This window comes from Rana temporaria, chromosome 1 (assembly GCF_905171775.1).
Source record: "Rana temporaria chromosome 1, aRanTem1.1, whole genome shotgun sequence".
NCBI classification, from domain to species: domain Eukaryota; kingdom Metazoa; phylum Chordata; class Amphibia; order Anura; family Ranidae; genus Rana; species Rana temporaria.
Window position 1 is genome coordinate 402,737,656 of NC_053489.1, and position 557,259 is coordinate 403,294,914.

The following is a 557,259-nucleotide window of genomic DNA, read 5'->3' on the forward strand; positions in this document are numbered from 1 at the left end:
AGCCATGTTCTGTCCTATGAACAGGTGTTTGGATACAGAAGGATTAAAGCCAAATTCCAAGAAAATGGTGGGGGGGATTAAACCCTTGCAGGCACTTTACCTTCCAATATGAAATAAAATCCTTTATTCCAGAATAAACGGCAAGTACAATGAAGATGGAACACCAGAAAAAGGCTTGGTTAAAAAGTGAAACCCCAGTACCTGTAACACAAAAGTATTTTCTAACCGCTTGCCGGCCACCCTATAGCACATTTACTGTTACAGAGTTACAATTTTTTTGCAAATAAATATCTGAAGTGTGGCGTACATTTGTAGTCAGCCCCCTGAGATAATACTTTGTAGAATCACCGTTTGCTGCAATTACAGCTGCACGTCTTTTTGGGGATGTCTTTATACCAGCTTTGCACATCTAGAGTGATATTTTTACCCATTCTTCTTTTCAAAATAGCTCAAGCTGTCAGATTGGATGGAGAACATCTGTGAACAGCAATTTTCAAGTCTTGCCACAGATTCTTAATTGGATTTATGTCTGGACTTTGAGCCACTCTAACACATGAATATGCTTTGATCTTTTGTAGCTCTGGCTGTATGTTTAGGGTCGTTGTCCTGCTGGAAGGTGAACCTCTGCCCCAGTCTCAAGGTTTTCTTCTAAGATTGCCCTGTATTTGGCTCCATCCATCTTCCCATCAAATCTGACCAGCTTCCCTGTCCTTGCTGAAGAAAAGCATCCCCACAACATGATGCTGCCACCACCAGGTTTCATGGTGGGGGTAGTTCAAAAATGATGTGCAGTGTTTTTTTTTTTTTTTTTGCCACACATAGGGGGTTATTTACAAAAGGCAAATCCACTTTGCTTTAAAAGTGCACTTGAAATTGCACTGAAAGTGCATTGGCTGTAGATCCGAGGGGGACATGCAAGGAAAATAAACAGCATTTCTCTTATCGTCCATGGACGGACACAGCTCCTTAAATCTTGACAAGTGGGTTATGTTCCCTGTTTACAGGAGAGGACTAGGCAGAAACATGTTGGATAATTAAATACATGTTACATTAACAGAGTTGAACAGCCCCAGGGGGCGGTCCCTTCAGACATAACCCTCCTCCCTGCAGTATGCAGCCTCAGTTTTGTTCTGCCTACCAAGGAGAAGGATGTATGGCTCCCTTTGGGCCCAGCGCCCTGAGGAGAAATTTTATTTTATTTTACTTTTTCTTGAAGAATCTTCTTTCAACTGTCAGCTGAGAGACAGGCTGGATAATATAGATCCTTGTAGTCTACTCGGTCCGACCAGCGAGCGTGGGCACACCTTTGCAAAGAGGCTGGGTCTGCCACACCATACCCCATGACTCCTGGGGTGGCCGGTGAGCTTTGCTCCGAGGTCCACATATGACTGGGCTGTGGTGTTGTCTCACTCACAGTGGACAGGGCCGACAGCTACTTCCATTGCGGTTGTAGTCCTGTCAGGAATGCGTCAGCGGGTCCTCGCTCGGACGTGTAAGTACAGTCCCTCCTGCTTTGGTGGGTTGGTACGGCTAAACATTTTGGGGGTCCTCTTCTCTTTCTGGGGTCCTCTTCTCTCTTCCCTTTGCTGCATTGCTAACATTGCTACTGTCGGGGGGGGGGGGGGGGCTTTCTTGAGGGGACTGTTATTTGGCATGTGTTTTTTCTTTTTTGTATGGGGCTTTCCTGTGAGTGTTTTTTTTTTTCACTGTTAAAAAGCCCTAGGAGGCCTTTCCTGTTTAAACGCAGCATTTTGCTGGCGCCAGTTACCTCGCGGTTCTTTTCCTCTCACACGCCGTGTGCTGAGAGCAGACGGCAGCGCTGGGCAGTCTCCCCCTGAGGTGAGTCCCCTGGGTACCCCTGGTCAGCGCAGCAAGTGGGTGAGATGCCCTAAATAGGGCTCTAGGAGCTTCTGTTTATTTGTAAGGACAGGTGTGCATACACCTACATATTATACATACACACTATGTAAATATTATTATTTGGAGTCAGTATCTGGGTCCTTCCCCAACATGCTGGTGGTGGCACCTGGGATTCCCACAGAGGTTTTATTGTAGTCCTGGACACGTTTGTGCCAGGGTGGGGGTGGACTGCGAACAGGCGGTAAGAGTGCCCCCTTCCCCCGTTATCCCCTGGGGCATGCTCTGTAATGGAGCCATGGACCAGGTACCTTGGTAGTAAAAAAAAAAAGGCATTTATGGGTGCGCTTCTCACTTCTGCAAGGGACTCTCTTAAGCTGGATAGTGCAGCTGGGTTTCCGCCGAGGGCTTGGTCTTATTTGGATCACACAAATCAGACCGCTCTGTGTAGGTTTTTTCCTTCTGTGCCCTTCTTTGATAATTTCTAAGATGCGGAATGAGAAAAGCCGCTGAGGGCTTTTGTAGTCCCTCACCGTGGGTCTGTTCAGTGCCCCTTTTGAGGAGAGCCTTTTCAAAAGGTGGGCTTCTTCTCTGGTGGTGGACCCTCCGGGTGTCATGTATAGGTGACCACTCTCCCTATTGCGGGAACCCCCGCTTGTATGGATCTGACTGATAGAAGATCCGAAGTACTGACCCGTTCCATGTTTACCATGCTGGGGTCTGACTTTCGGTCTATTGTGAGCATTTTGCACCAGACAGTGGAGGAGCACCGACTCTCTCCCGAAGTTATTAGGCTAGCAGACCAGCTGGTCCAGGGCCTTGTATAGGTCTGTGATGTTTCATTGAATGCTGCGCCCTTGTTATCCAGGGCTTCTGTTTCAGAGATGGTTTGATGCACACAGTGGTGTAGTGGTAACTCCATTACTTGGCAGCAAGAGAGTCATTGGTTTGAATCCGGACACTGACACCAATCTGCCTGGAGCTTGCATTGTCACTCCCTGTGTCTACGTGGGTTTCCTCCGGGTATTCTGGTTTCCTCCCACCCTCCAAAGACATGTGTGCATACACCTACATATAATACATACACATTATGGGGCTGATTTACTAAAAACAATGCGCTGCGCCGGTTCATGGCATAATTGGCACGCCGGATAAATCCTTAATTGAGCGCATGAACCGGCGCAGCAGAGGGCGCAATGCAATTAATATGTAAAGCCGCCGAACTCCCTTTAGAAGTCTATGGGAGAAATCAAGTGTTAATTTTAAAGGTTAATATGCTAGTTTTTGTCCTAAAAAGTGTTTGGGGACCCGAGTCCTGCCCCAGGGGACATGTATCAATGCATTTATTTATTTTTAAAACTGAAGTTTTTTTCGGGAGCCGTGAATATAATAATGCTTAAAGTGCAACAATTAAAGTGAAATATTCCTTTTAATTTCGTACCTAGGGGGGTGTATAATATACCTGTGAATGAGCGCGTGTTTCCCGTTTTTAGAACTGTCTCTGCACAAAATGACATTCTGACAGAAAAAAAGTTAATTTAACCACTTAAGACCCGGACCTTTATGCAGGTAAAGGACCTGGCCAGTTTTTGCGATTCGGCACTGCGTCGCTTTAACTGACAATTGCGCAGTCATGCGACGTGGCCCCCAAAGAAAATTGGAGTCCTTTTTTTCCCCACAAATAGAGCTTTCTTTTGGTGGTATTTGATCACCTCTGCGGTTTTTATTTTTTGCGCTATAAACAAAAATAGAGCGACAATTTTGAAAAAAATGCAATATTTTTTACCTTTTTGCTATAATAAATATCCCCCAAAAATATATAAACTTTTTTTTTTTTCCCTCAGTTTAGGCAGATACCGATTGGTTTGCACAAAATGTATAGCGTTTACAAAATAGGGGATAGTTTTATTGCATTTTTATAATTTTTTTTTACTACTAATGGCGATGAGCGTTTTTTTTTTTTTTTTTCGTGACTGCAACATTATGGCGGACACATCGGACAATTTTGACACATTTTTGGGACCATTGTCATTTTCACAGCAAAAAATGCATTGTTTACTGTGAAAATGACAATTGCAGTTTGGGAGTTGACCACTAGGGGCGATGAAGGGGTTAAGTGTGACCTCATATGTGTTTCTAACTGTAGGGGGCGGGGCTGGACGTGTGACGTCATTGATCGCCTTTCCCTATATCGGGGAACAAACGATCAATGAAAGCGCCACAGTGAAGAACGGGGGAAGCTGTGTTTACACACAGCTCTCACCGTTCTTGAGCTCTGGGGGACCGATCGCGGGACTCCAGCGGCGATCGGGTCCCGTGGCCGCGGAGCATCGAACTGGGTCGCGGGTGCGTGCCCACGACCCACGGCTGGGCACTTAAAGAGGACGTACAGGTACGTGCTTGTGCCATTCTGTCAATGTATATGTGCAGGAGGCGGTCCTTAAGTGGTTAAAACTGACTCGCGGCTATAATGAATTGTCGGCTCCCAGCAATTCAGAGCAAATTCATTCATTAAAAAAAAGCGTGGGGGTTCCCCCCAAATTCAATTACCAGGCCCTTCAGGTCTGGTATGGATAGTAAGGGGAACCCCGCCGTCAAATAAAAATAAAAAAAATTACGTGGGGTTCCCCCCAAATATCCATACCAGGCCCTTCAGGTCTGGTATGGATTTTAAGGGGAACTCCACCCCAAATAAAAAAAAAATGGCATGGAGTTCCCCCAAAAATCTATACCAGACCCCTTGTCCGAGCACGCAACCTGGCTGGCCGCAGGAAAAGGGGGGACAAGAGAGCGCCCCCCCCCTCCTGAACCGTACCAGGCCACATGCCCTCAACATGGGGAGGATGCTTTGGGGTCCCCCCCAAAGCACCTTGTCCCCATGTTGATGGGGACAAGGGCCTCATCCCTGGCCTGTGGTTGTGGGGGTTTGCAGGGGGCTTATCGGAATCTGGAAGACCCCTTCAACAAAGGGGACCCCCAGATCCCGGCCCCCCCGTGTGAAATTGTAATGGGGTACATTGTACCTCTACCATTTCACCAAAAAAAAGTGACAAAAATTTAAAAAAAGACAATAGCCGGTTTTTGACAATTCCTTTTATTAATGTCTTCTTTCCGCGCTTCTTATCTGCATTGATCCGGGTTTCTTCCTCCATCTTCTTCCTCTGCTTCTTTCTTGGGTCTTCTCGTCTGCATCTTGCACCGGCTTCTTCCTCCATCTTCTTCCTCTGTTCCTTCTTTCGGTCTTCTCGTCCGCATCTTGCACCGGCTTCTTCCCCGAACGACCCGCTTGCAATTGATGTTCTCACCGTGTGACGCTCCCGTTCTTCTGACAGTTCTTTTATTATTGAGGACGTAGCGTCATCCGGTGACCCTGCCCCCCTCTGACGCCACGGGGAAAGCCATAAGAAAGTCCCCGTGTGGTACATGTGCATCAGAGGGGGGCGGGGTCACCGGATGACGCCGCGTCCTCAGTTATATATTTTCCACGGGCAAGCCTCCGTCAGAATTCCGACCGTATGTACACGCATTAGGAGCAAAATCGCTCCTCTGCCCCCAATGCCCCCATGCTTCGGCATATATGCTCTTTTTTTTAACTGTGGTGGTGAAATCGCCTACAGCGTTAGAGTCGCGGCTTTATGTATCGTGGGAGCAAACTCTGTTGCTGTCAAGCTCAATAAATCCGCACTGCAACTGAATGACGTACCTGCTAAGCAAATGATGGTTAACATTAAAACAAAGTAACATTACAGTAAGATCATACCATACCTGCAAAGCAAATACCAAAAAAAACATATTAAAAAATAAAACATTTTTTTAACGCAACCTGTGCCAAATAAATATATATATATATATATATATATATATATATATATATATATATATATATATATATATATATATAAGCATGGGGGCATCCTCCCGCAAAAAAGTTAAGCCGCGTACACACGGTTGGACTTCTCCACGGGCAAGCCTCCGTCAGAATGTCGACCGTATGTACGCGACATTAGGAACAAAATTGCTCCTCTGCTCCTAATGCCCCCATGCTTCAGCATATATGCTCTTTTTTTTTTTTTTTTTTTTTTACTGTGGTGAAATCACCTCCTACAGCACTGGAGTCACGGCTTTATGTATCGTGGGAGCAAACGCTGTTGCTGTCAAGATAAATAAATCCGTGCAACAGCTAAATGGCGTACCTGAATACAGTAAAGTAAATTGCATACCTGAAAAGCAAGCATGATAAAACATAATAACAATAAAACATTGCAGAATAGAATACAGTAAAAAAGAGCAGAACAATAGAGAGGGAGAAAACAATAAAACGACAACTATTTTTGTTTTTTTTATTTTATATTTTTTTTTGTGTTTTCATTTTTTACTTTTTTTTTTCTAACACTTTTTTTTTTGTAACTGTAACTGTTCAACTTTTCGGTTCCAGGTTTGGGTCTCTCAAAATGTGATGGCATCTTGGGAGACCCTGTGTAAGTGTGTCCTAGCCTGTGAAATGCTTTACCCTACGCTAAAACTTCACTCGTGTGTGGAAGCGTAAAAAACATATGCCAATGCAAAGACCAGGATTGTCAGGACAGGAGGGACAATAACGGGTGTCACGCCTATATCCCTGCTTGCTACAGACACAACATCTTTTTTTGGGGTGCTCGTTGGGTAGGGGTACTCTCGAGGACAAAAGGAAAATGCCTCTCATGCAGTCGGCTTACTGCATTTGGTTGGGAATGGTGAGGTGTAGAACCGCCTGGATACAGGAGTTCTATGATGATCTCATCCTGGAATTTAAGGAAGGATCCAGTCCGTCCTGAAGCTCTGTATATCACATGAGCATTCAGTAAAGCCAATTGAAATAAGTACAGAGACACTTTTTTGTACCAGCGTCTCGCCTTATGGGCAATTTGATACAGTGCCAACAACTGGTCGTTGAGGTCCACCCCTCCCATTTTTTTGTTATATTGGTGGACACAGAGTGGTTTCTCCACAACACCAGCCACCGTACGAATTTGGACTGTCGTGTCTGCGTGAAGGATGGTAAGAACGAAAACATTCTTATTGTCCCGCCACTTAGCAGCGAGCAAATTATTACACCTTGAGCAGGCTCTCTCCCCCAGCCTAAGACGGCAATCTACAAGCCTCTGGGGAAAGCCCAGAGGTGGCATGGTACTACATGCACCAATCTGATGATCAAACAAGTGACACGCTTGTGAAATAATTGTCCACATAAGTGGTACCCCTTTCCGTATAAGGGTGACACCAAGTCCCACACAATCTTGCCAGCGCTCCCCATGTAATCTGGGCAGTCCTCCGGCTCTACCTGACGATCTTTTCCCTCATAAACCTCCATGTATAGCCTGTTGCCCCGTCACAGAGCTTATAGAGCTTGACCTGTATCTGGCACGCTTGCTGGGAAGGTACTGCTTGAAAGACAAGCGGCCAGAAAATTTAATTAGGGACTCATCAACGCAGACAACTTGATGGGGAGTACACAAGGCTGCAAAATGTTCGTTGAAGTGGTTTATGAGGGGCCTAATTTTGTAGAGCCGTTCGTATTCAGGGTCTCCATGTGGACGACAAAGTTCATTGTCATTGAAATGCAAGAACCGCAAGATCGCCTTGTATCGTTTCCTGGCCATGGTAGCAGAGAACACGGGCATATGGTCTTGTGGACCAATAAGTCTGCAACTTAGGAAATTGATGCATGCCCATGTTGAGGCAAAGGCCCAGAAAGGTTTTAAATTCAGAAACCGTAAGTGGTTTCCATTCTCTGTCAAGGAGGGACTGGGGATTAGCGGTGATGAAATTACCAGCATATACGGTACATTACTCTGGTCCACACTAGATCTATAGAGATCTTCTGTGAAAAACAGCGAATAAAAATCAAGTGACGTAAAATCACTTGAATACCGGGTTGGTCAGTGAGTGGGGGAAGTTCGGGTTCTGCAGAAGTAGTGGGGACCCAATCAGGATAGACAAATTCTGCAGGAAGGGCACGACGGGCCTGCCTTTGTCGTCTTCTTGGTGGCAGCGGGACACTACTTGTGCTTGCCACCTCGCCAGCTTGAACTGCACTTATGGGACTCGCCACGTCACCACGTGATACTGCAGTGTTGAATGAAAGACCAGGGTGTACTAGGCCGCTGGTGCTTGCCAGTTCACCAGAAGGAATAGCGGTGCTAGTACTGGCTCTCTGCTCCATACGAGGGTCCTGCGGTTCTTGCGCCTCAACAACATCAGAATGGCAGGAACAAAAATAGTTTCTGGACAGCCGCACTCTGAACAAGTTGTAGCCTTTATTAAAAAAAAAGGACAGCACTACAAGTCACAGCAACATAAAATAAAACCCGACTGCTGACGCGTTTCGCACTGAAACTAGTGCTTAGTCATGGCCTTATTTTTTAATAAAGGCTACAACTTGTTCAGAGTGAGGCTGTCCAGAAACAATTTTTGTTCCAGCTTTGCTAAGTGCATTGCCTGCACCTGAGTTGTATGCAATGGAGGATATTCATCTGGGTTCCCACCTGGAGCGGCTACTCCCTTTTCCCTTAACATCAGAATGGGGTTGGGTACGCCTGCCCTTAGCAGGGACCACAACTTCGTCGACAGAGCTATCTGACATGGAGCCGCTGTCTTCTACAGGGATGTATTCTGAGTCAGAATATGACCGATGCGTGACCTCCTCTTCACTATCTGTCATGCTCAGAAACTTGTAGGCCTCTTTACTAGTGTACATTCGCTTTGCCATTTTGGGCTCTAAATTTAGTGGTACACTAGTAAGGATTCACAGGTAAAAAAGCACCTGATCTGTCAGCAAATGTAGAAAACGCTTAAAAAAAAAAAAACTGTTAGCGATCAGGCCTGTCTCTGCGATCGCTGCAATTATGTGTGTTGTGTTTTGTAAGTGACAGTGATCGATCGATACTGCACTTGGGTGGGCTGGGCGGAGGGGCAAAACGCAGGTGCTAGTGGGTATCTGGGCTGATCCTGCTAACAATGCATTTTTGGGAACCCTGAACTTCTGGGTACGCTAGTATAGATCTGATCAGATCAGATATTGATCTGTTCAGATACTATACCACTAAGGGGGGTGTATGCTTTGCGCGTAGGTGTAAGCGTTACTGGCACTAACCTAACGCTGCCTGGGGCGACGCAGACCCTGACTGACGCTAAAATGTAATTGATATCACCCGCCGGGCGATCAGGGGGTTAAACGTTTATTGGGTTATATACGGCGTGTACCGTGATGCTATAAACAGAAAACTAACTAACCAGCGTCACCTGTAACACTTATACAGTGATCACTGGTGAAAGGGTTAACTAGGGGGCAATCAGGGGGTTAAAACCTTTATTGGGTAATATATGGGGGTACCTGACGCTATGTAAAAACCTGGCGGCGAACCTAAATAAACTGGCTAACCAGCGTCACCAGTGACACTTATTCGGTGATGACTGGTGAAAGGGTTAACTCTAGGGGCAATCAGGGGGTTAAAACCTTTATTAGTAAATATATAGGGGTAAGCTTTCAGATACATTGCATAAGGCAGTATGGGGCAGATTCACAGTGCAAGTACGCCGGCGTATCTACTGATACGCCGGTGTACTTTCAAATTTCCCGCGTCGTATCTTTAGTTTGAATTCTCAAACCAATATACGACAGCATTTGGGTAAGATCCGACAGGCGTACAGCTTCGTACGCCTTCGGATCTTAGATGCAATACTTCGGCGCCCGCTGGGTGGAGTTTGCGTCGTTTTCAGCGTTGGGTATGCAAATTAGCTTTTTACGTCGATCCACGAACGTACGCGCGGCCGACGCATTCTCTTATATCGTCTCTAGTTGGCTTTTTCCGGCGTAAAGTTAAAGCTGCTATTTTGCGGCGTATAGATAGACTTGCCATGTTAAAGTATGGCCGTCGTTCCCGAGTCGAAATTTGAATATTTTTTTTTTTTGCGTAAGTCACGTCGAAATTCTAAAAATTACGTCGTTGCAACGTCATTTCGCGCAAAGCACGCCGGGAAATTTCAATACGGAGCATGCGCAGTTCAATCGGTGCGGGGACGCGCTTCATTTAAATGAATCACGCCCCCTACCCGCCCAATTTGAAATACGCGCCGAGAGATACACTATGCCGCCGTAACTTACGGCGCGAAATCTTCCTGAATTCGACTTAGAGCCAGGTAAGATACGGCGGCGTAGCGTATCTCTGATACGCTGCTCCTGGGCAATTCTATGTGAATCTGCCCCCATATCCTTAGGGGGCCGCTGGGCTCTTTCCACTATGCACATACAACACTTAAAACATAAGTAGAGTATTAGTGCAAAGATTAAGATCATTATAATGGTAAGCACGATATCCTTAAGCCACGAGAAACATGCCACCAAATCCAAACCCTCCCGCTCCAAAGGAGCCCCATGTTTTGGCAATATTGCTGGCCTCCTGTTGTAGCTTGTCTACCTCCTTTCTATGTTGGGTAATAATGTCATAATAATCAGGGACCTCAATGGATGTATTATGAACCCAAGTGCAACACTCATAGTCCTCAGTGACTTCACATAGGCCTTTGAGTGCAGCACTCATGCTTTCAATGGCCAGGGCATGGAGTTCTAATTGTTTCCTGATTGCTCTAGTTTCTATATTTAATTTGTAAATATCATCAGAATTCTTTTCCAGTACATCATCAATCCTCTTCTTTAAATCTATTCCCCAGCCTGTACTAGAAGGGAACCAGGCCCAGGCCATATCCCTTTTGAGGAATAACACACTGTTTTGTTACGGTATTTAAGGGGATACCTAGGGTGTGGGCTAGCTTCCAGAACATGCCCAGTCCACCTCCCAGTACTCCCATTACAGGAACTAGGGCCGCTAAATAACACAATCCCTGGGATTCTAAATAACATCCTTGCAACAGATGTATGTATAATCAAGGGCTAAAGGCAACCTTTGGAAAATTCTCCTTAGCTCGTAAGAGAGACCGGAGAATGCTATAATACTGTAGAGGTGGGTTGGCGCTTAGGAATTCTAGCAACGTAGAATTAAATAAAGGGTCTGAGGCAGGGCCGTCTTAATAGCATCATGGGCCCCTGGGCAAAGTAATGCACTGGGGCCCCTGCCAGCCTGCCCCAAATTTACACACCTACTCAAGAATTAAAGTATAAATAGTTGATAGAATTAAACATATATATATATATATATACACTAGGGGTGTTGAATTTAATCGTTGCATCGATGCATCGAGATTAGATGGGCCACGATGCTGCATCGATGCTGTCACTTTAAGTAATCGATTATGGAGGATGACGTCATCCTCGCGCCGTGCAGCCGCACCATGCCCTGCGGAGCCGAAGGTTACATGCCGTTTTTTCCCGCCTCCCGATGACGTTATCCCCCTGTGCTGCGAGGAGAGGAGGCCTTCTATCAATCCCCTTCCCTCTCCTCTCATCAGCCAATAGCAAGTGATTCCAGGCAGCGTAATGCGGAAGTGAGGAGCCCACGCGGTGTGCAGGTTGGCTGGAACATGGAGTGCTGTGGCTGGAGCTGTCCCTGCTGCTGACAAGAGTGCCGGCGGCCAGCTTATGGAGCACGGAGCTCCGAGGAGGAGAGTGGAGCCGAGCCGAGCCATCAGTGCTTTTGGTCCCGGTCGCGGCGTATCCAGCCGGAGGTGTGATGGAGGAGGATGAAGCGGAGCTGCAGGAGAGCCAGAACAGTGGTAGAGCCAGAACAGCAGTAGAGCCAGGTGAGGGGGCCGTGAGGAGGACACTGAAAGGACTGACATGGTAAGAGGGGAGGCAGACTGCATCCATAATGTAGATAGGGCAATACAAACAAAAAGTGAGCAGTGCTTTGCGGTGATAAATGTACAAAAGAGTCTTATTAAGTAGTGAACAAATATAGTCCTGAAATATATTTATATATAAATCTGATCTGATTGAAAGAAATCTTCTGTGTATTCAAAGTAAATCCAGTGCTGAGTGTGCTCTGCTGTGTTTAAATCATTCACCAGAAATCAGGAATGATTTAAACACAGCAGAGCACACTCAGCACTGGAATTACTTTGAATACACAGAAGATTTCTTTCAATCAGATCAGATTTATATATAAATATATTTCAGGATTATATTTGTTCACTACTTAATAAGACTCTTTTGTACATTTATCACCGCAAAGCACTGCACACTTTTTTTGTTTTATGGTCTATTTAAAGTTGTATATTCACTACCTTGTGCTAGCTGCCAACTAATCATACAGCGGCAACTTTATTTTGTCTTTAATGCAGATATGACAGCATGTTCCCTAGCTGGCTGCCAAACTGCCTTATGTCCTTCACAGCCCCTTCCTCCCCCCGCAGGTCCCACTATCTTTCACCCAACTTCCCCCCCCCCCACCTTTTATATATGTCACAAACTACTCCTGATCACTCAAACTACACATCAGACGGATATGGCTCCCAGCCCATTCCTCCTCCACCTCCCTATTCAAACCAATGGCCACCGCATAGCCCTCACCCAACTCACCTCCATTCACAGGCTCCAACCCACACCCTAAACCCTAAACAATAATTCTATAATAACAAAATGATCTCTGGACCTACCCCTCCATCCTTCAGTTCCTATCACCCCCCCCCCCCCCAGACTCTTTCATCTAATAATATTCTTGGACTCTTCCAGCCTTCCATTCCTATCCTCTGATTCTTCCATCCTTTTTTCCTTATTCATGGATTCCTATTTCCCTATCACCGGATTCTTCCATTCTATCTCCATGGATTTCACCATCTTTCAGTTCTTATCCCTTGACCCCTCAATCCTTCAGTTCTATCCCTGGACTCTTCCATCCTTTAGTTCCCAACTCCGGACTACTCCATCCTTCTTTTCCTATTCTTGAATTCATTCTTCCCTATCTCCAGACTCCTCCATCTTTCTAATCGTGATGCATCGTGATGCATCGCGGAATCGAATCGAATCGAATCGCTGACATGATAATCGTAATCGAATCGAATCGTGAGGCCACTGAAGATGCGCACCCCTAATATACACACAGTGCCTTGCGAAAGTATTCGGCCCCCTTGAACTTTGCGGCCTTTTGCCACATTTCAGGCTTCAAACATAAAGATATAGAACCGTAATTTTTTTGGAAGAATCAACAAGTGGGACACAATCATGAAGTGGAACGAAATTTATTGGATATTACAAACTTTTTTAACAAATAAAATACTGAAAAATTGGGCGTGCAAAATTATTCAGCCCCTTTACTTTCAGTGCAGCAAACTCTCTCCAGAAGTTCAGTGAGGATCTCTGAATGATCCAATGTTGACCTAAATGACTAATGATGATAAATATAATCCACCTGTGTGTAATCAAGTCTCCGTATAAATGCACCTGCACTGTGATAGTCTCAGAGTTCCTTTTTAAAGCGCAGAGAGCATCATGAAGAACAAGGAACACACCAGGCAGGTCCGAGATACTGTTGTGGAGAAGTTTAAAGCTGGATTTGGATACAACAAGATTTCCCAAGCTTTAAACATCCCAAGGAGCACTGTGCAAGTGATAATATTGAAATGGAAGGAATGTCAGACCACTGCAAATCTACGAAGACCTGGCCGTCCCTTTAAACTTTCAGCTCATACAAGGAGAAGACTGATCAGAGATGCAGCCAAGAGGCCCGTGATCACTCTGGATGAACTGCAGAGATCTACAGCTGAGGTGGGAGACTCTGTCCATAGGACAACAATCAGTCGTATACTGCACAAATCTGGCCTTTATGGAAGAGTGGCAAGAAGAAAGCCATTTCTTAAAAATATCCATAAAAAGTGTTGTTTAAAGTTTGCCACAAGCCACCTGGGAGACACACCAAACATGTGGAAGAAGGTGCTCTGGTCAGATGAAACCAAAATCGAACTTTATGGCAACAATACAAAACGTTATGTTTGGCGTAAAAGCAACACAGCTCATTACCCTGAACACACCATCCCCACTGTCAAACATGGTGGTGGCAGCATCATGGTTTGGGCCTGCTTTTCTTCAGCAGGGACAGGGAAGATGGTTAAAATTGATGGGAAGATGGATGGAGCCAAATACAGGACCATTCTGGAAGAAAACCTGATGGAGTCTGCAAAACACTTGAGACTGGGACTGAGATTTGTCTTCCAACAAGACAATGATCCAAAACATAAAGCAAAATCTCCAATGGAATGGTTCACAAATAAACATATCTAGGTGTTAGGATGGCCAAGTCAAAGTCCAGACCTGAATCCAATCGAGAATCTGTGGAAAGAACTGAAAACTGCTGTTCACAAACTCTCTCCATCCAACCTCACTGAGCTTAAGCTGTTTTGCAAGGAGGAATGGGCAAAAATTTCAGTCTCTCGATGTGCAAAACTGATAGAGACATACCCCAAGCGACTTACAGCTGTAATCGCAGCAAAAGGTGGCGTTACAAAGTATTAACTTAACCACTTAAGCCCCGGACCAATATGCAGCTTAATGCCCAGAGGTGTTTTTACAATTTGACACTGCGCTGCTTTAACTGGTAATTGCGCGGTCATGCAATGTTGTACCGAAACAAAACTTGCGTCCTTTTCTTCCCACAAATAGAGCTTTCTTTTGATGGTATTTGATTGCCTCTGCGATTTTTATTTTTTGCCATATAAACGGAAAAAGACCGTCAATTTTGAAAAAAATTGATTTTTCTTAAAACAAAAAGTAAAAAATATCGAATAAACTAAATTTTAGTCAAACATTTAGGCCAAAATGTATTCAGCCACATGTCTTTAGTAAAAAAAATCGCAATAAGCATATATTTATTGGTTTTCGCAAAAGTTATAGCGTCTACAAACTAGGGTACATTTTCTGGAATTTACACAGCTTTTATTTTATGACTGCCTATCTCATTTCTTGAGGTGCTAAAATGGCAGGGCAGTACAAACCCCCCCCCCCCCCAAATGACCCCATTTTGGAAAGTAGACACCCCAAGGAAACTGCTGAGAGGCATGTTGAGTCCATTGAATTTTTTTTTTTTGTCCCAAGTGATTGAATAATGACAAAAAAATAAAAATAACTAAATGATATATTGCTCACACATGGCATGGTTATATGTGGAATTGCACCCCAAAATACATTCTGCTGCTTCTCCTGAGTACGGGGATACCACATGTTTGGGACTTTTTGGGAGCCTAGCCGCGTACGGGGCCCCAAAAACCAAGCACCGCCTTCAGCATTTCTAAGGGCACAAATTTTTGATTTCACTCCTCACTACCTATCAAGGTTTCGAAGGCCATAAAATGCCAAAATAGCACAAAACCCCCCAAATGACCCCATTTTGGAAAGTAGACACCCCAAGCTATTTGCTGAGAGGCATGTCGAGTCCATGGAATATTTAATATTTTGACACAAGTTGCGGGAATATGACAAACTGATTTTTTTTGCACAAAGTTGTCACTAAATGATATATTGCTCACACATGCCATGGTTATATGTGGAATTGCACCCCAAAATACATTCTGCTGCTTCTCCTGAGTACGGGGATACCACATGTGTGGGACTTTTTGGGAGCCGCGTACGGGACCCCGAAAACCAAGCACCACCTTCAGGATTTCTAAGGGCATACATTTTTGGTTTCACTCCTCACTACCTATCACAGTTTGGAAGGCCATAAAATGCCAAGATGGCACACAACCCCCCCAAATGACCCCATTTTGGAAAGAAGACACCCCAAGCTATTTGATGAGAGGCATGTTAAGTCCATGGAATATTTTTTTTTTTTTTGCCCCAAGTGATTGAATAATGACCAAAAAAAAACTATTTACAAAACTTTGTCACTAAATGATAAATTGCTCAAACATGCCATGGGCATATGTGGAATTACACCCCAAAATACATTCTGCTGCTTCTCCTGAGTACGGGGATACCACATGTGTGGGACTTTTTGGGAGCCTAGCCGCGTACGGGGCCCCAAAATCCAAGCACCGCCTTCAAGATTTCTAAGGGCATACACATTTTTTATTTCACTACTCACTACCTATCAGTTTTGAAGGCCATAAAATGCCAAGATGGCACACAACCCCCCCAAATGACCCCATTTTGGAAAGAAGACACCCCAAGCTATTTGCTGAGAGGCATGTTGAGTCCATGGAATATTTAATTTTTTGGCCCCAAGTGATTGAATAATGACCAAAAAAAAACAATTTACAAAACGTTGTCACTAAATGATAAATTGCTCAAACATGCCATTGGCATATGTGGAATTACACCCCAAAATACATTCTGCTGCTTCTCCTGAGTACGGGGATACCACATGTGTGGGACTTTTTGGGAGCCTAGCAGGGTACGGGACCCCGAAATCCAATCACCGCCTTCAAGATTTGTGTGAGTGAAATCAAAGATTTATGTCCTTAGAAATCTTGAAGGTGGTGATTGGTTTTCGGGGTCCCGTACACGGCTAGGCTCCAAAAAAGTCCCACACATGTGGTATCCCCGTACTCAGGAGAAGCAGCGGAATGTATTTTTGGGTGTAATTCCACATATGCCCATGGCATGTGTGAGAAATATATCATTTAGTGACAACGTTTTGTAAAAAAATTTTTTTTTTGGTCATTATTCAATCACTTGGGGCCAAAAAATTAAATATTCCATGGACTCAACATGCCTCTCAGCAAATAGCTTGGGGTGTCTTCATTCCAAAATGGGGTCATTTGGGGGGGTTGTGTGCCATCTTGGCATTTTATGGCCTTCAAAACAGTAATAGGTAGTGATAGCTAGTGAGGAGGGAAATCAAAATTGTATGCCGTTAGAAATCTTGAAGGCGGTGCTTGGTTTTCGGGGCCCCCGTACGCGGCTAGGCTCACAAAAAGTCCCACACATGTGGTATCCCCGTACTCAGGAGAAGCAGCAGAATGTATTTTGGGGTGCAATTCCACATATAACCATGGCATGTGTGAGCAATATATCATTTAGTGACAACTTTGTGCAAAAAAAAAATCAGTTTGTCATATTCTCGCAACTTGTGTCAAAATATAAAATATTCCATTGACTCGACATGCCTCTCAGCAAATAGCTTGGGGTGTCTACTTTCCAAAATAGGGTCATTTGGTTTTTTTTTGTGCTATTTTGGCATTTTATGTTGCAATTTTTTTTATTTTAAAGCACTAAAACACACTATATTGCCCAAATTATTGATGAAATAAAAATTATGATCTTAGGCCGAGTACATGGATACCAAACACAACATACTTTAAAATTGCGCACAAACGCGCAGTGGCGACAAACTATATACATTTTTAAAAGCCTTTACAGGTTACCACATTAGATTTACAGAGGAGGTCTACTGCTAAAATGACTGCCCTCGATCTGCCCTTCGCGGTGATACCTCACATGCATGGTGCAATTGCTGTTTACATATGACTCCAGACCGACGCTTGCGTTCGCCTTTGCGCAAGAGCAGGGGGGGACAGGGATGCTTTTTTTTTTTTATATATTTATTTCGCTTTTTTTTTTTTTATTTGTAAACTGTTCCTTCCATTTTATTTATTTTTTACCATTTTTATTGTTATCTCAGGGAATGTAAATATCCCTTATGATAGCAATAGTTAGTGACAGGTACTCTTTTTTTTTTTTAAATGGGGTCTATTAGACCCTAGATCTTTCCTCTGCCCTCAAAGCATCTGACCACACCAAGATCGGTGTGATAAAATGCTTTCCCATTTTCCCAATGGCGCTGTTTATATCCGGGGGGGGACATTCCCTCCCACTAAATGTAAAAGCAGTCTAGAGGCTAATTAGCTGCTAGGAATGCTTTTACATGAAAGCTGACTGCTGGCTGAAAAGAATGATACCAAGATGATGCCGAAACCCGCAGGCATCATTCTGGTATAACCATTCAAAGTCCAGCAACATACCAGTAAGTTGATGGTTCTTGTTGGACATGTATTGTAATCTTTTTTTTCATGCAGCCTGTTGGCTGAACGAAAAAAAGATTGATCGGTGGGTATGCCCACCATTAGAATACCTCCCTTCATCCACCCACTTCTAATGATGGGCATACATGCACCATTTATATATGCCGAAGCATGGTGGCATCCTCCCGCAAAAAAGTTATGCCGCGTACACACGGTTGGACTTTTCTATGCCGCGTACACTGGTCGGACTTTTCTATGCCGTGTACACATGGTCAGACTTTTCCACGGGAAAGCCTCCGTAGGAATGTCAACCGTACGTACGCGGCATTAGGAGCAAAATCGCTCCTCCGCCCCTAATGCCCCCATGCTTCGGCATATATGCTCTTTTTTTAACTGTGGTGGTGAAATCACCTCCTACAGCGTTGGAGTCGCGGCTTTCTATATCGTGGGAGCAAACGCTGTTGCTGTCACGCGAAATAAATCCGCGCTGCAACTGAATGGCGTACCTGCTAAGCAAATGATGGTTAACATTAAAACAAAGTAACATTACAGTATAACAGTAAGATCATACCATACCTGCAAAGCAAATACCAAAAAAAAAACATAGTAAAAAATAAAACATTTAACGCAACCTGTGCCTAAAATATATATATGCCGAAGCATGGGGGCATCCTCCCGCAAAAAAGTTATGCCGCGTACACACGGTCGGACTTTTCCATGGGCAAGCCTCCGTCGGAATTTCAACCGTATGTACGCGGCATAAAAAGTTATGCCGCATACACACGGTCAGACTTTTCCACGGGCAAGCCTCCGTAGGAATGTCGACCGTATATACGCGGCATTAGGAGCAAAATCGCTCCTCCGCCCCTAATGCCCCCATGCTTTGGCATATATGCTCTTTTTTTAACTGTGGTGGTGAAATCACCTCCTACAGCACTGGAGTCGCGGCTTTATATATCGTGGGAGCAAACGCTGTTGCTGTCAAGATAAATAAGTCCGCGCAACAGCTGAATGGCGTACCTGAAAACAGTAAAGTAAATTACATACCTGAAAAGCAAGCATGAAAAAACATAACAATAAAACTTTGCAGAATAGAATACAGTAAAAAAGAGCAGAACAATAGAGAGAGAATAGAGAGGGAGAGAACAATAAAACGACAACTATTTTTGTTTTTTTATTTTATATTTTTTTTGTGTTTTTATTTTTTACTTTTTTTTTTTTTTTTAACACTTTTTTTGTAACTGTAACTGTTGAACTTTTCGGATCCAGGTTTGGGTCTCTCAAAATGCGATGGCATCTTGGGAGACCCTGTGTACGTGTGCCTAGCCTGTGAAATGTTTTACCCTACGCTAATACTTCACTCGTGTGTGGAAGCGTTCAAAACATTCACCAATACAAAGACCAGGAACGGCAGGACATTTGGGACAACAATAACGGGTGTCACGCCTAAATCCGCGCTTGGTACAGACACGACATTTTCTTTGGGGGGCTTTTTGGGTAGGGGTACTCTCGAGGGCATACAAAAAATGCCTCTCATGCAGTCGGCTTACTGCATTTGGTAGGGGTTGGTGAGGTACAGAACCGCCTGGATACAGGAGTTCTGTGATGATATCCCTCTGGAATTGAAGGAAGGATCCATTCTGTCCTGAAGCTTTGTATAAGACAAAAGCATTCAGTAGAGTCAATTGAAATAAATGTAGACACTTTTTTGTACCAGCGTCTCGCCTTACGGGCAATAGGATACGGCGCCATCAACTGGTCGTTGAGGTCCACCCCTCCCATATTAAGGTTATATACGTGGACACAGAGGGGTTTCTCCACAACACCAGTCGCCGTATGAATTTGTACTGTCGTGTCTGCGTGAAGGGTGGTAAGAACGAAAACATTCCTATTGTCCCGCCACTTCACAGCGAGCAAATTTTTACATCTGCAGCAGGCTCTCGCCCCCAGCCTAAGACGGGCATCTACAAGCCGCTGGGGAAAGCCCCGGCGATTAGGTCGCACGGTGCCACATGCTCCAATCTGATGATCAAACAAGTGACTAAAAAGTGGCACGCTGCTGTAAAAATTGTCCCCTTTCCGAATAAGGGTGACACCAAGTCCCAAACGATCTTCCCAGCGCTCCCCATGTAATCTGGGCATCCTTCCGGCTCTATCTCACTATCTTTTCCCTCATAAACCCTAAAGCTCCGTGTGTAGCCTGTTGCCCTGTCACAGAGCTTATAGAGCTTGACCCCGTATCTGGCAGGCTTGCTGGGAAGGAACTGCTTGAAAGACAAGCGGGCAGAAAATGTAATCAGGGACTCGTCAATGCATACAACTTGCTGGGGATTAAACAAGGCTGCATAACGTTCGTTGAAATGGTTTATGAGGGACCGAATTTTGTAGAGCCGGTCAAATTCAGGGTCTCCACATGGACGACAAAGTGCATTGTCACTGAAATGCAGGAACCGCAGGATCGCCTCGTATCGATTCCTGGCCATGTGAGCAGAGAACACGGGCATATGGTCAATTGGATGTGTGGACCAATACATCCGCAACTTCGGAAATTGGTGTATGCCCATGTTGAGGGTAAGGCCCAGAAAGGTCTTAAATTCGGAAACCTCAAGAGGTTTCCATTCTTTGGCAAGGAGAGACTGGGGATTAGCGGCAATGTAGGTACCAGCATATAAATTAGTCTGGTCCACAATAGATCTATAGAGATCTTCCGTGAAATACAGCGAATAGAAATCAAGTGGCATAAAATTCGCTGTATCCACCTGAATACCGGGTTGGCCAGTGAATGGGGGAAGTACGGGTGCTGCAGAAGTGGTGGGGACCCAATCAGGATAGGCAAATTCTGCAGGAAGGGCACTATGGGCACGACCGGCCTGTCTTTGTCTTCTTCTTGGTGGCAGCGGGACACTACTTGTGCTTGCCACCTCGCCAGCTTGAACTGCACTTATGGGACTCGCCACGTCACCACGTCTTACTGCAGTGCTGGATGAACGACCAGGGTGTACTAGGCCGCTGGTGCTTGCCAATCCACCAGAAGGAATAGTGGCGCTAGTACTTCTCTGCTCCATACAAGGGTCCTGCGGTTCTTGCTGCTCAACAACATCAGAACAGGGTCGGGTACGCCTGGCCTTAGCAGGGACCTCAACTTCGTCGTCAGAGCTATCTGACATGGAGCCGCTGTCGTAAACGGGTTCATATTCTGAGCCAGATTCTGACAGATGCGTGACCTCCTCTTCACTATCTGTCAAGCTCATGAACAAGTAGGCCTCGTCATCAGTGTACGTTCGCTTTGCCATTTTGGACTCTAAATTTAGTCGTACACTGGTGATGATTTACAGGTAAAAAAAGCACCTGACTATAGAAAAGCAAATGTAGAAAACGCTTCCAAAAAAAAACTGTTAACGATCGCAGGGATCACGCTGCAGTTATGTGTGTTGTGTTTTGAAGTGACAGTGATCGATCGATACTGCACTTGGGTGGGCTGGGCTGGGCAGAGGGGGAAAACGCAGGTGCTAGCAGGTATCTGGGCTGATTCCGCTAACAATGCGTTTTTGGGTACCCTAAACTGCTGGGTACGCTAGTATAGATCTGATCAGATCAGGTATCGATCCGTTCAGATACTATACCACTAAGGGGGGTGTATGCTTTGCGAGTGGGTGTAAGCGGTACTGGCACTAACCTAACGCTGCCTGGGGCGACGCAGACCCTGACTGACACTAAAATTTAATTTATATCACCCGCCGGGCGATCAGGGGGTTAAACCTTTATTGGGTTATATACGGCGGGTGCCCTGATGCTATAAACAGCTTTCTAAAAACCTGGCGGCGAACCTAAAATAACTAAATAACTAACTGGCTAACCCGCGTCACCAGTCACACTTATACGGTGATCACTGGTGAAAGGGTTAACTCTAGGGGAAATTAGGGGTTAAAACCTTTATTTATGGGGGTACCTAACGCTATATAAACCTGGCGGCGAACCTCAAAAAAAAACTAGCTACCTAGCGGCAAAAGTGACACTAATACAGCGATCAGAAAACCGATCGCTTAGTGACACTGGCAATAGGGGTGAAAGGGTTAATTAGGGTGGTGATCAAGGGGTTAAACCTTTATTAGGGGGGGTAGGGGGCCTAAAGCTAATGTCCCTAACACTTTTTTCTGTCACAAATGACACTAATTGCAGTGATCAGAAAATAAATGATCACTGCAATAGTGACACTGTGACAGTTGGCTGGGGGGGGGGTGATCAGCGGTGACTGGGGGGGGGGTTGTGTGCCTATGTGTAACGTGTCAGTGTACAGTTTGGTGCAACTCGAGGAGAGAGGACTTCACTTCCCCTTCCTGTGTTTACACTTAACACAGGAAGGGGCTGAGCAGGACGCTCATTGGCTGGGGGCAATCGAGAGGGGGTGGCTGGAATCGAATAGCCGCCCCCTCATACCGGATCGCTCGTAAGCACTTACCAACTGCCGCACGGAGCGGGGGGTGTCCCGATCGGACCCCCGACCCGCGAATAGGCAGGGACGTATATATACACCCATCTGCCTGTCCGTGCCATTCTGCGGACGTATATAGTCGTGCGGCGGGCGTTAAGTGGTTAAAAGTCACACAAGCTCCGAGTGGGGGGAAGGGGGAGGGGTCCTTGTACAAGTCCATATCTGCCTTCTCTCCACGAAAGGACTTGGAATGTGAAGCGAAGGGGAATGCAATAGGGGGAAGGGAGGCTGAACACATTTGTAACATGAGGGGAAAATGGAGGATGACAGCATCTGCTCTTAATAATAATCCTTTGTATTTTCAATGCTGAGTTCATTACTTTAAAACAATATCTGATATAAAATTCTCAAGGAAAATAAGCAGTATTGATCATTCCCATACATATGCATAATGCGTATAAAAACATATAAACAGTATTAGGAATATAGTAAAGAGAAACATTTCAGTGATTCTAATCATAACACAAAAAAACATTTTCATTTTAGCACGTCCATCACAGCCCCCCCCTTAAAATGACTATTTTATCAGTACTGTCCATACTTTCTAAATGCACCCCCCTTGTTCACTAGGGCCATATGTTTAGGGTCATGCGATTTTAACAAAGACATTTGTGAAGTGGCCTCTAGGTGTTCAGTTAAACCTTGGAATGCATCCCTGTTTACAGGTAACAAACCTCTGTTGACCATAGCAAACATAATTAATCCAATCTACATTCCCATTACTAAGTTAAATTTCATAAAAGCATCCGTTTCACCTACGTCACAGAGCGTGAGCGCGAGCGAAGCCGAGCCTTGCCGAATGTACCCGAGTGTACTGCACTCGGTATATGTCGGCGGAGGCGTTCGAACTGAGCGACTTGAGGCGCGCGCTGGAGAAGCCGGGAGGACACCACCGAGGCCGCAGACGGACACCGGACGACCGACGCTGGGAAGACACCAAAACTGTAAGTAATAAAATCATAACATTTTTTTTACAGGAATTTCGGGGGCAACTTTAGGGGTGCGCGGTATACGCGGGAGCGCGCTATACCGCGATAAATACGGTAATTACTATATTCTCCTTCATAAGCGTCTTAATTTTGCAGAAGAACATTAATTTCATATTGGGCTCTGTCCTAAATATTTTATTTCCTAACGAAACTTATTCATTACAATACACTAGTTTTCAGAACCGATCATACAGTATGAATACTCTTGTCGCATGACTGTGTTTAACCACTTCCCGCCCGGTCAATAGCAGATTGACGTCCAGGAAGTGGTTCTGAAATCCTGACTGGACGTCTATTAACGTCCTGCAGGATTTCATGCCAGCGGGGGCACACAGCGCGGCGATCGGTGATGCGGTGCGGGGTGTCAGTCTGATGGCTCTTCCTCACTCGCGTCTGACAGATGAAGGTACAGGAGAGCCGATTGGCGTCTCTCCTGACAGGGGGGGTTTGCGCTGATTGTTTATCAGCGCAGCCCCCCCTCGGATGCCCACACTGGACCACCAGGGAAGCCCACACTGGACCACCAGGGAAGGGCAAAAAAATAAAAAAAAAAGGGGCAAAAAAATTAAAAAAGTCCGTAAAAAAAATAAAAATAAAAAAAGGGCAGGAAAAAAAGATGGCAATCAGTGCCCACAAATTGGCACTGACTGGCAACATGGATCCATCAGTGCCACCCCTCAGTGTCCATCAGTGCCACCCCACAGTGTCCATCAGTGCCACCCCTCAGTGCCCATCCATGCCCAGTGCCCACCTATCAGTGCCCATCTGTGCCACCCATAAGTACCCATCAGTGCCACCCATCTGTGCCGCCCATGAATGCCCATCTGTGCCGCCTATAAGTGCCCATCAGTGCCGCCCATGAGTGCCCATCAGTGCCGCCCATGAGTGCCCATCAGTGCCGCCTATGAGTGCCCATCAGTGCCGCCTATGAGTACCCATCAGTGCCGCCTATGAGTGCCCATCAGTGCCGCATACCAGCACCGCCTATCAGTGCCCATCAGTGCCACCAATTCGGGGCCCATCAGTACTACCTCATCAGTGTCCATCAGTGCCACCTCATCAGTGCCCATCAGTGCCACCATATCAGTGCCCGTAATTGAAAGAGAAAACCTACTTATTTACAAAAAAATTAAATAAAAAAATAAAAACTTATTTTTTTTCAAAATTTTCAGTCTTTTTTTAGTTGTTGCGCAAAAAAAAATCGCAGAGGTGATCAAATACCACCAAAAAAAGCTCTATTTGTGGGGAAAAAAGGACGCTAGTTTTGTTTGGGTACAGTGTAGCATGACCGCGCAATTGTCATTCAAAGGGCGACAGCACTGAAAGCTGAAAATTGGCTTGGGCGGGAAGGTGCGTAAGTGCCTGGTATGCAAGTGGTTAATATGGCTCTATCATACTGCATCATCTGTTCATGTTGTATCTTTATTTTTCACTATTTTAACCAACCTTTTCTTTAGCTATGCAGATTAACAGCATATTTAAGTAAAATACCAGAGAGAGAGAGAGAGAGAGAAATAGAGAAAGAAAGAAAGAAAGAAGGAAAAAGAGAGAGAGAGAGAGAAAGATAGAAGAAAAGAAAAAGAGAAAGAGATAAAAAACTCAATGAACTCTCAGAGTCATTTAAAACCCATCTCTAGAAAGTCACATGTTGGTTTCTGGTTTCAACGCCAGCATTCAGTCATGTCAGGCTGTGTAACGTGATCTACGTCTCTGCTAGGGAAAAGAAAGCATTTCCTTAACAACCTTCAAGGAAAAACATCTGTCCCCCCCCCCCTTCCACTGCTTAGAGAAGATTGTACAAGCTTATATTGACACCACTCACCATACAATGTGGCTACAATCAAATTGTATTGTTTTTCTCATTTTTAACCCTTTTTAAAAAATAAATAAACATATTTGGTTTGTACATCTGCCAAAAATCATGTACATTACATTATAATATGACATTTCTTGACTACAACAGCGACAAAATATCGTTTAGAAGACAAATCTCGCGAAACCCACTGATCAGTCCCTGCACATGAACCGACCAGCGTTTTCCTCCGAGAAAATTACTCATAATTTATATTCTGTCAGAAATGTCACATTATAAAAACTTTTAACACTTGTTTGTTTTTAATTTTATTTTTACTATTTTTTTAACTTTTTTTTTTTATAAAGTTTTTAGATTGAACATAACTGTCATATTTTAATATTTTTCCTAGGGAACCTTATAATAAACCAAACCCAAGTTTAGAATCTGTTGTAAACATTGCTCAATCCTCAACTTATTATTAATTCTTACAACCGGATCTGTAGGATTTCCTGTTAAATACAAAATACCATGTTGTTTACCATTATCTGAATTTTATACAATTCTTCACACAATCTCAATCAACAATTTTTCTATTAAACCTTTGTTCTAATCCCATGTTTATGCTTTGACATGTCATAATACATTTTCAGTTGTTGGGAATAACATTCATAAACATTTACAGGCAGAATTAAACTTAATTATCTCATTAAAGAACTTCTTTACACTCTGACATTAATTAACTAATTACCCTATGTAATATATCACAGTGATTATGGGACTCAAAACCTGTAGTTACTTTAAACTTATCCGGGACCCCCCTTTGGGATCTATATATCAACCATATTCCAACCCACAAATCCCAGTGATCACAATCACATGTATTTGAAAAAAGATATATAGTTTCATTCACATGTGGGTGGCACAGTCCATCATATCTCATCTCCAGAGAATGTTTTCGAAGGAACCTCTTAATCATCACCCAGGGGATATCGGTAATTATCGGTACCTACATCAGAAATGCGAGAAAAAACTCGTACACGGATTTTAGTTAACTATTTTCCAAGAGCGGTCACATAATTTCTCAAAGTATCAGTTTGTAATTGCAACTGTCATAGCTTATAACAACCTAATCTAGAGACTGTTTCAAACAATATTTCAAAAGGGGATAATGAATGCTCCCCCCTTGGGGCCACTTTCCCATTAACCCTGAGGGTGGCATGTCATGGTATGTGGAATAAAACCGTTTAAATGTGATATGTAAAACGTTCTAATGTGATACCCAGAATCTCCTCATATGTCTTTTGTGACTTTGAACACAAGGACTGTAGCAATGAACGCAAGGATTTACTCACTCTCTACCACCTCAGCTACCCCATGGAGCCATCAACATACAAGGTGAATCAAGGCATTGGGGTCGGGGCATCCAGGGCGGATTCTACCTTCATGCCAGGGCAGGAACAGGTAGGTCTGCATCTCTACATCATTCTCTTCCTTTCGTGCTTGTCCAATGAAATATGGCATCATACCCCCCTGGACAAGCGGAAGAAGAGAAGAAGGGCCGGTGGGCCGCAGAGCACAGAATCCAGTATGGGCAGCGGGCAGCGGGCAGGAGATGATACCATCTGCGTTCAGAGTGCAACACTGAGCACCACCTGCGTTCACAGTGCAATACTGCACATGGGGTAGAGGCAGGACGGGGCAAGTTAGAGCAAGGCCTCCAGCAGAGAACAGCATTTGGGCGGGGCCCATGTCTCCACCAGCCGGGGCATCATGGGCAGAACATGAGGGAAATGAAGGGGCAATAACCATAGTAACAGGCCCTGGGTATCACATTACAACAACTAAACTGGCAAAAAGCCCTCTATGTATCAGGTCATGAAATGCATACCACCGTCAGTGCAAGGTAGGTAATACTGTTATAGCCAAGAATCATAGTCCCCATATTTATATATCTAAATCAAGCTCAGCGGAAAGGAAACAAGCTACCAAGGTAAGTTAGTAAAAAAAAACAGGCGTCTGTCTTTAAAAAACCTTTCACCTAATTTTTTCTCTTCCCTCAGCAGGAGAGGGGGGGAGATGAGAAAGAGAGGGAATGAATTACTTTCCAGCACAGAAAGAGTTAACTAAGGAAGGGGGAGGGGGGGTGAAGGGGCCCAGGGTGGTCAGGCTGTGGGAGTCCGGAACTCCCACATTCCTCACACACCCAGTTTGTGCCACTATTACAGGGAGGGGCAGGATTTCATCTTTGTGATCAGGAAGTCGGCTTAGGACTATTAAAAAATAAGCCCCAATTTACACATAGATTTGGATATACAAATAGCCTGGGCTGTCCCAAAACCTCACATTTCTGTGAAATACTGAGATTTTAAACAGATAAATTCTGACAAAAATATCTCCACATAGATCTTGTAACCGCTAAACTAAGCCCAGCGGAAGCATTATGAGGTACTACAATCCCATCCTATACATCAACATAAAGAAACAGTTGCAATATCCCAGTTCAACCATTTTGAAAACCTGTCTCCTACGTATTTTTTTTTTCTCATAACAGCGAACACATGTGGTCAATAAGACATAGGAAAGGTTAATTACGCTGTGAGGGGAGGGGAGGCCAAAAGCACAGCGTTCTTTGAGAAGAAAAAGAAAAACGTTCACGGAGCAGGAAACAGGTAGGGGGAGGGAGGACGAGAAAGACAGTATAAAGAGTTAGGTATGCTATGCTGGAGAGGGGGGGGGGCGTGAAGTGAGGGGGAGGTAAGCCTGCACATAACCTCCATGCAGCCAGCTTTCTGGGACTGCTTGTATTAAGTATACAAAAACGCATGTAAAAAACGCACGGACAAACAATAAAAGAACACAAAATACACAGAATACGACATTTTCAGCGATATGGAACACAAAGGTGATAAGGCAACTGTGATTATATCACCTTCTTAAATCACTCCATGTTCCTTTCGTCTGTGTGGAGGTGATTATACACTCAAGCATGCATCGACTCATATCTCTATATTACATGTTTGCATTTACAATATTTTGCGCACCTTCTATAAATCTGGGTGCGAATTAATAAGCCAAGTATACTTTTATTTTTTTTGTCACACAGAGTGGTAGGGCATCTGTGACACATCCGGGTCACCCTCACTACCGCACTCTGCTTCCAAACAAGGATACTGTGCCACCACCTTCCAATACAGATAATCGCTGAAACAGCCCCATTCAAAGCAACATAAGACATAAAACTTCAACCGTCAAACAGAAAACATAGACATCAAACTTGAGACATAAAACAGAGACATCAAGCTGGCAGATAGGAAGGAGCGGGTTCTTATTTAGCATAAACAGCTCTTGTTACAAGATTCAAAGTTCCTTTCAAAAGTCACACAAGCTCCGAGTGAGGGGAAGGGGGAGGGATCCTTGTACAAGTCCATATCTGCCTTCTCTCCACGAAAGGACTTGGAATGTGAAGCGAAGGGGAATGCAATAGGGGGAAGGGAGGCTGAACACATTTGTAACATGAGGTGAAAATGGAGGATGACAGCATCTGCTCTTAATAATAATCCTTTGTATTTTCAATGCTGAGTTCATTACTTTAAAACAATATCTGATATAAAATCCTCAAGGAAAATAAGCAGTATTGATCATTCCCATACATACATATGCATAATGCGTATAAAAACATATAAACAGTATAAGGAATATAGAAAAGAGAAACATTTCAGTGATTCTAATCATAACACAAAATACAATTTTCATTTTAGCACATCCATCACATTCCAGATAGAGCAGTATTAATTCCTATGCTGGGCTCAAATCCTAAAGTTACATCATTTTTCATGAAAATCAGGAAATTGTACTGCCCACTTTTGGGTTATCTGAAGATCAAAGTATTCATCCCCTTGATGTGGGGCACACATTAAGTCAATATCTGGAAATGACAGAATCTTTCAAACAGTTTTTCTTTTCATTCTTCTTCATGGAAAGAACAAAGGAAAACGGGCAAGAAAACAATTTTGTGGAATACAGACCTTCAAATCTAAGCACCTCATCCCTTGTAGAGAAAAACAATATAAAGAGGGAGGAGAAGGGTACCAAAAAACCCTGGGGACTTTTAAGCGGTGCTAATAAAGTGAAATAACACAAGTATAATATAGAAAAATAGAAAAATAATTTTATTTGATAACAATAAATAAATGAAAACCATCCGATAAATGTTATAGTTGTTGAACTTCATAGATATAAGAAGACCTGTTTGCAGTATTGAATCGCTCTACATGTTTCGCTCCAAAATGAGCTTCTTCAGGAGCTTAAACAGGTAATACTACAAAATGTCAAGAGACAAAAAATATATAAAGGATGGGAAACAACATATTGGTAAGTATAGGTGCATATATATACACAAGCACAGTATAAACTTTTGAAAACAAAAATGTATATAGATAATAATACAAAAGGGGGTATATAATACAATATAAGTCCACATATACAAAAGGTGCAGAGTAATGGCGCAAGCAAGCTTACCACATGAGACCGGATAGCTTCAACGCATGAAGATATAATAAGAAAAAATCACACAACGCTGTCGAGATAGTAGAGCCATGCATCAAAGTATCTCAATACTCAGTCCGAAGGCCGTAGTATAAAAAGAGCCTGAATGTATAAACAATATGAATAAGTTAATATAATTGGGTAATATTCACCTGAGAAACAGGTAAAATCAACCCAAAAAACAAAAAATATATATATGGGAAATAGCCAAACATACCTCACTTGAGATTGTGAACTATGGAATCAATACAATAAGCCGGCAGAGAGACCTTTCTCATAATAAAGATTTCCGCAGGCGTGCACTCAAAAATTCCTCCAGATGCCATACATCCGAATAGATGGATGCCTCATAAGCACAAATAGTGTGGGTGGTCTATAAAAAATCGTACAAAGCATACATATAAGGAGCATATAGAGATATATAAGATGCACATAAACCCCTTCCGTGTGGGCTTGATGTTAGGATCTTGTATAGACATAGAAGACATTACATTAATGGAGGGGTGGTCTCAGGGGGTCATCAACGCAACCGAGCCTACCGTTGGCTCAGTGTGCCCAACGTTATGCCAGAGATTGCGGCTCCACGCCGCGCTCTTAAATACCATCCTGACGGCGTCTGACGTACGCCGCCAGGATGCGGATGAATGGGACACACTACCATGACGCCGAGGCGCATGTCGCCATGTTTGTTAAGGGAGAACAAGGAAAACAACAGGATGGAAAGCATGGCTGCAACAAAGAAATGGAAAAAGGGCAGCGCAAAAAAAAGGGCAAACAAAGCCAAGACCAAAATGCGGGAGAGAAAGGCCAGGTAGTCATAAAAAGTGGGGACTGGCAGTACCTGAAGGATTGGTTAAACATTCAGGCAGTGACAGTCCCCCCGTGTCCGTGCGGCCCCCTGGCTGGATTCGAAACACAAAAATAGAGGCAATGGCTCTCAGAAGCAACAACGTGTGTGGGGAAATCCACTTGGGAATCATGAAAAAATGGGGAATAGTCATAACCCCTGCTTGCGCTAAGAAAATTAAAAAATACAATAATTCAGCGGATAGCATCTCCAAATACATGGTGCCTTCCATCATTGTTAGAAAATCAAACAAATAAAAAAAACAGTTGCATGGGGAAGAGTGCGCCATAGAATCTGCAACAGTGAACAATAAATTCGGAAAATAAGTAGTATTGTTTTGGTGTAGAGTACATAATTACAAATGTAAAAAAAACAAGAGAGGAAAAATGAAAGAAAAATATAAATAAAAAAAAATAGGTAATTATAAAAAAGGTTTGAAGCTGAATGCTTCATTCAGTCCTGGAGATTTCAAAGCGGATAAATCATGTATTCACTTTGCCTCCTTTTGGAGTAGTATTTTGTCATAGTCACCCCCTCTTTCTCCCGGAGGAATATATTCAAGGGCTGAAAATTTCATTTTGCGCCTATTGAATTGATGAAAAATGCCTATATGGCGACTAATGGGAGTCTCCATTTTCTTTAGAAATTAGAGCAACGTGATCATGGATGCGATGAAAAATATGATTTTTGTACTCACCGTAAAATCCATTTCTCTGAGTTCATAGACGGACACAGCCTTCATTGACATTAGGGTAATATCCGCTTTCACTAGGAGAGTTTAGGCAGAAAAAAAGCACTTAAAGTGTTAACAAACACAAACCTCAGTGCAGCTCCTCCCAGGGGACGTGGCCCCCCCCGGGTATAACCCACACCCTGCTCTAGCAGCCTCAGTTCGTAACAAGCAGTACAAACAAAGGAGGGGTGGGTGCGTGTCCGTCTATGAACTCAGAGAAATGGATTTTACGGTGAGTACAAAAATCCTATTTTCTCTTCCGTTCATAGACGGACACAGCCTTCATTGACATTAGGGACGTCCCAAAGCAGTGTCAAAAAATTCGAGGGGTGGGAAAATAACACAGCAAAACAGGTTACACCCCAAACAAAACCGGAGTTGCTCAACGGAGGAACTCCAACCATAAAACGCCGCCTGTAACATCTGCGGCCGAAGGAGGCATCAGAAGATGCACACACATCCACCTTGTAAGACTTTGAAAAAAGTGTGGATCGCTGCCATACATCCCTGTAACACAGAGGCATGATGCCAGAAAGCCCAAGAGGCCCCGAACGCCCTGGTCGAATGCGCCGTAACCCAAAAGGGAGGCGCCCGCCCCTTCAGGGCATAGACCTGAAGCACAATCCGCCGGATCCACCCCGAAAAAAAGGTGGCCGACGAGACTACCAGGCCCCCTCGTAGGACCAGCCACCGACACGAACAGTGAGTCCGACTTCCGGAACGGAATCGTAGCAGATAAGCACACTCGTAGGGCCCGAATCACATCCAGAGGATGTAAAGTGGCCGCCTCCTTGTATTTCGGCCGAGGACATAAGGATGGAAGAACAATGTCCACATCAACGTGAAAAGCCGAAACGACCTTGGGGAGAAAAGACGGCTGCAGTCGCAGCACCACCTCATCCTTATGGATGACCAAGTAGGGAGCCTTGCAAGACAAGGCCGCCAGTTCAGACAAAACTCGTCTGATCGAAGGTAATTGCTACCAGAAAAAAATCACAGTGGAGATGCCCACGCTGAGCCATGGCCACGTGACAACGCAGACCTTCCTGGGCTTGAACCCAGAGTCAAATGCACGAAGGGCAGGTACTCTAGCGCTGAGCTAAACCTGCTCCCTTTTTGTGACAGTCAACAAAAAACCTCCCGAATGTCCACAAAGGGAGCATCCAGAAGAACCGAAAGGACTAAATTCAAGTCCCATGGGGGTAGTGGAGGGGCCACATGCCAGACCCCCAGAACAGACGTACGCACCAAGGAGTGCGAAGCCAAGGCTCATTGAAAGTAACAGCCAGAGCAGAAAAACTGACTCCTAACTGTACTTAAGGCACTCCCTGCTGTAAAAAACAGCAGAATCCTGGACACCACGTATGTACGAGGATGCCATTTCATCTCCTCACACACAGAGATGTAGGCCTTCCACGTATGATATAAATCCTATGTGAGGTAGACTTCCGTGCAGGCAGCACGGTAGAGACCACCGAGCCCAATAGGCCTCGGGCCGTCAGCCCCAGGCTCTCAACAGCCACGCCGCTAAGCCAGTGGCTGTAAAAACAGGGTGGAAGATCGGACCCTGTAACAGAAGACCAACCCCCAGGGGAAGACGCCAGGGGGCGACTGCCACCAGACGCACCAGGTCCGCGTACCAGGAGCGACGCGGCCAATCTGGGGCAATCAGGATTGATAGAATCCCTTCGGCTTCCACTCTGCGCAGCAGGCGAGGAAGAAGCTACCGAGGAGGGAAGGTTTAAAATAGGCGATAGTGACCCCAAGGAGCCACCAACGCGCCTGACGCGTCTGCTCCCACTTTCGGCACAGACACTGAAAACCCCTGCGGGTGGAGAGACCAATCTCCTTGGTCTAGCGCAGTCCGACCTAGGAGTCGTTTTACCAATTCCGTACTCCCGGAATGTACACGGCCGATAGAGCCGGAACGGACCCTTCGGCCCACCGAAAGGATGTGTGCGACCCCCATCGCTGCAACAGAACTCCATGAGCCTCCCTGATGGTCGACGTACGCCACAGCGTTGTCGGACAGGGTCCTGAATGGTCGGCCCTGTAGATCCAGGGACCACCAGGCAAGGCAAAGCTTGATCCAGAACATCGATTGGTAGGTGGGACTCCACCTGAGTCCAGCGCCCCACGGCTGACTGGGTGCCCCAAAAACCCCTCCCCAACCGGAGAGGCTGGCATCCGTCGCGACCACTGTCCAGTGACATGGCAGAAACGACTTCCCGGCCCGAAGTACCAGAAACGTCAGCCACCACACCAGGGACCAGTTGACTCAACTGAACCTGGTAATCCAGAGATGACGGAAGCTTGTCTGACAGCAGTTCCCTCTGTAGCACCCTGGCGTGGAATTGAGCATACGGAACCGCCTCGAAAGAGGCCACCGTCAGACCCAGAACCCTCATGCAGAATCGCAGAGATGACCACTACTAGGTCGACAACTGCTGCCCAGCAGATTGCAGAGTCTGAATTTTTTCTGTTAGGAGAAAAAAACTCCCGCCCCGGCGGAATCCAGGACTAGTCCCAGGAATTCCAGTCCCTGAGACGGAATCAACACTGACTTCTGGACAAAACAGAAGCCAGCCAAACTCTTGGAGAGTCTGACACGTGACAGACACGGCTCCACTACTTCAGAGCCCGAAGAAGCTCGTAGGAGAATGTCGTCCAGACATCCCACGATAACAAACCCCCGCTGCTACAGCCGGCCAGTATCGGGATGAGCACCTCGGTGAAAACCCGTGGTGTCGACACCAAGCCGAGCGGGAGGGCCACAAAATGAAAATGGTCCTCCCTGACCGCAAAGCCCAGAATCTCTGGTGCTTTGAGCATATGGGAACATGCAGGTACGCGTTCATGACATCCAAGGACGCCAGAAAAACCCCATCCTGAAATTTTGCACTTTGACAAAAAAAACAAACAAGGGCCTTGAGGCCCAGGATTGGACGGACCCCATACTCCTTTGGGGACTACAAACAGATTGGAGAAAAACCCCCGAGCCTGTTCCAACGAGGGAACTGGCACAATTACTCCCCCGACCAGAAGATCCTGGACAGCCCCTGACAGAGCCAACCGGCGAGCCAGAGGATGGAGGGAAAAAACCTGTTTGGTAGACAAGAGAGAAATCCTATCTCATACCCAGAGGAAACTACCTCGCAACCCCAACGGTCGCAGAGGAGAGACCTCCACCAAGCCGTGAATTCGCGGAGCCAGCCCCCCACCCGAGATGTGAGCGGAGACAAACCTCCAACGGAAGCAGGCTCGCTGGGCTTGCGGCACCCGGGGCGCCTGTGTCCTCAGTGGACGTCCTAGCCCCCTGAAAATGTTTTCCCTTGGACTTGGCGGGCGAAAACAAAACCGCATGGGGAATAGGAAATGAGGGCCCTTGCCTACAGTGAGGCACCTACCCCCTTTTTTAGATCGCGGGAGCAGAGTGCTCACACCGCCCGTGGCATCTTTTATGATGCATTCAGAGATACCCCAAAAATCCGTACACCCCCACAGGGTAATACCACCAGGGACTACTGAAAAGACCGTCCGCAGACCAACCCTCAGCCATACAAGGCAGGGCAGAAAACACCGCGCAGGCGAGGCCCTGGAGAGCAAGGGGAGCATATCCAGGGTCGACACAGACAATATCTGACCTAGTACCAACTAGTCGGTCAGGACCACGCAGGTCATAGAAGCATTCTGCGCCTCCAGCTCCCCGTCCGGAAAATGTCTGTGACACCCGAGTCCCGGCCAAAACCGGACTCACCACCGCCCCCCCCCCCCCACTGTGAATATGGAGCGACCACATCCACAGCACCCCTATCAGCGGAGTCCCCAAAAGCGGGAGTCCCTTCCACAGGTAATGTGGCAGCCTTGTTTCAAAACAAGCTACCCAGCTGAACACGGGGGGGGGGGGAGACACCCTGATACAGGAATCCTTCCCAAAAAGACAAAAAGAGAGGACAGACCGCAAAGTATTTTGTACCCTGCGACTGATCCCAATCCTTGCACAACATATTCCAGACATGGAACACAAGGAAAACACATATTGCGGTGCGGGGCGGCACGGAAACCAAAAGGGACTGACACCACTGATGCCACCGCCGAATCCACCATAGCTATGGTAACCCGCACCGCAGTGTCAAGAGCCCCAACAACAGCACCATCAAGTGCTGACCCTGAAACAGGGCCATCCTCACAGTCCATGTGGACTTCAGCCAGCAGCTACTGACAAAAAAACGGAACCAGAGTGTGATACTTTTGCCTATATGTCTCAGTTTACTGCTCCCTGCTAGCCATATGGGTAGAGGTAGAAAGGAATTTCATGTGTGATTCATTCCTCTGACAGGTTATTGACGTGCTAATGTCCCCTCACTATTCTAAACGTTAATTGATCTATTGTGTTGTGTGAAGAAGATCTGTGTTTACCCTTAAAAGATGTGTATTGTATCATCAGGCTAAATGATTAGAGAAGTAGTATGTTAATTATTCTGATTGCTTCAGTGTATTAATTAACTCCACTGATGTCTTTATCTAAAGAAACGTGTCTGCATGGTCGGCTCCGACTTGTCTCCTATAATCTGTATGGGAAACCCCACTGTGTGAGGGGGGCGTTCCTAACAGGCTGTAACCACATATAAGCTGAGTTTTTGTGTCATTAAAGTGTCTTGTTCTAGCAGTAAGCTTGGCATGTGTGGCTTTCTGGGCGATTCCAGGGATATCCCTCCTCGTGGAATATTGGGGTGATTTTCGTTATGGGAAGAAGGGAACGTTGACGGGGATATCATACCAATACCGTCACAATTGGTGGCAGCAGTGGTATTTTTCCCTTCTATTCCCCTTCACACCCGGATTCCAAGCAGACACTGGAAGAACTACTGGAAGTTCGTGGAAGGATTGCTAGCAACAAAACCAAGCGGGTCATCATAGCAGAATCAATGGAGATAGACCAGGAGGACGGGATTGCAGCAACGCCAGCAGTACAAGAGATGGAGACACCAGTGATTCAGGAGGAGGAATCGCCAGCCAACAAGCTAATGAGAGAGAAGCTAGCGTGGTTCGGCCCGAACCCAACGGCAGATGTGGTGCTGAGAGTGATGGACCTGTTAGCGAAGGAGGCTAAAGAAATAAGAGACACAGAACTACAGAAGGATAAACAAATAAGGGACGCAGAACTACAGTTAAAACTGGCAGCAGTCCAACAAGCAGCCGCACCTTCTCCGAACAGTGAGTACAGCACAGCAGACGCAAGGAAGATTCCGTTTAGCGCTTTTAAAGCTTTTGATGAAAAGGACTGTGAAATTGATAACTACCTGGCGGATTTTGAGCGACAATGTAACCTGCACCGAATAGCTAGAAGAGAGTGGGTCGCAATATTGTCAGGCAAACTGTCAGGCAAAGCTTCTGATGCTTTCCGGACCGTGCCAGATCAGGATATCCATAGCTACGCCAGGGTTAAAGAAGTGCTCCTGGCTCGTTATGCGGTAACCCCAGAGTCCCACCGACAGAAGTTCAGGGACTCACGCAAAACCACGAAAGACTCTTACGCAGAATGGGCATGCCAGTTGTCCCTGTCGGCCTCTAACTGGGTTAACAGCAGCCAGGCCACCACCGCAGAGGACATTTTGCAACTAATGCTCCTGGAGCAATTTTACAATCACATCCAGACGGACGTCAAGGATTGGGTGAGAGATCGCAGGCCCATGACTCTACCAGAGGCCGCAAAGTTGGCGGATGAATATGCGGATACTCGCAAGACAAACCAGGTCACACCACGGGTACAACCCCCACAACCAACGGCGCCCTCACACCCACCAGCCGCTAGATACCAACCGCCTAACAGACCGATGACATATAGCCCTCGCTACCCACGCCAGGAGGACAACGAACAACGCTGCTTCCGGTGCAAACAGTTGGGTCACTTCAAGCAGAATTGCCCCATGAATGACAACACCAGGTCAAATTGGTCTCAACCTGGGTACCGCCCACCAGCAGCAGCCCATTGTGTAGACTCGGCTTGGGATCCCCAGGAGCTGGGTCAGGAAGAACCATTGGGCACCCCTTACGAAGCCCTCATGGTACAATCTGTTATTACGGACAACAGGGAACACCATTGTCAGCTGGTCATGGGCGACAGCCATGAGCCGGAGGGGCCTTGGAGGGAGCTGGGCAGAAAGAGGCACCGCCAGCTACCCTCCAAGAAGAAGAGGTCCTGGAAGTCATATAACCAGCGGACCTGGGAGGAGAAGAAGCGACTGGAGGAGATGGAATCGCAGCGGGCGCCCCAGATGCGGGCCGAGATGTTCGCCAAGGGCCCACCGGTGGCCCCTTACACCACCACCCAGTTCCTGATGATGAAGGACCACGTGGAAAGCCTGCAGGACATGAGCAAGCAGGATCTGATCCGTGAGTACATAGAGCTGGAGGAGTGCATAAGCCGCATGGAGGAGGAGAACAACCACCTGAGGTCACAGCGGGCTGACCCCCCCAGGCTCCATGAACTGGAGATGGAGCTGGAGAAGCTCAAAGAGGAGAACCGGCGGCTGCGGAGGGAGCAGGGGGTGGCTGACCTTATGGGGCTCTGAGTCCCCTCTCCCCCCCCCAGACTCTGAGCACCAGTGCTACAGCATTTCAACAAATATAACTTTTTCTTTTTATGAATCTCCTGTGATTGTCACTTCAGAGCCATAACCTGCCCCCTCCCATAGCGGGACACCTAGACGGCGGCGCACAGACCCATTCGCTGTCTTCACACTGACTTCTGGTGACTTTGCAGATCGCACAAAGACTTGGGGACTGACCGGCGTGTGATCTGATGACCCGGTGACATACCTGAGTCTGAAGCAGTTGTCAAGGGAGGTCAGTCATGCCAAACGGAGTTAACCTCGGACTAAAAGCTCTGAACCCGTCAACCCTACTGGACCAGGGAAGGTCCAACCGGGTTTGCCGGAGCAGGGAGCAAAAGGGGGGCCATTGTGATACTTTTGCCTATATGTCTCAGTTTACTGCTCCCTGCTAGCCATATGGGTAGAGGTAGAAAGGAATTTCATGTGTGATTCATTCCTCTGACAGGTTATTGACGTGCTAATGTCCCCTCACTATTCTAAACGTTAATTGATCTATTGTGTTGTGTGAAGAAGATCTGTGTTTACCCTTAAAAGATGTGTATTGTATCATCAGGCTAAATGATTAGAGAAGTAGTATGTTAATTATTCTGATTGCTTCAGTGTATTAATTAACTCCACTGATGTCTTTATCTAAAGAAACGTGTCTGCATGGTCGGCTCCGACTTGTCTCCTATAATCTGTATGGGAAACCCCACTGTGTGAGGGGGGCGTTCCTAACAGGCTGTAACCACATATAAGCTGAGTTTTTGTGTCATTAAAGTGTCTTGTTCTAGCAGTAAGCTTGGCATGTGTGGCTTTCTGGGCGATTCCAGGGATATCCCTCCTCGTGGAATATTGGGGTGATTTTCGTTATGGGAAGAAGGGAACGTTGACGGGGATATCATACCAGTACCGTCACACAGAGCTGGACAGAAAAAATAAAAACAATAATATCCCAGAGGGAGGCAGAGGGGGGAACGATTTGTAACTCCCACATTCCTCCAACACTCCCATCCTGACCCAAACGCCTCAGGGACTGCCAGCACAGCATCCCTGGAGGCCGCAGGAATAGGGACACTAAGGGTTAACATCCCCTAGTACTGGCAGGCTCCACAGGACATCCCCCCAGCCGCCACAGAGAACAGGGAAACCCCCCCCAGAGGACTCACCGTCCGACCAGACCGCCGCTGCCAAGAGCCAAAAACGCTGCCTGTGCCGCGCCATCCAAAAGGAAAATGTGCTGAGCCGTAGGCGCCGTCATCCTAGGCACAAGAGCTGTATCAAGATGGCCGCCGAAATGTCTGCGGGCTCCGAGAAAATGGCCGCCGCAATTACAACTGCGCCATAGAACAACGAAAACGGCGGTTTAAAAAAAAAAACACACAGCAAAGCCCCAGTGACACACGCAGTACACAGGCCCACAGGACCCCCTCCGCACATATGGCCACACAGAAAAACACAGCACCCACAGCAGTAGCAGCCCCCAGGTCAGACTGAGCCCCCCAAGCGGGCCCCCCACCTCACGGCCATCACCCAGAAACTGGGAAGGAGGGAGAGGAAAAAAGGGAGAGAGGAAAGCAGGGCAAACCCTCAGTCGACCTCCCCAGGGGAAAATTCCAGCCAGACCACTTACCTGAGCAAGAGGCCACTACTTACCTTACCCGTCCTGCGACCACCGGCTGGAGGTATCCCAGACAGAACCAACGTCCGCTAAATGGCATGGCTGTCGGCCAGACACACTGGGCCTGATTTACTAAGCTATGTGCGCTGCGCTGGTTCATGCATTAATTAGTACTCCGGGTGGAGGCTTAATCAGGCGCATGAACCAGCGTAGCAGCCGGCGCATTGAAACTAATATGTAAAGCCGCGCCGAACTCCCTATAGAAGTCTATGGGAGAAATCAAAAGTGTTCATTTTAAAGGCTAATCTGCAAGTTTTGTCCTAAAAAGTGTTTGGGGACCTCAGTCCTGCCCCAGGGAACATGTATCAATGATTTTTTTATTTTTTAAAACGGCCGTTTTTTCGGGAGCAGTGAAATTAATAATTCTTAAAGTGAAACAATAAAAGTGAAATATTCCTTTAAATTTCGTACCTAGGGGGGGTGTAATGTCAGCATGTGAAATAGCGCATTTTTCCCGCACTTAGAACTCCCCCTGCACAAAGTGACATTCTGAAGGAAAAAAGTCATTTAAAAATTCACACGCGGCTATAATGAATTGTCGGCTCTGACAATTCTAAAGGGATTCATTCATAAAACAAACAAAAAAATGTGTAGGGGTTCCCCCAAATTAAATTACCAGGCCCTTCAGGTCTGGAATGGATATTAAGGGGAACCCCGCCGTAAAAACCAAAAAAAAAAAAGACGTGCGGTTCCCGGCAAATATCCATTCCAGACCCTTCAGGTCTGGTGTGGATTTTAAGGGGAACTCCACCCCAAATTGAAAAAAAAAATGGCGTGGAGTCCCCCTAAAAATCCACACCAGACCCTTATCCGAGCACGTTGACCTGGCCGGCCGCAGAAAAGAGGGGGGGACAGAGTGCGGCCCCCCCTCTCTCCTGAACCGCACCAGGCCACATGCCCTCAACATGGGGAGGATGTCCCCATGTTGATGGGGACAAGGGTCTCATCCCCACAACCCTTGCCCGGTGGTTGTGGGGGTATGCGGGCGGGAGGTTTATCAGAATCTGGAAGACCCCTTTAACAAAGGGGACCCCCAGATCCTGACCCCCCCCCTGTGTGAAATGGTAATGGGGTACATTGTACCTCTACCATTTCACCCCAAAAAAAATGTCAAAGTGATAAAAATGACAGTAGCCGGTTTTTGACAAATCTTTTAATAAAGTCTTCTTTTCTTCTTTCCTTCGGGGTTCTTCCGCTGCTTCATTCTTCTCGTCCACATCTTGCCCGACGTCTTCTTCTATCTTCTCCGTCCGTCCTTCCGCCTTCTGGTCCCGCATCTTGCCCGTTGTCTTGTCCTGTCGCCTCCTCGTCCGCATCTTGGGTCTTCTGCGGTCTTCTTCTCGGTCCGCCGCCTTCTCGTCCCCTGCGTTTGAATTGTAATTGGCCGCCGTTTTCCCGCTCCTGGGACCCCGCCCCCCTCTGACGCCACAAGTAAACTCCTTAGAAGGTCATGTGCGTCAGAGGGGGGCGGGGTCGCAGAGCGTCACACAGCGGGGGAATTCAATTTCAATCGCGCCGCCCGGAGAAGAAGTTCCCGCCGTGTCACACTCATGTGACCCCGCCCCCCTCTGACGCACATGACCTTCTAAGGAGTTTACTTGTGGCGTCAGAGGGGGGCGGGTCCCAGGAGCGGGAAAACGGCGGCCAATTACAATTCAAACGCAGGGGACGAGAAGGCGGCGGACCGAGAAGAAGACCGCAGAAGACCCAAGATGCGGACGAGGAGGCGACAGGACAAGACAACGGGCAAGATGCGGGACCAGAAGGCGGAAGGACGGACGGAGAAGATAGAAGAAGACGTCGGGCAAGATGTGGACGAGAAGAATGAAGCAGCGGAAGAAACCCGAAGGAAAGAAGAAAAGAAGACTTTATTAAAAGATTTGTCAAAAACCGGCTACTGTCATTTTTATCACTTTGACATTTTTTTTGGGGTGAAATGGTAGAGGTACAATGTACCCCATTACCATTTCACACAGGGGGGGGGTCAGGATCTGGGGGTCCCCTTTGTTAAAGGGGTCTTCCAGATTCTGATAAACCTCCCGCCCGCATACCCCCACAACCACCGGGCAAGGGTTGTGGGGATGAGACCCTTGTCCCCATCAACATGGGGACATCCTCCCCATGTTGAGGGCATGTGGCCTGGTGCGGTTCAGGAGAGGGGGGGGGGCCGCACTCTGTCCCCCCCTCTTTTCTGCGGCCGGCCAGGTCAACGTGCTCGGATAAGGGTCTGGTGTGGATTTTTAGGGGGACTCCACGCCATTTTTTTTTTCAATTTGGGGTGGAGTTCCCCTTAAAATCCACACCAGACCTGAAGGGTCTGGAATGGATATTTGCCGGGAACCGCACGTCTTTTTTTTGGGGGGTTTTTACGGCGGGGTTCCCCTTAATATCCATTCCAGACCTGAAGGGCATGGTAATTTAATTTGGAGGGACCCCCTTTTTTTTAATGAGCAATGCCTCTATTCTTTATAGCCATGAGTACTTTAACCACTTGCCCACCGGGTTAATTCTGGCACTTCTCTCCTTCATGTGAAAATCACAATTTTTTGGCTAGAAAATTAATCAGAACCCCCAAACATTATATATTTTTTTTTAGCAGACATCCTAGGGAATAAAATGGCAGTCATTGCAATACTTTTTGTCACACCGTATTTGCGCAGCGGTCTTACAAGCGCACTTTTTTTGGATAAAAATCACTTTTTTGAATTAAAAAATAGGACAACAATACATTTTGCCCAATTTTTTTCTATATTGTGAAAGATAATGTTACGCCGAGTAAAATGATACCCAACATGTCACGCTTAAAAATTGCGCCCGCTCGTGGCATGGCGTCAAACTTTTACCCTTTAAAAAACTCGATAGGCGACGTTTAAAAAATTCTACAGGTTGCATTTTTTGAGTTGCAGAGTAGGTCTAGGGCTAGAATTATTGCTCTCACTCTAACGATCGCGGCGATACCTCACTTGTGTGGTTTGAATACTGTTTTCATATGCGGGCGCTACTCGCGTATGCGTTTGCTTCTGTGCGCGAGCTCGTCGCGACGGGGCGCTTTAAATTTTTTTTTGGGGTTTTCTTATTTATTTTTATTTAGTTTTATAATGTTTTACACTGAAATAAAAAAAAAATGATCAGTTTTCTTCCTATTACAAGGAATGTAAACATCCCTTGTAATAGGACTAGTGTGTGACAGGTCCTCTTTATGGAGAGAGGCGGGGTCAATAAGGCTGGAAAGCATGGTATTGAAAAAAAAAAAAAAAGATCTCATGCTTTCAGCTGCAATCATGTTCGTTCACCACAGTGGTGTAGTGTATAGCACTTTGACCTAGCAGCAAAAGAGTCGTTGGTTCGAATCCCGCCCGTGACAGCATCTGCATGGAGTTTGCATGTTCTCCCTGTGCCTGCGTGGGTTTCCTCCCACAATATAAAAACACGCTGTAAATCGGTTCCGGTCTAAATAAGCCCTAATATGCAGTAGTATATTAAGGTTTGGTTCTGCCCTAGGCCTGACTACATATCTGCACCTCCTAATAGAAAAATGACCAACCCCTTCCTGTCAAGGTCACACCCTGTTTTTGTATAACCCCGCCCAGTAATTTTCAGGGGACCCACACACTAGTTCTGGGGGGGCACTGGATTCCCTTAACCACTTCCATACCAGGCACTTACGCACCTTCCCGCCCAAGCCAATTTTCAGCTTTCAACACTGTCGCACTTTGAATGGCAATTGCGCGGTCATACAACACTGTACCCAAACAAAATTGGCGTCCTTTTTTCCCCACAAATAGAGCTTTCTTTTGTTGTTATTTGATCACCTCTGCGTTTTTTTTTTGCGCAACAACTAAAAAAAGACTGCAAATTTTGAAACAAAAAAACCTTTTTCTTTTTTTAGGTTAATTTTTTTGTAAATAAGTTTTTCTCTTTCAATTACGGGCACTGATATGGCGGCACTGATGGGCCCCGATGAGATGGCACTGATGGACATCGATGAGGTAGTACTGACGGCACAGATGAGGTGGCATTGATTGGCGGCGCTGCTATGCGGCACTGATGGGCACTCATAGGCGGCACTGATGGGCACTCATGGGCGGCACAGATGGGCGGCACTTATGGGTGGCACTGATGGATACTTATGGGCGGCACTTATGGGTGGCACTGATGGATACTTATGGGTGGCACTGATGGATACTTATGGGTGGCACAGGTGGGCACTGATAGGTGGGCACTGTGCATGGATGGGCACTGTGGGGTGGCACTGATTTTCCCAGTCAGTGCCCATTTGTGGGCACTGATTGGCATCTTTTTTATTATTTTTTAATGCTTTTTGTTTTTTTGTTCTATATTTTTTTTGTTTTTGCACACCCTGGTGGTCCAGGGTGGGCATCCCTGGTGGTCCAGTGTGGTGATCCGAGGGGGGGCTGCGCTGATAAACAATCAGCGCGAACGCCCCCTGTCAGGAGAGCCGCCGATCGGCTCTCCTATACTGGCGTCTGTAAGACGCGAGTGAGGAAGAGCCATCGATGGCTCTTCCTGTTTACATCGTGATCAGCCGTGATTGGACACGGCTGATCACGTGGTAAAGAGTCTCCGTCTCCGTGAGAGACTCTTTACCGAGATCGGAGATGCAGGGTGTCAGACTGACACCCCGCATCACCGATCGCCGCGCTGCGTGCCCCCACAGGCGCGTGCGGCATGAAATCCTGCAGGACGTCCTGTCAGGATTGTGTAACCACTTCCCGGACGTAAATCGGCCATAGGCTGGGCGGGAAGTGGTTAATTTGCATAGTTTTTCTCTCACTTCCTGTTTGGCTATGGGGCAGGAAGTGAAGGCAAATCTCCCCAATTGGACACAGATAATACAAAATAAACTGACAGGGCCTATAACCCTCCCTCACTCTATCCAAAATGAAAGAAAATAAAACTTGTTGATTATAGTTCTTGTCAGGGGCGGACTGACCATTGAGTCACTTGGGCACTGCCCGAGGGCCCCATGCCACTAGGGGGCCCCATCCGGGTTGCCAGGCTCAGTAAAACCAGGGACAGTATGTAAAAATCTGTTTTTTTTTTAGATCTGTCCCTGATATGTCCGAAAATGACATGCTTTTAATGTGAATATCCCAAGATTTTAGCTGCCCGCCTCTGCACTACCTCCTGGCGTGGTGGTCATCTGTAAGCCAGAGGGGCCCCATAATCTTCTATTGCCCGGGGGCCCCATGAGTTGTCAGTCCGCCCCTGGTTCTAGTTTAAGCACAAATTTCATAGAGTTTTATTGAGAGCCCTAAGAAAATATAACCATGCCAATAGGCCAGGATAGAGCGTTGCTAATATGTAGGAATGTGTGTGTTAGAGCACCCCACCCAATGTTAACTAAAAAATTATTAATTTGCAAATAAGTATTATCTGCTCATTTTTTGGGGGATGTCTGCACCCCTGATAGTGACAACATTTGTGAGGTGTCTTCACCCTTTCTAATTCATTCACTTCCTGTCACATAGCCAAACAGGAAGTGAGGGTAAAACCTTACTAATATATTTTCTTGTGGACACAGAGATCAATCTAAATAGTTTCCCATTATGTAAATTGCACTCTAGCATTTTGCTGTGTACACCCCAAATTATTAGGGATCTTGGACTTTGGGGTCCATTTACTAAAGGCAAATCCACTCCTACAAGTGCAAAGCAAGGAAGAAAACAAAACAACTTTGCTTCTACAGGATTGGATGTTAAAACCATCAGTGCTTCCTCTCAGATTTTCAGCAACTATGCTTGTACTGCAGAGTGGCTTTGCCTTTACTAAACCCCAAACTAAATAATCATTTGGGGCAGGGATCCTCAAACTACGGCCCTCCAGCTGTTGTAGAACTACACATCCCATGAGGCCTTGTAATGCACTGACATTCACAGACATGACTAGGCATGATGGGAATTGTAGTTCCTGAACAACTGGAGGGCCGTAGTTTGAAGACCCATGATTTGGGGTGTACACAGCAGTGCTGGAGTGCAATTTGCTTAATGGGGACACTAGTTAGATTGACCGGTGTCCCCAAGAAATGACACTGGTAGGGTTTTAACCTCACTTCCTGTTCAGCTGTGTGACAGGAAGTGAAGCCAATTTTAAGAAAAGGGACACAAAGCTCAACACAAAAATAAAAAAACACAAAGCAGGGGTTCTAACACTCACTTGGCTTCCCTCAAACACCCACAATTTGAATAGGATTGCCTTGCGCTAGATTTAAGCACAGTGCTGTAAATCAGCACGTCAAGCCTGTCCACCAATAGCAAACCCCCCCCCCCCCACAGGCCATGTTTGCAGGTTTTCCTTCATCTTGCACATGTGCTTTAAAATAGTCTGGACAGCAATTCTTGATAAGAGAAATCCCCAAAACATGTCCTGTCGGGGGTACTTGAGGGCTGAGGACCACTGCAGAATAAATAAAATACTTACCAGTTTATGTCTTTAAAGTCAGGGAGAATAAACATGGCAAACATTTCATGATTACACACCAGGAAAGAAGCTTAGACAAAAATCACACATAATTTGTTAGGCCCAAACCTAGTTCAGCTGCAGCTGTCAACATATGTAGCATGAAAAAGTAACAAAAGACAAACTTAACAATTTTAAAGTAATTTTTATTGGTCAACAAAACAAGGAAAGCAAAAAAAGACAAACAAAAATACATTTCAAAATACTAATTAACCATAGCTTTACACATTTTTCATAAAATAAGGCCACATAGACAAATACATCAAAGTGAACATTATTTAAAAATAAACCAAAACCATTGGCAAAATAAAACAAAACCCATGCAACAAACCACATTTGTGTTTAGCAACAGCATTTCTGCCAGCCTGCCCCTTCTGAGGGCAGCTGAGGACTGATCGATCCAAGCTTTTTATAACAGTGCTAGTAATGAAGCAATTGAAATCACATGAACAAATTGCAGTCTCTAGTTTGGGTGAGCTTGTAATTGGGCACACCTGCAATTAACCCAAACCACGCTCTATGAGCATCCAATGAGTGTTTTTCACCTTTTAAAAAGAAAGGATATTTTTTTTCTAAGTGTTTGAGCATGCTCAGTTCATCACACATGTAGGAACCAAGCTGCAATGGAATGAGAGCTTTTTTTTTTTGTTTCCCCTGATCTGATGCTTTCCAGCCTGAAGGGGAGGTGTTAAAGACAGAAGTAAACACGCACATTTAATAATCTATTTGTGTGAAAAAAAAGGTTGCCAATTTTGTTTGGGAGCCACGTCGCACGACTGCGCAATTGTCAGTTAAAGCGACGCCGCGCCGAATCACAAAAACTTGCCCGGTCATTGACCAGAAATATGGTCCGGGCTCAAGTGGTTAAAAATTAACAAAACACAAAAGTGAGCCCAATTTTTGGGGATAATGTGAAAGATGATGTTACACTGAGTAAATAGATACCTTACATGTCACGCTTTACTATTGGAAACACTCCTGCAATGGGGCCAAAATGAATTCCGTGAATATCCCCATAGGCGACCTTTTATTTTTTTTTCCAGGTTACCAGTTTATAGTTACAAAGAAAGTCTAGTGGTAAAAGTATTGCTCTCGCTCTAACGCACGCGTCAATACCTCACATGTGTGGTTTGAACGATGTTTATATATGTGGGCGGGACTTGCGTAAGTCCCGCCCACATATGTAAAAATTATTTTTACTTTTTGCTATAATAAATATCCCCAAAAATATATATTCAAAAAACTAAAAAACCCCTCAGTTTAGGCCGATACGTATTCTACATCTTTTTGGTTCCAAAAAATCGCAAATAGCGTTTAGTGTTTGGTTTTTGCAAAAGGTATAGCGTCTACAAATTTTTTTTTTTTTTTGTTTTAACTAGTTATTGGGGCGATCAGCGATTTTTATCGGTACTGCGACATTATGGCGGACACATCGAACACTTTTTTGGAACCATTGGCATTTTTCTAGCAATCAGTGCTGTAAAAAATGCATTGCTTACTCAAAAAATGCCACTGGCAGGGAAGGGGTTAACACTAGGTGCGAGGGAGGGGTTAAATATGTTCCCTGGGTGTGTTCTAACTGTAGGGGGGGGGGATGGGACTGACATGTGTAAATGACAGATCGCTGTTCATGAAGGGGAACTCCAGACCCCCCCAAAAAAAATAAGGTGGGTTCCCTCCAGGTGCATACCAGGCTCTTAGGCTTGGTCTGGAACATAAGGGGTTAAACCGGGGCCCAAAAAAATAGCGTGCCCCCCCCCCCCAAGATCCAAACCAAGCCCTTATCCCAGGCACGCAGTCTGGTCAGACAGGAATGGGGGTGGGGACGAGCGAGCGCCCCCCTCCCTCCTGAGCCATACCAGACCACATGCCCTCAACATGGGGGAGTGTGTGCTGTGGGGGAGGGGGGCACTGCCCCCCCACCCCAAAGCACTCTTGCCCCCATGTCGATAGGGACAAGAGCCTCTTCCCGACAACCCTGGCCGTTGGTTGTCGGGGTATGCGGGCGGAGAGCTTATCAGAATCTGAGAGACCCCTTTAATAAAGGGGTCCCCAGATTCCGGCCCCCCACCCTATGTGAATGAGTATGGGGTACATCGTACCTCTACCCATTCACATGGGGGAAATGTAAAGTAAAAAAAACACACCACACAGAATAAAATATTTTATTAATCTGCTCCGGAGCCCCCCCTTTCTTCTTTAGCTCTCTTAGAAGGGGGGGTTTCTTCTCTCCCGATCTTCCGCCGGGACCCTGGGCTTCGGTGATTTCTGCCGGGGGAGGGCGCCATCCCTCGGTCCTCTCCGGAGCCTTCCGCCGGATGCCCCCACCCCATTTAAGCTCTTTTTCATTAGGGAGGGGCATCCGGACTTCGGGGTCTTCTGCCGGGGGATGGCGCCTATCCCCCGGTCTTTCCGGTGCCTTCCGCCAGGGTTCCGGTCTTCCTGGTCTTCTGCCGGGGGTGCGCCAACTCCCCGGTCTTTTCTCTTCTGTCTTCTCTGCTCCCTCTTCTGCCTGGCTCCCCCGCGGAGCCAGGGCTTTCTTCCGTCTTCTTTCTTCTCTCTTCCTTCTTCTGCCTGTCTCCTCCGGGAGCACAGGGCTTGTCTCCGCTGTCTTCTCCCTTCTCTTCCATTCGATGTTGACACGACGAGGTTCCGCGCTGACATGCCGTGTCAGCGGCGGGCATGGACTTATATAGGGTAATGCCACCATGTGACCTCAACCCATGTGACATCACATTCCCTGGGCATGATGGGAATGTGATGTCACATGGGTTGAGGTCACATGGTGGCATTGCCCTATATAAGTCCATGCCCACTGCTCAGACGGCATTCCAGCGCCGGACCTCGTCGTGTCAACATCCAATGGAAGAGAAGGGAGAAGACAGCGGAGACAAGCCCTGGGCTCCCGGAGGAGACAGGCAGAAGAAGGAAGGGAGAAGAAAGAAGACGGAAGAAAGCCCTGGCTCCGCGGGGGAGCCAGGCAGAAGAGGGAGCAGAGAAGACAGAAGAGAAAAGACCGGGGAGTTGGCGCACCCCCGGCAGAAGACCAGGAAGACCGGAACCCTGGCGGAAGGCACCGGAAAGACCGGGGGATAGGCGCCATCCCCCGGCAGAAGACCCCGAAGTCCGGATGCCCCTCCCTAATGAAAAAGAGCTTAAATGGGGTGGGGGCATCCGGCAGAAGGCTCCGGAGAGGACCGAGGGATGGCGCCCTCCCCCGGCAGAAATCACCGAAGCCCAGGGTCCCGGCGGAAGATCGGGAGAGAAGAAACCCCCCCTTCTAAGAGAGCTAAAGAAGAAAGGGGGGGCTCCGGAGCAGATTAATAAAATATTTTATTCTGTGTGGTGTTTTTTTTTTACTTTACATTTCCCCCATGTGAATGGGTAGAGGTACGATGTACCCCATACTCATTCACATAGGGTGGGGGGCCGGCATCTGGGGGCCCCCTTATTAAAGGGAGCTCACAGATTCCGATTAGCCCCGCCCGCATACCCCGACAACCAATGGCAAGGGTTGTCGGGAAGAGGCTCTTGTCCCTATCGACATGGGGGCAAGAGTGCTGTGGGGTGGGGGGGCAGTGCCCCCCTCCCCCACAGCACACACTCCCCCATGTTGAGGGCATGCGGTCTGGTACGGCTCAGGAGGGGGGGGGCCGCTCGCTCGTCCCCTCCCCCATTCCTGTCCGGGCCAGACTGCATGCTTGGGATGAGGGCTTGGTTTGGATCTGGGGGGGACCCCCGCGCCGAATCGGCGCGGGTTTAACACCTCACGTTCCGGACCAAGCCTAAGAGCCTAATGTAGCCCTGAAGGGGGACCCGCGCCGATTTCAAGTTTGAAATTTGGCGCCGAGTTCCCCTTCAGGGCTGAAAACAGCTCGGAGATTCCCGTGCGCCGCGTCACGCAGCGCATTCACGGGTACGCCGCTTGGTATTTACCAAGATTTTCACGGCGTACTGACAAGGCGCACGGGAATCCCTGACTTTTCTCTCTGCGCATGCCCAGTATGCAAATGAACCTCCCGAGGTTCAGGCGCACTGTGCAAGCGTACGGGGATCTGTTTTCAAAAAACACTTTCCCTTTCAATTCGGCCCGCCAAACACTTCAAAACACATGTCACTTCACTTCCCCTGCATCCCCCCACCTCCCCCCTTAATAAACTCCCGCCCAAACCCCCGCAATTTATAGTTTAATGTGCCGTGCGCCAGGTCTGTACTGGTGCACAATGCACCCTCTCCTGGGCGCACGGAGCACATTAGTAACTAGGGAAATACACTGCACTAGCAGCGTATTTCTTTAGTAAATGGACAAACGGCTGCTACTCCTGCTTTTACTCCATGAGTCATGGAGTAAAGGCTTGGTAAATCAGGCCCACTGTGACAAAGCCATAAAAGACCGGTCATATGTGTACCCTAGAACAAAAAGTTCCCCGGCCGCCCCTGGAGCAACGGGGCCTGTCGTGGACGTCCCAAAGCTGAGCTAAGGGCCGGCACACGCCCGATGGCCGAACATGGGGGGACTACAAGAGTCGAGGACCCAGCCTGTCACCCAGTCGGCTGTTGATAGAAGAATCACAGGATTCAAAAATGCAGGAACAAAACAATAAGAAGCGCGAAAATCGCAAGAAAAAAAATCTCCACAGGAGCTCCAGAGTGCCTGACTCTCCTGACGTTAGGCAGGAAAAACTGAGGCTGCTAGAGCAGGGTGTGGGTTATACCCGGGGGGCCACGCCCCCTGGGAGGAGCTGCACTGAGGTTTGTGTTTGTTAACACTTTAAGTGCTTTTTTTCTGCCTAAACTCTCCTAGTGAAAGTGGATATAACCCTAATGTCAATGAAGGCTGTGTCCGTCTATGAACGGAAGAGAAAAAGGGACGCTTCGTCTTTCCAATATAAAACGCCCCGCAATCGCATTGCATGGTATATACAATGCCTATGGATTGGCAGGTCACAGAAAAAGCCGGTCTGTGGATACGTCCATTCGGAAGTGCAATGGAGGTTGCAGAATGGACATATCCACAGAACGGACAATTGTGGCGGGCTCTGGTTCCCTTGGGCCCCTTGTATTACGGGAATAGTGGTGGCTGTGGACCAATTTGTCGCAAAGGGAACTTGATCTTTTGAAGGTAATTTCAGGATAGTCCTTGATGTGTTTTGACACTGTGTCATCGCTCATCAGAAGGCACCAATATTTCTGTAGACTCACACGTATTTGCCGGTGGTAACCCGAGAAATGTGTGATTAAACGCACCCCAGGATTAATTTTCGCTGATTTGGAGTCATGAAGAAGAGATCTACGATTTTGATGTTTCGCCCGCAGGTAGGCCTTTTTGAGGCATTTGTTGCTATAGCCTCGTACACGGAAACGTGACTGCAATTGCTTGGCTTCTTGTTCAAAGTCAGACTTCTCGCTACAATTGCGACGGAGTCTGAGATATTGTCCATATGGTATATTTGAGATTTTAGATTTGGGGTGCGAACTTGAGGCGTGTAAAAGGGAATTACCCACTGAGGGTTTGCGAAATAGAGTTGTGCCTATAGTACCATCCTCATGGATCAAAATTTCAATATCCAAAAAAGTCAAACGAATCTGGCTAGTCTCAAAAGTGAATTTTAGATTTTATTTATTCACTTTTAGACTATCTAGGAAGGCTATTAGGTCCATATGAGAACCCGTCCATATAAAAAATATATTGTCAATAAATCTGCGCCATAAGGGTATTTGTTCAAACGGTATTTGCATGTTGTCCTGATGGAAGAGGCTCCTCTCCCACCCCCCCAGGTACAGGTTGGCGTAAGAGGGGGCACACTTGGTCCCCATAGCCACACCCTGTACCTGGAGGAAGTGGGAGCCACCAAAAAGAAAAATATTTTTGGACAAAATGAAATTCAGCAGATTTAAAATAAATCTGTTGTAGGGGGAGAGGCCTCACTGCTCTCGGAGATGAAGCCCTCCACAACCTGAACCCCCAAATGATGGGGGATGGAGTTGTAGAGGGCCTCAACATCCAGAGCGACCAACCAAGAACCCACAGGAATGTTGATTCCATCAAGGGTTCTTAGGAGGTCACTTATGTCCGGCAAGTAAGAAACAAGACCTTCAACATGAGGTCTTAAGTACTCGTCTACCAATTGGCTTGCCTTTTCTGTCAATGAGCCATTACCCGATACAATCAGTCTTTCGTGGGGGATTGGAGGAGTTCTTGTGTATTTTGGGAAGTGCGTACAGGGTTGGTGTACGGGGACAGGCAACATTGAGAAATTCCCAAGTTGATTTAGTAATTAAGCCATCATAATAGGCGGAACCAATTAAATCTTGGTAGCGTCTAGTGGTGAGTTTCAAATGAGTCTCGGATACCTTGCGGTACCATTCCCTATTGTTGAGCAGTGTGGAAACCATCAACCTGTAATGTGGTTTGTCCATGATTACCAGGTTTCCCCCCTTGTCAGAGGGTTTGATGACTATGTTATCATTGACTTGTAATGACCTTAATGCTAGTTTGTGGGCCTCAGTTAAGTTTGATTGGGAAGAATTTGACCATTTGGTTTGGAAAATCTCATTTGTTACCTGGCTGGTGAATGCCCAGACACTGGGATTTCCCTGCAGGGTCGGAAACATTTTGGATTTGGGTTTGTATTCCATGGATTGGGAAGTTATAGGCATGGAGGAAATTAAAGGAGACGGGGGAGAGAGAGAGGGGTCTCAGGCTGAATCCAATCGATCTGCCTCATGGAGATCGATCTCGTCCAATACCCCCCTCCTCCCACAACTCCATCAAATCCTCAAGGGCCTTGAAATTCTTTATCGTCATCTCAATCCATAGGGGGTGGTCAAAGTTTGTGGAGGGAATCGATGGTTTGGGTTTATCAAATAAAACCCTAAGCATCAACTTCCGAGAGAAGAGATTTAAATCCTTGATTAATTCAAAACAATCAATGTCTTGAACTGGGCAAAATGTCAAACCAAAATTCAAAACAGAGATTTGGTCAGGTGAAAGCTGGAAGGAGGATAAATTGATTACCTGAAAATTATTTACAGAAGTTTGGAATTCATTTGTTTGGAATTCAGTTACTTTTTCGAATCTGGCACTGGTTGCGTCAGGGTTTGAGCGGGACGAAAATCCGATTGTGAAGCAGTAGGAATAAAATGACTTACTTGTGATGCTCCAGATGTAGTTTTATGGGGGTTAAAAATATTGGTACCCACAGGTAAATCAGGAAGTCCAAAAGCACTGGATACATTTTTTGCAGCAACTGCTCTTGTATTGATAGGTGCCCTAGGCACTGGAGTCTGTTTAAAAGTGCTTGTTTTGTTCTTTCCTTTTCCTGATTTAGCTTGGAAAAAGCCATGAGTTTTGATGGTCCGGGCCTGCTCCGATACCTGGGTAGATGAGGTGGAGGATTCTGGACGCTTAGGTTTTTGATTACCTCCACGTCTGCGATTTTTAGAGGCAGCGCTCCAATTGTAGGCTTGTATATTATCATAAGATAATTTATCACGGACGTATTTTTGTTCTTTGTTTTTTAACAGGGTGGAGACATAAATTTCAAGGTCACTCTTCAAAGTGGTTTCTCTAGTTATAAAGAGTTCATTTTGTGTAATGAGATCCATGGATAGCCCACCGCTGGCTTTATTTTGGGATTTTTGAATTTTATTCATGAGACCTTCAAACGCATTACAACAATAGCTTGCCATGGTATACAACACACAAATGAAAAAAAAATTAACAAAACCAAACAAAAGAAAAAAGAAAAATAGAAATAGAAAGAAAGAAAAAAAGGAAAATAATGAATATGAAAACAGATGCTATTTTGGTCAAAAATTTACATGTACATCATCCACAACATCTACTATTCAGATAAATATAGATTTGTTTAAAGCGGAGTTCCGGCCACAATTTCACTTTTTAAATATAAATACCCCTGTAATACACAAGCTTAATGTATTCTAGTAAAGTTAGTCTGTAAACTAAGGTCCGTTTTGTTAGGTTGTTACAGCATTTAGACACTTTATAAGATAGAAATTGACTGGGGCCATCTTAACCACTTGACAACTGGGCACTTAAACACCCTTAATAACCAGACCAATTTTCAGCTTTCGGTGCTCTCACGTTTTGAATGACAATAACTCAGTCATATAACACTGTAACCAAATGAAATTTGTGTCCTTTTTTCCCACAAATAGAGCTTTCTTTTGGTGGTATTTGATCACCTCTGCGTTTTTTTGTTTTCGCTATTAATGAAAAAAGAACGAAAATTTTGTAAAAAAATGAATTTTTCTTCATTTCTATCATATCATTTTGTAAAAAAGTAATTTTCCTCATACATTTGGCCTAAAATGCATACTGCTACATATTTTTGGTAAAAAAAAAAAAAAAAATTGGATATTATTTAGTCTGGGTGAAAGTTATAGGGTCTACAAGCTATGGTACCAATTTCTGAAAATTGAACAATTTGATCACACCTGAAGTACTGACAGCTTCTCTCATTTCTTGAGACCCTAACAAGCCAATAAAGTACAAATACCCCCCAAATGACCCCTTTTTGGAAAGTAGACATTCCAAGGTAGTTAGTAAGAGTCATAGTTAGTTTTTTGAAGTTGTCATTTGTTCCCACAATTCTTTGCAAAATTAAGATTTTCTTTTTTTTTTTTTTCATACCAATATTGTCATTATAACAGGTTATTTCTCTCACATGGCATGTATATTCCACAAATGACACCCCAAAATATATTCTGCTGCTGCTCCTGAGTATGGCGATACCACATGTGTGAGACTTTTACACAGCGTGGCCACATACAGAGGCCCAACACCGAAGTAGCAACTTCAAGCATTCTAGGAGCATAAATTACACATCTAATCTCTCAACCACCTATTACACTTTTGAAGGCCCTGGAGCACCAGGACAATGGAAACGCCCACAAAGTGACCCCATTTTGGAAAGCTAACACCCCAACGTATAATCTATGAGGCATAATGAGTCTTTTGAACAGTTCATTTTTTTGCAGATGTTTTTGGAAAATGTGGAAAAAAAATGAAAACGCATTTTTTTTACACAAAGTTGTCCATTTATAGGATATTTCCAACACATAGCATATACATAGCAAAAATTACACCCCAAAATATATTCTGCTGCTCCTCCTGAGTATGGCGATACCACATGTGTGAGACTTTTACACAGCGTGGCCACATACAGAGGCCCAACACCGAAGTAGCAACTTCAAGCATTCTAGGAGCATAAATTACACATCTAATCTCTCAACCACCTATTACACTTTTGAAGGCCCTGGAGCACCAGGACAATGGAAACGCCCACAAGTGACCCCATTTTGGAAAGCTAACACCCCAACGTATAATCTATAAGGCATAATGAGTCTTTTGAACAGTTCATTTTTTTGCAGATGTTTTTGGAAAATGTGGAGAAAAAATGAAAACGCATTTTTTTTACACAAAGTTGTCCATTTATAGGATATTTCCAACACATAGCATGTACATAGCAAAAATTACACCTCCAAATATATTCTGCTGCTCCTCCTGAGTATGGCGATACCACATGTGTGAGACTTTTACACAGCCTGGCCACATAGAGACCCAACATCCAAGAAGCACCATCAGGTGTTGTAGGGACACAAACTACACATCCAATTTCCTTACAATCTATCACATTTTTGAAGGCCCTTCATATTTCTAACACAGCATGTACATACCAAGAGTTACACCCTAAAATACATTCTGCTGAGTAATGGGTACAAAAAAAAAGGATTACCTGTGTTTTTAGTAGTGCAATTGTCCACAGGAGGAGAGCCCTGATCCAGGCAGCAGGCAGGGACGTGGTCAGCGACAATGAATGGAATTGTCCAGGCAGCAGGCAGGAATATTGTTCATAGTCGGTACATAGCCAGCAGTGCCAAAATATTGGTCCTGGTAGTAAGGCCAGGAAAGAATGGGGACAGGGGTAGAGGCTTCTCCCACCCAAATCTCTTTGAAGCCTCCGGGCAACCAGACCCTAATCTGGGAATGAGAAAACTAAAAAATTAGTTTTTTCATCCAGAAAAACAATTCTGGAGCCCCTCACATGTGTGAGACCCCTGTGTTCCCACTAGCATAGCAGGGTAAAAGATCAATTTAAGGGGCAGGCAAAAAACGTGGTCAAACAGTCCAGGGTCAATTCCAGAGCAGGCAGAGGTAGGTACAGTTAAGCGTTAGGCAGAAGCGTGGTCGTATAACAAGCCAGGGTCAGTTCCAGAGAAAGCAGAGGTATTTTTAGCATTAGGCAAAATCGTGGTCGTATAACAGTCCAGGGTCGGTTCCGGAGAAGGCAGAGGTATGTAGAGTGCAGTGGCATAAGGGGTGTGGAGGAAAATGACAGGGAATTTGAATTTTGTTTACCTAATAATTTTCAGTAGTGTGGTAACGGCGGAAACATGCACCTAAACAGAGGCCTGGTTGGGAGGGACAATCAGGACAATAAACTGTTGTGTCTCTTCTGACTCCTCCTCTGGCGCACACCCGGCATTTCTTCTGACGGGCTGCACCTGTTCGACGGGGGGGGGATTTTGTCAGGAAAGTGCCGTTCGTGAAGTCTGCTCACGCAATCAGTGCGAAGAATGTCTGGTGGCATTTCAGGGAACAAAAGGGCGGTGATAACGTCTTCTTGGTAGAGTAGATATGGAACGGGATTCTGTGTTGCTTTTTTGTAGATAACATAAGAGTTATAGAAGGCCAAACTGAAAAAGTAAATGGACACTTTTTTATACCAATGACGGGATTTTCGGGAGGGAAGATAGGGTTCAATCATCTGGTCATTGAAGTCTACGCCACCCATAAATAAATTGTAGTCGTAGACACAAGATGGTTTCTGCACTGGGCCGCTTCTTTTGGGGACTTCCACGTAGGTGTCATTGTGGATGGTGGTGAGCATGTGGACATCTCGTCTGTCCCTCCACTTGACAGCCAATAGCTCCTGGTTCCGTAAAGACGTCGTCTCTCCTCGTCTCAGCTTCTGATTCAACAATTTTTGGGGGAAGCCCTTTCTGTTTATTCTCACTGTGCCACATGCTGGGGTGTCTCTCCGGTAAAGATTTCTAAACAGGGGCAAGCTGGTATAAAAATTGTCCACGTAAAGGTGGTATCCTTTTCCAAGTAGTGGATAGATGAGCTCCCAGACGACTTTTCCACTTGTTCCGATGTATTCGGGGCATTCGGGGGGATGTAGTTGGGAGTCCTTCCCTTCGTATACAATGAAGGAGTAGATGTACCCCGTGTCTCGGTCACACAGTTTGTACATCTTCACCCCATATCGGGCCCTTTTGCTGGGGATGAATTGTTTGATGCCCAGCCTGCCGTGGAATTTCACAAGGGACTCATCTATGGATATATTTTGTTGAGGGGTATATAACTGGGGGAATTTTTCAGAATTTTTTTTTAGAAGTGGCCGAATTTTAAATAATTTGTCAAAAGCAGGGTCATTTCGGGGAGGGCACTGGGTGTTGTCATTAAAGTGGAGGAATCGTAGAATAATAAAGTATCGGGATCTGGGCATACGGGATGAGAAGACTGGCATGTGGTGGATGGCTTTGGTAGACCAATAGGAGTACCCTTTGTTTTTTTTTGAGAGACCCATATTGAAGGTCAGGCCTAAGAATATTTTAAACTCCTCTACGGTCAGGTCTCTCCACGCAAAGGGGCGGGCATAGCTGGAATCGGGGTTGCTTACAATAAATTGCTGAGCGTAGAGGTTGCACTGGGCCACAATAGATGACAATAATTCTTCTGTAAAAACTAAATGAAAAAAATCAATCATGTCAAAATTATCGGTGTTCACCTGTACACCTGGTTGGGCGGTGAAAGGGGGGATACTTGATGCTCCAGAATTCGAAGGCAGCCACAGGGGGTTTTGAAGGCCATAGGGAAGGCTGGCATGGCCCCTATCCCTTTGGGGCAGAGAGGACACCCTACTGGTGCCTGACCTTTGTTGCACTGCTTGCGGGGTGGACGGCACTGCTTGCGGGGTGGACGGCACTGCTTGCGGGGTGGACGGCACTGCTTGCGGGGTGGACGGCACTGCTTGCGAGGTGGACGGCACTGCTCGCGAGGTGGACGGCACTGCACTAGTAGTAGGCTGCTCCACGCCAGAACGCCTTCTTTTAACGGGCACAGGTTCCTCCTCTGAATCCGTATCAGACCCGCTTCCTGTTACGGGCTCATAGGCCGAATCGGAATCGGACAGAGACTCCTCGCAGCTGTCATCAGACGCCCATAGTTTCTGGAAGGCCTGCTCGGTGGTAAAAAAATTTTTTGCCATACTGGTGGCTAGTGAGGCTGGACTGCAGAACACTGGTGGGCACTAGTGGCACTGCAGTGGCGCAGGTGTAACTGATGGGCAAATGTGGCACTGGTGTGGCTCTGGTTGCACTGCTGTGGCTCTGGGGTCACTGATTAGCAGGCGGCACTGGTGGGCACAGGCGTCACTGCAGTGGTGCAGGTGGAACTGGTGTGGCACTGGTGGGCACAGATGGCACTGGTGGGGCACAGATGGCACTGGTGGGGCACAGATGGCACTGGTGGGGCACAGGCAGCACTGGTGGGGTGCAGATGAGCACTGATGGGCACAGGTGGCACTGATGGGCACAGGCGGCACTGATGGGCACAGGTGGCACTGATGGGCACAGGCGGCACTGATGTGGCTCAGATGACACTGGTGTGGCACTGGTGTGGCTCAGATGACACTGGTGCGGCACTGGTTTGGTACAGGCGGCACTGGTTTGGTACAGGCGGCACTGGTGTGGCACAGGTGGCACTGATGGGCACAGGCGGCACTGATGGGCACAGGTGGCACTGATGGGCACAGGCGGCACTGATGTGGCTCAGATGACACTGGTGTGGCACTGGTGTGGCTCAGATGACACTGGTGCGGCACTGGTTTGGTACAGGCGGCACTGGTTTGGTACAGGCGGCACTGGTGTGGCACAGGTGGCACTGATGGGCACAGGCGGCACTGATGGGCACAGGTGGCACTGATGGGCACAGGCGGCACTGATGTGGCTCAGATGACACTGGTGTGGCACTGGTGTGGCTCAGATGACACTGGTGCGGCACTGGTTTGGTACAGGCGGCACTGGTGTGGCACAGGCGGCACTGGTGTGGCACAGGTGGCACTGGTGTGGCACAGGCGGCACTGGTGTGGCACAGGCGGCACTCGTGGGCACAGGCAGCACTCGTGGGCACAGGCGGCACTTATGGGCACAGGTGGCACTGATGTGGCAGTGTTGTGGCACTGATGTGGCAGTGTTGTGGCACTGTTGTGGCACTGGTGTGCACTGGTGTAGGACAGGTGGCACTGGTGGGGCACAGGTGGCACCGATGGCACTAGTGGGGCACAGATGGCACTAGTGGGGCACAGATGGCACTAGTGGGGCACAGATGGCACTGCCTGGGGTACAGATGGCACTGCCTGGGGTACAGATGGCACTGCTGGGGAACAGATGGGGCACTGCTGGGCACTGCTGGCACTTACTTTTATTCACAAAAATCTCTCTCCTCTTCTCTCACGCTGCAACGGTGTGAGGAGAGGAGAGAGATGACCTGCAGGTGACCCAGCCGCAGGGTTTGTTTACAATTGTGATCGCGCCGTCATTGGACGGCGCGATCACGTGGTAAGGAGCCGCTTCCATTGGCTCCTTACCGCGACTGCTGTTGCTGCGGGTCCCGTAGACCCGGCGAGCACCGGTGATCGCGTGTGCGCGCCCGCTCGGGCGCGCACAACTCACTCTCTGGGAGGACGTACATTGACGCCCTCCTAGAGTTAAGGAACCGCTCTGTAGCCGTATTTTGGCTATAGGGCGGTTACCAAGTGGTTAAGTGTGGGCATCATGAAGCCAGACTGTATGACTTCCTGGATTTCAGCCTTGCAGATCTCGCACATGCTCAGTGCTGCACAAGCAGTGTAATAGGTTTCAGATCAGGTTTCAGCACCTGTACTGTCCAAGTCACATGATTCTTCGAGACTGGGGAGTGCACAGACTCCTGGAAAGTTACACCCACTACATTCCCAGGAGTCTGTGCGGTGTAGGTTAGGAAGCTTAAGCACCTAGGTGCAGGAAGAGGGAAGATTAACTATTCTGCCTAGCAACAACACTTTGAAGGCATCTAATAAAAAAAAAAATTCTTAAAGGACTAATGACATTTTTTTAAAACTACTGATGTAATGTTATATTTATGGGTGGAACTCCACTTTAATGATTTGAAGAAAGATCTGTATCCACTAGGGCAGGGGTGTCAAACTGAATTTCGTCGAGGGCTGCATCAGCAGTGTGGTTGCCCTCAAAGGGCCAGTTGTATATGGGTCGCACTACATACAGAGTTCAGGATTACGTCAGGATTATGCTACGTACGGAGTACAGGGTTCAGCAGTGCGCTACGTACAGATGGTAGGGATTCGGGGGTATGCTATGTACAGAGTGCAGGAATTCAGGAGTATGCTACATACAGAGTGCAGGAATTCAGGGGTACACTACGTACAGAGGGTAGGGATTCAGGGGTACGCTACGTACACAGTGCAGGAATTCAGGGGTATGCTACGTACAGAGGGCAGGAATTCAGGGGTATGCTACGTACAGAGGGCAGGAATTCAGGGGTACGCTATGTACAGAGGGCAGGAATTCAGGGGTGTGCTACGTACAGAGGGTAGGGAGTCAGGGGTACGCTACGTACAGAGGGCAGGAATTTAGGGGTACGCTACGTACAGAGGGTAGGGAGTCAGGGGTACGCTACGTACACAGTGCAGGAATTCAGGGATTGATCTATATCAGGTTGCAGGCTTTTGCTGCATTTTATGACAGTGCGCCAAAGATGCAGCATGTAGGAATTTTAGTGCGCTTTCAGAAAATGCAGAAAAAACACACAACCTAATAAAAATCAATAGGACTGTGGGTAAAATGCAGGAAAACAGCAGATACACCAGCAATGGGCCAAAACACAGCAAACCAGTGTGAACCTACCTAAAAGCACAAGGGACCGAGCACTACCACAGGCTGATGACACAATTTGGCTGCAGTTATAACAACTACTGCTGGAGAAAAAAGTTTAAAAAACGAGGGGAAGGGAGATAAGAGTCACTGAGCTCACACTTTGATGGTCCCTGAGAGGTATCCTGTGTACCTCCTATCCACCGGCTGCTCTGTCCATAATATCCCAGCTGCACAGCTTTTTCACTCACTGCATGGACTTCACACATGAAGAGGGGAGGGGGAAGGCAGAGCAGACTCAGCCTCTCCCATTTGTGTAGGGGGGAACTGTGCACTGTGACATTGTATTGACCACAGTGAGCCAACACAGATGCAGTTAGACACCCCTACATTTACACACATGTTCACACTGCACCAATGTCGGAGTTCGGATGTGATTTGCACCGCACTGCAGTGCACATCACATGCGATCTCTGTGCGATGTGATTTCAGCCATAAAAATTGTATGGCTGAAATTCACATCAAACTCGCACAGGACCCTTTTTTTCGTGGCAGAAACGGATCGCATGGGTGTTCACACCCATGCGATCCGATTCCTGTCCGAGTTTGCAGATCGCACTGCGATATGCAAACTGATTTGGGGGTGTTGTTACTTTTAAATGACACTCCCAGCAGTTCGCATAGGGCAATGTGAACTGCCGCAAAACATGTGATGCGGGAACCTGCAATGGATTTGCAGGGTTCCCGCACTAACCGCTGACACAAAACACATCGCGATTCCTCCTACCGGGCCTTGGAAAAATATTCTTCCACAAACCTCTCCTTGGTGCCAAAAAGGTTGGGGACCACTGGTTTAGACCATCCAGAGGGCATACAAAGCCAAGGGCTTGGCTTCTCCAGAGGCAGTGACTGCGCACTCAACCCGGAGCATTTTGACTTCTTGAGCAGCCTCACGTCATGTCGCACCTGAAGTTATATGCAGAGCAGCTTCGTGGTCGTCAGTTAATACTTTTGTTTCCCACTATTGTGTTGAACCGGATGCTTTATCTTCACTGAATTTTGGTTTACAAGGGCTGTCAGTTGACAGTGTTAAATGAATTTATTTTCTTGCCTCAGCATTTTGCCCGCCCGGGTGTGTTTGGCGAGTTATTTCCCACATATATGCTGCCATGGAGCATGTCAGGAAAACGGAAAATTTATTATCAAATACTTACCATAATTTTCCTTTCCTGATAGGCTCCATGGCAGCAGGAGTCCCTCCCAATGCTTGGGGCTAGGCATCGATTATTACGATCGCATGCATCGGTGCCGCATCGGGGATACCCGAATCGCGATGCACCGATGCAGCGATTAAATTCAACACCCCTAGTGTAGCCCCACCTTATCCTTGTGGAGGATCAGATGGAGCCTTGCAAGACAAGAAGACAAGGCCGCCAACTCAGAAACCTGTCTGACTGACGTAATAGCCACCAAAAAGGCCACCTTCTGAGAGAGAGTCAATAGAGGAATCTCCCTAAAGCCTCGTACACACGAACAGTCCATCCGATGAGAATGGTCTGATGGACCGTTTTCATTGGTTAACCGATGAAGCTGACTGAGGGTTCGTTGCGCCTACACACCATCGGTTAAAAAAACGATCGTGTCAGATCGCGGTGACGTAAAACACAACGACGTGCTGAAAAAAACGAAGTTCAATGCTTCCAAGCATGCGTCGACTTAATTCTGAGCATGCGTGGATTTTTAACTTAAATTTAAATTTAAAGCAAGTTGGCTTTTTTTTAACCGATGGACCCGGAACCTATGCAGCTTGGCCTAGTCCGTTCTCCTCTCACCTCTGAAGAAAGGCAGCGCAGGCGTCAAGCCAACCTATGTCTGTATTGTGGAGGCACCGGCCACTTTCTTCGCACCTGCACGGTGAGACCCAGTAAGTGTGTACCCAAGCACGCTTCCAACTGCCGTGTTGTCAGCGCTCCACAGACTTACCTGGTTCTCTTTATTTCCCTACAGCTACCAGAAGGGGTAACCCGCTTACCAGCGATAATTGATTCGGGTGCTTGCAGTAGCTTCTTGGACTCTGCCCTTGCTCTGAAGCTACGCTTTCCTCTCCATCCTAAGGATCATCACCTACAGGTACCCCTGGCAGATGGCTCTCTCCCCCGCTCGGGACTAGTCGCACAAGAGACCGATCCTGTTCTTGCCACCACTGACTCCGGACACCAGGAACTCCTGCAGTTGGATCTAATTCCTTCTCCCATATTCCCTATTATTTTGGGCCTCCCTTGGCTACAGACACATCAACCGCATATCGACTGGGGTAGCAAGGAGGTCAACTTTGTTTCATCTTACTGCTCTCAACACTGCCTCACACCGGTTACCACTGCCTGCTCCACCGTCACCGCCACACCGGAAAATCTCCAACACGTTCCTTCAGCATACCTAGAATTCAGGGACGTGCTTGATAAACAACAGGCCGACCGCCTGCCCCCTCACAGGCCTTATGACTGCCCTATTGACCTTTTACCTGGCGCAGAGATTCCCTTTGGCCATATTTTTCCTTTATCAGAGACTGAACTAAAAGCCACTTAAAGGGTCACTAAAGGAATTTTTTTTTTAGCTAAATAGCTTCCTTTACCTTACTGCAGTACTGGTTTCATGTCCTCACTGTTCGTTTTTGCTTTGAAGTAGCTGTAATTCTGCTGTGATCTCCACACTTCCTGGTTGCCTGTTTCCTTATAACCATCATACTGGGAGATTTTCACGGTGGTCTAAGCTGTCATTACTGTGTGTCTAAAGCTCCTCAGAACCAATCAGATTCATTTTAAAAATAAAACACTGCCCTGGATTTGTTTGTTTTTGTTCTGTGAGTCTTCCCGACTCACCTCTCACCCGGAACTTCATGTATGTCCTTTAAAACCGAAAGTGAATCTAGAGGCACATTATATGATAGATTAAATTAAATTTTTAATCATTTTTAAAAGCAATCAGTTAACTTTTATGTCTCTATACCCAATAAACAGTAATTTCAGCAAAAATTTTTTTTTCCTTTAGTGACCCTTTAAGGCTTACATTGACGAGAACCTTGAGAAGCGGTTTATTCGTCCATCTTCCTCCCCCGCGGGAGCAGGAATCTTCTTTATGGAGAAGAAGGATGGTACCCTAAGACCCTGTATAGATTACCGAGAGTTGAACAAAATTACCATTAAAAATAGATACCCGCTACCCCTCATTCCTGAGCTCTTTCAACGCTTTCGGTCTGCTAAAGTCTTTTCCAAACTTGACCTTCGGGGCGCTTATAACCTCATCCGGATCAGAGCAGGGGATGAGTGGAAGACCGCTTTTAGATCCAGATTTCGACACTTTGAGTACCTCGTGATGCCTTTTGGCCTCTGCAACGCCCCAGCTACTTTTCAACATCTTGTCAACGAAATTTTTCGGAAACACTTGGATGACTTTTTGGTGGTTTATCTGGACGACATCCTTATTTTTTCCGCTTCCATTGAGCTTCATCGGGAACATGTCAAGGTAGTTCTCACTATTCTTAGGCCCTGTACACACGGGCGGATATCCAATGAAAACGGTCCGCCGGACCGTTTCCATCGGATATGTCCGCTGGCGGATTTTGATCTGATGGCTGTACACACCATCAGATCAAAATCCCAGCGGAAAACATCCGCGGTGACGTGGCCGCGCCGTCACCGCGACGATGACGCGGCGACGTGCGCGACCCTGGAAGGTAAATACTTCCACGCATGCGAGGGATGGGGATCGGACGGACTTATCCAATGAGTCTGTACAGACGACTGGATAAGTCCGAAGGACAGGTTTCCAGCGGATAGATTTCTTAGCATGCTAAGAAATTTTTATCCGCTGGAAAACCGTCGGCTGGACAAATGTCTGCTTGAAAATGTCCGCTAGGCCTACACACGACCGGATATATCTGCTGGAACTGATCCGCGGATAAATCCCAGCGGACAGATCCGGTCGTGTGTACGGGGCCTTAGAAACCATAAGTTGTACCTGAAGGCCGAGAAATGTGACTTCGAGAAGAGTACCGTACAATTTCTCGGTTTCATCATCTCCACCTGCGGAGTTGCCATGGACCCACAAAAAGTCCAAGCTATTCAAGACTGGCCAGCTCCCGAAGACAAAAAAGGGGTACAGCGTTTTATCGGGTTTGCTAACTTTTATAGAAGGTTTATCACCGGATTCTCTGCCACTGTAGCACCCATCACTAAACTTACACGTCAAGGCAACCGCTTTTTTTGGTCACAGGAGGCCCAGGAAGCCTTCCTTAAACTCAAATCATTATTTACTTCAGCACCTGTCCTATGACACCCTGATCCGGCGCTACCTTTTATACTTGAGGTAGATGCTTCCGAGACAGCCGTTGGGGCTATCCTATCCCAAAGGCAAGGACTAAAGTCTCTTCTACACCCTGTAGCTTTTGCCTCTCGAAAATTTAATCCGCCAGAGAGGAATTATGATGTTGGTGACAGAGAGCTATTAGCGATTAAATTTGCTCTGGAAGAGTGGAGATATTTGCTGGAAGGGGCAGTTCACCCTGTCATGATCTTCACGGATCACAAAAATCTGGAGTATCTACGGTCAGCAAAGCGGTTGAGACCCAGACAAGCCCGTTGGGCTCTTTTCCTCACCCGTTTTAACTTCCTCATCTCCTATAGACCCGGGTTCCAAGAATGGGAAGGCGGATGCTCTCTTCAGAATGTTTCCGGAAACCCCCCTGGCATCGGAGCCTAGTACCATTCGATCCTCGCAAAACTTTCTGTTGCTCTCTCAATCTGATCTCCTAACCTCTCTTAAGGCTGCATCCAGACACTGTTCCAACCAGGGGACTCTTCCCCTTGAAAGATGTGACGAGTTACTCTGGTCTCGAGACAAGATTTTCGTTCCCTCAGAAACCCGGCATCTAGTCCTTAGTACCTTCCACGATCACAAACTGGCGGGCCACTTTGGGGCTCGAAAGACTGTAGAGCTGGTCTCCCGCGCCTTCTGGTGGCCAAGCTGGAGGCAAGATTGCAAGGCCTATGTCTCTGCATGTACTCGTTGCCAACGCAACAAAGGACCAAACACAAAGAGTTGGGGGTTACTCAAGCCTCTGCCCGTCCCTGAACGACCATGGTCAGAAGTCTCCATGGACTTTATTGTGATTCTGGGGGTTTTACCACGATTTTCGTAGTTATCGACCGTCTCTCCAAGATGGCACACTTCCTGCCCATGGTGGGCACTCCCTCTGCCACAGAAACAGCCAGAATTTTCTTTAAAGAAGTTGTCCGGCTTCATGGGATTCCCAAGAGCATCGTCTCTGACAGAGGCGTACAATTTACTTCCAGATTTTGGAGAGAACTCTGTAAATCTCTGGAGATCAAGGTTTGTCTTTCATCGGCCTATCACCCACAGAGCAATGGTCAGACAGAGAGAACGAACCAGACTCTGGAGCAATATCTCCGCTGTTTTTTCTCAGCTTCCCAGGATGACTGGTCTTTGCTACTTCCATCTGCAGAGTTTGTGTATAATAACTCCATCCATTCCACAACCAACCAAACTCCCTTTTGGTCCAACTTCGGGTTTCACCCTTCGTTTCTGCCCAATTCCATTCCAGAGACGTCGGTTCCAGCCGTTCAGGAGCACATAACCTCCCTTCAACTGAACTTCAGGAAACTCCAGGAGATGATGCGGCAGGTTTAGGAGGGCCACAAGACATTTTTTGATAGGAGGAAGAAGGAGTGCCCGACTTTTGAAGTCGGGGAGAAAGTCTGGTTGTCAGCCGCAAACCTCAGGTTACACATACCCTCACGGAAGTTAGGACCAAGGTAGAATTAAACGGAAGATTAATGCTGTGGCTTTTGAATTAGCTCTGCCTAATTCTTCCAGGAATCACCCCGTTTTCCATGTCTCCTTGTTGAAGCCTGTCATTCCTGAGTCCTTCCCTGAAAGAGAAGAATCTACACCCTCACCAGTTGAGGTTGAAGGAGAGTTGGAATTTGAAGTCGAGGCTATTCTGGGTTGCAGAAAGAGAGGAAGACAGCTTCAATACCTGGTCAAATGGAAGGGGTACCCCCATGGAAGACAATTCCTGGGAACCCTTGAGGAACTTACATGCTCCGCGGCTAATTCGGGCCTTTCATCAAGAGCACCCAGAATTGATGTCCAGCTTGGGCGTCCGGAGTCCGCCCCTTGGGGGGGGGGCACTGTCAGGGAACCAGCAGCTCCAGCAGCCGATTTGCGCTATAGCGCGTGCCCGTGCGCGGTTCTGCATTCCGGCGCGGTTCTGCGTTACGACGCGCGCGCATCCACGTGCGCGTCCACGCACACCAATCAAGGCTCAGCCCTGCCTATTTAAACCAGCCCCAAGCCTATGGCGGGTTGCTGGTTTGTTGTCAGCTTTGGTAGGTATGGAAGTTGGGGTGTTGGCGCTGCCTGGGTGGACTCCTGTCCACTAAGCACCCTATGGGTGAACTGCCCGCTAGTGGGGGCAGGGACAAAACTGGAATATGACCCAATGAGAGTAATACAGTCCCGGAATAGGGGAATGAAATATGCAGGCTAAACAGTGGTGCAAGTGTAAAGACCAAAATCATATTAACACTAATAAACACAAACACTAAGTACTGATAGCTGTACTATAGCCCCCTGCTGGGAAAAAAAGATGTAATAGCATATATGCGTCAATGTCCACTCTCTTTAAAGCGGAGTTCCACCCTATTTTTCAACTTATCTGCATTCTTTTTTACACTGCCCCCTTAAATACATTTGGGATGTTTTTTTTTTCCTTTGAAAAACTCACGGTTTTCTTGGTGTGAGTCTCTTTCCCCCGTTGCGGCGGAATGGCCTCCCCGCCGCATCTAGCACTGCTATGCCTCCTGGGAGATGTGTGTCATCAATCCCAGGAGGCTGGGCTGAACATCGCAGCCGTGGTCGAACATCTCGGGGGGCGGGAGGGAGGGAGGGCAGTGCCGCCCATAGAGGTGGTGTCCTTCCTCTTCTCCCTCTCTAACTCCTCCCACCGCCCCCGTCCTCCCGCCTCCACCACCCGCCCGCCCACCGTCTGTCTCCGGTGCACGGAGATACAGATCATCAGGCAGACAGAGCGGATCTCTGTCTGATAGATCTGTATGTGAAAACACCCGCTCGTAGTACAGCCCCGCCTCCATGTACATTGAAACATCGCTCTGCACTGTGTGTTACAATTCTGGTACAGGGAGGCGGGGCTGTACTACGATCACTGTACTCACATACAGATCTATCAGACCGAGATGCCCACTGTCATCCTGATCATCTGTAACTCTCCCCACTCTGCACTGGGCACTGATGTTGTCACCGCACTAATAATGTTGTCACCGCACTGACTGATGTTGTCACCGCACTAATAATGTTGTCACCGCACTGACTGATGTTGTCACCGCACTAATAATGTTGTCACCGCACTGACTGATGTTGTCACCGCACTAATAATGTTGTCACCGCACTGACTGATGTTGCCACCGCACTAATAATGTTGTCACCGCACTGATGTCACCGCACTGATGTCACCGCACTGATGTCACCGCACTGATGTTGTCACCGCACTAATGTTGTCACCGCACTAATGTTGTCACCGCACTGATGGGCACTAATGTTGTCACCGCACTGATGTCACCGCACTGATGGGCACTAATGTTGTCACCGCACTGATGGGCACTAATGTTGTCACTGCACTGATGGGCACTAATGTCACCGCACTGATGGGCACTAATAATGTTGTCACCGCACTAATGTTGTCACTGAACTGATGTTGTCACCGCACTGATGTTGTCACCGCACTAATGTTGTCACCGCACTGATGTTGTCACCGCACTGATGTTGTCACCGCACTGATGGGCACTAATGTTGTCACCGCACTGATGTCACCGCACTGATGTCACCGCACTGATGTCACCGCACTGATGTTGTCACCGCACTAATGTTGTCACCGCACTAATGTTGTCACCGCACTGATGGGCACTAATGTTGTCACCGCACTGATGTTGTCACCGCACTGATGGGCACTAATGTTGTCACCGCACTGATGGGCACTAATGTTGTCACTGCACTGATGGGCACTAATGTCACCGCACTGATGGGCACTAATAATGTTGTCACCGCACTAATGTTGTCACTGAACTGATGTTGTCACCGCACTGATGTTGTCACCGCACTAATGTTGTCACCGCACTGATGTTGTCACCGCACTGATGGGCACTAATGTTGTCACTGCACTGATGGGCACTAATAATGTTGTCACCGCACTGATGGGCACTAATAATGTTGTCACCGCACTGATGGGCACTAATAATGTTGTCACCGCACTGATGGGCACTAATAATGTCACCGCACTGATGGGCACTAATAATGTTGTCACCGCACTGATGGGCACTAATAATGTTGTCACCGCACTGATGGGCACTAATAATGTTGTCACCGCACTGATGGGCACTAATAATGTCACCGCACTGATGGGCACTAATAATGTTGTCACCGCACTGATGGGCACTAATAATGTTGTCACCGCACTGATGGGAACTAATAATGCACTGGTGGGCACTGATAATCTGCACTGGTGTACCCTGACATTTGGGTCTGGTTGTGGTTCCGGGGACGATGCAGGGGGCCGGGGCCGATGCGGGGAGCTGTGCCGGGGCCGATGCGGGGAGCTGTGCCGGGGCCGATGCGGGGAGCTGTGCCGGGGCCGATGCGGGGTGCTGTGCCGGGGCCGATGTGGGGTGCTGTGACGGGGATGATGCAGTGGGCTGGGGCCGATGCGGGGTGCCGGGGCCGATGCGGGGTGCCGGGGCTGATGCGGGGTGCCGGGGCTGATGCGGGGTGCCGGGGCCGATGCGGGGTGCCGGGGATGATGCGGTGGGCTGGGGCCGATGCAGGGTGCCGGGGCCGATGCGGGGTGCTGTGCCGGGGCCGATGCGGGGTGCTGTGCCGGGGATGATGCGGTGGGCTGGGGCCAATGCAGGGTGCCGGGGCCGATGCGGGGTGCTGTGCCGGGGGCCGATGCGGGGTGCTGTGCCGGGGCCGATGCGGGGTGCTGTGCCGGGGATGATGCGGTGGGCTGGGGCCGATGCGGGGTGCCGGGGACGATGCGGGGTGCTGTGCCGGGGATGATGCGGTGGGCTGGGGCCGATGCGGTGGGCTGGGGCCGATGCGGGGTGCCGGGGCCGATGTGAGGTGCTGTGCTGGGGACGATGCGGTGGGCAATGTTATGGTGGCAATGTGCTGGGGCCGATGCGGGGTGCTGTGCCGGGGCCGATGCGGGGTGCTGTGCCGGGGATGATGCGGTGGGCTGGGGCCGATGCGGGGTGCCGGGGACGATGCGGGGTGCTGTGCCGGGGATGATGCGGTGGGCTGGGGCCGATGCGGGGTGCCGGGGCCGATGCGGTGGGCTGGGGCCGATGCGGGGTGCCGGGGCCGATGTGAGGTGCTGTGCCGGGGACGATGCGGTGGGCAATGTTATGGTGGCAATGTGCTGTGCTGGGGGAAGAAGGAAGCAGGAGGAACACAGCACAGGGATGGTGGGAACCCCTCATAATGGGCACAGCTGGTGTACAGACCCGGGAACTCAGTGCAGGGATGGTGGGAATCCCTCATGAAGGGTTCCCACCATCCCTGTCCTGTGCCTGTACTCCTGCTGTGCCCATTATGAGCGTACGAATCCGAAGTGAGTTTCGGGCACAAAATACGAAATAACGGCTAATGCGAAACGGAACTAAACAAAATGAATTTATTGACAGTGCACATGTCTGGTATATGTATACACACCACATATATAACAAGATATATATATCATCTTGTTATGTAGATATATCTGCACAGGAACAAATTATTTCGTATATTTACCGGTTCCTGGAAGGAGGAGGGGAGGAGAGGTTTGCATAGATAAGGGGCGGTAACTTCCTCTGACACTCCCGTTGCTATTGAAACCTGATCTGAAACCATTACATTGCTTGTGCAGCACTGAGCATGTGCAAGGCTGAAATCCAGGAAGTCATACAGTCTGGCTTCATGATGCCCACACTTAAGATGGCCCCAGTCAATTTCTGTTTTATAAAGTGTCTAAATGCTGTAACAACCTAACCAAACGGACCTTAGTTTACAGACTAACTGTAGTAGAATACATTAAGCTTGTGTATTACAGGGGTATTTATATTTAAAATGTTTTTATATTTAAAATTGTGGCCGGAACTCCGCTTTAACAATAAGGCACCAGTGAGATGTCTTGATGTAATGCCCAAAAGATGGATTGGATCTGTGAGATACACCTGAAATACAGAATTGGATTCCTAAAATGGAAAAAGAAAACAGATAAAATCACAGATTGGTGCTGGTACCTGGGCTACTGCCCCCTGTGGAGGAAAAGCATATATGCAAAAATTATATATATCCAGCACCTGCTGAGCCAAACAGTGCTAGATACAGATTCCTGAATGGAAAAAGGAAGTCATGCGTCCATGCAATAGTGGGTAAGTCCCAAAAACAGTACCAATGTATGGGCTACTGCCCCCTGTGGGAGAAGAAACAACACAAAAGCTGCGATATCCACTCTTGCAGGCAACAGGGCGCAATAATGCTATAATCTAATGCCTAGACTAGACTGTAATTGAGTTATCAAAATGAAATAGATAATGTCTGTGGTTCCTAGATTTAAGTAAAAAATTGTTCATCCATATCCACTAGACCATATTCCATACGAGCAGAAAACACATAAATATTGCTGATGAAGTGGTTGGAGTCCGGCACGATGTTTAGATGTGAGGGGAGTGCTCCTATAACACAATACGGCGTGGTCCCGGTGCTCCCCTCAAGGTTCCCCACTCACCAGATAGAAGCCCCCGCTTGGGGTGACATGCATGTATCAGGAACTCCTTGGGTCACTGCTCCACTCTGCTGCTCACTCGTTCCCCCAGGATAAGGAATCGTCACCGTAAGCGATCTGTGCAGCCCAGCTCCCTTCGTGCCTCAGTGGAAAGAAGAAGAGGACTCCGAGTGCAATAAAGTATGACACCATGTGTCATATAAAAATATTTATTCCAAAAAAGTGTGTGTCATAGCCTGCAATGGAGGACACCGTTCCTATGCAGGGTAACTAAGATGGCAATATGACCACACTATAGCTCCGCACGGAGCATACAGACAGTAAAAACTAAAACCATAAACAAAAGAAATCTAAAATAATCTAAAAAGCTCTAGTAGCCAGCGTGTACCAACACTGGCTGGCTGAGCTAGGAAACAAGCGTGTAGTACTCGGTGGTGGCGTGCGTTCCAGCCAAAACCACCTGACGTTCACCCGGAAGTGACGTAACACGTACAAGCCTGACGTACGTTTCGAAATTCTATTCGTCTTCTGTGTTAAACTTCCTGAAACCTGAACTCTGACCTGTTTTTGACCCGGATTGGACCTGACTTCTCTACGCCTTCTCCTGCACCTGACCCCCGGCTTGCCTAATCGGACCTGCTGCTGTCTATACCCCTTTGACCTCTGGCTTGCACCTCAGACTTTGCTACCTTCTCCAATCCCTGACTCCTGGCTTGCATCCCGGATCTGCTTACAGTCCTTACTTGAACTTGCTCTCAGTTACCTGAACTTTTCCAATACCTGAAACACTGCCAGTACCTGCTACGACTTCCTTCTGTGTCCGCTGACCAGTTCTTCAGTGATCTCCTATCAACCCACCATCCACTGCTGGTAACCGGTGCCTCTTTGCGCCCTTCTCCACCTTCAGGGGGTGAAGTGCGCAGAGTCGCAAAGGTAAGCCGCTCTCGGCATCTTGGCCTCGGTGAGTACTTATCCTGACAAACATGCATGTATGCGTCCTTATGTCCAAGGACGCCAGAAAGTCCCCCGGATGGAGCGCAGCTAAAAGCTATACAGGTAGCAGCCCCATGGTGGGTCGTACAAGTGGCTACCCCACCGAAGGAATGGATTCCAAGCGGACCTACCCATCATTCACAAAGGCCTTTAGGCCCTTGAAGCCCAAAATCGGACGGACCATGCCCATCCTTGGGACCGAGAGCGGATTTGGATAGAATCCCTCAAACCACTAGTCCTGCGGAAAAGATAAAATCACACCACAGCTTAGCAAGTCCCACACTGCCCAAAGGCAGACCGATCCGGGAGAGGGAGACACGAGGGAAGAAAACTGTTCGGTGGATTGGAAGGGACCCTATCTAGTACCCCGAAGATACCACCTCGCAGACCTACTGTCGGAGAGCAGGGAGGTTCACCAAGCTGTTAACAGCAAAGGCGACCCCCCACTACAGAGACGGGCAGGGGAAGCTACATACATTGGCGGGTTCGGGTGCCGGCGTGATTGGCTTATGCACCCAGGGACGGATCAGTCCCCCAGCTGAGCCCTTGTCGGCCCAGGAGGTTCGCCCGCGGACCCCGACTGACAAAAAAGACCGCTTTGGTGTGGGAAAAAAAGGACCCGGCCCACGGCGGGGCCCCTTCCCCCTGGAGGCCTGAGGGAGTAGAGCACTCTTCCCTCCAGTGACATCCTTGATAATGTCGTCCAGCGAGGACCCAAAGGTCTCCCACCCAAAAAGGGTAAATCAGTCAGGGCGTATGTTAGAGGCCTGGCCAGCAGACCAGCATTCCAACCAGAGAAGGCGCTATCTCTGAAACCAAAGCCCTGGATATCAAGGGCGCAGCATCCAGTGAAACATCACAGACATATACAAGGCCCTGGACCCACAGGTCCGTTAGCCTAATAACTTCGGGAGAGAGTCGGCGCTCCTCCACTGTATGGTGCAACATGCTCACTCAGTGAGCGACTGGGATTCCAGAGTAGTGGCCACAATAGGCCGCAAGACAGACCCCAGCATGATAGAAATGGAACGGGTCAGAACTTCGGATCTTCTCAGTCAAATCCATACAAGCGGGGGTGTCCCGCAATAGGGAGGGTGGTCACCTATACATGACCCCCGGAGTGTCCACCACCGGAGGAGAAGCCCACTCTCTTAAAAAGGCTCCCCTCAGGGGGCACTGAGCCGCCAGGCGATGAGGGACTACAAAAGCCCTCAGTGGCTTTTCTCATTCCGCATCTTAAAAATTAAGAAGGAAGGGCACAGAAGAAAAACCTACACAGAGCGGTCTGATTTGTGTGATCCCAAAAAAGACCAACCCCTTAGCGGAAACCCAGCTGCACTATCCAGCTACAGGGAGTCCCGTACAGCAGTGAGAAGCGCACCTCTAAGTGCCTTATCCTGCACCCCTAGGTATCTGGTCCATGGCTCCATTGTGACAGAACATTCCCCAGGGGATAACAGGGGGGGGGGCACTCCTTTGACCCCCAACCCGTCCGCAGTCCCCCACCCTGGCACCAAGGTGTCCAGGACAAACAGTAAAAAAACATCTGTGGGATCCCAGGTGGGGAAGGACCAGATACTGGCCCCAATAGAGCAACACATACACATAGGGCCTGATTTACTATGCTCTGTGCGCTGCGCTGGTTCATGCGTTAATTAGTACTCCGGGTGGAGGCTTAATTGGGCGCATGAACCAGCGTAGCAGCCGGCGCATTGAAAGTAATATGTAAAGCCGCGCCGAACTCCCTATAGAAGTCTATGGGAGAAATCAAAAGTGTTCATTTTAAAGGCTAATCTGCTAGTTTTGTCCTAAAAAGTGTTTGGGGACCTCAGTCCTGCCCCAGGGAACATGTATCAATGTTTTTTTTATTTTTTAAAACGGCCGTTTTTTCGGGAGCAGTGAAATTAATAATTCTTAAAGTGAAACAATAAAAGTGAAATATTCCTTTAAATTTCGTACCTAGGGGGGGTGTAATGTCAGCATGTGAAATAGCGCATTTTTCCCGCACTTAGGACTGCCCCTGCACAAAATGACATTCAGAAGGAAAAAAGTCATTTAAAAATTCACACGCGGCTATAATGAATTGTCGGCTCTGACAATTCTAAAGGGATTCATTCATAAAACAAACAAAAAAATGTGTAGGGGTTCCCCCAAATTAAATTACCAGGCCCTTCAGGTCTGGAATGGATATTAAGGGGAACCCCGCCGTAAAAACCAAAAAAAAAAAGACGTGCGGTTCCCGGAAAATATCCATTCCAGGCCCTTCAGGTCTGGTGTGGATTTTAAGGGGAACTCCACCCCAAATTGAAAAAAAAAATGGCGTGGAGTCCCCCTAAAAATCCACACCAGACCCTTATCCGAGCACATTGACCTGGCCGGCCGCAGAAAAGAGGGGGGGACAGAGTGCGGGCCCCCCCCCTCTCCTGAACCGCACCAGGCCACATGCCCTCAACATGGGGAGGATGTCCCCATGTTGATGGGGACAAGGGCCTCATCCCCACAACCCTTGCCCGGTGGTTGTGGGGGTCTGCGGGCGGGGGGCTTATCAGAATCTGGAAGACCCCTTTAACAAAGGGGACCCCCAGATCCTGGCCCCCCCCTATGTGAAATGGTAATGGGGTACATTGTACCTCTACCATTTCACCCCAAAAAAAATGTCAAAGTGTTAAAAATGACAGTAGCCGGTTTTTGACAAATCTTTTAATAAAATCTTCTTTTCTTCTTTCCTTCGGGTTTCTTCCGCTGCTTCTTTCTTGGGTCTTCTCGTCCACATCTTGCCCGACGTGTTCTTCTATCTTCTCCGTCCGTCCTTCAGCCTTCTGGTCCCGCATCTTGCCCGTTGTCTTCTCCTGTTTTCTTCTCCGTCCGTCCGCCAGCCTCCTCGTCCGCATCTTGTGTCTTCTCCGGTCTTCTTCTCGGTCCGCCAGCCTTCTCGTCCCCATCTTTTTCTTCCCCGGACTCAGCGTTTGAATTTGATTTGGCCGCCGTGTTCCCGCTCCTGGGACCCGCCCCCCTCTGACGCCACAAGTAAACTCCTTAGAAGGTCATGTGCATCAAAGGGGGGCGGGGTCACAGAGCGTCACACAGCGGGGGAATTCAATTTCAATCGCGCCGCCCGGAGAAGAAGATGCCGCAGCTTCCAATTGAAGTTCCCGCCGTGTCACACTCATGTGACCCCGCCCCCCTCTGACGCACATATGCCACACGCGGACTTTCATATGAGTTTACTTGTGGCGTCAGAGGGGGGCGGGTCCCAGGAGCGGGAACACGGCGGCCAAATCAAATTCAAACGCTGAGTCCGGGGAAGAAAAAGATGGGGACGAGAAGGCTGGCGGACCGAGAAGAAGACCGGAGAAGACACAAGATGCGGACGAGGAGGCTGGCGGACGGACGGAGAAGAAGACGTCGGGCAAGATGCGGGACCAGAAGGCTGAAGGACGGACGGAGAAGATAGAAGAACACGTCGGGCAAGATGTGGACGAGAAGACCCAAGAAAGAAGCAGCGGAAGAAACCCGAAGGAAAGAAGAAAAGAAGATTTTATTAAAAGATTTGTCAAAAACCGGCTACTGTCATTTTTAACACTTTGACATTTTTTTTGGGGTGAAATGGTAGAGGTACAATGTACCCCATTACCATTTCACATAGGGGGGGGGCCAGGATCTGGGGGTCCCCTTTGTTAAAGGGGTCTTCCAGATTCTGATAAGCCCCCCGCCCGCAGACCCCCACAACCACCGGGCAAGGGTTGTGGGTGTAGTAGTATATGTTGTAATATATGGATATGTATGTGTATATTTATATATATATATATATATATATATATATATATATATATATATATATATATATATATATATATATATATATATATATATATATAATATGAGTCTAACATATACAGGCCGGATTTCAAACCTGTGATTCAAAGAGACAGGAAGAGTCTCAAAACATTACTCAATCAGTTTAATTTAATTAAATGATAAGTCTAGTTTACACATCAGGCCTGTAAGAGGTTTGTCTATTTGTCAAAAAAGGCAGAAACAGAATGGAGCCGTTTTTACATATCAAACCACTATTCAGATCTCATGCAATCTAATTACTTATTAGAGGGGGGCTTATTAGTATGCAAGGATGCATACTAATTAGTGACTTCGGCTGAAGTCACATCCTGTCTTTTAAGAGTGGCAGGTAAATATGTCCTGCTGTCTTTCAATTAAGAGACAACCAATCAAATTGCTCAGCTATTCAAAAGAAACAATATATAATGTTGGGAATTTCTGGCTACCAGTTAGAGAAGAAACCCCCATGTATTCTCTGCATGAACATGTGAAGGCACAGATCTAGAAGGGATCAGAACATGTATTCTCTAAGATGAGACTTTGACACTACATTACTTTGTTGGATTCTTGTATCATCTGTGGACTATGGGCCTGATTTACTATGCTATGTGCGCTGCGCTGGTTCATGCGTTAATTAGTACTCCGGGTGGAGGCTTAATTGGGCGCATGAACCAGCGTAGCAGCCGGCGCATTGAAACTAATATGTAAAGCCGCGCCGAACTCCCTATAGAAGTCTATGGGAGAAATCAAAAGTGTTCATTTTAAAGGCTAATCTGCAAGTTTTGTCCTAAAAAGTGTTTGGGGACCTCAGTCCTGTCCCAGGGAACATGTATCAATGCTTTTTTTATTTTTTAAAACGGCCGTTTTTTCGGGAGCAGTGAAATTAATAATTCTTAAAGTGAAACAATAAAAGTGAAATATTCCTTTAAATTTCGTACCTAGGGGGGGTGTAATGTCAGCATGTGAAATAGCGCATTTTTCCCGCACTTAGAATTCCCCCTGCACAAAATGACATTCAGAAGGAAAAAAGTCATTTAAAAATTCACACGCGGCTATAATGAATTGTCGGCTCTGACAATTCTAAAGGGATTCATTCATAAAACAAACAAAAAAATGTGTAGGGGTTCCCCCAAATTAAATTACCAGGCCCTTCAGGTCTGGAATGGATATTAAGGGGAACCCCGCCGTAAAAACCAAAAAAAAAAAGACGTGCGGTTCCCGGCAAATATCCATTCCAGGCCCTTCAGGTCTGGTGTGGATTTTAAGGGGAACTCCACCCCAAATTGAAAAAAAAAATGGCGTGGAGTCCCCCTAAAAATCCACACCAGACCCTTATCCGAGCACGTTGACCTGGCCGGCCGCAGAAAAGAGGGGGGGACAGAGTGCGGCCCCCCCCCCTCTCCTGAACCGCACCAGGCCACATGCCCTCAACATGGGGAGGATGTCCCCATGTTGATGGGGACAAGGGTCTCATCCCCACAACCCTTGCCCGGTGGTTGTGGGGGTATGCGGGCGGGAGGCTTATCAGAATCTGGAAGACCCCTTTAACAAAGGGGACCCCCAGATCCTGGCCCCCCCCTATGTGAAATGGTAATGGGGTACATTGTACCTCTACCATTTCACCCCAAAAAAAATGTCAAAGTGTTAAAAATGACAGTAGCCGGTTTTTGACAAATCTTTTAATAAAATCTTCTTTTCTTCTTTCCTTCGGGTTTCTTCCGCTGCTTCTATCTTCTCGTCCACATCTTGCCCGACGTCTTCTTCTATCTTCTCCGTCCGTCCTTCAGCCTTCTGGTCACGCATCTTGCCCGTTGTCTTGTCCTGTCTTCTTCTCCGTCCTTCCGCCAGCCTCCTCGCATCTTGTGTCTTCTCCGGTCTTCTTCTCGGTCCGCCAGCCTTCTCGTCCCCGGACCCAGCGTTTGAATTTGAATTGGGCCGCCGTGTTCCCGCTCCTGGGACCCGCCCCCCTCTGACGCCACAAGTAAACTCCTTAGAAGGTCATGTGCGTCAGAGGGGGGCGGGGTCACAGAGGGTCACACAGCGGGGGAATTCAATTTCAATCGCGCCGCCCGGAGAAGAAGTTCCCGCCGTGTCACACTCATGTGACCCCGCCCCCCTCTGACGCACATGACCTTCTAAGGAGTTTACTTGTGGCGTCAGAGGGGGGCGGGTCCCAGGAGCGGGAACACGGCGGCCCAATTCAAATTCAAACGCTGGGTCCGGGGACGAGAAGGCTGGCGGACCGAGAAGAAGACCGGAGAAGACACAAGATGCGAGGAGGCTGGCGGAAGGACGGAGAAGAAGACAGGACAAGACAACGGGCAAGATGCGTGACCAGAAGGCTGAAGGACGGACGGAGAAGATAGAAGAAGACGTCGGGCAAGATGTGGACGAGAAGAAAGAAGCAGCGGAAGAAACCCGAAGGAAAGAAGAAAAGAAGATTTTATTAAAAGATTTGTCAAAAACCGGCTACTGTCATTTTTAACACTTTGACATTTTTTTGGGGGTGAAATGGTAGAGGTACAATGTACCCCATTACCATTTCACATAGGGGGGGGGCCAGGATCTGGGGGTCCCCTTTGTTAAAGGGGTCTTCCAGATTCTGATAAGCCCCCCGCCCGCATACCCCCACAACCACCGGGCAAGGGTTGTGGGGATGAGACCCTTGTCCCCATCAACATGGGGACATCCTCCCCATGTTGAGAGCATGTGGCCTGGTGCGGTTCAGGAGAGGGGGGGGCCGCACTCTGTCCCCCCCTCTTTTCTGCGGCCGGCCAGGTCAACGTGCTCGGATAAGGGTCTGGTGTGGATTTTTAGGGGGACTCCACGCCATTTTTTTTTTCAATTTGGGGTGGAGTTCCCCTTAAAATCCACACCAGACCTGAAGGGTCTGGTATGGATATTTGGGGGGACCCCACGCCATTTTTTGGGGGTTTTTTTACGGCGGGGTTCCCCTTAATATCCATTCCAGACCTGAAGGGCCTGGTAATTTAATTTGGAGGGACCCCCTTTTTTTTTTCTTTTTATTTTTTTTTTATGAGCAATGACTCTATTCTTTATAGCCATGAGTACTTTAACCACTTGCCCACCGGGTTAATTCTGGCACTTCTCTCCTTCATGTGAAAATCAAAATTGTTTTGCTAGAAAATTAATCAGAACCCCCAAACATTATATATTTTTTTTTAGCAGACATCCTAGGGAATAAAATGGCAGTCATTGCAATACTTTTTGTCACACCGTATTTGCGCAGCGGTCTTACAAGCGCACTTTTTTTGGATAAAAATCACTTTTTTGAATTAAAAATAAGACAACAATACATTTTGCCCAATTTTTTTATATATTGTGAAAGATAATGTTACGCCGAGTAAAATGATACCCAACATGTCACGCTTAAAAATTGCGCCCGCTCGTGGCATGGCGTCAAACTTTTACCCTTTAAAAATCTCGATAGGCGACGTTTAAAAAATTCTACAGGTTGCATTTTTTGAGTTGCAGAGTAGGTCTAGGGCTAGAATTATTGCTCTCACTCTAACGATCGCGGCGATACCTCACTTGTGTGGTTTGAATACCGTTTTCATATGCGGGCGCTACTCGCGTATGCGTTTGCTTCTGTGCGCGAGCTCGTCGGGACGGGGCGCTTTAAAAAAAATTTTGGGGGTTTTCTTATTTATTTTTATTTAGTTTTATAATTTTTTACACTGAAATAAAAAAATAAACAAAAAATGATCAGTTTTCTTCCTATTACAAGGAATGTAAACATCCCTTGTAATAGGACTAGTGTGTGACAGGTCCTCTTTATGGAGAGAGGCGGGGTCAATAAGGCTGGAAAGCATGGTATTGAAAAAAAAAATAAAAGATCTCATGCTTTCAGCTGCAATCATGTTCGTTCACCACAGTGGTGTAGTGTATAGCACTTTGACCTAGCAGCAAAAGAGTCGTTGGTTCGAATCCCGCCCGTGACAGCATCTGCATGGAGTTTGCATGTTCTCCCTGTGCCTGCGTGGGTTTCCTCCCACAATATAAAAACACGCTGTAAATCGGTTCCGGTCTAAATAAGCCCTAATATGCAGTAGTATATTTAGGTTTGGTTCTGCCCTAGGCCTGACTACATATCTGCACCTCCTAATAGAAAAATGACCCACCCCTTCCTGTCAAGGTCACACCCTGTTTTTGTATAACCCCGCCCAGTAATTTTCAGGGGACCCACACACTAGTTCTGGGGGGGCACTGGATTCCCTTAACCACTTCCATACCAGGCACTTACGCACCTTCCCGCCCAAGCCAATTTTCAGCTTTCAACACTGTCACACTTTGAATGGCAATTGCGCGGTCATACAACACTGTACCCAAACAAAATTGGCGTCCTTTTTTCCCCACAAATAGAGCTTTCTTTTGTTGTTATTTGATCACCTCTGGGTTTTTTTTTTTTGCGCAACAACTAAAAAAAGACTGCAAATTTTGAAACAAAAAAACGTTTTTATTTTTTTAGGTTAATTTTTTTGTAAATAAGTTTTTCTCTTTCAATTACGGGCACTGATATGGCGGCACTGATGGGCACCGATGAGATGGCACTGATGGACATAGATGAGGTAGTACTGACAGGCACAGATGAGGTGGCATTGATTGGCGGCGCTGCTATGCGGCACTGATGGGCACTCATAGGCGGCACTGATGGGCACTCATGGGCGGCACAGATGGGCGGCACTTATGGGTGGCACTGATGGATACTTATGGGTGGCACAGGTGGGCACTGATAGGTGGGCACTGTGCATGGATGGGCACTGTGGGGTGGCACTGATGGACACTGTGGGGTGGCACTGATTTTCCCAGTCAGTGCCCATTTGTGGGCACTGATTGGCATCTTTTTTCTTATTTTTTAATGCTTTTTGTTTTTTTGTTCTATATTTTTTTTGTTTTTGCACACCCTGGTGGTCCAGGGTGGGCATCCCTGGTGGTCCAGTGTGGTGATCCGAGGGGGGGCTGCGCTGATAAACAATCAGCGCGAACGCCCCCTGTCAGGAGAGCCGCCGATCGGCTCTCCTATACTCGCGTCTGTCAGACGCGAGTGAGGAAGAGCCATCGATGGCTCTTCCTGTTTACATCGTGATCAGCCGTGATTGGACACGGCTGATCACGTGGTAAAGAGTCTCCGTCTCCGTGAGAGACTCTTTACCGAGATCGGAGATGCAGGGTGTCAGACTGACACCCCGCATCACCGATCGCCGCGCTGCGTGCCCCCACAGGCGCGTGCGGCATGAAATCCTGCAGGACGTCCTGTCAGGATTGTGTAACCACTTCCCGGACGTAAATCGGCCATAGGCTGGGCGGGAAGTGGTTAATTTGCATAGTTTTTCTCTCACTTCCTGTTTGGCTATGGGGCAGGAAGTGAAAGCAAATCTCCCCAATTGGACACAGATAATACAAAATAAACTGACAGGGCCTATAACCCTCCCTCACTCTATCCAAAATTAAAGAAAATAAAACTTGTTGATTATAGTTCTTGTCAGGGGCGGACTGACCATTGAGTCACTCGGGCACTGCCCGAGGGCCCCATGCCACTAGGGGGCCCCATCCGGGTTGCCAGGCTCAGTAAAACCAGGGACAGTATGTAAAAATCTGTGTTTTTTTTAGATCTGTCCCTGATATGTCCGAAAATGACATGCTTTTAATGTGAATATCCCAAGATTTTAGCTGCCCGCCTCTGCACTACCTCCTGGCGTGGTGGTCATCTGTAAGCCAGAGGGGCCCCATAATCTTCTATTGCCCAGGGGCCCCATGAGTTGTCAGTCCGCCCCTGGTTCTAGTTTAAGCACAAATTTCATAGAGTTTTATTGAGAGCCCTAAGAAAATATAACCATGCCAATAGGCCAGGATAGAGCGTTGCTAATATGTAGGAATGTGTGTGTTAGAGCACCCCACCCAATGTTAACTAAAAAATTATTAATTTGCAAATAAGTATTATCTGCTCATTTTTTTGGGGATGTCTGCACCCCTGATAGTGACAACATTTGTGAGGTGTCTTCACCCTTTCTAATTCATTCACTTCCTGTCACATAGCCAAACAGGAAGTGAGGGTAAAACCTTACTAATATCTTTTCTTGGGGACACAGAGATCAATCTAAATAGTTTCCCATTATGTAAATTGCACTCTAGCATTTTGCTGTGTACACCCCAAATTATTAGGGATCGTGGACTTTGGGGTCCATTTACTAAAGGCAAATCCACTTTGCACTACAAGTGCAAAGCAAGGAAGAAAGAAAACAAAACAACTTTGCTTCTACAGGATTGGATGTTAAAACCATCAGTGCTTCCTCTCTGATTTTCAGCAACTATGCTTGTACTGCAGAGTGGCTTTGCCTTTACTAAACCCCAAACTAAATAATCATTTGGGGCAGGGATCCTCAAACTACGGCCCTCCAGCTGTTGTAGAACTACACATCCCATGAGGCCTTGTAATGCACTGACATTCACAGACATGACTAGGCATGATGGGAATTGTAGTTCCTGAACAACTGGAGGGCCGTAGTTTGAAGACCCATGATTTGGGGTGTACACAGCAGTGCTGGAGTGCAATTTGCTTAATGGGGACACTAGTTAGATTGACCTGTGTCCCCAAGAAATGACACTGGTAGGGTTTTAACCTCACTTCCTGTTCAGCTGTGTGACAGGAAGTGAAGCCAATTTTAAGAAAAGGGACACAAAGCTCAACACAAAAATAAAAAAACACAAAGCAGGGGTTCTAACACTCACTTGGCTTCCCTCAAACACCCACAATTTGAATAGGATTGCCTTGCGCTAGATTTAAGCACAGTGCTGTAAATCAGCACGTCAAGCCTGTCCACCAATAGCAAACCCCCCCCCACAGGCCATGTTTGCAGGTTTTCCTTCATCTTGCACATGTGCTTTAAAATACAGTCTGGACAGCAATTCTTGATAAGAGAAATCCACAAAACATGTCCTGTCGGGGGTACTTGAGGGCTGAGGACCACTGCAGAAAAAATAAAATACTTACCAGTTTTTGTCTTTAAAGTCATGGGGAATAAACATGGCAAACATTTCATGATTACACACCAGGAAAGAAGCTTAGACACACATAATTTGTTAGGCCCAAAACGATTTCAGCTGCAGCTGTCAACATATGTAGCATGAAATAGTAACAAAAGACAAACTTAACAATTTTAAAGTAATTTTTATTGGTCAACAAAACAAGGAAAGCGAAAAAAGACAAACAAACAAACACAAACAAAAATACATTTCAAAATTCTAAACAACCATAGCTTCACACATTTTTCATAAAATAAGGCCACATAGACAAATACATCAAAGTGAACATCATTTAAAAATAAACCAAAACCATTGGCAATATAAAACAAAACCCATGCAACAAACCACATTTGTGTTTAGCAACAGCATTTCTGCCAGCCTGCCCCTTCTGAGGGCAGCTGAGGACTGATCGATCCAAGCTTTTTATAACAGTGCTAGTAATGAAGCAATTGAAATCACATGAACAAATTGCAGTCTCTAGTTTGAGTGAGCTTGTAATTGGGCACACCTGCAATTAACCCAAACCACGCTCTATGAGCATCCAAGGAGTGTTTTTCACCTTTTAAAAAGAAAGGATAATTTTTTTCTAAGTGTTTGAGCATGCTCAGTTCATCACACATGTAGGAACCAAGCTGCAATGGAATGAGAGCTTTTTTTTTTTTTGTTTCCCCTGATCTGATGCTTTCCAGCCTGAAGGGGAGGTGTTAAAGACAGAAGTAAACACGCACATTTAATAATCTATTTGTGGGAAAAAAAAGGTTGCCAATTTTGTTTGGGAGCCACGTCGCACGACTGCGCAATTGTCAGTTAAAGCGACGCCGTGCCGAATCACAAAAACTTGCCCGGTCATTGACCAGAAATATGGTCCGGGCTCAAGTGGTTAAAAATTAACAAAACACAAAAGTGAGCCCAATTTTTGGGGATAATGTGAAAGATGATGTTACACTGAGTAAATAGATACCTTACATGTCACGCTTTACTATTGGAAACACTCCTGCAATGGGGCCAAAATGAATTCCGTGAATATCCCCATAGGCGACCTTTTATTTTTTTTTCCAGGTTACCAGTTTATAGTTACAAAGAAGGTCTAGTGGTAAAAGTATTGCTCTCGCTCTAAGGCACGCGTCAATACCTCACATGTGTGGTTTGAACGATGTTTATATATGTGGGCGGGACTTGCGTAAGTCCCGCCCACATATGTAAAAATTATTTTTACTTTTTGCTATAATAAATATCCCCAAAAATATATATTGTAAAAAATAAAAAAACCCTCCCAGTAGTGTTAAACCGGATATTCCTGAAGGTGTCAGATAGATGTTGGCGATGCGGTAGGGAAAAGGGAAATATGTTACATATTTTCTGGACATGTGCAAAGTTGGGGGATTTCTGGAAAATGGTTAGAGACACGGTCAAGGATATTGTGGAGGTGGATTTGGGAGGCAATCCCGCCACGTATTTACTGCTGGATCTACCAATCTCCGTGGCCAGGTTCAAAAAATCTTTGTTAAGACATCTACTAGTTGCAGCTAGGGCGTGTATCCCAATCCTGTGGAAAAGTACAAACATCCCAAACAAACAGCAATGGCTAGGTAGAATTTCGGAAATTCAACAAATGGAAAAGCTTACCATGGGCATAAGAGAACAAGAAGATAGGTACAGATTGATATGGGATCCCTACATAAGATACAGAGGAGAGTTTTGAGGGGGGAGGAGTAGAGGAAGGAGACGGCGGAGATGCAGGGAGAACATGGGAGTGACATGGATGCCCCTTTTTTTTTTTTTTTTTTTTTTTTTTGGGGGGGGGAGGGGGGGGGGAAGGGTGGAAGGGGGGTGGATAAGGGAAGATCTGGAAACGGGTAGGCGAGGTATAGGTCGGAGTAATCCATAACAAGTAGTGGTTAAGTGTAACGATACAACAATAGAAATTCTGTTGTAGTTATGTAGTCGGTATAAGCAGTGTACGAGTATATGGATACCCGAAATGTATTTTTGTGTTATATAAGGTTATATAATGTTGTATAATGTTCACAGATTATTATGGAAAATGAAAAGAAAACTTTAAAATAAAGAGTTAAAAAAAAAACAAAAAAAAAAAAACCCCTCAGTTTAGGCCGATACGTATTCTACATCTTTTTGGTTCCAAAAAATCGCAAATAGCGTTTAGTGTTTGGTTTTGGCAAAAGTTATAGCGTCTACAAAATATTTTTTTGTTTGTTTTAACTAGTTATTGGGGCGATCAGCGATTTTTATCAGTACTGCGACATTATGGCGGACACATCGAACACTTTTTTGGAACCATTGGCATTTTTCTATCGATCAGTGCTGTAAAAATGCATTGCTTACTGTAAAAATGCCACTGGCAGGGAAGGGGTTAACACTAGGTGCGAGGGAGGGGTTAAATATGTTCCCTGGGTGTGTTCTAACTGTAGGGGGGGGGACTGACATGTGTAAATGACAGATCGCTGTTCATGAAGGGGAACTCCAGACCCCCCCCAAAAAAAAAATAAGGTGGGTTCCCTCCAGGTGCATACCAGGCTCTTAGGCTTGGTCTGGAACATAAGGGGTTAAACCCGCGCAAAAAAAAATAGCGTGGGGTCCCCCCCAAGATCCAAACCAAGCCCTTATCCCAGGCACGCAGTCTGGTCAGACAGGAATGGGGGTGGGGACGAGCGAGCGCCCCCCTCCCTCCTGAGCCATACCAGACCACATGCCCTCAACATGGGGGAGTGTGTGCTGTGGGGGAGGGGGGCACTGCCCCCCCACCCCAAAGCACTCTTGTCCCCATGTCGATAGGGACAAGAGCCTCTTCCCGACAACCCTGGCCGTTGGTTGTCGGGGTATGCGGGTGGAGGGCTTATCAGAATCTGAGAGACCCCTTTAATAAAGGGGTCCCCAGATTCCGGCCCCCCCACCCTATGTGAATGAGTATGGGGGTACATTGTACCCCTACCCATTCACCTGGGGAAAAAAATGGAAAAAAATAATACACCACACATGAATAAATTAATTTATTAGTCAGCCGGGGGTCTTCTGCCGGGGCCCCCCACCACCACCCCATTAGGCCCCGGGCTTCGCCATCTTCTGCCGGAACCCCCTTCACCAGTGAGGATCCTGCCTTTGGGGGAGGGTCCCGGGCTACTACGACGGTTTCTGCGGGGGGGTGCACTGGCACCCCACCCCCGTCTTCAGCGACGTAATTCACCGGGACCCCCTTCACCAGGGAGGCTCCTGCCTTTGGGGGAGGGTCCCGGGCTTCCACGACGGTTTCTGCGGGGGGGGTGCACTGGCACCCCACCCCCGTCTTCAGCGACGTAATTCACCGGGACCCCCTTCACCAGGGAGGCTCCTGCCTTTGGGGGATGGTCCCGGGCTTGTACGGTGTCTTCCGCCGGAGGGCGCCACTCTCCGGGCTTCTGCGATGCCTTCCGCTTCTGCCTGTCTCCTCCGCGGAGCACAGGGCTTGTCTCCGCTGTCTTCTCCCTTCTCTTCCATTCGATGTTGACACGACGAGGTCCGGCGCTGGAATGCCGTCTGAGCAGTGGGCATGGACTTATATAGGGCAATGCCACCATGTGACCTCAACCCATGTGACATCACATTCCCATCATGCCCAGGGAATGTGATGTCACATGGGTTGAGGTCACATGGTGGCATTACCCTATATAAGTCCATGCCCGTCGCTGACACGGCATGTCAGCGCGGAACCTCGTCGTGTCAACATCCAATGGAAGAGAAGCAAGAAGACAGCGGAGACAAGCCCTGTGCTCCCGGAGGAGACAGGCAGAAGAAGGAAGAGAGAAGAAAGAAGACGGAAGAAAGCCCTGGCTCCGCGGGGGAGCCAGGCAGAAGAGGGAGCAGAGAAAAGACCTGGGAGTTGGCGCACCCCCGGCAGAAGACCAGGAAGACCGGAACCCTGGCGGAAGGCACCGGAAAGACCGGGGGATAGGCGCCATCCCCCGGCAGAAGACCCCGAAGTCCGGATGCCCCTCCCTAATGAAAAAGAGCTTAAATGGGGTGGGGGCATCCGGCGGAATGCTCCGGAGAGGACCGAGGGATGGCGCCCTCCCCCGGCAGAAATCACCGAAGCCCAGGGTCCCGGCAGAAGATCGGGAGAGAAGAAACCCCCCCTTCTAAGAGAGCTAAAGAAGAAAGGGGGGGCTCCGGAGCAGATTAATAAAATATTTTATTGTGTGGTGTTTTATTTTACTTTACATTTCCCCCATGTGAATGGGTAGAGGTACGATGTACCCCATACTCATTCACATAGGGTGGGGGGCCGGCATCTGGGGGCCCCCTTATTAAAGGGAGCTTGCAGATTCCGATTAGCCCCGCCCGCATACCCCGACAACCAATGGCAAGGGTTGTCGGGAAGAGGCTCTTGTCCCTATCGACATGGGGGCAAGAGTGCTGTGGGGTGGCACCTCCCCCACAGCACACACTCCCCCATGTTGAGGGCATGCGGTCTGGTACGGCTCAGGAGGGGGGGCCGCTCGCTCGTCCCCGCCCCCATTCCTGTCCGGGCCAGACTGCATGCTTGGGATGAGGGCTTGGTTTGGATCTGGCGAATCGGCGCGGGTTTAACCCCTCACGTTCCGGACCAAGCCTAAGAGCCTAATGTAGCCCTGGAGGGGGACCCGCGCCGATTTCAAGTTTGAAATTTGGCGCGGAGTTCCCCTTCAGGGCTGAAAACAGCTCGGAGATTCCCGTGCGCCGCGTCACGCAGCGCAATCACGGGTACGCCGCTTGGTATTTACCAAGATTTTCACGGCATACTGACAAGGCGCACGGGAATCCCTGACTTTTCTCTCTGCGCATGCCCAGTATGCAAATGAACCTCCCGAGGTTCAGGCGCACTGTGCAAGCGTACGGGGATCTGTTTTCAAAAAACACTTTCCCTTTCAATTCGGCCCGCCAAACACTTCAAAACACATGTCACTTCACTTCCCCTGCATCCCCCCACCTCCCCCCCTAATAAACTCCCGCCCAAACCCCCGCAATTTACAGTTTAATGTGCCGTGCGCCAGGTCTGTACTGGTGCACAATGCACCCTCTCCTGGGCGCACGGAGCACATTAGTAACTAGGGAAATACACTGCACTAGCAGCGTATTTCTTTAGTAAATCACCAAACGGCTGCTACTCCTGCTTTTACTCCATGAGTCATGGAGTAAAGGCTTGGTAAATCAGCCCCCATGTATGTTATTGGAAGATCCATTAAATGAGTTCTCTGGAGAACCTGGTGTGAGTTGTTGCGGAACAACCTAATTTACTCTCTGACTTCAGTACATTGGATCTTATGGTTCTGTGTTGGACACTATACATGATCACTACAGTGGGGATGAGGCCCTTGTCCCCATCAACATGGGGACATCCTCCCCATGTTGAGGGCATGTGGCCTGGTGCGGTTCAGGAGAGGGGGGGCCGCACTCTGTCCCCCCCTCTTTTCTGCGGCCGGCCAGGTCAACGTGCTCGGATAAGGGTCTGGTGTGGATTTTTAGGGGACTCCACGCCATTTTTTTTTCAATTTGGGGTGGAGTTCCCCTTAAAATCCACACCAGACCTGAAGGGTCTGGTATGGATATTTGGGGGGACCCCACGCCATTTTTTGGGGGGGTTTTTACGGCGGGGTTCCCCTTAATATCCATTCCAGACCTGAAGGGCCTGGTAATTTAATTTGGAGGGACCCCCTTTTTTTTTTTTTTTTTTTAATGAGCAATGACTGTATTCTTTATAGCCATGAGTACTTTAAACTTCCTTTTTTTTGTTTCACTTCAGAAATTACATCTTGTACAGGGACAGTTCTAAGCACGGGAAACATGCGTGTACCCCCCCTCCCCCCCTGTATGAAATTTAAAGGAATATTTCACTTTTATTATTTCACTTTAACCACTTCCATACCGCGCCTATTCTGGCACTTCTCTCCTTCATGTAAAAATTATATTTTGTTCCTGGGAAATTAATCAGGACCCCCAAACATTATATATAATTTTTTAGCAGACACCCTAGGGAATAAAGTTAGCGGTCATTTTTTATTTGATTTCCAACGGTATTTGCGCAATAATTTTTCAAACGCCTTTTTTTTGGCCCAAAAAAAAAACACGGTTCATGAATTAAAAAAAAAAAAACAGTAAAGTTAGCCCAATTTTTATGGATAATGTTAAAGATGATGTTACACCGAGTAAATAGATACCTAACTTGTCGCGCTTTAATATTGTACACACTCATGGAATGGCGCCAAACTTCGGGACATAAAAATATCCATAGGCGATGCTTGTTTTTTTTTTTACAGGTGACCAGTTCAGAGTTACAGAGGAGGTCTAGGGCTAGAATTATTGCTCTCGCTCTAACGCACGCGTCAATACCTCACATGTGTGGTTTGAATGGTGTTTACATATGTGGGCGGGACTTACATGCATATTTGCTTCTGAGTGCGAGCTTCTAGGGACAGGGGCGTTATTTTTTTTTTTTTTTTACCTCATATTTTTATTCTTGCACTTTTTTGACACTTTTTTTGATTTTGGATCACTTTTCTTCCTATTACAAGGAATGTAAACATCCCTTGTAATAGGACTAGTGTGTGACAGGTCCTCTTTATGGAGAGAGGCGGGGTCAATGAGGCTGGAAAGCATGGTATTGAAAAAAAAAATAAAAGTTCTCATGCTTTCAGCTGCAATCATGTTCGTTCAGCACAGTGGTGTAGTGTATAGCACTTTGACCTAGCAGCAAAAGAGTCGTTGGTTCGAATCCCGCCCGTGACAGCATCTGCATAGAGTTTGCATGTTCTCCCTGTGCCTGCGTGGGTTTCCTCCCACAATATAAAAACACGCTGTAAATCAGATCCGGTCTAAATAAGCCCTAATATGCAGTAGTATATTTAGGTTTTGTTCTGCCCTAGGCCTGACTACATATCTGCACCTCCTAATAGAAAAATGACCCACCCCTTCCTGTCAAAGCCACACCCTGTTTTTGTATGACCCGCCCAGGAATTTTCAGGGGACCCACACACTAGTTCTGGGGGGGCACTGGATTCCCTTAACCACTTCCATACCAGGCACTTACGCACCTTCCCGCCCAAGCCAATTTTCAGCTTTCAACACTGTCACACTTTGAATGGCAATTGCGCGGTCATACAACACTGTACCCAAACAAAATTGGCATCCTCTTTCCCCCACAAATAGAGCTTTGTTTTGTTGTTATTTGATCACCTCTGCGATTTTTTTTTTGCGCAACAACTAAAAAAAGACTGCAAATTTTGAAACAAAAAAACGTTTTTATTTTTTTAGGTTAATTTTTTTGTAAATAAGTTTTTCTCGTTCAATTACGGGCACTGATATGGCGGCACTGATGGGCACCGATGAGATGGCACTGATGGACATCGATGAGGTAGTACTGACGGGCACAGATGAGGTGGCATTGATTGGCGGCGCTGCTATGCGGCACTGATGGGCACTCATAGGCGGCACTGATGGGCACTCATGGGCGGCACAGATGGGCACTCATGGGCGGCACAGATGGGCACTCATGGGCGGCACAGATGGGCACTCATGGGCGGCACAGATGGGCACTCATGGGCGGCACAGATGGGCACTCATGGGCGGCACAGATGGGCACTCATGGGCGGCACAGATGGGCCTTCATGGGCGGCACAGATGGGCACTCATGGGCGGCACTTATGGGTGGCACTGATACTTATGGGCGGCACAGGTGGGCACTGATAGGTGGGCACTGTGCATGGATGGGCACTGTGGGGTGGCACTGATGGACACTGTGGGTGGCACTGATGGACACTGTGGGGTGGCACTGATTTTCCCAGGTTGCCAGTCAGTGCCCATTTGTGGGCACTGATTGGCATCTTTTTTTTTAATGCTTTTTTTTTTTTCTATATTTTTTTTTTTGCACACCCTGGTGGTCCAGGGTGGGCATCCCTGGTGGTCCAGTGTGGTGATCCGAGGGGGGGCTGCGCTGATAAACAATCAGCGCGAACGCCCCCTGTCAGGAGAGCCGCCGATCGGCTCTCCTATACTCGCGTCTGTCAGACGCGAGTGAGGAAGAGCCATCGATGGCTCTTCCTGTTTATATCGTGATCAGCCGTGATTGGACACGGCTGATCACGTGGTAAAGAGTCTCCGTGAGAGACTCTTTACCGAGATCGGAGATGCAGGGTGTCAGACTGACACCCCGCATCACCGATCGCCGCGCTGCGTGCCCCCACAGGCGCGCGCGGCATGAAATCCTGCAGGACGTCCTGTCAGGATTGTGTAACCACTTCCCGGACGTAAATCGGCCATAGGCTGGGCGGGAAGTGGTTAATTTGCATAGTTTTTCTCTCACTTCCTGTTTGGCTATGGGGCAGGAAGTGAAGGCAAATCTCTCCAATTGGACACAGATAATACAAAATAAACTGACAGGGCCTATAACCCTCCCTCACTCTATCCAAAATTAAAGAAAATAAAACTTGTTGATTATAGTTCTTGTCAGGGGCGGACTGACCATTGAGTCACTCGGGCACTGCCCGAGGGCCCCATGCCACTAGGGGGCCCCATCCGGGTTGCCAGGCTCAGTAAAACCAGGGACAGTATGTAAAAATCTGTTTTTTTTAGATCTGTCCCTGATATGTCCGAAAATGACATGCTTTTAATGTGAATATCCCAAGATTTTAGCTGCCCGCCTCTGCACTACCTCCTGGCGTGGTGGTCATCTGTAAGCCAGAGGGGCCCCATAATCTTCTATTGCCCAGGGGCCCCATGAGTTGTCAGTCCGCCCCTGGTTCTAGTTTAAGCACAAATTTCATAGAGTTTTATTGAGAGCCCTAAGAAAATATAACCATGCCAATAGGCCAGGATACAGCGTTGCTAATATGTAGGAATGTGTGTGTTAGAGCACCCCACCCAATGTTAACTAAAAAATTATTAATTTGCAAATAAGTATTATCTGCTCATTTTTTTGGGGATGTCTGCACCCCTGATAGTGACAACATTTGTGAGGTGTCTTCACCCTTTCTAATTCATTCACTTCCTGTCACATAGCCAAACAGGAAGTGAGGGTAAAACCTTACTAATATCTTTTCTTGGGGACACAGAGATCAATCTAAATAGTTTCCCATTATGTAAATTGCACTCTAGCATTTTGCTGTGTACACCCCAAATTATTAGGGATCTTGGACTTTGGGGTCCATTTACTAAAGGCAAATCCACTTTGCACTACAAGTGCAAAGCAAGGAAGAAAGAAAACAAAACAACTTTGCTTCTACAGGATTGGATGTTAAAACCATCAGTGCTTCCTCTCTGATTTTCAGCAACTATGCTTGTACTGCAGAGTGGCTTTGCCTTTACTAAACCCCAAACTAAATAATCATTTGGGGCAGGGATCCTCAAACTACGGCCCTCCAGCTGTTGTAGAACTACACATCCCATGAGGCCTTGTAATGCACTGACATTCACAGACATGACTAGGCATGATGGGAATTGTAGTTCCTGAACAACTGGAGGGCCGTAGTTTGAAGACCCATGATTTGGGGTGTACACAGCAGTGCTGGAGTGCAATTTGCTTAATGGGGACACTAGTTAGATTGACCTGTGTCCCCAAGAAATGACACTGGTAGGGTTTTAACCTCACTTCCTGTTCAGCTGTGTGACAGGAAGTGAAGCCAATTTTAAGAAAAGGGACACAAAGCTCAACACAAAAATAAAAAAACACAAAGCAGGGGTTCTAACACTCACTTTGCTTCCCTCAAACACCCACAATTTGAATAGGATTGCCTTGCGCTAGATTTAAGCACAGTGCTGTAAATCAGCACGTCAAGCCTGTCCACCAATAGCAAACCCCCCCCCACAGGCCATGTTTGCAGGTTTTCCTTCATCTTGCACATGTGCTTTAAAATACAGTCTGGACAGCAATTCTTGATAAGAGAAATCCACAAAACATGTCCTGTCGGGGGTACTTGAGGGCTGAGGACCACTGCAGAAAAAAGAAAATACTTACCAGTTTTGTCTTTAAAGTCATGGAGAATAAACATGGCAAACATTTCATGATTACACACCAGGAAAGAAGCTTAGACAAAAATCACACATAATTTGTTAGGCCCAAACCGATTTCAGCTGCAGCTGTCAACATATGTAGCATGAAAAAGTAACAAAAGACAAACAAACAAACACAAACAAAAATACATTTCAAAATTCTAAACAACCATAGCTTCACACATTTTTCATAAAATAAGGCCACATAGACAAATACATCAAAGTGAACATCATTTAAAAATAAACCAAAACCATTGGCAAAATAAAACAAAACCCATGCAACAAACCACATTTGTGTTTAGCAACAGCATTTCTGCCAGCCTGCCCCTTCTGAGGGCAGCTGAGGATTGATCGATCCAAGCTTTTTATAACAGTGCTAGTAATGAAGCAATTGAAATCACATGAACAAATTGCAGTCTCTAGTTTGGGTGAGCTTGTAATTGGGCACACCTGCAATTAACCCAAACCACGCTCTATGAGCATCCAAGGAGTGTTTTTCACCTTTTAAAAAGAAAGGATATTTTTTTTCTAAGTGTTTGAGCATGCTCAGTTCATCACACATGTAGGAACCAAGCTGCAATGGAATGAGAGCTTTTTTTTTTTTGTTTCCCCTGATCTGATGCTTTCCAGCCTGAAGGGGAGGTGTTAAAGACAGAAGTAAACACGCACATTTAATAATCTATTTGTGGGGAAAAAAAGGTTGCCAATTTTGTTTGGGAGCCACGTCGCACGACTGCGCAATTGTCAGTTAAAGCGACGCCGTGCCGAATCACAAAAACTTGCCCGGTCATTGACCAGAAATATGGTCCGGGCTCAAGTGGTTAAAAATTAACAAAACACAAAAGTGAGCCCAATTTTTGGGGATAATGTGAAAGATGATGTTACACTGAGTAAATAGATACCTTACATGTCACGCTTTACTATTGGAAACACTCCTGCAATGGGGCCAAAATGAATTCCGTGAATATCCCCATTGGCGACCTTTTTCTTTTTTTTCCAGGTTACCAGTTTATAGTTACAAAGAAGGTCTAGTGGTAAAAGTATTGCTCTGGCTCTAACGCACGCGTCAATACCTCACATGTGTGGTTTGAACGATGTTTATATATGTGGGCGGGACTTGCGTAAGTCCCGCCCACATATGTAAAAATTATTTTTACTTTTTGCTATAATAAATATCCCCAAAAATATATATTCTAAAAAATAAAAAAACCCTCAGTTTAGGCCGATACGTATTCTACATCTTTTTGGTTCCAAAAAATCGCAAATAGCGTTTAGTGTTTGGTTTTGGCAAAAGTTATAGCGTCTACAAAATATTTTTTTTTTTTGTTTTAACTAGTTATTGCGGCGATCAGCGATTTTTATCGGTACTGCGACATTATGGCGGACACATCGAACACTTTTTTGGAACCATTGGCATTTTTCTAGCGATCAGTGCTGTAAAAATGCATTGCTTACTCTAAAAATGCCACTGGCAGGGAAGGGGTTAACACTAGGTGCGAGGGAGGGGTTAAATATGTTCCCTGGATGTGTTCTAACTGTAGGGGGGGGGTGGGACTGACATGTGTAAATGACAGATCGCTGTTCATGAAGGGGAACTCCAGACCCCCAAAAAAAAAATAAGGTGGGTTCCCTCCAGGTGCATACCAGGCTCTTAGGCTTGGTCTGGAACATAAGGGGTTAAACCCGCGCAAAAAAAAATAGCGTGGGGTCCCCCCCAAGATCCAAACCAAGCCCTTATCCCAGGCACGCAGTCTGGTCAGACAGGAATGGGGGTGGGGACGAGCGAGCGCCCCCCTCCCTCCTGAGCCATACCAGACCACATGCCCTCAACATGGGGGAGTGTGTGCTGTGGGGGAGGGGGGCACTGCCCCCCCACCCCAAAGCACTCTTGTCCCCATGTCGATAGGGACAAGAGCCTCTTCCCGACAACCCTGGCCGTTGGTTGTCGGGGTATGCGGGCGGAGGGCTTATCAGAATCTGAGAGACCCCTTTAATAAAGGGGTCCCCAGATTCCGGCCCCCCACCCTATGTGAATGAGTATGGGGTACATTGTACCCCTACCCATTCACCTGGGAAAAAAAATGGAAAAAAATAATACACCACACACATTTAAAAATTAATTTATTAGTCAGCCGGGGGTCTTCTGCCGGGGCCCCCCACCACCACCCCATTAGGCCCCGGGCTTCGCCATCTTCTGCCGGAACCCCCTTCACCAGTGAGGCTCCTGCCTTTGGGGGAGGGTCCCGGGCTTCCACGACGGTTTCTGCGGGGGGGTGCACTGGCACCCCACCCCCGTCTTCAGCGACGTAATTCACCGGGACCCCCTTCACCAGTGAGGCTCCTGCCTTTGGGGGAGGGTCCCGGGCTTCCACGACGGTTTCTGCGGGGGGGGGTGCACTGGCACCCCACCCCCGTCTTCAGCGACGTAATTCACCGGGACCCCCTTCACCAGTGAGGCTCCTGCCTTTGGGGGAGGGTCCCGGGCTTGTACGGTGTCTTCCGCCGGGGGGCGACACCCGCGGGCTTCTGCGATGCCTTCCGCTTCTGCCTGTCTCCTCCGCGGAGCACAGGGCTTGTCTCCGCTGTCTTCTCCCTTCTCTTCCATTCGATGTTGACACGACGAGGTCCGGCGCTGTAATGCCGTCTGAGCAGCGGGCATGGACTTATATAGGGCAATGCCACCATGTGACCTCAACCCATGTGACATCACATTCCCATCATGCCCAGGGAATGTGATGTCACATGGGTTGAGGTCACATGGTGGCATTACCCTATATAAGTCCATGCCCGCCGCTGACACGGCATGTCAGCGCGGAACCTCGTTGTGTCAACATCCAATGGAAGAGAAGGAAGAAGACAGCGGAGACAAGCCCTGTGCTCCCGGAGGAGACAGGCAGAAGAAGGAAGAGAGAAGAAAGAAGACGGAAGAAAGCCCTGGCTCCGCGGGGGAGCCAGGCAGAAGAGGGAGCAGAGAAAAGACCGGGGAGTTGGCGCACCCCCGGCAGAAGACCAGGAAGACCGGAACCCTGGCGGAAGGCACCGGAAAGACCGGGGGATAGGCGCCATCCCCCGGCAGAAGACCCCGAAGTCCGGATGCCCCTCCCTAATGAAAAAGAGCTTAAATGGGGTGGGGGCATCCGGCGGAAGGCTCCGGAGAGGACCGAGGGATGGCGCCCTCCCCCGGCAGAAATCACCGAAGCCCAGGGTCCCGGCGGAAGATCGGGAGAGAAGAAACCCCCCCTTGTAAGAGAGCTAAAGAAGAAAGGGGGGGCTCCGGAGCAGATTAATAAAATATTTTATTCTGTGTGGTGTGTTTTTTTTACTTTACATTTTCCCCCAGGTGAATGGGTAGAGGTACGATGTACCCCATACTCATTCACATAGGGTGGGGGGCCTGCATCTGGGGGCCCCCTTATTAAAGGGAGCTCGCAGATTCTGATTAGCCCCGCCCGCATACCCCGACAACCAATGGCAAGGGTTGTCGGGAAGAGGCTCTTGTCCCTATCGACATGGGGGCAAGAGTGCTGTGGGGTGGGGGGGCAGTGCCCCCCTCCCCCACAGCACACACTCCCCCATGTTGAGGGCATGCGGTCTGGTACGGCTCAGGAGGGGGGGCCGCTCGCTCGTCCCCGCCCCCATTCCTGTCCGGGCCAGACTGCATGCTTGGGATGAGGGCTTGGTTTGGATCTGGGGGGGACCCCCGCGCCGAATCGGCGCGGGTTTAACCCCTCACGTTCCGGACCAAGCCTAAGAGCCTAATGTAGCCCTGGAGGGGGACCCGCGCCGATTTCAAGTTTGAAATTTGGCGCGGAGTTCCCCTTCAGGGCTGAAAACAGCTCGGAGATTCCCGTGCGCCGCGTCACGCAGCGCAATCACGGGTATGCCGCTTGGTATTTACCAAGATTTTCACGGCGTACTGACAAGGCGCACGGGAATCCCTGACTTTTCTCTCTGCGCATGCCCAGTATGCAAATGAACCTCCCGAGGTTCAGGCGCACTGTGCAAGCGTACGGGGATCTGTTTTCAAAAAACACTTTCCCTTTCAATTCGGCCCGCCAAACACTTCAAAACACATGTCACTTCACTTCCCCTGCATCCCCCCACCTCCCCCCCTAATAAACTCCCGCCCAAACCCCCGCAATTTACAGTTCAATGTGCCGTGCGCCAGGTCTGTACTGGTGCACAATGCACCCTCTCCTGGGCGCACGGAGCACATTAGTAACTAGGGAAATACACTGCACTAGCAGCGTATTTCTTTAGTAAATGGCCAAACGGCTGCTACTCCTGCTTTTACTCCATGAGTCATGGAGTAAAGGCTTGGTAAATCAGCCCCATAGTGTGTATGTATAAAATGCAATTGTTTTACAGAAGCTCCAATGCCCTATGCAGGGCAACTCACCCTTCGCCGCGCTGGTCGGGGGTATCCCAGGGGACTCACCGATTAGGAGACTGCCCAGCGCGCCATCCTCCCACAGCACACGGCGTGTGGGGAGGAAACAATACTGTGAGGAGACTTGCGGCATCCGAGGGACCTGTGTGCACCGTAGGCTTCAGCACTAGGGGTCAGCCAAGATGGCCGCCGAACGTCCTCGGAGCACGGCTACGGCAAAATGGCCGCCAATGGGAGTTTTCAATGCAATTGAAAACCACTCCAAAAATGTCGCCAAAGCTGGCCGAATGGCGGCAAAACGCTGCATTTAAACAGCAAAAGCCACTAAGGCTTTTAAAAGTGTAAAAAAAAAAAATACACACAGTAACCTTACAAAAAAACTCTGACCAGACACAGTCCCCTCAGGGAGGCCCCCCCACCCCCCGACAGCAGCAAATGTTTGCAATGGGAGCAGAGGGAAAGGAGCAGGGAAGGGAGGAGAAGGACCCCCAAACCCCAGGAATGCCCAGCCGTACTAACCCACCTAAGCGGGAGAGACTGTACTTACCTCCAAACGAGGATTCGCTGACGCATTCCTAACAGACCTACAACCGCACTGTAGCTGTCGGCCCGGTCCACTGTGAGTGAGACAACACCACAGCCCAGTCATATGTGGACCTCAGAGCAAAGCTCACCGGCCACCTCAGGAGTCATGAGGTATGGCGTGGCAGACCAAGCCTCTTTGCAAAGGTGTGCCCACGCATGCTGGTCGGACTGAGAAGACTACAAGGATCTATAATAATCAGCCTGTCTCTCAGCCGACAGTTGAAAAAAGATTCTTTAAGAAAAAATTTAAATAAAAGAAAATAAAAGAAAATTTCTCCTCAGGGCGCTGGGCCCAAAGGGAGCCATACGTTCTTCTCCTTTGCTAGGCAGAACGAAACTGAGGCTGCAGCTGCAGTGAGAAGGGTTATGTCTGGAGGGACCGCCCCCTGGGCGGGGCTGTTCAACTCTGTTAATGTAACATGTATTTAATGATCTAACATGTTTCTGCCTAGTCCTCTCCTGTAAACAGGGAACATAACCCACTTGTCAAGACTTAAGGAGCTGTGTCCGTCCATTGACGATAAGAGAAAAATCTATTTGGAGGGTAAGAGAGGAACTCTATCTTGTACCCTGAGGAAACTACTTTGCAAACCCACCAGTCGGAAAGTAAGGAAGACCACCGAGCCGCGAATGTGTGAAGGCGACCCCCCACCCGCATGTCAGGTGAGGGCAAACCTTCATGTGGTTGCAGGTTTGTGCGCAGGCTTGTTGGGCTTGTGAAACCAGGGACGCTTTTGTCCCTCAGCAGGAGCCTTATCAGTCTGGGAGCTCTTACCTGCAGCTCCTGGCGGACGAAAAAAACCCACTTATGAGCGGAGGAGGGCCCATGCCTACGGCGTGGCTCCTTACCGTTCCCAGATTGCGGGAGCACTCTTACCGCCCGTGGTATCCTTTATGATGTAGTCCAGGGAGGCTCCGAAAAGTCCCTCTCCCTTAAAGGGTAAGTCAAGCAAGGCTTTCTTAGAAGCCTGGTCCGCGGACCAATATTTTAGCCAAATCAGGCTACGCAGTATGACTGCAGAGACTGAGGCCCTGGACATTAATGGAATCGTTTCCAAAGCTGACTCGCACACAAACTTGAGGCCCTGTACCAATTGGTCGGCCAGTTCCACACAGGTAGGGGAAGCCTGGTGTTCTTTTAACTCGTGGTGCAGCATCTTAGCCCACTCCGTAAGTGTCTGAGCCACCAGGGCTCCAGCGACAGCCGGACACACTGCTAACCCCACTACCCTAAACAGGGAACGGGCCACTGCCTCAGCCCTCCTGTCCGCCAGGTCCTTGAATGCAGGTGCTCCTTCCACTGGAAGCGTGGTAACCTTGTTTAATCTGGACACCGGAGGGACCACATTTAGAGAAGAAGTAAATTTTTTCAGGAAATCTTCCTCAAAAGGATAATGCACCGCAATACACTTGGGGACCGAAAAGGTCCTCTGCGGGCGTTCCCATTCATTGTACAAAAGTTCATCTAAGTAAGGCACACAAGGAAACACCTTTTCAGCGTGGGCAGGCTTGCGGAACCCAAAAGGGCACGACACCTCTGCAGATGCACCTGACTTATCCTTCAATTTTAGAGTATCTCGCACCACGGTGTTAGGTGCTCCTACCAATGCCCTATCGTGTGCTGACCCGGACACGGAGTCATCCTCACTGTCTTAAGGTTCGTGGTCCGTATCCTCTGAAACCTCAGAACCTGGGCTCGGGAGCCGTAGCAGGGCCCAAATCTGAGTAAGATATATCCCCTGAAGATGGCGGGGGAAAGGGGCGCTTTTTACCCCCTTTTTTCCCGCAAACCGCAGCACCCTGGCAACAAAGGCCTACAGGACTGCCGACATAGCCTCCACAGAAACCGCAGGTGCAGGAGCCCCAGTTGCTATCTCAGGTAAGTCAGGGGAAGAAGCATCTGCTTCGGACGCCATATTGACCCACACGTCTGACCCCTTAGGGACGTAACGACAGGTACAAGGCCCACCCTCCTATCTGCTCCGCACCTGAAGGAAAAGGGGAACCCAGAGGACTCACCACCCCAGTAGGAAAAAAGACCACTGTCCGCCCTGTCCTGACAGAAGGAAGCCCCCTGTATGCCGCTGCATATGTCCTTATGAGAAGCAGAGATAAAGTCGGCCTTTCGCGCTGCTCAGAGAAAGCTAACACCGCCACAAGAGGACAATAGCCACAGGAAAATGGCCGCCGAGCCTGCAGAAAAGCGTGCGGACTCCAGGAAAATGGCCGCCGCTGTGTAAAATAGCACAAGGCGCGTGGACCGCTAAAAAATGCCCGCTGAGCGGACCTCCCATAGAGAAAAAAAGGGCGCGCGGCTACAAGAAAATGGCCACCATATGTACATCATAACAGGCTAAGGAAAAATTACCTGTCCTAGGCGCCTGCAATGTCGGCCCCCCCAGGCCGGTCGCTCGATCCAAGCAGCTCCCGGGGCCGCCATCCTTACTAAGGGAAACAGGAAGTGGAGCCTTGCGCCTTCACTGCCCGTTTCCTACTGCCAATGCACGAGTCTCGCTGCGCTTTTGTGAATGGGCGGCTGCTTTCTGGGATACACACAGTTCCCAGAAGGCAGTGCGCACCATTCCCCAGAAGACACCGCAAGGAGGACGAGGAAGAAGACCTGCTGTGGTGGATGAAGAGGCAGATCAGGAACTTCCGCATAGCAACCGCTTTTTCTGGTAAGTAAAAACTTTTTTTTTTTTTCAAATTTTTTTTTTTTGATTTTCTGTAAAAAAATTCAAATTCAGGGTGGAACTCCACTTTAAGTGGTTAAAACGGAAGTTCCACATTTGGGTGGAACTCCACTTTAACCAATCTCCTTCTGACAAAATGCTTTTAGCTTCTATAACAAAAAAGACTTTTACTATAGGATGACTTCATCTGATAAATGCACAGCTACTGGCAGAACGAAAAAAAAAAAAAAATATATATATATATATATATATATATATATATATATATATATATATATATATATATATATATATATATATATATATATATATACACACACACACTCTACAACTATAACACATACATAAGGTACAGTCTCCAAGTAAACATGCGGTAATACACATGAGGTAACCATAGCCCCTCATAACGCGCTCCCATATACCGGAAATGACGTACACAAGACCAGGAAGTGTCGCCAGGTCTCGCGATATCTGCCGCTGAACGAACGGGATCTCTCTTTTCCCCCAACGCTCCTGACAAGATGGTGGGTGCTGGTTCGTGTGTGTGAATTGGAATCCGCTACCATCCTCCGTGTGGGGCGGTGCGGTAGCGGTTGTGTTTGCCGGTGGCGGCGTAGTTATGTGTCGTGTTGTGCGGTGTGTGGTTATGGGAGGTAGCTGTGAAAGGAGCGGCTGTTTGGAGGATATAATAACGGCTGGGCCTCTGTGCCGGTTAGTTGAGGCGTGCGGCTCTCGGGTGTTCTATAGTGATGTGTATAGCGGGAAGTGTGTGGGCTCTGCATGTAGCCGGCAGGGGGGCAGTGTGTGGGCTCTCTGATACAGCCCGATAGTGAAGGGATCTCAATCGGTTTATACTCCTAGGCTCTGTTACGACATATCGCTATGTATGGACACTGGTCACCTGATTCCCCTTAGCAGGCAGCTAACGATCTGTACAAATGGTACTATAAGGCTTCACCAACTGAGTTATCTGCCCATACACTATGCAATCTGATCGCGTTGTCCTTTAGATCTAGTACAAGGACCTTCCTGATTTGTTAATCAGATTGTTTGGGTTTATCCTCCCAAATGGTAGCTCTAAAGGTGATTACATAATTTTATTCTGGGTACTTATAGTGCCATCAATTTACACAATGCTTTATATGTATTGTACATTTGTGTATGGTAGCCTTATGCTGACCACACATTACAGTCTCCTTTTAAGTCAGCCATACATGGATCATAATTCAGCTGTCCAATCAGTGCTGCTCACTGTATTCTGATGGCGGAAGTCTACCTGTTGTCAGAATACGAACAGGGAGGATTCCCTCATGCACATGGTATACAGATCAGGGATCCTGGGGACACACCTCTCAAATAGTGCCAAATATTGTAGCAAGAGGGGGAGGAAGACAAGTGTAGATCCATGTTAAAATCTGATGCTACTATTTTTATGGTGACCCTAAAGCCTAGTACACCTAGCTGAATGTCAGGTGGCATCGCCTGTGTGTACAGCAGCCGGTCTGACAGAAGTCTTCTGTCGAGGCGGCGTGACTGAAAAGGGTCTGCCGATCAGCACTGACCAGACTATTGGAGGGGGGGAAGGGCTATTCCCCTGTCACTACACCAGGGGAGATCGCTATACTAACATTGCATGTTTAGTACAGCGGCTCCTCCAGAGCTATTTTTTTTTCCCCCCATTCAGCCCTGCTGGGTTGAATGACAAAAACTACTAGTGTGTACACAGTTGAGTGATATGGATGTAGGGATCTTCCCTTGATGTGCTATTGTATGCTGACAGCAAGGACTCCCCTGCCAGAATGGTTGACAGAAGCCAGTCTTAACGATCAGCTTCTGTTGAGAACAAAAGGAGCCAAAGATGGATCAAAAGTCAGCCGAGTTCTGCTAAACGTACTGAATTTTGATCATAATGTTTGCACATTTGAAAAAGTAAGGAAAGGTTAGGACCATAGTCGGCCCTGCTAGGACGAGACCCTCTTTGTCTTGGTCAGCATTGCCATTGAGATAAAGAGGAAAACTTAAGCTGGCACAGTAGCAAGAGTAGTGGGCTAAATCCTCCATTAAGGACTCTTGATCCTAAGGCCCTGTTGACATTAGGCAATTTGAAATCGTGAGCAATATCGTCGCAATTCTGCCTGCAATTTCAAATCGTGACAGGGTGTGCATTTGGGTGCCATTATTCTTAAAGTGGTTGTAAACCCTATTAAACTTTATGCTACAGGTGATCCTATATTAAAGGGATTGTAAAGGTATTTTTTTTCCCCCCTAAATGGCTCCCTTTACCTTAGTGCAGTCCTCCTTCACTTACCTCATCCTTCGATTTTTGCTTTTAAATGTCCTAATTTCTTAGAAATCCTCACTTTCTGTTCTGTCTGTAACTACACACAGTAATGCAAGGCTTTCTCCCTGGTGTGGAGAAAGCCTCTTGAGGGGGCGAGCAGGAGTGTCAGGACACTCTACTTTGCAGATAAAGGAGCTGTGTTAGTGGGCATCCTGACTCTCCCGCTCGCCCCCTCAAGAGGCTTTCTTCACACCAGGGAGAAAGCCTCGCATTACTGTGTGTAGTTACAGAAAGAACAGGCAGTGAGGATTTCTCAGAAGAAATAAGGACATTTAAAAGCAAAATCGAAGGATGAGGTAAGTGAAAGAGGACTGCACCAAGGTAAAGGAAGCTATTTAGGGAATTTTTTTTTTTTACCTTTTCAACTTTAGGGCTTACCTGTAGCTAACCAGTATATCTCCTAAACCTGCACGGTTTAGGAGATAACTCCTGTATGTGCCAATGATATTGGCACTAGAGCAAACTGATGCAATGGCACCTATATGCCGATGCATCAGTCTGCGTGCCGTTACCGGTGTCTCCCGCGCGTGCATGATGTCATCGCGGGTCCAGCCGGAGCCACGAAACCTGGAAGTAACCCCCGGGAGAGATGTCTGTGGCCAGGGAAGGGGGGGGGGGGAGACAAGGACGGCTTCGATCTAAGGTAAGTAAGTCATAATGAGCTAGTATGCTATGCATACTAGCTCATTATGCCTTTGTCTTTGCAGGTTATTTTACAAGTTTACTTCCTCTTCAATGTCACTTCAAACGTATTACTATTCTGCTGTGATTGGTACGCAGCAAAACATGCATTTTAAAGGGGCAGGAGCTTCTTTTGGATAAGGTTAGATGAGATTTTTTTTTTTTTTTTTATTCAGGCTGAACAAAAATTTAGATTCTCCATCCACTTTAAATAGTGCTGATGGACGAACCTACAGCCAACAGCCAGTGGCAGCTCTGTAGAGATCTTATTCCAGGTGTCCTAAAACGTGAAATAACTGAGAATCTTCACTCTTGGTCATGGAGTAAAAAACTTATGCGGTTAACTGTTACTATATATTTGTATGTACTCTAATGGGTGGTAAATCTGACTAAAAGCAAACCATAAAACGACTTTAGACTAGAGATCGACCAATTATCGGTAAGGCCGATTTATTGCAGGACGATATCGGCATTTTCATGAAATATTGGTCTCAAACTAGACCATATTACCGATTTTAATGCTTCAAGGGGTTTTACAAGGGTGATGCCTACAGCTGCAAGCATCACCCCGATACCGTTCTTTAGAGTGGACGGTCAGCTTTATTGTAATAACTGATACGGCACAGCAGCCTTTTGGCTGTTATTACAAACAGTGGGAGGGGACATTGCCCCTGCCGCTCGCCTGCGCTCTCCTGTCCCACCGGGAGGCCTGAGCAACCAGCCGGTGGATCTGCTGTCTGGCCGAAGACCCGAACAAAGCTGATGCTTTGTTCAGGTTCTCTGATCTAGTAGCCCAGGAACAATGTCATGACATCACTTCCCAGATTACTGGCATCTTAATGACATCAGTTTGAGAAAATATTCAAAAGCGCCTATCTTGACGTTTTGAATACTTTCAAGTGCAGAGGAGGGGTTGGGTCTTATAGACCCCCAATCCCTCCATAAAGGGTACCTGTCACTGCCTATTACTGTCACAAGGGATGTTTACATTCCTTGTGACAGCAAGAACAGTGATAAAGTAATAAACCAATACGATACCATCGGTTGATCTCTACCTGGGCTATAGAAAGGAGCTTGATGGCTTATGGAGCCAAAAACAGAAGTTGTCATTATTAACTTCCAACTCATTGGCTAGAAACTGCTGGAGTTTTCTGCTGTTGAACCATAAATGACGGGCTTCTCATTAAAGACATCTTGACTAAAGTGCTTTTGGCACTCAAGCAGTAAATGGTATAATAATCTTGCTTTTCTGTTTTGACTGTTGTAGGCGGACGTCGAGCAGAAGAAGAAGAGGACCTTCAGGAAATTCACTTACAGAGGAGTGGATTTGGACCAGCTGCTTGATATGTCCTAGTAAGCAATTTTATATTTTTGTAGTAAATGGAAATACTTGTTGCCTATGATAACAAGTTACTGACAGGATCTATATATAGAATGAATATTGGTGGTGTTACCAAGTACACAGTTTCCAAGATTAAAATGTTTTTATTTTTTGCCCAAACATGAAGCTTGGCAAAATGGTAATATCTTTCATCTTATGATTTAGTGAGCAAATCATGCAGCTGTACTGTGCTCGCCAACGCCGGCGACTAAACAGAGGCTTGCGCCGCAAACAGAACTCCCTGCTGAAACGTCTGCGCAAGGCCAAGAAGGAAGCACCTCCCATGGAGAAGCCAGAGGTTATTAAGACCCATCTGAGAGACATGATCATCTTGCCAGAAATGGTTGGCAGCATGGTGGGAGTATACAATGGTAAAGCCTTCAACCAGGTTGAAATTAAGGTGAGTGACAGCTGAAGGGCTTGATGTCGAAATTTATATTTTAAAATGTAATGTCCTTTAAATGTGTAGCTATATGTACTTGGTGAATTTGTTAGAATGGGTCAAGGGTATCTAAACCCAAAAACATTTTAATTGCATTTTGAGGCTTTCACTCAATAATTCTACAAATAACAGGTTTTGTTGTAAGTGGCTGAATCCACTCCACTATATCTTTTTTTAAAAGGTCACGTTTGTCACCCAGGCTGAGTTATGTTTGACAACTCATGTGCTGGGCAGAAGTTGAGACTCGGTGTACAGCCTGGGCCTATGATTCAAGGGCTTGAGAAGGATCCGTTTGAAGCATTACTACCCTAGAAATGTATTAGACCTAAACAGTGCTCTTCTCACTGCCTGGTTAAATAATATTGCATTACATCTTTCCCATTCTTGTGTTTGAAAACACTTGAATTCGTTTGGGTATGCTTCCATCTCATTTGCTTCAGAGGAAGTTGCTTCTGGTCTATCATGAGAGACTGGCAACTTATTCATTTCAGTACGTAGAACAGATTTACAGTGTCCTCTAGTGACGATCTAGAAGCAACTTCTGCTAGAAATTAAGGTAAAAAAACAGGCTTTAGATGATGCAACAGTGGTCTTGCTGGAGGTTTTTTTTTTTTTTTTTTTTTTTTTTTTTTTGGGGGGTGTGTGTGGGGTCCAGACTTTACTGTCACTTTAAGTTGTTTGGCCCAAACAAACAATTCCCTTCACCAATGTGTGCCTGCTGGGTGTGCTGTATAAATTGTAGATAACCTCAGCTACATACAGTATACAGCACTGTGTTTGTGTGAGACAGGACCTTCCTGTGACTCCCGTAACAAAATAGCATAGGGCTAAGTGGCACTCAGCCGTTCATAGGCAATTTTGTTTTCAATCAATGAATGCAAAGCTTCCAGTGATTGGTTGAGTCAGAAGGGGCAGGCTGACGAAGTCACACTCGCTCTCGTCCTGGGACTTGCAAGGCTAGCTTTGAATGTAACCTGCAGGCACTAAACTTAACGGAAAGTGCCTTATGGCTGCGATTGGTAGCTTTCCGATCATGTGACTGCCAATCGCGGTAGTAGCATGATTATAAGCCCTGTCTCCCAGCATCAGAAACCCCTTAAAGGGCTGGGAGGTGCCAGCGTTAAGGGGGTTAAATTTCACTTTAGATGGTAAGGCCAGTTGGACTGAAATAGGGGGCTGCCTTAGCATTGGGTAAGATTTGAGGCTGAGGGACAGTGTTGTATCCAGTGTCTAGAGCATAGGTGTCAAACACAAGGCCTAATCCGGCCCTCCAGGCCATTTCATGTGGCCCTCACACCTCCAGCCCTCCTCTGGTCCTCCTCCAAACCCTTACTTTTTGCTTTTAAGCAATGCATCATCTTCCCAGCAGCATAAGTAAAAGGGGGTGCACTGTGATGTAAGGGAGAGAGGGGGACTCAACTTCTGATGGTGGGGGGGCTCTTGACATCTAATGTAAGGGGAGGGGATGTGCTGGACATCTAATCTTACAGATCCAACTGGCCCTTTTGAGGGCAAACATAATGCTGATGTGGCCCACGGTGAAATTGAGTTTTGACACCCCTGGTCTAGAGGATCGGCTTGCTGTTCCAGATCTAGGGTGTTAAGATCTCGCATCTAAAAAAAACTTCTTGCTACACCCCCTTCTGAGGACTAAATTAAAAAAAAAAAAATTTCCTGCGGAATACTGGGCTCCTTCAGTGAGCGTTTCACTTTTAGAAGGCATTTGTTACCATAAGGCGCTCCAGTGATCCATGTTAATGGGCATACTGGAAAAATTAGGTTGATGGTGATCATGAAATTCGGTTGCCATAACTGCAGTGGCTCTGCATCCTTTATTGGCATGGATTTTTTTCATTTGACAGCTATAACAGAATAGGCTAAATGCCTTGGAGCAGAGGGGTCAAACTCAATTTCATCGTGGGCCGCTTCAGCATTATGATTGCCCTACAAAGGGCCAGTTCTATCTGTAAGATTAGATTGGCATCCCTTCCCCTTACATTAGCTGTCAAGAGCCCCTCCACCATCAGAAGTTGAGTTCCCCACTCTCCCTTGCATCACAGTGCACCCCCCCCTTTCCTTATGCTGCTGCTGGGGAGAAGCTGGATGCATTGCTTGAAAGCAGAAATGAAGGATCTGGAGATGGGCTGGAAGTGTGAGGGCCACATGAAATGGCCTCTAGGGCCGGATTCAGCCCGCGGGCCTTGTGTTTGACACCTATGACTTGGAGGATCCCTTCATCAATGGGGCCTTGTTTTATGGATCGGGTGGAGGAAATTTCTGTAGCCTTGCACTTTTAGTTGAGATGGCTTGTTTCAGTCAGCTTGTGCCTCGTTTGGGACTGATGGTGGTTCACATGCATAAGTCACCTTTGGCTATGTTCCTGGGATGCTGATGGTACAGCCAAGGAACATCTGACTTGGTTTCCCTTTTGAAGAAAGTAAACTCTTTAGTCCTGCTCTTCAGTGTCAATCCCCTCTGGTGGCACGAATGTACTCCCTGCCTTAACACAGGTCAATTGAAGGGGCAGAGGAACCACCATCTGCTTTAGCACTAATCGCATATAGGCATTCAGAGCCCCTCCCCCTCAGGCTCTAGGGTTTTAAGCTGGAGGTCATCTAACACCTCCGTTAACCTTCTGCATGAAGGTGTGCCCCCACTTTCACAAGCGTTAGGCTGTTTGTCTATCCTGCCGATTAGTTGGCCAATTATTGTTTCGATCGGATAATAGCCTTAAAAACAAATTGAATTAAAAAAAAAATTTGGGCCAATTTGTTCTTGGGCAGATTAAAAAACACAAATTGCCACAAATGCATTACATGCTTTTCTGCAGCTTCTCCATTGAAGTATATTGAACCAAAAAAAAAAATAGCACCGTTTTGCGTTTAAGTCCTTGCCCTTTCCAAATACACAGCAGCTGAAAAAAATCATGGATGTGAATGTGTCCCATAGGAAGATATGTAAATGATTTGTAGTGTGTTTCTACACCAAAAAACGGATGTGAACCCGGCCTGAGATGTTTAGTAACATAATGGGATTAAAACAAAAATAAGTACAAAGAGCAAATCGCTATTGTAAGGGGTTCATTTTTTTACTGTGGGACAGTGAAAGTAATATTTGCAGCTTTTTTTGTACTATAAAAGGCTAATTTTAATTTTTTTAACCCCACTATGTTACTGCCCGATTAGTCGATTATGAAAATTGTAATCGATTAGTTTCGGCCCTAGATCTATACCACACTTTCATATGTGCTTTTATGGGTGTTGTGCTAATTTTGTACAGGAACCTTGGGATATGAGAATGTATTGTAGAGATTAGTGTTTTTTTTTCTTCTGTAAAGTGTTTTTGCTTAACACAGTAACTTTTTTTTTTTTTTTTTTTTTGTTTCTGCAGCCCGAGATGATTGGTCACTACTTGGGTGAATTCTCCATCACATACAAGCCTGTAAAGCATGGCAGACCTGGTATTGGTGCCACCCACTCCTCTCGTTTCATTCCTCTGAAGTAACATTCTAAATATGTAAATAAAAGGATGTTTCCAGTCTCTGCGGTGTCTTGTGTAATACTATACTGTTTAGTTCTGTGTATGTATAGTTTTGGTAAAAAAAAAATCCTGTTGCTGTGATCTTTTTCTCCCAAATGAAAGCATACCTACAAAAAATTGAATACTCCTCTTTTCAGATCTTAGAAATCATCTTGTGAAGCCCACATGGAAATTGACACTTTAACAGTGCTGAACTGGTTCACCTGCAGCTCACTGGTTACTGTTGTCCAAGTCCCTACTCAAGCAGTGATGCTTGCCATGCCATGTTTTGAGAACTTGTGTATAGCAACAGGGTTTTTTTTTTAAATGAAGGCACAATATTTCCCTACTGTTGTCAGTTGGGTCATATATTCTCATTTAATGATTCAGTCCAAAGATTTAACATGTTTATCAGACTGACAGCCAGTCTGATTTTTAAATTGTAAGTAAAAATAATTAACATATGTTGGACACTTTCTAATGCACGTTTCTAGAACTATGCAGGCACCATGACTGCTTTAGCTTGGTTATAACTTTTTCTACAAGGCTAAAAAGTTCTGTCATGTGACCATGCATCACTTCTATGTGATGGCGGTGAGCAGGGTTACAGGACATTATTGCATAGTCTGTTCAGCCTGGGACAAGCTGTATGCTGTGTGTGTGCCATAGGCAGGCTGTGATTGCTTGGAGGAAGGGGGAATGTGGTGGCTAAACAAACTACCAATACAGGAATGCTGTCTGTACAGTGTCCTTATCTGGCTAACCATAGGGTGAGAGAGAGAGACTTGTAAAGCGCAACACATGCAAACTGAATCGCCTCTGGGCGCTGTATCCATTTCATGGGTAAGGAACCCCTTGACCTCAGAAGAGATGGGTTTTAATCTTTCTCCTGAAGGCCAAGTGGTCCGACTCCAGTCGGATGGTGGTTGGTAGTGCATTCCACAGGCGAGGTCCCTGGACTGCAAATCTTCGATCTCCTTTGGACTTGTATCTGGCCTTGGGTATCTGGAGGAGGTTTTGATTGGTGGATCGCAGAATGCGATTGGGGTTATGGGCTTTTATTTTTTCGCATAGATATTGGGGGGCGTTGCCTTGAATACACTTATGTATTAGGCAGAGTGCCTTGAAAGTGATTCTGTCTTTTACCGGCAACCAATGAAGGGATCTCAGTGAAGGTGAGATTGATTCCCATGGTTTTTTCCCAGTCACTAGTCAAGCGGCCGTATTTTGAACGACTTGCAGACGAGTGATTTGGTATTTGGGGAGTCCTAGATAGAGGGAATTTGCGTAGACGTGTCTGGAATTGATGATTGTTCCCACCACGACTGCAATGTCCTCTTTCGGGATAAAGGGCGTGAGTCTGCGTAGTAGGCGCAGCAGATGGTGGGATCCGCTGACTACTGACCCTATTTGTGCATCCATTGTCATGTAGGTATTGAAAATGACTCCGAGACTTTTGACTTTGGTGCTAGGGGTGATAGTTTTACCCAGAATGGGTGGGGGAGTCCATGTTGACGCGGGGTGATTTTTCCGGTTAGCGTGAAACAGGAGAAGTTCTGTTTTCGAGTTTAAGATAACTGTTTGTCATCCAGTTATCTATTAGAGTGAGGCATTTCTCTAGTCCAAGAGAATGATCCTTTTTGTTGCAGATGCGGAAATAGTTATGTGTCGTCTGCATAGGAGTGGTAAAGTAACTTCTGGTTACTGATCATTTCAAAGAGAGGGCGAAGATAGATATTAAACAATACGGGTGATAAGGGAGATCCCTGAGGGACTCCGCATGACACCGTACGTTTTTCAGAAGTGAAAGACCCCAGTTTCACTATTTGTGATCGGTTTTCCAAGGAGGAGAACCAGGGTAAAACACATTAAGCGACTCCGGCTACTTCAGCTAGCCTAGCCAGTAGTAGTCCGTGGTCTACAGTGTCACTGCTGGACCTAAGCGCGGCTTTTATCAGGAGACAAGATTCTCCTTTGTCTGCGGCCTCTAGAGCGTCATCCCATATTTTGAGCAGCGCCGTTTCTGTTCCGTGACCCGGACGGAAGCCTGATTGAAACGGATCGAGTAATTTATGGGTGTCTTAATGCAGTTGCAGCTGTTGTACAACTACTTTCTCCATTACCTTGGAGAAGACATTTAGAGCTGTTATAGGCCTTCGGTTGTTTGGGTCTTTGGGGTCGAGGGTAGTTTTTTTTAGAATTGGTTTTATTGTACCTTGTTTTAGCACCATGCCCTCCTTTAATGATTGGTTAATGAGCTGCGTGATAGCTGGTGCCAGTATATCGGCACTTTCTTTCAGCAGTTTAGTGGGGATGATATCATTGGGTGCTGTGCTATTACGCAGAGTCCTGATGTTTTTAGTGGCATCGATGGAAATGGGTTTTAGAGTGAATTTTGGTGGTTGCGACGGATTTATGTGGGTATTAGGTTTGTGATTTGGGGGGGAGTTGGTCACGGTTCCATTTTGCTGAATACTTTCACGGATTTTTTTCAATTTTATTAATGAAATAATCCGATAATTCGTTGCAAAATTCTTGTGAATCAGAATTGGGGGCCTCTAAACAAGTGAAAACTGCCAATGCAACAAAGATTGGCTTCTGTGCTTTGTGTGGTCCAGTTTTAGAGCAAGGAAGAAAGGTGACTGACATAATCACCCAGGTACTTCAAATGGAAGAAGTAAATGAAACTGATTTTTAATAAACTACACATGAAAAGAAAGGTAGAGGGTGGTGGGATGATCACAGTGCCACAGAGAAACCAAGTCTATTCAATCCTTTGAACAGTACATTATGAACATGGGAGCAAAATGTCATATATACAAAATGGTCACGACCATTTGTTTATGGGAGCAAAATGTCATATACAAACAAATGGTCGTGACCATTTTGTATATATGACATTTTGCTCCCATGTTCATAATGTACTGTTCAAAGGATTGAATAGACTTGGTTTCTCTTTGTGGCACTGATAATCCCACCACCCTCTACCTTTCTTTTCACCCTCTACCTTTTCAATCAATTTAAGGGATGAGGTGCCATATCCAATTTAAGACATTCGACCACTAATTGCCCAATAAACTACACATGTTTACACACACATGGAAGGAAAATGATTAGAGTAACCTGCACTTTAAAGGATAAGTTCACCTTTGTAAAAAACAAAAACTTAATTGCATGTACATACTTTTTGTAGGTTAAAAATCTGCTGTCACTACATCTAACATGCTGCACCCTGAATATAGGTGTTTCATGTTATGAAAAGTGAAGTTCTTTTAAGTAGGGCCAAAGCTTTTTTGTCTCTACTTCTATGGATCACAGGAGTGTAGTTTTTTCTGCACTCCTGTGGGCTAAAGAATAGCATAACTTGGCTGGTCCAGGTCTACATGTGCCACCCCTTATTTCTAAGGTGACACAATGGCTGAGCTTGTGGCAAACTCTACCATCTCTCCTTGGCAGATGCCATCGTATAAAAGTGATTAGCTTTCCCAAACTTCTGTACCCTCTAAAGATCCTTCCTCTTTTAAATATAATGCCGATATTGCTAAACGTCACAGCCTCAAGTTTCAAATGGCAAGACAATATACAGTATTGGTAAAATTCAAACTGAATCAAAAATCAGTTTGGGGTGAACCTCACCAACCTTAGACTAAAATCTGCTAGGCATAGTATACCACATTAGAGATTGGGTAGAAAACAAACATGTAAATCACTGGAAGTACCTTTGAGTGTTTTATGGATGTCCTTATAAGGGCTTTTGTGGTTTTTCATGGGTCACAACTCGAGGACAAGTGCTATATTAATGCTATTACTAAGCGGTCAAATAAAAGATGCGTCTCCTACAATGTGTGTGTAATTCCTGGGTTTAAAGCGGCGCTCCACCTAAAATGTGAAGCCGTTAGCCTCCATCTTCCTCTGCCCGCTGACACATTTGGCACCTTTTGGGGCGGAGCAGGTACCTGGCTTTGATAGGCACCCACTTCTGGCTGAAATTGCTGCGGCAATCATCCTGAAGTTCGGCCCTCCTCCCCCGTGCATGTGCAAGGCTTTACTGCCGGTTTCCCTCAATGGTGGCTGCCGATCCTGAGAGCTGATTGAAAAATCTGCTGGATTGGTGGACAGGCAAGTGTCCTAAAAAGTCAGCTGCTACAGTATTTGTAGCTGCTGACTTTGATTTTTTTTTTTTCTGAAGGAGCCTGGAGTTCCTCTTTAAACCTTTTATTGACAAATTTGGTTTCAAAGTCCTTTTGGGTTATTTAAGGGATTCATGGGGCAGAAAAATTATGTAAATTCTTAAATTAGAACTTTACGCCAGCATCTCCGTGATCAAGTCCTGTTTCTGGATCATTTAATTCAGCACATTGGAGCCTTCTTCCAGAGAACATTCAGAAGGTCCTGGAGAAGCTAAAATGTCTTGCATATTCAAAACCTTCAGGAAAGGGGAAATTCGAAGTAGGGCCATTGGAAGGCAAACCACAAAAATGTGTGCAGTTGACTTTTTAAAACGGGAGAGTGAGTTTTGGAAGAACATCAGTCTTTTGGCTATGGCCCGGTCAGCATATGGTGTATTGAACGCTGAAGTTAGAAGCTAATTGGCTACCATGCACAGCTCCATCTAATTTTTACACACTCCAGTTTTAGTAATTCAACCCTTGTTACCTATGGAAGATACAGATGATCTCTTAAAAGCCAATACTGTAAATTTCCAAATGAAAGCTTAAGGGCCGGTTCACACTGGTGCGATGCTATACATTGCATGTGATTTGCACCACATTGCTGTGCAGATCACATGCGATGGCTGAATTCACATCCTATTCGGACCAAACTCATACAGGACCCTTTTGTGTGTCCACAGCAGAATTCCTGTCCAAATTCAGTTTGCACTGCGAACCGATCTGGGGTGTCATTAACTTTGTATTGACACCTGCAGCGGTTCGCATAGGACAGTGTGAACTGCCAGTGATGCAGGAACCTGAACTGGATTCACAGGGTTTTCTGCGTCGCACCAGTGTGAACCGGCCCCTAAAGCCATACATGGTAACTTCTTTTTTTTTTTTTTACAAAACAAATTACCAAATGAAGGCTTAAAATTTAAATTAAAAATAGTTGTGCTTAAAAATAAATAAAAATAAAGTTGTAAAATAAATTTGCTATGCAAAGCATTTAAAAAGTTATTTAAAGTTCATAAACCACTGCTTTCCAAAATTGTAAAATGTAGTCAGGTCGTAAAGATTTTCATTACCTTGATCATTAAAGGGATAAAAATGAATCAAGACTACAACAAAATGGTATTATCTGTGCAAACTTTAAAACATTGCAGTAAAGTATTTTTTTTGACTCGCATTACTTGCTCATTCATGTTTTTTTAATTACCACTAGAGGGAGTGCATTGTTTTCCATGGGTTGGATTTGCGTTGAAAGAGGTGAACAGAACCTAGGTGTCTGTAAAATGGTAACAGCATTATAAACCACTTCAGCTCTGGAAGGTTAACCCCCCCCCCCCCCCCCCTTCATGACCATGCCATTTTTGTGATACAGCACTGCGCTACTTAAACTGACAATTGCGCGGTTGTGCGCCGCTGTACCCCAAAAAAATGTATGTCCTTTTTTTCCCCCCACAAATAGAGCTTTTTTTGGTGGTATTTGATCAACTATGTGTTTTGATTTTTTTGCTATAAACAAACAAATGCAGTCAATTAAAAAATATATATTTATATATATATTTTTTTTACGTTCTGCTATAAAACATCCAATACATTTAAAAAAAAATAATCAAATTTCTTCATAAGTTTAGGCCAACATGAATGAATGAAAAACTTATATAGCGCGGCACATGCGAACTGAATCGCTTCTGGGCGCTTGATGGTTCCTGTCTCTTGACATCAAAAGAGCAGAGTTTTAATCTGTCTTCTGAAGGCCAGGTGGTTTTCCTCCAACCGAATGCTGGTTGGTAAAGCGTTCCATAGTCTTGGACCCTGGAATGCAAACCTTTCTCCTTTGTATTTGTATCTGGCTTTGGGTACCTTGACCAGGTTTTGGCCCGTAGATCGCAGAAGGCGATTGGAATTGTGGGGTTCTATCTTGTCGCAAAGATATTGCGGAGCCTTCCCATGGATGCACTTATGTGTCAGACAGAGTGCTTTAAAAGCAATTCTGTCCTTTACTGGCAACCAGTGAAGGGTTCTCAGTGAAGGTGAGATTGATTCCCATGTTTTTTTCCCAGTCACAAGTCTGGCGGCCGTATTCTGAACGACTTGCAGACGAGAGATTTGGTACTTTGGGAGTCCGAGGTAAAGAGCATTTGCGTAATCCAATCTGGAGTTCACAATTGTTCCCACCACGACTGCTACGTCTTCCTTAGGGATAAATGGGATAAGTCTGCGTAGTAGGCGCAGCAGATGGTGAGAACTGCTGACTACTGACCCTATTTGTGCGTCCATTGTCATGTAGGTGTCAAAAATGACCCCAAGACTTTTGACTTTGGAGCTGGGGGTGATGATTTGGCCCAGAATGGGCGGGGTTGTCCAGGTTGTTGCCAGTTGACTCTTGCGACTGGCCTGAAACAGGAGAAGTTCTGTTTTGGAATTGTTGAGTTTAAGATAACTCTTAGACATCCAGTTTTCTATCAAAGAGAGACATTTCTCTAAACTGGAATGATCCTTTTTGTTGCAGATGCGAAAATACAGTTGCGTATCGTCTGCATATGAGTGATAGAGTAGTTTTTGGCTACTGATAATATCAAAGAGAGGGCGGAGATAGATGTTGAAAAGCACCGGTGACAGGGGGGATCCTTGGGGGACTCCGCATGACACTGTGCGCCTCTCAGATATGAAACTGTACTCTGCTGCAAATATTAGGTAAAGGGTTAAATGTGTACCTAGGGAGTGTTTACTAACTGTGGGGGAGGTGATTGTACTGTGGGAAGGCAGAGCTCTGTGTTCCTACTAACAGAACAGCGATCTGCTTTGTTTACATCGGCAGATCGCCATTCTGTCTCTCTCCCAAATGATCGTTGGGTGCCTGCTGCTTGGCTCCCATCGTGTCCAATCACAATGGGAGCGGGTCGCTGTCGACCCAGAAGTGCAGAAGCACGTACAGGAATGTGATTTTGCGCAGAGGACCCCCCGCCCCGCAGTAAATGTATGTGGGATGGTTGGCAAGAGGTTAAATGAGTCAGAGAAGTGATCCCCCCCCCCCCCCCCCCTCACTGATTGCTACCAACAGTAATGCACTATTCCTCCCACTTTCATTGACAAGGCACAATCCCTCATATTGACACAATGACTGGGCACTATTTTTCCCATTGACACAAAGTATGTGGCAGCAATTCTTCATAGGCTGCATTCATATCTGATCGCGGTCTGAATCGCCATGATTCCGCCCTGTGATTTCAAATGGCTGCAAAACACAGGAAGCAATTGCGATGCCATTACTTTTAATGAAACCCCAATTCCGTTGCGATTTTGCCACGATTGTCTGGTGGTTAATCGCACTGCAATCTCTGAAAATTGCTCAAAGGCAACATTATTTTGGGCAACAGCGTCACAATTTGGCGCGATTGCAGCACGGTTTACCACCCGTCAATCCTGTCAAAATTGGGGTGCCATTAGAAGTAAAGGCGTCCTGAATTTTGCAGCCATTCGAAATTACAGGGAGAAATTCCACCCACGATCATGTGTGAATGCAGCCTAAGCAAAGTTTGAACTTCTGTCGCGATTATTGCTATCTGTGTCAACAATAGAGAGATTTCCACTCCATTCCTTTCCTGCTGACACCCTACCACACAAGGTGTCCCTAGTCCAAGAAGTGAGGTGACGCAGACAGCAAGTCAAATCCCATCAAGATCAAAAGGGTATTTTTTTTTTTTTTTATTAAAGTGGACCTTTCCTCCTCATAATAAAACACCAACACTCTTTAAAGTATGCAGGGTAATGATTAAAGTAATTGTAAACAATCCCTTTATGAAACAATCCACTCAGTTTAAAATAGAAATGAAAGGCAAAAAAATTGTGTATAGATATAAAAAAAATATTATATGAACCCTTTTTCCCTTTTTTTTTATAAGTGATCACATATCCTCTGTTCTCAGCTGCATAGGGGAGGAGAAGCAACAGTACACTGATCTTCCCAGTGAAAGGATGTGCAGTGGAGGTGTGTCAGGACAAGTCTGATCATTGGAGGAGAGTACACTGAGTTACCAGTATAGCTAGAGAACTGATTACGGTGTGTTCTCCTGCTTAGTGTGGTCGGTTTTAATAGGACAGCAGTGGAACTGGCTGGAACACTAGGGATTTCACACAAAGGAAGCAAATCAAAGAGAACAGGATTTTTTCCTACAGGTACATGGTACAGCATGCACATATCAGGAATATGAAATGTTGGGGTAACACATACTTTAAGCTCTGAGGGGCAGGACGAAACATGTTGGGGGGCATTGTCTGGTTTAGGCTGAGGTTGCCACATTACAGCGGGTCTATCTCGATGTGTGGCTTATAGGACACTTATCCTACATGACGTTTGTACCTGGGGCAAGCTCCTAACCCAGCCAGCACTCATAGCGGTGGACATAAGATTAGTACTCCTTCAAAGCCTGAGCGGCTCACACTTATTTCTATTTGGTTCATAATGACTCTATATATATATATATATATATATATATATATATATATATATATATATATATATATATATATATATATATATATATATATATATATTTAAGTTTTTCCCTCCTACCTTACCATAAAGTCTCATACCTCAAATGCTGTGTGCCACTGTGCCGACATGCTCAAAATGAGATCTGGCACATATGATGTGCGTAATCTAGTGGCAACTTGTTATCGAAGGATGCCAAGCCACCCCAGATCATGCACGCGCTATAAGAGATCTGATGCAGTTTGTTATTCTTTAAAGCGTAGCTCCACCCAAAAGGGGAAGTTTTGCTTTAAAGCGGAGGTTCACACAAAAAATGAACCTCCGCTTTTTGGATCCCTCCCCCCCTCCGGTGTCACATTTGGCACCTTTCAGGGGGGAGGGGGGTGCAGATACATGAGACAGGTATTTGCACCACTTTCGGGTTCTGATCCCCACAGGGAATCCAGCCTGTCACGTCACCCCCCCCCCCCCCCCCCCCCCGCTGTCTTCTGGGAAACACTGTTCCCAGGAGAGAGCGGGGACCAGTGACGGCGCACCACGATCCTCGCGCAAGCGCAGTAGGGAATCGGGCAGTGAAGGCTTCACTTCCTGATTCCCTCACAGAGGATGGCGGCGGAAGCAGCCGAGGACCAAGCGATTGCTCAGCCTCGCAGGCGCGCTGGACAGGTAAGTGTCCATTTTTTAAAAGTCAGCAGCTGCCGTATTTGTAGCTGCTGGCTTTTAAAAAAAAAAAATTGGCGGAACCTCCACTTTAAGCACTAGTTTTGACAGGTACCTGCTTACACTTCCGCTCAAACTGCCAAGCGGAAGTTCTCTCCACCTCACTCCTTGCAGTCTTCTGGCACATGTCACAGGTCCCAGAAGATTGCCCGACCAATGGGGAGGCGCTGCGTAACTCGCGAATGCGTAGTGCGCACCCGACTGTGAAACATCACAAGCTGTCACAGCCGGGTGCCCACACCTGCAATGCCAGTGCTGCGGAGAGGTGAAAGAAAGAAGCGAGGTCGCCCACATCATTGGACTGTGGGACAGCTGAGTGTGTGTTTATTAACCACTTCAGCCGGGGAGATTTGGCTGCTCAATGACCAGGCCATTTTATGCGATACAGCATTGCGTCGCTTTAACTGACAATTGCGCGGTCGGTCAACGCTGTACCAAAACAAAATTGGTGTCCTTTTTTCCCCACAAATATAGCTTTCTTTTGGTGGTATTTGATCACCGTTTTTTTGCGCTATAAACAAAAAAAGAGCAACAATTTTGAAAAAAACACACTATTTTGTACTTTTTGCTATAATAAATATCCCCATTTTTTTTTTATAAAAAAGCTAATTTTTTCCTCAGTTAAGGTCGATATTTATTCTTCTACATTTTTGGTAAAAAAAAACCGCAATAAGCGTATATTGTTTTGTTTGCGCAAAAGTTAATAGCGTCTACAATATAGGGGATAGATTTATGGCATTTTTATTATTATTATTATTTTTTTTTTTTTTTTACTAGTAATGGCGGCGATCTGCGGTTTTTATCAGGACTGTGATATTGCGGCGGTCACTTTTGACACATTTTTGGGACCATTGACAATTATATAGCGATTAGTGCTATAAAAATACACTGATTACTGTATAAATGTCACTGGTAGTGAAGGGGTTAACTGTGTTCCCTCACTGTGTTCTAACTGTAGGGGGGTGGGACTTACTAGGGGAAAAGAGAGAGATCGGTGATCATACATTGTATGAACACACGATCAGTCTCCTCTCCCCTGAAAGAACCAGGATCTGTGTGTCTGTGAAAAGTAGTTGAAAAATAGTAGACCATTTGGTTAAATCACCAGATATAATAGAAAAAAAAGAGAATGTCTTAGGCCCCATTCACACCTATGCAGTTTGCTTTTGAGCATTTCTGCAGTGCTTTTTGCTGTGCTTTCCGTGTTGTTTTTTTTGCATTTTTGGAAAATTTGTTGTTGGGCAGATTTAAAAACACAAATCGCAGTAAAAACGTACTACACGCTTTTCTGCATCTTCTCTATTGAAGTCTATTGAACCAAAAAGCATAGTTTTGTGCTTAACCACTTCAGCCCTGGAAGATTTGGCTGCCCAATGACCGGGCCATTTTTTGCGATACGACACTGCGTCGATTTAGCTAACAATTGCGCAGTCATGCGACGCTGTACCCAAACAAAAATGGCCTCCCCCCCACAAATAAAGCTTTCTTTTGGTTGTATTTGATCCCCTCTGCGGTTTTTATTTTTTGCGCTTTAAACAAAAGAGCGACAATTCTTCTACGTATTTGGTAAAAAAAACGCAATAAGCGCACATTGATTGGTTTGCGCAAAAGTTATAGCATCTACAGAATAGGGGATACTTTTATGGCCTTTTTGATTATATATTTTTTTTACTAGTAATGGCGGTTATATTTTTATCAGGACTGTGACATTATGGCGGACACTTTTGACACTATTTTTGGACCATTGTCATTTATACAGCGATCAGTGCTATAAAAATGCACTGATTTACTGTGTAAATGACACTGGCAGGGAAGGGGTTAAATACTAGGGGGCGATCAAGGGGTTAAGTATGTCCTAGGGAGTGATTCTAACTGTGGGGGGATGGGCTACCACTGACATGACAGAGATCACTGCTCCCAATGACACGGAGAAGGAGATCCCTGACATGTCACTAGGCAGAACAAGGAAATTCCTTGTTTATATAGGCATCTCCCCGTTCTTCCTCTTCACATCGGAATCGCGGGCCGCCGGCAAACATCGAGTTCCCGGAACCCGCAAGAACACTCCCAAGGCGTGCACCGTCGGTGGCAAATTCCAAGGGAACTACAGGTACGCCCCTTTGCCTGCCCATGCCATTCTGCCGACATATATCGGCGTGTGACGGTTGGGAAGATGTTAAAAAAGTTTCTGACCTTTTACAAAAAATGCATTGATATAAACGTGTTCCATGGGAACCCATGTTAAAAAAAAAATGTCCTGCGTTTCTGCAAGAAGCATGAAAAAATGCAGTGGTGTGGATGGAGCCTTAGCCACCACATCTTGTTAAGCTGCAAAATAATATACCGTATTTAAGGGGCTATAACGCGCCCCGGCGTATAGCGCGCACCCCCGAACTTGAAGAAAAATTCCTGGAAAAAAAAAATACTTACAGTTTGGATGCCCCTCGTCGGTGTCTTGCCCGTTGTCCATCGCGTCCTCGTCCGGTCCGGCGTCCTTCTGCGGCCATTGTGGTGTCCTCCCTGCTTCCCGCGCTGAGTTTGAACCACTGCGCCGGCATATACCGAGCGCAGTACACTCGGGTATAGTCGGGCAGGCTCGGCACCTCTCGCGTAAAGGACGCACAGGACCGCGAGAGGAGCCGAGCCTGCCCGACTATACCCGAATGTACTGTGCTCGGTATATGCCGGCGCAGTGGTTCAAACTCAGCGCGGGAAGCGGGTATTGGCGTATATCGCGCACCCACGATTTTGCCCTGATTTTCAGGGCAAAAAAGTGCGTGGTATACGCAGATAAATACGCTTTTTGTTTTGGGTTTAATACCGCTTTATCAGTTTGCGTCTCGGTTAGCGAGATCTCCCTCACTATAACTCACGCATAAATTTGAAGCTGGACTTTAAAGTACATTATAATGTACTAATTGTACAAGTTCAGATTCTTTGTTACTGTAATTTATACACAGATCTATTTAACTGATGAGGAAGGGGGCCCAGGTAGATCTTATGGCTGACTTCAATATTTCCCAGAATGCTGTGACATTTTACATTAGTTTACTGCTGTGCTTTGAGCCAAGGAGCCCTGTGAAGTGGTTCCTGACTTGTTATGTGAATAAATACATCAGCAGTATGTATCTGAACCATTTCCAAGTGTCAGCTGGTTATAATTGAGGTGGTATATTATTCCTGGCACTTGTGTAAATTGTGCATTGCAGATATGTATCCTTATAATCTCCTTGTATCTGCATTGATACAGGTTGTATAAGGTTACCTGCAGCATAATAAGAAATGACCTTCAAAGTACTGCCTTGTATATGGTTTATAGCTTGAAGTTGAAGTATGTTGAAAGGCATGCTTTTCTTGTGTACTATAAACAGTTTAAGCTTTGTCGTACACATCCTTTCGTATACTATCAAAATACTTACACTTCTGTATCTGGTGTCAGTTTGTAGTGACTAGTGTATAATAAATATACTGTTTATTTTTGTGTGTGTGTGTGTACTGTATATACATTATCGTGCAAAAATTTAAGGTGGATGTGAAGAAATGCTGTAAAGTAGGAATGTTTTGCAATTATATATTTTATTTCTCTACTTTTATCAATTTACAAAATGTAAAGTGAGCAAACAGAAGAAAAATTATATCAAATTAAAGCGGAGTTCCACCCAAAAGTGGAACTTCTGCTTTAACCACTCCTCGCCCCCTTACATGGCACATTTGGCATGTAATTTTTTCTGGGGGGGGGCTTCATTAGGAGTGGGACTTCCTGTCCTACTTCCTACTTCCACCTAGGGACCGCCTTGGCGACTCCTCCTCTTCCCCTAGGCGGCCCCTCCCTCTAGGCGATCTTCTGGGACACGTGAAAGGTTTCAGGAGATCGTCTGTCCACTCTGGGAGCGCAGTGTGACTAAAGCTGTCACGACCGTGTGCCCAGGTTGTGAATGGAGGCGCCGAGGAGAGGAACGGGGAGAGAAGTGACACTCCGTGCGGCGACACCGCTGGGCCGTGGAACAGGTAAGTGTGTTTATTAAAAGTCAGCAGCTATACTTTTTGTAGCTGCTGACATTTTCAATAAGCATTAAAAGGCTGGAACGCCGCTTTAATATTTGGTGTGACTATCCTTTGGCTTCGATCCAGCACCAGTTCTTACACTTGCACACTTTGTATAATTCTGCAAGGTCAGAAAGTTTGTAGGATTAGAGTCAGGTGTATGATTAACCAATTATACCAAGCAGGTGATAATAATGATCATCAGTTTCATGTAGGTTGAAACAGTCATTAACTGAAACAGAAACAGCCGAGTAGGAGGCTTATTACTTGGTGAGGAACAGACAAAATCTGCTACTAAGGTGAGTTTGTAGAAGACAGTTTCATGTCACAGGTCATACACCATGGCAAGACGCAACGTACTGCATCAGCAAGGTCTCTCCCAGGCAAAGTATTCAAAGCAGACTGGGGTTTCAAAATGTGCTGTTCAAGCTCTTTTCAAAAAGTACAAAGAAACCGGCAACCTTGAGGACTTTAGATGCAGTGGTTGGTCAAGGAAACCTAACCTTCAACATTGGAAGATGTTCAGCAGTGCCATCAGCACAGAACTGGCAGAAACCAGTGAGACCCAGGTACACCTATCTACTGGCTGGAGAAGTGAACGACTACTACTGTGTCTAAGGCCCTACGTTGCCTGTTTCTTTGTGCTTCTTCAAAAAAAAGGCTTAAACAGCACATCTTGAAACCCCAGTCTGCTTTAAAATCTTTGCGACCATGCTGATGCAGTATAACTAGCTTGTGTGCTCAGTTTTGCCTGGGTATATGACCTGTGACATCAAACTCTTCCACAACCTCACCTGAGTAGCAGAGTTTGGCTATTTCTCACCCAGTTTTAAGCCTTCTACACAGCTGTTTCTCTTTTAGTCAATGACTATTTAAATCTACATATGAAATTGATGATCATTAGCATCGGCTTGGTATAGTTGGTTAATCATTTACCTGGTTTAAATCCTACAAAATCCCTGACTTTGTGCAAGTGTAAGAACATAAGCAGGATTTTATTCTATGTACGCATTCCGGTAAATTCCCAAAGGTCAACCGAACAAACCAAAAAAGAGAGTTGCCACACAGAGAGGGCCTTTTATTGTTCATTAAGTTGAAAGGTTATCCAGCAGGCATCCCTGCCCTTTATCAAGATATATACTGTATATAAACTTAACACAAGACTTTGTATAATAGGATTCACAGAATGAACTAGGTTATTTTGGTATATATAGATTATCATAACAGAAAGGTTTAGGTTTACTGTCAAGTTGAATTGCAATAGGGTAAGAAATATGAAGTTGGGTTTACAGTTAAAGCAGAATTTTGTCCTTTCAAAAAAAATTAAAAAAAATTAAAAAAATTATTTATATATTCCCCAACACCTAATTCAGAGCAGTTTCAACTCTTATGTAGGCTATGCCTGCTTGCACTACAGCGGAATGAAAGGATGTTGCAGGGGGTGTGGCTATCAGCACCTGGACCTTTATGGATTGGCAGCACTGCCTCTGATGCCGAAAACCTCCTATTCTAGGCTGCGGAGTCTGGGAGGGGGAGATTGTAAAGCCCAAAAATAGGCGTATTTGGCTTAGTTAGGGTTTAGTCAGTGCTTGTTTAGGCTGTCATACCAGAGCTTTTAGAAGTAATTTAAAGGGTGAGTTCTTATTTATGGTCTTTTTCGACATCTTCCCCCTCCATGTACTGCAGAATCCCAGGCACAATACAAATTTACAATCCATGCTTCAGCTTTTTTATTTTTTTCTTTAAATGTGCTACTTTTTTTTTTATACCTAAAAGTTGGCCATGTATGAGTAGGTGAACCCCCTTTTTCCTCCTAAATGGGCTAAAACCCCCTGTAGTTTTTTTGCTTTTGCAGTCTGTGTTCCTGTAGTAGCTATTCCCTGATGCTGATAGGTTAATTGGCTTCAGTCTAAAATTGGCCCTAGTATTTGAATGTGAGTTAGGGACCTTAGATTGTAAGCTCCTCGAGGGTAGGGATGTAAATGCACAATGTACTGTATTTATCGGCGTATACCGCACACTTTTTTGCCCTGAAAATCAGGGCAAAATCGTGGGTGCGCGATATACGCCGATACCCGCTTTCCCGCGCCGAGTTTGAATACTGCGCCGGCATATACCGAGCGCAGTACACTTGTGTATAGTCTGCAGTCTCGGCTCCTCCAGGGCTCACGCCCTGGACATACAGGACGTGAGCGCGACAGTAGCCGAGCCTGCCCGAGTGTACTGCGCTTGGTATATGCCGGCGCAGTATTCAAACTCGGCGCGGGAAACGAGCGAGGAGGACGCCTGACCCGACGAAGAGGACACCCGAAGCCGCAGACGGAAGCCGGACCCGACGAGGCCGCCGATGGACGCCGCGCAAGACACCAAAACTGTAAGTACAAAATCCTTTTTTCCACAGGAATTTCTGGCCAACTTTAGGGGTGCGCGCTATACGCGGGAGCGCGCTATACCCCAATAAATACGGTATATGTAAAGCACTGCGTAAACTGACGGCGCTATATAAGTACCTAAATACCCAGAGGCGATTCAGTTCGCATATGTTGCGCTTTACAAGTTTCTCACTCACTCAATAATGATAATAATAATAATCCTCTCTAGTAAAACTTTGGCCACCCGGATGGTAAAGGGAAACCCTGAATAACAGTAAAACCCAGGGATTCAAATCCTTCCCTATTCAAACCAAAACTTTAAAACGAAAAAAATAAAATAAAACTTTTGGTGATACTTTATACAATTTAATACAACTTCCTTAAATAATTAGCTTTCACACAGTAAACCAGTACAAAAGGAAATTGTATACATTGCAATACAGATATCTAACAATTACTTATTGTGTTGTAAAAAGGGAAGTAAGTTTGGACTTTGGTCTCTAATTTGTTGTCACAGCTGTCCCTGAGATGCAGTGAACAAACAGACAGTATTTTGCTAGCAAAAAGATTTGAAATTACATTTCAAGAAATGCACACTACGTTAATAGTGGTTTTGCTTGCAACAGGCATCCTAAAATGCAGCTTAACATTGCTAGTAGCGTTGCTTGTTGGTTTGTGTCTGGCTGCCTGAGAGCCTCCTTACGTTCTGGATGGACAGTAGGCAGGTTAGTAACTCCCAGAAGCAAATCATGGCACCGGCTGTAGAAGCTGCACAGTGGCACAAGTTAAAGATATTCTTAACGGCTGCGTTTATATCTGTGCAAATGACAAATGGTTCGCACAGTGTAGTATGACACGGAGTTGTCCTCTTCTGTACAAATCCTTCTGTTACTTTATAAAAGGTTAAAATGAAAAGACCTTCAATAAGTATCCTGCTTAAAAGTGCGATTATGTGTAATTTCATTTGAACAGTCCTTCTCCGGAGTTGATCATGCAGCCATCCTTCCTTTCCCTGGTAGGCTGAGCGAGTATAACCGACCACACACATAGACTGAGTAAGCAGGCACACCATTTGTAAAGCGAAAAGGTTGAACGAGGAGAATGGGGAGAACTCATCAAAGCAGCTTGGCGTACAGAGAAGCTTTGAGGTGTTGCAATGGAAATTCTTCTCTTCATCCTGCCATATTGTCCGATATCCAACCATTAGGAATCCAAACCGAACACAAAGGAATACAGCTGAGGCTACACGACTTATTCGTGAGGCGAGCGATGAGGTCCCACTCAGAAGGCAAGTGGCTATTTCCACTTCTTGATATGCTTCAGCAGTCATAGCCATGACCGATTGCCTGTGAATGTACAGTAAATAGTTGTAAGCAGGTACATAAAACAGTATTGAAAACCACTGCTATCTAGATTTGGTAACCAATATCAATAATATCTTTGAGCCGCCACTAGGGGGCGCGTGCTCGCCCCCGACTCCCGTGCGTGTGCCCGGCGGGCTCGATCGCCGCCGGGCACGCGCGATCGCTCGTTACAGAGCGGGGACCGGGAGCTGTGTGTGTAAACACACAGCTCCTGGTCCTGTCAGGGGGGAAATGCTGATCTTCTGTTCATACAATGTATGAACAGAGGATCAGTGGTTTCCCCTAGTGAGTCCACCCCCCCCACAGTAAGATAACACCCAGGGAACATACTTAACCCCTTCCCCGCCCCCTAGTGTTAACCCCTTCACTGCCAGTGGCATTTTTATAGTAATCCAATGCATTTTTATAGCACTGATCGCTATAAAAATGCCAATGGTCCCAAAAAAGTGTCCGAAGTGTCCGCCATAATGTCGCAGTACAGAAAAAAAAAATCGCTGATCGCCGCCATTACTAGTAAAAAAATATATTAATAAAAATGCCATAAAAATACCCCCTATTTTGTAAACGCTATAACTTTTGCGCAAACCAATCAATAAACGCTTATTGCGATTTTTTTTTAGAAAAATATGTAGAAGAATACGTATCGGCCTAAACTGAGGAAAAAAATTGTTTTTTTATATATTTTTGGGGGATATTTATTATAGCAAAAAGTAAAAAATATTATTTTTTTTCAAAATTGTCGCTCTATTTTTGTTTATAGCGTAAAAAATAAAAACCGCAGAGGTGATCAAATACCACCAAAAGAAAGCTCTATTTGTGGGAAAAAAAGGACGCCAATTTTGTTTGGGAGCCACGTCGCACGACCGCGCAATTGTCAGTTAAAGCGGCGCAATCCCGAATCGCAAAAAGTGCTCTGGTCTTTGGGCAGCAATATGGTCCGGGGATTAAGTGGTTAAGCTAGTACATTGTTGGTGTACTTACCCTTTCCTTCAATTTCCCTTTTAAATGTTTATTTTCTTTGTCTGAATTTCTCACGTTCTGTTTCTCCTCAGTAAGCTTGCCCGTGTTCTGGCTGGGGGTTAGTCAGTAAGAACAGCTTACTGAGGAGGAACAGAAAGTGAGAAATTCAGACAAAGAAAACAAAGAAAAAAAACATTTAAAGGGAAATCAAAGGAAAAGGTAAGTGAACCAACAATACACTAGCTTAACCCCTTCCATACAGGGCCTTTTCACCCCCTTCCTGCCCAGACCAATTTTTCGTTTTCAGCGCTGTTGCACTTTGAATGACAATGGTGTGGTTATGCAACACTGTACCCAAACAAAATCTTTATGTTTTTTCCCCCCCACAAATAGAGCTTTCGTTTGGTGGTATTTGATCATCTCTGCGGTTTTTATTTTTTGCGCTATAAACAAAAGAAGAGCGACAATTTAAAAAAAAACACAATATTTTTTACTTTTTTATTTAATAAATATCAATTTTTAAAAAAAAAAACATTTTTTTCCCTCAGTTCAGGCCGATACGTATTCTTCTACATATTTTTGGTAAAAAACAATCGCAATAATCTTATATTGATTGGTTTGCGCAAAAGTTATAGTATCTACAAAATAGGTGATAGATTTATGGCATTTTTATTTTATAATTTTTTTTACTAGTATTGGCGGCGATTTTTTACTGTGACCGTAACATTGCGGCGAACATATCGGGCACTTTTGACACGTTTTTGGGACCATTCACATTTATACAGCGATTAATGCTATAAATATGCATTGATTACTGTGTAAATGTGACTGTCAGGGAAGGGGTTAACCACTAGGGGGGCGTTGAAGGGGTTAATATGTTCCCTAAGGTGTGTTCTAACTGTAGGGGGAGGGGACTCTCAAGGGGAGGAGACCGATGTGTGTTCCTCTGTACTGGGAACACACATTGGTCTCCTCACCTCTGACAGGAGGTGGATCTGTGTGTTTACACACACAGATTCACACTCCTGCCGTGATTACCGGCAATCGAGGGAACCTGGTGGCAATCGCGGCCTGCCGGGCAACCGCGCCGGGTCACGAGCGCTGCCGCGCACTCGCCCTAGATCGCCGGCAACACAGGACGTCATATGACGTCCACCCGGATCGGCGAGGGGTTCCTGCCGCCGTCATTTCCCTATGGCGCGGTATGGAAGTGGTTAAAGGAACATCTTTAGAAAATAAAAAACAAACCTTTACAACCCCTTTAAGTTAGCCGTTTCTTATATCTTTATTTCTTAGAGACTATGCAGTTGAAATACAGTATTTGTAGTAACTGTCCCATTCTCTTTGTTGGATTTTTGTAAACCCAATTTTATATAATTATTATTATACAGGTTTTATATACCGCCAACAGTTTATGCAGAGAGAGAGACAGTACAGTTACAATACTAGAAAATACAAGAGGGTTAAGGGGGCTATTATAAACATTGCAACAGAAAGAGCTGAAACATGCAAAGGTGGTCCAGAACACCCAACACTGCCAGGTAGACAGGAGCAAAATCAGGGATTATGAAAGACAGAACTTACTTTGGGAGTGTCCATAACTTAGCCCAATTAGTTCCACCTGTAGCTAATACACTATATTGTCAAAAGTTTCGGAACATCTGCCTTTACACGCACATGAACTTATCTTAGTCCGTAGGGTTCAATATTGAGTTGGCCGACCCTTTGCAGCTATAACAGCTTCAACTCTTCTGGTAAGGCTGTCCACAAGGTAAAATAGTGTGTCTATGTGAGTGTTTGACCATTCTTCCAGAAGCATATTTGTGAGGTCAGGCACTGATGTGGACAAGAAAGGCCTGGCTTGCTTCTCTGTTCTAATTCATCCCAAAGGTGTTCTATCGGGTTGAGGTCAGGCCAGCCAAGTTCCTCCAGCCCAAACTCACTCATCCATGTCTTTATGGACCTTGCTTTGTGCGCAGTCATGTTGGAAGGGGCCATCCCCAAACTGTTCCCACAAACTTGGGAACATGAAATTGTCCAAAATATCTTGGTATGCTGACAACTTAAGAATTCCCTTCATTGGAAGCCCAACCCCTGAAAAACAACCCTACACCATAATTCTCCCTTTACCAAATGATTTGGACCAGTGCACAAAGCAAGGTCCATAAAGACATGGATGAGCGAGTTTGCGTGGAGGAACTTGACTGGCCTGCACAGAGTTCTGACCTCAACCCGATAGAACACCTTTTGGATGAATTAGAGTGGAGACTGCAAGCCAGGCCTTCTCTACCAACATCAGTGCCTGTCCTCACAAATGCGCTTCTGGAAGAATGGTCAAACATTCCTATAGACACACTCCTAAACATTGTGGGCAGCCTTCCCAGAAGAGTTGAAGCTGTTATAGCTGCAAAGGGCGGGGCCAACTCAATATTGAACCCTATGGACTAAGACTGGGATGCCAGTTCATGTGCGTGTAAAGGCAGGTGTCCCAATATTTTTGACACAATAATGTATGTCACTTTTAGGCTGACTGGCTGTTTAATTTAATACAAAGTATAGTACAGAGTTTTACAAATTAAATAAAAGTGTTTCTTCTGCAATTTACACATATTTTTAGCACGACATAAAAAAACAAACAAATGAATATGAAAAAATAATAATTAAAAAAAAGAGATCTAAAATATCAGCAGAAAAATTATAGCTAAGAGGATGAAGCAATTAATTAAAGCTGATGAGTTAATAAAGAGTTAAATGGGAACATATTTTCATAAAAGTTAATTTGACCTGCAAGGTTGCTTTACCACTTAAAGGAAACATTTTTCTTTTGCTGAAATGACTGTTTATAGGGTATAGAGACATAATAGTTAACTGATTCCTTTTAAAATTGATTAAAAATAGATAAAAATCAATCATATAATGTACCTCTAGTTTCGTTTTTGCATCTAGTTTCGTTTTTGCATGTTATCCTGCCTCTGTGCATGTACAGAGCCATAGAGCAGTGATGGTTTGGAAAATGAAACTAGAATCTCCCAGTACTGTGGTCATCAGGAAACAGACAACCAGGAAGTGTCCAGAACAGAGAATTACAGCAACATCAGAGCAAAAACGAACAATGAGGACATGAAACCAGGACTACAGTAGGGTAAAGGAAGCTATTTAGCAAAAAAAAAAACCTTTAGTGACCCTTTAAGCCCCGAAAGGATTTACCCCCTAAATGATCAGGCCATTTTTTGCAATACGGCACTGCATCACTTTAACTGACAATTGCGCGGTCGTAGGATGCTGGACATAAACAAAATCTGGCCTTTTTTTCCCCACAAATAGAGATTTCTTTTGGTGGTATTTGATCACATCTGCAGTTTTTATTTTTTGCGCTATAAACAAAAAAAGAACGACAATTTTGAAAGAAAAACAATATTTTTAACTTTTTGCTATAATAAATATTTAAATAATAATTAAAAATAACAAATTTCTTCATCAGTTTAGGCCAATATGTATTCTACATATTTTTGGTAAAAAAAAATCGCAATAAGCATATATTGATTAATTTGCGTAAAAGTTACAAAAGCATATACAAAACGTGACTGCAGCCAGTCAAATGCAGGGTATTGTCAGGCCCTGGGTCTGAACCTGCAACCTCTGCTGTGTCTGGTCTTGCTGAGCCACCTGTGATGTAGGAAAGTAGCCTGGACAATTCCTTGAACAATTTTGCCATGAACCTTGTTTCTCTTGAACCTTTGATCCCTTTGCTACTCCCATGAACTTCCTTTTTTTAACCATGCTTTTGCACTTCTTGTTTGTGCTCTCTCTATCCAATATATCACTCTTGTCACTCCTGCTGCCATTCGTATCTTCACTACAACTCAATACCGACCTTTGGCTTGTTCCTCAAAAAAAAATTCTGCTTGATCCCAACCTGCAACCATTCATTACCAACCTTTGACTTGAAACTACACTTCTACTTGATCCCTACCTCCTATATCTGCTACTGGACCCCGGCTTGCTCACCTGCTGGTGGGCCAATCCTAAGGATTGGGACCTGGTGCTAACATGCAGCAAAACCAATCTCCACCATCAGGAGCTCTGGTGGTTAGTGCTTAGACTCCACACCTCGGGTGAGCCCGAGTCATCCACCACGGTGACCTGCTTCTATACTTATCCTGCTGGTCAGTGGGTGCCTCTCTACTGTTAGGCCCCTTTCACCCTGCGGTAAAGTGCCGCTATTTTTAGCTGCAATTTTCCGTAAATTTCGCTGCGCTATTCAGCCGCTAGTGGGGCGCACCTACCCCCCCAGTAGCGACTGAGAAATGGTTAAAACCACCGCAAAGCGCCTCTGCAGATTTCAACTTCAATGGGCAGGAGCGGTATACACACCGCTCCTTCACTGCTCCAAAGTTGCTGCTAGCAAGACTTTTTTTTTTATCATCCTGCTAGCGCACCGCTCCAGTGTGAAAGCCCTCTGGTCTTTCATACTGGAGAGACCGCAGCGGCTGTTTTCGGATCGATTTGCAGGCGCTATTTTGAGCGTTAAAGCGCCTGCAAAGCGACACAGTGTGAAAGGGGTCTTATAGCTACTGGTCTCTGAGCCTGACCCCTCCTCGACCATGACAGGTATTCTGACAGCTGCAGGTGTCAGCTTGCAGAATAGAATAGCTGGCAGCAGGAGATTCATCCGTCCACATTTAGCCGAAGGACAGAAATCTAAGAGTGTATAGCCAGCCTTAGACTTATTTTAGAAGGATTGCAGTAGGCCCAGGGGGGTCACCCCAAGTACATTGTTTTTTACTAGCAAGGCCAATCCCATAAGGCACAAACTACCTACAAGTGATTTTTTTCTTGTGAAGAGTCAAGTAATGTACAGCTTTTTTCCAGCTGCATTGTCCTTCTGGTTTACTGTAGAAGCATGAAGCGTGTGGCTGTACTCCCTGGGCCTCTTCCAATGATTTGGCTGTTCTGATGCAGATGAGTGTATTAACAATTTTCATTTATAGGAAGGTAGAAGGTTTTAATTTCTTTTTTTAATTGTGCATGTCACATTTAAGTGATCCACAAAGCATTTTGCAGTGCTTTACAGAGTACTTAAATTTGCCCATTAGAAGCTAGCACCCTTATTCACAGTCATACACTAGCCACATTGGAAGTTAGATAACTGAACTTGTAAGTATGTTCTAAGAGAAAACCAAAGCAAACAGGGCAAAAACACACAAATCCACTATAATTGCTACCAGTGGCGGCTGGTGAAGTTTTAGGATGGGGGGATGCCAGACCCCTCCTACGTCCCATAAGCTGCACCCCTTATAAAATCCACCCACTCCTTCCCCTGTCAGGAGTATTCAGCGCAGCATCACAGGACAGAGTATCTAGCCCCAGAATCACAAGACAGGATATACAGCTCAGTCTCACAGATCGGGGTATATAGCTCAGCATTACAGATCGGGGTATACAGCTCAGCCTCACAGATCTGGGTATATAGCTCAGCATTAAAGATCAGGGTATATAGCTCATCCTCACAGATCAGGGTATATAGCTCAGCATTACAGATCAGGGTATACAGCTCTCCTCGGGTGCGGGCAGCGGCTTCGGTTTCAGCTCCTTCCACGTCACCTCTCTGTTCTCCAAAGCGCTATACATCCAATTGGATTGCCTGACGCTTTGGCCAATCAGGAAACAGGTCTCACGGCCTGTCTCCTGATGGCGGAGAGAAACAATAGTGTGAAAATAGCAAAAATGTATTGGCTATTGTCACACAACTGGGTGGGATTGTCTGCGCCCCGAGCCCACCCTTTTTTTCCTATTAGAGCCTCTGGCTCTAATCAGGTGCTTCAACCCCCCCCCCCCCCACCTCTATGGGAATTCATGTGCCTGGCATCCTAAAAGGGGCTGGGGATGCATGCATAGGGGGGAGGCGGCAATGCATGAATAGGGGAGCGCCGCCTGTGAGCCCTCAATGCACGGGCCACTGCCCGTGCGCCCTCAATGCACAGGCTGCCACTGGTGGCTACCAACTGTCTATTTTAAAGTTAGTATTATAAAATACAGGGATGTAGGGGTGTCAAGTTTGCTGTGCAAATGTGCTGTGTAAGAGGTAAACACATGCAGTCAGCTGATATTGCTGCATAAATATGGTTGATAGGGTGAGACATTATATAAAAAAAAAAAGCACCGAGTTAAGTGGTGTAAGCCCTGGTTCACACCAGTGCGACCTATCATGCGACTTGACAGTTCAAAGTCGCACATCGAATTGCACCCCTTTTGCAGCGATGGAACTAGAGGTCGACCGATATGTGTTTTTCTCTGGCCGATGCCGATATTTGGAAATCGGGGTGGCCGATGGCCGATATGTGTGGCCGATATTTTAGGCCGATTTTCTTTTCTTTTTTTTTTTTTTCCTTCATCTCAAAAAACCTAGGGTGGAGAGGTGGGGAGGAGATAATTGTTTATGGTGGAGAGGTGGGTTGCAGCCTGTCAGTGCCCACTGGTGCAGCCCATCAGTATCCATTAGTGCCCACCAGTGCAACCTCATCAGTACCCACCAGTGGAGCCTATCAGTGTCCAGAAGTTCCACGCTAGTGCCCATCAGTGCCACCTCATCAATGCCCACCAATGCACCAGTGCATCCCATCAGTGCCCACCAGTGCATTACCACATCAGTGCCCACCAGTGCATCACCACATCAGTGCCCACCAGTGCATCACCACATCAGTGCCCACCAGTGCATCACCACATCAGTGCCTCACATCAGTGCCCACCAGTGCATCACCACATCAGTGCCCACCAGTGCATCACCACATCAGTGCCCACCAGTGCATCACCACATCAGTGCCTCACATCAGTGCCCACCAGTGCATCACCACATCAGTGCCTCACATCAGTGCCCACCAGTGCATCACCACATCAGTGCCCACCAGTGCATCACCACATCAGTGCCCACCAGTACAGCCCAATGTCATTCACTGCCACCTCATCAATGCCCACCAGCGGAGCGCTCCAGGCTCCGTTCCATCTTCTAGCCTAGCACAAGAAAGCTCCATTGGTCAAAACAGACAGTAAAACAAAGTAGCAACTATTGAAAGTCCCAAAGTCCAATATAATACTGCAGCAGCGCTATTTCCAAACAAACGTTTGAAAAACGAAACAAACTTCTATATTGATTTTATAGAAGTTTGTTTCGTTTTTCAAACATTTGTTTGGAAATAGCGCTGCTGCAGTATTATATTGGACTTTGGGACTTTCAATAGTTGCTACTTTGTTTTGATGTTTACATTTTTTTTTGCACCTGCTGATCATTGTCTCATTTCTTGTGGCCAAATTTCTGTATTGCCTACTCCTGAGCGCTGAGCAGTGCTAAAACAGAAGGAAGGGCGATATTAGCACTCTATCCACAAAGCTCCATTCGTCCCTGTTGTGCTGCCTACAATCCCCAGAATGCAGAGCAAGCCGGTAACAACCAATCGGCGGCCGCCGCTGCCGTCATCCTCCACTCTGGAAAAAAACGTCCCCTGACGTGCTGCGCGCTCTGCCTACAAGCCCCAGAATTGCCCGCGCTGCATTCTGGAATTTGTAGGCAGAGGTAGGGCGCGCAACACGTCAGGGGACATTTTTTTTTACAGTGGAGGATGTCGGCAGCGGCGGCCGCCGATTGGTTGTTACCGGCCCGCTGGTTGGCTGCCGACTTCCTAAACGGAAAAAAATATAAAGTCAGCAGATAGCAGCGAGCGGGCGACGAGCGGGCGGGCAGGCAGGCGGAAGAATTCCACCCAGCACAGATCCTAGACAATCGGCCTAATTTACTCAATAATTGGCCGATGCCGATATCTTTAAAAACGCAAAATAGATATATCGGTCGACCTCTAAATGGAACTTTTCAAATTGGTGTAACTTAAGTCGCAGGGACTTTGAAAAAGGTTCCTGCACTATTTCTGTGTGACTTGCACTAACATCTGTTAAATGAAGTCGCACAGAGTGTCAGCAAACTGCACTGAATAGTCGGCTTTGAAGTAGCACGGACTTCAAAATCCGCACCTGTGTGTACAAGGGCTAAAGAGTAAAAATTAAGAGGTAATAAGCTTGTTTAGCCTCTCTGTTAGAGCTTTTGTTTAGGGAATTTGTTTTTAGCTCATTAAATATTCTTAAAGCTAATTAATTATCTCTCATTAGTGACAGAATTGCCTGCCATTGTACCTATCACCAAACTTAAATAAACATGGTCATCCTGCAGCGGAAATATGTATTTCTGATGTTGATGTTACAGTTTCACAGTTTGTATTAGGCCCCCTTTCACACATGCGGACCGTATGTCCTTTTTTTCATCCATTCGTTTTCGGATGAAATACGGACATACATGTATCCCTATGAGATAGCGGGTGTCAGCGGATGAACATTGGCTGACACCCAATCTTATCGGTCGCCGCTATGCTACGTTTCTGCAGATGGAGTAAAAATTCTATTTTTCCATCTGTCTGCAGAGCGGATCGGGTGAACATGGACAGATGGTCCGTGTTCATTCGATCCCCCCATAAAGGAGAGCGGAGATCTGACAGGGCGGTCCCTGCATAGTGTGCAGGGACCCCCCTGTTATATGCCGTCTCAGCGGGGATCAACAGAGCGATCCCCACTGAGCAAGCGGATATTTACTGAACGGGTAATCACGGGATCCGCCCGTGTGAAAGGGCCCATAGTCCCTCCAGGTTAACTTTTTTGGAAAAAAAACGATAAATGGTGTCACCCTAATTAAATCAAGTGTTCCCAACAACAATCAGAAAGCCATGAATAAGTTTATGTCAAAGCCATATTAGTAAAGTAGTGCTATAGTAATTGACAACAAATGCTGTAGAACATAGAAATAATAAAAAAGGATAAATGATAAATAATAAAAAAAAGGATAAATAATATCTAATAAAGGATTTAAGTATTGAATAAAATGTGTTACCAAGAAAAAAAACTTTTACTCTATTTGTATGAGACAAAGGGAATTACCCTCTTCATCTATCAGACCTAAAGCTGGCCATACAGTTAAAAATGTTCTTAGCCATGTCTGCGCCTCCTGCCTGATATTCTTCGATTTAAAAAAACAAAGGAACTGGGTGAAAAATTGTCGGTCAGACTACGGTTTAATCGAATCAGATGCAACTGCTGTTTGGGTATTTAAACAGCTGCCGCTGGTGGCTGTCAGAATACAATAGCTCAGCGGGGGGTCAGGGGGGTGGGACGGGCGGAAGATTCATCCATCCAGGCTGTATAGCATGAATGGAAAAAGCTGTTTGATTTTCTTTTTACATTTGGACTGCTGCAAAAAAATCTAACAGTGTATGGCCAGCTTAAAGTGGAGGTTCACCCGGAAATGTTAATTTTTAACCTTAGATTAATGCTCATTTTGTCAAGGGGAATCGGGTAGTTTTTTAAAAATCTAAGCAGTACTTACCGTTTTAGAGATTCATCTTCTCCGCCGCTTCTGGGTATGGGCTGCGGGACTGGGCGTTCCTATTTGATTGACAGTCTTCCGACAGGCTTCCGACGGTCGCATCTATCGCGTCAAGATTTTCCGAAAGTAGCCAAACGTCGGTGCGCAGACGCCGTATAGAGCCGCACCGACGTTCGGCTTCTTTTTCGGCTACTCGTGGCGCGATGTATGCGACTCTCGGAAGCCTGTCGGAAGACTGTCAATCAAAAAGGGAACGCCCAGTCCCGAAGACCATACCCGGAAGCGGCGGAGAAGATCGCTCTCTAAAACGGTAAGTACTGCTTCGTTTTTAAAATAACTACCCGATTCCCCTTGACAAAATGATCATGAATCTAATGTTAATTTTTTTTTTTCGGGTGAACTCCCGCTTTAAGGAAATTACTGTTTCACCATATAACCCATTGAGCTAGACCAATGCCTTGTTAAACGTACATTTTAATATCTGAATCTGTCAGTTTTGCTAAACAGAAGCGATCAATTTAGAGAATTACACAAACTGCCTAAAAAAAAATTCAATTCAGTGTCCTTATACTAAATCTCTTACTACATAAATATTTTATATGGAAAGCAAAGGGTTAATTTTTATGTGATGGTATGGAAATATAAAATCGTAACACACAAAGTGTATTTTATCACTGGCAATGGGCAAATTATAATTCCAGTGATTTGTATTGTCAAGTAAACAGTGCATTGTCATAATGGATGGTTACAGCATTGTACTAGCATGTAATAGACTCCATGCTCACCTGGGTGTCCTGGTTACTGTTTCTTCCTATACAACGGATCTGTTTTCAGGCCTGTATTTCACTGTCCTGGTTTAAAATCTTTTGGCCGGATTACTTGTTGTACATTGCCTCGGAGCTCTTTATACACCGTCTGAGTTCTTAGCCTTTGCTGGGCTCTGTGTGACTTGTTCTCCGTCTCTACAACACAGATCTTCCTCTTTTCTGTCCTGAGCTTTTTGTTTATCCACAAACAGTAGCCACCGATGGGAGGAGAAAGGTGATAAACAGAGATCAAGAAAGGTGGGGATATGGCAGGAGCTCAAACTATTCTCTTTTTAATTTGTCAAGTAGTACAGCAACCATGGACTGCCTAAAAACATAAAGTAGCATAGGTTCATGTTTCTCAATTTATAGGTAGATACTGCCATAGCTGTTCCTGTATTTGAGATTATGTAGCAGGGATATTAAATTAAAGGAGAAGTCCAGCATGGGTTTATTCGGTTGGGCTTCTTCTATGGGTCACAGGAGTGCAATTTGTTTTGCACTCCTGTGACCTGTTTTCATCAGAGAGCAGGCTGAAGTCCGCCGCTCTCTGCTGACGTCACGGATATCAGTCCAGGCACCATGTCATCCCGACAATAAAGTCTGGATCCGCCAGGCGCCAGGTGCCTGGACTCCAATGAGTGAAGAGGGAGATGAGTGGAGATACGCCATCGTAAGTCCGAATGGCCGCCGTCGTATCTATGCACCTGATTCATAGAATCAGTTACACATAGATTTGGCCAAGATACGAGCGGCGTAAGTCTCCTACGCCGTCGTATCTTATTTACGCTGGCCGCTAGGTGGTGCTTCCGTTGATTTCCGCGTTGAATATGTAAATGAGCAAGATACGCCGATTCACGAACGTACGTACGCCCGTCGCATATATTTACGCCGTTTACGTAAGACAGGGGTGCCCAACCTTTTGAAGAGCGAGAGCCACTTAAGCAACTCGGTAACCAGTGGATGACAGGTCACGGCTACGCAATAGACCCTCCGATCCACCCAGATGAAAGGGGACGGATTCCCTTCTGTTTTTCTGACTGGAGGTAGGCGGGCGTAAACAGACATCTGTTGCTCTATAGAGGTGAATCTAGGGTCCCATTTGGTTGGGCTGATCGTGTGAAAAGGGCCTAAGACTGCTTTCACACTAATGTGCTGCGGTTTACCCACAACGCAGGTGCAACGTAGTGCACCTGTGCAATAGACCCCACCTGTGGCAAAAGCCGACGCTGTCGAGGAAGCATCAGCTTATGGGGCTCTACTCCACAGCCGCTTTCTTCCTCTACCACCAGCTTCATTCACAACACTGATGCTGTGGTATGGCGGGTCGGCAACCTGCTATCTGGGCTTGCCAACCCGCCATTTCAGAGCAGGAGGTCGCGGGCCACATCAGAGGGCTCCACGGGCCACTGGTTGGCCACCCCTGACGTAAGACATACGCTGGCGTAAAGTTAAAGCTGGTCTCTAGGGGGAGCAGCCCATGCAAGGTATGGACGTCGGAACAAGCGTATCTTTTTACGTCGTTTACGTAAGTCGTACGCGAATAGGGCTGTGCGGAAGTTACGTTCACGTCGTAGGCAGTGTTCGACGTATCTTAGGCATTCTATCCGACGCATGCGCACTGGGATACGTCCACGGACGGCGCATGGGCCGTTCATTCGAAGCGTCATTTACGTGGGGTCATGTTTAATTTACATAAAACACGCCCACCTCTTCATCATTTGAATTACGCGCGCTTACGCCGGCACATTTACGATACGCCGCCGTAACTTAGGACGCAAGTGCTTTGTGAATACTGCACTTGCCTCTCTAAGTTGCGGCGGCGTATCGTAAATACGATACGCTACGCCCGCTCAATGTAACGCTGTCCTACGTGAATCTGGGCCAAAGTTTTTTTCGACGTGATTATTGTCAAGCTTAACTTGCATACACACGATCGTGAAAAAAAATGGCGCGCAAAGCGCGGTAACGTACAACACGTACGACGGCACTATAAAGGGGAAGTTCCATTCAGATGGCGCCTCCTTTGGGCTGCTTTTGCTGATTTCGTGTTAGTAAAAGTTCGGTGAGAGACGATTCGCGCTTTTCAGTCTTCATGCTTTTCAGTCTGTTACAGCGTGACGAATGTGCCATCTTCATTACAAATGCTAGTTTTACCAGAACGAGCGCTCCCGTCTCATAACTTGCTTCTGAGCATGCTCGTTTTTTTCACATTGTTAAAGCCTACACACGACCGTTTTTCATGGCGTGAAAAACTACAGCACGAAAAACGACGTGAAAAAATTTAGCATGTTCTAAATTTTTAATGCCCATTTTTCACGTCATGAAAAATGCTCTGGAGCTTACACACAATCGTTTTTAATGACCATTTTAAAAAATTAAAATTTTCACGTCATGAAAAACGGTCGTGTGTACGCGGCTATACAGTCTACAGCTCTTTGCTCACAGAGCTCTGAAAACCAAGCGGTCCATGGTGTTTGATTGCTTGGTTTTCAGTGTAGAGGCATCGGGGGACAGATGCAGCATCGAACCCTCTTGATGTCTCCATTAGGCCTCTTTTACACGATACTCCTGTTTGAGCGTCCATTTTTTCAGCCGTTTTTTTTTTTTTGTATGTATTTGCACATATGCGTTTGCACACAAACTTATGTTCATGTGCACAATGTGCTAATGGATATTTGCGTGGAAACAATCGCACGCGCAAGCGTTTGCACGCATGAGGTGTAAATTACTGACCAAAAATGCAGATTTTTCTATTTATTTATTTTAACTAAGAAATAAACAGCACTTGTTTACATACCTACATAGGTACATTTAATAGGTTGTATTTTAGCTCAGTAAATATTTTTCTACATAGGTACATTTAATAGGCTGTATTTTAGCTCAGTAAATATTTTTGCCAGTGTGCAAGAGGCCTTAGATCACCCTCTTACATCAGGTGTCCTTATCAGAGTGCCCTTTTACATCAGGTGCTCCCACCAGAGTGCCCCTTTACATCAGGTGTCCCCACCAGAGTGCCCCTTTACATCAGGTGTCCCCACCAGAGTGCCCCTTTACATCAGGTGTCCCCACCAGCGTGCCTCTTTACATCAGGTGTCCCCATCAGAGTGCCCCTTTACATCAGGTGTCCCCATCAGAGTGCCCCTTTACATCAGGTGCCCCCAACAAAGTGTCTTCTTAAATCAGGTGTCCCTATCAAATTACCCCTTTACATCAGGTGTCCCCATCAGAGTGCCCCTTTACATCAGGTGTCCCCATCAGAGTGCCCCTTTACATCAGGTGCCCCCAACAAAGTGTCTTCTTAAATCAGGTGTCCCTATCAGAGTGCTCCTTTACATCAGGTGTCCCTATCAGAGTGCCCCTTTACATCAGGTGTCCCCACCAGAGTGCCCCTTTACATCAGGTGTCCCCACCAGAGTGCCCCTTTACATCAGGTGTCCCCACCAGAGTGCCCCTTTACATCAGGTGTCTCCACCAGAGTGTCCTCTTACAGCAGGTGTCTCCACCAGAGTGTCCTCTTACATCAGGTGTCCCAATCAGAATGCCCCTTTACATCAGGTGTCCCCACCAGAGTGCCCCTTTACATCAGGTGTCCCCACCAGAGTTCACCTTTACATCAGGTGTATCCACCAGAGTGTCCTCTTACATCAGGTGTCCCAATCAGAATGCCCCTTTACATCAGGTGTCCCCACCAGAGTGCCCCTTTACATCAGGTGTCCCCACCAGAGTGCCCCTTTACATCAGGTGTCCCCACCAGAGTGCACCTTTACATCAGGTGTATCCACCAGAGTGTCCTCTTACATCAGGTGTCCCCACCAGAGTGCCCCTTTACATCGGGTGTCCCCACCAGAGTGTCCTCTTACATCAGGTGTCCTCATCAGAGTGCCCCTTTATATCAGGTGTTTTTGAGGGGGCAAACTGGCGGCAATTAATGGGCACAGTAGCGACAATTGATGGGCATGGCACAGTGGCTGCGTTTGATGGCATGGCACAATGGCTGCGTTTGATGGCACAGTGGCGACAATTGATGGCACAGTGGCGACAATTGATGGCATGACACAGTGGTGACAATTGATGGCATGACACAGTGGCGACAATTGATGGCATGACACAGTGGCGACAATTAATGGCATGACACAGTGGCGACAATTGATGGCATGACACAGTGGCGACAATTGATGGCATGACACAGTGGCGACAATTGAGGGCACAGTGGTGACAATTGATGGGCACAGTGGCGACAATTGATGGGCACAGTGGCTGCGTTTGATGGGCACAGTAGCTGCATTTGATGGGCACAGTATCTGCATTTGGGCACAGAGAGGCTGCAATTGATGTTTTTTTTTTTTTTTCGTTTGTTTGCGCCCCCCCCCAAAAATTTTGAGCACCAGCCGCCACTGATCAACCCTGTCCTCCTGTTCTCAGGACCCACTTACAGACCAGATGTTATGTATTACCTTGATGTGATGCAAACTAGAACACTGCAATCACTGAGCAGCAAATGATATCACCTGTAATGTATTTCAGTTATCTTGCAAACCTGGCCTGCTAGTGGGCCCTGAGGACAGGGTTGATGACCACTGCTCTAGAGTGTCTGAAAATATATAGGGCTAGATTCAGAAAGGAGTTACGTTGGCGTATCTCCAGATACGCCGTCGTAACTCTGGATGAGGGCCGTCGCATCTCGGCGCCTGATTCATAGAATCAGATACGCCTCAATGTTGCCTAGATACAAGTGGCGTAAGTCTCCTACGCCGTTGTATCTTAGGGTGCATATTTACACTGGCCGCTAGGGACGCTTCCGTAGATTTCCGCGTAGAATATGCAAATGAGATAGATACGCCGATTCAGTACTCAATTTTCTTTATGTGGGGGTTGGGTTCAAATGAGGCTTATGACATCACCTAAGGCTGGATTCACACCTATGCAGTTTTAGTGCTTTTTGCATTTTGCAGATTTGCACTACAGTCCATTTAACATGGTTTCCTATGGAACACGTTCTGTAGTGCAAATCTGCAAAATGCAAAAAGCACTAAAAATGCATAGATGTGAATCCAGCCTTAGGCTCCATTCACACTAATGTGTTTTTTGATGCATTTTGCAGAAATGCAGGGGCATTTTTTAACATGGTGTCCTATGGAACATGTTCACATCAATGCTTTTTTGTGCCTCTGCGTTTTTGGAAAGGGTCGGGGACTTTTTCCCCCGGAAAAAGCAGCGTTTTGCATGTTAGGCCAGGTTCACACCTATGCGAATTGAGTGCGGCTTAAACCGCATCCAATTCGCAGAACATTTCAAAATACATTGTTTTCAATGAGGCTGGTTCACATATGTGCGATGCATTCGCACTGTGCATTGCCGCCAAACCGTGTGCGTTTTTTAGGTCTTGCGGTGCGGCTCAGGTGCGAATTAAGTCCCATTATCTTCTATGGGTACGCATCTAATTCGCACATGTGTTGCGATTTGAACGGAAGTTTTCTCTCCTCCTCCTCCCCCTTTTCCTAGTTCCTCCTCTGTCTGTTTCATGCTGCTGAGGTGAGTAGCCATGTCGAAAAGACGGAGCAAAAAAGTCACTGCTAAGGTGAAGGACTGTGTGGATTCCGAGGAGCTTATCCGCCTTGTCAGGGAGAACCCACAACTCTATGACACCCGGCATCCTAAATATAAGGACAGTGTACTGAAAACAAATACCTGGGTTGAAATTACCAGAAGCCTTTTGCCATAGTGGAGCATGTGCTCATCCCAAGTTCAAGCTGACAAAGGTAATTTATTGTTTTTTTCTCTGCCTGGAGATGGTTTGCCTATTAATTCCCTAACTTATAAAGTTATATTTTTAATTAGACCCCAATAACCACAGTGCAGACCCCCACAAATCCAGACCAGGCCCTTATCCAAGCATGCATTCTGTCAGGACATGTTAAGTGTGCTAACCCATACCATGCCACATGTTTTCTATCTTGGCATGGTGTTTTAGCTAAATCCAAATGCACCCTGTCCCCATGTTGCTGGTGACAAGGGACTCATTCCCACATCCTTGGTCATTGTTTGTATGAGTCTGTGTGCGTGTCTTTTTAAAAAAAATGTAAACTCACTTTACCAAGTATATTTGCAGATCCTTGGGGGAGTGACTATCTGTATTTGTCATCCCATTTTGACGTTATGGGCCATGCTGGTCGTACAAAGACATCATCTTCTGTACAATGACACCCAGCAGAACACACATAACAGTGTCAGACAGCGACGGATGAGGTTATACATTTTTTGACAATTTCAGGTAGAGAATAACTTCGGAGTCATAAATAGTTATAGACACAAATTTTATTATATTATTTTTTCAATCTGCATTCAAATTACACATAGTGAAATTTTTAGCTCAGTATGTTATGTTATAATATTTAAAGGGCCATATCATTTTATGGCAACACAACACTTTTTTGGGGGTTTTTAAATTGACTGCATCTGCCAAGGTAACTCGCCAGATGGCGACATAAAGTAATTTAGGAATTGATCTCTAATCAATTTCCCACTGGTAGTGCCCCTAGTCACATTCCACTGTGCCGCCTCCATGTTATGCATGAGGGAATCCTCAAAAATAAAACCATCACGTTCTCGCACATAGTTGTGCAGTGCACAGGCAGTTTTGACAGCAGAGACAGCATGCTCCAGACTGAGGTTGATGGCAGTGTGCAATATTCTCCATTTATTGCAAAGAATCCCAAATGCACACTCTACTACTCGGCGTGCCCTAGTGAGGCGATAATTAAATATTCTTTTTTCATTGTCATGTCAGCGCTCTATTCAAAAATGGTCTAAGCATATTTTTGCCAAGGGCAAACGCTTCGTCCCCTACAAAAACATATGAGAGGGCAGGCTCATTTGTTCCGGGCAAGGATGAATCGTTCGGTAAATCCAGTCTATTCTCCCTTAGCATTCTCCCAAATGTGGAATGACTAAATACACCTGAATCCGAGCTGCTGCCATAAGCACCGACATCAATATAAAGGAATTTATAATTGGCATCTACCACTGCCATAAATACAAATGAAAAATATTTTTTATAATTAAAAAACTGACTCCCACTATCAAATGGCCTCAGGATGCGAATGTGCTTCCCATCGATGGCTCCCACACAGTTTGGAAAATGACATCGCTCCCAGAATTCCTCCGATACCTTCAACCATTCTTGTTTTGTAGGCTTTTTGAAGACCAATGGGTTTAGTTCATCCCATATAACAATGCATGTTTCATGAACAATGCCAGATATTGTTGATTTTCCAACCTTGAACTCATAGTGGAGACTTCCAAATGAATTCCCTGTAGCTAGGTACCTTCAAGAAATAATAAATAAGAAATAATTATTATCTTCTCTGTTTTTCAGTGGAATACATAAAGAACAGGTGGCGAAGCATGCGGGATGCCTTCAAAAAATACAATAAACATCTGAGAGAAGTGAGGAGTGGCTCGGGGGCACCAGCTAGAGTACCCTATATGTATGCAGATGACCTCGCTTTTCTGAAACCACTCATAGAGGTGAGAGAGTAAGTTATCATCTACATCATCTATGTGTCGTGCCTATATATTTAGCATTATTAAGGTTACTTTTTCTTAAAAGTACAGGACCGAAGCAAGTTGGGACGAACAGGATGTGTTGGAGGATCAACCAGAGAGCCATTCTGAGGCACAATCGGAGGCAGCAGTTTGCATAGAACCAAATGAGGAAATCCCAGAAATGCAACTTGGGTCAAATCTATGGGTCACAAACCCACAGGAGGAATCTGGATTGGCTGAGCCGATGCCTGGGCCCTCCTCTGCTCCTCCAACCATTGGTCGGCCTGCCAAAGTGGCACGTAAGCGAGCGCCAGTATCGCAGACTGACATAAGCGAGCGTCTAATAGAGATGTTAGAAAAAATGTCTGGAAAGGTGGATGCTTTCTTATGTCCGGCTACAATACTGGCGCTTAATTTTGTACCTTTGATTAAAAAAGTACTACCTGAGCGATATTTAGAAATGCGAACCACTGTAGAACAAGTTCTCCAGTCATTTACAGTGCCAAGTGAGGAACCAACATTGGAAAGGCCATATGTGCCACAAGCAAAAACACACATACACTTACCAATGTCAGGCCAGTACCCGGACCCGGGACACCAACCTTACCCCTATGTTCCTCCATCCTATCCTTCCAGCTTTCAAGAGGCAACTTCGATATATGATGTCCAACAGAGGCGAGTTCCCTATCCCATCCCCAATTCCTTCAATTAGGCCACACACTCAAATGTAGGGGATGTATGTGCCACAGCACCATGGGCCACAGACACATGTGCCACAGCACCATGGGCCACAGACACATGTGCCACAGCACCATGGGCCACAGACACATGTGCCACCGCACCATGGGCCACAGACACATGTGCCACAGCACCATGGGCCACAGACACATGGCGAGTCTAGCCATGCTTCCAGCACTGACATTGATGAAACTACTTCAACAAGTCAATACTCCTCTGAGGCAGCATTATTTCCAAAACAATATCACCATCTATAAAGTCTAAGTTATGCCCACAGTAAACAAGCATGTGTGCATTTTTTGGATAAAAGTTTATTCCTGAGGTATACTTAAATGCAAAGTTTATTTTTGTTTATATTATTAAAAGAAAATATATGTTGTCTATCCACTTCCTTACTGGGCACATATACCCCTTCCTGACCAGGTGAAATTTCAGCTTCCGGCACTGCGTCGCTTTAACTGACAATTGCACGGTCATGCGACGTGGCTCCCAAACAAAATTGACGTCCTTTTTTCCCCACAAATAGAGCTTTATTTTGGTGGTATTTGATCACCTCTGCGGTTTTTATTTTTTGCGCTATAAACAAAAATAGAGCGACAATTTTGAAAAAAAAACAATATTTTTTACTTGTTACTATAATAAATTGCCCAATTTTTTTTAAAAAAATATTTTTTTCTCAGTCTAGGCGATACGTATTATTCTACATATTTTTGTTAAAAAAAAAAAAAAAAAAAAAAAAAAATCGCAAGAAGCGTCTGGTTTGCGCAAAAGTTATTGCGCTTACAAAATAGGGGACAGAATTGTTATTTTTTATTATTTTTTTTTACTACTAATGGCGGCGATCAGCATTTTTTTTCGTGACTGCGACATTATGGCGGAGACATCGGACACTTTTGACACATTTTTGGCGCCATTCACATTTATACAGCGATCAGTGCAATAAATATGCACTAATTACTGTATAAATGTGACTGGCATTGAAGGGGTTAACACTAGGGGGTGAGGAAGGGGTTAATGTGTACCCTGAATTGTGTTACTAACTGTGGGGGAAGGGGGGTGACTGGAGGAGGTGACCGATGCTGTGTCCCTATGTACAAGGGACACAGATCCTGTTTACACACAGAGCTCCACGTCTTGTCCCTGTAGCCGCCGATCGCGAGTCCCTGGCAGACATCGCGGCCGCCAGGCACTCGCATCGGCATCTCAGCGATGCGGCGAGCGCGCGCGCGCCTCCGCCGGACGCGCCCGCGCCGCTGGCTGCGCGCGCAGGCCGTAAAAACACGGCCTCCCAGAGATGTAGAGCCACCCTGCGGCCGTACAAAGTCGTACGGCCGTCGGGAAGTGGCTATTTATGATATTTTTTGAGAAAAAAAAAATATAAAGATATTTTTGGTCATCTTCTGTCTGGTTATTCATTTCTAACTACAGATGTTGGATAGTTGAACACACAAAAGATTACATGCTCCAACATAGAATTTACAATGCACATAGGTGGGAAAAAGTACCTTAACCACTTAACGCCCGCCGCACACCTATTTACGTCCACAGAATGGCACGTACAGGCAGATAGGCGTATATATACGTCCCTGCCTTTTAGCGGGTCGGGGGTCCGATCGTAATTTTCACAATAAACAATGTAATTTAAATGCATTTTTTGCTGTGAAAATGACAATGGTCCCAAAAATGTGTCAAAATTGTCCGAAGAGTCCGCCATAATGTCGCAGTCACGAAAAAAAAACGCTGATCGCCGCCATTAGTAGTAAAAAAAAAAATAATGAATAAAAATGCAATAAAAATATCCCCTATTTTGTAAACGCTATAAATTTTGCGCAAACCAATCGATAAACACTTATTGCAATTTTTTTACCAAAAATAGGTAGAAGAATACGTATCGGCCTAAACTGAGGACATTTTTTTTTTTTATATATATGTTTTTGGGGGATATTTATTATAGCAAAAAGTAAAAAATATTGAATTTTTTTCAAAATTGTCGCTCTATTTTTGTTTATAGCGCAAAAAATAAAAACCGCAAAGGTGATCAAACACCACCAAAAGAAAGCTCTATTTGTGGGGAAAAAAGGACGCCAATTTTGTTTGGGAGCCACGTTGCACGACCGCGCAATTGTCTGTTAAAGCGACGCAGTACCGAATCGCAAAACCTGGCCTGGGCATTTAGCAACAAAATTGTTAAGTGGTTAATGTGATTAGTAATCTTTCTGCAGGCTGGATGCTTGCTCTGAAGCATGTGTTCTGTCGCTCCAACCTAGGCTACGTTAGTCCTAACAATTCATCAAAACTTGGAAAAAAAAAAAAATTAATAAGATCTACTATGGAACAATGGAGGAAGAAAAGGTTTAGCAAGGTTTAGCAAGGAAAAAAATACTCACCTAATTATTATGTATAATTAAAAAACTTGTCTTCATGCCCACGGAGATCTTCATACAATATCATGAACTGCCCTCTTTCATCCCTATTTGCAATGATGGGATGAACCCAGTGGGCCAGATTCAGATAGATTAGCGGATCTTTAGATCTATCTGATTTATGATCCACCGGCGCAATTTTGCGAGGCTAGTGCAGTATTCACAAAGCACTTACCTCGAAACTTGCACCAGCGGATCGTAACTCCCCTGGCAGAATTAAAATTCCGCGGCTAGGGGGAGTGTAGTATTTAAATCAGGCGTGTCCCCACGCCGATTTCAATGTGCATTGCTCACAATGACGTCGCTAGGACGTCAGTGGTTTCGGCGTGAGCGTAACTAGCGTCGGGCCGAATTCTGAATCGACGTACGCAAACGACGTTAAAATTTAAAAATCGGCCGGGAACGACAGCCATACTAAACATAGGATATAGCAGGGGTAACTATCCGCCGGAAAAAGCCGAACGCAAACGACGTGAAAAAAAAGCGACGGGCGGGCGTTCGTTTCTGAATCGGCGGTTTTCCTCATTTGCATATTTGTCGCGTAAAAAAACGAAGCAACACCTAGCGGCCGGCGGGAGATTGCAGCCTAAGATCCGACGGTGTAAGTCACTTACACCTGTCGTATCTAAGGGAGATCTATGCGGAACTGATTCTTATGAATCAGTCGCATAGATCCGACCGTCGGATCTCAGGAGATACGCTGTCGGATCTCTTTGTGAATCTGGCCCAGTATCTTCTTCTTCTCCTCCTCCTTCTCCTCCTCTCAACTTCCAGCAAGATTGCTGCTGTTGCAGCAACAACTGTAGGCATGAACATGGGCAGGGCAGCACACATTTCTTCACAAATCCAAATCCACACAATACTGAATGCTCGTGAAAAAGGAAGAGTCCAAGAAAGGTCACTCCCTTTTATTAGCTACATCATCACACAGCTAACAATGATTGGCCCTCACCAAAAACGCAGCTCTGAAAATAAAATTTTCTAATTCGCACCCGATCCGCAGCTAAAACGCAGTTGATCCGCAGAACACCTTAGAGAGAAATTCGCAAAGACAACGGAGCTCCAATACGCAACGCACTAGTGTGATTCCGGCCTAATAGAATTCAATAGACCCGCATCCAAAACGCAAGTACCGCGTTTTTACTGCGATTTTGCCGCAATTTTCGTTTTGTTTTTTTAAACCTGTTTATAGCTGGTTGTTAAAGGAAATGTAAAAAAATAAAAATTGCCAGCTAAAAAATAAATAAATAAAAAAACAAAAAAATGCAAATCGCGGTAAAAACGTGTGTCGAGAAATGCAGCAAGCACAGCAAAAAGCATTGCAAAAGCGTTCAAAAGCAACATGCATAGGTGTGAATCGAGCCTGAGTGGACCATGGTTTCCTTTTTAAATGGAATTTTTTTCCCCATCTCTGGAGTCTAGGTTCACATCTATCACATTTTTTAGGCATGTTTTTCCATGCATGTAGGTCCCTTTCCCACTGGGGCAGTATGTGCGGTGGCGGCATAACGCCGCTATTTTTAGCGGCGCTATACCATCGGCCGTATTCGCCCGCTAGTGGTGCGGTATTAACCCCCGCTAGCGGTGAGGTATTAACCCTGCTAGCGGCTGAAAAAGAGTTAATACCGTCCGCAATGCGCCTCTGCAGGGCAGACATACTTAAGCCCCGAGATGTAGAGAAGAGCACTCCAACTGGACCAGTGAGGTTCATCACCCCATATGGGACTCAGTGGCAAAAAGTTGAATCGATCTTGTCCCAGCACTGGCATATTTTGACACAATGCGAGACTCTTAAAGGCATAGTGGGGGATAAACAATCCATCACTGCCAAAAGAGCGAGAAACCTGCGAGATGGCCTAGTTCAATCTGAGTTTAGACATGCTCCTGATAGAAGTTGGCTCACTAACATGCCCCGGGTAACTGGCATGTTTGCATGTGGTCATTGCAGCACATGCAAATATGTGGACCGCTCTAAAACATTTAGAGATTCAGAGTCTAGACAAACATTTAAAATTAGATCCTTTATAAATTGTACCACCGCCCGGGTCCTCTACATTCTGGAATGTCCCTGCCATAAACTCTATATAGGCAAAACTAAACGCCAGTTAAAGTGGAGTTCCACCCATAAATATAACATTACATCAGTAGTTTTAAAAAAATGTCATTAGTCCTTTAAGAAAATTTTTTTTTTTTTTTTTTAGATGCCTTCAAAGTGTTGTTGCTAGGCAGAATAGTTAATCTTCCCACTTCCTGCACCTAGGTGCTTAAGCTTCCTAACCTACACCGCACAGACTCCTGGGAATGTAGTGGGTGTAACTTTCCAGGAGTCTGTGCACTCCCCAGTCTCGAAGAATCATGTGACTTAGGTTTCAGATCAGGTTTCAGCACCTGTACTGTCCATTACATTGCTTGTGCGAGATCTGCAAGGCTGAAATCCAGGAAGTCATACAGTCTGGCTTCATGATGCCCACACTTAAGATGGCCCCAGTCAATTTCTATTTTATAAAGTGTCTAAATGCTGTAACAACCTAACAAAACGGACCTTAGTTTACAGACTAACTTTACTAGAATACATTAAGCTTGTGTATTACAGGGGTATTTATATTTAAAAAGTGATATTGTGGCCGGAACTCCGCTTTAAGGGTAAGATTCGGGGAACATCTTAAAAGCATCAGATCCAAGGAGAATACACCTATAGCTTAACATTTCCTCCAATTCCATCAGAGTAAAACATCTGGATTGACTGTCAAGGGATTCTATGCCCTTGACCTTCCAGAACGGAGAGGTGACTATGACACGGTCCTCCTCAGAAAGGAAAAATTATGGATCTTTTGTCTTCAGACCCTCCAGCCGAAGGGCCTTAATACTGAATTGAGTCTTAAAATCTTCTTAAAGCCATGAATTGACTGTATAGGCCCTTGTCTCACAGACATGGCACACGTTGTTCCCTTGTGTGCTCTATTGACACAGAGGGTAACAACATGTGCTAAATATCCCTCTATACACTGCATGACAGTATACAACATATAATAATCTCAATACTGTCTGTTGTGGTACATGCATTCCATCTATTGTCCCTACGTGATAATAGGTGACTTATCTTAGCAACTGCTTTATTAGATTGGCTTCTAGGCGTTTAACATTAATGTCATAAGTATCCTTGTTAACAAAGCCAGCCCTAAATGATAAACCGCATTCCTCCCCTCCCACCCCCCCTCGTTTGATTTGATTTGAGTTCTTTAAGTAAAGTACTCTATATTAGTGAATAGCGTTGCCAATGAATATTTAAATTATAAGAGCAACTGTTTGAATGCTAAATCGCTGTTCACTCATTCAATCAAGTTGAGGTAAGATAGGTATGCAGGGTGGTGGCGCTGCTTGGGTGTGGTACTAATATGCCCTTATATTTAATCCAACTCCTCTAGTGGTGAGTGACTGATAAAGTGTCGGGTGCTAGTGTGCGGTGGGTTCATAAGTGGAACCTTTACTATTTATGGTCCCCTTATAATGAGTGTTGGTAGTGTGACGAGAGAAAATTATTGTTGGGGGCGTGGCTGTGCGGCAATCATCATCACTGACTGACGTGAGCCCAACCAGGAAGTGGTGATACGATAGACGAATCTGACACTGTGGAGAGGGTGAGAGAGGGATAACGAGCGCTTACTTCGGGTCCGCCGTGACCGCAGTGCACCAGTGTGCCATAGTTCAAAGATTTGCTGTGAATTTTTATTTCTTGCTGGCTTTTGAAAATTGGAATGTGAGTGTATAGGTTGAAGTTTTCTGTGTGGTTTAAATTAAACTGGCTTGACGTTATTACATTATTGGAGAACTTCTTTCATTCACATGTGGAGAGATCCCTGATACATATGGTCAGTGCCCATCCTGACCTCCCTGGGGCCCTAAGCGCAATTCTGCTAAGGAAGGGGCCCTCTACCTGACCTGTGATGCTGTGAGCTATGTAAACCATTTGCCATTGCCACACAGTCATACCTGACACTTCAGTGCTCCCAATACAATCCTCACTTCATTTTGTCATGGATGTTGTAAACATTAGTGTAATAGTGTCATTCGCGCAAACAGACACTCCATGCTTCCCAGCGGCCAGCGGGGCCTCAAGTTAGTTGCGGCACCCTATGCAGCTTGCGTAGTATGCGTATGGGGCGGATCGGCCCTGCATATGGTTGTATTGGATAGTCGTTTCACCTTTTCAGTTTGGTGTAAAAGTGATTTAGCCTGACACGAGTGTGCTAGGCAGATATATCTGGTGAGCAACGCTGTATCTTGGCCTAGGCCAACAAGGTCCAGGCCTAGGGCAGCACTTTGCAGGGGGGCAGTACAAAAAGAGTCCCCGCGGCTTGCTCTACACTTTTAGTGTAGTGCCAGTCTTGGGGTGGACTGAGCCGGGAGGCAAATCGGTCTAGTGCCCCCATAAAACGGCCCCACTACTGCCGGTATAATAATACTGGCAGGGCCACCATCAGGGGGGTACAGCCCATAAAGAGGGAGGAGGCTAGGGCAGCAGACCCTAACCAATGAGTTATTGTGCGGGCGGCGTTCCGCAACTGGGGGGCCTTTGTGTCACTTCTAGTTTTGACTGTCCTATCGTAACAGTGGACCTCTCACCTGAGTTTTTAGCTAGAGAGAGACAGATGCCATTTCGAGAGGCTAAAAATTGTCAGTCAGCTGACAGGCGCCATAGCAAAACAGGAAGTGAGAGTAAATCTCTGCAAATAAAGGGACTCTACTGCACCCCAAGGCCCTCAGAACTAGTGTCCCCACTGGAAAATATCAGGGTGGGTCTTAAATTGGGGTGTGGCCTTGACAGGAAAGGGTGGGAAGGGGTGGGTCATATTTAAATTAGGGGGTGCACAAGTTTATTCAGGCCTAGGGCAGCACAAAACCTAAATACACCACTGGTGGTGAGTGCGTTTGCTGAGGGGAGTGGAGTCACTTGCACTTTGGTGTGGTGGAAGAATTACGATAAGATCACACTACAAACACTTCACTGGAAAATTTTATGGACTGCTTATATTAAAATTTTTGTTTGATCTTTATCAATTTTTATTTCACTTGTCACTGGGTGTATATATATATTCATTTGTTTTCACATTGTTTATACACATGTAAGGTTTAGGTTTGAGCACTTAATCAATTACAGTGTTTATATATATATATATATATATATATATAGTGCCACTATTTATCATTAATTTATTTTTTGTTAAGGGTTAAATACTGTACACATCTTATTATCTTTATAAGTGGCAGCTCAGCTAGATTTTAGGGACCTATGCCGCGTACATACGATCGGAATTTCCGATGAAAAAAATCCCATCGGACATAGAACATGTGTTTATTTTTTTTCGATGGTAAAAAAAAACGATAGGAAATTCCTATCGTCTGTGCGCAACTCAGACAGAGAAAAAACCTACACATGCTCAGAATCATTTCGACGCATGCTCGGAAGCATTGAAATTTATTTTTCTCGGCTCGTCGTAGTGTTTTACGTCACCGTGTTTTGGACGGGTGGAATTTAGTCCGACAGTGTCTATGCAAGACTGATGGAAGTCAGCTTCATCAGAATTCCGTCGGAAAATTCCATCGGATTTTATCCCATCGAAAATTACGATCGTGTGTACGCGGCTTTAGGCGCAGTGGTAGTAATTTTAGTGTGTATTACCAACAGTTTTGTATGATTTATCATTTATCAAAAATTGTAATTGTCTGTTTCCTCTGTTTTTTAAAAATTATATATACAGTATATATATATGTATATGTGTGTGTATATATATATATATATATATATATATATATATATATATATATATATATATATAAATTATTGATATATTTATAGTATACAGCACTGAATAAAGTGCAGTACATGTTAAATTGACATGTATAGATAAACATATATAAAAATTGATAAAAGATTGAGTCACAGAGAATGGGTTGTACATAGTATCATTGTACAAAATTACTGCTAACCTTAAACGTAGTTTTTCCAGTGGAAATAAAATAATCAGTTTTGTCAACACCGGATCTGCATCTCAACACAGGAATTGGGTGTTGATAGAGGGAGGTGGGCAAAGATGAGACAGTCTTAATGAGGTTATGTTAACTTAGTGTTATGGGTTATATTGGGTACGCAATATAGTATGGGGTAGGAAAAAGGTTGTGTTTGGGTGCAGGTTAGACCCTTTTCATTGGACCAGCTGTTATGATGTAGGAGACAAGCAGAGAAAAAGTTAAAAAAAACAATATTTTATTAAAGGAGTTGTAAAGGAAAAAAATGTTTGGGCTAAAATTAATGTCTGCAAGGTAGACAGAATAGTGTAATGATTCTGTTAAAAAACGAGTAAATACCTATTATATTCCTTCATCTATATCACCGGCGTTCTAGTTTCTGTTCTCTCATTCACTTCCTGGTTTGCGGCGCTCGTTCATGTAAGAACTACATTTCCCAGTATGAATTGCGGCACGCCCAGTAATTCACACCTCCTTGAAGTCTCTAACACATAGAGAGCGTCCTGCCGCACATATGTAGTTCCCAGGAGGGGGTGAGCACGTCACTGACCATCGCAGTAAAGCCTCCCTTCACGGTGGTGAGTAACAACCAGACAAGCAGGAAGTGAACAGAACAGAGAAGAAATAGAGCAACTTCTGAGCAAAAACGAACAATGAGGAAGTGAAAAGAGGAATGTCCGCAGGTAAAGGATGCTTATTATGAAAAATATGTTTTTCCTTTACAACCCCTTTAAAAGAGGGGTGGGGGGACAGAGGGATTGGATATGGATGTGAGACAGGGGTATAATCAGTTACCGGATCATAGCTGTTGCATAATGGCTTTGTATTCATCTGTGGGTTTTGTATTCTGACCTGAAGAACTATGTGCTCTGAATTTTTTTTGGAGGTGTCTTTGAGGGAGCTTGTGAGGTCTTCCATTAACATGGTGTTGTTTATTCTATGGAACCATTGTGTGACAGTCGGGGGGCTGGGAGAAGATTCTTCCATAAGTTTTGCTGCATTTATCATATGGATTGAAATCAACCCTTTGTAGCGGTGACATGCCGTTATGATGTATTAGGAAAAGACCAGGGGATCTGGAGATGGCATGGTCAGCAGGGCTCAAGTCCTGCGGGAACGCGTGGGAAAGGAGTTCCTGCCCTTTTTTCACAGCAGGAACGCAGTTCCCTTTGCAGGACTAGAACAGCCAAGAGCAGCCGAGTCGCCCGAGCCAATCCTTCACTAAGCGGCGATGCCCAGCTCGAGTCACTGTCAGGGGCAGGCGAACCTTAGTAATCCTTTGTTACTGGCCACTTCCTGTTTATTGATTCATCAGGTAGTGTGCGGGTATTCCGTCACTTCCTCGATGCCGCAATGTCTCCTGGAAGCTTTTGTCATTGTTCCCAGGAGACATTGCGGAGGTCTGCCGCGAGTTATCGCGGGATTTAGAAAGAACTTGCTTAAAGTTGTGGTTTAGTAATTATGCATATGAGCGTATCATTTTTTTTTTGGTGGGGTAGTGGATCTTGGGTGGGGGTTCCCACACTTTTTTCCTCAGGACTTGACCCCTGATGGTCAGAGACCTTTTGGGTGATTTGTATGGACACAGTCCCAGAAGTTCGGAACAGGACCAAAAGATATGCAAAATGTCTCCATTAGGGTCTCCACATCTCCAGCAATGAGACAGGGTATTGGGATATAAGCGGTGGAGTAGCTGAGAAGTTCAGTACCAGCCATCTCATCACTGCTCTTCAGCTGTAGATGTCAGTTGGGTGACATAAAGTTCAATGTATAAGGCTCCATGTGTGAGATTGTGAAGCAGATCCCATGGTTCACTCTTTGTGTATAATTGCCATTCTGAGTTGTATTATTCACTCTTTGTGTATAATTGCCATTCTGAGTTTTGACCACAGGAGGCCACTGTTTCTACAGACTGAAAGCTCTTGCTTTTTTAGAGGAGGTGGAGCTGAGCTGGAGAAGCTGGAATCAGGAAGCAGTTGGAGCAGACATGTTTTGTGGGACTGTGTGAAAATTGAATCTGTTCACATCCAGGGGGTCTGTTCGTCCTAGAGCTTCAGGAACGGCAGCTGAGTAATCACCGTTCAGTACAGAACCTGTCCGGAGGAAGAAGGGATCGTTTTTCAGGAGGGCTGTTAGGAGTTGAGACACGGAGAACTACCTCACCTGCAGTACCTCATGGTTGCTGAAAGGACTTTCGTTAATTGGTTGGAAAACATCATCGTCTACAGATCAAGACCCGGGTCAGTAATATCGTGCACGCACCGCCTAGTGATGTTTGGCGCTTAAAGATTAGGCCTGTAGTTAGTCAGTCAGGGCCATCACAGTGTATCAGGCCAAAGGTGTTACTACCATTAGTACAAGGCTCCTGCTACTTAAAGAGACATTGCATATGGAGAGCAATCTTCCAAACTACAAACCTGTTTAGTGTCTTCATTGAGGAAGAAAAACGTACATACGTGTTATCATACCGGTTATGAAAAAGGGAGGGGGTAAATATTGCATAGAAGTGATAAGTTTGTAAGCTGCTGTGCTGTACTGCTGATGACCCCGAAACTAAGCATATACACAATCGTTCGCGTTCTGATAAGGGTAATAACAGGTACGGTGGGACAGTCCTAGTTGTATCCTCCAATAGGCAAATTACGGCAAATTGCCTCGGTATCTTGCTGTGCAGCACAGGGGTTCTCAGCTACGGCTGGGTGTATGTAACCTTATTGCTGTGTTCATTTTGGGGTTTTGGTTTAATACCTTGTTACAGTAAAAGAAAAGAACTGTATCACAAAAGTTGGTGTCAAAGTTGCTTTTCTCGTTCGTGACTTCGCTGTATCTTGGAGAGCCCACCCCGGTACATGACTTACACATGCACACTAGCGTTTTTGCTCCTAGAAGCTGTTATTAGCATTAGGTTTTGTGCTGCCCTAGGCCTGAATAAACTCGTGCACCCCCTAATTTAAATATGACCCACCCTTTCCTGTCAAGGAACAGAAAATAACAGTTTTTGTAGGTTTTTTTTAAGCGTTTTTCCAGCAGAAAAAAATGCTGAATGCTCTTAACCACTTGACAACCATTTCCCTGTTCTGCCTAGTGACAGGACAGTGATCTACTACGCCCTGTCATCGGGAGCAGTGATCACTGTCATGTCACACGTAGCCCACCCCCCCCCCCACAGTTAGAATCACTCCTTAGGACACACTTAACCCCTTCTTCACTCCCTAGTGTTTAACCCCTTCCCTGCCAGTGTCATTTACACAGTAAGCAGTGCATTTTTATAGCACTGTTCGCTGTATAAATGACAGTGGTCCAAAAATAGCGTCACAAGTGTCCAATGTGTCCACCATAATGTCGGAGTCATGATAAAAATCGCAGATCACCGCCATTACTAGTAAAAAACAATAATAATAATAATAAAAATGCCATAAAACTATCCCCTATTTTGTAGATGCTATAACTTTTGCGGAAAACCAATCAATATACCCTTATTGCGATTTTCTTTAACCAAAAATATGTAGAAGAATACATATCGGCCTAAACTAAGGAAAAAACATTTTTTTTTTGATATTTTTTCATTTTTTGGGGATATTTATTATAGCAAAAACTAAAAAATATTGTTTTTTTTTTAAAATTGTCACTCTTCTTTTGTTTACAGCGCAGAGGTGATGAAATACCACCAAAAAAAAGCTCTATTTGTGTGAAAAAAAGGTTGTCAATTTTGTTTGGGTGCAACATCGCACGACCGCGCAATTGTCAGTAAAGCGACGCAGTGCTAAATCGCAAAAAGTGCTTTGGTCAGGAAGGGGGTAAATTGTTTCAGGGCTGAAGTGGTTAAACGCTCCCAAATGCTCCTAACTGCTTCTAAAATGCTAACAGCTTTTTTTTTCTTTTCTTGTACTGCAAAAACGCTAATAAAATACAAATTCTCCTAAATGCTCCTAAAAGCTTCTAAATGCTACTAGAAGCTGGTACAAATTGTTATCAGCATTTTTCATCCATCGTTTTTTTTCTAGCATTTTGTGAGTTTATGAAAAACGTTAGTGTGCATGGAGCCTGATGCCGCGTACACACGACCGTTTTTAATGTCATTGAAAAACCAACGTTTTTCTCGACGTGATTCTTGTCTGCCTGCCTTGTATACACACGATCATGAAAAAAAAACCCACAGATGAGGTCATACATAACCCCTTCAGCGCCCCCTTGTGGTTAACTCCCAAACTGCAATTGTAATTTTTACAGTAAACAATGCATTTTAAGTGCTATGACAATGGTCCCAAAAATGTGTCAAAATTGTCCGATGTGTCCGCCATAATGTCGCAGTCACGAAAAAAATCGCTGATCGCCGCCATTAGTAGTAAAAAAAAAATGTATGAAAATGCAATAAAACTATCCCCTATTTTGTAAACGCTATAAATTTTGTGCAAACGCTTATTGTGATTTTTTTTACCAAAAATAGGTAGAAGAATACGTATCGACCTAAACTGAGGAAGAAAACATTTTTATATATATTTTTGGGGGATATTTATTATAGAAAAAAGTAAAGAATATTGAATTTTTTTCAAAATTGTTGCTCTATTTTTGTTTATAGCGCAAAAAATGAAAACCGCAGAGGTGATCAAATACCACCAAAGGAAAGCTCTATTTGTGGAAAAAAAAAGGACGCCAATTTTGTTTGGGAGCCACGTCGCACAACCGCGCAATTGTCAGTTAAAGCGACGCAGTGCTGAATCGCAGAAACTGGCCGGGTCCTTTAGCTACCTAAAGGTCTGGGTCTTAAGTGGTTAAGATAGTGCTTTGTTGGTTCACTTACCTTTTCCTTTGTTTTCCTTTATAATGACTTGTACACACGATCGGAATTTGTGATGAAAAAAGTCAGACGGAATTTTTTCATCGGATATTCCAACTGTGTGTGGGCCCCATTAGACTTTTTTCCATCGGAGTTTAGAAATAGAACATGTTTTATTTTTTTCCGATGGAAATTCTGATCGTCTGTGTGGAACTCCGACGGAGAAAAAAACATGCATGCTCAGAATCAAGCCGACGCATGCTCGGAAGCATTGAATTAAAATTTTCTTGGCTCGTCGTAGTGTTTAACGTCACCGTGTTTTGGACGGTCGGAAATTGGATTTTATCCCTTCGGAAATTCCGATCGTGTGTACAGGGCATTAATGTTTTTTTTCTTTGTTGTCTTTGTCTGAATCTCTCACTTTCAGTTCCTCCTCAGTAAGCTGTTCTGGCTGACTAACCCCCATGGATGATAGGGGCAAGCTTACTGAGGAGAAACAGGAAGTGAGAAATTCAGACAAAGAAAAAAAAAACATTTAGAAGGGAAATGGAAGGAAAAGGTAAGTGAACAACAATGCACTAGCTTAACCACTTGGGATCCGCGTTATGGACGAAAGACGTCCACAGCGCGGCTCTCAAGTGCCGAGTGGACGTCTTTGGACGTCCTGTTGTTGTCATTCCCCGTGCGCGCCACTGGGGGCGCGCAGCGGGGAAACAACGTGCCTGGCACATCGTCGGGAGCCGATGCTTGTGCCTGGCGGCCGTGATGTCCGCCAGGTACCCGCGTTTGTCGGTGACAGCAGGGACGTGGAGCTCTGTGTGTAAACACAAAGCTCCACGTCCTGTCAGGGAGAGAGGAGACCGATCTGTGTCCCTTGTACATAGGGACACAGCATCGGTCACCTCCCCCAGTCAGTCCCCTCCCCCCACACAGTTAGAACACAACCTGGATACACATTTAACCCCTTCCTCACCCCCTAGTGTTAACCCCTTCACTGCCAGTCACATTTATACAGTAATTAGTGCATTTTATAGCACTGATCGCTGTATAAATGTAAATGGTCCCAAAATTGTGTCAAAAGTGTCCGATACGTCTGCCGCAATATCGCAGGCCTGACAAAAAAATCGCAGATCGCCGCCATTACTAGTAAAAAAAAAAAAAAAAAAAAAATCATAAATCTATCCCCTATTTTGTAGGCGCTATAACTTTTGCGCAAACCAATCAATATACGCTTATTCCGATTTTTTTTTTTAAACAAAAGTATGTAGAATACGTATCGGCCTAAACCGAGGCAAATTTTTTTTTTTTTCTTATAAAAATTGGGATATTATTCTATCAAAAAGTAAAAAATATTGTGTTTTTTTTTGTCTTTTTATGTTTATAGCGCAAAAAATAAAAATCGCAGAGATGATCAAATACCACCAAAAGAAAGCTCTGTTTGTGGGAAAAAAACGATAAAAATATAATTTGGGTACCGTGTTGTATGACCGCGCAATTGTCATTCAAAATGCGTCGGCGCTGAAAGCTGAAAATTGGTCTGGGCACGAAGGGGGTTTAAGTGCCCAGTAATGAAGTGGTTAAAGGAACCTATTTAGAAAATAAAAAAATGAACCTTTACAACCCCAACTATCTTTGTTTTCAGCCACGTGACTGTTATTTTTAAAAGAGTCTACTGGCTTTCAGCTGAAAATATCTGTCATTTTTTGAAAATAATGCTGCGTACACACCATCACTTTATGTGATGGAAAAAAACGACATTTTCTGTGAAGTAAAAAACTACGTTTTTGAAACTTCAATTTTCAAAAACGACGTTGCCTACGCACCATCGTTTTTTCACAATGCTCTAGCAAAGCGAGGTTACGTTCACCACTTTTTTCCATTGAAGCTAGCTTCATAACTTGCTTCTGGGCATGCGCGGGTTTAAAAACGTCGTCTTAAACGTCGTTTTTTGCTACACAAAAAAAATGACGTTTTGAAAAACGACACATAAAATTGAAGCATGCTTCAATTTTTTTTTGTCGTTTTTCACAAGACATAAAACAACGTCTTCCCCCACACACGGTCATTTAAATTGACGTTTTTAAAAACGTCGTTTTTTTTCATCACATAAAGTGATGGTGTGTACGCGGCATAAGGATAATTTTTTTTGATGTGTTAGCTTTGTGAACAGTGTTTATAGCGTGTGCATATAATGATCATACAACTATAAGGGTGGTGCCTGGTTTAAAAAAAGAAAGAAGGATGGCATGATAAGAAATTTGAAGTGAAATGAAAGATGCACACGATGATGATGGACGAGACGGGAGGTTGCAGGGATACTGATGATAAGACAGTACAGTATAGAGATGCTATAGTTACACTGGATGAGAGGAGGAGGAATGTGTTGAGGGAGAAGAGAGGAGGGATTGAGGCGTACAGGGAGGGGGAGGTGAGACGGCTGGAGGGAGAGATTCAGAGGAAGGGTTCATGGAGGCAGCTGACAATACAAGAGATATGAGCATCCTTCCTGATTTCTGCATCCTAGCAGGTGAGTGCAAAGCAGGTATTTGATCCTACTTTACAGGCCGCCATTACAAACAATCAGATCATTAAAAACAAAAAGCAATGGGTGGGGTTATTTATTTACAATCCTTGATCCATATTAGGAAGCAGCCTGTTTCCGGCAGAAAAACGTTATTAACATAGGAAAATGATGTCACACTCTGGTTGAATAGACAATGACAAACAAGAAAAAAATAAATTGGAGGAAAAGAATGGGGGATATGGGGATTTAGCATGCAGCGGGCTTAGTGACGCTTACATCGAACCAATCTATTGCACTAATAAACAAAGAAATCGAGAGGTGAGGAAGGGGCCTCGATTGAAGAATAACAGTGGATGCTGCAGGCCCATAGCATGGCACAGAATAGCAGATTACACTGTGTGCATTTATGAGTCTATGGGGGTGCGGGTGTCTAGAAGCAGAAATAGCATGCATATGATTGCAAGAGCAAGCCCTACTATGGCATATATGGACGCGCCGCTGTATCTCTAAGGTAATGAAGGTATTGAAGATACGGCTTGGAGGCTCCTGATATCAATCATGAAGAATTAACCGCCTGTCAGACAAACAATAGTCTAAATTTGCATGAAAGAGCAGAGATTCTTTAAGGACATTTAACGGTATGCCACTGTCACAGACAAAAAAACGAACGAAGTATAGGGCCTCTGAATGAGCAAGACGTATATGGCGTGTGTGCATTAATGTAAAGTGTTTGGTACCCTACTGGTTTTTACAGTTTAGGATTTTTTTTTTTTCTTTCCAGAATGAAGATCACGACAGATTTGTTTTGGATTGTACACTGAGAGACAAGCTGACTTGTGTCTACAATGGAGGTATGAGGCAATAGACTATAGAAAGGGTTAATGTGATGGTAAATACTACCAACATTAGCTGAAAGAGTTTTCATCTAGATCAGATACTGAATTTAGTCTTGATTTATTTTATTATTACAGGTATTTACTATCTTATTAAACTACAGATTTTTGCAGAAACATAATTTTTTAGTAGTTATGGCTAGTTTTGGATAATGCTTTGTGGACTAGTATGGACAGGTCTTTTTTTCAGCGGGAACGTGGGGGGGGGGGAACGCAGTTCCTGCACCTCTAGCACTGAATGTATGTAATGGCAAATAGGTACTGAGGTATGCTGGCAGGAATCTTTTTTTGTGTGGGGGTCTATTGTTGCTGGAAGGGGAATTGTTGAAGGAGAGGTCTATGGTTGCTGGCTGCTGGGAAACTTGTTCTTGTTTCAGGGGGTTTATTGTTGCAGGGGTGGATCTATTGTCATTCGGGTTGTATTTTTTAATGGGCAGTCTATTGTTGCTGGGGCAGAGAGGTATAATGTTGTGTGGGGGATCTATTGTTGCTGAGGTGGGTCTAGTGTTGCTGAATGTATCTATTATTGCTGGGGGATTTATTGTTGCTTGGGTTGGGTCTATTATTGCTGGGGGATCGATTGTTGCTGGGGTGTCTCTTATTTCTAGGTGATCTAATGTTGCTGGGGTGCGTCTAGTGTTGCTGGGGTGTCTATTATTGCTAGGGGATCTATTGTTGCTGGGGTGAGTCTAGTGTTGCTGGGGTGGGTCTAGTGTTGCTGGGGGTATCTATTATTGCTTGTGGATCTATTGTTGCTGGGGGATTTTATATTGCTGAAGGGATCTATTGTTGCTGGGGGATTTTATATTGCTGGAGGGATCTATTGTTGCTGGGGTGGGGTCTATTGTTGCTGGCTGCAGAGGATCTCGTTTACTGCTTTTCTTGTTATTATTAACAAACACCATACAAATTACCTAGCACCAAAAAGTAATACTTGGTTCTGTATTCTCTAAAAGGGCAGGTACTGGCCTATCACATGTGTACATAGTTACATAGTTGGTGAGGTTGAAAAAAGAGTCGATCCAGTCCAACCTGTGTGTGTGTGCTTATGTTTTAATAGTACATTGTTTATCCCTCTATGTCAGGAGTGTCCAAACTTTTTTCAAAGAAGGCCAGATTTGATAAAGTGAACATGTGTGAGGGCCGACCATTTTGCCTGACATTCTTTGAACCATAAAAATTTGGTCTAAGTGTGTTCGTTCGAGCAACGAATACACTGCCCAACAATAATTCTATTGTCTTTGTGGCTGTGTGTGAGTAAAGAGAGGAGCTCTGTGTGTTATTTGGATGTACCGTATTTTTTGGCGTATAACACGCACCTTTACTTTAAGAGGGAAGCTTCAGGAAAAAATATGTAAATAAAGGTCTGTGAAGCAGATCCCCACTCCATCACAGATCCCCCCATCAGACCCCACTCTTATCACAGACCCCACTCCATCACAGATCCCCCATTACAGATCCCCCCATTACAGACCCCACTCCCTCACAGATCCCCCATCAGACTCAACTTCATCACATATCCCCCCATAAGACACCACTTCATCACAGATCACCCCATCAGACCCCACTTCATCACAGATCCCCATCCATCAGACCCCACTCTTCTTACAGACCCCACTCCATCACAGATCCCCCCATTACAGACCCCACTACATCACAGATCCCCCCATTACAGATCCCCCCCATTACAGACCCCACTCCATCACAGATCCCCCATCAGACCCCACTTCATCACAGATCCCCCCATCAGACCCCACTCCATCACACCCCACTTCATCACAGATCCCCACATCAGGCCCCACATTATCACAGATCCCCCTATCAGACCCCACTATATCACAGATCCCCCCATCAGACCCCACTTCATCACAGATCCCCCCATCAGACCCCACTTCATCACAGATCCCCCCCATCAGACCCCACTTCATCATAGATCCCCCGCATTAGACCCCACTTCATCACAGATCCCCCCCATCAGACCCCACTTCATCACAGATCCCCCATCAGACCCCACTTCATTACAGACCCCCCCCATCAGACCCCACTCACATTCCTCCCTCGATATTACAGAGACAGACAGACTGTCCCTTTCATCAACGCAACATTCCCCCTCCCGACACTGACTGCCCTACCTTTTAATCACACAAGCCGGGAAGCACGCATGGCATGGCAGGTCCAGACAAAGGCTGGGAATTTTCAAGTTAAAGGCGGGTGATTGGTTGTTGGGACCGCCCCACTGTCTAGCAACCAATCACCTGCTTTGTAACTTGAAAGTTCCCGCCCTTTGTTTGGACCTGCAGCGCTTCCAGGCTTGTGTGAATAAGGTGTGTGGGGAGGGATGCGATGTAAAGGAAAGACCTGGCTGCCGCGCTGCCTATGTAATGAATGATGTTAGTGGCGGGCAGGATTCGGCCCGCGATCCACCATTAAGTGATGCCTGATATATATCTTTTGTGGCCCCGATGCTGGGACATCGTTGGGGGCCACAAAGATATATATGTCCAGATAACCAGACGGGCCGCTCAAAACCGTAACGCGGCCGCAATTGGCCCTCATTCCAGACTTTGGACATGCCTGCTCTATGTTGTGGTCGTTAAGGTGCCCATCTAATATTTTTTTTAAATTATCGATGCTCCCCGCTTAAACCACTGTTTGTGGAAGAACGATGTAGGTTCTGCTTCCTGTATAATAGATCTGCCTGCACAATTGATGTGCTTTATGTCTTTTTAAAGAGATATTAAACTAATATATATATATATATATATATATATATATATATATATATATATATATATATATATATTGCAGTTTTACCTTTTTAGGATTAGAGGGTAATGTTGGATGGACTAGCACATTTTAGATGGACTTGACTAACAATTTAAGGCCCATTTCACATGGTCGTCATACGTTCAGTCATGTTATTTTAAAGAAAACATCAATTCAGTTTACTCTATAGTTCCGTTTTTATTAGCTCAATTCAGTTTGCATCCTAGTACACACGGGCCGAAAATCAGGCAGCATTTGGCATGTGTACTGGAGTCGGTCAGGCGGCTTCTGTCAAAGGTATATGACTGAAAAAGGTATGCCCATTGGCTCCCGATCAGCTTCCATTGGCTGAGAGCGCTGAGCAATATGTTCTGGCGGGGGGCTGCCCCCCTGTCAAAACACAATAGCACAGCAGGCGAGATCGCTGTACTAAGATTGTTAGTACAGCGGTTCCAACCTGAACTGTCAGTGTTTTCAAAAACTGTGTGTACAAGGCTTAAGTTGTTGCAGAGACCAATTAGAGGTGGCAAAGGTATAAACAAAAATTTTTCTTGCCTAAAAACAGGCATAAACAGGATAGATGTTAAAGGATGTAATTTGTTTACATCCATGCAGATCTGTCTAAATGGAAAAGGATACATCTTTGTTCCTTTAAAAAAAACCTGAACGGATGTAGACTGATGAAGACGGATGATCATCTGTTTACTTCTGCCCACCCATAGACATACATTATGGCTCAGTCTGGATCCATCTGAAAAACTGACAGAGAGATCTGGACTTAACATCCTTGTTAAAGGGGCCTAATACCCGTACACACGATCAGAATTTCCATCGGGATAAACTCCGGCGGAATTTTCTGATGGAATTCCGTTCAAGCTGTCTTGCATACACACTGTCACACCAAATTCCGACCGTCCAAAACACGGTGACGTACAACACTACGACGAGCCGAGAAAAATGAAGTACAATGCTTCCAAGCATGCGTCGACTTGATTCCGAGCATGCATGTTTTTTTCTCCGTCAGAGTTCCATACAGACAAACGGAATTTCAACAACATTTTTTTCATTGGAAAAAAAGAGAACATGTTCTCTTTCTAAGTCCGTCCGAATTTCCGATAGAAAAACTGCTGATACATAAAGGTGCAACCATGTGAATGGTGAGTGAATTGAAAGTTCTGAGGTATGAACCCCTAAAAATGAGTCTCTAAAAAAGCCTCTAAATGAATGCTGTAAAGGGAGCGAGGCTGCTTCAGGCGCGGACTGGGGAACCCGATCACTGTGAACAAAAGGAAAGCAAAAGGAGGAGAGAGAAGCGCCAAGCCAGTCCTTTAAACAGCTTAGGAATTTACTCAGTATATACGTATAAAACAACACTAATAACGTACGTGAAAAATGCTGGAGCACTTGCAGAGTGCCAGAGTGGGTGGGAACTTCCACATGCAGTGTCACAGGAGCACAGGAGGGCCGCTGGAAAGTCTCTATTGAGTGATCCACGAGCGCCGTGTGTTAGCCACAGCTGGAGCCTAAAAAAGCCTCATGGAGATGTCGGCTGTGTGCGGCTTACACGCAGTGCTCGTGGATCCCTCTATAGAGACTTTCCAGCGACCCTCCTGTGCTCCTGTGACACTGCATGTGGAAGTTCCCACCCACTCTAGCACTCTGCAAGTGCTCCAACCATTTTTCATGCAAGTTATTAGTGTTGTTTTATACTTATATACTGAATAAATTCCTAAGCTGTTTAACCACTTGACCACTGGGCACTTACACCCCCTTCCTAACCAGATCAATTTTCAGCTTTCGGTGCTCTCACAATTTGAATGACAATTACTCAGTCATACAACATTGTGCCCATTTGAAATTTTTGTCCTTTTTTTTCCCCACAAATAGAGCTTTCTTTTGGTGGTATTTGATCACCTCTGGGTTTTTTATTTTTTGCGCTATAAAAGAAAAAACACTGAAAATTCTGTAAAAAAATAAAAAAAAATATTGTTTCTGTTATATTGGCAGGTTATTTCTCACACACAGCATATGCATGCCACAAATTGCACCCCAAAACACATTCTGCTATTCCTCCCGAGTATGGCGATACCACATGTGTGAGACTTTTACACAGTGTGGCCACATACAGAGGCCCAACATGCAGGGAGCACCATCAGGTGTTCTGGAGCACCCAGACCAATTCTGACATTTCTCTCCTACATGTAAAAATCATCATTTATTTGCTAGAAAATTACATAGAACCCCAAAACATTATATATGCTTTTTTAGCAAAGACCCTAGAGAATACAATGGCAGCCATTACAACTTTTTATCTCACACAGTATTTTCGCAGACATTTTTTGAACGCTTGTTTTAAAAAAAAACTGTTTTGTGCTTAAAAAAAAACCAAAACCGTAAAGTTAGCCCAATGTTTTTGCATAATATGAAAGATGAAATTACGCCGAGTAAATAGATACCTAACATGTCACCCTTCAAAATTGCACACGCTCGTGGAATGGCGCCGAACTTCGCTACTTAAAAATCCCCATAGGCGACGTATTGCAAGGTATTGGAGTATTGGGGGTATTTTATTCACAAAGCACTTGCCTGTAAAGTTGCGGCGGCGTAGTGTAAATCACCCGGCGCAAGCCCGCCTAATTCAAATTAGCCGGGTAGGGGGCGTGGAGCATTTAAATTAAGTGCTTTCCCGCGCCGAACGTACTGCGCATGCGCCGTCCGGAAAATATCCCAAGGTGCATTGCTCCAAATGACGTCGCAAGGACGTCATTGGTTTCGACGTGAACGTAAATGGCGTCCAGGCCCATTCACGGACGACTTACGAAAACAACGTAAATTTTTAAACGACGGCCATACTTAACATTGGTTGCCCCTCATATAGCAGGGGCAACTTTACGCCGCGCAAACCTAACGTAAACGTCGTAACTTCACTGTGTCGACCGCGCGTACGTTCGGGAGTTCGCGTATCTAGCTAATTTGCATACTCGACGGGGAAAACGAGGGAGGCGACACCTAGCGGCAAAAAAAAAATGTATTTAAGATCCGACAGCGTAAGAGCCTTACGCCTGTCGGATCTAATGGATATCTATGCATAACTGATTCTAAGAATCAGTCGCATAGATACGACGGCCCAGATTAGGACTTACGACGGCGTACATGGCTTTGCGCCGCCGTAAGCCCTTTGAGAATCTGGGCCTTTGTGTATTGAAAGATTGTTTATGGCTGATCATTATTTTAGCCATCTGCTGATTGGTTATATGCTGCACTTGAATTTTGTTTGGCAGAGAGAGTCTTTTTAGGGATGGACAGCTATTTTCAGTTTTTTTGTTTGTGTTTCTGTGACAAACACGTCGGCCCAGATTCAGGTACGACTTGCGCGGGAGCAAGTGTGATTTGCGCCGCGCAAGTACGGATTTGCTCCCAGGCAAATTTGCGGGTGACCCAGAAAGCAAGCTAAGCCTGAAATGTGCCATTTTTGCACGGAGGCAGTTTCTCTGCCCCGGCGCAATTAAGGGGCAATTTTGCTCAGAGAGCAACTTGCGCTCTCATGGTTTTCCCTCAGCAAATATGCAAATTAGGAACTGCCACTGATTCATAAACTTGCGCGTGTGAGGAGCATTTTGCTCCCAAAGCGCGCAAGCTGTTTGGCCGGGGCAAATTTGCACTTTATAAAAGCAGGGGCAAGTTAGCAACAGATGGCCACAGGTCAGCTGGAGAGCAACTACAGCACTCCTCACCGTGTGTAGGGACTACAAAAAAAAAAAAACTTTGAGCATAAACTAAATATAGAAAAGCTCCTAATCTGAGCAAAAAAAAAATATCCCCCAAAAAAAAAAAAATATAAGCATAATCAAAATAAATAGAAAAAGCTCATTATATGAGCAGCAAGGGATAGGTAAAAAAATACAAAAAATAAAAGGAAAATATATATATATATTTTGGACATCCTTGTGCCCCGGCTCTGGCTCCTCAGTCTGCGTGGTTGAGCTTGTGGTGGGGATGGAGCCTGGGCTGAGGATGGAGCCTGTGGTGGGGATGGAGTCTGGGCTGAGGATGGAGCCTGTGGTGGGGATGGAGCATGGGGTGGGGATGGAGGGGGAGGAGGAGCATCAACCCCTACTTCCTCACTCCTGGCAGGTGGTGCCTGCATGCCCTCCATGGCGTTGGCCAGGCGGGTGAGCACGCTGTTGGTTTGGGCCAACATCCGCAGCTGCCGGGTGGTATTGGTCCTCTGCTGCCGAAGGGTTAATCTCCCCTCCTCCCGCACAGCAGCAGTGTTGGCCTCCACCGCACCTGCCAACCTGCTCACCTCCGCTGTTAGCAAAGCGATGGCGCCCTGCTGCTCGACCATGCAGGTGACCATGGCTCCACAGTTGGCACTGACTTCCTCCAAGCTCTCAGTATCTCGTATCCCCCGGTCAGCATGCAGGGTGAGGGCCTGCTGCAGAGAGGAGGAGGAGGATGCCAGGCTGTTCGCCACCCGCCTCAAGTCTCCCACCATGTCCCCTATATGGCGGGTCTGCCGGGCCAGCTCCTCCTGCAGACCTTCACGGAGGCTGGAGGGTACATCCCCCGGTTTTACATAGAGCCTTCCTTGGAGGAGAGGCTGGGGCATGAACTGAGGGAGAAGAAGGGGAGGGGGCCACACTGGAGGGGGGACACTGGAGGGGGGGACACTGGAGGGGCTTGCCCTGGAGGGGGATGACGTTATGGTCGGGGGGGTGGTGGGGAGGTCAGGGATGGTGGGATCCTCCTGGAGGTACACAGATTCATCCAGGTTGAGGATAATGGACTCCTCCACCACTTCCTCCTCCCTAGATGGACTATGGGCGATATCCTCCTCCACCAACATGCCCAGGATCTGCAGAGGGCCTGACTGCACCCCATGATGTTCTGGGGATGGCGTGGGTCGCCCTACAGCCAACGACGGCCCAGCCTCATCATCAACATCTGTGGATGACACAAAAAAAATATGTTGCTGGAGCAACACACTTATCATATGTTCCCTTCTACCCCCTCCCATGATACACAGCAGATATGAGAAACAAAAACTTGTTACATGTTCCCTTCTACCCCCTCATATGTTCCCTTCTACCCCCTCCCATGATACACAGCAGATATGAGAAACAAAAACTTGTTACATGTTCCCTTCTACCCCCTCATATGTTCACTTCTACCCCCTCCCATGATACACAGCAGATATGAGAAACAAAAACTTGTTACATGTTCCCTTCTACCCCCTCATATGTTCCCTTCTACCCCCTCCCATGATACACAGCAGATATGAGAAATAAAAACTTTTTACATCTTCCCTTCTACCCCCTCATATGTTCCCTTCTACCCCCTCCCATGATACACAGCAAATATGAGAAAAAAAACTTACCAGTCCCCAAGTCCCCAACAGTGGAGTCATAGCCTGGGAGTCCCTCCACCTGCTCCAGCGCTAAACTCTGTGCGATAACCTCCTCCTCTGGATTTAATCGTAAAGAGCAGGCTGGTCCTCCTCCCGTGCCCCTGCTATGCTTTCTGATTAGGACAATTTTGTCCCTGACTCGACGACGCATGTCAGTAAATTTTTTTGTATGTCCTCCCAGGACCTCTCCTCAATGCCCAGGGAATTTATGTCCAATGTAATAGCCTCATATATTGCCCTCCTTTGGGCTACGGTGGTATTCTTCCGCTCTGAACCAAAAAGAACGGCAGTATGGCGCGTCAGTGCCGCAAGCAGTATATCCATCTCAGCGGAGACAAAATTTGCTTTTCTTTTTTTTTTCTTATCAGGAGGTGCCATCTCAGAAAAAAGGTCAAAATTACCTTGCTATGGGGGGGGTGGAACAAGCAGGATGTAATTTTGCACAGGACCTGCGCAGGTCTGCCCCTATTTATTTGCTCAGTGCAAGCAGCTGGGCAGAATTTGCCCTGAAAATAGGCGCAAACCACTGCTGAGTGGAAAAAAGATCATTTGCATAGGGCACACCCACTTTCACTTGCGCTGCCTTAGGCCCTGATTTTTGCCTTACAAAGGAGCAAGTTAGCAGACAAAAGGAATCTTGAATCAGGTGGCAATCTTTCCAATTTGCCCCAGCGCAGAGCAAATCAGCTGCTCTTCACATGTGCAACTAATGGGCAAATCTACCTGAATCTGGGCCGATATATATATGTGTGTGTGTGTGTGTGTTTTTTTTCCCTTATCATAGTTATGCCCGGTACACACTATCCGATTATCTGACGAATGATTTGTATTTTTTTTTGTATGCTAATCTCACATCGAATCTGATGAGTTTACTAAAGTCACGAAAATTCTCGTACGGCAGAATAAAAAATCTGAAGTGATGTCATGTGTTGTAATGCATTTGTATTGCATTTTCGAACGACAGCTGTACTGTTTAAACGAAAATCGTACGATCTGGCATCGTCCAAATTTTTTTTTCGTGCATGTCCGATAGGATAAAATCGGATGAACTGTCCTAATCGGCCCTCGAAAGCTCTGTACTAACGATCCGATTATCATACGATCGTTTCGAAAGCGGAATTTTTCGTACGATTTTCGGATCGTGTGTACGGGGCTTAACTCTCTTGTTTAACCGCTTTACACCCAGGCCAATTCTGCCATTTCTGTCATACATGTAAATATTTGCATTTGTTTGCTAGAAAGTTACTTAGAACTCCCGAACATTATATATTTTTGAAAGCAGAGACCCTCGAGAATAAAATGGATGTTGTTGTAATTTTTTATGTTGCACGATATTGCACGCCATTTTTGACACGCAAACTTTTAGGAAAAAATACACTTTAATGAATTTCAGTGCACACAAAACCAAAATTTTCAGTTACATATAAAATATGATATTATTCTGAGTAAATAGACTCATGCTTTAAAATTGTATGCATGTGAAACAGCGCCAAAGTATGGTGCCTAAAATCTCCATAGGCGACATTTTAAAAGTCTTTACAGGTTACAAATTTAAAGTTACACAGGAGGTCTAGAGCTAGAATGATTGCTCTTGATTTAACGTTAGCTGTGATACCTCCCATGTGTGGTGAGATCACTGTTTACATATGCATGTTGGACTTACGTATGCACTTTAATTTGCGTTTAACACTTTTTTTTTACACTGTCCCTGTAATTTTTTTTTATTAAATTGATTGCTATCACAAGAGATGAACAACATCCCTTGTGATAGCAGTAATCATGACAAGTCCTCTTTATGGAGATATCTGGGGTTTATAAGACCCCATATCGCTTCTAAAGTGCATGTAAACCCTGAATAACATTTAGTTAGCTAAAGTGCTAGATTTATTAATTATTGTTGTAATAAAATATTTGTTTTCAACTTTTTTTTCATCCTATGTTTCATCTTAATGCTGCTAATCTCAGACAGCCTCTTTGCAGCCAATTTCTATCTACATGCTGATACTCTAGCAATGGCTGCATGGCATTTCCACATCAGTGGCCCATTCCTGTACAATGAGTGTAGGCTTTGCCACTTTTGTGGCCTCCATTGGGATAAAACGTGACTAGGTGACAATGCAGAAAAACAACTGAGAGAGAGGGACTGAGCGTTGTCACCCCAGGGCCGGTACATTAGCATAGCCCAGCCCTTTGCTTCCCTGTCAGTGGAGATACCCCACCTGACAGGTGCTCCGTAGTCCCGGCCCAGTGTGATGTCACTGAGAGGCCGGCCGGAGGCAGGATTGGAGAGGACCTAAAGGAGAGGAGCATAGCGTGCTGATGCTGCTAGAGCTGTGCCCTAGAGGAGCCGCCGAGCCAAGGAGGATCCAAGCACTTCCCACAAGTAAGCAGATTGCCATCTGCATACGGAATTAACTCTTTGGATTGTAATGGGGGGGGGGGGGGGCTGAGGGGAGGTTAATTACCAATGGTATTTGTAATATGCAGCATGAGGGGGTTAATGTATTGCATATGCCACTGGTCACAAATGCATTAGTGACCAGTGGCAGTTAATTAACACCTTTGTGCTGCATTAGTGGCACCAGTGGCAGTGTTAACACAAACACTCATGCGTGTGTGTATATATATATATATATATATATATATATATATATATATATATATATATACATATACATATACACACACTCTAAATAAATTTAATTTAATAATTTTACAATTTAGTAGGGTAGTGGACAGTGTTAGTATTTTTTTTATTTTTATTATTTAATTTTTGTATTATTTTTTACAATTTTATTTATATTTTTTATTGTTTTAATTTTTTTTTTAGAAGCTTTGGTGAAATATCAGCAAGGGGAATCTGTGCTGAACAGGGTCATTAGGGTGTGCCCAGGCACACGTGGCACACCCCCTGCGCACGCCTATGCGTCAGTGCCTGTTTCAGGGTTTTGGGCTCATGCTCCCACCCATCTACTCCCCCTGTGATTTGACACAGCAGGAGACTGTCAGCAGATCCCAGCCAATGATTCATGGCCGGGACCTGCTAATCAGCTGTGTCAAATCACAGCCCAGAGCCCTGTGTTGACAATCAATACATGGCTCTTTACATGGCTCTTTACTGAGGGAATGATCACTTTTTTTTCTTTTCCCTTTAAAGCAGTGAAAATAAACAAATCGATCTGTAGTAAAAAGCAGCAAACTTTGCACATTGTTAGGCACACGTTTAACCCCTTGATAGCCCTTAGATGTTAACCCCTTCCCATTCATTAGTACAGTGATAGTGCATGTTATTAGCACTGACCACTGTATTAAAGTCACTGGTGATGTGGCAGTTAGTCAGTTCCCACAAAGTGTCAGGGTACACACGGGCCAAATGTCGGGCAGTTAAAAAATAAACTGGCTACCGTCGGCCCGTGTGTATGTTGGTCTGCCAGACAGAAGTCAGCCATTTGGCCATCCTGAGGAAGGAGGCCATGCCTCCGAAACATGAGATCTAGAGGTGGTTATAGGAGTGTGGCCACAGTGGAATCCTTATGCCGAATCTATCTTCAGACAAGGTGAGTTTGACCATTGTAGTGTTTTTAACTTTATCATATTAAAGCCAAGTTACACTAGGGCGGCTTTGCGCTATCTTCTTTTGTGTTTTGTAGTCCAAACACACTTGCCTTCCTAGAGTGACAATGCTGCTTCTTCATAGTACAGTGTCGCTGTCGTCCTAGGACAGAAAGGGGTTGATTTACTAAAGGCAAATAGGCTGTGCATTTGAAAAGTGCAGTTGCTCCAGAGCTTAGTAAATGAGCAGAAGCTCTGCTAACTTCCATCATCCAATCTTGTGCAAGCAAAAATGCTGTTTCCTAAATTTTTCTTGCTTGTGATTGGGTATTCTTTGCAAACTGAAGATTTACCTCATTTACTAAGCTCTGGAGCAACTTTGCAATGTAGACAGGCTATTTGCTTTTAGTAACTCAACCCCAAAGTGTGTTGGGCTTGTATCACGCACTGAAAATAAGGGGAAAAAACCTGGGGAAAAAAAGCAGCCACACTATTTAAGCACTGGTATTACATTACATTTTTGGTTTTGGGTCTAGATATACTGTAAAGCTTATATGAGATTTTTTTTGTCATTGGTTTTACATACCCTTTAAGTTTTGGATATATACATTTTTCTCTAAATTTAAAGACTTAGGCCTTATGACACTGGGTGTTTTATCTTGGTGCATGAGACTCCCATATATATATATATATCTAAAATGCGAAAAAATAATAGTGAAAAAACTATTTAAACGGTGACCAATAGTGGTAAAACCCTCTCCAAAAGTGTGTCCCAATCTATGTTTTTTACTGTGTTTCCAAATGACCAAGGTGTTAATATAAACAACCAGTGATGTAGTGATCACTGGTTGTTGTGACCCCCTTAAATAAAATACATAACATGACTTGGTAGTATCATATACTTTACACAATCAAAAGTGGAATGGCACTGGCGATTCTTTTTTTTTTTATCGGATTCTTTTTTTTTATATATACGAAAAACATTAAAACAATGCAAACAAATTATTAAAGCAACATGTCATAAAACAGAACAAGTACTACATGGAACCAACCCCCCCCCCCCCCAAAAAAAAAACCCTAATACACCGCCCACACAATACCTTGGAGCATTAAAAAGAAGAAATAAATAAAAATAAAAATCGGCTAGGTGTGGCCACAGAATACAGTTCTCGCTGAATAGAAGTATATATATTATCATATAAATACATATAGTCACATGGTCACGCTGAGCTCAATATCTAATATAGCAATATTTATAATACAGATTGGTCTATACTGATGCCGAGGACATAGACTCAAGCCATGGTGACCAGGGAGAATCAAACTTCCTGATGGAGTTCCTTAGAAAGTATATTTGTTTTTCAAATCAAATATTCCTATTAGGATCTGAGATACAGTCAGTTTGACACACCGCAACTCCGATCTAGGTAAAGAGTCTCTGACGGTGACTCTTTACCACGTGATCAGCTGTGCCTAATCACAGCTGATTGCGGTGTAAACAGGAAAAGCCATGTATCAGCTTTTCCTCGCTCGCGTCTGTTAAATGCGAGTAGAGGAGAGCTGATCGGCTGCTCCTCTGACAGGCGGGGTCTGGGCTCATTAAATATCAGCGCAGCCCCTCCGAGGATGCCCACCCAGGACCACCAGTGGTGGGCATAAATACCCTGTGAAGGATAAAGATCTGGGTCAGTCTATGTGATGGAGAGAGAGACACCCCAGGCAGAGACCGGAGAATACTGTCCAAGACCTCTTCAGAGATAGGGCCGATATCCTGTTCCCACCCAGCCCTAGAGCGAATGGGAAAGTTCAATAAGATCTTGTCCAACAGCACCCTATGTGTGACAGAGGTAATACCCTTTGTTGACCTTGCTTGTACTATCTTATACAGAACAGGTGATAAGAGGAAAGAATATCTTAAAGAGGAAAATTGAGCATATAAAGCATGCCTCAATTGAAGGAATTGATAAAACCAGATCGACTGTAAAGAGAACTCTCCCCTTAACTCCTCAAAGGACTTGAGTAGACCATTCTCCTTTAACTGATTTAGAGTAATTATTCCAGATCTTCCCGATCTCTGAAAACCTCTAAGAGCCAAAAGTTGAGGGAGTCTGTTATCGTCCCATATAGGGGTGTATCTGGTAGGATAATAAATACCCATTAGTGTCTTAACTGTATCACAAATTTTACATATTAACTTACAAGTGGGCATATCAGTATGCGAAACACCCCCAGTTGCCCCATTTAGTACATGGAGTGGTGGCCAACCATTAAATACATGGGAAAATAATTATTGAACAGCAAAAGATAACTTCTCAAAGTCCCATCCCTCAAAATGCTGTAGTTGGGATGCAAAAAAATATATCCTCAGATTAGAGACTGCCAGTTCCTCTGGATTTTTGGGGTGTTGAAGAACCTCCAATTTATTGTGGGGGGTTTTATTTTGCCATATTAAACACCTAAATATACTGTTAATCCTAAAGAAAATCCGTAAGGGAATCCAAATCGGAGCATTATGTAGGAGGTACAGAAGCTGAGGCATCCATATCATCTTGATTAGATTAATACGGCCTACTAAAGAAAGAGGGAGCTTATTCCAAGTTTTACTTTGGTCTTATTTTTTTTTTTTATGGTTGAACTGGATGGACTTGTGTCTTTTTTCAACCTGACTAACTATGTATGTACCTATGTATGTCTTGAAATCTAGAGAGTAATGGGAGTATATTATCCACAACATACAACTGAGAGGGAGTCAAAAATAGTTATACCCAATATTTCATGGAGGACACTACCCTAAGATGAGATAGTGTAGGTGGTAATGAGTCCGAAAGAGGATACAGGGGCAATAACATAGATTTGTCCCAGTTTATGCCTAGCCCAGAGAACCAGCCAAATTCTTTAACATATTTCATTGCTGCTGGCAAAGATGAACGAATATTACCGGTAGTTAAGTACAGAAGAAGATAGTCTGCATATAATGATATCTTTTCCTCCATATCTCCTCTAGTCAGACCAATAACATCAGAAGAAGCCTGCATAAGACAAGCCAGGGGCTCTATGGCTAGGTCAAAAAGCAGGGGAGACAGTGGGCACCCCTGCCTAGTGCCCCGGCAGAGTCTAAAACGAGAAGATTGGAGACCATTAACCCTAATTGATGCTATAGGAGCGGTATACAACAACAGGACCCATTGGCAAAAGTTAGAACCAAGCCCAAATTTTTAAAGAATGGTCCACAAGTAAGGCCACTCTACGCTATAGAAGGCCTTAATGGCGTCCAGTGCTAAAAAGGCATGGTCTGAAACTGAACCTGCATATTTAGGTATGCATGTCTAATATTAACCGCTGTTGACATATTAGACATAAATCCTACCTGATCCGAATGAATAATATGTTTAATAACCTTATTTAGTCTACTGGCAAGTATTTTAGCAAGAATTTTAACATCTGTAGACAGTAACCAGATTGGTCTGTAGGATTCAGGATATAGCGGGTTTTTATCCTTTTTAGGTATAACTACTATAACAGACTGACCCATAGAGTCTGGAAGCCGCCCCATGTAAAAGGCCTTGTTTAGTGTATTAAGAAGGACTGGAAGCAGCCCGTCATTATTGTTTTTATAGATCTCAATAGGAAGACCATCAATCCCTGGAGCTTTGGAGTTAGGAAAACTAGCCACCGCACTTTATAGTTCTTGTAGTGTAAGTGGAGCATAAAGGGTCTCCCTCTCTTCCATTGAGAGAACTGCGAGATTAACAATGGCCAGATAGGCAGATAGCTCAGGTAATGTATAGTCGGTTCTAGAGGTATATAAATCCTGGTAATAAGATTGGAAATTGGATACAATAGAACAAGTATGATCAAAAATCTCCCCCTCACCATTCATTAAGGCCAAAACGTGAGTGGGTTTAGATTGAGACCAAACTATCTGAGCCTGCAATCTACCATTTGCCTCTCCCTCAGCCCAGCTAAGTTTCTTCTGAAAAAAGAGTTTATTCCTCTATGCTCCAACAGTTCATTCAGCCTTCTTTGAGATGAAAGCCACTTCTGTTGGCCATCCGGGGAAGGGTCCTGGATATACAGTCAGGTTCATAAATATTGGGACATCGACAGAATTCTAATCTTTTTGGCTCTATACACCACCACAATGGATTTGAAATTAAACAAACAAGATGTGCTTTAACTGCAGACATTCAGCTTTAATTTGAGGGTATTAACATCCAAATCAGGTGAACGGTGTAAGAATTACAACAGTTTGTATATGTGCCTCCCACTTTTTAAGGGACCAAAAGTAATGGGACAAATCAAACTTTCACTTTTTAATACTTAGTTGCAAATCCTTTGCAGTCAATTGCAGCCTGAAGTGTGGAACGCATAGACATCACCAGGCGCTGGGTTTCATCCCTGGTGATGCTCTGCCAGGCCTCTACTGCAACTTTCTTCAGTTCCTGCTTGTTCTTGGGGCATTTTGCCTTCAGTTTTGTCTTCAGCAAGTGAAATGCATGCTCAATCGGATTCAGGACAGGTGATTGACTTGGCCATTGCATAACATTCCACTTCTTTCCCTTAAAAAACTCATTGGTTGCTTTCACAATATGCTTCGGATTATTGTCCATCTGCATTGTGAAGCGCCGTTCAATGAGTTCTGAAGCATTTGACTGAATATGAGCAGATAATATTGCCCTAAACAATTCATCCTGATGCTTTTGTCAGCAGTCACATCATCAATGAATACAAGAGTACCAGTTCCACTGGCAGCCATACATGCCCACGCCATGACACTATCACCACCATGCTTCACTGATGAGGTGGTATGCTTTGGATCATGACCAGTTCCTTTCCTTCTCCATACTCTTCTCTTCCCATCACTCTGATACAAGTTGATATTAGTCTCATCTGTCCATGGGATGTTGTTCCAGAACTGTGAAGGCTTTTTTTTTTTATGTTTGGCAAACTATAATCTGGCCTTCCTGTTTTTGAGGCTCACCAATGGTTTGCATCTTGTGGTGAACCCCCTGTTTTCACTCTGGTAAAGTCTTCTCTTGAATTTTGACTTTGACACACATACACCTACTTCCTGGAGAGTATTCTTGATCTGGCCAACTGTTGTGAAGGGTTTTTTCTTCACCAGGAAAATAATTCTTCGGTCATTCACCACAGCTTTTTCTGTGGTCTTCTGGGTCTTTTGGTGTTGCTGAGCTCACCGGTGCGTTCTTTCTTTTTAAGGATGTTCCAAACAGTTGATTTGGCCACATCTAATGTTTTTGCTATCTCTCTGATGGGTTTGTTTTGTTTTTTCAGCCTAATGGTGGCTTGCTTCACTGATAGTGACAGCTCTTTGGATCTCATATTGAGAGTTGACAGCAACAGATTCCAAATTGAAATAGCACACTTGAAATGAACTCTGGACCTTTTATCTGCTCCTTGTAAATGGGATAATGAGGGAATAACACACAACTGGCCATGGAACAGCTGAGCAGCCAATTGTCCCATTACTTTTGGTCCCTTAAAAAGTGGAAGGCACATATACAAACTGTTGTAATTCCTACACTGTTCATCTGATTTGGATGTAAATACCCTCAAATTACTGCTGAAAGTCTGCAGTTAAAGCACATCGTGTTCGTTTCATTTAAAATCCATTGTGGTGGTGTATAGAGCCAAAAAGATTAGAATTGTGTCGCTGTCCCAATATTTATGGACCTGACTATACATGGCCTCTGCCGTGGAGGTGTCGGCCTTTGCAAGTTCCAACTCTCTGCGGGAAGCAGTTTTAATGGCACTCATTTTTTTAATTAACAAACCTTGAACAAAGCCTTTAAGAGCATCTCATACCACCTGTAGGGAAGCAGAACCCAGATTGAGAGATCAAAAGTCCTCAACTTGCTGATTCTTAAGCCTAGTACACACGGGCCGAATGTTGGGTGACATCTGCCGGTTCAATAAAAAACGGCCAACATTCAGACCGTGTGCATGACAGCTGGTCTGACAGAAGCTGGCTTCTGTCAGCCGTGCATGCTGGAAAACCAGCAGCTGACCAGCTCCCGACCAGCACTCTCAGCCAATGGCTAAGAGCGCTGACCGGAGTGTTCTGGCAGGTGGGGGGGGGGGGGCTGTCAGAACACAACAGCTCAGTGGGGGAGATTAGTATATAAACTTCAGATTGTAAGTACAGCGGCTCCAACTGGAGCTGTCAGTTTTTTTCCATTTAAGCCGCTGGGTTCAACGAAAGAAAAAACACTAGTGGGGTGTGCGAGGCTTAAGAGCTTGTTTGGACTTGCGGTTGGGAGACATTAAAAATCCACAGGTTAGTATGCGTGTGCAAGAGCCCTTGAAGTGGAATTCCAGGCTATAACTAATTCATCTTAAAATACTCCCTCCCCATCCTAACACCTATGCTTACTAACTCATGCAAGAAAGATGTGTATATTTACCTATTTTTATCCTGCTCTGGTCCAGTTACGAAATCTTCTGTGTCAGCCAGTGGTGGCTGCAGGGGAGAGGAGAGAGCACTCAATGACAGCAAGTAATGCCTGGGAGCGTTGACATCACCCATAGGCTTCTATGGCCCATCCATTGTTGAGCGCTCCCTACTCTCCCCTGCAGTCACCGCTGGCTGACACAAGGGAAATCACATGACCTGACTGCAAGCTAAAAAAAGGCAGGTATATACATCTTTCTTACACAGGCTAGTAAGTGTTAGGAGGGGGAGGTACTGTATTCACAAAGCACTTGCCTCCTAACTTACGGCGGCGTAGTGTAAATGGGGCCGGCGTAATCGCGGCTAATTCAAATGAGGATGGGGGGCGTGTTTTATGTAAATTACTCGTGACCCGACGTGATTGACGTTTTTTAAGAAAGGCGCATGCGCCGTCCGTGTACATATTCCAGTGTGCATTGCTCCAAAGTACGCCGCAAGGACGTATTGGTTTCGACGTGAACGTAAATTACGTCCAGCCCCATTCACGGACGACTTACGCAAACGACGTAAAATTTTCAAATTTTGACGCGGGAACGACGGCCATACTTAACATTGGCTACGCCACCTAGGGGGCAGCTTTATCTTTACGCGCCGTATCTCTTAGGGAAACGGCGTATCTTTACTGCGACGGGCGCACGTACGTTCGTGAATCGGCGTATCTAGTCATTTACATATTCTACGCCTAACTCAACGAAAGCGCCACCTATCGAGCCAGCCTAAAAATTACACTTTAAGATACGACGGCATAAGAGATTTACGCCGCTCGTATCTTAGCCTAATTTAAGCGTATCTGGTTTCCAGAATACGCTTAAATTTAGGACGGCGTAGATTCAGAGTTACGTCGGCGTATCTACTGATACGCGGGCGAAAAATCTTTCTGAATCCAGCTATTAGTGTGGAATTCCAAGTTAAGGTATTTCTTTAGCTAAAAAGCGTTTCCCCTTTTTTTGGATAGAACCTGGAATGGTTAAAACAAATGTCAGGGTTTTGCTATTTTTCATCTATTTTGGAAGTTTTCCTACATTTCTTATCCTGTAGACCCAGGAAATGAGAGGAAATCTCTAATGATAGGTGTATCCCCTGTCAGACAGTTGTCACCTGAACAAGTGTTCCTATTGGAAGATCTGCCCTCTATTCCTGTTCTGTGGACAACTCAGATTTTGGATTTTCTCTCAGTTTCTGTCTCCTTAACAGTGGTCACCACAAATATAGAGATGAAAAAACTGTCAGGGGTTCTAACCCATCACCGCTCTGTCAATTTATTTTTACTTTAGATACACATTAATAAAATGGTTGGCAAAGACATAACTCATGTTAGGGTGCCAGGTTTTGGACTATACACCCATGGCATGCAAAAACAGCAAAAGTGTTCTGTTTATGGATTATATTTTGTGACTTCCTAGTCATTTTGTAACTAGATGCTTTTGCTCCAAAATACAAAACAAATACAGTTTTTTATTATCAGATAACCGTTCCTGTTTTTATCCTTAGTCAGGATAATACAATCTATCTATGTCATTTGGCTTACATCAGTGTATTGATTCGTAAAGTGCAACCACATCTGGATAAAGTTCAATCCCATAACATCATCTTTACAAAAATACGAATGATTCATCCTTACTTACTCTTCTACATGTCCTTTGCTATATAATAGTTGTTTCACAGAATAAGATAAGTGTCATTATTGCTTGGAAGATGGGTCAAATGTAATATACCTACAATAATAAAACGAATCACAACATCGATAGTGCATTAGTGTGTGACTCAAAAATCACTGTCATGCCTAATATAATTATGTGTGAAGTGTATTGTATTTTTGGTATTTATCAGATACTACATATTAGGATCTACAAATCAGTTCCCAAGCAATGTTATAAATTTAATTTTTACTGGAAAAGTCTAGGCTGACTATGGAGCCAGATATCTCTCAAGAACATTGGAGAGATATATGTCCTTCTTCACATGAGTACTTGCACCACTGATTCCCCCTTGAAACTTGCCCACTGATGACAGGGGGTACATACTTGTCATTACAGCGCAATGAAACATATCAGGCCATTCTTCACTGTAATCATCATGAAACAAACACAGAGTATAACACACATGGCCATTGATAGGCTTCTTCATCTATCGGTGTGTAAAATCATAATAATGCCTACTTTTTGTTGTTCCCATTGCAGTCCAGTCATTTGAACTTGATTGTGGACACCATGTTTAGCTAGAAGAAACATGTAAGGACAAAACTTGTAAAATCCCAAAGGTTAGCTTGAGCATTTGAATCTGTTGGGTTATGGGAACCATGACTTCACACATCATCACAAGTGGTTTGTGTGAATAAAATCACCTTAAGCTCCCTTGCACGCAACCGCTCTGATTAGGTCTGCCTGTCAGTTTTTTAGGCGGACCTGATCGGGCAGTCCATTCATCCCTATTGACCAGTGGGTGTAAACAAACTTGTATCCATTTATACTTTCCTACCTCCAATCTGATCTGGTCCGCTAAAAACAAGTCGATGTAGGCTCGGATCGGTTTAGAGGTAGTCGGTGTAAACTGAAAGCCGAGTCAGTATACACCCCGGCCGCTCATAGAGCAGAGCAGTACCTGTCATCCACCCAGTCTGCTCTAATCAGCGGGGGATCTATAAGCAGATCACCCGCTGATCAGAACAGAGTCCGTCCCGTATGAAAGGGGCCTAAAACATACCTAATCCCAAAAACAAAAATTTAATATATCACAGCCTACCAGTCCTTAGATGTAATGGCTACATTCGTTTTCTTTTTTTTTTAGAATATTGTCAGGGAGTACAAAAAAAATAACTATTGACCTTGTCAGAAATGTGGTGTCTTTGTTATTTTGTTTTAACTGAAAAGACAACAAAAACGGTATTACTTTTTTTTTTTTAATTAACTACAAAATCATATCAACTACCTCGTAATTAAAATGTACAAATGTGGAAGTCCAGCCTGGGTGCCTGCTTCCATAGATACAGTGGAGGAGTGTGCATAACCACCCAAGGACAGCAAGTGTGTTATTTGCAGGATAACCAGGTAAAAAAAATGCCTTAAGAGCCGGTTCACACTGGGGCAACTCGTCAGGCGTCTCAGCCGACTGACAAGTCGCGTCCCATTCTATTCACCAGAACCGCTCTAATATGAGCGACGCAAGTCGCTCCGACTTAGAAAAAGGTTCTTGTACGACTTTGGGGGCGACTCGGGGCGACTTGCATTGACTTCTATACAGAAGTCATTTTGCAAGTCGTCTCTGAAGTCGTCTTCAGGACACCTTGCCGAGTCGCCCCCGAAGTCGTGCCGCCCCAGTGTGAACCGGCTCTTACATCATGACATCATCATGACAAACAACCTTTGTACAAAATCATAATAACATTTTCGGAAATAATGACAAATTCCCTTATTATGTATAAGGTGTGAATCGTAATGATAGTTTAATTTTATACTTCATACAAAATATATATATTTTAAATACGTGTCTACATGTTTGCTATCATATAATTGTTTTTTATTTGTATATTTTTACGCAGAGGTGCAGCATTTTAGTTTGTTCATCATATCTCATATACTGTATGCATAATGTGTTGCACACAAAATTTGCAAACCTACCATGTTTTTTGTTTTTGTTTAATTCTTTCACATGAAGAGTCACAGCTGCAAAATACTTATTTTCTAATTTACGGGCAATTTCTTTCTGTAAATGCAAAGTGATCCACCACTACTGTGCTGTTCATTAGGAACCTGTTAATGTGTGCCATAAAGCCAGAGGCACACTAGTGGATTCTTAATAGACTTTAATGGACAGTAAGTGCCTCTGCCTTAGATGCCTTGTTGTTTTACAGTGTTTTGTTTGGCACTGGTGATACAGTAATCTTTAGTAACTGAGTATGTCATGTTATGAATGTAATTTCTCTCGCAGAATAAATTCTAATATTTAATGATAGGTGTACTGGTGTAAAGGTGATTTCTATATGGCCATCCATTTGAATCCCAAAAGATTAAACTTCTGTGTATGAAAATCAATATGTTTAGCTGAAAATGTGTTAAGTGTGACTGCGGTGCTGCTCCTCCCGTCAATGATCATTGCATTCCAAAGACCTTCCAGTGACAGTTCTACACCCCTCCCTTCTGACCCTTTGACTTCCCCAGAATGCTATTTGGTTATTATCCCCTTTGGGTGTAGTTCATAAAAACCGGCCTTTGTTTAACGCCCCTTTCTGTGTAACACCATTCTTCTCATACTAAGATTACTTCCCTGCTTTACATGTAATTTTTCACATGTCTTTTTTCTTTGGCAAAAAAAAAGAAATATTACTCGTTAGTAATTTTAATTTTTTTTGGTATTGTCACCATATAGAGTATTTTTTGTTAAGGGATTTTAGGGATTAAGTATGTTAGGTTTATAGCAGTCCAGATATTACATTATATATGCGACAGATAAATAGATCAGATAGAATAAAGATAGATAACAAGATCAGATAGAAAGAAAACTAGGTAGGTAAATGGATGGATGGATAGATCGATAGATAGTTTAGATTAGATAGATTAGATTGATAAATTGATAAATCAGGTACATGAAAAAAAACAAAGAAGCAAAAAAAAAGTAATGCCCTGTACACGCGATCGGTTAATCCGATGAAAACCGCCTGATGGATTTTTTCATCAGATATCCGATGAAGCTGACTTTCATCAGTCTTGCCTACACACCATCAGTTAAAAAAACGATCGTGTCAGAACGCGGTGACGTAAAACACAACGACGTGCTGAGAAAAATTAAGTTCAATGCTTCCGAGCATACGTCGACTTGATTCTGAGCATGCGTTGATTTTTAACTGATGGATTTCCCCACAGACGATCGTTTTTTTCTATTGTTTTTTTAACCATCAGATAATTTTAAAACAGGTTCTAAGTTTTTTCACTGATGGAAAAAAAAACTATGGGGCCCACACACAATCGGTTCGTCTGATGAAAATGGTCCGTCAGACCGTTTTCATCAGACGAACCGATCGTGTGTACGCGGCATAAGAGAGAAAGGGAAGAGAGGAAAAAGAAAGAGGGAAAAGAAAGAGGGGAAAAAATAGAAAGGAGAGAAAAAGAAAGAGAGAAAAGAAAGCAAGAAAAAAAAGAGGGAAAAAGAGAAAAAAAGAGAAAAAGAAAGAGAGATAGACTGGGCCAATGACTACAGATTGACAATGTAAAATAATAGCGTGTATTGTAGTGTTAATTATTCTTAAGCATATTTCATCATCTTCTGCTCTGTCCATAGTGCTGAACTTCTTTTGTCCATCTCTTCCATTACTCCTCATTTCTGGATGAGCTGTGATTGATTCTTCTGTAACCATATTAATATTTATCTGTCAAGCTGGGGCCAGGGAGGGAAAGTCCAGCTAAGCAGAATGGAGGCTGCCTGTTAAACAGGGGAGGTGGCTGTGACTGAGATGTTTCTGTGGTTGTTATAATGGCCTTGTTGTTGTGCAGCCTGTGAAGACACATCTATTCTGTGCTGGTCGGAGCTGCCAGGATACACTCACAGGGGCGGTGTGCAGAAATACTCAGTAACTGACAATATGTTTTTTGTAGGTCAATATTGAGTCTCATAAATCTGGAGAAAGTAGAACATAGCTTTCTCTGTAATGATTGCACCCTGCATCACTGGACAATGTTTTATATAATGTACATATAATCACAGCACACATTCCATGATTTTCAGTTGTATTTGTTTCATTTACATAATTGTATGTTGCGGTCTACCCCCCCAGCACTCTGATTATACACATGTGAGTCTCAGTGGATTTCTTGTATAAACAGCTAATTTGAGGATCTCATTAATTTCTGCATGTGCCCCAGATGGTCAGTCAGCAGGCACTTGTGTCGGCTTTTTAGATGTTCCTCCTGCATGACTGATTTTACCTCACGCATCAGCAGAGCTGCAGGGTCACAAAGACATTGGCAGTCATTTTAGAATTTCAATGATGACTGGTTCTTACCTCTGTGTATTCTTCAGAGCTTTGTAAAATTGCATTCAAATACATTCATGTGTGTATATATATATACACACAGTACAGACCAAAAGTTTGGACACACCTTCTCATTCAAAGAGTTTTCTTTATTTTCATGAAATACTGTATATACAGTATTTTACAAAAGTGAGTACACCCCTCACATTTTTTAAAATATTTTTTTATATCTTTTTAATGTGACAACCATGAAGAAATGACACTTTGCTACAATGTAAAGTAGTGAGTGTACAGCTTGTATAACAGTGTAAATTTGCTGTCCACTCAAAATAATACAATTTTCTAATATCAGATAAACATTATTGTAAAATCTGGCACTCTAATACAGGATGTTTGTTTGTTACTGGCTAGATTACCAGGTGAAACCAGTCTACAAAACTAATGCAGCCAACACATTTAATGATTGGTAAGCTGTAGTATATTACTTTTTTGGCTTTGGGTTTAAAAACTGCTTTAACATACAGTATCTCACGAAAGGGAGTACATCCCTCACATTTTTGTAAATACTTTATTATATCTTTACATGTGACAACACTGAAGAAATTACACTTTGCTACAATGTAAAGTAGTGAGCGTACAGCTTGTATAACAGTGCAAATTTGCTTTCCCTTCAATAACTCAACACACAGCCATTAATGTCTAAACCGCTGGAAACAAAGGTGAGTACACCATTATTTTCCAGCGCTGCCTTAACCCTCTTGGGCATGGAGTTCGCCAGAGCTTCACAGGTTTCCACTGGAGTCCTCTTCCACTCCTCCATAATGACATCGTGGAGCTGGTGGATGTTGGAGACCTTGCGCTCCTCCACCTTCCATTTCAGGATGCCCCACAGATGTTCAATAGGGTTTAGGTCTGGAGACATGCTTGGCCAGTCCATCACCTTTACCCTCAGCTTCTTTAGCAAGGCAGTGGTCATCTTAAAGGTGTGTTTGAGGTCATTATCATGTTGGAATACTGCATTGTGGCCCAGTCTTCGAAGGGAGGGGATCATGCTATGCTTCAGTATGTCACAGAACATGTTGGCATTCATAGTTCTCTCAATGAACTGTAGCTCCCCATGACGGCAGTACTAATGCAGCCCCAGACTATGACACTCCCACCACCATGCTTGACTGTAGGCAAGACACACTTGTCTTTGTACTCCTCACCTGGTTGCTCCCCCACATGCTTGACACCAACTGAACCAAATAAGTTTATCTTGGTCTCATCAGACCACAGGACATGGTTGTTTGCAGGCTTTCTTGTGCATTATCTTTAGAAGAGGCTTCCCTTTGGAACAACAGCCATGCAGACCAATTTGATGCAGTGTGCGGCATATGGTTTGAGCACTGACAGGCTGACCCCCCCCACCCCTTCAACCTTTGCAGCAATGCTGGCAGAACTCATATGTCTAGTTCCCAAAGACAACCTCTGGATATGACGCTGAGCACGTGAACTCACCTTCTTTGGTCGACTATGGCGAGGCCTGTTCTGAGTGGAACCTGTCCTGTTAAACCGCAGCATGGTCTTGGCCACTGTGCTGCAGCTCAGTTTCAGGGTCTTGGCAATCTTCTTATAGCCTAGGCCCTCTTTATGTAGAGCAACAATTCTATTTTTCAGATCCTCAGATAGTTCTTTGCCATGAAGTGCCATGTTGAACTTCCAGTGACCAGTATGAGAGAGAGAGAGCGATAACACCAAATTTAGCACACCCGCACCCTATTCACACCTGAAACCTTGTAACACTAACGAGTCACATGACACCAGGGAGGGAAAATGGCTTATTGGGCCCAATTTGGACATTATCACTTAGGGGTGTGCTCACTTTTTTTGCCAGTGGTTTAGACATTAATGGCTGCGTGTTGAGTTATTTTGAGGGGACAGTAAATTTACGCTGTTATACAAGCTGTACACTCACTACTTTACTTTGTAGAAAAGTGCAATTTCTTCCGTGTTGTCACATAAAAAGATATAATAAAATATTTCCAATAATTTCTAGATTGTAAGCTCTAACGAGCAGGGCCCTCTGATCCCTCCTGTATTGATTGTATTGTGACTGTACTGTCTTCCTTGATGTAAAGCGCTGCGCAAACTGTTGGCGCTATATAAATCCTGTATAATAATAATAATAATAATAATAATGTGAGGGGTGTACTCGCTTTTGAGTGATACTGTATGTCAAAGTTTATTGTATCAGTGTATTCATTTATTAAGTAATAATACCAGAGTGACACAAAGAGAGATGCACCAGTGTGCAATGAAAAGGTATATGGCACTGTTAGCAATGGAATAGTATTTAGCAATATGTCTAATTCTAATACAGATGATTTATGTACCGTAAGTAAAAAGGAGGTATGAAGTATTCCATTTAATTGAGAGTTATGAGGCATCCGCATTTATTAGTGAAGCATGAGGCACAGCATGTAAAAGAGAGGCAATGGAGGACTGTGTGTGTAATAGACAGGGATAAAGCGTTAATTCTTATCATAGGGTAAGTAGTAGGTGTAGAGGCAAAGAAACACTAAGTATTAAAGACCAAAAAAGTCACTGGAAAGTCCACACAATAGGTCCAGCTTGTCCAAGAGCGTAGCTCACTCTGTGAAAATTGGAGGAAAAAGGGAAAAACAGTACCAAGCACCCAGCACCATCGCATGTATAAGCCCGTTTATGTCTTTTATCTTGTGAGTAGCCCATTATAGGGGAAAAATAAACAGATCACAATCTACTACACTTGTGGCGTTTTCCTGTCTTTCCCTAATTCTTAGCATGAATACTGAGGCATTTGGTGTGCATGGGCTGAAATGCAGATCTCTTTCGTGGCATGGATACTAGGGAGTGAGTTTTAAATGTTAGAGTGCAGATTCTACATGGTATTTAAAGCAGTTGTTACCCCTAACATATACCCAGTGAAGTGACTGGCCGCAGGTGATACACAGAGATGAAACAAATCCTCCTACATAAATAAGTTATGCTTGTTTATCTGTGCTCTTTTGTGATTGGACGAAACGCGTCACAACGGAGACTTGGTGCTGAGGTCACGCAGATGCACGACCTGGGTCAGCATCAGCTTATTTACATATATGTTGTTTGTTTACCGATAATTTTAATAACTACCATATTACTGTTGCTACTTTCTAAATTCAGGCTGAGCTTTGTTTATCACAGCCGGGACCTGATTGTGGTACTATGGAGAGGAGACAGCTTGGCATTGATGCATATGCCACCCCAAATGACCATATGCTTTGTTTGCTACGGTCATTCGTAGTATTATTTCTGATGAGTGTTCATTTTGTAAGGTGGTGGTGTTTGTTCACTCCATACACAGAGGGATTGGTGGAAGATCTAAGATTCACCAGAGTCTGTTGGGACTTGATTGGGACTGGGACTATGAAGTACTTACCTCGGAACGAGGTGTGTAGCACTTACCTGGTCCACGCCGAGCGAGATATCATCTTGACTCGGCGTGTCTTCCGGGTATCGCCGCTCCAGCGCTGTGATTGGCTGGAGCGGCGATGACGTCACTCCCGCGCCTGCGCACAGGAGATTTAAATTCGGCAAGGTCCGGCGGGTTCCGGTCCTTTAGCCGAGGATCCCCCCTGCGCATGCGCCGCTTCAATCAGCGGCGCATTGCGAGGGGAATATCTCCTAAACCGTGCAGGTTTAGGAGATATTCTTTATACCTACAGGTAAGCCTTATTATAGGCTTACCTGTAGGTAAAAGTAAAAAAAGTGGGTTACAACCACTTTAAGGAAGAAATGTTTTAAATTTGCGCAGCTGTCATGCTTCAGTGATTTATTACCTAATATATAATTGCTTTAATAATAATAATGGTTTATTATCTAATATATAATTGCTATAATAATAATAATAGTGGTTTATTACCTAATATATAATAATAACACAACTATTGCAATACCAATGTTGTACTGTAAAAAAAAAAACAATTCTCAAAAAGGGTGCAGTGCTGCTTTCAAAACTCCTTGAGAAACGGGAGAAGTTGTGAATGGCAACCAATCAGCTTCTCTCCTTCATTTCTGAAGCTTAACTGAACAAGCTGAAGATAGAAGCTGATTGGTTGCCATATAGAGCTGTTTCAGATTCTGTCTGCCCCAGCTTTATAACTTCTCTCCAATGTAAATATACATTCTTTTATCGATGGTCTTTGTGTGTCAATAATATTAATTATGTTTAACAGAACCCCTGTGGGTAGTATAAAAAACAGTCCCTGGCAACCACACCAGTTTTTTTTACTTATTTTTATTTTATGTCAGCAAGAATTGCGGATTTTGAAATAAAATTCTAAGCCGAAACGGTCCGTGGTTTTCCTTACAGTCCTTTTCACAGTATGTCACTTAGTAACAAGGCATGGAATGTTTCTCCTCATCTGATCTCTTGCTGGAGATTGGATCCGGGCATCGGGATTGGTTGTTGCCATGATACTTTCTTCTTGCCTTCAAACCAGGGATTGGATGACATTGTGCACGATTTACATAAATGGGGTCGACTGGAGTTCTGTATCCACAGACAGTGACATCACAGAGGCACCACTACAGAAATGATTAATTCTATCTCTGGATACGGCCTGCAGTGATTAACATGTTCTCTGCCGTAGACAGTTATAAGGAGAATTCATCTCTGCACAGCTACTGATTTTCAAGGCTCGTGTCAATAAATGTAATCGATTAAATCATTTTAATTATGGAAAGAAAGAAAAAAAAGTCACAAATCCGTTATTCATTTATTTCATTAGCATAGGTGGTTACTTATGTTAAATTTTTCCAGAGACAAGCACAAGATTTCAAGAGGGGAGATAAGCCTTTCAGGATTCGTATTGCCATGGATATGTGTATGAATTTTAAATATAAGTACTACTTATTATTATTACTTATTTCTTCTTCTTCTTTCAGTAGTATTATTATTATTATTAATCAGGATCCAATTAAAATATATTTTCAGGCCTAAATCTTGGGAGAAACGTTAGACAAGCTTCATTTGCGTTCCATTTTTTACTTCCTTTTTAAAGTGTAAATGATATTATGGGGGAGCTTTACTAAAACTGGAGCACTCACAATCTGGTGCAGCTGTGCATGGCAGCCAATCGGCTTCTAACTTATCGTATATATACTTGAGTATAAGCCGACCCAAAAATAAGCCGAGGCACCTAATTTTACCACAAAAAATGGGAAAACTTATTGACGTGAGTATAAGCCTAGGGTGTCCATCTGCATGCCTCACTGTGCCTCACTTTGCCTCACTGTGTCCATGCCTCATTGTGCCTCACTGTGCCCATGATTCACTGTGCCCATGCCTCACTGTGCCCATGCCTCACTGTGCCCATGCAAGATGGGCACAGCGTTGGGAGATACAAGACTGAAGATGTATCACAGCGCCAGGGGATTAGGCTGCAGCGCCGGGAGAGACTCGAGTATAAGCAGAGGGGGGCATTTTCAGCACAAAAAAATTGCTGAAAAACTTGGCTTATACTCGAGTATATACGGTAAGCGTGTTCAATCAAGCTTTGACAATAAAACCTGGAAGCTGATTGGTTTCTATGCAGAGCTGCACCAGATTTTGCACTCTCCAGGTGTAGTAAATAACCCCCTATGTGTATATATTTCTGAGCATCAGTTTTTAAATGGTTACCTCTCTATTGCATACAGGTTTGCGCACGGATTGGATTGGTTGGCTCCCCTGCCTCCTACGATCAGCTGGTCCGCCAGGTAGAGGATTTAAGAAAGGAGAACTCTCACCTGAGGAGGGAGCTGCAGGACAACAGCAGCCAGCTGAGCCGCCTTGAACATGACACGTCTGACATGAAGGTAGGAGAAAAATGCTGAAAGCAGGAAAATCTGTGAAGTGCACGTATGACCCAAGGGTAGCATCAGGGCTAATAAGAGAAAAGAATACTATGAACATTAAAGATCAGGAAAATGTATGACAGCTACAACACAAACATTTGCTGGGAGAAATATAAATAGACAGGACCAAATTCTAAAGCATAGATTTTACTTTGGAAACATAAAGCAGTAATAAAAACAAAAACAAACATTTAATATACTGCAGCTTACCAATCATTAAATTTGGTTGCTGCATTCGTTTTCTTTTTTATTCCCATTATTTTCTGGATTGAGGAGCAACAGATCCACCTTTGGACAGCAGCATTGTCAATTTAGGAGATATCGGTAATGGATGCACTAGAATAAAGAGGTTGTAACCCTGAAAAAATATATATCCTGTTCCTTTATAGCATGTTAAACTGCATAGTGCTTGTGCAGTGTCGTTTGTCCTATTGTATGCTGTAAAATACCTGGTTGATCCTGCCTGTTCCTATGTCCCCCTAGGTGCGCTGACCACGGTAATCATGGCTGCTGATCCATGATGCTGTGGTCAGTTTCCATGCCTCCGTCAGCCCGCAGTGTTTAGAATTTCTCCTCTGTTATAGCAACACAGTGCATAGTAGAGCACAGTGTATGTTTTTTTATTTTATTCTGCAGTTAAATAACTTATTTCACATCACTGATGTGCAGTCACACGACTGCCTGTCTGGCGTCAGAAGGGAATCTAAGCCCCTCCCACTTAGCATGCCTTCAATGATAGCTGTTATGCCGCGTACACACAATCAGAAATTCCGACAAGAAAAACTTGTATTTTTTTTTCTGACTGAATGTTGGCTCAAACTTGTGTTTCATACACCCGGTCACACAAAATTCCGACCGCCAAGAACGCGGTGACATACAACACTACAACGAGCAGAGAAAAATTAGGGTCAATGATTCCGAGTATGCGTCGAATTGATTACGAGCATGCGTGTTTTTTTGCACGGAATTCCGACAAGAACTTTTCTTGTCGGAAAAAATGATAACTAGCTCTAAAATTTTTGCTGGCGGAATTTCCGACAGAAAAAGTCAGATGGAGCCTACACACAGAATTTCAGACCAAAAGCTCACATCAAACTTTTCTTGCCGGATTTTCCGATCGTGTGTACGTGGCATTACAGTTACTATTGGGCTTATGTTAGCTCCCATTCAAACTGTCATGCCATGAAATGGCTGGTGTCATAGCTGATCACATATGCAGTTCTATGACAGCAACTTATCAAACAGAGACTAAGGCCCGGATTCACAGACAGCAGGCGCACATTACGCCACCGTAGCGTATCCCCCTGTGCGCTACGCAGACGCAGCGCAGAGAGGCAAGCATGAAATTCATAAAGCCAGTGCTCCCTACGTTGCACCAGCGTGGCGTGGGTTTCAAAGGCGCAGGCCGGCGTAAGTGGAAGTGGGCGTGATCCATGCAAATGAAGCGTGACCCCATGCAAATGATGGGCCGAGCGCCAGAAAAGTACATAAAACGAACTGCGCATGCGCCGCGGCGTGGACGCATCCCCGTGCACATGCTCACAACCACGTCGGATCAACTGCCTAAGATACGCCGGATCACTGTGTACGCCATTAACGTAACCTACGCCCAGCCAGACCCACGTCCAACGTAAAATACGCCAGGTTGTGTTCCCTGGTGCAGACCTTTGCATGTCTGGTGCTGGGTTACTCCTCCTTTATGGGGCATAGCTTTACGCCGGACGTATAACTTACACGCACCGCGCTTATCCTGCGTCGGGCGCACGTACGTTCGTGAATCGCCGTATTTCCTTCATTTGCATATTTGAATGTATGATCAATGGGAGCGTAAATATGCACCCAGCGTAAATGTGCGACCACCCTACGCCGGCGTAAGCAAGTTACGTCGGCAGGCTGAAGCCTTTTTTTAGGCGCATCTCTGTTTGTGGGTCAGGCTCACAGATACAACGGCGCACATTTATACTTACGTCGGTGTATCTTGAGATACGTTGGCGCAAGTGCTTTGTGAATCCGGGCCTAAGATGGCAAATTCCTTGGCTGTAAAGGATAGGAGGGTATAGTTCCACCTTAAAGCCAAATTCCAGCTAACACTTTTTTTTAGCAGTTATAACAACAGTTTTCTTATCCTTTTGGGATAAAGGTTTTATATAAATATAATAAAACTGACCATTTTAAGGTTTGTCCCAACCCTCTAATTGACAGGTTTGTCCCAACCCTCTAATTTACCAGACCAAGTCAGCCAGATGGTATTTTGAGCATATGTGGTCAGCCAAAAAGATACAAACAAAAATTTAAAAATACATTTCTAGCAGGTGAGGTGACAGGCTACAACCCAGTTCCCCCTAGACCAGTGGTTTTCAACCTGGGGGTCGAATGACGATTTGCCAGGGGGTCACCAAATCTTGGGCTGTTCCTGAAGCCCACTCCGCTCCCAGCCTCCTTTTCATGGCCGCCCAGCAGGGCTGTCCCTGAAGACTGTGGCCACCCAGCTAGCCTTTTTTAAGCCGCCCATTCAGTTTACAGCATAGAGGTCAGCTAGCTGGTGAGAAATGTGAAGTGGGAGGGGCTGGAGGAGACCCTATCTCCTGATTTCGGCATAGGTGTCACTACTGCGAGACACTACAGAGGTGGAGACGCAGTGAAGCTGGAGACACAGCGAGTAACATTACCTGTGATTAGAGTTGCTATTTAAAGTCCCCAGTACAGTTCTCAGATCAGCAGATGACCTTGATCAAGAGGACCTAAGTTGGCTGATCAGAATTTCCCCAGACCTGCTACTGATCCCATCCTTCCCAGCACTGCCACTCATCCCATTCCCCCCCACACCCCCACCAAGGAGTAAGAATAAAAATAGAGAATACATGGAATGGAGAGGAAAGGGGGGGGGGCAAAGAAAAAAGGAGAGAAAGAATAAGAGGAAGAACAAGAAAGACAGCTAGAGAGGGATGGGTAAAAAGTTTAATATGGAGAGAGATAAAAGGGAAAGAAAGGAGAAGAGAGAGTGGTGCATCCCAAAATGTACCATAAGGGGTTTTAATACTGTACGAGTGGAAGGGACTCAGAGCGCTAAATGTCTGTGGATTAGGGGCGCAAATTACTCGTTTTGCCTTGGGTGTTGACAACCCACGCTAGTAAAATAATTTTACTGTTACGGGTCCCCACAACTTGGGAAATTTTATCAAGGGATCACAGCACTAGAGAGGTTGAGAACCACTGCCCTGTAATGTGGATTGGCTTGTCTTCCACAAGGCCGGTTCCTGGAGTTTGGGGACCACTGATATAAGGTATGTCTTGTTAGAGAAGTCATCATAAAGAATAATCTATGAACATGAGAGCATAGATTGTCCCAGAATAGTAACACACCTCCATCACTCATGATATTGTTTTTTTCTTAGAGAAAGCTAATGGTTACTACTAATGAGCACTTAGTACAGTAGCAGATAGTGGAATATGCATTACATTTTCCAGAACCATTAAGTTAGCTCACATGAGCAATTAATGGAAAGAGGGGAAGGCTAAACGAGGTTTGTTTGTGAACAAAAAATCACTTAAAAAGAATATATGTTCGGAGGCTACCTGACTTCAGTGATATGATTAATTTTTAAAGACACAAACAGAAAACACCCAGACATTTCTGTATTATAGTAAAACAGAAAAAAAATATTGAACAGTAAGAGCCGGTTCACACTGGGGCGGCACGACTTTGGGGGCGACTCGGCAAGTCGTCCTGAAGACGACTTCAGAGGCAACTTGCAAAATGACTTCTGTATAGAAGTCAATGCAAGTCGCCCCGAGTAGCCCCCAAAGTCGTACAAGAACCTTTTTCTAAGGGGGCGTGGCCGGACGAGGATGGTGATGGACGCTTTCTGGACGAGCTCTGTCTAGCAGATTGTAATCTGGAGCCATCGGTTACCGGTATTACCGTTTTAATTACAAAAACACCCCATCCTGTATCAGCGACTTTACCTGATCTATAAAATACCTTTCTTGAGGAGTTTCGATACGAACTCATCCATTGCTGTGACCCGGGGCCTCCTCTTCATACAGTGGCGTCATCGCCATTTTGAGGCCTACAGATTATCGGACAGCCCCGGACTCGAGTACGGATCGCTGAGCCCATTAAGCTGCATCCACCCCTCCGTCCACCCGGGATACACTGCTATAGGCGTCGGAAGTGACAGGCGACACTCCCTCACCTCCCTCAGTCACTCAAGGCCCGTGGTCTCGGCCTACCTCTGGAGGCCTGGCGGCCATCTTGCTTCACCCACTGCCTCAACTCTCATATACCCCTTTCTCCTCAGGGCTCAATACTGCTTCCCCTACATCCTTCAAGGTGGATAGGCCATTTCTTTATTTTATGGCATAATACCCTTTGATGGTTATATGTAACAGTTGAAAGGGTGTCAGAGGCCAGGACGGGAGGTATATGGATATGCTCTGAGGAGGCTATGTGACATCCCTCTTTTGTAGACTCTGCACGGACAAGAGATAATTATATGTTATATAATAGGAATCCGAAACCATTTTAGGATCTCCAAGTGCTAGAAATACATAAACTGAGGTGATAATTAATGTACTTGACCGCTGTCCTCATATAATTTACCTCAGGAGACTGCAGCTCAGTGTGGGGACAGAGGCTCATAATCCAGCAATATATTTACAAGGGCCTGATAGTTTCTTGAAACACCTTCTCCTCAGAAGTCTCATGTAACTGTTTGCAATTTATGTGATTCATGTTAACACACTACAGTGCAGGATTTAAGACCCGGTCTATTATTGATATTATCAATATTTGATACCTAACGGGTAATCTTTCCCTTACTGAATTGCTTTATTACTATGTAGCTACCTGAATGCAGGAATTGCCTGGTTGTGATGCACTGTGAAACTCTTCCATTGAGGTAACAACGCCATCTTGTGGTATACACATTTATTACAGCATAAAACCATTACCCAGCTATTCGCTTACAGGGCACTGACAGTATCTTATTAAATCTAGTTGTCTGGACACCATAACATTTCACTATACAAATGGACCATAATACCTCGGTTTTGTGAAGATTAAAGGAACAGGACTGTCAATGTCAATATGAATTTCTGACAACTTTATAGTGTTTTTTTTTTTCTCTTATATATTTTTATTTTTTTTTATATTTTGTGCTATTATTTCTTTCTAAACTGGATTATTTATTCATATGCCCTGACCACCTGACTGCACTAGGAAACTGTCCGCTGATATCAAAGTCAGGCTACCGACTGGATACAGTTCTCAGTGGCTGTCATATACACCGTCGGATTATACTATGATTATCCGTGTAATGGGAATTCACTGAGGTATTCTTACACACCGTCCGAAGTCTGTCGACGAAAGAAGCAGATTTGACTCTCTATACATTAATAGGATATCTGAATGGTATGAAATTTATGGCATTCCCATAAAGATGGTCTTTTCCTTTACTTATGTACTCTAAGCTGGGTTTAGGCTGTTCGCAAGATTAACTTCAGCTGACTGATAATTGTGGTAAGAGAGTTCTACCTAAGGGAGCTGGTATAGGAGTACACTGCAGATTTCGCAATACATTGATATTTAAATACTGTTGTCAGATATTTATTTTAACACTTCATATATATGAAGGGGAAACAAAGTAAAAAAAACAAAAATAGAATCATCAAAGAGTCTCTTTATGATATAGACTCCCCTCCTTCTACAAGCCCTCAGACATCTGTTGGAGATACTGAGTTCGACGGACAAGTCTCGTCACTTCTACTTCCCACCTCATCACCTCCTTCTCTGGGTTCAGCAAAGCTTCTAAATTTATATCCTTGTACAATTGGGGGAGCTCTCACAATTACAATGGCTGACCACATGATTCCTATTGAGTCCGTCTCTCAGGATCCTAAACAGGTAACTGCAAATACTGAACATGTTCCGGAAGCTTCTTTCAATGTTGCTGAACTGTATAACAAAATATCTGAAATGATGGAAAGGGGTTTAGCTCTTACTGCCAAGAAAATCACTAACGATATCAGGGCTGACTTTCATTGTCTTGGCAACAGGATTGATTCTATAGAACATAAGTTAGATGCTAACGTTTCGAAAACTGAACAACATGATAGCCATATGCATTTCTTGCAAGATCAACTGGAGGCTGCTCAGGATAAGATTGATGATTTAGAAAACAGGTCAAGAAGGGAGAATTTTAGGCTCAGGGGTCTTCCTGAATCCATTGTGGATGTCCACTCAGCAATACAGGACATTATAAAAATCCTTCTACCATCTATACCTACTCCAAAAATGGAATTAGACAGGGCTCATAGATCATTGGGTCCACTAAGAAGAGATGGTTTACCCAGAGATGTGGTGGTCAAGCCTCATTATTTCTCCACCAAGGAGGACGTTATGAAAAGATCTAGACAACAGGAGAATCTCCAATACCATGGTGCTACAATACAAATATTTTCTGACATTTCTCCATACACCATCCAGAGAAGAAGAGCGATGAAACCGTTATTGTCGGCCCTCATGGACAATGACATCAAATACAAATGGGCCTTTCCCTTCGCCTTAAAGTTCAATCACAATGGCAGACACCATGTGATACATAATCTCCGCGAGGGTGAAAAACTTCTAATTGATCTAAAAATTATCTCTCTTAAACCAGCTATGGACACTACTTCACCTCAACTACCATCGTGCAAGAGGACCACACCTACTAGTCCAAATCTGAGTCCTTGGAACAAGGTCAAATACAGAAAAGTTGGAAAAGACTCCATCACCTGAATATTGAATAGTCTTACCCAGGAAGTATCTCTCAGGATTTTTTTTATGTCACACAGTGTCCGAGATGATTTTTTTTAATTTTTTTAGGAGAGAGGGAAAAGGGAGAAGGGAAATTTTTTTTTTTTTTTTTCCCCTCTTATTTTTACTATTTAATACGGAGGAGGTTACTTCTTCATTTCTGAAATATATAATATAATACATATATAGTATGGTTTTCCCCCTTTCTTTTTTTACCCCTCTCTCCTTATTTATTTTTTATTTTTTATGGTCCCTATTAATTGAATGCCATTGTTCTTGAAAAAATTTTTATGATGTAAAGTTTAATCTGTCGACGACTGACGACGGTGAGGTATTGGACCTCAACTTACCTCTTGGAGCGACACTTTGTCGACCCAATGGGTAGGAATATAGTCCATTTAAGGGACTATGCTAATGTTTTTCGTTTGAATGAGGGAAGGAGACTCTTTCTCTTCCCCCATTCTGGGTCACGATTTGACCTTGCACGATTTAGTGACTTGTTGTGCAGTATGTTTTTTTATTCTTGTCTTTTTGCCTCTTCTTTCTGTTTCCCTTTTTTGCTTCTCGCCCTCTTCTTCTCTTTAGCCTGCCTGCCATTGCTCGTAATAACGGTGTTACAGATGATATCCTTGCGGTCCTGCCTAACCATAGTAGTAGACAAGACTTATGGCTGGATCAAATGATGTATCTAAACCCCTTAGTGTTGTCACTCACAACACTCAGGGGTTGAATTCTCCTATTAAGAGACGCAAAGCTCTTCAAGTTTACAAATCTCTTCATGTAGATGTGGTTTTCCTTCAAGAAACCCACTTCCCTAAACGATACAACCCCACTTTTATGCATGCTCACTATCCATTATTTTTTCTAGCTAAAGCGGAAAACAAAACTAAAGGTGTGGCCGTTTTGTTCTCTAGATACTGTAATTTTAACTTGATCAAGGAATATGGAGACCCGGAAGGTAGGTTTATCTTGATAAAAGGTACTCTTGACGAAAAAATGTACACATTCGTTTCTTATTATGCTCCTAACAGAGGTCAAAAGCGTTTTTTCACTCAGATGCTTGATACCCTCCGTCCATTTATGGAGGGAATTATTGTTATGGGAGGAGACTCTAACCTGGCTTTCGACATTGGATTGGACAAATCCAAATCTAAAGCCGATAAGGTCATCAGACCGACTAAAATTAGTTTACAAGTAGCACGTATTTTACATCAAAACAGACTGACTGATATCTGGAGGGAATTAAACCCAAGAACTAAAGACTATACTCACTATTCTAACCCCCACCAGTCTTACTCTCGTATGGATCATATATTGATATCAAACCATCACGTCCCGGCAGCCATTAAATCTAATATAGTTGATGTTTCCTGGTCGGATCACTCAATGGTTCTTTTGTCACTAAGGAGAGAGGATACTTCTCCTAAAGTATCTCATTGGACACTTAATAGATCTATTTTGAAAAATCCTGTCCTAATAAAGGATATTGAGCAATCCCTTCTAGAATATTTTGAACACAATGATACAGATGATATATCCCCTGAAACTTTGTGGGCTGCTCACAAGGCTTCTATCAGGGGCAAAATAATACAATTGGCCGCTAACCTCAAAAAACAGAAGAACCTAGAAATAAAAAGACTGGAAATCAACTATTTAGACCTGTGTAGAAAACATAAAACTGATCCTCATAACTTTCCTACTCAGGCACTTGATGCGGCCAGATCTGCTCTGAACCTGGTACTTACGACTAAGGCGGGGGAAGATATAAAATGGACTGGAGCTAATTTCTATAAATTTAAAGATAAAATAGGTCCAATGCTAGCACATAAATTGTCACCTAGATTTCAATCAAGAACTCTCCCTAAAATAAAGATGATTGACGGTTCATTCTCCCTAAACCCTAGGAGAATAATGGAGGCCTTCCATGACTTTTATTCTAAGCTTTATACCTCTACTGAGGATTCTTCTTCAGAGAGGATAGATGATTTTCTTAGCAATCTGAATCTTCCTAAATTGTCTGAAATACATACAGAGGTGATGGAGGCTCCCATTTCAATTGAGGAAGTATCGACAGTGATTAAACACCTAAAATTAGATAAAGCCCCGGGACCTGATGGATTTTCGAGTTCATATTACAAAACATTTTCAAGCATTTTAACGCCCTATTTGGTGAGATTTTTCAACCACATGACCGAGGGAGATCCTATAGAAAGACAACTCAATTTGGCTTATATATCGGTGATCCCTAAGCCGGAAAAGGATCATAGCCTGGTGAAGAACTATAGACCGATATCTCTTATCAATAACGATCTTAAGATACTTACTAAAATAATGGCCAATAGGTTATCTTCTTTCATTGGTCAATATGTTAGTAAAGATCAAGTTGGCTTCATTACTGGGAGGCAAGGTCCGGATCAGGTTAGGAGAGCTATTGATCTGATTTCTATACTGAACTCAGGATGGTCTGGTGATACTGGTCAGAAGGGTATGCTGCTTTCCATAGATCTTCAGAAAGCATTTGACTCAGTGTCTTGGCCTTTTATGTTCAAGGTGATGAACCATTGGGGGTTTGACGCTAAATTTATGGGTATCCTGTCTGCACTTTACTATTCCCCTGAAGCTAAAGTACGCTTTCAAGGTATTTTTTCAGAATCTATCGAGATCCGTAGAGGTACAAGGCAGGGATGCCCTTTATCTCCCCTGATATTTGCAATTGTGATTGAATCCCTGGCTATAGCTATTCGTGAAAATGCAAATATCAGGGGTGTTCGATGTGCCAAAAAGGAACATAAGTGCGCCTTATTTGCAGACAACCTTTTACTTTTTTTGACTGCACCAGAAACATCCCTGCCCGAAGTATACTCTCTTATGGACGAATTTTCTCTGGTTTCAGGTCTTGCTGTAAACATAGCCAAATCCAGGGCCCTCAATGTTTCACTTACTGAGTCCACTGTTTCTCTACTGAAAGAACGTTATAGATTCAAATGGGACGCCTCTTATATTAAATACCTAGGCATTAATTTGACCCCCAATATTCAGAATTTATATCTAGCCAACTATCCCCCTATGTATAGAAAACTTGAGAAGGATCTGAAAGACTGGGGTACTCAGAATATAGGTTGGATTGGTAGAATTAATTCGGTCAAGATGACTCTTCTCCCTAGGCTTTTGTATCTCTTTTGATCATTACCTATGCCGATAATCAAAAGTCAACTAAAATCCTTTCAAGGCAAAATTACCAAGTTTATATGGAACAACAAGGGTCCACGCCTTCCATCTCGCACTCTCTATAACTTATCTGAACAAGGCGGTCTAGGTGTGCCTAATTTGATATGGTACTACCAATCAGCGAGATTAGCGCAATTATCAGAAATTTTTCTTAAAAATGAACGTCCTGATTGGATAGACATCGAAGAACAGGCGATTCCGAATCTAGCGATAGAGGATTTAATGTGGAGTCATACCAAGAAAAGGCCTTCTATATTATCTCCGACTCTATCTCAAACTTTAGTTTTATGGGATTCACTTAAAAACAATCCCTCTCTAATCTCTAAAGGTAGGCCTTTATCGAATATTTTCATAGACCCATTCTTTACTTCTAAAATTGATAAAGATTCCTTTAAATGGTGGCATGATAAGGGGTTGTATCGTATAGGACGCTTCTTTTCTCGTTCGGTTCCCCTCCCCGAGCAACATTTTATTGACAAGCTAGACCTTCCTGTTTCAGAAAAACTAAGATTTTCTCAACTACATGACTACGCTCAAAGCCTATGGGATAACGACTCGATATCTGGACTTTTGACACCCTATGAAAGTAAATGTGATCAGGGTTTGTCCAGGAAGGGGAATATTTCAATTATATATAATTCACTTGCTACTAATGACACCAAATTGCCGCATATGCTGGCATGGGAAAAGGAACTTAAAGCGGTGGTTCACCCTCCTTAACATCATTATACCATTACATTCGGCATCGTAGCGCGAGCTACGGTATGCCGGTCTTAAATTTTTAATCCCCGTACTCACTGTGCTATGGATCATTGAAGATTCCGACTCCCGCGGGGAATGGGCGTGCCTATGGAGAGGGAGGATGATGACAGCCGGCTCTGGCACGTCACGCTCCCTGAAGACAGCCGGAGTAGGTCTCGGCTCTTCACGGCGCCTGCGCACAGGCTATGCGCAGGCGCCGTGAAGAGCCAAGCCTATTTCGGCTATTTCCGGAGAAGCGTGACGTGCTAGGGCCGGCCGCCAATCACCTTCTCTCACCATAGGAACGCCCATTCCCCGGAATCTTCAATGATCCATAGCACAGTGAGTACGGGGATAAAAAATGTAAGACCGGCATACCGTAGCTCGCGCTACGATGCCGAATGTAATGGTAGAATAAAAAATTTTTTTTTTTTTTTTTTAATAGGGTGAACCCCCGCTTTAATAACGAATGGGATTTGTCGGACTGGTATAAGAATTATACCAGATCCATTAAAGGTTATGTGAATGTCTCTCTTATAGAAGCGAACATAAAAATTTATACTAGATGGTATTTAGGTTCCGTCAAACTGACCTCTATGTATCCGACAACTTCTCCCCTATGTTTCAGAGGCTGCCATGGATTGGGGTCTATGATACATATTTGGTGGGAATGTCCCAAAATTCGGGGTTACTGGAATAAGGTGTTCAATATAATCAGACGAGTCACAGGCTGTAACCTGCATCAATCTCCTACTATTGCTTTACTTAACGGAATGTTACCTCTAACTTCCATGGTTACCAGAAAACTCATCTTATATATTATGACAGGTGCCAGGATTACACTCGCAGCTGCATGGAAAAAGACTAATGTTTCCATCCTATATATGAAAAGAAAGGTCACATGGATTATGGAACAAGAGAAAAGGGTCTGCTCCATGTTGGATAAGTCTACTCTTTTCTATGAAATCTGGGAACCTTGGTTGGAATACATGGGGATAACTTATACTCCGTGAAGGTTTTGATGACATCAGTGTCTTTTGGACGATGCTGGTAGATGGCAGGCAGGCCAATTTTCTATCTCTCCTGATTTTCTTCTGGCTTTCTTTTTTCACTTCCTCTCTTGTCTTTTGTCACTCTTTCTTTTTTTCTTCTGATTCTTCTTAGGTTTTATCTCATTATTTTATCTCTGAGGATAGAATCCTTAAGATTTTTGGTCCTCAGTTTGTTTTATTTTGAAAAGATAAGTTTATGTTTAAGTAATTGAAGGATTCTACCAAACCTTTGAAATAATTAAATTTGATGGGGATTCCGAAAATTTGTTTTCGGTTATCGGAGAGTTCCAGTAATAGTTATTGGAGGGAAGGAGGGAGGATTGGAGGTTTTGCTCAACCTCTTGGACACAGAAAGTTCCTGTTAGGGGTGTCGGAGAGGTTGATGCACTCCGGATATCTTATCCTTTAATTATTCTAAGTAATTTAATCTGGTACACTCAATTAGTTTTATCCCTTATATAACTTATTGTGTGATAACGCTAGACCTAGGAATTCCTTGATATATGAAAATATTCTGTTTCTCTTTCAAGTTTAAAGTATTACTTTGAAATAGTCTTTTAATTTAGCTTATGTGAACTGCCTTACTTTCACCACATGGTGTAGAGCATATAGGATGGATAGATATAAGTGGCAGTTAATAAGACAGGAATGATTATTATGAATTGAAATGTATTTAAATTATTATATTTCTGCGTGCTATTGACTTATTTCTTGCTAATTTAATACAAATATATGTATTTATTTTATTGAAAATAAACTTAAATTTGAATGAAAAAAAAAAGAACCTTTTTCTAAGTCGGAGCGACTTGCGTCGCTCCTATTAGAACGGTTCTGGTGAATAGAATGGGACGCGACTTGTCAGACGGCTGAGTCGCCTGACGAGTCGCCCCAGTGTGAACCGGCTCTTAACACAAAACTAGAACATCAGAGCTGACATGTTGGCAGATTGAATCATATACTGCTTTCTTATTCATTCTGGGGACTCCTGCAATCACTGGACCAGAATTAGACATTCCTCATCATGGAATTGCTTGCTTTCTGTTGTACTTTCATTATGCTACCATAATCTCCATAATCTTTCAAATAGAATGTAGACCCCCACCCCAGGAGTCAGCAGACTTGGAGAAGAGGTTATGCCGCGTACACACGACCGTTTTTCATGGCGAGAAAAATGCCATATTTTAAATTGGTCATTAAAAACGACCGTGTGTGGGCTCCAGAGCATTTTTCTCGTTGTGAAAAATGGGCATTAAAAATTTAAAACATGCTCTAATTTTTCACATTGTTTTTTCACCTCGTCGTTTTTCACGTTGTGAAAAAACGGCCGTGTGTAGGCTTCAACAATGGGAAAAAACGCGCATGCTCAGAAGCAAGTTATGAGACGAGAGCGCTCATTCTGGTAAAACTAGCGTTTGTTATGGAGATAGCACATTCGTCACGCTGTAACAGACTGAAAAGCACGAAGACTGAGAAGCGCGAATCGTCTCTCACCAAACTTTTACTAACACGAAATCAGCAAAAGCAGCCCAAAGGGTGGCGCCATTCGAATGGAATTTCCCCTTTATAGTGCCATCGTACGTGTTGTACGTCACCGCGCTTTGCTCGAGCATTTTTATTTCACGATCGTGTGTAGGCAAGGCAGGCTTGACAAGAATCACGTCGAGAAAAACGTTGTTTTTTCCATGACATTAAAAACGATCCTGTGTACGCGGCATTAGACTTCCAGAGCCCTTAAGCATTTTAATAAATAGTTGGGTTGGTGATTATTTCAGTATATACCCAAAATGGAAAAAATATTTAACAAGGCACAGTGTAGCAACTAATTGCAATGTTTGGAGCCATAGTTGAATCAAAAAAAGTCTGATTCAGCAAGGACAGGCTGCATTTTGATCTATGGCCATTCCAACTCAAGAGAAGTCAATCTGATGATTTGCTTCTCTTGGATGGAATTTTCATTCGATCAGCGCATGCAGCCAATCAAATGCAGTGCTGATCAGTGTATTTTGACAGTGAATGAGTCCCGCTGTCAGAACACAATAGCTTAGCAGGGAGGATTTCTCTATCCACCTTGCTTGTGTGGGTGGGGATCCCATAATTTTTTTTTTGATCAGCCAGCTCTCTGATCAGAAAAAAAAGATCCATTTATGGCTAGCCTTAGGGTCCTTTCACACCAGCGGACCATATGTCCGCCTTTTCATCCATCCATTTACGGACATACATGTATCCCTATGAGATAGGGGGTGTCAGTGGATGAACATCCGCTGACACCCGATCTCATCGGTGTCCGCTATGCTCCGATTCTGCAGACGGAGGAAAATCCATCCTATTTTTCCATCCGTCTGCAGATCGGATCGGGTGAACACGAACAGACGATCCGTGATCTTCTGATCCCCCCCATAGGGGAGAGCGAAGATCTGACAGGGCGGTCCCTGCACAGTGTTCAGGGACCACCCTGTCATTTGCCGGCTCAGCAGGGATAAACGGAGCGATCCCCTCTGAACAAGCGGGTGTTAACGGTACGGATCTTCACAGGATCCCTACGTGGGAAAGGACCCTTACTCTTATACTGAAATACCATGAAACTACATTTTGCCATTACTTATTGCAATTGCTGTATTACTATTTTAAATAGATATGTGAATGTAAGTAAATATGTAAACTAATACACTCACCGGCCATTTTATTGGGTACACCTGGTTAATTGCTTGATAGCATAAATTGCTAATCAGCCAATCAGATGGCAGCAACTCAATGCATTTAGGCATCTAGACCTGGTGAAGATGACTTGCTGAAGTCCAAACCAAGCATCAGAATGGGGAAGAAAGGTAATATTTTTGTGTGGACTAAAATGCCATGTTGATGTCAGAGGTCAGACTGGTTCGAGATGATAGAAAGGCAACAGTAACTTATGGGCAGAATGGTTTGAGATAATGGAAAGGCAACAGTAACTCAGATAACCACTCATTACAACCAAGGTAATCAAACCTTGAAGGAGATGGGCGACAGAAGCAGAAGACCACACCCGGTGCCACTTCTGTCAGCTAAGAACAGGAAACTGAGGCTGCAATTCACACAGGCTCGCCAAAATTGGACAATAGAAGCTTTGAAAAATGTTGCCTGGTCTGTTGAGTTTCGATTTCAGTGAAAAATAAACAAATGAGTGCGCAACCAAAAAAAAATGAATGAATGCAAGTGTCCTTACTCCTGAAAAGGAAAAAGGCAAACCAAATGAAATATTGCATGGATAGTGTGAGAATACAGTCCTTAAAACATCACACGGATGTAAAAAAATAATAAAGAGGATCTGTCTTCCATCCACTAACAGGGATAATGCAGGTGTCTTCAATTACAATCCTACCATCAAAGGTAAGTAAATGGCCGCTTACCGGATCAGTAGGACCACCACAGGGATCAAATGGGCTCTGTACAAAGGTATATCCTCGGCTGGTTCCAGACACTCAGTCCTGGTCCACTCCTCCACTGATGATTCGGGGGACACTGCTGTATCAGACAGATCTGTCAGGGGATGGTATCCACGTCAGAGGATAATGTAGGAATGTGTGCGTGAAGAGGAAAAAAGGGCTTCATAGTGCTGTATTTTGTAAAACAAAGATCACTTTATTCCATTCAATGGAAACAAAGAACTGACATGTAAAAAAACTCTTAATGGACAAAGTTAAGAGACCTGAGCAAAAAAAGTTCAGCCAGCTTCTGCTTGGGCCGATCAGCTGGGAGCGTGGTGACGTCAGCTGCTGATGCTCCACCCGACACTGCGTTTCTCCCTATTGGGCATCAATGGTTGATGCAATATATCCATGCAATATTTCATTTGGTTTGCCTTTTTCCTTTTCAGGAGTAAGGACACTTGCATTCATGAATTTTTTTTTCTTTGGTTGCGCACTCATTTGTTTATTTTTCACGTATTTCAAGCCCAATATTCAGGCTTTTTTGTATTAAGGTGCTGCACCAGCATTTATTCATTCACTTCACTTATTAAGTTTATTTTTTTCACAACCTTTTGGTGTTTTTACACACATTTTTTGCACGTTGTTTGTTATAGGGGTTAGCGCGGATTGTTTTTGCTATACATTTACGAGTTTCGATTTCAGCTGCGACATTCAGATGCCTTGTATTAACGGTTCAAGCTGGTGGTGGTGGTGTATATTTTCTTGGCACACTTTGGGCCCCTTAGTACAAATTGAGCATTATTTAAACGCCACGGCCTACCTGAGTATTGTTGCTGACCATGTCCATCCTTTTAGGCCTACAGTTTATCTATCTTCTGATGGCTACTTTCATAAGGACAATGCACCATGCCACAAAGCTAAAATCATCTCACCACTGGTTTCTTGAACATGACAATGAGTTCACTATACTCCACAGTCATCAGATCTCAATCCAATAGAGCACCTTTGGGATGTGGTGGAATTGGAGATTTGAATCATGGATATGCAGCTGACAAATCTCGGGCAACTGCGTAATGCTATCATGTCAATATGGACCAAAGTCTCTGAGGAATTTTTCCAACACCTTGTTGAATCTACGCCACAAAGAATTAGGGTAGTTATGAAGGAAAAAGGAGGTCCAACCCAGTACTAGCGAGATGTACCTAATAAAGTGGCCAGTGAGTGTATATTTATATACATATATATACATATATATATATATATACTAAGGTACAGTGGGATGAATTATCCATTGGATTCCTTTATCTTTCAGTAACGCGAATGCCAAGCTCTTTTCTAGAGGAGATGGTGGAACTGTGCCTCAAAATCATTGATCAAGCTGAGCAGAATGGCTCTGGACAAAAGTTTACACGCTCTGCCATGCTCATTTTTACATTATTAATTATATCAGTGATATATTGGTTAGTTTTCAGATACACCCCTAAGTGTTAAAGTTAAAAGCATATGAATTATGACTCAAACAGTCAAACAATAGCATTAAAAAACATTTATGCATAGATTATTTTATCTTTCTTTACAAAGCACTGTTATTAGGGTTTTGACACTTGAAAGGATATTTCACCCATGAACTGGGCACCACTGAAGTGGCTAGGGATGTATTTATCTCCCTCTGGCATGATCGGATATTCAGTAAAGTTGACCTATTCTTTGCATGAAAACCCTCTAAATATTAACATAGTTAAACTTGTAAGATTTCATTTTAGTTTAGTTTATGCATGTATTTATTTTGTTTGGTTTAGGAGGTCCTTAAACATCTTCAGGGCAAGCTTGAACAGGATGGTGGCACATCGGGAAGTCAGTGTGACATACTGGATCAGATGAAAGGTAAAAAAATAGTGTAAACTAACAGGATAGCTTGAGATACAATGAAAAGTATGTAGCTTCAAATATGTATTACAGACAAATGGATTCCCTTCAGCTCTTGACTTTTCATTAGCATTTTTCTACCCAAGCACCCTTCTTAACCAGTTGCACTTTGCAGCAATAAATACGTATGTTTAATAAGTTTATGTGTAAAAAATAATAATGGTTATAATTTAGATATTTTAAATCCGTTAAATATGAAATTATGCAAATAAATATTTTGTATTTTTATATCCAGGAAGCCTAAGATATAATTTTTCGAAATATTTTTGTAATGTTTTAATGCATTTAAATATAAATATTGCATAATAATATTTCCTAACTATCACAGATGAATGTTCCACCTTATAATGCTGCTATGTTGTGATTAGCCTATGTTGTTAACCAAAGCCATTTCTGGTGCTGGGATCTCTGCCATGTTTAATTTTAGAGGGAGACATGCATACATCTGGAACAACGATGCAGGGTGAAATGGGTATACAGTAGACTAGGGGTATAGTGTTTTGGGGTAGACTTTGTTATACAGGCTCAATTTAGGGTTTGTTTAAAACAACTCTCTGCATATTTGTTCAATAAACTGTTTCAAACTTATAATTTGAGCCATCAGACCCTATATCACTTCTGTGTCCTGTAGTCACATACGGACTGTCAAGAGGAATTACAGCGTGCAGCAGGGGACCACAAAAGTGACACTTGCAGTGGATGCGGCCGTCAGTGATAGGAAGGGATGTGTCAAATTGGGTTTCAGAGGCTTGCATATAGCATGGAGCCATGCTGAGTGGGAAGTGAAGCCTTAAACCTTGTCCGAAATACCCTAGCCCCACTCCGCTGTCTCCAGCAGCCTCATTGACCAGTCAAGAATCTTTTGCCTGGAAAGGAAGAAAGAAATGTCCCTAAATCAACCCATGCCCAGGGTTTTAGTGTCATCTTGGCAAAAAAGCTGGTGTTGGAGCTGCAATCATTTCAGCTCATGTAATTAGCCTCCTTTTACAAGTAATTAGCCTGCTTATATTTTTTTGCCCATCCACCCCTGCCCTCCCCCAGCAAGTGTGGCAATTGTCTCTGAAATATTACACTCTAATGTTTATTTTAGGATAAAACTTGCCTTGTCTCCCCTTCTTACATTGAGGCCTTAAAAATCTGCTTACAGCCACTGTAGAATACCTGTGGCTATTGTTTCTGAAAAATACATTCTAAAGGTTTATTTTTTTAAGATACTACCTGCCTCAGCTCTCCTTCTTAAAGAAGCTGCTTGCACAGCCACTGTACAATATTTGTGGGTATTGTCTCTGAAATATTAACTCTAATGTTTATAAACATTTCAGTATAAAACTTGCCTCATCCCTCCCTCTTAAATTGCAGGCTTACCAAGCTGCTTAGATACTCCTCTGCCATTGTACATTTCAAGATAAAACCTACCTCCATCCATCATTGTTGCCTTACCAAGCTGCTTACATTATGTCCAACAAATGTACAATATCTGTGTCCATTATCCCTCAAATAATATACTTGTACAGTATGTTTATTTCAGGATAAAACCTTACTTGTCCCTCCCTCTTACATCGCAACCTTACCAAACTGCTTATATACTTTCCACCCACTATACAATATCTCCCTTTTATATTGCAACCATATCAGGATTTACATACTATACAGCCACTGTTCAAAATTTGTGGCTATTGATTCTCAGATAATACACTATATAAACTATACTTTTTTTATTGCAAGTTCAAATCTATTCAAGTGATTTTTATATTTGCTACCTATACAAATGCTTGCTAGTTAATTTTTGTTAAACACATACCTGAATTCTATATTTTGGGGCCGGGTCAGGTCTCCGTGTCTGAATAGACACAGGGAGCTGTGACTCGGCTCGGGTGCCCCCATAGCAAGCTGCTTGCTGTGGGGGCACTCCACCAGGGAGAAACAGGTAAGTGCAGGACACATGGCATGAAAGGGGAGTGGTTGTACCTTCACTTACATTTTCTTAAGCCAAGTTAAATTTAAAAGATAAAAAAAAAAGTACACATCTAAAGTATGTAATACAAACGTGGTGTTGCTGATCGTGTCTGTCAAAATCATACTGTTCTATAACACTACATACAGGATAAAGGCATCTTCTAAATATGTAAACTAAAGGATTGTTGTTTTTCCCATTGACCCTCAAAGTTGCATTAAAAGGAGGTTCTTTTCCCCACCCTATGGTATTTTTTTTCTTTTTTTGCATTGGTACATGTGCCTCATGGCAGTGCCCAGCTCAGCATGACCTTTTTTGATGATCCCTTGACTATTAGCCTTGAAAATGCCCCAACTGATTATCAAGATTCATCCCCAACAGACTTCAGTGGGGTTCAATTTTAAGTTTGGAATTTTCCCACGAACCAATCCTTGGAATCAGAAGCTCAAATTCCATACAAAATCGAATGAATTAGCTGATATTGTTTAAGTGCAAAAGAAAGTGCAGAGAAAATGTATTTTATACTCACGCTCCCCAACTCCTAATGTCTGACTGAATGCAACCAGGGGTAGGTTTAAAAGTAAGGATGGTGGGACTTCAGTACACCTCTGCTGTACAAATCATCAATTGGCAATGCCATCTTTTACTATCACAAACCAGGAGTTTAAAAAAATGAATGATTTGTTGAGTAGACTTGACCCTCTTCTTTTTAGAGTCAATTTATTATGCTATTTATAATTTCATTTGCATGCTTAAAAAATAAAAGAGTTGGCAATTTAACCCACATTTGTTCTCTGCAAGGTGATGCCCATGGTTTATACAATCAATATGCAACTGCTGGTTCTTCTGAAACCTCAATGATCCTGGGTCAGGCTTCTGCAGCACCATCTCAACAATCAGATAATCCTCAGAAGAAAGGACGGGCACAGGGTCGTTCAAGTGGGAATTTAAAAGCAGAACTGGAGAGGGAAAGGTGAGAAAGTAGTTCATTTAGGAAAGTTACAAAAATAAATTTTCTGTATTATACAAGAAAGTAAAAACTGACAAGCACTAACATATATAATATACTTACTATAGATAGTTGGTGTATTTGGTTTTACAGTAGCTTTGTTTGGAGTGTGATAGCATTAGAAACCCTGTCAGGTTTTACCGCTGTCTGTGACCTGACTGGGGAGGCTACCATTCCAATTTGTTCCGGTGACCATTATCACAATCTGAAAGTGATGAAAAATCACAAATATTGAGTTGTCACTGGAACAAGGGCAAAACATTTTATGAGGACACTTGGTGGGGTGACAGCTGTGTAATGCCCTGTACACACGATCAGTTTGTCTGATAAAAACGGACCGATGAACCGATCGTGTGTGGGCCCCATCGTTTTTTTTCCCATTGGTGAACAAAAATAGAACCTGTTTTAAATTTTTCTTATAGTTAAATAACCGACAGAAAAAAACGAGCGTCTGTGGGGAAATCCATCGGTCAAAAATCCACGCATTTGCTCAGAATCAAGTCGACGCATGCTAGGAAGTATTGAACTTCATTTTTCTCAGCACGTCGTAGTGTTTTATGTCACCGCGTTCTGACACTAATGGATTTTTGACTGATGGTGTGTAGGCAAAACTGATGAAAGCCAGCTTCATCAGATATCTGATCGGATTAGATTCCATCAGATATCCGATTGTGTGTACAGGGCATTAGAGGGTGTTGTGTCCAGTAAAATGAAAGGACATTTTGCTGAGGAGACACAGGTGGCAAAGAAAAACCTTGGCAGGGGTTTTAACCCTTTTATACCTTATCCAAAACTCCCTTCATTTATCCAATTAACTTTTTATTGGTTTTAGATATTTGTCAAAGCGGTAGTAAGCCGCAACCCAACAAAAAGTCCCCTGGAAGTTAATGGCTTAATGTGCTGCAATATAGTAATATAAGTAGAAAAACACTCCAACATGCATAAGCCACCAGCACAAGGGACACTTTTCATTCAATGTAGGTACCGTACCTGGTGCTAATTTTAAAACATAATTCAAATACCGTTAAAGTGTTTGTAAAGGCAGAAGGTTTTTTTATCTTAATGCAGTCTATGCATTAGGATAAAAAACCTTCTGTGTCCAGCAGCCCCCCTCAGCCCCCCTAATATTTACCTGAGCCCCATCTCGATCCAGCGATGTTGCATGAGAGTCTTGGCTGTCCCTCTTCATTGGCTGAGCCAGCAGCAAAGCCCCATTGACTCCCGCTGCTGTCAATCAAAGTCAGTGAGCCAATGAGGAGAGAGAGGGGGCTGGGCCGTGGTTCCATGTCTGAATGGAGACATGGAGCTGTGGCTCGGCTCAGGTGCCCCCATAGCAAGCTGCTTGCTGTGGGGGCACTTAATAGGAGAGAGGGGCCAAGAGTGCCAAAGATGGACCAGAGAAGACAAGGATCTGGTCTGCTCTGTGAAAAAACACTGAACAGAGCAGGTAAGTATGACATGTTTGTTATTTTTAAAAGAGAAAAAGAGAAAAAATTTGACTTTAGTATTACATGCTTTAAAGATTTGCTATGAATACAATTTTTGATCAATTAATTAAAAGCATTTGTTATTAGATGCTGGAGTAGAAAGTTCTAGCACATCTAAAGTATTTTTAAAAATATTTGAACTCTCTGGCATTGATAGTATGTTCAACAACAACTAGACATGTGCGATTCGTTCAGATAATTTTTTCGGACTAAAGCTGGGTACACACAACCCGCTGGGTTGCATGAAAAAATATTGTCAGCTACGGTCGGGAGCTGCTGTACTAACAATGCCAGGTTAGTTCAGCGATCTCCCTCGATGAGCTTTTCTATTCTGCCATTGGCCGAGAGTGCTGATCAGCAGTCGGTCGGCTGTGGGTTTTCCAGCATGCACGTCCATCAGAACCTGGTTGAACAGCTGTCTTCTGTTGACTGACATACACACTGGCCGAATGTCGGCTGTTTTTTTTGTTTAATTGGCCATTGTCTCCCGACATTCAGCCCGTGTGTACGGGGCTTTAAAAAAAAAAAATTTCGGAGATTCGGCTGTATTCAAATTTCCGAATGGGCATAGTGACGAATCTGAACAAATCCAAAAAAAGTTACCGTATTTTCCGGCGTATAAGACGACTGGGCGTATAAGACGACCCCCTATTTTCCAGGAAAAATGTTGGTTTTGGGATCTAATCGCCATATAAGAGGACCCCCTTCTTACTAGTCTTTCTGGAAGCTGGGGGGTAGCCGGAACAACCACTGACAGGAACAACCGCTGACAGAAAGCTTTTTTCAAATCTCACCTTGCCATTACATTACATGCCTCCACTGTGCTATTACATTACATTGCATGCCTCCACTGTGCCATTACATTACATTACATGCCTCCACTGTGCAATCACTTGCCCCCACTGTGCCATCACTTGCCCCCACTGTGCCATCACTTGCCTCCACTGTGCCATCACTTGCCTCCACTTCCCCCACTGTGCCATCACTTTCCCCCACTGTGCCGGCCAAGACGATCTCCCTACCTTATTTCGTTGCAGGTTCTGGCTTCCAGGCTGTGGGCATCCATGATTTAAAAGTCGCGCCTCCTCCTCAGACAGTTCCGTGATAGGCGGAACACAAATTTTCACAGCAGTGCCTCTGTTCAGTGTTCCGCCTATCACGGATGTCCTCTCGTCCAAGGATGAGAAGGCATATGTGATAGGCGGAACACTGAACAGAGGCCCTGCTGGGAAAATTTGTGTTCCGCCTATCACAGAACTGTCTGAGGAGGAGGCGCGGCTTTTAAATAATGGATGCCCGCAGCCTGACGGAGACTGTCACCGGCATAATACGGTATAATGACATTTTCAGATTTATTCAAATCATTCAGATTAATTGAGAAGGTGGTTGTTAAGGCGCGGGTGGCCACTGTGTCATTCACAACCATGACTCATCTGCTGTGAACGGGATTCCCCACTGTCTGCAGAATGTAAACAAAACAAGTGTTAAAAAAAGAAAACAACGTGGTTCTCCCCCAGAATCCACACCAGACCCTTATTTGAACATGCTCCTGAACCATACCAAGCCACATGTGCTCAACACGTGGAGGTTCGATGGGGAAGGGGGCCCACCAAAGTACTTTGTCCCCATGTTAATGAGGACAATGGCCTCTTCCCCACTACACTGGCCCAGTGGTTAGGGATGACTTATCGGAATCCTGGAAGTCCCCTTTAACAAGGGGGCCCCCAGATCTTAACCCCCCTCCCCCTAAGTGAATGGAGTATGGGGTACATAGTAAAAGGTCAAAAGTAATAAAAAACAGAGACAGTTTTTGACAAGCCCTTTATTAAAAAAACTGGGTGAACCCACCCCCATGTTTACCTGTCATTCGGTGAGTGACGGTACACAAGACTGGTCATGTTTATCGGCCAGCAGGCGTTCATCGTGAATGATGTTGGATCTACTTCGGGGGACATTTTTTTTTTAAGGGGGCTTCCAGAGTCTGATAATTCACCACACCGCACCCCCACAACCACCAGACTATTGTTGTGGGGAAGAGGTCCTTGTTCTTATAAACATGTGGACAAGGTGCTTTGAGCCCCTCCCATGTAGGTTTGGGGGGCTGGCTCATCCTCCTCCGTTTCCTGGCCTGATGGGCTGCATCCATACAGTGTCTGGTTTGGATTTCAGGGGTACCCCACTCCATTTTTCTATTTTGGCTTGGGGTTCTCCTATAAATCCATACCAGACCTAAGGGTCTGGTATGGATTGGGGGGTCACACTGTTTTGTTTTTTGTTTTCAATTTTGGTGTGGAGTTCCCCTCAAAATCCATACCAGACCCAAAGGACCTGGTAAGGATTGGGAGGAACCCTTGCGCTGTTTTTTTATTTTCTAAATTTTAACCGGCACCTGTTTTGTTTACATTCTGCTGACAGCAGGGAATCCTGTTGACAGTAGATGACTCACAGTTGTTAAGGACGTGGCAGCCTTCTGCTTATTAACACAAGGCTTTTTCAAATTAAATTAACCAAATACTGAAGATATGAAACAAATTATGAAAACGAATATGGTCTATTAACTAATGCATCCACAATGAATTCTTCATTTAAGGAATCCAACCCGAAAATGAAACTTAAACAAAATTTTCTGGCATGCACATAATAACAGTCAAATTGTTCAGCATGAATATTAAGAGAGTAGCTGGAAGTCTGTCAGTCCACAAATAGCTTATCTAAAATAATGATTTATTTTCCCAGATCTCTATTGTTGGGAGAAATAGACAAAGAAGAAAAAGAGAAACTATGGTACTACTCCCAACTTCAAAGTCTGTCCAAGCGCTTAGAGGAGCTGCCCCAAGTGGAAACGGTATGCATGGAGACCTTTTTTAAAAAGTATATAAAAAATATCATGCACATATTAAATTTAGAGGGTTAGAATCTTTGTCAAGCTTTGTCAGGGACAAATAGATGCAAAAACCTGATAGAGGTCATAACTCTTAACCACTCTATCCTAAAAAAATAAGATAAAAAGGGGGTCTGTGTACTTTTCCACTAAGATGCAAACAATTATAAACTGTAATATTTATAAGTTAATAGATTATATTAATAAACTGTAAATACTATAAGTACCGTATTTATCAGCGTATAACACGCACAGGCGTATAACACGCACCCTAACCTTAAGAGGAAAGTTTCAGGAAAAAAACTTCCACAGTTTACCCTCTATTTTCAGGGTAAAAAAGTGAGTGTTATACGCCAATAAATACAGTATATATAGTAATGGTAATGATGTGAACCACAGTTGTCAATTGCCAGTTGTGTTTTACCATATTGTGCAGTTCAGCAACAATGGGTCCTTGGAAGTGATTTTAAAGGGATGGGTATCTACTCTTCACAGTTCTCTCTGATCACCATTTGTATGTTCAGTTCTCAATGCAGATTGACCTGATCCGTCAGCAGCTAGAGTTTGAGTCTCAGCACCTGCGCTGTGTGTTAGAGGAAAGATTTGGTACAGCAGATGAAATGATGCAAAGAGCACAGGTAAGGTCTAAAAGTGTCAGATAAAAGTAAAACAGAACAAAAAGCATTACATAAACCATTTACATGATGCTCTGACAAGGATTGTTTTTTTTCCTATGGTTTTGAGAAACTCTTAACTTGTCTAAAAGCATATGAATATGATTGCCTTCTCTCCAATTACAGTGCCTTGAAAAAGTATTCATACGTCTTGAAATTTCCCACAATTTGTGATGTTACAACCAAAAACGTAAATTTAGTTTATTGAGATTTTATGTGATAGACCAACACAAAGTGTTGTGAAGTGGAAGGAAAATGATAAATGATTTTCAATTTTTTTTTACAAATAAATATCTGAAAAGTGTGCATTTGTATTCAGCCCCCCTGAGTCAATACTTTGTAGAACCACCTTTCGCTGCAATTACAGCTGGAAGTCTATTTGGGTCTGCCCAGCTTTGCACATCTAGAGAGTGAAATGTTTGCACATTCTTCTTTGCAAGATAGCTCAAGCTCTGTGAGATTGGACGAAGAGTGTCTGTGAATAGCAATTTTCAAGTCTTGCACCAGATTCTCAATTGGATTTAGATCTTATTGCTCACATATACCAGTTATGGGTCAATTACCAGAAACAACACCAGGCTAATGAAAACCAACTAGGAGGATTCAACCAAGGAATTGTGAAGTACCATAAATGGCTTGAGGCCAATCCATTGGTAAACCTGGTTGCTATGCTCAATGAACTGTTCATGGTCTGGTTCTACTAGTGTCATTCTCTTACAAGCACTATGGCAGACGATTATATGGTGTATCACTTGCGGTGCCATAAGATTGCCTCTAGTTAGGAGGCTACATGTTAGGGACTGGATTACAAGTCCCAGATGAGACCATTCAACCCAGTTTAGCCTCTTTAAGGCTGCTCACCAGTCCATTGATCTGTTGATATGATAGTCGGTTACCCAAAGGATTGTGGAGTGGAATCCAAGTGCCCCCCACCGTGCATTTACCTCAATTTAGGTTTTCACAGTGCAGGGACCCCGGACCTCTACCTTATCCCTGGATCCGGTGTTGGGCAGTTACCATGAGAGACTGAATGCACTACGCATTTATGTGTGATGTTGTGATGTGTGTGTGTGTGTGAAAACTTTGTCCACTGTATTTAATCATTGGTGTCTGGATGTATGGGCTATTTTACCCAATATACTTTTTGCTAAATGGTGAATATTTTTTCTACATCCCGTGGTTGGTTCTCCTTATGCAACTCCTGTGAGGTGAGGTGTCCTGAAAAGGTCCCCTCTACATAGATTTCTAGATTGCTATTTTGTTGTGGAGGTACCCCGTCCAAAAGTACGTATCCGATTAATTAATTAATAATAAAATATTCCCAGAATTTGGGCTATGGCCCTCCTCTAAAGTTTTTAATGTTTGCAGGATTTAGGTCAGGACCTTGACTGGGCTATTCTAACACATGAATATGCTTTGATCTAAACCATTACATTGTAGCTCTGGCTGTATGTTTAGGGTCCTTGTCCTGCTAGAAGGTGAACCTCTGCCCCAGTCTTTAGCAGACTGTAACATGTTTTCTTTTAAGATTGGCCTATATTTGGCTCCATCCATCTTCCCATCAAATCTGACCAGCTTCCCTGTCTCTGCTGAAGAAAAGCTGCCCACAATATGATGCTGCCACCACCATGTTTTACAGTGGGGATGGTGTGTTCAGGGTGATGTGCAGTGTTAATTTTTCCGCCACACATAGCGTTTTGCTTTTAGGCCAAAAAGTAACATTTTGGTCTTATCTGACCAGAGTACCTTCTTCCACATGTTTGCTGTGTGCCCCACACTTCTCGCAAACTGCAAACAAGTTTGGCTTTCCTTCAACAATGGCTCTTTTCTTGTCACTCATCCATAAAGCTCAGATTTGTGAAGTGCACGACTAATACAGTGGAACCTTGGATTACGAGCATAATCCGTTCCTGGAGAATGCTCATAATCCAAAGCACTCACATATCAAAGCGAGTTTCCCTATAGAAGTCAATGGAAACAAAAATAATTAGTTCCGCATTGACTTCTATGGCATGCAATATTGCATGTGGCCAGAGGTGGGGGGGGATGCCGGAGAGACTCTAGAAAAACTCGGGACAGCTTGGCTGAAGTCGGAGACTCTTGAAAAGGCTTGGGAATGGAGTGTTTCTGAGTATTTCCGGACGGCTCCGATCGGCTCTGGCGCCCCGCACCTCTGGCCAAATACGGTACTGCACACCGCAGAGGCTTGAATCCTGCTCGTTTTGCGAGACAACACTCGCAAACCAAGCCAGGAGATTAAATTACACACAGGTGGACTCTATCTACTAATTGGTTCCACTAGATTTTAGTTAGGGGTATCAGAGTAAAAGGGGCTGAATACAAATGCACGCCACACTTTTCAGATATTTATTTGTAAAATATTTTGTAAACCATTTATCATTTTCCTTCCACTTTACAATTAGGTGCCACTTTGTGTTGGTCTATCACATACAGTTCAAATAAAATAAATGTACGTTTTTAGTTGTAACATGACAAAATGTGGAAAATTTCAAGGGGTATGAATACTTAACAAGGCACTGTACTTCAGAATTTGAAAACAGAAATGGGACAGATTTATATACAAATTAACTCCTTTTAGTAGTCTTAGTAAAGCCAGTGGTTCTTTTTGGGCAGGGGCAAAGAGGGGACAATTTACTATGCCAGCAATAGGTTAATGGAGAAGGTGAGACTAGAGAATATAACTTCGTCCCATTTCAGAAGGGAGTCAGGGACTATTTTAAAGTCAGATCCTCAGTGGAAGATGCATCTCTAAAATATAGCTAAATAAGCTTGTAGATTGATGATGGTTTGCATTCCACAATGCCCCAGTACATCCATAGGGGCAATTCACTGGTTGTGTGAGAAGAACACTATTTGTGCTACTGCAAATTATTTGCTAAGGTTGGGAATGCCTAGACCTCCAACAGGTTTTCAATGATATAGGATATTGCTGGCTATTCTTGGCCTACTGGATGCATGTTGACTTTCAATATTTTCTCATGCTGTGTTCAAAATATGTGGCTACTGGCTAGGTATGGAGCCTGATGTAGTAAAGAATTTTGGATATGTTTGACACCCTAATTAAATATATACCAACTAACTCAGGATATTGTGGCAGGTTGCCAGGCAGAAAGCAAGCCTGACAGTTACTTAAAGTGGATGTAAACCCAATTCATGAAATCTGAGCTGGGCACAAATATTTGTAGTGTTTACTTATCTCTCTCCAAAGCACTATGTCCCGTGTGTTTCTTCTGTCCTGTAGCTCTGTTATCAGCCTGATAACTTCTGACAAGTTCTCTGACACAGGAGATAAAAGCAGCCTGAAGTTTGTGTCGTGGGAGAATGCTATAAATAGATTAGCAGAGTGCTGCTCGATTCAGAGCAGAGCTCTGCACATTACTTCCTTCTTTTGCCAATGTGAAGTGGGGGTGTGTGCCTTTCCTCCAATCAGCTGTCTTGGCTGTATGACAATAATCCACTCCCAGTGCTGAACAGGAAGAGAAAATCTCTAACAAGATGTGCACTTTCTAAACAATATTTAAAGATGAAGACAGGAGATATACATGTAAAACTTATGTAGGGAGATTTCCTTCATCCCTGTGTATCACCTGAGGCTCTTCACTTCACTGAGTATATGTGAGGGTTTACATCCACTTTAAGTAGGGAAGGATATTTGGATTTTGAATGAGGAGTGAGAAGGCGGTGGATCCCCAAATTAGGTAGGGCTCTATCTATAGGGTTTTTTGAAGAGATTCAGGGCTCAATGTAATGTTCATGGCTTTGAATAATACCCATTTCCAAAGAAGCCAAATATAGTAGAAATAATGATTTTTTTTGAGAATGATGGAACTGCTTATTTTTTGCTATAGTATTTTGCATGACCATAACTTACAGTCTGCTGAATACACAAACCTTTTTGCCGTATAGAAAGTACTTCTTACATTTGCATGCACCCAATTGTTTTGTGAAATTATTTTTTTCAGTGGAAATGTATAAAAATTCATATTAAAGCTTAATTCTGTGTTTTAATGAACTTTAACTAATTCACTAAACCAACTTTAAGTTAAGTTTGATTTTTGCTTAATAAGTGCACAATTTCCCAGACAATTTAGATTTTTTATATGTGTATTGGATTGATTTATATATTGTAGTTATATACATAGTTAGTCAGGTTGAAAAAAGACACAAGTCAATCTAGTTCAACCATGAAAATAAATAAATAACAAATAATATACAATCCCATATACCCAATCCTATACCCACAGTTGATCCAGAGGAAGCTGTAAAACCCCCCCCCCCCCAATTTGCTACAGCAGGGGAAAAAAATCCTTCCTGATCCCCTGAGAGGCAATCGGATTTTCCCTGGATCAACTTACGGTATATAACCTATAAATGTCAGTACCCAATTATATTAATGTACAGTATGTACATTTGGGAAAGTATCCAGGCCTTTCTTAAAGCAATCTACTCAGCTGGCCAGAACCACCTCTTGAGGGAGTCTATTCCACATTTTCACAGCTCTTACTGTGAAGAAAGCTTTCCATATTTGAAGATTAAATCTCGTTTCTTCTAGGCATAAAGAGTGCCCCCTTGTCCTCTGTGTTGATCCTAAAGTGAAAACCTCAACACCAAGTTCACTATATGGACCCCTTATATATGTGTACATATTGTAGTGCAGTGTAATTTATTTTTACAAAGTTTTGCAATGTTGATGTACACTTTGTGGTAACGATGTCATTTAAATTGGTTGGTGTATGGTGAATGCAGAAGTTTTCTATAATTTTTTTTATACAAGGGAAATACCTGCCTTAATGCAACACACTTGTGTTAATGCAGTCATAATAGCGTGAACTCAGCCGTAGGGTGATAAAAAAAAAAAAAAAAAGACTTGGTGTTGGTTGGATGACAAAAATGTATTAGTGTCAGATGAGGGGGGGGGGGGGGGGGAATTCAGTGGAGGTGGGATTTGGTGAACAGTGTGCGTGGGGGAAAGTCATTGATGGTCTGTAGGGGTAAAGCACTTACCTTGCACTGCAGAGAGTGTCCAGCACTGCTGTTCTCTCTTGATCTCCCCCTGCCACAGGAGCTAGGCACCTGCTGTATGTCTCAGACTTGAGATCGCGCCACAGGACAATTTGTTCAAAGAGTTGGAGTTAGGTGCTGGAATGAATGTTCTTGTCCGAGAGACAGCTCATACCTTTAGGACACTGACATTGTGCTGAAATCTTGGGACAGTCCCGTGGACTATGGGGTGGCTGGGGGCATTTCCTTTCTAGAGTACAAAATGTATTTCTGAGGCTTTGAAACTTGCAGTTGACACTGTGCATGGTCTCTGAATGTATACAGCATATATAGCCTAAAATGTGTGTGGAATCTGATGTTACATACAGATCATTTCCTGACAGTTCACCAACTTTTATTACTGACAGTAACATACAGTGCCAGTGTCTGGGTACATTTTCACCTAGTGACTTACATAACACAAAGAGAAATGTTCTGGAAGCTGGAGGCATTTGTTTTACACATGAGGATATACAGAAAACAAAGACAGTCCCTGCATACTAGTCACATACAGATACTCCTCACTTAACGACCAGGTTCCGTTCCAACAACCAGGTCATTAAACAGATTGGTTGTTAAACAAGGAGTCACAATAAACCAATATTTTAAGCATTCTTAACTACTGTACTGTATTATGAAAAAAAGTCTAAACGCAAAACTCCAGCTCAATAATGTTGTTTTAATTTGCATAAGTACAGAACACAAATGAAAACTCTGTACTGTACAATACAATGATGTACAGCGCATCGTTCAGGTGGGGAGAGCTGGTCGTAAGTCCGAGCAGTCATTAAACAGGTAAGTCGTTAAACGAGGAGTATCTGTATACACTCAATGCGCCAGGATGAATTAATTCTGGTCATAGATTTAACGTACATGTCAATGGAATTTCATGCATTAGGCAGAAATCTTACTCAAGTAAGGACATTAACAAAAGCAACTACCCAAAACACAATTTATATTTATGCCAAGAGAGATTTCATGGTCTTCAGATTGTATATTTGATTCTTTAACTTCAAAGCCTTCTTGGCATCCATTAGAATTTGTTGTTATAACTCAGAAAGCCAAGAACACAGGAGTGCCTTCATTTAATCTGTTTCAGATATAGTATTAAGGTTTAGGCCGATCCATACAGTAGCATAAAATTATGTATTATATGTTATAATAAAAGAGATTTCTAGTCATCTTCTTTTCCCTCAAACCAAGTGCTATATTAATTGTCAAATACTAAGTGGTCTCTAGTGTATAGCACACATAAAATCAGACCTATCAGATAAATCCATTTGTTTCTGTGTTATATATATATATATATATATATATATATATATATATATATATATAAAATATACAGTTGCGCTCATAAGTTTACATACCCTGGCAGAATTTATGATTTCTTGGCCATTTTTCATAGAATACGAATGACAACACAAAAACATTTCTTTCACTCATGGTCAGTGTTTGGCTAAAGCCATGTATTATCAATCAAAAAATGGAATAGGGTTCAGTCAGCGCAAAAAAACAAAAACTAAGGGCCTGATCCACAAAAACCGTCCGTAACTTAACTTTTGGCATTTAAGTTACACCGCCGCATAATCTCTACCTAAGTGCGCGATCCACAAAGCACTTACCTAGAAATTTTGAGCGGTGTAACTTAAATCCGTCCGGCGCAAGGCGTTCCTAATCTAATGGGGCGAGTCCCATTTAAATTAGGCACTCTCCCGCGCCGGACGTACTGCGCATGCTCCCGACGCGATTTTCCCGACGTGCATTGCGCGAAATTACGTTACGCCGAGTTTTTGTAAAAAAAGTTGCGTCGGGGAAAAAAAAGAGATGCGGCGGGAAAAAAAAAAAAAAAAATTGACAGCGTCGTGGGAAAGAAGGGTCTACTTTTACATGGTGTACTAACTTTACACTTTGTAAAAGCAGCCCTAATTTTGCAAACTAATACTTACGGCAAACTAATACTTACGGAGAAAAAACGAAGCTTAAAAGCTTTGTGGATCTCCGTAAGTGCTAATTTGCATACCAGACGCTGGATTTCGACGAGAAATGCCCCCAGCGGCGGCTGCGGTACTGCATCCTAAGATCCGACAGTGTAAGTCCCTTACACATGTCGGATCTCCTGCCTATCTATTAGAAACTGATTCTGTGGATCAGTTCCATAGATAGAAACAGGGATACGACGGCGTATCAGTAAATACGCCGGCGTATCCCTTTTGTGGATCAGGCCCTAAACTTCTAACCTAAGCAGCTGAACACTCAAGGTCAATATAACAATCATTGGACAAGTACATATAAATAGAAAACATAAAAATAAATAAAACACTACAATAAAATTCACCGTAATCACAAGCCACTCACCTCAAAATATGCACCTCTGAATCAATAGATAGGTCAATCAAGCATTTCCACAAGGGTAGTTTAAAGATGATTATTGCTGTTTTGAGGGATCCTAGAGCCGAAAACCTGACCTTCCACAACAGCAGCAGAATACCTCACTCCCAGGTAATAGGTGGGAGCGTGGCGACCATGCAAGATAGATAAAATATACATAATGCTCTCTGGTTGGGTAATACCATCATTTATTGGTAAAAGAAAATTTACTCACAAGCAGAGTAAAGGTGGCTGCGGATGATGTTACGGAGTCCTCCCGTCCTCCCACGTGCGTATTGTCCCTATGGGCGGGACTTCCTCAGCGGTGTCAGAGGCTCATACGTCCCACCTTGAATGATTAACTAATACACCCTGCCTCCTTGTTGTGTGCATTGCCATGGTAACAGAGATGTCCACATCACTTCCCCATTCACAAATGACCAGCACGTTAACCCTGCTCTGCACTACAGGGCACCAGAGTCAGGTAACACAATGTAGCAGACACAAAGCCTCGTTTAGTCATTGTTTTAGTGTTATTGTAGTGTTTTATTCAGCACTGCACTGTTTTCTATTTATATTTATTATCAATCAATTGTGTTTACTCTTTTAAATCATAATGACAACAGAAACTACCCAAATGACCCTGATCATACATTTACATACTCTGGTGATTTTGGCCTGATAACATGCACACTATTTGACACAAAGGGGTTTGAATGACTATTCAAGTTAATCATCCTCACCTGTGATCTTTTTGTGTGTATAAAAGGTCAATGAGTTTCTGGACTCCTGACAGATCCTTGCATCTTTCATCCAGTGCTGCACTGACGTTTCTGGATTCTAGATAATGGGGAAAGCAAAAGAATTGTCAAAGGATCTGCAGGAAAAGGTAGTTGAACTGTATAAAACAGGAACGGGATATAAAAAGATATCCGAGAAATTGAGAATGCCAATCAGCAGTGTTCAAACTCTAATCAAGAAGTGGAAAATGAGGGGTTCTGTTGAAACCAAACCATGGTCAGGTAGACCAACTAAAATTTCAGCCACACCTGCCAGGAAAATTGTATGGGATGCAAAGAAAAACCCACAAATAACTTCAGGTGAAATACAGGACTCTCTGAAAACATGTGGTGTGTCTGTTTCAAGATGCACAATAAGGAGGCACTTGAAGAAAGATGGGCTGCATGGTCGAGTCACCAGTAGAAAGCCATTACTACGCAAATGCCACAAAGTATTCCGCTTTCAATATGCCAAGCCTCAAACTTTCTGGCACAAAGTAATTTGAAGTGATGAAACCAAAATTTTGCTTTTGGCCACAACCATAAATACTACATTTGGAGAGTAGTCAACATGGCCTATGATGAAAGGTAAACCATTCCTACTGTGAAACATGGAGGTGGATTGCTGGTGTTTTGGGGATGTGTGAGCTACAAAGGCACAGGAAATTTTGTCAAAATTGATGGATGCAGCATGTTATCAAACAATACTGGAGGAACATTTGCATTTGTCAGCCAGGAAGCTGCGCATGGGACGTATTTGGACATTCCAAAATGACAATGATCCAAAACACAAGGCCAAGTCGACCTGTTATTGGCTACAGCAGAATAAAGTGAAGGTTCTGGAGGGGCCATCTCAGCCTCCTAACCTCAATATCATTGAGCCACTCTGGGGAGATCTCAAACGTTCAGTTCATGCACGACAGCCCAAGAATTTACAGGAACTGGAGGCTTTTTGCCAAGAGGAATGGGCAACTTTACCATCTGAGAAAATAAAGAACCTCATCCCCAAATACCACAAATGACTTCAAGCTGTCATTGATGTTAAAGGGGGCAATACACTGTATTAAATATGGTGTGCAAACTTTTGATCAGGGTCATTTGGGTAGTTTCCATTGTGATTATGATTTGAAAATAGTAAACACAGTTAATTGATAATAAAAAGCTTCAGCCAAACACTGACCATGAGTAAAAGAAAAGTTTTTGTGTTATTCATATTCTCTGAAAAATAGCCAAGAAATCATAAATTCTGCCAGGGTATGTAAACTTATGAGCACATCTGTGTATATGTCTATATCTATAGATATAGATATATACATTTTTTTTTCATTTAAAAAAAGCCTATTGGGCATACCCAGGCTTAAAAGAACACACTATAACAACTTTAAGTGGATGTAAACATTCACATATACCCAGTGAAGTGAACAGCCTCAGATGATGAACAGGGATGAAAAAAATCTCCCTACATAAGTTTTACATGTATCTGCTGTCTTCAGCTTTATAAACTGTTTAGAAAGTTCAGATCTCTGCTAATTAGCTCTGCTAATCTATTTATAGCATCTTCCCTAACACAAAACTCAGGCTGATTTTATCACATGTAAGGAAGAACGTCTCAGGAGTTATTCAGGCTGATAACAGAAGAATGGAGCAGGAGAAGGAGAAAGCTACGGGTGCTTTAAAGAGAGATAACAAAACACGGCAGATATATGTGCCCAGATCATATTTCATGAATCGGGTTTACATCCACTTTGACACAAAACACAATTGGTATGGCAACCAAAGCCCTAAAGCAAATAAATTTGATCTACTGAAAGCTCAATAAATAATAGAAAGATTAGTCCAAATGCAAAATTGCAGCTGCTATACACTTTAAGTGAAATCACTACACTTAAAAAAAAAAAAAAATATATATATATATATATATATATATATATATATATATATACACTGCTCAAAAAAATTAAAGAGGGGGTTATTAATCAGTTCCAGCTGCTTTGCTGTTAATTTAAATTAACAACAGGTGCACTAGATGGGCAACAATGAGACGACCTCCAAAACAGGAATGGTTTTTCAGGTGGAGGTGTCTGACATTTTTTTCCCCTACTCATCTTTTCTGACTGTTTTTCACTAGTTTTGCATTTGGCTAGGGTCATTGTTACTACTGGTTCGCACGAGGCAATACTTGGACCCTATAAAGGTTGCACAGGCAGTCCAACTCCTCCAGGATGGCACATCAATACGTGTCATTGCGAGAAGGCTTGCCGTGTCTCCCAGCACAGTCTCAAAAGAGTGGAGGAGATTCCAGGAGTCAGGCAGTTACTCTAGGAGAGCTGGACAGAGCCGTTGAAGGTCCTTAACCCATCAGCAGGACCGGTATCTGCTCCTTTGTGTAAGTAGGAACAGGATGAGCACTGCCAGAGCCCTACAAAATAACCTCCAGCAGGCCACTGGTGTGAATGTCTCTGACCAAACAATCAGAAACAGACTTCATGGGGCTGGCCTGAGGGCCCGACGTCCTCTAGTGTGCTCTGTGCTCACTGCCGGACACTGTGGAGTTTGATTGGCATTTTCCATTGAACACCAGAATTGGCAGGTCCGCCACTGGTGCCCCATACTTTTCACAGATGAGAGCAGGTTCACCCTGAACATATGTGACAGACGTGAAAGGGTCTGGAAAAGCGGCGGAGAACTTTATGCTGCCTGTAACGTTATGCCTCTGGGGAGGCATATCCATGGAGGGACGCACAGACCTCTACAGGCTACACAATGGCACCCTGACTGTCATTAGGTATCGGGATGAAATCCTTGGACCCATTGTTAGACCCTTCATGCTGGTGCAGTGGGTCCTGGGTTCCTCCTGGTACACGACAATGCCCGGCCTCATGTGGCGAAAGCATGCAGCCAGTTCCTGGAGGATGAAGAAATTGATACCATTGAATGGCCCCCACGCTCACCTGAACTAAATCCAAAAGGACACCTCTGGGACATTATGTTTCGGTCCATCTGGTGCCACCAGGTTGCACCTCAGTCTGTTCAGAATCTCAGTGATGCTCTGGTCCAGATCTGGCTGATATGCCCTGATGTTGTCAGGCATGCATACAAGCACTTGGGGGCCATACAAAATACTGAGGACCATTTTGAATGGTTGTTGCAATGAAATTTCAGCAAAATGGACTAGCTTGCTAATAAATCTTCCCATAAATCAATATAAATCTTTATAGTAGTGCTCCAGTGTTATTATCATATCACTGTGCTTCTCAATAATTGTTATACTTGTGCACACCACCACCAACTTTTTTATCTGCTCACCTCAAGGATGAGTCAGGAAGACTCAAATGAACTCTTTATCTTCACTCCCCAAACGTCTTTTCTTTTCTCTCAGGATTCAGCTGTTGAATTTCTCCCTTTCATGATCTCCACTCCACCCAATGTGTCCCTTACAGATAGGGGGTTGACCTTTGAGATTACTCACCTGTTCCGCCACTTCAAGGAACTCATGTATCATGTAATCAAAAACACAGCCGACATAGTGCTCTCTGCTTTAAAACTTTTATTTAAAACACAGCTAAAAAAGGACACTTTACTAGTTATAAAAACAAAATTTGCTTGTTACATGTATTGAGGGCGCCCCCTCGCTCACCACCGTGGCTGCACGACGTCACAGGCTCGAATCCTCTCCTCTGTGATGATGCGCGCCAGCCCTATAAGGCCGCGTACACACGGTCGTTTCAAACTGATGAGAATGGTCCGATGGGCTATTTCCTTTGGTTCACCGCTGAAGTGGCCTGATGGTCTGAAGTGCGTACACACCATCGTTCCAAAAACCAATCGGGTCAGAACGCGGTGACGTCAAACACACGACATGCTGAATAAAACTAAGTTGAATGCTTCCATGCATGCGTCGACTTGATTCTGAGCATGCGCAGGTTTTGAACCAATGCTTTCTGTACTAACCATCGGTTTGGACCGATCGGGCAGCGGGTCATCGGTTCGATTTTGAAGCATGTTTTAACATTTTGGACCGAAGGACAACAGACCGATGGGCTATACACACGGTCGGTTTGGACCGATGAAACTGAACCTCGGTCCATTCTCATCGGTTTTGTCCAACCGTGTGTACGCGGCCTAAGAGTTTGTTAATGCCTTCATGTATAGTAGGTCAAAGGGCTTTGTTTATGGTAGAGAGAGGTTTCACTAGGGAGTCATCCCACAGTAGAGGCTCTATCACTGTAACGTAAAGGAAGCAGGTTGAGTAGAGATTTGCAATTGAAAAGCATGGCGCAATTGAAGGAATCGGAACAGATATGAGTTAGCGATTTTAAGGAGTCGAAGGTTTGAAGGGCACCACCTGCATATATTTGATTAAGATACTTGATTCACTTGGAAGCCCTTTAGATTTGGAAAGATATAGAACTGAGAAAGTGAGGAGTTCCACCGGAGAGGTGTGTAGGGTGAGCACTGTTGTGATGACACAAGGGGTGTTATTTACTAAAGGCAAATGCACTTTGCACTACAAGTGCACTTGAAAGTGCAGTCGCTGTAGATCTGAGGGGGACATGCAAGGAAAATAAAAAACAGCATTTTAGCTTGCACATGATTGGATGATAAAATCAGCAGAACTTCCCCTCATTTCAGATCTTCAGCTGCGATCTAAAGTGACTGCACTTTCAAGTGCACTTGCAGTTCAAAGTGGATTTGCCTTTTAGTAATTAATCCCCAAGGTGTTGCAACTGCCAAGTCATAAAAACAGCCTTCATGGACAGTGTGATGGGGAAGAGGGACATACATATATATTAATGTACATGCAAATATACAAATGTTTTTGGATAAAATAATATGACAATGCCAATGGAAGTGGAATAGATATAAAAGACATAATAACATTTGTTCATCTTCCATAATAATATTGTAAAAGTTACTTGTACTTTAGTAATAAAAAAAAAGCCTATTTTTAAAGTGTGTACAGTTAGGTCAGATGCCTATTCCTACAAATAACTTAAGTTTCCAAATAAATAAATATGTTTGAAAAGGAAATGTCCTGACAATCAAAACATCTTTAATAAGACATGAGCATGGGCATCTCTATTTTGCTCCTACTAGGCAAAGAAACAGGTTCATTTGACAGTAGGGACCATAAAACAGCCAGAACTTGACCTCCCCACACTATCCTGCTGTCTGACAGTTGGCTATCAAGTGCTGCATTATCAAGAGGCGGGTGAAGTGTCAAATCTTTACTTCATGTCTGGAAGTACTGCCTTCTTTTGGTCACTTCTGTAAAGCAAAACCCTTACTTTGCCTAGTATGGGCAAAGAACAGGTTTACTGCAACAAGGCAGTATATACTAAATACATTGGCCCAGATTCTTAAAGGACTTACGACGGCGCAGCGCCATGTACGCCGTCGTAAGTCCTAATTCGACCCGTCGTATCTATGCGATAGATATCCATTAGATCCGACAGGCGTAAGTCTCTTACGCCGTCGGATCTTAACTGCATTTTTTTTTTGACCGCTAGGTGGCGCTTCCGTCGGATTCCCCGTTGAGTATGCAAATTAGCTAGATACGCGAATTCCCAAACGTACGCACGGCCGACGCAGTAAAGTTACGACGTTTACGTTAGGCTTTTCCCGGCATTAAGTTGCCCCTGCTATATGAGGCGCAGCCAATATTAAGTATGGCCGTCGTTCCCGCGTCGAAATTTTAAAAAGTTACGTCGTTTGTGTAAGTTGTCTGTGAATGGGGCTGGACGTCATTTACGTTCACGTCGAAACCAATGACGTCCTTGCGACGTCATTTGGAGCAATGCACACTGGGATATTTTACGGATGGCGCGTGCGCAGTTCGTTCAGCGTGGGGACACGCTTCATTTAAATGATACACGCCCCCTACCCGCCGAATTTGAATTCCGCCGGGTGATTTACGCTACGCCGCTGCAACTTTACAGGCAAGTGCTTTGTGAATAAAGCACTTACCTGAAAAACTTGCGGCGGCGTAACGTAAATACGTTACGCCGCCGCAGAGATACGCCCAGTGTACAAGAATCTGGGCCATTGTGTTTGCTTTTACAGTGTATAGTGTCCAATATGCTTTAGGCCCCTTTCACACCTGTGGACCGTATGTCCGCTTTTTCATCCATCCACGTGCGGATGAAAAAGAGACATACATTGGTCCCTACGAGATTGCGGGTGTCAGCAGATGAACACCCGCTGACACCCGATCTCGCCCGCTTCCGCATTCCTCCAATTCTGCAGACGGAGGAAAACCCTATTTTTCCTTCCGTCTGTGGATCGGATGAACATGGACAGACGGTCCGTGTTCATGCGATCCCCCCATAGGGGAGAGCGTAGAAAAGACAGGGCCGTCCCTGCACAGTGTGCGGGGACCGCCGTGTCATCCGCTGGCTCAGCAGGGATCAACGGAGCGATCCCCGCTGAGCAAGCGGAGGTTCACGGGGCGGATCATTACTGATCCGCCCCATGTGAAAGAGCCCTTAGATGGCCTAACACCGAGCAGTAGAATCAGCAGATGAAATATATTCGGGCCCCGATTATCACTAATCTGTTTTATGGCACTAATGTCCTAACAATATTGTACATTATTTATAGATAATTTTATATTTGTTTTCTCCCAATATAAACAGATCTGCTTGACATGTGTGGCCTAGTTTTTGCTGGAGTCCATCCATGTTGTGTAGGCATCTCCAAGAATTTGCTGGATGTTAATAGAAAAATGTATTGCATATGCAAGAAAAGGCAAAAAATTGTTCTGATTAAATTTGGTAAAAGAAAAAGTATTCAAAGTATATGTCATAGGAAAGATGTCACTCGTAGTAGAACATATTTTATTTTAGTATTGTTTTATTGAAGTATTTTTTTTTTGTAAATGAATTGTTCACATTCATATTTTTATACACTACAGCTAACTTGTAGTTGGCTATAAGGCTTAATTCACATCTATGCATTTTTAGAGCTTTTTGCATTTTGCAGATTTGCACTACAGAACGTGTTCCATAGAAAACCATTTTAAATGGACTGTAGTGCTAATCTGCAAAATGCAAAAAGCACAAAAAATGCAAAGGTTTGAATCCAGCCTTAGAAGGTTACTCTTTGTCTCAATGGGACACGGCTGGAAAAAAAACCACCAAGAATTGTAACAATTCACTGCTCTATCGATCATCAAACATGTGTCCTTAGATAAGCATTAACATTTTTCTGACATACAGATACTTACCTGCTTTGTCTGATAGACTGTTAAGAGAGAGGAGCAGGATTTCGAAAAAAATAAACTTACATACTCACCTAGGTGGATGCAGAATTGATCTGATGCTTCATATGTCCTCTGCCACTTTTAAGACCGAGAACTGAACGATCAATGACTGCTGAACAGAGAGTAGTGACTGTCAGTCACTGGCTCTCTGCTCTGCCCCTCCAGTGCTCACTGGAGTGCTGGGCTATGAAGGCTGGCTCAGCCTGTCAGCAGCAGGCATCTGAGTAGATCCTGATATTAAAGTTGGGGTCCCTTCAAAGCCTGGAGTGACATAAGCTGACAGGGGGCTTTAGCCTGCTTTCAGCTTAATATGGTTCACAGGAGTTCAGAATGAAGTACACTCCTGTGACCCACTGTTACTTACCTTGGTTGGAGGCCGTGTTGACAAGGGGGCTTCCCTTGCGGCTCTGGTCTGAGCACCCCTGAATGTAATGACTGAGGTTCAACGCTCTAAAAAGCATGGGTGTCTGATCATGGCAGTCACTTACTACCAATGTACAGAGACATAGTCAAGGTGAGCCAGGGTCATACACAATGAGGCAGCAGCATGGACAGGAAGCAGGCTAAGGGTCAGTGCCAGGGAAGCAAGCAGAGCAAGGTCCAGTAGTAGGAGGTCAGCACCAGGGAAGCAGGCAAAGTATAGTCAGGGGTAACACAAGGTCAGTATCCAGCATCCACAGAGCAAGATCAGGAACAGGCGGGTCAGCAACAAAAGATCAGTCGGCAAAGCAGGAACAAGGATCACAAGGAAGCTAAAGAACATCCAGTGATTAGCACACACCAGGGCCTCCTTTAAATAAACAGCTTGGCACCAATGCACGTGGACATGCATGCCGATGCGCACAGGCGTACACAAATGCTGTTTTGGTGTCAACTGTAAAATTTTGGATTTCTTCTTACTTTCTCTCCCAGTAACAACCTTTCCATTGGCATGCTCATGATTTTAACTTGGTTTTGTCCTGTTAGATTCGGGCTTCCCGTATGGAGCAGATTGAACAACAGCTGGAAGAAATGCAACGAATGGAACAAACTATAGAGGTAAAACATTTATTAAAAAAACAGGGTTATTGATATCAGATGTCACTTGCCCTTTTAATCTTATTTAAAGTTGCCATGCACAATATTAATATATGGAGCAAATTACTAAAAGCCATTTTTACACCAGGAACATTTCAGCATATTGGTGCAACCACAGGAGATACTGCTGTTCTAGAGTATGCATAGTGCAAACATTTAAAAATAATTTGGAGGGACACCTATACCACTTAAGACCCGGACCATTATGCAGCTAAAGGACCTTGCCCCTTTTTGCGATTTGGCACTGTGTCGCTTTAACTGACGATTACGTGGTCATGCGACTTGGCTCCCAAACAATTGGCATCCTTTTTTTCCCACAAATAGAGCTTTCTTTTGGTGGTATTTGATCACCGCTGCGGTTTTTATTTTTTGCGCTATAAACAAAAATAGAGCAACATTTTTGAAAAAAAAATACAATATTTTTTTACTTTTTGCTATAATAAATATCCACAAAAATATATAAAAAACATTTTTTTTCCTCAGTTTAGGCCAATACGTATTATTCTACCTATTTTTGGTAAAAAAAAATCACAATAAGCGTGTAACGATTGGTTTGCGCAAAATTTATAGCGTTTACAAAATGGGAGATAGTTTTATGGTATTTTTAGCAGAGCTTTGCCAATTCTCCCAAACTCTTTAATGCATTGTGGCTTTCAACTTGCCACGACTCTCTGCAGGCAATACTTTTCTCACGTGGTCTGCAGACTTGAAATCATCGCCGTTGCTACGGGCAACCACATGCCTCTCCAACTTCCAGGCAGCCTGTCGGTCACTCCTGGCACTCAAGCCAGGCTTCCCAAACACTGTTGCAGACCTTTGTCTGGCCATATCAATTTGTACTGGAAGCTGCGACAAAGGGTACTTGGAGTAGCTCACTGGTATATGCAAGGATCTTTAGTTCTGCCCGCATTCTCCACCACTTTTTAACGTTGGCGGGCTGTTTAGCTTGGTGTAGAGCAGGGATATTAGCGGACCTCCAGCTGTTGCAAAACTACAAGTCCCATCATGCTTCTGCCTCTGGGTGTCATGCATGTGGCTGTCAGAGTCTTGCTATGCCTGATGGGACTTGTAGTTCTGCAACAGCTGGAGGTCCACTAATTGCATATCCCTGGTGTAAAGCTTACAGTAAGCTGAGTCCATGCCAGATATGCAGTTTAAAGCGGGGTTCCAACCACAATTAGCATTTTTTAAATGTATGTCCTTTCATTGTGCGTTTTTATAATATAAATCCGGTCACTTACTATTTTACAATCCGCCGCTGCTCCGCATAGTTATTCAAAAAAGATAGTTTATAAAACTATGTCCACACCATTGTCATTTTGCTTGTGGGCATTGTGAAGCCCACAAGCACTTACTTCCTGGAAGTCTTGGATGAGGAGTGATAATTGGACAGCGCACTGCATCCTGGGAAATGATTACACACATTTCCCAGGAGCATTAGAGGGAGATGATGTCAGGATCCTAGGTGATTCCAAAGGCAGATTTTGTGGGACTGCATAGCAACAGGCATTTCCAGATGAGTAAAAAATTTTTTTTTCTTTTTTAGGTCTAATGAGCACAATAATGAAAAAAAAAAAATTGGGATGGAAACTCCACTATAAGGGCATTTTGGCCCACGTTTATTAAACAAAGAAATGTCCATCCAGAATTTACACGCAGGGGATTCATCTTTAAAGCAATAACGAAATAACAAATGGAAAATAGAGAGCCACCTGGCTCTCTGATCAGCACTGTACTGTAACTGTGTCCCTGTTTGGTACCCACTCTGTACCTCTGGTGACACTCTCTCTTACAGCTTCCTGGCTGCTACAGCCCATCAGCTTGGGCCCTCTGTCTGCTCTATCAGACCATCCTGTGTCAATAGGCACACTTCTCCCTTACATGTCTGGACTCCTTGGGAGGGTGGAGCCCAGAACCCTGGTCCTGGCTCTGCTATAACCCACCTGCACAATCAACAAGCCAGACTCTTGGCTGTTCCCAAAACCCGGTCTCAGGATTGGAGATTCCATCCCACCCAGATCGCTGTGAAATCTCCAGGTTCCAGGTCCCCAACTGGATTTAACCAACCACAGAGGAAACTGATAAAATGGTTTCCTCTAAATCTAATAATCCTCCTGGAGCCTCTCAACCTGCCTATTTGAGAATCCTGTGCGACAACTACTATGACAGGGAGCCGTACTGTCACAATGTGTATACGCAGCTTTACTCTAAGCATTTGGACCACCATAATAGCCAAAAAGCGAGTGCTTTCAGAAGGATTAATCTGCAATGGTCATCTCCATATACTCTCTGTACAAGTCTACTTTTAGTGCTTGAAAACTTTTAAGCAGTTTTTTCCAATATGCAAGAATCAGGAATTCTGATTGCCTTAATTGATGAATTGTGTGATTTTTTATCTGGGTAGGTTTGCATGAAAATATTTAGGCCAACTGAAAAGTTACAATTGGGCAAAAAATACAAAACACCAATTTTTTCGATCAGATTTTGAATAAGAGGATTGTATAACCACGTTTTAACAAAGTAAATTATGTTCTATTCACCCAGCCTTGTGCAATCCTTGAGCCTGTGGACAGACCAATTCCAGAGAATATTTCCCAACCAGAAGACAACTCAGGTCAACCAGAAAATAAGGTACACATGGAAATGATTTACCCATAAAAGATGTAGTGATGGAAGTGAAATGTAAACATAAACTGGTTTCACAGACCTAGGTTACAATGGTAGATGACTGTCATTGTCTATTTTATCATAGGTAGAGGTGGTGTTCTGGCTTTTGTCTATGCTGGCCACACGTGATAAGGATGACATGTCGCGCACTTTGTTGGCCATGTCCAGCTCACAAGAGAGTTGCCAAGCCATGCGAAAATCAGGCTGCCTTCCACTGCTACTCCAGATCCTTCATGACACAGAACAGGATGGAAGAACACAGGACTCTCAGAATTTCAAAGATGCAAGGATGAGAGCCAATGCTGCACTTCATAATGTGATATTCTCTCAACCCGATGAAGGACAGGCCAAGAAGGAGATGAGAGTCCTCCATATTCTTGAACAGATACGTTCCTATACTGAAACTTGCTGGGATTGGATGCTATGTCATGAGCAGAAAGATGGTGTAGTAGACAGTAGCCCAGGTACCTTGCAATAACTTTAAGTTGTGTACAACTATTCCTAAGCTTTTGGTATGAACTGAATGTGTTAGATATGTAAGATAACAGAGACATGCTAAGCAAAGCATTACAATATTATTATTGTACAGGATTTATATAGCACTAACGATGCAGAGCTTTACAAAATGGAAGATGGTACAGGGACAATATGATTCAATACAAAATGAATCAGAGGGCCTTGTAATAACTGTAAGGGATGAGCTAATGGAGAAAGTAAAAGTTCAGTTTCTAAGTTAAAGACGGGATAGACTTTTAGGGATCGCCTAAAGGTAGATAGAGTGGGAGATAGACAGATTGGGGTAAGAATTTCCAGAGGATAGGAGAGGCTCTGGAGAAGTCCTCAAGGCTTGTATAGGAGGAAGTTACAAGGGTGCTAGATAGCAGGAGGTCTTGGGAGGAGCGAAGGGAACATTTTGGTTGGTATTTTGAAACAATGTTAGTGATGTAGTTGAAGGCAAATTTGTGGATGATTTTGTAGGTGTTTAGTATTTAGAATTTTATTAGTTGGGTAAATGGAAGCCAATGGAGGGATTGGTAAAGAGCCATAGCAGACACTGGATGGTTGGTAATGCAGCATTTATGATGGACTGAAGGAGGGATAATCGCCTAAGGCCTCGTACACACGACCGAGTAACTCGTCGGGCGAGACACATAGTTTTCCGCGACGAGTTTCTTGTTAGGCTTGTCGAGGAACTCAACAAGCTTGCTTTGCATACACATGGTCAAGACAAAATCTCCTTGTTCTCAAACGCGGTGACGTACAACAAATACAACGGCAGGGGAAGTTCGATTCCACTTGCACAACTCTTGGGGCAGCTTTTGCTAATCTCATGTGTTTGCGTGTTAAGTAAAAGTTTGGTAAGAGACGATTTGTACAGTCTGTTACAGCTTGAAAAATGTGTTATCTCCATTACAAATGCTACTTTTACTCCCGTCTCATACTTTATTCTGAGCAAGCGCGGGTTTCTTAACATACACACGCTCGAGTTTCTCGTTGAAAACCAGCCCGACGAGGAACACGACAAGGAAGTTGAGACTCCCGTCGAGGAAAAAGAGAACTTGCTCTTTTTTTTTCCTTGACAGTTTCCTCGATGAAAAACGTACACACGATCGTTTTCCTCTGCAAAAAAAGCTCTCCCATCAAGTTTCTTGATGGATTCTGTCGAGTTTCTCGGTCGTGTGTACAAGGCCTCAGTAAAGGTAGGCCAATGAGGGGAGAGTTACAAAAGTCGAGTCGAGACATAACCAGGAAGTGAAATAGAAGCTCTGTGGTGTCATTGATTAAGAAGGGGTGTATTTAGGAGATATTACAGACGTTGAGGTGCCAAGATTTGGAAAGGGATTGGTTATGGGACTGAAAGGAGAGTTCAGAGTCCAGGATTGCACCTAACATCCCAGCATGAAGAGATGGATAGTTGTGCTATTGATTGGCATGAGGAAAGGAAAGATTATGAATACAGTTTTGACTTTGAGATTATCCAAAGCACATGTCAAATTCAAATATTCTTTAGTCCATAATCTTTAACTGAAAATAGCATAATGTTAGTCTGCCAATATTCTTACTGATGTATAGCAGGAAATTACTTATTAATGCAAAGCTTAAAAGAATGCAGAATTACCAAAATATACCATATACTGCATTGCACCTGTCTTTAGAAATGTCAACTGAAATGCCACACTAACAAAATTTAAGAAAAAATGTATTAGGAATAATTAGAAAATAAAACAAATAATAATAATGGACAGAAGAGAAATGCAGAAAGTGCAACAGTCAATTTACAAAGTCATGAGTATGTCTGGAGCATGCATTGTGTAGACTTATCAGTTTAGGTTTGCTTTATATTAGTGAACAGTTGTGAAGTGCCCTTCTTATATTGGTGGTCAGTGGGACAAGAACCCTTTTACATTGCTGATTTAGTGGAGAAGTAGCCTCTCATATTGGTGAACAACATAGTGCCCTCTTACACAAGTGGTTAGTGTAGTGTTTCCTTACCATGATGTCAAGTGGTGAAGTGCACCCTTACATTAGCATTTCAGTGAGGAGGTGCCCATTACATTGATGATCATTGTAGTGCCCCCCTGACATTGGTGATTCATTGAAGAAATTGCCTCTTACATAGGTGTTCAATATAGTGCCTCCCTATATTTGTGGTCAGTGTAATGTTTCTCAAATTGGTGGTCATCAGCAAAGTGCCCTCTCTCATTGGTTGTCAATGGGAGCTTGGCAAAGGAGATTAATAATGTCAGTTTTTCTTACCTGAATGAGAAGCTGCTTTGCTGCTCTCAAGCTGCTAACACTGACTCTGCCAAGTGATGTCAGCACCAGAACTTTGCAGACAGAGTGCAAAATCTGGTGCAGCTCTGTATAGAAACCAATCAGCTTCCTTTTTTTCTTGACAAAGTTTAATTGAAGTTGGAAGCTGATTGGCTACCATGCACAGCTGCACCAGATTTTTCACTTTCCAGTTCTAGTAAATCAACCTTACTGTTGGAAGGTAAGGACTGCTTTCAGACCAGCTGAATTGTTATTCTCTACAGACAATGCACTCCCGTATTACCCACTTTTGTAGAGAACCACTCTCACCACCCTGCAAATGGAACATAATTGCTCTGCAATATACTGAAAGTGCTGGTAAAAAACAATGTAGAGTAACCACATGTTGGCCAGTAAATAGACTACTCACACATATATGAGCACTCACCGTATACTAAAAGCCCTGCTGTTACCTTTATTGGTCATAAAATCTTCGTCTGTGTGCTTCTCTTTAAAAAGTTTGGTTTGTTACTGGTACCCAACATCTTAGCCAAGATCCGCAAACTGCTAAAGCTACTTCCAGGGAAAATAACTGTTATTGAGAGTGGCAGTTGGCAGGCCTTAGTTTGAAGTCAGTGATAAAGTCAAAGACAAAGTAAAACTAGTATCATAGGGGCACAAAGAGAAGAGTTTTCTAGCTAGATTCTAAAATAAGACATCTTGTGGTTCCTGCTCTTAAAAAAACCTTTAAAAGTTAGAAATGGTCAACAGATTTATAAAGCAAAGAGCTGTGACAGTACAAAAACCTATAAATCAAATTCATTAATTGTCTTACATTTTCTGACTTGTTAAAAGAAAGCAATTGTAAATGTGTCCTATTTATTAAGTTAAACACATAAATATGTGGCATTGTTGCATCTGAAGTTGCAAACTGATATTATTTCAGCTCCCGTGCCCATAGAACCACAGATCTGCCAAGCAAGCTGCGCCATTATGAAACTATCATTTGATGAAGAATACAGAAGAGCAATGAATGAACTAGGTAAAATGTGTATTATGCATTCATTGCCCAACCTCACTAAATACATTACTGACAAGATGACGTTAAGCTGGACTCCATACAGGTTTGAAAAACACAGCATTAAATCTAGTTATGGTTGCATTTAATAATAAAAAAATAATAATATATATATATATATATATATATATATATATATATCTAGCATACATAACTAACCTGTGCTTACAATAGCCTGTGCAAAAGTGCGTATTATAGTAATGGGATGGGAACATTTCGAGCCAATCTGGGCTTTACTTCTTTTGCCCACTTCTGTCAGACAAAACATTAAATATGCTTACAGACGGAAAAGTGCAATGTGATGTTTCTCCTGTTATCCAGTCATAGGACAGGTTGATGCCCAAGCTGTATTGTTTAACTGCAGCAGAAAAATGTGGGTTTCAACAATCTGGCCTTGCTCTCTGGCAAAGATGACTTTGATACAAGGCTAAACACAATTACAATGATGGTTAAAAAGTTATGTATATATTTTTTACCTGTGTGTTTAGCTGTTTTCTTGGAGTTCAGCTTTAATGTATACGCAGCAATATATTACAATCCAGCTGTGAAGTGTAGCAGAATACTTGCCTAGCAAAAAACATCATCCTTCCCATCTCCATAATCCTCTCATCCAAACCATAATAACCACGACTATAGCAAGTAGCAGTTCTGCATGAGGAATCTGTGTGTCTGGTGCTTTCCATAGGTGGTCTACAGGCAATTGCAGAACTCTTAGAGGTAGACTACCAGATGCACAGAATGACCAGTGATCCACTCAGCCTGGCTCTAAGACGATATGCAGGAATGGCCCTTACTAACCTTACTTTTGGGGATGTGGTGAACAAGGTGAGAAAAAAATAAAAATTTTAATGTAGAATTAACATTATTATGGAACTCATTTATTACAGTGTCTATGATAGCCTTTTGTCACAACCTTGTCTTTTTTTTTTTTATGACAAATGAAATGTATTTCTGTAAAGCAAAATTTATGTTTTTGCTTATATGCACAATTGAGCCATAGATTTGAACTGGTGCACTATAGCCTATTTTTTACTGTTATGTATTTATTTTACTTTATGTAAAAAAAAATCGAATGCAAATCTTTGTGGAGCTGTAACCTTTTTCTACAGAATGCAGTATGCATTATATGCATAATTTACAGCAACAGAGGTAAAATAGCATACTGAGAAGATATTAAGGCCTACTGAACTTCTTGGACATAGATCTACAGGAGAATTACGACTTCAAAAGGATGTTAAATTTACAATAGCTGCAAATCTGTCTGTGTTTAAAGCCATGGTTCACCCTTAGAGGGCACTTTTTAGCCTTAGATTCCTGCTCGTTTTTACTAGGGGAATCGGCTATTTGTTTTAAAATATGAGCATTACTTACCCGTTTACGAGATGCATCCTCTCCGTCGCTTCCGGGTATGGGCTGCGGGAATGGGCGTTCCTTCTTGATTGACAGTCTTCCGAGAGGCTTCCGACGGTCGCATCCATTGCGTCACGATTTTCCGAAAGAAGCCGAACGTCGGTGCGCAGGCGCAGTATAGAGCCGCACCGACGTTCGGCTTCTTTCGGCTACGAGTGACGCGATGGATGCGACCGTCGGAAGCCTCTCGGAAGACTGTCAATCAAGAAGGAACGCCTGCTCCCGAAGACCCATACCCAGAAGCGACGGAAGAAGATGCATCTCGAAAACGGGTAAGTACGGATCATATTTTAATACAAATAGCCGATTCCCCTAGACCGAACGAGCATGAAGCTAAGGGGAAAAGGGGAAAATTTAATAAATGGGTGAACTCCCGCTTTAATATCACAGGCACACTATTTATCTCTATACAAAATAAGGGCAGTTGTGTTCCTTGCTCACTCAGCATTAAGAAGTCTGATCCTTTGGACACAATGGCCTTGACTTACTAAACAGTGATAACACATTCATCACAAAATATCTAATTTATCAGTATGATTTTTGTATACATTTTATTGTTTAATAATATAATTTGATTAATCAAAGAGGGAGATTTCACACAAGTTAACATACAATTTTCAGCATTTATTATTATTTCCCATATTCCTGTATGTTGTGTTTTTTAAGATGCACATCCAAGAGTCTTTTAAAAAATATCCATACTACCCGCTGCCACCACAAATTTTGGAAGAGTTCCACATCCTTTTTGCCCTGACCGTAAAAAAAAAAAACCCTGTGCAGTTTAACCGCTCGGCAGAATGGCACAGCTACGCAAGGCAACGTACCTGTACGTTGCCTTTAAATCATGGCATAGTGGGCACACGCCTGCAGTGTGCTCCATGACCATGCCCGCAGGTCCCGCGCATTCGATGTCTGCCGGTTGCCCGCGATCGTGTAACAGAGTGACAAAACGGGGAGATGCCTATGTAAACAAGGCATTTCCCTGTTCTGCCAAGCATATCGCCGTCATTACTAATAAAAAAAAAATATATAATAAAAATGCCATAAAACTATCCCCTATTTTGTAGACGCTATAACTTTTGCGCAAACCAATCAATCTACGCCTATTGCGATTTTTTTTTTACAAAAATATGTAGAAGAATATATATCAGCCTTGAATACCACCAAAAGAAAGCTCTATTTGAGGGGAAAAAAGGACGTCAATTTTGTTTGGGTCCAAGGTCGCATGACCGCGCAATTGTCAGTTAAAGTGACGCAGTGCTGAATCGCAAAAAGTGCTCTGGTCAGGAAGAGGGTAAATTCTTCCAGGGCTGAGGTCCTCTGAGGGCCTCTTCTCCTCCACTCTTGTTGTTTGGCCCTGTGTCCTCTTACACTCCCTGAGAGTGAATGTTTTTTTTCCTATGCTGGGATCACCATTGAGGTATTCTTAAAGTGCTGTCATGTCCCCTCTCAAGCGTCGCTTCTCCAGCGAGACTAGATAGTGATTGTAATGCCGCATACACACGGTCGGAATTTCCGACAAGAAAAGTTTGATGTGAACTTTTGGTCGCAAATTCCGACCGTGTGTAGGCCCCATTTCTGACAGCAAAAAATTTAGAGCTGGTTCTCAAATTTTCTGGCGAGAAAAGTTCTTGTCTGAAATTCCGATCGTCTGTATGCAATTCTGACGCGCAAAAAAACACACATGCTCAGAATCAATTTGACGCATGCTTGGAATCATTGAACTTCATTTTTCTCGGCTCCATGTAATGTTTTACGTCACTGCATTCTTGATGGTCGGAATTTTGTGTCACAGTGTGTATGCAACACAAGTTTGAGCCAAAATACAGTCAGAAAAAATCCACAGTTTTCTTGTCAGAATTTTCGATCGTGTGTACACGGCATAAGGCCCCATACACACGAGGGGACATGTCTGCGGACCGTTTTCATCGGACATGTCCGCTCTGAGATTTCGGTCTGATGGTTGTACACACCATTAAACCGAAATCCCTGCGGACAGGATACGCGGTGACGTGGCCGTGCCGTCGCCGCAACGATGATGCGGCGACGTGCGTGACCCTGGAAGGTCAATGCTTCCACGAATACGGCGAATCACTTTGACGCATGCGAGGGCTTTCGGCCGAGCGGACATGTCCGGTAAGTCCATTTAGACGACCGAACATGTTCGACGGACAGGCTTCCATTGAGGTATTCTTAAAGTGCTGTCATGTCCCCTCTCAAGCGTCGCTTCTCCAGCAAGACTAGATAGTGATTGTAACCTGTTTTGAATATCGGTACCACATTGGCTTCTCTCCAATCAGCTGGTACAATTCCTGTCAGTATGATGTGGGAAGGGGTAAAATACTGCTCTGAACCTGAAGAAAAGAATAGCTGCTAACACTCAAACAAACAAAGTCTAAGAAAAAATTAGTGTAGCGCTAAATAAGGTACATATTTGTAAGTGCACATAAATGTAATATAATAATAAAAATGAAAAGGTATAAACCACTAAAGCACAATGTGTGCAGTGATAAGATACAAATACACAAATAAATGTGAATCCACTATAAAAGAAAAATAAATAGTGAAATAAATATTTCTACACACAATAAAGTCCACAAAAACAAGAAGGGAGGTCCTCTTCCAGAAGCAGATGAGATCATATACTGTACTTGCAGGAGACTATACAGTTCCCTGTAGTTACTTCTACAAATTCTCAGATATAAATGAGTTGGGTACTCTTACCATCTGAGATGGACACACATGCCATACGGCAGTGGGTCAGTAAGGCTTAAGAACCCTTGGTTCCTCCAAATCCAATGCCATGTGGATGGGAAAACTGGGTGAAGCCAGATGGTAAGTCCCGGATTCTCGACCAACAGACAAATACCCACTGTGCTAGGTTAGTATCTCTTAGGCCCCTTTCACACAAGGGCCTAAGATGATATCCCAGCATTCACCGTACTATCCTGCACATGGGCAGTGTTGACGGCGAGCATCGCTGTCAACACTTCTTGGTTGCCATCACAACGGCGGCATCATGAAAAGTGCATGCCCCATTGTGACGGTATGCACAGGTTCTTCTGCAATGGCTTCCTTATCTCAGCGTCTCCAGGTGTATAATGGCAGATTTCACCTGTTTGCCAACAATTAAAATGGCGGAATTGGATCCGCCCTCATCACGTGACCGGCTGCAGGAGTCACGTGACGAGTAAAATCAGGTGATATTTCGTCGTTTTGCCTTATGAATCGTCTCCTGGGAAGCGTGACGCTGTGCTCCCAGGAGACATTGCGAACACTGGGGCAAACACTGGGGCGCTGAGAGATGAAGCGACATGCCCACTCCCGCGGGAGGAAAACCAGGAAGTGCCTGCTATAGAGTCAGGATTAAAGGTATTACAATGGTGTATATATTTATCGATAGCAAACTTTTTATATACACACTGATCCGCTCTGATTAAGCAGTAGTTTCGATTTAGGGTGACCCTCCACTTTAAAGCAGAAGTCAAGCCAAACAGTTGAAATACATGTATGGTATGCAGACTGTTTCCACACTAAAATATTTAGAATTCTGCTCAGGCATTCTTATGATTTACCCACAGTAACTCTGCAACGATATAACCAAAGGTGACAGTGTTCTACAAAACCTGCAGTCATCTACTCTGAAACAGTATTACCATGCTGGTGCCTTGCCACTGCATTATTACTCTGTAGGCTCCATAGTCCTCACAGGGAGAGCATGTGTCTGAATGGACACTGCAATCCCCAGTGACCCTTGGTGTCCATCTTCGGTGGGGCAACCCTTATGGATAGGGAACCCTGCCAGGGTTTGGCACACTCTTGTGATTGTTGAGGATAGGACAGGTACCCCGCTGGTTAGGGAGAGAGAGAGAAGCTTAGGGAAAGGTTCCTGCTCGAGGAGGGACAGAATAGGGACATTGCTGTATTCTTCCTATTTATCCTGTTTACCAGAGCTGCTGCTGCTACCATCCTCCCGTCAGCCTAGAATAGCCGCTAGCTGTGTTTTTCCAGTCAGCCACCCCTCCAGCAGATGCCATCCTGGTAAAGTAGGCCCTGCCTGCAATAGTGCCTTACTGTGTACCTGTGAGAAACTCTGCTGCATTTTCTGTGCCAATGTTGTGTGACTTCAACTGCAACATGTGCCATTAATCCCTGGACTCTTGACCTATCTGGACCTATGCTGTCTTAGAGCCGAGTAATAGACATTGACAGTGTTATTACAAGTGCTGGTGTTGCTGACATACTGCTGTCACTCTGTACTATAGTATTTCTTCAAATACAAGAACTTACTGTAGGTCTCTGTGTGAGTGTTCCCTAGCTACTGGGTACCACAACTCCTGGCCCTGCCCATATTATGTTTTACAGCTAGTTAAACCATATATACTTTAGTATAACCATATCTATATCTGATTCGGATTATGTATGTCACACTGAAGGAGCACTGTGATAGGCAGGAGGAGAGCCAGGAGAGAGCAGAGCCTTGAAGGCCAAGAGAGTGGAGTTTTTTTTTAGGAGGGGATGATCAACAGTATCAAAGGCTGCAGAGAGGTTGAGTAGTATGAGTATTTTATAGTGCCCATTGGTTTTAGCAGTTATTAGGTCATTAGCGAGTTTCAGTAGGGCAGTTTCAGTGGAGTATAGCAAGCCAAAGCCAGACTGTAAGGGGTCAAGAAGGTTGTTGTCAGTGAGGTAGGAGCTAAGACGGTTGTAGACTAAGCATTCTAAAAGTTTTGATACAAGCGGAAGCAAGGAGATGGGTCTTGAATTGTTCAGGCTGGTGGGATCCAGTGAGGACTTTTTAAGTATGGGGGTGATCAGGGCATGTTTTAGAGGGGAGGGGAAGGTGCCAGTAGAGAGGGAGAGATTGACGATGTGAGAGAGGGAGCATAAGATAGAGGAAGAGGGTGACCGTAGTAGATGTGGGGGAACAGGATCCAGGGGAGAGGTGGTAAGGCGGGCTTCAGGGAAAACTTTAGAGACCTCTTCGGTAGTTGCAAGGTCAAGATAGGAGAGTGTTGAGAGTGGATTAGTACAGGGTATGTTAAGTGGGTTAGATGTCTGTGCAGTGGAGATGTCCCCACGAATTGCATCAATCTTGTTTTTGAAGTGACTGGCAATGTCGTGAGCAGTGAGCGAACTACTGGGTGGAGATGGTGGTGGACAAAGTAGAGAGTTAAAAGTAGAGAAGAGACGACGAGGACTGGAGGACAGAGTATTAAAGCGGAGTTCCACCTAAAAATGGAACTTCCGCTTAATCCACTCCTTGCCCCCTTACATGCCACATTTGGCATGTAATTTTTTGAGGGGGGAGTGGGGGCTTCAGGAGGAGTGGGACTTCCTGTCCCACTTCCTCCTTCCGCCGAGGGGCTAGTAAGGTGAATAGCTTAATCGCCTTACTGCAGCCCCTCCCTGTAGGCGAGCGCCTGTCCAATCGGACGGCGCTTGCGCATGCGCAGTGGGTGCCTGGCGGTGAAGCCGAAAGCTGTCACTGCCGGGTGCCCACACTAGGAATGAAGCCGCCGGCCGGCGAGGGGGGGCGAGGAGCGGAGCCCCGGCCGGCGCGTCACTGGAACCGGGGAGCAGGTAAGTGTCTGTTAATTAAAAGCCAGCAGCTACACTTTTTGTAGCTGCTGACTTTTAATAAACTTAAAGCGGAAGTAAACCCATCGATTTAACAGTTTCAAAAAGCAGTTACATTTCCGGCATGCCGGGATTGCTAACTGTCACATTGGTTGTGCTCTCAACCAAACTGTCAAACCATCCAATGGCTGGTGTCATAACTGATCACATGTGCAGCATCATGGCAGTTGAAGATTAAACAGAGGCCAAGATGGCAGATTCCTTGCCTGAAAATGATAGGTGGGTTTACTTACACTTTAAAAAAAAGGCTGGAACACCCCTTTTAATGAGGGTGACAAAGTAGGTTTGTTTGGCAGCATGGAGGGAGGAATTGTATTTTAAGAAGGCAGATTTATATTGGGTGAATTAAATCACTCATCCCTTATGTTAAATCACTGCTATTCAACAATAAAAAAAAAGCAATGTATTTGTATAACCTGTTATCCTAGTTCATAAGCAGATGAGTTAGAGATTTCACAGTCATATTTACCAAGCCTTGTCTTCTCACAGGCCACATTATGCGCTCGACGTGGCTGCATGCAGGCAATTGTTGCTCATTTGGCTTCAGAAAGTGAAGAACTTCATCAGGTAAGAAGGTTTTTTCTGCGTGAATTCTCTTTTTGAACCAGTGGATCAATATGAAGGCCTAATATGTCAACTGTGTGTATATTACAGGTGGCATCAAGCATACTAAGGAATTTGTCCTGGCGAGCGGATATGAACAGCAAGAAGATTCTGCGTGAAGTGGGCAGCGTTATAAGTTTAATGCAGTGTGCATTGCGTGCCAACAAGGTAAATGGAAAAATAGAGTAATACATAGCTTCACTTCATCGGCTTCCTTTACATATCATATCTATTTGGAAAGGGTCACATACGTTATTTTTACAGGGTCTTCCCATTGCCACATGTGCTCTTTTGGGTGCACATTATTTGTGGTCATTGGTATATGGTGAATGCCAGCTCAGCAGACATGCAAATGTATTCAAATATGTACATAGGCTGCTGCCCTTCAATGCTGCCCAGTAGTTAGCTCCAAAGTTTTTTAAAATTCTGGCATCAACACAGCCAACACCCGTTATAGTGTTCTGTTTTTCTGTTTTAGGTTCTAGTAGATGGTCATTGCGGACCTCGCCTGACCTACAAATCTTTACTGTTGACCCTAGTCTGTTTTGATTCCATATCTCATATTACAATTTGGTTTGACAATATGGGGTAGATTTACTAAAACTGGTGCACTCAGAATCTGGTGCAGCTGTGCATGGTAGCCAATCAGCTTCTAACTCAAGTTTGTTCAAGTAAGCTTTGAAAAGAAAACCTGGAAGCTGATTGGTTTCTATGCAGAGCTGCACCAGGTTTTGCACGCTCCAGTTTTAGTAAATAGCCCCCTATGGATATTTGTTCTCCTGATGTGGTCCTTGTCCCTTCTTACTGCCTCTGGCCCCCTGATGAGAACTTGACCCTATAGCCACATCTTCTAGTGCACTGCTAGCACTGCTGACCTCTTAGATCGATGTTGGGCCTGTCTGCAACTGCTCTTGCAAAGTGAACAGTTTACTTGGCTTTAGTAAATAGACCCAAAAGTCTTAAAGCGCACCTTTAGTCATTTTTGCAACTTTCTATTAAATCTTCTGCCCTTGTTGTTTTAACTTTGGATAGTAAAACATTTTTTTTTTTCTGCCAGTAAATACCTTATACAGCCTACTTCTTGTTTGGTCATTAGCCTAGGCTTATGACGTAATGCACAGCTCTCATTCTCACTCTCGTGAGAGTTTGCCAGGAAGGGAGGGGGGATGAGTCATAAGAGGGGCAATCTATGTGCCTTTGTGTACATCCAGGAAGTGAATAGGCAGCAGCTTCAGCTGCCCACAGTTAACATGGCTGCAGCCAGACTTAGTGGAGAGAGATTTCTGCATATTTGGCAAGTACAGCATCACAGTATATGTAAAGTAATACACAAAGTTGTTTGAGGGAAGCTTCATGATAACAAAGATGTTTTATTACAAATTACGTGAGCAGACTGCAGTTCCTCTTTAAGAAGATCTAATAGATCAATCAACTGCTAGAGGCTGTTATAGATGCTAGCAATAATCAATGTGTTCTCCCAGCGGGGACATCACCCCCCCCCCTTGCTGAGAGAGCACAGTGACCCGTGGTTGCAGGAAAGAAATTTGCTCCATCTATGGCCGGCCTTACGGAAAAGGTGACTGCTGTAGGTGAAGAGAGCTCATCATATCTGAGACATTAGCCAGATTGTTTGGTTAAAAGGTCTGCATCTGTGCATCATATTTTTAGTTTTTTATATTCAAGATTTGTCTTTTTCCTTCCTCAGGAGTCCACACTAAAAAGCGTGTTAAGTGCGTTGTGGAATTTATCCGCCCATAGCACTGAGAACAAGGCCTCTGTCTGCTCAGTTGAAGGTTCCCTTGGGTTTCTGGTGAGCACCCTAACCTACAAGTGTCAGAGCAACTCCTTGTCCATCATAGAGAGTGGGGGAGGCATTCTGAGGAATGTGTCCAGCCTTATTGCCACCCGTGATGACTACAGGTAAATCATTTTTAGCTCTTGATTACTTTATTTAAAAAAAATAAAAATAACTGAGCCCTTACAACCGTGTTTTTTTTTAAGTTGACATCATGGGAATGAGTTTGAATCTTTCCTACGTGTTTATTGCCATCTGTGTCTTTATTTGAGAGAATTCCCCTAACTTTCTGGTAAAGGTTGACACCAGCACAAAAAGATAGGAGGGAAATCTGCAGTGGGAACACAGACAGCAATTAGAACTTGAAAAGTTTGGGAACTCTTTAAAAAATTTGGTATTTTATGGTAATCTCTGACTCCACTGGAGCCTTTTCCCCTTAGGCCTTGTACACACGTTAAGATGTTTTGGTCTGATGTGTGTACACACCATCAGACCAAAATCCCAGTGGACAGAGAACGCGGTGACGTATATGACACCGACGTTCTCTGACGCGGAAGTTCAATGCTTCCACGCATGCGTCGAATCAATTTGACGCATGCGCGGGATTTCGGGCCGCTGGTTATACGTCATAATCAGCGGACATGTCCGATGAGTCATACTGACCATCGGACATGCACGACGGACATGGTTCCAGCGGACAAGTTTCTTAGCATGCTAAGAAACTTTTGTCCGCTGGAAACCTGTCCGCTAGCCCAGGAATCCGGTCCGGGAGGCCCTACACACGGTCGGACATGTCAGCGGAAACTGGTCCGCGGACCAGTTTCAGCAGACATGTTCGGTCGTGTGTACAAGGCCTGACTTTCTGTCCCAGGTACGGGCAATGGAATTTGAGGGGGGAATCTCTCTAATGGTTTCAGCAGCAAAACGTTGTAAAAGTAATATGATTGTTCTCAAAGAATTATTATTTTTTGACTGGAGCTGGGAGCTTGTCTTCTTTGCAGGGAGCCCTTTTAGTGCATTGCCTTAAAGCAGAAGTCAAGCCAAACAGTTGAAATACATGTATGGTATGCAGACTGTTTCCACACTAAAATATTTAGAATTCTGCTCAGGCATTCTTATGATTTACCCACAGTAACTTTGCAACGATATAACCAAAGGTGACAGTGTTCTACAAAACCTGCAGTCATCTACTCTGAAACAGTATTACCATGCTGGTGCCTTGCCGCTGCATTATTGCTCTGTAGGCTCCATAGTCCTCACAGGGAGAGCAGGTGTCTGAATGGACACTACAATCCCCAGTGACCCTTGGTGTCCATCTTCGGTGGGGCAACCCTTATGGATAGGGAACCCTGCCAGGGTTTGACAAACACTTTTGTGAGTGTTGAGGATAGGACAGGTACCCCGCTGGTTAGGGAGAGAGAGAGAAGCTTAGGGAAAGGTTCCTGCTCGAGGAGGGACAGAATAGGGACATTGCTGTATTCCTCTTATTTATCCTGTTTACCGGAGCGGCTGCTGCTACCATCCTCCTGTCAGCCTAGAATAGCCGCCAGCTGTGTTTTTCCAGTCAGCCATCCCTCCAGCAGATGCCATCCTGGTAAAGTAGGCCCTGCCTGCAATAGTGCCTTACTGTGTACCTGTGAGAAACACTTCTGCATTTTCTGTGCCAATGTTGTCTGACTTCAACTGCAACATGTGCCATTAATCCCTGGACTCTTGGCCTATCTGGACCTATGCTGTCTTAGAGCAGAGTAATAGACATTGACAGTGTTATTGCAAGTGCTAGTGTTGCCGACGTACTGCTGTCACTCTGTACTACAGTATTTCTTCAAATACAAGAACTTACACCTATTGTAGGTCTCTGTGTGAGTGTTCCCCAGCTACTGGGTACCACAACTCCTGGCCATGCCCATATTATGTTTTACAGCTAGTTAAACCATATATACTTTAGTATAACCATATCTATTTCTGATTAGGATTATGTATATATATAACACTGGTTGGAAAATTAAGTAGACTTTGTTTTCCACCTTGGTATCAGTATTTCACACCAGTTCATGTGTGTTGGTCATATGCATGGCTTTATTTCTCAAACATTAGGTGCTGAAACTCAACCAAAACCCCCCAAACCCCTCCACCCCCGCACACACACATCCTCCAATTCACATCAAATAGTGAGTGTGGTCAGTCAAATTTCACAAACAGTACGAGGGTCTTAAAGGGGCATTAAATACCAGTATTGCATTACATGCAGAGTGCAGAGCTGTCACTTGTAAACACAGAAACCAGACTTCTGTGTTTACAAGTGATTGTGGTGAGCAGGCACCAAAGGGTCTGAGCCAGAGGTGGTGGCACTGAGACCTGGTCATATGTATGTCTCTTATTGATTAGCGCTATCTGATATATCTGTTGATGGACATCAACTTTATTGTGTTGCTAGTATCGGCTATCTTTCAACTACCCTGGCCAATAATGGTCTATTTAATAGCCAACAATATTATTATTGGACAGGAAATGTCAGATTACTATGCTGGCATATTATATTAACAGCAGTTACTTTGCTTAAAGAATAAATACTTTTGGAAAACATAGAATTTGTTAACAACATAATAAAATATATTTTATTGTTTTGTCTTACAGGCAGATACTACGTGAGCACAACTGTCTCCAGACTTTGCTGCAGCACCTAAAATCCCACAGCTTGACTATTGTTAGCAATGCATGTGGGACTTTATGGAATCTATCTGCTAGATGTCCACAAGATCAGGAACTTCTCTGGGATTTGGGTGCTGTCAGTATGCTACGCAATCTCATCCATTCCAAGCACAAGATGATTGCCATGGGTAGCGCAGCTGCTTTGAGAAACCTGCTTGCACATCGGCCTATAAAATACAAGGATACTTCTGTAATTTCTCCGGGATCTTGCATGCCTTCACTATACATGAGAAAGCAGAAAGCTTTGGAAGCAGAACTTGATGCAAAGCATTTGGCTGAAACTTTTGACTCTATGGATAAACAAGGACTAAAACCCCAACCAATTAAGGGCCCTTTACGGCACATAGAGAGTTTAGTAAAAGATTATGCCTCAGATTCTGGCTGCTTTGATGATGATGAAATACCAAACACTTCCATCAGTGCTGAAACAGGAAATTCTTCTGTACTCTCTATGTACTTAAACTCCTCATTTACTCAGGGGCAAAATGTGCCAAGAACTGGGTCTTTGAGGAAGGGTCTAGACACAGAGAAAGCCAACAGCTTTAAACCAGATCAAAATAAATGCCAGGATGAGATCACTATTGCTGACAAACTGGCTAGTTGTACAGTGGCAAAAATAGAGCGATTGGTAGAAGATATCTCCACAATGCACACTTCCTCTGATGACAGTTTTAGTCTTAGCTCCGAGGATCATTGTGTTGACTGGCCATATGGCTCTGATGAGCTTCATGAAGCCAGGGCTCAGTCTTGTTCTCCTTGTAGACTATCGGAGAACAGTGGCTTAGTGAGGAGAGAAAACCTAAGCAGGGCTCAAGCCCTTTTGCGCTTGAAAACAGCATACACAAGTCTTTCTAATGATAGTCTGAACAGTGGGAGTACAAGTGATGGATACTGTCCTAGAGAACATATGAAACCATGCAGTAAAGCTGCATTTATGGATTACAAAGAAGACCTGCAAAGGTATCAGAAACGTCCTAGTCGACTTGATTTAAAAAATATGTTTGGCATAAAGCCTGAAAGAATTGACATGGATGGTCGTGTTAAACAAGAGCAGAACATTTCAGAACAAAGTGGACAAAGTGATCCTAGGAAAAGACAGCTATTTATCCCTGGACTAAAGAGTATGGCTTTCGAACAGGCAGAAGAAGAACCAACAATGGATAAATCCAGTAGCAAATTTCCTGTAGACACCTCTGTGCATACCATAAAACTTTCTCCTTCTTACAAGCATATTTCTGGACTTGACAGTTTAGCAAAGAATGGGACTGGATTTGCTGGTAATATTTTGCATCATACACTTTCCATGAAGAAAAAGGCCTGGCTGCACCCATCTCAAACCTCTGATACAGTTTCAAAAGCTTTAGAAACAGCCTCCGCTCACTCCTCCTCAAATGGAGAGCAAGAGTCCCTGCAAAAATATGCAGTTGAAGGGACTCCCATATGTTTTTCTAGATGCAGCTCCCTCTCTTCCCTTTCATCTGGAGACAACCTCTTGGATGGACAAAGCCGCAGTGAAAATGAGATGGACAGTGACTCCTCCTTGGAAATTCTTGAAGTGGAGGATGGACAAATGGATCTTAATAAGTGCAATCAGGGTCGACAGAAACTTATGGGGAAAAATGATGTTTCTCCTAGTTCATCTCAGCCTATTGCTATTCCCCCAACACAGCCAGAAAAACATTTCCTCCGGGACCTTTCACCTTCAAGAAATGAAGATATGACACCATCAAGCTCCTCAGAAAACTACATTCAGGAGACACCATTAGTGATGAGTCGCTGCAGCTCAGTCAGTTCTTTAGGAAGCTTTGAGAGTCCTTCCATTGCTAGTTCAATTCAAAGTGATCCATGTAGTGAGATGATTAGTGGAACAATAAGCCCCAGTGAGTTGCCAGACAGCCCTGGACAGACCATGCCACCAAGTAGAAGCAAAACTCCAAGTTTTGACCCCGGTAACTACCTAGAAAAGGAGGCTAATCAGTTTAACATCCAGTGGGAAAACAATGTGAAGAAGTTCATGGAGATAACTGATTTTAAAGAAAGGTTCCAGATTCCAAGAGATATTGACTCAATGATTTACTTTACAGTGGAAAAACCTACAGAAAACTTTTCATGTGCTTCCAGTTTAAGTGCTCTTCCCTTGCACGAACACTATATCCAAAAGGATGTGGAACTTAAACTCATCCCTCCATTTCCTGAGAAAAATACTTTGAACTTTGTAGCACATGAAAAACATGGAGACAGTCATGAAGAAAGAATCCTGGGATTTATGAAAAAATCAGAAATTGATCTTGTTTCAGATGATGATATTGACATTCTGAAAGAGTGTATCCACTCTGCTATGCCCACAAAGCTTTGCAAAATGACAACATCAATGCTTTCTGGACACCTTGTGAATGCTCAGACCAAAAAACCAGTTCAGCTACCAGTGTACATGTTGGTTCCTGCTCACTCACAGCTGGCAGTAAATAAAGGCTATGGTTCCAAAAAAGAATTAATTAATGATAACTCTTCTTTCACAGACTCAGCAGAGGGAACACCTGTGAATTTCTCCAGTGCAACTTCTCTTAGTGATGAAACTTTGCAGTACCCCATTAAAGAAAGTCAAGATCTCAGACAAAGGCCAAGTAGTCAAATGCAAATGAGAGATTTAGGAGCAGTATTAGATCATCATCAGAGAGAAGAAAGAACACTGTTTTCAACAGACAATTTTGCAGGACTAACAAAGATCAATAACAAAGCTGGCATATCTACAAATAGTGCTTATACATTGAAAACACCTCAAACAGCAGACACAATAAAGGGCACTGAAACACGCCATAGAAATCCTTCCAAATGTATTGGAAGTACTGAGAGAGTATCTGCTTCAGCTAGTCCCTCGAGATTAGAAATAAAGCAAGGAGAAAATGTTCATGCGAATTTAGCTTTCCAGTCTTTTTGTCATACTACACCAACAGAGGAAGCAGTATACTGCTTCTTTGAGGATGATGTTAATTTGATAAACTCAAGTAAAGATGTCCAAAGAAAAAAAACTGAGCCATCGAAATCTCCACGAAAATATCAATATTCTGGAAAAACAAAGCGAGAGTCCAAGGAGCCTGTAAGTAGAAGCAATTTGTCTACTTCTAAGTTCAGTAATTATATAGAGGATGAGCCTATGCCTTGTTACTCTCTCAGCTCTTCATTGAGCTCCCTTAGTGACATAGACCATGTAAGCAGCCAGTGTAAATTAAATAAACACGTTAAAAATTCCTCTAGGCAACAAGGTTGGACATCTAGCACTCGTACTGAGAGAAAAGACTCCTCAGCTAACTTCACATCGGATGAAGAAAAAAGTTCTTCAGTGATGCCCAGAAAGAGAAGGCTCTCAGCTCGGAAAAGAAAGCACAAACTTAAAAATAGTGAGAAAAAGGAAGTTCAGCTAACCACATCTGAGCAAAAGACACAAGAAGAAGACTTGTCTGATCTAGATAGTGTGGACTGGGAAGCAATTAAGGAGGGGGCTAACTCAATAGTCAGCTGGATACATCAAGCTACAGCTTCTATTTCTGGGGAATCGTCGGCTATTTCTAGAGGTCCATCTTTTGACTCCCTTATGTCTAGCCCTTCTGTCTCCACTCAACAAAGTTTGTATGGACAGCACAAGCAAAACAGAGATAGGTCTCTGAGTTCCAAAAATGGGGCTTCAAGTCAACTATCTAGTAGTAGTGAAAGCTCCAGAAGTAACAGAGGAAGGAGAGTGTTTAATCAAGGCCAAAAGCAAACATCTAATATTCCTATGGTCCTGCGTGGAAGGACAGTGATTTACATGCCAGCACAAGATAAAGAAACAGGTAGCAAGCAATGTTACCAGTATAACCAACCTCAGGAAGATACAAAAGTCAGTAACTCTATGCGTTCTCGGAGTCTTCACCGCCTTGGGAACTCTGAAATTGCAGAGGAGATGACCTTGCCAAAAAGAAGTGCAACACCTCCAGCTCGTATCGGTACTGTGCCATCCCAAAGCTCCTCCAGCAATTCCACACCTTCTCGAAAAGCACAATCTCCAGTGACTCCACCTTCTCCAAATTCAAAAGGAGTCCGGAATCCTCAGACTCCTGGAAATAAAACTCAGAAGTCCCCTGTACGAATCCCATACATGAGGAAAGCAAGTCCTCGAGCTTCACCTGGTCCATCCCCACTGGCTGTGGAGCCTTTTACTGCTAGTTCTCGTCAAAGCCCGAGCAAAAGGCCCACTGCCCAAAGCAGTCGACTTAATCAAATGAGAAACAGTGAGACTGACAAATCAGGAATCCTGCGTCAATTAACGTTCATTAAAGAGTCAGCAGGAGGAATGAAGCGACAACATTCAGATTTGTCTGTATCGCAGAGACAAAACAGAGCTCCCCCCCGAAGCAATGCCGCTTTACCTGCTGTTTTTCTCTGTTCCTCCCGCTGTGAGGAACTCAAAGCACACAAATGTCCCAAACCTAAATCTCCATCACCCCCAAACCGTCCACCAAGAAGAACAAGTTCTGAGAGTCCATCTCGACTTCCTGTCCGAAATATGCCACCACCACCAGAGCCTTTCAAAAGATATTCCTCTTCCCCTCACATTAACCTTCCATGGTCACGTGTAGAGGGAAAGACAGGCCATAGCACCTCAAAAAATGAAGAAAAAAGAGTTCCAAGGATTGACTCTTCTCCAGGCTCAGGGAGAGCAACTTGGAGAAGGATCCGTGATGAAGATATCCCACATATACTAAGAAGCACTTTGCCTGCCTGTGCATTGCCACTTTCTGAGGAGCATAGTGAGCCACGAAGGAAAACAAGTGATGCTGTAGTCCAGACAGAGGACATCAACATAACCAAGACCAACTCCAGCACCTCACCTACAATAGAGAGTAGAAATAGGACCAGCATAAACTCAACACTTATGTCAGAGTCAGGGAAGGGGACCTCATCTGTTGTGAACTTGCCCACAAGCAGACACAGCTCCCCCAGTAGGGCAGCCAGAGTTACTCCATTTAACTATGTACCAAGCCCTATTGTAACAGCAACAAAGGAGGCAGTTGGTAAAGTAACTAGTGAGTGATTGCAGAGACAAGAAACACGTATTATAAAGGTGCTCCGGTAAAAATTGCACAGATTATGAGGTCAAGTTCCAGTTTGTAGGACCTGGATATTTTGGCTTGTTGCTTCCTTACTGTCCTGCTGCTGACCTGTGAACTCAGTGCATGTTAAAAATGAGACATGCACCGTTTTATGCCACTTTCCAGAGGTGGTCACATCATAGACTTTTGATGCAGATGACTTTGGCACTTTATGACTACTGACGAATCTGAATCTGTTCCTATGGGCAATAAAACAACAATCTGCCATTGCTCTAAGTGAAATAACTTACTATGTGGGCTTGTTTGCTAGAGAAAAGGCTCTCCTACCATATATGAAATGCTGCCAGATCATTGATGCTAGTACAAAATAAAAAATGTAAGATGTTTGGGTGACCACATTACATTTTGCATTGTTTCCAGGTAAAATTCTAAAGCCATTCTCTTAAGATAACAAATCATCTTGAATTTTGATTGGTAAACCTGTTGAAAACCTTAAAAGTAAACCTGAAAATGCTTTAAAGCAAAGCCTTAATCTGTGTGTAGGCTGCATGATCATACACATTTCAAACGCTGTTGTAAACTGTAACCATAGCACAGCTTAAAAATAAAAGGGGATATACCAGAGAATGGTAGAAAAGAGTGCTTGCTCTAAACCTGCAGACTGATAATGACATAAATGCTTCAGCAATCCTTTTTCCCTATTGCCAAATTAAAAGTTATGTACATTTTACAAATGTTAAAGAGAGCAACTGACTATTACTAGTCTCGGGAATTTAAACTCTGTACATTTGGAACATTATTTGCTTGTTTTTGCTCTTTTATGGTATACAAATGTGTATCCCATGTGCCAAGCTTTTTAGAATTTATTTGTCACTTGTAGAATATCATATTCTAACTTTTAGTAGTCAAGGCTAGAAAGTGATGTTATACCTTAATGTGTGAAACTCAGACCAATTCACTTTCATCGAGCTGAGAAGGACACATAACAAATGTACACACTGCTCCCAATCTGCAGCCAGTATGAATATTGCATATGTTTATGCAATGCTATTCCTTACTGATTTTTGCTTATTAGCATGGATCAATGGTGTAATTGCTGGAGGTATGCAGAAGGGAGGTTGTCAAGGATTTATTTGTAATGCTAGCACAAAGCAGCAGCTTTGCATTTCATTATTTTTAGATTTATTTTATTGGTAGTAGAAATGTCAATTTTTTGTTTATTCTATATGAAATGTAAAAATAAAGTTGCAATTTATGAAAGTTACTGGTGTGTTCTGTTAACTTTCCTAATTTTCATGAATTACTGATTAGATTTGACAAGACTCCACTCTGTAATGGTCTAGAAAACTTTCTATTTCAGTATATGTGAAGTATACAAAAGGTACAACAACAGATGGACTTTTAAGATACCTGACAGCTGACAATATGTAGTATAAAAAAGTATTTTTTATTTATTTACAATAATAAAAGATAAAAAAAATACATTAAAAATAAGGAATAAGCATTTTTCCCATCTATATTAATGTCTGATAAACAAATTTAAGATTTCAGTTTTAATCCTAATCCCAGTCACACTACCCTCTCCTGAATAACATCTACATCAATATATACATATTGAAATCAATCGAAATTGAGGTTAAAATATGTAGAGTACCAAACTGGGTGTGGAATTAGCTTTCAACTCAACATGATTCCTGGAAAAAAAATCCTCTTCATGAGTGGTATGAATGAGGTAAGGCTGGAACATGCCTGGGAAAGTAAGAGATGGTGCAGATTCAACATCACATGTCTTTTCTCTCCCAGAGACATCTACACACAGATACAGACCAGAAAGCTCACCATAGATCTTGCCCAGCATTGAGCACTATTTGAACTCTGATGTGTCAGACATTCCCATGACATGCAGCCCAACTAAAAAAAAAAACAGAAAGGGGTATTAGGAACAAAGCAGTAATAGGAAGCTTATGCGTTCTTCAAAATAGCAGGCAAAATTAAATACATTTCCCCCATTGAAAATTACCCCACTTCTACTCAACTTGATGTCTAAAAACAGGAAGCAGACAACCTGCCACCCCTGAATTAATGAACCTCCTATACCTGGCTGTACCTTCCTGCTGCAAAAAAATACCCAAGTACACAGGGATCCCACCTGCTCAGTAGACAGGCTATTAACATCTTAGAGGGGGAAATCAAGGTTAATCCTGTTAATCCTGTACCTCGCAGCAGAATATCAGGATTCCTTTGACAAGATAGTTATACAATTAGAAGTGGTGTTTAACCAAGTGGTAACCAATCGGTAACTTAATCGACAGACAGCAGAGTGGGAGAATCAACTCTGCAATATGCACTGGAGCCGAAATACATAGCAACAGAAATTTGCCATAGGGAGAGGGGTTGAGTAGAACGGCTGGGCTGGGATAATGCAGTCAGATGGATGAAGGAAAATTTTGTAGGTGCACTGCTGTCAAAGTCAGAAATTTCTTGCAAGTGGAAGATAGAAGCAACCCCAATTTGAGATAGCACCAAACTGTTAGAAGCAGCCATAGCGTGTTAAAAGCAGAGATATATAGGTTCAAATGCTGAGAAATGGATAGACCCACCTGCAATCAAAAAGCTGGGTTCATGGGGAACTGACAGAAGGGATGACTCACCTACAGACAGAGGTATCCACATTCAAGCTCAGAAAGTAATAATCCTCTGAGGGGCAAGGAGGGCATGCACCCTCATGGAGAAGGTGAAAAGCATTTTAGGAGCATCCAAGGCAGACAATGTTACCACCCCCATTGAGGGGCTGTTGAATTGGACCATCTCCAGAGAGACCTCTACAAATATACACAGTAAAAGGTATTAAACTAGAATGCCCTGCTGCCAGGCGTCAAGTAGCAGGGTGGCAAAGTGGAACGATTCCCCATCCAATAATCCAAGATATGAAAGATGCATCTGATAAACTAGAAATCCCTGACATCACTACGAGATAATCCTAAGAGCAGATTTCAGAAGAACCCCATCTCTTTTCCTGGAAGAGGATACCTGTGCAGCGGCACAGAGGGAGGATCCAGGGGGTTGCCCCATAATAGTGATGATGCGGTTAGTTGGCAAGAAACCAACAAACTGCTGTGTGGTCCCATCTCTTCCTGAGGGATGGTATACTGTACCACAGAAAAAATTGTTTCCCCATGACTCTCCAGTGACCTATGAAGGGTCCGGGCCCTTTCTGTGGCATGGAGAATCCACATAGAAGCGTGTAACTGGGGTGTCCACAAATCAATGTGTGTGGATCTGTTCTCGATGGCTCAACAAGTTTGCCAGCACTGCTCAATATCAAAGAATGCACAGGCTCGAATTCCACCTCTGACTTTGCACATGTCTGCCCCAATGGAAGTACTAACAATTTTCCATAGTTACATAGTTAGGTTAAAAAAGACACAAGTCCATCTAGTTCAACAAAAAAAAGCAGGGGAAAAAATATTTCCTGATCCCCCAAGAGGCAATCAAATTTTCCCTGAATCAACTTTACCTATAAATGTTAGTACCCAGTTATATTATGTACATTTAGGAAAGAATCCAGGCCTTTTTTAGAGATGAAATTATGTTTATTAGAATTTTAACAAGTTATACATGAACAGCATAAGGTGTCACAGTCAGGGTACAGTCATGAATACGTAGTGGTAGAGAGTCAGCCCAATGGCTATCGCCCACAGCAGGACTCCCACCAGCATATAACACAACAGGAACAATTATGACAAGAACCCGAAACAAAAAATTGTGAGCGGCCAAAATGGCCTCTTAGTAGGTGACAACATTGCAACCAGAGTCTCCAGGAAGGAAACAATAAAATCAACAGAAAAAAATGACACATAGGACAAAAAAGAACCAAGGCCGAAAAAAACAAAAAAAAACACAAGAAAAATAAGAATAAAAATGGGGGGGGGGGGGTAAGAATCAGTGGCATGAGAGGGCGGGGAGGAAGGGGGAAGGAGAGAAGAAAGAGAGAGAATATAAGGAAAGGAGGGAAGAGGAAAGAAAACCAGAGGGGGATCATGGGGGAGTGTGAGAGTTGCTGAGGGGGCAAATGGAAAAAACAATGTAAATAAAGTGGGGGGGGGGAACCTAGTTTATCTTAAGGAGGTGACACAGACGTAGGCAGTCAGGGGTGATCATGGTTGGGTGGACAACATGTTCGCCAGGGTGTCAGAGGAAGAGAAGTGGAGCCAGACGAGCCATAGCATTGTATACTTATCAAGTGTCGTTGTCAAGAGCCAGCATCTCCTCCATTCTCATGGTATCGTTCATAATAGAGACCCAGCATGACAATGGAGGAGTTGCAGTCGACTTCCAGTAGGAAGGTATGAGCTGTCTTGCTGAAGACATGAAGAAACGGAGGAGGCTCCGCCTCTGCGATTTAACAGAACCAGGCAGGATAGAGAGAAGAGCAATTTTAGGTGAGGGAACCAGTGATTTATCGTAGACTTTGTTGTAACATTCAAATACCTGAGTCCAGAAGGGGCGGATCCTCTCACAATCCCACCAGACATGTAGATAAGTCCCCACAGCAGCGGAACTCCAGGCCTTTTTTAAAGCAATCTACTGAGCTTGCCAGAACCACCTCTGGAGGGAGTCTATTCCACATTTTCACAGCTCTTATGCCTCGTACACATGACCAGGATTCCCGACGGGAAAAGATACGTCGGAAATCACGGGGGAAAACCCGAGAACCTGCTTTGTAACTTTTCCCCCGTACACACGAGAGGTTTTCCCGTCGGGAAAACTCTGATGAGAGCTTTGGTCGGGAATCCCGACCGTGTGTATGCTCCATTGCAGTTTTTCCCATAGGAAAACTGCCAAAAACTGCCGGGGAAAAGTCAGCCGGGAATCCCATCGGGGAAAAAGAGAGCAGGTTTCTTTTTTTTTGTCCGGCGGTTTTTGGGCAGTTTTCCCATCTGCGAGGATCATACACATGGCTGGGATTCCCGGCCAAAAGCTCTCCTCGCAGTTTTCCCATTGGAAACCCAATCGTGTGTACAAGCATTACTGTAAATAAACCTTTCTGTATTTGGAGATTAAATCTTTTTCCTCTAGACATAAAAAGTGTTTTCTGTGATGACCTAAAAGTGAATAACTCAACACCAAGTTCACTATATGGGCCACTTATATATTTATACATGTTGATCATATCCCCCCCTTAATCTCCTCTTCTCAAGAGTGAATAAATTCAGTTCCTCTAATCTTTGTCCATAGCTGAGCTCCTCCATGCCTCTTATCAGTTTGGTTGCCCTTCTCTGCACTTTCTCCAGTTCCCCAATATCTTTTTTGAGAACTGGTGCCCAAAACTGAACTGCATATTGCAGATGAGGTCTTACTAATGATTTTTAAAGGGGCAAAATTATATCTCTCTCTCTCTGGAGCCCATACCTCTCTTAACCACTTAAAGCGGTCCTCCACCCTAAAGTGGAGTCCCGCTGATCGGAACCCTCCCCCCCTCCGGTGTCACATTTGACACCTTTCAGGGGGGAGGGGGGTGCAGACACCTGTCTAAAGACAGGTATTTGCACCCACTTCCGGCCACACGCTACGGGCGAAAGACGGGCATTCCGTCACATCCCGTCTGTCGCCCGTTGTGTGCTGGGAACACTCGGCTCCCAACACACAGCGTGTGAGCCAATTGGCGGGCGCAGCGCGACTCGCGCATGCGCCGTAGGGAACCGGGCAGTGAAGCCGCAGCGCTTCACTTCCTGGTTCCCTGAGCGTGGATGGAGGGGGGAGCAGCAGAGAGACGAGCGATCGCTCGTGCTCTGCTGCGATCAGCGCTGGACTCCAGGACAGGTAAGTGTCCTAATATTAAAAGTCAGCAGCTGCAGTATTTGTAGCTGCTGGCTTTTAATATTTTTTCCCCGTGACACATCCGCTTTAAGGACCGCCTCATGTACATATACGTCAGCAGAATGGCACAGGCAGGCACATCAACGTATATATACGTGCCCTGCTTGACGTGGGTCGGGGGTCCGATCGGGACCCCCCCCGTACATGCGGCGGTCCCCGTGGCTTCAGGAGCGATCCGGGACGACGGCGCGGCTATTTGTTTATAGCCGCTCCGTCGCGATCGCTCCCCGGAGCTGAAGAACGGGGAGAGCCGTGTGTAAACACGGCTTCCCCGTGCTTCACTGTGTCTGCGCATCGATCGCGTCATTCTCTTTATAGGGAAGACACGATCGATGACGTCATTCCTACAGCCACACCCCCCTACACTAGTAAACACATACACAGTGATCCCTAAATGTTACAGCGCCCCCTGTGTTTAACTCCCAAACTGCAACTGTCATTTTCACAATAAAGAATGCAATTTAAATGCATTTTTTGCTGTGAAAATGACAATTGTCCCAAAAATGTGTCAAAATTGTCCGAAGTGTCCGCCATAATGTCGCAGTCACGAAAAAAATCGATGATCGCCGCCATTAGTAGTAAAAAAATAAAAATAAATAAAAATGCAAAAAAACTATCCCCTATTTTGTAAACACTATAAATTTTGCGCAAACCAATCGATAAACGCTTATTGCGATTTTTTTTACCAAAAATAGGTAGAAGAATACGTATCGGCCTAAACTGAGGAAAAAAAAAATGTTATATATGTTTTTGGGGGATATTTATTATAGCAAAAAGTAAATAATATTGCATTTTTTTCAAAATTGTCGCTCTATTTTTGTTTATAGAGCAAAAAATAAAAACCGCAGAGGTGATCAAATACCACCAAAAGAAAGCTCTATTTGTGGGGAAAAAAAGACGCCAATTTTGTTTGGGAGCCACGTCGCACGACCGCGCAATTGTCTGTTAAAGCGACGCAGTCCCGAACTGTAAAAACCCCTTGGGTCTTTAGGCAGCATTTTGGTCCGGGGCTTAAGTGGTTAATACAAGAAAGGACTTTGCTCACTTTGGAAAACGCAGCTTTGCATTGAATGCTATTATTGAGCTTATTATCTACCAAAACCCCAAGATCCTTCTCCACCATTGATTCCCTCAGTTGTACTCCCCCTAGTATGTATGATGCATGCATATTCTTATCCCCAAGTGCATAACTTTACATTTATCAACATTAACCAGTTGGTAACCGCCCTATAGCCAAAATACGGCTACAGAGCGGTTCCTGTACTCTAGGAGGGCGTCAATGTACGTCCTCCCAGAGACTGCGTTGTGCGCGCCCGAGCGGGCGCGCACACGCGATCGCCGGTGCTCGCCGGGTCTACGGGACCCGCAGCAACAGCACTCGCGGTAAGGAGCCAATGGAAGCGGCTCCTTACCACGTGATCGCGCCGTCCAATGACGGCGCGATCACTTGTAAACAAACCGGCGTCATGTAATGACGCCGGTTCCTCCCTCTCCTCTCTGTACCGTTCGGTACAGTGTGAGAGGAGAGGGAGGGGGGGGGATCGGGCGGCAGCAGCAGCCGCCGCACTGTGGGCTGGATCTGTGACAATTGCAGTCACAGATCCAGCCATCCCTGCGCAATACTCTGCAGTAAAAAAAAAATAATGATGAGTGCAATACCCCACCCCATACTCTGCAATACCCCACCCCATACTCTGCAATACCCACCCTGGGGGGGTGGGTATTGCAGAGTATGGGGTGGGGTATTGCAGAGTATGGGGTGGGGTATTGCAGAGTATGGGGTGGGGTATTGCAGAGTATTGCACTCATCATTTTTTTTATTTTACTCTGCAATACCCACCCACCCATACTCTGCAATACCCACCCACCCATACTCTGCAATACCCACCCCCCCATACTCTGCAATACCCCCCCCCCCCATACTCTGCAATACCCCCCCCCATACTCTGCAATACCCCCCCCCATACTCTGCAATACCCCCCCCATACTCTGCAATCCCCCCCCCATACTCTGCAATCCCCCCCCCATACTCTGCAATACCCCCCCATACTCTGCAATACCCCCCCCCATACTCTGCAATACCCCCCCCCATAATCTGCAATACCCCCCCATACTCTGCAATACCCCCCCAATACTCCGCAATACCCTCAATACTCCAATACCTTGCAATACGTCGCCTATGGGGATTTTTAAGTAGCAACGTTTGGCGCAATTTCACGAGCGTGTGCAATTTTGAAGGGTGACATGTTGGGTATCTATTTACTCGGCGTAACTTCATCTTTCATATTATGCAAAAACATTGGGCTAACTTTACTGTTTTTTTTTTTTTTTTAAGCACAAAACTGTTTTTTTTTTTAAAAACACGCGTTCAAAAAATTGCTGCGAAAATACCGTGCAAGATAAAAAGTTGCAACAACCGCCATTGTATTCTCTAGGGTCTTTGAAAAAAAAGCATATATAATGTTTTGGGTTTCTATGTAATTTTTTTAGCAAATAAATGATGATTTTTACATGTAGGAGAGAAATGTCAGAATTGGCCTGGGTGCTCCAGAACGCCTGATGGTGCTCCCTGCATGTTGGGCCTCTCTATGTGGCCACGCTGTGTAAAAGTCGCAAACATGTGGTATCGCTATACTCGGGAGGAATAGCAGAATGTGTTTTGGGGTGTAATTTGTAGTATGCATATGCTGTGTGTGAGAAATAACCTGCTAATATGACAGAAACTAGATTTTTTTTTTTTTTTTTTACAGAATTTTCAGTCTTTTTTCTTTTATAGCGCAAAAAATAAAAACCGCAGAGGTGATCAAATACCACCAAAAGAAAGCTCTATTTGTGGGAAAAAAAGGACAAAAATTTCAGATGGGTACAATGTTGTATGACTGAGTAATTGTCATTCAAATTGTGAGAGCACCGAAAGCTGAAAATTGGTCTGGTGATTAAGGGGGTTTTCGTGCCCAGTGGTCAAGTGGTTAAACCTCATTTACCACTTAGTTGCCCAATTAGACAGTGCATTGAGGTTGGCTTGTAAATTGTAAGGACGTTGTTCCACTGTATAGCTTAGTGTCACCTGCAAGGACAGAAATTTTACTTTTAATCCCAGACCCTATATTATTTAGAAAGATATTAAAAAGTAAGGGTCCCAGCACTGAACCTTGGGGTACACCACTGATAACCTTAGACCAGGGGTCTCCAAATTGCGGCCTGAGGGCCAGATCTGGCCCTTTGCTAGCCTTTATCTGGCCCTTGGGGCACTATTCCTCCCACTGACATCAACAAGGGGGTACTATTTCTGCTACTGATATCAATGATGGTATTCCTCCTACTGATAGGGGCACTTCTCCTACTGACCACCAACCCTGAGGCCAAATTTTTTCTCTTTGGTACTGGGCCCAGGACATTTTCTGCCCCTGCTGGCCACAATCCGGCCCTTCTAAAGTCTGAAGGACAATAAACTGGCCCTTTGTTTGAATAGTTTGGAGACCCCTGCCTTAGACCATTCAGAGTAAGAGTTATTAACCACTACTCTCTGAATTCTGTCTTTTAGACAGTTTTCTATCCATTTAAAAATTGATCTTTCCAAGCCTGTAGGTGTAGATTTTAGCTTACACATGAGCAGTGTTCGGAACTGTGCCAAATGCTTTTGCAAGATCCAAGTACACCACCTCTACAGCCACCCCTCTGTCCAAGGTTTTACTTACCTCCTCATAAAAAGAAATCAGGTTTGTTTTACAACTTCTGTCTTTTATGAATCCATGCTGTCTGTTCATTAAAAAAGAACGTGTCTATGTGGTCTTTTATTAAACTCTACAGTATCTTCCCAACTATAGAAGTTAAACTAACAGGTCTATAGTTACTTGGTAAAGACTTTGATCCCTTTTAAAATATGGGCACCACATTGGCCCTGAGCCAATTCAGTGGTACCAATCCAGTCATTAACGAGTCTCTAAATATTGGAAACAATGGCCTTGAAATGACAGAGCTCAATTCTTTCAGGATCCGTGGGTGGAAGGCATCTGGTCCAGTTGCTTTATCCACCTTTATTCTGCCTAAATATTTCTGGACCATATCACTTTTTAGCCATTGTGGACCATTTGGGGCTGTGTCACTACCACCCCCATTATGGACATGAGCTCCCCCATGCTCCTTTGAATACACAAAGCTGAAGAAAGTATTTAATACATTTGCCTTCTCTGTCCCCAGTCACCCACTCTAGATTATTTTGTAAAGGGCCTACATGCTCAGACCTGACCTTTTTACTATTAATATATTTGAATAATTTTTAGGGGTTTGTCCTACTATCTTTTGCAATCTGTTGTTCGTTTTGAATTTTTACACCCTTAATTTCATTTTAACATATTCTGTTATATTCTTTGTAACATTTAAACAATGATAGCGTTCCTTCATTTTTATATTTTTTAAAGGCTCTTTTATTATTTATAGGCATTTTAACTTTGGTCGTGAGCCACATAGGTTTTACTTTTAGCCTTTTACCTGTACGTGATTTTGTGCAAAAGCTACTAGGGGGTGTGCGCTGCAGGAGCAGCGATCGCACGTTGATTGGCCACAGGGGGAGTCAATCAGCGGGTCGGGCGGACACAATGTCCTCCAGCCACCTGTGATCGCTCCCCCCAGAGATAGAGCAGCGGTCTGCCAATGTAAACAAAGTAGATTGGTGTTCTGTCAGGCATGGGCACTGTGATCTTGTGTTCCTGCTAATCAAGAACACGGATAACTGTGTCCATGCAGTGAGCCCATTCCCCTCCACCCCACAGTAAGAAAGCACAAACAGGGAACACACTTAACCCTTTGATCACCCCTGATGTTAACCCCTTCCCTGCCAGTGCATATTTTTAGCACTGTTCACCGTAATAATGTTCCCCAAAAAGTGTCAGTTAGGTGTCCGATCTGTCTGCCGCAATGTCGCAATCCCACAAAAAAAATGCTGATCACTGCCATTACAAGTAAAAAAAAAAAAAAAAAAAAAAAAAAAAATATATATCCCATAGTTTATAGACGCTATAACTTTGAAGAACTTCGATTTTTTACAAATTTTTATATTGGATGTGTATTATAGCAGAAAGTAAAAAATATTTTTTTTTTTTTCAAAATTGTTGCTCTTGTTTTGTTTATAGCACAAAAAAATAAATCTGCAGAGGTGATCAAATACCACCAAAAGAAAGCTCTATTTGTGTGAGAAAAAAAAAAAAAAAAAAAGAAAGAAGGACATCAATTTGATTTGGGTACACCGACGTATGTCTGTGCAATTGTCAGTTAAAATAACGCAGTACTATATCGCAAAAAATGGCCTGGTCAGGAGTGGGGGGGGGGGGGGGTAAAACCTTTTAGAGCTGAAGTGGTTAAAACTCAATAAATGTATTGAAATGAAAAAGAAGAATCTTTTATTATCACAGGTATTGTGTTGTTTATTGGCATGTTGCTTGCATTAGCCAGCAAAGAGAGGAAAAAGCATGCACACATTTGCATTATACTTATCCCTATTTATATTATATAGTGACTGCAAGATGAAAGGAGTTTTAAATGTAAAAAAAAAAAATTCACCTTAATGCAATCTATGCATTAGTTGGAAAAACCATTGCATAACGCAAGCCCCCCCCCCCCCCCCCCCCCCGAGCCCCTGTTATACTTACCTGACCCGTCGAAAGTCCTGCGCGGTCCCGAGATCCTCTTCGCCGCTCAGCCTGGCTGCTGATTGGCTATAGCGGATGGGATTGAGAGCAGCGCAGCCATTGGCTGGCGCTGCTGTCAATCACATCCAGTGACGCGGCGGGGCCGAGTGATACAGTGAGCGGCTATATCACAGGAGCGCACCCGCAATTAGTGACCACCATGCGAGCTCTCGCATGACTGTGGTTACTAATTGCGGGGAGGACCGAGACAGCTACCGAGGGACCCCAGAAGACGTGGATCGGGGCCGCTCTGTGCAAAACAAACTGCACAGTGGAGGCAAGTATGACATGTTTGTTATTTTAAACGAAAAAAAATGTTTTCCTGTACAAATGCTTGAAGTCCTATTTACACATACTTTATGCATTACAGTAAAGCAATGTATTTTATTTATTTTTTTAAAAGGGACACTAAAAGGCAAAATTGTTTTTGTTTAAAAATAACAAACATGTTATACTTGCCTCTGCTGTGCAGTTCGTTTTGCACAGAGTGGCCCCGATCCGTGTCTTCTGGGGTCCCTCAGCAACTGTCTCTGCTCCTCCTCGCAAAAGCTTTCCACGTTAATGCGAGCTCCCTCGCATGGCGGAAAGCTTTTGCGAGCGCGCTCCCGTAATACAGCGGCGGCCATAGCCGCCGACTGTATCGCTCGGCACCCGCCCCTCAGCGCGCTGCGTCATCCGCTGTGATTGACATCAGCGCCAGCCAATGGCTGCGCTGCTATCAATCCGCCCAGCCTAGCCAATCAACAGCCAGGCTGGGAACCGAATAGCAAGATGAGAACGCGCACGGGACTTTCGAGTGGAGAGGTAAGTAAAACGGGGGCTCGGTGCTATCAGATGTTTTTTTACCTTAATGCATACCTTTACAACCCCTTCAATGGCACCCTAATGCAGCTTGTTTGTGCACACAAGGCAATGCAAGAAAACTGTGGCCCAGATTCTGAAAGGACTTACGACAGCGCAGCGCCATGTACGCCTTCGTAAGTCCTAATCCGAGCCGTCGTATCTATGCGCCTGATTCTTAGAATCAGTTACGCATAGATATCCATTAGATCCGACAGGCGCAAGTCTCTTACGCCGTCGGATCGTAACTGCATTTTTCCGCTGGCCGCTAGGGGCGTGTAAGCTGATTTACGCGTCAAAATAGCTAGATACGCGAATTCCCGAAAGTACGCGCGGCCGACGCAGTAAAGATACGCCGTTTACGTTAGGCTTTTCCCGACGTAATGTTGCCCCTGCTATATGAGGCATAACTGCGGCGTACCAATGTTAAGTATGGCCGTTGTTCCCGCGTCAAAATTTGAAAAAGTTAAGTCGTTTGCGCAAGTCGTCTGTGAATGGGGCTGGACGTCATTTACGTCGAAACCAATGACGTCCTTGCTGCGTACATTGGAGCAATGCACACTGGGAAATTCCACAGACGGCACATGCGCCGTTCAGGAAAAACGTCAATCACGTCGGGTCACAGTACATTTACATAAAACACGCCCCCTGATCCAAATTTTAATTAGGCGGGCTTACGCCGGCCGATTTATGCTACGCCGCCGCAATTTACGGAGCAAGTGCACACCAAGGAAGCGTCCGAGTACCAACCATTGCATGTGTAGTGTGTTTTTGAAGTGACGAACGGAGCAGGGGGTGAGGCTGACTGTTTTTATTTAGGTCCGCTGTGACCATAATGCAACAAGATAATCACCTGTGAGGAACCCGCTGCTTAGTTCACTATTGAAGTGCCTTGATTTGCTGTAATAAATGTGAGTGCAATGTGTGAAGCTTTTTTACTGATTTTAAATAAACAAGTTTGATATACTTGACCATTGGAGTCACTTTACCTTTCATGTGGAACAACGATTCGGCTTGTGAGAATCACTGGTGGAATTGGTCAGTTCGTGTGGAGAAATATTTAGCGGTTTGTGCCAAGCATGAGAATGCAAGGCATATCGCATTGGTAAGCGCAATTCTTATGGATGTGGAGTCTGAGCACTTGGGTGTGGTGAAAGGTCTCATATTAAGAAGATTTTTTGAAGATTTGTTTTCCATTGGACACTTTAATTGTTTTCACCTGGAATATTATCACCTTGGATTTTCTATGTGGATGCTTTTTCACATATATATTTATACAATTTTTTCACTTAATTTATATATTTCTGCATTCCTCACAATATTTTCTGTATCTCGAATGTATTGTTTAATATTTAGAAACGTTTAGTTTTTTTTAGCGCTACTATTTTGTTCATTCAGAATTTTTGGTACACAACCAGATTACTGCTGAAGCTTCGTTTAGTTGGACTAATCATACAGAAGGACAAAGTCTGCAGAAGGAAGGAATAAGGCAAATATTGCTAGCCATTTTCTACTCCCTAGACAAAAATAAGAAACTAAAGTGGCAGTAAAGGCTAATCACAAGTATTCTTAAAGTGGTTGTAAACCCTCTGTTTGAAATTACACCTACAGGTAAGCCTAGATTAAGGCTTACCTGTAGGTGTTTGCAATATCTCCTAAACCTACACAGTTTAGGAGATATTTGCCAAAAGGAAAACACCATATACAACGGAGCAGGCGCACTGAGAATGGCTAATACCGACTTTGACGGCTCCTGCACGCATGCGCAAAATGTCAGCGCCGGAGCAGCGATACCCAGAAGTAACCATTCGGAGATATGTCTGCGGCTGGAGGGGGAGACGAGGACAGCTTCGATCTAAGGTAATTCATAATGAGCTAGTATGCTAGTCATACTAGCTTATTATGCCTTTGTCTTGCATGTTTTTTTATTCTGGGTTTACAACCGCTTTAAAAATGCTGCATGTGTAAACACCTTTTTCAAAATCTGCTCCAGGGCAATCATGTGATCCAGCAGCGCTAGTTCCCCTGTGTAAGGAAACACGAGTCAGAATGGCAGCCGATACATTTCAGTGCCAACCCCGTTGTCAATGCTCCTCTTCCCTGCAGCAGCTGCTGCTACCCTGACAAAGGGGAGTTTGAGGATCACATGACCGGGCTAATATATATATATATATAAATATAATACAATTTTTTTTATACCGCTTTTATTTACAGCGTTTAGAATACTTGTAATTTGTTTTGTATTCCACTTACCTGTAAACCCTAGCTGTAAGACGGGTCTATTACATAGTCGCTATATTGTACTTATATTTAGAACTTCATATAAAGCTTGAAAAACTAACCATTACAGCCATCCATGGTTATTTTCCTGTATATACACATATGCAAGACCTATAGAGCACAGCACACAGTCTACAAGAACACATTTTTATTATTTTACCAATTCACAGTACAGTGAAATAATGCCTTCAAGAAATGCACCATTTGTATTTATATACATTGAACAGAATATATATTATCTCTTTAGAGAGTTTGTGGGCGAAACAGCATAATAAACTAGGCAGCTTAAAGTTTCTGTACCACCAGATGAAAAGTTGCCGTTAGCAATATGCTTGTCAGAATATTCCCAAATGGTTTTTTTTCCAATGGGAAATCTTCTTACTAAAAAACACTTGCCAAAGCAATGGCTACCACAACAAAAAAAAAACAAAAAAAAAAAAACTTGGAGAAAATTTTTGCAGACCTTTATCAAGCAGCTTTACATTTCTAGAACGTTCATTACTACTTAACTAAGAGCTGGTTAGAGGTAACTTCTAGTAATAAATACAACCTCGGATTGCGAGTAACGTGGTTAACGAGCGTTTCACAATACGGCACCGAACAGCACCGTTTGAAAACGGCCGGAAAGGCCAGAGAACAGTTTGGCTTACCTCAGAAAGGCTTGTGAACGGAATCTTTCCGAGGTTTGCCGATGTCAGCCAAACTGTCCTTGGGCCTTTTCCGAGGCTCTCCGGCACCCCCCACCTCTGGCCGCATGCGGTATTGCATGCCATTGAAGTCAATGCGCAACAAATTACTTTAGTTTCCATTGACATCAACAGAGAAGCTCGCTTTGATATGAGAGTACTTTGATTATGAGCATTCTCCTGGAACGGATTATGCTCGTAATAAAAGGTTCCACTGTAAATGGATAAAACTGCTTCTCAGTAAATACTCAAAGTGACAGATGTATCCCAGCAACAAACCATTCAAGTAAAGTATTACTTCCTAGAGCTGCACAATCCTATAGAATCGTGATCTCGATTCACCCCCATGCCCCCCCGCGATCTCCAGCCTGGATTACTGCAATTTTTTCAGGTGTCCCCAGGATGTGTAGCCTGGACTGGAGGAGAAGCCATCGGAGCCAGTGTGAAACACAAATGGCGCCAACACCGGAACCGGCAACAGGAACCGACGTCAGAGAGCATGATGCGGTGGATGCCTGGGCGATACCACGTTTATTCTCTGAGACCCCCGGCTGGGAAACACTGCAGTGACTGCGCAGTGTGGAGTGTGCACACCAGCAGCATTGATCCGATGGCAGGCATGGCATGCTTTTTCCAACACAAATGTGAGCCTATAATATATTATGACTGCTTGCTTGGACTTGATATCCAGAAACCCCATGACATAGGGAGGAGGACTGAGATTATCCCCTCCTATGTATCCATGCTGCATCACCCACAGATCTACATTTTAAAAATAATAAAAAAAAAAAAGAAAAATCTATATCAAAGTTAAACTCGACAAAAAAAAAAAAAAAACTAAAATGAGAGATGGATAGATAGAGATCTCTCATTTTAGTTTTTTTTGTTTAACTTTGATTTTAAAATGTAGATCTGTGGGCGGTGCAGCATGGTGCCACGAATAGCTATTCTCATTTTTCCCCAGAATCATGCAGCTCTAGTACATCCCATGTACAGACTTTCACACCATAACTCTTGTGTTCTATCAAATTAGAATTTAAGTGGTACATTTCAACATGCAAACAAATTGAGAATACTGAGAAGTAAAACAGATATTTTAGTAGAATGAAAGATAAATCGGTCTTTAAATTGAAGAATGCTTTCCATAGATTCAATGGTGCTGGTCATTTGCTCTTTTCTGTTTCCAGCGACTGGATTACCGCTCCTTTGATTGCTATATTAAGTAATGAAAAAAAAAAAAAATGTTATGACATATAGAAGATATATCTTGAGAATGATTTTGAAAGAGAGCCTATACTGAGTGTATAGGGCGCAACATCCTGTATGTACACATGCATTTTCCTTGGAGTGTTAGGACATTGTAGTGTTGTGAATGGTATATCAGACAAAGGTGTCAGTGATGGATACTCTAATGTTGCAACCTTAAAGGATCACTAAATAAAAGTAAAAAAAAAAAAACACACACACCATTTGAAGTCCTATAATACTGTTATCTGGATTGGAGCTTTGATTCTACAAGGAAGATTTAGTGACACTTTAGGTGCTGTGTTGATGAAATTAGTGGATTTCCCAGAATTGCAAATATATAACTATCAGTAAATCTATACACACATAAATGTGGAAAGATGTTGCTGAGAGGTCTGTTTAAAGGTCATTTCAGTCATAAGGGAGTGGCAGAACAATGCTTTTACCTTTAATCCAGAGCAATAAACAAGTTACAACACCATATATATAACATTTTATTTCACTCCAATTCTAGAAACCAAAAAAAGTCCCTTTAGCACTGTACACCGGGGGGGAGAACATAGGAACTTGTGGGTGTGTGGAACTCCGCTTTAACCATTTCTTAATTAATTGTCTGTTTAGAGCAGGGGTGTCAAACTCAATTTCATTGTGGGCTGCATTATGATTGCCCTCAGAAGGGGCGGTTTTATCTGTAAGATTAGATATCCAGAGCCATCCCACCATCAGTTGCAAATTAGGCTGCATCTTGGCAAAGTCTGACAGGTTAATAGACCTGTGCAGCCAAAAGTTCGAAGACAGATTTACGCTCTAAACCACAGTTGTCAAACACAAGGCCCACGGACCGAATCTAGCCCTCCAGGTCATTTCATGTGGCCCCCACACCTCTCCTGCAGCCCCCCTCTGGTCCTCCTCCAGACCCTTACTTTCTGCTTTCAAGCCATGCATCCAGTATAAGGAAAGGGGGGTGCACTGTGATGCAAGGGAGAGTGGGGGACTCAACTTCTGATGGTGGGATGGCTCTGGATATCTAATCTTACAGATAAAACCGCCCCTTCTGAGGGCAATCATAATGCAGCCCACAATGAAATTGAGTTTGACACCCCTGCTCTAATCCACACACCCCCAAGTTCCTATGTTCTCCCCCCCGGTGGTACAGTGCTAAAGGGACTTTTTTTGGTTTCTAGAATTGGAGAAGAATAATTATATATATATATATATATATATATATATATATATATATATATATATATATATATATATATATATATATATATATATATATATATATATATATATATATACACACACACACACACACACACACACACACACTTCCTAGGCAACTCCCATTGACTCCTGGGATAGTGGCATCATCTATCCCAAGCTGTAGCGGTGCGTCCATTAAGGGCGCCGCCCCCTTTATGTATCATGGATAGATTCATGCATTGCATGAGTCTATCCGTGCCCGCTGCCACCAGCCCCCTATTCAGGCACCCGGCCCCTTTTCAGGCACCAGAATTAGTGGCATTTATTTTTATTTTTATAAAGCTCCCGATTAGAGCCACAGGCTTTAAAAACTGATGGTGGATGGCCCAAGATGCCCCCACACACCTAGTAGCGAGTGCTTTTAACAATGTAAGGCCATAGGCTTGAATAATTAACTGGCAAATCCAATGAAAATTGTTATCTTGGATGCCCCTTGCCCATCCTGGTCTCTACTGGCAGCACAAACCAGAATTCCTGACCTGTACCGACAAATCAAGTAATTCTGTCCCACCAGAACTACCTCCACATTATGCAGTGATCCAACTCCTGCCAACTAAGGATCAGAAAAGCAAGCAAGACAATCTTGAGTCAAGTGAAAACTAGACATCATTCTAGGCAAAAAACGGATGAGGACGCAACATCACCTTATGATGCGAGACCAAGAACGGCTCCTTGCATGAAAGAGCTGCCAACTCGGACACTCAACTTAGTAAAGTGATAGCCACTAAAGAAGCCAATTTTCAAGATAAAAGGACCAACAGAATCCCACGATTAGTTCAAAAAGTGACCTCTGCCAGGACAGTCAAGATCAAATTCAAGTCCCAAGGATACAAGAATGGCTCGACAGGTGGGGCTGTCTACGTTACACACTGTATGAATCAAGGAGTGGGAAACCATGGCCTCTGGGGAAAAAAAAAAAAAAAAAAAGTGTATAGGGACGACTCTGACCCTTAACGGTACTTAAGGCCAAATCTCCTTTCCCCTACCGATTAGAGAAAGAAAAAGAAAATCTCCCACTCACATATTTCTGCGGTTGACACTTCCTGGCTTCACCACAGGCAAAAAAATATTTCCAAGTACTGTAATTGAAGTTCCTCGAAGCTGGCTTCCAGGGGCTCAACAGTGCCGAGATACAGGACTCGAGACTATTAGGTCTCGCTGAACTGGGAGTGTCCAAGGAGTAACCCCCGCAAGATTTGCTATGACAGTGTACCAAGCCCTCCTGGGCCGATTCGGCCAACATGATCAGCGTTGCCCCCTTCTTGATTCTTCGCAAAAGATGTGGCAGAAGTTGAAACAGAGGGAAAACGTCAACGAAGGGAGAAATGGTCCCCAAGGTGTTAACAGTGCATCTACCCCCATTGCCATTGGGACCCTCGTCCCAGACACAACCTCTCCCAACTTGTTGTAGAACTTGGAATCTAGTAGATTCACCTGCAGAGTTCCCCCAGCCACCATTCTATACCTGGAATATGCACAGACTATAGAGACAGCACGCGGTTCACCTTCCTGAGCCGCATGACTCCTGATGCCGCCCTGGTGGTTGATATATTTGCCCACGCAGAGGCTTTTTTGGATAGAACCTACAACTGGTTTGTACCTATCTAGAGCAAGGCATACTGGCCAAAAGTCCAAGATATTTATGGGCAGTATTCTCTCCCGTGGAGACCAAGCCCACTGAACTGTAGCCACCCTCAAACCAAATGGAGAAACTGACATCAGTGGATATAATCTTCCAATACCTGAAAGGAAGAATTCAACCTTTCTAGATTCCGAACCATCAACCACCAATCTTTAGCTGTGTATCACCCCGGGAACAGAGCCCTACGGCAATCCAATTTCTGGATCTTCAAGCTCCAGACAGAGAATGCCCTTCTCCAAGACCTGGAGTAGGACTGTAAACAAGGAATGTGCTTCGACCTAGATACATTTTGCAGTAGAAAGCTGTATCGAAGAAAAATCTGGACCAACTGCTTCCTGAGCAAAGATTATTGTATACTGAGAATGACACCCCCTGCATCTTTAGCAAGTCCAGCACAGGAGCTTTGTGAATTTCAGTAGCTGTGGCCAGCCTGAAGGATGGTCACACAAAAAAAAAACCAGAAGACTTTCCACTGCAATTACAGAAATAGTTAAAAGAGGCTAGAAAAAAACAGCACATGAAGCTGTGTGTTTCCTGATTATGGGCCCCGCAATCTACCTCTTACAGGTGGTGTCATCACTGAAGAGACCAAGCCTATATGAAACAGAAGAAGGATGCCCAGCGAATTGAGATCTAAAGATAGACCTTATGTCCCTAGTCAGTCTTGAAGCTGCTACCATTAAATTGTTTTACAATAATGAGCCCATAACTTTTTCTCCAAGACTCAATGCAAGGCAAAAGACTAACCATAAGGAAAAGGCGAACCACCTCAGAGACTGCTCTAAAATCTTATGGCCTGAGATACGCTCAAACACAGCAACCTCAGCTGCCTCCCTCACTTAGGAGGGAAACCTGGGCAGTCTCCCATCCAAGTACTAACCAGGCTTTATCGGAGATCAGGCACCACAGTGGCTCAGATCACCTTGATGCCACTGGTCCAACAGGAGACATGAACATTGCCAGGCCACTAAACCCGAGGGTGGTGTACCTGCCTCACCCCAAGTCATTTAGCTAGTCTATCGCATACATAATAAAGTGACTGTATGGGACAAACTAATACACAGTTCCACAAGTATACAAACACTCTTGCCATTCATGCATCCATGTATGCAGCTCAAGGCAATAAGCACATATGTATATATTCCTAAACAAATAAGCACATTAGGTATATAGCCCTAGGCAAAAACAACAAAAAACAAACAAACATACATATGTAGTCCTAGGCAACCAAGCACATATGTATACAGTCCAAACTAAGCAAATACATAGGCAGTACAAATGAAAACATGCCAGCATGCGTTTAAGCAATATGCATTTATGGAGGCATGTAGGTCGGTGCTTAAGCAAATATGCATTTAGGCAAGACACGAAAACATGTCCATGCAAACACGCAGTTTGTGCTCATGAAGGCATGCATTTACGGAATAAGCAAGCATGCGTTTATGAAACGAGTTTATGCAACATATATAAACGCAACACGCATTTATGCAAACATGTGTCTATGCACCATGTGTTTATGCAAACATGCATCCACGCAAACATGTATATCCAACACTTATGCCCACACATCTATACAAACATACGCTTATAAAAACCTGCGTCTACGCAACATGCGTCCACACAATTGCACAGTCGCAGTCAGCCTGAGGGGGGGTAGCAGCTGCATGCTGGGCTCTGCAAACATGTGCCTATGCAGGCGTGTGTTCTATGCAAGCATGTATACTATGCTGCACCTGTTCCCATACTAGTTAGGAGTCAGGATTATCCAAGTACATAGGCATCCAAAACAGCCCAAGGCCTCTTCCACACATGTCCGACTGTCCAGCGACTTGGGACTGCAAGGTCGCCTGACAAGTTGCACCCCATGATTTCCAATGAGTACCCTTCACATCTGTGCGTCTTCAAGTTGCAGCGGCCTTAAAAAAAGGCCCCTGCACCACTCTGGTTCGATCTTGGCATGACTTGAGGTCCACAGACCTCAAGATTACACAGGCACTACTTCAAGTTGCTGCAAAAATCACAAAGTTGTGGCAAAAACGCACGACTTTCAAGCCGTACAAGTGTAAAAAGGGAGCTCAAAACTAAGCTCCTGCAGACCCAATGCATGCCATTCTGGAGACACCTCCTTCAAGTGCATGCATGCAACATATATGCAAAAACATGTGTTTATTCAAGCATACGTTTAGGCAACAAGCTTGCAAGTATGTATACTACAGGGAGTGCAGAATTATTAGGCAAGTTGTATTTTTGAGGATTAATTTTATTATTGAACAACCATGTTCTCAATGAACCCAAAAAACTCATTAATATCAAAGCTGAATATTTTTGGAAGTAGTTTTTAGTTTGTTTTTAGTTTTAGCTATTTTAGGGGATATCTGTGTGTGCAGGTGACTATTACTGTGCATAATTATTAGGCAACTTAACAAAAAAAAAAATGTATACCCATTTCAATTATTTATTTTTACCAGTGAAACCAATATAACATCTCAACATTCACAAATATACATTTCTGACATTCAAAAACAAAACAAAAACAAATCAGTGACCAATATAGCCACCTTTCTTTGCAAGGACACTCAACAGCCTGCCATCCATGGATTCTGTCAGTGTTTTGATCTGTTCACCATCAACATTGCGTGCAGCAGCAACCACAGCCTCCCAGACACTGTTCAGAGAGGTGTACTGTTTTCCCTCCTTGTAAATCTCACATTTGATGATGGACCACAGGTTCTCAATGGGGTTCAGATCAGGTGAACAAGGAGGCCATGTCATTAGTTTTTCTTCTTTTATACCCTTTCTTGCCAGCCACGCTGTTTAGTACTTGGACGCGTGTGATGGAGCATTGTCCTGCATGAAAATCATGTTTTTCTTGAAGGATGCAGACTTCTTCCTGTACCACTGCTTGAAGGTGTCTTCCAGAAACTGGCAGTAGGACTGGGAGTTGAGCTTGACTCCATCCTCAACCCGAAAAGGCCCCACAAGCTCATCTTTGATGATACCAGCCCAAACCAGTACTCCACCTCCACCTTGCTGGCGTCTGAGTCAGACTGGAGCTCTCTGCCCTTTACCAATCCAGCCACGGGCCCATCCATCTGGCCCATCAAGACTCACTCTCATTTCATCAGTCCATAAAACCTTAGAAAAATCAGTCTTGAGATATTTCTTGGCCCAGTCTTGACGTTTCAGCTTGTGTGTCTTGTTCAGTGGTGGTCGTCTTTCAGCCTTTCTTACCTTGGCCATGTCTCTGAGTATTGCACACCTTGTGCTTTTGGGCACTCTAGTGATGTTGCAGCTCTGAAATATGGCCAAACTGGTGGCAAGTGGCATCTTGGCAGCTGCACGCTTGACTTTTCTCAGTTCATGGGCAGTTATTTTGCGCCTTGGTTTTTCCACACGCTTCTTGCGACCCTGTTGACTATTTTGAATGAAACGCTTGATTGTTCGATGATCACGCTTCAGAAGCTTTGCAATTTTAAGAGTGCTGCATCCCTCTGCAAGATATCTCACTATTTTTGACTTTTCTGAGCCTGTAAAGTCCTTCTTTTGACGCATTTTGCCAAAGGAAAGGAAGTTGCCTAATAATTATGCACACCTGATATAGGGTGTTGATGTCATTAGACCACACACCTTCTCATTACAGAGATGCACATCACCTAATATGCTTAATTGGTAGTAGGCTTTCGAGCCTATACAGCTTGGAGTAAAACAACATGCATAAAGAGGATGATGTGGTCAAAATACTAATTTGCCTAATAATTCTGCACTCCCTGTATGCTGCACCTGCCCAACTGCACTTGGCCCCATAGATTAGCACATATGCATGCCATGCAGCATTTTCCTGCTTCAGCCTAAAAGTAAGCTCCTGCAGACCAAATGCACATTATTCTGAATTTTGCAAGTATGCACCTGTTTAACTGCACTAGGCCCCATACTATTTTTGTGCCAAATGCACAGTATTCTGGAGACCCAACACTTTAAGGTGCACTGCTAGGGGTGTACCGACTTAGTTGTACAGGCCCCCCCAGATTAAGCAGTAAGTATACAATCATGACTTGTCTGGCCACACAGTTCTCCCATAGTAAGTACTAGGGTTGTCCCGATACCACTTTTTTAGGACTGACTACAAGTACCGATACTTTTTTTCCCCAAGTACTCGCCGATACCGAATACCGATACTTTTTTTTAAAATGTGTCCCCAAATGCAGCCATGTCCCCGCCCCCATATCCAGCCATGTCTCCCCCCCCCCCCATATCCAGCCATGTCTCCCCCCCCCATATCCAGCCATGTCCCCCTTACCTTACCGCCGCTTGGTTAATACGGGCGGGGAACATTACAGCTTTCATTTGAATAGCTGTAGTGATTTGCGTCGCGCTGCGTATAGACACTCCCCCTTGCTCGGGATTGGACAGTTCACCTGAGCAAGGGGGAGTGTCTATATGCGGCGCGGCGGGAAACACTACAGCTATTCAAATGAAATCTGTAATGTTCCCCGCCCGTATCAACCAGGCGGCGGCAGCGGGGATGCGGCGTAACGGCGGTGGCGGTTCTGGGTATTGGGGGTGGTATCGGATGAGGCATCGGGGGTATTTGCGGGAGTACAAGTACTCCCGCAAATACTCGGAATCGGCCCCGATACTAGTATCGGGACAACCCTAGTAAGTACTCACACTTCACTAGCATACTAGCTCATTATGCCTTTGTCTTGCAGGGTTTTTTTTTATTTTTTTTAGAGGGTTTACTTCCTCTTTAATGTGCAAGTACTGACAATCATGGCAGAGCTTAACTGATTCCCGCCCTATAGCCAAATGACAGCTACAGTGCAGAGCTCAATTGTCGGGAGGCCATCAATAGACATCCTCCCGTGCATGAAACTTGGCCCCTTACCACGTGATCATCTATCAGCCAATGACAGGTGATCATGTAATGTAAACAAGGAGATCGGTAAACCTGCTTTTTTTTTCTCCAGCACGTGCCGACAGCGTAAGCAGAAAAAAAAAAAGCCGACCATCGGCTTGTGTCAGAGGGACAGTGGACCCGAAGAGGGCGAGACATCACCTTAGTATCTGTGCCCACCAGTGCATAGCAATGCCACCTACCAGTGCCCACATGTGCCACCTATCAATGCCCACCAGTGCCACCAACCAGTGCAGCCTCATCAATGGAGAAAAATTACCCGCTTTATAAACAAAAAAACTATAAAAAACTGTTTTGTTTCCAAAATTGTCGGTCTTTTTTTATAACATTTTTATTTGGGTACAGTGTTGCATGCAATTGTCAAAGAGTGACAGCGCTGAAAGCTGAAAATTGGCCTGGGAGAGAAAGGGGTTTAAGTGCCCAGTAAGTGATGTAAAAATAAAAAAAAAATAAAAAAAAAAACTGTTTGGCTGGACTTCTATCAATTTGTTTTGCACCCCTGTGACCCATTTTCACGGATGTCAGTCCAGGCACCGCATCATCACGACAATAAAGTGTGGATCTGCCAGGTGCCTGGACTGACAACAGTCTCAGCCTCAGTGAGCTGGCCACTCCATCCACAGCCCAGCGCTCCAATGAGTGCAGAGGGAACAGAGAGCTGCGATTGACAGTCTACAGAAGCCAAGTGATCGGTGGTGTTTGATCGCTCAGTTCTCAGTGCAGAGGCGCCAGATGCAGCATCGGACCCATGCTGCATCCACCTGGGTAAGTATAAAAACGGCAAAAATAAAAAAATCCTTTACTTCTTTTAATTAGGGGGATTGGAGCTCCGCTTTAAGGTTGGGTTGTATTCAGTCACAAGTGTTATTTTTTTAGAGTAGCCAAAGTAGGAATTTATCACAGACTAAACTTCAAAAAATATATTTGCCCAACAATGTGTCTAAATGATTCTATTTAGCATTGGTTTTGTCTTGCAAGATTGATAAAATGTCCCAATGACTTACTCAGAATGCTTTACCGAAAACTGACTTTTCAGCTCTAAGATTTTTTTTTTTTTATTGTGCAAAAGTAAAATTTCACTAATCCAACTTAAAAGGTGAAACTAATATAGTAGATAGACTCATTACATGCAAAGCAAGATAGTTCAAGCCGCGATTTGTCATGTGATGATTATGGCTTACAGCTCATGAAAACCCCAAATCCACAATCTCAGAAAATTAGAATATTGTGAAAAGGTGCAATATTCTAGGCTCAAAGTGTCCCACTCTAATCAGCTAATAGAGCCATAACACCTGCAAAGGGTTCCTGAGACTTTAACCTCCCTGGCGGTATTCCAGAGTCTGACTCGGGGTAAGATTTTTATACCAAAAGCGGTATCCCCGAGTCAGACTCGGGCTCGCCACGCTGCAGCCAGAGACAAAGTTACTTACCTTGTCCCTGGATCCAGCGATGCCACCGCGCTGTGTGAGCGAGCGGGTCCTCGCTCGAGTCACACAGTGTCCTCCTGTGCCGCCGATCTCCGTTCCCTGCGACGTTACGACGCACAGGGGCGAACGGCGCCAAATTCAAAAAGGTAAAAAAAAACACATTACATACAGTATACTGTAATCTTATAGATTACAGTACTGTATTTAAAAAATACACCCCCCCCCCTTGTCCCTAGTGGTCTGCCCAGTGTCCTGCATGTTATTTTATATAATAAAAACGTTTCTTTCTCCCTGCAAACTGTAGATTGTCCATAGCAACCAAAAGTGTCAGTTTATGTCAAAAATGGTTTTAGAGCAGCTAGAAAACAGCGATAAATTATAATCACTTGCAGAATTGTGCGATAGCGATTTGTGGGCAAATTCGTCATAAAAAAATAAAAGTAATGACAGCGACAATTCTGCAACCGAGCATATTTCAGTGATTTTGAGTTGATTACATTATTGAATAATTTTTATTATAATTATATTACTTGTTGTTATAATTATTTATATTTATAATTTTGTTTTTAAAAAAATTTCATACCCGGGATGCCTACTAGACTCTTGTTTGGACAGATTTAAGTGAGTTATTCCTAAGAATTACAGGTCTACAATGTAAAACACCAAATTTCCTTGCAAATAATGGTACCGCTTTCAGCACCTTTTTTCTGAAATAATCATACCGCCAGGGAGGTTAAATTGTCTCTCAGTCTGGTTCAATGGGAATCACAATCATGGGAAAGACTGCTGACCTCACAGTTGTGCAGAAAACCCATCATTGGATGTTCCCAATGTGCTGTATCAAAGCACATTAATAGAAAGTTATGTGGAAGGGAAAAGTGTGGAAGAAAAAGGTGCACAAGCAGCACGGATGAGCGCAGCCTGGCGAGGATTGTCAGGAAAAGGCAATTCAAAAGTGTCAGGGACTTTCACAAGGAGTGGACGGAGGCTGGAGCCAGTGCATCAAGAGCCACCACACACAGACGGATCCTGGACATGGGCTTCAAATGTCGTATTCCTCTTGTTAAGCCACTCTGAACAACAAAACAACGTCAGAAGCATCATACCTGGGCTAAAGAAAAACAGACCTGGTCTGTTGCTCAGTGCTCCAAAGTCCTCTTTCTGAGAGCAAATGTTGCATCTCATTTGGAAACCAAGGACCCAGAGTATGGAGGAAGAATGGAGAGGCACACACTGCAAGATGCTTGAAGTCCAGTGTGAAGTTTCCACAGTCTGTGTTGATTTGGGGAGCCATATCATCTGCTGGTGTTGGTCCACTGTGCTTCATTACGTCAAGGGTCAACACAGCCATCTACCATCAGATTTTGGAGCACTTCATACTTCCTTCCACAGACAAGCTCTATGGGGATGCAGACTTCATGTTCCAGCAGAAAGTGTAGCGCTAATCAAATGATCTAGTGCACATAAATAATATTTGCACCAATAAGAATAAACAGATGACTGTCTATGAACAGAGGATGGTACACCAATGGACAACTGAATGTCTATATTATGATAGGTGAAAGTTCAAAACTCGGTGATTATCAAGGTGAAAACATGATGAGGTGAAGAAAACTGCCACCGGTTGGTGGAAGGCTTACTGGAATGTTTGAACCCAACAAAACGTACGTTCTATGGGTCAAACAGGCTTTGGTGTCCGTTTAATAAACTGAAGTTTCACAGTTCAGTTCTCGGCAGTTCTCAGAGGAAAACTATCTCCTCTGCAGCCGGTTTAATAAACTGAGAACTTCAGTTCTCAAAGGGAGAACAGAGAAGTGTTTCCTCTGAAAACAGCCGAGATCTGTGTAAAAGTTGGTTGGCTGCCTGTAATCTCGTGAGATTACAGTGCAGCCAAGTTCAAAAAGTGAAACTAAAAAGTTTAAAAGAACACGTAATTACATGTTTTCAGACATGGGATAACACACTAATATTAATTTTTTACCTGACAGGAAGTCAGGTAAATCTGTGGGTGTTGTCAGACGGGAGATACATTTCTGCCCTGTTTAGACAATACACCAATTATTATCAGGTGTCAGCTGCAGAAGTAGCCAGAAAGATTTAAGGGCGTTGGAAAACTTCAGCTGTTCAGAATGAGGCAATTAAGGCCTCTATAAGTAATCCAGAGGATTACTACTGATTGCTGCATCCTGAGGCTTTTTTAGTGAAGGAGAGCAGTGGGCAGAAATACTTCTGAAGAGGTGAGGTGCTATTGATTTTTCTGTGTGATAAAAATCAAAAAATACCTTTGTTTTTTCACTGTATGATCAGCAGTGTCTATCCAGCAGTAGGCTGTGCTAGACTCCATAGATAGGTTCCTGTGTGGTGAAGGTAAAGGCCCCAAGTGGCCAGGGTTTATTTTAGGTTTGATTTTGTTTATGCTGTTTGGATGCTTGCACTTGTTTCCAGCAAGATGGAAGAATAAACCAAAATCTTTGTTTTCAACCATCTTCGACTGCTTTTCTGTATAGTTCTGTGTGTAGTGAACCCATCCAGAGGGTCACACCCCCCCGCTACCGAGCTAACCCCTTACACATGGTGGAGTGCCGCGGGCAGTTAAAGTAAACTCAAAATGGAGGAGATACTGAAACAGCTGGCTTTAGCAAATGCAAATAAACAGCAGACAGACAAATGCAGGTTTGCAGCGGAGCCTTGCAGCTCAACAACAGGCTCACACAGCTCAACAACAGGCTCACCAAGAAAGCATGGCAGCTCAACAAAAGGTTTACCAAGAGAGCATGGCAGCTCAACAAAAGGCTCACGCAGCTCAACAACAGGCTCACCAAGAGAGCATGGCAGCTCAACAACAGGTTCACCAAGAGAGCCTTGCAGCTCACCGAGAGAGCATTGCAGGTTTGGAACAGACACCAGCAGCAAATGGAGGCCATTGTGAAACAGCTTCAGAGATAGCAGACCGAGGCTGGAAGTCAGGCCGGTAACATACCGACTTTTCGGGTAAGACACTTTTTGCTTAAGATGACTGCAGATGAGGACCCCGAGATGTTTGACCACATTTGAGAGCAGCGGAAAGAGAGAGTTGGCCTAAAGAACAGTGGGCTGGACTAGTGGCCCCCTATTATCTGGAGAAGCCCAAAGAGGCATATTTTGATTTGGAGCTGGCAGACACGAAAAACTATGATCGGTTAAAAGAGGAAATATTGGCACGTTTTGGTGTAACCCTGGATGTCCGTGCTCAGCGGGTCCACAATTGGAGTTATTAGCTGAGGAAGCCACCTCAGTCGCAGATGTATGACCTCATCCATTTGGCTAGGAAATGGCTGCAGCCAGAAACTGTCCGGAGTAGTCATGGACAAATTTCTTAGGTCTCTTCCCAACACCCTGCAGAAATGGGTGAACCATGGTGGTCCCGAAACCACAGACAAACTTGTAGACCTGGTCGAAAGGTACCTAACCACAGAGAATTTGTCCTCTTCCACCAGAGACGCACAGACTTTTCACCCCAAGACCAGACCCTCCCCCACCTATAGGTAAGACTGCATCAAGGGATGGGGGTGGAGAGAAGGACCAAGGAGCAACTAGAGGTATTATCGGGACTACTGCTAATGTTTGGCGAGAGCAGCCTGGAAAACCCATGCCACAGGAGAGGACCAGAAGGTTGATTTGTTACCGTTGCCAGGAAAAGGGACATGTAGCAGCGGTTTGCCCAGCGGGTGATGAACCCATGCAGTGTGACTTTCTGACAGATGACAGTCCCTTTTTGCAACCACATGCACTGCAGTAAAGGAAAATGAGAAACCTTTATGTAGAATGTGCTTAGATGGTAAAGAGGTTGTGGTATTGTTGGATTCAGGTAGCCTGGTCACCTTAGTGAAAAGTGATCTAGTGGTGGGAAAAACCTTACATCCTAGGAAAATGGCTAAGTTTGTGTACATGGGGACACTCGAGAATATCCGGTGACTACGGTTTCCTTTGAAACCTCCCTCGGTAACTTGTGTCACCAGGTGGGTTTAGTTCCCAAACTCCCACATGACGCCATTGTGGGAAGGGATTTCCCAAAATTCTGGGAACTCTGGGACTGCCCAGACTCCCCAGTAGGTGGCTCTTCTGAGCCTGAACCATCTACTCCAGAAACCTCTGAGGATTCTCCTGAGTTTACATTCTCAGTCTTAGCAGGGGAAACACCAGTCCCTAGGGAGGAGCCTGCTACCTCAGAAGAGGAACAGCGGCCGACAGGGTTTGATGACCTCGAGGTTCACAGAGAAAACTTCATCACTGAGCAATTGAGGGACCCCATATTGCTAAGAGCCCGGGAAAATGTAGTGAAGATAGATGGGGAGTTAGTTAACCCTGACGAGAGGGTTGCCCTCCCTTACTTCATTATTGAAAGGGACCCGTTCTAGCAAGTGTCACAGAGGATAGAGGACACCATTGAGCAACTGGTAGTGCCTAAACCGTACCGCAAGATGGTTTTGGAACTGGCCCATGGGCACATTCTTAGGGGACATTTGGGAGCAGAAAAAAACCTGGGAGAGGATCACCCAGAGGTTTTATTGGCCTGGGATCACTAAGGAAGTGGAATTGTACTGCTCTTCCTGTACAGTGTGTCAGATTACTGCACCCATGCCACATTTCCGCAGTCCGTTGGTACCCCTGCCCATTATCGAGGTCCCTTTTGAGAGGATCGCCATGGACTTGGTAGGCCCCTTACTGAAGTCCACTAGAGGGCACCAGCACATCTTGGTAATAATGGACTATGCCACCCGTTACCCAGAAGTGATTCCTCTCCGAAACACCTCTGCTAAAATCATTGCCAAAGAGTTATTTCAGGTTTTCAGCTGTGTGGGTCTTCCTAAGGAGGTCCTAACTGACCAGGGCACCCCGTTTATGTCTAGGGTGACCAAAGAACTCCTGAAAGGGACCCAATTACGTACATCAGTATATCACCCTCAAACAGACGGGTTAGTGGAAAGGTTTAATAAAACCTTAAAACAAAATGTTGAGGAAGGTGGTGGATAAAGACGGAAAGAATTGGGATTATCTGCTCCCTTATCTGATGTTTGCCATAAGGAGAGGTTCCCCAATCGTCCACAAGGTTCTCTCCGTTTGAGCTACTGTATGGGAGGCACCCCCTGGGGCCTACTGGACATTGCAAGGGAAACATGGGAGAGTGAGTTCCCCTCATCGAAGTGTGATTGAACATGTGGCCCAAATGCAAGATAGAATTGCCCAAGTGATGTCGATTGTGAAGGAACATTTAGCCCAAGCCCAATTGGCTCAACAAAGGATTTACAATCGTGGGGCCCAGGTCCGTTCCTTTGCACCTGGTGATAGGGTGTTGGTGCTGGTCCCCACGGTCGAAAGTAAATTCCTAGCCAAATGGCAAGGTCCCTATGAAGTGTTGGAGAAAATGGGGGTGGTGAATTATAAAATTAGCCTACCGGGAAGACGAAAACCTAAGCAGCTCTATCACGTGAACTTGCTGAAACCATGGAAGGATAGAGAGTCCTTGGTCGCTAAGACTACCCGATTTTCTGCTCCATTTAACATGGCTGTCCCTGAAGTTGGGATAGCAGAGACTCTATCCAAAACTCAGCAACAAGAGGTTAAAGAATTTGTGCTCCGTAATAAGGAGAAGTTTTCAGACCTGCCAGGTTGGGTCTCCGGAGTTGAACATGACATTATCACCACACCAGGGGATAAAGGTCAAGTTGAAGCCTTATAGAATTCCAGAAGCCCAGCGAGAGGCAATTCGCCAGGAAGTAAAAAAAAAAAAAAAAAAAAAAAAAGCTTGAGTTGGGGGTGATAGAAGTGTCAAATAGCGATTAGTCCAGTCCCATTGTCTTAGTGCCCAAACCAGATGGAAGTTGGCGGTTTTGTAATGACTTTCGCCGCCTGAATAAAATCACTAAGTTTTGACACCTATCCTATGCCCCGCATAGATGAACTAATTGATCGCCTAGGCACTGCCCCGTACATGACGACGTTAGACCTGACCAAGGGTTATTGGCAAATTCCTCTTTGAGTCGGCCAGGGAAAAAAAAAAAAAAACAGCATTTGTAACTCCAGATGGATCTTTCCAATATCGGAGAATGCCTTTTGGGTTACAGAATGCTCCCGCCACATTTCAAGGCACCATGGATAAGACCCTTCAGCCTCATCGAGCCTATGCTGCTGCATACCTCGATGACGTTGTCATCCACAGCGAGGATTGGGACTCACACTTACCAAAAGTTCAGGCTGTGTTGGATTCCATCTGGAAAGCCGGGTTTACAGCCAACCCAAAAAAAAAAAAAAAAAAAAAAAAAAAATGTACCCTTGGGCTAGAAGAGGCGAAGTATCTGGGGTATACCATTGGAAGAGGTCTAATCAAGCCCCAAATAAACAAAGTTGAGGCTATTCAGGATTGGCCACATCCCAACAAGAAACAGGTTTGTGCCTTTTTGGGGATCGCAGGGTATTATCGCCGCTTTATCCCCCATTTTGCCTCACAGGCTGCTCCCCTCACCAATTTGACCAAAGGGAAGGAGTCTGTCATGACCAAATGGACTCCCGAAGCAGAAACCGCTTTTCAGGCTTTAAAACAGGCCTTATGTAGTCGGCCAGTTTTAAATTTGCCTGATTTTTCACGGGACTTTGTGGTTTAGACAGATGCGTCAAATGTGGGATTAGGAGCTGTACTGTCCCAGATTATCAAGGGGGAGGAACACCCTGTTATGTACCTCAGCCGAAAGTTGAAGGCCCATGAGGAGAATTATGCCACCATTGAGAAAGAATGTTTGGCGGTGAAATGGGCTTTGGATTCTCTCCGGTACTACCTCGTGGGTAGACAGTTTGAACTGGTGACGGATCATGCCCCATTGAACTGGATGGCACAGAACAAAGAGACCGATAGGAGAATAAATAGGTGGTTCCTGGCCCTCCAGGAATTTAGTTTTGTGGCAACGCATCACCCCGGTGCTAAAATGGGGAATGCAGATGGGTTGTCCTGAGTGCATGCCTGCCTGGCAACCTGTGTCCCAACCCTAGGGTAGAAACAAGAGGGGGGGGGGGTATGTGACAGGAAGTCAGGTAAATCTGTGGGTGTTGTCACAGACGGGAGATACATTTCTGCCCTGTTTAGACAATACACCAATTATCAGGTGTCGGCTGCAGAAGTAGCCAGAAAGATTTAAGGGCGTTGGAAAACTTCAGCTGTTCAGAATGAAGCAATTAGGGCCTCCAAGTAATCCAGAGGATTACTACTGATTGCTGCATCCTAAGGCTTCTTGAGTGAAGGAGAGCAGTGGGCAGAAATACTTCTGAAGAGGTGAGGTGCTATTGATTTTTCTGTGTGATAAAAATCAAAAAGACTTGTTTTTTCGCTGTATGATCAGCAGTGTCTACCCAGCAGTAGGCTGTGCTAGACTCCATAGATAGGTTCCTGTGTGGTGAAGGTAGATGCCCCAAGTGGCCAGGGTTTATTTTAGGTTTGATTTTGTTTATGCTGTTTGGATGCTTGCACTTGTTTCCAGCAAGATGGAAGAATAAACCAAAATCTTTGTTTTCAACCGTCTTCGACTGCCTTTCTGTATAGTTCCATGTGTAGTGAACCCATCTAGAGGGTCACACACCCCCACTACAAAGCAAACACGAACACACACACACACACACACACACTTTATGTTGTCAATATTCATTTTTATACCCACTGGTGCTGCCATTAGGAAGAAATAAGCCTTCTTCCTCTTATCACACCAGATTCTCTCCCAGATTCTCCACCTCTGAGCTGGTGAATCTGGAAGGGAGATATTTCAGTGAAAGAGCTGTGAAATCTTCAAATCTCGGTTTATTAAACTGGCCGTTTGTGACAAACCAGCCATGTGCTGTGATGAGAAGTGGAGAATATGTTCTCTGCTCCTTATCTCAGTTTATTAAACCGGCAATGCTCTGTGATAAGCCGTGATCATCATGATCTCGGCTTATTAAATGTACACCTTTATGTGAAATAACCACTGGAAGCTGGATCGATAGTTGGAACTGGATCGTTAGTTGCACTCCAGATGACCAAACAGAGGGGAGTCGGACGCCAACAGGTTAAGCCCAACCATTAAAGGGAGGATATCCTTACAAAAAGTTCTCATGAGGAACAATGGTCCAGATAGTCCCAGGGTGGAGTGAAGGGATGAGAGTAAAAAAAACAGAAGGAAGGCATCACATGCCCGTGCGGGAAACAATATGTGGGCCGGACCATTTGCACTTTCCCAGTTCGAGTGGGAGAGCACATCACTCTGATCAAAAGTGGCGATACGAAGCATACAGTGCCCAGACACTATAAATTACACCATAACCGAAATCCCACAGGTACCCAATTTTTGGTCATTGATCACTTCATCCCTCCGGGGAGGGGCGGTCCTATGACCAGGAGGTTTTGGGGCTCGAGACCTATTGGATTTATGAGTTACAGACCCACACACCTCTAGGCCTGAACGTGGAGTGCGACATCAACTCTTATCAATAAATCCTAAGGAGTTAGTTTACCTTCGTGCATGCCCAATTATCAATACTTTCTCTTTCTTACTTTGATTTAAATATGCTATTTTCTGAATCATGTTATTTTATGCATGTCCATGTATTTATATTCATTTATTGTAAATGACCCTTATACGAAAACCCATCTCACGGGTGTTTTTATAAAATTTGGATCCAGTTCCTACATTGAGGTTTTCACCTACCAAGTAGTTGACTGGCTTATTTATACATGTTTTTTATACATTATGGCCCCTAGTTATTTCATGTATTTTTCAACATCCATGGTAGTATCCGCCTGACATGGTACAGATTTCATGTTATTGATCCATTTTGCGGTTCTAAGGGCCTATTTTAACTTCAATTTTAATTTCAGTCTTAGGTTTTTTTTTTTATTAAGTTTTTACATGTAAATGTTATTTTGTGTAAATTTAGCGATGTTCACTTTCACTGTGGCAATGCAATTGTTTATACATTCCCCATTTTCCTCCACCCATCCCTGTCTTGTCCACTCATTCAATTGGCAAGTGTGGGATGTTTTCCTGTGGACCTGCCTGTCACATGAGCGGTCCTAATGCTGTGGAGCGCAATCGCTCCCTTTGCAGTGAGGCATGGATCGCAGATGACGCGTCACGTGCCGCCTGCGGAACGAGCGAAGCTTCACATCACTGCATCTGTCCATTTAGAGGCATGGAACGCATGCAGTTCCACTCTATTTACAACCACAGCGAGGCCCAGCAATAACATGCATCCAGGCGGAGGCGTGGAATGCATCTTTGCTGTACAGGAAGTAGGCGTTTCACGTTGTTGACATCCCGGGGGCTGGTCTCAGGATTGGGGTCATATTGTCTATATATTTTTGGATGGAAGCAGTGGAGGGACACCCCAGACAATGTACTATGATATGAAATGCGTCGGGGACTCCACTGTTGCCACAAGTACTTTGAAAAGTGCAAATTGTCTTCTACAACACAAGTGTTTCTACTACATTAAAAATGTCATATTTATACAGTATTATGCTATGTGCCCTCCCTTTCCTTCCATTTTTTGACACCACCCTGGGACTATCTGGACCATTGTTCCTCATAAGAACTTTTTGCAAAGATATCCTCTCTTTAATGGTTGGGTTTAACCTGTTGGCGTCCCGACTCCCCTCGGTTTGGTCATCTGGAGTGGAACCAATGATCCAGTTCCAACTATCAATCCAGCTTCCAGTGGTTATTTCACATAAAGCCGGTTTGACCCATAGAACGTACGTTTTGTTGGGTTCAAACATTCCAGTAAGCCTTCTACTAACTGGTGGCGGTTTTTCACCTCATGCTTTCACCTTCATATTCACAGAGTTTTGAACTTTCACCTATCATAATATAGACATTCAGTTGTCCATTGGTGTACCATCCTCTGTTCATAGACGGTCATCGATTTATTCTTATTGGTGCAAATATTTATTTCATTTTTTTTTTTTTTTATAAAATTTCCCAGCACTAAGTTTATTCATGTTTATGTGCTCTAGATAATTTGATTAGCACGACACTTTTTCGTTCCATTGGTTTTGTCATTTGTTGCGTTAGCCGCTTATCTGAAGGGCAGTGTGGAATATTCCCCATACCATTCATTTTCCCAGCAGCGACTGGGGGATTACTGTGCTTGATTGGCCAGAAAACTCGCCTGACCTGAACACCATAGTGAGAATCTATGGGGGAATTGCCAAGAGAAAGATGAGACATGAGATCGAACAATGCTGAAGGCCGCTATTGAATCATCCTGGTCTTCTATAACACCTCAGCAGTGTCTCAGGCTGGCTTCCATGCCACGCCGCATTGAAGCAGTAATTGCTGCAAAAGGGGCCCAAACCAAATACATGTGCATGCTTAAGCCCCATGCACACGAGAAGCAATTACAAACACCTCTAAACTCACATTTTCAAAGGCAAAAACCGGCGTTTAAAACTGCAGTTTTTGCCGCGAATTTCGCGGCGTTTTACCGCGTTTGCGGCTGAAAAAAAAAAAAAAAGAAAAAGCTTCTGAACCCAAAATTTGGCGTCTGAAAAAACAGACATAAACCCAACTGCGTTAAAACGCCAAAAAACGTGATTGTGTGCATGGACACATAGGATAACATTAAATGTGTTCAGGGGCAGTTGAAAAAAATGCCCAAATGCCTCTGAACTCGAGTTTAGCAGCGTCTTGTGTGCATGGGGCCTTATACTTATCAGGAGGTCTGAGATTGTGGATTTGGGATTTTCATGAGTTGCAAGCCATAATTATGACAAATCATGGTTCGCACCATCTCATATTAGTTTCACCTTTTAAGTTGCATTAGTGAAATAAAGAGTATCACCTTTAAGTGAATTCCTGGATGAAACAGCTATAGTAGAATACATTGAGGTCGATTTACTAAAACTGGAAAGTGCAAGATCAACTTGTTCAATTAAGCTTTGAAAACAAACTAACACACGGAAGTCGATTGGTTTCTATGCAGAGCTGCACCCGATTTTTCACTCCAATTTTAGCGATTCAACCCCAAGGTCTTTAAACCCAACAGGGACTAATAGAAGGTGGTAGTTGAAAGTACACAAGTTATTAATCAGTGACAGCCTAAAAGACAAGATGTGAGCACTCGGTCAGACCCACTACCAAGGAAAACTATCTACTAGGTGATGGGAGCTCAGCTTAAAACCGGTCCATTTCATTCAGACAAAAAGCAAATCGCTACCACCATTTTTAAAAAAAGTTAAAGGAATGTATTTTAACGCTCTCACATATGCTTTAGCGGTGGCTTGACTAACTTGGCTAGGAAAGCTTGCATTGAATGGTGTTAAATAGTTGATACTGTGCCAACTTCTGCCATTTTAACCAAAGGCAAATGTTTTATAGTATATTCTGTTGGAAGGTTTGAAAACCCCAAAAAACATGTTCTTTGGTGCAAGCAATAGGGAAATGCTTTAAATGACTGATAACCTATTGGTTTACTTTCTATACGGAAATATTGTGGCCACAGGCATGGTAATGGCTTTCTGAATAAGCATTTTAGAACCAAATTAGTAGGATTAACAAAAGGAACAAACTCCATTGTAACATCAAGGTATTAGAAATTAGTATTTCTGACTGGAGATTCCTCAGCAGAGGAGACAGAAACTACACTGTGTGCATCAAAGGAAGCACAGCCCTGTAAGCTTAGTAAAGGCAAGGCACACCCCTGCTCCTCCATGATAACAGAGTCAAAACTGCCCTGTCATCTTTCCTGTGAAGACTGGAAGTTCAGTGAAGCAGGAGCAGGCAACATTAAATATTTTAACTGCAAGTGCTGGGGTAAGAATTTTAACAGTTTGTTGAGAAACATTTATTTTGGTTTTGCTCCCCAATGTGTTAAACTAAAAATTGCTGAGGGTTCAATTTCGAGTTTCAAGAGTTAGTTCACCAAAGAACTGCCTATGCAGGTAAGGGGAGCCTGTAGAGAAACAAGCTGTGCAGGTTTAAATAATGCTCTTGTAGGCCATTTACCTAGTTAAAGACTGACCAAAAGACTCCCAGAGATGGCATCATCCTGTCTTGCCAGGTTGCTAGGACGTTGTGAAGAAACTCCCAGTGGATTCAAACCCCTTTGCATGTGCTCTCCTCCCGATGCAGTAGCTCTGAACTCAGCGATATTACGGTGGACCACACATAAGCAGGTTTGAGAGCGCGTTCCTGTGATGGTGGGAGTGTCTTAGCAACACGGCAGGACAGGAGGATGCCAACTCTAGGAGTATTTTAGTCAGGCTTCGGGAGGTACATAAATGGCTTACACCTATAGCATGGGCATTACCTAACTTTAGTCAAAGCCACAAAGTTTGTTTTTAGCCAAAAGCTTCCCTTACCTACATAAGCAGTTTTTTGGGGTAAAAATTAACTGACGCTTTAAGGAATATCTAAAGCCAAAACATACGTTTTTGGTTAGTTTGAAAGCGTCAACCAATTTTGGGTTGTTGGGGAAACCAGGATCGGTGATAATGCATCAGTGGAGACACATTTTTCCCCCAAAATAACTCTTACAGCAGAGAATTTCCCTTCCTAGGGGTAGATTTCCTCTCACTTTCTGTTGTCTCCTTCCGTTTGTAAATAGGAGTCGTTTGTAAGTCGGATGTTTGTAAGTAGGGGACCGCCTGTACTCTAGATATGGACTGTAAGCTTTTTGAAATTGGTTGCGTAAAGCTGTTCTTACAGTATAGAACACTGAAAAACAGTTACAAGTCATGATGATATGGACACAACCAAGCTGAGCTCCCATGAGGATTAAGAGTACATACAGATGTGCTGGGAAGGGCTTGTTGCCCCCCGTCATGGACCAGAAGAGTTCTGCTGCTTGCTAGTGTCTGCAGGACTGTGCCATTAGAAGCAAAGAACAAAAACAAAACAAAAAAACACCATGAAAAATCCACAAAGCAAAAGTAAAAAAGGCAAATCTCTGCAACATGGGGCTGATAACATACCTTGTCTGGTCACATTTTCTGCTGTGTTTAAAGCCTGACCACTCAAGTCGTTCACTACACTATCTACAGTCCGATGGTGCTTTAGGAAGAATGGCAGAATGAAACGACTATAAAGAATCTGAGATCCATTCCATGAGAAAGGAGCCATACACCACAGCAAGAATGCACACTGCAATAAAAAAAAGAAATAAAAAGTCACACATTTTAAATAGTCTTATAAAAATAACCCTTGGTCTATGGATTCATTATTGGTTGGTAAGAAATGCTGAAAGATTCTCCCTAAAATTGCATCTTTAGTTCTACTACTATAGCCTAATATTTCCTCTCCTACATGAAGTGGTTCCCGCCCCCTCTGTTGCGAGTGCCGACCTCATTTACTTGTAGCATACGATTCTTGGAAGCTTCCAACAGTATAGCACACACTGCTCTGAAATATCTTGACTGCATGGCCACCTTCACCCCATCTGCTGTGAGCTTGCTTGTCTTTCAGTAAGTAATAGCACAAGCACTGCAACAGTGTTAGTCTGAGACAGGTGCCTAGTGCTGGAAACCAGCGCTATCAAAGCAAATGATGTACTCATCCCCTATAAAGCAGCATGGTCAGACAGTGGTGGGAGAAGAGGTGCGTTGTTCACTACGCCAGTGCTGGAACCACTGCCCCTATCGAAATGGGAAAAAAAAAAAAAAAAAAAAAAAAAAAGAAGGGGGCTACGTTTTCTGGAAGCATTGTAGAATATAAAAAGGTGGCAAAAGGTATTGTGACTGAAATGCATAAATCGCATATTTCATATTTTTTCCTGGCTATTACAGCAGAGAACAAGGGCATATGATGAATCTTGGTCTATGGACCAATATGACCGCAATTCATTATTTTTTGTAATGTTCATGTTAAAGGTTAGGCCCAAAAAAAAGTTTTACATTTAGAAACTGATAGGATTTATACTCGAATGGCCTGGCAAGATATGAATTTGGTTGGCAGCTATGTCCTGGCTGGCATAAACATTAATTTGGTCCACAATCAAATTATAGAGGTCTTTATAGAAAAATGGCTAAATTCAGTCAAGGGGCATTGTCAAGTTAGATGTTTCCACCTGAACCCTGGCCTGGGAATGAGGGAATAACGGGTGCCGCTTAATCTGGGGACAGCCCATTAGGGTTTGGAAGGATACTATGGGCCTAAGCTCAAATTCTAGGTGGTGCCAGTTGCATTACATTAATAGCGTTGGCCACCTCACCAGCTTGTACTGCTCTGCTGGTGCTCGCAACTTCACCATGAAATTCTGCAGTGTTGGTGTCTAAAAGGCCAAGATGTACTATGCTGCTGGTGCTTGCCACATCACCAAAAAGTGGTGCAAAGCTACTACTTGCGCCCTGCTGCATCTGAGCAGAATTATGTATTTCTAGCACTTTAGCAAGATGGGGTCGGGTAGGCCCGATTTCAGCAGGGACCTCTTCGCCATTGTCCGAGCTAGCTGTCAGGGTGCAGCTGCTTTCTACAGGTTAATACTCTGAGCCTGATTCTGACAGTGAGGCCTCCCTTTCTCTTCTGTCATACTCAGAATCCTGTTAGTCTCCTCACTAGTGTACCATTTTTTGGACATTTTGGGAACCAACTCCTGGCTAGCAATCAGGGACTACTTGTGTGCTATAAATAAAATGAACTGCTAGTGCTAGCACAGATCAGGCCTGACCTTGCCAACACTGCAGTTTTGCATACAATGTATCAGAGGTGGCAGGGATCAGAAAACTTCTACTGACAGTGCACTTGCTGGGGGAGCTAAAACCCAAGTGCTGGCAATGATGCATTTTTACTGATAGTGTGGCGGGCAATCAGGAACTGGTGCTGACACTGGCTGGGAGAGATGCTGACCAACTACAAGGCCATAAGTACTTGGTGGTGCCGCTCCAAGTTGAGGTGTAGAGCCCATTGGCACCCAGGATAGCAGGGATGCAAGCGTGAAAGGCTGTGAGCCTGCTGACAAACTCATGCTGTCGCACCACAGCACGAGAAGCAGGGCGATAGCATTGGCAGGTTGTTCAGGAAGACATTAGGGGACTATGTGTGTATGGGTGAATCCAGTAAAAAAAAAAAAAAAAAAAAAAATAATATTCCCCCAACTGGCTGGCTGAACGAACGAAAAAAAATCCTACTTTGGGCTGCTTAACCTCCTTGGCAGTATGATTATGGTCCGATTTTGCGTCTCAAAAGCAGGAAATTTGGTGTTTATTTTAGGAATAACTCACTTAAATCTGTCCAAACAAGAGTCTAGTAGACATCCCAGGTATGAAAGTTTGAAACACAAAATCAAATAGTATAATAAAATGTATTCAATAATGTAATCAAATAACACTGAAATTTGCTCAGAATTGTCACTGTCATCACTTTCAGTGCCTGATGACGAATTTCCCCCACGAATCACTATCGCTCAATTCTGCAAGTGATTCTTATTTACCATCGCCGTTTTCTAGCTGGTCTAAAACCGCGTTTGACGTAAAGGGACGCTTTTTGGTTGCCGTGGACATTCTCAAGTTTCCAGGCAGAAAGAACATTATATATATATATATATATATATATATATATATATATATATATATATATATATATATATATATATATATATATATATATATATATATATATATATATATATATATATATATATATATATATATATATTATAAAACTGCAATCAGGGCACTGGACAAAAAGATGTAAAATGATTTCACACAGCAATGCAATCTTACAGATTACAGTGTACTGTATTGCATTATGTTTTTTGCAATTTCTGCTGCTGGGCTCCGCCCCTATGCGCTTCGATACTCCCAGGGCACACAGTACATTGGGTGGAGGACATCTCCTGGGGAAAAGGCAAGTAACTTTCCAAGGATACTGCGATGCAATCCCAAGTGTGGTTCGGGGTTACTGCTTTTGGTAATGAAAATTCACCCCGAGCCACATTCGGGAATACCGCTAGGGAGGTTAAAGAGGTTGTAAACCTCCCTGTGTAATTTATACCAATTTGTATTCTAGGCTTACCTATAGGACCTGTAAATATCGCTTTGTGGTCTTTTTGCCAAGATCAAGTGTAGTATCTGTTCTTATCAGTTGCCAGGAGGTGGCGCTATGCTAAACGTCCCCAGTACAAGGACGAGGTGGAAAGGGATGGCGGTGGCAGATGCAAAACCTGCTGGTGTGGAGACAAAAGCCTTCTGATGGGGACGGAGAATCATGCAGTCAAAGCTGAAGGGTTGGGTCCCTGGCCTTCTGGCCTAGATTTTGTGGTGCCTGCCCAGACAGTTTTTTGGGAGAGAACACTGGCTCCTTCTTCCCACTGGGGAGCGGCTAGTATTTCCCGAATGCGATTAGGAGGGAGTGATGGGAGTAGCCAGCTGACGGGCTCTCCCCAATCTCTCAGAGCGCCTACCTTCCTGACTGGGATGGGTGCTGCACGGTCTGGGCTGTTGGTCAGGGTTAAGAGAAAAGCCTGTGGGGATTGTTCCCCTGGAGTGGCAGTCCAGGGGTGCCGTACTTGCACAAGTGTTTGAGATGGCACTTTGAGTGTGGCACCTTGGTCACGCCACCACACACACTTTTTTTACACCTGCCTCTAGGGCCGGGCCTTTTGGCTGGGACCAGAATAATTTTTGATTCCTGGCCAGCGGGCCGGCCATCGTATTGCACGATGGTCACTTTTTCACTCTCCCTTATCTTCCTTCTCCCCCACTTTCTTTTTATTTATCCCTTGTTTGTCACTTTTTTGCATTTTTTTGTTTGGTGTTCACGTTTTGTCACAGTGTGATCAGTAGTGTGTAGGTCCTCGGGCCTGCCCTGAACGCCTTGGGAGGGGGTGGACATGGCCTTCTGGCTTAGTTCGCCTGCTCTCATGGGGTCTCCCACCTAGTACTTGGGTGGGTCCGTTTCCTGCAGACCCTCCAAAGAATGGGGTCCGTCTGGTTTCGGCCAGATGGACCATGTGAAGGGCCTCAGTCCCCGTCTGGAGCCTAACGCCACGGGGGATCAGGGCTGGGTCCTTCCTTGTGGAGGACAAGTGTAACATTCGTTGCACGTTTTTGTGTTTCACTCTTTATGTTTGTGCGCATTGTTTTGGCACCGGGTGGTGTTTTTGGGCGTGTTTCACACGCCATGGGCTTTAAAAAAAAAAAAAAAAACCTGTAAATATCTCCTAAAACGGCGCACGTTTAACAGTATGAGGTTTATCGGTGCATGTGCTCTGAAGGAATGGATGCCTGTGTCGTTTTTTTTCCCCAGGAGCGAGTTCCGTGACCGGCGGCTTCTGCATGCATGGGAGTGACTCTCGGAAGGAAGACAGGCGAAGATGGAAGGGCAACGATGCCTGCACATTATGCCTTTACTTTGCAGGGGGAAAAAAATAAATAAATAATTCTCAGCAGAATTTACTTCCTCTAAGATTTACAGCTATACAATCTTTGTCCACAGGAGTGCCTAGGCTCCCCTCACATATATCAGGGGGAGACCAAGAAAAAATACATTTTCAGGGGAGTGGTCAAGCACAAATAACATTTCTACATTTTCACTATAAAATAGCAAATCTTTTTCCGAGTTCTGTTCCACTTTAGGAACAGTAAAGACTTATATGAAGAAAACAATGTATTGAAAACCTTCTCACCTTTCCCAGATAGTAAAACGGAAACCAGAAGAGAAAAATATCCGAGAAAAATTCCACTACGCTGAACACGCCATAAACCACCCAGTACGTCAGCCATATCGTGTCATCTTTTTTGTCTGCGCTTTCAATGGCCTTAACTCTATGGAAGACAAATCAACAAATACTATACAATACCAGCTTAAATTTTAAATCTACATACATACATACATACATACACACACACATTATAGAGAACTATTGCTCTCTTTTATAGTTTACAAAACTTTGCTGCCTCCTTTCACACAATTGCAACAATTACCCCCCCCCCCCCCAATGCACCGGTACACATTGGAATACGATGTGGGAATGACACGTTGCATGCACATTTTCCACACTGCACATGAACGAGCTGCCCTTGCGAAATGTGTGGGTACAATTGGTACAACTTAGCTGCTTAGTCAGTACAGCAAGAGCAGAGCACAAGCTTGTGCAACCACAGTGACCAGCAGACCTTCAGCAGCAAAAGGTTCTCTGATGACTTCATCTGGACCAAGCTGTGTGTGTCGGGTCAGCTGGAGGCTTCTACCCATCTGCCAGTGCTACATGGACTACTGATGTTCCCACCAGAGGGGAACCTTGTCTAAAACAAGGGACTTTGTTCGGGACTTGAACTAGGAATCTAAGCCCTCCCACCAGCCATGATCATAGAGACTCACAAAGACCTAGCAATAAGCATTTTATTGGGCTGCCATCAGAGAGGAATACTGCTCATCGTGGTGTTTTATTGAATGAGAGTTTTACCTGTTCCTTAGTGGAGGCTGAATTTCGTTTATGCTGATTATTGATTGATCTCTGGTAAGAGTCAGTGTGATCCATTGGTGGAGGTCTCCTGTCTGCTATTCATCACAGCATCTGTGGATTCCCCCTTTTTTTCGGCACTTTCGGGACACTCAGTATTTGGGACTGTGTCTTATTTCTTTTTAGTTCATTTTGCTTTTTGGTTCATTTCCTTTTTAAAATTTTTCACTTCATGGACTATTTTATGTTGGAGCTGGTATGAGAACATCAGTTCATGTCATAATATATATATATATATATATATATATATATATATATATATATATATATATATATAGCCGGACCAATCTCCCTCCAATCTGTGCCTACACTTAGAGTCCCGATGAGATTGGCGGCCGAAGAGGAAAGGTGCATGCTCGGGAAAAGTAGTCTGTTGAGCCGCGCACAGGCAGACCAGTACACAGGTGCTCTCCTTAGAAATTCTCATTAAGCCATGGGACCTAACAGTATGACCTCTCTGAGCCTGCCCCCCCCCCCGGGCCCCGACCAATGTAGCTGGAGAGCAGAAAGTAATGAGTGAGGTGGAGGATTGCAAAAATTACCACTCTGGTGCAGCGCTCACTGAAAGTTGCCCTGACATGAGAGCGGCAGCCTTCTAGTTTGTGCAGTCTTCTTCTCCTTGTGCTCTATGTAAGTGTCCAACAGTTTAGCCTGAGCACTGTGAACAGACTGGTCTCAATGTGTGCTGTGCGCTGTCAGTGTGCGCTGTGCTATGGTGTCAATGGCTGTGCAGTTATGTGGATCTCAGCGCTGGATTGTACTCCCTCCCGCTGTGCTGCAGCTCCTCTCCTCTCTGCCAGCCTGAATAAAAGGGGGAAGTGGGGACATGCAAGCGTGGAGCCGCACACACAGGCTCCTGATGATGAGATGAATGGGAGAGAGGATGGATGGGAGTTGCAGAGGAGACAGCAAGAGAATGGGGAAGAGACCCAGTTCTAGTGCCCTGTCCCTCTGGTCTGCCCCCAGTGCCCTGTCCCTCTGGTCTGCCCCCAGTGCCCTGTCCCATTTTGTTAAAGTTGTTGTTGGTAATATTTAATTTTTGTAACTTCTGCATAAAACATTGTCATTCCATGAGATAATCTACGAGGGCGTGTTTACGGGTGCAATTAGTAGAGGTCGACCGATATGGGTTTTTCTCTGGCCGATACCGATATTTAGAATTTGGGGCGGCCGATGGCCGATATATGATGCCGATTTTTGCGGCCGATATTTTAGGCCGATTTTTTTATTTTTTGGCAGGTGGGGCTAATTGGCACTGGCAGATTGCACTGGATGGAACCAATTGGCAAAAGCAGATGGCACTGATTGGCACTGGTTGGCACGTGGCACTAATTGGCACTGGCAGGTGGCACTAATTGGCACTGGCAGGTGGCACTAATTGGCATGTGGCACTGGATGGTACAGGCAGGTGGCACTAATTGGCAATAGTTAGCACTGGCAGGTGGCACTAATTGGCAGGTGGCACTGGATGGCACTAGCAGGTGGCACTGGATGGCACTGGCAGATGGCACTGGATGGCACTGGCAGATGGCACTGGCAGATGGCACTGGGTGGCATTGGCAGGTGGCACTGGATGGCATTGGCAATGCCAGGTGGCACTGGATGGCATTAGCAGGTGGCACTGGATGGTATTGGCAGGTGGCACTGGATGGCGTTGCCACTGGCAGGTGGCACTGGATGGCATTGACAGGTGGCACTGGATGGCATTAACAGATGGCACTAGTTGGCATTGGCAGGTGGCACTAGTTGGCATGGCATTGGCAGGTGGCACTGGTTGGCATTAGCAGATGGCACTGGCAGGTTTCACAGCACATAATGTAGCGGATAATGTGTGAAACTCTCTATACAGTTTCACAACTGCTGCAGAGAGAAAGAGGAGCTCAGATTCATTGCGATGTTGAAGGTGGGCGGGACCCGGGTTGGGCGGGGCTCAGCTGTCCACCAGCCAATAGGATGAGATCATTGGCTGGATAGCTGCTGAGTCCCGCCCACCCCGGGTCCCGCCCACCTTCAACATCGCAATGAATCTGAGCTCCTCTTTCTCTCTGCAGCAGTTGTGAAACTGTATGAAGAGAGAGTTTCACACATTCAGCTACATTATGTGCTGTGAAACTGTGAGAGCAGAGAGAGAGAGAGGAGCTCAGATTCATCGTGATGTTGGAGGTGGGCGGGACCCAGCAGCTATCCAGCCAATGATCTCATCCCATTGGCTGGTGTTGGACATCTGAGTCCCGCCCACCCCGGGTCCCGCCCACCCCGACAGCTTCATTCTCCTTCACACACACGGCACTGCTCTGCAGACAGTGTGGAGAAGGGAGGGGGAAACCCATGTTCCTCCTTCCTTCTCCACACTCTGCTGATGCAGATCTGCTAAATATCGGCCACATTTGGATAATAATCGGCCCATGCCGATTTCTCCAAAATGACTGAATATCGGCCCGATATATCGGCCAGCCGATATATCGGTCGACCTCTAGCAATTAGGCGCAGGGCAGTGTATGAATTAGGTGGGGCAACTGGTGGCGAGTAACTCTTGAGGCCTGGCTAGTGGCTCAGGACTTGAAATGTTGAGCCGTGTGTATGTGTATGTGTATGTGTATATATATATATATATATATATATATATATATATATATATATATATAGATATATATATATATATATATATATATATATATACACATATATACATATACACATATATACATATACACACACACACACACACATATATATATATACACATACACACTGTTCACTCACTGTGTTCACTTTATATTTGCATTCACTTTAACCATTTAGCGCGACTCCTTCCTTTTTTATGTTATAAAGAAAAGACCACTGCTCCAGGTTGGTCCATTTTTGCGCACACATCACACACATACTGGGTGGCAGACCAGTTTGCAAACCTGTACACATGGCAAAAGAAGCCCGGTCAGCTGCACTCTGAAAACTGTAACCTACCTTCATTTCCACTAAATAGAACAAAGCAGCATAAAAAAAAAAAAAAAAAAAAAAACACACACACACCAAATTTATCACTGTGGGGGGGGGGGGGGGTTATTAATGCGTTGTGATGCTCTTCGGGCTTACCTTATGATTAAGTGCCAAGAGCAGCATGAGACATGTTATCCTCCCATCTCCCCCACAGTGATCATTTTGGTGCTTTTATCTCGCTTCGTTCTATTTAGTGGAAATAAAGGTGGATTACAGTTTTTGGAGTGCAGCTGCCCAGACTTTCTTTTGCCACCTACAATCGTCAATGGCACCCCAAACAGTACCGAACTGCATGGTACCTCATTGCCATGCGGTTTGGTGCTGCATGATCTGAAAAAGAAGCACTTGCATTATGTTTAGCAACCCAGTGAAATGATTGGGATGTCAATACCGAGACGCGCAAGGCCACACACTTTGTAGTGTGAACCGGCATTTAGGCTACATTCACATCTGTGTTTTTGTACCTGTGAGCCCCCCAGAAAGGAGGGTCCGAGCAGTTAGCTGTGCGAGGCAGCTCCATTGAAAGCAATGGAAGGCTGCCAGCACCTGCAGATAGTTTAACCCCTCTCACATGTAATCACCATGTAGCGACTACCTGCAAGTGATTTATGCAGCACAGAAAGACAAGTGGTAAGTGGCACATTAGGCCCCTTTCACACTGGGGCGGGGGTAAAGCGCCGATATTTTTAGCGGCACGTTACCGTCAATTTTGCAGCGTTATTCGGCCGCTAGCGGGGGAACTTTTACCCCCCGCAAGCGGCCGGGAAAGGGTTAAAACTGCTGTGCCCTATTGATTTCAATGGGCAGAAGAGGTGGGAGGAGCGGTATACACATCCCTCCAAAGATGCTGCTAGCAGGACTTTTTTTGCCTTCTTGCTAGCGCACCGCTCCAGTGTGAAAGCCCTCGGGGCTTTCACACTGGAGACAGCAGCAGGTGTTTCAGGTCGCTTTGGAGGCGCTATTTTTTAGTGTTATATCGCCTGCAAAGCGACCCAGTGTGAAAGGGGTCTCAAAGTGGTTGCAAACCCTTACATACAGTATACCCAGTGAAGTGACTGGCCTCAGGTGATACAGAGAATAAACCAATCCTCCTACACAAGTTGTATCTGACTGACTATCTGCAGCCTTATCTTCATCTGTTCAAAGTGCTGAATTTAGGCCTGGTTCACACCTATGCAGGTTGCTGTTGGTGCAATTTCCGGGTGTGCCTTGCGTCCACACACACTTGATGCGTTTTGCATTTTTGGAGGGTGTCTTGCCTTGCCGGAAAAAACAGCAAAAACGCGTTAATGCGGTTCTGCTGCATTCCCATTGAAGTATATGGAACTAAAATGCAACCTGCTGCAGACAAAAAAGTCCCTGACCCTCTAAATAAAAAACCATGTTAAGAGGACTTCGGTGCGTTTCTGCAAAAATAAAAACACCTAGGTGTGAACCAGGCCTAAAAACCTTGTCTGAGCTGTAACAAAATAAGGAGCTGAAGTTACACTCCATAGAGCTCCGAGAACTGATTGGAGGGAAACACCCCCCATTCACACAGCAACAGAGCGGAGGCTGTCAATTACTTGGAGCTCCCTCCCCTGTCACCTTTTTTCTCCTGGGGTCAGGAAAACTTGTCAGAAGCGATTCACGCTGATAGAGGAATGAAGCAGCAGACAGAAATTACACTGTGCTCTTAATTGAGAGAAGTACATACAGTCCTGATCAAAAGTTTAAGACCACTTGAAAAATGGCAAAAAATCATATTTTACATTGTTGGATCTTAACAAGGTTCCAAGTAGAGCTTCAACATGCAACAAGAAGAAATGAGAGCGAGACAAAACATTGTTTGAGCATTCAATTAATGAAAACAACGAATAAACTGAAACAGGCTGTTTTTCAGCTGATCGAAAGTTTAGGACCACATGCCTTTAAAAGGCCAAATCTGTGCAAAGATGTGGATTAATTGTCATCTTCTGTCAGGTAGTCACACGTTGTGATGGCAAAGGCAAAAAAACTCCCTTTTTGAACGTGGTCGGGTTGCTGAACTGCATAAGCAGGGTCTCTCACAGCGCGCCATCGCTGCTGAGGTGGGACGCAGTAAGACAGTCATTTGGAATTTCTTAAATGATCCTGAGGGTTATGGAACAAAAAAGTCAAGTGGAAGACCCCAAAAAAAATTTCACCAGCACTGAGGCGGTGGATCCAATTGGCTGTCCGTCAAGACACTGGACGATCCTCGACCCAAATTAAGGCCCTTACTGGTGCTGACTGGAGCCCCATAACCATCAGACGGCATCTGAGACTGAAGGGCTTCAAAAACAAAAAACGTCTTCAAAAACCCTGTCTCCTTGAACGCCACAGAACTGCTCGTTTGGACTTTGCAAGAGAGCACCAAACATGGGACATTCAAAGGTGGAAGAAAGTTTTATTCTCTGATGAGAATTTTTTTTACCTTATGGTCCTGATGGTTTCCAACGTTACTGGCATGTCAAGCAGATCCCACCTGAGATGTTTTCTACGCGCCACAGTGGAGGGGGCACCATAATGGTCTTGGGTGCTTTTTCCTTCAGTGGACTATGGAGCTTCAGGAAGTGCAGGAGTGTCAAACGGCCGCTGGCTATGTCCAGATGTTGCAGAGAGCATTCATCATGACTGAGGACCTCGTCTGTGTGGTTACAACTGGGTTTTTCAACAGGACAACGCTACAGTACACAATGCCCGCAGGACAAGGGACTTACAGGAGAATAACATCACTCTTTTGGCTCATCCTGCGTGTTCCCCTGATCTAAATCCAATTGAGAACCATTGGGGAAGGGTGGCAAGGGAAGTTTACAAAAATGGACAACAGTTCCAGACAGTAGATGGTCTTCGTGCGGCTGTCTTCACCACTTGGAGAAATGTTCCCACTCACCTCATGGAAACGCTTGCATCAAGCATGCCGAAACAAATTTTTGAACTGATCAACAATAACGGCGGAGCTACTCATTACTGAGTTCATGTTTGGAAGTTGGAGGTTTAGGTTTTTTTGGAGGTGCGGTGCTAAACTTTTGATCAGCTGAAAAACAGCCCGTTTCAGTTTATTTGTTGTTTTCATTAAACTGAATGCTCAAAAAATGTTTTGTCTCACTCTCATTTCTTCTTGTTGCATGTTGAAGCTCTACTTGGAACCTTGTTAAGATCCAACAATGTAAAATATGATTTTTTGCCACTTTTCAAGTTGTCTTAAACTTTTGATCGGGACTGTATTATAGAGGGATATGCTTTGTTCATATTTATTGTCTGTGGTTTACCACAGGGGTTGCAAGTTTTTTTTTTTTTTTTAAATAACAAACACATTATACTTACCTCCACTGTGCAGTTTTACACAGAGTGGCCCCGATCCTCGTCTTCTGGGGTCCCTCGACGGCTGTCTCGGCACATCCTCGCAAGAGCTAACCCCCTTCATGGGAAGCGCTCTCCCAAGGGGGATAGATTGCGGGTGCGCTCCCGTGATACAGGCGGCGGCTATAGTGGACACGCGCACAGCAGGTGAACGGGCTCAGGCAAGTAAAACAGGGGGGGGGAGGGGCCTCATTGCCAGGTGTTTTTTCACCTTAATGCACACAAATCTTTACAACCCCTTTAACTGTAGTTTTGTGCTGGGTGGTCTAGAACCTACAGAAGCATATGAATACTTACGAAGTGTAAGCAGGATACACAAAGCCAATCAAATTGCAGATCAGAGAAGCCCCATAGCCAAATACCAGGTACAAGCCCAGAGAGCAGAGGGAGCCTAGAGAAAGGGAGTATGAAGCAAGACACCCGTTATATATCCAGCAAAGCACAGCACTATGAGAAAAACAAACACACAACAGGTGACTGATTCTTTTTTTGTTTTTGTTTCCTTGCTGAACAAGATAAAGCATTTCAACCACTTAAATCCCATCTTAAAAGTAGTGCTTAAACTTAAAGCAAACATGCTGGCTGGAAAATGCATGAGAAATAGGGCAGAGCTAGGCAGTTAATGCAGTGTAATAATCCTCTGTCTAGCACTGTAAGCAGCCCAGGTTCACATGATTAGTGTCACCAATCAATTCCCCCTCCCCCACCATGGATATTTTCTGACAATCCTTATCAGTAAATGTCCATAGTCTCGATGACTGATAGTAGGGTATGACGACATGTAAAGGAAGCACAATACAAGGCAGTTAAGGGTGCATTCACACCACGATTTTGTCATCCGTTTTTTACTCACGATTTTAGCTTTAAAATCGTACAAATCTGTATGGCAAAACGGATCCATTCACTGCCATTCATTAATTTAGGTCCTCAAGTGCATCCGATTTGATCCGCATACGATTTGATACGATTTAAAATCGCATCAAAAATCGTGTTTGACCACGATTTTTGGTCCCGATTTGAAATCGTATTAAAATCGTGTCCGTTTTTTTTTTATATTGTGGTCAATGTAAATCGTACTAAATCGGATGACTGTGCGATAAATCGTACCCGATTTTTTATTACTAGGGTTGAGCGAACCCGAACGGAGGTCCCCGCAAATTCAATAACCAGACCCTTTAGGTCTGGTATGGATATTCAGGGGAACCCCGCCGTCAATTTAAAACAAAAATGACGTGCGGTTCCCCCTAAATATCCATAACCAGACCCGTTATCCGAGCACGTTGACCTGGCCGGCCGCAGAAAAGAGGGGGGGACAGAGTGCGGCCCCCCCCTCTCCTGAACCGCACCAGGCCACATGCCCTCAACATGGGGAGGATGTCCCCATGTTGATGGGGACAAGGGTCTCATCCCCACAACCCTTGCCCGGTGGTTGTGGGGGTATGCGGGCGGCATGTTTATCAGAATCTGGAAGACCCCTTTAAAAGACCTTTCCTCTTCTTGGTCTTCCCCAGTGACGTAGCAGAGGTACGTCAGAGGGGGCGGGGTCACGTGACGGGTGGCTCTGCCTCCTCTATATAAGAAATGTCACAGCTTCAGCCGCTCATTCGCTGGGCTGTGCCCAGCGGTGAGAGGAGGTCCGGGATGCTGCTGCACCGGATGGATGGATCTTCACATCGCCGGAGCGGAGATCACCCGACGCTGGATCTTCTCATCGCGGGAGATCACCCGCACCCGTCGCTGGATTAGGACAACGCAGGAAGCCGGGAACGAGTGGATTTGTCACCGCTGGATGTTTTTTTTTTTTTTTAATAAAGGACTTTATTCTTTGGTGTCAGTGTGTTTTTTTACAATACTTTACACTTCCTTCGTGAAATGGTAGAGGTACAGTGTACCCCATTACCATTTCACACAGGGGGGGGGGGTCAGGATCTGGGAGTCCCCTTTGTTAAAGGGGTCTTCCAGATTCTGATAAACCTCCCGCCCGCATACCCCCACAACCACCGGGCAAGGGTTGTGGGGATGAGACCCTTGTCCCCATCAACATGGGGACATCCTCCCCATGTTGAGGGCATGTGGCCTGGTGCGGTTCAGGAGAGAGGGGGGGCCGCACTCTGTCCCCCCCTCTTTTCTGCGGCCGGCCAGGTCAACGTGCTCGGATAACGGGTCTGGTTATGGATATTTAGGGGGAACCGCACGTCATTTTTGTTTTAAATTGCCGGCGGGGTTCCCCTGAATATCCATAACTTCAAAAATCTTCTTTTTCCCCAGACATTATTTAAAATCAGGATCCGATTTTTTAGTGAAAATTTTGACATACGATTACATACGATTTTGTCACATACGATTCCATCCGATTTAACGGTCCGTTTATCGGATGGTAAAATCGTGGTGTGAACCTAGCCTTAAAAGACAGACTTTCCTGCACATTTATGAACTGCAGCACCAGTGATCTTTGGAAATTATATATATATTTATTATATTTTTTTTTAAATGGCAGCAGGTGGTATTGTCACCACACACATTACAATATGCCTGTGCAATAAATTTTATGGTGGCCATTCAACTGATATTATCTGATTGAGGTGACCAAACAGACTGCATCTGAAAACAAACAATCTAATAGGGGTCCTGCGTGACTTTGGCTATGTCAGGCATGTGATGTACCATTGATTATTCCTATTGGAGAGATCAATCGAAGGCCTTTTTATTAAATCCAAAAAGTGGCCATACACACTTTGATAAAACGACCAATTTCTTCTCCGATTGATCTCTCCACATAGGAATAAATCGATCTATAGTTGACATTTGAAAAAGATGACACATGCGTGAAAGTGGATTTTGGATTGATAATTGTACGTCAACCACATCTCATTTCCTACCATGCAATCTGATTGTGTTCATAAAATATCTCAGTGCTGCCAATCAATGCTAAACAACTTATTCTTCCACCTTGGCTGACTGACTCAGTTTGATCGCCTTTGGTCTAAGGGGCCTTTCACATGCACTTTACAACCAGACGCTCCAGTCTATTCTATGGAGAATGGGAGGCCACGTGTCTGTTTACAACAGCCTACCTCCAATCCGACCTGATCAGCACAAAAAAAACAAAAACAAAAAACACACAGAATAAAGTCAGTGGTAAACAGACAGGCAGTCCGTTTACATCCGACCACCCATAGAGAAAAGCGGGCTGTCTGCTCTGAAAAAGTGGAGCAGACATGGACTTGTCATCCACCTACTCATCGGGGAGCAGCGGATAGATCCCCTGCTCAGCAAGTGGCATCGGCTTGCTGTGAAAATGGTCCAAGTCTCTAGAAAAGGGAAGTCATACCTTTTCAATTGTTTGCGGATTTAATAATTGTGATCGAATTACACATCAATTGATTAAAAATAACCTAAAAGGGGTTATTTACCTTGGCAATGGTCCCTTGTCAGCATCTTCGTTGCTGTGCCAGTCTTCAGACAAATTCATTGGCTGGGGTGGGATGAGGTAAATTTACCCCAGCACAAAGATCAGCCGGTGCTATAAGCACAGCCCAGTTTATAGTGCCGAGGAAGACGGTGAGCGGGCAGGTAGAGGCATTTTACTGCAGAAGAGACCATGCATGGGCCTTCTGCAATAAAAGCCTGCCTACTTACTCTTACAGCAGAACTTTACTACTGCATTACTAAATTGAACCGTGTACAGCGACCACACATTACACAACCTGATTGCACAATTTCTTTGAAGGAAAACTAAACCCTCCCATCTTTGCTTTGGTTAGATCTGCAACTGCTGCACATGTGATTAGTTGTGACACCAGCCGTTTGATGGCTTCATAGTTGGGTTGAGGGTAAGAGAAACTGTCACAATTGTCAGCAGTCACAGCACGCTTTTGTTAAACTGAAATCAATGGGCTCAGTTCCCATCAACTAGGATGTGTATAAGGGCTCGCCCACACAAGTGGTTGGGGGGTGTAGAACCCTGCCATTAAGCCGCACTCTTACTGCGTCCGCCCCACCCCCTTTAGCAGCAGTGGTCAGGGGGTGTACACATGGCAGATTTGTACTGTCAGGGGGCTGCAAGCACCCCGCAGCTACAAGCAAGGCACAGGGTTGTGGTGCACTAGTGGGGGATTCAAGGTGTTAAAGAAGGCTGCAAGGCGGCAACACATCCTGTCACATGATCCAAGCGCAGATCGCTCTTCAGAGAGCAAAGCTAGTGTGAAGGAGCCCTAATTCTTGGCTGCTGGCCCTGTTTAATACGACAGGTCGCCGTCGTCCGCAACTACTTGCTCCTCTCTCACTACAACAGGTCGCCAGCTTCCCCAGCTACTCGATTGCTACGACAGGGGCCGCAGCCATTAGTGGCTCTCTACTCAGCCAGCGATTATCTGCAGGGATCGCTGCTGTGCACCTGTGATACCTGCAGGTAGTTGCGGACTATGCGGAGAGCCTATTATGGCTGCAGACCCTGGCGACCTGTCGTAGCGAGCTCACAGCTGCGGACCCTGGCAACCTGTCATGCTGCGGACCCTGGCGACCTGTCGTAGCTGGCTCGTAGCTGCGGACCCTGGCGACCTGTCGTAGCTGGCTCGTAGCTGCGGACCCTGGCGACCTGTCGTAGCTGGCTCGTAGCTGCGGACCCTGGCGACCTGTCCAGCTGCGGACCCTGGCGACCCGTCGTAGCGAGCTCGCAGCTGCGGACCCTGGCGACCTGTCCAGCTGCGGACCCTGGTGACGCGTCGTAGCGAGCTTGCAGCTGCGGACCCTGGCGACCTGTCCAGCTGCGGACCCTGGCGACCCGTCGTAGCGAGCTTGTAGCTGCGGACCCCGGCGACCCATCGTAGCGAGCTCACAGCTGCGAACCCTGGCGACCTGTCCAGCTGCGGACCCTGGCGACCCATCGTAGCGAGCTTGTAGCTGCGGACCCTGGCGACCTGTCCAGCTGCGGACCCTGGCGACCCATCGTAGCGAGCTTGTAGCTGCGGACCCTGGCGACGCGTCGTAGCGAGCTCGCAGCTGCGGACCCTGGCGACCTGTCCAGCTGCGGACCCTGGCGACGCGTCGTAGCGAGCTTGCAGCTGCGGACCCTGGCGACCTGTCATGCTGCGGACCCTGGCGACCTGTCGTAGCTGGCTCGTAGCTGCGGACCCTGGCGACCTGTCGTAGCTGGCTCGTAGCTGCGGACCCTGGCGACCTGTCGTAGCTGGCTCGTAGCTGCGGACCCTGGCGACCTGTCCAGCTGCGGACCCTGGCGACCCATCGTAGCGAGCTTGTAGCTGCGGACCCTGGCGACGCGTCGTAGCGAGCTCGCAGCTGCGGACCCTGGCGACCTGTCCAGCTGCGGACCCTGGTGACGCGTCGTAGCGAGCTTGCAGCTGCGGACCCTGGCGACCTGTCCAGCTGCGGACCCTGGCGACCCGTCGTAGCGAGCTTGTAGCTGCGGACCCCGGCGACCCATCGTAGCGAGCTCACAGCTGCGAACCCTGGCGACCTGTCCAGCTGCGGACCCTGGCGACCCATCGTAGCGAGCTTGTAGCTGCGGACCCTGGCGACCTGTCCAGCTGCGGACCCTGGCGACCCATCGTAGCGAGCTTGTAGCTGCGGACCCTGGCGACGCGTCGTAGCGAGCTCGCAGCTGCGGACCCTGGCGACCTGTCCAGCTGCGGACCCTGGCGACGCGTCGTAGCGAGCTTGCAGCTGCGGACCCTGGCGACCTGTCCAGCTGCGGACCCTGGCGACCCGTCGTAGCGAGCTTGTAGCTGCGGACCCCGGGGACCCATCGTAGCGAGCTCACAGCTGCGAACCCTGGCAAACCTGTCGTAGCTGCGGCCCCCGGCGAACCTTTTGCAGCTGCAGACCCCGGCGAACCTGACGACCCCGTCGCACCTGTGGATCCCGGCGCACCTGTTGCAGGTGCGGACCCCGGCACACCCGTCGCGGCGAGCGAGTAGCTGAGGCAGGAATCTATGAATCCTGCTGCTACTATTCACTTTGGTATAAACGAAGTGCAAGATCCTGACTGAACGCTAATCAAATAGATTTTGTTAGTTTTGGTAACTCTAGAGGAGATTGCTCAGAGAAAGTATAGTGTATCTCCCACCTCAATCGTCACTAGCCAATCTCCTATATACAAGGGTAGACAAGTGTTGCCCGTTGGATGATCTGACACCTGATGACAGGCAGGTCAGAGGCGCCCCCTCCCCCTCTTCCCTATCTCACCGGTAGCCAAGTAACTCTTCTTAATTCCGGTCTTCTCCTCCACCTTCCCCAGCATGCGGGACACGAAGTTGTTGCCATTAACGTAATTGTTAAACCGTTCCCGGAAAGAGGCCATGGCAGAACTTCTCCACTCTCTTCACCCCGGACAGTGCTCAGGATGCCTCGCTCCGGGCTGCTGACGTCATCCGCCCAGCGGCTAATCAACACCAGGGGGCGTGCCCCAGGTGAGGTAGATAAGGGGAGCGAGGGCGGTCCGTTATTATAATACACTGGGGGGTCCTCGTTCTAGTATTGTTCAGACACGTAACTATATTACAGAGACAAAGCCCGAATAGAACTATCTAATAATTCTGAACAGGCGTGCTATATATTGTGCTAATCCCTTCGGCGTAGCCCAGGGCTGTGCTCCTGGTTATAGTTTCTCCTTACACTCACGTGACACTAAAGCGCCTCATAGGAGCTCAGCCAGGGAGCTGTGATTAGACTGGACGTCTTCTAATAGCCCGCTTAGTTCCTAGCCAATCAAAACTGCGCGAGCCAATGCACCTGAAGACATGATAGGCTGCCTTTCGAAGCTCCGCCCTCTAGTACTGCAGGCCCCCTCAGTGCTCTGTAGTGTACCTCAGGTGGAGGTGAGGTGGTTGGAGAGAGTCAGAGAGTAATGAGCAGGATTGGGCTCAGTGTTGTGGCCCTCCTGTGTGTGGGGGTGCCATGCTTTCTTGCCCTGCGAGTCTATACCAACAGCTGGGCTGTGCAGGTTGCTGGGGGCCCCCAGGAGGTGGAGAAAATCGCCGAGAAGTTTGGCTTTATCAGCCTAGGAAAGGTGACCACACTTTGCCCTTCATTCTTCATAAGTGTCCATTGTGTTTTACAGCAGGCCACTTTTATAGGCCAGGTTCCCCTTTTAGTATGGCTCCAAACTGTCCCTGATTTAGAGTAATGTCCCTCATTTTGGTCTGATCTATGTAGACGTATATAAAATGCTCTTTTTATCAAAAAGTTTTTTCCCCGCGCTAAACCTTTCATAGGATTTCTAAGACCCCTTTCACACTGAAATGAATGGTGCAGCTGTTGGAGGGTGGATTGCAGGCGCTATTTTTAATGCTATAGCGCCTGCAAAACGCTAGGAATAATAGTGGTAAAGTAGCACTTGTGGGTTTAAAGGGGTTGTAAAGGTTTGTTTTTTTATTTTCTAAATAGGTTCCTTTAGGCCCCTTTCACTCTGGGGCGGGAGGTTCGGTGGCGGTATAGCGCTGCTTTACTGTTAGAGTTGCGGTGGTATTCGGCCACTAGCGGTGCGGTTCTAACTCCTGCTAGCAGCCGAAAAGGGTTAATACTGCCCGCAATGCGCCTCTGCAGAGGTGCATTGCCGGCGGTATATCCGCGGTTTCCCATTGCTTTCAATGGGAAGGAGCGGTAAACACACCGCTCCAAAGATGCTGCTTGCAGGACTTTTGGAGCGGTCATGCTAGCGCACTGCTCTAGTACGAAAGCCCTTGCACTAGAGAAACAGGAGCCGCTGTTTAGGGTCGGTTTGCAGGCGCTATTTTTAGCGCAATAGTTCCTGCAAACCGCCCTGTGAAAGGGGCCTTAGGCTAGTGCATTGTTGGTTCACTTACTTTTTCCCTTCTAAATGTTTTTTTTCTTTGTCTGAATTTCTCAATTCCTGTTCTTCCTCAGTAAGCTGTTTTGGCCAGAACGGCTCAAGACGCAGGATTTATGATTTCTCCAATCACAAGCAGGGGTCGGGATTGTGCTCTCCAGGCATCCCCGGCCAGGACAAGTACTGTCAGTGAGTAAAGCGGTGATGTGGCGGCCTTTTTTGGGGGCATTCGTTTGGCTTGGGGGGGGTGGCTGTTTCAGTTTCATTCTGGGACACTGTATTGTCCTGGAATGAAGGTGCCCGGGACAGACCTGCAAAATGCGGGACTGTCCTGGGCAATCCGGGACACGTGGTCACCCTAGTGACAAGGGGTGTGTCCTATGGCTGCATACTTTTCCTGATAGGTATCCCTCATTCCCATCTCGAAAAGTTGGGAGGTATGCTGTTAGACCCCTTTCAAACTGAGGCTGTTTTCAGGCTATTTAGTGCTAGAAATAGCGCCTTAAAACCGCTTTTTATGCATTGCAGTGTCTTTTCACACTGGGGTGGTGCGTTTGTGGGACGTTAGGAAAAGTCCTGCAAGCAGCATCTTTGGGGCGGTTTCTGGAACGCTGTATACAGTGCTTTTAACATGCCCTGCCCATTGCAATGAATGTGCAGTGCTTCTAAAGCGATGCAACACGGGGGCTTTTTACCCCTTCAGCCTGCTAGTGGCCGAAAAGCACTGCTAAAACACTTGGCGGCCCTAGTGTGAAAGGGGTCTTACAGAAACTGGCCCATGCAGGACCCGGGGGGGGGGGGGGGGGTGTGCTCTTGTCATATAAAGGCTACATTCACTTTTACCAAAAAATGCCCAATGTGGTCAAGGAGACTCAGTAGATATTTAAATAACTGAAGCTGCTGTTGAAATTTTTATTAATGTAGATTGTCAAATGTCTCCCAGTGTCTGTTTTGCTGCAATATGCCCATGCAAGCGTGTCCGCACACCTGTGAAAGCCTGTTGGTTGCGGAGACCTTCCCGTGGGCGCGGGAGATCCAACGGCGTTTTAGGGAAGTTCGTTTATGCCTCACCAAAAGACTGCCCACCTCATGGCGACTGCATCTACGCTCCCGGGCAAACATACCAGCGCACATGGGAACAATACTATAATCGTAGAAAACATGGCTCGCTGAGCCTCGTGGAGTACGGTTCCTGCCAATAGTAAACGGTAGGAATATGCACACAGTCCTGAGTAATGTTTTCACCTGGCGCATTGTCTTGGATGCCTGCGCATGCATTTCAGAGGGAAACCGATCATGTTTCTCTGCACATGAACCATCGCATTCATCACTACCTGATGTGTGCTACCACTACATGAGTGGTGCGATTTGCAGATCCGGTTTCCCCTGCGAAGATAAAAATTATTTATTCAGCTGTTCCTCTCTGTAACGGTGGATCAGCTGACCTGGAAGAGTAGAAGGAGCAGGAGAGACGCACACGTTTTTTTTGTACAATGCGGATGCAACGCACATATGTGAACCAGACCTATTTAAAAGAACACATTTTCAAATGTTCCGCAAATTGGATGCGCCGTAAGCCGAATCCTAATTTGCAGATGTGTGAACCCAGCCTGAATGTATACAATTGTCTGGTCCTTTTTGAAGGTATACAACTGGCTGATAGGCTGATTGTGAAGCCACCTCAGTTTTGTTATCCATGTTCAGCCCTATAAATAGGACCACCCTAGGTCACTAGGACGATACTGACCTCCCAACTTGATAACAGCCTCTGTGTTGCTTGGTTTTATGCAAGCGCGCTTTCCCAGATTATACGAAAAGAGCTGTAATTGTGGTTTTTAGCGCAGCGGAATTATTTGCTCATAGGCAACGCTCATAATTTCCGCTACACTTTGTTCATTGATTGTAGTGTCATAATGATGTCTCCATAAAGGGTACCTGTCACTTTTTATCATGCAAAAACATTTCCATAGGGTATTTGGGGCCCCCCTGAAGCCTGTCTGAAAAACGCCCAGTTAGCAATCCTCATGGCCTACCTTGTTGCTAGAATGTGAAAACCGTTGGCTTTTGTAATGGTAGGAGTGTGTGTCTAATTGTTTTTGCATTTCAGCAACAAGGCAAGATGCATAGGTTGCTGACTGGGACTATTCTGGATCGGCTGCAAAGGCTATGAATGTGGTTTTTCAGTAGCACATGGCGCTCGTTGCCCTGAAGAGATTATCCATACTAAATCACCTTTCCAGATAGCTTACTCAGTCACAACTCACATGAAAGAAGATCTGGCGATGTTTATTCGTTGTATGATCCGTAGAATGTGCAGTTACAACAGGTAAAAGAACGATTCTTCAATGCAGGTTTAGAAGATGCAACAGGTCACACTGAATGTACAGCATAAAATGACCAATACAGAGAAGAGGGGGAGGAGAAAACTCAAGCAGCATGCAAACTACGGAGTGGCACAAGAGACAAACTTAAGATGAACATTAAAGGAACATTATAATAAAACAATATCATGTAACATGACAGGGACCCTTTCAGCCAGGCTTCTAGGTGGGCTCAAATGGCCTACTGAAATGTTTTTGTATAACGAAAGTGACCGGTCCCCTTTATGGAGACATCGGAGATCTACTAAACCCCTAATGTTGCCCATGGACCCCACTGAAGCTGATGAAGCATTAAGGAATGACAGCCAAAACCATAAAGGGAAGAAATCCTTGTCTTTACAGTTCCATCTACTGTCCTGGGGCAGGGGAGAGAAACTGCCGCACCCCATGTTCACGTTGGTGAGACTTGTCATGTGATTTGACAGGACGCACCCTATTGTCGGCAAAGGAACTGTTGAAATATGGGCAATACCGACTTTTGCAGCGATGCACCGATTTGAAAAAGTAGTTCCTGCACTATTTTTGGCAATTTCATGTGCGGCTTGCATAGATTTTTGTGCATGAAATCGCGCAGATGTCAGCCGAGTCACACTAACCTGCGAAGTGAAGTCACATAATTTCAAAGCTGCATTCCGTGTGAACCAGGACTAACAGTTTTTTTTGCCGTCTGTGTTCCATAGGGGAGATTTTCCTTCACTTTCTGTCCCATAGCTTATTAAACCGGAAGTGAGAAGAAATCCCTGCAAATTAAGGGAATTCTTAACTAGAATCCCCATTGGAAGATTTCACCTCAATTACTTTTCTGGGAACGACCCAAAATTTGGAATTTTCTTTTACTTTCGATGATAATAATGGTAAACCGGACGATACATCCTTTTGCACAAAGCGGTCCCCCTTGCAGCTTCTTTTTCAGTCCCCTTCCTGCGCTGTCTGTTGCTCCTTTCTCCAAATGCCCCCTGAACGAGTCAGGTGCTAAGGGCACCAGTGTGAGTGCAATAACAGGCCAGTAGCCCCCCGGCTCCCATCTCATAGGCGTTTGACAGCAGAAGGAACCTATGGCTCCACTGCCCTCCGTGTCACCTGTGAGACCAGGAAGAGAAGGATGCAGGGTTGCAGCTGGGACAGCACTGGATTGGTGACTCTCGCCTAAGGGTTTAGGGATGAAGGTGAGTGGATTAGGTAGGGTTTTTTTTTTATTTATTTTTTTAAACAATGGAAGTAATGGCTTTTTTTTTTTTTTTTTTTTTTTTTTTACATTTTAGAACCACTTTATCTGCCTTCGGATTGACTCATATATAAGAAATATGTGGATCAGGATAGTGAGAAACCCATGTCTGTATACTTGGTCAACATTAGTGACAAGTATTGTAAGTGGAAGGCTGCCAATTTCTGGCTGCAGACATTGTGGTGGAATGGACTTTAGCATCACTTTGCTAATCTACTTTACAGTTATAAAGTCTGCCTTTGTTCAAAGAAGAATTCTGGTTTGAAAAAAAAAAACATGTGATGGCAGAGCTGTTCACATGTAATTTTGACCTAGGTTTTGAAACTGTTCGAGCTGCTAGTGAATCTGTACCAGATACCCATAAAAATTGTTTTCTGTATCCCCAGTACAACTAGCATGTTGAGTGTTTCTTTGTACGATCAGTGCTTCTGGCTATAGCTGGCAGCAGTGATCATTGTATTCTGACGGTGGAGAAACCTCCCACTGTCAGAACACAATAGCGTAGCGGGAGGGATTCACTTGATTTCTCAATCAACAGTATTGATGGGGCAATTCAGCAATTTTCCTTCCTTCAACCTGTGGTTGAAGGAAAGAAAATTGCATAATGTATGGCCAGCCTGAGTCCTCAGCCTCCCCCTTTTAAAACACTGCAGAGTCCACAGTCCCCTGCTTTTGACTCAGTCTTCAATTCCCTCTTCCTTTTCACACTCCCACTTGCATCACATCAGAGTCCTCAGGATCAGCCCCCCCCCCCACTACCATATTTTTACATTAAAGTCATTGGTTTTCTCCCCATCTTTTCATGTGAGAGTGGTTAGTCCTCATCTTTTCTCAACAAACCTACCTCATCTGATCTTCACCACAGCACAGGTGTGGTAGCATGGCAATGGTGGGAGAAGGATCATTTTCTAAACAGAGGCAGATTTCTGTCTCCTTCCAAATGCTGGGACTGCACACTCCTGATTAGTGCATTAATTTCCATGGTGCTAATGACCGGCCTGCATCATGGAAACTCATGATGCTGTGCAAAAATGCTGGACGCACTGCAGTACCCTTGATAGCCCCAGATGCATAACTAGGGTAGGGCAGCATTAAACTTTTTACAGCCAGAGCTGTTTTTGCACATGTAGCATTACCCCTCCGATTTTGGGGCGGCGTGTTACCTCGTGGCTCCTCCGAAATTCCTAGGGGTGAATGATGCGTATTGCATACAGTAGAAGTAAAGGAATGTCCACGACAGGTGCTCTTTGCTGTGCTCTTTATTACCCAGCCGGGTAAAAACGGTAAACTTGTGGTGAGGAAAGTAAAGCTGAGGAAGATAGAATTGCAGATTCAGGCATAATTATAGGAAACAGTCCTGCTCCCAAACGTAACACTCCCGCCGGAATGGGTTAGTGTACCCGGACAGGCCTCTCTCACTGACCTGGCAGCTGGAGTATCACTCGGACAATTTGTAGGAATAAGTCTCTGCCACAGACCCTCCTTGGTGAACTTGGGAGGAAGTCTCTGCCACAGACCCCTCTCAATGAGCCTCAGAAAGATACCTCTGCCACAGGTCCCCTCTGGATTGAATTCTTGGAGATGTGCCTCCTTAAATGAGTTACGCCTGGATCTCCTTCAACTTGTCGCCCAGGTACCGACTGACAGGTGATCAATCCCTCAGTGTCCGGTTACCTTGATCCCCAGTGGTTTGTCCAAGCCCTTTTGGACCGCCAACCTCTCAATGGCGCTCCTCAGACAGACTCCCCACCAAACAGCAGTACAGCTTGGGATCTTCAGAAGTGGAACCCAGTCACTCACTGGGTCCCCATCGCTGTTCAGATGCTCCGGGTCAGCATTGCCCCGGAACCAGGAACACCACGTGGCGCCCACGCCCCGGCCAGGTAGGCCATAACGCCGGGGCACCGTGATGTGGCAACCCTAAAGGTGGGTGCCATACTCGATGAAGAAGACCCAGAACCAATGGCGTCTGCCCTATAAATACCCCCCTTTAAATCTAAACTTTGGCTTTCTAACAGGACTTTATTAGCACAACGAAAAAGCAGTTAATAAACAAAAAGTACATTTTAGCATATAATTCCTGATCAGAAGCAGTAGAACAATTCCACACATGTGAAAGTGCTTAAGAGCCCTGAAGACTTTGACCTCATCAAAGGCATTTCCCCTTTAATCTTTCTCCCGATCTTTGAATTTCATACATTGGAAGGGGGAATTATCAAAACTGGAGCACACAGAATCTGGAGCATTTGTGCATGGCAACCAATGAATTTCTATCTTCAGATCGTTTGCTTAAAAGTGGAATTTCACCCAAAAGGGGAAGTTCTGCTCTTCCACCTTCTCCCACCCTCCTTTATTTTTTACACTTTTTTTGGGGGGGGGTGTATGATTTTGACATGTACCCGCTCCCCCACTTCAGGCCGGATCTCTGCGGCAATCTGAGTAAACGATTGGACCCTCCTCCACCTTCCTCTGCAACCTTCTGGGACACATCACAGATCCCAGAAGACTGCAGGACCATTAACAAAGCGCAGTGTGGCTCGCACATGCGCAGTTGGAAACCGGCTGTGAAGTCTCAAGCCGCTGCCAGTTTCCCTTAGTTGAGATGCTGGTGCCTAGAATAGAAGCTGATTTAAAGAATTGGGTTCGGGTGAGGACAGTGCTGGATCCAGGGCCAGGTAAGTGTCCTAATATTAAGTCAGCAGTTACAGTATTTGTTCCAGTTTTAATAAGTTCCCCCAATGTCATCAGGGTCTAGGAGCAGGCAGTGCTTCCTGATATGGTGACTAATATTTGAATGAAAAGTGAGCTAGGAAAAAGATCCGCTGCAGAACACCTACTGAAAGTGATGTCATCAAGGGTTGAATTGTCTTGTGCCGTTTAAAGGATAAAGATACCGGAGTCTAAATCTGCTTTAAGTCATGTAAACCTGTGTGGTTCAGTGAAATCATTCATTCCCTATGTATTATCCATCTTACCCTAGTCTAACCATGTTGTGTTCATTTCTGTTGCTCGTTAACACATTGTGTGTTATTGCAAAACAATATTGTGTCTTGGGCTCCGTTTACAATACTGCGAGTTGTTGTGCGACTTGACACATGTGAAGTCGCATGACAAGTCAAAATCCATGTATTTCAATGGTAACTGTTCTAATTGGTGTGACTCCAAAACTTCTTGCTTGGTTCTCAGTGGTCGCATGACATTGCATCAAAATGCGCGACTTTGGGGTCCCAATAGTGGAAACCTAGCCTAAGGCTACTTTCACACTGAGGCGCTTTGCAGGAACTATAGCGCCTGCAAAGTGCCCTGAAAGAGCCTCTTCTCTCACTCCAGGCTTTCACACTGAAGCGGTGCACTGGCAGGATGGTAAAAAAAAAGTCCTGCTAGCCGCATCTTTGAGGTGCTGTAGAAGCGGTGAATACACTGCCCCTAAAGCGCCCCTGCCCATTGAAATGAATGGGTAGCGCCGGCAAAGCGCTGCTGCAGCAGCACTTTGCGGGCGGTGTTGACCCTTTTTTTTTTTGCTCGCTAGCGGGGGTTAAAAGCACCCCGCTAGCAGCTGAATAGCGGCACAAAAACCGATGATTTTTTGGAACGAGTCTTTGGGCAGACTGCAAGCTAATCTGAACAATGTCTTATTAACATACAATGCCCTGAGATCTTTAACCCTTTGGGCATTGTTCAAATCTAGTTTACAACAAGGGAGTTCTGCCTGTACAGTACAGGCAGGATTAATTATGGTAAATATTTTAAGGCACGGTTCACACTGCAGCGATGTGGGAACCCTGCGAATCCACTGCGGGTTCCCGCATCGCATGTTTCCCGGCAGCAGTACACACGGCCCTATGCGAACTGCTGGGAGTGTTAAAAGTTAATGACTCCTCCAAATCGGTTTGCATATCGCAGTGCGAACTGCAAATTCAGACTGAATCGGATCGCATGGGTGTACACACAATTCTGTTGTGGACCAGAAAAGGGGTCCTGTGCGAGTTTGGACCGAATTACGATGTAAATTCAGCCATACTATCTGTATGGCTGAAATCGCATCACACAGGTCGCATGTGATTTGCGGTGCAAATCGCATGCAAAGTCGGACAAATTGCAGTAGTGTAGACCTAGTCTAACCCCTAGCCCCCTCCATAAAATTACTTAGTTTCCCCCCCTTCAAAATGCACAAGCCAGGATGCATGCTTACCCCTTTGCTGCCAGAGTAGTTTTTGCATGTTTTTTTGTACACATGATCTAAAAATAATTTTAGCCCTGAAGTTTGCATACAACATAAATCTATTTTCTGAAAGTAGACGAGCTAGAGAATAAAATAGTTTGTTACAATTCTTTTGTTACACTTGTAGCGCCCCAGTAGGCTGCTAGGTTCTAAATTTAGTTTATGGCCTCTCTGTAGCCAGGGAAGAGCATTAATCGTTTACTTAGGATTCTATTGGTGCAGGCTTACTTCCCCTGTTTTCCCAGAGAGTATTATGATGTAGTGCAGGGATAAGCAATTAGCGGACCTCCAGCTGTTGCAAAACTACAAGTCCCATCATGCCTCTGTCTCTGGGTATCATGCTTGTGGGTGTCAGAGTCTTGCAATGGCTCATGGGATTTGTAGTTCTGCAACAGCTGGAGGTCCGCTAATTGCATATCCCTGATGTAGTGGGTGGAAGAATGCAGAACCTTTCCTGTAGATTAATGCCTCTTCAGCCAATCCCTGGTCAGTATTGTGAGTGACCAGCAGGGGGTTGAGAGGGATATAAATAGGCTAGAACACAGAGCAGAGGTCTCTCTTTCCTGGGGGAGTAACACCCAGTCTAAGGGCTGTGGCATCTGTGGGCGTTCACTGGCAGCTCAAAGAATCCTTTATGGGGTCCCAGTTTTTTGCTTTAGCTGTGGGACCTCTGGCCTAGCTGCCTGAAGATTGCAGAGAGCTCTTCTAAGGACCCAGGACACTGGCAATCCAAGTACAAGAACTAACTGATACGGCAGGCAGCTATACGGTATTCAGCAAACGGTGAGTACTAGCCTTCTGAAACTAGAGCCTTTCTTTGGCCTCTTATGGGAGAGCTTTACTTTGGTACATTCAGGACTATATTCCTGCTGAGGAGTCCCTGTTTTATACTGTTCTACACTTCAAATGGAGTGCCTTCACCCTGAAGTATTGGTGTAGTTAGTGTCCTCATTTGCAATTCATTCAGTTATTGGAGTATCCCTAGGCTCACCCTATCCAAGTTCATGCCCAAAACAAAAAGTAAACAAAAAGACATGTACAGCCTGTCCTCTGACTCGATTGATTAGGAAACACTATGTGCCTGGCTGCTATGTGCCTATCCAGGAATGGAACCTGAGATTAAACAATTCCATCTGTGCTCTACACAAGATATTACTGCAAAGGTCTAGGAAGTTTAAAACAAGTCAGTAAAGCATACATTAACCACTTGCAGTTGCCACCATTCAATAACCGTTTTTCTGCTACAGGGCGGCTGCTGTGTGCAGGGGTTACATCTATATAAACGTGATCCTAACCTTTTGAGTAGGGGGGGCAAATGTGTGCCACCGGCGGCTCGCTCCAGCTGTGATTATACACGGAAAGAGCCAATCCATGTCTGCTGGTAATTTTGCAGAGAGGCAGAACGGCAGTTTGCCTATGTAAACTAGGCATATTGCCTTTCTAACAGGAGGGAAGGCATGGATCTTGTGTCTCTGCAAAGGAGGCACTAGGATCCATGCCTTCCCCTAGTAATTGCGGCTAACGGCGACTCCCCAAGTTTTCATGGATAGGCGCCTCTGACGCATGCGTTTACATTCATACGTGCATGTATGTGGGGGTTCAAGAAATATCGGGGGGTTAGTAATGTGCTTGGGTGTAACTTTCATTTGTTACAATTTTCAGATGGCCGATTGCTTATTGCTTCCATCGGACAGCCAACAGTCAGCTTGTCAGGTATACACATAATGCAGCCCTTGGGAGTGTGTGAGCAACCCCTCTCTGTCAGGTGGTCCATATGTTGTATGGACCTGGCACTTAAAAGGCTAATGCAGTGAGAATATGTTACCGAATGAGTTCCAACAGTTGAACGTTCTTTGGGTTTGATTTACTAAAGGCAAACAGACTGCACTTTGCAAGTGCATCTGCTGCAGAGCTTAAAAAATGAGGGGGATACTCCGCTGACCTCCATCGTACAATCATCTGTTTTTGTTTTTTCTTCTTGCACGTGATTTTATTTTTATTTTTTAAGCAAAGTGAAGCTTTACCACATTTACTAAGCTCTATGCACTTTGCAAGTGCAGTTGCTCTAGTCTGTTTGCATTTAGAAAATCAATCCCTATGCATCCAATGGATCAAGTGTGTCTTTCCTTGGATAGACTTTGTTACATGTGGTTTTTGCCAAGCTCCATTCGTTTTCAGAGAGTTATGAAAGATTTCACACCATTCCAGTGTGCTTTCTAGATGTTCTATACAGTGTTGTGCAAGGAGGATTCTCCAGTCTGGAGAGAGCTACAAAATTGATTAACGCTTATCTCTGTGGTAAAAATGTAATAAAAGCACCTTAGTGCCTTAGCCCCATTCACACTTGTGCGACCTGAGATAATTTTTTGGCCGCAACTTTGACGTGACTTGAAGCAATGCCTGTCTAATGTTGAGGTCTAGGGACCTCAAGTCGCCTCAAAGTCGGACTAAAGTAGTGCAGGGACTAATTTGAAGTCGCTGCCACTTGAAGTTGCACAGATATAAATGGTACTCATTGAAAATCATGGAGTAGGACTTGTCATGCGACTTTGCAGTCCCAAGTCACAGGACAAGTGTGAAAGGAGCCTTTATCGGATGGCTTTGACTTCGCAGCAGTGTGAACCGAGCCTAAGGGCTCTTTAACCCTGGTGTTGCCATCTGATGAGTGATCCACAGTAAATGCTATTAAGACCTGTGTCATAGCTACACTACACGTGGTTGCAGCAGGGCCAAGTTCAGTGGACCTTGACAGGGAGAGAGGCTGTGACGTGTACACTCCCATCCCTTGCTTTTTGCAGCTTAAGGGGGAGCAGTACATGTAAATGAGGCCTTACAGTCGGATTGTATCCTTTCACTGCTCAAGCACTGATAGTTTGTATTTACTTGTATTGTTGACAGTGAAAGATTAGCTGCTTCTATGTGATCCTTTTCACAGAGGAATTTTGCTTTGTGACAAATTTAAGGTATATCTAAAGCCCAAACTTTTACTTTAGATTTGGATAGAGTGGTGAGGTTAGAACCCCTGCTAGGTTTTTATTGCTGTCTGTGTCCCTGTTTGGGAGATGCACCCTGTCGATTTGTCCTGGAAAGTTGTCCAAACGCATTGCAAGTTTTACTTTATTAAGGACCAATTTACACTTTTCCCACACTTTTTTTACCACAATAACTCTTGAAATGTGTATCGCAATGAACGTTTTTATGGATAGGCACCCCCGACCCCTCACTTCCTGTGTTATCTCAAAGACAGTAATTGGCCCTCAAAGTTCTTACTGTATTTTGGAACAGAATAATGAATGTCTATGTTGTGCAGATAGGACAGTGGGTGGTTTTGAGTAGTTGAAGTGGAGTTCCACCCACTTTTGAGACGTGGCCTTAAACAAATGACCACCTCTACACACCTCGTTTTTGGATATTACATTTTTTTTCTTCTATATTGCCTTTTTAAGAAGTACAGCCTGTACTTCCAAACCATCCAGGCCGTGGCGCAGGACATCATTTCCTTTCCATGCAGGGAACCCACCTGCTGTCTTCTGTGTGTCCCAGAAGACGGCTTGCCATTCACAAAGCGCCGCAGAAAACGGGCAGTGAAGCCGCAACACTCCACTACTATCGTGGTTGTGACTAAGGAATTATATATTCCTGTCTGCAAACTATTTATGTGAATCGCTCTGCCACTGTATATGTGCTTTTGCCACCCTGCCCTTACCTATGGTGGGTTTTATGTCCCTGCCTTTTTTTCAGTAAATGTATGGGACGGTTTCCTTAGTTATCAAGTTGTGTGTTTGTTTGCCACTGGGGGAACTTTTTATTACTCTGCGGGACTTTTCCCTGTCGGTGCTGCTGCGGGTGTTTGGTCCTCCTTTATTCTCCCCTTCCATTCGGACACCCAAGGGCTTCACTTTGTGAGCCCGTTTTTTTGTCAGTGTCCTCCTCCCTTGGACTGCTAATTGGTGCCCATTCTATCGGCGGCCCGGCCCCTCCCCGCCCTCGGCCATTGGTCAACCTGATGTGCCCATTGGCTGTACCGCTTTGCGGTGCTTGTCCCTCCCCTGGCGCGTCGTGATTGGCCGTTTCCTCGGCCTTCCCCGCTTTCCAACCCAGGGGTTGCTGGGGATTGTAGGCTGGTGTCTAGCGCTCCCTCGGGCGCCTGCGCACTGACATTGCATGTCCGACCGCGCCCTCTGTGACGCGCGGACGTGTGGGAGGGGCTGATGGGTATATCTGGATCCTGCTTTGCCGTGGAGCTTCAGTGTGCTGTACACTCCTGTGGAACCACCTATGCTACTGACACTGATTGACCAGGTATTCTCTGTCAGCGTTACCGCTGTCTACTGCATATTCATTGAACTTTGTTTCTGTCTCCTCCATGCACTTTTCATCTGCCTTTGTGAGGTTTTATATCCATTTTCATTTATTTTTATTCAATGTTACTTTTCTGTTTAAAAGGACACTATATATCTTTTTGCTTGTTGCTGCCTATTAGAAACATTATCTCTTATAAATGGATCTTTTTGATCCTAATATGGACCAGCTGTATGCTGGAGGTCCTATGGATTGTCATATGAAAACTATTATATACAATTTTTTGTGCTTTATTTTTCTCTTTCCCTTCTTTTTCTGAGTTTCTGACATGTTTTTTGGATCAGCTTTTTATAGATCTGGTGAACTAACTGCTTCCAACTTAGGTGGATACCTCCACAGATGCTTTGTATGCTTATCTAAGAACTGTGAGTGAACATTCTACTCACTACCTTCTATACATATTTTTTTGTAAGCATTTCATTTAACATGTACTGACAATACCACTTTTTCTTCACAGCTGGTTACTGTGTCCTCTGTGTACCCCCCAGCCTCTCCGGTGGTCGGGGAGTGTGTGACCTCCATCCGTGGCAGTTCCCTACTTTGGGCTATTGTTTTCCCTGCCTGGGATTTCCCCTGTTTGGCTGTCAACTTTTGTTCATCCGGCCTTATCCATCTGGCATGTGATGTGACCAGGGTGTGTCTGCACCCCTTCTTTTTGTTCCCACCACGGACCAGCAGGTTGGCACTTTGTGATGTACATTGGCAGAGCGACATTATTATCTATTTATGTATATTTTCTTGAATGTTTGTAAACTCATATCCTTTTGTATTTCATCACTAGAATCGAAACCCTGATCTCAACCACACCCCCGAAGAAGCCCGACCGGGCGAAATATATAGGGTTTACCAACCTGGTTGCGATCCCTGTTACAGTATCTGCTATCTGTCACGGGAATTCTTTTAATTGATTTTGTATTATCAATCAGGTTATCTATGTGCTTAGTGGGCCCTTGTGGGTCTATAGTGTGCTGTGTAGGTTGATGCTATATTGTCTTTTTTAATAAAATATAAAAATTTATATTACTGTTCTATACTTCTTTATTTTGTGCACCGTTACAGTCCCGCCATCGTTCTATTTTCCCCTAAGGAATTATAGGCTGAAACGCGTCAACCTTTCCTATTTGCATTTGTCTACTGTGGCTTGTCAATAAATACGTACATTTTTAGGAGCAGCGACTAGAGTGTGGATCTTCTTTTTTTTATCCACTACCAGTTTCCTTTAATTAGAATGGCGGCACCTGATGGACAGATCGGCCTCGGAGGGGGGACGGACACTGTGGGCTCCCTGGACAGGTAAGTGTCCTTATTTAAACACTCAACGACCGCCGCATGTACATATACGTCGGCAAAATGGCACGTCGCTGCCTTTCTGCGGGTCGGGGGTCCGATCGGGCCCCCCCCCCGGTACATGCGGCGGTCGCTAAGCCTCAGGGAGCAATCCGGGACAAGGGCACGGCTATTCATTTCTAGCCGCCCCCTTGCGATCGCTCCCCGGAGCTGAAAAACGGGGAGAGCCGTATGTAAACACGGCTTCCCCGTGCTTCACTGTGGTGGCTGCATCTATCGCGTCATCTTTTATAGGGAGACACGATCGATAACATCAGACCTTCAGCCACACCCCCCTACAGTTGTAAACACACACTAGGTGAAGCATAACTCCTTCAGCGCCCCCTGTGGTTAACTCCCAAACTGCAACTGTCATTTTCACAATAAACCATGCAATTTAAATGCATTTTTTGCTGTGAAAATTACAATGGTCCCAAAAATGTGTCAAAATTGTCCAAAGTGTCCGCCATAATGTCGCAGTCACGAAAAAAATCGCTGATCGCCGCCATTAGTAGTAAAAAAAAATGGGGGATATTTATTATAGCAAAAAGTAAAAAATATTGAATTTTTTTGGAAATTGTCGCTCTATTTTTGTTTATAACGCAAAAAAAAAAAACGCAGAGGTGATCAAATACCACCAAAAGAAAGCTCTATTTGTGGGAAAAAAAGGACGTCAATTTTGTTTGGGAGCCACGTCGCACGACGGCGCAATTGTCTGTTAAAGCGGTGCAGTGCCGAATCGCAAAACCTGGCCTGGGCATTTAGCTGCCTAAAGGTCCGGGGCTTAAGTGGTTAAAGTAAGCAGCTGCTGACTTTAAAAAAAAAAGAAGAATTTGGGGTTGGAACACCGCTTTTAAGCAAAAAACAGGGCAGGGCTGACACAATAGAACTTTGACACTAAGGAGGTTATTTACGAAAGGCAAATCCACTTTGCACTACAAGTGCAAAGTTCACTTGAAATTGCACTGAAGGTGCAGTCCCTGTAAATCTGAGGGGTAAATCTGAAATTAGGGGAAGCTCTGCTGATTTTATAATCCAATCATGTGCAAGCTAAAATGCTGTTTTTTATTTTGCTTGCATGTCCCCCCTAGAGCTACAGTGACTGCACTTCCAAGTGCAATTTCAAGTGCACTTGTAGTGCAAAGTGGATTTGCCTTTCGTAAATAACCCCCATAGTGTATTTCTGGCAGATCAACTGTACTTAAAGGATACAAGTTCACCTTTTTCCCCTTCCGTCTTTCAGGACAGCCACTATTGAAAGATAGGCTCCTCCTCTTCCTTTAGGAAACACTGCGCCAGCACATAAATTCTCACTTCCCCCTGCCAGACCTCAGTTGTTAGTGTTTCCTCCGGTGGGGAGACACTGTGCAGGGAACCTGGCCAAACAGTCAGGGGACTGAGGCTATTTACATACATAGGGGAAGCATGGGCTTCCAGGGTATCAAAGGTGCGGTACATACCCGCCGCTCTTGATCAGCCACTCCATCCTCGCCGAGCGCGGTAGTAGATTGCGGGGGACCCCTATCGCATCCGCAGGGGGAGGCAGCTCAGCTTGCCCTGTACACTACAGGCCGCAATTTTTTTGAACCAGGCAGGCCGGACGGCGGGTGACGTCATCTCCGGCGTAGGGCGAATGCTTCCCCTTTGACCCGCGACTTCCGGTTCCGGGTCGCGGTGCTGATAGGGGGCCGGGCGCGCGCTGGAGGAGAGTCGGATCTTGCACAGGCGACGTGAGACTCTACAGCAAGCCTGCAGTCATGTCGGCAACATCTCCGGAGCAAGCTACCTCCAGCCAGCCTAAGGTAAGAGCACCCTGGGGAGGGTCCTGTCTATCTTAGGATTACCCCCCCAGGTATGGTTCACTGCATGGGGAGGCAAATCCCCCTGGGTGGTCGGGGGGGGGGGGGGCCCTAGTTCCAGCAGCTCGTAGGGGACTAGCGCACTCCCAGGGTTGTAACCATAGTTTAATGTAGTGTTTTTCTGCTTTTTTACCTGTATTTCAGAAAGCAGTTGAGAAAGCGGGTGGTGGAAGGACACATAGCTCTAAAAAGAAATGTGCCTCCTGTAGGGATACTCTCCCAGAGTCATGGACTAAGGTTTTGTGTGGAGATTGCATACAGTCCTTAGTCAGGGAAAGGGAGTTGGAACAGGAATCTGGATTAGCAGCCTCAGTTAAAGAGCTCTCATCCACATTTTCTTCCTTCAAATCCCTCTTTGAAAATGACAGCTTTTCGCTGTTCCCACCCAGATAACAACCCAGCCACAGGCCCAGGGCCCTGCACCTGTCATACCTGCTGCTACAGCTACGGCAGATGTTCCTGCAGGCCCTTCCCAGGTGGAACATACTCTACCAGATAGTGCCACCTCTGATTCCCAAGAGGGATCAGATGGAGAGGACCGGGACGGGGAGTCCAGGAAACCCTCCAGGTATAAATTGTCGCTGGACGAGGTAGAGGACCTCTTAAGGGCAGTTTACACAACCCTCTGCATTCAGGCCGCCATAAAACCTCTTGCCCTCCACGATCAGATGTACAGGGGTCTGGGGGAGCAAGAGAAAAAGGTACTGATTGACACTATTAAGGAGTGGCAGGATCCTGAAAGGAAACCCTTTTTTTTCCAGATCCCACGTCTATTTGGAACAAAAACCCCAAACTAGACGCGGCCTTCTTCCAGGTTTCCAGAAACACAGATTTAGCGTTTGAGGACATGGAAGTCCTGGGCGATGTCATGGACAAGAGAATTGATTCCCTCTTGAAAAAGACGTGGGAGTCTACAATCGGGAATCTAAAGCCAGAACTAGCTGTTACGGCTGTGGCCCGCAACCTGGAGCATTGGCTCTCTAAAATACAAGAGCACAGTTTTGAAGCAGGAACGGCGAAGGAGACCATCTTATCCTCCTTCCCTACTATGCTGCGAGGAGTTGCTTACATAGCGGATGCCTCAGCGGAGTCAGTGCGCATGTCAGCCAGATCGGCAGCCCTGGCTAACTCAGCCAGAAGAGCCCTCTGGCTCAAAACTTGGCCTGGCGACAGCGCCTCTAAAACCAAGTTGTGTGGGATACCCTTTATGGGTGACCTGCTCTTTGACCCAGGCCTTGAGACCGTGTTAGACCGCACGGCGGACAAAAATAAGTCCTTTCCTTCCAAGCGGAAAACCCTGGTGCAGTCAGGGAAGGGGTTTCGTCCGCGAAGACAAAAGGGGGCTCCCAAGCCGGAAAAGGGTTTGGACCCCCAAGGGCAGGGGCAGAGGAGGGGCGATTTTTTTTTTTTTTTTTTTCCCTCCTGACCAGCCCCCTAAAAACCCATGGCTCCCTAATCGGAGTGGGAGGAAGACTGGGGGCCTTTCTCCCACAGTGGGAGGCAATTTCCCCCAACCGGTTCATCCTGGCGGTCATAAGAAGGGGTTACCGTCTGGAATTTTTGACACCACCCCCCCCCCCCGGAGATACCTAGTCACACAGCTACCCAGAAGCAAGGAAAAATCCGAAGCCTTGCTGGGGGCCCTAAGGGAGCTGGAGGATCAAAACTTAGTCCTCAGGGTTCCAGGGACAGAGGAAGGGAAGGGATTTTATTCACACATTTTTGTGGTAAAGAAGCCTTCAGGAAAATTCAGATTAATTCTGAATTTAAAACCTCTGAACAGATCCATTGCGTACAAGAGATTTCGCATTGGAATCGATATACACATTTAAAGCCCTTCTCCCCCACAACTGCTTCATGGTATCTCTGGACCTCAGACGCATACTTGCATGTCCAGATCGCAGAGAGCTCTCAAAGTTTTCTGCGACTAGCGGTAAACCTAGGCGGAACTGCTGTACATCTACAGCATCCAGCTTTGCCATTCGGGCTATCCTCTTTGCCCCGTATTTTTACCAAGGTCTTAGCAGAACCCATAGTTTCTGCGACTCCAAGGAGTGTCCATTATAGCTTACCTGGACGACCTGCTTCTATTTGCAGCATCTCTAGAGCAGCTATCCAGGGACCTGGAAATGACGAGACAGGTCCTAACAGACCTGGGGTGGTTGCTGAACTTCGAGATCCCATCACAACGAATCGCTTATCTGGGGTACCTGCTGGACTCAACTCTTTTAAGAGTGTTTCTCCCGATGGAGAAGGTCCTAAAGTTGGACAGAGCAGTGGCCTCCCTCCAGGGCAGTCAACGGGTCTCAATAAGGTCTCTGATGTCAACACTAGCGCTGTTGACGTCTACCCTCCCAACAGTCCAGTGGGCAGGCCTTCACTTTTGTCCCCTGCAGGCCTCCGTTCTAAGGGTCTGGGATCACACACTAGAGGTCCTAGACACCTTAGTCCAAGTACCAGATCAGGTAAAGAGATCCCTCTGGTGGTAGAGGAAGGTCACAAACCTAACGCAGGGACGTCTGTGGCTTATCCCGGTGTCTCGGGTGGTAACCACAGACGCAAGTGGCAAAGGCTGGGGGGCACACCTGGGATCCCTTCCAGCGCAAGGCATCTGGAGTTACGAGGATCTAAAGAGATCATCCAATTGGAAGGAGCTGAGGGCAGTGGGTCTAGCCCTCAGGTTTTTTTCAGGAGGAACTCCAGGGGCACCACACAGGTGAGGTCGGACAATTCTTCGGCCGTGGCTTACTTAAACAAGCAGGGCGGCACAAGAAGCGGAGTTCTGTCGGCCCTGGCAGCAGACATTCTGGGCTGGGCTGAGATCCACACCCTCTCACTTTCTGCAGTCTTCCTGAGAGGAGAGAGGAATGTGACGGCAGACTTTCTCAGTCGAAGGCAACTGAGGGAGAGCGAATGGGCCCTTAATCAGGAGGTCTTCTGTCTCTTGGCCAAGAGATGGGGACATCCGGAGGTGGACCTCTTCACGTCAAAAGAAAATGTGAAAACCCACTGTTCTTTCTCTCTGAACAGGGGAGGGGGGGGGGGGGTTAGACGCACTGTCTCAGAGCTGGCAGTTTGGAATGTGTTACGCATTCCTGCCGCCAGTGCTATTACCCGCAGTTCTGAGGAAATTTCAGATAGAACACACTTCTCTGATCCTTGTAGCACCATATTGGCCCAAGAGGACATGGTTCTCGGTCCTCAAGCAGTTGGCCGTAGAACCTTCATTATTCCTTCCACTGCGAGAGGATCTCCGGATCGGGCCGTTTTTAAGACCGATCCAGCCTTTTTACCTAAAGTGACTTCAAGGTTCCACAGAAGTCAGGAAATAGTGTTGCCTTCCTTTTGTCCCAACCCCTCAGGGGAAAGGGAGTTACGGTTCAGTACTTTGGATGTCAGGAGATGTATCCTACACTACCTAGAGCTAAATAAAACATTTAGGAAGTCGGATTCATTATTTTGTTTTCTGGAACCAGGAAGGGGTACAAAGCGTCTCGACGTACTATTGCCAGATGGCTTAGAGTAACCATTGGGCTGGCATATACTTTGGCTGGTAAAAAGATCCCTACAGGGATAAAGGCACACTCTACCCGAGCTTTGGCAGCTTCTCAGGCAGAAAAGGCTGGAGCAACGCTGGAACAGATTTGCAAAGCGGCAACATGGTCCAGCTACGCCACTTTCGTAAAACACTACAGAGTGGACCTGGTGTCGGCAGGTAAACAAGCCTTTGGGCGAAATGTTTTGCAAGCTGTAGTCCCATCCTGTGAAAATAGAAAATAGAGGGCGCTAAGCCCATACAGATACTATGTATAGTGCCGTGAACCAATCCAATATGATTGGCAATTAATTAACACTCCCTGGTGAATAATTAAATAAACAAATAAAAATAAAAAAATCAATGGAATAAAGTCCCATATATTGCAGACAGCGCTGCACATTCAGAAAAAAACACAGCGTGTAAATTCCAATGTGATCAATGTGAATACATAAGTCCCACAAAAATAAGTGAAGTTGTTGCAGTCCACTATGTTCGTTGTGATTTTCTTTAAGAGGAGAGAAAGTGCCACCACCGCTCTAAATAACTTCAATTCCACCCAAGGTGCTTGATATTAAATTGCTCTTACCAGAGCTAGTTGACCAGTTTAATGAAAAAGTGGTCAAACTAGCTTTTGCAGGATTGTGCCTGCGCACATGAGGACATGGACAACCAATGGACAGATCCAGGAGCTCCACATGGGATACGTTTATGCAAGAGAAGAAAGCCAGGAAAGCCAATAGCGTAATAACGTTTATTAAAAGTATTAAAACCATATAAAAACAGCCAAATGGCCTCTTACTTCCAGGGGTGCCCACCCGGCACTGAGGCTGCGGACTTGTCACCGTCAATCTGCGGTTTCGAAAGTGGAATTTGAAAAGGAGGTGGAAGCCGCCGCTATCTCACCGCCGATGGATCCTTGCCGACACTCCACAGCGCAGGGGGGACGTCACGTGACCAGGTCTGCCTCCGACGTACGTTTCGTTATGCTAACGTCATCAGGGGGGCGTACCTGGTCACTAAAGCATCATGGTATATGTAGTAAGTGCGGGCCGGTCATTGGTCAAAAGGAAAATCAATTTTACATTCAGCCTCGGTGCCGCGATCGCATTCACAGATATACAGTACACATATGGACAGGTTCTACATCTGGAAATCTATAGACGGAGGTATATTTTACGTGTAGGCCTATAAAAGTAACTCCTATAGCCCCGCAAATTTGAACCCAAAAAAACGGCACAGAAAGAGCATGGTTTTGACTACACCGCTACTCTCGCATCCCTCCGAACGTGCACAGTCGTTGGAATAAATCGGATGAAATAAAATGACTCTCAATACATTAATCAAAAAATTAGATATATCATGGCCTAGGTAGGACCAGGGATAATATATATATTTACACTGGACCATAAATATGGACATTAACAATAATAAAAGATAATATAAAATGTAGAAAAAAGGGAAGACCCAAGCAAAGAGACTTCCCCTGACTCCCAGAGGGGGTGCATCCTATATCTGACATCCAACTTAAATCCGAATTAAACCATAAAAATAAACATAATTCCAAACTAGAGAATGTGATAAAATAGTGATCACATTTCCTGATAGATATGTGAATATATAAAAAATGTTAAAAATGTCTAGAAAGTGAAAAATGTGAAAAATTAGGAGACATTTAATTTAAATTAATTTAAACATTATAAAATACAAATGTATACTGGATAAAGAGTGATGAAACAGAGAATTTTAGTTTTGGAAAACTCTCGGAGTAAACTTGGCAGAAAATTGGGTTAGTCATCAGTCAAAAAACAATTGAGATCAAGTTCAACGTTTAATCCTGATGGTTGCATGGTACGTAATTTATGTACCCATTTCATTTCGTTTTGAGAAACACTCCTCAGCATGTGTGTGCCTCGCCAATTTCTATCAATTTTATCTATACCATAAAAGGTGCAGAGACTAGGGTCACTAGCATGATGGCTGGCAAAATGTTTTGACACACTGTGGTTAGGAAAACTGTTTTTAATATTCTTTAGATGTTCATTAATACGGATCTTTAATTGGCGTGTAGTTCTTCCCACGTACTGTAAATTACATGGACATTCGATCACGTATGTGACGTGATCAGATCCACATGTGATCAGGGGTTTGATTTTAAACGATTCCCCCGTCACATTGGATCTGAACTCCGTTTTTTTTCTTTTTATCACCAGGATTGCGTGTGGTTCTACAGGCCTTGCATCTTGTGCAGTGATGGAAACCAGATCCATCCAAAAAAGTGACCAACTTCCTTGGTGGATCGGGAACATTAGGAGCAATTTTGTTCCTCAGGCCTGGAGCCCTTTTGTAAATGAATTTTGGCACTTTTGGGATGGATGTGATGAGATCTCTATCCTTTCTCAAAATGTGCCAATGACGTTTAAAAACTGATTCAACTTGGCGATATTGCCTATGAAACCCAGAAATGAAAGGTACTTCGTTTTTATACTCTTTCTTTGGTTTAGGGACCAACAGTGATTGTCTGTCCAGAACTGCCACTTGGTCATAGGCTTGTTTTAATGTTACTTCAGAGTACCCTTTCTCTAGAAATCTAGTGGTTAGAAGCTTGGCCTGTGTCTCAAAATCTTCTTCAATGTCACAGTTTCGTTTGAGCCTCATAAATTGTCCTTTAGGGACTGCCCCTATCCAAGATGGATGGTGGCAACTGTGGGTGGGTACAAACCCATTCCTATCTGTAGGCTTGAAATAGGTAAGCGTTATAAATTTGAAGCCACTCTTTTTAATCGTGAGATCCAGATAATTTACAGAGGACATACTGGTTTCAGCTACAAACGTAAGACCATACTTGTTTTGGTTCATTTGTGTTATAAAGATCTTTAAATCTTCTTTAGAGCCCTCCCAAAAGAGGACAATGTCATCGATATATCGCTTATAGAATTTCAATGACTTGGGTCGATTTGAAAAAATTGTTTCGTGTTCCCATTTATTTAAAACGACATTCGCGACACTAGGTGCATAACGTGGTTAGACCGGCCGATAAGGGCGGTGGCCTTGTGATTCTCAAAAAAGAATATTATTATCAAGAAATGCAAAATCAATTAGATGATGGTAAAACTTATCAGCTTCTGGGGTGCGATCCCACATTTAGGCTTAGTAATTTGCTGATTGTTTGGGTTAATGAGGGACTCGAAAGAGGTATCCTAAACCCAAAAGAAGCTGATTATATTGTTTTACATGCACCTAGGATTCCAGTCCTATACACCCTACCTAAGATCCATAAGAATAGGGTGAATCCCCCTGGTAGACCTATAATCAGCGGGATAGGTTCCTTGTTCTCTCGGCTAGGAGAGTACCTTGATGGTTTCTTCAAGCCACTGGTTTCACAGAGTCCATCATATTTAAAAGATAGTAGAGATTTGATATTGGTACTTCAAACCTTACCAGCCACCGAGCATACGATTATGGTAACGGTGGATATCGAATCACTCTACACAAACATTAGACATACTGATGCTTTGGTTGCTCTTCGATGGGCTCTAAACAAGTTTTCTAAGCTAAAAAAGGTACAAATTAATTATCTAATAAGAGGACTTGAATTAGCGATGAAAAACAATTATTTTTGGGCAAATAATCAGTTTTATAATCAGGTTGGTGGTGTAGCCATGGGTGCACGTTATGCACCTAGTGTCGCGAATGTCGTTTTACATAAATGGGAACACGAAACAATTTTTTCAAATCGACCTAAGTCATTGAAATTCTATAAGCGATATATCGATGACATTGTCCTCTTTTGGGAGGGCTCTAAAGAAGATTTAAAGATCTTTATAACACAAATGAACCAAAACAAGTATGGTCTTACGTTTGTAGCTGAAACCAGTATGTCCTCTGTAAATTATCTGGATCTCACGATTAAAAAGAGTGGCTTCAAATTTATAACGCTTACCTATTTCAAGCCTACAGATAGGAATGGGTTTGTACCCACCCACAGTTGCCACCATCCATCTTGGATAGGGGCAGTCCCTAAAGGACAATTTATGAGGCTCAAACGAAACTGTGACATTGAAGAAGATTTTGAGACACAGGCCAAGCTTCTAACCACTAGATTTCTAGAGAAAGGGTACTCTGAAGTAACATTAAAACAAGCCTATGACCAAGTGGCAGTTCTGGACAGACAATCACTGTTGGTCCCTAAACCAAAGAAAGAGTATAAAAACGAAGTACCTTTCATTTCTGGGTTTCATAGGCAATATCGCCAAGTTGAATCAGTTTTTAAACGTCATTGGCACATTTTGAGAAAGGATAGAGATCTCATCACATCCATCCCAAAAGTGCCAAAATTCATTTACAAAAGGGCTCCAGGCCTGAGGAACAAAATTGCTCCTAATGTTCCCGATCCACCAAGGAAGTTGGTCACTTTTTTGGATGGATCTGGTTTCCATCACTGCACAAGATGCAAGGCCTGTAGAACCACACGCAATCCTGGTGATAAAAAGAAAAAAAACGGAGTTCAGATCCAATGTGACGGGGGAATCGTTTAAAATCAAACCCCTGATCACATGTGGATCTGATCACGTCACATACGTGATCGAATGTCCATGTAATTTACAGTACGTGGGAAGAACTACACGCCAATTAAAGATCCGTATTAATGAACATCTAAAGAATATTAAAAACAGTTTTCCTAACCACAGTGTGTCAAAACATTTTGCCAGCCATCATGCTAGTGACCCTAGTCTCTGCACCTTTTATGGTATAGATAAAATTGATAGAAATTGGCGAGGCACACACATGCTGAGGAGTGTTTCTCAAAACGAAATGAAATGGGTACATAAATTACGTACCATGCAACCATCAGGATTAAACGTTGAACTTGATCTCAATTGTTTTTTGACTGATGACTAACCCAATTTTCTGCCAAGTTTACTCCGAGAGTTTTCCAAAACTAAAATTCTCTGTTTCATCACTCTTTATCCAGTATACATTTGTATTTTATAATGTTTAAATTAATTTAAATTAAATGTCTCCTAATTTTTCACATTTTTCACTTTCTAGACATTTTTAACATTTTTTATATATTCACATATCTATCAGGAAATGTGATCACTATTTTATCACATTCTCTAGTTTGGAATTATGTTTATTTTTATGGTTTAATTCGGATTTAAGTTGGATGTCAGATATAGGATGCACCCCCTCTGGGAGTCAGGGGAAGTCTCTTTGCTTGGGTCTTCCCTTTTTTCTACATTTTATATTATCTTTTATTATTGTTAATGTCCATATTTATGGTCCAGTGTAAATATATATATTATCCCTGGTCCTACCTAGGCCATGATATATCTAATTTTTTGATTAATGTATTGAGAGTCATTTTATTTCATCTGATTTATTCCAACGACTGTGCACGTTCGGAGGGATGCGAGAGTAGCGGTGTAGTCAAAACCATGCTCTTTCTGTGCCGTTTTTTTGGGTTCAAATTTGCGGGGCTATAGGAGTTACTTTTATAGGCCTACACGTAAAATATACCTCCGTCTATAGATTTCCAGATGTAGAACCTGTCCATATGTGTACTGTATATCTGTGAATGCGATCGCGGCACCGAGGCTGAATGTAAAATTGATTTTCCTTTTGACCAATGACCGGCCCGCACTTACTACATATACCATGATGCTTTAGTGACCAGGTACGCCCCCCTGATGACGTTAGCATAACGAAACGTACGTCGGAGGCAGACCTGGTCACGTGACGTCCCCCCTGCGCTGTGGAGTGTCGGCAAGGATCCATCGGCGGTGAGATAGCGGCGGCTTCCACCTCCTTTTCAAATTCCACTTTCGAAACCGCAGATTGGCGGTGACAAGTCCGCAGCCTCAGTGCCGGGTGGGCACCCCTGGAAGTAAGAGGCCATTTGGCTGTTTTTATATGGTTTTAATACTTTTAATAAACGTTATTACGCTATTGGCTTTCCTGGCTTTCTTCTCTTGCATAAACGTATCCCATGTGGAGCTCCTGGATCTGTCCATTGGTTGTCCATGTCCTCATGTGCGCAGGCACAATCCTGCAAAAGCTAGTTTGACCACTTTTTCATTAAACTGGTCAACTAGCTCTGGTAAGAGCAATTTAATATCAAGCACCTTGGGTGGAATTGAAGTTATTTAGAGCGGTGGTGGCACTTTCTCTCCTCTTAAAGAAAATCACAACGAACATAGTGGACTGCAACAACTTCACTTATTTTTGTGGGACTTATGTATTCACATTGATCACATTGGAATTTACACGCTGTGTTTTTTTCTGAATGTGCAGCGCTGTCTGCAATATATGGGACTTTATTCCATTGATTTTTTTATTTTTATTTGTTTATTTAATTATTCACCAGGGAGTGTTAATTAATTGCCAATCATATTGGATTGGTTCACGGCACTATACATAGTATCTGTATGGGCTTAGCACCCTCTATTTTCTATTTTCACATATGTACAATTTTTATTGTTTGTGAGGAGCAGCTTATATTATTGTTTATTAATTATTTTATTTTATTAGTTAGGCGCGGAATTTTCACCTTACACTGTAGTCCCATCCTAGCTGGTAAGTGCTCGCTTATCCTCTCAATAGTGGCTGTCCTGAAAGAAGGAAGGGGAAAATTAGAGTTACGCTTACCGGTAACGTCTTTTCCAGTAGTCTTTCAGGAGTGCCCTGGTTACCCACCCGAATAGATGGAAGTCTCATTAAAAGACCAGGACATGATAATGATATGTAATTGTATGTTATTAATGTGTTCTTGTGTCTCCCCAGCTGACCGGAGGTGATCTTATAAAAACAGAGGTCTGGCAGGGGGAAGAGAAAAATTATGTGCTGGCGCAGTGTTTCCTAAAGGAAGAGGAGGAGCCTATCTCTCAATAGTGGCTGTCCTGAAAGACTACTGGAAAAGACGTTACCGGTAAGTGTTACTCAAAATTTTGTAAAAAAAAATTATACGCATCTCTTTCCAGGTAAAAAAAAAAAGTGCATTATTATTTTTTTACTAGGAGCCCGGAAAGCATTGCCCCCACAATGTGCTATTGCAGAGCAAGGCTCTTGAAGACAGTGGGCTAGATTCAGATAGGTTACGCCGATCTAAAGATCCGCTAATCTATCTGATTTACGATCCGCCGGCTCAAGTTTTTCTGAAGTGCTGTATTCAGAAAGCACTTGCCTCTAAAGTTGTGCCGGCGGATCGTAAATCCCCCGGCGGAATTCAAATTCCGCGGCTAGGGGGAGTGTACTATTTAAATCAGGCGCGTCCCCGCGCCGATCAAACTACGCATACGCCGCCGGCTAAATTTCCCAGCGTGCATTGCTCCAAATGACGTCGCTAGGACGTCATTGGTTTCGACGTGAACGTAAATTAAGTCCATCCCTATTCGCAACCGACTTACGCAAACGACGTAAAAAATTCAAAAGACGGCCATACTTAACATAGGATACGCCGCATATAGCAGGGGTAACTATCCGCCGGAAAAAGCCGAACGCAAACGACGTAAAAAAAAAGCGCCGGGCGTTTGTTTCTGAATCAGTGGAACTCCTCATTTGCATATTCGACGTGTACAAAAAACGAAACGCCACCTAGCAGCCGGCCTGGAATTGCAGCCTAAGATCCGACGGTGTAAGTCACTTACACCTGTCGGATCTTAGGGAGATCTATGCGGAACCTGATTCTATGAATCGGGCGCAAAGATACGACGGACGGAACTCGGATACGACGGCGTATCAGGAGATACGCCGTCGTATCTATCTGCTCATACCTTGTATGGGCATGCAGTTGCACACTGACAGGACGCATCAATGAACTACCACATCGCTCAGCAACGACCTGGTAGTTGATTGAGAACTATAAGCTAATAGCCACAAAGGCTGTTGGTACTTGTAGTCCTCACATTCACAGAACTCTGTGACTGGTGCGGCTTGGTGGGCGGAGCCTCGCACAGCCGTGTAATTTTTTTAAAAATTGTGACAGCGAGTGCGGGGAGAAGATCCCCCTGCTTGCTGTCACGGAGGATGGGGTGGGGGGTGGTTACTGCATATGTTGCACCCTGAATATGGTGAACGTATCCTTTTAATGAGGTCTTTACAAGGATTTAACATGGGCAAATGTGCATGCATTGTAGAGATGTACTGCATTTTTATTTTTATTTTTTTGTACTTAACCCAAAGTTAAATCCTGTATGATGTGTCCTGTCTGTAGGTTATTCTTGGCAGTGATTTATACCATTTGCAGCATCGTGGAGTGCAGAGAAAATCTTTCACCCCTCATCGAGGCAGGCACGTCAGACTGAAAAGGGAACCTAAGGTAATTAAAGCAGGACTGTAGGTTACAGCAATATATACTTGTACATCCCCATCCCATGCACAGAAATGTCAATGACCTAAATATTACAAGTTCACAACCAACCAAGTGCAATACAGTTAGTTAAATGTTGTTTAGACATGAGGAGGAGCAAGATCTCTAGAAAAGTACCTCAGTCAACTCAAGACATAAGATTTTGTAAAAAAAATAAAAATATTATGTGCTTGCTTCTATTTCTTAGGCCCCTTTCACACGGGGATGGATCCGCTCAGCGGAGTCCGCCAGGACAGCAGAAGATTGCTCCGTTGATCTCCAATGAGCCAACGGATGTCAGGTCCATCTCCTACACTGAGCGGGGAGGGACCTGTCAGAGCACCACTGATTCCTATGGGGAGATCGGACAAAAATGGACTGCATGTCTGTTTTCATCAGATCTCATCCGATCCGCCAGACGGATAGCTAAACATATCGCCATACTTCTGTCTTGAGCGGATCAGATGGCAGACGTGTGACACATCTCCGCTGACACCCCCTGCCCATAGTCAAAGGATGACCCAATCGGATCCGCCTGAAAAACGCACAGGCTTGTCGTGTGAATGGGGCCTTACACATTTGTGAAAAACGCATTTCACAGACAGAACAAATGATGTTTATTCCAGGATGGCAAGAATGTTTTGGCACTTGGCAGTACAGTAAGGCCTCACGATGCACAATGCAGCTCAAATCAGGTGTTTGAGCTGTTTTGAGCTTTTTCTCTGCCTGTTAATTCCCCTCCATGTTAGCCTATGTGCTCATGGCTCGGCACACTATAGGTGTTTTCAGGATTTTAGTGGCAGGGAAGTTTACAGGCAGAAAGAAAAATCCAAAGGAAACCTTTTGGGTTTGTTTTTCAGCCTTTAACCTCCCTGCCACTAATCTCCTAAAAACACCTATATCTTGCATGCCTGGTTATGTTATATTATATATAATATGTCCTGATCAAAAGTTTAAGACCACTTGAAAAATGGCAAAAAATCATATTTTACATGTTGGATCTTAACAAGGTTCCGAGTAGAGCTTCAACATGCAACAAGAAGAAATGAGAGTGAGACAAACATTTTTTGAGCATTCAATTTAATGAAAACAACGATTTCAATAAATTGAAACAGGCTGTTTTTCAGCTGATCAAAAGTTTAGGACCACATGCCTTTAAAAGGCCAAATCTGTGCAAAGATGTGGATTCATTGTCATTCTCTGTCAGGTAGTCACACGTTGTGATGGCAAAGACAAAAAAACTCTCCCTTTTTGAACGTGGTCGGGTTGCTGAACTGCATAAGCAGGGTCTCTCATCAAGACACTGGATGATCCTCGACCCAAATTAAGGCCCTTACTGGTGCTGACTGCAGCCCCATAACCATCAGACGGCATTTGAGACTGAAGGGCTTCAAAAACAAAAAACGTCTTCAAAAACCTTGTCTCCTTGAACGCCACAGAACTGCCCGTTTGGACTTTGCAAGAGAGCACCAAACGTGGGACATTCAAAGGTGGAAGAAAGTTTTATTCTCTGATAAAAAATTTAACCTTGATGGTCCTGATGGTTTTCAACGTTACTGGCATGACAAGCAGATCCCACTGAGATGTTTTCTACACGCCACAGTGGAGGGGGCGCCATAATGGTCTGGGGTGCTTTTTCCTTCAGTGGAACAATGGAGCTTCAGGAAGTGCAGGGGCGTCAAACGGCCGCTGGCTATGTCCAGATAGGTAGAAAGGCTGCCGCTCCAGGTGAGCACACTAGAACAATCAATGTCCACTCAGAAACCAATGGGTGCAGGCAATGCACAGGATATGCAAAAGAGGAAAGATATGGACAGCCGCACTCCAATTTCTTAAAAAGACGTGCCCTTTATTGGGTAAAGGAAAAATGCACTACAGGTATCAGCACACAGTGGGAAAAACAGCAGAGAGCATTCCTCATGACTGAGGGACCTCGTCTGTGTGCGAACGACTGGATTTTTCAACAGGACAACGCTACAGTACACAATGCCCGCAGGACAAGGGACTTCTTCCAAGAGAATAACATCACTCTTTTGGCCCATCCTGCATGTTCCCCTGATCTAAATTCAATTGAGAACCTTTGGGGATGGATGGAAAGGGAAGTTTACAAAAATGGACAACAGTTCCAGACAGTAGATGGTCTTCGTGCGGCTGTCTTCACCACTTGGAGAGATGTTCCCACTCACCTCATGGAAGCGCTTGCATCAAGCATGCCGAAACACATTTTTGAAGTGATCAACAATAACGGCGGAGCTACTCATTACTGAGGTGATGTTTGGAAGTTGGATTTCTGTTTTGGGGGGGTTTATTTTTTTTTGGAGGTGTGATCCTAAACTTTTGATCAGCTGAAAAACAGCCTGTTTCAGTTAATTCGTTATTTTCAATTAATTGAATGCTCAAAAAATGTTTTGTCTCGCTCTCATTTCTTCTTGTTGCATGTTGAAGTTCTACTTGGTTTCTAAACACCAAATCTCAGAAAGAGGCCAAGTCCTTTTTAGGCAGTTGCATTTTTAGAGGCTTTTCTTTTGAAGGCAAATAAAATGCCTTCAAATTAAATGTAATCGCGTTTTAGTTTAGAAGCATTTTTAAAGGTGCACCCACAACCACCGGGCAAGGGTTGTGGGGATGAGGCCCTTGTCCCCATCAACATTGGGACATCCTCCCCATATTGAGGGCATGTGGCCTGGTACTGTTCAGGAGGGGGGGACCCCCCATGAGTGTGTTTTTTATTCATTTTGGTTCGGGGTTTCCCTTATTCATACCAGACCCAAAGGGCCTGGTAACGGACTAGGGGGGAACCCATGCCTTTATTTTTCAATTACTTTTATCTGTGTTGCCGGGACCTGACAATTCATTATGGCCGCGAGTAGTTTTAAATGACTTTTCTCTTATGTCCATGGACGGACACAACTTCCTTGTACTCTTGACTGTAGGGATATGTTCTCTCTTAGGAGAGGACTAGGCAGACATGTTAATGGTTAAAACATGTAAACTTGGCAAAGCTGAAACAGTCCCGCCCAGGGGGCGGTCCCTCTGGTCATAACCCCTCACACTGCACTGAACAGCTCGTTTTTTTTCTGCCTAGTAGAGAAGGACCTGGCAACCCTATAGGCCCATGGTCCTGAAGAACTTTTTATTTTTAAAGATTTAAAAAATTTTTTTTTTTTTTTTTTTTTAGATCTTCTGTCAACTGCCAGCTGTGTGACAGGCTGGATAATATTAGATCCTTGTCCCCCCAGTCCGGCTATGTGAGCAGGCCTTGGCTATGCACTGGGTCGGCCACGACATACCCCATTGCTCCAGGGGTGGCCAGTGAGCTTTTTGCTTCGGGGGTCACATATGATCAGGCTGCTAGCTGTCTGTGTCACAGTGGGCCGCGGCCGGCAGCTACGACATACTGCACAAAAGTGGGTCTGTCAGGAACCCGCCAGCAGTCCTCGCAGGGAGGGGTAAGTACTTTTCCTCCTGTCTAGGCAGGATGCAACAGCTAGGCTTTCCTAGGGGGTTCGATTAGGGGGTCTCTTGTCCTCCCTTTCCTCTTCTCCCGTCCCTTCCCTCCTCCACCATGCTGTGACTGACCTGGGATGAACCTGAGGGGTTGTTTTCTCCTATCCTGGCTGCGGGGTGTTCTGTGCCCGGTCTCGGTGGTCTGCCATGGGGGGTCCTCCGCTAGGGGGCCACTATGTTTTTCCGGCCTTCTCGTCCACCTCTGCGCCGGTTTTCTTTAAATATGCACTATTTCCTTGTGGCCGCGCTGCTGCTATTGAAATGCGGTTGGTGGTCATTTTCTTGTAGCCGCGCTGTGACGCAGGCAGTTACAACAGGTGGCCATTTTCTAGAAGCTTGCGCTGTTTTTCCTGAGGTGGCCATCTTGGCGTGCTTTTTAACAGGGTTTGGCCTCTAGTGCTGGGCGGACTTTCTGAACGGCGCAAACAGCGCAGTTTTACCTCAGAGACACTTTGACAACACAGTGTAAAGGAGAGCGGACCGCAGCACTATGCAGCTTTCTTGTCAGGGTGGTGAGTCCCCTGGGGATACCTTTTTTTGGTCAGTACAGCAAGGAGGGTGGGTTTCTCTTATTGTGCACTTGTACCTTGACATTAGTCCCTGAGGGCTGTCAGGTGAGCAGGTCAGCATGGCGTCAGAAGCTGGCACTTCTTCCCCAGACATTCCAGTGGTGACAACTGGTGCCCCTGCACCTGCGGTTCCTGTGGACACTTGGTCGGCAGTCCTGGAATCATTCGTTGCCAGGGTGGAAGCGGTGTGTGGGCGAAAGGAGGGTAAAAAACTCCCCCCCCATCATCTCCTGGGGATAGCTCTGACTCTGACTTGGGCCCGGCTGCGGCCCAGGGCCCTGGTCCTGAGTTATCAGAGGCTGCAGACCAGGACCTTTCAGAAAGTGAGGAGGACTCCAGGTCAGGGTCAGCGCAAGACAAGGCACTTGAGCGGGACACTCTTAAGCTAGAGGATACTGCTGGGACATCTGCTGAGGGGTCGGTCCCTTTTGGGTCCCACAAGCAGGCCCGCACTGCGAAGGTGTTTCCTTATGTGACCTTTTTTGATAAGTTCATAGACGGCTTTCTTTTCTTCCAAAGGTGGTTTCGGCCTTTCATCTTAATGAGGACATTGTACTTCCATCCTTGTGTCCTCGGCCATTACATCCCAAGGAGGCTGCGTTACATTCCTTAGACGTGGTACGTGCTCTGTGGGTGTATGTCTGCTACGGCTCTGTTTCGGAGGTCAGACTCACTGTTTGTATCGGTGTCTTGTCCAAAGAAAGGCCTGGCGGTCTCGTTGGCCACCATTTCTCAGTGTATCAGAGATATCGTGATTCAGGCTTACGCCCTGATAGGGCAGGCACCTCCTTTTCCTGTCATAGCGCATTCGACCAGGGCAATTGGTTTTTCCTGGGCTTTCCGACATCAAGCGTCTGTCTCACAGGTGTGTAATGTCCCGTACACACCATCACTTTATGTGATGAAAAAAAACAACGTTTTTAAAAACGTCACTTTAATTGACCGTGTGTGTGGGAAAACGTTGTTTTATGTCTTGTAAAAAACGACCCAAACAAATTGAAGCATGCTTCAATTTTATGTGTCGTTTTTCAAAACGTCGTTTTTTACTTCACAGAAATTGACCGTGTGTAGCACAAAACGTCGTTTAAAACGTTTTTACACCCGCGCATGCCCAGAAGCGAGCTTCAATGGAATAAATGGTGAGAACGTAACCTCGCTTTGCTAGAACATTGTGAGAAAAACGATGGTGTGTAGGCAACTTCGTCTTTGAAAATTGAAGTTTCAAAAACGTTGTTTTTTTACTTCACAGAAAATGTCGTTTTTTTCATCACATAAAGTGATGGTGTGTACGGGGCATTAGGCGACGACATCTTCGCATGCCTGCTTCGCCCGCAAAGTTTTGCAGGCGGCAGTTTAAGGTTGCATCTTCTCCGTTGAGGAACTCTAGTGTGTTGGGGTGAAGTTTGGTTTTTGATTGCTGTTCCCACCCCTCGTTTCTGGCACTGCTTGGGGACATCCCTACAGTCAAGAGTATAAGGAAGCTGTGCCCGTCCATGGACGAAAGAGAAAATAGGATTTTCTCTTTTCGTCCATGGAAGGACACAGCTCCTTAACCACTTAAAGGGGTTGTAAAGGTAAAAAAAAAATGTTTTCCCTCAATAGCTTCCTTTACCTTGGTGCAGTCCTCCTTCACTTACCTCGTCCTTCCATTTTGCTTTTAAATGTCCTTATTTCTTCTGAGAAATTCTCACTTCCTGTTCTTCTGTCTGTAACTACACACAGTAATGCAAGGCTTTCTTCCTGGTGTGGAGAAAGCCTCTTGAGGGGGTGAGCAGGAGTGTCAGGACGCCCACTAACACACCGCTTCTTTCTCTATCTGCAATGTAGAGTGTCCTGACTTGCCTGCTCGCCTCAAGAGGCTTTCTCCACACCAGGGAGAAAGCCTTGCATTACTGTGTGTAGTTAGACAGAACAGGAAGTGAGGATTTCTCAGAAGAAAAGAGGACATTTAAAAACAAAATCGAAGGATGAGGTAAGTGAAGGAGGACTGCACTAAGGTAAAGAAAGCTATTTTGGGATTTTTTTTTACCTTTAGAGCCCTTTCACACTGGTGCGTTTTTGCGGTAAAAATTGCGCTATTAAAACGCTCATAAAATGCTCCAAAAACGCCCCCTCCATTGGAAAAAAAATAGGTCACTTTTTTATTCCTATTACAAGAAATGTAAACATCCCTTGTTATATAAAAAAGCATGACAGGTCCTCTTAAATATGAGATCTGGAGTCAAAAAGACCTCGGATCTCATATTTAGACTAAAATGCAATAAAAAAAAAAAATTGTCATTTGAAAAAATGACAACAGAAAAATATCTCTTTAAGAAGTATGTTTTGATGTGGCTTCCGCCCTGCTATGCTATGGAGACGGGTGGGGGCCATCTTGCCCTCACTCGTATCCACACACAGCAGAGTGAAGGACCCGATCGCCTCCGGTATGTGGCGAAGGGGGGGCGGCTTTCTCCCGCCGCCGAAAACGGTGACCTTGCGTCAAATCCGCCGCGGAGACTATCTTTTACGGGACCGATCAAAGAAAAGATGGCTATCTCGGTTGTGGCAGCAGCTGCTGCCGTTGCCAAGATATCGATCTTTAAAGTACCGACGTATATGTACATAAACGGCAGGGCTCGAGTCCTGCGGGAACGCGTGGGAACTCCGTCCCTGCACTTTTTTCACAGCAGGAACGCCGTTCCCTTTGTAGGACTAGATCCTTCGCGATTGCACTACACCTGCTATGGCAGCGCCGCGGGTTTAGGCAATCGCCGAGGGTTCTGCAGTGATCAGTGCTGAATCGGATGCGAGGGGGGTGAAGGGTGACACTGCTGCACATACCATCCCCTCCTCATGGCAGCGGGCTGTCTGTGTGATTCCGGATATCACACAGGCACAGCCAAACAGCAGAGTGAAGCCGCCTCCCCCTCTTAGTTTATGTGTAAACAGGGGGAGGGGACCTGCTGTACATCATGTGCCGCCACGATCTGAGGTATGGGGGGTGTCTGCTCTGTATGGGGGGTGTCTGCTCTGTATGGGGGGTGTCTGCACTGTATGGGGGTGCATTGAAGGGGGGTGTCTGCACAGAGTTAACAGAGTTGAACAACCCCTGCCCAGGGGGCGGTCCCTCCGTTCATAACCCCTCACCCTGCAGCATGCAGCTCAGTTTTTTTTTCTGCCTAGCAGAGGACGTGGACTTGGCTCCCTTTTGGGCCCAGAGTCCTGAAGAAATTTTATTTATTTATTCTATTTTTGTGATTCTTCAACTGCTGGCTGGTGACAGTCTGGAAATTATAGATCCTTGTAGTACCCCCAGTCCGGCCATCGAGCGTGAACAGACCTTAGCTATGCACTGGGTCGGCCACGACATACCTCATGGCTCCAGGGGTGGCCGGTGGGCATATGCTCTGTGGTCCACATATGACTGGGCTGCTGTTGTCTCACTCACAGTGGACCGGGCCGACAGCTACTCCGTACTATCGGTTGTGGGTCTGTCAGGGACGTGCCAGCAAGTCCTCGCAAGGACGGGTAAGTACGGTTCCTCCTGCCTCGGCGAGATGGAACAGCTGGGCATTCCCGGGATTAAGGAGTTTTCCTGTCCTCCCTTTCCCTGCTCTCTGTCGCCCTTTCCCCTTCTGCCCTAGGGCCCGCTGCGACCGGGGGGTACCTGTGGTGGGTCTCCGAGTCCCTGTGGGGGACAGTGTTGTGCCAGGGTCTGCTTTCTGTGAGGGGGGGGGGTCTGTCTCCTGGGAAGTCTGTCGTGGCCGCGCTGTGGCGCAGGTCGGTATTGTGGGCGGCCATTTTCTTGTGGTCCGTGCCCTGTTATCTGAGGCGTCTGGCGGCCATTTTGGAGTTGGTTTTGGCCTCTAGCACTGGCTTTCTGAACGGCGCGCTGCTCATTCTCCTCGTTTTTTGTTTTTTTTCCCCCTCACACACACGCTGTGTATACAAGGAAAGCGGGCAGCGGTGCTGAGCGGTCTCCCTCTGGGTGGTGAGTCCCCTGGGTAACCCCCCCGGTCCGGTCGGTGCAGCATGGAGGGTGGACTTGAGTGTTTTTCACTTTGTCCCTGAGTGCTGTCAGAGGGGTCTGTCTCCTTTTGGATCACACAAATCTAACAGCTCTGTGAAAGTTTTTCCTATGTTACTTTCTTTGATAAGTTCATAGATAAGGAATGGGAATGGCCGTAGAAGTCCTTTGTGGTCCCTTAGCGCAGTGGTCATCAACCCTGTCCTGCAGGGCCCACTAACAGGCCAGGTTTGCAGGATAACTGAAATACATCACAGCTGATATCATTTGCTCCTCAGTGATTGCAGTATTCTACACTGCATCTCCCCAAGATAATACATAAAACCTGGCCTGTTAGTGGGCCCTGCAGGACAGGGTTGATGACCACTGCCTTAGCGCATGGCGGTCCGTTATCGTTTTGAGGAGAGCCTTTTGAAAAATGGGCCTTTCCTCCGGTCGTAGACCCCCCCCCCCCGGTCTCTTGGCTAAATAAGGTAACCACTTTCCAGGTGGTATTACGCCGCCTGATTTGGCTGAAATGCTGGTCCGCTGACCAAGCATCCAAGAAAGCTTTGGCTGATTTGCCCTTCAAAGGTGGGAGGCTTTTTGGTACCTCGCTGGACGACATTATTAAGGATGTCACTGGAGGTAATAGCACACTTTTCCCTCAGTCCTCTAAAGGGAAGGAGCCGCGCCGTAAACCGGGGCCCTCCTATTCCGCGCAGAAGCGGTATTTTTGTCAGTCAGGGTCAGCCGGCAGATCCTCCCACACTGAAAAAGCTCCAACTGGGGGACAGAAGCGTCCCTGGGTGTGCAAGCCAAATAAGCCTGCCACCGCATGAAGTTTTACCCCCGCCCAACTCAAGGGTGGTGGGACGGCTTCGCGGGTTTGCAGCTCGGTCGACCTCCCTGCTCTCCGACCAGTGGGTCTGTGAGGTGGTCACTTCGGGGTACAAGATCTATTTTCTTTCTTGTCCGCCAAACAGATTATTTTCCACAAATCTTCCTCTCCTTCCGGATTGTCGGTCTGCTTTAATGGGAGCAGTACAGGACTTACGGTTTAATTTTACCTGTGCCACTGGAGGAAAGGTTTCAGGGCTTCTATTCGAATCTGTCTGTAGTCCCAAAGAAGGACAGTGTACGTCTAATCTTGGACCTCAAGGCCCTCAATGCCTTTGTGAGGGTGCGAAAGTTCAGGATGGAATCAATTCATTCGGTGGTTGCTGCACTCCATCTGGGGGACTTTCTGGTGTCCCTGGACATCAAGGACGCATACTTACATACATGCACCAGACACTAGAGGTTTCTGCGCTTTGCAATCTGCGAAGACCGCTATCAATTTGTGGCTCTTCCCTTTTGGCCTAACATCGGCTAGAGTTTTCACCAAGGTGCTCACCCCGATTCTGGCTTTGCGGAGACAGCGAGGCATTGCTATCGTGGGCTACCTAGACGATCTTCTTTCGAGAGCCGCTTCTGGCTCAGAATTGGAGGGGGACGTGTCTATAGCCAGTCAGACCCTCTGGGAATTTGGTTGGGTGCTAAACATTCAGAAGTCGGTCTTGGTACCGACTCAGCGTCTGGAGTACCTAGAATTTAATTCTGGACTCCTCGGAGGAGAAAGTCTTCCTTCCTTTGGAGAAGTAGTAGACACTCCAGTTGGCGGTGAAATTCTTAGCATCCCGCAAATGGTCGTCTCTCCGTTTTTTGCATGCGAGTCCTGGGCCTCATGGTAGCCTCCTTCAAGGCAGTACCGTATGCCCAATTCCACAATCGAGTTTTGCAGAAGGAGATCCTGTCCAAATGCAACAGATCTCCATTGTCTCTCCATCGTCGGATTCAGGTAAGTCACCTGGTCAGAGCTTCCTTGAGTTGGTGGCTGAGATCCCCGGCTCTTCGGTCCGGGAAGTCGTTCCTTCCTTTCCATTGGACTGTAATCATGACGGACGCCAGCCTCACAGGTTGGGGGGAGTCCAGTCGGCCCAGAGTTGCTGGACTCCAGACGAATCCTGCCTTTCGATCAATGTACTAGAACTTCGAGCAATCAGGCTGTCTCTCTCCTCGTGGTCGCAGAGGCTACAAGGACATCTGATCAGGATCCAGTCTGACAATGCCACGGCGGTGGCTTATGTCAACCATCAGGGAAGAACAAGGAGCTCGGCTGCGGCGTCGGAGGTCGCTCACATCCTAAGGTGGGCCGAAAGAAACGGGTCGGCTCTGTCAGCCGTTTACATTCCGGGCCAGGTCCAGAGATCCCTGGGCAGACGCGTTGGTGGCCCCGTGGGGTCGGTATCGGTTAATTTATGCCTTTGCCTTTCCCCCACTGAAGTTGCTTCCTCGTGTGGACACAGAGGGGATCACGGTGATTCTCATCTCTCCAGATTGGCCCCGGCGTCCCTGGTACGCCGTCCTCGTGCGCCTGGTGGCGGATGCAACCTGGCGGCTGCCCATGCAGGAGGACCTTCTATCGCAAGGTCCCATACTTCATCCTGCTTTACAGTCGTTGGCTTTAACGGCATGGCTATTGAAAGCCAGGCGCTAAGGGGCTGAGGTCTGTCAGATTCGGTCATTTCCACCATGCTGAGGGCACGGAAGTTATTTTCTCGGAAGATCTACCATCGCACTAGGGATGGACTGCTGTTCCTGCTACCCTAATTTTATGAGCTCGGTTTATCATTGCAAAATGTGAGTTACTCTCTTTTTTAAAATAAATATTGATTTTTACGGAATTATGCTATGTGCGCCCCACTTTTTCTTTTACATATTCATCGGTTGAATAATCGATATGCCCTCCTTGTGATCTGTTGAATATCGCTGCTTGCTGGGAACCATTCCTGAATTGTCTGCCTGAGGTCTCTCTTTCAATAATACCGAATCGCAAGACTTGTATGGTGTACCCTCTTCAGTGTATCATCTTTAACAAAGCTTGATTGGCCTAATAGGTATATGCCTTTCTGGGTCCAATCCATCCGGTAAGCCCCTTGTCATAAGTGGTGGTGGACTTCTCACTTCTCACCGTTGGATTTTGTTTATTTATCCAGTTATTGAACGTCTTTCAACATGGTTGGATTAAATTCATTTATCCAGTCAAGGATTTATGGACTTTAATTATCACCGATACCATTAGTTCACATGTGGTGTTGCACGATACAATTTAGATTGTTTTATCACAATTGATTCACTGTTAGCGCTACACTTTTTCCACATATGTTTTACTAGCAACTCTTGATCTCTTTTGCTGTGTTAGCGGCTTTATTATTAACCTCTATGAGATAGCGCAGTATTTTTTCTTTTTGTTTATTTGTGCATCGCACTTGGAAGGCCTACATCTATGTGCAAGGAGATGGAGTGGCATCCACAGGCATATTCCATTTCCAGGGTCCTGCTGTTTTTGCAGCGTGGAGTGGACCACAAGCTTGCCTTAAGCACCATTAACCACTTCCCGCCCGGCCTATGGCCGATTTACGTCCGGGAAGTGGTTATGAAATCCTGACAGGACGTTCCAGAACGTCCTGCAGGATTTCATGCCGCGCGCGCCCGTGGGGGCGCGCATCGCGGCGATCGGTGATGCGGGGTGTCAGTCTGACACCCTGCATCTCTGATCTCGGTAAAGAGCCTCCGGCGGAGACTCTTTACCACGTGATCAGCCGTGTCCAACCACGGCTGATCACGATGTAAACAGGAAGAGCCGTTGATGGCTCTTCCTCCTCGCGTCTGACAGACGCGAGTAGAGGATAGCCGATCGGCGGCTCTCCTGACAGGGGGGGTTCGCGCTGATTGGTTATCAGCGCAGCCCCCCCTCGGATCGCCACACTGGACCACCAGGGATGCCCACCCTGGACCACCAGGGTGGGCAAAAAAAAAAACAGAAAAAAAAAAGTTGAAAAAAAAAAAAAAAAAAGCATAAAGAAAAAAGATGCCAATCAGTGCTGCCACCCCAGTGTCCATCAGCGCCACCCCAGTGTCCATCAGCGCCACCCCAGTGTCCATCAGCGCCACCCCAGTGTCCATCAGCGCCACCCCAGTGTCCATCAGCGCCACCCCACAGTGCCCATCCATGCCCAGTGCCCACCTAGCAGTGCCCATCTGTGCCACCCATAAGTATACATCAGTGCCGCCCATGAGTGCCCATCTGTGCCGCCTATGTGTGCCCATCAGTGCCGCCTATGTGTGCCCATCAGTGCCGCCTATGTGTGCCCATCAGTGCCGCCTATGTGTGCCCATCAGTGCCGCCTATGTGTGCCCATCAGTGCCGCCTATGTGTGCCCATCAGTGCCGCCTGTGTGCCCATCAGTGCCGCCTATGTGTGCCCATCAGTGCCGCCTATGTGTGCCCATCAGTGTCGCATACCAGCGCCGCCAATCAGTGCCACCTCATCTGTGCCCGTCAGTACTACCTCATCGATGTCCATCAGTGCCATCTCATCGGTGCCCATTAGTGCCGCCATATCAGTGCCCGTAATTGAAAGAGAAAACTTATTTACAAAAAAATTAACAGAAAAAAATAAAAACGTATTTTTTTTTCCAAATTTTCAGCCTTTTTTTAGTTGTTGCGCAAAAAAAAAAAAATCGCAGAGGTGATCAAATACCACCAAAAGAAAGCTCTATTTGTGGGGGAAAAAAGGACGCCAATTTTGTTTGGGTACAGTGTAGCATGACCGCGCAATTGTCATTCAAAGTGCGACAGTGCTGAAAGCTGAAAATTGGCTTGGGCGGGAAGCTGCGTAAGTACCTGGTATGGAAGTGGTTAAGGGACAGATTTCAGCTTTGGCTGTTTTCTTTCAACGTCCCTTGGCGACCCATTCACTGGTGGGTACGTTTGTACAGGGGGTTCGACATGTGATTCCCCCAATTAGACCACTGCTTCCTCCATGGAATTTGAATCTGGTGCTCTCGGTTCTCCAGGAACCTCCTTTTGAAAAGCTCAGAGAAATTCCTCTTGATGCTGTCTCAGAAGGTGGCCTTTCCAGTGGCCATTACATCTGTCAGATGTGTTTTGAGTTGGCAGCCTTGTCTTGCAAGTCTCCTTACTTGGTTCTTTATAAGGATAAGGCGGTGCTGAATGAGGACATTGTTCTTCCTTCCTTGTGTCCTCGACCGTCGCATCCCAAAGAGGCTGCGCTCCATACTTTGACGTGGTATGTGCTTGACTATTGTAGTCTGATATTGCAACCCTGTTATTAACCTTCCCCCCTTTTCACCCCAACCCCCCTTTTCCCTTCTCTTGACCCTCTTACCCAGTAATGACACTGACACAGTAAAATTGGAGTAAATTGGCCACAACAGCCATTTTTATTTTGTAACCAAATTAAATTATATTTTTAACCAAACGTGAAATAGGAATTTCCAACAATTCCAACTTTATTATTAACAAATATTTTATCAAAACTCTTTTATTATTTACACCAGTCCCAATTGGTCTTTGACGGTAAACCCCAGTTAACCTTTTCCTTCACCACCACCACTGCGTTCCATTACCATAACCGGCCTCCAGCCGACCCAGCTCTGAGACACCCCTTTAACCTGCAGTGTACCATCACCGTATTACAGCGGACACCATTCCACTGTAATAACCCCGTAAGGGGGGAGCCATCCCACCGATGAGCCCCCCAACCATTTCCATTCCATCCGTTAACTGCCACCATCAAAGACCAAGGACACCGCCACAGCCCGAAAGGGAAACTCCCCTTTTCCTTACGGGCCCCTCCACACCCGCAGGGCCCTCTGAATTCCCTCCTGCACTCCCAGGACCCACAAGTCCGTACCCACGTCGGTTAGGTGAACACCATCCCTGAGCAGGTACAGCCCCAAATTAAGCTCCAATTCTCTGTGTCTCACCACTAACCCCCCATGTTTGGCCACAAACCGCCCTAGCACCTTATTTACCTTTATTCTCCCTTTGTTGACCCGGTCCACTGACCTTGCCATACGCCAGGTAGTTCGCGCGACAATGTCAGACCATACTATCAGCATTCTCGGGAAAGATGCCCGCAACGTCAAGACGTCCGCCTTGACTGCCGTCATCAAGTCCCCTATCGGCCGGATCCCCAAGTCGTTTCCCCCGACGTGCAACAGTAGCACATCAGGAGGTCGGTCGAGCCGAGCATAGCGCTGCACTTCAGACAGCACCCTGCTCCAACCCATCCCGGGGATCCCCAACCACCTGACCGTTGCCTCCCGCCTGGAAATCCCCAACTGCCTACCTTCTGGCCTAGCATCTGCTCTCCTGGCCCCCCTACAAACATATGAATGCCCCATTATCCACACGAGGCCTGGCTTTCCTCCACCTGTAAAACAAAATAAACAATGATCATCCACACCCTAAACATATTGCAATAAACCGGTACTTTTTTCCTGATCCCACACCTCTCACAAATCCAACGCCAAGTGTGGGCGCACGTAAGAGCGAAATCTCCTAGATTCCCATCTCCCGATTCGTTTTACTGCTGTCTCATCCAACCCGCACCGGGCCGCCTCGGTCGCCGCCCCAATGCGGAAGGAGTGCGAGGCAAACAGCCGCTCGTCCAAACCCGCCTTTTTCAAACATTTTCTAAACAGGGCCGTAAATTGAAACCGTGAAACAAAAGACCCGTCCCCATGCATCAAAAATGGGCCCCCCAACTTGGGGCGTACCTTAAAAAATTCCCTTACCACCCCTACCGGACAAGCCTCTGAACCCGGCAGCGAATACAAAGATACGTCCACCCCTTTTCCCCCTTGATCCGTTTTTGAGCGCTTAAGGCGAAAAACCACTTTGCCCTCTGCTAAATGAACGTCGTTGACCAATAAACCCCCGGGAACCCGCCTGGAGGGACTTACTAGCTCCCCCACCCGAAACGCACCGAAAAACGCGACCGAAAACCCCGCCCGAAACAACCGTATTTCATATGCGGACGAACAAACCTCCCCCAATACCCCAAAAATTCTGCGTAGTACGGAAAATGTCACCGGCCTCCGCGCATCACTGCTCTGACGTCCCTTCTTGTATCCCTTTACCGCTTGCCTTACCCAAAACGACTTCGTAAAATCCTCCCTCCCCTCCAGTTTAAACAAAAAGGCCAGGGCCGCCAGCTTCTTTTCCAACGCAGAGACTGACCCCACCTTTTCCATGTGTCTAGACACAAAATACACCACTAACCAGCCCATCTCCATGTCTGCCCGCTCCACCTCCGCCAACCGCTTAAAACCAGCCCATTCCGCCCATACCTTAGCATATGCAGTCCACGTCGGCCCACTCACCGACCTCCTGAGCCAGTCTGCTGCGGCTCCAAAGCAAGTCCCCACATCCACCCTGGGCAAGGAACCCCTTCCGCGTCGGCCCCTGGAGCCAGCTCCCTGAACCTGTCCCACTGGAATCGAGACAGGGCGTCAGCAAGCCTATTATCCACCCCCGGAATATGCACTGCATACAGGAAAATATTCCACTGAAGACAACGTAACACCAGGTGCCGCAGCAACCGCACCACCGGAACCGATGAACCAGAGATACGATTGATGACCTGCACCACCCCCATGTTGTCGCAGTTCAACCTGATCTTCAGATCCCTGCATTCTGCCCCCCATAGCTCAATCGCCACCACCACTGGGAATAGCTCCAGTAGCACCAGGTTCTTTTCAAAACCCGCCGCTACCCAGGACTCCGGCCATGCCTCCGCGCTCCACCTTCCCTTAAAGAAGGCCCCGTAACCTGTGGATCCAGCCGCGTCCGTGACCAGATCCAAATCAAAATTGCTGAAGGGGCCGGACATCCAAATGGCCCTCCCGTTGTATGTCTCTAGAAATGTGTCCCACACCTGTAAATCAGCTTTTAGATCCCTTGTCAACCTAATGTAGTGCTTCGGTGCCCGAACACCCGCGGTTGCTGCCGACAGCCGTCGGCAAAAGACCCTGCCCATAGGGATGATGCGGCAGGCGAAGTTCAATTTTCCCAATAACGACTGCAACGTCCGCAACTGAACTTTGTCCTGCCCCACCATCCCCCGAATCTCCATCCGGAGATTCTCAACCTTGTCCCTCGGAAGCCTACACTCCATTTTTTCTGAATCAATCATGATACCTAGAAACATCAATTCCGTGCGCGGGCCCTCCGTCTTGTCGGCCGCCAGCGGCACTCCGAACTTCTCCGCAATGTGCTGCAATGTTGCCAGCAAGACTGCGCACACTTTGGATGACGGGGGTCCCACGCACAGGTAGTCATCAAGATAGTGGATAACTGAATCCACCCCTGCCACGTCCCTGACCACCCACTCCAAGAAGGAACTAAATGTCTCAAACAGTGCGCAGGAAATCGAGCATCCCATAGGCAAACACTGATCCACGTAAAACTCCTCTTGCCACCGGCAACCCAACAGCCTAAAACTGTCCGGGTGAACCGGCAGCAAGCGGAACGCAGCCTCAATGTCCGACTTCGCCATCAGGGCGCCCCTCCCGTAACGCCGCACCCACCGCACCGCCGCGTCAAACGACGCGTACGACACGGAGCATGCTTCTGGATCTATTGCGTCATTCACCGACCCCCCTTTTGGAAAAGACAAGTGGTGAATGAGGCGATACTTGTTTGGTTCCTTCTTGGGCACCACCCCCAGAGGTGACACTACCAAATCCGGCAGTGGCATCTCCGTGAACGGCCCAGCCATCCTGCCCAGTTCCACTTCTTTTGCTAGTTTTTTCGATACCACTGAAGGATTCTCCAAGGCAGACCGCAGATTCTTCGCCAAGGGTGGCACCTTCGACAAAGAACTGGGAATGACAAATCCCTCGGAGAACCCCGACGCGAGCAGCCGAGCTGCCGCCCTATCCGGGTACTTATCTAGAAAAGGTCCCATCTTTTCCACCCTCACTGGCGTTACCCCCTTTGCTAGCAGCGTCCCCCCCCCGCTTGCCCTTCTTAAAACACCGTGACAGGGGGTGAGCACCCCCGCATCCGGAGCACTCGTGCTTAAAACGACAGGTTCCCCCAAACTTGCAGGAACCTTCGTTGAACTGCCAGCACACCCCCCATTTTTTTCCGGCCGGCGATCCAGAGGTGGGTGTACCCCCGGCCCCCCCCTGAAAAAACGGTGTATTAGACCTGGGGGCGGAAATCATCCTCATCCACAAGCTAATATCCTTATGGTCCCAACGCAGAAACGGGCGAACCGCCCGCCGCTGCCGAAACTGCTCGTCGTACCGCAGCCATCCCGTTCCCCCATAAACCCGCTGTGCTTCCCCTATGGCGTCCATGTAGCAGAAAAGCGCCGAACAATGCTCCGGGCTTTTCTCTCCAATGACGCTGGCCATGATTGCAAACGCTTGCAACCAGTTGCTAAACGTACGGGGAATCAATCCATACCTCCTCTTTTCCTCATCATCCTTTTTTATCCCATCCGTTTTAACCCTGTCAAGATTGAATTTTTCTAAAGGCAACAGGGAAAAAATTTCAACATACTCACCCTTTTCTATCTTATCCTTGACCTCCTGTTTCAAATGGGACCCCAGTGGACCCTCAAAGCATACATACATTTCCCCTCTCGCCGCATCTTCCAGCCTGACCTCATCCCCCTTTCCCCCCCCCCCCCCCGGGCTTCCCACCCCCTGCGGCGTCTCCTGACCCACCCTCGGGTGTCGCCCCCTTTTCCCCACCAACCAGGGCTGGTGCCCCAACCACTACGGGGGGCACAGCATTAGCCCCCAACCAGGGCGCAGCCTGCGGCGGCGTCACCACCCCGCCCCCCCCCGGCAAAACGTTGCATTAGCTCCCCCATACCCCTCAATAACTCTTGCAGCCCACCAGGAGAACCCTGGGCGGCAGGCATTACCCCCGCCACCCCGGGGCCCCCGGAAAGGCGGCAGGACATTACTCCCCACATTGCCCCCTGTTACCTGAGGCCCGCCCCCCCCAACCCCCAACAATGAGCATAACAAAGCAGCCACATCCCCAGAAGTAAAATTAGTTAACTTACCAGGCTGACCAGGAGCATCCCTCACAGCCGACATCGGAAGCTCCACCGCTGGCGAATCCTCCACCCGATCTTCCTCATCCGATCCCGATGACTCCACCTCAGAACGACCTTCCAAGACCGGCGTTGCCGACGACGTCAGCCCCCCAGGCCCGGTAAGCCTGGAGGCCGAAGACCCCAGCCTCTCGGCGGGTCGTCCTCTCCCCCTCAACCCGGTCGTGGACGCATCAAAATGTCCGCTCTGTCCCTGGGATCTACCGGACACCTCCCTCCGCCTTTCAAGTGAATCCGGCCTCCCCGCTGACCTGGAGCCGGTGGTCCCGATCCGTGAGGACCCCCCGGCCGTTCCATTGCTTGTCTCTGGTTGGGGCCCCCCCCTTTTGTTCCCGTCTGCTCCTGAGGGACCCGCTCCTGCTGCTGTCTTCTTTTTGGGCAAGACACGGGCGCCATTACGGCCCGATGCCCCGCCCGCAGGGCCCAAATTGATTGGCGTATTGCGTCTACCTGCACCCCCGGCCGAAGCATGAGAGCGCTTGGCCGGCGGGGGTGACGGATCCTCCCTAGGGCTCCTATTATGGCGCTGGGTCCTGCCAGTTGGTGCGGGGGAATAACGATCCGGCGCTCGCGACCGCCGAGCACGTGGTGTAGCTACCTCTGCGGCCTGCGACCCCCCCCCTTCTTCTGGAATAAGGGCCCCCATCTGCTCCTCAAGCCATCCTGGTTCTCTATTCGCCGCTGCCGCGCGCAGTTTTGCCAAAAATAAGTCAATTTTCTGCATTTTCTTTTGAGTAAAAACGCTGCTGTGCAGATGGGAGAAAAAACTGTCCTCCTTGTCTGCTTCCTTCCCGGGGCTGTGCACGTGGGCCGCCCCCGCCCCCCTTATATACCACTCCTCCCCCTTCTTCCAATTGGTCCCCAGCCTCCTCCCTTGCTACCACCTCCTTCCTTAACCCCTTGGTTGCCTGCATCCACCACCAGTCATGCCCGGCCCTGCATTATATTTCTTTTTGTGTTTGTCATTCCGGGCCTCACTCAACGGGTGTACCTGTCTGCTACTGCTCTGTTCCGGAGGTCAGACTCGCTGTTTGTGGCAGTGTCTGGTCCGCAGAAGGGCCTGGTGGTCTTGTTGGCCACCATTTCTGGATCAGACAGACCGTCATCCAGGCCTATGCCCTTAAGGGGCGGGCGCCTCCCTTTCCTGTCACTGCGCATTCTACCAGGGCAATTGGTGCTTCCTATGCTTTCCGACATCAAGCGTCTGTCTCACAGTTGTGTAAGGCGGCGACTTGGTCGTCCGTTCACACCTTTTCCAAATTTTACAAGGTTGATGCGAGTGCATCTTCAGATCCTTCTTTCGGCCGCAAGGTTTTGCAGGCTGCTGTTTAAAGTTGCAACTCCATTGAGGAGCTCTGCTTGTTTTGGGTGATGTTAGGTATTCTGATTACTGTTCCCACCCCTCATTTTTTCTGACACTGTTTGGGGACGTCCCAAATGTCAAGATTTAAGGAGCTGTGTCCGTCCATGGGCGAAAAGAGAAAATAGGATTTGTTTGTACTCACCGTAAAATCCTTTTCTCTGTCGTCCATGGACGAACACAGCACCCACCCCTCCTTTCTAAGTTTGTACTGCTTTTTGATGAACTGAGCTGCATGCTGCAGGGTGAGGGGTTATGACCAGAGGGACAGCCCCCTGGGTGGGGCTGTTCAACTCTGTTAAAGCTGCATGTTTTAAGATGACTAACATGTTCTGCCTAGTCCTCTCCTATGAACAGTTACATAACCCAAATGTCAAGATTTAAGGAGCTGTGTCTGTCCATGAACGACAGAGAAAATAATTTTACGGTGAGTACAAAAAATCCTATTTTTGTACTCTAATCGGAATCTGAAAGCCCCCATTAACAAGGGGGGGGCCCCAGATTCCACCCCACCCCCAAATAATAAGCCCGGTGTTGTCTTCTACCGCAGCCATCTTCTTCTGGAGCTGTCTTCGTGTGCCGTCATCTCCCTCATTGCCGGTTACCCGCTAAAAAACAAAAAAAGCTGGTCTTGTCCTGAAGGTGTCTTTTTACAGGCTCTCCGGACGACACCATTGGATGGCCATACTCCATGGCTATATAAGAGGTGCTGGATAGTGGGGCAGCTTCAGGACAAGACCTTTTTTTTTTTTTTTTGCGGGTAACCAGCGGCGAGGAAAAAGACTGAAACAATTTCGGGAGAAGATGGCTTTGGGCTTCTTATTAAATGGGTAGGGGTACGATGTGCCCAATACTCATTCACATAGGGGGGGCCTGTGATCTGGGAACCCCCCCTTGTTGGGGGGCTTCCAGATTCCGATAAGCCCCCACCCGCAGACCCCGACAACCACCGGCCAGGGATTGCGGGAAGAGGCCCTTGTCCTTTTTAACATGGTGGCAAGGTGCTTTTGGCACGTGTTTCGCTAGAAAGGATAGCATAGCTTAGTCTAGACAAAGCTACGCTATCCTTTCTAGCAAAACATTGCTTTTGGTATTGAACATATTTCTTTATCGTACATCACGGGACACAGAGCGGCATATTCATTACTAGTGGGTTATATGGAGTACCTTCAGGTGATGGACACTGGCAATCTCAAACAGGAAGTGCCCCTCCCTATATAACCCCCTCCCATAGGAGGAGTACCTCAGTTTTTTCGCCAGTGTCTTAGGTGTTGGTGCACGTTGAGGCTGTGCCTGTAGTAGTCCTTGGGACCAGGGCCAGCTGACCGGATCTGTCCAAGGTGCTTCATAGCCAAAGTGGACGGTACCCGGGCCCCAATTCGTGGATGGGGTTTTGCCTATAATGCCTCTCCTTGGAGGGCTGGACCCTGGGTTCCAGGTCTGGTTTCTAACCTAGAGAATACCTGTTGCCAGTGGTGCTGTATAGGTCCAGGTTGTGGTGTTCTTTTAAGACCCCAGTCCCTGAAGGTCTATGACCATACCCACGGTGAAGGGTGAAGATTGGGCCTCTTGCAGAGCAATACCCTGCGGCGTGGAAAGGTAAGCAGGGGGCCTACGGAACTTGGTTTGTCAGTAGGCTTCCTACAGGGGATTCTTGGGCAGCCTATTTATGCCTCTGTGCATGGGCAAAGGAGAACCACAAAGTTTTCAAACGGGATGGCTCAAAACACCCAGGTATGGTTCCCCTGGCTGGGCTAGTAGGCTGCTGCTGCTTCTGTCACAAGGAGGGCCTTTTTTTGGGCAGGGTGTTCCACAGAGAAGGAACCATACCATTAGGGAGACAGTTTAAAGCTTCCCTTTTACCTGTGTCTGCTGCTCCAGCGTCTAGGGTCCTGGTGTCTCCTCTCCACATGGCTTCCTGCTTCCCCTAGCGGCGTTTGGCGCGCGCGCTTTTACTTATCTGTGCGCGCGCTTGCGCGCATGCGCGCGCGGCGACGCCGCGGGGAGGGGGCGGTTGACGCCGGGCGGCTCCTCCCCCCTGTGTGTTACACACAGGGAGGATAAATCCTGGAGGACTGTTCAGTCTGTAAAGGCTGTGAGGGGACACGGAGCAGCGATGCTGGCTACAGCATAGGAAGGTTTGACAGAGCTTTCTGGCACAGTGACACCCGGTGGCAGTTGTGGGAAGTACACCTTACTAAGGAGCCTCTGGCTTAAAAGTTTGCATTCAAGCCTGTGTACTAAGCAGCACCTTTGAGCACTTAGGGTGCTCACCTAGCCCAGCATTAGGGGGTCAATACCAGATAAAAAAGATTTTTTCTGGTTGAAGCCCTTGGGGCTCAGTATTGATTTTCCCTTTTTATAGGTTATGGGAGGTTTGGAGTCCCTCTAACATTACCCTATCCTATTGTTTCACATTTATTTGATTATATGATTTTCTCCAGCTATTAGTCAGTTGTATACTAGCGGAGTGCCTCAGAATTTGTATATTATGGCTCCTAAGGGTGCAGGTAGCGCTAAGAACGCTAAAACGGTTAAAAAACCAAAAGGTTCTCCATCGGGCTCTGAGGATATCCAAAATCTAGTGGCCCCTACTACTCCGGAATGCCCGGAAGTTGTTGTCCTAGGTGAGCCATCAGGGTTGCTAGGTGCTATGGCTGGCCCTACTCAACCAGCTCCTTCCTATGTAACGGAAGAGATGTTAGCCTCCACCTTGGGTGGATTGGAAAGGAGGATGGCCGATCTAATTACGGCATCTTTGGCAGGGAAGAAGCGGGTTAGATCCCCGTCTCCCAGGTCTGAGTCTCTGGAGGAGGATATCCTCTCCGACTGACGAATTGGAGGATCACCTTGACCATTTAGGTTCTGAGGATTCTACAATAGAGGAACCTTTTTCAGCTTCTCACGCAGAAAGACTGTGGGTTCAGTCCCTAACGGATATGGTGCGGTTGGCTTTTAAGATGCCTGTGCCTCAGCCTCTGGCCTCCGCGGTATCCTCATTGGGCTCCCTGAAAGCGCCCCAAGCCAATTTGGTATTCCCGGTACATCCTTTGTTAAAGGACCTGATTTTTCAGGACTGGGCTAAGCCAGACAGGTAACCCTTAGAGGAAGAGTTTTCAAAGAGATGGGCTGTCCCTACTGTGGACGCAGCCATCTCATGTGTGAACAGATCTTTAGCTTGTCCTGTAGAAAACTTGCAGGTGTTTAAGGATCCGGTTGATAAACGCTTGGAAACATTACTTAAGGCCTCCTTTACTTCAGCAGGGGCGATAGTTCAGCCCGCTGTGGCTGCTATTGGAGTGGCCCAAGCATTATCAGATAAGACTAAGCAAATGCTTAAACTTATCCCTGCCCAGCAGGCAGAGGAATTTTGGATATACCCAGGGCTATACGCTTTACGGTGGATGCTATCAAGGACTCCATCCAGCAGGCGTCACGTTTATCCTTATTTCTAATCCATATGAGAAGGCTCTTATGGTTGAAGAATTGGGAGGCTGAGCCCCCGTGCAAAAAACTCCTGGTAGGGTTCCCTTCCATGGAGGACGTCTCTTCAGAGAAGACTTGGATAGATATATTCAGACTATATCAAGCGGCAAAAGCACTCTCTTGCCAGTCAAGAAGAAGGCCTGAGGGCCCGCATTTAGGCGCCAGCCCTCCCCGGTGCAGGGGCCCTCTAATACCAAACAGTATCGACGGCCTCCTGCAAGATCAGGCATTAACAATAAGCCGCAGGGCCAAGCCACTGGTGGCAAGAAGCAGTGGTACCACAAGCCTGCGAAGCCAGCCCCCAAGTCGGCCCTATGAAGGGGCGCCGCCACCCACGATGGTGGCTGCGTCTCTTTGCAGAGGTTTGGGAGGCCACCATTCCCGACTGCTGGGTACGGTCTTCCGTGACCACGGGCTACAAGCTAGAATTTCTAAAATTCCCTCCTCCTCATTACCAGGAGTCGAGTACCAGGCGACCCTGTGAAAGGAGCCGCATTGATGGCGGCATTGAATCATCTGCCATGCCAGAAAGTGATAGTAGAAGTACCAGTCCGGGAACAGGGATTGGGGTTCTACTCCAACCTGTTTATCATCCCAAAGCCCAACGGCGATGTCAGGCCAATTTTGGACTTAAAGGGAGTAAATGCGTATCTAAAGGTCCGCTCATTCCGGATGGAAACTATTCGGTCAGCTGTCGCCGTGCTCCAGAAGGACGACTTCATGGCGTCCATAGACATAAAGGATGCTTACCTTCATGTGCCAATTTTTCAGCCACATCAAGTATTTCTATGCTTCTCGGTGGCTCAGCGTCATTTCCAATTTGTGGCGCTCCCCTTCGGGTTGGCTACGGCCCCCCGGGTATTCACGAAGGTCCTAGCCCCAATCCTAGCCAATCTAAGGATCCAGGGGGTCACGGTCCTGGCTTACCTGGACGACCTCTTGGTCGTAGACCATTCGTCTCCTGGCCTGGAAAGAGCAGTGGCCCTCACGGTTCAGTACCTCGAGAGGTTCGGCTGGGTCCTAAATCGAGACAAGTCAGCATTCCTGCCCACAAGGCAGCTGGATTATCTCGGCATGAGATTGGATACAGAAGAACAGAGGGTGTTTCTACCCCTATTAAAGGCCATCAAAGAGCTAATACAAATGGTTCTAAGCAAGAGAAGGCCAACCGTTCGCCTATGTATGCGGCTACTAGGCAAGATGGTGGCCACATTCGAGGCGGTTCCGTACGCTCAGAGCCACACTCGCATCCTGCAGGCAGCCATCCTGTCAGCCTGGAGCAAGAGGCATCAGGCCTTAGAAATTCCTTGGCCACTCTCACCAAGAGTGCGGCAAAGTCTAAGGCGGTGGTTAAACCCTCAGAATCTCCTGAAGGGAAAGACTTTCAGTCCTGTGACCTGGAAGATAGTAACCACAGACGCCAGCCTGATGGGCTGGGGAGCAATTTTGGATGGTTGCACTCGCCAGGGCTCTTGGGCAGCGGCAGAGAAGCAGTTGCCCATCAATATCTTGGAGCTCAGAGCTGCTCGACTAGCCCTCAGGGCTTGGACGTCCAAACTACAAGGGTTCCCGGTGAAAATACAATCGGACAATGCCACGGCGGTGGCATATATATATAAATCACCAAGGGGGAACCAAGAGTCAAGCCGCTCAGAAAGAAGTGAGCTTGATTTTCTTGTGGGCAGAAGCCCATGTGCCCTGCATATCGGCTATATTCATTCCTGGAGTCGACAACCTACAGGCGGACTTCTTAAGTCGCCAGACTCTGTTGCCGGGGGAGTGGTCTCTGCATCCACAGGTCTTTCAGACACTCTGCCAGAAATGGGGAGTGCCGGACGTGGATATCATGGCATCAAGACTGAACAAGAAGCTAGACAGGTTCATGTCCCGCACAAGGGATCCCAGGGCCTGCGGAACCGATGCGTTAGTTTGCCCTTGACATCAGTTCAAACTTCTTTATGCATTTTCCCCGCTCCAGTTACTACCCCGCCTGCTGCGCAGGATCAGGGTGGAGCACATACCAGTCTTCCTGGTAGCTCCAGCATGGCCCAGAAGGGCATGGTATTCACTAATCCTAAGGATGGTAGTGGGAGACCCTTGGACTCTTCCTCTACGGCCAGTACTGCTATCGCAAGGTCCGATCCTCCACCCTGCCTTACGGCATCTAAATTTGACGGCCTGGAAGCTGAATCCCTGATTCTCAGGGGTAGAGGTCTGTCTCAGAAAGTAATCTCTACCCTAATCAGAGCCAGGAAACCGGTCTCTAGGGTGATTTATTACAGGGTCTGGAAGGCCTATGTAGGCTGGTGTGAGTCCAAGTTATGGTTTTCTCGTAAGTTTACCATCGATAGAGTATTACGTTTTCTCCAGCTAGGAGTGGGTAGAGGACTGGCATTAAGCACAATCAAAGGACAGATTTCAGCTTTGTCAGTATGGTTTCAGCGGCCGCTGGCCACCCACTCGCTGGTTAAGACCTTCATTCAAGGGGTCTTACGTATTAATCCTCCAGTTAAATCCCCGCTTTGTCCGTGGGATTTAAATCTTGTTCTGTCAAGTTTACAGAAACAACCTTTTGAGCCGTTGGCTGAAATTCCTTTGGTTTTACTGACAAGGAAGTTAGTATTTTTGGTCGCCATAGTTTCCGCCAGAAGAGTATCGGAACTGGCAGCCTTATCCTGTAAGGAACCATATCTTATTTTACATAAGGACAAGGTCGTTCTCCGCCCTCATCCTTCCTTCCTACCAAAGGTTATATCCAGTTTTCATCTAAACCAGGATTTGGTATTACCATCCTTCTTTCCTAAACCTACTTCCAGAAAGGAAGGGTTGTTGCATACCTTGGATATTGTCAGGGCCATGAAGGCCTATCTTAAAGCTACAGAGAAGATCCGGAAAACAGATGTGTTGTTCATTTTACCGGATGGGCCCAAGAAGGGGCAGGCAACTGCAAAATCCACCATCTCGAGGTGGATTAAACAGTTAATCACTCAGGCCTACGGCTTGAAGGGGTTGCCTCCTCCGTTATCATTAAAGGCTCATTCTACTAAGGCCATGGGCGCCTCCTGGGCAGCACACCACCAGATCTCTATGGCTCAAGTTTGCAAGGCGGCAACCTGGTCTTCTGTCCACACGTTTACAAGGTTCTACCAGTTGGACGTAAGAAGGAATACTGATGCAGCCTTTGGGCAGGCAGTGCTGCGGGCTGCAGTTTGAGACCCTCGGACTCCGGGGGCTCCCTTTTGAGTAAAATTTAAAATTTAAATTTATTTTTCTCAACTAAGTTGGATTTATTATGATTTGAGTATATCTCTAAATTAAATCCTTTTGTCTTGGGAAGATGTCTCCCTCCCCTCATTGTAAGCATTGCTTTGGGACATCCCACTAGTAATGAATATGCCGCTCTGTGTCCCGTGATGTACGATAAAGAAAAAGGGATTTTTAATACAGCTTACCTGTAAAATCCTTTTCTTGGAGTACATCACGGGACACAGAGCTCCCACCCCTCTTATGGGGACCATTTTGGGAGGCATACTGCTTGCTACAAAACTGAGGTACTCCTCCTATGGGAGGGGGTTATATAGGGAGGGGCACTTCCTGTTTGAGATTGCCAGTGTCCATCACCTGAAGGTACTCCATATAACCCACTAGTAATGAATATGCCGCTCTGTGTCCCGTGATGTACTCCAAGAAAAGGATTTTACAGGTAAGCTGTATTAAAAATCCCTTTTTTTGCTACTTGTATATGGAAAAAATACTGCCCTGATCAAAGTAAGTGTGGGATAGGTGTAGATAATCACACCGATCTCCCAAGATAATTAAATCTAATAAGAACCAAATGCTGCTGCAGCAATATAAATGTCAAAAAAGAACACAATAGAATTGTAAATAAAATTAATGCTGCGCGAACAGTTGATCAAAAAGATACTCATATAGCCAACATAAATATTGAAACATAAAAGGCTGACATGTACGTAATATCTATAATAATATTAATGATCAATTAGTTCAAGTGAATATAAAGATTAAATAAAATAAAGTGACATGTGCATGCATAAGCCTCCGTGTAGAGCACACAGACAAAGTCCAAGAGAAGAATCAATGCAGTTCAATCTCCGTGCAATATGATGCAGATCACAGAAAAGTGTTGAAAGTATCCAGGAACCGTGTCTCAACAGGATAGAAGAAAGCCTCCACCTCTTATATCAGAGCTGCTTACCAAATTGAATGGATCCCTACTAAAAGAGATCAAATACGCAATTGGCTCTGCAGCCCTGTAGTTTCCTGGTCAATCAGCACAGCATGTCTCCACCTCTGTCTCCACAATGTGATTCTCCAATGAGTCTTTTATGTTCCCAGGATGCTTCCAGTCTCACACGAGTTCAGTTGGTGGACCTTTAGCTGTCAGCTACTTGTTTAAGTGTTTCCTTTCTGACACAGCTGAGCACGGGCTGCACGGAGCATGGACAGGACACAGAGGTGAGGGAGGAGGCAGAGCTGATGCAGACTCTTCCATTCCTGTAGAGGGGGCTATTTTTGCTACTATTTGAATTTAATAAATGTTGTACTTTTTATTAGTAAAACCCTATTATGACCCTTTTGTTGCCATGGTAACCGCTATGCTTCCCGGGTGATCTTCACTAGGGTTCCCCTTTCTTGTTCAGCAGGTGCAAAAGCCTGCCTTTTAAAAAGCCACAGGTTTCATTTTGCACCATTGCAACCTTCTAGCCGCTGGCATTTTAACAACCAATGATGACTTTTGTGATAGGGAGGATGTTGGGTGCCTGCACAGCATTCTTGTTTGCCTCTTCCCTGCACCTTTCCATCAGCACTGGGGTCACATTGGCTAAGTGAGGGAGAAAAACTGAGGGATAAGAGAAACATTGGAATACTAGTCAGTACCAGAGTGAAATGCTGTGTTTGCATTGTAGGAACTGGTCACCTGTTGGGTGTCTTATGGGTGTGGATGCTGTTGCATTATGTAAAACTATTAGGTTCGTTTTTTTAAATGGGGTGCCTCCAGAATGTGTGCAGAATTTTAAAGGGTGCCTTGACTAATAAAAGGTTGAGACACGCTGTTCTAGACCATATAAGCAGTTTACTCATCTACTTTATCTGTTGGTGAGCATTATACGCTGATATCTTTTTATTTTTTGTTTTTTTATTTTGCAGGTGCAGTGGCTTGAACAACAAGTTTTGAAGAAAAGGGCTAAAAGACATACAAGTGCGGTGCCTACAGATCCCTTGTTCCATAAGCAGTGGTACATGGTAGGAAGCTGTTGGCAGCAACATAATTAGAAGATCATCTAATAAATAATAGAATAAAGAACTGAAACTCCTTATTCATCAAAGCCCTTCAATGGAAGCAACTTTAAAGGGGAGTTCCACCCACAATTTCACCTTTTAAATATAAATACCCCTGTAATACACAAGCTTAATGTAGTCTAGTAAAGTTAGTCTGTAAACTAAGGTCCGTTTTGTTAGGTTGTTAGAGCATTTAGTTTATAATCTAGAAATAGACCGTGGCCATCTTAAGTGTGGGTATCATGAAGCCAGACTATATGACTTCCTGGATTTCAGCCTTGCAGATCTCGCACATGCTCAGTGCTGCACAAGCGATGTAATAGGTTTCAGTCAGGTTTCCATAGCAACGGGAGTGTCAGAGGAAGTTTCCGCCCCTTCTCTATGCAAATAGGCTATTTGCAAGGACTACTGGGATACATGATGCCTATCCCATAAACCCTTGCGACTTAATAGCCTAAGCTAATAAGGAGGAGGAAGTAATGAAGGACTACAAAATAAAATAAAACAAGCAACAAAATAAATAAAATGTGTCCATTCTGAACACTGAGATTAGGGCATGCAGCACAGACAAACATAAAAAAAATGGGTGGAACTCCACTTTAAAGTAAACCTTTCACAAACTTTATAGTGTATCTATTGCCAAACTTTTTTTATTTGGACGGAGTAGGGAGTGATTAGGAACCCTGTCAGATTTTATTGGGGAGATCATTTAAACATTTTTTTTTCATTGCAAGCTTTTAGTAGCAACAGTGATGTTTTGGGGGCTACGAGGACCCCTACCTTTTTAGGCAGCAGTGACTGATGCATGAACTGTTGGGGAATTTACTCTTCACTTTCTATTCTGAAGAGGATAGATATCCTAGAGGAAACTTTGATTAATCCCCTCTTAGATGGCTACCACTAGAACAGGTTTGCCCTGTGTTTCCTGCTCCAGTGCCAACTGTAGAATTTTGGATTTGCCATAATTTTGTGTCCTAGTGAAAATTGTCACCTGGACCAACAAATTGAATCTCCCTGGGGGGAGTCCCATCTATTGCTATCCAAAACTTAGTGATACTAAAAGGATGTTTTATATACAGTGGAACCTTGAATTATGAGCTTAATCCGTTCCAGGAGAATGCTTGTAATCCAAAGCAGTCGCATATTAAAGCGGGTTTCCCCATAGAAGTCAATGGAAACGAAGATAATTTGTTCCGCATTGACTACGATTGCATGCAATACCGCATGTGCCTAGAGGTGGGGGCGCCGGAGAGCCTCGGAAATACTTGGGGACAACTCGCTTGTTCGTCCCCACCCCCTTTCCTGACCGTCCGGGCTGCTGCTCGCATACGGGTCTGGTATGGATTTTGGGGGGACTCCCACGCCGTTTTTTCAGCGTAGGGGTTGCTCTTTAAATCCGCACCAGACCCATGGGCCTGGTATGCCCTTGGAGGAGGAACCCATGGCGTTTTTTTTGTTTAAATTTTGGCGTGGAGTTTCCCTCAAGATTCATATCAGACACCGTGCCTAGTATTGGCAGGGATCCAAGTCGGATCCCTGTTCATTGAAATTTGGACATATGTCGGCTTCAAGTCGCAAGGAAAAGTCAGATCCAAAGTAGGACTAGTGTCGTGTCGCACCAGTGTCGTGTCGCACCCGGCCTAAAACCTTCCCACTGAAACCTTTGAACACAGCTGATCGCGGTAAAGGGTCAATCACAACGACTTAGTCCCTGGAAGACGTCCATGGATGTCCTCCCAGAACCACGCTTCCTAGGCACGTTCCATTGCCACGTGTCCTTTTGGATACAGCTGATTGCAGTAAAGGGCCAATCACAGTGGCCCTTTACCATGTAATTAGCTGTGTCCAATCACAGCTGGTCACATTTAAACCGACTTTCCAGTTATCGCCATTCCTTTCCTAACACGCAGTCTTTGTGTGATTAAAGGAGCCGTTAACCGGCAAGGCTGACAGGGCACAGTGAGTACATTGTTTACACTGATCATCATTGCCCTGATTAACAGTGGCCATCAGTGATGAAGAAAAATTACTTATTTGCTTTATTTGCTAAATTTCATTTGTTTAGCAAAAAATAACGAACTCAGTGGTGATTAAATACCAACAAAATAAAGATGAAAACAAACAATAAAAAATTTCATTTGGATGCAGTGTTGCATGGCCACGCAATTGCCATTAGAAGTACGACCGTAAAAATTGGCCTGGGTAGGAAGGGGGTGAAAAGATATTGAAGTGATTAAAAAAGAGGGTTTAATATCACTTTTGGGAATTTCTTCCTTCCTGCTACTTAACAATGCTAGTTGCCATGCTCTCATATTGATGCAGAGCTCGGATTTCCATAATTTTTCAGTTACTGGTTCAGTCAGCACCAGCATGCAGATATGGATTTTCCTCTGAGACACGTGATCTGCATAATTCATAGCTGTCCAAAGAAGTCCTGTAACATATAGCTGGATGGTATGAGTAGTGGGGTTTGGGCTCTGAGCTGGAGTGAGATTGAGCACATGTCTGATAAAGAGGGTGGGGGGCTTGGTCTGCAGTGATTTTTGCAGAGCATGCAAGAAAAGAAAATGTAAACAAATACTCTAAGAGCCGGTTCACACTGGGGCGACCTGGGATCCGACTTTGTTGCCCCAAGTCGCGCGGTCGAGAAAATTAATGGAAGCCGTCTTAATGTACACTACTGCATTCGCTCCAACTTCTAAGCAACTTGTACCCGTTGATTTCAATGGAAGTCCCCTCAGAAGTCGGATCACTGTCTTAACTGAAGCAACAATACAGGAAGATAATATACATTTCTCAGGCAAACCCCTCCCTCCTTCCTCCCACAGAGCTGATTGTTGTTTGACCACTGGAAAGCCTCCTGTGCTGGAGGCGACTTGAAGTTGCCTTGTACTGTGCTGGAGGCGACTTGAAGTTGCCTTGTACTGTGCTGGAGGCGACTTGAAGTTGCCTTGTACTGTGCTGGAGGCGACTTGAAGTTGCCATGTACTGTGCTGGAGGCGACTTGAAGTTGCCTTGTACGTTGCCTAATGATTCATACTCAAGTCGTGTTTAAGTTGCCTCCCAAAGTCGTGCCAGAAGTCGTGTTCCCCCTGTGTGAATGGGCTCTAAGACTCCATTCACACAGGGGCAACACACACGACTTTGGGAGGTAACTTGAACACGACTTGAGTATGAATCGCAGCGCGACATAAGGGAACTTACAAGGCAACTTCAAGTTGCCTCCAGGACAGGAGGCTTTCCAGTGGCCAATCAAACAAGAATCTGCTCTGGGAGGGAGGGGTTTGCCTGAGAAATGTATGTTCTCTTCCTGTATTGTTGCTTCTGTTAAGACAGACATATACAGTGAGGATCGAAAGTTTGGGCACCCCAGGTAAAAATTTGTATTAATGTGCATAACGAAGCCAAGGAAAGATGGAAAAATCTCCAAAAGGCATCAAATTACAGATTAGACATTCTTATAATATGTCAAAAAAAGTTAGATTTTATTTCCATCATTTACACTTTCAAAATTACAGAAAACAAAAAAAATGGTGTCCGCAAAAGTTTGGGCACCCTGCAGAATTTATAGCATGCACTGCCCCCTTTGCAAATCTGAGACCTGCCAGTGTCATGGATTGTTCTCAATCATCGTCTGGGAAGGTTTTAAATGCCCAGACTCATCTGACCTTGCCCCAACAATCAGCACTATGGGTTCTTCGAAGCAGTTGTCTAGAAAACTGAAACTGAAAATAGTTGACGCTCACAAAGCTGGAGAAGGCTATAAGAAGATAGCAGTGTTTTCAGATGTCAATATCCTCTGCTGGGAATGTAATTAAGAAATGGCAGTCATCAGGAACAGTAGAAGTTAAAGCAAGATCTGGAAGACCAAGAAAAATATCAGACAGAACAGCCCGCAGGATTGTGAGAAAAGCAATTCAAAACTCACGTTTGGCTGCACGATCCCTCCAGAAAGATCTGGCAGACACTGGAGTTGTGGTACACTATTCCACTATAAAGAGATACTTGTACAAATATGGTCTTCATGGAAGAGTCATCAGAAGAAAACCTCTTCTACGTCCTCACCACAAAAATCAGCGTTTGAACTTTGCAAATGAACATATAGACAAGCTTGATGCTTTTTGGAAACAAGTTCTGTGGACCGATGAGGTTAAAATAGAACTTTTTGTCCGGAATGAGCAAAGGTACGTTTGGAGAAGAAAGGGCACAGAATTTAATGAAAAGAACCTCTGTCCAACTGTAAATCATGGGGGTGGATCAATCATGCTTTGGGCTTGTATTGCAGCCAGTGGCACAGGGAACATTTCACGAGTAGAAGGAAAAATGGATTCAATAAAATTTCAGCAAATTTTGGATGGTAACTTGATGCCATCTGTGAAAAAGCTGAAGTTAAAGAGAGGATGGCTTCTACAAATGGATAATGATCCTAAACACACCTCAAAATCCACGGGGGATTACATCAAGAGGCGTAAACTGAAGGTTTTGCCATGGCCTTCACAATCTCCTGACCTCAACATAATTGAAAATCTATGGATAGACCTTAAAAGAGCAGTGCGTGACAGACAGCCCAGAAATCTCAAAGAACTGGAAGACTTTTGTAAGGAAGAATGGGCAAAGATACCTCAAACAAGAATTGAAAGACTCTTGGCTGGCTACAAAAAGCGTTTACAAGCTGTGATACTTGCCAAAGGGGGCAGTACAAGATATTAACTCTGCAGGGTGCCCAAACTTTTGCAGACGCCATTTTTTTGTTTTCTGTAATTTTGAAAGTGTAAATGATGGAAATAAAATCTAACTTTTTTTTGACATATTACAAGAATGTCTAATCTGTAATTTGATGCCTTTTTGGAGATTTTTCCATCTTTCTTTGGCTTTGTTATGCACATTAATACAATTTTTTTACCTGGGGTGCCCAAACTTTCTATCCCCACTGTATATATACAGTCTTGATCAAAAGTTTTAGACCACTTGAAAAATGGCAAAAAATCATATTTTACATTGTTGGATCTTAACAAGGTTCCAAGTAGAGCATGCAACAAGAAGAAATGAGAGTGAGACAAATATTTTTTTGAGCATTCAATTAATTGAAAATAACAAATAAACTGAAACAGGCTGTTTTTCAGCTGATCAAAAGTTTAGGACCACACCTCCAAAAAAAAAAAACTAACCCCCCCCCCCCCCCTCCAAAACAGAAATCCAACTTCCAAACATGAACTCGGTAATATGTAGCTCCGCAGTTATTGTTGATCACTTCAAAAATGTGTTTCGGCATGCGTGATGCAAGCGTTTCCATGAGGTGAGTGGGAACATTTCTCCAAGTGGTGAAGACAGCCGCACGAAGACCATCTACTGTCTGGAACTGTTGTCCATTTTTGCAAACTTCCCTTGCCATCCATCCCCAAATTTTGTCAATTGGATTTAGATCAGGGGAACACGCAGGATGGGCCAAAGAGTGATGTTATTCTCTTGGAAGAAGTCCCTTGTCCTGCGGGCATTGTGTACTGTAGCGTTGTCCTGTTGAAAAACCCAGTCGTTACCACACAGACGAGGTCCTCAGTCATGGGGAATGCTCTCTGCAATATCTGGACATAGCCAGCGGCTGTTTGACACCCCTGCACTTCCTGAAGCTCCATTGTTCCACTGAAGGAAAAAGCACCCCAGACCATTATGGCGCCCCCTCCACTGTGGCCCGTAGAAAACATCTCAGGTGGGATCTGCTTGACATGCCAGTAACGTTGGAAACCATCAGGACCATAAGGTAAAAAAAATTCTCATCAGAGAATAAAACTTTCTTCCACCTTTGAATGTCCCATGTTTGGTGCTCTCTTGCAAAGTCCAAACGGGCAGTTCTGTGGCGTTCAAGGAGACAGGGTTTTTGAAGATGTTTTTCGTTTTTGAAGCCCTTCAGTCTTAGATGCCGTCTGATGGTTATGGGGCTGCAGTCAGCACCAGTAAGGGCCTTAATTTGGGTCCAGGATCGTCCAGTGTCTTGATGAGAGACCCTGCTTATGCAGTTCAGCAACCTGACCACGTTCAAAAGGATTTTTTTTTGCCTTTGCCATCACAACGTGTGACTACCTGACAGTAAATTACAATGAATCCACATCTTTGCACAGATTTGGCCTTTTTAAAGGCATGTGGTCCTAAACTTTTGATCAGCTGAAAAACAGCCTGTTTGAGTTTAATCGTTATTTTCAATTAATTGAATGCTCACAAAATGTTTTGTCTCACTCTCATTTCTTCTTGTTGCATGTTGAAGCTTTACTCGGAACCTTATTAACTGCTTCCAGACCGCCCACCGCCGTGGTTGGCTCCCCTGCGCGAGAGCCTGTAGTATAACGTCGGCTCTCGCGGAGGCCACTAGGGGCGCGCGCCCCCGACTCCCGTGCGCGTGCGATTGCTCGTTACAGAGCGGGGACCGGGAGCTGTTTGTGTTAAAACACAGCTCCCGGTCCTGTAAGGGGGAGAAAAGCTGATCCTCTGTTCATACAATGTATGAACAGAAGATCAGTGATTTTTGCCTAGTAAGGCCACCCCCCTACAGTTAGAACACACCCAGGGAACATGCTTAACCCGTTCCCCGCCGACTAGTGTTAACCCCTTCACTGCCGGTGGCATTTTTATAGTAATCCAATGCATTTTTATAGCACTGATCGCTATAAAAATGCCAAAGGTCCTAAAAATGTGTCAGAAGTGTCCGCCATAATGTCGCAGTACCGGAAAAAAACGCTGATCGCCGCCATTACTAGTAAAAAAAAAATATTAATAAAAATGCCATAAAAAATATCCCCTATTTTGTAAACGCTATAACTTTTGCGCAAACCAATCAATAGACGCTTATTGCGATATTTTTCGTAAAAAAAAAAAAAAAAAATGTAGAATACGTATCGGCCTAAACCGAGGGAAAACATTTTTTTTTATATATATTTTTGGGGGATATTTATTATAGTAAAAAGTAAAAAATATTCATTTTTTTTTCAAAATTGTCGCTCTATTTTTGTTTATAGCGCAAAAACCGCAGAGGTGATCAAATACCACCAAAAGGAAGCTCTATTTGTGGGGAAAAAAGGACGCCAATTTTGTTTGGGAGCCACGTCGCACGACCGTGCAATTGTCAGTTAAAGCGACGCAGTGCCGAATCGCAAAAAGTGCTCTGGTCTTTGGGAAGCAATATGGTCCGGGGGTTAAGTGGTTAAGATCCAACAATGTAAAATATGATTTTTGCCATTTTTCAAGTGGTCTTAAACTTTTGATCAGGAGTGTGTGTGTGTGTGTGTGTGTATATATATATATATATATATATATATATATATATATATATATATATATATATCTATCTAAATCCCCAAAACATTGAAATTATGGTATCTTGCCCTCTGTTACATCCTGCTTTATCTGATGCTTTCAGTCCAGTTTTGACAACAATCCTGTGTGTATGTATCTCTGCAAAAACGGCATTGTCACCCTAGGCTGCACACTCCCTTTGTGGACTGCAGACTAATGCACATTATCCGCAGGTTGAGCATGAGAGAGGTGCAACCTGCAGCTAGGACACTGGTTCACAAACCAGAAGCAGACGCAGAGTTGAACACTTCGAAGAAAAAAAAAAAAAAAAAAATTGATCATGTGTATTTTGTATTTATTGCGAAAGTGGATTTCATGGAGGTTTTACTGCTACTTCACTGAAACACAGTGAGTAGTGATAGAAAAAATAAAAAAACATTACAAAGTCCGCTAACACACAGACAGATGTGCTTCTTGCTAAACCTATACTGGTAGAAATATGGGGGCTGCAATGTTGATGTACTTCAAGTACAGGACTTGCCTGGCTTTCTTTGGCTTCTATACTTTTATGAAACATTGACCTGGAACTAGCATGAAGATTAGAAGTGCAGCATAAATTTAAAATGACTGAGCTGCATACTTATGTTTTTCAAGTCAGTGCCTGAGTAAGTACTATATGTTCTGTTCTCAGAATGAGAGTTCAGCATAGAAATTGCAGCTCTTGTAGTATTTTATTGTAGGTTTACTTTCTGTACTCCTCACTGTTGCAGTTGTCTAGTGCCAAATCCGGTGCATATAAACCACCAGAAAGTATAAAGGATCATATTTTTATATACAACTGGCTTTCTACGTACCGTAAATGTATCTGAAATGAAACAATCTGTTGCTCCTAACATTGCATTTGTGATTGGGCAACACAAATGCCACACTTTCCTCCTCCACCTCTTATATGAATAAGCATTAAAATTAGATTGGGTAAGTTTGCATCTTTCTTTCATTATGAAATGGTGTCTGGGATCTGATTTACAGAACAATGACATTAGTCCAGACTTGAACGCGTTAACTGCATGGCGTCGTGGCTTCTCAGGAAAAGGTGTGGTAGTGACTATCCTGGATGACGGAATTGAGAAAGATCACCCGGATCTAGAAGCAAATTATGTAAGCTATTCTATATTCTAGTAGGTCAATGATAAATATTGTGTTTCAAATACCACTTTGTGCATTGACATACCACCTTAGACCCAGTCTGTTCCAACAGTATAGTCTCCTGCTGACTTGGCACCATCCACAGGCAGCCTAAGGCCCCTTTCACGCTGGGGCGTGATGTGCAGTGGCGGTATAGTGCCGATATTTTTAGCGCTGCCATACCGTCTGAATTGCGGCGGTATTCGGCCGCTAGCGGTGCAGTATTAACCCCCGCTAACGGCCGAAAAAGGGTTAATACCGCCGGCAATGCGCCTCTGCAGAGGCGCATTGCCGGCGGTATTACCGCGGTTTCCCATTACTTTCAATGTGAAGTAGCGGTAAACACACTGCTCCTCTCACCGCTCCAAAGATGCTGCTGGCAGGACTTTTGGAGCGGTCCTGCCTCAGTGTCGCCTTTGTCTGAATTTCTCACTTCCTGTTTCTCCTCAGTAAGCTTGCCCGCAGCATCTGGCTGGGGGTTAGTCAGTCAGAACGGCTTTTCTGAGGAGGAACAGGAAGTGAGAAAGTCAGACAAAGAAAACCAAGAAACAAACATTTTAGAAGGGAAATGGAAGGAAAAGGTAAGTGAACCAACCATGCACTAGCTTAAAGGAACCTATTTAGAAAATAAAAAAACAAACCTTTACAACCCCTTTAAGCTGGATACACACTATACAACTTTTTGTTTAATTTCCTTTAGATTTGCCTTCAGCAATGTAGTGCAAGGGCCTACCTGATTGCATACAAACTGTAAGTGTTTAGGTTTGACCTCATATTATATGGTTTTGGTAAATCTAAAGGAAAAAAATTAAAGAAAATTGTATAGTGTGTATCCAGCTTTAGATATGCAACTGAACCGCAGCTTAGGCCAAATCTTCTTTTGCAGTAATGAGAAATCGATGTTCCTGGGACTCTCCATATGAAGTGACATTATGTTTTGCAGTTGCATCGATTTAAAGGACAGGCTTGAGGTTTCAGCTGGTTCACTGTGAGCAACTCGGTGGTATCCACCGAAATAGATGATAATTTAGGGTCGGTAGTTACAAAGTCCATGAGCTTATGAACATGAGTACTGTCATGCAAAATCTTTATATTAGTAGATTCCAGGACACCTATCGGAAGTTTAGTGTTGCCATCAGAGCAGTGTCAGAGAAACCATATCTCAAACTACTGCTAAGATGATTCTATGATGTAGACTTGATCGCTCACGGGAAGTCTGTTTGATGAAGTGGGGATCTCTTTTGCGCTGTTGTAGCATGAGTTTTGAGGGTTGAAGGGAATGTTTTGGATTCTCCCAACAATATCTTTACAAGTGCACATACTGATTGAATTCTGTTTCTTTCTGGAGTGAGGAACGCTGATGGCCCAGCCTAATTTGGGATTTTGGAGAAAGTATCTTTATGAAGATCATCTGTGCACTGTTTTTGTACTATGTGGACTCTTTTTGGAATGTCTCATCCCAGTAAAAGCATGATTTTGGCATTATCTTCCAATGGTGATACGTAGACCTGTTTGGAAACTTTAAAATCATACATGAAAGTATCTTCCAGTGTAGGGATTTTCTTTCTGCACTTGATAAATGTAGGAAGTTTAAATTCCTTCTGTCACTTTTTATGTCTGAAATCCCCAGCAGAGGCGATTCTTCTTGCGGTTTCAACTGTCAGTACACGTGTAGAACAGTACATCTCCCCTTATGTTGTGTATGTCAAAGAACTCTTAAGTGGCAAATAAATGACTGCCTAGGTCTTTCAAAACGGCATACATCCTGACAGCTTTCTCTGCTTGTCCACGAAGAAACACTTTTTCACCAGACATATGTTTGTAGTGGTTTTCTGTGAGGGTCCATTGATGTAGCTCACTATATTTAGATATGATCATTGAAGGAGGCTGCTTTAACAGTAACCGTACAGCCTTGGGCAAAGTGGTACGTGGATGTGCAAGATTTGAAGAAAATGTCATGGTTCCTTAAACTCCTTGTATTAGTCAAAGAGCTTTCCTTCAAATGCATGCCACTTACTGAGATTATGTAGTTTGTTGTGATTGAGACAGTAAGAAGTTTGGATTGTTTCATCTTTCTTTGCTGGTAGCTGGCATAGTTCTTATCTTTCTAATGAAGACAACATTTCTAGAATCTGTATTTAGCGATCAGAATTTCTCTTTTTGTAGCTGAAGAGCTAGGAATGCTAAAGTAAATAAACGACTCTTGGTTCATACTTTGCTTTGGCTAAATCTTTGAAAATAAGGAGAAAGGTGGAAAGCAAAGTTGATGGCTGCTCTATGTACTTTGAACCCTCTGTTGCCAATTTTTTCTGAATATTGCATGATAATTTTGCTTCTACCGGGTTAACACTGTATGCATTGTCCAAGTAGCCAAGACCTGGTAATGTGGGTCTGCCTTGGCAACTTCAAGCTGAAGAAGATTGCTTAATCTCTTGAACATCTGAATGTCTTTGACAGTTTTAGAAAGTTCTACAGTCTCTCGAGCAAGGCAGGCTCAATTACTTCAGGGCTGCCATATGTTTGCTCTCTCCCATGAGGGCTTTGTCTTATGAACAGTTTTAAGTCTCCTTAATACAGACTGAGGACCTAACCATCTGATTTAACAAATCAAGTTCTTGAATAGGTTACCTGCTGAATTGGCAAAAAATATAGGCTGCTTAACTTGGTAATAAGCGGACTGTAATCTGATCCTCAGTAGCTTCTAAGCAGATCTCAGAGTCTGTAATGTACTTTCATGGAGTGCAGAGAAAACCATATGGCCAAGGATCAGGGTTATGATTTATTATGCTACATCCTCCTCATGAACATGTGACCTAAGTTCATGTTAGCCTGGGTTTTTAATTGGGGGAATAAAGAAAAAACCTGCAACAAGAAAAAATGGCAAATTAAGGGCATATATTGCATAAGTGGCATTGGTGAAAATGCCTACTGTGTGGTGACTGAACAACTTCTGTTTAGGTGAAGCTTTGTCAGTCAAAAATAGGATTTTTTGGGGGTATCTGTTAACATTATGAAATGTTTATTTTTCAGGATACCATGGCAAGCTTTGACTTCAACGATAATGACCCTGATCCTCAGCCACGATATACCCCATCCAATGAGAACAGGTGGGTATGTGCGGACATGTTCCACCCGTAATATCTCCCCTAAAAGCGCCCTCCCCATTATCCATGCTAAACCCCTAGTGGCATGTGCCACCAACCAAACATATTATTTTTTTAGTAGCTTCTGGGACTTTCCACCTCTTTCCTCGCACCTATTCAACCCTTTACTCTGTGCTGAATGTTTTTCCCTGTCAATCTTATTCAAACTATCCTTATGCGCCAATTGCCTTACTTTTTACATAACACACGCTGGTTGTAATTCCACTGAAGATATTTTGGGTAATTAACACTATATTTTATTCTTTGTCGGTATAAAGTGCTCAGGGTTAAGCTGGAACATCTCTGCAGCAGCGTAAAGATGGAGGGTGTATGTTTTAGAAGCTCTCTATATTATATATAATGTTACCCGTACACTATACCCCATCCAAATTAAGTACTATGGGTCTATGGAGGGAATGGATGTGAACAAGATGTTGCTAAGATCAGTGATCTGTTGAAAGTAAGGTAAATTAGACCCCAAACAAGTTTCTAGAGCATTATTTCAGGCCCGTAAACTCATTTTGAAATATTGGAAAATGTAGACTGTCCTTAATCCAGAGCAGCGGTTATGTAATATGGATAAAGGAGGGGGAGAAAAGAAAGGTAGAAAAACAACATATTTTTGTAGGTGTTTTTTTTTTTTTCCCCCTGTTGCTCTGAGGTAAGGACTTGTAAGACTGTTTCTGTTGTATATATATATATATATATATATATATATATATATATATATATATATATATATATAGCTTTTTTTCTCAGAAAATAGGTGCAGGAACTCAACCAAGACCCGTTCAGATTTCACAAACAGTAGGAGAGTCTTAAAGGGGCATTAAATACCAGAATTGCATTACATATAGAGTGCAGAGTTCAGGGGGTTACAAAGCTGTCACTTGTAAACAAAGAAACCAGACTTCTGTGTTTACAAGTGATTGTGGTGAGCAGGCACCAAAGGGTCTGAGCCAAAGGTGGTGGAACTGAGTTCCCCCTGAAAAAAAGCCCTATATATAGATGTAGATATAGATATAGAGTGTGTGTGTGTAATATATACAATGTGTATGTACTGGTGTTATGAGCAAGTGATTAGTTAGGACTATTATACACCATTCTGTTTAGATAAATGCATGCTCTGGAAAGGAAGAAGTTTGTAATTTTTTTTTTTTTTTTGTAAGTTTTCAATAAATTGTCTGTTTAAAAAAAACACAAGGTTTTTTTTTTCCTTCCTCTGCATCACTGCAGGTTTAGGTTTCTGAGAGAGCAAGGTTTTCAGTCTTATTTATGTATTTTGGTGGTTTATCCTTCTTTTAACATGGCAATGGGGTTTTCTAAAGGCTATTCACTTAGCTTTGTAAATAAGATGTAACTTCCTCCAATTTTGAGGGAAAAAAAATGGCAAAAGTAAAAATTAATATAGTGTATACAATTGCAACACAAGTCAGTTAAAATATTCAATTACACTATTGTAATTGAATGTTATCATAATTTATCTTTCTCTTTCGTTCATAGACGGACACAGCATCCTTTGACCTTCGGGTTATGTTCTTCCTACCAGGAGATTTTAGGCAGAATTTCCACAGCACTCAAGGTGTTAAAACTTTCCCTCATGCCGCTCCTCCCAGGGGGCGTGGCTCCCCCAGGCATAACCCACACCCTGCTCCAGCAGCTTCAGTTTGTTTCTGCCTAACCGTCAGGAGAGTCAGGCTCTCTCTGGAGTCCTGGACTCTGGAGTTTTTTTCTTGCAAATTTTTTTGCATTTTGCGAGTTTTTTCCTCGCTTTTTTATTCTATTTTTATTTTTGAATCCTGCGATTCTTCTATCAACAGCCGACTGGGTGACAGGCTGGGTCCTCGACCCTTGTAGTCCCCCCAGGTTCGGCCTTCGAGCGTGTGCCGGCCCTCAGCTCCGCTTTGGGACGTCCACGACAGGCCCCATTGCTCCAGGGGCGGCCGGGGAACTTCGGTTCTAGGGCACACATATGACCGGTCTCTATGGCCTTGTCACAGTGTGTCTGGCCGACAGCCATGCCGTTCGCGGACGTTGGTTCTGTCTGGGATACCTCCAGCCGGGTAGTCGCAGGACAGGTAAGTAGTGGCCCCTTACTCAGGTAAGTGGTCTGGCTGGAATGTTTTCCCTTGGGAGGTCGACTGAGGGTTTTCCCCTGCTTTCCTCTCTCCCTTATTCCTCTCCCTCCTTCCCCCTTTGGGTGACGGCTGTGCAGGGGGTTTTTTCCCTGGGGCTCATATTTTTTTCACTCGGGTATGGCTGGGGCTGTTCTGTGTCACTGCAGGGGACTGTGGTGGACATTCTGGGCATTTTTGTGTGTGCTGTGTGCTGTTTTGGTGTACTGTCATTTTTGGGTACACTGTCTTTTTAAAACTGCGCAACGGCGGCCATTTTGCCGGAGCCGCGCTTGTATTATTCGGCGGCCATTTTCTTGTGGCCGGCGCCGTTTTCAGCACTAGTTCGGCCTCTAGTGGCCGTTTCGGCGGGGAAAAAAGACCGCGAATCATCTGAGGGGACAGACGCAGCGCTGCAGCTTCTCCTCAGCACACACTTGTCCTTCACAGACCGCGCTGTACCAGGGGGGTGGTGAGTCTCAGGGGGCCCCAGACTGTGCTCTAGCGGCCGGGAGGTGACCTGTGGGGGACTTTTTTCCTGCCATTGGCAGTGGGGGTGACACGGCAGCTGCAATATGGAGCCTGAATCAGGCCCCTCATTCCTCACAATGCCGGAATTAACCCTTAGCGCCCCTCCCCCTGCCACATCTGTTGAATCGGTGTCGGCTGTCCTGGAGTCTTTTCTCACCAGGTTTGAAGCTGCCAGTGCTCGGTTGGGGGGTAAAAAGCGCCCCCCCCCCAGAGGCTGTTTCTGGGGATATCTCTGACGCAGAATCTGATAACGCTGTTGCTGCTTCTGGTTCTGTCATGTCAGAGGATGCGGGCTTAACCCACATGGACAGCGAGGATGACTCTGCTGCGGAGTCTGCTGACAAGGAATTTGTTGGAGCTCTTATTACTGCGGTACGTGAGACTCTTCATTTAGAGGATGTGGCGGAGACACCAGCGGTGTCAGTCCCTTTTGGATTCCGCAAACCACCGCGTACCGCTAAGGTATTCCCCTGTGTTCCTTATTTGGACAATTTGTTGTATAAGGAATGGGATACACCGCAAAAGGCTTTTACTGTTCCTAAAAGCTTTGCTACCCGTTACCCCCTGGAGGAGGACTTTTTAAAAAAGTGGGTCACTCCTCCGTCGGTGGACCCTCCTGTGTCCAGACTGAGTAAGGCTACTACGTTGCCTGTGGAGGGGGCTCCTGCTTTCAAGGACCCCGCTGATAGGAGAGTGGAGGCCGTGGCCCGCTCCCTGTTCTCGGTGGTGGGTTCGGCGGTAAGGCCGGCTCTGGCCGGCGCCCTGGTTGCTCAGACGCTAACTGAAAGGGCGAAGCTCCTGCTGCAGGATCTGGAGGTCCAGGGTGCTTCCGAGTCCTCTAGGGACCTGGCTGAGCAGTTGATTCAGGGTCAGAAGTTTCTCTGTGAGGCGGCTATGGATTCGATTCCTTTGCTTTCCAGGGCTTCTGTCTACGCAGTGGTTCTGCGCCGCCTTATATGGCTGAAGTGCTGGTCGGCTGACCAGTCCTCGAAAAAGGCCTTGGTGGATTTGCCCTTTAAGGGCGGACGGCTCTTTGGGGCATCCCTGGATGACATCATTAAGGATGCCACTGGAGGTAAGAGCACCTTGCTCCCTCAGTCGGGGAAGGGTAAGGAACCTCGCCGCAAGCAAGCCACCAAAGATATCTGCGTTTTGCGATCGGGGAGGACCACTATCAATTTGTGGCCCTCCCGTTCGGGCTGGCGTCGGCACCACGGGTGTTCACCAAGGTGCTCGCCCCGATCCTGGCCTTGCTAAGGCAGCGAGGGATCGCTATCGTGGGATACCTGGACGACCTTCTCCTGAGAGCTTCTTCAAGCTCAGAGTTAGAGGAGGACGTGTCCATCACGTGTCGGACTCTGCAGGAGTTCGGCTGGCTTCTGAATCTCAAAAAATCAGTGTTGGTTCCGTCCCAGAGACTGGAACACCTGGGGCTGGTTTTGGATTCGGGGGAGGCAAAAGTGTTCCTCCCATCGGAAAAACTGCGGACCCTGCAATCTGCAGTGAGACAGTTGTCGACCCAGAAGTGGTCGTCTCTTCGCTTCTGCATGCGGGTTCTGGGTCTGATGGTGGCCTCCTTCGAGGCGGTTCCGTATGCCCAATTCCACACCAGGGTACTACAGAAGGAGGTTCTGTCACGATGGGACAGGGTCCCATCTTCTCTGGATCGCCAGATTCGGTTGAGCCATCTGGCCAAGTCTTCCCTGGCATGGTGGCTGACGTCTCCGGTGCTTCGGTCCGGGAAGTCTTTTCTTCCGTGCCGCTGGACAGTGGTCACGACGGATGCCAGCCTCTTCGGCTGGGGGGGCGTCTGGGGCACCCAGTCAGCCCAGGGGCGCTGGACTCAGGAGGAGTCCCGCCTGCCGATCAATATCCTGGAGCTCCGAGCGATCAAGCTGTGCCTTGTCAGGTGGTCCCTGGAGCTGCAGGGCCGTCCTGTCAGGATCCAGTCCGACAACGCCACGGCCGTGGCGTACGTCAATCATCAGGGCGGCACAAGGAGCTCGGCCGCGGCGACGGAGGTCGCTCACATACTTCGGTGGGCCGAAAGGTCCGTTCCGGCCCTGTCAGCGGTATACATTCCGGGAGTTCTGAATTGGCAAGCCGACTTCCTAAGTCGCACGACTCTGGATCAAGGGGAGTGGTCTCTCCACCCGGAGGTTTTTCAGATCCTGTGCCAAAAATGGGGCACTCCAGACGTGGACCTTCTGGCGTCCCGTCTCAATCGGAAGGTACCACGGTTTGTGGCCAGGTCAAGGGACCCCTGGGCAGACGCGTCAGACGCGTTAGTGGCTCCCTGGGGTCAATATCACCTGATTTACGCCTTCCCTCCTCTAAGGCTCCTACCCCGCCTGCTGCGCAGGGTGGAAGCCGAAGGGATTCCAACGATCCTGATCGCCCCAGATTGGCCGCGTCGCTCTTGGTACGCGGACCTGGTACGTCTGGTGGCAGACGCCCCCTGGCGCCTGCCTCTGAGGGAAGATCTCCTGTCTCAGGGCCCGATCTTCCATCCTGCTTTACGGTCACTGGCTTTAACGGCGTGGCTGTTGAGAACCAGGTACTGAAGGACCGGGGCCTGTCGGGTCCGGTAATCTCTACCATGATGCGTGCACGGAAGTCCACTTCTCGAAAAATTTATCATCGTACATGGAAAGCATACATCTCTATGTGTGAGGAGATGAAGTGGCACCCCCGTACTTACGTGGTGTCCCGGATCCTGCTGTTCCTACAGCGGGGAGTGGACCAGGCTCTTGCCTTGAGCACGATCAAGAGTCAGATTTCTGCTCTGGCTGTTTATTTTCAGCGTCCCGTGGCAGCGCACTCTTTGGTTCGCACGTTTGTGCAGGGGGTCCGGCATGTGGCCCCCCCGGTGCGCCCTCCGCTACCTTCTTGGGACTTGAACTTGGTCCTCTCGGCGCTTCAGCGTGCCCCCTTTGAGGACATTCGGGAGATCCCCTTGCTGACTTTGTCGCAGAAGGTGGTCTTTCTGGTAGCTATTACCTCTATCAGACGAGTGTCTGAACTGGCGGCCTTGTCTTGCAAGGCCCCCTACTTGGTCATCCATCAGGATAAGGCGGTGCTGCGCCCGCGACCTTCTTTTCTTCCGAAGGTCGTTTCGGCCTTTCACATTAACGAGGACATTGTTGTTCCATCATTATGTCCTCAGCCGAAGAACCCGAAGGAAGCCGTTTTACATTCTCTAGATGTGGTTCGGGCCCTTCGAGTTTACTTGTCGGCGACAGCTCCGTTCCGGAAGTCGGACTCGCTGTTCGTGTCTGTGTCCGGTCCCAGTAAGGGCCTGGCAGTCTCGTCGGCCACCATTTCCAGGTGGATCCGACAGGTTGTGCTTCAGGCCTACGCCCTGAAGGGGCGGGCGCCTCCCTTTCGGGTCACGGCGCATTCGACCAGGGCGATTGGAGCCTCCTGGGCTTTCCGACACCAAGCCTCTGTGTTACAGGTGTGTAAGGCTGCGACCTGGTCGTCGGTCCACACTTTCTCAAAGTTTTATAAGGTGGATGTGAGTGCATCTTCTGATGCCTCATTCGGCCGCAGGGTGTTACAGGCGGCAGTTTAAGGTTGGAGTTCCTCCGTTGAGTAACTCCGGTTTTGTTTGGGGTGTAACCTGTTGTTTGCTGTGTTATTTTTCCCACCCCTCGTTTTTTTGACACTGCTTGGGGACGTCCCGAAGGTCAAAGGATGCTGTGTCCGTCTATGAACGAAAGAGAAAAAAGGATTTTTGTACTCACCGTAAAATCCATTTCTCTGAGTTCATAGACGGACACAGCACCCACCCCTCCTTGGTTTGTACTGCTTGTTACGAACTGAAGCTGCTGGAGCAGGGTGTGGGTTATGCCTGGGGGAGCCACGCCCCCTGGGAGGAGCGGCATGAGGGAAAGTTTTAACACCTTGAGTGCTGTGGAAATTCTGCCTAAAATCTCCTGGTAGGAAGAACATAACCCGAAGGTCAAAGGATGCTGTGTCCGTCTATGAACTCAGAGAAATGGATTTTACGGTGAGTACAAAAATCCTTTTTTTTTAATCTGAGGCCACTGTAATTTTTTGTAAAATGCGATACAGTATGGCTACCTGAAGGCATTCTGTACACCAATGGTGTACAGAACACCCCCCACCACCTCAATTTTTTTTTTAATTTCCTGCTTGTGTGATTGGCTCACAGATTTTTCCCAGAAATCTACACGAAGATACAATTTAGATTTTGGGCACCCCCTGCAACAAAAAACGCACTTTTAGTGAGATACTTCCAAAGGAGAATTGCATCTAATGGGATGCAGACCTTGCAACTTTCCTCATCAGAACACTTAAGATGCATCAACTGATTTATTATAAAACCACGCCCATACAGATTCACTCACATGGACATAGAAAAATCATTATTTCTTTAAGATAACAAATGTTAGGAATCGGCAACAAATATCTTTGCAATGTACATTGATCACCCAGAGGGGATTGTTTTGTTGAGAAAAAGTTACTCTCTTTAACCACTTAATCACTGCCCTATAGCCGAATTACGGCTACAAGGCGGTTCCTTAACTCTGGGAGGACGTCCATGGACATCCTCCCAGAGAATCGTTCCCCCGCGCACACGCAATCATCTGTGTTCGCCGGGTCCACGGGACCCGCAGCAACAAGGATCGTGGTAAAGGGCCAATGAACGCGGCTCTTTACCACATGATCGCGCCGTCCAATGACGGCGCGATCACAAATGTAAACAAAGCAAACAAGGGGTCACTTTCAGTTCATCGCTCTCCTCTCCTCACACCGATCCAGCATAAGAGGAGAGCAATTGGACAAACTGTAAGTGCCCAGCAGTGCCCAATAGTGTCCAGCAGTGCCACACCTGTACCTATCAGTGCTCATCTGCGCCACACCAGTGCCACCTTTGCCCATCAGTTCCACCTGCGCCACTGCAGTGCCACACCAGTGCCGCCTGTGCCCACCAGTACCGCCTGTGCCACCTGTGTCCACCAGTACCACCTGTCTACTTTCCAAAAATTGGTCATTTGGGGGGTATTTGTACTTTACTGGCTTGTTAGGTCTCAAGAAATGAGAGAGGCAGTCAGTACATCAGGTGTGATCAAATTGATCAATTTTCAGTAATTGGCACCATAGCTTGTAGACCCTATAACTTTCACCCAGACTAAATAATATCCACTTTTTTTTTTTTTTTTTTTTTTTTACCAAAGATATGTAGCAGTATACATTTTTGGCCAAATTTATGAAGAAATTACTTTTTTTGCAAAATTGTATTATAGAAATGAAGAAAAATTCATATTTTTTTACAAAATTTTCGTTCTTTTTTTCATTTATAGCGAAAAAAATTAAAACCGCAGAGGTGATCAAATACCACCAAAAGAAATCTCTATTTGTGGGGAAAAAGGACAAAAATTTCATATGGATACAGTGTTGTATGACTGAGTAATTGTCATTCAAAATGTGAGAGCACCAAAAGCTGAAAATTGGTCTGGTTATTAAGTGGGTTTAGGTGCCCAGTGGTTAAAATACTCATTCATGTGCAAGGAATAGTAAAAAATGTATTTTTTACTTTCACATGATAGAAATAATTCAATTTTAACTTTACTAAGCTAACATTCATTTTACATAGTAAACATGGTTTAAAAAGTAAATGTAACACTATGAAAGACCAATTCACACCGTTTTTAAAGTGGTTGTAAAGGCACAAGTTTTTTTTTTTTTTTTTTTTTTTTTACCTTCATGCATGAAGGTTAAAAACCTTGACTCGCACTCCTGATTGGCTTTTGACAGCTTTGGCTCCCACTGCTGTTAATCACAGCCCGTGAGCAAATCAGGAGATGAGGGGGGATGGGCCAAGCTGCAGGCTCTGTGTGTGAATGGACACACACAGCCGTGGCTCTGGAGCTCGCCTGCTTGGATAACCTTAAAACAAGCTGCTTGCTGTAGGGGCACTCAGCAGGAGGGAGGAGCCTGGAGCGCTAACGGGGGACCCGAGAAGAGGAGGACTAGGGCGGCTCTGTCCAAAGCCATTACATAGATCAGATAAATATAACATGTTTTTTTATTTTAAAAAACAAAGCAAAACAAGGCTTTCATATTGCTTTAATTACACATTCCAGAAGGTTGCAATCTGTATACTATGCAGTACATGTCAACATATGTCCCAGATAGTGCCAATCTGTACACCGTGCTCTGCATTTTACAGTGTAATGTAAAATCTGTCTATTGTACCTCTTCCAGGTGGCCAAAAAGTGTATTAGGTTCACCATCTCTTCCATAAATTAATATATACTGTATGTGAAAGATCTATTTCTTTTTTAAATTGTGTACCTGACATTTATCAACATGGTTCTTTTCTTACCATTTTTATATACTTCCTAGCCATGGGACACGTTGTGCTGGAGTAGTGGCTGCAGTAGCAAATAATAACATCTGTGGTACAGGGATTGCATACAACGCAAGAATAGGAGGTAATGCATGCTAAAATGCTTCATTATACAAAGAAAGTATATTAAGGTGGCTCGCAATTGATATATGGATACGTATCGTTACTTTAATTCTAAATTGATTTATTCCCTAGGCATCCGGATGCTTGATGGATTGATCACTGATATTATTGAAGCTCGGTCTCTGAGTCTGAATCCACAGCACATTCACATCTACAGTGCAAGCTGGGGACCAGAGGATGATGGAATGACTGTTGATGGACCGGGCGTTTTGGCTATGGAAGCCTTTTATAGGGGAATAGCACTTGTGAGTTCTGAATGAAAATACTCTTATTCATTGTTCAGTTGCTTTCTGTCTCTTATCTTAGTAGCATTAGCTAACTTGGTTGCATGAATTATTTTACATTTGTTAATTCTGATGTCACATTTTCTTCATCAGAACAGTCAATATATCAAAACAAGTAATGGATATATTACTTTTTCAGATTCAAAATCCTCCGTGCCTCTTCTTGGACAAATTCTCTGACATGTTTTGCCTTTTTTTAAATGTACTTAGTTTTTGTAACCACATTTTTTTTTTTTTTTTTTTTTAAGTAAAACTAAAGGATATAGTATTTGGATAGACTAAAGGAGGAGGAAGTTGCCATCTGTGTCCCATTGGAGAGATTCCCCTTCACTTCCTGTTCCATAGCCAAAACAGGAAGTTAGAGAAATTCCCTCTGAAATTAGGAAATCCCTGGTTGTTACCACAGCTAATGTGTCACCACTTAAAGATGTCCCCTCAATTTCTGTTCTGAGGTCAACTCAATATTTGGGAACTTATTTAATTTTTGAGAAAGAAAGACAGGAAAAAGCGCCTCTAAGTCATCTGGTTTAATTATAATAACAGGTGCAGGTATCCAACACTTACAATTAAATTAGCAGGAACAGGGGTGGCAGTGAAGGTATTTCAAGTGGAGCCGGGCTGTGCCTGCAGTCTGTGAAGAAAACTCGATTCTGAAGCCGGGAGAGCCGAGTCATGTAGCTGTGTGTGAGCGCTGTTTAGACAAGCCGCTCGTCTGATGGGTGGTGACGTCAGAGGGACAGTGGCTGACACGGGTCAAGAAACAACACAACGCGTTTCAGAGCCTGCGCTGGTCTGTGGAAGTCCTGCGGGCTCCTTTCTCAAGTGTAAGGAGGAAGGAAATGGGGAGGTATAAAAGAAGGTCATGTGGTGGTTCTTGGCCAATAGGAAGCCCTCAATTACGATCGGCTTAGATAATACAGGGTGAATATAGAAAGAAACTGAGAGGGGAATACTGATAACTTTAAAAAAAGAGAAAAATATTTTAAAGGGAGGAAAGGAGTATTTGAAAGGCATTACATATATGAAGGGTGGCCAATACTAAAATAGCGAATCCTAATTAGTGGGATAAGCCTGTTATATGTCTGGGGCCAGCACAGCATGAAAAAACATGCTCGGCAATATACGGATCCCAGATGGATAAAGGATAAATAACATCACTTCCTGTATACACATGAGAGACGAGCAGGAAGTGCCAATAATTTTCCACCTTGTTTTAATCAGCTTTTCTTTTTCAGTTTTTTTCTCCTTTTTTTCTTGTGCATTCGTTCATGTGCATTACAAATTATTATTATTATTACTAATTTTTTATTAACTTTTTATAATGGAATTAATTGATGAAATTGAGTTTCACAAATATGATATACTTGACTCTTTATATACCAGCCTACCCTCAGATGTTTTTTTGTAATTCTAAACTTACACGTCCAGATAGATATATACTTTGTGGCAAGTTTAAAAAGCTAGAAAGACTCATTAATTCCACCAATACACAATGGTGAGACGAATTCTTTCTTAAAAAATACCTGGAATATAAAATCTCCCCTAGAGGTCTGAGAATCCTAAAAACCTGTTCCTTCTTAGATACAACCCACAATACCGAATGGGAGGGTATAGCAGAGTTTTGTACTAATAAATTAATAGGGATTCTCATTAGTCAGAGACATATTAAATATTAGGAATTGGTACACCAGACACAGATGATCTCACTAGAAATTACCTTGTTTCAACAAAAACTGCCACCTACCTGGCTAGAAACCCTTAAAAAGAATACTAAATCTTATGAAAATTTTCTTATTAAAACTAAATTAGGTAAATTTCACAGGGACCTTAATGATTATCATCATAAAAAGATTTTTTTCTTGGAAAAATAATAACACTATACCAGCTTTAATGTCGCTTGATCCGTATTCCAAAATTTTACCATGTGTTATTTCAAAATCTATGTCCAACAATGGTACTATACCTCCTAAAGCTTGTCCATTACCCCAAAGGACAAAACCCACACATGGATCTAGACACACACCTGCGGTTTGTCCTAATGCATTACCACCTGGTACGAATCCAGCCCAGATTTCACCAAAAGATACACCCTCTACATCCAGATCCCCCCAACATCATTAACAAAAGTACCTCTGATACTTTGATAGCGTGCCCTACTAAGTTCAGCTCCCACCCAAAAGGTCAGCCCATGAAGTCAGATGAAACACCTGTCCTTCCATTAGCTGTTTCCCCAGCTCCATTTGATCTCATTGTGGGTGACCTCAACACAGAGGAGATGCCATCTTTTTCGGCCTCAGTGTCATTCTCTCCTTTTTTAGAAAAGGACCTACACCACAAGCATCGACTAAAAAGAAAGTACACAGAAGAGGATGCAGAGGAGGGCGCAAAAAAACAACATCGTCAGCGCCAAACAACCGAAACTATAAAGATATTTAATTTATCCTCCCATGTTCTCTCACCGGATGACTCAGCCCTGTTGAGTTGAGGCCTCACTTTCTCTCCCACCACACAACCCAATTCATTTCAGCTATTTTAAGGACCTAAACTAATTTATTATAAATCTCACACTCAAGAGATTTTTCTATATGCAATCTCTTAAAGAAATTCCGTCACCTACCGAACTGTCATTCCAACTTTTGTCCTCTGATGACACATTCCCAGATTTTTCCATCCATGATACTACTCATAGCAGTATACTGCTCCCAGACCCTGATGAACACGATTCTGAATCAGAATTTAATCACTTAACCCAGCACCTTATTACCTCTCCCCATATTTTACATACCCCGTTCAAGTCAAAATCATTGTTCTATCCCACTAAATCTAAAGGCCCTTATCTAGAATCTTATTATAGAGTCGTCTTTGCGGAACTCCAACAACTTTGCTCACAGTCCACTACCAAACAACACAAGTCTAATTTGAGCCCAGGAGAAAGACAGTCACTTAAACGTTTCCTTAATAACCCCAATCTTATTATCAAGTCAGCCGATAAGGGGGGCGGCATCGTTATTCAAGATCGCACCACTTATGTATCCGAAGCTTTAAGACTGTTGGCGGATTCCGATACATACAAAAAACTTACTAATGACCCTCTTCCATCTTTCCGTTTGGAATCGGAAGTATTAATCCAAAAAGCCTTAACAGATCAAGTTATTGACAAAAATGAAGTTTCTTTCCTCCGTAAAGATTACTATAGTACACCATACTTTTTTCACTTGCCGAAAGTACATAAGAACTCTCTGCACCCCCCAGGAAGACCTATCGTTGCCTCAATGAATAGCATTACCAGTGTTTTTTCGTTCTACATCGACTCTTTTCTACAACCTCTAGCTCAACAACTTCCATCCTATATAAGAGATTCCATACATTTGATGGAACTCTTATCCCCATATACTTGGGAAAACGGCTATTCTTGGCTGTCCCTTGATGTAAATTCATTATATACATCCATACCTCATGACATAGGTTTGGTATCTGTCCGAGAGTTTCTTTCATCCGATCCCCTGCTCAACTCTAGGCAGATGGCCTTTATCCTAGAGGCTACTGCTTTTTGTCTTGAGCACAATTACTTTTATTTTGATGGCAATTTTTACCTCCAAACCCACGGAACTGCCATGGGCGCCAACTTTTCCCCCTCATATGCAAATTTGACAATGGGATACTGGGAAATACTCTTTATTTTGAAAGATAATCCTTTTTCACAGCACATAATATTTTATGGCCGCTATATTGATGATATAGTTATTATCTGGGATGGCCCCCAACTAGTAGTAAATACATTTGTTGAATATTGCAATAATAATGATCTAGGTCTCTTTTACCTTTGTGTGGAATATAGAAAGTTTGGCTTTCCTCGATCTCGAACTTAGTCACGAAGGTGGTCGCATAATTGCGCAAAACTATACAAAACCGACTGCGGGTAATTCATATTTCCATTACAATAGCTGCCATCACCCAATATGGATAAAAAACATACCCAAGGGGCAATTTTGCAGACTGCGACAAAACTGCACGAGAGATAGCGATTATATCGCTCAAAGTAAACATCTCAAACAAAAATTCCTGGAAAAGGGATACCCAGAATCACTGATAGACCAAGCCCACAACACCTTTTTACCCGGAAAAAATCCAAAACCGAAAAAAACACCTGAAACACCTACTGTTCGCTTCATAACTGGATATCCTGTACAATATAAAAAATGGAACACATTCTAAGTAAACACTGGAATATTCTAAAACAAGATCCCTACTTGGTTACTACTTTATGCGACAAGCCAAAAATCGCCTATAGGAGGGCACCAACCTTCAAAAATAAAATAGCTCCCAGTAGACTTAAAGATCCCATAACAACTAGTGCTACTTGTTTGACTCCCCTCACAGGAATGTATAGATGCAACGAACCCCGCTGCAAAACTTGTCACTTTGTCACTCATGGTCAAAAACAATTTGTCCATAATGAAAAAACCTATCAGCTAGAAAACTTTTATAATTGTTCCACTGATTATGTCATATACTGTCTCACATGTCCCTGTAAATTATTATATGTGGGTCGTACAATTAACCCACTCAGGCAACGTTTTGGCACTCATCGCCGTCTTGTTAAGATGGGTTGCGATGAGCATAGTGTCCCCCGCCATTTTCTCCAACATCACGATCAGTCTACCGATGGCCTGCGGGTGTGGGTCATCGAGTCGATACCCAAAAAGTTGTCTGAAGCTGAGCGTTTCTCGCGTTTATGTGAGCGAAACTTTTTGGATTTTCACACTCCATTGCCTTGCTCCCCTTGGTTTAAACGAGGAACTGGATGTCAATACCATTTTATAAAACATAAACATATAATATAAAACAAAAAACACAAAACTGTAATGGCCTATAATAGTTTGAATTTTGCATATATAGTATATTATCTTTGATTTTTTATACAACCTTGCCGTAACCTATCATACGAGTAGTATTCTTTATCATCAGTTTTTTACCTTTTTATTCAATATATTTCTTAAGCATAAACTTTTAAGATATATTTAATTTTTTTTAATAATTAATATTTCATTGATATCATGATTACTTTTTAACCTTTATATTATTATTTTCTATTAATTATGTATGTACTGTACACTTGATGTTAATACTCTTATTTTGTCATACAAATTATTATTGGCACTTCCTGCTCGTCTCTCATGTGTATACAGGAAGTGATGTTATTTATCCTTTATCCATCTGGGATCCGTATATTGCTGAGCATGTTTTTTCATGCTGTGCTGGCCCCAGACATATAACAGGCTTATCCCACTAATTATGATTCGCTATTTTAGTATTGGCCACCCTTCATACCTCCCCATTTCCTTCCTCCTTACACTTGAGAAAGGAGCGCGCAGGACTTCCACAGACCAGCGCAGGCTCTGAAACGCCTTGTGTAGTTTCTTGACCCGTGTCAGCCACTGTCCCTCTGACGTCACCATCACCACCCATCAGACGAGCGGCTTGTCTAAACGGCGCTCACACACAGCTACATGACTCGGCTCTCCCGGCTTCAGAATCAAGTTTTCTTCAGACTGCAGGCACAGCCCGGCTCCACTTGAAATACCTTCACTTCTACCCCTGTTCCTGCTAATTTGATTGTAAGTGTTGGATACCTGCACCTGTTATTATAATTAAACCAGATGACATAGAGGCGCTTTTTCCTGTCTTTCTTTATCATGTATACTCGAGTTGACTTCACTCTTGGAGAGCAGCCCATGGTTATCTGATGAAATTTGCCCAGTGAATACATCTTTTTTGCATGGACTTTTTGTATTCATATTTATGGACTCTAATACTTAATTTCTGAAATGCTGCTGTCACTACATCCTTGTTTTTACCTTTTAATGCTGATTGTTCTCAATGAACTTCCTGAGCGCTGTAATCCTGTGTTATTTTTGTATTTAATTTTTGATGATAATGGTAAACCGGACAATTAGGGTAAATCTCTCTAACAAGGGCACAGACTACAATTAAAACTTGACAGGTGTTTTAATCTCTTTACTCTGTTCAAAACTAAAAGCAACGTTTTTTTGCCTTTAGTTATCCACTTAAGCCCCGGACCAATATGCTGACTAAAGACCCAAGGGGTTTTTACAGTTCGGGACTGCGTCGCTTTAACAGACAATTGCGCGGTCGTGCGACGTGGCTCCCAAACAAAATTGGCGCCCTTTTTTCCCCATAAATAGAGCTTTCTTTTGGTGGTATTTGATCACCTCTGCGGTTTTTATTTTTTGCGCTATAAACAAAAATAGAGCGACAATTTAAAAAAAAATGCAATGTTTTTTACTTTTTGCTGTAATAAATATCCCCCAAAAACATATATAAAAAAAAAAAATTTTCCTCAGTTTAGGCCGATACGTATTCTTCTACCTATTTTTGGTAAAAAAAATCGCAATAATCGTTTATCGGTTGGTTTGCGCAAAATTTATAGCGTTTACAAAATAGGGGATAGTTTTTTTGCATTTTTATTTTTTTTACTAGTAATGGCGGCGATCAGCGATTTTTTTTTTCGTGACTGCGACATTATGGCGGACAAGTTTGACACATTTTTGGGACCATTGTCATTTTCACAGCAAAAAATGCATTTAAATTGCATTCTTTATTGTGAAAATGACAGTTGCAGTTTGGGAGTTAACCACAGGGGGCGCTGTAACATTTAGGGATCACCTAGTGTGTGTTTACTAGTGTAGGGGGGTGTGGCTGTAGGACTGACACCATCGATCGAGTCTTCCCTATAAAAGGGATCACTCGATCGATGCGCCGCCACAGTGAAGCACGGGGAAGCCGTGTTTACACACGGCTCTCCCCGTTCTTCAGCTCCGGGGAGCGATCGCGACGGAGCGGCTAAAAACAAATAGCCGCGCCGTCGTCCCGGATCGCTTCCCGAGCGGACCCGACCTCCGCATGTACCGGGGGGGTCCCGATCGGACCCCCCACCCACGTCTAGCAGAGGACGTACAGGTACGTGGATGTGCCTGTCCGTGCCATTCTGCCGACGTAAATGTACATGAGGAGGTCAGGAACTGGTTATTTAAAATTACACTGGACTTTCTTGGAGAGATATAAAGATTTTTAGATCTCTTGCGATAACTAGAACTGCATAAAATTATCTGGCCATCCTGCTGGCCTTATCTGCATTCCTCACTGCTTCTTGGTCCTCCACGTCCAGTCCTGAAATACGCTGTCTTGGCTACCTAAGAGAGCAGTCAAATCACTTCCCCAGTGATTTAACAGTGCTCAAGCCTGGTGATTGGATGCTGTCCTTTGCAAAGACTTTATCACTTTACCCTGCCTATATTGTGATGTTTTTCAGTTCGATGTATGTAATTGAAAATATCAATATTGCAACTACTCATGCATAGCACAATACATTTTTTACTTTTATAATGTCTTATAGTACAGTGGTTTTAATATGGAAGTCCAATGTAGTGAAAATAAGCACAGCCCCAGAAATCCATCCAAAATATGAAACAATCTAGTTAATGCATATAAAAGATCCAAGGAAATTTTCACATTGCTACTATGTACAATTTAAACAAAAGAATTATCGCGCAAGTATACAGACTGAGGGCCAGATTCTGAAAGGACTTACGACGGCGCAGCGCCATGTACGCCGTCGTAAGTCCTAATCCGACCCGTCGTATCTATGCGCCTGATTAGTAGAATCAGTTACGCATAGATATCCATTAGATCCGACAGGCGTAAGTCTCTTACGCCGTCGGATCTTAACTGCATTTTTTTTTTACCACTAGGTGGCGCTTCCTTTAAATTCCGTGTCGAGTATGCAAATTAGCTAGATACACGAATTCCCGAACGTACGCGCGGCCGACGCAGTAAAGATAGTTGCCCCTGCTATATGAGGCATAAGTGCGGCGTACCAATGTTAAGTATGACCGTTGTTCCCGCGTCAAAATTTGAAAAAGTTACGTCGTTTGCGTAAGTCGTCCGTGAATGGAGCTGGACGTCATTTACGTTCACGTCGAAACCAATGACGTCCTTGCGGCGTACTTTGGAGCAATGCACACTGGGAAATTCCACGGACGGTGCATGCGCCGTTCCGCAAAAACGTCGGGTCACAGTAGTTTTACAGAAAACATGCCCCTCTGATCCAAATTTGAATTAGGCGGGCTTACGCCGGCCGATTTACGCTACGCCGCCGCAACTTACGGAGCAATTGCTGTGAGAATACAGCACTTGCCCGTCTAAGTTGCGGAGGCGTAACGTAAATCGGATACGTTAGGCCGCCGCAAGGATACGCCGTTCTACGAGAATCTGGCCGTAAATCTTAAAGTGCAATCTTCTGGCAACAACACAACAGGACCAATTGTGAAAAAAAAATGTTTGCCACGCTAAACATAATTGATGTGCATTTTGATCACCCAAGTGCACCTCCACCGATATTGATATAAAATGCCTCCTTACCAGAGGTCTAGACTCCAACTTATAGTAGTCTAGACAGGTGTGATATAAGATCCAATCAGCTTCCACTATTATATTGCAGGTGGTGGTACTGTCATGGCTGATGGTAAAGTTTACTCCATAGTAGGGCCCATGAGGGAAAGATAAAAACGGCCACATAGTGTTAAATTGCTTGACGGTTTATTAACCACTTAAGGACCGGACCAATATGCTGCCTAAAGACCCAAGGTGTTTTTACAATTTGGCACTGCGCTGCTTTAACTGGTAATTGCGCGGTCATGCAATGTTGTACCGAAACGAAATTTGCGTCCTTTTCTTCCCACAAATAGAGCTTTCTTTTGATGGTATTTGATTGCCTCTGCGATTTTTATTTTTTGCGATATAAACGGAAAAAGACAGAACATTTTGAAAAAAAATGATTTTTCTTATAACAAAAAGTAAAAAATATCGAATAAACTAAATTTTAGTCAAACATTTAGGCCAAAATGTATTCAGCCACATATCTTTAGTAAAAATCGCAATAAGCGTATATTTATTGGTTTTCGCAAAAATTATAGCGTCTACAAACTAGGGTACATTTTCTGGAATTTACACAGCTTTTATTTTATGACTGCCTATCTCATTTCTTGAGGTGCTAAAATGGCAGGGCAGTACAAAACCCCCCCAAATGACCCCATTTTGAAAAGTAGACACCCCAAGGAAACTGCTGAGAGGCATGTTGAGTCCATATAATATTTTTTTTTTTTTTTTTGTCCCAAGTGATTGAATAATGACAAAAAAAAAAAAAAATTACAAAGTTGTCACTAAATGATATATTGCTCACACATGCCATGGTTATATGTGGAATTGCACCCCAAAATACATTCTGCTTCTTCTGAGTACGGGGATACCACATGTGTGGGACTTTTTGGGAGCTTAGCCGCGTACGGGACCCCAAAAACCAATCACCACCTTCAAGATTTCTAAGGACATACATTTTTGATTTGACTCACACATCTTGAAGGCGGTGCTTGGTTTTCGGGGCCCCGCGGCTAGGCTCCCAAAAAGTCCCACACATGTGGTATCTCCGTACTCAGGAGAAGCAGCAGAATGTATTTTGGGGTGCAATTCCACATATAACCATGGCATGTGTGAGAAATATATCATTTAGTGACAACGTTTTGTAATTTTTTATTTTTTTTGGTCAATATTCAATCACTTGGGGCAAAAAAATTAAATATTCCATGGACTCAACATGCCTCTCAGCAAATAGCTTGGGGTGGCGTCTTTCCAAAATGGGTCATTTGAGGGGGTTGTGTGCCATCTTGGCATTTTATGGCCTTCAAAACTATGATAGGTAGTGAGGAGTGAAATCAAAAATGTATGCCCTTTCTCAGGAGAAGCAGCAGAATGTATTTTGGGGTGCAATTCCACATATAACCATGGCATGTGTGAGAAATATATCATTTAGTGACAACTTTGTGCAACAAAAAAAATCAGTTTATCATATTCCCGCAACTTGTGTCAAAATATAAAATATTCCATGGACTCGACATCCCTCTCAGCAAATAGCTTGGGGTGTCTACTTTCCAAAATGGGGTCATTTGGGGTTTTTTTTTGTGCTATTTTGGCATTTTATGGCCTTCGACACTGTGATAGGTAGCGAGGACTGAAATCAAAAATTTACACCCTTTAGAAAGCCTGAAGGCGGTGATTGGTTTTTGGGGTCCCGTACGCGGCTAGGCTCCCAAAAAGTCTCACACATGTGGTATCCCTGTACTCAGGAGAAGCAGTAGAATGTATTTTGGGGTGTAATTCCACATATGGGGGGAGTATGCTTTGCGCGTGGGTGTAAGCGTTACTGGCACTAACTGGCTACCTAGCGACACTAATACAGCCATCAGAAAAACGATCGCTTAGTGACGCTGGCAATAGGGGGGTGAAAGGGTTAACTCTAGGGGCAATCAGGGGTTAAAACCTTTATTAGAAAATGTATGGGGGTACCCAACGCTATAAAAACCTAGCGGGCGAACCTCAAAAAATAACTAGCTACCTAGCGGCACGAGCGACACTAATACAGCGATCAGAAAAACGATCGCTTAGTGACGCTGGTGAAAGGGTTAACTAGGGGGTGATCAAGGGGTTAAAAGTGTTAGGTCCAGGGTAGCCCCCTACCCCCCCCAATAAAGGTTTTAACCCCTTGATCACCCCCTAGTTAACCCTTTCACCCCCTTTTTGCCAGCGTTTTTTTGATCGCTGTATTAGTGTCGCTCGTGCCGCTAGGTAGCTAGTTTGTTTTTTGAGGTTCGCCGCCATGTTTTTATAGCGTTGGGTACCCCCATAAATTTTCTAACGCTATAAAAACATGGCGGCGAACCTCAAAAAAAAACTAGCTACCTAGTGGCACGAGCGACCCGAATACAGCGATCAGAAAAACGATCGCTTAGTGACGCTGGCAAAAGGGGGGTGAAAGGGTTAACTAGGGGGTGATCAAGGGGTTAAAACCTTTATTTGGGGGGGGCTACCCTGGACCTTACGCTAAATGCAGTGATCAGTAAATGATCACTGCTATTTAGTGACAGTGTGACTGGGGGGGGGGGGGGGGGGGGGGTTTGTGTGCCTATGTGTACAGGTGTCAGTGTAGTGCTTGTGTACTCACTATGTGATGTCTCCGCTCCTCCGCCGGACGAATATACCGGCGGGAGGAGCGGTGAAATCACTTCCTCCTCTGCCTGTGTTTACAGTGCAGGCAGAGGAGGACGCGCATTGGCTGAGAGCGATCCGGAGGGGGCGGACAAAAACGAACCGCCGCCCCCTCATCCCGGATCGCTTCTGAAGCCACGGGGACCGCCGCAAGTACCGGGGGGGGGGGGTCCCAATCGGACCCCCGACCCACGTCAAGCAGAGCACGTACAGGTACGTTGATGTGCCTGTCCGTGCCATTCTGCCGACGTAAATGTACATGCGGCGGTCCGGAAGTGGTTAAAAGAAATCTGTGCTAAACACTTCCAGAAATCCGGTATGAAACAAACCTTAATAGATCCAAGACATCCTAAAAGCCGATCAACCAGTATACAGGGTTGGCGTGCAGTGTACCTCACTGACGAACTCCATCGGACACGTTTCATTAGAAGTAACGTCATCTGGGGCATGGCACTATGTACAATTCAGTGTGGTGGTGCCATTGGCAACATGATCTAAAAATACTAGAGGAGCTTAAAACCCATTTGGGATTTTGATGGTAACAAGAAATATAAGGGAATGTATAGCAATCATAAACGTACGATAACATTTGTTCCATATTTTTTATTCTATATAAAAAAAGAAAATTCCTTGTTAAAGGTGGTTTATCTTTTCTTGTTGAAACCAGAGAAATAAAAGCTCAAACACCTGTAAAAGTCATGTTTTTTTTTTGTTTTCATACACATCCTCACTCCTCCTCCTAGGCGTCCAATAGGATCGCCTGTTCTTTCAGCCAATTGGGTGAAGGGTCTCGGGACCTGCTTTCTGATTGGCCAGGAGGTAGGTCAGTGTGACGATAGCAAATATTAATTTGCTATTGTCACACTACTGGGTGGGCTTGAAGCATGGTGCTCTGCGCCCTCAGCCCACCCTTTTTCATGAAGACCATTAGAGCCTCTTGCTCTAATCACGTGCTTCAAATCCCCCCCCCCACCCCCCAATTGGAATGAGTCCATGCGTCTGGCCATGCAGCAAATATCTGCTCATCTGGCCAGGTATATATACGTCCATGAAAAGGAGGATGGGCCGTATAAACCGACAATCTAACCTAAAGAATCCTAGGTGTGGGTGGAGAGTGCCAGTTGTGGTCGGTTGGGAGTGAATAATGAGCTAAGGGGAGTGTTTTGGGGGGGGGGAGACAAATGCTCAAAAACGTGGCAAAATGTGTGTGTGTTTTTTTCCTGCTAGCAGTTCTGATGTTTTTAGGTTCTCTAATGTGCATGAGACCTAAAAATATTGAGTGCTGGTTCACACTAGTGCAATTTTTTTTGCGACTTGAGTTGCACAAAATTGCATTACTAGGGAAATCATGTTGTTTTCAGTGCTGCCCACTCCCAGTGAAACTCGGCACTGTGCCAATTTGGAAAAGGTTCCTGTGCTACTGTGGTGCAATTTACAGTGCAACTTTACCCCTATAGAATATGCAAAAATGCAAGCAAGTTGCATCAAATTCGCACTGAAAATCACAGCAAAACTACATTTTGGTAGTGTGAACTGAGCCTTAAATACAAAAATACTTGACAAAATGAACATTGCAGCACTATCTAATTTTGTTAACATCCTTAAAGAGTTGTAAAACCTCAAGGTTTTTCACCTTCTGTAGTGCAGCAGCCCCCCTTTTACTTAGGTTAGGGTGAAGGAAAAAAGCTGGGACAGCCGCACTCCAAAAAAACTCCTCCTTTAATTAAAAATCACAAAATACATGCCACAGCAAAAAACAGCACAACAAAAGAAAAGCTGACGTTTCGCACTATGCCTTCGCTATGAAGAAGCACTAAGGCATAGTGCGAAACGTCAGCTTTTCTTTTGTTGTGCTGTTTTTTGCTGTGGCATGTATTTTGTGATTTTTAATTAAAGGAGGAGTTTTTTTGGAGTGCGGCTGTCCCAGCTTTTTTCCTTCACCCTAACCTGCATTTTGATTGCACTGCCTGCACCCTTGGCTCGGACCACAGGAATCAGATTACCTGGTTCTCTTTGAGCGGTTACCCACTCTCTCATCCCCCTTTTACTTACCTGAACCCGATCGTTCCATCGAGGACAAGCACAGCAGCTACAGCCGCTTTCTCGGGTCCTCATTGGACAGATTGCTAGCAGCAAGAACCATTGGCTCCCGCTGCTGTCAATCAAATCCAGCAACGCGGGAGGCGGGCCGAGTCCTGTCTGTCAATGGATGCAGCGTCAGGACTCGGAGGCGCACCCGATCCTCCTCCAGAAGAGGAGGATCGGGGCTACAAAACCCTTGCACAGAGGAGATATGTACAACATGTTTTTGTAATGTATTTGTTTTTTTGTTTTTTTAAAAGAACTTTTACATCCCCTTTTAACCTTCCAATTGTATATACTTGGATAGAGCTTCAACAGGCATCGTTTGTCTTACATGTTTACACCTAATAGGGTTTGTAGAGGTGAAGAAACCTGAGGAAGTGGGTTTCACCTGAGAAATGCATCAAGAGTATAATTTTTTTTTTAGTGCTGTCTGATACTATCCACAAGTAGTCTGCAACTTTTCCCAGAGAGACATCTCTTCTTGGGGACTCTGTGGAACTCCCTCAAATACAGCTGCAAAGAAGGTACACAATCTTGTGTGCAATGCTAGTAGTTTCACATACCTTTATATAATTACAGGCGAGGCTGTAGATCTGTAAATAAACATTTGTGATTAAATAAATAGCTGGTCATAATCTGTATTATGTGAAGCGGTTAATTTCCTACTCACATATTCATATAAATGCTTTTAAGGCTCATTCGCTAGGGTGTACTTAAAGGGTAAATCCACTTTTGTGGGGAAAAAAGAAACAAAAAGGCAAAAAAACCTTGGCACCCCAGATGTTTTAGAACTATTTTTCCCATGATTCTCATGCACTCTGCAATGTAGTTGAGCATCATGGAAAATATAGTTCTAAAACATCATGGGGTGTCAAGGTTAGCCATCACTAGCATATACAATTGCGACACAAGTCATTTTGTAATTGAATGTTAAACATGACCTTTCCTTTTCAATCTGCATCTCCTGTTTTTTCTATAAAATGCAATATGGCTACCTGGAGGTGTTCTGTACACCGTGTACCGATCGCCCCCAGAAATGTTTACTGCTTGTGTGATTGGCTTACTGATTTTCCCAGAAGTCTGTACAAAGATACACAACGGATATCAGGCATCCCCCTGCAACAAAAATTACATTTTTGGTGAGGAAATCCCTTCTAAGTCTAGGTTCACATCTATGCGGCTGCGTGGACACAAGGATAGACAGATGAAACCCTTTTTTCATCCACATACTCCTTCAAGCCTTCCAGTTCTTACTCTGATAGTGGGAAGATTCTCCCGAAGGGAATCTTCACTCTTAGAAGAAGTTCAATCGGGCAATCATAAGGTCAGTGTGAAGGAAGGGTATCATCTCCCTGCTTGCTAAACACATATTAATGGTGAGGCTCAGGCACTGCCTGACGAGTCCATGCACAGCAAAATGATTTGGTTATTCTGGTAGGCAATGCTCCCAGGAGTAGGTTGAATGAAATCTGATATCTCCTGAAATCCAATCGATCTGTGGATTGTGTGGCATCAAGACTCAACAGTTCTTTATCCTTAGTAGGGGTAACAACAGGCAAAGGAAGGTGTCTCCTGAGGTACTAGTCTAACAGATATACTGAAAGTCCTTGGGTCTGTGGCTGCAGAGGGATGCATTGCTGTGTTGCAAAGGCTAGGTCAATAAAACAACTGGATTCCCTGATGGCTGCAGTGACTGGGGCAGTTCTTCCTGGAAGCTGAAACAAGATCGGGAGAGCAAGATGTGTTGCGCTGGCAGATAATGGTTGTCGGTTAGCAGGAGAAATAGACAAACATTTACACAGCTTTGCAGGGTACACGTGTACATAGTGGCTGGGTTCCCCACAGTATAAGCAGAGGTTGTGCTGTTGACAACATTAGCGTTCCTCGGGTGACAGAGGACGCATCAACCCAAGTTGCATGGGCTGTGGAATCTCAAATGAAGGATAAACGGGACAAAGCCGAACCGACAGGAGCAATATGTCTAGGGTATTTGGAACTCCAACCCGGGCTTACTCATCTTTTAAACTTTCAGAGAGGCCTAGGTGATGCAGAGCTGCATCATTCCATTGCGTGTCTGTGCTCCAGCATCTGTAGTCCGTAACGTAGTCCTTGACTGCTCTGCCGCCTTACTGAAGCACATGAAGAGCAGTCTCTGCTGTAGAAGTCCACTGTGGGCTGTCATGCAGCTGGGCCATAGCAGTGAAAAATTAAGCTTTCCTCCTATTCTAGGGGAGTTAGTGTAATGATCTCTGCTAATGTCCCCTTTGAGTGTATTCAACAGCAGATGGACAGAGAAGGTAAATGTCTTCTTTTTTTTTGCTTTGTAAGCTTAATGGGCTTGTGTGTATTATTGCCTTGATCTATATTCCTCCACTGTTTTTAGCGGTGCCTCTTAGAAATGGACTCTCTCGTATTGATCTGGGATTAGGGAACGAGGCGATGATGCAGTGGGTAAGAGATTCGGCTATAAGCCATGTCTTTTATCCAGTCATTCTCTATTCTGGGTACGGCTGGATGCCATTGTTGCATTGGGCCACCCGTTATGGAAAGTGAATCCCTTTTTAGTTGACCCCTCCCAATCTAATGACTCCTGGACGAAGGCACAATCTTGGTATAACTCTGTTTTGCTGTCAGCAGATGAGAAGAGGAGATATTTTTAACAGCAGATTAAAACACTGGGAAAACACTGGTCGCCTACTTGCCCTTTTATAGCCAGGGAACAGCGGGATTCTTCTAATATTTTAGCCATAAGGGCAGAATCTGGGGAGACACCTACCGTTAGCTCTGATATCTTAAATGACTTCCAGCAGTTCTATAGGGCTCTATATTCCTCCAAAACCAGCTACACTCCATCAGAAATGGCTTTGTTTTTACAATCCTGGGCGGTGGAACCTCTGGCCATTTTGATCCGTATCGCCTCGGAGGTGGTTGGGTTTCGTAGGGGCCGGAGGGAAGATAAAATATCCTTATATGCGGATGACGCGCTTATTTATCTAGGTGATTCAGTTGCCTCGTTACGAGCAGTGATGGGGATTATAGGAGAATTTGGAAGCTTTTCAGGCTTTACCATTAATTGGTCCAACTTTAATGCCCATAGACCAGCTGACGGAACCGTTACCAGCAGGGGCAGAACAGATTGTTATAACTAATAGCTTTAAATATCTGGGAGTGGTGGTATCCCCAGATCCATCTGAGTATCTTCAGCTGAATCTGGGCCCACTGCTGGTTAGGTTGAAAGAGAAATGTAACAGCTGGTGTAAGCTCCCCCTGTCAGTAGTGGGACGGGCAAATTTAATAAAAAATGGTATGGGCTCCACAGCTTTTGTATATTTTTCACAACTCCCCTATGTGGATCCCAAACGGTTTAAACAAATTGATACATTAATGCGGGATTTGATATGGAAGAAGGTAGCCAGTATTGGCTTAACCACCCTGCAGTTTGGAAAGGATAGAGGGGGATTGGCAGTACCCCACCCCAAAATTTATTTCTTGGCCTCGCAGCTTCAGCAACTGGCAGGATGGGGGCGGGAAACGAGTGAGGACCCTATATGTAATCTGGTGACCATGTCTGCCCGCTCATTAAAGGCGGCCTCTCGTGTGGAGATGGACCTGCCCAGCATACCAAAATTTGCACCTGCACCTACATATACCCTTCTTAAAAGGGTATGGGGGGAGATCCGGAAAGCTCTGAGGATAATGGGGCCCGTTGCCCTTTACCCTGGTATGGCATAATCCTAGATACCCAGAGTTACAGGAACTACAGGGCTTTACCCCCTTGAAAGAGGGGGATTTTTTTTTTTTTTTTTTACAGTTGTATGAGGGGGAGGTGCTAAAAACATATGAACAGTTATGCCAGGATTCCAATTGGCCCCTAGGGGCTTTTATCAATATCTCCAGCTTCAACATGCCCTGCAGGCACAGCAACCAACACACTCCTTGACAGTATCATCATCTCCCTTGTTGATGGAAGGTAGTAGGTCAATTTGACCTTTATGGGACATAAAAATAATGTATTTGTATGTAAATTGGTATTGACACAGTAATATCAAATGGACCTATGATTTAATGTTTTGTACCAGTATTGTTCCATATGATCAAATGCACGGAAAATATGTATTATGTGAGCAATTGTTTAAATAAAAAGGTTAAAAAATTGTAATGGTAAAGTAATGGTATGCAGTTGTGCGTTATTCTCCTCGAGCAGCCAGTGCACCAAGGTTTGAAGTTCCCCTTGAAGAAACGAGATGATGAACCCCACCTTGGTGGATTCCAGGGAGAAAGTCCATGGTTGCACAGAGAAGTATAGTGGACGTGTTACAGAATGCTCTAAATTTACTTTGATCCCCTGAGAATCTCTCTAGAGTAAGAAGCCTGTGTTTAGGAGGCAGCATCATTACTGTAGGTGCAGTAGCGGTCTCTGATTGTGCTGCAGCAGAAGATCAGGTAGAGGCTGAGGCAGGACTGAGTCAAAAATTGCACACTCCAGCTGGACGTATATATCCTGCAAGGACTTAACAGCTTGGGTGAGGGCTGGGAGGTGTTGGCAAATCTCATCCATGGGAGAGGTCCCTCCTGCAGGCTCAGCCATGGCTGTCTGATGCTGTCACGTACCTTGTGGTAGAGCCTGGCGTGTAGCGGGAGGCCTCTCATATAGCCCTGAACCAGAGACCACTGATGTTGAGATAGTGGCTACGAGAGCGCGGAAAGGTATAGGTGCCTGTGGTGAGGTGTCCATCAGCCACAGCAGTAGGCAGCAGGTGCGTTGCCAGAGACGGGTCAGATCGCTGGAACAGCAGGTGACAGCAGACTCCGGACTGGACATGCAGCTGGCAGGTGCAGAACCAGCAGGAACCAGGTAACATGCAGAGCAGTACGGGTGAATAACTGGATGCAAGATCAGACGAGCCAGATCGGCAACAGACTGTCAGATACAGGCATATACGGCAAGCAGAGAATGGTCAGGAAACACGCAGAAGTCAGCCACGTAGAATCGGGCAGAAGACAGACAGGCCAAGGTCAGGGCATGTAGCTTTCAAGCAAGGTCAGGGCAAGCCAGATCAATAAGAAGTCAGCATAGGAACATATACAGGAGCATGGGTAATAGCTGTAGATCAGACAGATATGGCTAATAGAACTCCAGTTTACATAGTCCCATTGGCACCAACATTAGTGCGTTTGTGCATATGCCTTTGCGAACAGTTATAAACAGGCAACTGAACATCTGCGCCTGCACAACGGTGTATGTGTTGAGGCTTCATCTGTACTATGACTAGTTCCTTTCTGACACCTGCTCTTCACTCACGGCGGGGAGTGCTGGGCAGATGCAGTGTGAGATGGGGCATCACGTGGTAAGCTGCACTGTGATCCCCATCTGCTGACCAATTATCTCCCTGAAAGTGAGAGTGACACAGAGCCATCTACACTGCTGGGAGGTACCAGGGCTGGAAGAGATGTGAGGAAGTTTTTTTTTTTGTTGGGGGGGGAATGTGTGCAAAGATAGGAAATGGGGGGAGTGTGATGCAAAGGTCTGAGTGGATGAGGGGTGGAAGTGAGATGTCCAGAGTCTATGAAAGAGAGCTGAGCGCTGTACATGGCGCACCCCCCCCCCAATCTTGTATGTAGCGCCCCCCCTGAGCTTTGCACTCTTGTGCGTAGCGCCCCCCCCCCCCAATAACTGAATTTTGCACATGACGAACTCCCAATCTGTATTGCTCCTGAAGCCCCCATTCACATTGACCCGATTTGACATGTCAATTAGGTCACACCCACTGTTCGATTTGACATGCCAAATCTGACCCTATTGCCTGCAACAGCACTGCCTTAATCGGTGCTGCGATGCCAACTTTGCGGCGCTGCACCATTTCCCAAAGGTAGTTCTGTAATACTTTTGGTGTCTTTTAGGGGTTGTTTCAATAGACATCTGTACAACCCACGCAGATGTCTCTCAAATCTCCCTGGACTTTAGACTGAAATGCCGGTTTGATATCGTCCACATTCAGTGTGGACCTAGTCTTAGGATCCTTTAACTGTGCTGTTTGGCCACACCCACTGTTCGATGTGGTATAATTTTTTATTTTTTATAAGATTTCAGAAAAGGGGTTACAGAATTTTCAAACAAGACATACGTAATATAGGGTATGGTGTTACAAGAAAAATGTCCATAAATACAGAACACAGGGGTGAACTGCAGAGCATATGGATGAGGAAACAACTCGTAAACAGAACAAGAGGTAAAACGGGTCATACATACATAAGTGTTACCATATTGTAGACAAGTAAGATCAAGAAGCTTTTAAAGGGGTACCTTGTAACATGCGCCTAAGAAAGGGAACCTGCAAGAAGGCTTGGACACGGTAAATTGTATACGATATGATGTAGTGACCAGTAGAGGCGTCCCATATTCCGATTGAACTCATGGTTCCCAAATTTTAATAAATTGTGAAATACTATCATGCACAGTAGATGTTAGATATTCCATTCTTTGGGTGTCAGCTATAAGTTGGAGAAACCTGGGCCATAAGGGAGGGGTATTTGATTGGCAACACAATAGAATAATTCTCTTGGCGGCTAAGAGGATGTAGGAAATCAGCCGTTTAACATTTTTAGTAATTCCTGAGAAAGGGAGGACCAATAAGTAATGTAATGGGTCAAGCGGCAGGGACACTTCCACCACTTTCTGAATTAATATCACTTTGTGCCAGAAGGGTTGTATCGGAGAACCTTGCCAGAAAATATGGAAAAACAAACCCACATCAAGCTTACAACGCCAGCAATATGCTGAGCTTGAGGGATCATATTTATGGATAACTAAAGAATTTTAATGGAGTCTCCCTCTGCAATATGCATTTAGAGGACTTAAAAGTAGAGGACCAGATCCTGTCCCACAGCTGAGAGCTAATGGGCGTACATAACAGTTGAGCCCATCTTTGCATTTAGAGATGGGTGACCTCCGAAAGGGGGGATTTAGATTTATTGTAGACCTTTTGCTACCGTTTTTTTGGACTGCCCCTTGTTCAAATATATGCTCACAATCCCCAACCAGGCATTATGTTTCTGGGAAAAGTTGTATACTACTGATGGATAGTATCAAAGTTGGCACAACTTTTATTCTCCTGAGGTAGCAGGTTTCAACTGTGAAATCATCAAGTTTTTGTAAATGCAACCCCCATGAAAAAATTTGCGACAAACCACACAAACATTTGAGACAAACCAGATCTGTTCAAGGTCTATCCATATTCTTACAATAGAAGGTGCTGCAATGTTGTTTTTTTGTCATGTATTTTTGTATATACATTTTATGGTTGCAATGATTAGAAATGTTTCACCTATATTTAACCAGTAATTTCACCCCCTTTCTGCCGAGGCCAATTTTCTGCTTGGAGTGCTGTCGCACTTTGAATGAGAATTACACTGTACCCAGATGAAATTTATAACCTATTTTGAGACAGCTAGAGATTTATTTGGGTGAAATTTAATCACCACTGGGTTTTTTGTTTTGCTAAAAAAATGAAAACTGACAAACTTTTGGGGAAAATGTCTTTTTTTTTTTTAGTTTCTAATATTTAGCAAATACGTTTTTTTTCTTCTCCGCTGAGGGGGCTGCGCTGACAATCAGTACACTGATCAGGGCCCCATTTATCAGTGTAAACAATGTGCTGACAGCCCTGCTGGTTATCAGCACTTTACCCCGATCTGTAATCAGCTGTGTCCAAAGGTGTTTAATGCTGGTTCTGAATTTTAAGTTGATATAATAAAACCTACAATTCAACTTGTAGTGGTCCTTGGGTAATAAGAAGTGTGTCCTTGGGTCTTTTGGGCATGCCAGCTATACTGTTGGGGCGTTTTTGATGGATTTACACATTTGTCCTAAAGCAAAATGCATTAAAATACAACTAAATGCTTTTATGACCAAGCAAATACCAAGTCTAATTATGTGATGTACAAGTTTCAAAGTAAAGAAAATAAAAAAAACTTTACCTTTCCTGACTGAGCCAAGTCCTCCTTCATTCGTGTCTCACACACTTTCCCTCTTAGACACTGCCACTCACAGTGGGAGGGTTTCAGCAACGGAGGCAGTGCTATCAAATGCAAAAAGCAGTGGGCAGAGCTAGGCGTGGCCAGGTGCTTAGTGACATGCTCCAGGCTTGTGAACCAGCCATGATCATGCTCACAGGCACACCCCTGAAACCCTTTTCCATCTCACTGTAGTGCAAGCAGGCAAAGTGCCTACATGGCGGCAGCAACACTGCTCTGAATTCAGGAGCAGTGCTGCATCATTCCACGCCATCAGTGAGCCGAATGAGGACTTCACCTGCACTTAAAAGTAAGTGTTGCAGTAGTTAATAATTTTTTGTGAGGCTATAGATCTATTTTGGGTGGAAAAACCTTGACAATGCTTGTAAATCATGCGCCTCATTTCCAACATAATTCCAGTAAGTACAGCCACTTTATGGTGAACCTTTTAACTGCATGTCACTGTGTATTATAAAGCTGCCTTGCTTTCTTTGTTACTTGCCTTCTCTGTGTTTTCTTTTGTTTTAGGGACGTGGTGGTCTTGGTTCCATTTTTGTATGGGCGTCTGGAAATGGTGGCCTGCGTTATGACAACTGTAATTGTGATGGCTACAGCAATAGTATATACACGCTATCGGTCATCAGCACCACAGAGAATGGAGAGATTCCATGGTATAGCGAGGCTTGCTCATCCATACTCACTACTACATTTAGCAGTGGCAAAAAGAAAGACAGGCAGATTGTAAGTATCTGTCATGATACTTGCATTCCTCACAGCCACCACTCTAATGCACCCACTCCACTACCCTCTCCACAGATGAATTTCACAGCATCGTTCATCATTCGGATTAGAAATTGCACAACTCCTCAACCTTTCAGGTCTCAGAGCCAAAAGTCAGGAGGGCATAGCCAGATGTGGGTCCGACCCCATCCTAACGATTGCAGTTTTTTTTGTGCTTTTTGGATTGGCTGCAGCTTAGTGCTCATCTCTATAAACTCTGCATTAGGAAAAAGGGTAGGCTTTTTTTTTTTTTTTTCCCCATGTATAGAGATAATGTGAAAACTTCAAAGATGCTTGGGAAATGCTTTTGTTTGAAAGCTTATTTTTTCCATAGATTTCATGAAATTTATATCCACCAGATCCCTAATATATCAAGTGGCTGCTGTAGCCATAATGCAAAGTTTTGAAACGATTTTATGGATAAATTCTTCTTTTGCACTATGTTCCATGTTACTCCTAGTATTTAGAGAGCAACATGGTGCAAATGCTTCCACTCCCCCCTCACACCAGCCTTTCCTTCGTGACAGCGTTGGGTTCTTTTGCAACACAGCCATTGTCACATTTAAAATTGCCCACACAGCCGCATCATTTGTTCACAGGGATCTGTGAATGAATGATCTACAAGCCCTGTTTGCCAATGAGGCAGATGGACTTCTAGTTCTCCGTAGACGGAGTATGGTAATCCGTGCCCTCTTAGTCCATTGAATCCTCTCAGAGGGGAGAGAGCTAGAGAATGTCACCAACAGCAATTATGTCCTGCGTATAAGTGTGATAGCCCAGTAGGGTATAAGTAAATTCCACTGCATATATAATCTCTTAAAGCCTTGTTGCCCTTTAGGACTGGGGATGTCCTATGGCCACTGACAAACAAGAGGGCGCACAGGCCTAGTGCATTATCTCACAAGTTTTAATAAATTTGATAAAAAGAACTACTCACAAGCAAATGTGTTAAACACACTCATTAAGCCACTCATCCGTGGCTTAATACTTCCAGAGCTGAGGGGAGACCTTACTGGAATCCCTGCAGACTGATGCATTTCAATTCTTTTTTTTCCTCAGAGCCTGACATTGCACCCACGATCCACTGATTACAGGTACAGTGCTCTCCAGGCTCCTGGTATAAAAAGAAATGCACATATTGGGTGTTTTTTTTTTCTTGCAAAAAATGTCCATTTATTTTTTTTATACAGGGGAACCTAGCCTCCTATAGTAAACAGGTTAATTATATATGTGAACAGATAAGTAGAAACATTATGAGGTTATGTGAGTATACAGTGCATCCGGAAAGTATTCAGTGCTTCACTTTTCCACATTTTGTTAAGTTACAGCCTTATTCCAAAATTTATAAAATTCATTGTTTTCCTCAAAATTCTACAAACCATACCCCATAATGACAATTACAGCCTCAAGTCTTTTTGAGTATGATGCTACAAGTTTGGCGCACCTATTTTTGGGCAGTTTCTCCCATTTTTCTTTGCAGGACCTCTCAAGCTCCATCAGGTTGAATGGGGAGCATCGGTGCACAGCCCTTTTCAGATCATCCAAGAAATGTTCAAGTCTGGGCTCTGACTGGGACACTTAAAGCCGAGGCTCACCGGAATTTTTTTTTTTTTTTAAAAGCCAGCAGCTACAAATACTGCAGCTGCTGACTTTTAGAAAATGGATGCTTACCTGTCCAGCTCGCCCACGATGTCGGTAGCCGAGCTATCGCTCGGCTTCCCCCGCCGCCATCCTCGGTGAGGGACTCAGGAAGTGAACAGCCCGGTTCCCTACTGCGCATGTGCCAGCCGCGCTTCGCTGTCCTCACTGGTCCCCACTGTGTTCTGGGAGCCGTGTGTTTCCCAGGACACAACGGGGAGGGGGGTGATGCAAAGGGGCGGGACTGCTGCGGGAGTCTATACCCGGAAGTGGTGCAAATACCGGCATTATACAGGTATCTGCACCCCCTCCCCCCTGAAAGGTGCTAAATGTGACACTGGAGGGGGGGAGGGTTTCGAAAAGCAAAGGTTCACTTTTGGGTGAACCTCCACTTTAAGGACATTCAGAGTTGTCCTGTAGCCACTACTTTGTTATCTTGGCTGTTTGCTTAGGGTTGTTGACCTGTTGGAAGATGAACCTTTGCTCCAGTCTGAGGTCAAGAGTGCTCTGGAGCAGGTTTTCATCCAAGGATGTCTCTGTACATTGCTGCATTCATCTTTGCCTTGATCCTGACTAGTCTCCCAGTTCCTGCCACTGAAAAACAACTCCACAGCATGATGCTGCCACTACCATGCTTCACTGTAGGGGATGGTATTGGCCAAGTGATGAGCGGTGCCTGGTTTCCTCCAGACATGATGCTTGTGATTCAGGCCAAACGGTTCAATCTTTGTTTCATCAAACCAGAGAAATTTGTTTCTCATGGTCTGAGTACTTCAGGTGCCTTTTTGGCAAACTCCAGGCGGGCTGTCATACATCTTTTACTGAGGAGTGGCTTCCGTCTGGCCACTCCATACAGGCCTTATTGTTGGCGTGCTACAGAGATGGTTGTTCTTCTGGAAGGTTCTCTCTCCACAGAGAAACCCTGGAGCGCTGTCAGTGGCCACCGGGTTCTTGGTCACCTCCCTGACTGAGGACCTTCTCGGCCAGTCGCTCAGTTTGGCCAGGCGACCCACTCTAGGAAGAGTCCTGGTGGTTCCAAACTTCCATTTATGGATGATGGCGGCCACTGTGCTCCTTGGGACCTTTAATGCTGCAGACATTTTTCTGTATTCTTCCCCACATCTGGGCCTTGATGCAATCCTGTCTCAGAGGGCTTACAGGCAATTCCTTGGACTTTATGGCTTGGTTTGTGCCAGGTTCACACTAGTCCGACAAACGCTCCGACTTTGGGAGCTCATGTCGCATGACGTGTAAAAAAAAATGTTTCCCTATGGGAGCCGCCTTAACTGGTCCGACACATGTCTGAGGGACTTTGCAAATGCTCCCTGTACTACTTTGGTCCGACTTTGATCCTACTTCACTCCATTGAATATCATTGAAGTAGGATCAAAGTTGGACCACAGTCTTGCACGCTCTGACTTTGGCATGCGACTTGTACTCTGCTGATCTTGAGGGGGAACTCCACGCCAAATTTTAACAAAAAAACGGCATGGGTTCCCCTCCAAGAGCATACCAGGACCATGGGTCTGGTGCGGATTTAAAGGGAACCCCCTACGCCATAAAAAGGCGTTGGGGTCCCCCCCAAAATCCATACCAGACCCGTATCCGAGCAGCAGCCCGGCCGGTCAGAAAAGGGGGTGGGGACAAGCGAGCGCCCCCCTTAACCGTGCCAGGCCGCATGCCCTGCGCCCCCCACCCAAAAGCACCCTGCCCCCATGTTGATGAGGACAGGGCCTCTTCCCGACAACCTTGGCCGTTGGTTTTTGGGGTCTGCGGGCGGGGGGCTTATCACACTGCACAGGTTTTTAAAATATTTTATTAGTCAGCTCCACGGGTCTTCTGACTTCGGAGGTCTTCCGTCTTCTCCGCTCTCTTCTTCTGCTCTCCGCGCTCCGGGGTTCTTCTCCAACTCTCCGGTGCCTTCTGCCAGGCTGCGCCGCCGCTGCTATCTTCTTTGTAGCTCTTTTACTAGCGGTGGCGGCCAGCCTGGTCTTCATTGTCGCCTTCTTCTTCCCTCTTCTTTTCTTCCGGTGTTGACTCGTTGCTCCCTCCCACTGTAATGCCGGGTGCGCGGCTCGGACCGATTTTATATAGGCCTCTTATGACGTCACAGTCCCAGCATGCTCCGGGTGGTGACGTCACCACCCGGAGCATTCTGGGACTGTGACGTCATAAGAGGCCTATATAAATCAGAGAGCGGAGAAGACAGAAGAAGACACCCAAAGCTGACTAATAAAATATTTTAAAAACCTGTGTAGTTAGTTTATATACCCCATACTCATTCACCTAGGGCGGGGGGCCGGTATCTGGGTGCCCCCTTGTTAAAGGGGGCTCCCAGATTCCGATAAGCCCCCCCGCCCGCAGACCCCGAAACCAACGGCCAGGGTTGTCGGGAAGAGGCCCTGTGTCCTCATCAACATGGGGTCAGGGTGGGGGGGGGGGGCGAAGGTATGGCCCTGGTATGCTCTTGGAGGGGAACCCATGCCGTTTTTTTGTTAAAATTTGGCGTGGAGTTTCCCCTCAAGATTCATATCAAACACAGTGCCTGATATTGGCAGTGATACAAGTCGGATCCCCGCTCATTGACAGTCGTACTTTAAGTCGCAGGGCAAAGTAGTATCCTGTTCATGAAAGTCGGATGGATGTAGGACCAATGTAGGATCAATGTAGGACCAATGTCGCAGAGCAAAGTAGGATGAAAGTCGTGTAGTATAGTGTGAACCCAGCCTGTCGGATGATCTGTGCACCTGAGCTCAATTTTGAGTGTCATGGCAAAGGCTGTAAATACTTATGTACGTGTGATTTTATATATTTTTTTTTTTTCTGTTTTACTTTTAATAAATTTGCCAAGTTGCTAAACTTCTTTCACATTGTCATTATGCAGTATTGCTTGTAGAATTTCAAGGAAAATAATGAGTTTACTCACTTTGTAATAAGGCTGTAACATAACAAAATGTGGGAAAAAAAGGTGCTGTGAAAACTTTCCAGATGCACTGTATATTTAAACCCAGGTGGCATAGCATGGAGCAGTAATTTTTCCTACACCAATTGTAATTTTGTTATCTACAATGTCAGTTTATGTAGGAATCAAAGTAGCACTAAATATATGTGAATGTCTAGAACTTTACCCTGTACAGCATGTATGTTAGCAGTCTTATCAAGATTGACTCTTCCCAACTTTTTTTAGACCACCACTGACCTGCGCAAGCAGTGCACTGAACACCACACAGGAACATCAGCATCTGCACCTTTGGCTGCTGGGATAATTGCCCTTGCACTGGAAGCCAAGTAAGAACTACAGTCAAAAATTGTGAAAATAATGACTTGGGAGAAGTCCTACTTATGACTTATTTGTGATTCTTGCACAGTCCTGCCCTCTCTTGGAGGGATGTCCAGCACATTGTGGTGAGAGCATCAAGTCCTGCAAATCTGGTTGCCGATGACTGGGAGATAAATGGAGTTGGGAGAAAAGGTAAGAAAAGGAATCCGGTCTCATTGCGTGGGAATCTTCATTTATCTTTTTAATTAAAGCACACTCAAAGTGAGCATATACCAAGAAACTAGTGTCCCTTAAAGAAAAGGTGCCTAAGGGCCTTTGTCACTTGTTCTAGCAGACTCCACTAATTTTTCCTCTTGTGAAGGTCAATGAATTGTGCATGAGTAGCATTATGAGATATTGTGGTTTGCCAAAATGCTTAACTTGCTCTCTATAGTTTGGGGTCTTACAGTCTTGCACAAATGGGTTCAGGGGTTCCAAGGAGGTGCCTTTTCCAGAGGACAAATAATTATGCATACACCTATGAGGTGTTATTAATGTTACATTTATAAAAGCAGGCACAGATTAGTATATTGAAACATGGCAATGCACAAAGTGTGCATTTGTACCACAACTCTTAAATGTGAAGCCAGCCTTAACTCACTATCCACAACACAATTCTTTCCTATGGGATCCCGTACTGATGGTGGCTACCATAACTACGACTGTACTGTAGGATAGAATTTGGTTGTGGCATGCATGCCTACTTGAGGAGGACCCAGCAGGACCTTTTTTGGACTGAAGGCTGTGTGGCTTTGTGTGTGAATGCACAGTGAATATCACCAGATTGGGGCTAAGAGCAAGAGCATCTTCTCCAAAGGGTCTGAGAACTATTCACCTCGTGACATGAGGTGTGTTTTACATTTACCATTGCATTCATAATCACAACAGGCTCTAAAGGCAGCTATCACATAATTAAAAAAAAAAAAAAATATATATATATACATACATACATGGCCATTCTTTGGGTAAACAATTGGTGTGTATTGGTCTCTTGCTAGTGAGGCCACTTTTATTTCCAGGTAAACTGCACAAAAGGCACACTTCTTTCTAGATTACCTGCTCCTGTATTTCCCCTCTCCTTCATGATGTGGAGAGGTTATAGTGCAATAAATCGAACTTGAAAGGTAGATCATCACACTCAGCTGAAATTTTATAATTGTGTGTCTACTAGTTTTCAAACCCAGAGAGTTAAAACTCCAAGTAGCTGTCTCAACACACATCCGGGACGTATGACACAAATGCAGATTTTCTGTATTCAGGATATACTGTTGTCACCATCAAGGAACCTGTCCTGAAAAAATGCCATGTAGCCATTGCTGAAGTGCATGCTTATAGACTGAAAGTGGCTGCTAAGAGCAGCACTGAAATGCCCCAAAAAAAAAGGCAATTGATCGATACACAGCCTCTATCTTCAGCTTGTTCAGTTAAGCTTTGAAAATTAAAGATAGAAGCTGAGTTGCCATGCAGAGCTGCTCCAGATTCTGGATAGATTTAATTGGGGTTTTCTAGATACAAGGTGCTTTTATATTACATTTACACTACTGTGAAACGTTTTAGGCGGGTGTGAAAAAATGCTGTAAATTAAGAATGCTTTCAGAAATAGAATTGTTAATAGTTTATTTTTATCCAGTAGCGAAATTGGAAGTATATGAACAGGAGAGAAATCCAAATCAAATCCATAAACGGCATCAATTCTCCTAGGTACACTTGCACACAGATTTTTAAAAGAACTCGGAAGGTAAGTTGTTCCAAACAACTTGGAGCTAACCACATATCTTCTGTGGATGTAGGCTGTCTCAAATCCTTCTGTCTCTTCATGTAATCCCATACCGACTCAATAATTGTGAGATCACGGCTCTGTGAGGGCCAAACCATCACTTCCAGGACTCCTTGTTCTTCTTCTTCTTTTTTTTTTTTTTTTTTTTTATGCTGAAGATGGTTCTTACCATGGTGACATGAAACTGGCTTCCACAACCTCACCTTAGTAGCAAAGTTTAGCTGTTCTTGCCCAGTTTTAAGTTCCTACACAACTGTGTCTGTTTTAGTTAATGATTGTATTTCAACCTACATATGAAATTGATGATCATTAGCGCATGGTTGGTATAATTTAATAATCCTACACCTGCCTCTAATCCTCAAATGCTTGACTTTGTGCAAGCGTACAAAGTGTAAGAATTGATGCTGGTTTGAAGCCAAAGGGAAGTCGCACAAAATATTGATTTGATTTAGATTCTTGTTCTGTTCGCTCACTTTTCATTTTGTAAAATAATAAAAATAAACAATTAAATATATTTCTCTTATCGTCCAAGGACGGACACAGCCTTCTCAAGTCTTGACAAGTGGATTATGTTCCTGTTCACAGGAGAGGACTAGATAATTAAATACATGTTACTTTAACAGAGTTGAACAGCCCCGCCCAGGGGGCGTTCCCTCTGGACATAGTCCTCCTCCCTGCAGCATGCAGCCTCCAGTTTTTTTTCTGCCTAGAAAAGGAGAAGGACAAAAGTTTTTTGCACCAGACTGTGAAAGGAGCATCAGTTCCCTCCCGAATTTATTAGATTGGCTGACCAGTTGGTCCTGGGCCTTGTATATGTCTATGCTACACTGGATGCAGCCCCCTTGATATCCAGAGCTTCTGTGTTGGCGGTTTTGCACCGCCTGATTTGGCTGAAATGCTGGTCTGCTGACCAAGCATCCAAAAAAGCCCTGGCAGATTTAGCCTTCAAGGGTGGGAGGCTTTTTGGTACCTCGCTGGACGACCTTTTCAAGGATGTCACTGGGGGTAAGGGCACTCTCTCCTCCCTCAGTCCACCAAGGGGAAGGGGCCGTGCCGTAAGCCGGGTCCTTCGTTTTGCACTCAGAAGCGGTATTTTTATCAGTCAGGGACTGCAGGTAAACGCTCCCAGGCCGACAAAGGCTCAGCTGGGGGACAGAAACGCCCCTGGGTGCGTAATCCGAACAAACCGGCATCCAAACCCGCCACTGCATGAAGTCTTTCCCCCGCCCGACTCATGGGTGGGGGGGAAGGCTTCACAGGTTCACAGCTCGGTGGGCCTCCCTGCTCTCTGACCAGTGGGTCTGCAAGGTGGTCTCTTCAGGGTACAAGATAGTTTCTTTCCTATCCACCGAACACCGAACAGATTCTTTCCCTCAAGTCTCCCTCTCCTTCCGAGTCGTGCGGGCTGCCGTACTGGGGGCAGTGCAGGACTTGCTAAGTTGCGGTGTAATTTTACCCATTCCCGCAGGACGAGAGGTTTCAGGGATTTTATTCAAATCAGTTTTGTGGTCCCGAAGAAGGACGGGGTCTGTCCAATCTTGGACCTCAAAGCCCTAAATGCCTTTGTGAGAGTAAGGAAGTTCCATATCCATTCACTCGGCGGTGGCTGCGCTCCATCCGGGGGACTTTTTAGCATCCTTAGACATCAAGGACGCATACTTGCATGTCCCAGTCTGCGCAAGTCACCAGAGGTTCTGTGCTTTGCGATGGGGGAGGATCACTATCAGTTTGTGGCCCTTCCTTTTGGACTAGCGTCAGCACCAAGAGTTTTCACCAAGGTGCTCGCACCGATCCCAGCTTTGCTGAGACAGCGAGGCATTGCCATTGTGGGCTACTTAGACGATCTTCTGAAAGCAGCTTCTGGTTTAGAATTAGAGGTGGATGTGTCTATAGACAGCCAGACCCCCCAAGACTTTGGGTGTGTTTTAAACATTCAGAAGTCGGTCCTGGTTCTGACTCGGCATTTGGAGTACCTAGGGTTAATTCTGGACTCTTCGGAAGCGAGAGTCTTTCTTCCCCTGGAAAAATTGCAGCGACTTGGTCATCCTTTCACACTTTTTCCAAATTTTACAAGGTTGATGTGTTTTGCAGTCTGTTTAAAGTTGCACCTCCTCCGTTGAGGAACTCTGCTTGTTTGGGGGTGAAGTTGTTTGTTTTTACTGATACTGTTCCCACCCCTCGTTTTTTTGACACTGCTTGGGGACATCCCACTTGTCAAGATTTGATAAGGCTGTGTTTGTCCATGGACGATAAGAGAAAATAGGATTTTTTTTGTACTGACCGTAAAATCCCTTTCTCTGTCGTCCATGGACGGACACAGCACCCACCCCTCCTTTTTGGGTTTGTACTGCTTGTTACGAACTGAGGGACCGCCCCCTGGGGCGGGGGTGTTTAACTCTGTTAAAGTAACATGTATTTAATTATCTAGCATGTTCTGCCTAGTCCTCTCCTGTGAACAGGAAAATAACGCACTTGTCAAAACTTGAGAAGGCTGTGTCCGTCCATGGACGACAGAGAAAAGGATTTTACAGTGAGTACAAAAAAAATCCTATTTTTTTTAAAGCATTCTTGCTTTTTAAAGCGTTTCTTCACACCTGCCTAAAACTTTTGCACAGTACTGTATATTAATGGCATTAGCCCACTAAAGTTACTAACCCTAATCAAAATAAATCCACCTACATAAGCTGTACCTGTTTATCTGCAGCTCTCTTCCACAGCCTTCCAAAGTACACAGTTTAGATGGTATTTCTTAGGTTCAAACGGGGATCTAATGTCATGCACAGCACAGGGCTGAGTGTAATCCGAGACCGAGTGTGGAGAATGGCCACTCCCTCTCATAAGAGAAACTTGAACATCCGAGGCTGTCAATCATCTGATGTGTCTTGGAGGATTAGACAAATATAAGTGCAGCGCTAATTAACAATCTCAGAATAAACTAAGATTGGGTAGTGGTCGAGTGACAATTATTCATTAATTCATTTTATGTGTCTGCACTTATTCACACATTAGATTTATTTTTTCTGTGGACTTCACGCTTACTTTATATACACAACTTAATTGTATTGTGGACTCATTTGAATATGTCCCTTCACAGGTTTCATTATATATTTGATTTATGATCAATTCTCTTCACAGGTTTAGTTTGTTTGTTTGTTACGTGACCACTACCCAATCTTAGTTTATTCTGAAATTGTTTATTAGCGCTGCACTTATTTGTCTGTTCTATTTGTAACTGTATTTTTGCTGTGCTGGCTATTGTTTAAAGGGACAGCGCTGGATTTTTTTTTTCTTTTCATGTTTTTCCATTTGACGGTTTCCTAGAGGATTGCCTGTGCTGGACTGTTAAGGATTGCCTGGTATCTGGAAAATACTTGTAATGCCAGCAATGCATATGTGTATTTCAAAAGTGATTGCTTTATATATGCCACGTAAGCAAGATTCCAAGTGTTGGAAAGAAAATAAAATAGCGCATACAACAGGTGGAAGATTGTGTTGTCTGAGAGAGTATTATTAAGCATCGGGCTCTGTTTATTTTTTCTTTAGTGAGTCATCATTATGGATATGGTCTTTTAGATGCTGGAAAACTGGTGGATCTTGCCCAGAAGTGGGAAATGACGCATCCTCAGAGAAGATGTGAGGTCAACATTGTAAACAGCCCTCAGTTAGTATTGTGTTTTTATATATATTAGACATTTTTGCTACCCTAAACCAAAAAAGTATTCACTTAATTTGATTATATTATCTAACGCTGTAGAATGTTGAAATACAGTGGAACCTCAGATTGCGAGTGATGCGGTTAATGAGTGTTTCGCAATCATTAATCATTAACTCAGAAAACCGTTCAGATGCAGTCGGAAACTGAGTATTTCCGAGTCTCTCCAGCGCCACCCCCCCCCCCACTTCTGGCCACATGCGGTATTGCATGCAATAGAAGTCAATGTGGAGTTGAAGCGGATGTCCGCTGAAAAAAAAAAACATTAAAAGTCAGCAGCTACAAATACTGCAGCTGCTGACTTTTAAAATTGGCACCCTTGCCTGTCCTGGAGTCCAGTGCCGTCCGCAGCAGAGGATGAGCGATCGCTCGTCACTCTGCTGCCCCCCCGCCATCCTCGGTGAGGGAACCAGGAAGTGAAGCACTACGGCTCCACTGCCCGGTTCCCTATGGCGCATGCGCGAGTAGCGCTGTGCCTGCTGATTGGCTCCCGCCATGCTCTGGGAGCCGTGTGTTCCCAGAACACAACGGGGGGGGGGGGGGGTGACTGGAGGTGACGTCCTGCCCACAGACTGTGGCCGGAAGTGGGTGCAAATACCTGTCTTTAGACAGGTATCTGCACCCCCACTTCCCCTGAAAGATGTCAAATGTGACACTGGAGGGGGGAGGCATCCGATCAGCGGAAGTTCCACTTTTGGGTGGAGCTCCGCTTTAAGGTAGTTTGCTGTCTTTGCTTTTTTAAAGGTCACATTGGGCTCCATGGATATTTGCTTACCTGTCTGTTCCGTGTGGTGTGTTTGGGATGCCATTTAAAATGAATATCGTCACAGGTTGTGCATTAGCATATTTGGTGGTAATGCATGGTAAAGCATCGTTTTTTTTACCACAACTCATAGGTGTGACGCCACCGTTCTTTCCAATGAAGATCCAAATGTACAACGCAGCTGCAGCCATGATCCTGCTAACAAAATTTGCAACTGGAAATGGCCTTTACTGTAAAAGTGATCACGTTTACAGGGAGCGGAAAGGGGGCCCCTGCCGCTGCTGTTTCCGGGTTCTTCTGTTCTATTGGGGAGCCAGAGACCACCACATAAGATCGGGGCCAGTTGCAGACAGGGGTTGTAGTAGAGTAAATGGAAGCCAAGTATGTCGGGTCTCAAACCTGCATACGTCACGAAATGGTGAAAAATGACTGTACTGAAAATTAATAGGTGGAGATTTAAAAGCCTTTACTGATCATCAATTGATAAATGATGCTCCCAGAATTATTGCTCTCACTCTGACTTTTGCAACGGTATACAATATTTGTGTCAGTCAGTTTACTTATATGTCTGCACTCTGTACGTGCGTGTGTGTGTGTGTGTGTGTGTGTGTATGTATGTATGTATGTGTATATATATATATATATATATATATATATATATATATATATATATATATATATATATATATATATATATATATATATATATATATATATATATATATATATATATATATATATATATATATATATATATATATATATATATAATAAAATTATTATAAATTTATACTTAACTTTTTTTTTTCATTTAACTTTAGTGCTAGCAGAAGGTGGCCCCTATGTGATTGCATTGGGCAGGTGACAGGTACTCTTTATGGAGCTATCAGGGGTTTATTAGACCTGTAATGTCTGGGGGTGTGGCGCTTTAGCACAGAGCTCCCGCACATTACCCTGACGTGATCCGGTTTTCAGCGCCATAGTACGTCGGATTTTCTTCCCCAGACGTCACAGGAACACTTGCTGTACATCCTGATCGGCTCATCGGCGACACACAGGCAATGATGACCCGGGGAAACAAAGGAGATGGTTTGCAGCCTGATTTCCAACATGGCGTCACCGCCGACCTCTGCACAGAATGCCCGAGGGGGAGATAAAGCCAAGGAGGGGGTGAGTAAACCGATCAAGGACCCTAAAGACCAGACCGGAGACCCCTCTAAAGACATGCACTATTATGCGCTGAAATTAACTGAAAAAATTGACCAGCTGGGCCAGTCTGTTCTGGGAGCAGACGCAGGGCATGATGATTCAGACATGTAGGACAGTGAGATGGGGCGGGGGAGCGGCGGCCATGTTAGTACAGACAGACGGCTCTGCTGAGGAGCTGGAGGAGACTGAGGACACCGGGGAGGAGGAGGTTGAACAGCTAACTTTAACAGCTATCCTCAGGGCTGTAAATAAGTGCACAGCCTCAGTTAACGTGCAAGCCCGCTTTGGGGGTTTAAAGGAGGAGGTTAACTTCCTTAGACAAGACCTGCAAAAGATAAGAGAACGAACGACGGCCACTGAGAGCAGAATCGGTGACATGGCAGACAAGTGCTATGCTCAGAGAATCTCAAGCCACTACCCGTCTGGCTAAAGCCACTGACCTGCGAGCCGAGGACTTTGAAAATCGTTTGAGGCGGATCATAGGTCTGCCTGAGAAGGTGGAGGGCCGGGATCCCACCCAATTTGTGGAGCAGTGGCTACTAGATATTTTTGGCAAGGAGGCCTTTACACATCTATATGCAGTGGAAGGGGCCCATAGAGTCCCTACCAGGCCATTGCCACCGCGCCATCCCCCCCATCCGCTGCTAGCAAGACTACTGAACTATCGAGACAGAGAAATTATCCTGTGGCTGACACGAGAACACATAAGCGTTCAGTTTAATGGGACAAGAATTTCCTTCTATCCGCATTTCTCGGCAGAGGTACAGCAGTGCAGGTCACAGTTCTCTGATGTTAAAAAGTTCCTGCAAAGACTGCAGGCCTCATATGCAATGTTATACCCTGCAAAGCTCCGAATCACCTCTGGGGGGAGAACCCACTTCTCATTGCTGAAGATTCTGTAGTATTCTAAAAGAACGCTCTCCGACAGGCTCAGAGGCCCATGGCAGAGGAAGACTGAGTACCCTACCGTCCTAGTAATTGCCGGTGTGCACCATTGGATTGCCCAGCTCTCCCCCTTGGATCAGAGTGCTGCTGGAAACGTACAGTGATTGTCCCCGCTTCATCAAAGGTTATTTTGGTCACCTCAGTGCCTGGGCATACAGGCTGCAAAGGGTCCGTATATCACCTGGCCTTCTCAGGTCATTCTACCTCCCTGTCATGCTGCACTTCAGCAGTTGGGAACACCATTGTGCTTGATGAGCCGGTATTTTTGGTTCTATTCTTACAGAGCATTAGAAAGATCTTGCTATGAACGCATGGAAGTAACTTCTCACACTGGTATATGGCCCGGGCTATTCCTGTATTATTGGCACATGTCTGTGGAACTGGTAACCCTGGTGCCTGTACAGCGTGAGGCTGTCTCCCGGGGGTTATATTGCACACGTCTGTCCACTATACACCACTGGCTATAATCTAGCAGATGTACTCTGTGGTATCGGTCTGGCTGCTCTGATTGGGCATTTGACGACTTACTTTCAAACCAAATGGACCATATAAGCTCCACCCTTTTGGACATCTTCCCCCGTTAAGCAAAACTGTTGTTACTGACTAAACCACAGACCATACATTTGAATTGTGTGTGCAGTATATGACATATTCCTTATTGGATACTTCCTATATAGGGAACTCTTCTGCCCCCTAATAGTAGACTCTATCGTCTTGCAGAGCCTTCGATGTACTTGCATATATAATTTTTACTATACTTCCCATGGAACGTTTTCTGCCTTCCTAGAATCTCCGATATTTGGACGTATATAGATACTAGATCTTGTCCATTTCAAGATAGTGAGATTTGTTCTCTGTTCTTGTTCGTCCCTGAAGAAGCCTCACAGAGAAAGGCGTAGACGTACAAGGGATCCAAGTCGTACTTTTCAATCTCTTGTATGGTTTTTATTTTTGTATATTGTGTTGATTTTTTTTGTAATATATCTTTTTGCCATTTCTACTGTTGTCTTGCCTCTAAAGTCCGACCATTGGTTACCCCTTCTGAGTAATCCTGTATGTTCTCCTCTCATTAATACGGGTGTGGCATTGTGAGTGCTTTCCCCCTTTTTCCCTTTATTAGTCTTAACATGGTGATCTCCTCGATTATCCACTCTGATCAATCCGGATTTATGCCCCAAAAATCAACGGCCATTAATTTGCACCGGCTTTTTCTCAATATCCAGTCTCCAGTAGATAATGGTGGGGACCAGGTGTTACTGTCCTTTGATGCCCACAAAGCTTTTGATGGGACTATTTCTGGGCAGCCATGCGCGAATTTGGGTTCGGGGACACATTAATTTCATGGGTTCAGCTGCTATACTGTACACCGGTGGCACACAACAGGGAGGGAGGCCAGTTGTCCCCTAGTTTTAAACTATACAGAGGCAGGGCTGCCCTCTGTCCCCTGTTTGCCCTCGCCATAGAGCCTCTGGCTGCCATGGTCCATTCTAATACATCTATACAGGGATTCAGGTACGGGGAACTTCATGAAAAAATGATGCACGCTGACGATACAATGTTGTTCCTTGGTGATACATCTATTTCCCTTTGGGAGGCTATGAGGGTGATAAGGGAGTTTGGGGAATACTCCGGTTTAGTTATATACTGGACTAAGTCCTCTCATGTTGCTGGATGTGACACCCGATCCCTTGGTGCTGACCATACAGGACATTCCACTCTCAGGATCTTTGATATTTGGGCATACCGGTAACCACTAGACTATATTGGACTTAATTTGACCCCTTTACTTAACCGCTGCTGAGATAGGGTCAAAGTATGGAGCAGACTCAAGGTTTACGCGGCCCGCCAGGGATATCTTATCAAAATGATTCTGATGCCACAGCTGCTCTGTGCTTCACAACACCCCAATGATCATTCTGCATTATAAACTTGTTTTTTCAGGCACATCTCTGGCAGTCCAAACCGGCCAGAATAAAACTAGAACCGCTACAGCACCCAAAAGAAGCTGGAGGACTGGCGTTGCCCAACCCTTGGCTTTACTACTACTTGGCCTCACAATTGCAGCACATAGAGTCCCTGACTGACAAGCTCCTACGTGTGGATAATGTTTCAGGTCTACACAAGCGCGTGCAGGCTGCATTACAGAAAATGACGGCCGAGGATGATGTGGAGGCTTTTCCTCACAAGCGTGAAGGGCTACCCCAGGACCAATGGGCTGAGGTCCTTGTCCCCTTTTTGACCGGGGACCCACAGAAGGTCTATTTTGATCTAAATGCTGCTGAGGCCCAGCAATATGAAACTCTGAAAACTGAGATTCTGGCCCCCCTTGGCGTAACAATGGCTGTGAGAGCCCTGCGTGTCCATGCTTGGCAATTTTAAAGTGGACCAACCTGTAAAGTCCCAGATGTACAACCTCATCCACCTCACATGGATGTGGTTACAGCCAGAGGTCGCCACCCCAGCTTAAGTATTGGAGAGTGGTAGTAGACCGCTTTGTGAGAGCCCTTCATACCCGTATTCAGCGGTTTGCCGGGAGAGCTGATCCTAAAAATGCCAATGAGTTGGTGGCTCTCGTGGAGCTGTACTTGTGTACTGAGGATTTTCTTGGGGGTGTAGTACCCACAGAATCCTTCTCCAAGAGACAGAAGCCCACCAACCCGGGAAAAAGCGATCCCGCCCTAAAGTGGGTGAAGAAGGAAGTAAATGCGATTTGAGGTTCCTGAGTCGCAAGGAGTAAAGAGACTCCATCACCAAAGGGAGACCTGCCAGGTCCTATAGTGTGCTGGCGTTGCCAAGAACCGGGGCACCTTGCCGCCAGTTATCCGCTAAACCAAGAATCTATGGATTACAGTGTGAACCAGAAAGGCTCTTTTGTTGCTACACCAAGTGACACCCCACAACAGCCCGGCAACACTGAGAAACAGATTTGTGTCATTAAAGTGGACGGTTGCCAGATGACTGCCTTGCTGGATTCTGGCAGTTTAGTAACTTTAGTGCATGCCAGTCTCGTGAACCCCCAAAAGTTGCAGCGACAGCTAATGGGCGTGGTTTGTATTCATGGGGATACCAAGTGCTATCCCACGGCCATTGTATCTATTGAGTCTTCCTGTGGCACTATGGACCATGAGGTTGGAGTAGTCCCAAATCTCATGTAAAACACTCTCCTGGGACGAGACCTCCCTTTTTTCTGGGATTTATGGGATAACGCCAAGGGAGTAAGGCCCCCAGTGGGATCGCATGCCTACTGCCCAGAACCGCTGGAGGAGCAGAACGAAGAGAGAGTCTGCCCATTTTTTTTCCTTGGAGGTCCTTTTACAGGGGACGCAGAGAATCCCCATCCAGAGTTACACCTGCCGGATCTACTCATGACCCACGAAAAGTTTGGCATGGCCCAGCTTAGGGATCCCACTCTAGCTAGGGCAAGGGAACAGGTAAATGGGGTACCCCAAAAGCCAGGGAGGAGGCCATATTCCCACATTTTGCTATGAAAAATTACCTGTTATACAGAGTCGATTAAGTACAAGGAGAGGGAATTGAACAGTTGCTAGTACCTCAACCTCAGACTCATGTTACTGGACCTGGCACAGTCTCATATTCTTGGGGGACATTTGGGGGTGGATAAAACTAAGGAAAGAATATGGCAACGGTTTTATTGGCCAGGTTTACACAGAGGTAAAAGTGTGCTGTGAATCCTGCCCTGTTTGTCAGCTCGCTGCTCTGGTATCACATTTCCGGAAACCATTGGTACCTTTCCCCATCATTGAGGTGCCCTTTCACAGGATTGCCATGGATATAGTAGGTCCCTTGGTTAAGTCCGCTAGTATATTCTGGTTGTCTTGGACTATGCCACCTGGTACCCAGAGGCAATACCGCTAAGGAAAAGATTACTAAAGAGTTATGTAAATTGTTTAATATTAACCACTTGCGCACTTCTGTGTACCACCCACAATTGGATGGTCTAGTGGAAAGGTTCAACAAAACACTGAAAGGAATGTTAAAGCGAGTGGTCGCGGCAGAAGGTAGTGACAGGGTATGCCTCTTGCCCTATCTCATGTTTGCTGTACGGGAGGTACCCCAAGCCTCCACTGGCTTTTCACCTTTCGAGTTGCTGTATGGCCATCACCCGAGGGGCCTATTAGATATACCAAAAGAGACCTGGGAACAAGAGGCAACCCCACTCAAAAGTTTAGTGGAACATATTGCTCAGATGCAAGACCGGATTGGTAGTCATGCCCATTAAGTCCCACTTGCAACAGGCTCAAGCTAGAGTCTTTAACCGTTCAGCCAGGATCCGAACCTTTAACCCCGGTGACAGAGTCCCTGTGCTGGTACCTATGGCAGAGAGTAAATTTCTGGTGAAATAGCAAGGGCCCTATGAGGTCGTAGAACAAGTGGGAGAAGAACAAGTGGGAGAAGTTAAGAGTACACCAGCCTGGAAAAAGGAAACCCTACCAAATCTACCATATAAATCTCTTGAAGCCCTGGAAAGACAGAGAAATCCCTTATGGTCCAAGCACCCTTGACGATTACTACCGCAGGTCCTTCGACCCTGCCGGCAGTGGAGATCGCTGAGTCAGGGGTGAAAGTTAACTTTAAAACCTTACCGCATCCCAGAGGCTCGACGCCAAGTAGTCTCAGGGGAAATAAGGAGGATGATGGACCTTGGTGCAATAGAATAATCCCATAGTGGTGTAGTCCAATCGTCCTTATTCCCGTCCTTACAGAACGTGCAAAAGAGAAGACGGCCATCCTCCACTCCTGAGGGGCACTGGCAGTATAAGAGGATGTCATTCGGCCCAGCCACTTTTCAGGGGATGATGGATCGCATCCTTAAACCCCACCAAGCCTATGCATCTGCGTATTTAGATGACATTTTTAGTGCTGACTGGGAGAGCCACTTACCTAAAGTGCAAGCTGTTATTAATGCCCTCCGACATGAGGGTCTGACAGCCAATCCTAAGAAGTGTGCTATGGGACTAGAGGAGGCCCGGTATCTAGGGTACATTATTGGCAGGGGGATAGTAAAACCCCAAGTCACAAAGATCCAAGCAATCCAAAGTTGGCCAAGACCCGTAAATAAAAAACAGGTCAGGGCTTTTTTGGGATTAGTAGGCTACTACAGAAGATTTGTTCCCAATTTTGCTACATTAGCCGTTCCCCCTACGGATCTTGCCAAGGGCGGCGAAGTCCTTGTGATAGCTTGGTCCCCAGAAGCTGAGAAAGCTTTCCAGAACTTAAAGGGGTTGTAAAGGTTAATTTTTTATTTTCTAAATAGGTTCTTTTAAGCTAGTGCATTGTTGGTTCACTTACCTTTTTCCTTCGATTTCCCTTCTAAATTTTTTTTTTTGTCTGAATTTCTCACTTCCTGTTCCTCCTTTGTAAACTTGCCACCATCATCCGAGCGGTGGGTAAAGGCCAGAACAGCTTAACGAACGGCTTACTGAGGAGGAACAGAAAGTGAGAAATTCAGACAAAGAAAACAAAGAAAAAAAACATTTAGAAGGGAAATTGAAGGAAAAGTTAAGTGAACCAACCATGCACCAGCATAAACAAACCTATTTTAGAAAATAAAAAACAAACCTTTACAACCCCTTTAAAGACCGCCCTGCGTAATAGCCCTGTCTTAATCACCCCCAATTTCACACAGGAATTTTCTAGTGCAGAAGGATGCTTCAGAAGTGGGATTAGGTGCAGTGTTATCCCAAGTGCTGAATGGGGAAGAACACCCCATAGCGTTCTTAAGCAGAAAGTTGTCCCCTGCTGAGCAAAGGTATGCCATTGTAGAACGGGAATGTCTAGCCGTCAAGTGGACCCTTGAAAGTTTGAAATATTATCTGTTAGGGTGACAGTTTAGGCTCCTAACTGACCACCCCCCACTCAAATGGATAGCCCAAAATAAGGAGAAAAATACACGAGTTACCAGATGGTTCTTGGCAGAATTTTACGTTTTTAGTAGAACATAGGCCAGGTAGCCAACAAGCTAAAGCAGATGCGCTCTCCAGCGTTTACAGTCTGTTTGCCCAAGGTGCTCAACCCCCCGAGTTTGAGCAGAGGGGGGAGATATGTAGCGGGGTTTCTGTAAAACAAGTTAAAATGACAGGAGAAGTGATTGATGGGATATATGTTCCTCCTCGGATTTTTAGATTTATAATCCAAGATAGATCCAGCAGAGAATTCAGGGTAAAGAAGTATAGCTATTTACCTTGTGTTGGTAAAGTCCGTTCCAGGGCTGGATTTATTGGGAGTCTGATAGAGCTCTGGGTATGACAGACTCCCAAGTATGTGAATCCGCAGCTTATCGTTTGCCTTTCAGGTCTTGATTAAGGCAGCTGGGCCTAGCTCTTAGGGAGAGAGTGTGTGTCAGGAGGCATATTGGAGCAGGGCTGCTTATCCCTGATTTTGGATTCAAGTTTGTGCACTTGTAAGGACACTTACTACTTACGAAGGACTGGTCAGACTACAGATACAGTAAGGGCTCTTTCACACGGAGCGGACCGTTTCTGGGTCCGCTCCGCGTGTCTCCGTCGGCTCAGCGGGGATCCCCGCTGAGCTGTCGGCGGATAGGGCAGTCCCCGCACACAGTGCAGAGACCTCCCTGTCTCAGCTCCGCTCTGCCCTATGGGGAACCGGATGCAGACGGACCGTCTGTCCGTCTGCATCAGTTCCGTTCCGCCGGACGGAAGAAAAATAGGGTTTTCTTCCGTCCGAAAACCGGATCCCGACGGACGCGGACGTTAGCGGATGCTCCATCCGCTAACGGACGCGATCCCATAGGGATGTATTACAAGTCCGATAACGGACAGGCGGAGCGGACGTCTGAAAGGGGCCTAAGGCTGGGTAGAGCAGAAGTTTATTTTGTTTGATGGCAAGATACCCTTTTTTTTCTGTTGGAAATATCCTGTGCATTAAACGTGGTGTCTTCCTAAAGAGACTGTGAGCTGTCCCTGCCTTGAGTCTGATCCCCCTACAATATACACATATTCATGCTGATTTCACATACTTTAAAACATCTGCATTCTTGGAGAGCAGCTCATTGCTACTTGGAGAGATTGCAGCCTTTTCATCTGAGGACTACAGAAGGTTATGCTCCGAATCCTGGAATGGACAGACCTGCATTTTGACTGTAGCGATTTGGAATAAATGGCAGCCAGATACAAGCACCCTTTCTAATAAGGTGTGTTGCCTGAACTCGTTTAATGCAGAAAGTGAATATTGGATTTGCATTCCATTTTGGTTTGTCATAAAATGGCAGATCTTCCAGGTCCTGGGCAGCGCTTCATCTATAATAGTTTTACAGATAAATTGTCCAGAAGCTGAAAAGCTGATTCTCCAAGGTTTCTCCAGATTGTCAGTTAAAGCGACGCAGTGCCGTATCGCAAAAAATGGCCTGGTCATTCAGCAGCCAAATCTTCCGGGGCTGAAGTGGTTAAAGGATCACTATGGCCACCGCTGTATCACGGGAGCGCGCTCGCAAAAGCTTTCCACCATGCGGGGGAGCTCGCATGAAGGTGGAAAGCTTTTGCCAGGAGGAGCAGAGACAGCTGCCGAGGGACCCCAGAAGACACGGATCGGGGCCACTCTGTTCAAAATGAGTTGCACAGTGGAGGCAAGTATAACATGTTTGTTATTTAAAAAAAATCTTGCCTTTAGTGTTCCTTTAAAAGACAGGATGACGTAGTTCAGGTACACACACATAGTTATGCTGCTGCATTCAGGAGATTGGACTCTGACAAAAAAGTTGTAAAGGCAGCCCACTATAGCTCCTCCCTCTCCCAGTTCCCCCTCCTCTGAGAGAAGCAAGATACATCGTACTTATTTCTACCTTTTTTATCAAGATTTTCTCTACTAGCAAGATTATTCAGCTGGTGCAGAGCCATTGCAATTTTCAGATTTAAAGGTAACTCCGCATAGCATTGGGGGCTAAACTTGGAACCCCTCTGTAAGGTAGATGGCAAGGCCAGCCTGTAGTGTGCACCTGAGCTCTGAACTCTGCTTAAAACATTAGTTACCCCAGCACTTCATATTACTGATAAGTGCCTGCTGTACCATGTACTTGTATGGGAAAGTATTTGTATTGCTTACTTTATGTGAAATCCCTGTTGTTCCTGCCAGTCCCTCTGCTTTCTTTATAAAAACTCACCACACTAAGCAGGGGAGCACAGCATGGTCCATTCTCTAGTTGTGCTGGGAACACGGCCTGCTGTCCAATGATCAGATCTGTCCTGACATGCTCCCGCTGCACAGCCATTTACTGGGAAGCTCAGTGTGCTCAAGCTTACTGGGAAGCTCAGTGTGCTACTGCTTCTCCTTCCCAAGCTCGTATGCAGCTGAGAACAGAGGATCTGTGATCACTTAAAAAAAACAAAACATTCTAAAGAACTTTTTTTTCCTTTTTTTTTTTTTTTTTTATAGCTATACAAAAATCTTTTGCCTTTCATTTATATTTTAAACTATATGGGTTGTTTTGCAAGGCGATCGTTTCAATCACTTTAAGGCGCAACTGTGGTGCAACTTGCTGTTTTAAGCTGGATTTACACCTATGCATTTTTTGTGCTTTTTGCAGATTTGCACTACAGTCCATTTAACATTGTTTCCTATGGAACACGTTCTGTAGTGCAAATCTGCAAAATGCAAAAAAACACTAAAATTGCATAGATGTAAATCCAGCTTAAAACAGCAAGTTGCACCACAGTTGGGCCTTAAAGTGATTGAAAACGATCGCCTTGCAAAACAACCCATTCAGTTTAAAATATAAATGAAAGGCAAAAGATTTTTGTATAGCTATAAAAAAAAAAAAGGAAAAAAAAGTTCTGAATCCAGCCTTGCAGGCCCAAAGACGTGCTTCACCCACATCCTTGAAAAACCCTGCGGGGGTATGTCCTCTGGAGGGCTGAAGTCTGTCTGGTATGTGCTTGATGTGGGTGGCAGGGGGTTTATGATTTGAGTTTCTCACAATGTCAGCGTTTGCCTGAGAAGAGAAAACACCTGATAATCGGCTTCCGACAATCTGTGTCCACCAATGCTGCCCACCAATGCTGCCGACCAATGCCTATCAGTGGCGCCCACCAGTGCGGCCTCATCCGTGCCTATTAAGTGCTGCCTCATCAGCACACAACAGTGAAGGAGAAAACTATGAGGTTTTTTTTTTTTTTGTTTTTTTTTTTTATTATTGTTGTTGATCTTTGTTTATTTAGCAAAAAAAATAAACAGCAATGTTTAAATACCACCAAAAGAAAGCTCTATATGTGTGAAAGATGAAGGAAAGCAGCATATAACCAAATGTACCTGAATTGCTTCATCTTGTGTCCCATAATTTACTCCATGAAGAGGATTTCAAAGCAAGTCAAAACTTTTATTTCTCTCCTCAATGTTTCCTTTAAATAGTGGTTCAGTTTTTCTCTTTTTGAATCTTACAGGAAACTGACTTCTGGGCTTATTGTAAGCAGAAACATCAGTGCATGTGCTGGATCTCCTAACTATATCCTGTCCTTAGAACATGTCCAGGCCCAAATCTCTCTTGGTTATACCCGGAGGGGTGACCTTCAAATTTTCCTCACCAGTCCAATGGGCATGCGTTCTGTTCTGGTATCTCCAAGGTGAGAATATATATATATTTTTTATAATTATACATTTTAAATGTCCTCATAATTGAAGGTCCTTAATGTTTGGATTGCTTTCACAGACCGTATGACCGTAGCAGTGCAGGTTACAGAAAATGGACTTTTATGACCACCCACAGCTGGGATGAGAACCCACAGGGTACATGGACCCTAGAGCTAGTGAACAAAGGAAACGTCTGGAACAATGGTGCGTGCATTAGCTTTGTTTTTGTTTTTTAAGAATGACTTATTTATGAACATTTGTAATAAATCGATGGATATTTGAGATGATATTGTTTTTCTATAGATGCTTAAAGGGTCACTAAAGGAATTTTTTTTTTTTTTTTAGCTGAAATTACTGTTTACAGGGTATAGAGACATAATAGTTAACTGATTCCTTTTAAAAATGATTACAAATAGAGCCAATGGCGGGCAGTGATGCTTTGTAAAATTTAACTGGATTGGTGCTGAGGAGTTTTAGACACACAGTAATCACACCTCCTTGATTAGTCACCACAGAGAGAAATCTCCCAGTACTGTGGTGATCAGGAAACCGACAACCAGGAAGTGTCCAGAACAGAGAGGGATTGCAGCAACATCAAAGCAAAAACGAACAATGAGGAAACCAGGACTGCAGTAAGGTAAAGGAAGCTATTTAGCTAAAAAAAATATTTCCTTTAGTGACCCTTTAAGGTCTTATCCTCTTTGAGGATTTTGGGAGTGATACATACAGTATCTCACAAAAGTGAGTACACCCCTCACATTTATGTAAATATTTTATTATAACTTTTCATGTGACGACACTGAAGAAATTACACTTTACTACAATGTAATGTAGCGAGTGTACAGCTTGTATAACGGTGTACATTTGCTGTCCCCTCCAAAATAACTCCACACGCAGCCATTAATGTCTGAACTGCTGGCAACAAAGGCAAGTACAACCTTAAGTGAAAATGTCCAAATGGGGCCCAATTAGCCATTTTTCCCCTCTCTGGTGTCATGTGACTCATTAGTGTTACAAGGTCTCAGATGTGAATGGGGAGCAGGTGTGCTAAATTTGGCGTTTATCGCTCTCACTCTCTCACACTGGTCACTGGAAGTTCAACATGGCACCTCATGGCAAAGAACTCCCTGAGGATCTGAAAAAAAGAATTGTTGCTCTAAAGGTGGCCTAGGCTATAAGAAGATTGCCAAGACCCTGAAGCTGAGCTGCAGCACTATGGCCAAGACCATACACTTGTTTAACAGGACAGGTTCCACTCAGAACAGGCCACGCCATGGTCGACCAAAGAAGTTGAGTGCATGTGCTCAGCGTCATATCCAGAGGTTGTATTTGGGAAATAGACCAATGTGTGCTGCCAGTATAGCTGCAGAGGTTGAAGGGGTGGGGGAGTCAGCCTGTCAGTGCTCAGACCAAACAATGCACACTGCATCAAATTGGTCTGTCGTCCCAGAAGGAAGCCTCTTTAAAAGATGATGCACAAGAAAGCCTGCAAACAAGTTAAGTAAATAACTTGCAAACTGAACATTTTCTATTAGTTTAGCAAGTAAATTCCATAGACTTTCATTGTATGAAGGCGCAGTAAAGCACTATTGTGTAGGACTGCAAAGATATGAAGTAGAGTATGGATATTGTAACAGTCACCACCGTTTACGACCTTCCATCACATCCAAGACAGCTTATCGACACTCCAACCAACAGGACCCGATCCATATCAATTCCCCAGAACCAAGACGAGACACACAGCTCTGTACTTGTTCCAAATGTAATGATCAACTTTAATGGTTTCTTTCAGTCTTATATACAGTACAAGGCATTAAAGGAACAATCAACTCCCCACCCACACACTAAGGCTAATTACTAACCATTCTAGACAGGTCGGCGCCGGCCTATAATTATCATGTCTAATCACTGCACATTCCTTCATTAACAGCATAACAAACAAAACCCCATCACACACTGAGTTCCCTAGGCAGATGTTCCGTCTCCGCATACAGCTTGACACCTATTCACACCTCTGAGCATCACTAGGCTTTAGACAGTGTTATCACACATAAACAGTATTTAGCATGCATAATTAGAGTTCTGGGAGCAGACCTGGATTAACACCTGTCCGTTACAACACCTTTACACAAGGACAATGAAATGTCTTTCAGGCCCTGACTCAATTAGCATGTCACTAGTCAGGGCTAATCATAGAATGAGTCATAGAATATTCTTTGCAGGCATTAAGGAATATACTGTAAATCACTGTCCACGCCAAAACAATCCAACATGTGTACCCCATCTCCTGGCTCAATCTGTGCCCAAAAGTCACTCCTGTTACAGATATGTAACGGGCAAATATACCACCTCAATATTCATACACAATTCAAACAATTCATAGAATAAATATTTGCCATAAGTTGATCTTTACGTGTATATTTAAAAAAATAACCTACTATGCATTTCTTTCAGGGCTAATTTTTTTTTAAGGTTTTTTAGTTTAACCACTTAACCCCCGGACCATATTGCTGCCCAAAGGCCAGAGCACTTTTTGCGATTCGGGACTGCGCCGCTTTAACTGACAATTGCGCGGTCGTGCGACGTGGCTCCCAAACAAAATTGGCGTCCTTTTTTTCCCACAAATAGAGCTTTCTTTTGGTAGTATTTGATCACCTCTGCAGTTTTTATTTTTTTGCGCTATAAACAAAAATAGAGCGACAATTTTGAAAAAAATTAATATTTTTTACTTTTTGCTGTAATAAATATCCCCCAAAAATATATATAAAAAAAATTCCTCAGTTTAGGCCGATACGTATTCTTCTACATATTTTTCGTAATTTTTTTTTCGCAATAAGCGTTTGGTTTGCGCAAAAGTTATAGCGTTTACAAAATAGGGGGTATTTTTATGGCATTTTTATTAATATATTTTTTTTTACTAGTAATGGCGGCGATCAGCGATTTTCTTTTTTCTCGGTACTGCGACATTATGGCGGACACTTCGGAACACTTTTGACACATTTTTGGGACCATTGGCATTTTTATAGCGATCAGTGCTATAAAAATGCATTGGATTACTATAAAAATGCCACTGGCAGTGAAAGGGTTAACACTAGGGGGCGGGGAAGGGGTTAAGTATGTCCCTGGGTGTGTTCTTACTGTGGGGGGGGTGGCCTCACTAGGGGAAACACTGATCCTCTGTTCATACATTGTATGAACAGAAGATCAGCATTTCCCCCGCTGACAGGACCGAGAGCTGTGTGTTCACACACACAGCTCCCGGTCCCCGCTCTGTAACGAGCAATCGCGGGTGCCCGGCGGCGATCGAGCCCGCCGGGCAGACGCACAGGAGTCGGGGGCAAGCGGGGGGCGCGCACGCGCCCCTAGTGGCCGCTCGAAGAGCCGACGTAGTATGACGGGCTCTCGCCGAGGAGAGCCGACCTGCCGCCGTAGAATGACGGCGGCTGGTCGGCTAGTAGTTGAGGTTGGTATTTTTTCAGAAGCTCGTTCTGCAACCATCCCTACCGGGAAGGTCGCAGAACAGCACTGGGTTGTCGTATGTAAAATGTACCTTCTACAGCACTGTCCTTTTTGTCTAGGACTCAGAGGTAGGGTATCAGTGTGCTGGTTTTGTGACTTTCTTCATATTTAATCACTTGCCTACTGGGTACTTTACCCCCTTCCTGACAATGTTATGCCACACTGTACCAACACAAATGGAGCTTTCTTTTGGTGGTATTTAATCACCACTGTTTGTTTTGCCAATTGGGGATTTTTTTTTTCTTAAATTTTGCAAACCAGTAATTTTTCTCATTCATTGATGTGTGCTGATGAGGAGGCCCTGATGAAGCCACACTGATAGGTGGCACTGTTGGGACTGCACTGATAATCAGGACACTAATAACCAGTGCCCTGATTATCCGTGTAGCTGTCCCTTTCACACAAGCCGGTTATCGTCTCTCCTCTCCTCACCCCGTCAGCATGAGGAAAGGAATGCTAATAACCGGCTTTTGTTTACATCGTGATCAGCGGTCGTTGGTCACAGCTGATCACGTGGTAAATTGCCACTGTGATTGGCCCTTTACCCTGATCTGTGATGAGCTCTGCCCAAAGGAAACAGCGATCAGAGCGCGCTGCCCGCACACTGAAGCAGGTGCGAATACAGGACGGCATCATAAGACGCCCTCCCAGAACTGGCCAGATGCTCTGTAGCCGTCATTCAGCTATAGCGTGGCCGGCAAGTGGTTAAATATCAACTGTTGCTGGATAGCCAATTATTTTTCTGTTTAAGCTGTTAAATATTTAATTTCATTAACAAGCAATCTGTTATGTGTGTGCTTTTATATATTTAAGGATTTCTAAACCATTTCACGCTTATTCTGTATGGCACTGACGAAAATGTAATGGCTAGAAAAGTATCTGAGCCTGTGTTACGGGACTGTGTGACTCGTGACATCAATGGAACGTGCCTGGGTAAGTGCTCTCTCTCCTTCTTTTTTTTTTTTTTTTTTAACCCAACCAGGGTGTTAAATATTTATCAAAATTCAGGCTGAAATACAAATTTTTAATCTAGAGCTGTCCTCTCCAGTGAGTGGACGCCCCCCCCCCAATCCATGCTCCTGGCCCCTAATCTTCATGACGCAGGACGCCAGACACATGGATTTCATTTTTTTTTTTTCTTGAATGACATGATTAAAGCCTGAGGCTCTAATTGGCTTAATAAAAGGTGGGCTCCGCTACCCGATTGGCCGAGAAGAGAATCGACCCTATTGGCCGCCAAGGCGGAATAGATGCAGGTTGAAGAATCCATGAAGAAGCTGAGGAGGAGGAGACGCAGGAAGGAGCCGATGCTGTCCGTGACCTAGATGGGGTGGGGCTGGTGGGCAGACTATGGAGCGACCGGGGGGGGGTGGGGTGTTTGACTGATAGACCAACCGGGGGGGGGGTTTCAGGTGATCTGTTTGCTATGCCCACCCCTCCCCAAAAATGGAGCACCAGCCGCCACTGTCTCCAGTGCTCTTTCCTAAAACTGTAAAACTGAGGCCCTCTTGTGGTAAGTAGAAATCCAGCTTTAATATCCATTTAAATTGATTATTTAGCCACATACGGCAGCTCGGCTATTTACGGAAAACTGGTGACGCGCCTTGTGCGACATGGGAACTTTTTCATAACACGTCAATCATCTAACCCAGGGTTAGGAACGCCCAGTCCCGCGGGAATCAGAACCCAGAAGCCGGGGAGAAAATCACAATATCACAATATAACGGTATGTACGGCGAAAAAAAAAAAAGACCTGCATACTGTAAATGTCGTTCGTATGCTGGATGTAATGTTAGAATTTTTATTTAGGGTGAACCCCCGCTTTAAGTGACCATAAAGTTATAGCAGAACTGTCCCCCAGACAGGTTGATTAAAAAAAATTGCTGTGATCGTTTGGCTTACAGAGGTCCTAATTTGGCAGGCATATGGGTGATGGGTCACAAATGAAAACTGTCTGCATTCAGGGCTGTGCACCCACAAAACTGTCAAATTAGGACCTGCAGTCACAGTATGGAGGGGGTAGGATAGGGTAAATGGAATAGCCATTTTATTTATCAAACATCTAGTTTTGAGTTTAAAACATGCGTTTCTGATTAAGCAGATATACTTGGTGCAAATATGTTGGAAGTCATATGATGTAACTGCTGTCTTGGTTGTATTCAAGTGCCTTTTACATCTTCAGCTGTGAAGTCTATCGCAGGCTTTTCCCAGAGAACTATGCGTCTGCGTATCAATGAATGTCACCAGACTTCAAGAGTCCAGGTGCCAGGATGCCACCCCCTTCAGAATGTATATATTGTAGTACAGGGTTCTAATTAATTTTAGAGCAATTATTTTTTTAAATTAACATTTATGGTTGCTCCCCTGCTTGTAGCTAAAACTATAGGCTTGTAACCTTTAATACATCTTTTTTGGATTCGGGCTTCAGCAGTCAACGTTACTAAAACCCCTTAAGTTCTGGGGTTTCCCTATCAGACTTCTCTCTTGCATTTATTACATTCAGAAGTTGTGTATCCATCTGGTAGCACTTGCTGTATCATTGGCTTGTGCTTCCTGCCAAACTAGTTGTATGATATATTTTCATATAATGTTACAGTTCTATCCACTAGAATGATTTTACATTGTATAGTAGTTTCTTATAATGTCTTTTATTGTACACATGACTCCATTTTTTTTCTTCCTAGAATGTGAAATGCCATTTTATGCCTTTGGACACTTTTGCATTACTTACTGCCCTTCAAAATACTTCAAGACATTGCAGCCGGTTAGGACAACTGAAAAATTGCCTGCGATTCCTCGTACTGCCCGAGCCTGTACTCCTTGTCACTATACATGCTACACCTGCAGGGGACCCTCTGCTAATAATTGTACTGCCTGCCCACTCTTTTCTTCATATAATGAGAGAGCACATTCCTGCTCCCAGCCTTCCTATCCAGGGCTAGATTTCAGTACCAGTAAATCCAGGGAAGTCTTAAGTTTTGCCATAATAATAGCCATGGTTTTAGGAGGCATGGTGTTTTTGATCTGCCTGGTTTCTTCACTTTTCCTGATGTTAAACAGAATACATGTCTACAGATTCTCATCTCCTAATATGCCACACACACCTGGCCTGGAAATGTGCAATCTTCGAAGTCAGGGTGATGAATCTGCTGTTGCACAGGAACATAATTGAAAGATTTCATCTACTGTGACGGAAGAGACTATAAAGTCCTAAAAAAAATGTACAGTTAGCATGAGGATTATCACCTAAATATAAATCAAATGCAAATATATTTACAATGTGTGTATAATTGTATAATATTAAAATAATGTGAATATGTTTATAATGTTGTTATATTAAATTTATAAGGTAACCATTTTGCTTGTGAAAGGATTTGCAAAAATTTTCAGCCAGTGCTGAGATTTACACAGCCAATCAGACAGAGCCAGGATGATGATTTGACTTTTCGGAGCTGCAGTTAAAGAACGTGGCAGGTCACTACTCTGCTCCCAGGTAAATGACAAGGAGAAGCAGCAGATTGTTGAGGTTGTCCCACTGTTCACTTTTTTCACAGCATGTTCCTTATTACATGTGCATGCAGCACACCCTTTCCAGTTTGATTGGTGCTTTAAAAGGAATTACAAGAGACTCCTACCAAGTTAAAATTCAAGTGTTTATACTATCTGCATTTAATTATACATTTATTGAAAACCTAGAACTTTTACTTTGCATCAGCTTTAAAGCAGAGGTCCCGCAAAAAAAAAATATTAAAAGCAAGCGGCTACAAATACTGCAGCTGTTGACTTTTAATAAATGGACACTTACCTGTCCAGCACGCCCGCGATGTCAGCAGCAGAAGACAAGCAATCGCTTGTCTCTGCTGCCCCCGCCACCATCCTCGTGAGGGAATCAGGAAGTGAAGCCTTGCGACTTCACTGCCCAGTTCCCTACTGCACATACGTGAGTAGCGCAGCGCCTTTCCAGTGTTCCCCGTTGTCCCCTGTTTCCCAGAAGGCAGCGGGGGGGGAATGGGATGTGGAGTGACTCCCGTGGGAGTCTCTCCCCGGAAGTGGGTGCAAATACCTGTATCTGCACCCCCTCCCCCTGAAAGGTGCTAAATGTGACACCGGAGGGTTCTGAAAAGCGGAAGTTCCATTTTTGGGTGGAACTCCGCTTTAAGCTGTTTTTGGAACGCATTTGAATACAAAGTATGGAACAATGCCCCTAGTGAAAAAATTAACACCAGTTGCTCAGAAAATTCATAATTATATGAAAGCACAAGGAAAAAGACTAAACTAGTAGCACTTTTGGGGATGTGTGGCAACTTGGACACAGGTTAACTCCTTACTCTTATAACTCCTCCTCCTTTTATAGCAACACATTGTACTCATGTCTGGGGAACACACAAGACCAAGGACTGAACCTAACACAAGCTTGGTTACAATGAGCTTGAGAGCATCAGGTTCAAGCGGGAGTTTAGAGAAGACATTTGGCATATTGATGGTCTAGTGTATGTTTAACCACTTAAGCCATGGACTATTATGCCGGTAAAGGACCTGGCCCCTTTTTGCGATTCGGCACTGCATCGCTTTAACTGACAATTCCGCAGTCATGCGATGTGGCTCCCAAACAAAATTGGCGTCCTTTTTTTCCCCACAAATAGAGCTTTCTTTTGGTGGTATTTGATCACCTCTATTTTTGTTAATAGCAAAAAAAGAAAAAGAAGCAGAGCGACAGTTTTGAAAAAAAATTCTATGTTTTTTACTTTTTGCTATAATATCCCCAAAAAAGATATACATTTTTTTTTTCCCTCAGTTTAGGCCGATACGTATTCTATATATTTTGGTTAAAAAAAATCACAATAAGCGTTTATTGATTGGTTTGCGCAAAATTTATAGCGTCTACCAAATGGGGGATAGTTTTTTATTGTATTTTTATTTATTTTTTCTAGTAATGGTGGCGGTCAGCGATTATTTTTTTTTTTTAAATCATCGTGACTGCGACATTATGGCAGACACTTGACACTATTTTGGGACCGTGCCATTTTATCGCCGTGCGGCGGTTCTCAAGCGGTTAACAAGCCCTTGTCAACAAATGTTTAGGGCCCATTTAAGACCTGGTACTCGGAACTCCTCAGCTTCCTGGCAAACTCCTCTGTAGACCCTCCCAGATCACATTCTGTCCCAAGGGCCTGATTGCCACTCTGCCTCTTGGTAGCTAGGCTTCACAGCTTGACCGTTAAAGCACAGGCCTTTTGGGCCTGAGCTTCATCAGGTCTTTTCTTCAAAAGTCTACCATTCCACTTGGAAAGCAAACTTCCCTTGGTGTGACAATTCCAGGAAGTTCTTTGTGGAACAAATCCTCTTTCCTCCAGTCTAGTCTGGATTAGCATTTGTCCTTGAGGACCATCAAGGGTCAAGCGTATACTTAAGCAGTTTTTCAGAGACTGCTTGCCTCTCACTCCCTACTGAAGGTCCTTGTACAGTGTTGCTCACACTGTACCTCCTGTACAATCCCAAAGGACTCGGTGGAATCTTCTGGTTCTGCCAGGTCTCCAAAGTTAATACTTTGAACCTGTTAGAGATGTTCCCTTGTCTATCCTTACTCACAATTTTGTCTTTATCATAATCATAACTTCTGTGATAAAAGTTTTTGAGTTGGAGGCCTTGTCCTGTTAAGAACCAATTCAACATGTTTGGATGTGTGGTATATGCTGTTTTAGTTCATCAATCGGCTATTTTTTTTTCATGGAAGTCCCCTGTGTTCTGTTTTCCTATCACCATTTGGTCTTGTTAGCTCCTCTTTTAAGCTTCTGACCTCAAGGGCAAGGTTCACCCTTTTGTGAACATTTATTTAGTGCTGCTTGGGCCTTTCAGCACCTGGCATCTGTTTCAGATTGCAAAGCTGTCGCCTGGTCTTCTTCTTTTCTCACAGTTGTTCAGTTTTAGCAAGTGGATGTTTAGACCGCAGCTGATACCAGCTTTGGTCATAAGTTTAATCAGCCACTTCTACTTACCTGTTTTCTTTTTCATACATCATGGGACACAGAGTCGGGCTAATATTCAATACCTTCTGGGAAGTGATCCCCTATATAACCCCCCCCCCCCCCCCAGGAAGTTACTTCAGTTTTTTTTACCAGTGTCTGGCACGTTTTGCACCAAGGTGGATGGCATGTTTGTTTGAGCTTGTTGAGCTCCAGGTCTCTAGTTCTTGAAACGTTTCTTAAATGAATCATTGACCGTTCGGATCTATTAGACACTGGGCTTTATAGCTTAGATAAATAGTACCCGAGACTGGCAAAGAAGACTCAAGATCCTGCGAGATTTTGCCTGTAAGCTGCCTCCGGGTGCTGTACCCTGCAAAGTGGAATCCTGGTCACTACAGAACTAAGGCATTCCTGCAGGGTGCTGTACAGGTCCAAGGGAGTGGACCCTAAACATGAAATGGGTACCCAGTCCTTAAAGGTCCTCAGGTGACTGGAACCCACCGTGATGGGTGAAGATTGGGCTCTTAGTTTCTAAGCTGTCCTTCACCTGGATGGGTAAGTGCCCTTTTTTATATATAATTGTGGGGTGTCCCAGTGATTGTGTGTGCAGTGTTTGCAAAGTGTACCTTGTTGCTTGTGTCTGGCTGTTTATTACCTGTATGATGGCACACAACACTGTGCCATTTCGCCTTGGTTTCACCAGGGCACACAGGCATTTACAAAGGTGCTGCTATATTCACCAGTTGTTGTTTTGCAGCCATGATGCACATGCATTCACAGAAGTGCTGCTATACTCGCCAGGCAGCCACGGCGCACGTGCATTTGCAACAGTGCGGCTATAATCTGTTTAAGCAGTCATGGCGCACGTGCATTCGCAAGGATGCCATTTGGCTCACCAGTTTGTTTGCGGCTAGCCACGGTGCACGTGGCTTCGCCACACTGGCGCAGTAGCCTTACTGGGTGCACGAAGATTTGCGCAAATGCGGCCACGCAGCTTATTTAAGCTGTATATGCCAAACATGCAGTGCTTCCAGAAGACAGCTGTGAGACACAGAGCAGACTCTAAACCAGACACCTGCAGCGATTCATTTCTCATTACCCGGGTTACACGAGTCACCAAGTGTTGCTTGGCAGGCTAAAGGTGCTTAGCAGAATTGTTACATAGGGGCTCGGTGAGCCCTATTAAAGGATCTCCCTTCTGAGGTGTTTTTTTAAATACTACACCCAAGTACTCCCTTTTTGTGGCTAGTAAATCTCTTAAAAAAAAAAGAGGAGCGGGACTAACACTACAGGGAAGGGCACACCTATGTCGTCAGTAGTTCCTGATGAACCTAGTTGTAGCCCTAGTGTTATATCCCCTGAAAGACCAGAGGCTTCCGGGCAATCTGAGCTGCTGCGCCTATCTGGTGTTGTGCCTACAGTCAATGCTGATACCTCACACTTTATCACTAAGGATGAACTGTCCTCAGCCCTAGCCACCTTAGAGCACAGGATAGTTGGAATGATTGCCACCATCCCACAGGGTGGCAAGAAGCGTGACGGATCCCCCTCCCCGGAGCCTCCATGTCTGGAGCAGGAATGGGTTGAAGATGGGGCAAGAGCCTAAAGCTCATGATTCTGTGGATGGCCTGGCGGAATGAGTCTGCTTGTGTGCAATCTGGACAAGAAAATATTCACCTGGTATCTGCCTCTCAATCAGATGCTCTTGATCCTGACTCTTACCGAAATGGTTCGCTCTGCCATTAAGTTGCCTCTTACAGAGGTCACTGAGCCTCCCTAGTCCTTTTTTAGGATCCCTGAGGCCTCTTCTGGCCACACAGGCTTTTCCCCTACACTCCCTGTTGGAAGAGGTGGTGTATGCTGATTGGGAACATCCTGGCATGATCTTTGTTCCTTCTAAGAGGTTTTCCCTTTTTATATGCCAGGGATGAAAAGTTCACTAAGAAATGGAGCATACCAGCCATAGCTGCAGCAGTCTCTTCCTTAAAAGAGGTTGTAAAGCTTAAAAAAAAAAAAAAAAAATCCCAAATAGCTTCCTTTACCTTAGTGCAGTCCTCCTTTACTTACCTCATCCTTAGATTTTGCTTTTAAATGTCCTTTATTTTTTCTGAGAAATCCTCACTTCTTGTTCTTATGTCTAACTCCACACAGTAATGCAAGGCTTTCTCCCTGGTGTGGAGTATCACGCTCGCCCCTTCCCTTGGACTATGGGAGAGTCGGGATGCTCTCTACGTTGCAGATAGAGAAAGGAGCTGTGTGTTAGTGGGTGTCCGGACTCTCCTGTAATCCAAGGGAAGGGGCGAGCACGACACTCCACACCAGGGAGAAAGCCTTGCATTACTGTGTGGAGTTAGACAGAAGAACAGGAAGTGAGGATTTCTCAGAAGACATAAGGACGAGTTCCAGCGTGTTCGCATGGTACACGTGTGGAGCCTGACAGGAAGTCTGCACGGCACTACGGTAATCACAGCCAGGGAGACATTGTCCCCATCTGGCTGTGATTAGCACAGCGCCGTGCAGACTTCCTGGCGGGCTCTGCACGTGTACCATGCGAACACGCTTATCCTTATCCTTAAGGACATATCCTTAAGGACATTTAAAAGCAAAACCCAAGTATGAGGTAAGTGAAGGAGGACTGCACTATAGTAAAGGAAACTATTTAGGGAAAAAAAAAAAAATCAAAAATCCTATTTTATTTTACAGTCTGTATCCTCCACACAGCAGTCATCCTAAGATGTTGCTCAGCCTATGAACTCCAGTGGCCTATTCCCCATTTCATAGGGGTCAAAGGCAGACTAACAGCATTGTCCCATGAGAAAGAGTGAAATAGGATGGGTGACAATGATGTGCACTGGTAGTGGACACTGATAAAAGAACTGATTGGCACCACTGCTGGGCATTGACAGGTGGCACTTTTTTTTTGCACTGATGAGGCAGATGTGCCTCTTCAGGACCAATGTCCTTAACACAAGAGGAAATATAAATAAATTTACAGGTTTTGTTTACGTCACATGATTGGCTGAAGCTGATGACGTGGTAAGGGGCCAGGATCGGCCCCTTACTCGGATCTGTGATCACCTGAGTCTCAGTGACTCTGATCACAGTCATAACAATTCAGGTCAACACTGTAGCCGTCATTCGGCTATAACGCAAACGCCAAATGGTTAAAGGAACAGGATTTTTTTTTTTTTTAAGGGTTACAACCACTTTAAAATCTCTTCTCAAAACAACTATCTTTCACCCATGGTTTAGGCTGGGTTCACACTTGTCCGACAAACGGTCCTACATTGGGAGCCTCATGTAGCATGACGTGTGAAAATCAATGTTTCCCTATGAGAGCCGTCTTAACTGGTCCTACACAAGTCGGTCCGACTTTGAAAATGCTCCCTGTACTACTTTTGGTCCTACATTGATCCTACTTCAACCCATTGAATATCATTGAAGTCGGACCAAAGTAGTATCCTGTTCATGAAAGTAGGATGGATGTAGGACCAATGTAGGATAAATGTAGGATGAAAGTAGTGTAGTAGTGTGAACCCAGCCTCAGTGTGAGTAAATCACCCCTGACAATTGGAAAGCCACTCCCCTGCCTAGCCTTTTCACAGGAAATACAAGTAATGTTTTTAGCTCAAAAACAATCATAAATCCTCAGTGTCCCAGCCAATCAATCCCTTGCAGTAAAAAACATATGTATGCCTTAAAATTATTTATATATATATATATATATATATATATATATATATATACTACTTTACTGTAAAGTGTAATTTCTTAAGTGTTGTCACATGAAAAGCTATAATAAAATGGGAGGGGTGTACTCACTTTTGTGGGGGGTTGTGTGTATGTGTGTATATATGTATATATATATATATATATATATATATATATATATATATATATATATATATATATATATATATATATCTATATATATATATATATATATATATATATATATATATATACACATACACACAACCCCCCACAAAAGTGAGTACACCCCTCCCATTTTATTATAGCTTTTCATGTGACAACACTTAAGAAATTACACTTTACAGTAAAGTAGTAAATGTACAGCTTGTATAACCAGGTGAGGACAAATGTGTCTTGCCTACAGTCAAGTATGGTGGTGGGAGCGTCGTGGTGTAGGGCTGCAGGCACTGGGGAGCTACAGTTTATTGCAGTAACCATGATGCCAACATGTACTGTGACATACTGAAGCAGAGCATGCTCCAGTCCCTTCGGAGACTGGGCTACTTGCTCTAGTATATAGGTGTCTAATACATTCATATACTTTTTGTCAGTGTAGGGAGAAGTTGCTGCTTCCAGCAGGGACAGAGTTTAGCGAAACAAATCGCTACCTAACAGGTCCACAAAAGTCCTTTCAAGCACTGGTATAGGTGTGCTACTTTCTCTGCAGTTCATGATAGTGTGTAATACATTCATATACCATGAAACATGTACTGTAACATACTGAAGCAGAACATGCTCCGTCCCTTCGGAGACTGGGCAACAGGGCAGTATTCCAAAATAATGACCCCAAACACATCCCCAAGACAACCACTACCTTGCTAAAGAATCAGAGGGTAAAGCCGATGGACTGGCCAAGCATTTCTCCAGACCTAAATAGGACCACTAATAGAAATCATGGCGCCCTGGACAGACTACCTGACAGGGCCCTCTTCAGCCCCACCCCTATACAGAGAGGCTAAATTGTGGGCATCGCCAATTTAAAAATATGCACCACACAGAGCTGAAAAACAGACATGATTTAAATTACACTTAATTATTGGGCATGGCTTAAAGGGGTGTGGTTAGAGTCTAAGATGACTGTGTGCAGGATGCAGATGACACTGTGCTGCATTCAAAACTACACTGTCCCGTTTCTCACAGTCAAACAGTTCTACATAAAAAAGAAGATGCTATTTATGTCAGCTAAAACCCCATACACACCATCAGATTTTCTGCAGATTTTTGTCTTCAGATTTACCAAAAACATAATATGAGGTCAAACCCCCTAAGAGTTTCAATTTGTATGCAATCAGGCGGGCCCCTTGTACTACATGGTTTTGGTAAATCTGAAGACAAAAATCTGCAGATAATCTGATGGTGTGTATGGGGCTTTAGACTACTTTAAAAAAATTAATAAAAATTCGAAACTTAATGAGAAGTAATATGTCTCAGGGCCAGTTCACACCATGCCTGCATCTGAATTGTAAAGGAATGTGCTGTGGATTCCTGTACAATTCAACCTGCATGCAAAACGCACTCTTTTACGATCTGCAGCAGGTGTCAATAAAAAGTTAATGACACCTCAAACGCAGGTCGCAAATGTAGTGCGTTTGTCCTGCACCTGCCAGCAGTGCATTTAAAAAAAGTAGTGCATGGAGCGCGGCATAAGGGGGGCCCCCCTCTCCCGCCAGCCACCACCAATATAAGTGATCTCGCAACAAATCCACCGCAGAGACCACCATTATCGGAAACTGAACCGCACACTGAAGAAGGATATGGCAGCTAGAGATTATATATGTGTAGCGCCTATGTACTTTGCAGTACTGGTGCTAGTCAAATTTAAATGTAGATCAGAGTTAGACTCTGATCCTGATTGTTAGTGGCAAATTGCGGTGTCTGTCTCAGCTTGACTGTGCCGTGAGCCGTTCTGCTGTGCTGGGGTGTGTTTTTCCAACCCCGGTGCTGTAGGTGGCAGCAGTGGAGTCGAGGTTTGGGTGCTCTTCCCAGCAGCCAATGGCGAGGGTTTGTCCTCGTTGTGCATGCTGGGAGGGGGTATTTATGGGACAGACACCATTGTTCTGGGTCTTCTTCGTCGGAGTGTGGCACCCACCTTCAGGGTAGCCACATCACGGCCCCCCTGTGCTATGGCCTACCTGGCCGGGGCGTGCGTGCCACGCAGTGTTCCTAGTTCCAGGACCATGTTGGCCCGGAGCATCTGAACCAGCGATGAGAATCCAGTGAGCGGCTAGGTTCCCCTTTTGAAGATCCCAAGCTGTATGCCGTTAGGTGGGGAAGTTGGTCTGAGGAACCCATTTGAGAGGCTGGCGGTCCAATTGGGCTTGGACGAAACCACCGGGGATCACAGGTAACCGGACACTGCGAGACTGGTCACCAGTCAATCGATACCTGGATGACAAGTTGAAGGAGATCCAGACTCAACCTATCCAAGGAGGCATATCTCCAAGAATTTTACCCAGAGGGGACCTGTGGCAGAGGTATCTTCTGAGGCTCTTTGAGAGGGGTCTGTGGCAGAGACTTTCTCCCAAGTTCACCTAGGAGGGTCTGTGGCAGAGACTTATTCCTGTAATTGTCCGAGTAACATCCCGGCTGCCAGGTCAGCGAGAGAGGCCTGTCCAGGTGCACTGAACCCACTCCGGCGGGAGTGGTGAAAAGTGTTACGTTTGGGAGCAGGACTGTTTCCCATCATTACGCCTGAATCTGCTATCCTTCCTCTTTTCAACTTTACTTTCCTCACTGCAAGTTTATTGTTTTTACCCGGCTGGGTAATAAAGAACACCTGTCGTGGACATTCCTTTACTTCTGTTTATGCACATACGCATCACTCACCCCTAGAAAATTTGGAGGAGCCACAAGGTAACATGCCGCCCAAAAATCCAGCAGCTCCAATGGGGTTAATGCTACACACATACATATCTGTATTTTTTTTTTACCAGCGGGAATGTGGGGGGAACGCAGTTGCAGCACCTCTAGCCCTGAATGTATGTACTGGGGTATGCTGGCAAAAATATATTGTTGTGTGGTGGTCTATTATTGCAAGGGAGAGGAATTGTCAAAGCAGAGGTCTATGGTTTGTGGCTGCTGGAGGGTCCATTTATGCTGGCTGCTAGGAAACGTTGTTTCTGGGGGTTTATTGTTGCTGGGCTGGATCTATTGTCGTTGGGGTGGTATTTTGTAATAGGTATTTTATTGTTGCTGGGGCAGAGAGGTATAATGTTGTGGGGGATCTATTGTTGCTGGGGTGTGTCTAGTGTTGCTGGGGGTATTTATTATTTCTTGTGAATCTATTGTTGCTGGTTGCAGAGGATCACGTTTAATGCTTTTCTTGCCATTATTAACAAACACAATACAAAGTACTTAGCATCACAAAATAATACTTGGTTCTGTATTCTCTATCCCAGGGGTCTTCAAACTACGGCCCTCCAGTTGTTCAGGAACTACAATTCCCATCATGCCCAGTCATGTCTGACTGTCAGTGTGTTACAATACCTCATGGGATGTGTAGTTCTGTACAGCTGGAGGGCCGTAGTTTGACGATCCCTGCTCTAAAAGGACCGGTACTGGGAGGTGGGTAGGGGTGAAACCAAGGGACAGTGCTCAGTTCCTGCACCTAATCTCTGCGGGGGGGAAAAAAAAAAAAAAAAAGCTGTGCACATACACTCTGTATTTTGAACCAAAGCATGTCACTGCTTGCCACGCCTCTGATGTGTTTCATCACTACTGACTTTTTTAGGGGATATCTTAGCAGCAAGAACAAACAAAAACTTTATCCTGCAGCTAGCTGGGCAAATAAACAGATTGCTCGCTGGATCAGCCAATACCCACATCTTCCCCACTATTGGGAGACAAACAGAGAGTAGAGTTGAGCGAACCCGAACTGTAAAGTTCGGGTTCGGTACGGACTTTGGGTTTTTCCCGAACCCGAATAATTGGAAAAAGTTCGGGTCCGGGAAAAAAAAGTGCGCGGAGGTCCCCGCAAATTCAATAACCAGACCCTTTAGGTCTGGTATGGATATTAAGCGGCACCCCGCTGTCAATTTAAAAAAAAAAAAGACGTGCGGTTCCCCCTAAATATCCATAACCAGACACGTTATCCGAGCACGTTGACCTGGCCAGCCGCAGAAAAGAGGGGGGACAGAGTGCGGGCCCCTCTCCTGAACCGCACCAGGCCACATGCCCTCAACATTGGGAGGGTGCCCCCCAAAGCACCTTGTTCCCATGTTGATGGGGACAAGGGTCTCATCCCCACAACCCTTGCCCGGTGGTTGTGGGTGTATGCGGGCGGGAGGCTTATCAGAATCTGGAAGACCCCTTTAACAAAGGGGACCCCCAGATCCTGACCCCCCTCCCCCTGTGTGAAATGGTAATGGGGTACCACAGTGTACCCCAACCATTTCACGAAGGAAGTGTAAATTCTTGTAAAAAAAAAAAAAAAACAACACACACCGTAGAATAAAGTCCTTTATTAATAAAAAAGAAAAAAACTCCAGCGGTCATAATCCACTCGTTCCCGACTTCCTGCTCCAACGTGCGGGGTCACGTGACGGGTGGCCCTGCCTCCCCTATATAAGTAATGTCACAGCTTCAGCGCGTCATTCGCTGGGCTGCGGTGAGAGGAGGTCGGCGATGCTGCACTCTGGATGGATAGATCTTCTCATCGCTGGAGATCACCCGCACCCGTCGCTGGATCAGGACAACGTTGGAGCAGGAAGCCGGGAACGAGTGGATTATCACCGCTGGAGTTTTTTTCTTTTACTAATAAAGGACTTTATTCTACGGTGTGTGTTTTTTTTTTTTTTTACAAGAATTTACACTTCCTTCGTGAAATGGTAGGGGTACAGTGTATCCCATTACCATTTCACACGGGGGGTCAGGATCTGGGGGTCCCCTTTGTTAAAGGGGTCTTCCAGATTCTGATAAGCCTTGTGGGGATGAGACCCTTGTCCCCATCAACATGGGGACAAGGTGCTTTGGGGGGCACCCCAAAGCACCCTCCCAATGTTGAGGGCATGTGGCCTGGTGCGTTTTTTTTTTCTAAAATTCCGTGTCGCATTGATCATTGACTTTTTTTTTAAAGTTCGGGTTCGGACCCGAACATCCAGGTGTCCGCTCAACTCTAACAGGGAGCATAAAATAGACTTACTCAGGATCAATCCAACATAACATCAATACATAACTGCACCCAATTGTCCATGCACAATCTAACCTAATAAAAGAAGTAAGATAAAATTAAATTAAGATACTTCATAACTTTAAACAAATACTAATATTTTTCTACAGGATATAAGTTGCTTGATCATTTACAAAAATATTAGAATAATATTAATATACAGTAGGTAAAGATCGAATATTCCCCATAATGACATATGCAAACTTTATATTAACACACTACTAAAATATCCATTTTACATTCATGATAAAAGTTTAATTTGTTTTAAACCCAAATTAAAAATAAAAACAAACACTAATAAAGCAATTGATGTATTTTTTTTGTATTAAGGCTTTTCAGGGTGAGAGAGTGCCAACTATAAATCCATTGTGTTTCTTTTTTAGAGGTATCCCGTGGACCCCTTCAATGGCGCAAAGCTGTAAAATCAGGAAGAATTTTAGGCAGGTTCATAACCATGAAAAAAAAATAATTGAAAATGCTGTCACCAATTAAATAAACACTGGTATCAAATGAATAATGTCCGATGAATAAATGCAGGTATTGTGGTCTGTAGGCTGACAAGTGGAGTAACACTTCACCCAGTGAAATTGAAGAACAAAAAAGTTCCCACCACCATATAAAGATGTCTGCTTACCAGAGCAAGCCAAAAATCGCAGTCGGCTGTCACCCACCCGCGGCCTTTGGTATGCACATGGAGATGGTAGGATTGCACCAGAAAACAGGATGATGTCAAATTGGGAAATTGCTACGGTCAGATGTGCTCGGTCTCCAGGTCCATGCAGCCAACACAATGCACCAAGGGGAGGAAGGAACACAGACCATAGTGCATTACCACAATAAAAATGTATTAACTAAAAAGTAGAACACTTACATCATAAAATGGAAAATATGCATAAAAGTTTGGCTGGCCGACAAGATACAGAACCCAGTCGTCCTCTGCCAACAGCGTGGTGACGTCAGAGCATCGCACCCAAACGCGTTTCTTCACAGCAGACGTTGTCAATGGGGAACTCATTCCCATTGATAACGTCTGCTGTGACGAAACGCGTTTGGGTGCGACACTCTGACCTGGCTTCCATGCCGCACTGCATTGAGGCATTAATGGTTGCAAAAGGGGCCCAAACCAAGTACTGAGTACATATGCATGCTTTTACTTTTCAGAGGTCTGATTTTGTTCTATGTACAATCTTTGTTTTATTGATTGCATGTAATATTCAAATTTTCTGAGATTGTGGATTTACAGTTTTCATGATCTGTAAGCCATAATCATCACAATTATGACAAATCACGGCTTGAACTATCTTGCTTTGCATGTAATGAGTCCATCTCATATATTAGTTTCACCTTTTAAGTTGCATTAGTGAAATAAATTAAATTTTGCACGATATTCTAATTTTTCAAGTATCACCTGTTTAATAGTAAAAAGGTCAGGTCTGAGCATGAAGGCCCTTTACAAAATCTGGGAGGTTAATCTGGGGTTAAAGCAGGTGGTAATAAAGCAACACAACACTGTGTGCTTTAACCCCTTGTTTGCTGTACTGCACAATGCATGGTACTTAGAGCAGCCTTATTCACTTGAATGGGTCATGCTAGGCAGGTGCTACACCTATAAACCATGACAGGGCATAGAACTCCTGCTGCATCATGTTTACGCCACTGCAGCTAAAGGGGGTTTGGGCGGGGATATCAAAAACACATTTTACCTATGAAGTTTAACCACCCCCCAAACTGAAAATGTACATGCCCCCTGTTCTGAACCCCCCTTTAAGGCTGCTTTCACACAGATGTGCTGTGGTTTACCCACACTGCAGGTGCAGTGCATCTGCAACGTTTCTGGGTTAGCTGTGCTTTACCATAGACTTCTATTATTATATCCTGCAGATGTGGTGCACTTTCTGAAAGCTCACCAAAACTCCTGCATTCAAGAACTTTTGTGCGATTTTAAACTGTATAACTGAAAAATGGCACAGGAATCTTTTTTTGGTTCGCACTGGAATCGGATTGCATGGATGTTCACACCTATATCTGATTCCTGCACCATTTCACAGTTCGCACTGCGATCTTGCGAACTGATCTGGGGGTGTCATTAACTTTGTATTGACACCCACAGCGGTTCGCAGAGGGCAGTGTGAACCACCGGCAATTCAGATGCGATGCGGGAATCCGCACTGGTATCACACTGGTTCCCGCATCCCACAAGTGTGAACCGAGCCTTAAGCTGGATACACTCTATACAACTTTTGTTCTTTGATTTCCTTTAGATTTACCAAAACCATGTAGTGCCAGGGCCTGCCTAAGTGCATACAAATTGAAACGGTTAAGGTTTGACCTCATATTATATGGTTTTGGCAAATCTAAAAGGAAAAAAAATCTAAAGACAATTGTATAGTGTCTTTTATAAATAAATAGATGTCAGATAATCAGCAAAGAAACTACTAAACGTTGGCAAAGCGAATGGTATACAAAATGCCAGGATAATTCCAATTACATTTTGAATATGCATAATACAAAATTTATTGCATAAAATACAAGGTTATAAATTAAGACATAAAAACAATATTAAAATGATTAAAAAAAATAAAAATCGACAACACAGATATTTTAAAACATACATAACACTGCTCAAGTATCTGCATCCAGCTTGCCAAGGTGGAACTGGCTTGCAATTACCGACCGCACATCATCCTGTTCAGGTGAAAGATTCCACAATTCAAAAGAAAAAAGAGAAGATTAGAAGAGAATTAGGAATAAAAAAACTATATCTCATAAATTTAACATCATATAATTAGAATATAGTTAGGTCCATTCATAAACAAGAAAAAAAAATTACTACATGCTCTCCGGGAATCTCAGGGGAGAAAAAAAAAACACACACACACACACATTTGTTAAGTGTGAATATTGGTAAAATAGTTATTATAGAAGCGATGAGACCTGGGCTTCCTGGCGCGTCTTGTAACTTTATAGCAACACTTTGTAGAATGATATGTGTGTAGCGCTTGTGTACTTTCGTACAGGTGCTATGTTTAAATTTAGTGGGAGAATGAGAGTTATGTTACTCTCATCCTTTGATTTTTTAAATTTGGCTATCGCCAAATCTGGATTGTCCTGTGTGTCAGTTTGCGCTCCAGAGATGCAGTCTCATCTTTGGGGGGCAGGTGGCACCAGAGGGGTCCAGGCGGAGCCGCTTCTTCCCAGCAGCCAATTGGAGGAGTTTTCCCTCGCGGGGCATGCTGGGGAGGGGTATTTCTATGGCGGAGGCCGTTGTTCGGGGTTCTTCGCGGGTTCCAGGTGCGGCACCCACCTTTAGGGTGTGCGCACATCACAGGCCCCACCACTATGGCCTACCTGGCCGGGGTCGCGTGCTACGCAGAGTTCCTGACTCTGGGCTCTCATAGTCCGGAGCAATGTATGCTGCAAATGGGCCCCAGTGACTTGCTGGGTCCCCACTTCTATTGAGAAGATCCCAAGCTGGGTGCTGTTCGGTGGGGGATTGGTCTGAGGAGAACCCGGAGGCAGGTGATCCAATAGGGCTGTAACGAACCATCGGGGAACTGGGTGACCGGACATGGACAGGTTACATTTAAACTGTCAGTCGGTGACCCCAAAAGACATACTGGGAGGATTTGCTCTATCATTCACAATTTCAGCACTAGGCCTGTGGCAGAGGTCTCATCCAACACCTTGATTTAATCAGAGCCAAGTCAGTGGCAGAGACTTGTTCCTCCCACTTTTACCCACTCCGGCTGGAGTGGCGACGTAAACGAATACAATTGCAGAGGGCAGGACTGCCTTTACTATCGATAGCCTGATATTGTGAAGTTGCTCTTCCTTCACCAACCTATCCTGTCTACCTCAAGTTTACATGTTGGTCGTGTATGACCGGGAAAATAAAGCATTTGAAAACGTCAACCAACGGTCCTGGACATTCTGTTATTGCTCTCTTCGCTACCTTCACCCCTAGACACAATATAGAGGTAACTTAAACACGCCAATCCCAAATCTAATCAGCGGCTCCTCCGGGGGTAGCGCTACATGTGGAACATTGCATACATGAATTGTTAAACTGTGTTTATTTTTTTTAACCTGGAATGAGAAAGGTTCAGTAATGGGGTTAAACAGGGGTCAAGTCCTGGGGAAAAAGTGTGGGAACTCTCACCTAAGATCCACTCCCCCACCAAGAAAAAAATTATACGCTCATATGCATAATTACTAAACCGCATGTTTGTTTTTTCGATCCACTGTACCTTAATAATCCTTTTTGTTACTGGCCGCTTCCTGTATATGGATTCATCAGGTAGTATGCGGGTACTCCGTCACTTCCTCGATGCCGCAATGTCTCCTGGGAGCTTTTGTCATTGTTCCCAGGAGACATTGCAGAGGTCTGCCGCGAGTTAGTTCTTTCTAAATCCCACGATAACTTGCGGCAGACCTCTGCAATGTCTCCTGGGAACAATGACAAAAGCTCCCAGGAGACATTGCAGCATCGAGGAAGTGACGGAGTACCCGCACACTACCTGATGAATCCATATACAGGAAGCGGCCAGTAACAAAAAGGATGACAGTGACTCGAGCTGGGCATTGCCTCTTAGTGAAGGACTGGCTCGGGTGGCTCAGCTGCTCTAGTCCTGCAAAGGGAACAGAGTTCCTGCTGTGAAAAAAGTGCAGGAACTCCGTGCCCACGCGTTAATGCACGACATGAGCCCTGGGGTTAAATGTGGCCTCATACTATGTGAACATCTGCATAATTGCTTGTTATATAGCAGGGATCTCCAAACTTTCTACACAAAGGGCCAGTTCACGGTTCTCCAGAATTTACGGGAGCCGGACTGTGGCCACTGGGAGTAGAAATTATCTTGGCATTTGGCACAATGCATCTTTGGTATTAGGGAGAGGAATAGTGCCCCGTCACCGATGTCAGCGGGAAAAATAGTGCTCCATCATTTGTCTCAGTGGGAGGAATAGTGCCTCATCATTGCTCTCAGTGGGAGGAATAGTGCCCCATCATTGCTCTCAGTGGGAGGAATAGTGCCCCATCATTGCTCTCAGTGGGAGGAATAGTGCCCCATCATTGCTCTCAGTGGGAGAAATAGTGCCCCATCATTGCTCTCAGTGGGAGGAATAGTGCCCCATCATTGCTCTCAGTGGGAGGAATAGTGCCCCATCATTGCTCTCAGTGGGAGGAATATTGCCCCATCATTGCTCACAGTGGGAGGAATAGTACCCCATCATTGTCGTCAATGGGAGAAATAGTGCCCCATTGTTAATGTCAGTAGCAGGAATATTGCCCTGGCCCATTGTTGATGTCAGTGGGAGGAATAATGTTTTGTATCAGTTGGAGAAGTACCCCAAAGGCCAGATAAAGGTAAGCAAAAAGCCGAATCTGGCAGAGGAAGAGGCAGGCCCTTCCGCAGGGGGGGTAGGGCAGGAGCACCAGGCCGGAGCCAAAGTGGGAAGTGGCACAATGTTAGTTCGATTACGTCAAAGGACGCACCAGACTTGGTTGAGTGGCTCACCACCACCACCACCTTATACCCTCCGCTTGAGTCACAGGAATTATTTTCCGATCCATCTGAAGACATTTCCGTTGTGCAGCCATTCTTGGCATTGGATCAGGAAGAGGAGGTAGCAACAGCCGGCACTCAGCAGTCTGACGACAGTACCCAGATCAGCCCAAGGAGGTTGGTGCCTGCTGTTGCTGCCTACTCCGAGATCTCCATTGTTAGTGATGGGGAAGGTGACATCTGAGGATGTGTCTACAGACGTCACGTGGGTGCCCCCAAGAAAGGAAGAGGAGGGGAATTCAGAGGGAGAGATGGATAAGCAGATAGGGAGGAGAAGCAGGCGGAACTTACATTGCACAGGAGGGACAAACCAGACTCCTAATTTATCAGGAGCGAGCCATCAACCATGTACGGTCATCTGGCGTTTCCAGGACGCCGGCCCATGGCTCTGCAGTGTGGGCTTTTTTTTAACGTGTCCGCTGCAGACAATAGTGTTGCCATCTGCAGCCTTTGCAGTCAACGCATAAGTCGCGGTAAGCCCAACACTCACCTAGGGACGACCGCCTTAAGAAGGCACCTGGCCTCCCATCACCAAACCCAGTGGGAGCAACGCCATCAGAACCCACAAAGCCACACTCCAGGCTCTAACCGTCCAACCTCTTCTCCTTCCCCTCTATGCTCACAATTGTCCTCCACTCCACCTTTCATCATGCCTTTCTCACGTTTTTCTGCAAAAAGGCAGGCTTCCGTGGCCCAAATGTTCGATCGTAAAAAAACGATGATGCCGGATAACCCTCTTGCACAACGGTTGACTGCTGGCTTGTCGGAACTGATAGCCCACCAACTACTGCCATATAAACTGGTGGAGTCGGAGGCCTTTCGAAAATGTGTGGCCAATGGAAGGTCCCAGGAAGGAATTTTTTTCACAGAAGGGCATCCCAGAGCTATTTGGCCATGTTCAGCGGCAAGCAAATGTATCTCTGGCACACAGTGACGGTGCCAAGATACATCTGACCACAGACACGGGGTCTTGAAAACGCGGGCAGGGAAGGTATATAAAACTTTCACTGCCCACTGAGTGAACCTTCTGACGGCCGTCAAGCATGTAACCCGTGGCACCCATGTAGATTTGGTTTTACCGCCATGGATTACATGCAGGCCTGCCTCTTCTTCTCCTCCTCCTACTCCATCCTCCTCGGCTGACTTCTCATTTTTTCCGATGCTACCGTTTTTTCCGTTGCGCCGCCCAAGATCCCCAGAACCTATTTAACATGCCAGGTGAGACGTTGCCATGCTGTGCTGCGTCTGTTGTGCCTGGAAGACAAGAGCCACACTGGTCCTGCACTCCTTTCAGCTTTGCGTTCACAGGCAGATCAGTGGCTAACACCGCTCAATTTGACAGTTGGTAAAGTAGTGTCTTGCGGCAGGCCAGGAAAATCTTGGCCCATTTCAGAAGATCTTACACGGCCATGGCTCGCCTTGCTGACATTCAGCGGCGACACAACCTGCCCGTCAGACGTCTTATTTGTGACTGCCTGATGGGATGGAACTCAACATTGTATATGCTTGATAACTGGAGCAGCCTAACGACTACTTGTACGAACTCTGCGGCAGGACAGGTTCTGGGGAGCTTTTTTGCACCGCACCAGTGGCTGCTCATGCACGACTCATGCAGACTTCTGCGGCCATTTGATGAGATCACCTAACTGGTCAGTCGCAGCCAGGGCGCCATCAGTGACATTGTACCTTACGCCTTCTTTCTGGAGCGTGCATTGCGTTGTGTCATTGATCAAGCCATCGAGGAGCGGGAAGATTAGGACGTCGCAATGCTGAATGAATTCCCAGGGGGGGCTACTCCACCTGAGACAAGTCAACAACGGGAGTCTGAAGAGGAGGATGGTGCCGGGGTGGAGGAGGAGGAGCAAGAAGCGCATGCTTTAAACCTTTCTGGGATCCCTGGTGTTGTCTGTGGATGGGGGAGGAGAACAAGGACGACATTATCCTGGATGATGAGCAGGAGCCAGGCCAGTAAAGCGCTTCCAGTTTAGTGCAAATGGGGGCCTTCATGCTCCAGTGTTTTAAGAGGGACCCCGTATAAAAAGCATAAAGGACAAGGACCAGTACTGGGTGGCAACATACTTATACCCTTTGTACAAACAAAACATGGCGGAAATGTTACCACCATCACAGAGGGCTATCAGAATGCAGCACTTCCAGGCCTTGCTTCGAGAAATGCTGCATTCTGCTTTTGCGTTCGCTAGCAGAGGAATTTCCACTCACAGAGAAACAGTTTCGGGTACCAATCCAACAGCGCCTGCAAGAAGAGGGCGGTTTGAAGAGGTCTTGGTCACTAATGATACGAGATCATTCTTTCAGCCGACCCATCGACAGCTGTCCTCCGGATCCAGCATCAGGGAACGCCTAGACTGACAGCTGTCCGACTACATCGGGTTAACGGCCTATGTGGATGCACTGAGAAGTGATGAACCCCTGGACTACTGGGTGGGCAGGCTTGACCTCTGGCCAGAGCTTGCACAATTTGCAATGGAACTGTTGGCTTGCCCCTCATCCAGTGTCCTGTCTGAAAGGACGTTCAGCACAGGAAGGGGGGTCGTGACCGATAAGCGCACTCGCCTAGCTCACAACAGTGTTGACTACCTCACATTTATAAAAATGAATAAAACATGGATCTCTGAGGAATTCAACACATGTGACCAGTAGACCATGTTTCATTCAAATTCAGGTGAACGCCTGTGGGCTAATTTTTTGGGCCTGTACTGGTGAATGCCTAATGTACCACCGGCCACAGAATACAAGGTTTTTTGTTGTCAGGTTAATGCCTGTGGGCTAAATTTTGAGGCCTGTAATGGCTGACACTTACTTCTGTATCCGGTGAATAGCTTAATGTACCTTCAGCCACAGAATACAAAGTTGTTTGCCGTCAGGTGAACGCCTGTCGGCAAATTTTTGGGGCTTGTAATGGCTGCAACTTACTTATGTATCCGATTTTTCACTTAATACTTCTGGTAGGTCAGTGTTCATGTTGTGGGACTATTTGTGCACAGCTAGTATTTTGTGGCTGCAAATATGACCTGCAGGTTTTTAATATTCGCCTGCCATTAAAGTCAATGGGGCCCGCCGCAAACTTTCGGTTTGCGGACATTTGCGAATGTTCGCAGTTAGCGTTCGCGAACCGTCCCGTCGGATGTTCGTCCATCACTAGTTATAGTTACTTATATAGAATGTGTAGTTTACCACTGCCATCTAGTGGCAAAAGTCTGTAGCAGATTTATCTCTAGTTATGTTAATTTCTCAGACAGGAAGTAACACTTGGTTTAGGAAGTTCTTCAGCCTTTTTAGATTGCTATTCTCTATGGATGCAGCATGTTTGTTTCTCTCCCAATGGGCTTGAGACATCACCTGCAAGTGCCTTTCTGTTGTGTCATCTGTCATTTATGCTAGACTAATGATTCTGTGTGTACTGATATCTTGTCATCGTATTGTATTGCAGTTTCACCAAAAAAGTAAAATAAAGTTGGATTCCTTCGGTAGCTGTCCGTTTAGAACTACACAGTCAGTGTTTTGAGAGCGGAACAGTGAAAAGGTGATAGCGCAAAAAGCCTGGAGATATTAGTCTCTACACAGACAGAATGAGTCTAAGATCAGGAAAACAGTATAAGGATGAAGATCAGCTACCCAGGACACATCAAGGCAGGGAGAGCATGCCAATTGTCCAGCAAGATGATACATGCTCACACTCGTTTGGATCAGCAAGGTCCAGTCAGATTTCATCAGCAAGTGCCCTTTTAGTCAGAGCTCGCACCAAAGCGGAGGCAGCTCATGTTAAGCTAGAATTTGCTGAGAAAGAGGCTGCCATTATAAAAAAGAGAAATCAGAACAGGAAGCAAAGTTGCATATTCTTCAGCGTCAATGTGAAGCCGCCGCTGCAGCAGCAGAGGCCGCAGCTTATGCGGATATTGAGCAGTCTAGAAGTGGGTCTATCCACGAAGGCCCAGATGTGCCCAAAAACCCCGTTCCTCAGTAGAACATACAAAGGAGTATGTCCAAGAACCGAAATGCAACAAAACGGTTTCCCAATCCAGAGTCAGACAAATTTAAACCAGAACCAGCAGAATCTGAGTGTACGAAACCAAACCCATGAGGTCAGCAGTGCCAGAAAAATTAAAGATGAACCATTAGAGACATAGAGGACCAGGCCTAGTGAATCCTTACTACAGCAACCCAAACACCGGAGCACACAAGATGTCACTAATTATCTTATCCATAAAGAAATGGTTAATTCAGGCTTTCTTAAGTTTGATGACTGCTCCGAGAATTACTGGGCATGGAAATCTTCTTTTCTGAATGCAGTCAAAGACTTATGCCGCGTACACACGATCATTTTTCGGCATGAAAAAAAAACACGATGTTTTTAAAAACGTCATTTAAATGATCGTGTGTGGGCTTCACATCGTTTTTCATCTTCTGAAAAAAAAAAAAAAAATTCGAGCATGCTGCATTTTTTAACGTCGTTTTAAAAAATGTCATTTTTCGGGTTGTAAAAAATGATCGTGTGTGAGCTAAAACCACGTTTTATACGACGTTTTAAACCCGCGCATGCTCAGAAGCAAGTTATGAGACGGGAGCTTGAATGGAACTTCCGCCTTTAGAGTTCCGTTGTACATGTTGTACGTCACCGTGCTTTGCTCATCATTTTTTTTAAAACGATGGTGTGTAGGCAACATCGTTTTTAATGATGAAGTTGGAAAAACATCGTTTTTTCTACATGCTGAAAAACAAAGTTTTTTTTCATGCCGAAAAACGATCGTGTGTACGCGGCATTAGACTTAGCAGCTGAGATGCTAGACCTGATGATAAAATGGCTTGGGACCGAGTCAGCAGAGCATGCAAGAAGGATGCGCAAGATACACATTTAACCCTTCAGCAGGATTTGCTATGGCCTGGCAAAGGCTAGAGGAAATATATGGGGGCAATTGAAGTTGCTCTAATGAAAAAGCCTGGAGTCTTTCCCTAAGCTAAATAGCAGAGACAATTTGAAACTACAAGAGCTAGGTGATATTCTTTGGGAAGTCCAGTGTGCCAAAGAAGGCGACTATTTAAGAGGACTTGCACAATTTGATACCGCCAATGGTACTAAGCCTATAGTGGAGAAACTACCTCACAACCTACAAAAAAAATGGTTGAGTGTTGAAGCCAAATACAAAGTAGTACATGATGTCTCCTTCCCCCCATTCTTTGTGTTTTCTAGGTTTGTGCAGCAGCAAGCTAAGATCAGGTGTGATCCCAGTCTCTCCATCACCAGCAGTCAACTGCCAAAAGCAGAGAAGCCACCTAGAGCCTACAATAGGACTTCAGTGATCACACATATGACAACTGTACCCTCTGAGGACCCAGACTGTCTAAGCAGCTACAAGGTAAAAGACCTTTGAGGGCCCTGATAGACCTCATAAAAAGCCTCATCCTCGAAACAAGTGAAAAGGGTTCAAAAGTAAACCTATCAAGGAAAGGATAGCCTTTCTTAGACAAAACCGCATCTGCTTTATGTGTTGCGAATCCACTAAACATATAGCTAAAGACTGCAAAATACAAGCAGATAGCTCAGAATGTGGCAGTAACAGACATCACAGCTTTACACCCTGATACTTTGCATCAACCACTAGAGGTCACTGAAGCCCCGAAAGATGAGGGCAGGGAGCAAAAAGATAATTCATCTACCCCAGTAATGTCCAAATGCTCTGAAATCTGTGGTGACCGTACAAATCCACGTTCATGTTCCAAGATCTGCCTAGCAACAGTGTACCCCACAGGGGAAAAGCAAAAGGCAGTTAAGATGTATGTGGTTCTGGATGAACAGAGTAACAGGTCACTGGCAAGGTCAGACTTTTTTGATACCTTCAACATTACATCGAGTGCAGTTCCATACACCCTAAAGACATATGCAGGAGTGATGGAAACGTCAGGAAGAAGAGCTACTGACTTTACTATTGAGTCTCTTGACAAGAGAGTCAATCTCTCACTTCCCACTTTTCTTTATCATCTGGTATCATATCACACTTTATCAGAGATCCCTTCACCAGAAGTGGCCAGTCATCCATCATCCTCATCTCAATTCAATATCTCACCTTATTCCAGCTATCCAGATAGATGCCTCTATTCTTCTACTTCTTGGAAGAGACATTCTACAGGTACATAAGGTACGCCAACAAATTAATGGGCCCTTTAATGCCCCTTATGCTCAAAGTCTTGACCTAGGGTGGGTTATAGTAGAAGACGTTTGTCTAGGAGCAGCACATCAGCCTGACAGCATCAACACTTCAAATACATCTGTGCTAGTGAATGGGCGCACGTCCCTTCTTAGTCCATGTCAGAACAGCTTTGTTGTTAAAGAAACCCTAAAACCATACAGTGACTCTCCTAATTACAATAGAGACATTAGTAGTGGCATGAAGACTGACACTTTAGGGAACTCCGTGTTCCAGAGAACAAAAGATGACAAACAAGCAATGTCTATAGACGATCAAGCCTTTCTCAATATCATGGATAAAGAAACTTTCCAAGTTCTATATAGGCCTCAATCTAGGGGTGGTATGGGTCTCCCTAGTTTATGGAAATATTTTCTTGCCGCTAGGCTCTCCCAGTTGTCCCAATGGTTTACTCCCTCTCAGGACATTCCTTGGAAAAAAATTTGAATCCACCTCAGTCTGTCCACTACATCTTCAGGGTATTTTGTGGTCCAACTATGTCCTATACTGTTACCTCCTCAAACTAAATATTATAGTAGCCCACCTATTCCAACTCTGACTTAAGGTAAAAACATACCTTTCTGCTGCCATTTCACCACTTACTTCCATCCTAGGCGATCCTAGATTCAATCTGGATTACAGTAATAGATCCCTATTTTCCTTTTGGATAGACAACCTCACTACCCTAAACTCTTTACAATCCAGATGGAAATTTAAACTCTTTGAATTACTACAAAGTGAATATAACCTCCCATCATCTGAGTATGAACGGTATCTACTGATTAGATCCTTTTTCTCCAAATACTTCGCTATCCTCTCAGTCCAACAACACAATATTTGAGAGGATCTGCATGACCTCATTTAGAGACAGAGGAATGATCTCTCTATTATACCACTATCTCAACCACCTCACCACTCAGGACAAATCTAGCCCAAAGCTACAATGGGAAGAGGATCTTGGACTCTCATTCCCACATGATACCTGGAACTCCATGTCGGAGAACCTTCGGAAATGTAATAGAGCCATCTCATTTAGGGAGACCCCAATGAAACTCTTCTCCAGGTGGTACCTCACCCCTTCCAAAATTCATGTTTTCTATCTAACTGTATCCCCTGTTTCAGAGGTTGTCCTGAAGAGGGCACCCTATTACACACATTCTGGAGTTGCCCACATTTGGCCCAAATTTGGGAAGCAGCGACAGATAGATTTGAAAGCTCCTCAAAACACAAATTCACTCTCACCCCCCAGATATGCATTCTATACGCCAGGATTACAGATATCCCTCCCCCTGCACCAGGCTGTTTCATTCCCTCTGCAGTTCCATCCAATGGATGATAGCCCTTAACTGGAGATCTAGTACTATACTATGGTCGCAGGTGCTGGACAGAATGGAGATGCTAAGATTATCATAAAGAAATATACCATACTCTTAACGATAGCCTCCACCTGTTTGACGTCAAGTGGTCATACTGGAATATCACGCAATAATCCTAATACCACATAATCATTTCATCACCTATGCATTCCGTTCTACTTTGATTCACATTGTTATTCCACTTCAAGTTGTATGATGTGTTTTATATTATTCTGTTGACGCATTACTGAACATATTGTCATGTCTGTATGCATTTTATTTTTCTTGATATCTACAATAAAACTTTTGTAAAAAAAAAAAAAAAGAAACTTTCCAAGATGAAAACAATTGGGTAGCCCCTTTACCTTTTCACACACCCAGTTGTTATTTACCTAGTAACAGAGAGCAAGCTATGAAGCTCCTAAACACACTACGTAAAACTTTGCAAATAAAACCTGAAGTGAAAAAAAGACTTTACAGAATTCATCAAAAGGATGCTTGACCATCACGCTAAAGTAGCACCATCACTGCATGAAGGTAAAGAACACTGGTATCTAGTATATGTTTGGCGTTTACCAGCCACACAAGCCCGACCAAATAAGAGTCGTGTTCGATTCCAGTGCTCAACATGAAGGCGTTTCATTAAATGATGTTCTGCTGAGTGGCCCAGATCTAAACAACACACTTCTGGGTGTCCTTTTACACGTCAGGAAAGAGCCTATTGCCTTCACAGGGGATGGGCAACAGATGTTTTATTGTTTTTTAGTGAGAGAGGACCATCGTGATTATCTGCGTTTCCTGTGGTACAAGGATAATGACATAGTCATAGATAAAGAGGTAACAGTATAGAATGAGAGTGCATGTTTTTGGTAACAGCCCTTCTCCTGCTGTTGCCATATACTGCATGCGCAAAGCTGCCCAGAAAGGTGCAGAACATTATGGTCAAGATGCCAAACACCTTGTGATGAGACATTTCTATGTAGACGATGGACTTGCTTCAGCTAACACACCTGAAGGAGCAATCAACATTCTCAAAGCAAAACAAATGCTGGCAGAGTCTAATCTGCGACTACATAAGATAACCTCTAACAGCTAACAAGTCATGGAAGCTTTCACCGCAAAGACAGAGCTAAAGATCTAAAAGACATTTGCCTGGAAACAGACACCCTTCCTTTACAGAAGAGTTTAGACCTAAGCTGGGATATAGAGAAAGTTTTGTTTTTCAGGTTTCTTCAGCAGAAAAGCCATTCACGAGAAGAGGAATTCTATCCACTGTGAACAGTCTCTATGATCCTCTCGGGTTTGTAGCACCTGTCACCATAAATGGTAAGGCCTTAGTTTGTGAACTGTCAAGTGGAGAAAGTGAGTGGGATGCCTTACTTCCACAAGAGACTCCATGAGTGGGTCCAATGGACAGAGTCTTTACAAGCCTTACAATGTTTACAAGTACCCAGGTGTTATGTTCCTGTTTCATTGTCACAAGCCTGCAAAACAGAACTGTACATTACTGGCGTGGGGTAAAAAAAAAACAAGCTCCCCTGACCCTATCCTGCTGCCATATTGGCACAGATACTCATTGATGGCCCTCTGCTGCGTGTGCAGCCGATGCAGCATGGCCAACGTAGAGTTCCACCTGGTGGGCATATCACAGATTAAGGTTCTTGGGCAGGTTGTATTCCTTTTGGGAGGTCTGCCAACCGAGCACTGGCATTATATGACCGTCAGAAATGCACACAGACTTTCCTGGCCTGCTTCAGGACATCCTGTAAGCCCGGGTACCTGCCCAAGAACCACTGCACCACCAAGTTAAGGACATGAGCAAAACAGGGCCCTGCCGCAGGGCGGAGAGGAGGTTGGTGCTATTGTCGAAAACCACCATTCCTGGCTTAAGCTGGCGTGGCGTCAACCACCTCTGAGCCTGCCCCTGCAGAGCTGACAGAACCTCTGGCCCAGTGTGGCTCCTGTCCCCCAAGCACACCAGCTCAAGCACTGCATGGCATCTCTTTGCCTGCGTACCTGCGTAGCCCCTTGAACGCCTATGAAGCACCGCTGGTTCCAAGGAAACATCAGCACAGGAAGAGGTCACAGAGGAAGAAGACGAGGAGGGGTGGAGGAGAGAGGTGTGTCACAACCAGTAGTAGCATTTTGGAGGCGTGGTGGCAGAACAACCTCCAACACTACTGTACCTTGTCCTGCGTCCTTCCCAGCTGCCAGCAGAGTCACCCAATGCGCCGTGAAAGATAGGCAACATCCCTGTCCACGCCTGCTGGACCATGAGTCAGCAGTAATTTGCACCTTACCACTGACCGCCCTGTCCAGCGAGGCATGGACATTGCCTTCCACATGCCGGTAGAGATCTGGAATCGCCTTCCGTGAGAAAAAGTGGCGTTTGGGAACTTGCCACTGAGGTACCACACATTCCATAAACTCACGGAAGGGGGCAGAATCTACCAACTGAAAAGGCAGCAGTTAAAGTGCTAGCAATTTAGCTAAGCTAGCATTCAACCGCTGGGCATGTGGATGGCTGGGAAAGAACTTCTTTCGGCGCTGGGGCAGGGAAATTTGCCTGGTACAATCTGCCATCGGTGTACCGATAGTAGATTTCCCACAAGTACTTGGCTGTGACACACCTAATTCTACCCCTTCAGTCATATCAGTGTAGGCTTCAGAGAGGACTGAGGGTATAGTGGGGTTGGAGATCCCAGCTGATGAGGAGCAAGGAGAGGTCCGCTTTGTTCTTTAGTGTGGGTCTTTGAGGTACACTTGCCAACGAACTGCATGGCAGGTCGACATATGTCTGGTCAAGCATGTGGTGCCCAAGCGGGTGATGTTTTGGCCACGCGAGATACGCTTGAGACATATGTTGCAAATAGCAGCGGTGCGATCTGATGCGCTCGTCTCAAAAAAGGCCCACACCAAAGAACTTTTGGAATAACGCTGAGACACACATGCGGAGCTCTGCGTTGTGATGCAGTAAGTCTGCTGCCCTTACGCTGGCCCCTGGAGGGCATCCTGCCTTGTTGGAGATGTGAGTCAGTGACCTCATCATCCCCTCCCTCCTCATCACTGTAGAAAACCTGGAAGTATGCTGCAGCTGGGGAAATATGACTGACAGATTTCTGTCCTTCTTGGGAACCCCCTCTCTCTGGGCTCACGTTACTGCCTTCCTCTAGCTGTGTACCATCATCGGAGCCTTCAAACGCTCCGTTTGCAGCTGCTTTGCCTGACAAAGTACCCTGAGCCTGGGTGAGAGAGGATGAGGACAGCTTGGTCATCCACTCTACCAAGTCTTCGGCATGTTGCGGCTCAACACGGCCAGTTGCTGAAGAAAAGGACGAGTGTGTCCCACGGTCACATGCTGATGAGGATGCACCGTGTCCACGACCAGCACTGTTGCCTCTAGACGCAGAACCTGCTTGCCCTCTTTTATCGGCTCGTGACTCTCTGCCTCTCCTTGTTGTCCTTCCAGACATACTAATGGCCTGCAAAGGACACAGACCATACACCACATGAAAGTACTTGCAGAAATATCCCCTGCCTGTAGTATTAATATGAGCAGATGCCTGCCTCTTGGAATAAATATGAGAAACACTAGCTTTACGTAGCTTTAGGTGCACAATGTGCAGAGGACACAGACAGTACACACACACCACGTAGCTTTAGGTGCACACTGCAGAAGACACAGACAGTACACCACGTGAGAATACTGCAGCTAGCACAATCACCTTCCTGCCTGTGAGTATATTCGGAAGAGCAGATCTAGCTAAATTCATTACAGTGTATAAATATATATACACAACACCTGGGATGCATATATATCCTCTACACACTAACTCTAACTGACTAGCCTGCCTGCTCTATCTACCTGAAAAAAAATGACACTCTCTCTGTCCTCTTAACCACAGCAAAACACTACACTAGGCCGACTTGCAGGTGGCCTTTTATAGTGTGGGGCATGTACTAAACCCCCTGAGCCAAAATTGGCCAAAGCCACCCTGGCTTTGGCCAATTATGGCTCTCCGGTTTTTGCGAGCTGCGATTGGCCAAGCATGCGGGTCATAGTGCATGCTTGGCCAATCATCAGCCAGCAATGCACTGCGATGCCGCAGTGAATTATGGGCCGTGACACGCCACGCGAATTTGGCGCGAACGGCCCGTAACATTCGTATTTCGACGAACTGTCGGACATACGATGTTCGAGTCGAACGTGAGTTGGACTCGAACACAAAGCTCATCCCTACTAGCAAGGTTCTACTAACACTGTAGTTATCACAGAGACAACACCGTAAGGTGAAGAGGTGAGGTTTGGTTGCCACCTTAGTTAACATAGTTTATTAAACACCTCTTAGGGCCTCTTAGGGCTTAAACACAACTTAACACCAAAAAACATACACCTTTGTGTGGCGGAAAACGAAACACTGTACATCACCCTGAACACACCATCCCCATCGTGAAACATGGTGGTGGCAGCATCACATTGTGGGGATGCTTTACTTCAGCAGGGACAGGGAAGCTGGTCAGAGTTGATGGGAAGATGGATGGAGCCAAATACAGGGCAATCTTAGAAGAAAACCTGTTTGCGTCTGCAAAAGACTTGAGACTGGGGCGGAGGTTCACCTTCGAGCAGGAAAACAACCCTAAACATACAGGCAGAACTATAATGGTATGGTTTAGCTCAAAGCATATATTTATATTTTAGAATGGCCTAGTCAAACTCCAGACCTAAATCCAATTGAGAATCTGTGGCAAGACTTGAACATTTCTGTTCACAGACGCTCTCTATACAATCTGACAGAGCTTGAGCTATTTTGCCAAGAAGAATGGAAAAAAAATTCACTCTAGATGTGCAAAGCTGGAGACATCCCCAAAAAGACTTGCAGCTGTGATTGCAGCGAAAGGTGGTTCTACAAAAGTTATTTTGACTTGGGGGGGGCTGAATACAAATGCTTGCCACATTTTTCAGATATTTGTATTTTAAAAAACATTGATAATTTTCCATCCACTTCACAATTATGTCCCAATAAAAATACATTCGAAAATTTGGTTGCAACATGACAAAATGTGGAAAACTTTTAAGGGGGTAGGGATACTTTTTCAAGGATAGAATATATATATATATATATATATATATATATATATATATATATATATATATATATATATATATATATATATATATATATATATATATATATATATATATATATATATTATCTTGTTGCACAAGTTCTGTTGAAACATAACAGTTGGTCAACAAGTGCACACAACATAACAAAACAGAATACATTTTGATTTATGTACAGTTATGTATATCCGATTTTATTTGTCTTGTAAAATTGCAAAATTTCACTTAACGCTATTTACCCTTAAAAAAATATATATATGTTGGGCTGGTGGCTCTGGATTGAGATACTTCACTTCACTATCTAAGCTTTAATTAGAGAGAGACCCGCAGTAAGTGACACAAAAACAAGCATTATATAGCTGCCGGCACATTGGTCAGATCTGGAATTACTAGCATTCAGCAAAGGAAGTTTTCCGTAGTCGACTTCCTTTGTGGCTCTGAAATGTCATGTAACCAAATGTCGTCAAAGGATATGTGGCAATAAACCATGACTTTGGTACAATTCCTTTAGTGTGTAGAAAACAGTCCTTACCAAGAAAGGACTAATTAGTTTTGTTTGCTTCTAAGCCAAAAGCTTTTCAATCCTGCACTGCATGTATAAAGGTCAGTGTGTATGTGACTGTATGCATGTTAATGGGACTGTACGTACAGCAGTTTTTTAAAGATTAGGTACGACATCAATTTTGAGTTCTTAGGTCAGAAGAGGTCAATTAAATGTATTATTATATCTGACAATACTTACAAAGATGTTTCTTGGATTTCGGTTAAGCATGAAATTTGAAAAAAAAGACACCTAAAACTACAAAATCTGTTTTAAAACCATCCATCTTTCCCAGATCTAAAATATTTTGGTGTTGGCGAATTTAGGGTAATGTTCCCGGTTTAAATTGCAGGACTGGGGTAATTTGGCAGGATAACTGCTTTTTTTTAAAATCTGGATGTCAAAAACATTCATATGAGGAAATGAAAAGGGGTTGGGGGGAGGCTAGAGGGGAAAGGTGGTATGTATGCAACCTGTGTCACACGCATCAAAAGACATCCCTCAAGGTGTTCCTAAACTCACTCAGAGGACCAATCTGAGATGAACAGTCATCGCAAAGATTTTGTGATTAAAACCCCACTACATTATGGTACTCAGGAAAAAAAAAAGTACCGGTAAATGCATTCCAGAAGAACCATGTTTTGCAGCAAAAATCTTCCTTATGATTTTCCAATACCATGATTTACTCCATCAATTTGATTGTGTTAATGTTAAACTATAAACTGGTCAGGGGTGGAGGGGAGGTGTTCCCTGTCCGTTTCCAAAAGGAGCAAAATACAAGCTTTAGCTGCATTATGTAAGCCTATTAGCAAAGAACGTTTATCGTTTCAACAAAATTGGAGTTAAAATGGAAGAAGGCCATAGTGTTTTCTGGCATCTGGATACCCATTCATTTGAGAATCAAGCATCTGGCCTTTGCCCAGAACTTTAATATTGACACAAGATCAAAAAATGTGTAAGAGCCTTCCTCTTTTTGGCACTGCCAGCAATGTCATGATTAATGGATTTTTAGTAAGAAAAGTTGTGGCATCCTCACAGTAATAGCATTTACATAGCTCAAGTGAGGTGCATTGTGGGAATCGCTCAGCTTTTTTACCTTTATCTATATTGCTCCTCATTCTACCTTTTGTCTAGGAGCCAAGACACTTCACCTTTCTGGGACCTCCATGAATACCTGGATGTCCATGGAGACGCTCATATTTTCTTACATACTTTTCTCCATTTAGTATAACATGGTCCAGCAGGGAATACCACTGTTCTTATAGTTTTATATTTGAGAGATGCATTGTCAGGTTTGCTCCTTCACAAATCTCTGTATACAGAATAATTGGATGAACTAATTTGGTCACATTTGATCAGGTTCCTATGGCATACTGTACTAGTTTCCTGATCCCAACTGGTCAAAGTGAGCAGTTTATATTCTGTTTGATATCTCAGTTTTTCTAGTCTAAACTATTTTCTGTATGACCTAAAAACCAATCGGAAATATACACATTTCTGCAAATCAGTTTTCTTTGCACTTTGCAATGACATTTTTGTCAAGCACAGGTGTTGAATGAGCAAGCAATTTAATACAAAAATTATGTGACGTTAAAAATAGATGGAGACCTCACCACGTGGGTTAGACGTTCCAGTGATGGAAGCAGTGACAGCAGCTCTTTGTCTTTCTGGTTTCCAGTCCAGTGCTGCACTGGAAATCTATTGGTTAGCTAGTAAGAAAAGAATAATAAAAAGTCCATGTATAAGGAATAAAAAAAAGACAGCTTAAGGATCAATAAAACATGAATAAAAAGGGTATACTCACATGGTATGGTAACGTATAAGCTATTGTTTGTATTGCAACGGTCTTGGCCAGATCTCTCCATAGAACATTCAGGTCCTTCACGTAAAAACCTGATACACACATACAGTGGTCTTGATATAATCTGTGCCTGCATAGAAGACAAAATGTTTCTATGTGTTATGTAAGGCACAGTGAATATTTGCTGAAAAATTGATCCCTATAGAAATACTGCTACCCATAAGGAACAAAATAAATTTAGATTGAGATGGAGTAGGAGGGCATTTGTCTCCTTGGCCAGTATCACTAATATGTGTTGAGCTGAGTAGTGCTTCTCCATTCTGACACCAGAGTAGGACCAGTCAGCTGGTGACAACTGATGTGCATTATAGCCATTGTCAACGGTTTAGACTTTTGATCACAGCGCTTGGAGTGAAGTCTTCAGTCAACAACTTCGTTTGCTGCTTTGAGAAGTTCTACAACCAAATGCAACACACGAATGCCAAACTGTGATAAAGTTCATCGTTAAAAGAAAGCTGAATGAACAGTATCAAGTCCAAATTTTCACAAAGCAACAGTCATCTTACTCAGTTCAAAGGGTACTTCATTGATTAAAATACATTCCTTACAATCCCAGTTTTTGGGATAGATAGATGGATATCTATCTCTCTATCTATATCCCCATCCATTCTTCCATTTCTCATTCTTTAGAAACAATGAAGAGTCACTTGCTTTACCTTGCTGTGTTTTTATTGTAGGGTTAACTTGGGTAGAGTTGGGAAGGGTGAAATGACACGGGATGCCCTTAGATATTAGCACATTGGTAATTTACATTCTGAAGAGAAGGCACAGCAAAGATTGTAGTTTATTGAGCTGCGTCACCGCAGACTATTGCTCCCTTGTGTGCTGCACTGATTCCTGCAGAATATCACTTTAAAGAATTTCTTGCGAGAAGTCACTCTGAATGACTCTGTGGTGATAAGTTATCCGAATTCTGGCCCTGTGTCCGGAGCGTATCCTCACACACCACCCTCCGACCCCACAGTCCTAATAGCAAATGGTAAATGCCGGACTACTATGCCCAAATAGTCCAGTGAAGGAAAGGCCGAGTTTCCCGGCCACAGCTTTCTACATTAAATTTAGAGTCTCTCCTTGTAACATCATGCTGTATAGCACTGACTGTGCAACATCCAAGCTAAGACACCCCCTTGTGGCTTTCAGTTACTAGGGGCAACAGCAGATATTTACAAGCCTCTTCAATAGACTCCTCCGGTCCTATTACTTGCTCTAATTGGAAAAGGGTGTTACAATAAAACCATGTTTTAAGGAACAATATCCCCCTTTAATCAGGAGCCACGATCACCATGGAATACTTTGACCAGAAGGGCAATACGGTTGTAGGTGTTGCATTATACCCATCTATCCAGCAGGTGGCGCTGTAGTGTGTATTTATGGTAATTTAGTGGAAGTGTTCTCTCTAAATTTGTATGTAGTTGTATGCTCCTTGTTCCCGTTTCAAGTTTCTAATGCTGCAAGACACGAAAAAGACATCCTCCATAAAAGGAAAAGCTGTTTGCTGTATCCAAGAAGCTTGCAAAGCATACATTTCAATACTCTGCCAATAGATTATGGGTCCAGGCACATCCAGGCATTTGGAGAGGATACTACAAGCAGCAGCAAACTCAGCAGCTTCCCAGGCACAAAAAATAAATTCTGCAAGACAGCGGGTCTGTGAATACTGTATGCAAGCAGATGGCAAGCGGTTCAGATGTGAAGTTTGCAATTGCAAAGCTGAACAATGCCAATTAACAGCTGTGGAAGTTTAAACTAGATATGCTTTTGAACAAGGATGACTTGCAAAAAGGGAGATAAACTGTCCAGTGAGATAAACTTGAATCCACTGCCATAAACAAGTGAAATGGCCTGAAATTGCGGAGCCTGCGACGTCACTTCTCGTGTTTGCAGTAAATGCGTTGATGAGGTGACCCATTCTAAAGTTTCCTTCCTAAAATGGATGTCATTAAATTGAAATGTAAGCAGCCTTTATATTTTTGGCAATATTGCACTATGGTGCGTTTTTACTCTCTCTGAGTGGTTACGGATCGTGATCTCTGAGCAATTGAGCAGCTGAACAGTCTGTGGAGACAAGTGTGGAGCCTAGCAGATACCCTGTGGATCTTTTAAAGCTGTGTTTGACCTTATGGTCAGTCCTTGAGGTGAGCGGCCATCTCATTTGTTGGTGGCCGTGGATGCAAGATTATATCACTGGACAGTTTATTCCCCTTTTTGCACATCTAATATCACATTTTGTGGACATTTAATAATCACCAATTGTGCAATCACGATATTTGGACTGATTGTTTTTCCACGTGGCTTTTTATTGTGCTTTTATAATGATTTTTCATTAATGGGTTATTTATTGTTAGCATTTATAACCATACACTGCTACATTCGTCATTACCCCATTATTTTATGTAATTATTGAATTTATCATTTAGAATAAGTGCACTATTATACACATTTATATTTTCTTAAGATGTACAAAAGGCACAAAGCACAACACAGAAAGCAGAGCCCGTTTTCGCTGTAAAAGAACGGTCACTTAAAAAAAGGACTGTTCTATCTGGAAAGTTGAGCAGCGAAAGCCAGAGCTATTCACAAAAGAAAGTCAAAGCAACCACAAAAGGAAACTGAAGATGCATCATGGAGTGGCACCATTAAAGTTACACAAAGCAACAAGCCACGCGGCTTGTGTATAGACTCTGGTGCGACAAGCAACATGATTAACGTTGAGACCTTCTTCACAAACATTGATTACATTGCAAAAGACAGTTTTCCTAGCAAAACGGGAAAACCATCACCTCAAAAAGGTAAAAGGCCAGGGCTTTCTGAACTGCATTACGCCACAAGGAGAGAAGCACAGCATTCTTGTAGAAAGAAAGTGCTGTATGTTCCAGAATTAGAAGGCAGCCTTCTATCAGTGAAAAGTCTTACAAACAACGGTCTCACAGTACAGGGTGATAAACCCATAATAAGTGTAACGGTCACCACCGTTTATGACCTTCCATCAACCCACGACAGCTTATCGACACTCCAACCAACAGGCAGACCCAATCCATTCCATAAGAATTCCCTCAATAACGAGGCTGACAAGCTCTGTTACTGCGTCAAAATATGAACTAACTTTTAATGGTTTCTTCTCAGATTTTATACAGTTTTCAAGGCACAGGAACAATCAAACTGTCCCCCCCCTCATCACACCATGGGGGGCTTCAATCACATTCTTTTACATAATGATATTCAGAGTTAATTATTCCCCAGACCAGGGGCGTAACTAGAAATCACAGGGCCCCATAGCAAAATGTTGTATGGGGCCCCCCCCCCTCAAAAAAAAATGAACTAATGCCATTGAACAACACATTACTACACTCATGTGGCACAGTACCCAAGCAACAGCTTATATTAAAATCTTCATTCTTCCCACTGATCACCAATGTAAGGGACATTCTTCCCACTGATCACCAATGTAAGGAACATTCTTCTCACTGATCACCAATATAAGGAACATTGGGCCAAATCATCAAAAGGGATACGCAGGCGGATCTGCTGTTCCGCCTGTGTATCCCTGTGCCTATCTTTGGAACTGATCCTCAGAAGCAGTTTTCCAAAGATAGGCAGAAGATCCGACATCTGTAAGAGACTTACACTGTCGGATCTTAGGATGCAGTACCGCATCCGCTGCTGGGGGCATTTCGCGTCAAAATGCCGCTTCGCGTATGCAAATGAGGACTTACGGAGATCCACAAAGCTTTTCAGCTTTGTTTTTTCTCCGTAAGTTTACGTTTGCATGCGTAAAATTAGGGCTGCTTTTACAAGGTGTAAACTGTTTACACCTTGTAAAAACAGACCTTTTTTTTGATCGCCGCAATTTTTTTTTAAATTAGATTTTTTTTTTTTCGCCGTATCTTTTTTTTAACCCGACGCAACTTTTTAACCCGGCGCGATCCTCAAAACTCAGCGTATCGTAAAAACACGCGATGCACGTCGGGAAAACTGACGTCACGGGCATGCGCAGTACGTCCGGCGCGGGAGCGCGCCTAATTTAAATGGGAATCGCCCATTTGTATTAGGAACGCCTTGCGCCGGACGGAGTTAAGTTGCACTGCCGAAAATTTCCAGGTAAGTGCTTTGAGGATCGGCACCTAACTTGGGAGATTTGCGGCAGTGTAACTTAACTCGGAAAAGTTAAGCCCGTTTTTTGAGGATTTGGCCCATTCTTCTCACTGATCACCAATGTAAGGAACATTCTTCTCACTGATCACCAATGTAAGGAACATTCTTCTCACTGATCACCAATGTAAGGAACATTCTTCTCACTGATCACCAATGTAAGGAACATTCTTCTCACTGATCACCAATGTAAGGAGCATTCTTCTCACTGATCACCAATGTAAGGAACATTCTTCTCACTGATCACCAATGTAAGGAACATTCTTCTCACTGATCACCAATGTAAGGAACATTCTTCTCACTGATCACCAATGTAAGAAACATTCTTCTCACTGATCACCAATGTAAGGAACATTCTTCTCACTGATCACCAATGTAAGGAACATTCTTCTCACTGATCACCAATGTAAGGCGCTTTACCGTAATTTTTGTGGAGGAATTCGGCCGATAGTGGGGCGCTTTTAACCCCCGCTAGTGTCCGAAAAAGTGATAAAACAACCCGCAAAGTGCCGCTGCATTTCAATGGGCACCACTCCAAAGATGCTGCTTGCAGGAAATTTTTTAACGTCCTGCCAGTGCATCGCCTCAGTGTGAAAGTACTCGGGCTTTCACATTTACACTACAGGGGAGACATTTTACAGGCGCTATTTTTATCCCAAAAGTGCATGAAAAACTTCCCAGTGTGAAAGGGGAAAAGCACCCAGTGTATACATTTTTTATATATAATATATATATATATTATATAGATAGATAGATAGATAGATAGATAGATAGATAGATAGATAGATAGATAGATAGATAGATGAAATAACACTCACTTAGCCCAGGTTCACACTGACAGCGGGAATGAAATCCTGCAAGTTCAGCTAAACTCACACAATTTCATGGTCGCATCAAATGGGGCATCGCACTGATTCAGGTAGTGCCATTGCCATGCGATTTGAAATCGCACGGCAAATTGCTCCAATGTGAACCAGGGCTAAGTGCTATTCCCTATATAACACTGATATCTATACACTGTGTGCATTGAGTGGCATTCAGTGTACCCGATATCAGTGTGCACTAGTGAATAGCACCTGCCCTGACCTGCCACCTGGTAAATAGGCACACAGTACAGGGCAAGGAAGGAAGGAACCAGGCAGTAACACTCAGCATGGCTCTTATAACAGCACAGACATTTCATTATCACACTGACCTGCTGCTGCACACAAGGCAGGTCAATGTGGATGCAGGGGTGGATCCAGAGTCTAGTCTCGGAAGGGGCACTGCCAGAAAATAAGGTGTACCTGTACGCCATATTGTGCAATAGCCAGCAAAGGCACACGTGCTGATTGGCCAGAGGGGGAGCCAATAAGCGGGTCCAGCAGACGTGATGTCCGCCGGCCACCTGCAATCTCTCCCCACAGAGATAGAACAGCGGTCTGCTGATGTAAACAAGCAGATCGCTGTTCTGTCAGAGAAGAACACAGTGATCTTGTGTTCCTGCTACCCAGGAACACGGATCACTCTGTTCATCTAGTGAGTCCATCCCCACACAGCAAGCACACCCTAGGGACACAGTTAACTCTTTGATCACCCCTGATGTTAACTCTTCCCAGCCAGTTTCAGTAAAGTGACAGTGCATATTTTTTAGCACTGATCACTGTATTAGTGTAACTGGTCCCCAAAAAGTGTCAGTTAGGTGTCCGATCTGTCCGCCATCATGTTGTAGTCCCACTAAAAAAATTACTGATGGCCGCCATTGCTAGTAAAATATAAATAAAAATACCATAAATATATCCCCTATTTTGTAGATGCAATAACTTTTGTGCAAACCAATCAATATACATTTATTGGGATTTTTTTACCAAAAAAATGTAGCAAAATACATATTGGCCTAAATTGAGGAAGACGTTTTTTTTTATAGCAAAAAGTAAAAAAAATTATCAGTTTGTTTATATTGCAAAAAATAAAATATCACGTAAAGTGCTATTAGTGGAAAAAAAGGACATACATTTTACTTGGGTACAGCGTTGCATGGCCACGCAATTGTCAGTCAGTTACAGTAACGCATCGCAGTATCGCAAAAAATGGCCTGTTCAAGGGGGTAAAACTTCCCGGAGCTGAAGGGGTTTAGATTGAACAAAACTAAAAAGGCAGCATCTGTTTTTCATAAATAATGGCAGTATGGCACACAATATTTCGCAGTTTTACACAATCAATCCTTTTACTCACTTGTTTTTGGGGTGCTCTGGTGGGGGGGGATGGAGATCACTGTCTGCAGTGCAGCTGGCAGTATGATGACAGTGACACACAGTCACTGCTTCTTCCTGTGTTCACGCCATGCTGTGGAGAAGATGGAGGCAGGAGGTGGGTGGGGTCAACACTCGCACTCGGGGCGGAGAACGAAGAAGGCTCTGCAGCTGCTCTGCTGGGGCTCTCCTCATCAGCAGTGGCTCCAGCCTCCGACGTGACCGACGTCACTGGTTGCTACACGCCAAGCGGCACAGGCGTTCGCAACCAGCGACGCAGCTCCACCCACCTCCTCCCTCCAGCGCGGCATAATGACAGAGTCTCTCTCACCGCCGCTGATTATACCGATGTGAGAGAGAGACTCTGTCTGGACTGCAGTCAGAGCCGACCTGGGCCCCCCCTCGGGCAGTGACCGACGGACCGAATGGTCAGTCCGCCCCTGCGGCTTGTCGGGAATCCGGCCCTGCCGGGCCCCCCTCTGCTGCGGGCCCCATAGCGTCCACGTGGGTCGCTATGGCGGTAGTTCCGCCACTGCCCCAGACGTTGCGTCTCCGGCAAGTCCATTCCACACATAAACAGTATACATAATGAGAGGGTCTAGGAGCCAGCCTGACTCTTAGTTTCAATCCACAGAAGCAGTCTCAGTTAGCATCTCAACAGCCTCACACAATGGAAGGCCTTTCAAGAGCCAGCCTCATTTAACATGTCACTAGGCTATCCAGAGAGATGAGTCACTATTGACTGGTTGGGTCACAATTACCCAACAACTTGCAACCATGCCCTTCCTTTTTGACCCCTCACACCTCATAAGCCCCACCCCTTTTATAATCCACTTGCTTCCACCTATAGTGTCAGGAGTATACAGCCCCAGCCCGACACAAATCAGGGGTATACAGCCCCAGCCCCGACACAAATCAGGGGTATACAGCCCCAGCCCCGACACAAATCAGGGGTATACAGCCCCAGCCCGACACAAATCAGGGGTATACAGCCCCAGCCCCGACACAAATCAGGGGTATACAGCCCCAGCCCGACACAAATCAGGGGTAAACAGCCCCAGCCTGACACAAATCAGGGGTATACAGCCCCAGCCCGACACAAATCAGGGGTAAACAGCCCCAGCCTGACACAAATCAGGATTCAGGGGGTTTCCAGTTGGGATTGGCTTTTCCCATAAAGCTTTTTGGTGCCCCATTTTATTTTTTTTGTTTGGAGTTTGCATTAAAATATCTTTGGAGTCCAGTTTTACATAAAATGTTTGTGTTTATGCAACCTTACCAACCATGTAGCTTCATATGCAGTTATTTTCGTTGTACAGAAATAACGCATAACTCTGTTGCTTGTCTAAGTCTTCCATACGCCTCTCAAACTTTTGTCATCTGTCTTTACAAATGCTGTCACTAATCATTTATCCTAAACGGTTTTATATTCAAGAATATTCCAAACACATCCTGATGTGTTGGTCTGATCAGTAGCTATGGCCGGCCACAGACAATTTGAATCTCGGTCGGTTAAGCAGGAACTGGGCAAGATTCAAACCCGTGTGTGGGCAGGCTGAATGTACCGTGCCGACTGGTTCCCGCTGTGTTCTGGGAGCTGTGTGTTTCACAGAACACAACGGGGGGGGATCTGACATCCTGCCCGCAGTCTACCTGCAGACTGTGTGGCTGGAAGTGGGTGCAAATACCTGTCTTTAGACAGGTATCTGCACCCCCCTCCCCCCTGAAAGGTGTCAAATGTTTCACTGGAGGGGGGGAAGGTTCCAATGAGTGGAAGTTCCACTTTAGGGTGGAGCTCCGCTTTAAAGGGGGCATTAAATACCAGGATTGCACTACAGAGTGCAAAGTTCAGGGGGGGAGGGTTACACACAGAGTGCAGAGCTGTAAAACCGAACTTCTGTGTTTACAAGTGATTGTGGTGAGCAGGCACCAAAAAGGATCTGAGCCAGAGGTGGTGGAACCGAGTTCCACCTGAAAAACATGCCCTGGATAAGCTGATAGGGCAAACTGTAGCTAGAAAGCCTTACACGCAGGTCATTGTTCTGAAGAGAACAGCTGGTTATAGCTAAATGGTCATAGCAGCTCTTCCTTACATCACTCAAGATGTATAGGCAATAAACCAATTTTGAATTAGTTGTTAGCTTCGAAAAGACTGATTCAACATTTGGATCATGCCCACATGTCGGATTTCTATCTATTTGTTGTGGTGCAGTTAAACATATCGTTAAATGCATGCTTCTGTAAAAGAGAGCTACATTTCACCTGATCAATGTTTTCTGTGGGTCCAGGATCTCCACAATTTGTTCTCCATACTCCTTCCTTGTGGTTGTATATATAAATAACTGCATGAAAAGAGAATTGTTGTTAAATTGGTGTGGTGAGGTAAGCATTTCTATATTTCTCACCATGTGTCTGCATTTTTCTGTGGCATAACTTCTAGCTTTATGAACTGTCACACATTTTCTGAACAGTAAAGTGCCTTGAAAAAGTATTCATACCCTTTGAAATTTTCCACATTTTGTCATGTTACAACCAAAAACAAATGTATTTTGTTGCGATTTTATGTGATGGACCAACACAAAGTGGCACATAATTGTGACGTGGAAGGAAAATAATTTTTTTTTTACAAATAAATATCTGAAAAGCGTGGTGTGCATTTGTATTCAGCCCACCTGTCAATACTTTGTAGAACTACCTTCCACTGCATTTACAGGTGCAAGTCTTTTTGGGGATGTCTCTACCAGCTTTGCACATCTAGAGAGTGACATTTTTGCCCATTCTTCTTTGCAAAATAGCTCAAGCTCTGTCAGATTGTATAGAGAGCGTCTGAACAGCAATTTTCAAGTCTTGCCACAGATTCTCAATTGGATTTAGGTCTGGACTTTGAATCTTGTCTGGGTTTTTAATGTCAAATATGCAATTCGTCTTGGTGACATGGCTATAGCACTGGGCTTTGGGCTCAGGGAGAATGTATTAAAAAGAGATTTGTTAAAGATATACAGCTAATTGGGTAGTAGAAAAAAAGCTTTCTGACTGGCTGAACAGCCTCAAATTAGACCTTGGTAGTACAGTGCATTTTTAAGTGTTCTTAGTATAATGGCACTTGTAGGCCAGTATCTGCCCGCTTCTGAACATTTGTGGTTACATCCAGCACAAAAATGATGGGAGGGGATGTTGGGAATCATAAGGCTCTTCAAAGTTGAGGTAGATTGAAACCGCTTTTGTTCTTGGTAGATTGCACATTTAAAAATATGTCTAGAATTATAAATCATTTTTACTCCACGAATGCATCATTATTCAGGTATGCCTGGGAAAAGTTCTATGTATGGCACTTCTAATGTGACCAAAGCATGAAAGAACTGTTCTGTGTAGCACAATGATGCCACTGCTAAAAGATAATGGAGTTTGTAAAGGCATTTGATGCACACAAAGTGAATTTATATCCTGTGTGGCTTTTGAAATATACAGTATATTTAAATTAAGGATTTCAACTTTAAGGTTTATTAAAAAAAAATAATAATAATTGTGACCATGCCTGCCCTATTCCAAATGGCTTCTTGCTACCATGCATGAAATGGTAGTCCTACATGCAAATGACCTACAATCAGGCCATTTATGAAATGCTAGGTAGCAGGTAGAATTTTGTTAGATACCAAGGAAACATTGGCACAATACTACCCTACAAATCCAGTAAGATAAAGTAAGACATTTTGTTGGCAGGGAATAAAAAATTGGACACTGCTCTTCAAAAACAGGTGTGAACCCTTTGATTTTCTGTGCTAACCAGATGTATGCTTCCGAATCCCATTGTGGGTCCTGGAAGGTGGTGAGATTTTATTTTACATCCTGTCCGCTATGAGACTACTGACAGCCTACAGCCATTCTAAAATTACAATTCTTTTTTTTTTTATCAGTTCTTACCTCATATAATTTACTAACAGCCTGAAGGAAGTTTTTGACATGAGGTCTCACTTTCAAATACACCTGCAATAGAATGATAATTTAACATGCAACATGAAATTGTAAGTAAAAGCAAGCAAACTAGACATGCATCATTATCATTGTAGACACAACTCTGGTCTTGATGGACCTTTAGCCGACTAGGTTTTGCAGCTTGTCAGGAAGCAGCACAGCTGAATCAGTTAGTAGCACAGAAGCCATAAGAGAAGGCAGGGCCGCACTGGCCTACCGGGAAATTTCCCAGAAGACCGGCTGCCATCAGAGCTCTGGGGCTGCTTTGGGCTAGGAGCTTGCCTATGTAATTTGAAGAGCCGTGGCGGCAGCCGCACTTTCCAATGCAAAGACTCCTCTTCCGATCGCAGCATCGCCCACTGAACTGGTTCCTGCAGAGTGAAATGCCTGAGGGCAGCGGGAGAACGGCCATGAGCTGGAAAAATTAAGGCTCTGTATTCCTCTTTTGATCTGGCGCCGCCCACTAAACTGATGCAGAGTCATATGCAGAGGGAGAATGGCTGTGGGTGGAAGAATTAAGGTGCTGTATTTTTTTTTCCTCTCTCGTTAAAAAAATAAATAAAAAAAAGTGCATTTATTTACGGAGCCTGCAGAGCAATGCACACGGTTGTATTTCACCAGTTTCTTTTATGGTTTTGCATTATAAAAATTGCAAAATTCTTAAAGGAATTTACTTTTAATATTAAAAAAGTACTCCATGATTAGGTAATTTTATTCAGTGAGATCATACAATAAGGGTTAACATTTTCAATTCTAAAGCTGGATTTTGAACATGAACATAAGCCATCTGCCCAGGGCCATAAATATTTTTTTTACCGGGCGTTGTCTTCAACCCCAAACACCAAGAGGAAAACAATAAGGAACGGTTGCCCCAGTACAGATCCCCCCACCAGTAAAGCTCCCCAAGTACATATTTCCCCCTCCCACATAGCAGACGAGGGAAAGTCCTCCTTTTGCCGTGTCATGTAGCTGAGGATGACCTAATGCAAGGGTCTCCAAACTGCGGCCCGAGGGCCAGATGTGGCCCTTTTTTCATTTATGCGGCCCTTGGGGCTCAATTCCTTCCACTGATATAAGGCACTATTCCTCCCACTGACACAAAACAATAAGACACTATATCGTCCACCGATACCAATGATGGGATACTATTCCTCCTACTAATAGGGGGAATACTCCTCCTATTGACCACCAACCCTGAGGCCATATTCATTCTAACTGATGCTGGGCCTGTGACATTTCTGCCCCTGCTGGCCCCAATCCAGCCCTCCTAAAGTCTGAAGGACAATAAAGTGGCCCTTTGTTTGAAAAGTTTGGAGACCCCTGACCCAATTAAAGCCTTTCTTACCGCCACTGCCCACCTAAAAAAAGGTGGCAGGAGCGACAGCTGCAGTTCTGCTGTGCAGACTGTCAATGGTAGCTTAGGCACCGCAGACACTCTGGGGGGCTCTCTCCCTTATTCGCACACCTTGCCAGACTATTTTCTTAAGCTGTGTTTCTTCCAGAAAATGAAATTGATCCACCAGAATAGGGGAGATATGATATAATTGTAGCAAGCGTAAAGTGGAAGTGTAGGCAAAACCTAACTTTAAACCTACTCAGATAAATTCCAAGCCTAATCTAGTTAACCCTGTAAAGGCACCCTCTGTGTTCAGGCAAAAGCCAACAATGGCTGGGAAATGCCTCTGCAAGCAACGTCACCTAGATACTTACTATGGGGCTTCCATTGTCGACCGCCTCTCCTGCACACTGAAGCTGCCGCTGACAGCTCAGCTTGGTACAGGACCGGAGCGGCTGCAGAACAGGTATGTATAGAGATTATTTCTTTACGGGATTAGATAGATTAGTTTTAGAATGGTTGGGTTTTGCCTTTACTTCCACTTTAACAATATTACCACCTCAATGGAATGGCTTTGGACAAGCTTGGGATCAGCCATACTATCTATCCATATTGTAATCTATTGTCTAGAAATCTTTTTCTATTGACAGCTACACACTAGTGAAGCACCACCCCAGAAAAATTAAAAAGGAGAACAGAAGTTACAAACCTTGTAGAAGGTGTCCTGGAAGGGTGTTCCAAATGTATAATCTGCATCATCAAGTGGGATGAGTGAGCTCTGAACCAGGACATCCTGCATGTAAGCACATATTTCAGAAAATGTAAAATTCTATTTTTTTTTGTGCAAGTTTTATAAATCTGTGGGAAATACCAAAACAGTGGACTAGATTCACATAGATCAGCGGATCTTAAGATCCGCGTGACCTATGTGATTTAAGATCCGCTGCCGCTACGTAAAAACCGCTACGTAAACGTTGTAACAACACTACGTCGGGCCCGCGTACGTTCGTGAATTGGCGTATCTGGCTGATTTACATATTTCTCAATGTAAATCAGCGAGAACGCCCCCCGCGGCCATTTTTAAATTGCAGTTAAGATCCGACGGTGTAACACAGTTACACCTGTCGGATCTTAGGCATATCTATGCGTAACTGATTCTATGAATCAGGCGCATAGATACGACGGGCCCAAGTCAGAGATACGACGGTGTATCAGGAGATACACCGTCGTATCTCTTTGTGAATCTGGCCCAGTAGGTACACCTATGGAAAAAAAATAAAAAAATCTACTTGACTTTTATTATGTGAGGATATGTTGGAATAATTCACACACTATAAGAAGCCGAGATGTGATCCATAGCATCACTCGGATGCTTGCACTCATCATCTTAGTTTGTTACTTTCAGCTGGAATCTGATTGTTGACCAAGGCAACAGACTTTTTTATATTTCTAAATGAAAGAGAATAGGATACCAGGACTTTACATAGTTTGGATAATACATTTTTTCCAAACTGTTACCCAATAGTGTAAGATATTATATTAAAATAATCTTGATGTGTCATGTGGACGTCTTTCCTCCTTTGTGTAATTTTCTCTTTTTTTTTTTTTTCAAACAAAAGGAGTATTTGCCAAATTTGCCAAAAGGATGAGAAGCCAAAAAGTCAATAGGGAAAGTGATGAGAGGGAAATTACAATGTTCTTATATATACACAGCAGCTGTAATCGAACCATTTACCAGATCTATGACTAGGGTGTACGCTGGAGCACTGCGGGTTTTAAAAGGTATGTCCTTCTTCCTCCGATGCAGAGTGCGTGAAGCTGCTTGAGCATTACACATAAAACTGTATCTGAAAAAAAAACACGCCCTCTAATTATTATTTTTTCTTGTAAAACATGTTGTAATAATACAGTAACTAAATATACTCACAGGTTGAAGCGATCTCCAGAGTTACCTTTCGGGATATTACTAAAGTACTGATGATCTGGAACAGAGACCAAGTTTCCTTCTACATGTCCAAGTAAAGTGCAGTCATCTGAAACGGGTCAGTAAAAGGAATATTATATGGCACAATCCATTTCCACTTCTATACAGTGAGATTCCACCTATTGTAGGCGTTTGTTGGGACCCACAGAGAAAGGGGTTAGAAATAAACCCTGCTCTAAGCACAGCTGAACACATTAGTACTATTACCTATTTCTATGGAATTGCAATGGCCACAAAAGACTAAGCAAGTGCCCCAGAGCACAATACTTTATAAAGGTTTAGGATAATGTAGCATTAGTGAAAATACTGATACGATTAAAACAGAACTCCAGCCAAAAACAACAAAATAAAAATCAAGATAATAAAACTATCTTTGTTGCAATATTAACAGTCAATCCAAAAATTTCTCCTGCAGTACTTTTAGGCCCCTTTCACACGGACGGCCTTTTTTCCGCAGATAAAAGCATGTTCATGTTTTGACTCCAGGCACAGCGATCAGCTGCATTTGTGTACAGTGCTTTTAGCTGTGGTTGCGTTTAGCCGTGGCACGATATTGAATGGGGATCCGACTTGGATCCCTGCCAATACCAAGCACTGTGTTTGGTATGAATCTTGAGGGGGAACTCCACGCCAAATTTTAAATAAAAAACCGGCAAGGGTTCCCCCTCCAAGAGCATACCAGGCCCTTGGGTCTGCTATGGATTTTAAGGGGAACCCCCGTACGCCGAAAAAATGCCAGTGGCACCAATCAGTGCCCATTAGCAATGCCAGTCAGTGCTGACTATCAGCAACACCTGTCAGTGCTGCCCAGCACTGCTATCAATGCCCATCACTGCCACCCATCAATGCCCATCAGTACCGCCTATCCATGCCGCCTATCAGTGCCCATCATTGCCATCTATCAGTGCCTCCACATAAGTGCCGCCTCATCAATGCCCACCAGCTCAGCCTATCAGTGCCGACTCATCAGCGCGCATCAGTGAAGGCGGAAAATTACTTAGTTACAAAATTTACCGACAGAAACTAAGTCAAAATCTTTGGTGGTCTTTTTTTTTAATAAAAAAACAGCTTTATTTATGTGAAGAAAATGATAAAAAATGTGTTTCAGTACAGTGTTACATGACTGCGCAATTGTCATTCAAAGTGCGACAGCGCTGAAAGCTGAAAAAAGTCTTGGGCAAGAGGGCAGGAAGGGGGTGCAAGTGCCTGGTAGGGAAGTGATTAATGTCACCTGGTATTGGCCTCTTGCAGAGTCTGTACAGCGGTGCTGGAATCTGAGAGGAAGAAGCGGCATAAGAAGCTATTCAGTTAATGCACCGATAAGGGAGATGAGCTCCTCAGACTGAGGACATCTAGTCTAGTGGCATAAGGCCCCTTTCACACAGACGGATAGAATGGTACCTTTAGCTGCGGATTTTACCGCAGCTAGAAGCACACAATGCTTTCCTATGACACCCTTCACACACTAACTACGGTTACCTGTTTTGTGCGGATAGAAAAAATAGAACTGAATGCGTCCAGCTGCTATCGGCACATAACCGCAGGTAACTGCAGTGCACTGTGTCAGCTGCGTTTGGCATGAATCTTGAGGGGGAACTCAAATTTCAAATAAAAAACCGGCATGGGTTCCCCCTCCAAGAGCATACCAGGCCCTTGAGTCTGCTATTGATTTTAAGGGGAACCCGCATATGCCTGTGACGTCATAAGAGGCCTATATAAAAATCGGTGCGAGCCGCGCACACAGCATTGTAGGGGAAGGAAGCGACGTGTCAACATCGAAGAAGAGAAGAAGAAGGCAGAAGGCAACAGAAGGCCGGGCCCCCCACTCGTAAAATAGCTAAAGAGAGCGGGGGCCCCTGGCGGAAGAGAACCAAACGGCGGTGAAGACCGGGATCCCCCCCGGCGGAAGAGAACCAGACAGCGGTGAAGACCGGCACCCCCCTGGCGGTAGACGTAGAAGAAGCCCAGGGGGCACTCGTAAAAGAGCTAAAGAAGAAAGCACCCCCCCGGTGGAAGAGAACCAGACGGCAGTGAAGACCGCCCCCCCGGCGGAAGACATCGAAGAAGCCTGGGGCCCTCGCTCGTAAAAGAGCTTAAAAGAAGAAAGCGGGGGCCCCGGCAGAATGCCCCCCGGAGCTGACTAATAAATTACTTGTGTAGTGTGTTTTTTTTTTTTTAAATCCGCCAGGTGAATGGGTAGGTAGGGGTACAATGTACCCCTTACTCATTCACCTAGGGTGGGGGGCCCGGGATCTGGGGGCCCCCTTATTAAAGGGGGCTCCCGGATTCCGATAAGCTCCCGCCCGCAGACACCGACAACCAACGGCCAGGGTTGTCGGGAAGAGGCCCTGTCCTCATCAAAATGGGGACAGGGTGCTTTGGGGTGGGAGGTCCGCAGGGCGTTCCCCTGCCCCAAAGCACCTACCTCCCCATGTTGAGGGCATGCTGCCTGGCACGGTTAAGGAGGGGGGGCGCTCGCTCGTCCCCACCCCCTTTCCTGACCGGGTGGGCTGCTGCTCGGATACGGGTCTGGTATGGATTTTGGGGGGACCCCCATGCCGTTTTTTTTAGGCGTTCGGGGGTTCCCCTTAAAATCCATAGCAGACCCAAGGGCCTGGTATGCTCTTGGAGGGGGAACCCATGCCGTTTTTTTATTTGAAATTTGGCGTGGAGTTCCCCCTCAAGATTCATACCAAACGCAGCTGACACAGTGCACTGCAGTTACCTGCGGTTATGTGGCAATAGCTGCGGGACATCACAGCTGGACGCATTCAGTTCTATTTTTTCTATCCACACAAAACCGCGGGTAACAAAACCGCAGGTAACCGTAGTGTGTGAAGGTTGTCATAGAAAAGCATTGTGTGCTTCTAGCTGTGGTAAAATCCACAGCTAAAAGCAACTTTCTATCCGTCCTTGTGAAAGGGGCCTTATGCCACTAGACTAGATGTCCTCAGTCTGAGGAGCTCATCTCCCTTATCGGCGCATTAACTGAATAGCTTCTTATGCCGCTTCTTCCTCTCAGATTCCAGCACCGCTGTACAGACTCTGCAAGAGGCCAATACCAGGTGACATTAATCACTTCCCTACCAGGCACTTACACCCCCTTCCTGCCCAAGACTTTTTTCAGCTTTCAGCGCTGTCACACTTTGAATGACAATTGTGCGGTCATTTAACACTGTACCGAAACACATTTTTTATCATTTTCTTCACACAAATAAAGCTTTCTTTTGGTATTTAATCACTGCTGGGTGAAAAACAAATGTTTACTTAGTTTCTGTCAGTAAATTTTGTAACTAAGCAATTTTCCGCCTTCACTGATGTGCGCTGATGAGTCAGCACTGGTGGGCATGGATGAGGCAGCACTTATGTGGAGGCACTGATAGGTGGCATTGATGGGCACTGATAGGCGGCATGGATAGGCAGTACTGATGGGCATTGATGGGTGGCACTGATGGGCATTGATTGACAGCAGTGCTGGGCAGCACTAATAGGTGTCACCGATAGCCAGCACTGACTGGCATTGCTAATGGGCACTGATTTGTGCCACTGGTGGGCACTGATTTCTGGCACTGGTAAGCAATGGTGGGCACTGATTAGTTACAGTATAACAAATTAAATGTCATCAGGGCACTGATTATCAGTGCTCCGATTACATTCCTACATGTCTCCCTGTGAGGAGATGCCGCTGATCGTCTCTCCTCGCCACACACACTGTCACTGTGAGGTGAGGAGAGCAGATTACCAGCATCTCCGTGTTTACATGTGACCGGCTGTGATTGGACACAGCCGATCACATGGTAAAAGAGCCGCGAATTGCGGCTCTTTACAGAGATCAGGGTCACGCCATGTCCTAGCAACACAGCTCGGCCGCGATCGCTGTGGGCATGCGAGTGCCGCCGTTCTGAAATTACATCCACCCAGAACGAGAGCCGCTCCGCCGTCATTTGACGGTGGGCAGGCGGCAAGTAGTTAAAATACTTTTAAATTCTTGCTTTTAAAAATACATGAAAAATAAATTGAGTGATGTAGGAAGGATTGCACAGCTGCATTAAATTGTGTCTTTTAGATCTGCCTAGATTTCAGCTTTATTAGTGTTTATCATAAGTAGTCCGGCTGTGGTACACCGTCACATTTGAGGTTCAGTCAGAAGGGCCTAGTAAGCATGGATTTTACCCCATTAAGCCAGCTTTTTAGCTACCCTATGAAATTAGATTTTATCATATCAAGTTTGTAAATTGTTACTATAGCATAGTAATTTGCTGGGATGGGATGTTCCACCCAAATGAACATCTTTTCCTCCAGCCTTGGCGTGTCAGAGGGTGCAGTATTGCCTGGATGGTGGTTATCACTAGAAACAGGGAACCCATACATCAGTGGCTCATCAAAGGGTAAACACTACATGTGCAACAGGGTTATCTCTGTTAGATAGCTAAAGATTTAGATAGCATGCTACAGGCCTCCAATGCGTGATCAAAACAGGCCAGTCACAGGTACTTGAAATCCCCACATTCTTTGCTGAAGTTCACATGCAAGTGACAATTAGTGGTCCACATCAGACCCTAAATCAAACGATCCGTTTATTATAAACTCACTGACGTACTTACCAGACCAGCTAATGGGAAGTGAGTAGAGAACCACAGGCGAGTCGTAAATAGGTTTCTCTTCTGGAGAGGACTCATCCAGCTGAAAATGCACTCTAACAGATCGCTGTATTTGTGGGGAATCTGGATGGGTGGAAACAAATGTCATTAACCAGATCATTATTTTTACTTGTTCCAGGCACAAATACTAACACAAAGCCACACTCTGCTATTTGAGAATGAAACACACTGAGTGACAGACCTAAAACAGAACAGAAGGATTTCCTTTCTTTGTGGAAACAGGCACCTTGTCCTTGTTGGCCATATAAAATGTAGAAAGAGACCATGGAGAATAAATACTTAAAGCAATGAATGTGACATTAACCAAACATTCTTTACCAGGGATGGACTGGCCATTGGGACTACAGGGAGTTTCCCGGTGGGCCGATGGCTCAGTGGGCCAGCTTCAGTGACAGCGGACCTCTGCCCCCCTCCGCTCCTCTGTCTCTCCCTTCCTGCAGCGCTCACCTCCTCTCCCTCCATGCAGTGCTCACCTGGGGGGGGGAACAGAGAAGCAGGGGGAGGACCAGAGGAGCAGCGACAACGACAGAGGAGCATGGGGGAGGGGACAGACAGCTGACTCCACAGCTATGGCCTGGGAGTTTCTCATTTCTGCCTAATCTTGTCCCAGAAGGGGAGCACCGAACTGATTCCTTGCCCCGGGTGAAATAATGTCTAGCTTCGCCACTGGTACTGCCTATAAGAATACCAGTACCAGTAGTTCTACTCGAATAAAGTCGAACGGCTAGTGGCTGGTAAAGGGGGAGATGGGGTGCGGGTGGCCGTGGGGGGGTGCAGGATGGGAGGGGCCTGTCAAAGTGGGCCAGTCTGGATAAAGTCCAGGGCCACATTTTTGTCCCAGCCCATTCCTGTTCTGTACTGATCTTAAAAGATGTGATTGGACCTCTGGCCACCCCTGGGATAAAAGTATGGGTGACTATAGATTTACCTAGAAGGGATGTTAATAGAATTATAAGAGATTGGGGCACCCTGTGGAGAGCAGTATTGTGGCATGTGGATGGTTAGTGTGGCCAAATTGCATAGTAGCAGGGACTTAAAGGTAGTATAGTTAAATAAAACCTAAGGCTATTTTGCTGTTGTTCAAGCACACACAATGGACGAGGCAGATTTTAGAAGAGTGTAGTGCAGACATGAAAAGCACAGTATACAGGGGTGACAAGTAAGTAATGCACAGTGTTCAGGAGGTCAAATGTAAGTAACAGATAACATGATATGGCCACTTTAACTGTAAACTGTTGGCGCTATATAAATCCTGAATAATGAATAATAATAATAATAATAATAATAATAATAATAATAAAGGATAGGGTTTAATTCCTTTTTAAGTCTACATTATAAGCATTCAAATTACAACACTACAACATAAATGTAGGGAGACTTGTCAATATAATGCCTCTGAAATTCACGCAAGAACTTCTTGGTAAATGCTATTTTTGCATGGTATGCAGTTATTTAAATGCCCAGTTCTCTGCGGCATCTCCATTAGAATAAAAAAAATAAAAAATATAATTGTTTTATATTTTTGGGGGATATTTATTGCAGCAAAAAGTAAAAAATATATTTTTTTTCCCAAAATTGTCGCTCTATTTTTGTTTATAGCACAAAAAATAAAAACCACAGGAGGTGATCAAATACCACCAAAAGAAAGCTCCATTTGTGGGGGGAAAAAAAAAAGGACGCCAATTTTGTTTGGGAGCCATGTCGGACGACCGCGCAATTGTCAGTTAAAGCAACGTAGTGCCGAATCGCAAAAAGTGGCCCGGTCATTGACCAGCAAAATGGTCCGAGGCTGAAGTGGTTAAAATGTTGAGACATTTCAATATGAAGTTTCAATAAGAAATATTTATAATAAAAAATAAAACAACAAAAAAAACAAAACAAAGGGAAGGAAGGACCAATTAATTAATTCAGAATTAATGTGATAACCATTGCTAAGATATACAACATGTTATCACATTAATGTTAGGAAGATGATGCACAAAATGAAAGATGGCAAAATATTGTGTTTTTTTATTAAAGGGTTTGTAGGAAAATACAGTATCTAGCAGTGGATGCAGAGCAATCCTATTAATACTCAACCACACCACCTGTGATTTCTATGGTATACCTAAAGTGGGTGCCAAGAAAACAGTGTGCTTATGTGAAATTATATCTGGTATGATTATAAAGAATTGAACATTAGTCTTAGTGCCAACACTTCAAGGTTGAGTGGGAAAGCTGAGGGAGTGTTTGAGATTTTCAGGCAGCCCAGTTAAAATTTTGCACCAACGACTCCCTAATAACACTTCTGTGCTCCATGCTGCATTATAATTGTTCAGGGTCATTAAAATATAGACCATCAGTGATTAAATTACACAAGTCAATGACTTCATCAATAGATTTACCTTCCTCCACGTAAACATTCCTCAAGTTATAGAAGTGACGGGGGGTATTTTTTTTACAAGACAGTGTGACTGCATCATCTTTAAAGGATTTCTGGCAAACTTCCGGTGATTTTAGCTGTACCTAATGGCAAAAATAAAAGTCCAGCACAACAGTATGTTTTTACATAAAAAAAGTTAATAATTACACTATATATATATATACACACACATACATACACACACACACACACACACACACACACACACACACACACACACACACACACATACAATCTTATTTGAAGTTTTCCAGACAGTACAATACAACATGACATTGTACAAAGCATAACCGTAAAGTACATCAGCATGGTACAAAATCAAAATCATGAAGAATAAAAGCATACCATGTATAGCATACACATCATAAGATAACAAGTAGGTAGTAGCCCATCAAACGTACAGTAAACATGGCGATGAAAAGTTGGCCAGGTTGCAATACCCTACCCCATTTACTAGTTTAAAAATCCTTTAATGCTCGCTCTACTTTATAATATTTAGGAAGGGGCCGTGGGGTAATGTTGAAAATAATTAAAGTGGAACTTTAATCAGAAAATTAGGTCCTGCTAGCAGTGGTGGCCCGTCCATAAGGTGTGCAGGAGCCCCGCCCCCCTAATCTACATGCAGGGCACTGGAAGCATGGATTTTTTTTTAGAAGCACAATTAGAGACTGATGCTCACCCAGTTGTGCGAATATTTGCTATGGTTGTCTTGATTCTCCTCCCAGCAAATCAGGAAGCAGTTGGGTCTTAAGACCCGATTTGGCCGAGAGAAGCGATCTTATTGGCCGCCGAATGAAGCCACCGAGAAACTAGTGATGCAGGGGAAGTCGCCAAGGAGGAAGCCACCGTGAAGTCGGAGACCCAGGAAGGAGCCAAATCTGCCCTCAACCTGGATGTGATAAGTGCAGGGCTGGTGGGCAGACGAAAAAAAATTAAAATAAAATAGAGCACCATATACTATTTAAAATCCAGTAATACATGGCCTTGCCCTGCTCTGCACATGCTCAGTTGTGCTCTATTTTTCAGCACGGTGCCTAAAATTAGAGCCACTCCTCAGGGGCTTCAGCAAAATGGCAGCCTCCTGCAAGAAGAAACAGGAGCAATGCTGGAGGCAATGTAAAACACACACTAATTTCGGTAACATATTTATTAATGTGTAATGTATATTCCTTGTTAAAGAACATTTTTTTTATCAAGTTGTTATAGGTAAAGCTCCGCTTTAATCCTGTCTGCACTGTATTTGCAGATCATCAACTGTAAACTAGATTTAAAAAAAACGGTCTAGCCTAACATTTAGAAACCGCCCACCAGCAATGTATGTTAATGAGGGATAGTGTAGGCATAGACACTTGAGACTGTACAGAAATGCAATTTGGACATTTTCACTTAGGGGTATACTCACTTTTGTTGCCAGCGGTTTAGACATTAATGGCTGTTTGTTGTTATTTTGGGGGACAGCAAATGTACACTGTTATACAATCTGTACACTAACTACTTTACACTGTAGTAAAGTGTAATTTCTTCAGTGTTGTCACATGAAAAGATATAATAAAATATTTTCAAAAGTGCGAGGTGAAAATATATATATATATATATATATACATATACACACACATACACATACATATATATATACAATTTGCCCATTTCTCACACTTAAATGATTTAGAGCATCAAACACATTTTAATATTGCACAAAGATAACCCCCAGTAAATCCCAGATGCAGTTTTTAAAATTATTTAATTTATAAAAGAAAAAAAGCTGTTCAAACCTGCCTTGCCCAATGTGAAAAAGTAATTGCCCCCTCCCATGCAGAATCAGAATTTAAATTTCACTTGCCACACCTGTTGATTTAAGAAATCCCATAAATAGAAGCAGTGTGACAAAGTGAAGCACGCTAACAGATCACAAAAAGCCACACCATGCCACAATCTAAAAAAAAAAAAAAAATCAAGATCAGATTAGAAACAAAAATTATTAACATGTTTTGGGCTTGGAAGGGTTTTAAAGCCATTTCTAAGGCTTTGGAACTCCAGTGAACCACATGGAGAGCCATTACCCACAAATGGAGATAACTTGGAATAGAGGTGAACATTCCCAGGAGTGGCCGGCCTACAAAAATTACTGCAAGAGCATGACAACAACTCATCCAGAAGGTCATAAAAGAACCCAGAACAACATCTAAAGAACTGCAGGCGTCACTTGCCTCAGGTAAGATCAGTGTTCACCATTCAACAATAAGAAAGAAACTGGGAAAAAATGACATCCATGGCAGAGTTCGAAGGCCAAAGCCACTGCTGACCAAAAAGAACACAAAGGCTCATCTCACATTTACCAAAAAACATCTTAACTACTAGCCGACCGCGCACCGTCATTATACGGCGGCAGGTCGGCTCTCCTGGGCGAGAGCCCGTAGCTGTACGGCGGCTCTTTGAGCGGCCACTAGGGGCGCGTGCGCGCGCCCCCGCTCCCCCCGACTCCCGTGCGTGTGCCCGGCGGGCTCGATCGCCGCCGGGCTCACGCGATCGCTCGTTACAGAGCGGGGAACGGGAGCTGTGTGTGTAAACACACAGCTCTCGGTCCTGTCAGCGGGGGAAATGCTGATCTTCTGTTCATACAATGTATGAACAGAGGATCAGTGTTTCCCCTAGTGAGGCCACCCCCCCCCCACAGTAAGAACACACCCAGGGACATACTTAACCCCTTCCCCGCCCCACAGTGTTAACCCCTTCACTGCCAGTGGCATTTTTATAGTAATCCAATGCATTTTTATAGCACTGATCGCTATAAAAATGCCAATGGTCCCAAAAATGTGTCAAAAGTGTCCGAAGTGTCCGCCATAATGTCGCAGTACCAAAAAAAAAAAAAAAAAAAAATCGCTGATTGCCGCCATTACTAGTAAAAAAAATATATTAATAAAAATGCCATAAAAATACCCCCTATTTTGTAAACGCTATAACTTTTGCACAAACCAAACGCTTATTGCGATTTTTTTTTTACGAAAAATATGTAGAAGAATACGTATCGGCCTAAACTGAGGAAAAAAAAGTTTTTTATATATTTTTGGGGGATATTTATTACAGCAAAAAGTAAAAAATATTAATTTTTTTCAAAATTGTCGCTCTATTTTTGTTTATAGCGCAAAAAATAAAAACCGCAGAGGTGATCAAATACCACCAAAAGAAAGCTCTATTTGTGGGAAAAAAAGGACGCCAATTTTGTTTGGGAGCCACGTCGCACGACCGCGCAATTGTCAGTTAAAGCAGCACAATCCCGAATCGCAAAAAGTGCTCTGGTCTTTGGGCACCAATATGGTCCGGGGGTTAAGTGGTTAATTATCCCCAAGACTTTTAGGCAAATATTCTGTGGACCGATGAATCTTACTTTTTGGAAGGTGTGCATCCCGTTACATCTGGCATAAAATGAATACAGCATTTCATAACCAGAACAAAATACCAGAAGTCAGACATGGGGGGGTGGTGGTGTGATGGTCTGGGGCTGCTTTGGAGCTTCAGGACCTGGACGACTTACCATAATTAATGGAACCATAATTTCTGAGCTCTATCAGAAAATCCTAAGGCCCCTTTCAGACGTCGCTCCGCCTGTCCGTTATTACAAGTCCGTTAACGGACTTGTAATACATCCCTATGGGATCGCGTCCGTTAGCGGATGGAGCATCCGCTAGCGTCCGTCGGGATCCGGTTTTCGGACGGAAGAAAACCCTATTTTTCTTCCGTCCGGCGGAACGGAACGGATGCAGACGGACAGACGGTCCGTCTGCATCCGGTTCCCCATAGGGCAGAGCGGAGCCGAGACAGGGCGGTCCCTGCACTGTGTGCGAGGACCGCCCTATCCGCCGACAGCTCAGATCCCCGCTGAGCCGACGGAGACACAAGGAGCGGACCCAGAAACGGTCCGCTCCGTGTGAAAGAGCCCTAAGAGAGAATGTCCAGCCATCAGTTTGTGACCTCAAGCTCAAGTACACTTGGGTTATGCAGCAGGACAATGATCCGAAACACAACAGCAAGTCCACCTCCAAATAGTTCAAACAAAGCAAAATTTAGGTTTTGGAGTGGCCTAGTCAAAGCCCGGACTTAAATCCAATTGCGATGCTGTATCATGACCTTACACATGCCGTTCATGCTGGAAAACCCTCCAATGTGACTGAATTAAAACAATTCTGCAAAGAAGAGTGGGCCAAATTTGCTCCACAGCAATGCGAAAGACTCATTGCCAGTTATAGCAAATGCTTGATTGCAGTTGTTGCCGCCAAGGGTGGCACAACCAGTTATTAGGTTTAGGGGAAATTACTTTTTCACACAAAGCCAGGCAGGTTTGAACAGCTTTTTTGCCTTAATAAATGAAACTTATTTAAAAACTGCATTTTGTATTTACTCACGTTATGTGTGTAATAATATTTGTTTGATGATCCGAGTCATTTAAGTGTGACAAATAGGCAAAAAATAAATAAAAAAAATCATTAATAGGGCAAATACTTTCACATCATTATATAGTGGGGTTATATGCTTTAAAGCGGAGTTCCACCCAAAAATTGAACTTCCGCTTATCCCACTCCTCACCCCCTTACATGCCACATTTGGTATGTAATTTTTTTTGGGGGGGGGAGTGGGGGCTTCAGGAGAAGGGGACTTCCTGTCCCACTTCCTCCTTCCGCTGAGGGGCTGCAAAGGTGATTAAGCTTAATCGCCTTTTGGCAGCCCCTCCCTGTAGGCGATTGTCTAGGACACGTGACAGGTCCTAGGCGATAGCCTGTCCAACCAAACAGCGCCGGGCCGAGCGCGCATGCGCAGTGCCGCTCGCGCATGCGCAGTGGGTGCCCGGCCGTGAAGCCGAAAGCTGTCACGGCCGGGTGCCCACAGTGACAATGAAGACGCCGGCCGGGGAGGGGGGGAGAGGAGCGGAGCCCCGAGCCGGCGCGTTGCTGGAACGCTGGAGCAGGTAAGTGTCTGTTTATTAAAAGCCAGCAGCTACACTTTTTGTAGCTGCTGACTTTTAATAAACAAATATTGGCTGGAACTCCCCTTTAAGTAAATGTAAAGCCTCATACACACGATCAGACTTCCATCTGACTTTTCCATGGATTTTTGTCCAAAGGGGTGTTGGCCGTGAACTTTTTCAGCCAACATTCACCAAACCACATGGTTTTTCAGCTCTTCACCACCACCCTTTGGGAAACTTCTTCTATTGTTGTCCGATGTTTAGCATTGGTTCTGAGAATATGGGTTTGAACTGTGGATTGATCAGACATCGGACACACGATCGGACATTTGTTGTCGGAAAGTTTAAGAGCATTCACAGCGAACATTTGTCCGTTAAAAAAACAAAAACAATTGTCCGATGGAGCATACAGACGGTCGGATTGTCCGATAAAACATGTCCGTCAGACTGTTGTCAAAAAGTCAGATCATGTGTATGGGCCTTACTTGTATCAACAGTGGCGTAGCGTGGGGGGGCCGTGGCCCCGGGCGCGATATTTAGGGGGGCGAATTTTCACGCTGCCTTCTCCTAATTTTGGGTTCCGTGTGTCCCCAGCACTCCGGCCGCCATGTTGAGTGTCCGGCGCCCTGTGATTGGGCGTATGGCGGTCATGTGAGGCGTAGGGCTGGCCTGTCTGCAATAGCGCTTGCTGCTCAAGTCCCGCCTCCGGACATGGCCCCCATACACCCAATCACAGTGCGAGAGACAAGCAAAACATTTGAGCCACCTCCGCCGCTCCATCCAACTCCTCCTCCCCCGCCACCATCACCACCTCCTCCAGGCTCCACCCCCACCACCGCCGCGGGAGAGAGACAACCCAAAAAATTGAGAAGCCTCCACCTCCGATGCTGCCGCCGCTGCCTCCTCTTTCGCGAGCCGCCTCCGCTGCCTTCTCCACCGCTGCTGCCGCCACACCGCCTCCTCCTCCACCGCCTGCTCTTCCTCCACCGCTGCCGCCTTCGCCTCCTCCCCTGGGATGCAGACCAGGACTGGACAAGAAGGTGAGTGAGTGAGACTCCCTAGTGTTACTGGCCCCAGGGGGATGAGAAAGTGAGAGCGAGAAAGGGAATACTGTAGTAGCCCCCCCTTCAGTGCTTCAGTGTAGCGCCCCTGTTCAGTGCAGCTCCCCCTTCAGTGCAGCCCCCCCTTCAGTATCTTTGATCAGCATGGCGGGTGTCCTGACGATATGGGTCCGCCGTTGGATAGTGCCCGACACATGCACAGCAGGTCCCGTCCCCTCCACCTGTTTACACATAAACAGAGAGGAGGGGGAGGCGGATTCACCCTGCTGTCGCACAGACAGCCCGCGGCTGTGAGAGGAGGGGATGGTAGGTGCGGCTGTGAGCGGTGTCGTCCTGCACCCCCCCGCATTGCCGATTCGCCACAGCGGCACTATAGCTCGTCTCTCCCTGCCTCTCACTGTGCCGCTGCAGTGCTGCCACCATTTCAATCACTGAGGGGGGTGCCGGCCTAACACCCTCCCAGTTTGTGGTACGTGGGGGTGTGTCCACTGACCACCGTACTACACTACACTGACCACCGTACTACACTACACTGACCACCGTACTACACTACACTGACCACCGTACTACACTACACTGACCACCGTACTACACTGACCACCGTACTATACTGTATAGTACGGTGGTCAGTGTAGTACGGTGATCAGTGTAGTACGGTGATCAGTGTAGTACGGTGATCAGTGTAGTACGGTGGTCAGTGTAGTACGGTGGTCAGTGTAGTACGGTGGTCAGTGTAGTACGGTGGTCAGTGTAGTACGGTGGTCAGTGTAGTACGGTGGTCAGTGTAGTACGGTGGTCAGTGTAGTATGGTGGTCAGTGTAGTATGGTATGGTGGTCAGTGTAGTGGACAGTATAGTACAGTGGTCAGTGTAGTGGTCAGTGTAGTATGGTGATCAGTGTAATATGGTGATCAGTGTAGTGGTCAGTGTAGTGTAGTATGGTGATCAGTGTAGTGGACAGTATAGACTATACTGTCCACTACACTGACCACCATACTATACCGATCACCAAACTACACTGATCACCATACTACACTGACCACTGTACTACGCTGTCCACTACACTGACCACCGTACTACGCTACACTGACCACCATACTACACTACACTGAACACTGTACTATACTGTATAGTACAGTGGTCAGCGTAGTATGGTGGTCAGTGTAGTATGGTGGTCAGTGTAGTATGGTGGTCAGTGTAGTATAGTATGGTGGTCAGTGTAGTGGTTAGTAGGGCTGCAACTAACGATTATTTTCATAATCGGTTAATAACCTTAAAAAAATGACATTTTTCTGCAAATTGCAGTTTTAATTTTTGTTGTTGTTGGGCAGATTAAAAAAAAAACATATTGCCACAAAAATGCTTTCCTGCAGCTTTTCCATTGAAGTATATTGAACCAAAAAAAGCAGAGTTAGATTCTTACCGGTAACTCTGTTTCCAGTAGTCTTCCAAGGCAGCCCTTGAGATGTAGCTCCTCCTCGCAATCAGGAAACACATTGCCATTAATTCCTTTTCCTCCCTTTAAGAGGCGGTCCCTCAGGTCCCTGGTCAGTCATCCCCGAGAACCGAAGGCCGGAATCTGAAATGATATAGAATACACAACACAACCCCACAAGGTTAGACATTCAAGGGTGGGATCGTGCTGCCTTGGAAGACTACTGGAAACAGAGTTACCGGTAAGAATCTAACTCTGCTTTTTCCCCAGTCGTCTTCCAAGTCAGCCCTTGAGAGGATAATCAAGAACTCACCAGATCTAGGGCGGGACAACAGCCTGGAGGACTTTCCTCCCAAAAGCCTGGTCCTGGCTGGAAATCAGATCCAGCCTGTAATGTTGTACAAAAGTCGAAAATCTTGACCATGTTGCAGCTTTGCATATTTGTTCTGGAGTGGCCCCTGCTTTTTCTGCCCACGAGGCTGCTGAAGCTCTTGTAGAGTGAGCTTTAAGATCTTCTGGAGGTGTTTTTTCCATCACATTGTAGCACTCCAGGATAGCTGCCTTAATCCATCTGGCGATCGTATTTTTGGACGCCTGTTTGCCCTTTTGTTGGCCGGCATACAACACAAATAAATTATCTGATAATCTAAACTCATTGGTTACTTCTAGATATTGAAGTAGACACCGTCTGACATCTAGAAAACTTAAATTTTGTTCCTTGTCGTTTTTTGGAGAAGTACAAAAAGAAGGTAACACAATATCCTGGGACTTGTGAAAAGTTGATGCCACTTTTGGCACGAATCCCGGATCAGTTTGAAGAACTATTCTATCATCATAGATCTTTAAAAAAGGTTCTTTTACTGATAAGGCTTGAATTTCTCCAATTCTTCTTGCCGTGGTAATGGCCACAAGAAAAACCGTCTTTAAGGTTAGTAATCTCAAGGATGTTTCTTGAAGTGGTTCAAATGGACCTTTGATAATCCCCCTAAGCACCACCGATAGATCCCATGTGGGACACTTTTTAATTTTGGGTTTTTTATGTTTTGCCAATGCTCTGCAAAACCGAGAGACCAAAGGGTCCTTTTGTAGTGTCCTTTCTAGGTACACTGAAAGTGCTGCCACCTGCACCTTCAGTGTACTGAGCGCTAGCCCTTTATCAGCGCCTTGTTGTAAGAATTCAAGGACCGTTGGAGTGTCCATTCTCTGTCTTTGATTCTCTGTGCACCAACTGTTGAATCTTCTCCAAACCTTTCTATAGATGGCTCTGGTGTTCGGCTTCCTGGCACTCAGAAGCGTTTTTACTACCCTTTCTGAGAGTCCCTTTGATCTTAAAAAGGTCCTCTTCAGTAACCAGGCCGCCCACTTGAAATTTTCTTGCTTTAGGCCGGTTAGTGGACCCTGACACATCAGGTCTGTCCTGTGAGGTAGAAGCCATGGTTCTTCCACTGAGAGACTGAGGAGCTGGGAGAACCAGGCTCTCTTGGGCCAGTATGGTGCAACTAGTATGAGTTTCGTTTGTTCTTGAAGAAACTTTTTTATCACTCTTGGGATCAGATGAACTGGAGGGAAGGCATAACACATCCTGAAGTTCCAGGGGTTCTGGAGAGCATCTATTCCCAGCGGATGGTCTTGCTGGTTTAGAGAGAAGAAATACTTCACCTGAGTATTCTTTCTCGAGGCAAACAGGTCTACAGTTGGGACTCCCCAGCGGACTGTAATCTCTTTGAAAACCTCTGGATGTAATGCCCATTCCTCCTGGGAGATCTCCTGGCGACTGAGGAAGTCCGCCACTTGATTGTCTTCCCCTTTCAGGTGAACTGCACTTAGTGAAAGTAAGTTCCCTTCTGCCCACCGGCATATCTGGTTGGAGATGCAACTTAGAGAAGGACTTCTTGTGCCCCCTTGTTTGTTTAGATAAGCCACTGCTGTGGCATTGTCTGACAGTACCAGGATGTGGCGACTCCTCAGCTGGTTCTGAAAAACCTCCATGGCTTTGGCTATTGCCATGAGCTCTCTCCAATTTGAGGATTGTTTGGTTTCTTCTGGGGACCATCTCCCCTGAGCAGGTTGCCCCGCCAGGTGAGCTCCCCAACCCCAACTGCTCGCATCCGTGGTCAACTTCTGGGATACCTGGAATGACCAAGCCAGACCTTGGTTTAGATTTGTGTGGGTTCTCCACCACCATAGCGATCTTTTTACTGATTTTGGGAGCAACACAGCTTTGTCCAGATCTCCTCTTTGATTCTTTAAGAGAAAAATCTGAAGTGGTCTTAGGTGAAATTTTGCCCACTGGACTGCCGGAATCGATGACGTCATCAGTCCCAGAACCGACATCAGTTCTCTGATTGTGATCGGTAGATTGTTCTGAATGGAACCTACCCTCGATGAGATTTTGAATTTTTTCTTGTGGAAGAAATGTTTTCTGTTCTGTAGAACCGAGTAGATACCCCAGAAACCGAATGTTTTGGGTGGGACAAAGGTTTGACTTTTCCAAGTTTAGGATCCAACCCAGGGATTTCAACCACCGTTGAGCTTCGTTGAGATTCCTTATGAGCTGTGCTTCTGATGGAGCTGCGAACAGTAGGTCGTCCAGATAAGGAATTACTGTCATCTTTTTTAACCTTAGAGGGGCTAGAACCTCTGCCAACACTTTGGTGAATATCCTTGGTGAGGACAGCCCGAACGGAAGAGCTCTGCTTTGGAAGTGGTATTCCTTCCCGTCTATTTCTACAGCTAACCTTAGGTATCTCTGGGATTCTTCTCTGATTGGAATGTGAAGATATGCGTCCCTGAGATCCATGGTCGCCATGAATGTATCTGGTTGCAGAATGTTCTTGACAGAAAAAATGGATTCCATGCGGAATTTTTTGTATTGAATCGATTGATTCAAAAGGTTTGAGATTCAGTATTAGACGGAACTTCCCGGAGGGCTTCTTGACTATGAATACGTGAGAGTAAAAACCCTTTCTTTTTTCCTTCTCTGGAACTGGGATAAGGACATTTTGATCCACCATTTCCCCCAGCAACAGAGGAAGAGCTTTTGCTTTTTCCGAATCTCTGGGAAGCCTCGTCAATAGGAATCTCTCTGGAGGATGACAACTGAACTCCAGGGAGTAACCTTTTGCGATTATTTCTAAAATAAATTGATTGGCTGTCGCCTTTTGCCACTGAGGTAGGAAGGCAGCCAGTCTTCCCCCTACTGGCATCTGGTTGTCATTGCTTGGCGGTTGTGTTAGCAGCGCCAAAGAGTGGGTTACTCTTTTGGTTTCCCTTTTGACCTGTCCAATTTTTCTTTGGGAATTCTTTCTTCCCCTCTTGTGGTCGATTTCTTTTCCCCTGAAAAAATATTTTTTGTTGGAATTTTCGTTTTTCCGTAGGAAAGGACTTCTTCCTATCTGCTGTTCGCTCCAAAGCCTCATCTAGGCCTGACCCGAATAGCAAGTCTCCTGTGAAAGGCAAATTGCAAAGTCTATTTTTGGATGCAGCATCACCTGTCCAGGTCTTCATCCAAATCGCACGCCTAGCTGCGACGGCTAGTCCACCTGACCTTGCTGCCAGTTTTACGGATTCTGCAGAGGCATCTGCAATATAACCCACAGCTTTAGAGAGTACTGGAAGGGTCTTCAAGATTTCCTCTCTAGGTGTACCGTTTTTAATATGTTCCTGTAACTGGGTTAGCCAGAATTCCATGTTTCTTGCAACACAGGTGGTAGCTAGCGCTGGTTTTAAGCTAGCGACACTTGTCTCCCAGGCTCTTTTTAGGATAATGTCACCTTTTTTGTCCATAGCTTCTTTTAAATGACCCATGTCCTCAAAAGCTAATGCAGAATTTTTTGACACTTTTGAAAGTGGCGCATCCAGTTTTGGATTTTTGTTCCAAACTTCTTTTGGATCGTCACTAAAAGGGAAACGTCTTTTGTGACTTGCTGCAAAGAATGGTTTTTTCTCTGGATCTTTCCATTCATTTATTACGGTGTCAGACATCACCTGATGCACTGGGAACACCTTGGAATTTTTCTTCCTCAGACCCTGATACATTAGGTCATGCTTGGAAGGTTCCTCCCTTTCATGTTCGATTTCCAGGGTTTCATAGATGGCCCCAAGTAAATCATCCACCTCTTCCAGCGACAATTTGTAATTGGGTGCCTTCCTTCTTTCTTCACCCCCCTCCTCCTGTTCTGGTTCAGAGTCATCGCTGGCCAAAACGCTAGCTGCGCTGCTGCCTGCTCGCTCCCTCACAGACTCATGTGACCCCGATGCGATTTCAGATCTGGGAGAGGCCATAGGAGAGGGATTTCCAGAAGGAATTGCTGGGTTTTTAACTTCTGCAATATACTTTTTGAGATCCTTAAAGGTGTTAGCCATATCCTCCCTCACGGATCCAAAAATCTTTGCATAAACTGCGTCAGATTGTTGTTGTACCAGCTTGTCCATGCAAGTCTGGCATAGCGGCTCAGTGTATTCTAAAGGCATCTTTGTATTACACTTTGCACACCGCTTCCTGGGAATGGGCTTTTGCTCTTTAGGTGTTTTCACCTGTACAAAGACACAAAAAACATAGGGGCCCCATGGCGGTGAGTTACCTACTCTACCATACCATTACAGTGTACACCCGGTGACACTACCCCTGTAAGCCCCCAGCTAAGCTAGTGACCACCACCATCTAGCTGCTGTTCCCTTTACACAAAATAGGTACAAAAAAGGATCACCCACTGGTGCCTACCTGTACCCTGCTGGTACTTTCTCCTGGAGCCTGGCCCGACTGGATCTCATCCTCCTCCAGCATTTCAAGATAGAGTGCCGCCGTTTCACGAGCCTCCTGGTTAATGTGGTGCTTTGTGCTGACGCCTGCAGCTGCATCCACCGTTTGTACCAGCCGACCGTTCGAATTTCCCGCGCCTTTAAGGGGATTGGACCAGTTTCCCCGGCGCACGCCGATGACGTCACTCCGCCCCGGAAGTGATGCGCCGCATCTTCCGGGTCAAGCTGCGTTCAGCGTGGGTACCTGCCCCCTGCTGACGCTGCCAAGTGAACGACGAGATGGCGCCTTTCTCCACGCCTGGGCACAGAGGAAATCCGAACCCAGGACACCTCCTTCATCCGCCGACGGAGGGTTGCCCGTGGTCGCGATAAAACCGACCTCCTCCACCGCATCACAGCGCCGGTAAGTCCCCTGACCCCCTGCCGTTTTTGAGGCTCCTCCACACCCTGTGCCTGTTGTGCACGAAAGATTTGCTGCACCATAGAACGCCTGTCCCTGTCAGCCCATGAGAAATGGAGCTCCTCCAGGTCCTCTGGCAACATGTCTCCTCTGGACAGAGGAAACACTAAGACTGACCAGGGACCTGAGGGACCGCCTCTTAAAGGGAGGAAAAGGAATTAATGGCAATGTGTTTCCTGATTGCGAGGAGGAGCTACATCTCAAGGGCTGACTTGGAAGACGACTGGGGAAAAACTAAATAGCACCATTTTGTGTAAAAAAAAAAGTCCTTGCCCTTTCCAAATACACAGCAGCTGAAAAAATCATGGATGTAAAACCATGTAAATGAACTGTAGTGTGTTTCTGCAAAAAGCATAGAGGTGTGACCCAGGCCTGGGATGTTTAGTAACATAATGGGGTTAAAAAATAAAAATGAGTACAGAGAGCAAATAATCGCTATTGTAAGGGGTTAATTTTTTACTGTGGGACAGTGAAAGTAATATTCACAGTAGAGATTTTCTCTTTTTGTACTATAAAAGGGCTAATTTTTGTTTTTTTAACCCCATTATGTTACTGGCCGATTAATCGATTATGAAAATGGTAATCGATTAATTTCATAATTAGTTGTCGATTAATCGATTAGTTGTTTCGGCCCTAGTGGTTAGTGTAGTATGGCGATCAGTGTAGTATGGCGATCAGGGTAGTGGACAGTATAGTACAGTGATCAGTGCAGTATGGTGGACAGTATAGTGGTTAGTGTAGTGGACAGTGTAGTAAAGTGTAGTGGACAGTGTAGTGTAGTGGATAGTGGACAGTAAAGTGTAGTGGACAGTGTAGTGTGTAATGGTCAGTAAAGTAATCAGGTTGGTCAGGGACTCTGGGAATGTCTTAGTCTGCAGGTAGGGGGGGGGGGGGCACAAATTTCTTGCCTTGTCCCAGGTGCTGACAACCCATGCTACGCCACTGAGTATCAATGAAAATAAATTATGATTGGTTGCTATGCTTTGGCATGAGTTAAAGCGAAATTCTACTCAAAAATTATTTTTATTTTTTTTCGGGAAGGTTTGTGCTGTAGGTGTCCCCATTTGAGAGATTTCTTGCTTCCTGTCCGTTTTACAGTCAGATAACAGAAAGTAAAAGGAAATTTTGCCAACATGGGCATAAACACTAATAAATAAAAATTTTCAAGTAATGTGTGAAAGGTTTAAAAAAAATCTTTTAGAACTGTGTTGCCATCTGTGAGGCAGATTACTCCTTTCTCCTTTATCCAGATAACAAGTGGCAGGAAGAAGAATACTCTTTTGCATGGGGACACACTATTTCAAATCTGGCAGAGATTTGCATTGGAAATTAAAGAAGTAAACTCGTGTAACCCCCCCCCCCCCCCCCCAAAAAAAAAAAAAAAAAAAAACTAAGGCATAATGAGTTAGTATGCAAAGCATGCTCATTATGAATCACTTACCTTAGATCTAAGCCCCCAAAGCCATCCTCCCCTCCCCCTCCCGGGTTACTTCTGGGTTTGGTGGCCCTGGCGCTGTGATTGGCAGGAGCTGTGATGGCGTCACTCCCTGCATGTGCACGGGAGACGCCAGTAACAGCATGCAGACTGATGCAGCGCCACATAAGTGCCATTGCGTCAATTTTGCTCTAGTGTGCATGTGCCGATTCCATCGGCACATGCAGGGGACAGGGGATAACTCCTAAACCATGAAGGTTTAGGTGGTAATCCTGGCTAGCTACAGGTAAGCCTTATATAGGCTTACCTGTAGCATAAAGTTTAAAAATAGGGTTTACAACCACTTTAAGACTAGGTATATCTTTGGATAAGGAATAAACAAAGGGGCCCATTCACATACTTTTACATCTTTGTGTTGCCTTTCGTCAACACATGTTGTGTCATGTAAAAACAGCCCATTCATCTGAATAGTATGCCAATGTTCCACAACACAGACATAAACAAGGCATTACAACAGTAAAGGTGTGTTGCATCAGGGGTATAGATAAGGGAGCATAGGCATCCAACCAGGCCCCCGGGTTCTCAATGCCACTCCAGACCACTGGCACTCCTGGCCCCTCCCCACTGCTGGGTGCCCCCATAGCAATCTGCTTGCTCTGGGGGCCACTTGCTGCTCACTCCCTAGCTGCTTCTGTGCATCTTTGAGCCACACACAGCCTATCTCAGCCCTGCCCCCCGCTCCCTCTTTACTGGCTGTGATTGAAAGCAGTGGAAACAAATGGCTTCCATATCTGTCTCAGTTTTTTTTACCTTTAATAGAAAGCCTTTAGAACAACTTATTGCTGTTTAATATGAGATTGCATAGAGCTAAAACAATTTCATAGGCACTGTACAGTACTGACAATATCTTCTCTACTAAATCTATAAAGCATCCCTATAATTGGAGAGTGGAAACTCTCCTGTTGCATTGATCATCAAGTCAGCATTTTTCAACCTGGGTGTCCAGGCACCCTAAGGTGCCTTCAGATGGGCCATGGCAAAATGCCTAAAATATTGCCCTGAAATTGTGTACAGGCCAGCAGGTGGAACAAGCCTGCCTTTTAGCTCCACAAAGCCACCAGTTTTCATTGTGAACCACTATAGGATTCTAGCTACCAGAATCCTAACAACCAATGATGTCATGGGTTGATATGGACATTGGGAGCCTGCACAGCATCCTTGCTTGCCATGCCGCTTCCTCCTCCATCTGTACTGGGGTCACATTAGGCGATTGAGGGAGAGAAACTGAAAGAGAAATTGCCTTGGAACAATAAATCACCTCTAAATGTTGGATGTCTTGCATGTGTGGATGTTGCGTTGTAATGTAAAACTTTGTGTAATTTACATTTTAGAATGGGGTGCCTGAAGATTAAAAATTATGCACAAAGGGTGCCCCGAATTAAAAAAGCAGTAAAGTTCTCCACACTCACCCTTCGCTGCCTTCTTTTGATAGACTGTGGGGAGAGGGTCTTTCTACTACCACAATTATTCTTGGGGGTGATGGGCTCCTTTGGAGGCCGGGCTTGGATTTTACGTGACCTCAAAATCATTTCTTGCCTGCATGTGGAATCCAAATTCACCAGCTGAAATTCTTTACACAAGATGTTTCCTAAAAACAAAAAATGTGTCAGCTCCAAGTTTATATTGCGATTTGTAAACCTTAGATAACGAATCATTAAGACGACCACGGTCCCTTACCCATATAGTTTAATAGTATGGGACAACACCCCCATTCCTCTTTTCCTGTTGAGATGGTCTCTGGTTCGCAAAACACATAAAACCTTTGGCCTTCTCATCTAGAAGTATTTTCTATACATGATCCATTAACCGAGAACCTCCTTTTTTTCTTTTCAACTCAATAGTGTCTCTTTTCCGGTGCTTCTCCTATTGGCTTATTATTTGATCTCATTACTTTATTTGCTTCCTTACGCTCACATATTTTTTAGTTTCCCATTACAGGTTTTCCCTTTTAAGTCATGCATCACTTTTCATTTTTATTCCCCTCTTTTCTCTTCACAATTTTTATGGCTGCTAGTATTAATGCTATACCACATGCAAATGTTTTTTATGTAAACTAGAGATCACCAAGATCTGGGACTATCTGGTTATAAGAAAGGATGATGTATCCTCCACCATGTGTAGCTGCTTAATCATGTTTGCTAGAGGAACATTTAATGGTTTGATCGATTTTTTTTGTAATGATGTTATTTTTTTATGCAATGTGTATATAATTGTTTAGATCTTGTTGTTGCTTACTTTATACATAGTTTTTTCATGTCTTACACCAAAGGTCTGGACTACAGTCTATGGAGAGAGACTGGTTGGTCCTGAACGCCACACACTAGCCGCCCAGAAAGAGGTATCGCACTGGGCACAAAAAAGGAAAAGGTACTGCACCAAGCACTCTGTGTCCCACCGGTACAGAGAAACAACAGCCCATAAGTCTCAGGGGTCCACAACCAGTTCCAAGAAACATGTTAACCCCGTCTATAGGAAAAACTAATACTGAAGGGGAGGCCTGGAGGACCTTATTTTAAGTGGTGTGGGTTAACGCGTTTCCTGTCCCAAAACCAGAAGTTATATCCCAGCTTACCAATCATTAGATGTGATGGCTGCATCAGTTATTTTCACCTGGTGATCTGACCAGTATGGCTTGCAATACACGGTTAGAAAATCGTTCGTTAAATTTTTTCGCAATTTCAAAAATATGCCGAACGTGCACGAGATAAGGCCATCATTGTATCAATAGATGTCGCCCAATTATCGACATATTAATCAATAACAAACAGTATATTTTTCCTCGATTATATACGATGCAACACATTTTTGACATTTGGGAATCCTCCCATAGAAACATGTCATATATCGTTGCCATGCACGACACATCCGTTGTTGGCGGTGTCATTATATTCTGTTGGCATAGTAGTGGATTGTGATCCAGCTATATATGCTCAGAGGACAATAATAATTGCTATACTGGCAATAATGGCACTGGATAAGGCGGCAAAAAAAAAAAAAAAAAAAAAAGAAAAGCAATAGTTTGGAGCAAGGATTGGCTTCTGAGGAGAGAATTGTCCCATATGCCCTTGCTAACCAACTTGCAGGAAAGTTATCTTGACGACTACCGTAATTATCTCAGAATGTCCCAAGAAGCTTTCAACATTCTAATTGAACAATTAGGTCCTCACATACAGAAAACAGATTCCTTAATGAGGAAAGCAATCAGTCCAGAGCAGAGACTTATAGCAACCCTGCGCTGCTTAGCAACAGAAAGAACCATTGAAGAGCTTAAATTTACAACAGGGATATCAGCGCAGGCACTGGGCCGGATTATTCCAGAAATCACCAATGTCTTAAAAAGAGTATTTGAAGGCAAGTTAAATTTGTCAAAACAATTTTATTTTTTTAATTGTAAACAAACAGCACAGAAAATAAAACCTCAAATGGTTGTATATTGTGCATTACTTAAACACATACTATAACAGGCAAAAAACTATAGATTTGTTAAACTGAAATTCTTTGTCCAGGAACTATTTTCTTGTTCCTGGCCTGGCAGTCTTCTTTGCCATGTGTTGTCTGCCAGTGAGTGTAAGGGCATGTTCACATGCGTTGCCGTGTGTTGTGATTGGGAATGCATACTGTGTTGCCATGTGGGTTCAGGCTGCGTTTTGGGAGAGCATATGCATATTCGTTTGCCAACTGTTTTCAGGTGGTGAGTGGTTGTGCATATGCATATGGCGTTGCCATGCTGGTTCCACCAACTAACGGTTTTGATTTTGCACTGGCCAGTTATTTACTTGCTGAGATGCAGGAGGATTAATACCGGCAATACGAGTGTTAAATGTAGCTTGTTTCATCTGTCCAATGCTTAGAAGTTGGTACATTAAAGGCTCAATAATTTGTCGTTGCTGGGGAGACATCATGCAAAGTCTTGCAGCAACCAGATTTCCAAAGATATCGCAGTCATCTGCTTCTTTACCAAGTGCGTCATATGCTTCCCTGAGAAGCTTTTTGGTATATTCATCTGCTGTTTTTCTTTTTTTGCCACGTTGGAGTTGTCTGTCCTGTTGTGTTTGGGATGTTTCAGGAGTATTATGTTCCTAGGGAAATAGAAAATCATGATGAATGCATGAACAACACTTGCATAGCATAACCGTAATATATTATATATATATATATATATATATATATATATATATATATATATATATTATATATATTTTTTTTTTTTTGTTTCCAAGTTGCTCTGAGGATTAGCTTGGAATTTGGGAAAGTTTTTTTGCATATGTAGAACTTTTCTAACTGTGGTGAAGCCATTGATGGCAAACATATCTGGATAATGCTGCCAGCACACTCCGGTTTCTATTACTTTAATTATAAAGACTACTTCAGCATCATACTCCTTTGCAATGCCAAATATGAATTTATCTGTTTGGACATTGGAAGGAATGGTCGGAATTCTAAGGCCCCATACACACGAGAGGATTTATCCGCAGATACGGTCCAGCGGACCGTTTCCACGGATAAATCCTCTCAAAGATTTCCGCTGATTTCGATGGGATGGAGTGTACACACCATCGCATTGAAATCCGCGCGGAAATCCTCTGCCGATGACGTGTCGCGCCGTCGCCGCGATTATGACGCGGCGAAGGGCGCGACGCTGTCATATAAGGAATTCCACGCGTGCGGGGAATCCCTTTGGACGAATGGATCCGGTAAGTCTGTACAGACGAGCGGATCCATCCGTTGGAATGGATTCCAGCAGATGGATATGTTGTGCAGCACAGCAAATATCCGATCTGCTGGAATCCATCCCAGAGGAGATTTCTCCGCGGAAACAGATCCGCTGGCGTGTACACACCATAGAATCTATCCGCAGAAACCCATTTGCTGGGATTTATCTGCGGATGGATTCTATCGTGTGTACGGGGCCTAATGGTGGAGTTTTGACAGGACTGAATTCGGAAGACACCTTGCAAGTGGAGAATTAAAGTTATAGGTGTTTGCATATGTGAACATGTGCTACTGCGCTGACCCCATATAAAAATTCATAAATGCTGTGAACAACTTACTTAATCACATGCTAAATTATACATATATATATATATATATATAAATATATATATAAATATATAAATATATATATATAAATATATATATATATATATATATATATATATATATATATATATATATATTTATATATATATATATATATATAAATATATATATATATATATATATATATATATATATATATATATATATATATATATATATATATATATATATATATATATATATATATATATATATATATATATATATATATATATATATATATATATATATATATATATATATATATATATATATATATATATATATATATATATATATATATATATATATATATATATATATATATATATATATATGTATATATATATAAAAAAACACCAATCAGAATAAATGTATAATCAAAAAGGTTATTAATAATAATACATGACCCTCAATTTGCAGTCTCCATCTATAATACAATGCGCATGTGCGCACAATAGAGTCCAATAAATGTGCGCATGCACCAAAAATGAAAAAACTGTGAATGACTTGCTCAAATCACATGTATATGTAATAAGTATAGATGACAGAGTGAAAAACCCCAATCAAGAAATATATATATATATATATATAACATCAAAACAATTAGTAATACGTAACCCTTATTGTGCAGTCTCGATTAGTAATACAATTACTAAATGAAGTCCAATATATGTGCGCATGCACCAGTCAGAATGAATTCAGTGCTTCAGACTTTCAAAGATATCACAAAACTTCCAAAAGTATGTGCAAAAGGATCGTGCCTTGTGCTCTTGCCAAAATATTTCGTGACTTTTCACCCTTATTTGTGTCACCACCACCTCTAGTATATTATGCGCTCACCAGATCAGGGAGAAAATACAGCATATAGATCATATCCCGGTATACGTTTCCTCAGATTCCTAGCAATGGTTCCGTTTGTCTCCAATGCTTGTATCAGACCCAATATAAATTAGAAAGGACTTCTCTCATCCACATCGGCTTCTTGTAAGATCTTTTTGCTCCCAAAAGAAGAAAGCCTCATATGGTGTAGTATGTTGTAAAAAGGCAGTTTTATTTGTAAATAAATTTGCACACTCACATGTTATAGTGCCCAACCGGCACTAGTTTGTCCAGCGTTACTGCTTGATTTCTCCTCGGCGTGCGCTCCACGCCTCGGCTGTCGTGCGGTTCAGCGGACGGAAGTGTCAATGCAGTGCCGTGGAGGGGGCGTGTGACGTAATTCCGCATGTACGCATGCGTCATCAGGGAGCTTCCTGATGACGCATGCGTCATCAGGGAGCTTCCTGATGACGCATGCATACATGCGAAACATGTAGAGGCCTATGGGTAATATCTTTTCGTAAACGGAATTACGTCACACGCCCCCTCCACGGCACTGCATTGACACTTCCGCCCGCTGAACCGCACCACAACCGAGGCGTGGAGCGCACGCCGAGGAGAAATCAAGCAGTAACGCTGGACAAACTATTGCTGGTTGGGCACTATAACATGTGAGTGCAAATTTTAATGTTTACAAATAAAACTGCCTTTTTACAAACATACTACACCATATGAGGCTTTCTTCTTTTGGGAGCAAAAAGATCTTACAAGAAGCCGATGTGGATGAGAGAAGTCCTTTCTAATTTATATTGGGTCTGATACAAGCATTGGAGACAAACGGAACCATTGCTAGGAATCTGAGGAAACGTATACCGGGATATGATCTATATGCTGTATTTTCTCCCTGATCTGGTGAGCGCATAATATACTAGAGGTGGTGGTGACACAAATAAGGGTGAAAAGTCACGAAATATTTTGGCAAGAGCACAAGGCACGATCCTTTTGCACATACTTTTGTGATATCTTTGAAAGTCTGAAGCACTGAATTCATTCTGACTGGTGCATGCGCACATATATTGGACTTCATTTTTTGCGCATAGGTGCATTGTATTACTAATCAAGACTGCACAATAAGTGTTACGTATTACTAATTGTTTTGATGAGATATATATATATATATATATATATATATATATATATATATATATATATATATATATATATATATATATATATATATATATATATATATATATATATATATATATATATATATATATCTCTTGTTGGGGTTTTTCACTGTCATCTATACATATTATATATACATGTGATTTGAGCAAGTCATTCACACAGTTTTTTCATTTTCATTTTTGGTGCATGCGCACATTTATTGGACTCTATTGTGAGCACATGCGCATTGTATTATAGATAGAGACTGCAAATTGAGGGTCACGTATTATTATTAATAACCTTTTTAATTATACATTTATTCTGATTGGTGTTTTGTGTATATATATATATATATATATATATATATATATATATATATATATATATATATATATATTTTTAGCATGTGATTTAAGTAAGTTGTTCACAGCATTTATGAATTTTTATATGGGGTCTTTTATATGGGGGCATATGCAAACACCTATAACTTTATTTCACTGCACCCCCTGGAGGTGCATACAATAACTGCAGCAGACCTAGGGAATCACTAGATAAATTTAGTCACAACACAAACCACAAGTGGAGAATTAAGTTTACTACTTGGAGAATGTGGATGGCTTAAAGTTTGTTTTTGTGGCTGATGAAGCATTCCCTCTGCTGGATAATATTCTAAAGTCATACCCTATGCGGAACCTAACCCAACAACAAAAATATATACATCGTGCAGACAATATTTTTCTGTCGCTACATAGATGATCTTCTATTCATCACATCTGACGATAAAGTTCAATTGGACACATGGCTTTCCCATTTAAATGAAAATTATCTCAATCTGAGATTCACAGGGGACTTCCAAGAGGTCTCGATTGAACTTCTAGATGTACAGCTGTCCGGAATTGATGATATGGTGGTCACTGGTCTATAGAGAAAGCCCACAGCTGGCAATGTGCTGCTAAGAGCTGATTCTGCACACCCAAGACACACCATCAGGGGTGTACCGATCGGCCAGTTTCTCAGGTTGAAGCGTCTGCATAGTACACCCGATGACTTCAATAGAGAAGCTACTGATATGGCCCAGAGGTTTAAAGACAGAGGTTATCCTATTAAAATTATAATCAAAGCCTTTTATTCCAATTTACGCGCTAACCTGCGACTTGTGCTACATTCAATATTCGCACCACACGCCGGTTAAAAGATAGGTTATATGACCACTTGTATGATAATGAAAAAAAAGACTTAGTTAGAACTTACCGGTGACGGTATTTCTAAGAGCCTTTCAGGACAACCTTGGAGAGAGCGCAGCTCCGCCTCTTCATTAGGAAACACATGCTAATCCTTTAAAACCCTCCTCTTCCACCATGGCTTTAGTTATTGTGGTCCGACTCTCTGGAAGACAAAGCACAGAAAACCACAACACCATGATAGATTTATACTTATTACTTTAACATACATTAAGGGAGGGAAATAGCAGTTGTCCTGAAAGGCTCTTAGAAATACCGTCACCGGTAAGTTCTAACTAAGTCTTTCTCTAATCGCCTTTCAGGACAACCTTGGAGAGGATAAACAAGTAACTTACCCTAGGGTGGGACTACTGCCTGCAGCACCTTTCTGCCAAAGGACTGATCTGCGGCAGACAATAGGTCCAACCTGTAGTGTCTTAAAAACGTGGAGTAGTTGGACCAGGTGGCGGCCTTGCAAATTTGCTCAGGTGTAGCACCTGCTCTTTCAGCCCAAGATACTGCAGTTGATCTTGTAGAATGAGGTAGAATGCCTAAGGGAGGCGTTACTCCTTTGGCTTTGTAGGCTTCCATAATTGTGAGTTTAAGCCACCTTGCTAGCGTACTCTTGGACGCTTTTTCTCCTTTACGAGGTCCCGAAAAAACTATAAACAATGCATTTGTTTTTCTAAACTCTCTAGTGACAGAGGTATTGCTCAAGACACCTTTTCACATCTAAAGAATGAAACGCTTCTTCTCCAGTGTTGGAAGGATTCGAAGAAAAAGTGGGCAAAACAATTTCCTGTGAACGATGAAATTTTGATGCCACCTTTGGAAGGAAAGCAGGATCTGTCTGAAGAACTACTCGATCCGGAAAGATTCTTAAAAAAGGTTCAGTAATGGCTAGAGCTTGGAGCTCGCTAACTCGCCTTGCTGAAGTTATTGCCACCAAAAAAAAACTGTTTTTAGAACTAAATTTTTCAAAGAAACATTTACTAAAGGTTCAAACGGATCCCCCGTTAGACCTTGCAAGACAACTGATAAGTCCCAACTTGGAAAATTTTTAAGAGTCACTGGTCTGTTTCTTGATAGTGCCCTGAAAAATCTGGAAATTAACGGTTCTCTAGACAACGTCTTTTCAAAATAAACGGAAAGGGCTGCTACCTGCGTTTTTAGCGTACTAGCTGCCAGACCCTTCTCCATTCCCTCATGGAGAAACTCTAGAACTGAGACTATGCTCTTGACTTGGAAATCCTTGGCGGAACACCAAGAATTAAATACTTTCCAGACCTTCCTGTAAATAGATCTGGTTACTTCCTTCCTACTTGATAATAAGGTTTTCACTACCTTGTCAGATAAACCCTTGTCCTTTAGAATGTCCTCTTCAGAAACCAGGCGCACAGATGTAGTCTGTCTGTCTCTGGGTGACACACTGAGTCCTGCGTTAGAAGGTCCTTCCTGGCTGGAAGTCTCCACGGGGGTTCTAAAGCTAGATTTAACACTGTTGCAAACCAAGGCCTTTTCGACCAGAAGGGAGCAATTAGAATCAGGCTGGTCTTCTCTTCCCTGAATTTCCTTAGTACCAGCGGAATTAGAGGAAAGGGGGGAAACGCATAGCACAGATGGTAATACCAAGAATGGGCTAGAGCATCTATGCCCAACGCTTGATCCCCTCTGTGTAGGGAAAAGAATTCTTGGACTTTGGTATTCTGCTGACTGGCAAAGAGGTCCACCTGAGGAAGACCCCACTTCTCTGAGATCAAGTTGAACACTTCTTGATTTAAGCTCCATTCTGCTTCTACAACTCTTCTCCTGCTCAGTAGGTCTGCTAGTAAGTTTTGAGTCCCTTTTAAGTGAACTGCCGACAGGGAAGTTAAATTTATTTCCGCCCAGGATAATAGCTGGTTGGCAAGTTCCATCAGACCTCGACTCCTGGTCCCTCCCTGTTTGGTCACATAGGCCACTGCTGTTGTATTGTCCGATAATACTTGCACATGATGACCTTTTAGTAGCTGTTTGAAGGCCAGGAGTCCCATCAAAATGGCTTTTAGTTCCCGCCAATTTGATGACCTCCTTGCCTCCCCTTTGGACCAAGACCCCTGTGCGGTCTGACTGTCCAGGTGAGCCCCCCATCCCCAAGAACTTGCGTCTGTCGTCAAACGCTTGTCCAAGGGAAGGACCCACTAGAGACTAGTGTTGAGCAGAATATGCCATATTCGATTTCGCGATATATCTCGAATATATATTCGAATATTCGAGATATATTCGCTAAATTCGAATATTCGTGATATTTTATCGAAATTAAATGATTGCGATTTTTCGCTATTGCGAATGCGAAAATAATTGCGATTTTTTGATAACTGCGGTAGGAGCACTCTGATTGGCTCAGAATATTCGTGATATTTTATCGAAATATCGCAACATGCGAATGCGATATTTATTGCGCAATTTCGAGAAATGCTGGAGGAGCGCTCTGATTGGCTCAGAATATTCGTGATATTTTATCGAAATATCGCAACATGCGAATGCGATATTTATTGCGCAATTTCGACAAATGCTGTAGGAGCACTCTGATTGGCTCAGAATATTCTTGATATTTTACAATACAAAATAATTGCGAATATTCGGCAAATGCGGAAGGAGCACTCTGATTGGCTCAGAATATTCGTGATATTTTACAATAGAAAATAAAAAGTGTTTTGCATTGGTGGTGATTCTTTACTCTATCCATCTGTCACAGCCATTTGTCAATCAAACACCTTGAAGATTGAACACGTTCATGCTGCATGCTTTGGACTTTTTTTCACTTCACATATCAAAGACATTTTTATGAAAGATTATTTTTCTATTATTGGGACTATATTTCTTTATATATTTGTTTCACTGTGTATTTCACAAGTTATTTGCGCTTGCTTATTTTATAATTTGCCCACATGTCTTGTCACTAGACATATTTTTTATTCTTGTAGAGCGACTCCATTTTCTGTCTTGTATTAATTGATGTTGTATAACATTTTTGAGTTGCTGCTGTATTCTCCCCTTTTTTAAGGTATGCGCAATTTTTTCCTTCTTACAAAAAATAATAATATCAAACATACAAATATTCATAACAGAAACATACACAAAGCCCCCCCCTTTTGCATCAGAGACAATCAGAGTTCTCCTACCACAGTTATCGAAAATTCGCAATCATTTTCGCATTCGCAATAGCGAAAAATCGCAATTTTTTTTTTCAATTTGGCAACATAAAAGGATCGCCTCAGCTTAGCTACTCGGCCCAGGGTCTCTAATCATACCAGCAATGCTTTTAGACGTCGATAGGATGTGATCTGTTTTAAAAATCAAATTGAAAAAATGCGAATATTCGGAATTGCGAATATTCACCGCAAAATTCGAAATATAGCGCGATTTCTCGAATATGCTATATTCGAGTCGAATATTCGCAATGCGAATATTCGTGAGCAACACTACTAGAGACCCTTTGATAGATTGGCCTGATCTCTCCACCACCAAAAGGGACCTTTTTACTTTTGATGTTGGCTTGAAAAGTTTTTCCAGGGACTCCTGATGGGACCAGACCTGTAGGATATTTCTCTGTAGAGGCCTGGAGTGCAGCCTCGCCCACTGTACCGCAGGAATTGAAGCTGTGAGCTGGCCTAAGACTGCCATGGCTGTCCTTACTGATACTGCTAGATTTGTTTGGATCTGGCATATCGAGGAATTGATTTTCTCTATTTTTTCCCGGGGAAGAAAAACTCTCTGAAGGACTGAGTTGATGTTGTAACCAAGGAAAGGCTTTTGAGATGCGATTGTGAGATCTGAAGATCCGTCACCAACTGTTCTCTTGAATCTGCAAAGAACAGGAGATCGTCCAAGTAAGGAACAACCGAGACCCCCCTCAGTTTCAGAGGCTCCAAGGCTTCTGCCATCACTTTCGTGAATATCCTGGGGGAGGACGATAGGCCGAACGGTAGAGCCCTGAATTGTAGGTGCCAAGTTGAAGTCCCTAGGTTGACTGCCAAGCGAAGAAATCTCTGGGAAGCCTGTGCTATTGGGATGTGAAGGTAAGCATCTCTTAAGTCTAGAGATGCCATGAAGCACCCTGGTGTTAGTAGTTTTGTTATCGTATGGATAGTGTCCATGCAAAAATGTTTGTACCTTATTACCTTGTTCAGAATCTTTAGGTTTAGGATCAAACGAAACTTTCCCGAGGGTTTTCTCACTAAAAAAATGTGGGAGTAGAACCCTTTTCCCTCCTGGTGTTTTGGGACTTGGATAATAACTTCCTGTTCTATCAAATCCTTTAACAGGGTCATCATTGCAGAAGCTTTCTCCTGATCCCTTGGTAGGGCTGTAACATAAAATCTGGAAGGTGGACAATCTGCGAACTCCGAGTTGTACCCCTGTGCAATGATGTTTTTTACAAAGGGACTTTTGACCCACAGACTCCACTGAGGTAAGAAAACGGACAATCTCCCCCCCACAGGGGTTAGACTGTCATTTGTCCTTTGAGGGCTGGTCCTGAGGGGACTTAAAGAGAATTCCACCTCTTCCTCTACCCCTTTGGGGAAACCAGCGTTTCTTATTTTCCTCTTTTTTGTAGGTTTGTTGAAGACCACGAAAATTTTTCTTAAAGGGTGGCTTCTTCTTGGCTGGGAAATCCTTCTTTTTGTCCGCTGTTCTGTCCAGAACTTTTTCCAAATCTGGGCCAAATAATAAATCACCTGAAAAGGGAAGACCACAAAGCTTGATTTTTGAGGCTGTGTCCCCTGTCCAAGTTTTAAGCCAGACTACTCGTCTGGCTGAGTTCACCAAAGCGGAAGACCTAGCTGCCATTTTGATTGACTCTGCAGATGCGTCAGCCATATACCTAATTGATTTTAAAATCAAAGGGAAAAGATTCTAGTAAGTCCTTCCTTGATGTGCCTGCTTGTATATGGCTCATAAGTTTTTCTACCCAACACTCCAAATTTCTTGCCACCACTGTAGAGGCCATGGCTGGCTTCAAACTGAGTGAAGTAGAGTCCCATGCTTTCTTGAGTAGAGATTCTGCTCTTTTATCCATGGAATCTTTAAGCACACCCATATCCTCAAACGCTAGATCTGTGCGGCGAGAAACTTGGGAAAAAGCTGCGTCAACACGAGGTTTTTTATTCCACTTCTGCATCTTCTTCATTAAAGGGGAATCAATTCTTTAAATTTTTAGAAAAGAAGGGGCCCCTTTCAGGGTCTTTCCACTCCTTCCTGATAGTATCAGATACCACCTTGTGGACTGGAAATACTTTAGATTTAGATTCATCTAACCCCTGATACATTTTGTCATGCAGAGATAGCTGAATCTTTTCCTCCTGAATTTCAAGAGTAGTATAAATTGCAGAAAGTAGATCGTCCACTTCGTCTAGGGAGACTTTGTATCTAGAACTTCTACCTTCCTCTTCCTCTTCATCTGAATCCATGACTGAGCGAAGAGTACTAGTCCCTTCGTCCCCTGAATCCGCCCTCTCTGATCTAGAGGAGGAAGCTTTAGGGCTAGGTGGTGATTGCTGAACTTCAGTATGAACCACTGGTTTTGTCACCAGTAAATGTTTAACTGAGCCCAAAGAACTTTTAAGTTCCTGTACAGAAGAGAGAACAGTTCTTTGTATTGTTGATATTTCTTCTTCAACCAGATCCCTGATACAGCTTCTGCACATTGGTTTCTGCCAGGAATCCCTAAGGGGGTTCTTGCAAGAAGGACACTTCCTAATAGGTGGTGTTTTTTAAAATTTTGCTTTTCCCTAAAACAAAACACACAGAAAGACTTAAAAAAAAAAAAAAAAAAAAATTTTAAATTTTAAAACCGCCACCAACAAGGAAGGTACAGACCAAACACCACCATAAGTGAAAACTGACAGGGACCGAGAAAAGTTAACTCTGTCCCTGCAGTACAGGCTCCCAATGGAGGAACAAATATAAAAACCCATATAAAGTCCATGAGGTAAAGAATAAAAGGCCCACTGTGCCCCTCTTACCTGGACTGGAGCGGCGTCCACGGCGCCTGTATCCGCCATCGCTGCAGATCCCTCTTCCATGCTGAACAGAGAAGCAGCTGGGACTGTGTGGCTTTTTAAATTTTCCCGGGTCCTGACGTCATCACAGATGGCCGGAACCCGGAAGACGCCGCTCAACAGGCCTGACCCCTGACTTCTGCGTTCCAGGCAGCGTGGACCACGCACTGCCCCGCCTCTACAGGAAACCGCGCTGCTGATCCGTGACGTCACCCGCCCGACAGGACCCGGGACCGACATGCGGCAAAATTCAAAAACCGTAACCACGGTGCAACGCCGCCCGGTCACCCGAACCATACCTTGCGGATCCCGGGCACGCAGCGCAGCTTTCCTGCAGAGCCTTCACTCCACTGAGCAGGGAGAAGCTGGAGACTCCGGAGCTCCTTTCCTCACTAGGAAGGGCTGGGATGGCCTCTGCACACCAAGCAGTAAACACAGGTACACTTACCCCTCCCTTGGAGAGAGTGCAGCTCCTCAGGTCCACATGCATGCACTTCCACCATGGCGGAGGAAACACAATAACTGAAGCCATGGTGGAAGAGGAGGGTTTTAAAGCATTAGCATGTGTTTCCTAATGAAGAGGCGGAGCTGCGCTCTCTCCAAGGTTGTCCTGAAAGGCGATTAGAGAAAACAAATCCACCAATGTAGCTAGACACTGGAATCTTGCTCACTACAAGGATGTCACCAGCCTTTTCATATGAGGTATTGAAAGGATAGTGACCCCAAGGAGAGGAGGGGACAGGTTCAGAACACTTTGCTAACGCGAAGTGTTCTGGATATTTACTTTGCATACCAGGATCCCGAGAGGGTTAAACTTTGAGTGGGATGTTTCCCACTATTATGACCGATTTAGTTACCTAAAACACCCTTTCCACCTATGGTTGCCTTGGTGCGTTTTTAGCTTCATAGTTCCCCACCCCCCCTTTTTTTCCACCTCTTTGGTGTTCATATCCATTTAACCTGTCCCCACACATCCATATAGTAGTTTTGTCAATTCTATTTATTGGTGAGGTTACCCTTGACACACCAATTTGTTTTTCACATTGACTAAGGGGCTTAGGATTTATTCCTCTCCCCCTTTCCTACGTATGGATGTGTGCTGGCTTGATATTGATATACCATTTAGTAAATATGTTCACAAACAGCTCTAGGATGCACATTTCCGCTTGGACACATGAATGCATGTTTAAGCACATGTTTTACGTGTTGATTTATCCCTATGTTTCTAATTTTGTCTTACTTTGTCTTTGGGACAAAATGCGGAAAATGGAGATGCTGTTTTTCTTCCTCCCTTTTCCCCTATCCCTTTGCGATTTACAATATTTTCATACACAACAGTCTTCTTTACAATTCCCACTCTCTGTGGGTTGTCCCCATGTAATTTGCGTGCAACTTGCATGCAGTTTACATGCAACTTTAGATTTATATGCGATTTCCATGCAATTTTTTCTGAGGTAGTTGCCAATATAAATTTTAGTGAGTACACCATCAGGTTCTGCTCCATCTTCTTCCGTGCCCCTCTACAGCTGTCCACTCAGCATTTTATATATATATATATATATATATATATATATACATACATACATATATACACACACACACACACACACACACACACATAATTTAATTTTTGAGGTGTAGTGACCCCAGTACTTTTAGGTGAAATTTTTTGAGCAAGAAGACACTTCGACAGATAAATGGACATGGATGCACATTCAGATCTTGTGCTTATATTCGATTATGATATCTAATGTTTTAAATGTATGGTTTTAATAATGGATATGTTTGTCCATGTATGTTTAACCATGTATGAAAAAGGTAGAAAAATCCTACATGTATCAGCCATTCTCTAAATATGCATGAACCATACTCATTTTCAGTAAGGCTGCATTCACATCTAGACGGACGAAATCGCGGCGTTTTGTCGCCGCAAATCGCGGTAAAAATAGCGGCGTTTTGTACCGCGATTTGCGGCGACAAAACGCGGGTATTGTCCGCCTAGATGTGCCCCAAGATGACCCCCTCTATGGAGATGATTGCCATCTCCTAGCCGAACGCTCGAAGACGCCTGAAAAAAAGGTCCGGGACCTTTTTTCACGCCGCAGGCGACAGGCGTCCGGCGTTCGGCGTGGAGATGTGAACCATCTCCATAGAGGGACATGTATTTCCAGCCCTCTGGCGGCAGAGGCGTAGCGCTACAGGCGTAAAAACGCCTAGGTGTGAATGGGGTCTAATAGTTTTACTATACATGTTTGTGGCCATTGTCACTTTCATACCTCGTTTTTGGCATATATATCTCCATATCCAGATAAGTATAGACATATCTATATAGACATGAATATCGGTTTATCATTATAATATTCTATTCCACATTTTACTTTCTTCATATTATTTTCACGTTAGTTCACTTTAACACGGTGTATATCTTCATTTACACATTTTATATTATACGTATATATATTCAACACTTGGATATATTTAGTCTACATTGACATATTTTACTTTATATCACACGCACCTTGATTCAGTATCAAGTATTCGTTTTTTTCCCCTGTTTACATTTAATGGATGCTCTACCAAATGGTTTTGCTAGTAGCATTTTCTTAAAATTTTTAAGCACATCCATTTTTATTCATTAGAATACTTATTTGTGCTCTCACATTTAACCACACGTTAGCCATACATATTAATTAACTCACTCCACCCACCAATTAACTCTAATTAGAGTAATTTATTCACGGGTTTGGTCACATGTGCAATATAGATCAGTGTATATATTGCAGTTAATGTTTGTGGTTCTTTAGCTATGAATAAGCACATTTGAAATTGTGAAACGCGTCAGCTCCTGTATTCCGTTGTTTGCTGTGGCTTGCATGTTTTGGGATTTTGTTACCTCTTTTTAATAAAGGCATGGATTTTGACAGCAGCTGTCCAGAATTTTCTCCTCACCCAATAACAAAAAATATACAAATCACATCTCGAGAGCCAGGTGTGTGGTAAAGAATGCCTTCAGGATCATGTCAACTAGGTTCTGCATATTTCATACAGCCACCAATCTAAGTTTTCCCCAAGATTAATGCGATAGTGGAATGCTGTTGTATGCTGCACAACTTCCTACGTCTGCAAACCAACAACTACATGCCTCCATCTTCCACTGACAGAGGACCTGTTGACAGGAACCCTAATCCCTTGAGTGGAGATCGGAAAGTGATAGTCTGGCAAACCTAGCTCCTGAAAGGCCCCGCTTGCCAACAGCTTCTGATAGACAAAATCGAGAGAGCTACATGGATTTTTTTTGGGAAGGGGGGCCATTTCATGGCAAAACAATGTATAGTGGTCTGTTTCTTGCTTAAAGCAGAGTTCTGCCCAAAAAAAAAAAAAAAAAACTATTGAAAGTAAGCAGCTACAAATACTGCAGCTGCTGACTTTAAATATAAAGGACACTTACCTGCGCCGGCAATGTCCTTACCTGAAGCCGACCTGTCCATCAGCTCCCGGGTGGAGGCGCCAGCATCTTCAGTAAGGGAATCAGGAAGTGAAGCCTTGCGGCTTCACAACCTGGTTCCCTACTGCGCATATGTGAGTCGAGCTGCGTGTTCCGAGTGGTCCTTGCTGTCTTCTGGGACCTGTGTCTCTCAGAAGAGAGCAGGGGGGGGGGGTGGAGGAGGCGCCGGACATGGCGTAGATTGCTGGAAGATATGGGTGACTCTGGGGAACTAGCGTCCAAGGAGCAGCGGTTAGTTCTTGGAGCCTCCAGAGCTGAGAGAAAATGTAGGCTATCAAAATACCACAATCGAGGTACATAGACATGATCAGCTCCAGATCGTTTGGAATCTTCTTTTTTTTCTTCTATCAGTGCGAAGGTTTGCAATCTTGCCTTTGACATCCAACACAGTAGCATGTGGTGTTATGGTCTTCAATAAGTCTGCTAACTTCTGGTATGCTTCATCTCGCAACTGTCTATTGGAATAGTCCTTTGATGTCACATTCCAGAGGAATGCATTTTCCCTGTACAGATCAATAAATTGTGGGAAAAAATATGGGGAGGTAAATTTGGTTGCCATTGCTGTAGGGAAATGTAAAAACAGGATACTAGTCAAGAAATATAAATGCACAACACCAAAACACTAGATGACAGAATGCAGAGTCAAACAATACATGCATTCAGGCAACACAAATACATTTACAGCAGCTAATAGTGTTTAATCTTGCTTCTTGATTCACTTAAAAACCTGCCATTAAACCGAGTACAAAAATTGTAAAATACCTACCGACTAATCCCAGAAGTCATAAACCGTCACAAACTTTCTTGAAATTAACGTTTCTTCCTAATGAATGGGCGGCAATGTTGTACATCTGCGATCTATCACCCGCCCCTTCTCTCTCCTGGTGTGGGAAGACGAAAGATGGTGGAGATGGATGAGGACAGACACGTGTCCGTCGGTGGCGGCAGCAGAAGCTCCGACAGGGAGAAAAGGCAGCCTACCAGGCCTAGGAAGCCAAAAAAAGGCATCAAACGTCCTTTGATTACGATGGAAGAATAGTATCCTACCTGAAGCCTAATGCCAGAAAAGAAAAAAAATTATGGGAGAAGGTGGTCGGTTTCCTGCAAAAGAAGTTTGGGGTGAGGAGGACAAATGAACAACTCTGCAAACATCGGTCAGATCTGAAATTGTGAGAGGAGAATCAGTCTGCAAAGATCAAGAGAGTTATAAAGAAAAGTGATTATATAGAATGTCTTTCTTTTTGTGCCACTTTTTCTTATGATTCTGCACGGTTCGTTCTGCCGTCTTTCTGTGCCATGCGATATGCTTCATAACCTGTAGTGTGCTTAGCTTTATCGGCTGTTGCAATTGTTTGTTCGTTGCAATGATTCTTTCGTGAATAGAAGTGCCAGCACACGAGTACTTATGAATGAGCTTAAAGCCGGCAAGGCTGAGATCCAAAAGATTACAGACCAATGCCAAGACAATGTACAGACCAGAATCAATACAGTTATTGATCTGTTGGGGAAAGTATTTTTTTTGTGTGTGGATGGAGCACAGAAAATACATATCTAATGGCCAAATATCCTTGTGTCTCAACACATTTGTTGCCTGGTCTGCCAATATGGAGACAATAGTTTTTAACATGCATTGCCCCATGTGTTTGGGAAAATGCATATTGGAAATCACACACTTCAATAGGTACAATATTTTCTATTTGCCTATGTGAACGTAAAGTCGACAATAAGATATTTCTGTTTGTTACTTGTTGAATTGATTTCCGGGGGTCAAATTTTAACACATGCATGCGCTATCGATTTTTTGAACCATGATCGATTACACTAATATTTAAAAAAACAATTGTTTTGGGGAGAAAAAAAAATCTGACATCGCGATTCTTTTTTTCTATTAAAATTGCCATTTCGACATTCGAAATTCAAATTTGCCCACTAATGTTTCAAAATGCAAACGATTGAGCACAGCGAATGCTTTTTTAAAGGATTTTCTAACCGTGTACAGCCAACATAACACATTTCCAGCATTAGTGAGACAACTCTGGAGGAACTAGTACAAGAGGCACAGCAGACAGCAGCATTGTCAGTCTGGAGGGAGGGTATCGTTAAATGTATTAGCAGATTTAGATGCACTGACAAACTGAAGCCAAACTCCAGCTCACACTTTATAATCAGTTACAGCTGTTTTTCCCCTTTTTGGGATCAAGGTTTTGCATAAATAAAAGTTGATCATTTAATCACCCCTGCCAGTGTTAAATGGTTTGTCCAATTCATGTAAACCGATACATTCTGCTGGAGAGCTTGGGCTTTTGAAAAACAGACTTATCACATCTAAGAATTGATAAACTGCAATATAATAAAATAGTTTGCTGTTGGTTTTTATTACAGCTCATTTCACACATGAGCAACATGGTAATGCACACTAAAATGCTTTTCTGCTTCAATTGTTTTTATTAATTATTTTGAAAAAATCTGATTCTCCTGAACTTATTAGCTCATAATTTGCTATGAAAATTACTGATGAATATCAGGATACAAAAACCAAAATCAAACTGCATGTAGTCTATAAGCACCCTGCAGGGTGATCACGTGAGATTGTACTAGTCCCAAAGAGAAACCTTCAGATAATCAATCACTGTTTGACTTGAGCGACAGCTCAGACGATGCACACCACTGGTGATATTGCAGGTAAAAATGTCTTATCTCACTAGAGAGTAGACGATTCCATCACTTGCAATCCCCTTATGGTAATGTACTCACCAAACTGCAGTCATTCACAGCATTGAAAAGATCCTGTCAGAGCAGATTATCCTGACAGGATCTTTTCAATGCAGTTTGGTGAGTACATTACCATAAGGGGATTGGAAGTGATGGAATCGTCTACTCTCTAGTGAGATAAGACATTTTTTATTATTGTGCCGTCCATTGTACTTTTGTATCTGAAATTATTACTGCCTGAAAAAGTATTGTAAAAACATGAATGCTTTGCTAAAGTGCTCTAATTATATATATATATATATATATATATATATATATATATATATCAAAAAGTACACAATTTTTTTTTTTTTTTACAAAGCATGTATAGTATTAAAATAAAGGTTTAAGCAACATCCTCCTTTAAGTAGGTTTAACTGAATATAATAAATAAATAAAAAAAAAAGACAAAAGTAACAATGGTCATTTGTAATGAGTCAAAAATTATCTACAAATTTTTCAACATATAATACTGGAGAGCCACTCTACACTTTACAATTATCATTCCTAATGAGTTTACTAGCCAGCCACGTCTGACATATGGGGCACATTATAAATATTTGCACTACATTAAATATATAAATTCTAACTGACTCTACATACCACAAGCCTTTTTCTCAACCCTTACAATAATAACACATAAACAATAAAATACAATTCTGATTGATTGACATAAACAGCACAAACACTTTCAGATATTTTACATGAGATCCAGTTTGCATGCTCTACATTAACAGCTTTTACTTTTTGTAGTGACTGGCTATTAGTAGGTTGCTTTTTCTGAAAAGACAACCTTTTTGTTAAACATTAATTTTAAACTATTGTTTTTATCGCTTTCATTAACATTTCATTTTTGAATGCTAACTATATTACCATAAACCCCACAGCACACACAGAGCTTCACATGGGCAGCAAGTCAATCCTTCTGTTGCTGTGGGACTCTGGCTAGTAAAAATAATTGCTAACTAATTACACCAGGGTTAACTTTAGTGCAACATTCTTAACCTTTTGTCTGCTGAATTCAATGGCATAAAGACACCACTGTGGACTTTTCAAATGATATTATTTGAAATTGTAACAGTGATAAAAACATTTTTTTAATTAGCTGAATATATATATATATAAAGAAGAAAAAAAAAAAAACTTGATGCTGTTAAAAAAGAAATGCTTACTTATTATCAAGACCTATTTTTATTTTTAGTAATAATATAATTCAAAGAAGATAGGGTAGAAGACTGATCAGCAGCTTTTTGGTGATTGCCTAACGTGTGATGATTTTTAGGGCATCAGCTGTATAAGGTCTCATTTATGCATACATTACCCTCTGAAGGGCAATTTGTGATGGATCATCAGAGGGCATTTGACAAGCAGAAAGGCTTGATTCTCACTGCCCCTGTGTTAATGCACTTATTTCAAAGAATGGGAGGCAGTTTTCATAGGCTTTTTCTAGCTCTAAATTGCCTGAAGACTGCCTTAGTGTGAAAGGGGTCTTAAGCCTCGTACACATGATCGGATTTTCCACAGGCAAAGCGTCAGACTTTTGTCCAAAGGGGCGTTGGCCAGGAACCTGTCTTGCATACAAATGGCAATGAATTGTCGGCCAACAAACACGAACGTATTTAAGTACTACGTGGTTTTTCAGCTCTTTAGCACCTTTGGGCTAATGTTGTGTTTGAGCATTGCTTCCGAGCATGTTTGTACTTTGGACTTTTGTCTGAGGGACTTGTGTACACATGATTGGAAAATCTGACAACAGACCGTTGTCGGCGGAAAATTTATAAGCCTGCCATCCAACATTTGTCCGTGGAAAATTTATAAGCCTGCCATCCAACATTTGTCTGTGGAAAATCTGACGACAATTGTCGGATGGTGCGTACAAACGGTCAGATTTTCGGCCAGCAGGCTGTGATCACACAATTCCCGTCGGAAAATCCGATTGTGTGTACGAGACTTTAGAGTTCCAAAAACCACTCAAGTCAGCTTTCATCTGTGTGCTACAAGAAGTTGGAATAGACAAAATTGCAAGACAAACAATAAATGGCATGTTCAAAAACCACCCTGGTGTCCACCTTTAGACCTCATGCACACAGGACGTTTTTTGAAATTTTTACAGCAGCTGTTTTTGGCAGTAGACGTTTTTTTTCTACAGTCATTAAACTCTCCATCATGTTATCCTGTGTCCATGCACACATAGGCTGTTATCAGCAGTTTTGGGCAGTGGGGTTTTTGAGCAGTTAGGCTCCATGTACACGGGACGTTTTTAAAAAACCTCTCCTGAACGATTTAACTTGACAAATAGTAACCCACGTTTAAAAACGTGTCGTTTAGCCACGTTTAGCCGTGTTTGCGCCTAGAAGCATTTGAAGAAAAAAATATATATATTTTTTTTAAATGGCCAAAAACGAAAAATGGCTATAAACGAAACGCAGCTAAACGCGGGTTACCGCATTTAGCCGCGTTTGGCATCTGAAACGTCAGAAACTTTGGCTTCTAAACTCATTTTTTTGTCAAAGAACTGCCTAAAAATGACAGTAAACGAACCTGTGTACATGTACACATAAGATAACAATAAGGTCTCATGCACAGTGGACGTTTTTACAGCAGCTGTTTTTGGCAGTAGACGTTTTTAAAGTTTTTTTTTTTAAGAAGGAGTAATTTTTTCAATGGATCAAAAAACATTAAAAAAGCGCTGGTGAGCGAAGTTTTTGAGCGTTTATCGATGTTTATCAGCATTTATCAGCGTTACTAAGTTTTTACTGCTCAAAAACGCCACTGCACAAAACTGCTGATAACAGCCTATGTGTATATGGACATATAGGATAACATGATGGAGAGTTTAATGACTGTAGAAAAAAATCTCTATTGCCAAAAACAGCCTTGAAAAATAAAAAATAAAATAAAACATTTCTTCAAAAAAAAAAAAAAACGCTAATGCAAAAAAACGCTAAAAAACGCTATTGCAAAAACATTGAAAAAAGTTGAAAAACTCACTGCAAAGCGTTTTTATAACATTATTTTAACATCCAGTGTGCATGAGGCCTCTAAGAAAGGCTTGTATAATTGCACCTAGGATATAAAAAAAAGTTTCATGCTGGCAAGCACGCTTAAATACTTTCTTACTATCTTCCAGATGCCTATAAAGTCCCATACACACAATAGGACTTTTTGACAACAAATTTCAAAATTACCAGGTTTTTCAAAGAATCCGACCGTGTGTACGTTCCATCGGACAAACTTTTGCTCTGCAAACAGACAAACTTTCCGACAACAAAAGTCCTATGGTGTAAAGTCCTGCCGTGTGTACAGAAATCCATTGGACTTAAATCCAAAGTACAAACACGCATGCTCAGAACCAATGCAAAAGATCAGAAAACAATACATAAGTTGACCAAAGGGTGGCGGTAAAGAGCTGAAAAACCACATGATTTTGGGAAAGTTTGCTGAAAAAGTCCTGCCGTGTGTATGCATACCATGTTCAAGGCCAACGCCCTTCGAAAAAAAATCCCCGGAAAAGTTTGTTTGAAGTCCGATCGTGTGTATGAGGCTTAAAGCGGAGTTCCAACTACATTAATCAATTTTTAAAAGTAATATCATTCATGAGGCAATCATATTGTATAACCTACTATTTAAAAATACGCCGCCGATCTCTCGAGTTTTTGTAGAAAGACACTTTTAAAAATTGTTCTCTGACGTTCTCATTTTGTTTGTGGGCATGTGAAGCCCACAAGCACTTACTTACTGGATACTGATGACGATCTGCGACCATCATGCACCGCCTGTCCCGCCCCATTCTTGCGCATGTGCATTGTTACTGTACCACAGCGCCGTCAACCTTTCAGGTTGCTATCACAACGGGCGTCGGCGTCGGAAGTGCCCGCCCAGTTGTGATGGCAATGAAGAAAACAAAAACATTGTAAGAAGCCGGCAGACATATAATAGTAATGGGAGAGGAGAAGAGAGCATCGCCGATTTTTAAAATATGTCTGTCACCCTGTGGCTGAGCGATCACAACAAAGGGCTCTATTCCAATATTGAAAATGGTGCCAAAATCTTCCATGTATCGCGTCACTTACGGTTTGGAAGTCCTGCAATTCTAGCCCTGGGGGAAGCGCACTGACTCCTGGGAAATGATGACACACATTTCCCATGAACAGTAGCGAGCGGAGGTGCCGACGGAAATGACCACAGAAACCGAGGTGATGAAGAAGGCAGATTTCGTGGGACCACATAGCAACAGCTATTTCAAGGTGAGAAAAAACAAATCCAAATGTTGTTTTTTAAAGTATTATATGCACATTAATGGCAGATAATTTTTTTGATGGAAACTCCACTTTAACTAAACTATATGAATTTGGGAAAGCCACATTTAGAACACACATGATACATTTTCAAAATAGCTTTTTGCACCAGTCTTTATGAATTTCAGGTAATAGGTGGACTTTGTTAAATGTACATTTTTACTAATGAATTTCATTTTCTTTTCTGAATTTTATGGTTTTTTTTTTTAGCAGATTGTTAGCAAATTTATGTCTGGCACAAGACGTTTTAATACTTTAAATATTTTGTTGAACATGGTTTTTTTAATCTCCCGTTCACAGACCAGGTGGATCAAGTGTGCACATGTGACGCAATAGATGTGCTGACAAATAAGGATGAGCTCCGGCGCATTCACAAAGCCCACATGCAGAGCCCGCCAGGAAGTCGGTACCGCGCTGTGCTATTTAAAGGCAGGGAGACATTTTCCGATGTGTGGCTGCAGAGATCGGGAAATGTCTCACTGTCTGTAATTAGCGCAGTGCCGACTTCCTCGTGGCTCTGCACGTGGGCTTTGAAAACATGCCGGAGCTCGTCCTTACTGACAAATAACGGACACAGGTTTTCTGGTAATAATTCAAATTTGTATACATACTATTCTACTGTAGTTTTTCTATTCTGGTGAAGTTTCAGGATGGGAAAGGGCCAGACCCCGCCCCTAATTATTGACCCCTCCCACTACTCATAAGCACCGCCCCTTATATAATCCACCCACTCCGTCCCCTGTATTCCACTAGCTTTCACCCATAGTGTCAGGAGTACGAACAGCGCTGCAAAAACGACTGCCAAAGTGCTGCTAAAATATTGGCGCTTTACTACCGACAGCGCAACGCCTCAATATGGATTAAATAAATTAGAATTATGCATAGCCATAGATATAAATAAAGTGATTTGTGCAACAGCAGGTACTACTTGCACAAATCACTTCATTTATGATATCTATGGCTATGCATAATTCTAATTTATTTAATCCATATTGAGCAAGCACTATACATTTGGCTGCTTGGCACTGGCAGTTGGAACCTGGCACACATCTCATACAACATACACATGATGATAGTGTAGCGCTACCCCCGCAGGAGCCGCTGGATAGAATAGGGATGGCCTGTTACCTCTATAGCGTCGACGTCTAGGGTAGTTGATGAGAGCAGCAATGACGGAATGTCCAAACAGCAGGTGTCTTTTCTTGTGCTTTATTTATACCAACAACGTAAACGATAAATTTGAGGAAAAATGGAGAGATGTATGAAGAGGAAAAGAAGAGCAGATTCAGGCTTAAACAACACAGAAGCAGTCCTGCTTCTAACAGTACTTTGCTTTTGTCGCCACTCCAGCCGGAATGGGTATAGTGTATCTGGACAGGCCTCTCACCCCGACCTGGCAGCCAGAGTATCACTCGGAACCTTTGGATAAGAACAAGTCTCTGCCACAGACCTGGTGCAAATGAATATCAGGGAGGAACCTCTGCCACAGGCCCTTTCCCAGAACGTAGATCATGAAGTAAATCTTCCTTAGTGAATTTAGTGCCTGAATCTCCCTCAGGTAGTTCTCAGCTGGTCACCGACTGACAGGTTGCTAACATTCAACCTCTCAGTGTCCGGTCACCTCGATCCCCGATGGATTGTCGAGGCCCTGTTGGATCGCCTGGCTCTCTGGCTCTCCTCAGGCTGACGCCCCACCGAACAGCACAACTCGCTTGGGATCTCTTCTAGGAATTTGGGGACCCAGTCAATCACTGGGGCCCCACCATAGCTTCAGTTGCCCCGGGCCAATAGGGTCCGGGAACCAAGAACACCGCGTAGCGCGTGCACCCTGGCCTGGTAGGCCACATCGCCGGGGCCCGTGATGGGTGGCTACCCTGAAGGTGGGTGCCACACCCGGAACAAGACCCCGCCTAATGGCATCTGCTCAAGAAGTATCCTCCCCCAGCAGGCCCGCAAAGGAAAACCCCTCCTGATTGGCTGCTGGCAAGAGGCGCTCCAGACTGAACTCCACTGCTGCCACCTGCCGCCCTGGGGTGGAAAGGCACCCCAGGAACACAGAATGACAGTAAAGCCCAGCTAGAACAGAGGCCCAATTTGCACAAATCACTTGGATGAGAGCTAATTAACTCTCCCATCCCCCTCTAAATTTAAAATAGCACCTGGACTGAAAAGTACACAGGCGCTACAATAGGTTAGGTATGTTGTGACTTCACTATAGTATAGTACAGACGGTACCTGGCCTCACCTGCTGCTGCAGTGTGCTGCTGCGCTGCCTGGTTTGGGGTTCCCCTAATTGCAAGTCTCCTCTCTGTCTTGTCCTCCACAGAAACCTCACCTTATTTTACATTACACAGCACCCTTGAACCTCTGGACCCCTTTTACATTACATAGCACTGCACCTCTGGACCACTTTTACATTACACAGTACCACACCGCACCTCTGGACCCCTTTTACATTATACAGCACCGCACCTCTGGACCACTTTTATATTACACAGCTCTGGTCCACTTTTACATTACACAGCACCGCACACCTCTGGACCCCTTTACATTACACAGCACCGCACCTCTGGACCCCTTTACATTACACAGCACCGCACCTCTGAACCCCTTTACATTACACAGCACCGCACCTCTGGACCCCTTTTACATTATACAGCAACACTCTGCACCACTAGACCCCTTTAGATTTACACAGACACCCCCAAAGCTCTGTCCCTTCCTACATTAATCATGCAGATAGAGAGACAGTGAGCAGCGCTGAACAGGGGGCAATCACCTGCTGGTTTACTTACGTTAGCTTCAGCAGCTCTCTACTCAGCACTGCTCACTGTCTCTCTCTCCCCTGCGGTACAGTGTTTTGCTTACCCTGCTGGATGCTCCAGATCGAGAAAACCAAACTTGGCGCCGCCGCGTCAGGGGCATCATACGGCCCCATATGGCCAATCGGCGCACCACAGAGGCACAGCGCCTCCCACTCCGCCGCCCGCCAATCGCGCAAACTAGAAGAAAAAACGATGTACGTTCCCCCGCCCACCCCCACAACGAGGGAGACAGACAGTTCCACCAGCCAACCAGGCGGAACTGCTGAAAAAAACTGATAACGGCGCAGGAGCCCAAGTAAAGTACCGTGCAACCACCGTGGCTATAGTGCGGGAGGCGGCCGCAGCCGCACGTGTTGGAATTTTTTTTGCGCCCCCTCCAGGGCCGGCGCTGGCGCCGTAAGGCAAGGGCCCATGTTGCCTTGCGCTAGCGCCGGCCCTGCCCGAGCATCACAGGACACAGTATACAGCCCCAGCATCACAGGACACAGTATACAGCCCCAGCATCACAGGACACAGTATACAGCCCCAGCATCACAGGACAGAGTATACATCCACAGCATTACATTACAGCATATACAACCCCAGCATCAAAGGACAGAGTATACAGCCCCAGCATCCCAGGGCAGAGTGTACAGCCCCAGCATCCCAGGACAGAATATACAGCCCCAGCATCCCAGGACAGAGTATACAGCCCCAGCATCCCAGGACAGAGTATACAGCCCCAGCACCACAGGACAGAGTATACGGCCCCAGCACCACAGGACAGAGTATACGGCCCCAGCATCCCAGGACAGAGTTTACAGCCCCAGCACTGAATGATGATTATCGATCTATATCCACTTCCCCATGGTGTCTTTTGGTATGGGTCTGCAGAGAGGATGCGGTCAGTGCAAAGCTTGCTAATAAAGGTAGTAAACAGAAAAATATATTTTTCTCTAACTTGTGACTCATCGCTCTAGCACAGAAGGGGGACAGACTCCTCAGTAGATATTTCAGTTGGTTTTAGCAAACAAATTGTTATGCATCAATCACAACTTTACTTTTCCTAAGAGCCTACCATATCTGGATTCTGTAAAAATGCACCGATCGGGCCGTGCATTCCATCCACTGAACCGCTGCGTCACTTCCGGTTTCTCACTGGCACAGAGAAACTGGAAGTGATGCCACAGCTCTGAGGGAAAGCACTGCCGTGCCAATAAAAAAAATACATCAACATGGTGACTGGTTTGTGACATCACTAGTCTGTATTTCTTCCAATATGATGTGGACGGCGAGGGCAGTGGACCTCCCCCTCCCCCCTCTTTTTTTTTTCTCTTTCTCTCTCTCTCTCTCTTTCCCTCGTCTTCTATATCTCTCTCTATCCCCCTCTATCTTCTCTATTCCCTCTTCCTCTTCTATCAATGATGGGAAGGTGGGTTGGTTTTGAACTGACCCACCTACCCATCCTGTTCGTTATAAGTAGACCTTAATGACAGATATAGGACTTGACTCTGTGATCAAGGAGCCATAATTGGATATGAGGTTGAATTTGTGGAAGCATTCAGAGGCCCTTGAACACGAGCATCCTAATGTCTTCCCTCTTTACCACTTGGAGACACATCCTCCATTGGTGATATGAAAAAGATACGAGTGTTCATATGGATCGTGTGAAGATTACTTGAATTTTGTCATAGATATTCTGCTTGTACCTATATCTCATGTGTAGCTACACGTTGCAGCGCCTCTTGTATTCACTTGTCATATATGTTGCTGATGCTGTTTTATCTGTAAAGCTGTTCCTTTTCTCTCAATAAAATCTTTATGGATAAAAAAAAAAAAAGGAGAGCAAAGGAGAGTGCCCCACTTCCCCCCCAAAAAAATTAAATAAACAAAAAATACATCAACATGAATGAAGGAGTCCGTAGTAAGATAAGAAGAAGAAGATAACCGCTCAGGGAGACCGGAGAGCCACTATCCTTGGATCCGAACCAAGGGTGCAGGCAATGCAATAATGATGCAGGCTTGAGGAAAGAAGGCTAGGACAGCCGCACTCCAAAAAAATCCTGGTTTATTAAAAGTTGATCACAAAACAACATGCCACGGCCAAAAAACAGAAAAAGCTGACGTTTCGCACTATAACTCAGTGCTTATTCATAGCTCATGAATAAGCACTGAGTTATAGTGCGAAACGTCAGCTTTTTCTGTTTTTTAGCCGTGGCATGTTGTTTTGTGATCAACTTTTAATAAACCAGGCTTTTTTTGGAGTGCGGCTGTCCTAGCCTTCTTTCCTCAAGCCTGCATGAATGAAGGAGTGTTCAGGCGCCACAATGCAGCAAAAAAACAGGTAAATTAAGCATCTCGACTGCAATCAGGTATTGCATAGAAGTCACACTTACCATAGTGTCTGAACACAGTGCACTTAAAGAACCTTTTCCTTTTTTTTTAAAGGGCCTTTTATTGTGACTAGCAGTGGTGCCCTTGCACCCCCTATAGACGGGCCGCCACTGCTATAGTCCATGTAACATGTTTTCCTATGGTACACGTTCACATCTATGCGTTTTTTAAGCCAGCATGTTTTGACAGCGATTGACCCTTGATACAACCTCAGGGCTAACTCCATTCTGCCGTTTGATTCAAATTAATAAGGTGAGAGCATGCAAACCAGAGAGAGATTTCACATCCTCACCTTTCTCAGCTCAGTCCCAACAGAGAGGCCAAACCCAGTTATTGGTCTTTTTATAAACAATATGACATCACACACACAAGCACATTTGATAGGTTCACATTATACATTTTACTCAGTTTACCCTCCCACTCACCCACCCTCACCCACTCACCCACCCTCTCTGTGACGTCTGTAGCACATGGCACATATTTCTAAAGTCCAGGAGCCATCTTGATTTCAGACGATGGCAGGGGCCATGGGAGCAAGGAGATGGAAGTCCATGTTTGGGCATGCTGCCCACATCATCCAGTGTAAAAAAGTTCATTCAGCTCTGCTAGTTTTCTTTCAAGCGTCACACAAGCTTTCAGGAGGTCCGAGTGAAAAGAAGGGGGAGGGGAAGTCTTTCCTGTTACAGTTTGAAGTGAAGCTATTTAGAAGGGAGGAGGGACGGAGTGAAGAAGGTCTGAACATATTTGTAACATGAGGGGAAAACGGAGGATGACAGCATCTGCTCTTAATAATAATAATCCTTTGTATTTTCAATGCTGAGTTCATTACTTTAAAACAATATCTGATATAAAATCCTCAAGGAAAATAAGCAGTATTGATGATTCCCATACATACATATGCATAATGCGTATAAAAACAAATAAACAGCATAAGGAATATAGGAAAGAGAAACATTTCAGTGGTTCTAATCATAACACAAAATAAAATTTTCATTTTAGCACGTCCATCACAGTTTTTGGAAAGGGTCAGCAACTTTTTTTTTTCTGTAGCAGATTGTGTTTTGCATGTAATAGACTTCAATGGACCCGCACTAAAACCGCAAGTGACGTCGTTGTGCAGATGTACGATTTTGGTCTTCCAGCACAACTTAATTTGCAGTCCCCTGCACACATTACATGTGTTGCTGCATTGAGGTGCCATTAATTTCAAGAGGTACCTGAAAGCACGAAATCAACGCAATTATGTTGCAGTGTGCCACAATGCACAACGCACGTTAATGCAGGACTGTGCACTGTGTTCGAAATATTATGTGTGATTTTTTTTTACATAATTTGGGTTCATGGGCAGCCTGTTATATTCAATGAGCTGCTATGACATAATGTACGTTATTGTATTGGAAAAATGTAAATGCCCCTAAGGCTCGGTTTACACTATTGCAAATTGGATGCAGGATTTCCGCATTCAATTCGCAATAGCAGGAGATTGTGAATGGCTCTTTATGGAACCAGTGCACATATTTCAGTAGCCCTGTGCGTCTTTTGGTCCGTTTCAGGTTTGAATTCAGCGCAAAATTCGGGCTGAAATCGCACCTGAAACGGTGAACCAGGACGCACCGGACCCTTGCAGAGAGCCGCATCTGTATTAGGTGTGAACCGAGCCTAGGTCATATTGCATCTGGGAATTACAAAAGAAGTCGGTGCAGTGCTGTGGTTACATGTCTACTATAATCAAGGTCCTAATGGAATAACATGTCCATTGCAAACAGCAACTCAGTATATTCTTTTGGCTTCATACTGCCACCTACATTGAGAGTAGAGTACAGGCACTTTAACTGAGGATTTGTGCTTCAGATCAGTGTTGTCAACAAAGGGAATACATATATTTTTACATTTCAGTTACTTTGTAATTTCTAAAATGAAGCACTTGGTGAGAACACGAGTATCAGCATGTGTTGTTTTGCTTTGCAGAATAGACAAGTTGAAATATGATCTACATCTGCTTTTTAAGGAGCAGTTGGGGACAGCTGTTGATTTTGCATTGTACATGTAAACATCTGCTTATTAAAATTAGCTTAATCAGGTGCCACTTGAAGAATGTAAATGGATGCTGAGGGCCAGGGCTGGACTGGGACAAAAATTTGGCCCTGGACTTCATCCAGACTGGCCCACTTTGACAGGCCTCTTCCAAGCTAGACATTATTTCACCCGGGGAAAAGAATCAGTTCATTGCCCCCCCTTATGGGACAAGATTAGGCAGAAGTGAGAAACTCCCAGGCCATAGCTGTTGAGTCAGCTGTCTGTCCCCTCCCCCATGCTCTTCTGGTCCTCCCCCTGCTTCTCTGTTCCCCCCCAGGTGACTGCTGCGGAGAGCGAGTGCTGCCGGAAGGTAGAGACAGAGGAGCGAAGGGGGGTGGCGGTCCGCTGTCACTGAAGCCAGCCCACTGAGCCATCGGCCCACCGGGAAACTCCCTGTAGTCCCAATGGTCAGTCCATGCCTGCTCCTCTGGTCCTCCCCCTGCTTCTCTGTTCCCCCCCAGGTGACTGCTGCGGAGAGTGAGTGCTGCCGGAAGGTAGAGACAGAGGAGCGAAGGGGGGTGGCGGTCCGCTGTCACTGAAGCCAGCCCACTGAGCCATCGGCCCACCGGGAAACTCCCTGTAGTCCCAATGGTCAGTCCATGCCTGCTCCTCCCCCTGCCTCTCTGTTCCCCCCCAGGTGAGCGCTGCGGGGAGTGAGAGAAGGCGAGTGCTGCGGGAAGGGAGAGACAGAGGATCGGAGGGGGGCCGGCGGTCCGCTGTCACTGAAGCCGGCCCACTGAGCCATCGGCCCACCGGGAAACTCCCTGTAGTCCCAATGGTCAGTCCATGCCTGCTCCTCTGGTCCTCCCCCTGCTTCTCTGTTCCCCCCCAGGTGAGCGCTGCGGGGAGCGAGAGAAGGCGAGTGCTGCGGGAAGGGAGAGACAGAGGAGCGGAGGGGGGGCGGCGGTCCGCTGTCACTGAAGCTGGCCCACTAAGCCATCGGCCCACCGGGAAACTCCCTGTAGTCCCAATGGCCAGTCCATCCCTGCTGAGGGCCAGTATGTGAAAACCACCTAGGATGTCTCAGCAGAGATACACAGTGGGCCTGATTCTCAAAAGAGATACGCAGACTTAACTGCTGTTCAGCCTGCGTATCCCTGTGCCTAACTTTGGAAACGATTCTCAAAAGGCTTTTTCCAAAGTTAGGCAGAAAATCTGACATGTGTAAGACACTTACACGGTCAGATTTTAGGATGCAGTACCGCATCCGCCACTGGGGGCATTTCTCATTGAAATGCAGCTTTGCGTATGCAAATGAGGACTTAAGCAGATTTTCAAAGCATTTCAGCACTGTGATTTCTGCGTAAGTTCCGAATTTGCCTGCGCAAAACTAGGGCTGGTTTTATAATGTGGAAAGTTAATCACACATTGTAAAGGCCCGTTCCAGCGACGGCATTGGTATGCATTCCTGAGGGAGAACTCCACGGCAATTTTTAAATTCAAAACCGGCATGGGTTCCCCCCCAGGAGCATACCAGGCCCTTAGGTCTGGTATGGGTTGTAAGGAGACCCCCCCACGCCGAAAAATTGACGTAGGGGGTCCCCCTACAATCCATACCAGACCCGTATCCAAAGCACGCTACCCGGCCGGTCAGGAATGGGAGTGGGGACGAGCGAGCGTCCCCCCCTCCTGAGCCGTGCCAGGCCGCATGCCCTCAACATGGGGGGGTTGGGTGCTCTGGGGCAGGGGGGCGCACTGCGGGCCCCCCCACCCCAGAGCACCCTGTCCCCATGTTGATGAGGACAGGACCTCTTCCCGACAACCCTTGCCATTGGTTGTCGGGGTCTGCGGGCGGGGGCTTATCGGAATCTGGGAGTCCCCTTTAATAAGGGGGCCCCCAGATACCGGCCCCCCACCCTAAGTGAATGGATATGGGGTACATCGTACCCCTATCCATTCACCTGGAGGCAAAAAGTAAAAGTTAGTAAACACACAACACAAGGCTTTTTAAAATAATTTATTATTCTGCTCCGGATGCCCCCCCTGTCTTCGTTATTAGCTCAATTACCAGGGGGGGCTTCTTCTTCCACTCTCCGGGGGTCTTCTCCGCTCTCCGGGGGGGGTTTCTTCTCCGCTCTCCGGGGGGGGGGTTTCTTCTTCCGCTCTCCGGGGGGGGCTTCTCCGGACTCCGGGGGGCTTCTTCCATCTTCTCCCCTCTTCCGCTGTTGACTCGGCGAACCCCGGTTCTTCTGCAGCTCTCCGGTGCCTTCTTCTTCAGCGCTGGCTGCCTGCTATGTTTGTGTGTTAGCTCAATTAGTAACAGGCAGCCGGCGCGGTCTTCTGTGACGTCAGGGTCTTCTGTTCTTCTCTTCCCTTCTTCCGATGTTGCCTCGTCGCCTGTTGCCGCTGTAATGATGGAAGCGCGCCTTGCATCCCATTTATATAGGCATCACCGTCCCATCATGCTCCGGTAGGTACCCACGTGGTGGGTGCCTACCCACGTGCACCCACCACGTGGGTACCTGCCGGAGCATGATGAAGGAGGTGAAACTTTTGGGAGTGGAAGAAGATTTTAAGAATTTGAAGAATGCTCTCATTGACTTCAATGTTAAAAAAAGTGTTAAAAAGCTCAGTATTTTAAAAATGAAAAATATTAGAAAAAAAAGTTGAAGAAGTCCCATCATTAGCTGAAAGAGCTGAACATTTTCAAAGTTGAATGGTTTTAATAGCTGAAAATATGCAGAAGTTACGCAGAGCCAAAAAACTTCCAGGATAATAAAATTAAAAATAAATAAAAGAACAAATAACAATACTGGGAATGCTTGAAGAGCATTCCCACTAAAAATGCATTTCCTGCAGAAAATGGGTGGGAATGCTGAATAGCTGAATTGCTAAAGCTAACTGGATGAATAGCTTAAATCCGTAAGAAAAAGTTGAAAAAGTGAGAATAGTTGGAAAAGTAGGAATGGTTTTAAAATAAACATGAATTTCATTAAAAAAGTTTAACAACACCACTAATGTATGAAAGATGTGGAATATTTAAAAGGTTTTTTGAAAAGCTGACACTAAACTGAATTGTTGGCTTTAAAGGTTTGCAAAGAATAAGCCCAATACACACTGGGCCAGATTCACGTAGGAGAGTGTATCTTTGTGCGGGCATAGCGTATCCTATTTACGCTACGCCTCCGCAACTTAGACAGGCAAGTGCAGTATTCACAAAGCACTTGCTTAGTAAGTTGCGGTGGCGTAGTGGAAATCGGCCGGATAATTCAAATGTGGAAGAGGTGGGCGTGTTTTATTAAAATGAGCCGTGACCCCATGAAAATGAAGCGCCGATCGTACGGCGCATGCGCGCGCATGCTCAGTATCACATCGAATTTACTCCCTAAGATACGCCGGCTCAATGCCTGTGACGTGAACGTAACCTACACACATCCCCATTCACGTACGACTTACGTAAACAACGTAAAAAGATACACTTGTTCCGACGTCCATACTTTGCATTGGCTGCGCCTCATATAGCAGGGGTAACTTTACGCCGGACGTAAGCCTAACGTAAACGGCGTAACGGGCGCAAGTACGTTCGTGAATCGGCGTATCTACCTAATTTACATATTCGACGCGTAAATCTACGAAAGCGCCCCTTGCGGTCAGCGTAAATATGCACCCAAGATACGACGGCGTAGGAGACTTACGCCGCTCGTATCTTGGCCAAATTTATGCGCAACTGATTCTAAGAATCAGGCGCATAGATACGACGGGTCACATTCGGACTTACGACGGCGTACGTGGAGATACGCCGTCGTAAGTCCTTTGTGAATCTGGCCCACTCTGTTTAATTGATAACATTTCCTGAAATGATCACTAAACTTAAACAGCTTTTCCACAAAAACTGTAAAAGATATCAAACTGAAAATATATTTTCGGATAGCTGAATATTTTGTGAACATTTTAAAGTTTGTTTGGCATCTGTAGGTAAAAGTATGCCGCTATATACGTTATGCCGCTGTAACTTTGGGCGCAAGTTCCGTATGCAGAAAGAACTTGCGCCCTTAGTTACGGCGGCGTAACGTATGTGTTCAAATGGGGATGTTGGGGGCGTGTTTTATTTCAATTTCACTTTGCCTTTTTTTTTGAACGGCGCATGCGCCGTCCGTAAAATATCCCAGTGTGCATTGCTCCAAAGTACCCAGCAAGGACGTATTGGATTCGACGTGAACGTAAATGACGTACAGCCCTATTCGCGAACGACTTACGCAAACGACGTAAAATTTTCAAAACTCGGCGCGGGAACGATGGCCATACTTAACATTAGCTACGCCTCATAAAGCAGGGTTAACTATACGCTGAAAAAAGCCTAACGTAAACGACGTAAAAAAATGCGCCGGCGGGACGTACGTTTCTGAATCGGCGTAAATACCTCATTAGCATATTCCTCGCGTAACTATACGAAAGCGCCACCTAGCGGCCAGCATAAATATGCAGCCTAAGATACGACGGTGTAAGACACTTCTCTGAATCAGGCGCATAGATACGACCGCCCGCACTCAGAGATACGACGGCGTATCAGGAGATACGCCGTCGTATCTCGTTTCTGAATCCGGGCCATTGACTTCAATGTTAAAAAAAGTGTTAAAAAGCTTAATATTTTAAAAATTATAATTAGTAGAAAAAAAGTTGAAGAAGTCCCATCATTAGCTGAAAGAGCTGAACATTTTAAAAGTTAAATGGTTTTAATAGCTGAAAGTATGCAGGAGTTACGCAGAGCCAAAAAACGTACGGAATAATAAAATTACAAATAAATAAAAGAACAAATAACACTACTGGAAATGCTTGGAGAGCATTCCCACTAATAAAAGTTGTTACAGCTATTTTTCTCAGAGCTCTTATGATCAGGCCATCTGCTCTCCTCTCTCTTCCCCGGAGCGATCGCTGGGAGAACAGCTTCAATTCAACCCCGCCTACCGCCAAAAATTTGAGGGCTAGTCTAGAGAATGGTTTTGAGCAAATGCACATCTATGAGATTGAATTGCCAGAGCCAAACTACAATGTATATGCGAAATCCATAATTTGGTTAGACACCAAACAAACCTATATTACGAGGAGCAGAAGGCTAATAAAATACATTAGATCTCCTAAGAAAAATTATATATGATTCATAATATATTTGGTGTCTATTAAATCATAATTTCATTTTGTTCCATAATATGTTGGTTGTCAGATTGTAAAACTTTGTCATCTGGAAAAAAATATATAGTTAGAAAACTTGGAGTGTGTATGAAGAACATAATAAAACACTTTATCACCCCTTAAGCACGCCCCTTAGGCCTAGTTCACACCCCCATGTAAATGAGTCCTTGGACCCTTTGACTGGTTCTGTTATTCCTGTAAAGACCCTCTTCTGGGACTAGAATAGATAGCTGTATCTGCAGCTCAGTAGCTCTTAATTTTTCATGGGGACTAGAAAGGAATGCCAAGAGTCATTTATGAGAGCCAGTGACCCTGTCAGACTGGATTTACTCTGAAGCGAATTGGACTCTGCATGAAACCAGAACATTTCAACTTTAACCACTTGCTTACTGGGCACATATACCCCCTTCCTGCCCAGGCGAAATTTCAGCTTTTGGCACTGTGTCGCTTTAACTTACAATTGCGCGGTCGTGCGACGTGGCTCCCAAACAAAATTGATGTCCTTTTTCCCCCACAAATAGGGCTTTCTTTTGGTGGTATTTGATCACCTCTGCGGTTTTTATTTTTTGCGCTATAAAAAAAATATTGCGACAATTTTGAAAAAAAAATAATATTTTTTACTTTTTGTTATTATAAATATCCCAATTTTTTTTAAAATATATTTTTTCTCAGTTTAGGTCAATACGTATTCTTCTACATATTTTTGTTAAAAAAAATAAAAAAAATCGCAATAAGCGTATAGTGATTGGTTTGCGCAAAAGTTATAGCGCCTACAAAATAGGGGACAGAGTTATGACTTTTTTTTTTTTACTAGTAATGGCGGCGATCTGCAATTTTTATTGTGACTGCGACATTATGGCGGACACATCGGACACTTTTGACACATTTTTGGGACCATTCACATTTATACAGCGAACAGTGCTATAAATATGCACTGATTACTGTATAAATGTGACTGGCAGGGAAGGGGTTAACACTAGGGGTTAACACTAGGGGCGAGGAAGGGGTTAAATGTGTTCCCTAAGGGAGTGATTCTAACTGTGGGTGGAGGCGACTGACTGGGGGAGGTGACCGATCTGTGTCCCTATGTACAAGGGACACAGCATCGGTCTCCTCTGCCTGACAGGACGTGAATCTGTGTGTTTACACACACAGATCCACGTCCTTGTCCGTGTAACGGCCGATCGTGGGTACCTGGGGGACATCGCGGCCGTCAGGCATGCGCATCGGCACCGCAGTGACGCGCCGGGCTCGCGCGCCCCCCAGTGGCCGGAGGAGCCGAGGACGTCAATAGACACCTTCCCGGCATTGTAGAGCCACCTTGTGGCCGTCATTTTACAATCCTGGGGGTTCAAAATGGTTAAAGGGGTTGTAAAGCTTCGTGTTTTTTCACCTTAATGCATCTTATGCATTAAGGTGAAAAAACACCTTGCACCTTGCACTCTCGGGCCCCCCAGCTCCCTCGTTTTACTTACCTGAGCCACAAATCTCTATGGGCGCGATCCCGCAATGGTTTCCCCAGCTTTAGGTGGCTCTTCATTGGAGATTGATAGCAGCGCAACCATTGGCTCCGCTGTCAATTAAACCAATGACCCGGTGCGCCGGGGGGCAGGGCAGAGTTATACAGTCAATGGCTATGGCCGCCGACTGTATCACGGGGAGCCTGCCCACAAGCTAACCCCCTTGGGAGAGCGCTAAGGGCGGTTAGCTGTTGCGGGGAGGAGCCGAGCTGCTGAGGGATTTTCATACACCATTTTTTCTATTCATTTTTCTTTGCATTTTTGATAGAGCAAGGAAGGATTATAACCCCTCAAATTTGTTTTCATTATCTTTGCACCATTTCAGAGGTTTCCCTTCACTTCCTGTCCCATAGCCAAACCAGGGGCAGATCCAGGGGGGCAATGGGGAAATTGCCCCCCCCCCCCTGAAAATATTAAAGACTCCCGTCCCGAGTCTCTCTCACATTAGTAGCAGGCCAGCAGTGGTGCCAAGGGAGAGAGACCCTGTTCTCTTCATGCCGCGATGGAGCCTGGAGAAGATGGAGGGAGGTGGATGGAGCCGTGTCACTTGCCTGTCCTCTCTAATGCCCGCTGTACTGGTTGCTAGCATCTGTGCCACCTGGCGTCTAGCAGCCAGTGACGTCAGGTCAGTCACGTCCCAGCCACTGCTGAGGGGGAGGAGAGCAAGGCGCCGCATTCAAAGCCTTCTTCCTCCTCCACGCCTAGTGTGAGAGCGTTGGTTCCACCCATCTTCTCCCTCCATGATCTTTTCCAAGTCTCGGCGATGCTGCCTGCAATCCCGGATCCTGCTCACATCTATTGGTCCTTGGAAGCCCCTTTCCCTACCAGAGCACCAAAATATAGGAATTTGAACAAAAAGTAATGATTGTGTAAAATCGCAGAATACATGTATGCCAATTACTTATGAAGAAAAAAAACTGCCCTTTTAGTATTGACATTTTCATTCTGTTTAATGCTTAACCACTTCAGCCCGAGAGGATTTGCCCCCTTAATGACCAGGTAATTTTTTGCTTAACGGCACTGCGCCGCTTTAACTGAGAATTTTGCGGTCATGCGACACTGTACCCAAACAAAATTTACGTTGCGCTTTCTTTTGGTGGTATTTGATCACTGGTTTTTATTTTTTATTTTTTGCAAAAAAAAATTGAAAAAAATATATATATATAACTTTTACTTTTTGCTATAATAAACATCCCAATTTTTTTTTAATAAATCTATTTTTTTTTTTTTTTTTATAAATTCTTTATTTTACAATTTTTCATCATTTCACATACACATTGCCTCTAACAAAGGTTTGTATCTTATCTTACAGCACAAATCCACTTAACTCTTAACATCGGCAATTTTTCCATTCTTTGATCAAGTCCATCTCTTTATCCTATACACCTTTTTCTTTATTAATCCTCGAAACCAAAATGCTAATGGACCTTAGCTTTCTTCCTTTACATCACCCGCATCTTTGACGTGAACTCTCCCCGTTAGAGACCTTGATACCCCTTATTTTCCCAAGTAAGTCCCTTCCCCCCCTCTCCCACCCCCCCCCCCCCACATTCGAGCCTGTTGTTCAAAACCGCAACATTCTCAAATGAAAGAAAGAAAAAGGGAAAGAAAAAAAAAATACAAAGAACTCCAAGCTCCTCCCTCTCCCCCCTCCTACTCCTCTCTTCCCCTATAGCTGACATAGGGTGCCCATATCTCCCTGATCCCCTCCTCTTGTTCCCTCAAGGCTGCTGTGAGATTCTCCATGTGTTGCATTTCTGTAATTTTTGCCAACCATTGTGGTCTGCTTGGGGGGCAGGTACTCTTCCAAAGAGCTGGAACACATGCTCTAGCTGTGACCAATAGATGCCTTACTAGGGATTTCTTATATTTTTCTATTGATATCGGAATGTCTAGCAACAGATAAGTCGCCGGGTCCTCTCCTAAAAACATCTCAGTTATTTCTTCTATAACTTCGGATACCGTTTTCAAAAAATCTTTCACTCCCTCACAGTTCCAAAAAATATGTAACAGAGTTCCCTCTTCTTTTTGACAACGCCAGCAAAGATTTGTCACTTGTGGGAAGATCTGGTTCAGAACTTCCGGCGTCCTATACCACCTGCTCAAGATTTTATACCCTCCCTCCTGAAATTTAGATGCCAGTGATGCCCTATGGTTCAATTGAAATAGTTTTTTCTTCTGATTTTCCGTAAAAGTTACCCCTAAATCTCTCTCCCATGCCTGAATAAAGCTTATCTCTTGTGGGGCTTTTAATTCAATTATTAAAGAGTAGAACAGTGAGAGTGCATGTCTGACCGGTTCTCCCTTAAGACACAGTTTCTCAAATTCCGACAGTGTTACTCTAACCCTTGTTTGTCCTTGGATTGATCGTAGAAAGCCCCTTAACTGTCTTCTCCTATAAGGGTCCAGATCGTCAGACAATTCCCTTTCTATTTCTTCATTTGACATTACACGATTCTCTCTCAGAAAATGTATCAATCTGGTTTTGCCCTGAATTTTTTAATTCCCAAAAACCGAGTCCCTCAAACCCGGAGTAAACGCTGGGTTCCCTAATATTGGTGTCATCGGATTCACTTCTGTTTCCCCAACTGAGTTTCTGAATATTTTTTTAACTACACTAATTGTTGTCCCTATCGTTGGGTGTCTTTTAACTGTCTGTGATAAAACAGATTTAGAGAGCCAGATTAGGCCTTCCAATGGAAGCTCCGACATTGCCTGTTCTAAAAGCACCCAGGGTTTATCCTTCGGTGCTATCCACCAGTCTAATGCTCTTGATAGATGTACAGCCTCATAGTAGGCCACTGGGTCTGGAAATCCTACCCCCCCCTTTTCTTTTGGTAGTGTAAGTATATCTCTTCTCACATATAAATCCCGCAAACTTAGCTCTGATTTCTTTCAAGAATCCCTGAGGTATTCTGGTTGGGAGTGTCTGTAATAAGTACAATAATCTTGGCATTGCATTCATTTTTATGATGTTGATTCTACCGAACCAGGTGAACACCTCTCTATCCCACTTCAGTAGATCTTTTTTTATTTGTCTTATCAATGGGGCTAAATTTAACTCTAAGATTCTGTTTAATTTCTTCGGGATTTTAGTCCCCAGATATCCTATATGTGAGTTTGTCCACTTAAACGAGAAGAAGTTAGTTAATTGTTGTTGTTGTGCCGTGCTCATCTCTACCCCCATTGCCTCAGATTTATCATAGTTCACTTTAAAGTTTGAAAGTGCGCCATATTTATCTATCTCCGAAAGCAGTGGGGGCAGAGATAACGCCGGCTCAGTTATGAAAAACATTAAGTCGTCCGCGAATGCTGCGAGCTTGTGTTCTCCCCCTCTCACGTCAATACCTTGAATATCTGTTCTTAACCTTATTGTCCTTAAGAAGGGTTCTAACGTTAAAATGAAGATAAGTGGCGATAATGGGCACCCTTGCCGCGTCCCATTGCAAATGTCAAAGGGGTCTGACATAATGCCATTTATCTTAATTTTAGCTTTCGGTCGAGAATACAAGCTCATAATCCATCTTTGCATCCCCTCTCGCAGTCCAATATATTGTATAATTGTTTTTAAAAATTTCCAATCCACCCTATCGAACGCTTTTTCGGCGTCGGTCGAAACCAGTACTAAGGGCTTTTTGTTTGACTGTGAGAGGTGGATTGCATTTATCACTCGCTGCGTATTTTTTCTACCTTCTCTTCCTGGGGTGAACCCTACCTGATCCTGATGTATCAGACCAGGGATATAAGGTAGTAATCTATTTGCTAGAATTTTTGCGAAAATCTTTAAGTCTCTATTCAATAGAGATATTGGCCGATAATTTGTGCACTGCGCTGGATCCTTCCCCTCCTTATGTATAACCGCTATGTGTGCCATGAGAGCTTCTTCTGGCATCTCCTGTCCTTCTCGTATTGAGTTATATGCATCCAAGAATCTTGGCATCAGTTTTTCTGCATAGGTCTTATAATAAAGGAGGGTAAATCCATCTGGACCAGGGGCTTTGCCTGATTTTAGTAATTTAAGCGTATTTGTAAATTCTTCTGCTGTAATCGGGCCTTCTAAGCTTCTCCCTATTTCCTCCGATAATTTCGGCATTCCTGAATCCTCCATATATGTTTTTAATCTTTCCTCCCTCCCCTGAATCTTTGCTGTATTCTGTTTCTCCTTTAACTGGTACAGACTCACATAGTAATTTCTAAATATTTTCGCAATTTCTTGCAGGGATTTGACTATCCTGTCTCCTAAATCTATTTCTTCATCAGTTTAGGGCGATATATATTCTTCTACATATTTTTGGTAAAAAAAATCGCAATAAACATATATTAATTGGTTTGCGCAAAAGTTAAAGCTTCTACAAAATCTTTTTATTTTTATAAATTTTTTCTAGTAATGGCTGTGATCAGCGATTTTTATTGGGACTGCGACATTATGGCGGACAAATTGGGGACCAGTGACACTAATACAGTGATCGGTGCTAAAAAATATGCACTTTTACTGTACTAATGACACTGGCTGGGAAGGGGTTAACATCAGCGGCGATCAAAGGGTTAAGTGTGTCCTTAGGTGGTGCTTGCTAACTGTGTGGGGGATGGATTCAGTAGATGACAGAGTGCTCCATGTTCCTGGTTAGCAAGAACACAAGATCACTCTGTTCATCTCTGAGGCCCCGTACACACGTCCGAGGAACTCGACGGGCAAAACTCATTGTTTTGCTCGTCGAGTTCTGTGTGAAGCCGCCGAGGATCTCGGCGAGCCAACTTTCCTCATTGAACAACGAGGAAATAGAGAACATGTTCTCTATTTGGCTCGACGAGGAACTCGTCGGCTTCCTCGGCCGAAAGTGTACACGCGGCCGGGTTTCTCGGCAGAATTTAGCTCCGATCGAGTTTCTGGCTGAATTCTGCCGAGAAACTCAGTCGTGTGTACGGGGCCTCACAGAATGGCGGTCTGCCTTGTTTACATAGGCAGACCACCATTTTATCTCTGTGGGGAGAAATCGTGGGTGTCTGCCGGACATTGCTTCCCCTGGACCTGCTGATTGTCTCCCCCTCTGTTCAATCAGGACTGTATGATACGTTAAAAACAGTTCTGTAAGCAACACCTTATTTTTTGGCAGTGCCCCTCCCGAGACTAGACTCTGGATCTGCCCCTGAGCCAAACAGGAATTGACAGAAAATACCTGCAAATTAAGGAAACTTCCTGGGGACCCCCAGGTCACAAGAACTAGTATCCCAATTGAAAGGTTTGCCCTCTATTACTTTTCTGGGGACAACCCAAATTTGGGATTTTCTTTTCCTTTCACTTTCAATGACCATGGTAAATAGGACAAATAGAGAGGGCGAATCTCCCTAACAGGGGCATAGACAGCAATAAAAATTTACAGGTATTCTAATCCCTCTTCACTCTATCCAAAATAAAAAAAAAAGTTTTGCTTTTAGTTAAACTTTAATTCCTGAATGGTTGTAGCCTGGAATTAAAGAACTATTGCTTGTTTAAAGACAGCTACTATATTTTAAACCATGTTACATTCCTGTCTGGATGTGGCTGCAAATGTCACAGACATTTCTTAAAGTTCAGACTTGCTACATCAGATTCTGTAAATGGTGCATGTTTCTGGTAAAACACATGGCAGTGACAACTTTTTGTGTGTGGAAAGGGTTAGCTGCAGAATTAAGATGCCCCAGTGATGTCCACTCAGTCTGCTGGTGCTAAGTTTGTTGTCCCCCAAGCTGAAACATTTCTGCACAGGGCCAGGCTGGGAGGGATTAATATGTCACAGCTGGCATGCCTTGTAAACTGAGGCCCAGATTCTCAAAGGGCTTACGACGGTGCAACACCATGTACGCCATCGTAAGTCCTAATCTGGGCCGTCGTATCTATGCGACTGATTCTTAGAATCAGTTACGCATAGATATCCATTAGATCCGAAAGGCGTAAGGCTCTTACGCCGTCGAATCTTAAATGCAATTTTTTTTTGTCCGCTAGGTGTCGCCTCCGTCGTTTTCCCCCGTCGAGTATGCAAATTAACTATTTACACGAATTCCCGGATGTACGCGCGGCCGACGCAGTAAAGTTACG

At 44.6% G+C, this 557,259-nt stretch overlaps 6 protein-coding genes across 10 annotated transcripts; 3 read left to right on the forward strand and 3 right to left on the reverse strand.

The window, feature by feature from the left end:
* Nucleotides 1–101,696: 101,696 nt before the first annotated feature.
* Nucleotides 101,697–109,663, forward strand: RPS15 (ribosomal protein S15). Its single transcript, XM_040323453.1, has 4 exons — nt 101,697–101,802; nt 105,568–105,653; nt 105,847–106,081; nt 109,514–109,663. Exons 1-4 carry the CDS (start codon nt 101,800–101,802, stop codon nt 109,625–109,627), a joined length of 438 nt encoding a protein of 145 aa, XP_040179387.1. The 5' UTR covers nt 101,697–101,799; the 3' UTR covers nt 109,628–109,663.
* A 16,324-nt stretch (nt 109,664–125,987) lies between these two features.
* LOC120913495 (gap junction beta-1 protein-like) lies at nt 125,988–138,219 on the reverse strand. The gene is made up of 2 exons (XM_040323466.1): nt 137,961–138,219; nt 125,988–126,776 (listed from the first exon to the last, which is right to left on the reverse strand). Exon 2 carries the CDS (start codon nt 126,764–126,766, stop codon nt 126,083–126,085), a length of 684 nt encoding a protein of 227 aa, XP_040179400.1. The 5' UTR covers nt 126,767–126,776; nt 137,961–138,219; the 3' UTR covers nt 125,988–126,082.
* A 23,690-nt stretch (nt 138,220–161,909) lies between these two features.
* APC2 (APC regulator of WNT signaling pathway 2) lies at nt 161,910–259,693 on the forward strand. Of its 2 annotated transcripts, XM_040323478.1 has the most exons (16): nt 161,910–162,021; nt 162,800–162,869; nt 192,777–192,935; nt 210,001–210,085; nt 212,883–213,054; nt 217,314–217,422; nt 217,983–218,096; nt 234,570–234,641; nt 237,225–237,311; nt 237,433–237,811; nt 241,048–241,143; nt 241,865–242,004; nt 248,719–248,796; nt 248,884–249,000; nt 250,538–250,752; nt 253,265–259,693. In XM_040323478.1, the coding sequence occupies exons 2-16, from the start codon at nt 162,864–162,866 to the stop codon at nt 258,408–258,410; spliced, it is 6,975 nt and encodes a 2,324-aa protein (XP_040179412.1). In that variant the 5' UTR covers nt 161,910–162,021; nt 162,800–162,863; the 3' UTR covers nt 258,411–259,693. The 2 variants fall into 2 exon arrangements, with proteins under 2 accessions (XP_040179412.1, XP_040179419.1); XM_040323485.1 differs by lacking the exon at nt 217,983–218,096.
* A 14,969-nt stretch (nt 259,694–274,662) lies between these two features.
* REEP6 (receptor accessory protein 6) lies at nt 274,663–315,692 on the reverse strand. Of its 2 annotated transcripts, XM_040323493.1 has the most exons (6): nt 315,321–315,692; nt 309,414–309,507; nt 301,920–302,058; nt 297,271–297,439; nt 297,088–297,161; nt 274,663–275,015 (listed from the first exon to the last, which is right to left on the reverse strand). In XM_040323493.1, the coding sequence occupies exons 1-6, from the start codon at nt 315,433–315,435 to the stop codon at nt 274,998–275,000; spliced, it is 609 nt and encodes a 202-aa protein (XP_040179427.1). In that variant the 5' UTR covers nt 315,436–315,692; the 3' UTR covers nt 274,663–274,997. The 2 variants fall into 2 exon arrangements, with proteins under 2 accessions (XP_040179427.1, XP_040179436.1); XM_040323502.1 differs by lacking the exon at nt 297,088–297,161 and having other exon boundaries at nt 315,321–315,686.
* A 250-nt stretch (nt 315,693–315,942) lies between these two features.
* PCSK4 (proprotein convertase subtilisin/kexin type 4) lies at nt 315,943–445,232 on the forward strand. Of its 3 annotated transcripts, XM_040323511.1 has the most exons (15): nt 315,943–316,143; nt 344,049–344,153; nt 372,251–372,346; nt 380,696–380,824; nt 383,882–383,958; nt 393,015–393,103; nt 393,214–393,386; nt 415,173–415,385; nt 420,250–420,350; nt 420,431–420,534; nt 425,702–425,819; nt 438,204–438,383; nt 438,470–438,594; nt 442,723–442,842; nt 444,594–445,232. In XM_040323511.1, exons 1-15 carry the CDS (start codon nt 315,982–315,984, stop codon nt 445,079–445,081), a joined length of 2,280 nt encoding a protein of 759 aa, XP_040179445.1. In that variant the 5' UTR covers nt 315,943–315,981; the 3' UTR covers nt 445,082–445,232. The 3 variants fall into 3 exon arrangements, with proteins under 3 accessions (XP_040179445.1, XP_040179461.1, XP_040179454.1); XM_040323527.1 differs by lacking the exon at nt 415,173–415,385; XM_040323520.1 differs by lacking the exon at nt 380,696–380,824.
* Nucleotides 445,233–459,279: 14,047 nt separating this feature from the next.
* On the reverse strand, nt 459,280–533,927 carry LOC120913545 (CTD small phosphatase-like protein 3). Its single transcript, XM_040323540.1, has 12 exons — nt 533,835–533,927; nt 513,780–513,958; nt 498,162–498,282; nt 495,721–495,840; nt 491,060–491,165; nt 490,868–490,979; nt 489,842–489,925; nt 487,746–487,808; nt 486,087–486,166; nt 477,388–477,514; nt 477,197–477,292; nt 459,280–459,480 (listed from the first exon to the last, which is right to left on the reverse strand). Exons 2-12 carry the CDS (start codon nt 513,897–513,899, stop codon nt 459,418–459,420), a joined length of 1,092 nt encoding a protein of 363 aa, XP_040179474.1. The 5' UTR covers nt 513,900–513,958; nt 533,835–533,927; the 3' UTR covers nt 459,280–459,417.
* Nucleotides 533,928–557,259: the final 23,332 nt, after the last annotated feature.

Bases quoted from the DNA above. Each gene is read 5' to 3' on its own strand.
- RPS15 (XM_040323453.1), top strand. The intron at 105,654-105,846 runs GTAAGCAATTTT...CTTATGATTTAG, and splicing joins CAGCTGCTTGATATGTCCTA to TGAGCAAATCATGCAGCTGT. The intron at 106,082-109,513 runs GTGAGTGACAGC...TTGTTTCTGCAG, and splicing joins TCAACCAGGTTGAAATTAAG to CCCGAGATGATTGGTCACTA.
- LOC120913495 (XM_040323466.1), bottom strand. From the start codon at position 126,766: ATGGCTATGACTGCTGAAGCATATCAAGAAGTGGAAATAGCCACTTGC.
- APC2 (XM_040323478.1), top strand. The intron at 210,086-212,882 runs GTAAAAAAATAG...GTTCTCTGCAAG, and splicing joins CATACTGGATCAGATGAAAG to GTGATGCCCATGGTTTATAC. The intron at 213,055-217,313 runs GTGAGAAAGTAG...TTATTTTCCCAG, and splicing joins GCAGAACTGGAGAGGGAAAG to ATCTCTATTGTTGGGAGAAA.
- REEP6 (XM_040323493.1), bottom strand. From the start codon at position 315,435: ATGGCCTCTTTCCGGGAACGGTTTAACAATTACGTTAATGGCAACAAC. The intron at 302,059-309,413 runs GTAAGTATTCAT...TGTCTTCCATAG, and splicing joins GTGTATCCTGCTTACACTTC to AGTTAAGGCCATTGAAAGCG. The intron at 297,440-301,919 runs GTGAGAAGGTTT...TTTTTATTGCAG, and splicing joins CGTTTTACTATCTGGGAAAG to TGTGCATTCTTGCTGTGGTG.
- PCSK4 (XM_040323511.1), top strand. From the start codon at position 315,982: ATGAGCAGGATTGGGCTCAGTGTTGTGGCCCTCCTGTGTGTGGGGGTG. The intron at 316,144-344,048 runs GTGACCACACTT...TCCTGTCTGTAG, and splicing joins GCTTTATCAGCCTAGGAAAG to GTTATTCTTGGCAGTGATTT. The intron at 372,347-380,695 runs GTAGGAAGCTGT...TCTGATTTACAG, and splicing joins TCCATAAGCAGTGGTACATG to AACAATGACATTAGTCCAGA.
- LOC120913545 (XM_040323540.1), bottom strand. From the start codon at position 513,899: ATGATTTTGAGGTCACGTAAAATCCAAGCCCGGCCTCCAAAGGAGCCC. The intron at 495,841-498,161 runs GTAAATCTATTG...CCACCCATCCAG, and splicing joins GAATGTTTACGTGGAGGAAG to ATTCCCCACAAATACAGCGA. The intron at 491,166-495,720 runs GTAAGTACGTCA...GACCCGTTTCAG, and splicing joins ACTTCCCATTAGCTGGTCTG to ATGACTGCACTTTACTTGGA.